This window comes from Carica papaya, chromosome 1 (assembly GCF_054855325.1).
Source record: "Carica papaya isolate Zhongbai chromosome 1, ASM5485532v1, whole genome shotgun sequence".
NCBI lineage: Eukaryota > Viridiplantae > Streptophyta > Magnoliopsida > Brassicales > Caricaceae > Carica > Carica papaya.
In genome coordinates, this window is record NC_142309.1 from 28837829 (window position 1) to 29281729 (window position 443901).

Sequence of the window (443901 nt, forward strand, 5' to 3'; positions counted from 1 at the left end):
CAACTGTAAAAATTCGGAACTTAACAAAAAAATAAAATCATAAATTAAATGCGAGAGCGAAAAACTAAAATTTAGAGTTCACATTTCTTACAGAATAATTTATAATACTCAATAGAATTACGGTAATGTCTATTATAAAATAAACAAACGAAAATCAAATAAATAAATAAGAAACAATATACTGAGCATTCTATAACGACTTTCACTAGATTTTGAAGGGAATTCGGGTGGTGAACTATTCACAACTCTCTTGTTGATCAGGATCTGGATCTTGGTTCTCTTGATATGAAATAGTTCATGAAATAGTGAGTTACACTAACCCAGTAAGAATATCAGACTACTAAACGATACAGAAACTGAATATTGGTAAAAATTATAAAAACAATAAATGAAGCTCTTGATTTAAGGAAATTCATTTATTATAAGAAAAAAAAACTATTTATCACATATATTTACTATTGCGAGATTTCCAAAATCGACATATAGATATACAATAATTCAAATAACATTTTAATTTCATTTTTAAGTGAGTAATAACAATTACTTTCCTTTTTTATTTGACTAATGGTATCTTTGGGAGCCCATAAAGATATCTCACTATACGTGAACCAATATTTAATATTGTCAACTAATCAGTCGTTCTCATATCTCGTATGGTATGAGTGTCAAAAATATCATCCATCAATACTTCGTCTAGTATGAGGATGAATCGGGCCGTCCCCATATTCCGTCCAGTATGAGCATCAAAAATACTATTTCTCGATATCCTGTCCGGTATGAAATAACGTTCACGGTAGGATTTTCTATGTACCCGGTCCGTTCACCATCTCCTAAGATATCCGATAAGACTACCATTCATTAATTCACATGATCAAATAATTTCACGTTTGCATGTTAATTACTAATTTCACAAATCAACTGTAAATCACGCAAGACAGACAATATATATATATATATATATATCAAAGAAATACAATTGAATCAATTAACCATTCTAGTATATCATTATGTATTTGAAGCTATAAATTCAATAATCAGTTAAATATGACAATAAATAACTAAACAGTTTCAGCTCCCTTAATAACCTATAATTATTCTCAAATGTTTATAATTTACACAAAATACCATATTATCATTTATTAAGCTTCAATTCCATAACATAGAATAAAATGATAAATTTTTACCTAAATCAGTGCCCGAAATACCGAACTTTATATTACACCTACTAGCGGTCTCTGAGTTTCCTGAAATTTTTTGTGGATATTAAAACATGATTCACGTATCTAAAAATACCCAAAAAATCCAAAATTGATATTAAAAACTCTTGCCCGACCAATTTCAGAATTCCGGCATAGCAACACCGCCGTGCTCCAATGACGGCACAGCCGCCCGCGACGGTGGTTTACCTCGGTCTGGTCGTTTTTGGTCAGTTTTGACTAATTTTGACCGATTTTATACATATCCCTGCGAGAAAACACGTTATGGGGCATTGGTTGGCAAAAAAAAGTCAAAAAACAGAAATCTACCGACGATGGAATTTTTTGGTGCGGTGATTCCATCGGCTCACATTTGCGGCTGGACGTTTTTCTTTGCTTAACCTGTAGAAAACAGAACGGTGAACATTGGTGAAAAAATTGTACGAAACAAAAAATAAGAAGAGACTCATCGGAGAAGGTTTCGGGTTTTGTCCGTGGCGGTGCCGCCGGGCTTTACTCGCGATTTTTTACTCACCCGCTGTCATTTTTGCTCTGATTTGGCTATGGGGATGCTCGGAATCAAATTTCAAGCGAATATGAGAATTTTTACTTTTTTTGGCAGTCGGAGGTAGCTCCGGCGCGGCGGGGGGACTGCGGTTGGCTCCCTTCTTTGGGGACTGGTTCTTCTTCTCCGGCAGGAGACTGACAGCTAGAGTTTCGGTGTAATGCAAAATATTTATACTTGTCTCGTGTAAATCTGGACCGTTCATCGCGTTTGATCTCGACTGTCCGATCGCGTTTAATGAGAAAATAAAACTAGACCGTTCATCGCAATTTGATCTCGACCGTCCGATTGCGTTTAAAAAATGAACGAATCTAGATTGTTCATTGTGTTTAATCGTGACCGTCTGATCAGGCCTGAGGAGGGAACAGATCCGAACCGTTCAAGCACGCGGGAACACTTTCGAACTGTCCGATCGCGAGGTACGCAGATCGCCAACATGGTTTACTGCGTGGCACCAAATCAGCGTGCCTTACCACGTGACATGCTCCGATTCGTCGGGGCTACTGACTGAGCAGTCCTACGTGGTGTAATTTTTTTTAATTACTTTCTGACTCCCAATTTTTTAATTTTCTTTAAAAACACAATCCAAACCCAAAATTTCATTCATTTTTTCTAAAATTATTTTCAAATTTATCCTCAATTTATTTATTTTTCATAATTCTACATTAAATTAAATTTATTTTTATACATTTTTTTAATATTAAAATTAATCCCGAGCCAAATTTCGAATCCAGATATTACACCAGTTTTCAAATTAAATAATTGTATCATCTTTAAAATAAAAAAATTGTTAATTTTTTTATAATTATATACATATTTGTCTAAATTATTTAGTATACCAGAGTTTATAAATACTGATGCACGGTACATATAATTCAATTATTTTTACTATTATAACTATTTACCTGTATTAATTAATCGTAACTATTTTTTTTAACGTGTAAATAGTAATGAGAGTCATATTAATTTGGGCAGCCAATTAAAGACATAAAGCTTGTAAGAACACACCAGCTGTTGACTAGGAATCATGATATATTTAATCGTGCCCAAAACTGTAAGACCATTTAATAATCGCTGGTACAAAATTATTATATACATATATATATATATGTATATTATATGCTAAGGCCCAACCCTAATTAAACTCTCAGCTTTGTGCAGTTTAGGTTCAATTAGAATCTTAAATTTTGCTTTTTACTTAATTAATTAAAAAAATTAAGTTGTGTAACGTACAAGATATTAAAACGTAATGCGACCCAAACAAACTATGAAGCCTTGCACGCTTCAATACGTAATTTCACGGGGCTCTTAAACTTTTGGACTTTTCGGCCCTTTACATGCAAACTAAGCTAACTATAATTTTGGGGTGGGACCCATTATTTGACACGTGTCTGGTCAACATCCTGTTTGAAATTGTTTTACCTCTGCACTTATAAATTTCATGGTTGAGTTGGACACTGGACTCATCGCCTCCTTGGAGAACCAACATCTGATCTCAAAGTTAAGATAGTGAAGTTGGTGGGTGATATGGAGAAGACATTGTTTTGGGGGCTGAGCCACCTCTTCATGACAATCTTCCTGCATAACTTCGCGGTGTTTATGGTGATTCCAGCCATTACAGATGTCACCATGTCTGCGCTTTGTCCAGGAGCTGATGAGTGCTCCTTTGCTATTTACCTCACCGGCTTTCAACAAGCGGTATTGTTCATTCTTTTATCCCCCTTCTCTCTTCTTTCTCCCTCTCTCTCTATACACAAACGTGTATATATATATATATATATGTCCATGCATGTATTTATATGTGTGTATGCATCTAATTCATTTTCGAAATTCCATGCATTTTCTTGCTTCACACTGCTCGTACATTCTAAACCCTATTTTAGTTTTCTTTTCTTTTTCCATTTATTGATCTTCATCATGACTGTATGTTAAGCTTCCTGCATACTTAATTCTCAAGCATGTGCTAGTCTTGTTCGATCTTCTGATCATCCTTGTATTAATTATTTTTGGGGTTGCTCGAAATTATATGAATACATGTATGCATACGTATACATTTGCTTCTTTTTTTTCTGGGGGGTGGGGGACGGGAGAGAACTATACGATGCTTAAGATACTAAATATACATGCATATTCGTTAACAAAGATCAGTTCAAAACATGTTTGAATCGGCGAAGTTCTATCCTATCAGAGTTGAAACTTTAAGTGGCAAGTTCTGATCACACCCAATAATTATTTTCAACAGTAAAAATAAATTTTATGTATACCCATCTTTCGGGCTGACATGAAATGTACGCATCTTTTCTTCAAAGGAAGAAATGTACGTATCTATTAGTGTACATGGGGTGTGTATAATAGTGGCATTTATTAGTATAAATACAAGAACGTGTATGTATACATGTGTTATTGTAGTATAGAGATTATAGAAAAGGAAATTATTAGCTAGGAAAAAGACAAATGTATACAATACTGCTCCCCTGGTAAAACGAAATTTCTCTTCACTTTCACTTAAAAAATTGTTTTTGGTCGCGAGCATGAGTCCAGAAGGGTAAATGCCAAGGAGGAAATTTGGTGGAAATTGTTATTTCTTAAATACTGTTTTGTTTTTTCTGAAACCTTCCTGTCGTTGAGTGCACGTTTAGAATTCAAAGCCTTACTCTTCAAACAAGCTTAGACTTCAATCCACAAAAAAAGGATAATGACTTGACATCTGTAATCAAAGATTGGCCCGCCCATGTTATATAATTCATCTCTAAGTATCTAATATACTTGATTAGTAACAGCAATTACAGATGCATATATATATATATATACATATCGCCTATGATTGGAAAGTGGCTTAATCCTTCAAGAATATGGGATTTCAGCACTTAATTAAGAAAGGTGATTCTCAGATAGTCCACAAAGCCCTACTCTTAACCTCCCATCTAAATTCTGAATTTGGCTACTTTTAGGGATTTATGTTTTGTAAAACAAGTATTTCTTTCTTTTAGTTCTTTTTTTTTTGTGGGTTGTTAGGAAATGTAATTTGGATGCTTACACCTATATTAAAGAGTCTTTTTCTATCTGGGATGGCCGAAGAGTGGTACATTATACTCCAGATGGGATGCTTAGACCTTAAACATTGTTGTTGAACACGATTAACACGCAGTAATTTCCTATTATATTTTGTAAAATAAATTAAAACATTATATTCTACCTATTTTATGATGCAAAATGTGAAGTGAAAATAGTACTCAACCTCCAATAGTCAACTCGTCTGACATTGATTACCAGGATACTAATTTTGGCTGCACTGCAGATTAGTGGGATGGGGACGCTCGTGATGATGCCTTTGATCGGGAATCTATCGGACAAGTATGGAAGAAAAGCTTTGCTTACGCTGCCAATCACCCTTACCATACTTCCCTTGGGTAATAATATTTTCATTATTACTCTTACCTTTTTTCAAGTACTACGATAAAAATATACCAGTCATCTTCACTTTCTTTGCCAATCATATGATTGTGTAGTAATTAAATGTTAATGTGTTGATGCAGCAACACTGGCATACAGCAGAACAAGAAGTTTCTTTTATGGCTACTACGTTCTCAAGACATTGACTGCTATGGTTTGTGAAGGATCTGTCCACTGTCTTTCTCTTGCTTATGTGGTAAATCCTTCTTCCTTCATTCAGGTCTTCTGCTCTCTTTATGGGCCCATTTTTCTACGACCCTATTTATAGCCTTGTGCATGTTTAGCCCGAATCACACACCTCGCTCTCGTCCTCTCCTCCCGACTCTTCTTGCTCGTCTCCTTTCCCCTACTCACACCTGCGGTTCCCGCTTCTCTATTTTCTAAACCCAAGTTGAATTGCAGGCTGACAATGTTCCCGAAGCCCGACGAGCTTCCGCATTTGGGATATTATCAGGGATCGCATCCTGTGCCTTTGTCTGCGGCACTCTTTCTACTCGATTCCTCTCCACCCCTGCCACGTTTCAGGTCTCCCTCTCTCCCCTGCCACTTTCTTCTATACAGTGATGTTCGACTGTCTTTTTTTCCTATTGTATTTCAGGTTGCCGCATCAATGGCGATTGTATCAACGGTGTACATGAGGCTTTTCCTTCCCGATTCGGTAATCCACGATAATCTTTCTACTCCCATTATGTCAAACGAAAAAGTGAATGTTACACAGCCAATCGAAGGTTCTCCTAAGAAAATGGAAGTTTTTAAGACAATGCCTTCTCTTGGAGATGTGCTCACCTTGTTGAAGAGCAGGTCTGTGAATTTACCTTTCCTTTTATTTATTCCTCTCGAGTGTAAGCTAGGCAGAAGTTAGAGGAAACTACTCTCGTGCTGTACAATGTCCTTCGTTTTGCTCTCGACGAACATATATTGCTTTGCTTTGTTTTCGAAGAACTATTTCCTTTTTCTGAAATACTTATTGGACTCAATTTCGCAGCGTGACGTTTTCGCAAGCAGCGATTGTTTCATTTTTCAGCAGTCTTGCAGATGTTGGTCTCCACGCTTCATTGATGGTATCTCTCTTAATATTCATGCTCATTCCGTATTTGCTTTCAAGATTATCAGTCACTAGTTCTTCTCTAAGCTTTTATATATGGCGGAATAGACTTGGCTTCAATAATTGATTAGGGCTGTTTTCGTTATAATACATGACTAGCTATAATCTTGCTTTTGAACTGCATGCTATTTTTTTTTTATCTATATTGGATCAGGCGAATTCATAATTATCATCATCTTCGAAAGAGTTAGCTGGTAAAGCTATGCTCAATCTTGCTGCTTGTTTGGATGAATATGCTATTGTTATTTCAGAATATACAGTATCAGTTTCTGCCAAGCACTCTGTTTGTGTTATTATGTTAACATGCACCGACTCCATTGAATGACTTAAATATATGAATAACTAGCTTTAGAAGAGGGCCCATAGGTTTTAAACTGTCTAAAAATTCATCATTTTCCCTTCAAATATCTTCCTAACAGGAATTTGGTCTGAAACAAACTTGGTGGGATGAATTTTTTCCATTGGGTACATAAGTAGCTGATTTCCCCACAAGAGAGCTACTTGCTGTTCACATGTATTCAAACTATTATAATTTCATCTAATTACAACTAGCTTTGCTTAAGTAAACAGGGGAAGAACAAGTTCTGTTGGTAACTCTTTTATTTTCTTAAGCTTTTTCAATACTTTAAATGATTCATTTTTTTTTTTTAAACCAGAAAAGAAAGGAAAATAATGAAAAAGGTGGTTAGCTGATTCATTGTGACAAACCATATGTTACTAGCATGTGATTTGTTATAGAAAGATGGATCAAATTGGATTCACTATTTCCTGCAGTACTATCTAAAGGCCAGATTTCACTTCAACAAGGATCATTTTGCTGACTTAATGGTCATTTCTGGGATTGCAGGGACTATTTCACAGGTGAGTTTGTGCTGTTTCACTTTGCTGTTATTATGATCTCTTCTATTATTCTTCTCGCAAATTGCTTTTTGTATATCCTCAACTTGGTGTGGTTTGATCTGAAACTTAAAACAATTACACAGCTGCTTCTCATGCCCTTACTGGCTCCTGCATTGGGAGAAGATAGGCTGCTTGCAATAGGACTCTTTTTCAGCTGTGCACACGTAAGCAGCATGGTCTGACCATCATTTGGGCCGATTGGTTGTTGAGCACATTAATTCTTACGGACTTGTGGCATTAATACCATTTCTGTAGAAAATGAAAATTGTTACTATAATCATTTTTCATGTTTTTTAATGCTTTAGATCTTGTAATATGGTATAACTACCTCTAACATTTATTAATTTAATATCTTGGATATGCAGATGTTTCTCTACAGCATTGCCTGGTCCTTTTGGGTAATTCTTCCTGGCCTAAGTAGCAATGGGAAAAGTATTCTTTGTTATTGGATGAATCACTTTCATTGGTTTCAACGTAGAGCATCATTTTACAAAATCCTATACTCTTTCACTGCATCTTTTAGAAAATTTATGTTGCCTTAGTTTCACTAAAACTTTAAGGTGGCAGGTTCCTTATGTGGCTGCCATGTTTTCAGTTTTCTACGTATTCTCACATCCATGTGTAAGTTATTTTCTTTATTTTTACTCTCTTTAAATATTTGGTTTTTTTTTTTTTTTTTTTTTTGACAAAGTCTTTAATATGTACAGATAAGGAGCATAGTATCTAAACAAGTTGGTTCCTTTGAGCAGGTACTCTGATTTCAACCCGACAGTATCATGAGCCAAATTAGGCTGTTTTAAATTTTCTTAAATTGTTATGCATATTATTTGTTTGTAGTCAGACAAAATGAATTTAGGACCAGCCAGGTGAAAAAGAAATTTCAACTTAAATACATAATTGAGAATACTGCCAGATAAAGCTGGAGTGTGAAGATAATAAATTGAAACTTTTAGAAAAAGAAACTAACTGGACAGAATGCATGCCAAATTGTAAAAACTCTTGAAAACCAATATCTGCATGTTTTTTAATCATGTGACACATTCCTAAATTTGCCTATTCCGGACAACGGCTATTGTTGGGAGTTCTTCTTTAGTTAAGGCTGATTACTTTCTTTCTCTCTCTCTCTCTCTCTCTCACACATTTTTAGGGGAGGGCTCAAGGGTTCATTTCAGGCGTATGCTCGTTTGCCAATGTTATTTCTCCCTTGGCATTCTCTCCTCTAACAGGTGATGGGATATTTGATTTAGTATATTCTGGGCCAATTGTTGATTAAGACCGTATGGAAGAAATGAACCATGAATATCTAGTTCAAATGTAAATGAATTGAACATTGAGTTAATTTAAAAATGAATTTTCATGTTTGAAATGAGCCATGGCATTCTAGAATATTTTTAGAATTCATGTGATCCATAGCACACTTGAAATACAAACAAAAAATACTGACTCATTTCAAGTTTTTCTTTTCTCTGAAATCTAAAATGTGTTTCTAAATTGTACCAAATTTTACAAAATTTAAATGCTTGCTTAGTTGCATATAGAATTCTTTTGAAAGTGAAATTCATAGTTTGGAATTATTCTAATTATAACATGTTCCTCAAGTATGTATATAAGTTTAAGTGTGCACAAATGTGGATTTGCAGATAATTTCTGCACCTTTTTGTACAATTCATGGAGTAATGAAATATTTTTTTTCCAGCTCTATTCTTGTCTGAAAGAGCACCATTCTACTTCCCTGGTTTCAGTATCATGTGCATCGGGTTTGCTTCGGTAAGAATTTTTTACATAATGATAAAAACTTGAATGCTGTATATGTGATGAGATTAATCTGTTAGGGCACTTGTTTAGTTACATGAAGATAACAATACTTCTGGATATTAAATAGGAGAGGTTTGCACAGGATTCATGGGAAAGCTTTGCTTTCTATTCATTAATTCAGTAAGGGGTCCAAACCTCAAGATTAAGTAATTTGAGGAAATTTTTTTTTTTTTGAATTATTATTATTTAACTAGACAACTCTGCTAGCAGAGAAAAGCAAGAGATTCAGTTTAGCTGCAAATCCAGTGCGTTGTAGTTTGTCCTTTGCATGTGTAATTAAGCATTTCCTGGCATGAGTACGGCCATATTATTGCGAGTGCATGTGGTCAACAGTGAGAGGTAGCATACAAAAGGCAGAGTATTGGGGCCTCCGGTCTATTCATACCTACTGTAGTTAATCTGTTCCTATCTAAGAACTCCATTATCTTCATATTCTGCTGCTCATACATAATCTTTGATGTTGATTACTACTGACTGGGTAATTCTTCTTGTTTAGATGATAGCTTTTCTTCAGAGTGTCATGATAAGGATGGCTCCTCCTATTTCAAACCAACACATGAACAATAGCAGCTGCATGGAGGCATAGATATATATATATTTTTTCTTCTTGCAGATCTGAGTTGTAGAACTGTCAATTAAAGCTTTTCTGCTTCTTTCCTAGCCAAAGTTTTCAACCAGTCTATCCAATGCATGTATAGAATGGTGTTTATGAGGCTGCTAATGGGGACATCCATCTTAATGAAATTGTCTAACGAGGATGCAGCATTTGGAAGACCTCTCCTCATCCAAGAACATCAGTTACGTTAGAATTTCATTATATGAATATGCTAGAGAAGGGGCGAGGTAGGGGGTATGGCATGTAACAAAGTCCTTGTATTGTGTCAACGTGTAAAAATAGGGGGAGAACAGGCTTGAACATCAAATGGGGAGTAGTTTCTTGTGGTGTATTCAATTAGACAATCTACTTGCACTGTTTTGTTGTTGACGAAAGGGGGGTTAGTGTCGTGTATTTGTCACTCAGCGGAGCTTTGGGCCCCAAATAAAGTTAAGAACTGGCCATCAAACGTGGAATATTTTGAGAGACTGTAAAAATTGTACTCTTATATCAGTTTGTCTTGAAATAAGGTGGTGGGTGGACTTCCAAAACGTCTCATCTTTTAAACGGAATGACATCGTCAGTAGGAAGGAAGACCAGAAATCTAAACTTGAAAAGTAATAAAAGCTTAACTAGGGAGCCAAATGTTCTTCACTTGGTGGTGAAAGGCGAACTTTGAACTCTGGTCTCGGACTCTCTGAAAGAAGGAAACAAGAAAAGAAACCGAAAATGGGTTCAATCGAACTGGTCTTTCTAATTTGTTCGATCTTTTTGGTGGAACCATTCAATTCCACCCACTCCTATTGACCTGATTTGTAAAAATATATAACCTTTTCTTGTTCTGCACGGATGGTGCGAGAGGGATAACGGCTCCAACTCAAATTCAACTGGCATCCGTTTCTTCTATCCCATCTACGGACAAATTCAAATTGTTATTATTATTATTATTATTATTTTAACTTTTACTTGTTCAAGAGGATGTAAACATAATTCTCCAAGTGGACAATACAACTGCGTGTCCGCGCTGCAGCTGCCTCCCCGCCACCAGTTTATGATGGCGATACTTAAAAAAAACTTTACCTCTACATGCTGTAAATCCTCCTTTCTGAATCCGCCCGCATGGACCCACAGTGAGTGCACCACGATCCTTTAATTTGGTTGGAGTACCATTCTGCAATAGCCTTCATTGCACGGACACGTGTCTCTTAACTAACAGCAATACCCACGATACGTTTTGTTTATTTATTTCCTTCATTTCCCTCCCCTTCTTCCTGTTCGTGTCCCTTGCCGCCTTCGGTTTTTCGCCGTTGGCTTCGTCGGAGTAACCGAACTACCTTTCCTTCCCCCCAAAACCCTCCTCCTCCGGTTCCTCCGGTTTGTTAGCTAACGCCGAAACCAACCGTCCTGGCGTTCCTTTCTTATCTAACACTCTACCGTTTCTCTCACATTCTCTACCAATTCCACCCACCACCCCCTCTTTCTTTTCTCTTTTCTCGATGGCTGAAGATAACTCCGCCCCGCTAATATATCTCCATGGTGATCTTGATCTCACCATCCTCGAAGCTCGATGTCTTCCCAATATGGACTTGGTATCCGAGCGCATTCGTCGTTTCTTCACCGCGTTCGAATCCTGCCGCAACCCCTTCGCCGCCAAGAAAAACCACCATCACCACCGCAATATAATCACCAGCGACCCTTACGTTACGGTTTGCCTGGCAGGCGCTACGGTTGCGCGTACGCGCGTCATCTCCAACTGCCAATCTCCTGTCTGGAACGAACATTTTAAAATCCCTCTCGCTCATCCCGTTTCCCATATTGAGTTTTACGTAAAGGATAATGACATGTTCGGTGCTGATTTGATCGGAGTCGCCACCGTACCGGCAGCCAAGATCAAATCGGGGGATACCGTCAGCGATTGGTTTCCGATAATTGGGCCGTATGGTAAACCTCCCAAACCGGAAGCTGCGGTCCGAATGGAAATGAAGTTCACGCCGTGTGAGAAGAATCCGCTTTACATGTATGGCATTGCGGCGAATCCGGTTCAGTTCGGGGTGGCGGACTCGTATTTTCCGGTAAGGCACGGGGGTTCAGTGACGTTGTACCAGGACGCTCACGTGCCGGAAGGGATGTTGCCGAAGATTGACATGGAGGGTGGCAGAATGTTCAAGCACGAGAGATGCTGGGAGGATATCTGCCACGCTATCCTGGAGGCACACCACTTAGTCTACGTCGTGGGCTGGTCAATCTATCACAAGGTCAAGCTGGTGAGGGAGCCCACCAGGCCGTTGCCTAGTGGTGGCAAATTGACCCTTGGGGAGTTACTCAAGTACAAATCTCAGGAGGGCGTCAGGGTATTGTTGTTGGTGTGGGATGATAAGACCTCGCACAGTAAATTCTTCATTAACACGGTACATGCCCTTCTTTCTGTGATTCTTTATCTTGGTTCTTAAAAAAGATGTTCAGAAGGAAACGTTAAGAAAAAGGGAATACTTACATACTTTTTTACCACCGATGTCGGCTTTTGAGATCGAATTTCTCATCATAAGTCTCCTGTCAACTGTCATTGTCACTCGTTTCCTATGTGTTGCCTTTTTTCTGATTCAGTCTAAAGTTTGCCTTTTATATATGTTGATCTGTTTCTGTGGATGCAACTCTGGTTTATCAATTATGAATTACGTGATTGTGTTGTAATAAAATCCAATTGAACTAAGAAATAAGTTAATGTAGTTTCCTGTTATGCTTGCTTGTTGGCTTTTTATATTCTATCTCTGTTTTTGATATGCAAGGGCACTTTAAATGCAGGCAGGAGTTATGCAGACTCATGACGAAGAAACCCGCAAGTTTTTCAAGCACTCCTCTGTTTCGTGCGTGCTGTCACCTCGTTATGCTAGCAGTAAGCTTAGCATTTTCAAGCAACAGGCATGCTTTTATGCTATTAAGTCCAGTTCTTCTTGCTCATATTTATCTCTTTCTAATTTAAACGACACATTACCCTTTCCTGTGTGCTTCGTGTGCACTAATGAGGAGGAATACGATTGACGAGGAATCTTCTCCAGGTTTGCTAAAAATGTTCGTTGTGGCATGTCTCAGGTTGTTGGAACTCTCTTTACACATCATCAAAAATGTGTGCTTGTAGATACGCAAGCATCAGGAAACAACCGGAAGGTTACTGCTTTTATTGGAGGTCTGGACCTTTGTGATGGCCGCTATGATACACCCGAACATCGACTCTTTCGGGATCTTGACACCGTGTTTGAGAGTGATTATCACAACCCAACATTTTCTGTAAGTATACGTAACATATCCTCTCATTATTTTGTCATCTTCTGCAATTTTCTGCTTGACATGCTGTCTGAGTAGTTGGTCAGTTACCCATACTTCACCTTACCTCTACTTGGTCATTTCCCTTGTTGCATGTGCTGTCAATGTCAATTATACTGGGTAAAAGGTATCTGTATTGCCACTGCCCCGCAGTTCAAGGTATGAGGGGGGTTTGAGATGCCCAACTTTGTACAGCCGTAAATGAAATAGCTGACACAAAAAATCTTCTAAGAAAAGTGTCACTTATTGATGTAGTATATTCTTCTTTGCGTTTGTTCATTGATAGGCAGGAACCAAGGGCCCAAGGCAGCCCTGGCACGATCTGCATTGCAAGGTCGAAGGTCCTGCTGCATACGATATTCTTACAAACTTCGAGCAGCGTTGGAGGAAAGCCACGAAATGGTCAGAGCTCGGACGGAAATTCAAAAGAGTAACCCACTGGCATGACGATGCTTTAATAAAGTTGGAACGAATCTCATGGATACTTAGTCCTTCCCAATCAATTCGAAATGATGATCCGGCACTATGGGTTTCCAAGGAAGATGATCCCGAAAACTGGCATGTTCAGGTATTCTAATATTAAATCAAAGGATACTTTGATATAATTAATCTGCCAGAATGATCTAACAATTTCTAATTCTTATGAATTGACAGGTTTTCCGATCTATAGACTCAGGATCTCTGAAAGGATTTCCTAAAGATGTTTTTCAAGCTGAAGCACAGGTCTAACCCTCCTCCCCTTTCTTTTTTATCCCTTCAAACATATTTAGCATTACACAGTCTATTCAATTGTATTTACTGCTTGTATCCCGGTGTTATACTATCAACTCTCAATTTTTCATTTTTCATGCTAAATTAACTGTTTTTTTTTTCCTGACTTTTTCTTTTATTGTTGCAGAATCTTGTTTGTGCCAAGAATTTGGTGATTGATAAGAGCATTCAAACAGCATATATCCAAGCAATCAGATCCGCACAGCACTTTATATACATCGAGAACCAGTATTTCCTTGGATCTTCTTATGCATGGCCAGCTTACAAAGAAGCAGGTTTTTGCAACCCTTATGTGCCTTTCTGTATAAATTATTTATCTATATATATCATTTGCATTTCGGAAACTCTTCCTCTGAACACAGATGGCCAAGTATGGCCTCAGAATCCAAAGCCATTTCCAATAATACTATGGAAATGAAATTCCAGTTTGCTTTTTTTTTTTTCTAAAGCGTCTGCCTTACTCCATAGTATCCTATAATCTGTTCACAAAGTGTAGGACAATTGTTTTTATTTCCATTTGATATAAATCTAACAGGCCATACTGACTCTTGTTCTTCTGCTTTGTGAAAGCTGTGCTGTTATATGCCATTGATCAGTATATCTGCCTGACATGTTTTCTTTTGCCTCTGATCTTTTTCATATATATCTTTTGTTATGACCAGGCGCTGATAATATAATTCCTATGGAATTGGCATTGAAGATTGTTAGTAAGATAAGAGCAAAGGAAAGGTTTGCAGTTTACATCGTTGTACCAATGTGGCCTGAAGGTGTCCCTTCCTCTGCCTCTGTGCAAGAAATTCTATTTTGGCAGGTAATATTAGATGTTCTTCTTTTAGATCCTTAAGAAAGTCATATAAGGCGAATGATCTCTGCCAATGGAAAGCCTTACTTGATTGTTATGTCAAGTCCTGTAGAGACTGTCCATGGATGTGCAGAAACTGGAGATATACTCTCTGGTTCCAAGTGTGTTGAAAATAACTCCCCACTTCCTCATGTCAAACCTAAAATTTGTAATTGTTAGAATTTGTTAGAATTAATGAGTTGTTTGTTTTAATTACTAAAAGATTAGCACAAAATTAGTTGTAAATAGGTTGATCTGTGTAATATCATCAGCTATAAAAGCTGTATTTTGTAATTGTTTAGCATCCAAAAAAATAGAAATGAAATTCAAACTTCGTTGTCTACAATTTTTCTGCAAACTTCTTTCTTCAAATCCTTTCTATTTTTCTCAATTAGGATCTAGGATCCTGACACCTTAGCGCGCTAGGAATTTTCTCTTAGATGTCTGTCTTATTTATACAGCAATATGACTTGTCTAATCTATAAGATAGGATTTGATAAATCAAGTGAATGATCATGTACAATACCTTGTCACTGAATATCGCATAATTTGGTTTCCCAGGGACAAACAATGCAAATGATGTATGAAATAATAGCTCAAGAGCTGAAAGCTATGCATCTCGAGGATTTACATCCACAAGACTATCTAAATTTCTACTGCCTTGGAAATCGAGAGGAAATTCCAGAAGAAATGTGTAGAACTAGCAAACCACTTGGTAACAGCGACGTGGTAATGATCCTTAACGATTTTTCCATTTTGTTTTAGTTGTAATCCTCTTTGGAAGGAGAGGTTCCTTATTATTGGGTTGATCTATTCGTTATTCATTTTTCTATTTTTATAAGAACATGATTCGTGAGTTTGGACTCAAGGTATGCATGAGTTGACAGCCTTCTCATTTTCCCTCTTCTAAATTGACAGAAAACACCTTTATTTTCCTTACAGAACTTAGACCATCTAGGCTGCAGTCAGATTAGTTCCCTGCCCAGGCTAATAAAAGGAAAATGCCAGGAGCCTTAGAAATAGACCCCGACTGTGAGTTTGGTGTGTGTTTGTGTAGAGAGAAAAAATTAGGGTTGATAGAGTGAAGAATAGAGAAAGACTAGCGATACAGGAGAGAAGAAATAAGAGAATGAGGAGAGGAAATTATTCACTGATAGTTCAGTGTTTTCTCGTTAGATCTTCTATGATGTTTCTCTGATATGCTTTACAACACCACTACATCACCACTTCTACCACTAGCTACTGATGACTAGCACGATAACAGAAAATAATCCATAACAAATTACAGAATTTAATGCCACCTATCTGAGTGGAAATAACAAGAATTCGAAATGAAGATACCGCTAGCTGAGTCAAAGGAGCCTAACTTACCCTTTTTCCAATTCAGTTACCAGTTTTAGGCTTGATCCTCCTTAAGTAAACCAGCAGTGGCTTGTTGGTATTTTTCACAGTTTTCTTCAGCGTGGTACCTTGCCCTCAGTATAGGTCAGTCCTCACAGAAGCCTGTCCACCCTCCCTCTCTTTTGTTAGTTCATACGGTTTCACTACATTTTATTTTTGGAAGGGAAAAAATTCTAATAATTAGTTGTTTCAAGGAATGTAAGAACTCTGGATTTGAAGAGTTTTCTGTCCCCTGTTACCAAAATAAAGACGGATGAATTAATGAACAATTTAGTTGAAGGCTGGTTAAATTTGTCGAAAGTACTTGATATATTTAGGAGATGAAAATTATTTCGAGTGTCAGATTGGTGGGAAGTAAGTTATTAATTATTGATATTCATTTTAGTAATATGTATTGCAAAATACCATGACCTTTCAGTTTTATTCCAAATGCAGTAGAAGTATTGGAAAGGTGAAAGGATGTCTTTCTTTCTGATTTATTTTCAGGTTTCAGCTTCACAAAAGTTTCAGCGCTTTATGATTTATGTGCATGCAAAGGGAATGATAGTTGATGATGAATATGTTATATTGGGGTCAGCCAATATAAACCAGCGCTCTTTGGCTGGTTCAAGAGACACAGAGATTGCCATGGGCGCATATCAACCCCAACATACATGGGGTCAGAAGAAAAGGCATCCACGTGGCCAGGTTCATAATTTCATACTACCAGTTTATCTGATCAAATACCATACTGCAAGCATTAAAGTTGTTCTATAGGATGTCAAAAAGTGAGAAGCTAGTTTAGCATGCCCTAGTTTTGATCGAGCATTTAGCATCTATCCATGTCTAGGGCCATCACAAGTAGTGAAGAAAAAACATGATCAACTCACGGGGATCCATTAGTCCTACCGGGATTGTTTCTTGAGAAGCAGTCTGATCAGGTGGGTTCTTTGCATTTACAGGTTTACGGGTACCGCATGTCACTGTGGGCAGAACACACGGGGATGGTGGATGATCTGTTCAAGGAGCCTGAAAGTTTGGCCTGTGTAAGGAGTGTGAACAGGATCGGTGAAGATAACTGGGAAAAGTTCACCTCCAATGACTTTTCAAAATTGCAGGGGCACCTTCTCAAATACCCACTAGCGGTAGATAAAAGTGGCAAAGTAAGTCCTCTGCCTGGATTTGAAACATTTCCTGATGTTGGTGGTAAGGTACTAGGAGCTCGCACAACCCTTCCTGATGCTCTCACTACTTAGGCTCTAAGTTTCTCCAGTCTGAACGATGATTGGAATTCCATTTCATCCAAATTGTAAAGAGGGGCAAATTATTGTCTCGTAGAAGAAACATTTGTCTGGTGACACCTACCGAAAGGACGCAAGGGTCTTTCCCATTGTAATGTGTACATTATGTACAACTGGTAAAGTATATTGTAATATCTCAACCTTAACCCATAAAGAGTAATGTGGGTATGCAAGGCTCATAAAATTAATAGATTTTATGACATGTTAACTTAACTCAGGACTTGTTGCTAATTTTCTTCTTCTTAATGACTACTTGAAGAAAAAATAAGTTGCCCGTCACTTACAAAAAAAAAAAAAAAAGTTAACGAATCGGTTAGTCTCATGTAACTCTAAACTTGAATCCAAATTAGAATTTTGGGAGTGAATAAAAACTGGGGAGATGGAGAAATTATTAATACAAAGAGAACTAAATATACAGACTTGCATGACAAAATCCTACAGCACCAGTTGTAAATGAAGAACCAGATACGAATTAACATTAGCTCACTTCACCACATTCATTTCCCTCGTCTCCCATTAACGTTTGATTTGGTTTCCCAAAAGATTAAAAAAACTTGGAGAGCCCTAAGAAAGGAAAAGCAAAGGAAGAGACGCTCGCAATGACCGTTAAAGCTTAGGAAACGGTGACCTTTCCTACCATGCCAGCACCCTGGTGAGGGGCACAGTAGAATGCGTACTCTCCAGGCTCGGTTAAGGTAACAGAAAAAGTCTCTCCTGCGGCATTAAGCAGATCCTCTTCGGCCATGGAGATCTTGCCAGCATCAACTCCGCCGGGAATTCCATCCTCGTCGAACACAACGTTGTGTGGGAACCCAGCATTGTTCTTGAACACAATCTTCTCTCCCTTGCTCACACTGAATTCACTCGGAACAAAAGCCAATGACCCATCATCTCCCCCGAGCAAAATCTCAATCGCCATTGCATTGCTAGCCAGCATTACACTCGCAGCTGTGGCAGCAACTGCGACACCCAAGTCCTTCATTGACGCTTTCACGCTCAGCCTTGGTGCTGCCGCCGCAGCTGACACCTTCACGGAGGCGCTAGCTTTTGTTGTGACGGCACCGGCCTTGAGGCCAGTGAATGATGGGATGGTAACAGCCGCTGAGGTGACTGAGGCCATGACAAAGTCCTTTCTTCTCTCTGTGAAGCGGAAGGTTTTAGACTTCTAGTAAAGATTGATTGTATGGCGGAGGGAATCAGGAGAAAATGGGGGCATGGTTGGATTTAAGGATGATGAGATCGAAGATTAGGATTGTGAGGTTATTTTTTCGTGTGGTCTGGATTTGCCCATGTATTGTCGATGAGATAACGTATGGGAAGAGGAATGAGTTATCTGCTGAGGCTTCCCGTGATTGGTCAGAATCGATGCTGTCTCCTGACGTGGAATGGGCTTGCTTTTGTGAGGTGCAGAATACAACCAAATTAGTGGAAGAGGATAGAGGTTGAAGACGATATTTACTAATACATCAACTTAATTTGCGTTCGCAAATCAGAATTCACCCAGAAAATATCATTTACGTTAAGTTGGACCTACTGGGTTTAACAATGTGAAGTCTTGGACCAAGGGTGGGTAGGGTAAGAATGGTCAGTGATTTACAGGTAAGTTTGGCATATGCGGTTGCCTTGCCAGACTTTGAATGAATTTGTTTTATTATTTTAAGGGTAAATTATTGGTTTGATCTTTGAATTATGGTTATATTTCAAACTTTGTCTTGTCTTGCAAAGTCCAATTTTGTTGTTCAATCCTTTCATTTTCTGCAAATGCTACCTAAGTAAGTCATGAATTCTGGTTAAAAATACTACTAGCTGCAATATCCATTGTGCGGAGGTTGGTGATATTGATCGGAAAAAGGGTAAGAAACTGGTCATATTGGGCCAATCAGAAAAAGAAAATGCCTAGCCTTAACTTGGATACTGAATCATTCACCCTAGAAGAACACCTTCGCGCTCTGAAATTGCCAACAATTTCACCCGTTGCTCTACAACACTGCTAACCTCATATTTGCGCTCTGAAATTGCCAAATCACCTCTGTTTTCTCCCCACCATATTATAATACCTGTCTTCTGCTTGACATAAAGGAATCATCAACTATAACAGAATATTTAATTTATATATTCCTTGGGCATATATCATGGCAATTCTTGAAACTAATCCAAAGTGCCTCCTCATCTTTTAAACAAAACCCTCCATTAGATTCATCACAACATTGACCCATCATAGCATTTTGATCCTGTGTACTTCCACCTAGACTTTACAGCCATCACCTAGGATCTACAAGATATTACATACCCTTCCGAATTCACCAGAACTCCTTGCAAAATCAAGACAGACATAACGTTGAAGCAGGCGAACTGTGCAGCAGTTGTCATTTCTAGTTCCTTGTATGCATAAATTTTAAACAGACCACATTTTCTTTCTGCTGCTTGGAAGGATGAGAAAAACTGCCACCCATGACCAAGTATTGGATTGATTGCCATCTTTTGATTCCCACTTATATTCTCCTTAATAACATATTCCACAATTTTTTCTTTTACCACAAGGTGCAGATACGACTTGATCTTGAGTCGTCGGTTCCATAAGAGGAGTGTCATACCATCTCTCTCTATTCTATACACTGGACCATCTTAGACAAACATATGAACGAAAACACTATAAGGCGCTTGAGAGTTGAGATTAAACTAAAGAGCGAGACTAGAACAAGCAAAGCAAAAACACGTCCTTCCCACCAAACAATATGATCAACAGCAATATGCGGAGGATGTGATTAATGCATACACAAGCACAATATAAAGGGAATCAGGATAAACCATTTAACCTGTCTCACGCTGGGAAAACCATTTCCAGACAGGGAATCAGGATAAACCATTTCCTTGGGGCACCTAAGCTTAAGAGCAAAGCAACACCAATTACAGACGCACAAAGCTCTTGGTATCAGTTACAGTTTTTGAACATCAAGTGGAATCCACAAACACTATATAAATATCACTTGCAGGGATTTATTATAAATAGGCAGCGGCCAACGTACGTAAGGGGATATTAACCTAAAAAAGAATCCAAAGAAATCTTAGTTACACTAGTCCGTGTAATTCATTCGCATAACAATAAGCTATTTACAAACATAATAATAAAGATAGGCTTCATTTCTAGTAGGAAAAAGAATGTACAGTGTATAAGTGGTCTCTGATATAACGCCTTTTAGATCGGAAAGACATCGTTACTATCATCATCCGTGTCAAGAAACTTGAAACCTACATCCCACTTTGGATCCCTGTAGTTGAAACTCGGGTTCACGTAACACTTCATCTCATGAAACAGGTTCAAATTATCCACCAGCTTGTGAAAAACATTGCATCCACAGCACTGCCAAAATGGGAATAAACCAATTCCCAGTTAGCTGAATGCTCAAAAAAATTTCATAACAGCTTTTCGATGCTTTCACTCAAGTTTCACGCTAACCAAACAGAAGGACAGGAGAATTACCTGAACGAAGACTGTGCCGTCAGTGTAAGCATGGGGATTGATGGCGCGAGTTGTTCTCTGTCCACAAACATTGCAAGTGAATGCGACGCGCATTCTCCGACGTGGCGATTTGGTGAAAAGGGACCAGGGGAACGTCGAGACCCTCTCCGTACTGGATCCATTCTCGGCTCCGGCGGGAACCGACGGTCCCTCCATCCCAGACCCCGTAGTCCATCCTCTCACAGACGCAGCACTTAATACCAACCCCATAGCTGCATCCTATTTTTTAGATTCCCAAAAGGACCACAACAAAACGCCTTAATATCGAATATCCTCTTAAAACCTAACCAAGAACAATGATATAACTATCCAAAGAGTATAAACAAAATAGAGATCACCTGCGAAAGTGTTTGATTGCCAAAAAGAGGAACGATTCTCGAGCAGTTTGAATCTGATTGAAGATCGGAATCTTTATCATTTCCTGAATCAACAACCACAAATACATCGGTTTAGGAATTAGAATAATAGATTTGAGATGATTATGAAAACTAATACCAGGATCATACTTTTCGAACAAGAATGAAGTCGAACGAGTCTTGCTGGCGAGTCTTTTCTCTTGGGTGAAAAGACTGAGAGAGAAGAAGATGATGATGAGATGATTGTTGCAGGAGAACTAAGGGTTTCCATGATGATTCCGGTAACAGCGAAAAGATGTGAACGGCAGACACAGATTTCTACTCTCTGATATTTTTTCTTTCTGTCTTGACGTTTGATTTACCGATTGACGAGGGGAATAAGATCTTCTTCATTGATTTTTCTGTTCTTCTCTGGTCGATTGCAATTCACAAATGCAGGTGCGCGTGAGACTTCCCCAGGAGGGTACGTGGCTTAATCACTGATCAATCTCCAATATCAACGGCTCAGATTAATTTTTGAGTCTTCTTCAATTAGAAGAAGATAGGCTTTAAAAATTTCGTAGCCCGTAACTCAGTTTTTTTATTTCTTTGGGTGCGGCCACAAAGATGTGTGGATTCAAAATCAAATTTTAAAATTATTCAATAATAAAATTATTTTAAAAATATTTTATCAATACCAGTTAATAATTCATATTAATAAATGTTATATATTTTTATTATTAAAATAAATTATTAAATTTATTATGATAATTTTATCGGTTAAAATATTAAAATATCATATAAACTATATAAAAATATCCAAAATTCTCCTAAGACTATGTTGTTTTGTTCAAAATATTTCTTAAACTTTTGAAATAAATGCAAAATTCTCACTCCTTATTAATTTTAGCTAATTGTATTTAAATGTGTTTATTTATCGTGTGATCGGTGAAATTTTATGTAGATTATTTTTTAATTTCCTAATTTGGCGTCCCACATGCCACATGTGCGCCCCTGGGTGACATAAGCAAAACAAGAAAGCATAGTTGGAATCCACGTAGATGCGCGCCTCTGGGTGCGCATTACGCCCTGATTTGACGTTCTTGTAACTTCCAAGATAATCAAAATCTGAGGAGAGTATTATTACCGGATACAGCGAATGACAGAGAGAAGAGTAAGGAAATCAAGAAAAAGGAAGCAGCAAGCTATTTCCCCCACCTTCGTTCTTGCTACCGCTTAATGTATTCATTCGTTTAGTTTAATGTGTACTTGCTCGTCAGCGATCATGGCTTTAGTCTCTTCAAATCAGCCTCCTATAATCTGAGAGGAGTATTTTGGTTTTCTCCTTGGTTGATTTTTTTATGTTTTCTGTTTCAGTGACGGGGGATACGGAGAGTTGCAGTAGCAGAGCTGTTGTCTTTGCGCCAAGCCAGAGCCGAAAACAGAGGCAAAAGGTTGACGTGTGTATTGAAATTCTCTGTAGGCTTAGAGAACTGAATATTGAAGAGGCAAGCCTTCCTGGTTTTGAAGATGAGCTATGGGCTCATTTCCATAAACTCCCTACTAGGTACACTCATGCTCAACCCTAGTTTTTTACGGTGAACTCAAAACTAGTTTGGTTCATGTCAAGAGCAAAGAAAACAATGGAACAAGAAATATTCCATGCTATAGTTTCTTGAATTGTCAGTTGAGAGAATTTTGACATTTACATTATATTCTACTTGGATTTTAATTTATCCAATTACTTGTATAAATAATGTGTTAATTTACGCTTATTTTGTTTGTAGCTTGCCAGTTGCAATTATCTTGATCTCACTGTCGTTAAATATTTCTGCCTAGTTAATAATCTTCTTCTTCTTTATTTAAGTTTCTGTCAAGGAACTGTTTTGGACGAGATTCTTTTATTTCAATCCTTTTCTGGGTAATGAAATGCAATCATTCAACCAAAACATGACTGGTGACTGTCAATATTCACAATAGTCAAAACGGTTTGGTTTCTTGAGGATTTTCATGTATGGAGATTCGATAAGAAGCCACTGAGAAAAATTCTTTGGGGTGAAATTTCAGATGCTCACTTGATGTGAATGCGGAGAGAGCACTAGATGTTCTAATGCACAAAAAGTTATTAGATATGGCCCGTGATTCCTCTGGCAGGCCCGCCATGGAATTCCTTCCTGTACAGGTAACAAACGAGGTCCTTTCATTTGTTAGTTTGCAGCATCAGCCTCTGGACTCTTTATGCATGCCTATAGATTTCATGCTTTACTTTTATTTACTCACCGTGCACATTTTTCCTACAATCATGGTAAGCTGAGCTAATTTCTGTTATATGCTTATGTTGATGAGATTCTGTGAGATATTTTGTCTTTCTTTCCTGAAGATGCTTTTCGCTCTTTTGAAGGGAATTTTGTTCCACTTACATGGTCGTTCCTAAAAGACAATGCATATCTCGTTATTACCAGATTGCAGTTGACTGTAAGCTTGGCTCGTTTGTCCTTTCCAATGAATCTTAGGAATTTTTTTATACAGGTATTTTCACCTTTTGATCGAAATCATGATGGTTCAGTGCATTTAAGGTCTCTAGGGAAAGCAGATGCTCAATGTTCAGATAATCCAGACAAGGGCAGGCATGGCTATGTGCATATCTGTTTGGTCTTACTTCTTAAGTTAAAATTGCCACTTCTTGACAAATTGCTTGATTTCTGGCAATAACTTTTATTCCCTTTTTCAGCATTCATCCTCCACCTACCTTTGGTTCTTCACCTGATCTCAAGCTTGTATATGCAGCAAAGAATTCAAACTTTGAAACAAGGATGTTGTCCCAAATGCTAGTCCATGTTTCTCTCAGTTAATATTTCTGAAAAGTTCTCTTTAGAGTGTGAGTTTCTTCCTTGTTTTACTCTGCATCTGTCGCTCTTTATGTGATAGATATTTAATTGTTAGATAGCTAAAAAGTTGTACATATGGGATTATTAACGTACAGGTCTTGAATCAAAATAAATTAAACAACCATGGGGAAGAGTGTTCATATATTCTCCAAGAAAGTAAAGGAAAATATTGGGGAGATCCTTCGATCATAAGTGAGTTTTCAAGGATCTGTTGGTAAAATATGAGGAAGTTTTTATTGTCTCAATTCCAATATCTCTGGGATAGATTTTGTCTATGGTTCTGCATTTATATTAGACTGTTTCTGACAGAAACTACTCTATACCTTAAAAAGGGTGATATAGCATGTATTATGTTTCTGAACATCATAATCTGTTAGAAGGCTTGATGGGAGGTTTATTTTGTGTGATGGTGGTGGTTAGCTTGTTGAATTCTGCTTTTCAATTTCTTCTCTATTGTGCTATTCACTTTATGTACTCAATTTTTCTTAACTAGTTTACTTTATAGCTTTTTTTTTTAATGAAATAGTTTTTGGGCAACAGTTTTGGCAGCATTGGTTAAAACTTCCCTACAACTTTCTGGAGCTTTCTGTTGATTTTCAGTATATTAAACTTGGGACATTTTTGCATTTATGTAGGCTAATGCATGAAATTACAATCTCAACAACCGACAAGCCAAAACTCAAAACTCAGGTAGTTGAGGTCCTTTAGTTGTTATGTTTCTTGTTTTCTCCCATGAAATATCATGTGTTATAATTAATGAACACATTATTCTATATTAAGAATGATTTTATATGTGTTATGTTGAATATTAAAACTTTATATATACAGAATTCTAGGATAGAAAAAAAAAAGACAATTAATTACATAAGTTGTGATTTATTCTTATACTTTTTAACTTAATTTATCATTTCTTTAACACTTCCTCTCAAGCTGGGTAGTAGATGTTGTCCATCTCCAACTTTCCAATAAGAGTTTGGAATGTTGGATTGTTTGAGGTTTTAGTCAACACATTAACTAGTGAGAATTGATAAACACATATAAGATACATATTAAGCTATTTTTTAAGTTTTTCTTTGATAAAATGTTTATTGACCTTGATATGTTTGGTCTAGTCATATTGCACCAAATTATATGCAATACTTATGACCGACTTATTGTCATAGTATGTGCATCATGAAGTTTTCTCACTTGATTCTAAAATCTTTTGAATTTTTTTTTGATCTATAATAATTCACATATCACTTATGTTATTATTTGGAATTTGATTTTGCACTTGATCTAGCAACTAGATTTTGTTTCTTATTTCTCCAAATGAGTAGATTGCCCCTAAGAAAGGTACAATATCATATCTTTTGCTTGCAACTAATTTTGTATAATCTGCATCTATATAGACTTCTAAGAGCGGTCTATTACTCTTTATGAATATAATTCCTTTTACAAGTGACTCATTTGGGCAATGCTATATTCTATAGGCTGCTTGTAAGTGCATTTCTTTCGAATTGTGCAGAATTAACTTATAACACTTACTAATGGTCTCATGGAAGATAGATATATCAATCTCTTAACTAATCTTTGATACATTTCCTTATTTACTGGTGTATATTTTTTTGCTAATTCTAATTTGTAATTGGGATCAATATGATTACTAACTGTTTAATATGCTAACTTGCCAGTATCTCTCGGTAGGTTATGAATGTATTTATGCTAAGATATAAAGATTCCAAATTTTGAGTAAACAATTTTAATCCTCAAAAAATATTTCGATTTAGATAGTTCCTTGATTATGAATTCTTTTGCTAGACACATTTTTAATATCAATTTTTCTTTCTCATTATCTCATGTTATGATAATACCATTAATGTATACTAGAAGAGTTGTAACTCTCCTTGCCTTTGGGTATTTGATGAACAACGTGTGGTTTCCTTGAGTCTACTTTAATCTCAAGTTTATCATTACCCTTGCAAACTTGTCAAACCATTCTCTTAACGATTGATTGAGTCCATACAGTACTTTCTTCAATTTGCATACCTTATTAGATGGCTGTGTATAGTTGCCAATCAAAATAAGTAGCTAATAATAATAACATTTGCATAGTGTTCATCTTGACTACTAATATGAATGTCTTCTGATAGTTTATTCCATATGGTTGTGTATAGTCCTTTGCCACTAATATTACTTTATATCTCTTGATTGTCTCATTTGTCTTATATTTGATTGTAAAGACCTATTTGCATTTCGCCGGTTTCTTATATTTGAGTACATCTAATCATTTTTATATTTTATTTTTTTTCGAGAGCCTATATTTCCGTACTTATAATATTTTTTCATTTTTCACCAAATAATGCATTAGATGCTGCACTAAGAATATACTCAATTTTCAAACTTGTGAAGGAATTTTTATGGGGCATTGAACACTTAGCAAATGACACAAATTATGAAATAATGTAAATGAGGTAGTTAGTACATTCTTTTGTACTTTTACGAAGTGCAATAGGTATCTCATTATTAGAATGTGTAGGTTTTTTGGGACTTACATCAATTCCGAGATCAATGTTGGATTCTTGGATCGGCTTGGGCTAAGTACTTGACATCTTTCTCCTTGCATACACTTGAAAAAATCTAGGGTCTAATAGGATCTCTTGAATGGATAAATTTTTTGGTGGATTCTGAAATTTTTTTTGTGGTAATGGTGTTAGGTTGTGTGGTAAAGATGCTTGGGTCTAGAAATATTAGGTGTATGAGTTGATCCCCAAATATCTTTGTTGATTAATCAAAGTGGAAGTAAATTTCTTTTATTATTGATAAGAAATCTTACACGATTATGTTTTCTAAACTCAGATATTATAATATAAATTTATGTTTAAATTCTTAAATAATAAGGAAAACATAATCTTGAAGATGGAAAAGAATGGATGTCCACGTCTTTTATGATGGACCCAAATTTTGTGTGTGAGGTCAGTAATAACAGTAAAGAAAAATCCCCCAAGTGCATTCAAATAGTAAAATTCTTTTCTGGTTTCAGCAAGGTCCAATCATCTTTTTGAATTCTGGTCCTAAAAATGACAGTAGAAAAGTCAAATATTATTTTACAGTTCAAATCTTGTGATATATTATTGACCGACACAAGATTAGTAGACAGTTTAGGAATATGTAAATATTTTCTAAGACAAAGGTAGAACTAATCTTAATGTTGTCATTGCTTGCAATAGTATTGAGTCAACCATCTGCAATAACAATTTTCTTATTATTTCGACAGGAAACATATTTATGAAAGTATTTAGAAGTATTTGTCACCTGATCTGTAACTCATGATTCTACAAGTCAAAAATTCTCAAAGAGTTTATTTGAGGCATTTAAACTGTGTAGAAATGAAAGCATATCAGAGTGTTTGTACCTATGGACTTCTCGAGGACCTAAAGTCGACTTGGCAGTCGTTTAATCTCATCTTTGAAAGCAGTGAGGTCAGCAGGTGTTTTTTCTTTCTGTTGGTTGACATATTCACCTGTAAAGAATTTTCTGTCTGGGTGTTTTGTATCTCCACTCTTTGCTGGAGGTACTAAGCTTACTGTGCAATTTTCAATACTTCTCTTTGGTGTCTCTTCACTTTTTGTAAAAAATACACTAAAGATTAATCATATTACCGCTTCCAGAATTGAGATCTCAGAGTTGCTCACTTTGTTTGCTGGCAAGGTTTGGAACCTCGTGAAATCAAGGTTGAAGTATCAGTGGAATAAGGTTCTAAGATGACCTCTTTTCTGCTTCTTTCGTTGTTCTGATGGAAAATTACCTCATTGAGTAACGATATTTCCTCTTTTCCTATGCTTTGTACTCAGAGTTGATCATATTAAAGACTTAATCCTGCCATAAATTGATATGTATGATCTTTTTCTATAAACTTTTTAAGATAAGTTGCATCTTTACTCCAATCCATGGTTAGACTATGATATTAGTCCAGTTCCTCCTACCAGATTTTTAGCATGTTAGAATATTTACTAACATGTAATAAATCTATGTAGCGTCTTTGACTTTGGAGTAGGTTTTGTCAATTGCATTCCGCACTGCTTTTGCTACAGGTAGAAACATCATGGTGTTACTAATTTCTGGAGTCATGGAGTTCCAGATCTATACCATGATCATAGAATCATCTTCATTGCATGTATCAAATATGGGTCTCTTGGATTTGAAGATAATCGAGTATCCCCTCTCTCCCCTCTCCCTCAAGGGTGGTCTGAAATAATTGGGACCAATTTAGGTAATCTTTCCTCATGAAGCGGTAGACAGCTTGGATTGGCTGAAATTCGTTGGTGTTCCTCATATTGAAATGTGAACCTATGGAGAGACTTAACCTCCAACATTTATGAACCGATAGTACGAAAACAAGCTGGGTGAAATTGGAGTTAAAGCTGACAGCTGGAATAATGGTGTCACTGGGCAGACTGTGGCCGATGGTGTGGAGCACACAGCTGCATAGGAATGATTCTGGAGTGGGAAGGTCCAACTGATGCAGAGAGGCTGTTGTTAGAGGTTGTTGGAGAGGCTCAGATAGACCTGGTTGCTGATGCAGGTGATCGATGCAGGCTCTAACAGACCTGATGCAGGTTTGAACTTGGTTGCAAGAGTAGAGAGTGGCATAGAAAGAAGAAATGAGAGTTGAGATGCACGTAGAGAGTGGCATAGAGGAGTGAGTGGTTGTTTGACACCATGATTTGTGTCTCGCATTTGGTGGTGCAGTTGCATCAAGGTTGCAATTGCGTTTGAGCAGCAAGACGGAAAAGAGAATGTTGTGTCTGGGTCGCACTCATGTTTGGACATTGTGCGACTTTAGAGAAGGTTGCTTCTGGTGGCTATACTTCCTCTGGTTGCTGCCGGTGATGAAGGTCAGCAGGGGTAGCAGCTGCAGTAGAGGGAAGGCGCACAACTGGATAGAAAATGCTATTGGATAGAAACGCACGTGACTGGATGCACAACTAAAGACTCTAGCGCCAATAATGAAGGTCTGTTTGGCTGTTACTGGTGGTCAGGCTGACAGAGGTGGTTGGCTGTGGTGACCGGTTATGAAGGCTGATCTAACACTTTTAGTTTTTTCTTTTTTTCTATTTTGGCATTGAAGGCCAAATAAAATTTATAAAAGAATTTAGAGTTTCTTTAATTCAGAATTCTGATATATGTTAACAATTGTTTGATGTATATTTTATTGAATGTTAAATCCCTATATATACAGATTTTTTAGGATGGAAAAAGAATTAGACAACTAATTACAAGGCAGTAATTTATTCTTATACCCTTTGGCCTAATTTACCATTTCTTTAATATTCTATATTAGTAAACAGTAGCAAGCTTTGGTTTGGATATAGTTGTGTGTTTTATATGGCGAATGGTGTATAGTCTCTTATTAATTTGATTTCAGACTTGGGATATGAGGTCTTGAACTAGTCAATATCTAATGTTTTTTTTTTTGTTTGGATTTGTCAGTTGACTTCCTTTTGTCTGAGATTGAATTGAACATTCAAGGGGCACATGCTTTTTCCACCACAGATGGGTACTCCTTGGACGTGTTTGTTGTTGACGGTTGGATACTTGAGGTACAACAACGTTGTTTAATTAAGTTAATCTTTTATCATGTTTTGCATAATGAAAATTGCTCTCTACATAATGAAAGTTTGCTCTTAGATTTATCAGAGCAAGGAACGTTAAAACTATAGGAAAATCTTCTCTCTCCTTTTCTACTAATACAATTGTGCAACTGCTTCATGTTCATGATTTATAGGAGACTGAGCAGCTTAGAAATGTATTGATAAAGGAAATATCAAACACCAAGGTAGACCACTTGCGAACTTGGGTTCTTCTCTTCAACTTTTCTGGCATCCCTGTATCTTGGAGCGCCAGCTCTACGGTGGAGTTATAAGCGAGTCTGTATAGCTTGGTGCCGCCCATGGTCTGCAAGTTCGCAGGTTGAGTCCCTGTGTAATTGTATGGTTTCAGAGGTTTTCCGGGAAAATCATCTGAATGTTGAAGAAATGAGCCTGGAGTAGAGAAACTCTGGGCATGTCAAAGGAGATGTTGATGTCTGCCACCATGCGGTTGCCATTGACACAGGTAGAGCAAGGGTTGATGCCGAGGCTGATGGTGAAAAGCAGGGAATGGTCGATCTTCAATGAAACTTTTGCTGGGTATTTCTTTGAATTCAAGCTTCTCAAGGAATCAGCAAAGTTGTCTGCTACAGGTGTGGCGTTTGTTGCAGGAGTTGATACAAGGATTGGCAGAGTTGTGCTAAGAGAGCCGCTGGAGTAGAGAACAGTAGCTGTGGTTTGTCAACAGCAATGGGTGCATCCATGAATGGTGAGACGGCCAACATGTACTTGCCACCATTAGCAACATCAGCAGTTAACAGAGCGTTGGTGGACTGACCGGGCCGAAGATGATGGTATCTGTCTTTAAGGGCTTGGTGGTATAAGCAGCATCAACTTCAATGATGGTGAGTTTGTGACCAGTGATCTTGGAGAAGAGCTCCTCGTTGAGTGCAGCATTGATGATTCGAAGCATGTAGGTCTTGCCGGATTCTACTGTTAGTGTGTAGCCTCGCAAATAATTAAGCATCTTCATCATTCTGCTGTATGAAAAAAAACGTGACTGATTAACCATGAAAACTGCAACTATATGATGTATATATGAGTACTCTTGTGATGAGCAGCTTGGGACAGGCCCTGGCAAGCCATTGATGGTGTGAGCGTCAGGGACTTTAGGGGCGAAGCCTGACTTTCAGAGCTTCATTGATGACTGCTTCAACGTCGGATTTTCACTGTTCACCTACACAGAAGAACAAAATTCAACTTTCAGCCGATTACTCAGGTCTTTCCCGGCCCTTTTTACCTCCAAAAACAATAAGTAACTAAGCCGATCACGACTTCCTTCTGAGGTTTAGGGAAATGATTAAGGGACACCAAGCTTGGGCAAGATGACAATGCCACCAAAGAGTTCGTCGTTGACCTGTGACTGAAATTGTACCCATAGCTTTGCTCTGGCTGGATTGGACACTGCGTTATACGCAGGCCCATTTGCCCAACCAGTTCTCAGATGCCCGATCCCATGCCTGCCTCATCAAACAATGAAATAATTAATTAATTATTAATCTGGTTGTTCAATTAGGTCTTATGATTAGTGCATTACCGGTGAATGCTAAGATTGTATTTAACATGGTTGGCCACTTTGACCAGGACAGTGTCGTCCTCTCTAGCAAGTGTCAGACCAGGGAACTGGCCATTGACTCTGACAATGGGTTCTGTCGAGCAAAATCTTGTATTTTTCATTACCACCTGCATGCATAAACATTATATATACATATATACCTAATTATATATGTATATATACATGTAAATTTAGGAGATGGTGGTATGATCTCTTCTGCCATGTAGTTTTAGTCGTTTGGCGAAACAGGATAACTGTCCCAACGTATATGTATGCTTGCGACGCAAGCTCCATTTACGTATCAACAGAAATATATTGCAGATATCGATATATTTGTGTTGATTTCTTATGAACAAAACAAAATTAGTTACCCATGAACAAAACCTCCTAATTTTGGAAGTAAAGCTACATATGCACGTGTGTGTGTGTGTGTATTTATATATATACAATTCTTTTACTAATTTATTTATACTTGAATACTCATTTAGCATTTGAAAATTTAAATGTTTTCTCTCGTTTTTTTTGTTGGTTGTATTATAATTATAAGAACTCATTTGTTTTATTTTTTATTTAATTAAATTTTAATAAATTCTTACTAAATATTTACTGTATACCATATTGTAGTTATGTCTACCGATTAATTATTAATATGTACATATTATATATATGTATATATGTATGTATTAATACTTCATTACTTAAGAATATTTTTGGAACTTCAGTTAAATTGGGTCTAAAACAGTATAATTTTGGGCCATAGCGGGGCCTAAACATTAAAAATATTGGGCCATACCAAGGCCTAAAATGGTAAAATATTGGGCTTTATCCGGGCCTAAAATGGTAATAATTATTATTATATAATTTGGTACACATGGTTTCCTGGCCAAACCTCCTTGCGCGTGTTTTGGCTTTCTTCCGTGCTGGCTCATAAACGACATCGTTTTAACACTTTCTCCTCTTTTTCCTGCTAGAAATATTATCATAAGCCCATAAGAAGCATTTGCACAAAGCTTAGGAAGCTAAGAAATATTAATTGGCATCTTTCCTGGCTGCTCGTAAACGACATCGTTTTAACGCTTTCACCCACCCACCTGCGACTGAGGTTAAAAATGGTAACGCAGAAGTGCGTCCTCATTTCTTGTATGGTCGAAAATAGTGAAAAAGACACTCAAGAAGGGGAAGAAGATAAAGAAAAACAGCATATACAGGTCCCCAAAGCTTGCTCAATCTTAGATCTTTAATGGCGACTCCGGTGAAAGTGTACGGCCCACCTCTCTCCACAGCTGTATCAAGAGTCCTGGCTTGTCTCATTGAGAAAGATGTGGATTTCCAGCTCATCCCCGTTAACATGGCTAAAGGAGAACACAAGAAGCCTGAGTTCCTCAAGATTCAGGTCAGGTGCCTACTCTTTCATAAGTACATCATCGCCTAATCTTCACTAATTTCCTTGCTTAATTCTAACAGCCGTTTGGTCAAGTTCCAGCGTTTCAAGACGACACTATCTCCCTCTTTGGTACACTTACCCACAAATCCCTTTTGCTCCCGCTTTGATTAAATGATAATCGTAGCTAAAATTATCCATATGGGTTTTGCTTGTTTGACATCAGAATCAAGAGCCATATGCCGCTACATTTGCGACAAGTACCCAGAAAGAGGAAACAAAGGATTGTACGGAACCAACCCCCTGATAAAAGCTTCCATAGATCAATGGATGGAAGCTGAAGGACAGAGCTTTAACCCACCAAGTTCGGCTCTGGTTTTCCAGCTGGCTTTTGCGCCGCGAATGAAGATCAAGCAAGACGAAGGTGTGATCAAGCAGAACGAAGAGAAGCTGGAGAAGGTGCTGAATATTTACGAGAAAAGACTTGGGGAGAGTCAGTTTTTGGCCGGTGACGAATTCTCTTTGGCTGATCTTTCGCACTTACCAAACACACATTATTTGGTAAATGCAACCAACAGGGGAGAGCTGTTTACTTCGAGAAAGAATGTGGAGAGGTGGTGGTCTGAGATCTCCAGCCGCGATTCTTGGAAGAAGGTGGTTGATATGCAGAAGACTCCATGAATTTTTTCGCTTGTTTTGTGATTTGTCTTCTTTATTTAGTAATTCGGTTGTTAAATAATTCCGAGACCTATTTCTTTAAGAATTACTATTTAGTATTTACAATATTTGACCGTGGGGTTTATCCATTTCTTGCTATATCTGGTTTCTTCCAACAAAAATCAATCCGCAAGAAAAACCAAATTAATTAAAGAAAATCATAAAATGAGTAAAGGGTAAATGAAGGATAACTTCTTAAAAGTTTACAATACTATATAAACATCTGACTATGTAGCATAGCATGTATGTACTATATATATATATATATCCATGCCCTAAAACATTCCTTACAGTCTTTTAACAGTTTGACATCCACAAATTCTGGTCCTGAATTGTTTCACTGTCGATTATTTTCATCTAACCCAGTTGTTGAGGTATAATATCCCACCTCTCAACTACCACCATGTTCTGCTGCAACTTCAGTCTCTCTTTATATTCTTTCAGTTCTCTCTTATACCTTTCCTTGTCTTTTAGTCCAATGTTCTGATAAACCTACAAAACCATCAAAAAAAAATCCCATGAATCATCAAACTAAATGAATCAATAATGCTAGGTTCCCATGTATTTTAATCCATAATTTCAGCTTCTAAGTTGTAAAGATTGATTACTACACCGTCGGAGTATCAAATGGCAATAGACTAAAATAGAGTTTCTGATTTGAGTTTCTGAATACCATCTTATCTTCTGGGCTGAGTTTGCTCCAAGACTCGCCAATCATCTTCGTGAACTCCCTTTCCCTGTTGGGGTACAGAGACTTGAGCTTATAATGCTTCTCAGCAAAGAAGAAGTTGTAACCACTTCTGTTGGGTTTTGGGTAGCTGGGATCTTCCCCTCTTCTGCTTCTTCTTCTTCTTCTTCTCTTCCTAGCATTGCGCGGCTTGTGAGTATGGTCGTACGGGACGATAGCACCCATGTATTGAGGAGATGAGATAGATGTGCCTGGCTGATCTGAGTGGGAATGGTAAAGTACTCCTTTCAGAGTCTCTGAACCCAGTTTTACAGACACCAGATAACCGCAATCGAATTTACCATCAATTGTGCCAGTAGCTGAAAAACATGAAGAACCTGCACAGATAATTGATTGAAATTTTTAATTCTCGAGTTAATTTGTGTTAAATCAATTACAGTATTATTTCAATCCTGTTTAGTTATCTTAGAAGGACCTACTGTGGCCTAAAGTCCTTAAATTACCTTTAAAAAAGATCAAAACAAATATTCTACTAGAAAAATCAACCACAATCAGATCTTAATGTATAGATATAATACTCCATAAACATTGATGATAAATTTCTGACATGAAAAGGTGAAATTTCGCATATTCTTCTCCATGACAGACTGAAAACGACACTAAATTCTATCTTACTACTACCAGTTCCTCATAAAAGGTAGAGGAACATTGAGGCCCCATGACATAAAATGGAGAAAAATGGGTTAATGCCAAGTCAAATGGGCACTAAAAGTTCAAGGCAGGCAAAGCTTTTGCTAAGCTTTCAATACAAAATATAAACCATTCAACTATGGACAAAGACATAAAAAAGAAACAAAATTTTCCAATACAAGAAAAAAGAAAAACATTAGTACAAAAGATTCCAATAGTCACATATGAGAATTACAAAATAAATGTAGTGGGACCCTAATGAAAAGGGATTAAGAAATCCATATGCACATAAAACATATATGTACATATATATATACATATAAGAAGTCAGCATTGAGTATGTAATTCCATGGTATCATAATTCATAAGTAAGAGATAAACTAAGCAGAGAATTTTGGTCCAGAAAAATTAAATCAAACATCTGTGGTGTATGGTTATACTCGCTTTATCCTCTTACAAAATTTGGCCATAACTGAGAGATTAACTAACCTTCAGTAGGTGGGTCAGGATTATGTGTTTCAGCTTTAGGAGAATACTCCACGAGAGCCAATTCATTTCTGCATGGAGGGTCGTTGATAGGGAATGCACCTGCAGATATATATACATATACATACAATTCGACCGATAGAAAACACAAATGATAATATTAATGCATAAACAGAAACACGAAAATCATTAATAAAAGCGAAAACCCAATGAATTTTGGATTGAAAGAAGAAATAGAGCAGAAGCAAGTACCCGGTGGAGTGATCAGTGGACCCTGCATTTTAAAGAAATGAACCTGTTCGTAGTGGTAGAGGAGAGTGAAGTAATGTTTCCTCAAAACAAAAGAGGCGCTTGTTGTCGTTGGAGAGAAGTTGAAGACACTGCCAACTTCTCTCCATTTCTTCTCTGCAACAACCTATGCGATCCAACAGTATAAAGTTGAAGTTTCAATGAGAAACTTAGAATACAAGCTTCAGATCTTGCCACACATTACATATATACATACATATGTATACATAGAAATGGCTTTGGGCATAGAAATAAACCTTCTGGTAACCTCCTCTGTTTGTGGCCTCCACATACAGCACATGCAAATCTAGCTCCTTTCCTCCGATCACAGGAATCCTTAATGTACATCAAAAGGCACAAAATCATCACAAAACCATATCTAAACAGACATCCATAAAAACCCAAAAGAAAATTCCCTTTTGTTTTAATCACTAGACTCCCATTACCAGTTGACCACAGCATGCTCTAAGCAATCTATTAATGTTCTACTCGCCCAACAAGAAAACCAAAGATGCCCGAAAGAACAGATAAAAAGAGATGAAAGGAAAGCATACATGAACTTGGTGCCCATTATAAAATGAAAGCGCCTGAGGGTGTCCCAAAAAGTAATCGAATCCTCAATAACATCTTCGTGAGATGCCAGGGGCTCTGGGTACTCCTTATTTTCGAGGGAGCCATTCTGGGCCTTGATTCTGACCGAAGACGACGACATTTCCCGACGACGACTTCAAGAGCCACCGGAAAGAGAGAACAAAGTGAGAAAGAAGAGGAGGGGGGGTAGACGGAGAGGGATAGTAATGAAGGTTTTAAAGAGAAGAGAAGGGGAGATTTCAAGGTAAAAATTAAGTGAGAGAAAAGGTGGAAGCAGAGTAAAGTGGTGAAGGCGTGAGAGGGTAACGGTTGTGAAGATTTTGGCCTTTTGTAGTGAATGGCCAACCAGAGTGAGAGTGAGAAGGCAAACCCAGACTTTTTCTCTGTTGCTAAAATATTACTCAATCTCCCTACTACTTGTATTGAGTATTTATTATTTACTGTTTATGATTTATTATAATTTCATTTAAATTTATTAGAGATAATAAATAAACCCTTTCTTTCTTTCTTTCTTTCTTTCTTTCTTTCTCTCTGGTGTCAATCCAAGTCTGACATCTCTGCTCTTGAGCTTTAATTTCTAAGCTTCTTTTTCTTCCTTCTCCAAACGTTGACATGCACTTGGCCGTCTTTCTCCTGACTACTCTCTGAACCCTGAACATATCTTCCAGTACACATCTGCTGAGATTTCTGCAACACAAGCGCTTTCCACCGGGACTTCCTACACGCAAAAACCAAACTAAAAAAAAAAAAAAAAAAAAAGTTTATTTAATTATATTGGAGTATACAATTATTTCAAAGAAAATGTTTATCTTCAAACCGATACAACATACAATTTTTATTCAAATTAATAACATATACTTCATGATTATAACCATGTTGTTTTTAAAAATAAAAAATATGTATTAAATAAGTTGATATGATTGTAAATCGAGTCAGATTTAGTAACGCACGTTCAATAGTAGTTCAATATTTATTATGTAACGCATACATTAAAATATAAACATGTTCCTCGCATTCTTTGGCAGTACGTGATAATAAACGGCACAAATGAACTTCGTGGCGTGTGAGAGTCACACGTTACTCTTCGACTTGATTTATGAATTGAATCTTGTTTTATTTAATTTAGAATTCTATCTTTTTGTTTTTAAATACTTAAATAAATTTTTAAAATTTTAGGTACTTCTAAATAGAAAAATATTAACAAAAGATGATAATATAAACTTTATAATTAATATTTACAATATAATTCCTCTTCAAATGCAGAAGTTGTAGGCAATTTTTTGAAGGGAAAATCTTTCTAGGATAGCAGCTAGCAAAAAGTTCATTCATAAATTGATTTGTAATATTTACATCATGGAATTTTCCATATGTATTGTAGTTTGTTTATAAAAAATAAGATGAAAAATTTTTACACACTTACATTTATCAATTAGTGAATATAAGTTGTAGTTTTTGTATACTTTCTTAATGAATCCTCCCATTAGATTAGAAAAAAAATTTATATTGACCTATGTAATATTGTTCGCGATGATCGTATAAATTTATAATGCAAAATGAAATAAAGAATATAAAAATTATGTACCTCGTTAAAATGTGATAATACACAAATGGATCTTACATTAGTTGGTTTTTCCATACCACTGCTTAAAGGAATTACCAATAATCTCCACAAGAACATAATCCATTTTCAAAATGGTGGAATCGCTTTGAATCTCGAATTATAATAGTACGCTTCTCAATTAGAGATATAAACTTTGCGGTGTTGTGACAATCGCAGCATATCCTGAGGTTCTTTGTTATAACCAATGGCATGCCCCTCTTTGTTACCAAAAGCCCAAATGCAATGGCTAACTTCTCGCTGTGCTGATTGATCATATCCTCTTTCACCTCTTCATCAACATCATGCAGGACAGATTCTGTTCTAGACACAAATCCAGCTTCTCGAATTTTTTGCATTACATCCTCCAGCTTTTTATGTATTTTCTCAGATTCAGGATGTGATCGATCACCCACCAAAAACTGATGAATTTCGTCTCCATATTCAATATAACTGCACCCAGGGCTTCTCATAAGACCTCTCTCCTTCATCAAAACCCTAACCTTTGCAGCATCCTTCCATAAACGAGCTGCAGAGAGTATATTAGATAGCATAATATAGTTTCTCGGATCCCATGGGTCTAACACTATCAATAGCTCTGCCACTTCCTTCCCAAGTTCAATATTTCCAAAAATCCTACATGCACCAAGAAGAGCTCCCCAAATAGCAGCATTAGGTTCTAATGGCATGAGTTTGATCATTTCATAAGCATCATTCAACAGCCCAGAGCGACCCAGAAGATCAACCATGCAAGAGTAGTGATCCAACTTTGGCTCAACCCCATAAACTTGTGACATGATTTTGAAGTAATGTTTACCCTCCTTAACAAGCCCAGAGTGACTGCAAGCACTTATCAAGTGAGTGAAGGTAACATGATCAGGTGCCACTCCTTGTTTAACCATTAGCTCAAAATGCTCCACTGCTCTTCTTCCACGCCCGTGCACAGCGTAGCCTGCAAGCATGGCAGTCCAAGCTACTCTATCAGGATAAGTTATCTCCCTAAAGACATCATGGGAATCTTTTAGCCTCCCCAGCTTTGCATACAAATCTAAAAGTCCAGTTAGGATAGCCACGTTGGCATTAAAACCGTATCTAATGATTGAACCATGAATGCTCTGCGCTGGTTTTCCTCTACCTATATTTTCACAAGCTTGAAGAACAGTCAATATGGTGGCTTGATCAGAGTTAATTCCAGCCCGTTTCATCACATTAAAATAATATAACCCTTCTATGGAAAACCCGTTTTGAGTTTGAATTGCAATCATGGAATTCCAAGACACTAAATTCTGGACTGGCATTGCTTCAAACAATCGACAGGCCGCTATTAAACACCCAGACATTCCATAAAAGTTAATAAGAGCATTATTAACTTTTGTTTCTGCAAGCATTCCGAGTTTCAGTGCAATCCCATGAATAAATTTCCCCTCATTTAGAACTCTCACATGATTGCAAACCGAGATTATAGATATAACTGTAACATCGTTGGGTTGCATACCCAGTTCAAGTCTCATCCTGGACAACGCGTTCAAGCATTTAACCAGACAAGATCTTCGCGAATATCCCGTAATCAATGAATTCCAGGAGATCAAATCTTTGTTGGGAATTTCATCAAACAGCTTCTCCGCATGTTCCTCGCACCCCAATCTCATATAAGCAGACACCAACTGATCGCCAATGAACCCGTGACGATAACTCAAAAATTTTAAAACTTGCGCATGAATTGACAAGCAACAAGAGACAGAAGTACAGGTTATCACATCAGCAATTAGATTCGAAACAAATGCGTCTGCATTCGAACGGGTATTGAAGTTTGGTTGAGCAAAAGGAGTAGTGCAGAACCTGCTTCTACAGATAAACCTCTGCAAGAACGAAGGATTGTTTAACCCTATGCCAGAGAAGGCTAGTGCGACCGATAAACAATAAGTTATTCTCATAATCTTCCATGATTGACGACCGAGTTTACGAGAAGCAAGGTTGATGGATGAATTTCGAACGAGTCATTCTTCGGTGTGCTTTTTGCCTGCTCACTTTATTAACTTACGGATCCATCTGTATGTTTACGTGATTGTTTAGGGGCACTTAAACTTCATTATCATCAATTTGTTCATTTGCTGATTTTGAAGATAATAGAAAGCTGTTTATCCATTATATTTGGAATTAATTGAAGGTGTAGAGCTGCAAAGAAGTGAACTTAAAAACTTTTAAAACAAGATACTTGAATTCCACAAACTTCTACTATTTTTGAATGAATATTTGAAAAATCCCCCAGCAGACCCTCCCTTATTTCATGTATACAAGTTGTGTATGTGTAATATGTTATATATTATTAAACTGTGTATAGATATAAGTTGTCGTATATATATATATATATATATATATATAAAAGCTATGCTATTTTTTTAAGACTTTTTTTTTGGAAGCCAGCTAGCGTGGGATGGGTTTAATCTGAAATTTAGAGGGTAAGTCCAAATTCCAATGTAATGGGACAGAGCTTGCATGGAAGCGGCAACAGCAATTCATCCATCACATACGATGATCCAACGGCCAATCAATAATCAACCCCTACAAGTAAGATTAGCCGTTGGATAACGAGTCTTGAAGGGCAGAGATGAAACATGCAAGTATGGGAAACCCCGATAAGATTCTGGACAAACACGTCTTCTCAGTGAATCGGTGAAAATCACATGAATTGAGTCAGATTCTCTTGAATCCATAACGGAAGATGCTTGAGAATATACCCCAGCGGCTTGCCGCATTCAATCCGTGGGCGGCTTAGTTACCGTTTCGGGATAAGCCCCCCAATCTCATCCCTTTCCTCTTTTCGTCACCATATAAACCCACCCACCTCTAATATTTCTCTGCATTCAAGACAATCCCTCGCTCCATACAACTCTACCAAATGACCAAAACCATGGTCGCTCCTGACCACCACCAACAACAACTCCTCCACAAACTTCAACTCTTCAAGATCCAAGGCAGAGACAAACGTGGTCATAAGCTTCTTCGGATCATCGGCAACCTCTTCCTTGGTAATCTATTCACTACTCTGCTTTTTTTTTTTTTTGGAACAATTTTGGCTCTTATAATTTCTTGAAATTTGATTTGAGTTATCGTATGGAACAGCGAGGCATGTGAGTATCGAGGCAGTGAACAAGTACTTGGAGGAGAAGATATACCCAGAGCTTGGAGAGAAGCCGTTTTCGGTGGTGTACGTGCATACGAGAACTGAATGGGGCAAGAACTTCCCGGGAATCTCAGCACTCAGGTCGATCTACGATGGGATTCCGATCAATATTAAGAATCAACTGGAGGCTGTTTATGTAGTGCACCCGGGACTACAGGCCAGACTCTTCCTCGCCACCTTTGGTCATTTTATCCTCAGCGGAGGATTATACGGGAAACTCAAGTACGTGACGAGGCTAGAGTTTTTGTGGGAACATGTGAGGAGGAAGGAGATTGAGATACCGGAGTTTGTGTACGATCATGATGAGGAGCTGGAATACCGGCCAGCGATGGAATATGGGTTAGAGAGTGACCATCCCAGAAATTATGGTACACCTTTGACGGACTCTCTGTCCGTCTTCTCGATGAGGTGCATAGCCTAGTAGTAGACTGCTCTGCTATTTTACCTCTTCTTGTCCATATATACACTTAAGAGTGAGTGCCGTGTAGGCAAATCAAAAGTTAAATTGTATCGGGGTCAATATACAAGTAATCGTTAACGCAACGTTTCTGGATGGGTTTAACGTTATGGAGCTCATCCGTACCTGACTATCAGATCAAGAAACTCTTAAAAGCTTATTACACCAAGATTGGCATTCAACAATAACCAATAAAAATCTAGAAAAGAAAGATTTTGTGCTTGCGAGAGTTACGAGGTAGATATGAACTGGGCCTTGGAGACATCCACTGAACTGGGTTTCCCCAGCTCAAAGACAGAGATAAGAAACACGCACACAAAGCAAAAATCAGAAGAATCTCTGTTCACTGAACACCAAATTTGGAGAATTGCCTAGGTGGTGGCCAGGCTTGAACTTTGAGCAGGTGAAATCCATCCTGTTCCTGGAAAATTTTAATGTTGTGGAGATTATCAAAAAAACCCAGGCTCTGCTGATCAAATCACGTGTCTGTGGCTGCCAAATTTTGGGGCCAGAATCTGCTGATCAGATTGTAATAAGTTATATGTTTAATGCAGATAAGCCCCCAGATGAAACCATAAACAATAGCACTTGCCAGTTCTTGATCCAACAATATGCCCAATAGCGCAGTACACACTGATTGATTTACCCATAAAACATAAGCTCCAAAGATCTTGAATATATTAAGCATATAACAGAACAGAACAGAACTGAACAGCACAAGATAGCAAGTGTATCATCTTCATCTGTTTTATAACACAACCCACACAGCACATGGCTAGGTTACCTGTTTCCCCGAGCAAAATCCCTTCAGCCTGTCAGTCAATACATACGAACTCAAGAATTATTTCGAAAGGAATTCCACAAATTTTGATGATTTGATGAATGTATATCCAAGTGGGACTGTTCTTAGCCTAATAAGCAATTCACACATTTGAATTATTATTCCTTGTATTATAACTAGGTTACTATTATGACTATCATAAATCTTATTTGGTAGGCAATCTATTAATTGCCATTGGACCTGACCAAGCATCAGAACTAAAATTCTTACAACGCTGCATCTTGAAATCTATATGCTTCAAAATACTCGATCAATGAAGTTTTGAATCAAACCTGTAATTTACATAAAGCACTTGTACTGACCTTTATTTAGCACGGATTAGGGGTAATCCAAATCGGAGGTGGCCACTGTAGCCCATAAAAAGAATTCGCAGGGTAGCAGGGCAACGGCTCGATGCTTCCGTCTGATAACCTGTAAATGCCCAAATCGGGTTCTATGAAAACCCCATCATTAGTGTAGGAATAATCATCGGTGTAATATACGCAGTTCCCGGTACAACCTGGAAAATCAGAAGCTGAAAATGACAATGAAGAATTTTCACCCACAAATATCATATTATCGCCCAAGTTTAAGATTCTCTCCCACTGTAACCCGCTCGCGTCAAGCCTGAACACCTCAAAGCGATTGGTCCTAAAGATCAAATTCTGCCTACTAGGCTCGAAATCCAACTCAAGATCAAGATACCGGGTCACCAGCAACAACTCGTCTCCCAAACCAACCAAATACTGCATATCACCACCGAGTTGTCGTGGCGTTTCGACGATCGAAATCTTAGGCGTATAGCCCCGAAGATCACACACCATGATTGTTCCGTACTTATCGACAGCGTAGAATGATCCCTTGAAGAAGATGACATCTTCACAATAAGAAAGCAAGCCTTCAATCAACCTCCAACAGTTGTCTCCGTTTCTGCAGTAGGCTAAATCGCCAGTTTGATTCAGAATCGCTAATGCGAAGAAGCCTGTATCCATCCCGGGACTGGAGGATAATACGACTTTCTTGATGAAGTAATCACGCATTTGCCTTAGATTGCGCGTGTAGCGATCGCCGGAAGAGAGTAAAAGAAGTAAGTATTCTCGGCCGATATGAGAATAATTGAAGGCTATAACATTAGGGAAAGAGGAGAGCGGAGGGAGAAAAAGCTTGGCCCGAGAGAGCGGATTTAGAAGTATAACCTCAGGGGTTTCGTCGAGGAGTACGAGCCAGCCGTGGGAGGAGCCGCAACTGCGCTTGCGCGAAGCTGCTTCTGAGAGGTTGAGGATGTGGACCTTGTGGTTGGAAAGATCGAAGAAGGCACGGCGAGGTTGGAGCCGGGACTGGGATTTGGGAAGCATAAGCCATGGGAGCTGAGGAGGGAGATGGGTCGGAATACTGGGTACGGAGGACCGCCACGTGCGACACACGGCCTGAAACCGGAGGTAATCGCCATAGATAGTGAGTTTTTTGGAGATTATATCCACCAATTCTTTTGGGAGTTGGGTCCAATCCACACTCATCTTTCAGAGTCTTCTCCAATCCCCCTGAGAAACTCCTTCAAATTTGGAGCGTTGACAATTGACAAACAGGGAATAGCAAAAAGATAAATACACGAACCTGACTTTTTTAAAAATAAATTAAAAATTATATGTTTAAAGAAATTAAGCTTATCTGAAACAGATAACTCTTCAATGATACGTTAATATTTTCGTACGTTTTTTTCTTTTTTACTCTTCTTGTTTAAAATTTGACAGGGTTTCCTATTCGTACGAGGAAATCCTTGTAGTGTTCGGTTTTCCCGAACCTAGTATATAAGCATACAACTAAACGGGCAGAGGGTAAAGTAGAACGAAAATTTTCGGACTAATCTCAACTAACACCTTCCTTCTTCTTTTGGCCAATGATTTGCCATCATCGCCCAAGCCTACCCAAGATCAACTTGTGCAACAGGATTCTCAACGCTTGCAAGAAGCTTTCCTGCATCTCCGCCACGAAAGTACACGGTCATGAATCACCAGCTGTTGGAGGAAAGAGAATCTGCGGATCATCAAGAGGTTGGCTTATCGTAGCCGATAAAACCTCTGCCATTACTCTGGAAAATCCTCTCAGAGGACTCAAAATCCAACTCCCGCCATTCTGCCCAGCAGCCGGGAAACAGGAACTTGTGCATAAAGCCATATTATCTTCTGACCCTGAAACCCAGGAGCAAGACTACTCTGTCATGATAATATATGGAGAGAACCGAGAGCTAGCTCGCTACGATTCCGGTAACAAAACATGGACTATGTTACAAGAAGCTGGATCTTTCTACGACGATATCATATCGCACAAGATAAATTTTTATGCGGTTGATGGGTATGGAAGAGTTGTTCGTTGTGAGAAAAGTAACGTTAAAGAAATTGCAGGACCATGGTTTTTCAAGGGAAACAGAGTATATCTGGTGGTGATAGAGGAACAATTGAGTCTTATAATTAGACACTGGAAAAATAACCCTGTTTCTGGTCAGAAAATAACACATAAATTTGAGGTGTACGATCTGGATGGTCCTGAGAATTGGGTACATACCGACTTGGATGGTTGGTCGGTTTTCGTGGGCCAAAATCAGTCATTAGCGGTGCGGGTTGCCGGTAGCAACATATTAAAAGGTAATTGCATCTACTTCACAGATGACAATGGAGATTTGCACAAGAATAGCATCACTGATGGCCGCGACCAAGGTGTGTTCGATGTAGAAGATGAAACTATCAGTTCTTTACGCTGCTATCTTCAAGATTTTCCACCAAGAGGTGTTTGGCCACAATCAATCTGGCTTGAAAAATAGCTAGCTGATTGAATTGAAAGTGACGAACATAGAGAACGAATTTGATATGTCTTCTTGCTTGAGAACAAACAGATAATTTAGTCTACCAAAAAGAGTTTCTCTCTTTTTATCTTTATTCAGTGATAGAATTTTATATCCTCAACAGATGTAAATTAATTATATACATATTTTTGTATGTTTGAAACAAATTAATATTCTTTATGTAATCGTCTTAAAGTTTTGCATTTACTTTATGGAAATTTTATTGGAATTCAATAAAATTGAAACCTTTATCTAAATTTGACTAGCTAACTATTGCAGCAATACACAGTGGTTTCGGTAGATTAATCAAGTTTATAACTTTTTCTCTTTTTCAAATTTAGATTATCTTCCTTTTTCTTCCAATTGGAGATTTTTTTTTTTTTTGAAAAAACCAGAATTTAGCAAATTGCGGATGCTACCACTTTATCCTTTTCTTTAGTAACTGTTACTTTTTATTCAAACAAGACGGGGGGACATCCCTTCATTGTCTTTCTTTTCTCCCTTACTTAGCTCAATCTATACACGGTGTTAGAGAAACAAGATCAGAACGACTAGCCAAATCTGACAATTGCAAGGATACACAGTGATTAGGATGCTGCTACTTTCCTCCAAACTCTTTTTCAAGTGAATCTTTATGGGTCCTATTTCCTAGGCTTGTTTCATTAGGGGAAGACGGTATGATGACAGTCAAAGGTCAGTACCTTCATAATCCACTCTAGTTTGCTTGTTGACTGACTATGATTTGAGTACTGTTATTACTATTTTTTTTTTCTTTTTGGGGAAGTATGATTTAATCTACTCTGAGTGATAAAGTTAGGCTTTGGCTAGGGGGTTGGAATGGGTTTTATTTTCTGAGATGCCCCTACCCTTCACTTTGAAAAAGCTCTTGTTTTCATTTCAACGAAGCAGTTGAAGAGTTTAAAGGAGGTACTATCATTGGATTTGGTTTAAATTTACTTCCATTCTCATTCAAATTTTACATCTTAATTGTTATGCATGGAAGAAGTAAGAACTCAATATTTTGACAGATAACTGATATCATCATTTATTTTAAATAAGAACATGTAAATACTAGGCCAACTAATCCGTGATGATCATGGATGATCCATAAAGCATCAATATTTATCAAATCCGTCCTTTCTAATAAATACCAAAATCATGATAAGTGTTATATAATAATAGCAAAAGCTAGGCCAGTCAAGAGTCAACAAAAGGTCTATTTGCACGAGATGAAGTCACTCTGACCTGTTCTCTGCTTCACAAATTTTCCCTTGAATGATCCCTACATTAATCTCCATTCCACTTGTTGTTTCAGCGGTTACTCCATTCTTCTCCACTCCATCACCTTCCTTTTCTGCAATATTTTCACTCCTGACAACACACAAATCAGGATAATTTCGGTGGTTCAGAGAATGCAGCCATAGAGCTACAACTCCATCTTTATGTTCAGTTGATGCTATATGGGAGTATATATGCTTCATCTTGAAGGCTTCTGCTTCTTCCTCGTAGTCTTTCATGGACAGCTCTTCATGACTGTCTTTCCATTTCTGGTTATATGATGCAAACAGACACTCGTCCAAGTATAGGCCAACCTCCGGTGCTGTTGGCACATTAATATTCACATCCCTATAGTTCATATAGCGTTGAACGAAACACAAAACATTAAGTAAAGGCAGGCTTGGAAACCAACAGGAATAGCTGGAAGAAAGAATACGAGATAACTTACTTTTGAAAAGCAGTATCAAATAATTCCTCAGAAGCGCAATTCCTCATGATTGCCACTGCAAGACCAATCATCTTCCGAATTTGATGAAGCATGAAGCTCTGTCCAACGACCTCACATTTGACAAATTCAATACCTTCAACGTTAACTGTCGTGTTTGCATGAAACGAGACAATGTATCGTTGAGCAGAAGGGTCTTCAGCTTTCGTTCTTGTAGTGAAGTTATGGAAGTTGTGAGACCCAACATAATGCTTCAATATTTTGTTGAATCTCTCCTTCTCCTTCAGACCATAACAAAACTCACTTCTTTTCACGGGTTTATCCTCCCCGTTAATTTCCTCTTCTTCAACTGATTCCCTCAATTCTTTTGGCAACCCAGAACCAAAAGCATCCTCATTTTGGGCGGGACCAGTAGCACTGTCAGAGCTTGTATCATTTTCTTTCTTACTAGACTCTGTACAGGCATCAATTTCATTTTGCGTAAAAACATTTGTCCCGACAGCCACTTCAGAATCCGTCATATTAACATCACCACACTCCTTAGAGACCATAGAGCTCTCTTCAACCTCGGGGTTTACTATAACAGCCCCATTGTTCGACGAAATGCTTGACTGAACTGTCACAGATTTCTTTTCAAAACTGCGTTTACCCATCACACCAACAACCTTACGCCCCCTCTCTGAACATTCTAAGCACTTGACAAGTTCGTTTCCCGATCCTAAACTGGCCAAGACACTCTCCCTATCGGGATGCGAACAGGGATCTAGAGCAAAGACAGGAATAAGATAAACATACCTCCTCCGATCGCAAAACTTCTTAGCATTAAACGATGCCGTTGCGCGTTTATACCCAAAAATCCGAATTTGAGAGGGAAGATAGGAATTGAGGCGTTCTACTAGACCAGGCGGATCGATATAAAACCGGCCAGAGACTACCTGGCCCACGGCGCTAACGCCCTTATCAGTACGAGCCGAACGAGCCCAATCGTAGCGTTTGGGATTGCCCCGATCATGCTCCGGTACGGCGCCGGAGTGGAAGAGGACTTCTTCGAGGTCCCCTTCAATGGTTTTGGCACCCGGATTCTTCTGCATGCCTTGATAACCCACGCCACAATAGGCAAAAAAGATGGCGATCTTGCGGCGCTTGTATCTCTGTTTCCTGGACGTATTGGTGGTGGTGTCTTCATCGTCGGAGGTGGTAGTTGTGGACATTTTGATCTTTTTAAGTTCCGGTTCTTGATCTGACGATAACGATGGTATGATGGATTTGGTATCTGAGTTCTCCATTTTCAATGATATAAAGCGATACAGGCCTCCATCTACAGTTTTAAGTATCCCCTTTTAAAACCCTAAAGCGTAGACAACGGAGTTAATTACTTTGATTTCTTTACAATGTCAGTTCTGTGTTTTAGTTTGACCAATCAGAAGCTGAGTAGCAGGCTTGATAACTGTTCGCATCCTCCAAGTAAGTGGGCTCTTCTTTTGTTTTTAAATCATCCCACCGGCATAAATATTTGCAACAAAGGCTCCAATTACAGATTTCTATTGGAAAATTCTGAGAAAAAATTTAGAAGATCTTAATGTTTTCTTATCATCACAGCAGAAAAAATTACTCCTTTGTTTTTAGGGTTCTTTCCTATGTGAAAAACAGCGTAACATTTACACAATTTTCTGTCTACAATATAAATAAAATATATTAATTATTGTTTTTGAACTGAATAATTAATAAGATTTTTCTCTGTGTCCTCTTATATTATGATTATTGTTATGTGTATACTTAATTAATAAAATTATGAATATAAATAGAATATGCAGTGAAAATTACCTCAAAAAAAATAAACTCCGTAGTTGAAGTATGTATAACTTGGAATATTTATAGCATATATCAGTAATTCAGGTTAGTATATAACTCTGATGGAACTTTTTATGGGAAGAAGTATATAGCAAAGAATGGAATTAAGTTAATCATGTGTGTTTAATGAGGAAATTATCACATACATGATACATCTAGTTCTACCTCAGAGTAGAAGCTACGGAAAGTCACAGAAGCTGAATCAGGGGTAGGTTTGTATCCTTCATCCTTCATTTGCTTGCTTAGACTTCTCATCTCCGCACGTATTTCTTCAATCTGTGGATGCATCTGGTCTCCAACCACAAAAACATGAACGTTACTCCTAACTTGTATCCAGCTACATCCAGGCTCCTTACTTATCCCTCTAAGTTTCATCATCCTCATCACTCGTTCCACATCTTCCAACCTGCCCAACGCAGTATAAATACTCGATAGCAACACATATGCAGATGATTCTTGTGAGCCCAATTCCATTAATTTCTCTCCAGCATACGCTCCCAACTCGTAGTTACGGTAGTTCTTACAAGCACTCAACAAAATACGCCACAAACACATACCGTGATCTATCTTAGCTGATTCGATGAATTTTTTCGTTTGATTCAGCCTACCTGCACGGCTCAGGATATCAACCATACAAGCATAATGCTCTATCCTTGGAACAATACCAAAATTATTAGACATCATGTTGAAATAAGCCCAACCTCTCTCCACCAATCCCATGTGGCTACAAGCAGACAGAATGTTCACAAATGTAACATAGTCTGGCTTAGTGCCTTCCACTAGCATATCCTCAAAAACTTCCAAAGCTTCATGACCACGTCCATTTTGAGAAAGTCCTGATATCATTGCATTCCATGAAACAACATCTCTTGAAGACATCCTCTTAAAGACAAGGTTTCCGTCTTCCAAACTTCCACACTTTGCATACATGGTCATAAGAGCACTTCCAATTGGGACTTCTAGATTAAATCCATGCTTAATGGCACAGGCATGGATTTGCTTTCCCTGTTCCAAAGCAGCAAGACTTGAGCATGCTTTTAAGACACTAGCCATGGTAAGCTCATTGGCCAAAATCCCCATCTTCTGCATTCTTCCAAACAAACTAAGAGCTTCTTCGTTTTCTCCATTTTGGACATACCCTCCAATCATTGAAGTCCACAGAACAATATCAGCTTCTTGTAAATAATCAAACCCCTTTCGAGCATCCACTATGCTACCACATTTTGCATACATGTCAACCAATGCGGTCACTATAAATATTTGTGATTCATATCCCAACTTCAACATATAGCCATGCACTTGCTGCCCTTCTTCAACAGAACCAAAATCGCTGCAAGCATTAATGACGCCAACAAGAGTAAACTCACTAGGCTGAACTCCAGAAAAATGCATTTTCGAGAACAACAACAAAGAATTAAGGGAATCCCCACTTTGTGCGTAGCCAGTGATCATTGCAGACCACGTAATGGAGTTCTTATGATCGGAAAATTCAAATGTTTGAAGCGCGTCATTCAAGCTTCCGCATTTGGCATACATGGTCACCAGAGCATTCTCCACAGAAGTAAACATTAATAGTCCAACTTTTACAGCAAGACAATGAATTTGCCTACCGGTATTGAGACAATCCGAAACAGCTAAAGCGCTAAGGGCACTAGTGAAGACAAACTCGCTTTGACATGCACTGCCCTCTTTTCGCATCAATTCGAAAACCTCCAAGGCCTCCAAGGCAAGCTTCTGTATTGCATATCCAGAAATCATAGTAGCCCATGAAACCGAATTCCTCTCCGGCATTCTATCAAACAGCTTACGTGCCTCCTTGACAAGGCCACCTTTGCAATACATGTTAAGCAACGAACTCCCAACGAAGACATCGTAAAAGCTTTCCGTTTTGATGGCAAGCGCGTGAGCTTGCTGTCCACCTGAAGTACCGGAAAAATTCGACACAGCAGTAAAAACCCCAGCGTAAGTATGAGCATTGGGTAGCACATTCTCTGTTCTCATTTGCTGAAAGAGTTGCATTACAAAAGACGATCCTGTTGGACCCTGTTGAGAGTAGCCGTTGATCAGGCAGTTCCAAGATACAACATCCTTGTCCCCTATGTTCTTGAAAACGAGCTTGGCTTTGGACAAGTGGCCGCATTTGGCGTAGAGGTTGACGAGGCTGTTGGCGAGGTATACGCAGGAAGAGGAGCCGTTTCTGATGATCTGTCCGTGCAATGCGCGCCCCTTTTGGAGATTCTTCTGTTGGGTGCATTGGATAAGTTCAGTGAAGAAGGAACGACTGGGAGGAGGACGAGTCATCAACTCCCCCAAGTTCCAGTTTCCAGTAAGATAGGCAGCTAGCAAAAATAGATGATTGATGATGCATGGTTCATTTGAGGGTGTTTGAGCAAATGATCGTATAGACTGCGATAAACTGTTTACATTTCTTGCAGCGCACTAGTATGTTTACTGAATTGATTGATGTTTGGTGGTGCCCTGGATCTTTCCCAGCGCGCGCAGTTTGGGGTGCTCTGATTTTTCATTTGAACCTTCGAAAGCAGAGAAAAAAGCCCATTGAACCCTGTGTATGTAATGGGCCTAAGCCGATTATATGCGCGTCCCTATAGGTGTGCGATACACTGTAAGGTCATTCATTCAGAAAATATTTTCAAATTAACGATCCTAAACTCACAATTCCAGCCGAATTCCCTCTTTCACATCAAAGGGTCCGAGTCAGCTACTCACTGTCCCGCTGTTAGCCGTTAAAAATAAGGAAGTATGAACTTTCTACCAATTAGAAAAGCCGATTCCCTTTCTATCAATTCCCCACTCCCTGCTCTTTGTCGTTGCAAACAGAAATTCTTTTGTTATGGCAGAAAATCAATATTCCCTGGTCACTTTTTGGTGAACATTTTTTACGGTATGGAACAAACTGCGTGATTCCAATTCGGTGGTGCTAGCTGGAGCTCAATAGAATTTTTGAGCTTTTTCTTTTTATTTATAGGCCAAAGGCGAGAAACCTGAGCTCATGTTGCGATCGATACCAGCTTTGGTATTTGCTTTCCCTCCATAACGTTGTTTTTTTTTTTCTAGGGTTTTCTTCTATGATTTCTTTCATTTCATTTCTATTATTTGTGCAAAATTATGCCATGTTAAGTTGTAGATTCTTTAGGTTCGTGTTGTTTGTTGAAATTTCATAATTGGTTTCTGTTCTTGAACATCCTTATCTAATGCCTTTTTTTTTAATTGGTAGTTCAACATTCTATAATTTATAGCAATTCATTCAGGAGTAATCTATAATGCGTTGTGGTTAGGTAGATAATGTGTTTGTTTGGTTTATCTTTCGAAACTGAAATGTTTGAGGGAGAAAAAATAAAAGTGCTTATGAGAGAGTTTATAAGAGAGACTTATTGCAGAAGTATCTTCTTCTCTTATAATTATCATCGTTATTGTTATGGCATAATAATATGGAATGAAACTTTTTAACTCTTTTCTTGCTTCCACGTTACTTGAAGTCCAACCTCATATTAGGTGCCTATTGTGGATGCAGGGTATTTCACTGTGTTATTGGTCCATCGGGAGTCAGAGCTTGGGTCTCTGCTACTTGAGTTGATATGGGTAATCAACAAAATGTATGTCCCTTTCTGCTTCAACTCTGCTTTATCGCCCTTTATTAATAGTTGATCCTTTAGGTTCTTTCCTTTTCAAGAAAACGTTGAAGGTATACATTACTGTTATGTTGTTTCAAGTTATTCATTTTTGTACCCATCTGCATTTTGTCCAGGATGAACTCACCGACTTTCTTTTTTGAAACAAACTGGACCTTTGTTGCATGTCTCTGATCTCATATTTTGTTCAAGTGCAGGGTCAGGGCTCTGATGGAAGTAATCAACAAATTGATATTGGTATGCGTAATTATTTTTCCTTAGTAGGTTTTCCAAATGTATTGAGGTTCCTCGACTTGTCACTCATATGAATTCCCTCTGGCCAACACCCACCCCAAAACAAAATTTTTAATGATCAAACTTTGGTTGCTTATGTTAATGCACCTGTGAACAAAGAATTATTTGCCTTTAAACAATAGAGAACATAGTTGTTGAATGGAGCTTAAAAGTGGTCAGTATATTTTTCGACTGGGCACTCAACCAAGTATGGCATTGTTGGATGAATCCTTACATGGTAAACCTGAGGACTGATGTCCCAGCACACAATGCCTCCTCTATGTTAACTACGAGTTTTATCCCAGGAAAAAAATCAAAACCAAGATGTCCAGATATGCTTTTTCGTCCCAAGATTTTCCCTTGACTGCTGATGAACCCTGTGGGAGCCTAAAAGGAGTTAATATTTTTATCAAATTGTTAGTGATAGCAAGAAAAAAAAAAGCCAGAAAAAAGTGGATAACCTTGATTTGTAATCATTTTCTTTGGGGAATTTTGTAATCACTTTTGAATGAATAAATCAGGGCTTAGGTGATCTGTCTTTCTAAGTTGTGCTTGCATCACTGATGAAACAATAAAACATGTGTTGAGATGAGATGCACTGGATTATGTTTGATATCATGGACTTTAGTTTGAGAACATAAGGCCTGGATATTCCTGTTCACTCTTCTAAATGTGTTTTTGGTTTGAATTTCAGATGCAACAATACGCAATGGAAGGGAAATCCTTTTTCAGGTAATTAATGTTTATTTGCTCGTTTTTACAGAGGACGTACAGTCAAAAAGGCTTCTTTTGCTCCACAAAATACAGTAATATACAACATAATGTGGAGCAAACTATCGGAAACCAGAATAGTTTTCTAACTTTGATTTTAGAGATGCATCTAATGTTCTGGGGAATCAATAACTGTGAGCCATTAAAAGCATTGTCAGATACAGTTATTCTATTAGATTTAACAGTCACTTCCAGAGCCTTAGGACTATGAGGTATTTAGATCTGACAAGAAATTTGTGTCAACAGGCTTTTAACTGGGAGTCTCATAAGCACAATTGGTGGAGAAACTTAGAAAGAAAAGTGTATGATATTGCAAAATCCGGATTTACATCAGCATGGTTGCCACCAGTGACTCATTCCTTCTCCCCTGAAGGTAAAAGGAGAAATTCCCTAAGTTCTAGATGGTATCTGGTCATATCTTTTTGTGGGAAATTAGGAGTAACTTTCCTGGGTTTTCTTCTGTTGTAGGTTACCTTCCCCAGAATCTTTATTCCCTTAATTCAGCATATGGTTCTGAGCAGCTTTTAAAAGCTTTGCTTCAAAAAATGAAGCAGTACAAAGTTCGAGCGATGGCTGACATAGTTATCAATCATCGTGTTGGAACCACTCGAGGTCATGGCGGAATGTATAATCGTTATGATGGAATTCCATTATCATGGGATGAACATGCTGTTACATCTTGTACTGGTGGATTGGTTAGGACTTTTTTTTACCTAAAAGTCCATTTTCACATCCTTTTTATGCCGTCTTCATAATGTTTCTTTTAAGTAATGGAAATCTGTTGTATGTTAACAGTTAAATAGTTTAGAAAGTTTTTAAGAATAGAATTGGTTTGATCACAATGCTTTTTTATTCTTGGATAATTCACTTACATGATAAGCAAGTTGAAGAACTCCCCAATTTTCTCCCCTACCCATAGTTCAGTAAGGAGCAGAAAAACTAATCTAGGGCAACAGGCCTTTTGTACCAAGTTTAAACGGTGTATCTGAAGAACACACGATATACTTGCCAAACTGACAAGCAAAATGGAACGGCCTGTATTAACTGTTTACTTCTGTTGGTTTCACCCTCACATGATCCCTTCTTGTTTGATGCAAGTAAGAATCATGATCTGATTGACCTTTAATTTAGCATTGGTGTTCCTTTGCTCCTTGCACCATGGTATGACGACTCATAAATCTGACAAATAAATTGCGGAGGATTTACGCGAGTTATCTCTTTGTGTAGTGTCTCTTGGAAGCAAATTAGGTGCCTCCATGAATAAGAGGCATGCTTTCTAAGCCTATATAAGTTCTATATTTCCATGGACAAACTGAATCCCAGTATTCCCAAGGTCCATTCAGAGTAAATGTGGAAAATGTGGAATTCGTTAGCAACCAATGCTGCCAAAAAGTTCCAGTTACATGCATGTCTGCATGTGCATATCTGTAACTTTTTAGACGAAATTAAAGATGGCAGTGAATTGAGCTTATCTCTTTGCGCGACTTGGCTATAAGTTTTTGCATGTCGAAAATGATTAAAATATGAAGTGTCAGGTTGGATATTTTTAACTAATAAGTGTTTGATTCCAGGGCAATCGGAGCACAGGGGACAACTTCCATGGGGTTCCAAATATTGATCACACCCAACAATTTGTTCGAAAGGACATTGTTGGCTGGCTGAAGTGGCTACATGATAATGTTGGATTTCAAGATTTCCGTTTTGATTTTGCGAGAGGGTAATCACATTTGCCACCTTTGGGGAACTATGTTTTTTTAATTTTTGTAGTTGATACCACAAGATTTAACATTTCTTAAGGCTTTTGTTAGTTACTCGCCAAAGTACGTGAAAGAATATATTGAAGCTGCAAAGCCATTATTTTCCGTTGGAGAATATTGGGATTCTTGTAGTTATAATGGTCACGGTTTGGACTACAACCAAGGTACTGTACTTCATTTCCTTTTCTTTTTATCATCTTAAAAAGGATAGCTACCTTATAGTACAGTTACCTCTTTGAGTTCATTTCCTTGTCAGATTACATTGGCAAGACTTAAAGTGCAATAATTTCTGTTAATGGAACGTTCATCTGAGCAGGATAAAAATAAAAACATAACTTTTCTTCATTGAACGATGACATAATTTTGCTTCAAATATATTTTTAGTATTTGACTATTTGTTGTGAAATTGGAAAATTTTGGTTTCCTTTTACATATCGTTAAGAGGCTAGTTGTCCAGTCTCAAAGCTCCTTCACTTCTGTTTGCGTTAACGATTCAGAGCGCTATTGATATGTTGATCTTCTTCGTTTATCCGCTTTGGTCTTAATTGAGCAATCATATATACCTCCATGGTGCTTCCTTTCCACCCATCACCTTTCACCTTTTCCTTTCGCTACTCATTGGTACAGATCATGAAGTCAAATAATGAGCATATATTTCCTTGCCTTAGCTAGTGAACTTTTATCAGTTTTCTTACGATGCTGTCATGTCGGTGCAAATCCTGTCTGCAGATAGCCACAGACAACGTATCGTCAATTGGATCGATGCAACTGGACAGCTTTCAACTGCCTTTGATTTTACAACTAAGGGAATTCTCCAGGTATATCCAATAAATACACACGATATATGTGGCAATGATCACCATCTCCAGTAAAAGATAATCACGTTATGGGTAGTGTCACTTTAGGTTTAGCAATTGCCAAGATTTGGCACGTAAACTTATTTTGTACACAGCACTTATTTTAACTTATGGCATTATTCTAGTATAATCTTAATGTTACTACCATAGGAAATTACACATTTCCATTGAACTTTAATCTCTGGGAATATGTATCTCATAAGCTACTTTGCAGGAAGCTGTCAAGGGGCAGTTTTGGCGTTTGCGTGATCCCCAGGGAAAGCCACCTGGTGTAATGGGATGGTGGCCTTCAAGAGCCGTGACATTCATTGATAACCATGATACAGGCTCAACTCAGGTATAACATGGTTCACTGCTGTGGGAATACCAAGTCATATACTTGTTACGGTGTAATGATTTTGGATATCAAGTGTTTCAAACTGGATGACCAGACTTCTCACCCAATGACACTTTTTCAGGCTCACTGGCCTTTTCCATCAAATCATATTGTGGAGGTATATGAACTTCTAGCCTAAATTTCTTTTTTTCTTCTTATTCCTTTGGGTGTAATCACAAAGCTGGAGAATCTTTTGATTTTAATTTTATATGAGGTTATGCCCCACAATGCAGCAAAGAGACAGGACAAATCCCAAATAGCTCCACTTTTCAGTGTGATGGGAAAAATTCCAAATCAATTTAAGAAGAATAGATGGAATTTACTCCATTATAACTTCTGCAAAGATACAGCACCACTTCCAACACAGTGCCACTTCTGAGTGTGATTTGGAATATTCCAAACTAATTTAAGAATCTAATCTAATCGTAAATGAAATCAACTTCAAATAACTTCTCCAAAGTTATTGTCTGTTGACTGGGGTGTCCCAGTTATGCTAACCCTTCTTTTTGAACTTTTTTGGTTCTAACATAGATCTGTCTTTTTTGTAGGGTTATGTATACATACTTACACATCCGGGGATACCTACTGTTTTCTACGATCACTTCTTTGATTGGGGTAACTCTATCCATGACCAAATTGTTAAACTGGTATGCTGTTTCCCCCATGTTGATTCATTAGAATATGTCTCTTAGGGACAACTCTTGGACTTCTATAACTTGTAGATATTATGTAGATGGACATCCGGAAGCACCAAGATATTCACAGCCGATCATCCATTAGAATTTTGGAAGCCCAAGCAAACCTCTACGCTGCAATTATAGGAGATAAAGTATCCATGAAAATTGGGGATGGGTCATGGTGTCCCGCTGGCAGAGAATGGACTCTGGCGACCTCTGGTCACAGATATGCAGTGTGGCACAAGTAAAAGTAATTCGTCCTGTGACACCCTTTTCTCCATACTATTCTTTTTTGGTGGTAGTGGTGGATGTCAGTTGGAGTCCGTACACTTCAGACCACTAGTTCCAAAAAGGTATAGTCTTATCTAAGAATAAAACTTCCCATATACAGGTCTTTCATTAGAAAATTATGGTACTAACTTGTCTGTATGAACTGGTAAATGCTTCCTTGAACTTTCGGTAGTAACATCCTATACCATAGGTATAATAAAGCCTACCTTCTAGTGTTAGAAATCGTTGTACTAAATTTTGGATACAAATAAAGCCTCCCATATCCTTAGTGGGATTTGTTTTTAGTTTTGTGCCAGTTACGCAAATGCTTCTTCTCTCTTGTTATGGAAACCGTACTCGGGTGTGGGAAGCTAACCAGTTAACCCTAGTGAGATTTAAGATATTTGTTCGAATAGAATAGGAAGATCAGAAGTCTGCAGCTTGTAACTAGACACGAGTTTTACCAGACTCGTGTTATTATTAGAAAAGATTACGTAGAGCTTAAATTGAAGGACAACTATTAACAGAAAAAAAAATAACAAGTTTAAATAAACACCAGACTTAAAAACATTTAGTCAGAGCGCTCGCACTGCCCTGTGGTGGACAGGTTGTTGGGTTTCCTCTGTGAATCAGATGCCATAAAAATAGTATGGCAAACTACTTGATCTTACTTAAGTTATGACTTACTAATCTATATATAATTCTTAGAATAAAAATTCAAAACTATTGGATTGAGAGGGAGATAAATTAGCAGCTTTTTTCTTTCGGAAGACTGATGGAGAGGATGGCTGGCAAAACAAGAATGACTTCGTTTGTTAAATGGGTTTTAAACCTAATGGTCTGTGATTTCATTTACCCATGGGAGTTTTTTGGGTGGTAGAGAGAAAGGAGAAGAAAGAGAAAGAGAAAGAGAAAGAGAAAAGGGAAAGGGAAACATCACATGATAGATTAGCTGGAGAGGGACACAGCATCATCACCATCATAAGCATTGTCATCGGACTCATCATTCATGTTTTGAAAATTTTACAGATAATTCACCTTCCCCCACAATATCTACATCTAATATTCAACCAATCCAGCATAAAGTCTTCTTTCTTTTCTTTATAAAGTACTTTTAAATATAAGAAAAATCAAAATTCATCATTAATCTTTTCTGTGTATCACGTGACTTGCATAAAGGAAGAAGAAGACATGCAAATTTGTTGTGAAGTGCACTGGAATTTCATTGTCAATTTGTTCTTGGAATCTCCATGATCATCCTTTCTGTAACCTTTTTTCTCTTCCATTTGTAGATCTCAGCTTACACCCTTTGTTCAAACATTATGTACAAATGTTTTGCCACAAAGTTATTTGTATAGCCTTTTTAACTATACTGATTTGTGAAAATATTATTTTTTTTAAGAATTTAATTAGCATTCGTAGAGTTTGATATCAAATGGTAGCAGAGAATGTATTTGCATCTAATATAGTACTTAAAAAGTAAAATTAATCATTCTTGTTTTAATGATAATTAAGCACGTTAATTAGAAAGTTAATAGAAAAAATTAGCAACAATTACGAACTAATGATGAGATGCATGAGAGAGGCGGAGTCGGTCCGCATGCATCAAAAGTGAAATTAAGAGCTCCCCCCCTTTGTACCGCAATCATATAGATGCATGGCGGCATTACTCGTATATCTCCTGAAGATATTTTAATTATATTATATTATACTATATTATATGTATGTCTTTATGTATGCATGCATGTATGTATGGATGTATGTATGTATATGGTATGGAAAATAGTGGTGGAGAGTGGTCCCTCTCCAATCGGCACCTGTATCGCACATCACACTTTTACTTTCCAAGTGGTTTACGTGTATAAATGTGTCATCTCATGTCTGCCATTTGCCCTGCAATTTTACCACAACATATATTTATACATACATATATATCGTACGACTCTTCTCCTTAAGTAATAATAATAAGATTTCAAAAGTCAAAACCGAGTTTTACAGGACAAAAGTTTTTATCTTTTTTTTTTTTTTTTTTAAAGTGATTCGGGAAGTGAAAGTAAAGGTGAGAGAGTCAATTTATTTGAAGCACGATAGTAAAAGTAATATTCTTGGGTTTTGACGAAATTAAGCTAATCCCATTTTACTCAATTTACTGATAATATATGACTTAAATCCTATACAATCACGTATCTTTTCGATGTATAATTGAAATATCACAATTTAAATTAATTTATTGGAGATATATCACTTGAGCGAGTTATATGGATTTAAACAATCATCTAATTTTTTACGTGAGAACACAGTAGAAATTGAAATCAAAGTACATGCACATGATATAATTTTAATTTATATTCTTAAAAATAAACAAAGTGGAAATATTTTTTTCGAAAAGAGGGGAGAGAGAGAGAGAGAGAGGAGAAGGGGGAAAAGGAGAGAGAGAGAGAGAGAGAGAGAGAGAGAGAGGGGGGAGGAGAGGAGAAGGGGAAAAAGGAGAGTGATTGTGAGGGAGTGAACAGGAGAGATGTGCAGTAAGTAAACTTTATAAAGTGGGGGAATGCAATAATAATAATAACTGCGCCTACGTCTTTAGTTCGGAAGCACTTGAGGGACATACATTTGTGTGTGTATATATGTATATATATATATACAGGTACAGTTCCACTTCGATTCCCCAATACCTTACCTTACAATCATGAAAAACCCTTTTTCCATGCATCGAGCTCTCTGCTTATACATACATATATGTATATTAACGAAAAGTTCATCACCAACTACTTTATTACTTTACATATAACTTGTTTAGTCAAAAACCCAAATCAAATATTTGAATAACACACGCAGATATACATTGTAGAGGCTGCAGACATGGATGTTCTTGCCCTAATTATGAGGCTCAGATTCCTTGTAATGTTGACCGAAAATGGAAATAAATCTGGGGTTTAATGCTGATTTGGTTTTGTTAATTTATGGTTAAAAATGTTTTAATTAATTAGTTAAAATCTGATTGATTATTTATAATAATTTTAATTAGAAAGCAGCAAAGGAAATGGTGAAATTTGCTGAAATCCTTTTGGCCTTCTAATTGCCAGTTGCTTTCCGCCCATGTTTTACAACACAACATGCCTGGTACCGAGCCCTTGTTATACATTAGTCCATGTGACAGCTCTGGTAATAATAACGTGCATGCACCATACATATACATATATATATATACTTAAATTCTCATGTTCTTATTTTCAAATTTAGAACATCAACAAATCCAATTTTCCAGGACAATTCTTGATTGACTGCGTACGCTCATAATGTATCATCGTGCATATATCTATCTATAAACATATATATATATATATATATAGAGAGAGAGAGAGAGAGAGAGAGAAGGAGGAGGAGATTACCAATCAGAACTTACTAAGTTTTAAGGTGTTATACATGTATATGTATGTAATTAGGTAATTTCCACCATGTTATCCACCAAAAAAGCTATGACTACGAACATGAAGTGATGTTAAAGCTTCACCTGTAATAATTACAGTTAATTGATTTCTTGTTGGTAGTAATTACTGTGATCATAATTATCTTTTAAATATATACATACAACTCAATTATAACACGAAATTTCAATAAAAATATACCTTAAATAATATTTATATACACAGGGAGATGAATTAATAGTTTTGAACTGTCTTTTATTAATTATTAAAAGTGGGTTTAAATTAGATACTAAATTTATGAGATGTATAATATTAGTCTCAAATATTCAGTGCCCAATGATTCAATCATACCTACCTCCTTACCTCTGACATTTAAACCAGTATATATATATATATATATATATACATACGGGAACAAATTCAAGCTCAGCTTCGTGACTTATAAGGTGTCTGTGTGTGAGTATAGCCAGCTGCTGAGAGGTTAGTTGAAAATTTTTGAAGTAGGAAATGAATGGGTGTGGTTGGGGTAGATTGGAGTTGATAAATGAGGAGGTTCATGGGGTGCTGTCATAATTATTAATTAATACGCATCTTCTTCTGGGAGTTTGTTTGTTGCAAATACTAAATATGATATTATTACTGGGAGTGAAAGTGAATAAGAAAGAGTTATATATATATATATATAGATAGGTATATATATATATATATATAGTTGGTATTATAGAAAAAAGGAGAAAGGGAGAGATTCAAGGAAAGCTGCATATAGAGGTTGTGGGAGTGATGAGTGCGACGTATCAGTCGACAGAAAGGAAGATTTATTTTCATCTCCCTCTATCCTCCCTATACCTTGATAGCGAACAATATATATATATATATATATGTTAAAACAAATATGGATAATAATAATATATATATATATAAGATTGACCTACATGTTTTACCCAACCCTTTTTCTTTCTTTATATGTTCCTTTAGTTTTCACCTAAAAGGCTGGTTTGAATTTTGCACAAATATTATATTTAAGTTTGACTATAAATATATATATATATATATATATTATGGTTGTGCAGTGCAGGGAATTTGAGAGGAGGAGATGAGTGAGGAGCGGGCGGAGTGTTGTAATGGTAGTACCTAGGATTCCACAATCCACAGAATGTGGCAGCCAGTAGGACCTATTAATTGCTGAATTTAATTAATTTGGCTGCACTCACTTGATATGCTTCACATTTTTAACTATATATATATATATATATATATCTGTGTGTGTGTGTGTGTGTGTATATATATATATATATAGTTGATGACGCACGCATTCACATCTCTGTCAACCAGGCAAGAATTATGCGTCTTCATTTTCAATGTTCAAATTTCACCCTCTTCATTCTTAGCTTAGCTGTAGGGGCGTCAACCTCCATGAATACCAGTATGATTCCCAGTGATGGTTAAACATGCATGCCATCAATTTGGGTAGGCTGGTTATTCTTTTTTTTTTTCTCTTACAAGCTATGTAATTGTTGAAATACATTTTAACTAATAAACTAAATCACTTTATACATTCATTCACACTTGCATAGTAATTAATTTACTCTCATCGAAGATTTAACTCACCGGTTCATTAATAAAATTACGATGATTAAGTTAATATAGATTTTAATGAGTTTATTATGTTTTTAAATGAAATAGTTAATTTTTTTTAGTTAAAATGTTGATCACACCGAGTTAAAAATTTTACATAACTTTTTAATTTTAAAATTAAAAAATATATATTTTTTATATTTTTATCGAGTAAGTAAATTAATCTTCAAAAATCAGATATTACGATATCATAAGAATATTGTATGTTACTGAAAAATCGTAAAAAATAATTGAATGGTTAACGAAAAGTTCATCACCTTTTATAGTTTCTAACTTGATTACTTACGATTTGACCATTTAAAATACATAATTGATCGATAGTATTTTTTTAAAAAAATTTTGAGGTATAACAAATTAAGAAAATCACTTTTAGTTATTATTTAACATTGGATAATTGTTTGTTTAGAATTTTAGCTAATAATGGTTTATTCAAAATTAAGACAACAGCATGAAAATAAGTATTGCTAAGTTTCAATCTTATTCCTTAGGTTTCCAAAATACTACGATTTTATATAAGAAATCAACTTAGGATATCCCGCTTATTACGAAAGTAAAATATTTACATCAGATGTTGACGATTGATATTATTTTGCTTTATTTTTAACTAAACTATCAAAGTATAATGTTTGACCTATTTGCCCTATAAGTGAAAAACATGATAAGGATAAAGACCACTTATTTCGAAACTGATCTTATGTAAATAGATGTGTAGCTTTATAAAAAATTTGGTGGGTTAGAAATTAATAGGTGTTAAGGCAATATAGAATGTACTTCTTTTACTTTCACATTTAGAAAAAAAATTTGTCCAAGTTACAAGTCACAAATCACAAAAGATATGTTAAAGATATACTTTAATGAAAAGTAGTAATAATGTATTGCATGCTATACATGTTCTTTTAAAAAAAAAAAAAATCTATTACATAATAAATATGAATAAATAACAACTAAATAAATAATCTTATAAATAATAACTATATACACACATACACACCCGTGGTCAAAAGAGATATAAGATTATAATAAAAAAATAATTGAATATACACTAAACATCGACGAATTGAATAATTCGTTAGTTAATTCGATTCCTTTGTCACTTGTTGAATAAGATTGTTGGTTCGTAACTCCTAAAAACTACAACTTATGAGCTTAATATGGAGCAATAGAGTGAAACGGTAGTCTAGACAAAGCTTGATATTATATGTAGCGACGAAATAAGATGTGTCGTATTTAAATAATTTATACTAGAAATAAAATTAGTATTATTCTTATTTTGAAATCATCACATTAATCAATTAATAAAATATAAAATTATAAATATACTTAAAATTAATAGATATAGTTATAATTAAAATTATTATTTACTTACCTATATTTATAGATTATATTTCTAGCTTTGGATTAATTATTTTTACTTCAAATAATCTATGTTTTTTTTTAACATTTGATAAGGACTTTTTTTATAATAGTAGTAAAAAGTGTTTGACCATTCTAATTAAAAAATTTGAAGCTGGTAAGAACTAATTTAAAAAAAAAAAAAAAAGTACATAAATTTAAATTACAAAAAAAAAAAAAAAAGTCAATATAAATTAATGAAGAATTAATGTTGCTTTTTACCAAGTAAATTCATTAACCCACTGCAAGCAAGCAGTAACTTACTCCTCCTTCCGAACAGGTAAAGTGAGTTAGTGACAAAGATACAAAACATAGGTTGGAAGAGAAAGAAACCTTATTACCCCACTTACACCATTTTTATGGTGCAGGTGAAGTGGGTTTGAACATGGACGGGGCAGCAATACCCACTTTCCAGTTGATCCAAAAAGAAGAGGTAATCCGAGGTCTCTTTTTTGACTTTTTCCCTATTTGAGTGTGGTGTTTATTTCATGAATCAACGGTCTAGATTAGATGATGAGATATATAGCCCCATGCTTCCCACGAGATATATGTAACGGTAGGCATTAACAAAAAGAAGGGAAACAAGAAAAAAAAAAAAAAAGGGGTGGAAGGCAAAAGACTAGTTAATAGGTATATGTCCTTCAACTGATATTGATATTAGTTTTGTCATTATTGGGTCCCTAAACAAGATTAGATTACCCAAATCCTTTCTGTTGGGTTTAAGACAGAAGAGATTGAAAAAGGATAAATAGGATAGAGGTGCATCAGATAAGATAGCAAGGCAAGAAAAGACTGGAGACTGGAGACTGGAGACTGGAGACTGGAGGGTGGAGGGAAGAAGAAAGAATAATAAGCATGATGATCTTTCTGATACAGAGAATGAACCATCCAATCCTATCTACTTAATAATTTTATGTCTTTTCTTGTTTTCTTTTTACCCATATCTCTTAATTAATTACGCATACCCACCACTATCTCTCTCTTATTTACTCCCCCTTGGCCTCTTAAATACAACCCATCTGCCCCCTTCCTCTAACATGTCCTCTCGTCTCTGCTCTTCAAATGGTGAATCCAAGCTTTCATGTGGGTTTAGCAAAGGCTTTCTTACAGAGTTTATTGGCATTCTGTCCACCTCCACTGCGCATCGACCAATTCAAAAAAAAAAAAAAAAAAAAAAAAAAGGTACAAGGAAAGGAGGTGGGCATACTGTCAACAGAGCTCTGTTAGCTTTTCTTTGTAAAACCCTCATGATATTTTCACATCTTTCAGCTTTTCTCTCTCTGCTAAACATCAAGGTAAACAGATCAGCATGCATACTAACCCATCATTACCTTCGACCCTCTCCTCTTTATTTCTTTTCTTCTTGTTAATCTATGTTATTTTTTCCTTTGATGAAAGATCCTGCGGTGGGCAACTCCTACTTGGAAACCCTTGAGATCACGTATTGCCAATCCATTTACTGTGCTTTCTTCTTTCCATCTGTAGTTTTCGGGTTATCTTGATAAATATCCCTTCTAGCAACTCTCGCATATATTCTACATCTCGATCTGCTGATTAATTAGTTTTACAATGTTTTTGTTATTTATCTTACAGATCTTATAAACAACTTCTACTTGGAAACCCTAGTTCCTCTTTTTCTCTTTAGATTCTTTATATATACATCTTGATATGCTTTCATCACCCTTTCATCTACTTGCATACATATGGATGATGTGTGGGGATATTGATCTCTAGGGTTTTGTTGTTTATAAATTATATTCTTCGAGATCACAGCGAGGATGGAAGATTTTTTTTTTTTAAAAAAAATAACTGGGTCGGTCAGTTATATTTGCATCGTGCAGGTGTAGAAAACCCAGAAAGAGATGCAGAAACAGAAGAAAGGGATAAATTTTTTTTTTTTTTTCTTTCTTTCTGAGAGTCCATGAGACCAAAATGATGATGACTCCATTGAAATTCAAAGATGTTGCTGTGCGTAATAATCATATTTGATTGATCATCACATCACAGAATCAAAAGGCGTGGATTTTTTGTGCTCATGCATGTCTGCCACCATTTTGCGTTATGTAAAAAATAAGTTGGAAGAAGTAAAAATTAATTCAAAAAAGAAAATTGTAGGGGGTGGGCAGCAGGTCCTTTAATTTTTAAGGGCAGGGCAGCCCTAGCGTCCGTTTCTACACCCTCCCAAAGGACCCCCCCCCCCTTATACGTAGCCTCATGATTGAAAACACTGACAATCGCCATTAATTAATCCTACAAACTCTCGTCCTTTCTAATCTCGACGGTGAACTTAACCGTCCACTAATATCAACTCACTCGACAACCCCATTGGAGCGTGCTCTCCACGAACCCTGATGCCGCGTCAAACTTGTTAGCTCTCATTTTAAACCGGTGGGTCCAGTTCCCTTAACACAGTTAACGCTTCGTTACTTTCCAGTTTTTGGGGGGAGGTTTAGTTTTAATCTTCGTGATTGTTTGTTTTGTTTCAAACAGGAAATATGAATATTCGATACGGTTTTAATTACCATAATTACTCGAACTAATCCTAATTACGATTTTTAACTTACTTAACATGTCAATAGTCCAAAGTTCGTTGCCGTGTTATGATACGATACAATTAAATTTTATAAAATTGTATAAGATTAATCAGTTCAAAATTAAGATTAAAAATTTTAAAAATAGACTTAAGAAATTACCAAGAACAAATCTAAACTGATAATTAAGAACAAATCAGTAGTAAGGAAATTGCAATTTACTACGTTATTATTACAGCATGGGTGTTTGGAGACATTTCTTCTGTTCAAATTGGGCTTCCATTGGGATTGCGTGCACAGTTCAATAACCAAAAATTATTTACAGATAGAATGTGATTTTTTTTTTACCAAAGTGTAAGAATAAAATTCGAATTTGAATTATCAAACTATGTAATAAGAACATTATATCTTATTATATATATATATATTATTTTGTTTAACTATAGTTTACTATATAGTAGTCTCTGTTCTCATCCAGCCATAAAAAAATTACCTGCGAAAACTAAAATTTCTCTTGAAGGATAATGTTAAGGGGGTTGTCTTATTAGTCACGTTTTTTTTGTCATTAAGCTAATCTAATCTAATCTCCTCGCTGATTGCACCAAACTTTTTTCAATTGAATTTTTAAAAGAAATTTAAATTAAATTAAATTAGATTCTAATTTTATAAAATAAAATACTAATGAACGAATGCAGTAATTGTGAACGAAATTAAGTGATAAATAGTAAAAGTTGTTGATTTTCTTATGTGACTCTCTGTTGTTGGACTTTGTGGGTATCTTGATATTTTATAATCTTGGTGTTGTTACAAGGTGACTTTGCCGATAATTGCTGGAACTGACATTTTAAATATGAATTCGTATACTACGAAGAGAGACAAGGAAGAAGGAACAAGGAGGGTTTCATTGTTTGAAACAAGGAAAAAAATGAGAGGAGGAGAAGAGGGTTGGCAGCAGAGACAAGGAGAAAAGCAAAGAAGATCAAAGGAAGGAACGTGGAAGAAGAAGCAGTAGCCACCGAGGATTGTTGGGTTTGATACCATTTGTCAGGGTCCTATCCTGATTTTAAAGAAGAAGAAGAAGAAGAAAAAATGTTGCAGAAACAGAAAAATATAGAAGGAGATGAGAACAGAATTAGGTTTTAGGAGGAAGAAAGAGTAGGAAGAGATGAAGAGAAAAGAAGAATTGTTGTAGGGAGAAATTTCAAGTTTCATCCAATTTTTTCTGGTTACAAAATTCATTGCATCAGCACCTTTTAGGTAAGAAAAAATAATTAATTGAACTAATCCCTAATTAATCAAAACAATTTAATAGATTAAGGGCTTATTTACGCTTTTAGCGCATATATATCTATATATATATACATATATAGTGTTGTGTGTGTGTGTTTGTCAACAAATGAATCAAGTTAATCTCATCCAATTTTTCTAATACACACATCGATAAAAGCATGATATGAGTGAGGAACAACTTGTTTAGTATGCCAAAAAATTCCAAGAAGTAATTTAATCTTATTGAATACTGCAACTAGAGAAAGAGAGAGCAATTAGTGCTTAAAGAAAAACATTTCAGTTTACATACATTTCTACATTATGAAAGCAGATCAAATCAAGCAAGAAACTGGGTTCAAAGCCATGAATCCATACATGTAGGTCTTTTTTTCTTTTTCTTTTTTTACTTTCAGAGGAAACTGTAGGGTTTCCTCCACTAAAAAGATGAGTGTTATATATGTAAATATATAACACGAAACACTTATTTTCTTGAATTAAGTACAGGTCGCGACGTTCTACCATACATATATCATATGTGCTTCTTAGGCAAAAGCAAGAGATGATCCTTCTTGTGCATGGCTAAGCCGGTCATAACATCCATTTTAATCTCCTCTGCTTTAACCCCGGGAGGCAATTCCCAATCAAACTTGTAAAGCAAATTTGCGAAAGGAAGCTCCAGCATGGCAACTCCCAAGTGCATGCCCGGACACATTCTTCGTCCGGACCCAAATGGTATTAGCTCGAAGTCTTGACCTTTATAGTCAACGGGCTTGTCTATGTACCTCTCTGGTCGAAACTCTTCTGGGTTCTGCCCCCAAGCTTCACGGTCCCTGGCGATTGCCCACGCATTCACTTGAAGTATCGTTTTGGCCGGTATGTCATAGCCTCCGATCTTGCAGTCCTCTAGTGCTTCCCGATGTAGTAGCAAAGGGATCACCGGTTCCAATCTCAACGCTTCTTTTACTACAGCTTTCATGTATGTTAGATTTGGAACGTCATCTTCAGTCACATACCCTCTATCCCCAACTAACGATCTCACTTCTTCTTGAACTTTCTTCAGGGCTTCCGGATTCTTCATTAGGTAGGTCATCGCCCAGACCACTGCAGCTGCCGCGGTGTCCGTTCCAGCAATAACTACGTCCTGCAAATTAATGGTATATATACTTGAGACGTCATATGGTCTGGCCAGCTATCTTGATTTTGAACTCGAAGTGCTGGTTTTATATATATAAAGGTACATACCATGATGAGTGCCTTGACGTTTTGATGAGTGAACTCGACTGATGAAAATGGTTGATCCTTGCAAAACTGGAGTAAAAGGTCAATAAGGCACTCCTTCTCGGGTTTGGGCATGTTTGGGTCGAGTCGCTCGTTGATGATTCCTTGCAAGAAGATATCAAGTGCTTTGGCAGCTTTGTTAAGGCGAGAGCGGAGTCCGGTAAAATGATCAAGCCAACCCAAATAAGGAAAGTAATCAGTGAAAAAGAAAACTCCCAACATGGCTTGTGTCTCGTACAACAACTCGATAAACCTTCTCATTTCTTCTCCATACTCGGCGTATCTTTTACCAAAAGCCGTCCTGCAAACCACAGCGTTAGTAAACGACAACATCATTTCGCTCAAGTCGATGATCTCAGCCTCGAGAGCAGCTTTGGTCATCTTGTCCATCATACGGGACACTTCATCAACTCTTACGGGACTAAAGCTTTGAACGGTTTTAGGGCTGAAGAGGTTGATCACATAGAGTTTCCTCATCTCCCTATAGTAAGGAGTGTATTGGCCAAAACCCAGATCCAAGCCCTTGTAAGACATCTTCTGCTGGCCGCAGAGGAGGGGCCTGTTACAAAAGTTTAGGTCTTGGGTTTTGAGCGCCTCCTTAGCCAGTTCGGCCGAGGACACCACCACCACTCGCTTTGAACCAATCTTGAATGACATGATCGGACCATAAATCTTGGAGAGCCTGTGCATGAAATGTTGAGGGTTGTGGCTTTCCATTTGGTGTAAGTTGCCAATAAAGGGAAGCCCCTTCGGGCCTGGAGGTAGACGAGGCGCATTTTTGTATTTTTGGAAGACAAGAACCAGTAAAAGAGGAAGTGCTGCTAGCAAGATCACCCAATCCATACTCTTAGTAATCGGTGATTACAGTGTCTAGCTTCTTCATATGCCAGTGACATGCATAGGTGGTGTCAGTATATATATATATATATATATATACACACAAAACCAAACGACACGCACACACACACACACACAAATATACACATTATTTTAAACAATCCATAAGCTCAACTACCACGGGAAAAGAAAAAGAAAGTTATTTGTCTTTTCCCTCCGAGGCCCAAAAACTAAAGACAATTAGAAAACGTGCTACTTGGCAGGTGAAGGCCGTTCAAGTGCCGAGGGGCTTGTTGAAGGCCGTATATTCGCTTAGAGATTGATACATAACAGCAGTCAATATATTATTAATTCTATTTTTTAAATTAAAAATATTATATTTATTAATATACGTCATTAATTAAGATATTGATTTATTCACCACTTTTTATTTTTAATATCTTATATATATATATATATATATATATATTTAAAATGTTTCAATTCTTGAGGAAATTAAGGTAAATATATATATATTCTGATACATACCCGGGGTGGTAAAAAGGACACTGAAAGACCCTCAATAATTTATTGTCCAACTACAAAACGTGTGTATTTTGGTAGGTGAGAGGTCTGTAAAACCATGCATGTTTGTATTTTTATGGGAAATTGTGGTGCTACAAATAACTTCTCATTTTTTTTATGGTACCATTTCATTTCACTCATACATACAAAACTGTTATGTATTATTTACTCTGTATCCAGGGAATCTCTATGGTATATATATATCGAAACGTATGAACAGTAAGAAGTAACAATTTTTCTGTCTTCTCTTTTTGGAAATGCACTGCCTTTGGGCTGGGAATTTCTCGTTTGGGTTTTAAAGATTTTAAGAGTTGGATTGGGCTTAAATGGGTTTGGTTTAGAATGGGTTTGAGGTTTGGGGTTTGCAGATTGAATAAATAAAACTGGTTTCATGGTTCTCTCTCTCTCTCCATCTCTCTGTATGGGTATGTACATATATATATATATATATATTGAGCTTTGGGCTTTTGCAGTTCTTGTCTGTGTATATGTATATGCATAGACCTGTAAAAACAAGTACTCGTTTGGACACACAACAGGCCTCTCTTGAACCAAAAGACTAATGACCTTGTATACTAGAGAACACGACTAACTGGCCATTCATTTGTTCTTACGCAGACGGCTGTTCGCGAATCGATTCAAACTATAAATATTTAAATTAATTTTGATTTCCTCAGTCCAGATATTTAAATGTTTTAAATTTTTTTAATTTTTAAGTAGTAATTTAAGTCTTAATATATTTATTTGGACAGTCAAATTTAAAAAAAAAAAGTGAATTTCTTAATTATTAAGTTTTAGAAAATGAAAAACCCAATACAGAATTAAGCATATATAATTTTCTTTTAAAGATTTTAAACGTACAAATGAAGGCAGAGATATTTGGAGATTACAAGGTGGTATGGTCCTAAAATCTTGGATGGCGACTGACTTTGAAAAGTCCGTATTCCATGCACATATGGCGACATTGTTAGACCCGAAATGGCGACACTCTGTCGCCACAACACGGCGTAACCCGCACCCGACAGTGCCCTGCTCGCCCAAAACACCCACCTCAAACGGCTAACCATGTCCTCATTCGCTCGCCGTTCTTTCACATTCATTACTACGTCGACTAAAATTTATCCCCGCTTTACGCGACCCGCTCCAAGTCTTTTCCAGATTAAACCCCTCTCCTCTTCTTCCTCCCGAACGGACCTACCACCTCGACAACAAGGCCTCCAAAACCAAATCTTCTGCCTCTTTTCTCTCTTTCTCCTCGGTATCTTCGCCGATGGGCTCTCTCTCTTCTCCCGACCTCCATCTTCAATATCCAATTGCTCGCAGAGATGAGTCCGTCGTTGATGATTATCATGGCGTCAAGGTTGCTGATCCTTATAGATGGTATTTGAATTTGACTTCCCGGACTCTCATTGACCACTTTCTCTTTGGTCCGCGCGAATGTATTTTCCTTGTTCCGATCAAACCCATTCTTTTGGTTTTTCTCAATTGTGAGAGGATTAATAGCCGAAGCCCGAGTTATCCAATCCATTAGTTTAAATGCAAAATTGAAGTTTGCGTTTTCTGTTGACAAATGGTTTTGATTTCTCCGACGAATATTTGTTTCCGAGGAATAGAATCCCTGTTTGTTGATTTTTTTTCCTCTCCATGTCTGTATGTTTAGGCTCGAAGATCCTGATGCTGAAGAAGTAAAAGACTTCGTACAGAAGCAGGTGAACTTGACCGAGTCGGTGCTTAAAAAGTGCGATGTAAGGGACAAGCTCCGCGAGAAGATTACAAAGGTTTTTGATCATCCACGCTATGATACACCCTTCCTGCGAGGCAGCAAGTATTTTTACTTTTACAATACTGGACTACAAGCCCAAAATGTCCTTTATGTGCAGGTATTGGGAAGAGTTATACGCCTCACAAATTCGCCTATTAAAAGGGTTTTGATGTTCTATTTTTCTTTTTCTTTTTGGTCTTTCTCCTAATTTTCTTTTAACAACTAATGGATTCAGGATAGCTTAGATGCTGAACCGGAGGTTTTGCTTGATCCAAATGCACTCAGTGATGATGGAACAGTCTCCTTGAACACCTTGGCAGTTAGCAAGGATGCGAAGCACTTGGCGTACGGGCTTAGTTCAAGTGGCAGTGATTGGGTGACAATCAAGGTTATGCGGGTCGAGGATAAGAGAGTGGAGGCTGATACCTTATCATGGGTGAGTACTTTATGTCGGTGTCATGGGTGATATTAAGGAAAAAGTAAAGAGAGCATTTTTAACAAACGGCAATTGTTGATCCAATAACAACCAACTAATAAAAAATGGCAGAATTGTAAACGTAAGATCATGAAAGATTTGGAATTACGAAACGAAACAATCATGAGTCTCAAGAAGTGTGGTATTGTACTACTTAATATACGAAATCTATGGCACCAAAATTATGTTTATCTTTGATCATGGCTTCCGTAGTATATTCTTTTCCTTTCTATGGGTTTTCTGATGTATTTTTATATTTTTCCCTTTACATACGAGGGAGATAAAAGTCATTCCAGGCAAGTCTCAAGAGAGTCATTCTCGAGCTTCTGATTTTTATATCGTTAACTATGTGGTGCTAGTCATCTTTTCGTCAGTAAAAATTTCTTTTTGAAAATTAAGGTTCTAACCAAAAGCTATTTTGGCGTAGTTGGGGAGAAACAAAAGAACAAAAGAGATGGTCTTTTAAATCTTCGGTTGCTTCACTTAACGCAGTCAACGCTCACCGTGCAGTGTTCATTCATCTTATCTTCTTCCCATAACACATCCTTACCGTGACCAAACCCTGATATTTTTGCATTTACCATGTAACAGGTGAAGTTTTCGAGTATAAGCTGGACCAATGATAGCAAGGGCTTTTTCTATAGCCGCTATCCAGCTCCCACGTAAGTTATTGTTATCTGTTTTAAATTCAATTTAACTTGCATATGGGTTTGGAAAGCGTGTTTGAGTGCGTAGAGCAAAAACTTTCGGAATAACTTAAAATCCTGGTAGTTTGGCATGATGAATTGGTTGACCGTGCTTTAACTTGTTTTGTTCTTCTTTTTACCATAGTTCTGACTGTATTCTGTTTTCTATAGCGAGGGAGAAGAATTAGATGCTGGAACAGAGACTAATTCTAACCTTTATAACGAGTTGTACTACCATTTCGTGGGTACTGACCAATCTGAAGATATTTTATGCTGGAAGGATCCTGAAAATCCCAAATATAAGTTTGGGGCCAGTGTTACAGAAGATGGAAAGGTAAATTTTTGTCTGATTAACCTTCACTGCATGATTAGGATAGAGTAGTGTATTGTTTTTATTGTTGTATTGGTGCAGCAGTACTTCTATTTCTATTGTCATCTTGCTTTTTTGTACTTAATTGACATCTTTGTTTAAAGCTCATTTTATCCTTGGGCAAATCATTGCGATATTAATTTTATGCTAGTGTTCGGAAGTTGTTTTGCTTGACTTATAATTTAGCATGTATGGTAGTACTACTAAGATTTTTGTTACTGTCTAAAATTTTTCCTTTAAAATAGTCTATACATTAGCATATATTATAAACTTGGACCGCATAGAATGATAACTCCATTTTGCAAATGTTTCTATGCAGTACCTACTCTTGTATATTGATGAGAGCTGTGACCCGATCAATAAAGTCTACTACTGTGACATGTCCTCCCTTCCCAATGGTTTTGAAGGGTTCAGGGAAAACAATAGCCTTCTCCCATTTGTTAAGCTAATTGATGGATTTGATGCATACTATCAAGCTGTTGCAAATGATGGCACTTTGTTCACTTTCCTGACTAACAAAGATGCTCCAAAATATAAATTAGTTCGAGTTGATCTCAATGAACCAACTAATTGGGCTGATGTCGTCCCAGAAGCTGAAAAAGATGTTCTTCAATCAGCTTTTGCAGTCAATGGTAATCAAATTATTATGAGTTACTTGAGCGATGTGAAGTATGTTGTGCAGATAAGGGACTTGGAAACAGGTTCCTTCCTACACCAGTTGCCCATTGATATTGGTACAGTGTATGGAATTTCTGCACGGCGTGAGGACAATATGTTTTTTCTTGGTTTTACCAACTTCCTTACTCCTGGCGTGATATATCAATGCAACTTAGCAAGTGAGGTTCCAGAAATGAAGATATTTCGTGAAACTGTTGTGCCTGGATTTGACCGCTCAGGGTTCCATGTCAATCAGGTTGTTATTTCTCATTTCGCATTTTTTTTGAAATTAACTATCTGATAGTTATTAGGTATCTAGTAGAAACTTAAGTAGTTCTTTTGATCAGTAATCCCTAAAGAAGTATTCTGCTTTATCTTGTGGATTTCGTCCAAAAGTGTTTTCTTGAAATCTAGTGACTCAACTGTAGCCGCCCCCAGAAAATTGTTGGAGACTAGCTCTCTCCATTTATTCTTTCCCGTCTTTGACATTTGACATGGGCCTCTTCAATTCCAGGTTTTTATTCCCAGTAAGGATGGCACTAAGATACCGATTTTTATTGTGGCTGAAAAGGATATCAAGTTAGATGGATCGCGCCCATGTTTGCTCTATGGGTATGGTGGATTCAGCATTAGTATAACACCATCATTCAGTGTCAGTCGAATTCTGCTCTGTAGGCATCTAGGTGCTGTTTTCTGCATTGCAAATATTCGTGGAGGTGGAGAGTATGGAGAGGAATGGCATAAAGCAGGCTCACTTTCAAAAAAGCAGAACTGCTTTGATGACTTCATTTCTGCTGCTGAATTCCTTGTATCTTCAGGTTATACCCAACCTAGTAAGTTGTGCATTGAAGGAGGAAGTAATGGTGGGCTTCTTGTTGGAGCTTGCATAAATCAGGTTCACTTGTCATTTTACTTTATTTGAATACCTTGTTATCATTATTATATTCAAATTATAAATTTGTTAAAAGATTTCATTTTGTGCAGAGACCTGATCTCTTTGGTTGTGCTCTGGCTCATGTTGGTGTTATGGACATGCTTCGATTTCACAAGTTCACCATAGGTTAGTGGATATCCTTTGACTTGCCTTTTCAGCATCTTGATTTCAGATATTCATTCAATACATTTTCTAGGTCATGCATGGACTTCTGATTACGGTTGTTCTGACAAGGAGGAAGAGTTTCATTGGCTTATCAAGTGAGTAAAGTTTTTCCATTTTTAAAATTTCAGTGCCAACTTTCAGTGTGAAATGGAAAATTCTTAATTATCTGTGGATTTTCTGGAGTTACATTTACTAGTATATAATGTTGAGGGGAGGAGCTAAAATTTGTTTTTTCGTCTCCCTTTCCTCTTGACAATTTTTTGGAGTCTTTCTTTTTATAATAAATTCTTTAAATTGTGTACAATAAAATATGAACAAAAAAAACATTTAATCCCAAGTCATTTTCATGTATAATTCCAGTCCTACCTTTTCAAGTGGAAATACAAATATATATATATATTTTGAAATTATATATATAAGTGGATTTATTATATTAACTAGATTTATTTTAATTGTTAATCAAATATAGAAATTATAACTAGATTATATATATCAAATGCCATTGACTTGCTAATAGAATATATTTAAACTAAACAGAGAGTTATAGGCTCAAAAACATGATTTGTCTTCAAAAAACTTACCTTTGAATTTTCAATGTTTGAAGTGATAATTTCTTGTCCGTGGTGGTTCTTTCAATGGAGGGTTAAATCAGATTCAACCTGTGTGGCAACTGATTTACTCTCAGCTGTAACTGCCCCAATAGAATCAGATGATTGTGATGTCTGCAACCATTTACACCATATGTTTGGAAACAAATAGATATCATAAAAAATGTTAAATTCATTTTCAAATCTTATTTTTGTGTCAGTCACTAGTCTGAATTAGAAATTTTATTTTGAAATGAATTTCGTAATAAATTGAGTAAGTTGATTTCAAATCTCCTTGGATTTAATGAAATTTGAAAATAAACTTGAAAGAGTTAGTAGAAAAAAGCTTAAAGTACGCTTCTGAACTCTTTTTTGTATTTTGTCAAATATAGCAATTCAATTGAATTCCTGACAATTTAAAATTTATGATCTAGTTCAAATTCATTTTTCATTCCTTTCAAAGCAAACCTAATGCTATGTATGAAACCAATCCAACGTTTTGGTAGAATTCATTGTAATTTCATGCTTGGTTCACTTGGAAATGCCCAAATTCTGTTATAAGATAATAAAGATTGATCTCATGTGAAGTTTTACATGGGTTTAATTTTTACTTTTTAAGAGGGATATTCACAATCTTCTATAATAGAAAATAAGTGTGCTTTTCTAATAAATTTTCTAAAGTTTTAGATTTGTGAGGGACATAGCTTTAGCGTATCTCTTTGCCACCTCCCGGTAGGGTATCTTTGGTGCCCGAGACACCAAAAGTCCATTTTTAATATCATATCTTAATTTAGTAGAACATTGTATCGTACGATAACATTGTGAAGTTCTTGGGAACTCACTACATAACACAGTACATGATTAACTGGTATTTCACCAGATGATGTTGCCTGATTATTATACAATGTTTCTGAATGGTAACATTTTACTGGATTACTGTCTTAAATACTGGAGGTGAAGTTATGGTGACTTGGACCCTCACCTCCTCTCCATAATTCTCCAAGAGGTTGGTGTTTTAAAACCTTGAGGAACCCGCCTACTAGGAAAAAGGGCCGGTTGGAGAAGTGTTAAGCACACGTCACCTTCATTGTTGTTTAAGCTTCTTAATGACATTCACTGTGCTTATTTTTTGCTTCTAAAGGTACTCTCCACTACATAATGTCAAGCGACCATGGGAACAGCATCCTGATCAGCCTTCCCAGTATCCATCTACCATGTTATTAACTGCAGATCATGATGATCGAGTTGTGCCATTGCACACACTAAAATTATTGGCGGTCAGTATTTGAAAAATTTTATTTGATTGAAAAAATTGGTTGTCGTACGTTATTTCTTTGACTGCTGCAAATATTCTTTTTTTTGGGTTATAGCCTGCAGTCTTGTTATATCTTACATTGGCAATTATTTATGGAATGACATACCTTGCATATACACCTTCGTTGTATTCTCTCATGCATTCTGTTCATCTTCACAGACAATGCAATATGTGTTATGCTCGAGCCTGGAAAATAATCCCCAGACCAATCCCATCATAGGTCGTATTGACTGCAAGTCCGGACATGGAGCAGGGCGTCCAACGCAGAAAATTGTAACATTTTATTTACAAGGCATTGGTGCGCTATTGTTATATTGGATACGATTTAATTACTTTTGCTGTTGCACTGCAGATTGATGAAGCTGCTGACAGATATGGCTTCATGGCCAGGGTGTTGGGTGTTTCTTGGATCGAGTAACTGGTGTCTCCTTTTTTTCATTTTGATCCAGAATACCTTAGGCTCGTGATTTGACGCTGGACCAGATCACATTGCAACTTTTAGTATTTTTTTTTTTCCCAGAATATTTGCTACTTATTTCTTCTCAAGGTTTTTGGACTGAACGTTAAAAGTCGTATTACTGTTTAACCTATATTTTATCGGCTGAAAGAGATGTACGTTATACTTATAGTGAAATATATGAAAATATTAATTGGAAGAATAAATTTATACTTATATTCCCGGACACACTTGTATATATCTGTTTCGTGTGAGCATTTAAGACGGCATACTTGGCTGTTCGGGAGATGTACAACACTTTGTTTATTACACCCAAGCGCTGACACACAGTAGGGGGGGCAATTGAAGCTCAAAGGTCATGAAGCGAGGACCGCGACCAGATAAAGTTTTAGTGGCATTTACAAGGATTCTGCATTCACTTTTAAGTGATATTCAATATGAAATAAACTCAGCAAAACTGCAAACGAATACAAAAGAAATTTTTGAAAAATAAAAAATATATTCTCTTGGTTTGAATAGTTTTTTTTTTCTTTCTTCCTAATAATTATTGCAGCACTTCTTTTAACTACAGTTGCACGACAATTAGGCACAAAGTAAGTTCGCGGGGGAACGATCGCTCGCTTTTTTTTCTTTTTCTCAAAATAACTGATTTGGGGTTTAGCTACGACACCCATGCGAAGGGAGAATGCATACAATAATTCTATTATTTTTTTTCCAAGAAGACCTTGCTGGAAGTCTCCTAATTTACCTTCAGAAAGTTTAAGACGGATTTGAAACCTCTTTTCACGATTAATCGAAGATCAAAAAGCACGCTGGATGCACTCATCTGGTCAGAAAGCAGTCCATTTTCACATCGGTAACATCCAGTCGCAGTATCTCTGCCCTGCATCCTAGAATTGATCCAATGCTGCAGCATAGAGAAAATTTTCATTAATTGAAGAGAAGCCAACAGATGAATGAAATATGGCTGCAATTAGATGTTATCCGGCGCTGTATACTTTTGCTACGGATAGAATCAGCAAGAGTACACGATAAAGGTAGCAAGCACAATTGTCTCATTTTGGAGGCCAGGTGAGAAATCAGCTTGTTTTGTACCTGGGATGAGTGCGCCCAAGATCTCCGTGAACAAATTCCTTGATATATGTTCCAGCCTGGATTTCAAATATCATCACTAGTGTTTGAGTTTCCATTTCTTATGAACTTCACAAACCAAACTTCCAAAGACTAAAAGCAGTAACTAGAAACGTCAAAGAAGGCAGTTTGTTTCTTCAGTTGAAAGCCAATTGTTAACCACATCAGTCTGTCAGTCTCACACATAACAAAATTTTCGGCATCACAATAAATGAGAAAACAGAACAAGATTAGTATGTTTTGCACCAACGGGGATTGCTGGTGTATTGCCCAGTGGATGACACAATATTTTCCATATAAATAGTATAGTACATGGGAGTAGAATAGTTACCTGAGTGCAGAGATGCAGGAGAAAATATTGGGAACTTCCTACAATTCTCTCAATTTTCATCCTTTAGAAAAAGGAAACAGAAACAGAGTAAGCCATTTTGAGCATTAACAAAAATCGTCAAGCTTGAATAACACAATGTTTATGCATAATTAAATGTTCCAACCAATGAATAAGTTTTTCACGCTCTAATGGACTTCGGCGATGAAGCACCCTTATCGGGGTCCTCTGCAAAATTTGCTGCATGAGAACAAAGGAATTAAACGAGAAAGCTTACTGACAGTGAAGAAAAAACATATCCAAAAGAAAATGGCTTGCAAACCCGAAACAATAAAAATTTTTAATGCTAAAGGCATGTGGTGCAAATCCCAGAAGATTCTACAGAATAAACAGAAGCTGACGGTGTTCCTGATGCCTTTGTCCTCCAAATATTACCTATCCTAGTGACCCACAAAAAATCTAGAATCAATTTCCTCTTTTCTTACGTTGCCTATAAGTCTTCCATACTAATGTTCCAACCACCAACTTCAATACACAAGTCTGCCTGGCCTAAATTATCAGTTTTTATTATGCCAGTCAATTTTTAGTCAGACAGGTGGACCTACCTATCACCCTGGTGTTATTTAACACTGGCTTGATGCTTTCCTTGTTCCCACAGTGCTTACAGAGGATTCCTAAAAGTGTGGTAAATATTTTACACTTTCTAGTAATTTTCGGATGAAAGATATATGTTCAGTTTCCAAGTACAAGATGAAAAATTTTCCCAAACATAGGCTTCCAAACAAATTTGGTTGTCTTTCACTTTTTTCCAAAAAAAATGATCAGCATAGCAGATTATCATGCAGGCTACACCACACATCCCAATGAAACGCAAAGGAGCTGAAAAACATTAGTGGTGAAACTTGAGCAACTCACCAAGTCTTTAAGAGATGATATTGACAGCAAGTCATTATCCTCAAGTGGACGAGAAATCCACACTAAAGCAGCATATTGCTTCTGCATGAAATGAGAAAATTTTCATAATAAGCCTATCTGTATATTGCGCCTGCATTCATTAAATCAAATACTAACAGGATCAACTTCAGATACAAATAAAACAAAAACCTGCTTCTCTGCTTCTCCCTCCCGCATCAGTGTCCAACCCTGACTACCTACAGATTCAAGACTTTTCACCCCAACCTACATGGAAAATGTGCTTAATTTAGTTTAATGAAATTATTCAAAGGCAGAAGCTGAGAATCGTACCACCACCAATATTTCAGCATATTTAGAGAGTGTTTGGCAGCAGCTGGAGCTTTTGTGGTGAATTTGAAAATATTACAGAAATAGTTGTTAAGTAAAAGCGCTTTAAACCAAAATTTATTAGATGTTTGGTAAAAGAAGTTGTTAATAGTACCGTCACCTTGAAAAAAGAAGCTGGATGTTTGGTTAAAATAATTGTTGATACTGAAATTACCAAAAAGAGTAGAAGAAGAAAATAAGCCAAAACAAAAGCTGCGCGTTCGATAGAATAATTGTAGATAATGAAATAACATAAAATATATTAAAAATTAATTTGAACTAATTATTTGTACAATAATATTAATATATATATATACGTAATAATATATATTATAAACTGTGATATATTCATATTAGAGTATGTATATTGTGATATATATAATACATATACACATATTTGGGTATATTATATATATACCTATAGATACCATTATTTGTGAGATATATATATATATATATCAACACATATTTGTATATATAACCATATGTATATATAACTTAAAAAAATTAAATTTGGATTATTATTTATACAATAATATTAGAACTTTTAATGATGGCTACGGAGGGCAGCAGAAGGCAGCGGCCTGCAGAGGGAGGTGGCAGCTGGCAGCAGCTCAGTGGCTGGCCAGTGGAGGCAGCCGGCCGGTGAGCTGTGGAGGGCGGCTAGTGGGCAGCTGAAGACAGCCGGCGGATGGCAATGGATGACGGATGGACAAAGTGAAAAAAAGGAGATTGTACAATTTTTTAAATCAGCTAAGGATAGTATTGGAAAGAAAATGTTGAAGTTAGAAGCAACTTCTAAAAAGTAATATTTTAAACTTCTGTGTTTAAACTTACTAAAAACAGTTTTAACTTTGACTTTGGCCAAAAGCACTTTTAATTTTACCTATTTGGTTACAAAGTGCTTTGAAATGCAAAAACTGCAGTCAGACAGGTACTTACTAATTTATGTTCCAAGTTATTTATCTTGGTTTCCATTTCCTTCACAACCACGTTAGACGGGATTCGACGGGGATTTTGTATCTCAACCAGAAAAGGCCTACCTGAACCCAACATCCGAACCTGGAAATAGCATGACATGTTATCAGAATATAATTCACCAAATTCAGATATCAATTAATGAAGGAGATCAGTATACATCGATGTCCTCTCTACCAGCAGCATGGAACTTGTAACTATCACCCTGACAGAAAGGAAGAATGCTGCCACCTATTATCTCCTGGATAAATACATAGAGAACTGTTAGTCCCAAATGTTCACTTAGCCATCTCTTCTGTCAATGATAATGATTAGCAATTAGTACCTCTACAGATGCTTCTCCCTTTCTTTCCTCGTCAATAATCCATCGCGTTTGACTTACATTTCTAGAGTACTACAAGGCAAGGGATATAAAAAAATGTGGGTTAAAAGATTTTTTGAGTGAAGCAGTGACTTGAAAGATTGCTTCAACATGTTTTAGCATCCTAAAAATCTTGTAAGAAGTTTGATCTCAAAAGAAAAAAATTGTTAACAAATCATATTGAAATTGTCATCTGTATAGTGATGATGGAAGGTTTACTCACTAATTTGTGCGTTTAAAAGCCACTACATGTTCACGACTCTGCATGTATTCCTTAATATTTCCTTGCCATTTTATCAGATCATATGTAATCCTAGAAGTTCCTCTATATTTGATATATGCTTCTGATGCAAAATAGAGGTTTAGGTTCCTAAAATAGATTATTGATTAGAATTCTTTTTAACATAAAATTATTGTAATATTCTGGACTAACATTTTTATAAATTTAACAACCTTTTGAATTTTATTATTTTAAATATTTAATTTTCCTACTCATATTAGGACTGGTATTTTTCCATTCAGTTCTATTTGCAAAAAGTTACTTGTAAATTATTATAGATACCTCTATAATTTCACTTTTGGATAGGTATGGACATCATGTGTAATATCTAAATTTTGACTCCAAATCTCTAAGCATCCAAATTAGTAACAATTTGTTCTATATCACATTTGTGTTCATATAATACTAGAGATTCTAAAATCTCTTCAATTTCGAAGACTAATCCTTACTTTTAGATATCTTCCACCAAAGTAGATAGGCATCCTGTAGCAAAGAAATACCAAGCGGCAAGGTTCCTTGACCTGAAAAAAGGTAGAAAAAATATATAAGAAGTACCCTGTTACGAAAAAGCCAAAAATATAAAAGAAAAATACTGCTACATCAAATACAAGAAGTATCAATCAAAGGGAACAGAAACATTTAGACCAATTAGGCAGAATATTCAGGAGGATGTTATAACACTTGAAGAATCCAACAATCTTGAATTGCAAAATTGTGTTTTGAAGTTTTAGTGCAACTCTAATTGATGTTAGATGAACAACTTGATAAAGACCTTTGAAATAAGGAAACCACAGTCCAAACAGTTAAAGTATACCTTCTCTAGAGGCAGTTTGAAGAACTCAGAACACTCGAGATCTTGCGAACCGTTAGAAGACGTTTGAATAAATTTATTTCCTTCACCACTAGGAAAGCCAGAACTATTAGTTCTAGAAATGACACCCTCATTATTGGTACTGTTTGTGCCATTTCCAGTATCTGCATCAACCCATTAAGCCAGATGAACATCAAAATTCAGCTAACTCTATTTTATCCTACAAACTACATTAGAAATACTCAAAAGCATTTGATTAAACTGTCTCAAGAAACCAAAAAAAAAAAAGCATTTGACTATAACTACTGGTAAGAAAGAAATTTTGTAAACGCCAGATTTCGCACCATCACTATCATGGCTCCCAATTCTCCACAACTCATCAATGAAAATGTTTACCATTATCTTAATTGGTACCCTACACTAACAAATATGTAATTACTCTCATTGACATATAATGAAAAGCAGGCAAGTAAAGAGGCAGCTGGCCGAGCTGGACTTAGCAAATTGGTCGTCATTGGAGGAGGTGGCAGGGAGACAGAGGTCTAGACAGTATGGATTCAGGAAAGTAACCGGAACACAAATTCTTCCATCAGATGGCACATTCCAAACAACCCCAACCCCAACCCCCCCCCAAAAAAAAAAAAGATTAGTGATCTGTGATGTAACGGACTATGATGTGGAGAATAGTATGAAATAGGCTGTTGGAGACTTGTACGCTAAAGTGGCATGATGAGATTGAGGATTGAAGACCAACCTAGATGGTATTGTGTTTGATTCCCTCGCACCATTTTTATATTTAATTTCTCCATTTATAAGCTTGAATCATCAAAGTGTTTTATTGAAGATTAATCTCAAATATTCTATCCTCTCTCTCTATCTCGATGTTCTTCTCTCTCTAAACTCTCGGTTTCTCTCTTTCTGGGGAGGATGGTTATTGAATTGAAATTCACATTGCAAATCAAAAACATAATCTTTTGAACGAGAAACATCATCGAGTTAAATTGGAAATTTGTAATATAACTCACTAATCAAAATATACTGTCATATATCATTATATATAAAAATATTTACAACTAAAATATTTCAGAAAATCCACAGTATAGTAGGCAACTAGCAATATTTGTTTCTGAAGAATATAATGTCGATACATAGTATAGTTCACAAATTAACATAATTTATTTTTCAAAATAACAAAAGAAAATTGCATACATCATCCTCAAAAATATAACCTGTAAGTAAATTAAAATAACTTACCAAAGTATTTTAGCAGATTTAATATCCATAAAATCGAGTAAACAATAGTGAATTGAATAGTTGAATTAACCATCGATTTTTAAAATTTGTCTACCATTCATAGTAGATTGTGCTTCATCCATAATCAAAATCGTTTTGTTACTGACTCGATTCTAACATATCAAGCTTGAGTCGTTGATTAAGATTCTAACAACAGTGAACAAATTTATATTGTGCAGTAATATAAATCTCTTTTTGTGAATAGTTCTTAATATTCATGATGGGCAACTATAAACACATAATAAAGCCCAGAGAACTACCATTCAAAACATTTAAAAAGAACAAACACACAACAGAAAATGGTTATGTGCTCCATTTGAAACAAAACTGAGAAAGAGGCAGGTCACACAGGATCTAACAGGAAAAAGTTTATTTTATTTGCTTTGAGAAGGAAAACAATAAAGTATTTTCATTAGGAAAGAAAGGTAATTACTGTCTTCATAAATAAACAATACATGCCTGTTTTTCTTCTCTTGCAACCTTGGTTCCTCTCAGCAGAATTCTCAATTGCATTTGAGGCCGTTGTGCAAGTCAAACGAATGCGAAAAGAGCCTAGACTTGATTTAACACCCTGCAATACTTCAATTTAATGATAGATTAAGCATCAGTCAACACAGTTCCTACTCTGCAGCCAAGCCACTTCAAGATAACCCAAGTCCCTATATATAGCCAATAATATGTTACAATTATGTGCAAACTAAGCTGATGTGACTAAAAGTCAGGACAGACCACCACAAGATATAAGGTAAAGGATTTCTACAACATCATAAGATATAAAGGTCAAAAGCATATTCTCCCTCACCAACAATGTTTCAAGGGAATCTGCAATCGCACAACGAAAAGCATCCTTTGCAGAAATGTATTCGGAGAGTGAACTCTCTTGGAACCAAAGTTCAGACTCATACTTCTTTTTCATGTGCAGCCTACAAAAGGTTTGGAAACAAAGAACAAATTTTAGCTAACATAATGCTGCAGGGAAAAACACCGAATGAAACTTGACAACTTCTTTAAACACGAATAGTTTCCACTTCTATCCAATGGCGGTACACAAGCTTCATACAACCCATCATTTTCTATACTAAAAAATGGGGAAAAACTGCAGTAAAGAATTTCAACAAACTCTGACCATTTTCTGTTTTCCACGCATCAATATGATCCAAGGAAATTAAAACTCACCGAACAATGCGTTCGTTTTCCAGGATTACTGGTGGTATTGAGACTTCAATAGAAAAGCTGTCAACCTGATGACCTTCTTGCTTTACCAATTCAGCAATCTTCGCAGCAAAATCATTGGCACTTTCCATCTTTACCAGCATTCCTTTGTCATCACAATATGTGAATTGCAATACACCCAAACAAAGGCTGCACAATGTAGACTCCATATACGTAAGACTAACTGAATCTTCCTTATCTCCAAGCATGCACCACAAAATTGATGACGAAACTGAAAAGAAACGAGGAATCCGCCTCTGGATTCCAAAGAGGCGAAAGACGCACCTCACACATACCTGCAAGAGAACGAAAAGTTATCACTCGACTAATTCCAGACTAATTAGCACCTGAAAGGAAAAAAAAAAAAAAAAAAAGAAGAAGATATCTAGGTGAAGTCAACACGTTTCCTATTCAATGACTTGACTAGACGATCAAACAGACCAGAAAGCGAAGCCATTCTTCGCAAAGAGTCTGAAACGGTTTCTATGGCGGACAAGAAGTTTTGATTAAATTTTAATAGCGAAGACAATGAACATTTTAGAAATGCAAAAGGTAAGTAGACAAGAAAACGAACCCCCATAAACAACAGGTCTTTGACGGCATTAGAGGGCAAGGACCGAACGGCGTCGTTGAGGAGGTTGGTCTCCAGGTCGCTAGGGCTGAGTTTGCAGTCCGTTGAGGGCGAGGTAGCGCGTACCACCTCCTGAGCATTGCTGACTTGCGTGACTTCCACCTCACCCGACATTCCAAAATAACTGTTATTAGATAAACAATGGCGGCACTCTCTCCGGAGGACTCTGTAGTTCAAAAGCAGATTGTTCTGTTAAGGAAGACGGGGAAAACAAACTGCAGGTATTAACCGTCCCACGAAAATACCGAATGCCCAGGGTCTTGGCTCGGAGATTTTTACATGAATCAGGGGTTCATTCAAAATGCACGTACTACGTACAGGGCCAAATTTGGGCTTACCAACCTGCCGTGTGGGCCTTAGCACCATGTTTATGGTGGAAAAGAGAGCCAGTAGATTTTGAAGTAAAAAAGAAAGGTAAGGTAAAATAAAGGTATAATTACTATTTTTTAATTATATATAGTGTTATGGAAAATAGAAAAGTAAACAAAATACGTTGTATTAGATAATTAAGAAAATATAATATTAAATACATTTTGGAACTTTCCTAACCCTAGTTCAAATGAGTTAGTAATAATAAATGATCAAAAATATTTTTATATCTTGTCTACAGAGATTTGTTAAATCAAAAACCATACCCTCCCCATTACAGGAGTTCATGTAAATTATGTTTTACATTAATGGATTGGGGATTGAAGGAAGAAAGCACACTGAGTGTCTCCACTAAGCTATGTAGTTAACAGAAAAACATACATAGCAAAGATATCCACGGGGCGGTTCGCCCTATTCAGATATTCACGACCAAGAAGTACTGGATTCTCTTTCGGATAGGTCCTGAAAGGAGAAGGAAGGCTGGAATGCCACCAGGCGTCTATTATTGAATTCACCCGACCCGATAGTACCAATTTTGTTTTTGATTACAATTTGTTTCACCCATCAAATGGAATTTCTATTACTCTCTTCACCCTTCATGTACCTACCAAATTTATTTTTTGGAATTTGCATATCAAGCAAGTGTATTTACAATGACGAAGTCAAACCACGAAGATCTACATAACCAGACAACACTGTTCGATTTCGTTCTTTCACCTTCGTCTGATACAGGACCCTGCAAATTAAGAACAAAATCTCATGTTCCTTTGTGTATAAAGAAAGCTGATAACTTACTGGCCTTCATAATGAATGCTACCAAAAAAAAAATGTACCTCAAGCCTTCAAGCCACATTTCAGTAATCAAAGTTTCTCCGGGATACACATGTAGGAGGAATCGTCCTAATATATTTTTGACAATATCTGGATCTCCCTTGCAAATACATTTGATAATTGCCCTAACAGCAAAGCCGAGTGTGCACAGCCCATGCAATATTGGACGCGAGAATCTTCAACAAATGATCAAGATTTCTGTTAACACGACATTCGCAATGCATCCCAAAAGTGCTATGAAAAGGAGAAGGTGCTATATTCTTTTGCTATACAGAAAGCACAATATGTAAGGGAATGCAGCCACAACCTCAAGATGAGAAAGTAAATTGAAAAAGGTATAATTTATATCAGAAATAAGTTCCATCCATACAACAGAAGCAGTTCTAATCTTCTTTGACGTGAGTTCCCTCCTCACCATTAGTGAGCAAGAATGACAATATGCATTTCTAACTAAAGCACAGGAACTAGCTAACTATTTTTGGGATTGCATTGTACAATGACTTTTCTTGAGCACCTTTTTTCACAAAGCAATCTGACCCTTAATACAATAACAAAACTTTCAATAAGATATTTCCCCCAACTAAGCAGGAAATATAAAATCAAAAATTTAATAATTAACATCCCAGACTTTTCTCTTCCATTAGTTTTAAACAATTACTTTTTTTCATAAAAAAACAATGTAAACATGTTTCAGGTTAATTCTCAAAAGGTCATGTATAAGTCATGGTTAGAGATGATTCCAAAAAGAGTTCAAGGAGAAAGTATCTAGTAACAATTGATAGTTGGTTTTGTAGTTTCATAGTATACCAACCCTGCAACTTGAGCCATCTTCGGATCTGAATGCAGAGGATTATAGTCACCAGATAACCTATAAAGTAATGCCTGCAAAGTGGTATAAACAAGGTTTAAAATTTATAGAACAGCTAGCAGCTAAAAGAATCATAGGCCCTCCAATGTGAAAAAAAGTTCCAATGCAACTCATCATTACCTTGGACCCCAATAAAGACAATATTATCATGAGTGTTAAAATATATGTGCATATTAGAAATGAGAGAATGATTACATGCCTGAGATGGTTGAGTACAATCCTCAAAGATTGCATAAGGTTGAGTTTTTGGAATCCTCACACCTGAAACCTGGTTACTTGGATAGTTTGTGTACGAAAAAGGCTCAGATGAGTTTGAGAAGCCACCAGCACCCCGCAGATAGGCTTTTAATCTGCAGAAAAATTTCCAGCTGAGTGCAAAACATCAGGGGCCTACTTAAGAACTTTCAAAAAGAACTCACCTATTCATGCATAACAGTTCACCACTTTCTTTGTCGTAACTTTTGGTTTCGAGCTCAAGTATAGCTGCCTTACCTGAAAACATCAAAATTGAAAAAGGAAGAAGCATATAGGTTAAGATTGTTGCTTAATTCATTCAATCAAGTTAATGACAGGATGAGGTTATGTATGAGCTTTTCCCTAACTACTGACTTCGAATTTTGCAGAACCTTGCTTATCATGGCATTATTTTCTTATTTCTAAAAATATATAACTAAATAAGAAATTGACATTCACTTTACAAATGATAACCTCCAAACAAATTTTTTTCCATCCTGTTTGCTTTTTGTTTCTTTCTCTTTTCCCCCCTTTCACCTTGTTACAACAAGGAAAAGGGGGCACAGACGATTTAGGTATCAATGCAATATGAAACCAGTTCAATGTTGTAGATGAATAAACTGAACTGTAGTTGCAATATTCTATTGAAAATAATAGATGTTATTCATAGAGATATCTATAACAAGAATAGGAAAACTAAGAACAGGAAATTAACCATATAAGAAACCGACTATCGTAAAAGATTACATAGGAAACACCCTATTAATCTCTAACACTCTTCATCAAGTTAAAGCTTTAACTTCATTGGAAAAACAAAATTAAGAGTTAAACAATGTCTAAGTTTACAGTAAATAAAGTAAAAGAAAGAAACTTAAACTAAACAGGAAACAATTTTTTTAAAAATAACTAAACAGGAAACAATAACTTTTAATGTAAAAAGTGACAGGAACCACCAGTATTTAAAAGCTCAATCAATAATACAAAATTTTAATAGGAAGACCTATGAGAAGAAACATTATAGAACAGAGAAGGGAAATAAACATTAGAGAAGGAAATTGTCTAAAGAAAATTACCAAAGAACAATTAAAATTATCTAGGCTTAAAATTAGCAGAAAAAGTAAGAAGGTATGGGAAATCAGCTCTTAGAACAAAAGTAAGACCTACGAAAAAAAAAATAGTAAAAGTTAAGTCCCAGAGTTTCTCTTTTCTTTTTCTTTCTTCTATTGTGGGCAGTGAACGGAAGCTGTGGAAGTTGCTCGACCTAGAAACTTGTTCTGATAACATGCAGATGAAAATACTGAGACATCATTATGATATTGCTCTTATTACAGTGTATTTATAGACATACCTATGCGAAGAAAAGGAAAACTAACAATAGTAAAACTTGTCATTTGGAAGAAGACTATATGAAAAAGATCACATTTTTCTCTAACAAGTAGGTTTCTAGAATTTTTTTGATTGATGATGTTCATACAGACCTTTATCATGCAATCCTGCAAGAGTTACTTCATTCTGTAGCTGCATCAACAAAGAACAAGTTAAAGATTTTAGCAAACCTTTAAAGGGAAGGGATAGAAAGCCATTAAATGATAAAGCACAAACTCTGACTTCAAAAAATATGATAATACAAGGATAGGGAAGATATGAAAGTTAAAGGGGAACCACCAAATTCGAATGCTCATCTACACCTTGATTTAGGCTGATTAGGAATAAAAGTGATTGATGGCACCAAGTAGTTCATTATATAAAAAATGTTTCATATGACTCATATCTGAAAGATAAAAGATTTTCCAAAATAGTTTTTATAGCTAATAACAGGATGAGACCACCCAGCCAGCAAATGATTTTCTCAAGCCAGTTTATATTTTATTCTTGCTTTTATTTCTTAACAAGTTCGAAGATTATCTAACAATAACTCAGATGTGAAAAGTGATTGATGGCACCAAGTAGTTCATTATATAAAAAATGTTTCATATGACTCATATCTGAAAGATAAAAGATTTTCCAAAATAGTTTTTATAGCTAATAACAGGATGAGACCACCCAGCCAGCAAATGATTTTCTCAAGCCAGTTTATATTTTATTCTTGCTTTATTTCTTAACAAGTTCGAAGATTATCTAACAATAACTCAGATGTGAAAAGTGATTGATGGCACCAAGTAGTTCATTATATAAAAAATGTTTCATATGACTCATATCTGAAAGATAAAAGATTTTCCAAAATAGTTTTTATAGCTAATAACAGGATGAGACCACCCAGCCAGCAAATGATTGTCTCAAGCCAGTTTATATTTTATTCTTGCTTTTATTTCTTAACAAGTTCGAAGATTATCTAACAATAACTCAGATGTGAAAAGTGATTGATGGCACCAAGTAGTTCATTATATAAAAAATGTTTCATATGACTCATATCTGAAAGATAAAAGATTTTCCAAAATAGTTTTTATAGCTAATAACAGGATGAGACCACCCAGCCAGCAAATGATTGTCTCAAGCTAGTTTATATTTTATTCTTGCTTTTATTTCTTAACAAGTTCGAAGATTATCTAACAATAACTCAGATGTGAGAAAGCCCAAAGCAAGGCAGACCTGTAAAGTCAATCATCTCCATACTATTTATATTAAAAAAAATATATTTGTTTCTCCAGAAAACATCATCTTGATACTACATTGTAAACAGCATCAAGCTAGAAGGCTTACAGAAGCCTTCGGAGGGAGCGGCTTGTATATTTCTATGTACTGTTGGCCATGCAACAGAAGACGCTTGTCATATCTGGTAAAAACATAAAAACAAAAATGAGGATGAGGTTCACAAGCTTGTGTGCTAAAAAAAATGATAATGATGATTTCAAGAACTAGAAAACAGAAATGCTATTTATGCATATAAAATGACTTCAGTTATCATTTAACAATATGATATATTTTTCTTTTTTAGATAAAAGCAGAATTTTTGTTGAGAAAAGAGGGAAAGAAATATATGGCCAGAGAATAAGACATCCTCATCAATACAATACACAAAAAAAACAAAGAAAACGGCATTAATGGAAAGAGCAAACGTAAATATGGCTACAGTCTATGGGCTCAATATAAATGCTTCCCAGTTGCAGTATAACTCCAATATGCTTGTGTTGGGATAACGTCCGTGTGCTTTGACCCACAAAGATGTGAAAAAAGTTACCCTAATCCACGACTCAATATAAAGGGACATGCCTGTTGATTGAAGACCTGAGAGTTGCATCTAAGTCATATACTCCCCAGTCCAGCAAAGATAACATATTGCCATAACAGTTAAGCTTCTTTTCTCACTCTAACCCCTCCGGGTATGGGTGATTAGAAAAGTCTCCACAGTTAGAGGGTTCATCAGTTAAGACCAAACATTCTAAGAACATTCCACCACTGCTTCCAAGCTATACTTATGTATAACATCTACTAACTAATATAAAAGGTAGTAATTTTATGAAAGGCAAACAAGATTTGGCTGAGATAAAACTGCATCAAATTAAACATACGAAAGACTTGGCACTTCTCAGATGCCATATGTACTTACGGCAATCCTGGCACGCCTGAACCATCTGTCACATATCCGAGTGAAAACAGAGAAGCAAAAGTTGGCAAGACCTGTTCAGAAGGACATAACGACCATGAGTTACTAACTTGGCACATAAATCCCAAATTTAAATCAACCTCTCAGCAACAGCAAGGATAAGACAGAAGTATTATTGGCAAACAAAAAGGGAAGTCCAGCTTTATTATCAGTAATTGTTTGAGGAGAAACAATTGATAATTGTTCAAAATAATCTATTTGATTATTATGTTAATGGGAAGCAACATAAGCAATTAAGAACACCTGGATAAATTGCGGCCCACTTTCATGGTAAGCATATTTAAGCTCGTCCGTATCAACCGGGTTCCGTCCACATGCTCCAACACCCAAAGCATAGATCACTACATCTCTAATTCACAGACAAACATTTTACTGAATAACAAACTGGAGTTTTACAAGTATTTAACTAGTTCTCGAATTTATGCTTCTTAGAGGCCCAAACCTTTCAGTATAAGTGTATATTTTCTGCAACAAAATAAGAATTAAGCATCAGGGTAAAAGAAAAGGTCTGCATAATATTTTTGAGTTATAGATTCGCCAGAGAGAAAGACCAATCACGAATTGTAAAAAAGAACAAAAGAAAAGAAGATAGGAATCTGGGGGGAAAAAAAAAAAAGCTGAGGGTCAGTTAAAGCGTGAAAAGAACTTCTACCTCCGGGAACTTGTGCGCAAGAACGCGCTCAAAATCGAAGCGTGAACTGTCCGCCATGAAAGCACCCTCTAAAATAAAAGAAGAAACTTTTAATTCCTGCTGACTTTGAGCGCTGAAATGGCGTGCCCGAGCGAGCAGACTTGGGATAAGAAGGACACGGGGTATGGGAACTTGGAGATGTAATGTACAAATGGAGAGATTCTATAGTGATTGTAAGGATTCACTGGATATGGAATCTGTCATTATTCGTCCAAAGCCCACCCCTTTTTTTTTTTTTTTTTATTAATTACAGAGGCCGCTAGACGACCATGTGTGCCGCTCCAATCCAACATAGAGACCACCAAGAGAGTTGAATAAGCATTTATTGGTATTGCATTTGTATAGTAATTATACATTGATACTATATAATAACATAAGTTTTGCCTCATATTATTATAATTAAACATAGTATATCATTGTGTATTCGTTGTACACTAGATAAATATATGACACCACAAATATCATGTGTGTTTACAATACATCGGGCTCAATAAATTTTTTGAATAGAACAAATATTTTCACTACTTATATTAAACATATTAAACTATTCTTATGGGTAAATTACTCAGTTAAATCTAAATATTAGGTGCAATCGATGCATGCATACAACATGCTAAGAATGATAATAAATTCTCACAAATAGTAAGGTGGAAAACTCTGGTTTAACCCTCTCAGCCGAACCACACTAAATCTCTTTGAAACAACCATAGTTCTGCGACTACAGAAAAACAGCAGCTGAAAGTCATTGCAGGCTAGCACCAAGATTCAACGAAGATCTACTCATAAATATAGAAAGCAAAACTTGGAACATCTACTGCAACCTTTTTTCTCAAATGATAAAACACCCAACACAAGCGTGCTACAAATTTTTCCCACCCAAAATCTCCCTAACCGTGCAAAACAAGATTACAGTACTCATCAGATACCACTTTCTGAAAGAGTCTCTCGTCACAAAAAGGTTCTTCACATTCTATCTTCTCTCCTCCTTGGAGCACATTTGATAATCTCATCTACTCTAAGAATCATCTCCGCTGCCTCAGTTGCTGAGAGCAAAACAGCCTGCTTCACTTTAAAGGCTTCAGAAATACCAAGCTTGGCCATATCTCCCACCTGTCATGATTTTTGAAGATGTACAATGGTTAAAACAAATCACTAGTATTGAAAAGCTATGATAGACATCCTCTGCAAACATAGATGTACGTGTGCGTGCGTGTGTGAAATATGGGCCAAAACCAGATATACCGAAGAAATGAAGCATCCTCTAGAGCAAACTCCAAAAGGTGAAAGGAAAAAGAAGAATCATGTGTGGCTTCATTATCGAGTATGTAGAATTCATGTGGAACTATCCACTGAATGAAATAAACAAACATTTCAAATAGTGCAGTTTAAGTTCTTACAGATCCAGAGATGACATCAATCCCAGCATTGCAGCCTTCCTTATGGTGCTCTGCACGGAGCTGAGCAACTAATTCAGCACTGTCCAGACCAGCATTGTCAGCAATGATTGTCGGAATTGCCACAAGAGCCCGTGAGAAAGCTTCGATAGCATGAGACCTCTTTCCAGGAGTCTTCCGTGCAAGCTCATCCACTTCTTTTGCCATCACCATCTCAGGCCATCCACCTCCAAGCAAAACCCTGCTGTCATTGACTGTCTGGGACAGCACACACAAGGCATCATGAAGAGACCTTTCAGCCTCATCAAGAACATGATGGCTGTCATAGACATTTACACATCAAATGAGACATGTCTAAAATGATCCCCCCTTACAATCCACATGACTGTATGTGATCAAGTATAATAGAAATCCAGAACTACTTGATAAGAACATGAAGACACCACCTAACCAGTCGATGAGTAACAGAAAAATTAACACGAGAAAAATGTACCTTGCACCTCTTAGAACTATAGTACAAGCCTGACCCATTTCAACACCTGAAAAATGGATCAATTTGTCCTCACCAATCATAATTTCCTCAATGAGCTTGCAGTGCCCAAGCTTAACTGACTCTGGATTGTCAAAGGTTGATGCAATTTCTCCGCCAGTTACCAAAGCCAGCCGCTCAATACCATCAAAATCAGCATGCTCAATTGCAAGTACACCTGCATCCGCAAAGAGTTCCTCTGGGAAATTATATATCAATTGCCTGTTAATGAAGCAGTTAATCCCATGAGCTAGGATCTTTTGCACTTTTTCTCTCATTTTTTCCTTTTCAGCTCCCTCAATCTCCGCAACCTTAGACATGGAATCCACACGTACGCGAGCCCCATAGATCTTCACTTTGTCAGTGTCCATTGCAGTATTTGCAACCAAAATCTTCGCATTCTCAATGCGTTTTGGTTGTCCAACACCTATCTTCTTGTCAAGAATGAATCTGCAAGACAAAATACTTCCAACTTAAAATACTGACAGGAAAGAGATGCTGGAAGGAAAAATATAAAGGTATTAGATTATATTAGTCATAAAGGAAAGGCATATTTAAGGCACTAGTCTACCAGAAAACACGCTAAATAATTTAGAGCATATGCAGAGGATATCTAATACACACTACAAAGAGTATCTTATTGTCTCTTTGGTTGGTTAGAATCTATAAGATGTCTCAACAAAATTAGATATTTTATTATCCAAGCTAAGGAACACGAGAAATATGAGCTACCCTTCATCTAAAAAGGAATCCTTCAGAGATCCTCCAGGCTTCTTGATAATTTGGATAGCCTCCAAGTTTGTACTACCCTGCAATGCTCAGAAGCAATAAGCAAATAGTTAATGAACCTTTTAGTATATTGTCAAACAATATTCATTTCAAAAAAAGAATGTTGTCAAACAATAAAATTCCATTAAAAACAGGTTTTCCAACATAAACACCATGAAAAAGAACAATAAAAAAGAACACCAGATAAAAAGTTATTGCCTGTCTCAAAGGAAAACTTAATGCCAATAGCCAAACAGCAGTAAAGACTTTTCATTAAAAACCAAAAAGCACAAAAGAGTTACAATTACCTTAAGCCTCATGACAGCATCCACAGCTAGTTGAGCAAAATGTACCTTGTCCTGTGACAGTATTTTGGAACTCAAGGTAGTCATTGCTATCTTCATTAAGTCTGACTTAAATTTATCTGCATTATGTGACAATGTCATATATTATTACAACATGAAAACCAACTAGAAGGCACAAAACAAACAAAAGAAAACCTAGTCTGACAATCAGTTCTATTGTCTAGCACATGCCATCCTTATTCTTCCAAGCAGAAAACTACTATTTATCAACCTTAACATTCATGCCATGAAACAAAGCCAAGAAACAATTGAGTGAAGAAACGAGCCAAAAAATAGAAAAGTTCACTACCTGCATTGTCTTTGTTATCTACAACCCTTTGCAGCAGAGCGTTACGAGCACATTCTGCAGCCATTCGATAACCTAAACAACTAATATACATCAGTGCGCTTCAATGTTATATTACACACTAAACAATTTACACAATAGGAGAGGAAGTAAGTATGCTTACCCTTAAAAAAATAAATAAAATAGGGGAAAAAATAATTTACTACTGTTTCTATCAACGAACCAGAGACAAGTATTAAATGATTGATCCAATATTTAAGCGGAAACAACAATCAACCAACTACAAGAAAAAACCAACTAAAAGGGACTGGAATATAACACAGAAGAAATTAGGAAATACAGTTCCATATGTTGGGTTTTGATGAACGAAATAGGAAAAACACCCCTAACCAGCGAGTGAATAATAGCTAGCACTATGATTGAAGAAGCCAAGACAAACCTGATATTATTGTCATAGGATGAATCTTTGCAGCCACCAACTTTTCTGCCTCTCTTAACAGCTCACCAGCCAAAACAACAACAGAAGTTGTCCCATCACCAACTTCATCATCTTGAACTTTAGAAATGTCTGACCATTGAATTAAGGAACAAATCATAGACTAGAAAAAAGCTAGCCCAATGCAACGGCTCTGTCAGTATTGATAACCTCACCAGTAATCAGTTCCATGAGACACACTTATCCAGTAATATCAGCACTCATAATTTGTTTTAAGAAATTAAAAACAACCCCCAGAACATGCATAATTTAGGACAATTACCAGCATAACTTTTACAACCAGGATATAATAAGCCAAAAAATCAGAAATACAACGACAGGGAGGATACCAATAAGGACTTTAGCAGCTGGATTGTCAATATGTAAGGACTTTAAAATGGTAGCCCCATCATTTGTGACAGTGACCGTACGTCCTCTGCCTGTTGATTGTAAAATTTTATCCTGGATAATAATTTTTGAACAAATAATTAGTTCGTCGTCAAAAATATAAACAGCTATTATTAGAGCTTTCAATTTGGTAAGAAAAGTGGAGAGTATACCATTCCCTTAGGACCTAAGGTAGTCTTAACCAAGTCAGCAATCGCCATTGCACCAATAAATGAGGCCTGAAGAAAAAATGACCATAATTAGAATCAGAAGAAGAGAGGAGGTGGGAAAGAGGGACGGAGAACAAGGTCCCCAATGGCCAGGACATAACTATAATGCTAGTCGTAACATTATGTTAGTGACAAGTGCTTCTTCAATGTGTTGCCAGCAAATGCATTATTTAATCACAAATCAGGAACACAACACAACATTTCTAAGAAAGTGAATATCAGTTAGTAAGAACATGTATCAGAGCTCACCATTCTAGCTTTTTCTCCCTTCTCTTCACTTGCTTCATCTTTAAGAATTCTTTCGATCTAAATACATACATCAAGTTAACAGAGTGTCACTATCACATAAAGAAAGAAATGCGAAGAACTTCAAATTGACAGTTTGGAGTTAGAAAACACACCGCCATTGGAAATAACGTCTGGAAGGGTAACTGGAACCTGAATGCTCAGATGCAACTCTAAAACAAAATAACCAATCACGGAAATGCATTTAATACAAGATAACCAATTAAATATCAATTCCATACAAGAAAAAAGAAGAGAGAGAGAGAGAGAGAAACCCTAAACGCTCTCGGCACAAACAATATCGAGAGAGAGACGATCAGTATAACCTAAACAACCAATAGAAACTGAAAAAGGACTAAAAACCCTAACTTTTAGGAACCTAAAGTAAGGCAAATGACACTAGGCTAATACCTGATATTAAGAGAGAGAGAGAGAGAGAGAGACGATCTATGAAGAGATGTCCAGACCTGGATCCCGCCGAAACCTTGTTGCAGCGTCGCTCTTTAAAAAGAGAACGAGTAATATGGTGCTGTTTGCAAGTATGTTCCCGTGATACGGTGTAGGGTAGTAGTGCTTATTACCGTTGATGGATTCTACGCTCAAGATAGTGCGACTTTCGTAGACAAAAGGACATCATCCCGGACAATCAAGATGGACGGCTGTGATCGGAAGCAGTTATGTGGGCCATAAATACACACGCGCACGCACGCACACAAAAAAAAAAAAAATGAAAAATGAAAATCAATATTAAACTATCACTATTTATTTATTAGATAATTTTTTAAGAACTATCCAATACGAAGTCTCCCGAATTCTCCAAACATTATAAGCTCCATTAGTACAACCAATAATAATAATAATAAACAATATTTAAGATTAAATAAATTTGCTATCAGATAGAAAATACTATAAAAATTTTGCATTTAATAATATTTTGTATTTGTTTATTTTTAAAAATAAGATTACTTAAATATAAAAATACACAATTACGATATTTTTTTTATAATTTAATATTTTTTATTTTTTTATTGTACGGCTCTCTTCGTTTCAGTCACGTTTTCATGTAGCAATATAATATAATGATAAAACATATATATATATATATATCATAATTTTATATAAATTTTATAATTCTTTTTTTTAAACCTTTGAAACAAACTAGTAAAATTCACATAATTGAATAAAAACAATCATAAGATCAACCACCGAGTTGCATCGTAATTGACATGAATTTAGAAATTTCAATTAAAACTATTCGCTAACCATTTTTAACCTCACCAAAATTTGACTATTATTCATGTAATGCAAATGCACGACAAGTTGAAAATGCAAGGTCTTGGTAGAAACTTCAAACCGTTCATGGGATCAAAAGATTATGAGCCCACCAAACCTCCCAGTAACATCACTTGAGATAATTATCACAGGGCTATGTTTTACTTAAACAATACCAATAATTAAGAATACAATCTTCCAGAGAAAAAGAATGTGACCTCGAGCTGAGGTCATTCACCTCATATACGTATAGGAATTTGATATTAGAATCCCCAAAGAAAAACCCTCTTCTCCACTGCCCTTCTCTTCTCCTCTCTTCGTCGAACCAGGCTTAAAGGGGGGACCTCTTACACATCTATTATAGGTCACAGGGGTCGTGTGCGTCGCCCGCTTGCCCTACCACATAGAAGAGCATTCTTTGGAATGGGGTACTCATCCCTTAGAGAAGTTGATGTTGTATAAACACGCAAATAGAATTGTTGTCCGAGGTATTGTCTGGCCCAAAACTCAGACCTTAAGTTCCACATTCCTACATTATCCAGCGCCACGTAAATAGCAGTCCATGACTTGGGATATACCTGCACCAACATTTGTTAAGCATTAACAATTCCCTTAATTTTGTCTTGTAGTCAAGATAGCACGAAGCTCTATTGATTTAGCCGTAAGGGATTATTTGGGTCTCACCTGAGTCGTGCATCGCGAAACTGCATCGCGGAGATTGTACCCGTTCCTACTATCAGGTGTCCATTGCCCACCATCCATACTACATTTCAAAATTACTCAGGTTTCAATCACAAACTCAATTCTTTGAGTAAGGATTCATAGTATTACTCGTGCGCTTACCCGACAACGAAGAAGGAGTAGCCATCGAGGTGATAGCTTTGAACGATGTCCTCGTCGTTCTGGAAAACAATTTCTATAAAAGCTCTATAGTCAGCCTGCATAACTGAGGTGTCCAAATACATTCCTCCGCCTGTTGGGTGGTCAGAGATGCTTCCAACCCGGTAAACGCCACTAATCTGGAAGAAGTCAGCAAGTTTTAGCGGAGTGTCTGCTGGGATAAAGGACACACTGTTAATTGCATATCTTTGCTTGCCATTGATTTGTCCAGCAGAGCTGGCCAACTTGATTGTCCGGGTTGTGTTTATGAGACCATAATGGTAAGAACCCTGGGGGTTCGGTCTTGGTCCACTAGCTGTGAGGTTGGTCCTGAAATAACACAAAAAATATTTAAGTACGAATTCTTAGTTATTTCCTGTACACCAATCTCCGTCTGATCAACGATGATATATATGTACCTAATAGAGCGGGCCTGGTTCAGAGACCAATCAATTTGAATGGTAGGTCCACCTGGGATTGGACCGGAGACTGCGCCGGCAGAGTTACTATAATGAAGAGTGCCTGTAGTTGTGAGGATTGTGTCGGTAAATCGACTGGAGACCACAATATAGTAGTCTTGTGCAGGCTGGTCAGCTGTTAATAGAAATGAGGCAGATTGACCAACATGAAGATCAAATGAAGAGTAGGTAGTTTGGAGTGTGTGTGTCCCCTCCACTTCTACCAATTTCAGTTTGTGGTTTTGAATGCGGAAGTTGAGTGAGTTTTGCAACCCAACATTTGATACTCTAAACCTGTAAGTTTTCCCTGTACCAGAAGTAGATAATCAGAAGAGATTGTCGTGCAAACACGCATTGAAAGAACTGGAAACAACTATTTGATCACATTATACTTCAGAGAAATATTATCTTCTAGCTAAGTACAACTGTAATATAAATGAGAAACGTGCTAATTCTTTTTAGAGCGGTCATATAATAGCAGATAATGTTAGAAGTAGATTGCCGACAATCACGCACCTTGTTCAACAGTGAAAGCAGCACCACTACCGCGACCGTTGATAAGGATTGCATCTGGGAAAGGCAGCTTCTTACCACTGTCAAGATGAGCCTTCAAATCCTGCACAAACAAATTATTTCATGCTATCAGTAATGTGGCCCACAACTAATTAAGCATCAACATATTTCTTTTCTCTATATTTTTTTCTTGATGGGTCACGCACAAGGTCCGAAAGAAATTATCATTTAGTTAATTTTTCCAACTTGACAATTGATGAACTTTTTTAATGAACAAACAGGTGCCGGATATGGGTGGGTACAAGTGTGTTTGTATGGGTCAAGGAAAATTGAATGCACATGCCTGTTTAAGAGACTTAAGGGGGGAAGGGGCGCCATACGCATTGCACATGAATTGATGGGTTCACTGTCAACAGAACACTACCTTCGGCCTTTTTGAACAGTGGGATCCACTGTTTCCTACTCACTGGGTTAGACATATAGGCCCAGATATGTAGTCTTATGGGAAAAAAATGCTTGAGCACGAACCTATGACAACAGATTTGGGCCAGTATTTGGCAAAAAGAAATCGTATATAAGCATAACAGTGTAGGTGGCTGTGCATATTTTATCACCAGGCACCCGTACCAAGAATCTATCTAGTGACATTTCTTGGCGGCACTCGCCACTGTCCAATGCAGTCGTGCATTTCAGTAAAGAAAAAAGAAACCCAAATGCATTACGAGAAGACAAAAGGACACGGAAAACTATCGACCCAGCTGGTAGGCTATGGTATCATGAACTGTTGGCTAAAGAGAGTGATATATCAGGACAACCCAGCTGTCCATTGCCAGAGCCCGAGATTCAATGGCATAAAATAGCCAAATTTACAGAAGAAGGGCCTGGTTGCAGGTTGCTTGCTTACAACAATTAACTAATATGAGGAGAAATAAAGTTTATAGACGACAATATATCAGGACAAGGACAACCCAACTTTTCAGTTTTCAAACCAGTTTGAATGGCAGCGAGAAGCTAAAGAAATTAGAAAGCGAGAACATGAAAAAGATGAATAAATGTGCGAGAAGCAAAAATCGTTGAGGTTACCGTGTGATTGGACTTGTACCAGTCCCCAATCAAAACTGTCCAGTCGCCAGATGGGTCCGGAAAGGGAACAGGGATACGCGGTCTGCTCAGGATCCTAATCCCTCCAAAACCACCAGCAGCTTTGTGGAATGCAAGAGACGGGAAGTAGAAGAAACTTCCTATTTGATCCTTCACTTGGAGAATATAAGTGAAGTTCTTCCCCGGCGGAATTGGACACGTCGTTCCGTACACTCCATCTTCATATGAATTCCTTCTGTTCTGAATCCCACTCCTAACAATAAATTACCACAAAGAGATCAACAAGAAGTAAATCGAATAACTTAAAAGTGTCAAAAATATAAAAAGTAATTTTCATCTATAGGGACATAAAATGCCGAACCTTCAAATTCTCTTTGTATATCCATTAATTTAACTAGTAACTATAAATTTAGTAAAAGTATGATTGATTCATGGGCGCACGAACTGCTGGGTTGATAGAATCCTATCACCTTCATACGTATTTTGGCACATGCGCCATTGGAGTGGAAGACAGCTAATTGGAAAAGTGAAGGGACCCCATCCACATGTCAAGTAGGTTTAAGATTACGTAGCTTGCCAGACACTAGACACTCCAATTAATGCGAACTTCTTCTTCAAAAGAAAATGCAAAAATCGTTAATTGTTGTACTGATTGATTAGATGAATCACTTCCTACTTACAGTATGCCAACTACTACCATACCAACTAGTCTATTGTATAGTTATCATCTCATGATTTAACTAACCCTATCCAGCGAATCAAACGTGTAGAACGGCACCATTAGAATAAATGAAACGACGACGACAGATTTCCGATCTATTCTTCCACGTCTTCTGGTAATAAGCACATGGGGGGTCTCCTCTCACTAAAGGTTCACATGTTAACAGAGAATTTTTTACAGAAAAAAAACAGGAAAGAGGAAAGAGAAATTGAAAATGACGAGGGTATGACAAGTGACATTCTCTCCAATGATCAAATTTATTCACATGCTTGGCGTGTAAAGTAAGATGAGCTTGCCCTGCCCTGTCCTGCCTTTACATAATTATTTCCATGTCCAAATTCCAAATATGTCCCTTCACCAGAAAGCAAAACGACAATTGACTCATGAGGGTATATTTGTCTTTTCAATCGAGGCGAGCTAATCACTGCGCATAATCTTCTGTGGCGTAAAGAGGGAAAGCTAGTCGTTGACGTATTTTGCCACGCGAACTGTACTACTAATATTAGTAAATGGTAACTGCAGTTTTCGTTTTCTCTGTTTTTGAATATGCTAATTTGATCATCTACTGTATCTTTGGTGTAAGCTTGGTTTTCAGATTATTATCTAGAAACTGCATACGATATTCTCTTGATATGACGAAACAACGATCTTATACAAAATCCTAAAAATATATGAACACCAATCTATGTTCGTTCATCGACGTGAATAATGCATAGTTGAACAGATCTCCCACAATTTATGAATTAAAAATGGGCTAAGATGAGTGGAATAATAAAGGGAGGGAGGGATGATACCAGGAAAGGAGAAAAGGCTCGTCGAGACTGTTAAATACGTTGATGATGAGATTATCATTGGTAACAGAGTGGATGTCTGGGCCTGGAAATTGACCATTGATGAGTATACCCTGAAACACGATTTGAATCAGATTAAATCAGATACCAGCGGAAGAGGAGTTAGGAAAAGTCGAACGAGAAATTTCGGCAAACCTGTTGGCGAACACCAAGTGGCCATATGTCTCCGTAAGTAACATTCCAGGAGAAGAATCTGTAGGGATCTTCAGCCGCAGCAATGGCGAGAAGGGAAAGAAAAGCGCACACCACCGCCGAGTTTAGCGGCATTTTCAAACCAATTAGTGAAAAGAGAGAGAGAGAATTAAAAAGAAGTCGAAGAGATCAGTAGGTTTTAAAAAGGGGAAGAAGGGAGATCTAGTAAAATGATGAAGGGTATGGCCGACATTTAAGTGGTGTACAGAGAGAGATGTGATCCCTGTGTAAATTTCCAAGCCGCAAGCAGAATCAAAAAGAAGAGGGAAAATTTCTTTTTGTTTTTTTTTGGGACGAAAGAGTAGAGTGTCGGTGGTGGGGTCCGGGTTCGAACCTTTACTATATGAACTGTGCGTGTCTGTCTCCCACATGGAGCGAAGTGATTGTATATTTTTTTCGGTTTTGGCTTGACGCACTACAAATGCATGTGAAATTTATTTTTCAAAATTTCTTGGCCTTTTACTTTAATCCACATACAATGGCTGTTTATAATAATTAATTAAGATTAGTTTGGTGCAATTATAACAGCTTTTAATGCATTTTATTCCATCAGAACTTCGCAGTTAAATATGTATTTAAGCGAGAATAATATTAAAACGGGTGACCTCTTAAGAAATTATGTACAACTAAGATTAATCTAATTTAAATATATTAAAACTAAATAAAGCATGAACTAATTCTATTTAAGATGATAACAAATTAAGTTATTATAAAAATATAAGATATGTGTACATTGAAATATATAGTTATGACCCTACTCTATCTTGAGTATAAGTGAAATTGAAGTCTCTCCATATCACATTAAAGGATTATAAATGGGTAACATCTATAGCTACAAGCTAAGGTGGGTCAAATGTGAATAAAGAGGTGCAGGTACTATAAATATTTTTTTATTATTTTTAAATAACGCGGAAGATATGTTAAAGAAGTATAAAAAAAAAATTAAGAGTTTATTGCTCGTTAACTAAAAGTTGGACTCGGGTGGATAGATATCATTCTTTAACTTTCATAAAATACTTCGTTTTTTTTTTTTTTTGTCTCTCAATAATTAAGTTTGAGTTTTCACTATATTATGTTTAACGCAACAACAATGAAAATTTAATCGCAAATATTATTTTTTACTTGAATATGTTATAACTTATTAGAATTGATCTAAATTTTATTATAATAAATTCACTGATGCACTAATAAGTTAAATAATATTTAATTTCGTTGAATAATGTATTATCGCATATTATACATCAATTATTAATAATTCATAATACACTTATAAAATGATAAATTAATCATTTAAACAACATATTAGCGATCGATCTTAAAATATTTTGTTACATAATATTAATACAATATAATATAAGATATTAATTAGGGTGAAAGCATTTGGGTTACTTTTGTGGGTGGGGGGGCGATATTAATTAGTGCATGCCCTTTGGCTTTTGCTTTTTATTTTCTCTCTCTTTCCATTTTGGGTGTTCCACCATCAATCATTCCATCTCACCAAATTGATTTGATTTCTCATTTCACTTTAATTTATTTCATTAATAACTCACGTAATATTTCATAAATATATATATATATATTACTATAAGTTACGACTAAAATCATTATATTTTAAATAATAATAATAAAAACCTAACATGGATTAAGGTGTGTGATGAATCTTAGGTCTTAGATCTTCCAAAAGACAATTTTTTTTTTTTTTTTTTTTTTTTAAAAAAGGTGTCTTCAAATGCACATGAATGGTTCCAAGACTTTTATTTATCACCCATATAACAATAATAATAATAATAATAATAAAAGAAGTCACATGCATTTTGGTAAGGCAGTGAGACATTGACATTGGCAGCTTGTGAAGGTTTGACTGCGGTGGTCAGTGGTGACCTATCCGACACACCCACACACACGAATGTAACTTCATACAATTTGACTATTTCTCAAACTTTATGTTAAAATTCTTAGTGTTTGTATTAAATTCCTTTTTCCTATTAAGAAATGAACTGGAAGCAACAAACCCATAATCAATCTTTAACATTACGTCAATTATATTTGAATCATCATCCTTCCATCTCAGCACCCACAATTCTCAAATGATTACAACCATATATACATACATATACACACGCATATATATACATATTGCTTTTAAGAAAGTCCAAAATCACTTTTGCCACCTTTTTCCCTCCTAATATACATGTCACGAGTAATTGAATATGAAAATTTTAGATGTTAGATATTAGTAGTTACTTCATAAGGGTAAAATTGTAAATAAAAATATTAATTGATTGATTAGTTGGTTAATTAATTAATTAATTAATTAATAGAAAAGAAAGCAACAGATCAACCTCGCCAGGTCAATTGTCTCCACTTTTTATGGCAGAAAGTAGATGACAACCCAGAACGTGGAAAATCTATACAATAATAATAGTAATGGAAATAATTAAAAAGAATAAAAACTGGGGCCAGTCTCTAATTTTTTTGGTTATAATCTGCTAAAATTTCGGAAATCTATCAGTCTTGCTTGTTGGAGGTGCAAGTCCACACAGATTAGTTCCAGGTTTCATCCTTGTCTAAACAACACAAATGTCCTTTACGAGAAGAACAATTGTCTGGAGTTCCCAACTCAATTCATGGCTGCATCCAATCTCACAAACACTTAACAAGGAAGAATGAGGATCTACATAGAATCTGCAAGGGAGAATTTCAGATCTTCATTTCTCATTTTAATCCAATGGGATTGGAAAAGTATTAAAAGTAAATGCTCCTTTTCACGGAATCAAACACAGCTTCTTTGTTCATAAGCTGAGCAAAAGGTGGTAAAAACTTCAAAAGAAGAATTCAAACTGCTCTAAATTCAACTTCAACCCGAACACTACTAGTCTCACTTAACAAAGGACCAAGTGAAATTTTGGTTTATAAGATGTCTCATCGGGCCTCTTTCTTCTATAAAATCCTCCGGTCTAAAGTATTAAGCATAATTGATTTTGACGTTCGAGCCTACGAACATGACTACCATTATCCGATAAAGCCTCATTCTCTTAACAGGCTACTACTAGCTGATCACAACACTCAGACCACTTTAGTGCAAGGATCTCAGCATTCAGCTACTAGGTAGGAGGGGGTGCAGAAAAATAATGTAAATACACAACAGAGTAGGAGATGGAAAGTCATGTACCAGCACTCGAGGTAAAAGGGTATCAACCGAATTGCAAGATCCACTGCTTGTTCACCCAAGAAGGCAAGGGAAGCCTTGCAAGCACGAATTGCCATCATAGCTACCATGAAAAATTTTCGTTCCATGATAAAAATCCCAGCTAATCAATCAACTATTTTACGCACCTGTCAGTATCACAATTTTCAGCTGATCATGTAATTTTTGTAAATCTATATTCTCCACGATCCTTTCTCCTCACACAAACCACTCAGCCCGTAATAATGCTGTTTTAGGTCTCATCCAATGCCATTCTAACAGCAAAAAGCATAAAAGATCAAGAATACTTCCAACAAAAGAAAAACATAAAAGATCAAGGAAAAACCATGAACACAAGATAGACCTAAAACCTGTTCATCGGGTTCCAAGGAGCTAGTGAGATTCTGATTGAAGTAGAGCACAAACTAATAGCTGAACTAAAAACGTCCCGACAAAAACAGAAATGATCAAGCAGCAGGGCGATGAAGAAATCCACAAAATGATCGATATATAAGCATAATCAGAAAAAAGAAAAAGGAAGTTATAGTCTAGTCCTGAGCTGTTAACCTAAAAATGTCACGCCTGTAATATGCACAAATGCATTAACAGTAACTAATGGGACATGCAAATCCCTATTAGAGTCGCATTAACACTGAATCCAAACACGAGATCGAAATGCGTAATCCAAATTGCTACAGAAGACGAAACCCAGAGGAGCAGAATACACAAACGAAGAGGAAGAGACAAAATAGATAGAGAACCTTAAACGAGGTAAGAGACTAAAGAGTAAAGGTCGATCAAGTAACCCATCTTCGTATTTGTTCAATTCTGTGCATATCGAGATCATGCAAAACCATGTGAATATTGTTCCAGATTTGTTATTACTAAAGAAACACAAAAACATCCGAAAAAAACCCTAATCTCACTTGGGTAATCAATCAGTCAATCGTCGCCACCGAAGAGAAGGCGGAGCCGAGAAGCGAAGAGGCCAGTAGGATCAAGGGAAGCTTCGTGAAGCAGGCCGGTCTTGATGTGCTTCATGCGGTCGGCTAGAGTTTGTCGCTCCTCCTTAAGGGCTAACGTGTCTTCTTCGAGGTCGTGAATACGATACTTTTGACCCAACGATCTGATGCTCAAAAGCAATATCCCCGTCATTGCGAAGAACTGAATGAAGCTATCTTTGCGTTTCATTGCATTCGCTATAAACCCTAGAGTCTTTTTAGGGTTTTGGGCGGACGTGGCCGAGCTCGGTGAAGCGGAGGAGGCCATCGGGCGTAAGTTAGGAGCGACGGAGACTATGTTTGGTTGCGGAAGATCCTCAAATGGTGAGAGTCGTAGATGACGAGACAAAATGAAACATAAACCGGTGCGTTTTAAGGCCCAACACAGCTGCTCCCGCGGTAGGAAACAAATACAAACATAAGATGCAATTTTGGAAACTGAAATACCTTTCTACCGTTTAAAAATGGGGAAAACATACTTCTGATTTTATTTTAGTTTAAACTATGTAAGTATTAACAGCTTAATATTTAGTTATTTTACAGTATCCAAGATCTTAAAGTTATTTTTCTTTCTACTTCGGAATTTGACATATCATTATATAAAAACATAAAACAGTTCTAAAAGCAGTTATAAGATAAAACTCAGAGTACAAATTTGCTAAAAACAGATCTCGGAAAATTTCGAGCAAGAACGATAAGCATTACAACAAGGCACCAAATTATATGGTGCCTCTACTACTCTTCCTTAGTCTTTCCTCTTCTTTGTGGGAGCAATAGAATGCTGTAATCCCCCTATGGTGTCAAAAAATATTCAGTGGCAAATATGAAAATGAAATTTAATTTCAGCCCTCAATCCAAACCGAGCATATTTTTGCCCCATCATTTCCGGCAAGCAAAGTATAACTGCACTCATTCAACACTAGAAGTCCAAACTTCCACATTGTTTGCTCTCAATACTTTTTATACTACTCTGTTTCATATCCTTCTGCTCATCATTGACGCCTCGAGTACGCCCAATGCCCATCCTTGGCAAACCCCGGTTTAGTCCCTCCAATAAAACACAGGCTTTACACCACTTCTGCACAACGAATGTTAATAAAGCAATACGCTTGTCCATCATTCATGTCTGTCAAATTTGGAATGCGTCAAAGAAGGCTCACATGAACTAAGCAAGATTTACCTGGCTAGAAATGTAGCCACATCGTTCACAGGTTCCCTGCTCTGGCATCTTTGTATATGTAGAAATTCTGAAATTCTCGCCTGATTTGATGATATCAAGTATAGCCCTTGGTCTACATCATTCAGACAAAACCATCAAACTTTATTGTCTCTAGACTACGAGCAAAACTGTTACGGTGTACAATAAAAGTAAAATAGTAGTTGACAGAATTTTTGTTAGGATATTCACACATGAATAACTTGATAGACAGCTGGTGCATGAACAGTTTTTGTTTTCCTTGTATGTGGGAATTGGTTAGTTCAGTAAAGGGAAGTTGCCAACTCTTTACGTGCAGTTGTATGCCCTCATCTTGTCCTAGAATGTGTATATTTATAATCAGTTCAAAAAGAAATAAAAGGGTAAGCATAATTTTAGAAAATTTAAGTATCTTTGTTCCTCAAAGAGAGTGCTGGGTCATCTCTTAATGAGCCCAAACTTTTATAGACAGAATAGGTTAGAAAAGGAGAAGATTGCAGATTTATTCTGAAATTTCTTATTTCTGATTATTTCAATTTCAAGTCACATAACCAATTCAGGGAAAGGAAGATACAATTTGGTATCAGAGTAGTGATTATTTGAAGAGATTGAAGGTTCTCTCTTAGTGAACTCTTACTTTCATATTCAAGAGGCACTTAAATGGAGAAAGATATTGGCAAGTTACTTCAGCAGAGATTATTTTGGATTTTAATTACTCTCCGTGGTTAAAGATTTGGATGTGGATCTATTTCTGAATACTGACAGTCGCAAAGGTTGAAGGTTTTGTTGTGGATCTACTAAAGAATCCTGACAGTAATACAGAAGGGATGGATGTTGCCCGACTTTCTATATATTTCATCCAAGTGAATCGAGTCCAGAAGCAAAGGCATCTTGGGAACCAGCAGCTTTATCTTACTTTGGCACTTCAGGACAAGCTTGTTTTCAAGGGAGAAAGTGTTCTCATTAGGATATTCATACATGACAGTAACATGATAGCCTGTTGCTGTCTGAACAGTTCACGTTTTGCTTATTTAATTTTATCTGCATTAGTTTTTGTTTTGCTTGTATGTCGGAGTTGGTTCCTTCAGTAAGGAAGTTAGCTACTCTTAAGAAATAGTTGTATGTCCTAACATTGTTGAAGAAATTTGAGAGGAAATGTTGCTTCTCATCTATCTTTTTTTTTTTTTTTTTTTATCATGAATGATGGGTATTTATACACCCTAAATGCTAACAAACCTAACAAAATTCTAACAATTTTATGGGGAGAAGGAAATCTGTTTGTAACTTCCTCCGTATACAGCAAATAAAAAAAAAAAGAAACAAAAAATATATAACCTAATTTCTTATTATTTTTCTACACTCCCCCTCAATCTAGTTTACATATATGTTGAGTAAAACTAAATTGGATGTTGTCATCGAAAGTTCTTTTAGATAAAGCTTTCGTTAGAATGTCTGCAATCTGTTGACTGGTTGAAATGTGCATCAGTGTTATAGTTCCATTTTCTAATTTCTCTTTGATAAAATAACGATCGATCTCCACATGTTTGGTTCTGTCATGATGTATAGAGTTTTTGGTCATACGGATGATTGATTAATTGTCGCACCACACCTTCATAAGCACGTTGTTAGGGGCCTTTAATTCGACAAGTATTCTCTTTCATACCTTCACATATTCCATGAGCAAGGGCCCTAAATTCAAATTCTGCACTGCTGCGAGATATAACTGATTGTTTCTTACTTCGCCAGGTGACCAGGTTCCCTCTAAACATAAGTACAATATCCTGATGTAAATCTTCTATTATTTGTAGAGCCTGCCCAATCTGCATCAGTGTAAATTTCAACATCTCTTTTATTTGTCTTTTGAAAGAACAATCCTTGTTCGGGTGTCTTTTTAAGATATCTCAAAATTCGATACACAGTTCTCATGTGTTTCTCAGTTGGCTGATTCATGAACTGACTTACTGTACTCACTGCAAAGCTGATGTCAGGTCTTGTATGCGCTAGGTAGATAAACTTCCCAACAAGTCTTTGGTACCTCCCTTTATTAACTGTTTTATCACTGTTTTTGGATCCAAGTTTAATGGTTGAATCCATAGAAGTGTCAACAGGCTTGCTTCTTAACATCCCAGTCTCCTTTAGGAGATTCAGAACGTACTTTCGTTGAGATATTGAAATTCCTTTCTTAGATCTAGCCACTTCCATACCAAGAAAGTACTTCAGCATCCCTAAATTTTTAATTTCAAATTCTTGGGTTAGAAATTGCTTGAGTTTCTGAATCTCCTCAATGTGATCACCTGTAAGAATGATGTCATCTACGTATACAATCAAAATGGCTTTCTTACCTGAGGTGCAATGTTTGACAAATAGTGTATGATCGGATTGACATTGTTCATATCCTTCATATTTTACAGCTCTTGTTAATCTATCAAACCATGCACTTGGAGATTGTTCTAAGCCATAGAGTGATTTCTTCAATTTGTACACTTTCTGAGGATTATCTGTTAGTTCAAACCCTGATGGTATATTCATATATACTTCTTCCTCTAGATCACCATCAAGAAATACATTCTTCACATCTAGTTGGTAAAATGGCCAATCAAGATTAGATGCAAGTGAAAGAAGTACCCGAATAATATTGTGTTTGGCTACTGAAATAAAGGTCTTTTGATAGTCTACTCCATATGACTGAGTGTAGCCTTTGGTTACCAGTCGAGCCTTATACCGATTCACACTCCTATTTGGATTATATTTAGTTGTGAAGACCCATTTGCACCCCACTTGGTGTTTTCCTGGAGGTAAGTCCACTAATTCCCATGTTTTATTCTTTTCAAATGCCTTGATTTCCTCTTTAACAACTATCTTCCGTTCAAGTATTTACAAAGCTTCATGAATTGTTTTGGGCATTGGTGAACTATTGTCTATCCTGCATATAAAAGCATGATGCTTCGAAGACAGCTTGTCCAAAGAAACATAATCTTATATAGGATATTTAGTGCATGTTCGAGTCCCCTTTCTCAAAATAATAGGAACATCAATATCAGTATCTGAAGTAAAAGCAGAGATTACATTACCTGGATCCAGGGTGGATTCATGGCAGGGCTTGGATGATTCGGGTGCTTTTTCTTTGTTTCTTCTAGTATAGACACGTAGCTCACTAGCTGCAGGTAATGTGTTCTCTGTAACTAGCTTTGGTTCAGATTCTAGGGAAGGTTTGTCTGGTGAGAAATGACTCTGTGGATATAGAGGAGGTATACTCACATCCCATAACTGATATTCCTAAGTAAATGTCTCCCCCTGAATATCAGTTATGGGGTAAAAAGATTGATTTTAAAAAAATGTGACATTCATTGTATTATAGAAGCGACAGGTTTCCGGCACTAAACACTTGTAGCATTTCTGATTAACAGAGTACCCAATAAAATAGCATTTTATGGCTCTTGGGTCAAGTTTCCCACGGAGGTGTGTGTGAATATGGACATAAGCTGAACAACCAAAAACTTTGAGTGGTAATGTATTTAAAATATGAGATGTAAGAAAGGTTTGTGAAAGAATGGCATAAGGCGATTGAAATTGTAAGATCCGGGAAGGCATCCGATTTATCAAGTAGATAGCCGAAAGAACTGCCTCTCCCTAGAGGAATTTTGGTACATGAGTGGTGAACATAATTGATCTAACTACTTCAAGAATATGTCAAATTTTTCCCTTCGATTATGCCATTTTGTTGTGGGGTATAAACACAAGAGCTTTAGTGAATAATTCCATGTTCAGTAAAGTATTTTTCAAGGGTGGCTTCAAAATATTCACAAGCATTGTCAGATTTCAACACTTGGATAGTAGCTTGAAATTGGGTTCGAATCATTGTATGGAATTTTTTAAATAGAGATCCAACTTCTGATTTTTCTTTCATAAGAAATACCCACGTAATTCTTGTATGGTCATCAATGAAGAATACAAACCATCTAGTTTCGGTGATATTAGGGATCTTGGATGGTCCCCATACATTACTATGAATCAATGTAAACTGTTTTGATGATTTGTATGGTAAACTAGGGAATGAACTTCGAACATGTTTAGAAAATTGGCATACTTCACACTGAAAATAAACTGGATATTTTTCTTTGAATAGCGAAGGAAACTTCCTTTTTAGATACATAAAATTTGGATGTTCTAGTCTATAGTGTCATAACATGATATCATGATCATTATTTGCATAAACAGAGTTTGCACATACTGCTTTGTGAGCTTGTCTTCTAGAAGTGTTGATTTGAAGCAGGTATAATCCTGAGCTCATCCTAGCACTGTCAATCGTCTTCTCCGAGTCCAAGTCTTGAAATTCACACATATTATGGACAAATTTTGCAGTACATTTTAAGTCTTCACATAACTTACTAACTGATAGTAAATTACAATCCAAATTTAGAATATAGAGAACTGAACATAGAGTTAAATTTGGAGATAAATTTACAAAGCCCATTCCAGCTACTTTTGAAAGAGAACTATCAACAATTCTGATTGAAAAAATTTCTTCACACTTGCTGTATTTATGAAATATTGAGGCATCTCCACTCATATGGTCAGAAGCTCCAGAGTCTACTATCCACACATGTCCTTTTTCTGGAAAAATAGATAAACCAAGGATATTACCTTTGTGTGCCACAGAGGCACTGACCGGGTAGAAATTTTTTGACAAAATATGCTAGAGGGCTTCCAGCTATTCAGGATTGAAAGGGCTGCTCTCCATAGCACAAGAGAGCATTTCTTTAGCAATTACATGATTGCCCTGATGTTTGCTTGAGGTTTCTGCCTTAGCGGATTTCCACTCACCTGAAGGCTTCCAGTCATTTGGCTTCCCATGAAGCTTCCAGAAGCGCTCACGAGTATGCCCTAGATTCTTACAGTGATCACACTAGGGCCTCATCTTCTTCGTTCGAGCGTCGACAGCTCAAGTTGTGAATGCTGAAGAGTCTTCGGCCAGGTGGGTCTGCTCAACATCAACCATCATAACCTTCTTGCGGCTCTGTTCGCGTCGGACTTCAAAGAACGCCTCCCGAAGACTCGGCAAGGGTTTGGTACTCAACACGCATCCTTGAATCTCGTCGAGATTCCTGTTCAACCGCAGCAAGAATTTGAAGACATGTTTCTTTTCGACGAACGATTTGAAGTTCTTCGCATCTTCGGGGCAGCTCCATCGACGCTCTTCGAATGTATCCATCTGCTGCCAGTTACGAGTTAAAGCGTTGTAATACTGAGTGACGCTTAACTTGCTTTGCCGAAGATCATGAAGCACGGACTCTATCTCAAAAATGGCGGAAGTGTTTTCTTTGCTGGAGTAAAATTCCTGAGCTGCTTTTCAGATTTTGTGAGCAGTTTCATAGAGTAAAAAATTCTCTCCAATTTCTGGGGTCATTGACGTGATGAGCCACGACATCACCATGTTGTCTTCAATCTCCCATACGTGAGTGCTTGAGTCAGTCGCTGGAGGAGATACAACTTCGCCAGTAAGATGTCCGTAGTGACCCTTCCTTCGGATGAACTATCGAACAGAGGACGACCACTGTAGGTAATTACTGCCGTTGAGTTTGTGTCCTATAATGCAGGACGAAGACATCTCACTCGCAATGTTGCTGGTTGCTGTGTGATGATAGAAACCAGAGGAGACCTCTGGAGAAGACGGAAGCTCGCCTGTGGCCATTTGTGATTACAGCTCAGCAGGGATCACCCTTCTTGGATCTGGTATAGTTCTGATACTATGAAGAAATTTGAGAAGAAATGTTGCCTCTCATCTATCTTTTTTTTTCATCATGAATGATGGGTATTTATACACCCTAAATGCTAACAAAGCCAACAAATTCTAACAAGATTCTAATAATTTTATGGGGAGGAGGAAATCTGTTTGTAACTTCCTCCGTAGACAGCAAATAAAAAAAAAAGAAACAGAAAATATACAACCTAATTTCTTCTTATTTTCTACAATTGTCCTAGAATGGGTACATCTATAACCATTTCTGGAAGGAATAAATGTGTAGGCAAATAATAATTTCAGACAGTTTTGAGTACTTTTCTTTTTATTGTTGGGTTCTCTCGTAATGAACCCAAACTTTTCCAGACACAGAAGGTTAGAAAAGAAGAAGACTGTGGATACATTCTGCAATCTCATTTTTCTGATTTTTCTGTTTCAAGTACTATGACCATACAAGGAATTAGAAAGAGAAACCAAAGAGCAAAAGTGATTTGTGTCTTTTTCTCAAGATTTATCAAATCAATAATCGGAAAAGTGATTGACCTTATTCTTTCCAAATCTTTGATGAACTCACGGGCAAATCCACGATATGCATTTGGAGAGTATATGCCTGCAGCTCAAAAATACCAATTCTTAATTTGCAAAAATAAATTATAAAAGAAAAAAACAACCAGAAAAAGAAAGAAATGGGAAAACAATAATTACATTCTGTGGAGAAGTAGTCAAGCCTCTTGAAATAAGCATACGTGGACATCTGTTAAGGTGCCAAGACATCTCAACTCCAAACTAACATTATTAGGTTTCCATCTAACACAAATTTCTAATAAAAGGATATATCACAATCTCCTTTTCGTAAGTGTACTTAAAAGGTTTGCATCGTGGGATTGGTCCATCTTCACCAGTAGTTATTGATGTGCATCTACTCAGTCTAAAATGTCAAAGGCATAAACTCAGTTTCCTTACCAAAAGAGGATACGAGTACAACCATGAAAGAAATAAATTAAATAGTGCGTCACTACCTAGCGATATCCCCACGCAATATGTTTAAGAGAACTGTTTCGGCAATGTCATCTGCATTATGTCCTGTAGCCACCTTATCTACTTTCAATAATGCAGCACCTCGATCAAGAGCCTTAAAGAAATCCATAAATATTTCAATCTTTAATCAACAGAATGTAATAAGGGCTAATGTGTGGTTAAACCAGCAACAAATCTGCACGAGGATGCACCAAAATGAATGCCTATTCCTATTGAATATAAATATGGAGTCCAGCCATGCCAACAAAGACAAATGCATAGTGGTATCATGCATAAACAAATACGCCAATGCCATTTAATTTAGAACTTGATTCTGCTTTACAACAGAATGTTCAAAACTCAAAAAGGAGATAGTAGATATATTCATGGATTCTGGAGAAAATTTGAAAGGTTTGAAAATGGAATTAACCTTTTCCAAAATAATTAATAAACCACCTGCTAAAGGTGCAATAAAAGTCAAAACTACTGGAAACATTCCGTGGATGCCTTTGACATGAGGCCTAAATTGCTATTGACTGCTTGGCTGACTATCAGAACCATGAAAAGAAACCTAAATGATATATGGTGTCAGCTATTGCCAGGGACTTCTATAAAAGTGGGTATATAAGCAACCACCACATGAAATTACATGGTCAAATATGCACGATGTTGTTACTAAATCTTGAGCCATTGTCTGATCAGAAACAGTGGATACTACGTGTTTTACAGGAACAAAATAGAAAATTTTCAAGATTAGTACTTCTGTACCTGTCGACGGAAAACACCACAGAATGTGCAATTATTCTTCAAACCAATCATCTTTACTATTTCATCCATTGTCCATCCATACAAGTCCTTGTATGAAACAATTTTCAGCGGAAGCCCATACTGAGAAAGCGCAAAAAGGGGGAAGTGTTATTCAATTAAGAGGATAAAAAATCAAAATAAGCATGCAAACAAGTAACCAAAATAACCTCAATGATGTGAGTAAAGTGGCATCAATATATATTGAGCTTGGCAGTGAGTGGGATAATAATAATGATATCAGGCATAAACAGAAAACCAACGTACCTATAAATTATACCATAAGTTGACAATACAACAAATAAATTGAATGAATTTTGTAAACATTTGGAGAAACTTATGATATTCTACAAGTTCATGCCAACAAGTCAACCATGACAGAAAGAATGTACAAATCACTAACCTGAATTTCATTTCTTTTAACAGTTTCAAGTGAGTCATCTCTGTACCCTGTAATGCCCTCATCAACAGACAAGAGGAAAAGATCAAGGCCGTAACCATGACGCTGATTCAATTCTGATAATACATATGCAAGTACTGTAGAATCTGCAACAAACATGACCAAATATATCATAACATGAGGAGAATTCATAGATACTTCAGACTGAATCAACCAAATCAGGACAATTGAAAAAGCACCAAATAAACCCGAAGTGAACAAGAAAATTATAAATTAAAAATCCCACCAACAGCAAAATTGGTCACAGAATAAGTGGAGAGTAAATTATGGTTATTTAGCAACCACATAACCCACCTCATATTATGTGGGGATGAGAAGTAAACTGGTTTCAGTCCATAACAAGATTCAAAAAATCCACAAACTTGAGCTTAAGGTCATGTTGAAAGGAATGAACAACACGATTTCATTTTCTTTCATAAATGAATTAAACAGAATATTTGTTTATAAATGGTTTTTTGTTCGAAATAAATCATGAAATTTCAAAATACTTTACGGAATTCAACTCAATGACTACACTTCATCTGAAAAAAATTCAATCATTACACTGGAGGAAACACAAACAAGTGTAGCAAAAGACATTTTAAGAAACATTTTCTTCTAAACTCTCAAGTTTATTTACAATTTGAAATTGTATAAATGTTGATAGGATTAAAAATAAAACATATTTCATATGGGACTCATTTCAAAATAAATTCCACATTTGGAATAATTCAAATAATAAAATATGGATTTGCAATTGAATTCTTTTTTCTCTGGTAGAATTCGTTTGTTCCAAGAACAGTGTAATAGCATTCACAATCCAAATATAACGTCATTTTACATGTGTTCACAATTGAGACTATTGACAGCTATAAACACTAACAAATTATCTAATGATTCACCTTTACCACCGGAGGCCCCAATTGCAATTCGCTCACCAGGCTTGAACAGTTGGTTTTCCACAATCACCTGGTGGATCTCTTCCTCAAAGACCTCATAAAAACACTCCCTGCATATCTTTTGGAAAGAAAATTTTTGGCATACTCTAAAAATATTAATGCAATCAAGGATCACCAACACAACCCTCTTACAGGATACAGACAATTCACATGAGTAATTGATTTGAGTGGAATACATTTAAATAACTTCAACAAAATTCAACCACGGTTTCACTTACGTTTTTTCAATGGTCCAATATAGTAAAAAACCAAGAATCAACAAGCATAAATACTAAAAGTGCTGCAATTTCCTCTTTTTACTAAGTAATCATATACAACACAGAAATCAATTATGGTATAGTTATTTTTTTTAATAATTATGGGACAGTTATATATTGGTCACCCATTTGCCATTACATAACCAAGGAGCAACCAGAACTTCTATTACAAACTATTCTTTAAACCTATCAACTGCGGAAATTATTTTCTCTTTTTGCTAGTTGCTTTCCATCTTTTTCATGGCAGGCAAACCAAATATTAATGAAAAAAAATAAAGCAAAGATTTCAACTATCAAAAAGGATAAAAACAAGGAAGTGAGAAGTCACCTGTTCAAGGGTTTTAGGTCTTTTGAGGGCAGCCCTTTTCTGATTACAGATGCAACAGAGGCGAGTCCCAGGTTTCTTTGTCTTCACCTGCGCCTCCTCCATGTAAAGCTGTGGCGTATTATCCGGGGGGAGCAAGTGCGCAATTCAGTTTAAAACAACTGAACAAACCAACAAAAACTGATGAGGCCAAAATTGTAATGGCCAATGAGAACTAACAGAAGATGTTACAAAACCAACCAACTGAGCCAACCAAACACTTGACTGTTCAGTTCTAAACTGAAAAACTGAATCCATGTGATACACACCTAATTGATACAAGGCTTTATCCAGTTCTAAACCAAGGAATATCTCAACATGCTGGCATCATTAAGCAATTCCCAAGGAGTCAAAATAGAACTTCATAACAAGTAATGACGTCATCGGACTTATTCCCCAGTAAAACATCTAAATTTTTTTGTGCAATGGTCTACGTAAGTCTAAACCAACAAACACCACCTCCCCCCCTCCCTCTTCCAACCACCCAAAAGAAATAAAAAAAAAGCAAAACCATCGAGCAATATTATGCATCGAAGCCTGCTCAAGAAAGCCTATTACTCAAGGAAGAGGTACCAAGTCATTAAACAGAGAAAAGCTTTCCCATAGTACAGCTACAAAACTATTCCAAGTGGTGCCAGTATGGCGCCGCTTAACAAAACAGGAGCGTATGCACAAATTAATTTGCTAATCAACGAGTATGCACACATCTTTTCAACAATCACAGACAAACAACTATAGCACATCAGTAGAAAAATCATAAAGAAATGTATCTCGATTCCAACACAGCAAAAATGCTAACAAGTGCCCAGTCCATCAAATTGAGTGCGGAAGAAAATTATGTTTCTACAGGTGAGAATTGGACCCATTTAAATCCAGATAAAATAATTTACTCAAACACTTAGCTAATAAGTTCCAGTTAAGCCAAAATTTCATATCTTATATTTATCTACACCGTTAGAGAACTTATAATAAAGTGAGACAAACGCCTTCGTAAATTTTGCTTTAATTAATTAAAGAAAATAAAATTAGCGGAAATAGCAAGAAGAAAGGGAAAAACATGGAAAAATTAGAAAAATACTTCTTGGACTAGAGTGAATGTTCGAGAGCAGTCGTGAGCGTCTGGAAAGCTAGGAGGTTAATACTTGTGTCTTCTTCTCGGCCGAGACTGACAGAAGGCGAGGCGGTGACCGGGAATCCGCGAAGACTCGACTTAATGGCAGCAATACTGCATCAGAAACGGGCAGCCCCGAGCCGCCTGTCTAACCGGAGCAGCAGACGGGGAGAGGCGAAGGCTGATGGGACGAACCGGGGGCGTTGGCGTTGCAGAGAAAAGAGAGAGAGGAGGAGGGGAGGGGCGACATGGGTGCACGCTTAGTCAATTTACTTTTCTGAATTTTTATTTTATGAATATAATTTTTTTTGTTTAATTAAATATCTAATTTTGAATATACGTGTATCAATTAATACTCAGGCTCTTAATTTGAACAATTAGATCTCTAATATTTTCTAATTGTGTTTAATTTAATATTATGGTATTTATAATTATGTTTTATTGAATGTTCACATCAGTTAGTAATATTAATTTAATGTCATGATAATATAATTTATAAATAATACAAAAAACATAAAAGCAATATCTAAAAATATCTTAATAATTAAAATGAAATATAAATTACAGCCCTTTTATTGATTACTACGTATTAATCTCAAGGAAATATGAAGTGTGCGAACAAATGGATATACTTATTATTAGCTTTGTATTATTAACATATATATATATATATATTAAATACAAATGGGAAATATAGAGCATCTAATAAAAGCTCAGAACAAAATTTTGGGTACTAATTGAATGAAATAAAGAAGATTATGCATCTTTTAATTCAAAATAAAATATTTAAGCACTTAATTGAACAAAATAAAAAACAATTATGCATATGTTCGTTTAAAATTAAGACTCCGAGTACTAAGATAAAAGATTTAAACATCTATAAATACATCTAACTAATGTAAAATAATTAAGAGTATGGCGTAACGAGTATAATAAGCTAATGGGTATATACAAATTTTGTACATTTGACAATCATAATATCTTATTCCTAATACGGTGAGTTTGATTACAGAAAACATTTCAGTCTTGAAGGTATATTGGAACCATTATTATAATAAGAACCCAACTTTGCTATCCCTACCACCCAGGTGCATATATTCGAAAAAGAGGTAAGATTTGATCCCATACGAAAACACAAGCTTCCTACATGTTGACATTGTGCCTCTAGAATCAGAGCAACACTATAAATGTTCGATGTAATCTAACAAGAGGAGAAGCTTTGCAACAAGAATTTGAAAAGAACGGGCGCGGCATCACTTTTATCCGGTGAATTGCAAAGCTATCCCTACCCACGTGCAAATATTGGAAAAAGAGGGAAGATTTGATCCCATACGAAAACACGAGCATCCTACATGTTAACATTGTGCCTCTAGAATCAAAGCAACACTACAAATGTTCGACGTAATCTAACAAGAGGAGAAGCTTTGCAACAAGAATTTGAAAAGAACGGGAGTGGCATCACTTTTATCCGATGAATTGCAAAATAAGTAGCATGAAGAGTGGCATGAAGCAAGAAGAATAGAAGTGGGAAGGGGGAATGTAAAATCTAAATATCAAAAGAAAACAATTTGGGCACAAGAGAAAACATTAAGTAATTTGAATTTTTGGGATTATAAATAAAACTAACACTATGCTTGAGTAAATATAAGTAAACTAACAAGAGAAGAAAAGAAAAAGAAATGGTAGTTTGGAAAAAGACAAAAGGAAGCATATATATATATATATTAAGACAACTAAAATCTAGAAGATTACTCGCTTCTTTATCATGAGTTTCACCCACCTTGTTTTTGAATAAGGAATATCCACAACAAAAAATTCAAGTGAAAATAGAAAGTAGAAGGGAAAAAATCTTTTGTACAACATTTACTCACAGACGTGTATCACTAGCATTATAAAGAAATCATAATGAATTTAAGCAGCCTGCTTTCTTTTATTAATGAAAAAAAGTATTAACAGTTTTGGATAACAAAGACAAGGTCAATAAGAAGCTATACAACTTAGAAAGGTATACAAACGTCTATTGCTTACTAAGACAACTAAATTGAGACCATACTCCTCACAGTTACCTAAGGGAAGGCTTTTCCCTAATTTTCTTACGCGCTAGTTCCAAACACGACCAAGTTACCCAATCATTTGCTAGTTAAACATGCTTTCTGTACCCAAATGTAACAGAACTATAACAGACCACAGCATAAATATCTCCACCACATGATAAAACACTTACCAAGATTCGCAGTCTGGATATACCTTATCTCTGCTTCCTGTCTTCTCTTTGCTCTTATCACCTCCCTGCCTTCTTATATCTTTCCCCTGTAATCCTACTCTACAATTTCTTCATATTACAAAAGAATATCAATTGGACACGTGGAATTCCAAAAATCAAAATAATCTCTAGTTGACAAACGAAAAATTACACTTCTCATCCTCCAAAAAAACTGGAGTTCATGAATTCATATTAATTTTAGAATGAATCAGAAACAGCATATTAAGGACTGACAGATAAACTGTAATTTGCAATCAACTATAACTTCAAAAGCACATCTTAAATACCTAATTTGTACAGTACTCTAATTAAGAGTGCAATACCAATTGAAAAGCCCTGTGATCAGCGTGCTGTCCCACCATTTTATAGTGAAAAAATCCCACTCCCAAAGAAACAAATAGAAAAAATTATCACTTGTCCTGTCCCAAGTCATCTTGAAACCGTTGATATATATCTCGTCTTAGCATTTCTGCATATTCCTGCATGAATAAAAGTATGCATTTTAAGCTGGGGCGAACATCCTCAAGTGCAGCAATATCAGAAACATATCAGACGATTCTATAAAATGACCAGTACATGATATACACAGCACAGACATGCAATATAGCTTGAGAAACTCTGGTAGAGCACAAGAACTTTAAAAATAAAAAATAAAAAAAGTGTTGAGTGCATAAAAAGAACACTTACGCTAGCAAGATCCTCATTGCTGAATAACTCATTCATGAGATCTTCATTAGTACTTCTAGTGCCATGCAACTGAACAGCATTTTCAACAATAGCATGGAAAACATCTCCTGGTGAACTGGCATGTTCAATCATTTGAGCTACTGGCTGAATGTTTATCTAGACAACAGAGAAGATTGGAATAGTTAAATCAGAGTATAAACTATTAATGACAGGATATAATCTTCATCATACATTCAAATTACTCAATCAATAACTTGATTTTTTAACTGATCCATTGTCTCTCGCTCGAGGTGACAACCATTTGGGATAGCCAGAATGGAAGACAAGCAAAGGCTTGCCAGCAAGGCCACAAATCCAGTGGCACATAGGACACATTTACTCTTAAAGACAGTACCAAGAACAAATAACTCCTCTTGGACTGGAAAAATATTTTCCTTCCATCAAATTACAATTTTACCTTAGTTGCCAACTTTGTGAAAAAAGAGGGGGAGCGAGGAGAGAGAGATACAACCACCCTGGAAATGTTCCAAAGTATTTTAGTTCCCTCTCTCCATTCTCCCTCTAGTGCCAACATACATGAGCACATGAAACCCAGCACCTCACACCCAGTACCAGGCAGGTTAGTTGTAAACTAGATTACAAGTTATTTTAAAATTTCTAGGTTAAATTAATTATAAGATGACACAACCAAAAATGAATTACAGAGTATTGCAACAGCAATCACCAATGTTTCTGTACATGTCTTATAGTTGTGACAATGGGGGGTCTAAATACCTGAATATCTTGATCAACAGGCTTGTCAGCCCCGCTTGTTCTCTCATCATTCTGTAGTGGTTCAGGTTCCACAGCAGGAAATGGCTGATGAGATGCAGTAGATCCACCACCAAAAGCACGGGAGACAATAGGCATCATCTGTTGGACCATCCTAGACAAATCAATGCCACCACCTTGTCCGCCTGACCCTGAAAACATATTATCAAGATCCTGGCTGTCGACCTGCTGAGCAATTTGATTGACGGTGTTCATGATCTGAGGACTCTGGGTTAATTGTTGCAGCATATTTCTCAACACATTTGGAGAACCAACACCCGCTTGGCCTGAAATGCCTGCCAGCAAACCATCTAATGCAGGGCCTTGAAGGACCTGAGACATCACATTAGCAGTGTCCCGTCTATTATTAGAATCTTGCCTCCTTCCTGCCCTATTCTCCATCATTCTAGCAGAGGGTAGTTGACTCGAGTGTGAATCGTCTGTCCCTAACGTATTTCCAGCAGAGCTGCTGGCGGCAAGAGATTGCAGAACCTGCCGGCCATTAGTTACAGGGCTACGGTTCTGATCAAACGAGACATTATTTGTATTTATTCCACCACCATTCTTGACCCCTAATTTTGCCTGCTTGCTACATCTCTAATCACAGTAACAAAGAGAAACAAATTTAACCACAATGTAGCAGAAAATATAACAAATAATGAAAACATCACTCAATAACAGAAACACAGCACTCTGTAGCTTAAATCATGCACCCTCAAGCACCTTGACGATTTAACAACATGCAATGTATAGACAATCAGAAGAAGAGTATCTAGATTGTCAAGTAGAACTAAAGAATAATCTGATGAATTGAATAGCACAGGCTGATCTCTTCTATGCCCATGGTAGAATGGTGCTCTTTGGCAATCATTTGGACCAAAAGTACAAGAGCTCATAACTTATCACACAGGTTGTTTGGTTTGCATGAGTGAGTATGACACAGAATTGTTGCCATTTAACATCTACAACCTCTTTGATTCAATTCTTATTTAACTCCTACCTTATTCCTCCGATGAATCATAGCTTTTAACTTTACTCCTTGACATTTCCAATTCTTCTGTTAGATGGGAATCAGAAATTCATCTCAAAGGAATTAAACACAGGAAATAAATTGATTTCAACATGCAGATCGCAAGTGTCCAATCAAGCATGGGGTCTGCGGCGCTTCAATCTCTCGCTCGCAATGAAATGGAGGTTCTTCTTTTGCAAAGATTCCTTATACTGTAAATGCATTAGGCCAAGATTTGCTTGTGTATGGCTCTAGTTCTTGGAGGTGCTTATGGCTCTAGTTCTTGGAGGTGGATAGAGAGGAACTGGATGAACTTGTAACCATATTCATTTCAAGGTGGCCAACAAAAGGTGGATTAGTTTTTGGAATAATATTTGGTTTGGTAGACCTTCAAAAGAGGTCCTTCTCTCTATTTTATCGATTGCCAAGTTTAAGACTTGTGAATAGTTGATATCTACAACCGTGGAATCCATTGACGTTTTCATCTCCTTAAAAATTTAAACAATTCAGAGGTCAATGACCTTTTTGCCTGGATGGAGATTACCTGCATTCAACTATTATCCAAGTAGAATAAGAATACATTGTCCGAAGGAGGAAGATCGACTCTCATTAAATGTGCTCTCTAAATCCTCCATATGAACTCTCTGTCTCTTTTCCCTAATCCCTGCTAGTGTTGCCAAAAGAATTGAATCTCTGCAACAGAGCTTCCTTTGGGTCGATAAGTAAGACATAAAGAAATATCATTTGATTGGGTGGGACAAGGTCATGATGCAGACTTTAAAAGTGAACGATTGGGTATAAAAGCTACTGAGGAATCTAATAACATATTGCTCGCTAAATGGGAATGGAGATTTATCTCAGATGATAATGCCATGTGGCGTAAGTTCCTTCTTGGTGTTCAAGGGCTAGAAGGTTGTTGGGATTCTTCATTGCAATTTCAATGTCAAGACTCCTCAAAATTATTTGGGTGATTTCAAAATTTGATTTGGGATTCTGCATTGTCATTGATATGCTTACTAAGCTGTAATTCTTTTGTAAATGGGTTGGTACCCCTGTTTTGGTACCATGTTAATATTCTTATATGTTTTTATTTAAAAAAAAAATAGATTTGGGCTTGGTGGGCTTAATCTAAGTGGAAGTTTTGCCATGTATATCTTTATAAGTTCGTCTTTTTAAGTATTTGGAAAGTCGAACGAAAATATTTCTTTCGGATAGCATTTGCTCTCCTTTTTCCAAAATTAAGTTATGCGGGTTCATACTGACCACTCTGTTTCCATCTTGAATATAAACAATCATCCAAAGCACAAGTGGGATGCCACTCAATTATTTTGTTGATAAAAAAGTCTGATCCTTGATATTGATTTGGACCGGGGGAATCTGATTGATTTTTTTTTTTTTGGGCTCTTGAGATTTTATAAATGTCCATAGTCTGCATCCCTGGTGCCTCTTAAAGTTCTTTATGACGTAGCACAGCAGTATAGAGTTTACAGAGATTAAAAAGATCAAAGAAAATAAAAGAGAAATCCAGTTAACGACCACAGGAATTGGCAACAACCACAATCATTGCATCATTGATCACTTAATTCAATGAGAGAAAATCATAACTAATATTATTAAGCAGCCTAGTTATGATAGCAAACCACCCATGCATTTATAGGATGTCTACGAAGGTAACATGTTAAAACCCTTAAACAAAAAAATAACAATAAAGTAGATATATAATTGAATAAGAAGTAATAGTAATAAATCTAATCTTAGTAGTTCCTAATAAGCTAAATACCCTTAATAATATTTCCAGCCAAATTAACCATTCACAGACCAATTCAACAAAACCCATAATAATAATGGAATAACTATCCCGCCATGCAAACCGAATAACCAAGCAATTACGACCTCTTTGGTCTTATTTCATTCTTAGGAGTTAATTTTTCATTCCATGATTATTTCATTCAACAAACCACATAAACCTGTAGTGCCAAAATCCTAAACATGCAACAAACATGAGTTTTGGCACCTTTTTATAAGAATATCTAACAAAAGGAATCAGAACTAGAAGAACATAACAGAATCCACTTGAAAGGCAACAATATACTTACATCCAGGAGTCACATATCAAGTTAAGATAACAATTTGGCTAAGAGAATTCAAAGATTCACTACCCAAGGAATGCAAGCCTCTTGGAATGCTCCTTCATAAGGAAAAAGGCCAAAAAATAACAGCAACTGGCAGCCCCAATGAGTACAATGGAAACAGGATGCCAACCATTTTCTAATTTCCCTTTCCTGTCTGATTTACTCCTATGTCCAAATACCAGAAAATCAATCTTCCTTTATTCACATTTCCAACTCGAACTAGTTTGAGACTAAGCCTTAATTCATTAGACTTAGTGATCTTTTATGGTTCCATTACCATGTTAAGCTAAAAAAGTTAACTGGTCTTGCTCCTTGAAGACAAAAAAGAAATAATTGGACCACCTTACATGGTGGACACATCTTTCAGCTTAACACGAACAGCAGTTCAGTCTCCACCCTCCATTACTTCAAAAAAAAAAAAAAAAGAATAATTTGACCAGAATATTTATATTTACTGGCAATCTTACTAATCCATGTATCTGTATATTCACTACTATGTTTTACAGAAGCTGCTGTTCAGCAGCAACATAACAGTAAATCCCCCACTATACATTACTTCATGGAAATCACCATAAAATACGAATACAGAATAACAAACAAGGACATTAATGCAAAGAATTAAATAATAGAAAGACAACTTAATAGAATTTCACACTTTTTATTCAAAAAAAAAAAAACCCTTACCTTACGCTCCAAACTCCCCAGTCCCAATCCAAGGGGAACAGCCGGGGACTCGCCAATTGAACAACTTGAAGATTCACCAACAGAGCAAGTTGATGCAGCTTTGGAGCTTGAATCACTCCCTTCCTCTTTACTACTTATGTTGCCTTCGCATTTGGGTTGTGGTTGGTCCTTAACAAAGGTTTTTAACATTTATTGAGAGTACAGATACAATCACTGAGATATTAACATAGGATCCCACCATATAGAAGAAAAATTAATACCTTCAAGCCATCACTTCCTTGTGGGAATCTAGGCAAGGAATTATGATATTCCTCAGCTCCAGTATCTACATCATTAAGATGTTCGTTGCTAAAGACACGACCTGCATCAGTTCTGACAGTTGAACCCTCCACAGTTGACTCTCTTTGACCTGAATACAAAAAAGAGCAGCCCCCTGAACTATTGTTTCACAAAAACATCATCCTTGTTGAGACTTTAGTGGCAACTTACCTGATCCAACCTGGCTTTCTCCTTGCATGTTACGAATGTGATCCCTGATTCGTGAATTAATCTCAGCAGCAAGAGACGATTGGTAAGCAGAGCGAGATGGCTGTGAAGCAGAAACAACAGGTGATGGCTGTGAAGCAGAAACAACAGGAGATGGCTGTGAAGCAGAAACAACAGGAGATGGCTGTGAAGCAGAAACACCTAAACCAGGCTGTGCGGCACTTGGAACAGTCACTACAGGAGGACGCGATGGGACAGCTGCTGCAATCACATTTCTCACAGGGAGAACCCGCATAGAACCTGAGCCAGTATTATTGCTGTATTCTCCCTGTGTTCCATCTCCATTTCCCCTGCTACCGACTGCTGAAACAATGGGTGCAAGTGATGTACCTGATGTTTAACCATGTTAACTTGATTCATGAAAATCATACACACAGCTTCAAGCAACCTTTACTCACCGGCATGTATATGAATATTTATGTGCCTTGGAGCACTCCCTACACCAACTGGACCAAATGATGTTGGATTTGAAGGAACTGCGCCACCAAAGAGGGAGCTTGTTTGAAGAGGAAATGGCTGCAAACAAAGAGGTGTCTGTTTTAGCTGAGAGCAGGGAACTGCTACGTAATATGACTCAAGGCAATTGGCCTATTCAAGTTCAAAAGTACAAGTTTGATATGTATATAAATCTTTGTTTTAGTGAAATAAATTAAGTGATCTTGATCTCAACAGCCAAAGAAATTTAAGATTTAATACAGAATTTCCTTGTATTAAAAGTACAGTACAAGATCCTTGGAAAAGATAAATTGGAAAAGATATAGAACAATGAAAAACTTGAAAAGACATGTCAAGATCCTTGGCAAATTTGGCCCACGTGCTGTCTTCTACTCCAAGGAAAGGCATATACGGGGGGCGTAAGGAGCTTAGATCTAGAGCATCATGTAAATTATGTGAAAGGTGATAGAATGTCTTAAGGGGAAATGAGCGAGCTAAAGTGTAATGTTTACTCAATTTTATAGTACTTAGAATACACCCCAAAATTTGAGTTAAGTGAAAGATGGTAGGTAAAGGACAATTATGAAGGGCGCTTTAAGTGGCCTGGTGAAGTTACTGGTCCCCAAGAAACAAAAATTGAACTTACGAATAACATGTCCAGTCGCTTTTGAGGGGCAAAACGAATCAGAGATGATATGACCTCCCGAGTGGGAACAGTTGGAGTTATTTTCATTTTCCGAAATAGTCGCTCATTGGATCTTCTCGATTATGAGAGAAGTACTGTGTTTGCCTCTTGTAGGTTTAAAGTTGAAGGACGCCAACTCGTGAGCGATCACTTACAGCTTAAATATGATACTTGCTAGTCATGTGAGATATAGTGGATCTTTCTTACATGCTTAAGCAAATAAGTTAAATGATGTTTTCAACCACTTCGGTTTAATGGATCTACCCCTTTCATGGGAGTGAAGAATTGCTAGGAATATCAGTTCTATCAGTTCATTCTCCCACTATTTGCACTTGGATAAAAAGTGTAAGACAAATTAGGATGTATTTGACTACCTAAGAATTTGGGAATAAAAACCTAAAAATCGAATCTAACTTGCTTAGATGTTACATCTAAAAAATCTTAACCATCACAGTTAAGAGTTTAATTCATTGTACAACCAGGAAATTGAAAACAATCTCAAAATATTTTATTGAATAATTGAATCCTGTTTCAAAAAGTGATATCACAGAAGTGTTGACAGTGAGTGCTAACTAGCATTTCCGAATAGAATTAGTTTTTTTTTTCAAATAAAAAGTGTGAAGTGTGTATTAACAAGATACCAAAGGGGCACCACCTATAAACCAAAAATTTACATGTATGTCAGAGTATCAATAACATTCCTAAAATACTCATCCCTACCAATGTCATATCCTAACAAGATAAACCCAAAATAATAAAACCATCTATCTCTCAATTTAGGATTCTCTACTTCTTTACTCTCAAAATCTCTATAATCTTTTCCATCCAAAGAACCGAAAAATTGGTCAAGAAAGCAGCTTTACAAACTCTTCTCTTTTTACATTACCCTTCTCAAGCCCAAATTTCCGCTTTGACCGAATCTGCCATGACCCAATAAATTCCCAATAGACTATATATCATGCACCACAACTTAAAAGCTAAAGGACACCATAAAAGGATATGATTGCACAATTCTGCTGTGCTCCTGCATAAATAACATCTGTTAACCATAACCTGCCCTCTAGACATCAGCTTATTGATAGTCAAAATGCATCCCTGGCAGCCCTCCCAAGCAAGAAAAAGCAATTCTAGGAGGTGCCTTTGATTTCCAAATTTGCTGAGCTGGATAACTGTGGCCCCTGCTTTGCCCATTTCGCACAATATGCTTATAATAGGTTGCCCAAATAGAATTAAGTTATTCTAATAAAAACAGGGAACTAATACTAAAAGAAAATAGAATTCTAAAATTACTAAATTATAGTAATAGACTCTCAAATAATAAAATAACTTTATATTTAAAGAAAATTTAGAGCCTTTTAGGCAATATAAACTTAAGCCACTCTGCATCATTCTCCCTAGTTAGAGAAAACTTCTTTACGAGTTTTGAAGTGATGATAATATAAAATCTTGATCTTCGAGCTTCACAATGAATACTTACCAAACCCTATGCTCGGCCATTCTCTTCCATAGCAAATATAATGAGAACACAATTTATTTCGAAAAAAATAATGAGAACACATAATCGTTCAGAAATGTGAAATCACGTTGATAGGATAAAATTAACATACTGACTACTCAATTGTCAAGAGCATTTGTCATTGAGCTCTTGACTGTTCAAAACTTCAAAGAAGAACAGAGAGAGAGCCAGAGCAAGATAGAGCGAAGAATGAGAGAGAGAACGGAGGAAAAAGAGAGCGAGATCAAGAATTTAGATATTTGAATTTCTGCTAAGTCTTGTTTTTATTTCTTCTTCAATTATATATAGAATGGTTAGAGTATTCGAATGGAACCCAATTAACTAACCATTCCCTCACTCTCTTAAATCTCCTTTTACATATAAACCCTCGTCCTCAAGGCTGGAAAATTGCTGGAAGAAGAACTATGAATCTTCCCCAAGTGCAGTCCTTCTTGCTAGTTCCTGCCCAATACACTAGCATTTGGTCTACCTCCTTGCCATCTAAAGATTTTTCTGTGCTGTAGGATCTGTTCAGGCTGAACGCTGACTATCACTTCTTGATTGACTTCATGCAACTCTTTAACATGGATTTGCCTACTTGACACATACTTCTTCAGCTGATAGACATGAGAAACAGGACAAATTGGGATGCAGGAAATAGCTTAAGCCAATAAGCCGCTTGCTAATTTTCTGTAGGACAGTAAACGGCCCATAAAACTGTGGGGGCAATTTGGGGGTTTCTCCCTTGAGAAGTGAGCCTTGTCGGTCAGGCTGTAATTTGAGAAGCACCAGGTTATATTTTCTTGGAAGTGGCACTCACTGCGATGCTTGTCAGCATATTGCTTGATACGGTATTGAGCCTGGAGAAGGTGTTGGCAATTAATTAGCTTGCTTGCTTGCTCCCTTTCGGCCATGTATTCCTCTACAAAGTTGTGAGGGTTTTTGGAGGTCCATCATTTCAGAAAAATAGGGCAGTGGGCTTTTTTTCAAGCTCAAGTGGTATGTGTTGTTGTACCACCAGTTGCCAACTACTTTGTCTAGGACTTTAGTTGTTGATGAGCCATACACCTGAAGTACATTTCCAAACACTGATTAAGCCTCTCAGTTTGAGGTTTGAGGGTGATAAAGATTGAGCTAAAGTGTATCTCAGCACCTAACAGCTTCGTTAGTTCCAGGCAAGATAGAATGATAAAAACTTATCTCTATCCGACATCAGGATTTGCGGAACTCCATGTAGCCTATGGATGGAATCCATGTAGATTCTGGCAATCCCTTGGGCTATGAATGAATGGTAAGTGGAATGAAGTCACCATATTTGGTGAAATGGTCAAGCACTACTAGTATGGTATCCCTAGACTTGGACTTCGGAAGTGGTTTAATGAAATCAAACAATACATGAATCCAAGCTTGAATAAGAGCATCGAAGGGCAGTCGTAATCAAAGAATGGGGACTCACTTTCTATTACATCTTTGACAAACACTGCAAGTCTTAACCCATTGTGATACGAGCTGTTTCAGGCATGGCCAAAAGAAATGTTGCTTAAAGCACTCACATAAGTAGTCTTGACACCCCAGTGTCCACCGATAGCTGAATTATCGCACTAATGAAGGAGCTTGTTCCTCAAGTTTGTGTTGCACCTGATCACCATCCCCCATTTTGCTGGTCATGGGAAAGGAGGGGGGGGCCCGCTTTCGAGAGTGGAGAATAACTCGGCCACTAGGCCCTTGAGAGAGGTGTCACCTTGGTAGCTGAGGTCCACTTCATTAGGCCAGGCAGGAGTAATCACAGCAGCTACCACCAACAGCTCTACTGCAATGTTGGTGGTCAAATTGGTAGCTGTCCCCATTGTCCAACTTCTCTTCGTGACAGGGCATTTGCCACCTTGTCGGTAACAGCCTTGCTTATATTGAATTCTTCCAATTTGACTACCCCTTCTTGCCCCACCATGGAAGTGACTCACTGATCTAGTAAGTGATGAGAGAGACTGCACTGTGTGGAAGTTGACTAAAAACAGCAACTCTTCTGTTAAGTCCTACTATCATTATTTGGTTGGCAATCAGAGGGAGGGGGTTGTTTGGTTTCTGGCTAGTCAGATTTGGAAAGTTCACGTTTCGCCTAGAGTTGTTTTTTTTGCTTCGGAAGTAGGGAGAGACTGCATCTTGACTATTGATAATCTTATGAGAATGAGCCGAACTATGGTGAATGGTTTCTATCTATGCAAAAAAGATGCAGAATCTTGTACTCTTCTCTGGTGCCTGGTGATTTATGAGCTTTGAACCATCGTGTATAATCTGATTGGCATTAAATAGGTGATTGTTGGATCGGAGAGGGGGGAATTATGGGCTTGAAAGGGGTTATGTAAAATGAAAAGTCACTTAAAGCTTATACCTTTAGTTATTTTTTGGGTTATTTAGAAAGAGTGAAATAGTAGGGCTTTTAATGGTATCAAGGATGAGATGACAAGAATTAAGGATAGGTGGTTGCATTTTTATGGTTCGCTTATGTTAAGTCATGACATGTATAGGTGCGATGATTTTAGAAATATCATACATTATATCACTATATTATAAATATAATTGTACATGAATGGTACTTCATTGGTACCTATTAATATACTTTTTACACTTTTTATTTAAAAAAAAAAAAACATATCAAATTCAGGAGTAACATAAAACAAAGGAAAAGGAGAATTTAAGGGTGTTAATGAGATACCAAAGTCCGTTTGACCACGTATCAATGAAGGGTGTGTGCTTGTTAGCGAGATGTGTGATGAACTCTACCCATGGATGGATGATAGTGTCCAATCCAAATGTGGATGGGAATGTGATGTGTGTGGGTCACCTAGTAAATATTACTACTGTGACCAATTCGATATGTGATATGTGTTTCTGTCCATGTGATAGAGGGAATCCTTTGTGCCCTCGTTGATACCGGTAAAAACAATATCATACAATGGAATCCCAGTAAGAGCAAAAGTGTAAATGAATGTAAGAGTGAATATGTGATCAAATGTGTAAGTGTTTGTCCTCAAATGTCTTAGTGAATTTTGTGAATTGTGATTATATGTGCAAGTAAATGTGTGAACAACTGCATTAGCGAATGGGCAAGTGATTTAGAAAAATAGAAGAGAAACCATAAGCATATGTATTGGCATAGGAAGCAGTCAACCTAAAATAATTTTTTGAGATAATTCGAAAAGTAACCTCGGGATAAAGAAGTGTCGGTGTCACAAAGGTGGTAGAAAAAGGTTAAAGAGAATTTGACACTTTAAGAATGATAAGACTAACAACACTGCCAAAAATACATAGTCTGTGTAAGGATTCTAAGAGGAAAGGGTAATGGGTAAGCAAGTAAGTCAAAAAAGGTATTCTAAACAAAAGCAATTAAATAAATCTTACTATGAAGTTTTCAGCAGTCTACAACTAAAAACCTTCTTGTTAAATGCATTTCTTTGCCACTTGCATGTGGGTTACATTAGGTTTGCCTTTGTGAATAGAATACTATCATATTCTTACTAAGCAAATAAAGCTCACCCAAAATTCATAGTAGCAATTTTTCAGATTAGGAGAACCCGGAACAAATTCTAGACCAGTAAGGAACAAGTAGGGGACCCGAACCTGGACTTTAGTAAAACTTGTAATTAAGGTTATTTGTTCCTACTGTTAACTCTTGTATTGGAATCATAATGTGTTACCTCATGGTATTGTATTTTGACACAATGAACTACAAGAGATGAATTAGTGTAATGTACAAAACCGCTGCATGTATCTAAATTTTGTATACTTAAATGGTTAACATGTGTGTGCCGACGTCCGTACTCACATTAGTGGGGTCGGGGCGTTATATTTAGACAAGAAGGACGTCAATGTGATTTTCTCTTGTTTGGAGAGATATAGATGTATGGCTAAATTAGAGTTTGCCTACTAGCTAAACATGGAAGAAATCTCCTAAAAGCAAAGGTTGAGATTCTGATGGATCAAAAACTATTTTTTCTAGTCTTTTTGTGAAGAGAAAACTTGAAGCAGGTTATAAGAAAACTACTTTAAATATCTTTACACTAAACCCAAATTAGTCGAATTGATCTATACAATTCAGATTTCTCTCGGGAGGATAAGTTGGGGTAGAGAAGGAATTAGATGAAAAGATCTTCTATGCCTTGTCCAAGTCAATAGGGATTAGGCCACCCCCATGTAGTGACTTCACCATGGCTCGTTTACAAACAAATAGATATGTATCAAAGGTGACATTCTTAAAATGATAGACGACATTCTTAAGATGATTGACAAGTACTTTCTCTATGGCAAGCGATGTGAAGCAGTTCAGACCATAAGTTTTGTTGACTATATATAAGTTATTGGCAATGCTTCTAGCTGCTTCACTGGGTAAGTTGGTGGGAAGAGTAATTGGCAAATTGCAGATGCCCTTTGTTAACAGTAAACAAATTCTTGATGTCACATATGCCTTTCAGCCCTCGTTTATATTATTAACCTTACTAGAAAAGTCTTATCCAACGACTGTCTGTTTTCTTTTTTTTTTTTAATGGAAAGTGTAAAGTATCATTAATAACGGGCACCAAGTTGTATACATGTTTTTCTGTTTTCCTGTTTATCCTTGGTAACTTATGCATAAAAATTCCTTTGGCTCATTAAGAGCAAAAGTAGAATCTCCAATATCCAACAACATTTGGTCATACAAGAGTAGTGTATTCTTTCATGTCAAAATATATTGTAAAGACATTATTCCAAGATATCAATAAGCAGATAACATCATAGGTAGAACTTTATGCAACTCTACAAGGTATATACATGTCATGAACTCAACATGTGTCTCAAAGATCCAATATTTCTTTAAAACCACTACAGTTTTCATGGAGAGAACCATCTGAATCTGACTGAACAAACCATGGTAAAAGAGAGTCATAGCAAGGAAAATAAATGATGACAAACTAAGGAAAAAAAAACATGTAGTTCGATCCTATTGAGCTCCCTACAGTCCGAAATTACAGACCAACCTGAACCATTATGGGATTGGGCCCTGATGGAGATATATAAACTGCCGGACCAGCATTAACAGATGATTCTGCCTGTAGAACATAACATATAAACAGTTATCTACATTGTAGAAATTATAAACTAAAGTAGCATTAGAGAAAGAATTTGATCGTACAGGAGACTGTCCCATTCGCAGTGTCATAATTGTACGACCAAGCTCTAGCAGAAGAGCTCCTAGATGTTGCATTGCAAGGCCAACTTGCAATGACTCGGACTGTATTCCCCCCCTTACAGCAGGATTGGAAGAACTACCTTCTTGCTCCAGGCGCCCTGCAAGATGCTACAAAGTTGCAGCAAATTACAGATAACAATAATCAGATAAAAAAATTCACAGGAAAATGGTGAATGATAGGGAGAGATTTTCTCACTCTAAGAAAAAAGAATCTCATATTCAAAACTTCTGATTATCACAAGCACCAAAAGCAATAAAGTACCTACATATATATATATATATATATATATGCTCATTTAATAATTAAAAATGGCAAAAAAATTCCAAATATGTCTGTGCAAGACAACAAAAATAGACAAAAATTTACAGATAGTGCAGCAGTAGCATTGCCACTAAGAAGCCTTTGTGCTTGACGCATGACAGTGCTCAGTGCTTCAGGTGTCGGTAAACCTTGTGGACCAGGACGCAGTTCCACCCTTGGTAGTTCTTCAGTGCTACCTGAAGAATTATAAGGTTGATAGCCTGACTTTATAACCTACTAGTAGTGGCATTCAATTTCAACAATTTCAGAGACAGTACTTCTTACCATCACCATTTTGTGATAGTGCCTGCTCCATGTGACGTGTAAACTCCAAAAGGGTGCTCAGAGAATCAGGAATGGGCTGAACCAAGAATGATAAAGTGATTTTATAAGTAATCAAATTCATATATGGTATATCTCAGGCAACACCAAAGAGGAAGGTGTAACTACCGCATGAAATGAAGGCAAAGGTGCTGTTGTTGCTGCAGAGAGAGGAACTTGTACAACTTGAGGTGACGATTGGGGTAAGGCCTGTCCAGATTGCGTCTGATATGCTGCTTGGTTTTGACCACCAACATTCCCATGCATTCCATCTGACTCACTTCCTTGAGGAGCTTGACCACTCGTATTTGTCTGCATAAAACATGAGCAACCAATTAGATTATGCTAACCTTAAAGTTGTTTCACAAGAAGAAAATTCATCTTGTCGCTTTCACTATTTTATTTCCAGCTCATGTCCAAAATCTCAGAAATGCTATTGAGTTAACACCTGGGTCAGATCATTCTCTTCCATAACTATATGTCTAATTCTCCAAATAACCCACATTTATCTTTTGGAAACATAGCAGTTTCAAAGGATAAAAAGCAAGCAAAGCATTCTTCTAATTTTTTATAACCAAAAGAATTGCAAGCAATATTTTTTAATGAAGAATAACCACATTTGGTGTTACTAAATTTCATTTGACAGACACAACAAAACAACCTAAGTTAAGATAGCTTTAACTATATGCAGCAAATATTAATATCTGGTCCACCACAAATAATTTACAGATTCCAAGCACAAGCCATTTGAGAGTATAACAAGCATAAATTTCTTTCTGTGGCCCAAACTGATATGAGAATAAAAGCTGTTGGGTGAGACATGATAGGGGACATCAGCAATTAATAATGAGAAATCTAACAATCAACAAATTAATAATGAAACTACAATCAACAATTAACAATGAGAAATCTAACAAGGGCAAGAAGGGACAGAATGGTGAAACTTCAGTGCTAGCCTTATGTTAGAGTGCATTATTTTCAAAATATAAGGGACCTGAATGATCATAAGAAGAGATCAGCTGTAAAAGGATGCTTGTTGAGATGGAAATTGATTTGCTTACAAGAAACAAAAGTGGAATCTTTCTTTGATAGCCTGACACTCAGTATTTGAAAGATTAGGGTGTGTTGGCGAGAGTTGCTGCAATTACGGCTGGTGGAATTGTAGTGCCTTGGAATGAGAATACTCTTCACTATAAGGACTTCGATATGGGTGAGTGCTTTATCTCACACTTGCTTGAATGTACGGGGAGTCGTTATAGTTATTTACTTACTGGGGCTAATGGCAGAGGTGAGGAGAGAGAGAGGAAAAGATTGTGGAGTGATCTAGAGAAATGTAGGAGGAAATGGGATCATCCATAGGTTGTAGGGAGTGACTTTAACATAGTTCTCAAGATATGTGAGTGTTCTTGAATGCAGTTCTCAAGGGTTTGTGCCAAGGAATTCCAAGACATTGTGGATAGATCAGAACTTAAAGACTTTCCTCTCTCAAAATCACGGGTGGATCTGGTCTAACCAAAGATCTCATCCTAATTGCTCCAAGATAAATTGATTCTTAATTTGTGTCTCCTTTCAATCTCAGACTACAAGGCTAATCCAGAGACATCTCTAGTGCATGATCTCGGACCATTTTTCCATTTGTTTGAATTCTAATAGTATCAAATGAGACCTTGCCCATTTAGGTTCAAGGATGAATGGTTGAGGGTGTCAGATTTCCAAAACGATCTCAGGCATGGAAACCCATTATCTCCTTTACTGTAACAACCCAGCTTCTGAGCCAGTTATTCTATCAATCAACCTGAAAGGCTTATTCACATCCTGAACAGTTCGTAAAGCATTCCATCACAAAACCTCAATCTGCATGCATTTTCATTCTATATGAAACCCATGTATACATGTCCATATATATTCATGTATTTACCATCTCAACTATACCACCTGCAGCCACTATACTAGGTCACCAAATAATTATAATGAAAGTAAATAGTAATTCAATTTCCTGGGTGGGACATATATATCTAGAACAATGCTGATACAGTTTCTCACTACATTCGAAGTCAGCGATAGTTACAATGTTGTACGTCCTATCCATTCTCAAGTCTGGAGGCACGCTTCTTGCACTTCCGGTTCCTGTTCCAGCTTCACCTGTTCTGTAATAAACTACATAATAAGCTACAATGCCCAAGAAGTAAAATTTGAAATTCACACCCAAGTAAATAGAAACATTTAAAACTAAATTTCCGGTACTGGGTATCATACAACCTATCAGCTTCCTCTTCTCCAACCCTATCACTGTCTGTATCATCTGCCTATATTCTGATCACATATTTCCCCCTCCTAGATATTTCCTAATTTCTCCCAAAACCCCTGCCCAGTATCCCTTTCTGTTCCACCTCTATTTCTACTTCCCTTTCTTATTTATTCAATTTGCTGTTATTTTTTATCATCAATATTTGGGTTAATTCCCATCAGTATACCCCCTGCTATCCTTTTTTTTTCTCCGCACAGCCTACCAAGAAGGGAAAAAAATTAAATCATCAACTCTCAGTACTGCCCTCTGTTCAGTCCCTCTCCAGCCTAAACAGCTAATTTCTACCCAATTTCTCCTGTCGTCTCTAACTCTTGCCAGTATCATTTTCTCACCATAACCCTTCAACTCTTCCTCTGATTTATTTATATCATCTCTTGTCACAAACCTGACTCACCCATGCAGTATTCTTCCAGAACTCTACAGCATTCAGGACCCGAATGCTTGCACCTCCATTGCTTACAGCAAGTCAATATATATATATACATATATATCTGAACAAAAATAAAATATGTAAACAAATTCCGGGGCACCCTTAAAAGGGCCACAGCTAAACAATTTATGCCTCACATAGAAGCTCATCACGGAACACAATCAGTTCCCCATCAACCCTTCGACCCAATAACTGGGCCACAGCAGAACTCTATTCGCTTTTCTTCTCAGCATCACAGAACAGTAACACCAATATATATGTATATTCAGACCATTCCCAAACGGTATCTTAATGCCAAAATACACCCTCGGGGCCCCTCGATACAGTAACTGGGCCAATTTATATATACTTCCTTCCGTCACGAGAGCACACCAAACACTTAAGAGAAACATTTATCGCTAAATACAGAAATGTGAGTATATATATATTTATATATCCAGAATAATAATAGGTAGCACTCTCACTGCAGGTGTCCCTCTATTTTCTTCCTTGTCCGCTGATCCCTTTCTCTCATTTGTTCCTCCTCCTCACTCTAAACAACTCCCCTCAATTCTCTTTTTCTTACCTCATCCCATTACTCCTTCGATTTTCCTGGATAGATCTCCCCTCTCCATATCTTTCCAGGATTTCACCTCCGATGATGCCTTTAACTCCCTTGATAGATTCCCTCATCCAAATCTACCTAAAATCTCTTTCAACAACACCATAATCATTTCTATTTTCAAAGAAATTTAGTATTTAAATTTCTATTTCAAGATGTGAAAAACAAATGGAACTTACCCTTGTTCGCAGCGACGGCGTTGAGTCGATCAACTTTTTCTTCCCAAGCTGGCTCTCCTGCAGCTTGAACCGTTTGTAAATCCCCCTTTGTTTTCACCAGGCGAGTTCCCAATTTTTTTCTTCCTTTCTCTGCAACTCAATGCCCCCCTTTTATGGTGAAGGGAAAAATGATCAGTGCCTTGGAATGTTACACTCAATTTGGGCCGTCTATCTCATTTTCCTCTCTAGAACCGTTCCTTGCGCCACCTCAGGTCCATATGGCAAAATCTGGACCATTCCTGCCTAAAATTGCAGGCTCTGACGTAGCCTGTACACTGGTCTGCCGGTGATTGGTCCATTTTACCTTTCTTTGGCTGACCTGTGCAAAATCCTGAAATTTGCATTTTTGCCCATATTTGCACTGGCTTTTTCGTTCATTTCCCTCACATAAGAGTTTATTAATTCAGTGGGCATATATGAACAATGAATAATTCTTCTTTTTTTCATCTATATATATGTATTTATATTTTTCTCAATTTATAAATTCCTAATACACTACCTTGAATCCCAGGGTTATAAGATTTTTCCCCTCGTTACAACATATTCCCCTAAAAGAAAATTTGTCCCCAAATTTGGTACATTATCATATTTGTTCAAACAGTTGAGGGTGGTTCATCTTCATCATATCTTCTCGTTCCCAAGTTGCCCCTTCTTTGGGGTGATGTTGCCATAAGACTTTCACCATGGGTATGGTTCGATTTCTCAGCATCTTCTCCTGTCTTTCGAGTATACAAACTGGTCTTTCTTCGTACGTCGTGTCCTTCTATAGGGATAGTGTCTCATGTTGTATGATGTGGGACAGATCCGGGTGGTATCTGCGTAACATCGATACATGAAAAACATTGTGTATGCTTGAGTACTCTGGCGGCAGTGCTAGCCTGTAGGCTGCTACGCCCACCCTTGTCAATACCTCGAAGGGCCCTATAAACCGAGGGCCCAACTTCTCTTTCTTCTCAAACCTCAATAAACCTTTCATTGGGGACATCTTGAGGAATACATGATCCCCGGTTTCAAATCTTAGATCTCTTCTTCTGTTATCTGCATAGTTTTTCTGTTTGCATTGTGTTGTCTGGAGATTTTTCTCGATTATAGTTACCTTTGTGGTGGTCTTTTCCACTAGTTCCAATCCGATTAGTCTCCTTTCTCCAACCTCCTCCAAGTATATTGGCGATTTGCAAGATCTCCCGCAAAGGGCTTCATATGGGACCATGCCTATGCTGGCGTGATAACTATTGTTATATGAGAATTCCATCAGAAGCAATAATTCATCCCAATTTCCACCGAAATCAAGTACACAAATTCGTAGCATATCTTCTAGTGTCTGAATAGTTCTTTCTCTCTATCCATCTATTTGTGGGTGAAAGGCTATACTAAAATTCAGGTTTGTGCCGATTGCCTGCTGAAAGCTTCCTCATAATCTGGAGGTAAATCTAAGGTCTCTGTTAGATACGATGGATACAAGAATTCCATGTATGCGGAGCACTTCCTTCACGTAAAGCCTGGCTAACTTGTCCACATAGTCCGAGCTCCTTGTTGCCAAAAAGTGAGCAGATTTTGTCAAACGGTCTACCACAACCAGATAGTATCATGATTTGATCGTGTCCTTGGTAAACCCACTACAAAATCCATAGATATGTGTTCTCATTTCCATTTTGGTATCGGTAGAGGTTGTAGCAATCCCCCTAGCCTTTGATGTTCTACCTTTACTTGTTGACATGTGAGACAACGGGTCACAAAGTCTGTTATATCCCTCTTCATTCCATTCTATTTCTATCCAAACAAATCAACAAGGTCTGATCTTCTCCCTAACAAAACCCTCCTTCATGTCTTGCAGCTTTTACCTAAAGGAACTCAAAAAAGTGATATAAAGAACCACTTGATTTCATGACTGAAGAAGTAGGAGAAGAATTTGGTCCTAACCCCATTCCCAAAAATTTTCGAATATTTTGACCTTTACCTTCTAAACTATGTCAAAAGTTTTCCTTTGTACCACTAGGGGTTTCCTAGGTGATAGAGAAGGCATGGCTAAGAAATAGTCATGCCAACAAGAAAAAAACAGACTTGAGAGTGTGTGTGTGTGTAAGAGAGAGAGAGAGAGAGAGAATATTATAAGAAGCTATCTCACCTTTGAGATCCGACATTCGGGAATAATGATTTATAAGTTTGCTAAAAAAATTTAGTAGTTGTGTGATGCAATCAAATGCGAATTCCTTTCTTATTTGAGATATCCAAAAAATTATTAGGCATAGCTTCTAGGTATATCCTAAATCCTTAAGTAATCAGATTATCTTTTATTGATCCTACACTGAAGTATAGACTTGCATAAGAAGACCCTTACAATAAATTCACACAGCATATAAAATCAAATGTTCTGCTATGTGAACATTGAGGACGAAAAAAATACAAGAGGAAGAAAAAAAGAGAAACACTTACCAAAGATGGGGCTTGGGTAATATTTGTGGTTGGTTGGGCGCCAATTCCAAAAGAATTTAAAACAGCCCCAATAACCTGTGCAAGCCATGCATGCAAAACATGAAGAATTTTACATTACATACATTTTTTCAGTTTCCATCATCATCCACAAGCAGAATTAGAACCAAAAATAGTACAAAAGATAAAGCTCACGAGAACCATGACATAAAGAGTGAATGACCCACCCTTGTAACATCTGGAACAATTCCTTCACCTTGGTCCCCAACATTAAATGTGCCGAGAACAACGCTGTGTGAAATTTGCCCAACACGATTACGAACAGCACCAGTAGCATTATCATTTCCTGCTAATTTTTTTTAAAAAAATCAATACTTGGTCCCTTTAGGAGTAATAAATGTTACTTCTCAAAATATGTTCAGAACTTGAAACACTACATAGGCAATCTATATTAAGAACCAACCTCGATTGCCGTTACTCCCATTTTCTCCAGAGCCTGTGTTGGGTGAAGGCTGCGATTGACTTGGCTGCCTCTCAACTAAATGCAATGTATGCCCACTCTCCACATCTATAGATGGTTAAGAGTTTTGCGGCATAAAAATAAAATATAGAAACAGGACATATGACAAGTCAACCACGAAACAAGAAATGGACAAGAGAAAAATAACTAGGTCATTTTCTATGGAATGAGCTGCATATCCACCAAAAGAAACCAGATTAAGGCAGCCAATTCAGTCCAGCCAATGATTCAAATATTTAAGATTTAATATTCAATTTACTAATATGGGACAGGTATAAGTAACACACTCTTCTAGATAAGAGCTATTTACTGATACTACAAAATTCTTCACAGCAAAACTTGCAAAGGAGTCATGTCAATGGGTCCTACCATGCCTTGTGTTTTCTTTTAAATTTTCATGGGCCAACCAAGTTTGCCTGCATGAATAAATGCATATCAAACTGCAAATAGATGTCTGGGGAATGACAAACTGAAGAGTTTCAAGTATGTGACACTCTTACAGCCAATACTATGTTTCAGATAATAGCCATAGATCACCGATATTATGCCATATTATATGTTTTCTCTAACCAATATCACATTCTTTAGTGCAAAACACAAATAGTAACATTTAGATTACCGTTTCTAAACAGTAACTAGTACAGATAAACAAAATGCAAAATCACTAAAGTCCTAATTAGTAGAAAGATAGGATACGGTATTCAGAAAGTGGCTGATCATCCTTTAAGACCTTTCCGCGGAAAATCAGCCGCTGTTGACTGACTGGGATGCCAATTTTGCTGGCTATTTTCTCCTTGAACAATGAAACTGGAATCTGCAATTATTTTGAATACCAAAAAATATCAGATATAATCAGGTTAGCACAATTTTCAGCCAAAACAGTAGAGATTTTTTTTAAATTCCACATGAAACTGCACCAATGGCTCAGCTTAAAACAATTTGTTGAATCCACCATTGCTGATCTCTCATTGTTACCACATAAATCAACAATGACATATAAATGAAATGCAAATATCAGTGAATAAAAAAAATAAATGAACAAGGAAATGGATTAATAGAGTGACCAAAAGCAAATAACAAATATTATTACAGAATATTACTGCTTACATTTTTTTCTACTTGAAAGCTATAAATCTGTGAATCCAGAGTCTTGATATTGAGCTCAACAACTGAATTGGAACTCTCTCCAGAACGATTGCAGCTGCTAGAACCTTCATCATGGCACGTGTCCCCCATGATGTTTTAATGACACCAAAACCTAGAAACAAAGAACAAGATCAAAGTAATAGAAACTGCTCAGATACATATGTTAGCAACGAGTATGTTAGGACAAAAGGGGGGTAAACACCATATATCTAATTTGAATTAAAAGTTACTTCCATATGCTTGTATATGAGATAAGAAATATTCCAGTTACTAACAGGCTTTTTTGGTATATGAAATTATTTTCTCTTTTTTATTCTCCAAACACATATACATCCATAATAAAAACATATACTGGTGAGTGTAAGTAGTATTCAAGTATAAATAAAAAGAATTTTCGGAAAGGATCAAAATCTTTGGGTTCTTTTCAAACTCTTTCTACATTTTTATCATGATTTTTTTAACACTATTTTCATTTTCAATTTGAACACATGTTTTACATATAACATAAGCTATATGACCAGACAAAATTCCATTTAGATAAAGATTGGAGAAAATGAAAAATGGTGTTTAAATAATGCAATGCTTCCACCTGAAAATTTATTTACCTATCAAATGTAAGAGCAATTTTTCTGAAGGAAAGTCAAAACTTTTTCATGAACAAACAAGGTCAAACTACAGCCAAATAAGAGAGGCTGTAAAGATTGTAAATCTTATGATTTAAACCATCAAATTATCATTCTACTACATGTAGCTTGTCTTACCCACTTTAAACAGTATGCATCCAAACCCCCCCCCCCCCCCCTCTCTTCTCCTTCTCTTCCCCCCCAACCGGTCCCCCCAAAAGAAAACCATGATTCCAGAAAGAAATAATCTTGCATTATATTATCAAAACATGGAATCAGCTGAAAGCCAATACATCAGCATTAAAACTTTCATTTTCCTCAAAAGACATCCCCACAAGTACCATTTTCACGAAAGTAACTAAGGTTGCAGACTGCTTCTAGTTTGATTGAACAAATGCCTCTATCCCCACAGCCAAATCTCCTGTTCAAATGTTATTCATTGTTCAGAGAGCCCCTGATCTTGGGGATTTCCTTTCTTCTTTTTCCCCAAAAGTGCATATATAAACAAAACCAAAAAATGTGAGCGCCAAATCACCACATGTAATGTACAAAATCAAATGTAGAAATGGACACTAACGCCCATCCCAACAACTTCAAAGGGAACCAAACGGCTGCTAATCAGGGAAAACACTAACACGCACCCTAATAAAATAATACCCAATACTGATCTTCTATTCATGAGAAAAAAAAAACAGATTTATCCTCCGATTAGAAGGCTTAAATAATCAAACAAGGTCCAGAATCAAGATTGACAACTCTTAGTCAAAGGGTAACAAATTCAGATACACGATACTGATCAACAAAAAGAAAAGGAAAACAAGTTTCATTTGGGCTTTTAGGCATGATTGATAACCAGTTAAATGGAAAATACAAAAGAAACGAAAGCTTCCGGTGCAAAAACCTGGAATCGCAGAGAGAAGATTTAAGGCACAGAGCGGCTTCGACCTTCAATTTGATCGCTGCACAGTGAAAAATGGTAAAGAAAATATATGGAAAAAGAGTGTACGGAGCGTGTAAATAGGTCTGCTTGGATTCGCGCAGGGTTCGAGCGGATCAAGTAGCTGTTTTGTGATATGTATTCTACAATGCCGGAGAAGAATCTAGATGCAGTATGCCTTGCGTTATTTGCTCAGGAAGGAAATCCCTGCAGCGGCATCGTTTTGACGCTAAGTCGTGCTTCTCCCTTCTTTTCATATCTCTGCAGCGACGTCGTTTTGACGCTAAGTCGTGCTTCTCCCTTCTTTTCATATCCCTGCAGCGACGTCGTTTTGACGCTAAGTCGTGCTTCTCCCTTCTTTTCATATCCCTGCAGCGACGTCGTTTTGACGCCCAGTCGTGCTTTTCCCTTCTTTTTATTTTCGCAGGAAGGAAATCCCTGCAGCGACGTCGTTTTGACGCTAAGTCGTGCTTCTCCCTTCTTTATATTTGGTCCCAACTCATTTAATTCTCATTAAATTTTCAATTTTAATTATTTGATATGAAAAAAATTAATTATAACATTTACATTAATATATAAATAAACTAACTTCACTTTTGCATTCGATTCTACAACTATAAAATTTGTGTTTCACTTATCCACGAATGAATTACAAAAATTTAAATTATAACTTGACGTAAAATTAAAAAAGTAAAACTTTAAAATATTTTAAAGTTAATGATAATTATTCTATTAATCGATAGTAATAAACATATATCACTTATAGTATTCAATCAATCAATAAATAATTATTAATTTTATAATATTTTTAAACTATATATAAATTACAACACGAGATATATGAATCATTTTAAATATGAGTTATAATTTTAGATGATTGAAATATTTTTCGAATATTTAGAATGATCGTTGTTTGTTTACTAATTATTTTTTTTTTATACAAGACAAATAAATATCTATTTTGACAGAGTTCACTTAATTTCTGACTCAAATTTTTAACCTCTTCTTTTAAAGATAATAACTCCATATATAGTATTTTGTAATGATTAAGATTTAATTACTTTAATATCCTTATATAACTTAAGGTGTGTTTAGCATAATTTTATATTTAATTGTGAGTTATAAAAGTGTTGATAAAATAATTATTAAGTAAAATCACTTTTAATAAAAAATTATTACGTGTTTAATAGAAATAGCTGTATAAAAATTGTTATTTTAAAAATTATAATTTTTTATTTGATTAAACTAGTCGTTGAAAGTAAAATTATAAAAAATTATGTAAGAAAGTAAGTCAAAGTATAATGTGTACGTTTAGGTAAACTAACTGTATAATGCAATAATGTGAAATTAATCAAAAATTATTATTTTAGGATCTTTGATTATATTATTACAATATAAGTTTCCTTTTTCATAATCATCTTAACCTTTTTCCTAATTTTACTTTTTTTTTTTTCTTTTCGACACTTTTTCTATTTAATTGCTATAGTTCAATATTTATAAATTTTCAAATACTTATTATTTCACGTACGTCGATACTAAATATGTAAAGATTATCTAAATTTACATTCGATTAGTTTCATTTTATATTTACAGTATATATTTAATTTTGAAGTCTGATAAGTTATTTCTACTCATCAAATAACTTTTAGTAACCAGTATCAACTTGATCTTCATATTCACTTTCAATATTAACCATTCGTGCAATGATTATCTAAAATTACATATAAGCATTTTTAATTGCTATATATAATTTTATCACTCGATAATAATACACACAAAAAAAAATTTGTATACTTAATTAAAATGAATAAAGAAAATATTATGATGATAATTTTTGTACCCCAAATGTGGCAAATAAGATATTTATCATATTATTTTAAGTCGTCAATTATAACAAGAAAGAGAATTCAACATGTGAAACCCACGTGGTTTATTTCAAACTCTTAAACATGTGCTAATTGTAATAGTTCTATCAACTTTTCTCCATCCAAAGCACACATCGAATACACTTTCCTTCAATAAGCAAATCAAATGCTTTGTTGATATCTTCAAATTTCATCTCGTGTGTAACGAACTTGTCAAGTTGTAACTCCTAAAATAACCACCAAAATATAATTAATACATATTTATATAGATAATCGTCATCACAACGTATCATTCAGTTAATTACTCTCACTATTTAATTTAAATTAAAAATAATTTGTCACTATATTAATAATATATATTATAATTAGTACATAATAAATCTTTTAATGTTTAAAGTTTATATACATATTGCAGTGTCGATTTTGTAACTGACAATTCTTTAAAAAAATTAAAAATAATAGTAAATTTTAGTAATATTATTTTTTATATTTTTTAAAAATTATTTTTATTATTTTTTAAGTGTCAACTTCAAATACTAACATACATACTTTTATGTATAAACATATGTGTAGTGTAAAGGAAAAAAATAGAATATCTTTGTATACTGAATAAATCTAAATTTGTTAGTTAATGAAGATATGTTATTTTATCAACGAGAGAAAACAAAAATAAATAAAAAACTCAAGAATTGAAAAAAAAAATTACCTTATTTACATAACGGTTTAGAAGAATAGGAATATCATATTTAGGTTTAAGACCTCCAAATAAAGATCCTGTTAAGGTTTTCCCATAATGAAGAACATCATAAGAGCTTAAGCTTAACTGTGACCCGGGTTTATCCACACCCACTACAATTGTCTTTCCCCAACCCTGAATCATAAAAATTTATGATAAACAACTGTCATTATTTTACTTAAAACATCACATATACACTTAAATATAGATACGATGATCTTATTAACTATTCAATCGGATAGAAAGTTGAATAAACTAGAAGATCACTAATGTAAAGAAAATAAAAAATGATAAACAGAGAAAAAAAAAATTGAACATGTTATACCACATGCTTACATGACAATTATCATTATCCAATAGTTGAAAATTTTACAACTCACCCAAATATTACAATTATTCTTAATATTTCACAAGAGAAAACACACATTATTGACTACTTTGAATTTTAAGACTAATTAAGATTATACCTGTTAATTTGAAAAAATTACAATTGTATCTCTCTATTCCGAATTGAAAGCAAGATTTGACTCTAAGGCCTAAGACCACGTGTTGGATTTGTTATTCATTTGTTCTTTAATCATCAAAATAAGATAAGAGAAATTTCAATTACCTCTTTTGGTTTTTTTCTCCCTTTACATTCTTTCTTATGTTTCTAGTCTAACTCTCAACTATGACACAAAGAGAATTTTAATTGCCCATTTCACAACACAAACACTAATTATATCACGAGTTAGACTTAAGAAAATTTATCTTTTAAGGAAGTAATTAAAATTAATTTCACGTTAGTTACTCGTAGTTGTTTGTATTCCACAATCTTATCTTAAAAGATCGGGAGTGCTACACGACTATAAATTCATCTTCTAATAACATGCATCGTGTAAATTGATTCAACCCGCATCCTAATATGTCTAAGATAGATGAATCCAGCATTATTTATGATACCCATATGCACACAAAGAATGCATTAGATAGACCTTTCTGGAGCAAGCAAATGCTTCATGTACCAAAGATGCCAAGCCAACACATTCAAAGCAATAATCTGCACCTTGACCACCAGTCATCTCCATGATCACCTACTCAAGTCAACAAACCAAAACCAAAAATTCTTTTCAATCATACAATTTTTTTTTTTTAATCACTTAATGACATACAATTTAATGCCAATATAACAGTAGAGAAAAAACCTCTTTCACAGACTTATCTCTACAATCACTAGCATTGATAAATTCTGTAACCCCAAATATTTTTCCTGCAGGAAGTGAAAGATGAAGAATGTCAGCAAAATTGAGCAGTAGATATCATCAAGACCAAAAAAAAAACAAAGAAAAAAAAAAAGTCACAAAGAGAAAACGAAGTCAAGTCACCAGTTTCAAATTTTTCTGGATTTACATCAACACCTATTATTCTCGTAGCACCAGATAAACGTGCTCCTTCTGCAACCTGAAAAACTCTCTCACAACATAAAAAGCATTTCAATATATCACGATGAATATGAATTTTTGGAAAGAAATTAGTACGATACAATACCGCTAATCCAATTGACCCTAATCCAAAAATAACAACAGTTGATCCTGCCTCAACATCTGCTGTTCTCAGAGCCGCACCAACCCCTATATCATCTCAAATTTTACACACATATATATGTATATGTACATATTTATTTATCAGTACTTACTAGTAAATTATATAAAATTTTTAGAGATGATAAACTTAATGGTTTACCAGTAGAAACTCCACAACTAAGAAGACATGCTCTGTTTGGAGGGATGGTGGGATCAATCTTTACGACGTGAGTTTTGTCTACCACAGTATACTCACTAAAACTCGACACATTGAGAAAGTGAAACAAAACATCTCCTTCGAGATCTGTAAACCTAGTGGAGTCGTATCTAGGCATCCAAGGAGACACTTCAAAAGGGAATTTAGAACAAAGATTACTTTTCTTTGACGTGCAATCTTCACATTCTCCACAATCAGAGATGAATATTGGAATGACAGTATCTCCCTCTGCCACTTCATCTACGTTGTCTCCCACACTCTCCACAACCCTGAAACATATTTAACCCTCAAGTAACGAAGAATAACACTAACAATTATATCACTAATTATAACATAATTACAACATCTATTGGGGAGTATACCAGTAAGCTCGAGACAAAAGAAAACTCCACCAGGAAGAAGATAAAAATAACAATTGCCTTGATTCAAATCCTACAGATATGCATACTGCAGGCATGCAGGACTATTTAATAATTTAATTAATATTTAATTTGTCATTTCATACTGTAAACAGATCTGTCATATATATATATATATATATATATATATATAGAGAGAGAGAGAGAGAGAGAGAGAGAGAGGGAGAGAAAAGGATAGACGAACTACATTAAATTGAAAGAAAAAATCAAGATGGGTCTTTATCTTAATGGCGTCAGGCGATTCTTGGAGGGATTCTTCAGCAAATCCATTAATGAAAACGAGATTGTTGTAGAAAATAAATTTTAACATTAATATCTTGCCCTCTTTGTTCATATCTTGCAAGGTGTATCACTTGGAATGCTTTAAAAAAAAAAAAATTAATATTTTCATTAAATAAACACATTAAATCGAAATAAATATATTACCAATAATTGCAACGATTATAAAATTACAAAGTATTTAATATTATTTAAATAATTATGATAATTATTTAAAATTTAGTACTGATTATAGAACATAATTAAGTAAATTAAATAGTATTAATAATTTTTAATAACAAGTTTTGTTTGAGAATACGTTTTAACAATTTAGAACACATGTAGCGGAAAAGAAGAATGGAAGGGACTGGCTTTTACCCGATAGCTTCATGGCCCAGAATTCGTGGAAAGTAAGCAGGAGGAACCTGCAAATCATGGATCCCGCAGAAAATAATAACTCTTCAATCCAGATCATACAACTCATTCTCTCTCTCTCTCTCTCTATATATATATATATATATATGTATATGTAATATATGCACGTATATAAACAGATAAAGAAATAATGAAGAGATAAAAAGAGAGAGAGAAGACCGTCAGTTTCCAAAAGGTGAGATCGCTGTGGCAGAGAGTGGTGCAGATGATCCGGAGGCGAACCTCATGAGGACTCGGCGGAGCCACGATGATTTCCTCGATGACCAGAGGCTCCCCTGCTTTGCGACAAACGGCGGCTACAGTTTGTTCACGGCGAAATGAAAATTAAACTTGGTCAAATTCCATGGCTCTGGATTCAAGAGGTAAAAAACGAGAGAGAGCATTTTTGAGATAAATCGACGGGATAAGGTGAACTTACCTTTACATCGAATGGGTTTGCCTGCGGTTTTGCTTGAGAGATTGCCGGAATCCATGACGAAAGAAGACGGGAAATGAATCTAGATTAATCGAAGAATATTACTAGAAGCCAAGAACGACTGAAAGCAGGTGAGGGCGTAAGAGGGGAGTGGAGAGGGGGTCCATATATATATATATATATATATATATATATATGGTACACCAAACAGCAAAGCTGTCAAACATTACTCTGCTTATATTTATCCGGATATGGTACTAAAATAAGCATCGGTGATGGCCGGGCCGATCCGCGAGCCCCCGAGAAATTAATCTTATGATTTTGTTTGCTTCAGCCCACTTGAGGATGCCTACAAAATGGATCAACTGCCATAAACGTTGTTAATTCAAATAAAATAACCATTTTATCTTGTCCTTGTTTAAGAAAAAAATCAAGTAAATTCTTAATAACTAAGATTTGAAGCAGTCTGAGTACTACTGTGTGGCTCGTTAACTTACAAAAGCAAATCTGAAGATGATCTTCGGACACCGAGCTGCAGTATTAATGGAAACCTACAAAAAGAGAAGGAGGCAATTACAGAAGTCTCCGTAGCAATTGCTTTTAAACCTTCACCTTCACCTTCTCCACCTGCAGCGAGCGAGATTCTCTGAGCACATTGGACGAGATCTTCGTGTTGCGCCTTTGTTATAATATTAATTAATTTTTGTTTTTTTTTTTTGGATGAAAAATTATAAAAAATTTATTCTTATCAACCATTTGTTACTTTCTACATATCTTAATAAAGATATGAGTTTAAATATTAAACTATTATGTTTTATTTGTGCTTATCAGGAGAATTTATTATTTTTAATTTCAATAAAATGTATGAATTTATATTAAGAAAAAAAATTAAAAAATAAATCACATATATTTATGCTTATTCTTGCAGCATAATATTTTTATATCATTTTTGTTTGATTTTAGAACTTTTATTTATTTATTTTTTTACAACGATTTTCTTGAGTTGAGGTGCTAAAGAATATCGACCGAATGTTGTCGGTCCGGTACCCTACACAATCGTTAATTGGCTCGAGCTTGATTTACCTCGAACCCTTTGTTTGGATTCGTGTTATTTTTGATTGAACGGTTATGTCTAACACCTTGATGAAGGCTAGAATGAGCTATAAAGTTAGCTTTAAAAATGTCAAGGAGGCAGAATTATGAAACTACACTTAAGAATCTAAGCTTGTGTTATATTCTTGGTGTTATCAGCTTGTGAAGTCTTTTTTCTGATAAGATCTTGAATCGATTCCTCATTTGCACTTCCCTTAATTGTGCTTATATGATTTTATTACCCAAATTTACCATTTTAGAAATTATCATATATTTATAACAAATATAGGTTTCTACAAATGCTTTAATCTGCTCATTTGGGTAAATAATCCGCAGCATTGCCAGTATTCTGATTCCTTAATTACTTTGCATTTATCTGGTTAGATTACACCGTATTAACTGCTTGTACAAAGGTTGTCTAGGTTCAGTCCAGGTATGGGAAAAGCTGGAACTGTAGCGTAATCTATACAACGCGATATCAACTTATTAATCAACTATCTTAAGATGATTAATGTGAAGGCATTTATTACAAACAGATATATACGTATGAATTAAGAAAATAGTATTCGGTAATAACAAAAAACCCATAATTGGTTGATTCCCAATGCACTCAGACTCTTCTGACTAGAAAAGAAACCGTGCATCTATAGATTCTGGGACGATCTTGTTTATCTTCCACCACTCACGCTGATCAAATCCATCTCTACATAATATATTAACAGCTTCGGTATACCTGGTTTTCATCATGGACCCGAGGGAAACATCAGGGAAGCCGATACGATGCAAAGGTATGGTCTGGTCTGAATTTGTTGCCTCGTAGGTTTATTGATTTTAAAAGGTCAAAACTTTGGCTTTCCGACTACATGCAGCTGCGGTTTGTCGGGAAGCAAGGGAGCCTCTGGTCATAGAGGACATCGTGGTGGCTCCACCAAGTCCTCGTGAGGTCCGGATTCGGATCATCTGCACCGCTCTCTGCCACACCGATCTTACCTTTTGGAAGTTGACGGTCCTCTTTCCATCTCTTTCTCTTTTCTTCTTCTTTGAAAAAGAATAATTTTATATCTATTATGTACAGTGTATTGTTATGGACTTAAAAGAGTTGCTTTTGTTCGTTTGCTTCTTGTCTGTGTGATACCCGGTTGAAGATTCCTCCTGCTTGCTTTCCAAGAATTCTGGGCCACGAAGCTATCGGGCGAGCAACTTTAACATTACTATATTATAGTAGATATTTAAACATTCAAAAAAAGAAAACTCTTCACTAAAAAATCTAATGTTAGAGACAAGAAATGAGTGTTAATGGGAGATGATAAGTGTGATATTTGCCTTGAACCCTCCATTATCGTGGTCCACCATAAAATTTTGTTATAATGTTCTTTAGTGTCTTAGAAAACACCTTAGGCGTTTTCTCTTTTTAAGTTCCTCAATTTGGTACTCTCTACGTCGGTCTTCTATAATTTTTTTCTTAACAAATTAAATGATGTATAAATTATTAGTTAAAATAATAAGATTTTGCACTCGTACTTGTCTTATGTTCATCGTGTATTCTCAAATAAACTTGGAATTTTCAATATCATTATTAATATTATTTCTCCATTAGTCTAACATCAACGTACTTGAATTTACTATGAATTAAATGTGTTGTAGGGTTGTGGACAGTGTTGGAGACCATGTAAATGAGGTGGCTGAAGGAGATACTGTTATCCCAGTATTCATATCTGCTTGTGGAGGATGTGAAAACTGCATATTAAAGAAAAACAATGTTTGTCTTTAAATTCCCATTTAGAATTTCTCCTTGGATGCCTGGATATGAATCTTGTAGGTTTACAGACCTCAAAGGAGAGACTTTGTTTCACTTCCTTAATGTATCAAGTTTTTAGTGAATATACTGTAACAGATAAAACCCAGATAGTGAAGATGTAATTCCTCCAAGCTTAGCATATCTTTTCAGTTGTGGGGTTTCAAGAGGTACTGACATTTAATATTATCATCTTCTGAAAGTCTGCTTAAGTAAACAAAAAACTACGACTAAATTTATATATGTATAATAGGGGTAGGTGCAGCTTGGAAAGCAGCAAAGGCGAAGGCGGGATCAACTGTGGTTATATTCGGGCTCGGGTCAATTGGACTAGCGGTATTGTCTAGCAAAATTTTCTTTTTGAACAATTACAAACAATTCATGTATATATTTCTTCAAAATTCCACACTTGCATGTGATACGATAAAAAAAGTTTTACGTTATGAGAGGTAATTTCTAGGTTGCAAAGGGAGCACGACTACGTGGTGCTACGAGGTTTACAGGCGTTGATATGAATCCAGAAAAACACGAAATTGGTGAGTTAATGTTTTCAAGAAGTAATGGCCGACATGGGTTTTATGATTTCTACGCTGATGTGTTTGATTTCTGAACCATGTAGGAAAAAAGTTTGGGATTACAGAATTTGTGAATGCTAAAGATTGTGGGGATAAGCCACTGAAAGAGGTTTTATATGATAAATATTAAAGTTATATCCATATACATCATAAAAGATAGAAATTTTTGTAATGGTAAAAACAAGTTTAAAGAACTAACTAGCTTGTTTAATGTGGTTGAATAGGTAATCTTGGATATGACTGGTGATCGTGGTGCAGACTGCTGCTTTACCTTGGTGCACGAAGCATATGCTTGCTGCAAAAAGGTTTTTTTTACTTCTCTGAATTTGCTGGTGTGTTATATTACTCTTACTTCAATGATATTTTAGGCTATAACTGTGATTATATATGAAAATTACATACGTTTCCCAAAATTTTATACAGCACTTTATATGCATATTGGTGGCACGAACTTACATATACATGTCATGGTAAGGTTTATAAGCATGTATAGTTAAAGCTTTGAAGGTAAAACACTGTATAATGCTGAGGCAACAGTTAAATGCATGAAACTAACTTTACATAATTGCTAATCCATAAATTTTCAATTCTACAGGATGACTAGCTGGTGATATCATGATGTTTATTTCCTTGTATTCTGTGATTTGTTCATGATAAACTTGCAAGTATATGTATATGCTTAAAATAATATATTTATATGAGATATTTATTGAAATTTATTTATTTTTGGGTATTATATGATTTGTTCATAATACGCTTGTTAGTATATGTGTTTGTATAAAATAACATATTTATATGAGATATTTATTGAAAATTTTCTAGTTTAAATATAAATAACATATATTTTATTAGAATTGAAAGAAATTTAATCTTAACGTCTAAAAATTGATTTAAAAATATTCTAACTATTAATAGTAAGAATATTTTTAATAATTATCTTAAAATTTTTGTAATTCAAGATTGTTGAAAGACAATTGTAGTAGGTGTAGATAAATCGGGGTCACAATTGATCTTAAACTTTTACGAACTTATACGGGATGGAAAAAAACTAATTAGGTCTTTGTTTGGAGGTATCAAAGTTAAATACGATATTCACATTCTTCTAAATCGTTATTTGAATAAGGTAACGTTTTAGTTTCTTTTTTTTATTGAAAACATTTTGGTGTCTTCTTTATATATAAATATATACCAGTATAGAAAAAAATATATATTAAGAAATTCTTTTATATTCTAAATGTAGCGTATGTTTTTAGAATAGTCTTATGATGCTACTTTATACGTACTAATTTCTTCGATTTCAATTCAATTAATTATCTAACATATGTAATTATTTGTTGATATGATTTTTGGTAATTCTTTTAGGAATTGGAACTTGAAAATTTCATTACACGGGAGATGAAATTCGAAGATATCAACAAAGCCTTTGATTTGCTTAGTGAAGGAAAGTGCACTCGTTGTGTTCTATGGATGGAAAAATTTGATGGGAAGTGGCCGACTCAAACATAACTATTGGTATTTATTTATACACTTATTATATCACATAATTATGTTTTTACATTAATTTGATGGAATTGATGATGATTTTATTCAATAAAAATAATTCTCTTGTAAAGAAGTTGATACGATACTCTATTTTTATCGTTGTAAAGTCAATTTTTTTAGAAGTTATTTAAAAAATTTAGAGTAAATTAATGAATTAATCATTAAAATTTGACATTTATTATAATTTGATATTTAATATTTTTTTTATTATAATTTGATCATTTAAATTTTTTATTTGGGATTCGATAAATTTGACATTTATTGTTAATTAGGATATTTTCCTCTAATTATTTGGCTAATATGAGAAACCAAAGCCTTTGTTAACCTTAAAAAATTTAAATTGAAGATAAAAATGTAGTTAGACACTTCTATTAATATGGTTACACTAATTTTGTTCGTATAGAATTTTGTACATAATATATGATTATGATTGATGATATTAGGACTCTTCTTTATAGAAAATAAGATATCAATATGTAATATATCTATAGGAAAGAAAATTCTTGCATGACCCTTTGAAGCAATGTATTCACATTTTACGGGATAAGTCAATTCGTTTACATAAAGAGTTTTACATCTACCTTCATTTGGAGACATTGACTTAAATACGAGTAATAGGCCATTTTTTTCCCTTTGTAGGTGAAGGGAAAAAAAGAAAGAAAGAATTTGACTTTATTTCATGACTTAATTGAATTCGTATACTCATATGCTTTCCATCTTATCACGAGTGGTAATGAGATTCCTGAAGTGTTGAATGTAATGTTGAGTTTTTGGTTTATTAATTTATAGACTAAGCAATAGTGTGGTTTTTAAAGCTACAAATCAATTTTGTCACTTTTTATAAATTGAATATGTAATAGAATAAAATCAATATGTCAAATGAGAGTCGATTAATAACTAATAAATTTTTAAATATATCTAAATATATAAGTCAATATAAATGATATATTTCTCGATATCATAAGATAAAGACTATTATATTATCCACCTGAAAACTAGCGGACAGTTATGATAACTTATGAGATTGAATTTGTAATAGTCTAAATAATGTGTCCAATGAGAACCAACTAACTATCAATAAATTTTCAAATATATTTAAATATATATCTCAATATAGATGATGTATTTCTCAATATTACAAGGCTAAGATTATTATATTATTCACCTACAGACTAGCAGCCGCTTATGTTAGTTTATTGAGACTGAATTTATAATACTCTGAAATTAATGTATAAAATGACAGTCAACTAACTACCAATAAATTTTTAAATTCAAAAGGTCAAATTACTACATTATCCATATAGGAATCATTGATACTGAATTTATAAAACTCTAAATTAATGTATCAAATGAGAGTCAACTATATACTAATAAATTTCCAAATTCAAAAGGTCAAGATTACTATATTATCCATCTATGAACTAGCAGACAATTATGATAATTTCTTGAGACTGAATTTATAATACTTCAAATTAATGTATCAAATGAGAATCAGTTTCTAAATTCAAAAGGTAAAGATTATTACATTATCTACCTATGATCTAGAAGACAATTATGATAATTTATTGAGACTGAATTTATAATACTCGAAAATCAAAGTATCAAATGAGAGTCAATTAAACACTAATAAATTTACAAATTCAAAACGTTAAGATTACTACAGTATACACCTAGGGACTAGCGGCCAATTATATTAGTTTATTAAGACTGAATATATAATACTTTAAAATCGATGTTTCAAATGAGAGTCAATTAACTACTAATAAATTTCTAAATTTAAAAGGTCAATATTATTATATTATCCACCTAAGGACTAGTAACCAGTTATGGTAATTTATTGAGACAAAATTTATAATACTATAAAATTAATGTACTAAATGAGAGTCAACTAACCACAATAAATTTCTAAATTCATAAGGTTAAAATTACTCTATTATTTATATGGGGATTAGTAAGCAGTTATGATGATTTTTTGAGACTGAATTTATAATACTCTAAAATTAATGTATCAAATAAAAGTTAACTAACCATCAGTAAATTTACAAATTCAAAAGGTTAAGATTACTACATTATCCACATAGGAACAGGTAGCCGGTTATGTTAATTTATTGAGACTGAATTTATAATACTCTAAAATTAATATATCAAATGAGAGTCAACTAACTACCAATAAATTTTCAAATTCAAAAAGTCAAAATTACAACGGTATTCACCTAGGGACTTACAGTGAGTTACAATCATTTATTGATACTGAATTTATAATACTCTAAAATCAGAGTATTATATGATAGTCAATTAATCATCGATAAATTTTTAAACTCAAAAAGTCAAGATTATTATATCATCTATTTAGGGACTGACATGAGTTTCATTATTTATTGATACTAAATTTATAATACTCTAAAATCAGTGTATCAAATCAGAGTCAATTAACCACCAATAAATTTTCAAATTCAAAAAGTCAAAGATTACTACATTATCTATTTAAGGACAGTGAATTACAATCATTTATTGATATTAAATTTATAATACTCTAAAATCAATGTATCAAATGAAATTTAATTGACCATTAATAAATTTTCGAATTCAAAAAGTCAAATGAGTTATGTTCATTTATTCATATTGAATTTATAATAGTCTAAAATCAACGCATCAAATGAGAATTAATTAATTACAAGTAAATTTATCCACTAGGGACTGACAGAGAGTTATGATCATTGATTCATTATTCACCCTAGAATTAGCAGTCAATAAGTTTTCAAATTCAAAAGGCCAAGATTAAATACATTATTCACCCTAGAATTAGCAGTCATTTATGGTAGCTCGTGAGGAAGCATATTTAGTTTAATTATAAATACTATGGCTCCTTTGTCTTTCGCCAGCAACCCCCATCAACCATATTCATCATACTTTGTACTAGTGAGTTTTTTCATCTGCTTTCCTCATGGATTCTGGAAACAAAACCGCTGGGAAACCAATTCGATGCAGAGGTAATGATCTAAGTTTCATTAGTTTATTCTACTAGTTTCCTATTCTCTTTTTGATGATTTAATTTGAGAGGATTTATTTGTTCACTTTGCATGAACAAACTGTAGCTGCTGTATGTCGCGAAGCAGGGACGCCTCTAATCATGGAGGAGATCATGGTAGCTCCGCCTAGTCCTCACGAGGTTCGGATCAAGATAATTTGCACCTCTCTTTGCTTGAGTGACATAAGCTTTTGGAGGATGAAGGTCTCGCTAAATCTCTTTCTCTAATATACATATATGGTTTGTCTATACATATATACGTAAGTCATATATATATATATAATCTGGACTGAAGAATTAACTTATCAATTTATATTTGTTTGCGCTTGTATTATGTGTTTAAAGGCCAGTTACTTTCCAACGATCTTCGGCCATGAAGCTATCGGGTGAGTTACATTGTCGTTTACATCCTTTTTTCTTTTTTGTGTTTAGTTTACATTATGTTTAAATATACACACATATATATATATGTAACAAAAATTAAAGTCTATCTTTGTCATTAAAAAAGTACGAATACATAATGAAGAAAATCTGATTTTCATATTTCTTTGTCTTGTTTAGTTATGCAGTATTTTTTCAATAATGATTTTTTACGTAAAAATTAAAGATTATCTATTATATGTTCTTTTTTTAATTCTCATAACTTTTTCATCAGAGGTTTCTCATATATATATATATATATATGTAATTCTTAAAGTGTTGGAAATAAAGCTTCCTTGATCATGTTTCAGGATTGTGGAGAGCGTTGGAGAATATGTAAATGAAGTGGTGGAAGGAGATACTGTTATCCCAGTATTTATACCAAATTGTGAGAATTGCATGGATTGTAAATCAGATAAAAGTAATCTTTGTTCAGGTGTTCCTTTCAAAACCACTCCTTGGATGCCTAGATATGAAACAAGTAGATTCTCAGATCTTGATGGACAACCTTTATTTCACTTCTCAAATGTGTCGAGTTTTAGCGAGTACACTGTTGTAGACATTGCCCATGTAACAAAGATTGACCCTGTTATCCCTCCAAATTTAGCATGTCTCCTTGGTTGTGGAGTTTCGACAGGTAAATCTATCAAAGATTTATATGTCAACATTACACTTACTTAGCTAGCTACTAAACTAGTAGTCAATAACCAATAAAATGTTGTGTTTCAGGGATTGGTGCTGCTTGGAAAACAGCAAAAGTGGAGGCAGGATCAACCATTGCTATATTTGGGTTAGGAGCAGTTGGACTAGCGGTATTCTCTTGCAATTCTTCTTTATTATTTAAATTGTTTTACTTCTTATTATGTACTTTCATGTGTAATATTATTGTGTATAAAATATGTAAATTACTTTCCTCTATGGTGGTATTTTAGGTTGCTGAGGGAGGACGACTCTGCGGTGCTACCAAAATAATAGGTGTCGATGTGAACCCAGAAAAATTTGAAGTTGGTCAGTTAACATATATATATATATATATATGTGCTCGAAATTACTTTTCTATTCCCCCAGACGTTAAAAAACACATGATACTTATTTTCGGTTGATTTTATATTTGTATTTCATGTAGGCAAAAAGTTTGGTATTACTGAATTTGTAAATCCAAAGGACTGTGGAGATAAGTCCGTAAGCCAGGTGAGTATTCCTCCTGCATTTCTCTTTATTTCTTGAATAGAGTATAACAAGATGGTTGAGAAATGTCTTAGTAAACATAATGTTTCAAATAACTTGTGATAAAGCATATAGTATAGACCTTCATGAATCAAATCATTAATAACCTTTCTCATTTCTTTTGTCGAGTACGTAGGTGATCCAAGAGATGACCGGTGGAGGTGCTGATTACTGCTTTGAATGCGTTGGTAGAGCATCGTTGGTGCAAGAAGCATATGCTAGTTCTAGAAAGGTCTCTCTCAGACTATCACTCTAGTTTTATTGTGTAACCTGGAAAATTTAATTCATGACTCGTATGAGAATGATTGTAATTCATGTGGTAAGCTAATAATAATCTATCATGTAATCTTTGTGGAAGATCAGGGTTGGGGAAAGACAATTATGGTGGGATTGGATAAGCCAGACTCGGAGTTGAAGTTCAACTCCATGGAGTTTCTTCAAAGCACAAAAACCATAACAGCATGTCTGTATGGAGGAATCAAAGCGAAATCAGATATTCCGGTTCTTATCAATCATTACTTGAACAAGGTAACATTCTTTCACTTGATCACTTTCTTTTATACATACATTAAATCCTATTGACAGTTTTTATGAAAATCATTTCAGGAACTGCATCTTGATGAGTTCGTTACACATGAGGTTAAGTTCGAAGAGATCAACAAAGCATTTGATTTGCTGCTTAAAGGCGAGTGCATCCGATGTGTAATTTGGATGGATAAATAAGCCCGAACACTATTTATTTGAATGTTGGATTGAAAAGAATGATGGTTTTATATTATTGGCAATAAAACAAGCTCCTTGCGTTTAATTGTCTACTTTATAGCTATGATATTTTGGATACACAAGATGTTTAAAAACTCATCCTTGCGGTTTCTAAAATGAGGCAAAATGTCTAAGCCAATAATCCCTGAAGGTAGTCTCTTTAGCCACTTACTATTTAATGGTTGTTAAGCCATACAATATAGTGTTATCTATTCTCTTCCGTAAATAAAAGTGAAAACCGCCATCACCAGTGCCACTAAAATCTGATTGCCTTGAAGCTCATGCACAATGAAAAACATGGTTTCTGTATTAAGTTACATATTGAGCTAGTATTCCAATATGTAGCACTGGGTATACCACTTTTCTTGAATGAACTGCATTTTGATATCTCGTTTTATATTATAAAAGTTTTACTCGAAGTGGAAAAGTCTCCAAAAATTTCAAATAAAATGTCAAGTTGAATTGACAAAAAACGTAGCAACAAGAGGCATGGCTGTGAGCGGATAATCTTAAAGAATAAGAATAAACAAGATTACATAAAACTAAAGAATTCAACATAGCTCAGGATAAGAAGAAGCTCGAAGCAAAAGATAGAAAAAAAAAAAAGAAGAAAAGAAAGAGATGTTATTTCAATGGTGGAGGCCTGCGCATTTGTAGCTCGAAGAATAATAACAAAGAAGCAGCTATCTGAATCTCCATTGAAAGAACAAAGAGAAAACTCAGATATTATGTTTGAATTCTTGGAAGAGACAAAGGGTATTTTTGTTTTATGTTATATTGGCTTTGGTTTAATGGGTTTTATTCAATGGACATCTGTTAATGATACGAGGCTGTTTGAACTTTTAAGTGAAGAAACAAAGAGAAGAACTAGAATTACATTTGAATTTCTATGGAAGAGACAAAGGGGGCTTTGGTTTAATGGGCTATCTTATGAGATTTATAGTTTAATTCGTAAGTGAATGCAGATTCCAGCAGTATAAACATTCGTCTACAACAGTTGAATCCGTATATGTTTAGCTTAAGTAACTAATCTCATCTATGGTTAAAAATATTCGTTATTATAAGTTATTTTTATTGCAGTAACAATTTTCTTTTTTCAAAGAGTTATAACTCATGTTTGTTTATTGTCAATATCATCTATGACATTATCTAATGATTTGAATGTTCAAGTAAAGTTGAAAATTTTTGCACTCTTTTCCTAATAAAACAAGCTCCAAATGTAACTATGACACTGTGAAGGCACTGGATGTGCCAGTAAAGTATTTGATGGGAGAGGAGTTCGTTTTCTTGGATGAACCAAAGTGTCTAAGACGATAAAGCCCAGAAGTAGCCTCCTCCGTCACTTGCCATTCAATTGTTGCTAAGCCAAAAAATGTAGCGTTATCTAATCCCCATTTGAAATATAAGTCAAAATCATCATCGTCATAGACTGGAATCCAACGAAGATCTTGAAGCTTCTCTACCACCGCAAATGTTCCTTCTGTTAACAGATCGTATCTGGGATTAGCGCTCCAAAATGTAGCGCTTACTATGTCTCCTTTCTTGAACGAACCAGAACTCACATCTTGTTTGATGTCACCAAATTTTTTGCCCGGTGGAGGTGAGTCTCCAGAGGGTTCAGGTAAGAGGCTCAGTTGGACTGATGAAAGGTCGGGTGGCGAGATGCCTGTTTCAATGGTGGTTCCTTGTGCCATTGCTTTTGCTAGTTTACTAAATTCTTGAATGTATGCAGATAGTGTATGTGGTCCATAGAGTGTTGAAGCAGCCTGCAAAATTGATTGTGATTTTTAACTACCAACAGTTTAAAACTTCTTGTTTTTAATGGGGATTGTAGTATGATGCATGTTTTAATTACCTCGTATCTCTGTTGTGTGTATTCTTCAACAGTGGCTATATACTGTGAATAAGTGTTTGTAAGGCCAGCTATTACAACGCGAGTCTCATCATCAAATTCTCCTTCTCCATTACTGATCAGTGTCTGCTTAACTGCGTCCCTCAGTCTCCGACCAGCCATTGTTGTAAACTCTGCAAGTCTCAACAAACCCATTCTTTTAGAGCTTGGTAGTCACAAAAACATGCAACTAATGTTACATATTACTATCATGCATGGATTAACATTCTTCTGTGTATTGAGGATTTGATTTGTTAATGAACTGAGAAAATGAATTGTTTTTATGTATATAAGAAATTATCAGAATGGGAAATCAATTTATTATAAGGGAGAAAAGAAAGAAAACCTCCTGGGACACACAATATGATCAGTTTTCCCAGCCTCAGTATTTGGATTGGAAGAACTGCTGGCTGCATCAACAAAGATTACAGTTAGAAATTAAAAGATAATCTTGTTTTGGAGAAGTTTTTGTAGCATTCCTTACCGCCCATGCGTAAGGAACAAACATTTCGCCAGTGTCAAGCAAAACGGTCTTGGGCTTTTGGCAGTCCACTTGATATTGGCTGGGTTCTTTCAACAAGTCCCTCACTTTTCTCCATAGCTCATTGATCTTGAAGTCATATAAACGTATTAGTATTTTCAAAAAATTAAGCAAATGGGTCTACGAGGAATGAAATTTGGTATTCACCTCTGTGTCGCCTTGTTGAAACCCGAAGGCACCAGGCCCATCAGTAGTCCCGGCGGCGAAACCTGGACCAAGAGCTGCAGGACAAGTCTTGGCTTTGGTATTTCCATCTTTATCCACTTCAATATCGGTGAAGTTTAGATATACATGGCGAAAATCGATTTTGCCGCTCAATTCCTTAGTAGCAGAGTTGAATAAATCAACAGCCTTTTGAAATTGCCTCTCCCCAATGATTTTTGTGCTCAATATTTCATCTGGGTATCTGTCAAAAGAAAGATCATGATCCAATTAACGTAGCAAAACCCGTTATGTGTTTGACAAAAGTTCTGTGTGGAATGACTATAAATACCCAGGTCCTCGGCCAACGCAAAGCTGGTCATTGCCATGACAGGAAGAGTGATTAAAATCACAGGGTTTCCCGCTATCTGTGCAAAATGCTCCGAGCACATTTGGTGTTACATCTCCAACATTTGATTGGCAAAATGCTCCTACAAATCTTGACCCTTCGCCATTCTTTCTCACCTTAAAGCTTTGGCTTGTAGTTTTACCACACGGTTGTCCTCCTGTTGCTTTGATTGCTTTCGCTTTCTCTATCAACATTCCCATGTGTGATAGACACAATAAAATGAGTAGAGACTAAAATTTTATTAAGCTCCCAATTAACTCTGTTTCTGATCGATAACTAACCTTGAGCAGATGCGTCACCGACTGGTGGAGATGCAGAGTTGTTGATGGAAGCAAACCAGTCCTCGAAGAATCTAGCAGCTGCACCCTTATTGTCTCCACTGATAAGCTTGTTGTCTCTGCTCATGGAGGTCCCATGCGTTGCATACCAACTAAAAGCTCCTATACTCTTCTGGGTTGCACCATCGACAAATTTCAAAAGGGTCATTTCTTTATCCACATTGAATTTATATCTCGCTCTTTCTTCTGCTGGGTTAAGGAGATACGCACTGGGACTCCTGTTTATCCCCGCATTTTCCACATCCCCTGCAGATTACTATAACATGACAGCGCCAGAAAAACGAAGAAGAAACCCAATAGATATCGGAATTAAATCATACCTGAGTTGATGAAAACTGAACCGGGCTTGAGATTGTTATGAGCCTGAATAATACTCTGCTCAATAGCCGTCACAATTGCATCAAATGATTGTTTGACAAAGCCAAGAGAGGTTATAGAATAAACCAAGTACTGCAAGTAACCTCCAGGACCAGCATGAGTGTGGATGCCGCTTATAGCCACATTTTTCTCAGTATACAAATTCCCATACCTTCAATTAATTTTCAAATACAAGATTCCATAAACATGGCCTATTAATTTTTTTTTTTTTTTTCAAAAAAAACCCAAGTAATAATAAGATGAGTTAGCTAGTTCTGACTATTTATTTGTATTGTAGTTGTACCTTGATTTGAGTTTCTCAAGCACTTTAATTGTGACAAGCTGTGAAGCCATGCCAGCATCAAGGTTAACAAAAGCAAATCTAGGACCTTGGATGCCGTCGACCACAATGAAAGTCCTGGCTCTAAGCCGGAAATGGACACCGGCGGTGACCTGTTCCATATTGGCATAACCCATCATGTTTACCCCAGCGGCTGGACCAGTCATATCATAGCTTCCCAATCCAATCAAGTGCTCTCCATTTGTGAATCTTATAATCAGACCAACTATAAACCCAAAAGCTATAAGCACGCCACTTCTCCACATTTTTGCTTAGTCACACCATTTCATCTAGCCCATATAACATACATATATATATAGCATATATGGAGTTGGTTCATAGACTTAAAAAAGTAGATACTCATTGTTGGATTTTACTAGACAATGATTTCTTAGTATTTAGTGGTGAAGAGAATCGAAATTGCATTGTTGTGTAAAATATTTAAGAAAATATGAGAAGGATTTTTGTTGGGTTGCCAATGAGATGAGATATTCTTAGTTTGCTCCGCGAATGTGAAGGTTGACAAGGCGTGCTTTTATCGATTGGCATGTGTTATTATGTTGCTTAAGCGGCCAATCAAGCATATGCGATATTTACTTTATTATTATTATTTATTTTACGTAATTTTAAAGTTATCACATCCAATCATATATTATATGCTTAAGTGGCCAATTAAGTATATGCGATATTTACTTTATTATTATTATTATTATTTATTTCACGTAATTTTAAAATTATCACACCTAATTATATATTATATTAAAAAGATACTATTACACAATTTAAATTTTAATTTAATTAAATTTTTTGTTAATCACACTCATAAAGTTATTAGCGAATATATTTAATCATTAAAATATAAGTTTCTAATTAAATCATATTCAAATTTAATCTTGCAGAATATGTTTGAATCAGAATATGCAGAATATGTTATTAATTTTTTATTACGATAATTATTATTATTTAAATAATCATAATTAATATAGAATAATATATAAGTTAAAATAATTTAGTAATATGTTTATAATGGAATCTATTATTATAAAAAAATCATAATTAAGTAGTTTATAATGATATTTTAAATGAATATATTATTATCCAAATAATCGAACCTAACTTTTTTAAAATTGATTTGAGACCTGAAAAACAAATTATTATTCTAATTAATAATATATAATAATAAATATTTTTTGTAATGATTATATAAATCACAAATTATTTTATTGTTAATAAATCAAAATCATGAACATTCGCCCCTAATCGAGTGTCAACAGAGAGGGTCGATATGGGGCCAGAAAGTATAATCACTCGCAGGCTGAAGAAAGAAAGCATGAAGTTAGAAATCATAGCTTCAGATTTACAAGCAAAGAAATCTCTTGATAACACTTTTCGAATCATAGAAGCAGAGGATGATTGACCTTCTTCCCCCAAAACATGCATAGTAATTCAGTAAACAAGCCTATATATAAGCACGTATATCAAGCATCTCTGTATATAATGCTTATATATGAACCTGAAAATCCCACAAGGAAGGAAACAGAAAAAAAAAAAAAAAAAAAATTGAACACTAAATAAACCACACAACGATCATAACTCAAAAAGTAACATGAGATCTTGTAATTCTTAATCTGACGTCTCTTTCTTCTCCTTGTCAGCTTCCTCAGTCTTGGAGTGATACCCAGGAAGCTTCTCCTTGAGTTTCTCTAAGATGCCCTTCTTCTCAGGCTCGGGGGCTGCACTCTCTGCCGGAGGAGGAGGGGAGGCCGGCTCTTCAGATTTCTTGTGCTGGCCTGGAAGTTTTTCCTTGATCTTCTCAAGGAATCCTTTCTTCTCTTCAGGATGGGCAGCGGGCTCCTCAACTTTCTCAACAGGGATTGTGGTGTCCTCTTCTTTCTTCTCTTCTTCCTTTTCTCCTGAGATCTTTTCCTTGATCTTCTCTTTCAGACCCTTCTTCTTTTTTTTCTTCTTCTCCTCTCCTTCACCTTCTTCCTCATCGCTGGACTGCAAAATTTGGAAAGCCATTAGAAGCGTACTTACCATTCAATTAATCGTACAAGGTCTCAGATCAACCGCTAATACATTAATTCTACGGATCGCGACTATGAACACTTATAAGTTTCCGTGACACCGCAAGCAGAGTCATGCTGATTTAAAAAATCTTCCAATATTATAATATAACTACAACATAGAAAATATATAAATGGAACTTACGGAGCTGGAGCTGCTGTCAGATCGGTGAAGCTTCTCTAAGAGAGAATGCTTCTTCTCCTCTTCTTCCTTAGGGGGCTCCTCGATCTTGGGCTCGGGTTCAGAGACCTGAACCTTCTCGAACTCAGTGACGATCACCTCCTCTTGAGGCCTCTCGTCTTCATCCTTCTTCTTTAAGAAATCGAACAATCCCCGATCCTTGGCCTCCACTTCTGCCTCCTCAACGACAACTTTGGTCTCGCTCTCGTGGTGTTCAGCCATACTGATCAGACAACTCCAACAAAAACTCCGAACGAAGATCAATCACCAGAGAAAGCGTCTAATTAGCTATTAACAAGAAAGCAGAAAAACAGAGAGAAAAAGATAATCACAGTAGTGATGGGCGGGGAGGGTATGTGTATTGGATGCTATTTGGGTATGTTTACTTGGGCAGTGATGATGATGTTGAGGTAATGGAGGGTGGGGCATTTTATAGCGTTCCCAAAGGGAGAATGATGATTCATGCAACGCGGTTCTGACGCGAGAGAGGGGGAGGTAATTGGGTGTGTCTCCCCATCTCCATCTCCATTTCTGTAACCGACGTACGTAACTAATAAATAAAAAGAATCGTACTCTCTTCGGACTCTACTCGCTCTCATAAGAGGACACGCGTCCTAGAGGAGATGGAGCGAGTGTTTTTGAGCGCGCCAGGAAAGTAACAGTCAAAAGGAGAAAATAAACAAAAGAAAGAAAGAAAGAAAGCAAGAGGAGACACGCTGGAAGCGTGAAAATAGGCGACACGTGTGAGAAGGGGAGTGGTGAGATATTGTTGGTGGGACCGAGCAATGTCGGCCTCGAGAGTATAAATACGCTAGGGTCGGTGTAAGGGCCCCATGTGTGTTATTGAGTGGGGGCCACGTTCTTTTCTTTTAGCGGGGTGGTATTTGATGATTTTGGTTAAACTTCAAATTGGGCGTTGTCAATATCTGGAGAGACGTTACTCGGGAGGAGGGAGCGGAACAGGTGGTCGGTTTGGTGTTGCTAATCCACTTCCCCATACGTACGTACGTACATACAATACACAATATATAGTATAGGAAGGCATGTGGGAATTGCACGTGTGAGTCCACGTGACGTGTTTGATTCGAAGGCAGTCGTGATCAACAAGGAAAAAGCCGTGGGGTCGTGCTTCTTTTCTGAGGCTAATCAAAGCAAATGAATTTCACGAATACATGATTGATTAAGCGGAAGAAAATGGCCAAGGACGGACGGACGGACAGGGGGTTTATTTTATTTTATTAGTGGGAGATAAGGCTATCAATGCTCTTTAATGTTAATTTTAATTATAAAGATAATTATAATATAAAGTCAAATAATTATTGATGGCCCAATTCTACGGTGTGTGGACCATGATTTGAAATCTTTGAGATAAATACAAACTTGTCCATTTACGACCAATTGGACTGGTTGGTTCAGTGGATAGCCTCTGCCGAATAAGACGATCCTTCAAATTTACTCCAGACTACCTCGGAAGTCGCAAGCCAGTACTTGGGGCTCCTGACGGAATTACCTTACTCTTAGCTCGAATCTTATATTACATAGAAGATATATTTCACAGTTTTTGAACGTCGATGAGCATGCTTAACCACTCTAAATACAAGAAATACTATTCCGAATGAAATTTAGATTTAGACCAACTTAATTTGACGTTTCGAAGTTGGTAAAACTCACCTTCAACCTAAATTACCACCCTAAATGCATCGCGCATCTGCGCGCAACAAATCGTAGATGGCTTATAATTTGCCACCACCCTGCGCCTGATTCAATTATTATATACTTTCCTTTTATGCTCTATATAAACGAAAGAAGTCCCTCAATCGTGTCCGGCTAGAAAAATTAACTCGGGTTACTGAAGAGAGGAGTTTGGATAGCAAAAAACAAGTTAATACTTCCCTGAGCTCTACGAGCCCAAAAGCTTCACCGCAATGGGAGGCGAAGGAAGTTGGTAAGAGCCACCACTTCATTGATCCGGCAATAATCATCTACAAAAATGAACATGCTGCGTGATAAGAAATATGAGAAACAGCAGAACTCCCATGCACACGAGTAGCAGATGAATATGATAAACATACATACCCGGTTGGCAGATGCATCATTCATCTTTTCCACTTACTTTCACGCTTTCAATCACTTTGCAGTAGAAGCCATTCCTTTCAAGAATTGAATAACCCTAAGTTTTCAAGTTTTTTAATGCAAGAAAATCACATGTTTCCCTTATGATGGACATGAGTTAAAAAACAAAGCAAAAATAACAACAATAAGAAAGTTAATTAATTGAAAGAAATTCGAGTTGCAATGTCAATCCAGCATTTCCACCAAAGAATGTACAAAAACACATTAGGCAATTGAATAGATCATGTCCATTAATCTAGTCCTTGATTGTGAAGGTACTAGGAATGAGTCACTATTCCATCTATCAACTATGTTCTCTAAAATCTAAACAATCAAGAGTCCAATATGGAAACAAAGTAAAAAGAATGTTACCAACCAATTTTGTTAGTCACATCTATTGCTCAAAAAGCTGCTGATTCAATTTAGCAGCTCTAACACTAGCGACGAGACTCTCCCCAGCTTCAGATAATCCTTTCCTCCCAACCAACTTTACCCCAAAGTCGAGATGTAAGGTTTTCATTCTGCTTGCATCTTCATCCAACATACTAAGTTCAACGGCCTGTTTCCTTGATATCAAACCATAAAGACAGATCGAGTCAGATGTCCCATGATATTTTACCCTCAACAAAGCGAGAGAGTCAAGTTCGTTTGATCTGGGATCAAACAAAGAAGAGAAACTCCCAAATGTCAAGTCAGGTGTCTCAAATAGTTCATTCAAATCATCGTTTTCCTCATTATCATTATTTAATTTGTTAGCCAGATCCAATGACCTCCTCTTTGCCATTCTTAACATGTTGGCAGCCTCTCTCATCCCACTTAAGAAAGCTCCATGCATTGTAGCTGGATATTGTTTGTTAGTTGCCTCACCTGCAAAGAATACTCTTCCATCTCCAACACTCTCAGCAAGAATATCATAATCATCCCCCGAAGACCCAACTGAAACGTAAGAGTAAGATCCATACGAGAACTGATCCTTCCCCCAACGACTACAAAGTGCCTGAACTGGGTCTGGAACAACAATCCCTTTGGGGTGATAAATCCCCCGCAATATTTCAAGTACCTTCTTTACAGATTCCACTGGAGACATCAGCTCAAACTTCCTTGCAGCATCTCCAGCAACAAGTGCAACAAGAAGTGGCCCCCCTGACACAGAAGAGTAGCTATAAAACAAAAAGAATTCACCTCGAGTACTTGAATCTTCTGTTAGATGACCAAATGTGTCAAGCTCTCGGCCCCAAAAGTTATGCGGAAACAACATTGCAACCTTATTTAGCAATCCAAATCCTAACCTCTGAATTGCATCTTTCTTCCTCTGGGGAAGCTCGGGAACAAATTCAATTGTTCCCTTCTTAAGCACGCCTAAAGGCACTGTACACAGAACCATATCCCCACGAATCTCCTGCCCACCCGCATAAACCATAACCCCATCAACCCCATACCTAATACTCTCCACTGTTCTTCCATAAAATATTGGGAGGTCCTCAGCAAGTGCTCGAACAAACCTCTCATTCCCACCGGGAATAAAACAATGATCACCACCCATCTCGAAAGGATCATCCTGGTCCCAATAAGCCATGGATAAATTAGACATCAGAGAAGCATTGGCATACTCTAAATTTGCAAGATGCCAATCCAAGAGCATTCGCTCTTGTGGATCCTCAGCAACCCTATGAACGTTTCTAAAAGCTTCAAGTGCAATCCCTAATGGAATATCTACGGATTTAACTTCCTCTATCATTGCTTGCCTAAGCTTACAAACTCTGTCCAGCAACTTGTTAAACAAAGCTTCTACTCTAGAATCAGTATCAGCATCAACAGATTTCCCATCAGGTAAGTACAAGGGGCAAATATCTCTCACCTTATGTAAAGGTAACCCCAATTGCCTCGCGAGAACACCCAGTGGGTTTCCATTTATTCCAGTGAGAACGCTTCCGCCAACATCCGCTGCAGCCACCACTCCATCACCCTTCATCTTCCTCGTCTTGACGCGTCCGCCGGGGCGGGACCTACCTTCCAATACGACAACCTTAAACCCCATTGACACCAACTGTCTGGCAGCCACTAAACCGGCAAGACCTGCACCGACCACCACCACATTTGCCCTCTCAACCCCATCGAACGACCTCAATTTTGCTTCCTTGATAGTCGGTGCCAAACCGAAGTTAATGTAACCATGCTCAACTAGAAAGTTGTATGCAGAGTCTACAAGTGTTTTGTGCTCGGCACGAATTGACTCGAGCACGTGATCACGGGTTAACCAAACGGACACATTGGACCTCCACCGCGCGAGAATGTGGTTACGCACGACGATGTAGTTGGTTTGCTCGGTGCCTCCTATTGTGGACACAACGTTTGCTTCGATCTCTTCCTCGGTGAGTGAGTCGATAGGAAATCCTACTGAAATCGCGATCCACGCCTCCGTGTCTATTTCTTTTGCGACGCCGGAAACTCGGTGTCGCCGGTTTTTGGACAACGAAGGATTGCCGTTGATTTCCGTGAAGAGGCGCTTTCTCTTGCGCCGTTTCCTGGCCGGAGGGCCTGGTTCCGTGGGGTCAGGATTTTGAGGATGCTCGTCAAGCGGGTCCTCCGGTACGGGGTCGGAGGAATCATCTTCCTGGGAGTCAGAAACGGGGCCTCCGCCTTCGACTGTCGTATTGGGTGGTGGAGAGTTGTTCTCCGTCGAATTCTGGAGACTGTCGATGTGGTTCTGTGGGTGGATTGGAGAGAGCACGGGGTCAGTTTCCGTCGAGGTCCCGCCGAACAAGACATCGTTAGGGTTATCAGACGGCTCTTGGGGAGCCTCCGTCGCTGCCTCCATGTGGGTTTCTCGGGGACTCCTAATCGGAACGAGTCACTGGAGGCGATAACCCAATAAGGTCGATTAATAAATCGTGGGGGAATGGGCCAGTGATCCAAGATCGAAAGGCTGATATTTCACGGGTCTGTTTGGGCCCAATTAGTTGTTCGGTCCGGAATGGTTTTTTTTTTATTATTTAAAAAAAGTAGTGTAAAAATAATTTTAAGGTTAAAGTAATTTGTAATTTTTTTAATTAATTATATTACAAAATTTAAAATAAATATTAAAAAATAAATAATTTTAAAAATTAGATATATAATAATTTAAATAATATTAAGTTTTTAATTTATTTTTAAGGTTAAAGTAATTAGTAATGACGGGCCGAGTAATTGATATAAACCAATCTCAGGTTCGGCCCACGCATCAATGTCACGCAACCCGATTGGGTTATTGACCAGAAGGAAGGAAGAATTGGGGAGAGCCGGTTCCCGCAGCGAACCCTGCCAAAGCGAATTGAATGTTGATGCTGTTGCTGTTCTATTTCCTCTCAGTTCATCGTTCTATTCGCCTTCGGCTCTGCAAATTCTTCCGTTCAACCATTTCTTGAGCTATAGGGAGAGAAAAACTGCGTATTTACTTTGAGAAAGAGGAAGCGCGGGCAGCGATGATAACGAGATCGAATCTGGCAGAGCAGTTGAGAGAGTATCAGATTCGATCCAAACATGATTGGGCGTCTGTCTCCTTCTTCTCCTCCACTTCTAATTTCACGTCTTCAAGGTACAAACGTTATTTGGTCTGTTAATTTCTCGTTCTCCTTTTCCAGTTTGCAATTTTTGGGGGTCTTTTTGTTGTTTCTTCTTTTTGCTTGACATTGTGGCTCTAAATTCACTTCTAATTGTATCATTTTGGGTAGATCAGCTAGAGTTTTTGGGTGCCTTTTCTTTTTGGGGGTTCTGATTATAACTTATGTCATGAAAGCTCGGGATGGGAATCTCGAAAATTAAGATTAAAGAAACAAATAATACAAACGTAGGAATGTTTTTTAGGTAATTGAAATAGGTTAGTTTACGTCCTTAATTTAGATAAGCTTGATGCGGCTGGTTATGAAGATGGCTTTTTGTTTTCACAAATTTCAGAATGATATTTAGGGCAAATAGGTGAGCATGTAATCTTCTTGTTTCCTTTGATAATACAACGTAAACTGCCTATGACCCTTCCAGGAAAGGGTTTTGAGAAGAATCAACCCAAAAAGAATCAACAGGTACAACTAGAAACTGAGGATGTCTGTTTACTAACTTGGTAATCATTGTATCGTATACTGGTACCTTTCTTAAAAAAAAAAAAAATCTTAAAAAAGGGAAATGGGAGATTTTTCTGTTTTTTAGTATGAATTAGGCTCTTGAAAATTAAGTGCTGTTAGATATTCTCTGAGCAAAATGCGAAAGCAGCTCATTGAATTTTAGTTCAGCCGTTGGTGTTTGGATGTGTTCTTTTTTTTTTATTTGCCTTTGGCTTCTAGAAGTCTGTTGCAAAACCTTGGGAGCTGATTGTTTCTTTTTGCTTACGGTGGTGGCAGATTGTTTTTATTGTAATTTATGCTCTTGTTATATTTGCATTCTTTACTAGGTATCAATGTGAGAAGTCGGGGTTTCTCATTGATTTTGGAAATGAGAGAAACTGTCTTTAGTTAATATGACAACTATTCTGTCTCTTTGTTTGAATTTAAGATGTTGTAATATCATTTCTTGATGGTTTGGCAAGTTTTCTTCATATCCTTCTATATTTGTAATTGAGGACTGACTGAATAAACAAGCTAGGGCAAAAGCTAAGCATTGAAAGTCTAACACCAGATTTTATTTTGTTCATAATTTGTTATACGTGCCACCGCCCACCATTTGATCATTGGCAAATAGTCATGTCAAATGGGAGCATAGAGTCATGTTTCATGAATGGCTTTGTACCTATTCTTAGCTTTCAGGATCATGAAATCATGTGGAATTGGTGAAGTGCAGGCTACGCTGCTTATAATTGGGTGTCATAACTTCCTAAATTTTTGTTAAGGGCTTGCTTAAATTACTAATAGACTAGGATCAGATACCTATAAGCTAGCCTAGATTGAAAGATGTCAATGGATTAGTGATTTTAATAAATGATGAGAACTTTAGTACTTTTCACATGCATCTGTGCTACTACTCCTGCATGAAAATTGTTCAAAACTTTACATTTTTGGCGTTTTAGCTCCTGCTTGTTGTAGCCCTCAAGCTTATCATATGAAATATACTGATGTCGATGATGTAGGTCATACCTTATTTAGAACAATTGTGGAGATTATACTTTCATTGGTACATAAATCTCTTTTGCCAGACGTCTTTGTTCTAGGGTCTCGTAGTGATGCAGTTGGCCTTTAGGAGATTTTTGGGCATAGGTTCTACTTCTACTTTGTAATCACTGTTTTTCATGGAACTGTAGTTTCATTGCAAGATTACATTCCTTCTCAATTTTTTTTTAAAAGAAAAAATTATGTTCCAGTTGTTTCTTTAGAAGAGAAATCTCTTTGTTTGGAATTAAGATATCAGTAGATTCAGGCATAAATAGAACGGCAAAATGTAACTCTGTTTTGGGTTGTATCACTTATTCAGTTGACCATGTCTTGGCTTTTGTAAGTGATGAGCTTGATCACTTATTGTCCTGTTGGTTCAAATAGATAAGTTCATTTAAACTTTTTGCCAATGCAAATTTTATTGGTCATGGTTCATTTCCTTTTTTCTCTCTCTCATATGTCCATAAACTCCTGATCTTATTTTGGTCCTTTTTTTTCAATGATTGCAGGGTGGATGTTGTGGTCTTCGTTATATGGGAGCTTCTTATACTAGCATTCCTTGTTTTTTCGGCAGTCTCTTTATATTTCAGGCATTTGCAACTTGCTTTTATCTTAGTCTGCGTCACAATGCTATTACTTCTATGCATGAAAATAACAAAGCAGGTGAGATTGGCTAGGAAAAAGAAGCGACGGATGCTTCTTCCTCTATCCATGTGACAACGTGTGAACCTGCAATTCTGAAGTGAACCCTCTTTGTCTTGGCGACTGTGAGAACTATTGGCGATTGCATTTGGCTCTTCCTCAGTTTGGTTAATTGGAATATGTAATTGCACATCAAGAAAGTTGATTAAAGAATATGGTTGATGTGATCACGATACTTAATTGATTGCTGATCGTAGGTAGTGGCATGTAAATGTTGTCGCTTGTCATCGAAGATGGGAGATGGGATGTTTGACTGAGCAAGGTGCAGTTAGTTTAAGGCATGGTTTCTTTTTGGTATCTGCTTAGTTCCGCGTTACTCAAAGAATTGCAAATGTAGAGGCAAACATTTGTTTTATAATGTAATATGACTGAGACACGACTGTAGTTTATAGAAATGAAAGGAAAGTAAAGGTGGCCGCCAATGATTAGAGCTTCCTGATTTGCCCCCTTGACAGATTAGATCTGCATTACAAATTTAAGTAAAATGACCAAATTATGTTTGAAATTCCAATTAATTGAGAGCCTCATAAATTTTTTTCTGTGATAACTAGTAGGGTAAAGATGGAATGGATTATTGGATTGTTGTGAAATTCGTATATGGTTATTCTCAGATGTTTGTTCATGATTGGTGAAATTTTGGCATTGATCATTGCAGATTTTTGATAGAATTGATCACCAGTTGGCCTTTGAGCAGATATTATGGGGACTGTCATTGTGTTTATTGCCTTATGTGTGTGTATATTTAATATTAGTGTATCTGCAGATGACATACATTCTATATTATAAACCAATGACATTGATTTCAGATAATGCAATTATCGTTGCAGTTTAAGGTAGTGTGGGTTAAGAAAATCGTTTAAAGTGGTACTGCCATCTTTCACAATCGTTGGTTCCTTCAATTTTTAAGAGGTAAGCAGTTTGGTACACGAGAAGTCTGATGACATACTTTGTAGTCCCTTTCCATTTCATATCTTGTGGTTAGAGAGGCTTGAAGAAGTGAATTGGTAACCCAATGAGGACTATACTCCATATTGCTCCAGCAACCACTAAAATGCTGATAATCATCCCAAGGATCCCCAGTGCCCAATTGAGACACCAATTTGAACCGTATTTATGAGGTTTCTTGAGGTTGATCCACATGAAAGATGGATATGCTAAGGTGATCGGTAATGCAATCCCTCCAAGCAGTCCTGCCAAGCTTGGCAAGAATGGCAATGCAACTGCTATAAGGAATGCAAGGCATCCAAAAAAGGCCCTGATTGTGGAACGTAGCCATCGGGGACATGGCCTTTTCCATTTGCTAGTGAATCTGGATTCCAGATTGTCGAACACTGGCATAGCATATATCTGAAATGTACTGAGGCAGTTAATTACAAGGAGCAGGCTTGTTAAGGCTATAAGGAGTTTCGATGTGTCATTTTTATGATAGTAATACAACGCATTTAACATCCCTCCATTGGCTGGTATCTGGCAGCAAGCAAATCACAAGTAGACTCGTTAGGAAGAGGCGATTAGGAATAGCCAAGCAGCAGGGTATGAGTTGGGAGACTCACCAAATTGCCGTAAGCCCAATAGCCAGCAATTGCGAGGGGGAAAATGCAGATGGCGATTATCAGATACGCTAACTTAACTCCTCTCCACATTGGTACGCGAGATGGGTGGTGTGCACTGGAGGGCATAGTCCCCTGCAACAATACCCAGATGGCCAAACATAATATTAGAGACTTTATTATTCTTGTTACTATAAAATTGCTAATCTTTTTAACTATAACCAAATTACAAAGAAAAACCTGTATCTCGAGAACAAGGTTATGGCCTCTGAAGGCGAAGACTACGATACCAAGTGCGTTGAGGGTAGGCATAGAGAGAACGTCCCCGGGAGGGTCATAAGACACACTGTTGGGTCTGCCGTGAATGACGGAGAGCAGCCATAGAAGGGTGCAGTAAGTGATGCCAGAGAGAGCTCCGATTAAGGAAACTCCAGCAATTGAATTCAAGTTGGGGAGTTGAGCAATAACAATGGCTGTGCAAGTGAATAAGACATACCACTCTATGGTGGTCAAAGGGGTTTCACCGCACACGATTTGGAAGAATATTTTGATAGTCTCACCTGATGTCATGATTAGTGCCACGCACGTGCCCCCTGATAGGTACATAATTGGAAATAATGCCAGCACTTTCCCTAGCTTTTCTCCTGCAAAATTTAATCACAAGTACGCTGTCAATTTGTTGGTTTTAAATAATCACATATCAATAACTTAAAACTAGTTATATATATATATCATTAAAATTTAAATAGATAACGATAATGTATATTATCATATTAATTTATAGATATATATATATATATGTTACTTTGTATATATTCTGTGGTTCATTTCTGTGACAAATAAATGAATTAATTTAGGATTTGTAGAATATTCGGTGGTTTCGGCAGTCAGTCAGTCATAAGTTGGCATGAATCTTGATAAGTATTTTACGTGAATACTAATATTACAGGAGGCTTACCAAAAGCCGCCATGGATAGTCGCAAGTATCTGCTGTAACGTATCCCAGATTCGGATTCATGAAGGTGGATCAGAAGCCATAACGTGTATAGTTGCCAAGTGAAAATCAGGGAGAGACAGATAATGCCCCAGACCCTGCAATATCATTTAACCAATATACACATGCAGACATATATATATATATATCTCGTTAGAGGAGATTATATTTTAACTAAAATTAGATTAATGGCATGAGATTAACTCACCAACCGAGGGTAGTGAAGGCGTACGGAAGAAGCAGGGCTTGAAACCCGATACCAGAACTCAGCGTGTGAAACGCGGAGTGGTAAGCGTTTCCATTCCTGGACTCAGTAATAGGAAGCCAATCATCTTGAGGGTCAAGCTTGGTGAAATGGCCGACTTCTTCAAGGTGACTTTGCATGCTTGCAAAAGCTTTTTTCATGGGACTAGTTATTTGGCCAAATGGACTTTTAGGGGACGAATCCACCACCGCTGATTGAGAATTGAATTCAACTGAGTTACTCCCTACATCTCTCACTACCTCCTCACCCATCTCTACAACCGGATCAATAAGTAAACTTACTGTATTGTTATCAGTTTTCCCAGTAATGATTCTATATATTGTACTACTTATGTGTGTGTATAGCATATATATATATGTATATATATGGAGAAATAGAGGGGTTGTTATTTATGGAAAGCTGAATGAGGTTGTACGTGGTGGAAGCTGAGTAAGTAGTGATTAAACATGAATCTAGTACTCATAAGTTTAATTACTTCAAGTTGAGAAGAAAGTGGGCTAGCTCTTTTTATCTTATACGCACAAAATTATACATAAAATAGATAATTTAAAACATTTTAGAACGTATATATCATTATTAAGAGATTGATTACATTATTTTTTTCATAATTATATCAGTTAATTATGAAAATGTATAAACTTTCTAAGGAAAAGCTCCAAAATCCTAATCGTCTTTCCCCTTCCATCTAAAAAAGCAAGATGGAATCTGTAAGTGGTGGACTTTGCATAAAGTGAAGACATTGACTGACCTCTGTTGTGTTTCTCATAAAGTGACTTGCCCTGCTGGACAATTTTGAATGCTTCTAAGGTTTCTTCCTCTCTCTTTCTTAATGATCTCCATTTTTTATCATTCTATCCCACCAAACATGAGTGTGTTTACACATCGTATCTCAAGTAATTTCGTTGCCCTTTTCCTTATAACTTTGCATGCATGCGTGCATCACTTTTAATTTGTTTAAAATTCTACTCATCACCGTTCCAAAAGTTAGGAGTTGCATTATTAGGTTGGTAATGTTCATATACTTTAGCTAATGAAGTTGTCAACTTTTCTTAGTTTTAGAAAAACCCATGAATGATATTTCAATATAAATGAAAATATTGGAAGTGTGTGATTGGTTAGTACAATTAATAATGCAATGAGTTGGAAGTGAGTGAGAACAGACAAGGAATGCTGATTCAAGAGAATGACGTAGAGGGTTTGTAGTACTAGTTTAGGTAGGCCTTGAACATACAAAGCAGCCGGGTGCTTAAAGCCATATGTTTCCGCCGTTGCTTCAGTCCACACTTCCTTTCTACTATTCAAAGTAACTTTACTTTCGCTAATTCAACATTATCTTCTGCTTTTACGATCTGTTGGTGCTTTTGTGCAAGTATGTTATATATTATATTGGATTGAAAAAATAGATTGTCAAATGAATAAATTTGTTTTAACTAATTATGTAATAGTGAATGGTAAAAGAATTAATTAATGTATGTATAATTATTTTATTTTCGACTTTAAACATTGAGAGACAATGCATAAACTGTATTAAAATAAATATGACATCTACATAGGTTGAGCTATTTTAAAAAAACACATGAAAAGAATGATTTAGTTTGTTCAGTGGAGCTCTAGGAAGATCTACCTAATAAGCTCGCAATGATGTGCATCTACGAGGAGGATTAGCTTGCCAGCACGAGGAAGAGTTTATTCGAGACCATGGGTTACATAGTGCTCTTCTAGCGAAGACATGTGTGACCAATTACAAAAGACAAACCATAATGAATTCCATGCTGATTGTGTTGAACAAGAGGCCATAGATGAAAATAAGACGCACAACTTCCGAAACCACTGATCCGCCATAGAGTTATTACCTGCAAATGCCAAGCGCAACTACAAAAGAGAAACCTAAGTCCTAAGAGAGTATGAAAAGAAGAAGAAAAATAAACAACCAGCATAACATAACAAGAAAAAGAAAGTAACAAAAAAAAAAAAAGATAAGACAAAAAGAGGTAGCTAGGCCATCGCTGGCTTGGTTACTGTGACACCGAGTATATGTAAATGTATTATGTGGATATGTATACGCATATATATACTTATGTATGTAGCTGCGGCAAATATATATATATATGTAATATTCAAGCTGCAAATATATATATATGTAATTAAATAAAAAAAGAAAGAAAGAAAGAAAGAGAGGAGAGAGTGAGGAGAGAGATATGCAACTGTGAGAAGAGAAAGGATCTAGCGGTGTCGACGACAAAGGGAGAAGGGTCTCGTCGCATTGTGCGACGCCGCAGCCGAGAGAGAAAGAAAGAGAGAGAAGAAGAGAAGAAGAAGAAGAAGAAGAAGAAGAGGAAGAAGGGAAGAAGAAAAAAAAAGAGGGGAAGAGAAGAAGAAGGAGAAGAAGAAAGAGAAAGAGAGAGAGAAGAAGAAGGAAGAAGAAGAAGAAAGAAAGAAAGAAAAACGGAAGAAAAAGAAGAAGAAAGAAAAAAAGAAGAAAAAAAAAAGAGAAAAAAAAAGTAAAAGAAAAAAATTAAAAAAAATGAAAGAAAAGAAAAAAAATTAAGGAACAAAAATAGAAATGTGACGATTAAATATGATGTTAGTGCACTGCATGCGACAATGTCTGCTGATTCGATCATCAACACTTGACATTTTCTGTGACACGCATGTGATGACACGGGGTGACGTTGGCGACCGAGACCGCGTGTCTTAAGAGAAATAAATAGTATTCAAATTTTCGAGAGGATCGTAAATCGATATAGAAATGATTCTCAAAGCTTTTCTGATCATACCATATATAAGAATTATGTATATTCACTAGAGATACATAAATTATATATTTATGTAAATGTGTATATATATAGTGCATTATGTGTAAATATTAAATATGTGTAATGTAATATATGTAATTAGTATGTCTAATTTATATTTGTTTGTGTTTGTAGTGTATATACGTTGTTATGCATGTGTGTGTGTATATATATAAAAATATACGATAAATAAGATATTAATTGATAAGAATAAATGCGTGAATAAATATATATATGTATATATCTTGTATATGGTGTGTGATTGTGTATACATGTTTAAGTTTGAACATGTGTGTATATATCAGTAGAGATTGTGTGTGTGTGAATCTAAATATATATTCTATGTTAGACATGAAGTGATGGTATATGTTTGTATTATAATGTATATGTATGTATTAAAATGTGTGTATATATATTATGCATATGAAATGTATAACCAATATGTGTATGTGTGAAATTTGGGTACACTGCACTACCTGTATGATCTAGTAGAGATGTACAGTGCATTGTACTCTGTATGTGATCTAGTACAGTTGCGCGAGAAATTTTAGTGTCATGTACTTGCTGTGTGATATAGTATATGATGATTTAGAAAGTATTTTAAAATATATAGTTTTGATGTGCATGATGATATTATATATTGTGTATCTGTTTGTATTTAATTGTTTATAGAAGTTAAAATCTTAAATTAATATAAATTTTAGATTTTTAAATAAGAAACTAAATAAATTAAATAAATTTATAAAACAAACACTAAATAAATTAAGAAGTGTAAATTAGAAAAATAAATTAAATAAGTCACTATGAATGCAATCATACGAAAACTGTGAAGAATAAATAAGATACTTAATTCATTAGTCATAAATCGAGGAGGGAAGCGTGCGTGTGTGGCTGAAGTTCAACAGATATGGTGAACCTAGATAAAGTTTGAAACCTAGTTCAGACGTAGATAGGTGTTTGTGAGTGTGGGTCACTTAGGAAACGTAACTACTGTAGCCAATGTGAGATTTTGTATATGTGTTATCCATGCGATGGGAGGATCCATTTCACATGTTCTCGATAACGATATAATGGATATCGCGCGATGAAATCTTATATACGATATTTTGAGTGTATTGTAATAATTCGAGTATAAGTATGACTTGAAAGGAGAACAAGAATTAGGTTATAAGAATAAAGATTATAATATGTTTTGTATGATGATTTGTTTTGTTGTGTATTTTAATTGTGATGTTTGTTTGACGTTTTTTCTGAAGATAAAAATTATTATATTTTATATATAGCATGAATATTTGTACGTAAGTTTTCGTTATATAATTTTTTTTTCTTATTGAATAAGTGAAATTCACCCCAATTCACCCTCATCTAGGTTAAAGAAGACGAGGAACAAGTTTAAGATCAATAGAAGATGGTGAAGAAAAACTTTATTAGTTTTTATTTTAATATTATAAATTAGTTTAGATGACTCAATTATTTGTAAACGAATAATTATTTTACCATAAGATATGTATATTAAAGTGTAATTCTAATGCATATTTAATTTTTATTTAGTTAAAAATGTTGTGTTAACGTCCGTATTCACTTACATTGGAGTTCGGAATGTTACACTAGGACCATATATACTTCTTAAAAATATAAAAACACGATACCCATTAATTAATTAAGTAGGTGTTGCATATAGAAAGCCATGAGTGAGATTTAATACGCAATCATCATCCCTCTCCACATCGGCACATGAGATTTGCTAATCACTTCCAAATCTTATGCTAATCACTTTTCTTTCCTTAACCATTAGTAGTTTTATTCTTAATTAAAAAGCAGTTTTGCTCTTTTCATTTATACATGAACCCGAACTATTTTGTAACCGTATAAAGTTATCTAATTAATCTGACTTTTACTATTCGAACGAACAAATAATGTGATTGTATATATGAGACCACGTATACATTAAATTGTCGTCAAGAGATAATGAAAACAATTCGGATGACACAGATCGCAAGGAAAGCAACCCAATCCAGCTGAACAGATTGTTATTAATTCAATTTGTGGAAAGAAGACGTTTAAAAATTTGAAATTGGTATAGTATATGTACACATGGAAAAATTTGCTCTTTGTGAAGCATACAATTGGCGAGAAGTAATTAACTAATAACCAATGGAGGAGAATGAATTGGTTGTCAAGCATAGAAAGAAAAGGCGAATGTTTAAAGTAAAGACACAAGACGATCCAAGAAGGCTGCACTGAAAGGCAAAGTGATCGGTCCATCTCTTCGCAGTCCAAACTCTGCTTCTGCCAACTTGAGTAGTTCTTTAAAAATGGCGGTATTCAAGTATGCTAAGGGAACCACAAAGCGTTTGTTATCAACCGAGTAAAACACAAAATGACCCTTCTTCCCTACTGGATTACCCCAAGACATTGTTGATCTCCTTCCACATATGGTCTTATTTGCCATGCGAAGGAGTTTTGTCAAGCACATCTTATATACGTATATATATATATATATATATGATCATGGAAGAAGATATATAAACCAACAAGTAGAAGAGGGTATGCTGACTATTAAAGATTAGATGAGACGATGGACATATATATATGTATATGTGGTTGTTTAATAGTGAAATTGGTGGGTCAATCAACACCATGTGGTGATTGGATAGGAGAGATGGATTTGGACGTGGGCTTGTTTTTGGATTTTCTTCGTCAAAATTTGGCAGGAGGAATACGTTTATATATATATATATATATATATATATATATATATATATATATATAGCTACCAATACACATGCAATTTGATTAATATGCGGCTTCTACACAAAAGAACCGTGACGCCATAAATAATTATGGATTTGCCAACAACATTTTGATATTATCTACATATATTGCATTATAATGTATGTTTCTCCATTTTTTGTCTGGAAAGAGTACTAGACGTTAAAAACGCCTGCACCACCTTCAACTACCCCCCAGATCGAACAAATAAATCAAACAGTAGGATCCGACCCAGTTGATTTTTTAGAACAAGATTCAAATGAACTTTGTCGTTCAATATATAATTGCAAGGAAAAGAATGAGCGATCCAGTGAAAATGCTTTTGAACAGATGCATGCATGATATTATCGACGTATATTATATTATAATGTATATGTCTTACATGAATGTAAGTAAAGAAATATTAAATATACTTTGTTAAGATCCGACGTCAAAAAAACAATACGGATAAATGAGTTAAGACTGGTAACCATGAGTTTTGGTCAGCCTTCACAGTATGCTGAGCTCACGTGCAAACCAAAATTAGCGGGTGTGCATTGTTCTGGACTTTTGTTCACGGGTGATGAACTGTGTACGTATACACGTATATATATATATATATATATATATATACACGTCAAGTAAAACAAGACCAGCTTGAGCTTTGTACATGGAACCAATTTGACTTGACAAATGATATAGGATTTGGTTGCTGTCACTTGACGTGATGAACAAACCAACGAGCTGTTGCCTTGGTACCTGCTGCAGTTTCTATTTCTAGTTTAAGATTGAAACCACTATCTACCGAATACTTTCAATTTGTTTTGTCTTCGTCTTCTACTATCAATTCTCGAATCAAACATGTTATCGATTATTTCTTAGTTAGATAATTAGTCTTTTCATCTCTTGTTACGAGAATATTAGTTCAATGCATATACTGTATATTCTGAATATTTTCTTTGAAAAATTTCGTCGCTTATGTTTTCGTTAGAGATTGTGATATTGAGACTTGAATTTTTTCCATTATACATACAATATAACATATTAAAATGAGTTAAAAGTAGAGAATTTTCCATCACATCTACCTGCAATTCCCTCCATTCTCTACAACTCTCCACTCATAACTTCACAAGTTCCAGACAAGACCAGCCCATTTCCTCAAATTTATTACACACATGGCTGCAGATACAATTTAATTATTAAATTTGGAAGAAAAAGGTGTTCAAACATAATTTCAAGTCACAAGTCAGTCCATTTCCTCCACACATTACCAATCTTCATCCTTATCATCTCACCTTTTTTAAACCAGAACCCATGTCGCCAAACCACCAAAACTCTCTACTGCAACCAGCTATAGACAAAACCGGTAAACTAACATCCAAGAACTGGACATGAAGAGTTCTTCAACCAAGGTGAGTGGGATGATTGACAAGTGGATAATTGGGAAGACGAAGAAGGGTCATTTTGCGGTTTATACCAGAGAAGGCAAGAGGTTTTTGGTTCCGCTCTGCTATCTGAATCACCCAATCTTCCGAGTTTTATTGGAGATGGCAGAGGAGGAGTTTGGGACGAAGAGCCATGGACCATTACAGATTCCATGTGAAGAAGAATTGATGGATTTTATTCTATCATTGGTCAGGAAGAATAATCCTTGTGATGATGTACAGGAAGCTCTTACCTCCATGGATACCTGTAAAGGAGCTTCCGTAGCTTCTTTCTTCCCTATCTTTCACGCACATAATAATCAACGACAGCAGCATGCAGTTTAATGGAGCTGATTTCATGCCGATCAGAAGCAGGTTTGATGTATGCACCTACATTTTGGCCTCCTCATGCATTTACGTTCTTGTAAATTAGACCAGCAGAGCTTTTCTTAGGCGGTTTTCTTTCTCATATTTCCTGACGAAATAAAAAATTTTAAACCGTTTATTTCCCATCATAATTCATGGTTACTCTTCCAAACATTTTTAAACCACCAAGCTTCTAGCTCTCTTTATTATCAAAATTTTGCTAAGAAATTAATAGATAGGATAATCAAATGTCTGATTGGCGCACACACCACAAAATTTTCATTACTATAGCTAGGTAAGAGAGTGCTCGTTTTACAAACAGATACAGAGCACTGCACATTTTATGCATATCCAACTATCCAAGTAAGGACTCTGTTCACTCTGTTGTTTTCCCTTGAGAAACCCACATAAACATGGTTACCTCTTATTCACCTAATGTCCCCAAGCAATATATAGACAAATAGTAAACCAGTTTTCACATTACACCAGAAAATTGGCTGAATCATTCAGAGTTTGGAGGTTGCAAGTTTTATGAGATCCTTCCTCAGAATCTTGCCAGATGGATTCTTCGGTATCGAAGCAACAAATGCCACCTTCCGAATTCTCTTGTATGGAGCTACCTGAATATTCAAGTTACAGCTAGTTAACAAACAATCTTCATAATGCAACCAGAGCTGAACACGAGCTAAATCCTTTGATAAATAATTCATAAGGTCACTGTATTTTCAGGCATACCTGTTTTGCTACGAAATCCATTATATTGCTCTCTGATAAATTGCTGCCACCCTTTCTCACCACATATGCCATAGGATACTGTCCAACGTCCTTATCAGGAAAACTGAGATGCCAAACAAACAAGATTTTAACAACTCTTTTTTTTGACTTGCTTAACCCAAGTGAGATTTAAAAACATTAAAGTGCAGAGGAAACCAAACAAAACAGAGGCCATGTTCTGATGGGTATTTAAACGAATATGAATGATGAGGACTCACGGTATAACAGCAGCATCTGCAATTTCTGGATGAGAAAGTAACAAGGCCTCTAGCTCAGCAGGAGGGACCTGAAAAGACCAAGGCCGGTTAAGCCATAAATTGTTCGACAAACCACTGCTTACAGAGCTTGAGAATGTCCAAGGCTAAATTTGAGGAAGAAAAGAAAAGCCAAATAGTTAGATGCTTCATTCACCTGGTAGCCCTTGTATTTAATCAATTCCTTCAGCCTGTCCACCACAAAAAGGAAGCCATCGTCATCAATGTAGCAGACATCTCCAGTTCTCAACCATCCTTCTGAATCAATAGTCGAAGTCGTTGCTTCTTCATTGCTGAAATAACCTGCAACATCATACCCATGAATTATTACTATATGGAGCTTCAACAACACTGCCTCTTCCATAAAATTGTTTCGATTAATATGAGCCCATCATCACAATCCCAAATTTTTATTTGATATCAGCTTCACAAGATGGTTACCGATGCAACATGGAGCTGGTAAATGCAGAAACAAGGATGGTTAACTTAAATAAATTTGAAACCCATATCCTGTTCATGAAACCCCTAAAACCTCCAATTCTCCTTGGATTCATTATAATTAAATGGTGAACAAACTTGCAGAGATGAGTTCGAAAAAGAAATTTATGACTATGTACACTTAAAATTAGGAAGGAGAAACTACTACAGGCTCATTTAGTTCAGTTTTCATTCCATTACTAACTAATCATATTAGCCTCAAGGTGAGGCTGGATGTAGCTGAAAGATTTGAAAAATATATATCTTCTAATCATACATGGAGACTAATAGAAAAGTTAAAACCAAAAAAAATAAACTAAACCAAATGGGAAGTAGTCATACTTGTCAGATATCATTTTCATGTTGGTTATGAATGTAAATTATGCAACTAAACTTTGTGCAGATACTATTTGTCATTTATCATCATAACCTTGCAAAGAAATGAAGTCTGCAATCTAAGTCAATTCAATTATTAATTTAACTCCCACTGCTGTTGATAATAACAAATCGAAAAGTTCCAAAAGGACAGGGAATATCAAATAAAATAAAAAATTACATTTTTTAAAAAAATATATCTATCAATATCTTAGAAACCTTCCACATGCCGAAAAAGAGGAGTAAGCTGAGAGAATCCAAGGATGAAAATGAAGCGTACCTTTCATGATAGAGGGACCCCTGAGCCATAGCTCACCGGTTCGGTTCACGGGCAGGGCAGCGCCACTTTGTGGGTCCACAATCTTCGCTTCCATGCTTGGCGACAACATCCCCGCTGTTCCGTATCTCCGGCTCTCCTCCAGCGAGTCCGTTGATGCTCCGATTCCCGTTGACTCCGTCAACCCGTACCCCTGAAGAATCTTCACCGTCGGATACGCCTCAAGAAAACCCTCTATCACCTCCTTGCTCAGAGGTGCCCCGCCGGACAATACCGTTTGCAGCGAACTAAGATCGTATTTGCCCTTTATCTGATTCCTCCCATTCATCATTGCTACCAGTATCGGCGGCACAAGTGGCAGGTACGTCGCCCGGTACTTTTCAATCGACGATAACATCTCGTGCATCTCGAACTTAGACAGAACCACCACCGTTGATCCTGATGCCAGTATGCCCATTGCAAACGCCACCAGACCGTATATGTGGAACATCGGCACCGTACATAAGAATATGTGCTCTCCGTCTTCTAAAAAGAATCGCCCTAAGATTGTTTGTACCATGGAGATCAGGTTCCGATGGGATGATACGACTCCCTTGCTGGCGCCGGTTGTACCTGACGAGTAAAGCAGAGTGGCCGTGTCTTCCTGGTCGACTCGGTCCCTCACCCGGCTTCCACTCGGTTGCCTCTTCATCATTTTACCCAAGGTCGTTATAATTTTAGCCTCAATGGAGGGAATGGCAAGCTCCTCATCGAGGAGAACGATGGGAAGCTTTGAATCGGCGAGTTTTGGGACGAGTTGTCGAGTCGTAAAGGCGAGGACGGGTTTCGAATCGGAGATCTGCTTGGCGATTTCCCGGGGGGTGTTTAGAGGGTTGGTGGTGGTGATAACGGCGCCGAGTGACATAACGGAAAGGCAGACGACGGGGAAGAAAATGGAGTTGGGAGATAGGAGGAGGATGACGTTTCCCTTTCGGATGCCCATCTCGGAGAGACACGACGCAACGGAATCAACGGCTCTCCAGAGCTCAGAGAAGCTGAGGTGACGGCCTGTGGCGGCGTCAATAAAAGCGGTCTTGCCATGGTGAGCTCGGGATGATATGAACGTGGTGATGTCCAGGGATTGGTTTGGTGGGAGTGCTATGGGCTTCCTCTTACTGTAGAATACAGAATTAGATTCGCAAAACCCAGTTCTTGGATCGATTGAAGGTCCGGAAATCTGCGCCATCTCTGTGATGAACACTCTGATACTGATGGTGACTCTGGATTCAGTATTGGCGTGCGGAGTCTGGGAACTGGAATTAAATAGAAGAGAATAGCGTTGACTGAGGCGGTCGGCTCTCCTGGTGTGCGTCTACTACGATAATGGTCGGAGAAGTTACGTGGCGAAACTGTGTCCGGTCTAAGCTTTGACGGTCAAAATAGCCGACCGGAATAAACGGCTTTTAACCTCCAAGTCACGAACGTGTAAACTAAATATAAACGTGATAAATATAAACTAATTTGTTTTTTATTTAATTTAAATTAAGTATTATAAAATACCTTATCAATTAATAAGTAATAATATAATTATTAATTCTATTAAATTTATTTATATAAAATGATTTTTAAATCAATTTTAAGAGAGTCCTTATTAATTTATTAATAGATAGTTTTTTATAAAGACCATGTGACTATTCTTTATATTTGTACCCTTTTTGCTAATAATTTTGTATTAATAGATTTTAAAATTAATAATTTTTATAGTTATTTATAAGATAATATTTAAAAAATATTATAATATTTAATTTTAATTTAACACATTAAAGCTTAATATATTTTTAATTATATTAAATTATTTTTTAACCGGATTTAATTAATTTAATAATATTTTACGCATAATAGATTTAAAACCGAAGAATCCCCTCCCCCTTTCTCCCCTCCTCTGCTTCTCTTCGTACCCCTTCCACTCCCCAGCTCACTGGAAAACCTGTCTCCTTCTATCCCAATCGCCTCCTAATTATAGCTGAAATCTCAGTTTTCTTCACTATCACTCATCAAAAATCATTACAGCCAGGTTCACTCTCCTTCACGCTATCTCGCCTCTCTCTCTCTCTCTCTCTCTCTGCTTGCTCTGTTTTTCGGCGTCGTCGTCGTCACCATCTTCTGCTTTTTTTTTTTTTTTTACCTATGGTGTCGAACTTATCTTACCTGCTTCAAACTCCTGATGTCCATTTATTTCATTCATGGTCCATGCCGTTCGTCATCATCACCAAGCCCCCCACCTGGTCTTCACTTACTCTCTTTTTTCCCTCTGTTTCGGTCTTCTGGCTTACGCGCCTCTCCTCCTCTCTGTCGTGGCTGATTCCGGAGAAGGCAAAAAATATCCTTTCCAAAACGATGCCGTCTGGGGAAGAATACTGAGCTGCTGGGCCACGGACTGGGCACGATTTTGGGGTTTTATTTTCTCAATGGGTTGGGTTCATTATTTTGGGCCTAATTGGTTTTTCTTTGAATAAATTTGGACTTTAAGACCAATCTGGATTCCAATATGGTTGGGCTCCGACGAATCCAAAAGGCAATCTCTATCGCTGCAAGTGATTCTACAACCACGGTGGCTAAGAAAAATTCCATGGAAGCTCAAAACGAATGCAAACCTCATCATCTCGGCTAAGTCTTCAGACTCATGTCGGATTCTCTCTCTGCTGTGCAACTTTCATGTGGGTTCTTATCTTTGTCCTGTTACCAGCGGTCTACTATGCTGTTCGATTTGTCTATCTCGATGGATATGGGGTATTGGATACAGGTGGTTTGTAAAGCTGGCATTTAGACAGGATTTTACTAGCTCTACACTCTGAGAACAATGTAAAATAAGTAATGTGTTATGTAAAAGACACTGTCAACCTTGCCTTATACTTCATCAAATCATAGTTTTAACTCAATGTTTTAGTGATACCATGATCATGTCAATCGGGCAGGCCATCCAAATGATCGTCACTCTTAAAATGGGTTTGTTCTACAACTAAAAGTGATTTAGCTTACATGAATCATAATTGGTGAAATGGGTATTTAGCTTTACTAATCCTAGTTTATTTATTGAGTGGCAATGTCAGTTAACTTAATTTTTTTTTAATTTATTTAAGTGTATGAATATTTATAGATACTAATATAATTCTTAAAATTTGAAATATATGAATTATAATCGAGTCTAATTTATAAATTATAATTAAGCATAATTCATGAACCATATAAAAAAAGTTAAAAAACACGTATTAAAGAGTGATGAGTTATTTTGAAAAATAATAAAAACTACAATTTTAATTAATCATATTAAAACTAACTTTTTCTTAATTAATTTGTCCTAAACATAATTAGATTACCATAAAAAAAGATTAAGATGGGTCCCCGCTCGACGTCAAAAAAGCCCAAGGCTTAGAATAACTCATATACACTCTTGGAAAAGAAAGTGTGTGTGTGTGTGTGTGTATATATATATATATATATATATATACACACACACACACACACTTTCTTTTCCAAGAGCTAATACACCATATCCAATATTTATAAATATATCGAGTGAAGAAATTGTAAATATGCCGACGTTTACTTCTCTTAAAAAGCATGCGACCATTCCTGCTGTGTATGTAGGAAACTTCAGAACAATTTCTCGGAAGGGTACTCACGGAAGCTGTGGATCTTAAAGCTACCCTCCGATTCCACGCCGCAAATGTAGAAAAACAAGATCACGTATTAATTGTATTATATGCGTATATATGTATATATGCACAGTTGTTAGAAACCTTATCTTTTTCAAAAAACAAAACCAAAGTGGATTTTAAAAAGTGTTTTTGAGTCACTTAATTACACAACACCTTGTCTCTTTGGAAACAAACAGTAAACGCAGGCTGGCATCCTACCTCCTCGTGCATGCATTCTCAAGCTTGTACGTCTAAATCATCAACACCAATATCTTAACAACTTCACTGTCCCTCTACCCTTTTATTTTTCCGTAATAAGGAAGCTTCCTTAAGACACAATCACTTAGCTGTTACCAATTATTCTATTGTCCGTACTGTCAATGGATACTTCCTGCACTTCTTCCTCGGTATCTGAGATCTACTGCACCAGATATGGCCCTTTCTTACTCATCTTTCATTCTATATAATTGCGCTGAGAGTTTCTTATCCGAAATTGATCGTTACCCAATTGAACAGTATATACCTAATAAGCTGCATGAACTGATCTCTCTCTCTCTCTCTCTCTCTCTCTATATATATATATATATATATACACAAACACACATATACACACACACATATACATAATCCTCAAAGCCCATTAAGGTTCTTCTTCGAAATATGTCGGGCATGAATTTCAATGCTCTCAGGGACATGCACAACTCAGCTAATGATCTGCTTCATTCCCCAGGTATCCAACAAGCTCTAATACACCATGGGCTGGAGAAATGGGTCAACCAAGTTTCAGAAGCCTCCCTAACAATGTTAGACGTCTGTGGCATCTCCAAAGACGTTCTGTTGCTCGTCAAGGAACATCTACAAGACCTCCAATTCACGCTCCGCAGAGTAAGTAAGAGTGCAGATTCTGATATAGGCGACAAAATCGCAGCCTACAATCGGTACAGAAAAAAGTTAAAGAAGGAAACTTTCAAGTGCTTGCACTCACTAAAAGCCATGAAGGTGAAATCCGTTATCACTTCAGGTATGGAAACAACTGCAGGAGACCACAACCTTAGGGTTGTGGTAGATGTGCTGAGAGAAGTTAGGGTTACTGCTATCTCTGCAGTGGAGTCCTTGTTGTCTCTCATTTCCATTCCTTGGCTTGACAGAAAATCGAGTAAAGGGTCTTTTCCCTCCATGTTTATGCGTTCCAGTAGCCAGGATCTGTATGATTTTTGCGATGAGATGGCCGTTCAAAGTGCCAACAAGAGACTGGAAGCTGTGGAGATCGCCATTGAAGACCTTGAAGTTGAGTTAGAGTGCATATTTAGGCGTTTGATTCAGACAAGAGTTTCACTCTTAAATATACTTACCAACTAGCTATATAATTAAGTAAATTGGTCTTCCCATATGGCAATTCCCATTGTTTCAAGGGGCTGCAGAGTCTAACTAAATATATATACGTTAATGTCTCACACATGACCTTATAAGTACACATGAATATGTATTTATGTAAAAAGAAAAGGGCTAAATTTAACAAAAGCTTGGTGGGAAACTAAGTGGACTTACGCGTCGTTAACCTTTTAGTCTAATGTACTCATTTATTATTTTTGAATAAGCATTAGAATGCTGATTTACTGGTGTAAATCTTGAAAAAATCTGAATTGGAAAGAAAAATTGTCCTGAATTAGCATTTGAATGGACATAGCTATTTTCCAATGTTATTATTGTTCTAATCTTATTGCAATGTACAAAATAAGCTAGTTCTTTAAGGTCATAAATGCCATGTTTCGTGAATTCTAAGATCGTAGTTGTTTAATGTCATTGTTAGGTATAGAAAAGTTGGATGGATTCAAAAGAAAAGGGTTACAAAAGGACCCAAAGGAGCAAACCTTTCAAAGTCTAATCAACATGAGCCATTATATTGAGTATTCTTGGTTGTTTTGGGTAAATTTTAAATCAATGATTTATAAAATCTTTTATTTTGAATAATTTGCTATATTTTAGTAAATTTTTTTATAATATTTATATATTGACTATGTATAATTCTGATGTAATATGATGCATTAATATTAATAATCCCATGATTATACATTAATGATCCAATGTATTTCAGCAGTGATGCAGAAATACATACAAAAAACCTAGTGATAGCTAGCTCTTGATGATGAGTGCCAAATGATTGTACCAAATGCATTGGGGAATGATTCTGCCATAGTAATGTCATCAATTAATCATATTGTTCTTGAGTGATGGGTTATTGTTTTCTTGTATTGTTATGTTCCTAGGTAAAAGATATCGATATTTGGTTAGCATTAGACACTTTAGTTCTTCCATTAAGGTTATGTCCCTTTGAGTAACTATGCAATCTGTAACGGGTCTCTATTGTATGATCAAACAAATTACAATGGAATATGCATGATTTCTCATATTTGTCTTACAGCACCATTCAATGGTATGAACTGTAATCTTATAGTGAGAATAATACTATTTCTCACGAATTGTGTTAACTCTCCAAGTTGTTCTATTTAACTTTTTTATACTAAAGCTACATTTTTTTCTCCCTACACTGTCCATCAAGATTTCTCTATGTTCTTCCTCTTGTTTGATAATTGAGTATACCTCATTTAGGATTAAAAAAATATTTAATCAACGATATTTATTTTTAACGACCTTGTATGAATCGTTTAGTTTCATAAGAAATTTTATTATCTACTCTCATCTATTGCTATTCAATTACTATTTTTAAATTTTTATAATTAAATAGTTCATCAAATAAGGCATTTAGTTTTGAAAAATAAATATTTTTAGAGTTTTGATTCTGCATGAGTGTTGTAATGGTTTGTTTTAACTTATAGATTCTAAAAAAGTCATGTTGTGTATCTCTCTGTTCTAATTCGATAACTATTAATCAGTATTTATTTAATTTAAAATTTAATTTACATATTATTATTAAAAAATATATATAATATATAATTATGATTATACTTTTATATATTACAGCACTAAAAGAATTCAATAATCTTAAAATTTCATGTACCGACATGATCAAACTTCTTTCTAACTATATTAAATAAGTCTTTCTATCCATTAAAACTCCAATTTAAAAGGTAGGGCAATCTCATTGAGCCCAAGTTTTCAACAATGCTAGTATTTAATAATAAAAATAATGAATTAGAAGAGATGACATTTCAACCAACTAGACTATTTGTTGCCCTATATGTATATGTATCTATGTATATATATATATATATTAATTATAAAGTAAAGCCATGACATTCAAAGAACAAGTCATGGTATTTGTTGCCCTATATGTATATGTATCTATGTGTATATATATATATATATTAATTATAAAGTAAAGCCATGACATTCAAAGAACAAGTCATGGTATGCTTTAGTTACTTTTCTAAAGTGACAATATATGCATAAATATATACTACAAAATGTAATTTTTATACTATAAATTATTGAAATGGATGGTTTCCAAGTCAAAGAACATTAGAAACATAAGAAAACTAATAATGTATCCACACCACGCAAGACCTCCTTTATATATACGTATATATTTGTGTACATGCATTTGACATCAGAGGTGATGGTACATGTATTATATACTAATATATATATATATATATATCTTTTATCTTCAGTACATACGCATTGATTGACCATACATGTAGAATTTAACACAACACATAAAAAAAACTAAATTGGATAAAATTGATCCACGATCATGAACAAGCCACATGGGTGATGACTTTAGGTTTTTCTTCATATGTGGTCAAAACTGAATTAGTTGAAAATTTAAAATTCCATTCTCTAAAAAATTCTACTACATTCCAATCAAGTCCCCACTAGTTATTAATTAGTAACAAGTATATATTCACCTAACCAAGACCCTATATATATATATATATATATATATATGTAGAGCTTTGATTTTGACTTGTCACTTATGAACCATCATTTATCATACCGACCAAAAAGTTTAATGGAATCTCCTTTTTTTTGCTCCCTACAATCATCACCTAACCTCCACAATGACGAACCAGAGATTGGGATGAAGAGACAGATTGTAGTTAAATTAACTTAAAAGGAACTTAATTAATTAACTAAAAGTGATTTAGTTTGTTAATTAAGAAATGAAATGGAATTTGGGTTTCAATTATTAAGTCATTAATTACTTTTCAAACAAAAGAAAAGACCCATTGTAAAGAAATTAAAGTTGTATACGTAAGTACCACTATTGTGATGGGAAGCTAATTAATTAAAATTCCATTTCTACCATTAAATTCTTGATGACCCAAACAAAATATATTAGAAAATTTCAAACTCACAAGGTTTAAAGACTTTCTCTTATTTAGTCACCCCTAATATTATTTATATATATATATATATGTTAACTTAAAATTTAACAAATTTCTTAAGAACTACACTTTCGTAATCATTCAATAAATGAAATCATGTTATATCTTGAAAATAAACCATTAATTGGTGGCCAACAAAGCCTAAGAAAAGTACAAGTTGAAGAGAAATATATGTGTGTGTGTGTGTGTGTGTGTGTGTGTATACATATATTAAACACTTTATTTTGATGGGGAAGATTAGAAGATTATTATTTGATTATGTTGATAATAATATTTGGAGAAAGTTTGTTTAAAATTGGTCAAAGGGATGAGTATGTTAGTGGTTAGGGAGGAAGATTTGGACTTGCGTTGAATATGCAGAAGAAAATGAAATGTGGGTCCGAGTAAGAGTTCTCTACGCTTGCCTTGTGTATGAAATGTTGAAATTTTCATGATTATTATTATTTAGATAAGCATTCTTATTTCATTCACGATTTATATATGACACGTAACTATTATTTTTTTAAAAAAAAAAAATCGTTATTTCAAGTTCTCAATCATTTAACAGAAGAAAAAAAATAAAATAATGATATATTTTAACCTTCTTTTAATTACCTCAAAGTAACTTTGAGATTTAACTGTTGTATTAATACATAAAAATTCAGTATTTTATTTTATTCAATTAAACGTACAATTAATTACGTACGTTTGATTAAAAATATTGTTTAATCATTTGAATCTTGTTTAATTGACTTTTATTTCTCAGCGAAACTAAATAGATGAGGTAAAAGATTTGTATAAAGGATGGGCACATAAGGGAAAGGTGATATCCTATCTAAATCCTTGTTACATAGAAGTAATCTTTAAAGGAAATCATATTAATAATCAACTAATATGAAACTATGGTATAACATTGGGATAATAATTAGATAGCTTCAAGAGAAAGGTTTAGACTTTGGAAAACCTGCATAAAAAAACCCATTCAATTTTATTATAAACACTGCTCATATCATATTTGAGGCAAAATTATCTTACCTTTCCTTTCTTTCATTTCCTTTCCTTTTCTTTCCTTTTTTTTCATTTCATTTCATTAAAGCTAAGACTCTTGTGCCACAATGGCATTATTCTATATTTTATTGTTATGAATAAAAAAGTATATTGATAAAGAGATATCATACATTTTAAGTAGAGTCATAGATGGTTTGTCAATATTTTGACTATGATTTTGTATATGACATTACAAAGTGAGATGGGTCGAAAATATTGAAATCTTTATAGGGAGGAGATCTTTCAGATTAGTATAATACTAGCTTAATTGAGTTCAAAATAAACTGATTGAAAAAAGATCTTGAAACAGGTAATACTTTATTTCAAATAATAAACTCATATCTACGATAAACAGATGATAGAATATCATTTAGTTTAAAGGCTTTGTAGAGGCTTATGCTTTTAAGAGCCTTAACTATTTTTAATTCATCTAAGATAGTTGTTTAGATTTGAGTAAGCATTCGATCCATGGGATAATGGTACAAAAAGCATAGATAGTAAAGGGAGTATGTGACGATGAGGTGTAGAGTGCTTTAATTTTATCCTTGAAATATTCTAATATGCCTGAAGAGTATGTAGTTTTTTTTTTAATCTTTTTAATGGTAGCTTTTAAATAAAAATAAGAGATATTTCAATCTTTACTTAGCAGTCATTTATTCTTAACTTGTTGTTTTTAATAAATGTATTATTATTTGAAAAGATATTATAGATTAAATTGTAGAGATTGTTCTAATTGAATATTGTCTCTGGTAGAGGTTAGTTATTGAATTTTATTTACAGTGGTAGTAATTTTATTAGTAGTTAACTATAATATATGTAAATAATTTAAATAATATTTGAGAAGAGAGACACTTATGTATATAACTTTTTCACAAAACCAATGGCCTTTAAAGGTAAAGACCGATTGATGTCGAGCTTTGGAAATAATGGAGGTACATGTTACATCTTTTATTCGTGCATTTTCAATTTTAAATTGATGTTCAGGGTGCCAAGAAAGCTAAAGCATCATCTGCATTTATAAATAGGGACTGATGAGTGAGTAATGATAGTGTGAGAATTCAACTGGTATCATTGGTAATTAGCTAAAACATGATCTAACCCACTTTAATATTTCTCTGACCCATATATTTGTTAAACTACGTATAAAGGTTCTCTTTATATATGATGTCAATTATGTTAAGATTCTATATTATTTTTATAAAAAATATTTATTAAAAATTAGAATTTTTAGAAATTATTATCTTTTGCGGATTCAGCATTGAAATATATCGTAATAAACAAGTGAGATGAATGTGTTTGAGAGAGAACTTTACGTAAGGCTCAAAAACGAGTTTTTTTTTTTTTTTAATAATATAGTTATATTTCTAATATAAAAAATATATTTGTAATTGATCTTTAGAAAAATAATGAAAACAACTAAAATAATAGGTGAAGGTGAGTTGGAATAATAATTCAAAAATTTGGGTTTTTAATTCCCACGTGCGACACGTGCGGGGAAATGAGGGAGATATAGTCAAGTGGAGACCATTGACTCATGATAGTCAAGTGGGCCCTTCTCTCCAGCTTCCTATCATTTTTCTCCACAGATTTAGGCGTCTTTCTTTAGAAAACTAAAACAACAAAAAAGTAATTAAATAATAAATTATAAATTTTTATCTAATTAATTAATTAATTAATTTAAGCACACCTTACTTATGAAACATATATATATATATATAAATTCAATCAGAGAGCAAACACATGTTATTTCCAAGATCAAGAATCGTAATATAATTCTTTTCTTTGTAATTTTTTAATGATCTTTTGTATATTTATGATGAGTAAGTTATCTTTGACTACTTCAATTCAGTACACTAAATTAATACTAAAGAAATTAACGAGTTCAAATTAATATATGTATATATATATATATTAATATACGTTTTTCATATATATATATATATACACAAAAAGTTTCTGAACTTTACCCTAAATTAATATATGGGTATACAAATATGTATTAAAGAATCACCTGTACATATATATATACATACATATATGTGGTTTTGTGTAATTGTGGATGGCTGAGTTGAGATGTACACATCTCCGTAGCCAGTTGAACAGTTAAGAGTGCAAGAATAAGAGACTGAAGCTGATACATCTTCTCTATTAAGACATCTTCTCTTTTGGAATGACATTGCCTTCTTTCTTCTTTTCTTTAAACCCGTAAATATATATACATATATATATATATACGTCAACTATCTTCGATACATGAGCCTATCAAACAAACAGATAATGTTGATTAGTTCATCACTTTTGCAAATTAATTACAATAATCAAATGATCAAAAGCTATGCTAGAGGAGATGAGGCGTATCGGGCCATCAAAAAGATCACACAGGGGCATGTAAGTTTAAATGAATTCTATCCGATATAGAGAGTTTGATATATATGGTATTTATAGTACTAAAAATTTTAATTTATAGTGGTATTAAGTACTCAATTATTAAAAGAGTCACAAAATTATGAGTCGACTAATATATTTTAAGAGAATACTCTCTACTAAAAGTATAATAGAAGGTCGTTCTACGTAATTATTCATGTGAGTTAGATAACATTTATAAAACGAACTTCATTTACTCGAATTAAGAATCTTATGTCAGTTAATTCCAACGTAAGAAAACAAAAAAATATAGTAAATGCAAGAATACTAAACTTGTCATAAATATTTTAAACAAACCCTACCGAGCTTTTACAAAAATATTTTAACTTGTTCGCTTGGTCTCCTCAAATATGCGAAGGATTGAGTCTAACATCATCACTACGAGTTTGGCCTACATCCATTGATGAAGCAGAATAAGAGAAACTTCTCCCTTGAAATGCAAGAGGCAATATCAACCATTTTGATTAATTCATTTTATTTTCATTTAATACATCAAATTGTAATTAACAAACATTATTAGGTAATAAAAAAGACAAATCAACTAGAATATTACTCCACATATATAATAATTCATCGAAATTTTAAAACAACACTAATTGATATAGTGTGAATTGGAGTTTGATCAAATTAGAGTTTTGAATTGAAAGTTTAGTATCGTATGTAAAATTTGTACTCTTAATTACCCTTTTAAATAAAAGTTTAAGTCAATAATTTGTACTATTAATTACCCTTTTAAATAAAAGTTTAAGTCAATAATTTGTAATAATAAAAGGTAGTCAAAAGAATGTTTAACTTTTCACTTAAAGTTCTTTAAAAAAAATAAAATGTGGCATCACAACTTTTATTCTTGGGTTAAACACTTTACAACTTATAGTACTACAAAATGATTCAAATTGGTGTGTGTGTAAGTATACTATTTTTATATGGCTATGCTTTTTGGTGGGTTGGTAAATATATAGTCACAATATATTTGTGGCTAAGCCACCTCTTTGGAGTTAGAATAGTTATAAATAGGAATGATTTGATAGAATTAAAATTTTATTTTATAATTTTGTAATAAAAATTTAAAATAAATTAATTATATTTATAAAATGTATCGAAGTATCGTACATGTTTTTTAAAAATATTTTTATTTTTTTATATATTTATTTACTTTTCAATTATATTTAGTTAAATACTTACAAATAATAAGAAATAAAATTGTTATGAAATTGAGGGGTGAGGTGTTGAGAAAGTAATGGGGGGGGGGGAAATGAGGGGGACGAATCCTGTCGGCAAATTTTGGTAAAGGTAGAAAATAAATAATAAGAGGGACACGTGGCGCAATAGGATTGAACTGTGACCAAATTATCCTGGGAGTCCTATAAATGGTGATGTTCCATGTTCCTTCTTTTGGTATTGGGGGTCCTCTCTTTACCTTTGCCAAAGAATCTGCAAACCAAAAACTCGTTGAATAAGCGACTCAAGAGAGAGAAAACAAATATCAATGGAGGAGAAAAAGTCAGTTAAATCAAAGTTCAAAAGAGTCTGTGTTTTCTGTGGAAGCAGCACGGGCAAGAGAGAGAGTTACCGCGATGCTGCTCTTCAGCTCGGCCAAGAACTGGTATATTTACACATTTATACATACATACACAACCCCAAACACGCCCTTTCTCTCTTATTTACCTACTAGATTGAATATATATCTGCAATTAGGTAGAAAACATCAATCTTTGTTTTGTATTGAAGGTGACGAGGAGTTTGGATCTTGTTTATGGCGGAGGAAGTGTGGGGCTGATGGGCCTCGTTTCTCAGGAGGTTCATCGTGGGGGTGGACGTGTTTTAGGGTATATATACACACCTGAGATTTCTCGTTTATGTATGTCAATTTTATATTCCTACAACATTAATTAGCTTTAATCGATTTTCTTTTCTTTTCTCCTCTCTTTCTGATCTTCAATTTGTTTTACTTGCAGAATCATCCCAAAGACTCTGATGAGCAAGGAGGTACACATACATAGAGATACATACATATATATATATATGCATATGTAGTCTGAAAATTGAAGATGATTAAGGAAAGAAAGTGAGATAAATATGTGTTTGTAAATAAAGCAGATAACTGGAGAAACAGTAGGAGAGGTGAAAGCAGTAGCAGACATGCATCAAAGGAAAGCTGAGATGGCCCGCCATTCTGACTGTTTTATCGCCTTACCAGGTCTCTCTCTCTCTTTCTTTAATTAATTTTGTACAAGCAATTACTTTAGAAACTTAAGGATTAATTTGGTGTTTGTGTTGTGCAATAATTAGGTGGATATGGAACTCTAGAAGAGTTATTAGAAGTCATAACATGGGCCCAGCTGGGAATCCACGACAAGCCTGTAAAGCTACTTCTCCGTGTCTCCTCAATTCTTCTTATACTTATACACACATATATATGTATATATAGATATATAGCTACGAACCCAATCCATATTCGATGTATATGTACATAAACAGGTGGGTTTGATTAACGTGGATGGCTACTACAACTATCTTCTCACCTTCTTAGACAAAGCCGTCGACGATGGCTTCATCAACCCTCCTCAGCGTAGCATCATCATCTCTGCTTCCACCGCAACTGACCTCTTCCAAAAACTTGAGGTTCTTCCATTTCTCCCTCGTACACCTACTTCCATTCGTTCGTGGTGGGTGAAATATGTGTGTGCGTGCGTGCAGAATATGGTTATAAAGATAAGATTTTGGTTGTGGTAGGAGTACGTGCCGATGCATGATGGAGTGGTGGCTAAGGCCAAATGGGAGGCGGAACAAGTGGAGCTGAATTCGCATTTGCAAACAGAGATTGCCCGTTAATTAATTTAATTAATTAGGTATCCACCACAGACACGGGAAAAACCCACCCAGCTTTACTAATTTAATTAAAAACTAATTCACTCTAATGAGTTTTTATATGTCTTGCTTTTTCTGTTAATTTTCAGGATCATTAATTTGATTTCCGCGGAGAAATTTGTAAGCAACTAAGTTCTTCTCCTTCCTCAGTTTTGTACATGTACATTTTGTTGGAAAGGGGAACAATTTTATAATTTCATAGTTTTATAAACGTGGTGTATGTAAGTATACGCACAGGTTTGTTATGGAATTAACTCGGGTGCTTTGTAAATATACGTATGTGTAAGAATTATTAATGTACAAAAAAAAAAATATTAGCGAGGAAAGAAAAACAAAAAAGAGCAGCTTTTTTGTATTCTTCCTTTTTCTTGGGCATGCCTGGTTTGGTTCTTCTGGGGTTACTCTTTTTTTCTCGTCTCATCATGGCATGACATTTTTCCAGACGTTCTTAAATTAACATGGGGTTTTATTTATTATGGTTAAGGTGTAATTTACATACACACACATATGTATGTATGTATGTATGTATAATAAATGAGGAATTATTGGAAAAGAAAAAGAGGAAACTAAAGAATGTCCTTTTGTTTCTTAGAAAGAGAATATTGACAGGAAGGAAATGATGAGTGGGCTGAAAACAGACGCCATGCCCACTCATGGCGGCTTAATAAAACCGCGAAAGGTCGATTTTTTGAAACCCCCCGCCCCAAAAAAAAAGAAACAGCGAAAATAATTGGGTCTTCTCAATTTTCTCATCATATATATGATTTAATTTAATTATGCTTAAAGTGGGAATTAATTTTGGTACGACAAAAGTGAAGTGCAGAAGAGGGGGGGGAGGGGGGGGGGGGGTCTGTTATCCGTGCGGGATGACAGACGTACGAGCACAAAATTAATTAATTAAAATAATCAGATTAATTAAGATAATCGGATTAATTAATTTAACAATTGATTGGGTGCCACTGACGCTAACCTCATCACGCGTTTCTTATCCGGTACGCGTAAACGTACCCATTTCACTTTTAGGGACCCACCGCGTCACTATCATCTTAACAGTAAACTAATAATGTATTTTGTTTTTTTACATTATTAATTTACCCCCCTCCCCCCCTACCCAAAATAATTTTAAATTCATTTCACTGTATAGATATATTTTATAATAATAATTATTATTATTTTTTGTCACAAATTTTAGTCTTAAATTAATAATTATATAATAATAATAATACTAATTAGTATTTTTAACGACTTAAAGCTAAAACGGGGGAAGACGGGAATAATCTTAAACGAGGGTCCAATCACTACTTGTTCACACGGGCGGGCTTTCCTTCAATTAAAAATGGACCTTGAAATTTTCTACACTCCAACCCACTATTTTTGGCCATGCAAGATGTACGACTGGTTAAAAATCAAGTGAGAATGCGACAATATTTGTATGTAAATAGAATCCTCTTACTGTCAAAAAAAAAATATATATATTCTGGTTCGTTTTTAGGTTGGAAGAGATTAAAAATGGAGACAGAGAGAATATTGTGACCAAATATAAGAGGGTGGGAATGTGTTCTAGGGTTTGTTCTGTAACACTGAATAGTGTCATGAGACTGTATTGGTCCCTCCTACCTTGTCACTTTCCAATTCCAATTCCAATTCGATTTGTATGTATCTACATGTGCGGTAAGGAACTCAACTCTCATCCCTTCCAATCCCAATCCCAATCCCAATCCCCTTCCCAACCATACGTTCAATCGGGCAGGCTTATTATGGTGTTTACACTATAACCCATAAGTTAATTTTTCTCTGTATATAGAGAAAAGATTATAATTAAAGTAGCTTGCAATTGGACGGGTGATGGAGAAGGATATATAGAATTGGGGGGGGGGGTGATGGGTCGATGTTGGTGACTTTAGAAAATTTGATGAATAGAAGGCTGAAGATGGTCCCGTTCACCGCCATGCAAGGTTAGTGTTGTACGAGATGGACCACAAGGCAGTATTAGGTTAGGTACACTGGTTGATGAATAAAGCCATACACTCAGCTAATAACATCGACTATGACCACTCTATACCAACTCTCTACCATTTGCATGGTGGGAGATTTTATAACCGAAATGAAAATAAAAGTCGTTCGCCACCGAATCCGCATTCTAATAGTTAATTAAAGATTACTAAGTACGAATTTTCATAATCTAATTAACATAGTGCATAATTTATTAATATGTTAGTGGAATTGGAGTAACTAAGTTTAATGTTTGTCATATTTAAATTTTTTTAGTTGAAATAAGTACACTGAATATTCAGAGATAACTTTTTACGACGTTTAAAAAGATAAAAGATCGTTGGACCACCAATAATAAGTTGTGACTTTTGGAAAGTCCTGTTAGGTGGACGTCGAAGATCAGAAATATCAAAAGGAGTGTTGCGTGTGCTGTTGGAGAACTAAGAAATGTCTCATTCTCTAAAGACTTGTAAGATATAAAAAGTGTGGGAACCATAGATTAGGATTGTTCACTTGTATTGGCTCCAATAAGGAAATTAGTAAGTTGCAGATAAAATATGTAAAGATTTTTCAGCCTTCAACTCTGAACTTTGAAATTAAAGATGATCAGTTTGTAGTTAAACAAATAATTTCAGCTCAAAACATCGCCTGCTTCTCAAATTTTCTGCATTTAAATCCGCAGCAGTTGTTCTCATGTGCAAATGATTAATCAACTAACAGCTGATACAACATATGTATATGTATACATATGATTTCTCTGTTGTTCAATAGTTAAATAAACCCACCTTCATCATGTGCTTGCTAGCTATCATCTCTTCTGTTTGTTTAACTCACAGGGAACAACCTGCATTTTATCTGTCCTGTTTCTATTTGTTTTTCCTTTAATTTAATTTTTTTTTTTTTTTTTTTCTTGTATAAACACGTGAGTTGTATGGAAAATGCAACCCTTTAATCATTCTCAGAGATCACAGGAGATAAATAATATGAACTGATAAAAGTCAATCCCAAGTGTATTCATATATTTACAATTGGAACAAAAGTATGATTTACAAAATTGATTGCCCTTAAAAGAAGGATTGATGATCTAGTGGTTAAGAATGTTAAGAAGTGAAACTCTGGCTTTCAATAATCGCCTAAACACTCCTTCTAATTCCTCCTCTGCCTCTTGAATGTTTGAATCCAATTTTCCCAGTTCCTTCACCACTAATTTCTGTGTTTCCTTCTTACTGGCTTTCAGTGCACCCAATTCATCATCTATTTTCTCCATTTCATTATCTTCAGCTTCCTCACACGCTACCCTTCTCGAAAGAACTAACTTGGACACCACAGACCACCCGCTAGTCCTTGTCTTTGATTGAGATATAAAAGATAACGACGACTGAAACATCACGACACTGATTTCTTCAACTTGTTTTAGCATGCTAATGGCAGCCACTGAGTTAGATTCTTTCTTCATCTTCTCCTTTGTCTTCAGATCTCTAAAACATTTGGATGCCGCTTTTTTCAATAATTTTCTTGTACCCATATAAGCCTCAACTTCACTTGTCAATCCATCTACCCTGTTTCTTCTCCTGAGAGATGATTCAAGTTGCTGCACACATGCCTTGAGTTGAGAAAAGATCTCTTGGGTTCTTCCACAGACATCTAATAACCTAAGCAATCCCTCCAACAAATCTTCTACCATCTTGATATTATCTTGGTGAGCGAGAGCCTGTTGGGTGAGCGGCAATTCAAGGAAATCATTCACAGAGTCGTACAATTCCCGGAGGCCACTGAGTTTTTGAGATAATGATGAAGATGAGGTAGTCGGCGACTGTGATTGATCCCTCAATCTGTTCAACTGCTCCTCAACATTTGAGGTTAAAGGATGAGTCCTCGTCAACAAACTAACAGAGCGAAAATGACAAGCAGCCATTTGTGTGAGTATTTTTGTAGGTTTACAAGTTCTTGGTCAACGATAATGGCGAGCTGTTGCAGCCTGCTATATATAGAGATTTATAGAGGAGAAAGCGATAAAGAAAATCAATCAACAGGTTTACACATGGTTTCATGCGGTGGCTTTCCAGAGAACCGATTCGATTTTAATATCAACACGCACGAGTGCCTTGTCTGCATAGATTCCAGACAGGATTCACCCACAAATATATTTATATGATGAACTTGGATTAATTTATAAAGCGAAATGCACAGATGACGGGTCACCAGTCCCCCATGCAATGTTCATGGTGGGTGCTGGTGATATGGAGAACAACGAATCTTTTGGAAACTCCATACACGTTCTTGTTTTATGTTCAATACAACCAGGTGTCAATTACATATTGTTTAATCTCTTCCGAACAAGTTGTTTGCTGTAGAGGAGCATCAATCAATCCTCCATGAAAGAAATCAGGAGTGGAATGGGATCTTGTCTTCTTAATACACAGATCAATGAACAAAACTAAATGCTTTATTTTCTTGAGATTCATGCAAATTAAAAATTAAATTGTTGAAATTATATAACGACAGACTCTTATTAACATGGCTGGGTTTGGGACACATATGGAATCTTGACAGGCGTGTCATCGTGCTAAATTATTTTGAAATGTATGATTAATGCATGCAGGTCAAATGATTATAATTATTTTTTTTCCTGAATGATTAGTGTAAATTATTAGGTCAGTGTTCTTGCCTCTGCTCTTCTTCTTTACAACAGATGCAGATTACCCTGCACTTCTCCTTGGTGGCTGTGCTGTATATGAAAGCAACTCTTACTTGACTAGCTAAGTGGGCTGCGTCCCATAATTTTGGTTGGTGAAGTTGGACCTATGCCTTGGGTATAGAGATATTTAAGTCCACCTAAATATAAGCTCGTATTGGCTGTATAGATATAAAACCTAATTGACTTTACTCGTATATGGTATTATGGTTCATACCCTTGTTATTATAACTTTTTTCTTTAAACCAATGTAAGGCTAAGTTGATGAAGAAGTGGTGGCCAGCCGGTGCATTGAACGTATCATTAAAGAGCTGAGAAATGTTACCAGAGAGCTAAATAGTTCATGGGCATGGATCCCTGGAGAATGTAACTCACAAGCCCATGAATTAGAAAAATGGGCTACCAAAAGCTCATCTGTTGGACTTTTGAATTTTGACACATCTAACCCATGAACCAAACATTGATTTAATCTCCTCCTTTTCAATATATATTTTACGAAATTTTTCTGAAAAAAAGTCTAAGTTGAGTCTGTAAACGATACCACAAACTGGTTTTGTAAGCCTTTTTGTTTTTGTGTGGGGAGAACTGTGATCTTCTTTGTTTTATGCTAAATTACATTTACAGAATGAATGGGATATTTACGATGACTGGATATTGTAGCTCCACGTACATGCACCTCGAACAACACCAATCTTCTGGTATTCCACTTATCACCTGTTATGTCTCCAAAAATCAAAATTGAAGAGTATTTCCATCTCAAAATCCAAGCTTACAGGCTTCAACTGTCTAACCCTTCATACTTCCTACTCTGAAAATATAAAGAGGAGAGAAGAACACCTACTTCATACCAGGAAAACTCCCATTTCCATGGCGTCAACTTCCGCCAACCCACTGCTCTCTTCCAATTTCTTCGGTACCCAAATCATAATCTCTCCTCCAACTCCTAAAACAACAAAGCAACCTTTTATTTTCCCTTTTCTCTCCAGAACCAAGCACCGGTTAACACAATCCATTCTCAATAGGAAACCCGATTCCCTCAAGGACATATCATCACAAGCTACCTTGGCTGCTTTGCTCTTCTCTTCCATAACCCCGCAAGCTCTAGCCCTTGACGAAGCCCCTTCAAACCCACCTACACCCCCGCCTGTAGTCGACCTCCAACCAACTAAACCCACAGCTTCTTCACCCTTCTCCCAAAATCTTCTCCTTACAGCCCCTAAACCCCAGTCTCAATCATCTGATCTCCCGGAAGGCAGCCAATGGCGATACAGCGAGTTTTTGAACGCGGTAAAGAAGGGCAAAGTGGAGAGAGTCAGGTTCAGCAAAGACGGTTCCGCCCTCCAGCTCACCGCAGTCGATGGCCGCCGCGCCACCGTGATCGTTCCCAATGACCCTGATCTTATCGACATATTAGCCATGAACGGGGTTGACATTTCGGTGTCTGAGGGAGACTCCGGTAATGGGTTGTTCAATTTTATTGGGAATCTGCTTTTTCCGTTCCTTGCTTTTGCCGGTCTGTTCTTCCTCTTCCGACGAGCTCAAGGCGGGCCTGGCGGTCCCGGTGGGCTTGGCGGGCCCATGGATTTTGGGAGATCGAAATCAAAATTTCAAGAGGTTCCAGAGACTGGAGTCACATTCGCCGATGTTGCTGGAGCTGACCAAGCAAAATTAGAGTTGCAAGAAGTTGTTGATTTCTTGAAAAACCCAGATAAGTACACAGCTTTGGGAGCTAAAATTCCAAAAGGATGTCTCTTGGTTGGGCCACCAGGTACTGGTAAGACATTATTAGCTAGAGCAGTTGCTGGAGAAGCTGGGGTGCCCTTCTTCTCTTGTGCTGCATCAGAGTTCGTGGAGTTGTTTGTGGGAGTTGGTGCTTCCAGAGTGAGAGATTTGTTCGAGAAAGCCAAATCAAAGGCACCCTGCATTGTGTTTATTGATGAGATTGATGCAGTGGGAAGGCAGAGAGGAGCTGGTCTCGGAGGAGGGAATGATGAGAGAGAGCAGACTATTAATCAGCTCTTGACTGAGATGGATGGATTCTCGGGTAATTCTGGGGTTATTGTGCTGGCAGCAACAAATAGACCTGACGTTCTGGATTCCGCACTGTTGAGACCAGGGAGGTTTGATAGACAGGTTACTGTGGACAGGCCTGATGTTGCTGGTAGAGTCAAGATCCTTCAGGTTAGCTCTCTAATAAAAACCTTGCTACTCATTTTTCTCCTTCACTTATGGTTTGATTTAACATGATAATTTCAGTTACTTGCCGTATTCTTCAATTCCAAGTAGTTCATAGAATAGGCTATGGTCATTGAAATCAAAAGAGAAAACATATAGCAGAAGCAGGAGCCATTGCTTAGTTTTTTCACCCCTTCTTAAAGGAATTTCTTTAGTTTTTCCTTTTCATGTATACTCTAGCAGTGTGTAATACATAGAGGTGCGTGGTGATTTTGTATGCTACTGTTGTGGTGTTATGGTACTTGATATATAATGATCCGAAAGAAGAATTGAAGTACTTATGGTTTTAGCCTATTTTGCTCATATTTTGTAGAAAGCACCTCATCTCGTAGGAAATAGTATTACTAGGTATAGTTTTGTTTAGATATATGTCAAGGGTGAAGCTCATTTGCTGGAAGTGTATCGTTCTAGTCAGTTCCTCCTATTTTATTTATTGTTAGCCTCAGTTAAACTAGTTGTATTTGGTATTCTTTGCTGCCATTAAATACCAAGCATGTGGGTTCAAATAGCTTTATAAGTGTAGTCCAAACTCATTACCTAATACTCCATTTTTCCTACCGCCTTGTATCCCTTACTTGCAGGTGCACTCTCGAGGAAAGGCACTTGCAAAGGATGTTGACTTCGAGAAGATTGCAAGGAGAACTCCAGGTTTTACAGGGGCTGATTTGCAGAATTTGATGAATGAGGCAGCTATACTTGCAGCCAGGCGTGATCTCAAGGAAATAAGCAAAGATGAGATATCTGATGCTCTGGAGAGAATCATTGCTGGACCAGAGAAGAAGAATGCTGTTGTATCCGATGAGAAAAAGAAATTAGTTGCTTATCATGGTATGTGATCTCTGGTTTTCCTCTGATCCCATTTGATGTAAGTTCGGGTCTTATTCCCTAACTATATATGTGCATCTGATTTGCAGAGGCTGGGCATGCTCTAGTTGGGGCACTCATGCCAGAATATGATCCTGTAGCCAAGATATCCATCATTCCTCGTGGCCAAGCTGGGGGACTCACATTTTTTGCTCCAAGTGAAGAAAGACTTGAGTCTGGCTTGTACAGTAGAAGCTACTTGGAGAATCAGATGGCTGTTGCACTTGGTGGAAGGTCAGTTACTCAGAGCTCAGAAGTGTATTAATGCCTATGTAGCATCGTTATGCATGTCTTTGTCACAAATTGTCCAATTTGGCCAATAACAAATTAGCTCAGTTCCTATAGAATAGGACTTCAATGTGAAATGGGAGAACTGGAAGTACTGCATCCGCCCACTAGTCTTTCCTCTTTCCAAATAACAAAACATGATCTTTTTGCCACTGCAGGGTTGCAGAAGAAGTGATTTTCGGTGAGGAAAATGTGACTACAGGAGCATCAAATGATTTCATGCAAGTTTCACGTGTGGCACGGCAAATGGTAGAGAGATTTGGATTCAGTAAAAAGATTGGGCAAGTTGCAATTGGGGGACCTGGTGGAAATCCCTTCTTGGGTCAACAGGTAACTAGGCTGTGATTGGATGACTTCATTATTCACTATGTCCTTTGGATGTTCTTACCTGCTCTAAGAAACATTGTATCCTTGCCATGATCAACCAACTTGTAATGCTAAACAAATGCACAACTTGGGAATAATTTCATAAACGATTTCGTTTGCAGATGTCATCGCAGAAAGATTACTCCATGGCAACTGCAGATGTGGTGGATGCAGAAGTCAGAGAGCTGGTAGAGAAGGCATATTCAAGAGCCAAGCAGATCGTCACAACCCACATTGACATTCTGCACAAGCTTGCACAACTTCTAATAGAGAAAGAAACTGTTGATGGAGAAGAGTTTATGAGCCTCTTCATTGATGGAAAAGCTGAGTTATATGTGGCTTGATTGTATCAAATGATATTACTGTAAGATAAGCTAAAAATACACATACACATTGAGAATCAATTGATTGCCTTTTTTCTTTTTCAACAAAGAAATACTTCTCAAGTGCTCGGTTTTTGCCACTGCTAGGCTTAGATTATAAGTGTAAAAGTATATTTTGACCAAATAAAGGTAGTTTCATTATAAAATTCTCCGGGAGAGAGACGGCAGATGTTATTTTTGAACAAATTCTTAGTTGCAAAGTGATGTCAGGAGAGTGTGTGTAATAGAATCCACTCTCCTGCACAGTTCAGCTTCTCTGTACGAGTTTTTGACTTTTAACGACTACTACTGTGCTAGAGACAAGTTAATAGAAAAGCTATATGTATATCATAAAATTCACTGTAATTAATTGTAACTAGTTATTTAATATATTATTAGGATATATAATATTGATTTAGAATCATATTAATTGTATACAGTACTAAAAATTAATTGAAATTATTAAAAAATTTCATATTGTTATAGATATTTATCAAATGAATGGTGTATTAATTAAGTAAAACTAATTACATTTTCATGTATAATCATTAAAAAATTGATTGGTGCAATCTAAAATTATTAAGTAAAGAAAGTTGAATTAACAGGATAAGTTGACATGAAGAGACTGTAACAAAGTTATGGGAAATTCTTCTTCTTGAAGATGATGAAATTATTTCATTTAAATCACAAAAGAAGAAAAGAAAAAAAGAAAGAACAGGTTCCCCAACCCTTCTTCTATGGTACAATTTGAAGGAGACCTATTTTCCCAATTCCCATTGTACATGCACCCACATGCTTTGTTACAACAACCACCACAGCAATTAACCACAGATTACAAAAGAAAAATTCAAAGAAAATTACTTTCTATCGGACATTATTTCCCGCCTTTTTGCCTCTTCTCTTCTAGTGCAGCAGCCTCATTTAGCATGTCAGCTGCATCCTTGTGCATGTCCAGCTTCGCCAGAGCAACCGCTTGCATGTAAAATGCTGTGGACCATTCAGGATATACACATTGAGCTTGCATTGCATCTCTCAGTGCAGCATCTGCTTGATCGCAGAGGAGATGGCAAAGACTTCGTCGTGCATAAACTGTTGGTGAAACCATTGTCCCTACGTCTATGAACTGTGAATGGTAAAAGAGAAAAAAGGTGATAAGTTGACCAACGAATACGGGAGAAACTAAGTGTTTTCCTGTTTTGAATTATTATATGCAACCAGATTTTCTTTTCTTTCTATCAAATTCTTCTCCGTTAAGAAATGATCTTTAAAACTTATGGACTCTTGTCCAGGCCCTGGGTACCATGCCTAGTACAAAAGGAAAAGGGAAAACAAGTGACTTATTACTTCTCTAGTTCATCTATCTCACCATATCACACTCCCCGGGTACCATGCCCGGTACAAAAGGAAAAAGGAAAACAAGTGACTTATTACTTCTCTAATTCATCTATCCCACCATATCACACTCCAACAGATCCTCCACCAAAAACAACAGAGTAAATTATTCAGATACTAAAATTCCCAGTTGATGACTTCATCTTATTGCTTAGCAAAACTCCACACCTAAAAATCTGTCCCATCCAACACTTCATAATCAGACCCGCAAACCTAGGGGGCTTCTGACCTGATACCACAGAAGTGACAAAACAGTATACCAAGTGAAACAGCTAGAAATATCAAGGCCCAAACCAGGCATGACAGGGCCTCTGCATATGGATGTCATTTTCTCATTCCACACAGAATGCCATACATACCTGAGAATAACACTCAATAGCAGTCTTAAAATCTTTGTCACGAAATGCAACATCCCCACGCTTTCTTGCCTCCAGCATATCTCTCATTTGCTGGGTCCACTCTTGGAAGGATAACTGAACCAATCAATATTCAAATAAAGATTTCTCAGCAGATTGTCATAAGTAGGCATCATTTTATCCACATCTTTATATTTCATTAAAGGAATTACCTCATTGGTTCCTTCATCATCTTTGTAATGTGTCATTACAAGAATCTGATGGATAGCCGTGAGGTCCATCCGTGAACAGGCGTCACCCATTGGAGAAAGAGGATGTTGCGGTGTAGGAGGTGCCTCCTCATTTTTTGGAATTCCCAGCATTACATATGATGGAACCTGAAGACAGAACCACTATCCTCAATGACTGATCTTCCACAGCAATAGATTATGAGAACAGAAGGCCATGACATGACATAAACACAGAGGCAAATAAAAGATCATTGTCAAAACTAAAAAGAGAAGCATATAAGATGGTGTACATCTGATTTATTTTGCAGTGGAGCTAGAGTGGTGACAAGATCTTTGGTGTTTGGCCGGTCCCTTGGTTCATATTGCAGGCATTTTGATGCAAGACTAAAAACCACAGTTGCCTCTTCAGTCGAAAAGTTTCCTTCTAAATGGGAATCCATTAAGAGAAGGATGTTTTTGCCACGTATCATATCAAGAGCCTAGGTAGACATGAAAGAAAGTAAAGCAAGGTTGTTAAAACCATTGATTTTCCTCCAGAAGAACCTACAATATGGACTTTGCTGTCCCACAAGTTAAGCAGCTAAAGCTAAATGAGCAGAACTGATGCATGACAACTATGTTATCATATCTTCATCCAACTTTCAGACCAAATATTAGAACATAATGCAACAACATACTCACATGACTAGGTGGAATGTGCTTTCCACTGAGAAGATCCAAAAGGACAGTCCCAAAGCTGAAGATAACACTTTCAGGAGTGACCCTTCCTGCAGTATAAACATAGTTCATCCAACTAACATTAGCCTATTCATGTTTCAGAAATATTCTTAGTTGAAAAGTATCCCTACTCAAAACAGCAAAAGATTGATGTTCAAATAGTAGATTAAAATGATAACTTGATGGTGATTCATGCTCTTGACAGAATTTCAATGATTTTTACCAATTTCTGAACATAGGAAAAGGATATCCAATAAGTTAGTTTTTTTACTGGACTCTTTTTCATTTTTCTTCTTCTCTAAGGGTTACAGGGGAAGGAGAGGAAGGGCCTCTGCTGAGTTAAATCCAGGAAGTAGCTTCACTATGTCCACTCATAGGCAAACAGAAGCATTTTATAAGTTATCAAGCTCCACTCTTTTTTTTTTTTAAATAAGTTATCGAGCTCCATTCTTTTTTTAAAATAAATTATCGAGCTCCACTCTTTTCCCGAACTTTGTTTTTGAGATAAAAAGTGACTCTTTTCCCCAACTTAATATGTCTTATCTACCGTTCTATATTTTTTTTAAAGATATCCAAAATTCTATGATTTTGCTTTACAAAGAACTGCACTTCTACTTTCCAAGATTCCATGAGACTCTTTAGTGCCCTGCTAAAATGACTTAAGAAGATAAGAAATTAAATAAAAAGGAAAGAAAAAGCCAGGCTTCCTAGCTCAGGTGGCACCAAATTCCATTTAAAGAACAATATGGGGTGTGTCCAAACCCAAAACTAAACATTTCCTGGAGGTTGTCCTCCTATAATCATGGGCCCATACCATATTTTGAAAAGGAAACCATAATATATAAATATATATATATATATATTGTAGAATAGTTAAAAGTAATACCATTTCTTAGATACTCAGGGGGAGTGTAGGCAAGATTTGTGCTGTAACTTTTTCCATCCCTACTATTTTTCATCAAGCCAAAACATGAAAGCCGAGGATCACCATTCTGCCAAAACCAACCATTAAGTTAGCACTCTAGTTCTATAAATTCAAACAAATCTGGAAAATAGCAGCCATTCTAAACAATTATAGAGATAAAAGTAAGCAACAAAAAATCCAGAACTGTAAAATGTAAATTCCCCCAAAATGCTAGATATCATAACTCATCGAGCTTCAGAAAATATACCTCGTCAAAAAGAACCCTATATGCATTCAGATCATGGTACAGTGGACGACCTTCACTACTACAATAATCTAAGGCTTCAGCTATATAAAGAGCAACTCTTAACCGCATAGCCCACTCGATGGTTTGGTTCTCCCCTGTCATGGAAGCAAAGAACTAAAATCATCTTCATAAGAAAACAGTCAAAATTGTGGCAATGAATTATTGGAGGTAAATCTTGACGTATAAGGCGAAATGACTGAATTTAACATTATTCTCAGCAATATGAGAAATGTAGCAACAGATTAAAATACTAAGAGCTATCGGGGACAAAAAGAAAAAATTCATCCAAGGACAATGCAGCCAGATTTGGGTAGTAATCTTTGCGATCATAAATATTTCAATTATCCTTGGGCTATCGATAGGAACGAGGGTGGAGACAAGAGAGGAATGAAAAATATACGAGGTTAACAACAGTCTCTAGGAAAAGCTCTAGTACTAGAATTCAGTAGGGGAAATGAGGGAAATATTTCACCCTCATACCTGAGTAAATGGTTGTTTTCTATTTTGGCTTCACACTGCTTCATACCCAAAAAGATGCAAGCCACATGGAGTTAAACAAGAAGATGGAAGCCTACTTTACAGTTAATAGGATCCTCTTTTATGCTCCTTTTTATGCAAAATTGTGAATAGTGGATAGGAAGGGAGATTTTTTTTTCTTGAATGACTACTTTACAGTTATAAAGAAAAAGGATATTACAATCTTTAAAACTGTTATCTTTCTTCTTTTTTCCATCCCTTATCCAAATAAAAATTATATATATTATCTTCCAATTTGATAAAATATCTTAGCTTCATTGGTGCCACTCCATACCATCCCTAAAAAAAGTGAACCTTAAGTTCCGTTCCATTCCATTATATGCATCATGTTCCTTAACCTCTCCCACTACTTCTAAACAGACCCTTAGTCCACAACAAAAGAAAACAACAGAACCCCATGCCAGCGTTCAACATTTTCAGCGAAGTTAAAAGTCATTCTAATTCATGAGAGAAACACAGTTTGTCAACATAATAAAAGTTAGCAACGTAAAGTGATGGAGGAATCGGCTTCCACCAGCTTACTTGACTCTTGAATTTAAAGTACGAATTAATTGCACATATTTCATCAACGAGATGAAATACACAATATGGTAAAAAAGCGCAAAAGGTAAGCTTTTTTCAATAATTACAAAACGCTATTAGAACATACAGTGAAATAGATGTTTGGCAAGAGTATCATTGGGCATGTACTCCGCCACAAGCAATCTCTCGTCACCATCGCAGCAGTACCCTATCAAATTCGCCAGCCTTTTGTGCCTCAACTTCCCTACACCCAATGCCTCGTCCTATAAAAGAATAGACATTATTAAGGAAGATCGTACTCGGAAAAATAAAAAAAAACCCTAGAAATTGAAACCAGAAAAAGAAAATTTTGAAAATGAAGAGCATACAGCGAATTGTTTTGGATCAGGCCAAGCCAATTTCGCGAACTTTTTAACGGCGATCCACCGGCGATTATTCTGGTCCTGGAGACGGCCCTTGTATACCAAATTAGGCGCTTTCTCTCCACTTTCGGAGACGATAAAATCTGCGCTGAAGTTGTTGGTGGCGGCTTTAAGTTCGGCAAGGGAGAACTGGGAGAAATCCGGCACGGCGAGGGCTTCGCCGGGTGTTCCGAGGCCGGAACCGGCGGTGGGTTGGGTTCCGTTAGAGGGTGGGTGGCGGTGGGTGGTGTGGAGCTGAACGTGGGTGGTGTGATTGGTATTATGAAGATTGTGTTGTTGGTCTTTATCATCACCCGAGTGGGGTTTTGTCAAGAAAGAGGATTGGCAACAGCCCATAACTCGGAATGAGTTGACACGGAGCCCCACCAAAGTTGCTTTTAGCTAAAAACCATATGCAGATACCTTTTTTTCTCTTTTTATTTGTTAATGGATGAGAGAGAGAAGAAAGAGGTTTTCTGGGTTTTGTGTTTGTGTGTGTGTGTCTGACTGATGAGATTAGAACGTTCGTGTGGGTGGGTGGAGTGAGAGAGAGAGAGAGAGAGAGAGAAGATCTAAGGAGTGAAGAGGAGGGGGTTGAGCTTTCTCTTTCTTTTCATGGCGTGATTTTGTTTCTCCCTTTCCCCCTCCACTTCTTTTTTCTTTTTTGTTTTCTTCTTTATTCGTTCTTCTTTTTCAACTGACAAAGCCTTCTCTCTCTGTGTCTCCCGGTCTGCTATTGAGTTGTCCTTTTAGCGTGTCCAAGGCTACTTTTGTCTTTATCCTCAAATATCTATTTTTGCAATTCTCTTGTTTTCCTCCTAAATATAAAATTTTTGTTGGTAAAAATATTCAACTACATCATTCCTCATCTCTTCTTTCTTTACAAGAACAAAAATAAAATAAAATAAAGAATGCACAATTACCTTCATTTTCTTTGGCAAAATCCTAAAACATTTAAAAAGAGATCTTCGTACACATCCGGAACAAAATCCATAACATCATTCTTAAAAAACTACTAAAGATCATCAGACATTCGAACATGTTGATAGAGATTCCATCTATAAAGAGAAACCAGCATTCACCGATCAATTCGTGTATTTATTTCTTTTACGATAAATGTATTGAATACAGACACGCTAATTATAACGAAATAAATTTTTGATTGTTCAAACAAGGACAGCATTCACATTAGTCCAGTAACCTTCATTTAATTTTACTCGACATTTGATTTTAATTAAAAAAATTATTGCTAATATTAACAATAATTTCTGTTACCCAATTTTTCTTATTTATCTCATCTAAACCCCCCCCCCCCCCCCCCACTTTTTTATTTTCTTTATGTTTAATTTACATTATTTACATCCAACATCAAATTTTTTAACTTTGATTAGAATAGAATTTATATTAAAATAATATATAATAAATGTACAATGTTGAAAATATTATCTCCCATTAAGTAAAAGATTCCTCTAAAAAGGCAGAAAAGTTTGAAAATTTTCATTTCCATTCCTTCAATGATCAAAAGAACCAAGCAAGAGAACAACTGAGAATTCCATTAACTTTTATATTATTATCAAGAGATACAGTATTCTAGCATTAGTAAAACAAAAAAAAGAAGGATCAAGCGGGGATGATGATTCAACCAGGAAGATCCATGATAATCATGGCACAGCAGGGGATGAGGATTCAATTTTTGTTCACAATAAAAATATATACTTATACAAGTATAGATACAGACGCTAGGAGGATTCTTTTCAATCCAAGATCTTCTAGATTACCAAAAACCTCTCTTGTTATGCTGTCTTCTCATGCTCCTTATTCTCCAACCATCACTAAATGAAAGAACCACACTGCAGAAACATTATTCTGCCATCCAGCCATATATATACTTCTACAATAGTTTAATTAAAAATAAAATTTCATTTAAGTTACTAATAAAACTATAATACTGAATGTGAGTCTACTCGATGCATAAGATAATATCTCATCTTGTTAAATCAATACAAAGTTTTGCTGACAGCTGGTATAGACCAAAATTTCCCAGCACCCTGGGATATTTGCAAGACATATCTATCCTAGGATAAGCTTAAGCAATACAGTAAACAAAAAGTTAAGTAGAAAGTTCCAAATTATAAATCAAGAGAGTAGAAATGAATGCCAGCTTGAGAAGAAATTATACCAAGAATTACATACATGACTTGAGAAGACGCTGCAGATATTTGAGAACTAAATCAAGAGAAATGAATGCCAGCTTTGTTGAACAGAGAGAGTAGAAATAAAAACTCTTGTTGTGAGAGTTTGGAAGCCCTCTTCTCTTCAAAATCTCCCTCCCTTAACACAGCCAAGACCTTGTCCTTGAATTCCGAAACCTCACCATCTCCCTCGCCATCCTCCACCTCCATTTCATCATCCATTTCATCATCCATCTCCATGCTTTGATCCCCATTAGAATCCCCCAATCTCAATATATTCATAGTAGCATCCTCAGAGGAATCATTTTGAGACTGTAGTGACAGTAAGGTCTTGTAGTTCTTCTCCAGTAGCGAAAGTACATTTTTCTGCCTGAAAATGGAACCAAGGGTTTTGTTCTTTCGAATGAAACAAATTCGTATAAATCCATCCCACTCCTTAGCATTCACTTGTGGACGTGGTTTCCTGGGCTCAATTCGAACAACAGATGAATCAACCTTTGGTGGTGGCCGGAAATTGTTCCTCCCAACTTTGAGTAGATGAGATACTCGAGCATAGAGCTGGGTATTTACAGAAAGACGACAATAGAGATTGTCTCCAGGCTGAGCAGCCAGCCTCATTGCGAATTCTCTTTGAAACATAATGACAGCACACCTGAAGCCAGGTTGGTGAAATAATAATTTGAAAGTGAGGGGAGAAGATATTTGGTAAGGAATGTTTGCCACACAAATATCAAAATGGGGAAGATCGGTCTTTAGCACATCACCCTGGATGACCTACCAAAAATAAGCACACAACAAAAATATCAGTCTTGGCAGATTAAACAATCGGATAGTGTTACCTCTCATTCAAACAGATTGCAGGATTCACATTCTGGTTCATTTGTCTTAAAAAAAAGCAGGTTTATTTTGTCATCAGCATGTTTACAGCACTTAAAATTAGCATTTACAGCATGTTTACAGCACTTAAAATTAGTATTCTGGTTCATAGCATAGAAAAGGCAATTCAAAACTGAAAAGAAGAATTTCCTTCAGTCAACTGTACCTCCTAAGAGAAGATCTGACATACCATGTGCCTAGTTTATTTCCTAGCCAATTCTTAATTCTAATTCTCACATTAAAATTTTTTAAAATAAAAATTAGTGTACTATAAATAGCATAGAAAAGGCAATTCAAAAATGAAAAGAAGAATTTCCTTTAGTCCACTGTACCTCCTAAGAGAAGATCTAATATACCATGTGCCTAGTTTATTTCCTAGCCAATTCTTAATTCTAATTCTCACATTAAACTTTTTTAAAATAAAAATTAGTGTACTATATATAGCACCAAGAAGGCAACCTGTATATGCATACGAAATGCTTTACAAATCTATCTAAGTATTTATCAAATTTCCTCGATCCTCATAGGTTGTAATTTTCATATTAAACTTAATATGCATATATGATTTAGATTTAGTTCAGATCACATCTCAATTTTACTGATAGAAATTAGAATACAATAAAAATGAAATAAAAATTTGAATAAATTTTAAGTCAATTTCTATATCCAATTCAAGATAATTTTTTCATTCATTCATTAACAAGTGGATACACAAATATGCCATTATGAATTTCAAAGTACAAACAGGGGGTTCATAAAATATGACTAAATCCTACGAATCAAATAATTAAGACATAAAATTGATTGGTAATAGAATAAACTCAAACCAGATTGACTTGTCACTAATCCACCTTAAATTCTATAAGGGTGAAAATTCAATCTGAAGGAATTGAATTCCCACCATGAATTCAAAGACAGGAACTAAAATACAAAAACTTCCGTTCAAATTTATGCCTACTAAGATTAATATGACACTAAGAGGTAGAAATAAACAAGAATTAAAACACAAAATGAACTAATCACAACCTTATAGTCTTATACAGCTGTACATACATTCTTGAAAGTAAGACCAGAATTATTGACATATCCATATAAACACAAACCCCGGTAAATATGTACATTAACCTTAAATATTCAGAATTCAGATAATTCATGTCAGATAAAGATTAATCTTGTATAAGGTTGGACCTTTCAATTAATGCGTTTTGACCAACTGGTTATGTAAGTTCTAGTTCATGATAGAAAATTTTCCAACTTCAGCGGAAAATTAACATATACTACATTTATCTATAAAAAAAACATATACTACGTTGTAATAAAAAACAAAAAAAAAAAAGTTAGCCTTCCAGTCAGAAGAACACCACACAATTACAGTGTATTAACCAACAACTACGGCTATTAAGTTGCAGAAAGTTTTGATTCATAAAAAAAAGGAGTTGCAGAAAGTTTTATTATCTGTAGTCCTATCATGCTTTTCAGCTACCATATCCCTCTATCCTAAATCAAATCAATAAAGAACAAAAACGGTAATCAACTTAAATGTAAAAGGAGAAAGGTCAAATCTTAATTCATTAACAAATACATATACACCACACTCTTCAACTTCAAGGAGAACTGTAAAGTATCCGCTTTCTTTCTCTGATTTCACGGAAAACAAGATGAAAAATTGCAGGAATAAACAATATATATACCTTCAGGCGATTAGAGAACGGAGTCCCCTGAAACCGCCGCTGCAACTCGAGAACCATACGAGAATCAAGCTCGATGGCGATGACTTCCTTTCCAGCTTCAAGAAGCTTCTTAGTAAGATTTCCGGTACCGGGACCGATTTCGAGGATGACATCGGTGCTCTTGATTCCAGCTTTTTGCACAATGGAGTCCACTAATAAAGGATTCTTGAGTATGTGTTGACCTTTGGACTTGTGGAAGGATATGCCTCCTTGGTAGTGGTTTGCTGGTGCGCGATTTGACTTTGCTTTCTCTTTCTTGATCTTTCCTCCCGCCATCGGAAACGATTAGTGATGCAGAAACGAGAAAAAGAGGAGGGTTAGGGTTTTAAGATTTATTCAAGCTCTTTTTTCTGACTTTTCTTTTTTCTTTCGGTATCTGCTCGGTCTTTCAAGCCCTAGCCGCAAGCCACACGATCCCTAAGGTTTTGCCCTTTTTGTGCTAACATAACCATGACCCCTTTCTGTGTTGCAGCTGAAGAAGAAAGAATGGAACAGAACTCGTGCTCCAGGCTGGGAACCCTCATTAAGCTTTTGAAAACGAACGGCGTCGTTTTAATGAGCCAGGCTTGAGGCTGGGAACAATTATTAAGCTCCTTAAAACGGCGTTGTTTTCAGGAGCTAGGGTTGATGCTGGGCCGATGGGCTTGGCTCTCAAGGCTGGGAATGGAACAGAACTCGTCCTCGAGTCTGGGAATCCTTATGATGCCCCTTAAAACGAACGGCGTCGTTTTAAGCCCCAGGCTGTAGGCTGGGAACAATTATTTAAGCTCTTTAAAACGGCGTTGTTTTCAGGAGCCAGGGTTGAGGCTGGGCCTCTGGGCTTGGGTCTCGACCAAGAAGTTATAAGACTTAAATGGGCCGAAGAGCGACAAAATTATGCCAATGTTGAATTAAGAAATTGAATGCTTTCTAAGTTTTAATAATTAATTCGATAAGTGTAATTAAATCAAATATCACAAAAATTATATGTATTTAAAAGAGTTAATCACTAAATTATATTTTCAAAATTATTTTATAAATCAAGCAAATTTTTAATACATTAATAGTTCAATGGTATAAAATAAATATATTCACAATCATTTATCTTAAAATCCATAACAAAATTGTCAAAATTTTAAAAAAAAATCCAAAATTAAATTCTTTAATGGTTTATAGTTAATTCTCTTTAGAACTCTCATAAATTCGTTTACACATTTCATTTTAAAAATTCATAGTTAAAATGGAATTTGAAATGTATTTGTTTCAATTCTGTACATTACTAATTTGATTTTTTTTTAAAAAAAATTATAAAGCAATTCCAAATATAAAAAAATAAAATTTATAAATAAATTTCATAGTTCTTCCTATGAAATTTGAACTCATTCTCATATTACCAATAATTTTTCCTTTTAAATTTAATAATTTTTTTATTTTTTTAATAAGTGGATTATCATTTTATTTGGGGTATGAAATATATTAGTAAATAGTAATTACTCAAAATATAGAAACATTATAACGTGATCATGTTAGTTGCAAAACTCAGAATGAACTAACGTGATAAAAATTTTTATCTTACGTTAGTTGATCAATTCACATTAAATTATTTTTTTGATCACGTTATTTGATTTTGAATTACGCAAAAAAATATATGTACCTAATGTATTTTATTAGAATATTGAGGTTATTAAGAATATATATTATATTTGAATTATTAAAAGGATTTTTGAATTGTCTTATTCTCAAAAGATAAATACAAGACTGCTGTGTGTGCAAATGCTGCTTTTCATACGGCTATAAAAATTATTCTTCTTTCAATTAATAACTTATAATACAAAAGACTGCAAAGAACTCGGTGTCTATTTTAGGGAGGAACTTCCTTGAATGCTCTTTGGACTCCAAACACATTCATGTCTCTGAAAGATTCTTCAACACTATTCATCTTAAAAGATAGTACCTTGGAGTTTTGAACTGTTGTAGTCCATTACATGTACCTCAGCAGACAGGATCAAAATCCATTAGAGAATTATTTTGGGGCTAAAGCAGTACATGGGGTGCTAATGTATGATAAGCTACCTCTTGAAGCAGTTTCTATACATATATATATATATATAAACAACCTCTTGAAGCAGTTGGTTAAATGTTAAAAGAGATTCCGATCAAGCATACCTGACAGACTCCACCTCTCTTCGTTTCCAATGTAAAATGGCTAATGCGCAGACAAGTCTTATTCAATTGCTTGGTTTATTCTCTCACAGCAACCTGGCCGCATAACCTGCGGCTGATCATAAACAGGACATTTTACCTGCAACTTAGTTGACCGACAATGCAAAATCTGTCAAGTACTCAAGTTCATGAGAAGAAGCAGAAGCCAAGGTGCCTACCAAACAATGAAGTCAGACCTCATTGACAAAACGAGGGAATAACTACCAGCGATTAGCCATAATCTGGGTATTATCTGATACTCTATCAGAATCAACCAATCACCGAGTGCTGGATCAGAGATAATAAATGTAGCAAAAAATACATGTGACATATTTCATGATTGACAGACATGTCCAATAAGAATCTCTGCAGAAACTCCAAATCAAGACTCTAGACGAGACCAGCCTTCTTCAATACTTGCTTGAAGTTCCTCATAAGCTTGCTTTGAGCTGGTAGCAAACATCTCCAGGGCCATGAGAATCTGTTCTAGACTCAATTGCAGACAAGAATTTTTAGTGATTTCAGTCAAGTTGACTCCCTCTTTAGCTAAAACTACACCACTCTTTTCCCTGTAAAACAGAGTCATTTCTTCTTGAGTATGTATAACCCTTTGCAGGTTTTGCCTCTCTTTCTCCAATATCAACATTTTTCTTTCCATTTCCTTGTCAGCAATGATCCTCTGCTGTGCATCTAGATTGTGCAGTCCCAAAAGTTGACTTAAGCTCATTAAAAATCTGTCAATTGCCTCAATCACCACCTTATCTGGGAGTTTATCAAGGACTTCAGACCACTGGCTAACAACTCCAAACAGAGGGGAGGGTCCAATCCTCTGGGGTGAGAAGGACACAAGACCATCATGTGAATCTTCAGAACCACGTAGAATACATCTTAGTAGCCAACCATTTAAAGCCTTGACATAACCCCTTTGTGCTTCAATCCAATAAAAGAAGCTTAAGTAAAAGCTTTGTAGCTTAAGTTTTAGTTGCATGGCCACTTCAAGATGAGAAGTGCTAAGTTTTTCATTTGATGCAGTTGTGTCCAGAATTCTGACTTCTGCAATTGTCTGAGATTGGTTCCTGTGACATTCTAGCATAGCTTTCCACATTTCAAGTAACCTAAAAGGAGGGGCAAAAAAAAAGCGAAATGGTGATGGAAAATTCACCAACTGATATGGGAAATTATGACAATCAGCACCAAGGTTAAACCTCATTCAGAATTTATCAAATACTAGAAATCATGGATTTTAAAAAGAAAATAATGCATGAGAGACAGAAACGGACAGAGGAAACTCTGGAATGCTATGTTTATATTGATTTTCCCCACTTTCCATTCACAAGTTGAAATGCCTTTGATATTACATAAATCAAGAACAGCTATACCTCTAATAATCATAAGAGTTTCTAGCTCCAGAAGCGGAAAATATATATTGGTTAAACATTCTTTCCATCATTTCCAAATCTTCTTAGTCGCAATCATTCAAACTGTCACCAATGATTATGATCTCGTTGGTGAATTAATGAGTATTTATACTTGTGCCTTAGTAACAAGCCAAAACCTTCCTCTCTTTTGGTGGAAGAAATCATTCTCTTTATATCTTATTTTTCTTGGACTTTATCGACATCTTTGATTAATATGTTTATGATAGAAGGTGTACTAGAAGCTCAAAAACATTCTGTTGGACAATGAATGCTAAAAGGTACAGATGAAATAATAATACTCAATGTTTCCAGTATCTTCCAGTTAATTCTATCTTTTCAAAAACAATGTGATATATTCGTGCTTCCTTTTTCAGGAAAAGAGAACAAATTTTTCTGTCATTTCCAACACATGGGTCAATTTCTTGAAGGAGTGGAACATGGACTGGTTTGAAGCTTAAGCAATCACATACCTTTGAATCAGATCACTGATTTGTGGCCACAATTCTTCGTCCCTCAACTTATTAATAGTAACTGATATCGTTTCAATAACATGAATTGCAACTTTCATCTTGGTGGATAAAGTCCTGATGAAAATTTGGGTAGATTCAATTTTATGAGCATCAGCACCCTTTTTATCCAACCTTTTTATCTGCCTACACTTCCTGGCATGAAGTTTTCTCAATTTTTCCTCAGCCTACAAAAAAGTACAGGCTAAAGTTAGTCTCAAACAGTAACTTACCACCTCACTCCATGTCAAGTAAAAAAAAAAAAAGAGAGAAGGCAGAAGTCAACTAAAACATGAAACAAAAACAGAAGGGAAGAACATTTAGAAGGTTAAATAAGGATCAGAATAGAAATATATCATGCTCAGGTTTTAGCATTAACTTTCTCCCTTGACTGAAAATTTGTTGCTTGGTCGTTTAATATGTTATAAGTTTTTCCCAACAATATCCTATGAAGATATAACCAGTCAGCAATCGAAGTACACATACTGATAAGTCATGTAAATTTGACATCACTGTTTTTCAACTGCGTCTTAGGAAAGGACAGACGAATTAAACAAAGGGGGAAATTTGAATAAACTTCCTACCAAAAGAGAAGTAAGAATTTAAAAATAAGGTGAACATAAATAAAAATGTTGGAACTATGGTCAATGAGAGAATAGGCCGTAATCTAGAGAAAATCTATAAAATGTGATGTTTTCTCAGTGCCTTAATTCCAAAAACAAGTTCCATAATTTCTGAATCAAGCGAGCTATTGACGCTTGTTCCCCTATGGTCTACGGGCTGTACTCCGAAGGCCAAAATTAGATACAATAACATATCTTGACTGTCATCATTTAAATGCAAACATGTAGTTATTATCAAGTTGAGATTTACAATATATGAAAAAGTAGTTCAAGTCCACAATTTCAATTCAGCATCTGCCTGTAGCCATATCAAATTATTGTTCATGGTACTCAAATACAGGAATTAAAGATAGATAATCACACCATAATAATTATAAATTAATTCACATACACTGTCCCTTCTATTACTGAATTACAAATTTACTCAATATATTTGCAGATTGGAAGATGAAGTTAAATCTAACTTGGTTCTTTTCATTCTTTCTTTTGAGCCAAAGAAAACTAGATTTGAGCATTTTGAGGAGAATAGGCCAAAAATTAACAGAAAGACCACTTTCCCACTCACAATAGTTCATACCTTGACCTCGTGATAGAGTTTTTTCTCCCACATATAGAGCTTCTTCATAGTAGAAGATAGATTCCTAAAACTCACATTGAAATCGTCATCAAAGCCAGGATTTACAGAACCAACCTTCTCTGTGGAAGATTGAGACGACATGACAGACAAAGATGGCGTGACAACGTGCAAGATCTTCATTTTGGAGGAAACTGCTTCGCAAAGATATATAAATAAATAGATAAAATCATTAGGAAAAATGTTTCTTCTTAACTAAAGCTTCTAAAATTCATAAAACATATAGCGCTCTGTTTTCGGAACAGGAGAGAGCGGGATTGAAGGGCAATTCGGCAGTCAGTGACTTACAGCATAGTGTTAATGTCTCACTCATTAGTAATGCCATGCTTCCATTTTAGTCCATTTTATCTCATACTTTAATGTGACTACAAAATAACCCACTTTAGTTCCACCCTCAAACAGAGCCTTAAAAAAGGAAAGATAACATAACCAAAATTCAACTTATATACCTTGATAAACAGAATTTTTTTGGTAATAACGGAACTTTGCAGTGTCAAGCATCTTCAAAACCTCATTTCCTGACTCTGAAGCTTTCTCAAATAAACTCTGCAGGTCTCTCATAATCTCGGAGACGCTTTTCTGAAGACTTCCACTCCGTGTTTCACTTGAACCACTCTTCTCTTTCTCTGAAATTACTTTCTTCTCCGCCCCATAGCCATTCTTTTCCGACCCATTCTGTTTACTAACGTCCTTTTGTACGTCGGCTCTCGAATGATTTGCATGAGATTTCTTTTCTCCGCGAGTTTGATTGACTGAAACATCTTCAAGATCATGAGTCCCTCCTTTTTCGTTCGGTTCTTTAAAAATAAGACCGTAAGGCAACTCACAGGCTTCAAAGAAGTTTAAGAAATCCCAAACAGAGCTTCTTGGAGCTGGAGGCGGCGGTGTTGTGGATCCTAATTCGTAATTACGAAACGAGTTAGTGTAATAATCACTACGATTAGAGTAAGCATACGAAACAGATTGAGTAGGTTGATTCTTCGCGTAATCCATTGAAAGAAACATATCATCAGGAATTGAAGTTATAGTTTCGCGATTAGGATATTCTGAGTAAAATATATCCCTATCTTCTCCTTCGCCATCGGAATCTGAATCGACTTGAAGATGCGAATCGGAGCTTAAACCGGACATGGAATGATCCGGCAACAACGCAGGAGGAGAAGACTTGGAAGGTATGGCGACGGAGACGGCCGGATCACCCCCAGACGAAGAGTCAACATTTTTCTCAAAGAAGCGGTGGAGAGTTGGGCCAATAGTTTTGAGGAACTGCATGTAAGCAACGTGCGCATCTGCGAGAACGTAGCTTTGGTGGAGCGCTTCCTCAAGGAATTTGCAGCGGAGTCGGCACAGTGAAACGGCCGGTAAGCTGTCGAGTTTCGACGTGGAGCATCCCATGACGGAAGCTTGTCCCTGAAACGAAGCCCTAGCCGGATACTCTCAGGGAAGAAGAGAATAGGTAATCTGTAAGAAGCAACGATTTACAGAGGAGGAAAAAGAATCAACTGGCCATAAATACTGAAATCAATTTCTTCTTGATTTGATTTCGCATTGACCTAAATATTCAACCGACTCAGTTTTATAGCAAGGAAATGGTGGCGGGATCTCCACAACGTCTCTCTTATCAAATTTTTCGGTTTTTTGCAATTGAGCCCTTTACTTTTTCCTAATTCGCACTGACGGACATTTCACATTCGTCCTCAAATTTCTAAGTATTCACATTTCGTGCCACTATATTTTCCTTTTTACCCATTATTATTCTTGGGAATTTGGGACAAAAGCGACATATCTTCTGTGTCTTGTTTATCCTTTTGTAGTCTTAGTGGATTTTTATTCTTGTAATTTCATATATGATTTTAGGTTGTAGCCAAAAGAAATTCAAATGCAATTTTAATTTTTTGAAATACCCATTTGGATAAATTTTTAATCACTTGATTTGGAAATTTATGTGCACATATGTAATTTGATTTTAATTTAAGTTAATGTGAAAATGCTAATTAATAAATCATGTGGAAAGGACTAGTAGGTACATACAATAATAGGTATAGTGACTTTTTTCAAATTAATTATAGGTATATTATTGCATAAAAAGAAGAGAAAATTAATGATATGAGTTATGGCATGAATAGAAAAAGTACCATAAGATGGAGATATAGAAATTAAAAAAGCAATATCCCATTTATTTCAAAAGGGTCATAATTCTAATAATGAGTTCCAACTTATTTTGATTTGGGAATTAAAGATTATCCAATTTTGAAAATGATTGTTGCAATTTTCACCCAAAAAAGAAAAAGGCTTGAAGCAAAAGTAATATAATATATTTCAATTTTGAAAGTTTTATGATGTGCATACAACGGTAAAACAATATGAAAGTCAAATAAATTATGAAAGGCAAACGAATTTAATTTTTTGTCTGTTTAAATAATTTGAGAAAAAGAAAAAAGTGTGTAAAATGCATATGATGTGTGGATATGAAGATGGTACCTAAAAAGTAGAGGGTTTGGTGGAATTCCTGCTCGATAAATCTTGTCTCTTGTTGTGTTTTCTTCTTTATGGGTTTTGTTTTTGGGAGGAGAAACAAGGGACATGGTCCTTGTTTTAATCTTTTTAAAGCCATTTATGCTCATTCCAAGGAAAAACTACTTATTGTTTTTTATTTTTTTTTTTGGGTGCATAGGGGCCATACACAAAATGCTCATTCTCTTGGATAAGCTCTTTAGTATGCCTACCCATCACTATGTATATTCCATCCCATTTTGAGATTCCTATAATCTCACCCCCCTTTTCATGCTTTTACCCAATTGCTTTTGCTTTTTGAATCCCATATCTTTTCCAAGCAACTACTAAATTAAGCCCTATACATTTTAATTGGTCTTATAAAATTTGACTTTCTTATTTATTAAGAGTGTAAAAGATATATCTTATTAGAATTAATTTAATACTAATTAATATTTTACCCATAAAAATTATAGTTGAAAAATAGTTTGAATGTGTTTTAAGAAGTATAAGTAATATACGATAATTTTATAGTTATAATTATCGTGTGTAAGTACCAACAACAATTTTATTTGGAGATTAGGGAAAATAATAATAATTTTTTATATTTATATACTATAAATGATATATTTACATGCATTTATAAATGTTTTACAAAAAATTTAGAAATTTTTTCTTTTCTACATTTTTTTTTCTATATTTCTCTCTTCATCTCTATAGTTTTATACGTTTTAAAATTATCATCTTCTAGAATTTATTCCTACATCTTTTAAATTTTTTTAGAAAATGTTTAAATTCCTTTATAATAATCTTTTGAAATATTTCAGTATAATTAAAAAAAAGTCTCATTAATTTAATATTTCTCATAAATGGACTTTTTTTTCAACTCCAAGCATAGTCATTAATTTTTCCAACTTTGTTCGTGGTATTGCTTTCATAAAGATGTTAGCCACTTGTTTTTCAGCCTTCGAATACTTAATCTCAACCTTCTTATTTGTGATTGCTTCTCATATGAAGTGATATTTTATCATAATATATTTTATTTGATTAAGAAATACTATATTATATTATTATTTTCATATTTATTAATAATTTATTTTAATATATATTTATTACTATAATAATATAATAAATATATTTTATTCTATTTTCTGATTTTGAGTGTCAAGCAAAGCACGAAACCAAAATCTTATAAAGACTCCATTCCTTAAGGAGAATGGAGGTCGATCCTATAACATCATTTAGAGACGAGCTCAAGACTCCAAAAGTATTTGAATCAAACTTTAAGCTAAATCGAAGCTCAAAAGTAGTCTACTAAACCGAGCTAGAATATCTAGACATATGGAGAATTTTAATGTAACTAAGGACTGTTTACTATTTCTTTGGCATTTCAGCGATATACAGCCAAACACAGAAACATCTTCAATCAGTGGCAATATCCGTACCTGAAAATTTTTGAAGATTCAAGACAACTAGGACAATTACAAAAGATTTGATCGTGATTCTCTCGCCACTAGTCGATTAGGTGGATCATGACATTTATAAGTGGGAAGATTTTGAAAATAACATTAATATCATTACAGATTCATAAAAAACTTGTAAATAGGCGGTACTCTCTTGATGTTTATTAATATACATTCATACTTTTTATTTTAGAAAAAAAAAAAAAGATTCTCTCCCCACTTCATATTCTGATACCCGAATTTGATCTCCAACACCCAACCAGTTGCTATTTCGATTTGTTCTCTTCCGTTTCTCAATCTGACAAATGGGGATAAAACTCGAGAGGAGAAAGAGAGAACTACTCACTTCATCTTCATTGATTCAAACTTTTTCCTAATGGCATTCCAAAATGCAGGTATTGCAGCATCGTCAGGCACTTCTTTGAACGAGGGAAGATAGTTTAGATCCACAATAACATGCTCTCCAGTGCCTTCTTGAATCTAAAATGTCCAACAGAGTAGAACACAGATCTATTAGAAAACCATAAAATCAATGGCACATTTCAAGACAAAATTGATATAAGATATTAAGGCTCCATTAATACATAAAAGTAGTTTTTTAATTTTTTGTTTTCTAGATTCATGTGTTTTTGTGCATATATATTTATTCATAAAATATATAAGAATTTCATATTTATTAACAATCAAAACACAAACAAAATAGTTTTTAAAAGATACAAAAAAGCATTTGAAAATTTTCTACCTCTATCATCACTTTCAATATTATTATCTTTATTATTAACTTATTAACTTACGATTACGATTTTGTTAAGAAAGTATATATCAAAACTAGAAAATATTTTCATAAATTGAATGAACTTAATATTCTTGTCCTTTATGGAAAAAATTTGTCTAGATAAAACATCTCAAACCCTCATCTACATCTTGGCTTAAACAATTTCTTCCAGGATGCATAGAATTCATAATCGGATCTATACTTTTCATGCAGAGAGCTCTAACAAATACAGATCATTACTTTTCATGCAGAGATTCTGCATACAACATGCAATAACTAAGAAGATTTTGCCTATCTGGGTGTCCAAGGCTTGTCAAATGATGACTTCTATACAAAAATTTTATAATCAAATGCAACCAACTTCTCCGATCTCCTAATCTTCTATGCATGTACAAGGAAATATTATCATAGAACACTATGTTAGCATATAGATTGAATAAGCACGACTCTATATTAGCCCTTACCTTCATTCTAGCAGCAAGTGATGGCCTGCAGATAACTGACATGTATATATAAATGTATTTATTATATACACAAACAGGAATAATATATGGCAGCAAAAAAAATCACAGTTTCAGGAACCCTCATTCAACTGGTCTGTGATGTTAGGAGCTAGAGTGGGAAACAATATTGTCATGGAAGACTGGGTTTGTTTTCCTTCTGATATATTTCAAAGATATTATTTAACAATGATACCACACTACTACAAAGAATTTATAAAAAGGAAACCAATCAAGCCTCTAATTTAATTAAAAAATACAGACTGCCTGGCAGATAATCAAGGATATTCATATAGAGTACTTACAACAACATCAAAGCCAAAGATGGTAAGATCAAGCTTTTTTCTAAGCCAATCAGCAGCATCTTTAACTAGCCCAAGATTAACCTCATTTGCAGAATTCTGGTTTCCAGTGTCAGTGGGTAAAGATTTTAAGCTGTGAAATGAGACCAACATGTTATGATTATCATTTTTTATCTCAAGTGCAGACCAACCAAAAAATTAAAAGACTAAAAAAATGAATGCTACCTGTCAAAGAGTATAGGTTTTAGCCCATCTTTCTCAGATAATTTCCTCAAACCATCAGCATTTGGTGTGGATTTCTTAACTGCATGAAAAACTTGCTCTCCAAGGACATAAAACTTGAACAATGTGGATGAATGGTCCACATATTCCTGCAATTCCAGATATTCTAATTAGCCAGGGAGGAAATTAAGCCAATCTGTCCTTAACCCCCTTCAGGAAAAAGAAAAGGACTAAGTTAGATGACACCTCAGATAAATTAATCTCAGTACCAGGAGCATGCTTGTCCCCAAGTACTAAATCCTGTTACATTTCATCTGATAATCTAATGCTTCACTGTTATGACGTCTCAATATTAGAATACCACTTTTTCTTCAAAAAAAAAAAAAGAAAAAAAAAGATCAAGTTATAACCAATTCCAATGCCCCAGTTAAATGATGCAGCTTGAAGATTAAAAAGAAAAAGTCTCATTATATACAGAATAACAAGGTTGTTAATGGGAAGAAAGTTTTGGACAACTCAATCCAAAATGCCAAGATGAATGCTTATCTTTCTCCACATATCCAATCATTTAGACTTTACGAGAGACTACTTAAGAATTCAAGATTTATAAAGGTTTCATATTCCAAGAAAAAAGAAGGAAACATCTAGGAGACAATAATTAAGGCTTGGTCAGTCACATCAATCTTTGTCTATGTGTATATAGCACACATCAATGGTTGTGCTGTTTGTTGCAACACTCACAAATGGTGGCAGGGTCAGACTTTGGATTTGGTCAATGGGGCTTCTAACATGAGGGCCCTAAGCAAGGAAGCTACTTGCTTTCTGATTTCTGGCCTACAGTGAGGCTAATGAATAAAACTTCAATCTTTTTAGGAAAAACTCTTATTTGTTGATTTTATTCATGACAATATATCTATTTTTAGGAATTATGATCCCTCTTTTATTCCAATTCCTATCTAAGTCAAGATATAATTCTAGGAATCATAGTTTCAGTTTTATTCTAATTATGTCATCTAAATTTTAATACTAAATAAAAATTTTAAAGAATTCTAGATCTTATTAGTCCCTTTAAAAAATTAACTTCCTAGCCAATTACAGATTCAAACTCCTTTCTTTTGCTGCTTCCAAGGGTTCCACACCCTCCTTTTTGTGCACTGTAATACAAAGCTGATATACTTAGTAGTGAACCTTTTGAATATTAAAGATACAGTAACCAGAACAACCTTAACCTAACCATGATATTCTCACAACAAAAAAGCGAGAAAACAATTCCCGACACACCATAAACCAAGAAGCTGAATTCAAACTAACACTAGTGATCAACTAATACCAAAGCACATGATGCAACTTGAAAATGTAAAAATAAGAGAGAAGGATTCAACAGAACATCAACCATATAAATCAATCTCAAAATAGAGAGCAGTTTGTGTTCACCTGAATAACAGCAGGAAGAGGAACAGTCAAACCTTTAAAATCTTCAACTCGAAAGACAATTGCCTTTGATTAAAAAAAAAAAAGATTATCCACAGGAAAAAGCAAAGTTGAAAATACAATGTAAAGATTACAATCTATGCATAATAGATGGATTTTTCAAAATGACTCTTACTAGATTTATCTAGGAATAAACTTGTGATGACCCTCATAACTTGTAGAGGTGCTTAGTTGCTTACCAAAAAATTAAAGGCAGTATAAGTTGAGTCACACTCGATGGTGTACCATCTAACAACAATGGTTTTATAGAACAATAATGCTCATGCAGAGACAATATTTAATCATTTTTGTGGCTGCAATTCACGAAAAGGAAAGAAATAATAGCATTTTCAATACAGAGGCAAGGCCCACAATTATCCGTTTTATAAATTTACAATAAAAGCATATCATGGTAGGCCAAGCAATGTATGTATGTCAATTACAGTTCAAGTAAAAACTAAAAAGAGAAATCTCCTTGAAAATATATATATAATCCCAACTAAAGATAAAATCTTAAATACCTGGCTGAGTAATTATCCATCTTATATATTTACAGTAGAAGCATAAAGTCACGGTAAGCCCAGCAAAGTATGTATTAATTACAATAAAAAAAATATCGAAGGAAAATGTATAGATTCCCTATTAAAGATAAAATCCTAAATACCTGGCTGAGTTTATTGACATTTATTGTAAATAAAAAGAGAATGTTTTGTTAGGCAAGACAACCTATTCTTGTGCCTCACAAAGTAGGAAAATTTACCATGCTATGGGCATCAGCAACACCACAAGCAACCTGAGGTTTCACAATACTTGGAAGAGATAATTTAGCCTCTGATAGCCTTCTTGGTAAGTCTGGATCGCTAAAATTATCAACCTGAAAAGGAGAGTTGGACGTAACTGGATTAAGAAGAAAACACTCATATTCTAGATATGCAAGTGCAGCCAGTAGTAAGCCAAGGCATAATTCAATGTTCTAAACCTGGGGCTAGGTGAAGAAGAAAGTTATTCTGTAGCAGGTCAGAACACTGCTTTTCACTACTCCAGAGGCATTGATCTCATGGACATTACCAAATTAAGCATGATTCCCTAATCTATTATGTCTTTAGGATCAATTCTGATATAGAAAACTATACTTCACCAAAGTTTCAACTATCTTTCCCCTCAATTTTTCAACTGAAGGCAAAATACACATGAAGTCAGTCCTTTGGCTAATAATATGAGAACTGACAAGAACCTAGAGCATTCTCATTATGAGATCATTAACGAAGACTCCGGATTATGATAGCAAGTTTCAGAGGATCATATCCCTGCATTAATTTGTGGTGCAACTTGCTGCCCAGAAAATATAAACTTTCGTGACAGCTTATACTGTAGACCTAATATTGTATAACATCATGTATCTGGTACAGAATTGTTAACCAGAAAAAGAGAAAAGCTGGCATTGATTCCATCATTCAATGTGTTTCAATTTACGAGATCAACAAAAAGCACAAAATAAGCATCATTTCAAAGAAAAACCTGAAGAAAGTGAGGGCCCCTTATCCTACTGCCTGCCGTGTTAAGATCCTCCAATCCAAGTAGAATCTGCTGCATTTTCAAACGATCCAATAACGGGTAAATATTGTCAAATGGGTCGACAATAAGGCAATCAGGCTGATGGTTTAGATACCTGCATAAGAATGAAATTTTTTTACAATAGACCTTATTGTCCATCAATCTCCCCTACTAGCTGAAAATTTGTTCATCGACCCAACAAAACTTTACATCTCATATATATCTAAACCTTGTTCCAGAATAAATTTCAAAAAATAATAGCGAAGACGCCTACTCAAAGAATAAGACTAAATGATGCCCCTCATCTTGGTGAAATCACATAGAAATTACCTATTCAATCATGCCTTCCTAATAAAATGAGCTAGAGCACAGTAGCAGTTCATAGTGGCTCAAGGTGCTGTGCACAGGTCAATTCCTCTTAAATTTAGAACCTGAGACAGACTAGTTATACATATTATTAACCATAGATTCTCCCAGCAATTTTTTCCAACTCATTATCCTAAATTCAAATAGAGTACTTTTGCACCTTAAGCCAACTCAATCACGTTCCAAAAATTGCTGACAGAACAATGAAAGCTTTGCCTCCACTACCTTCTAATGAACCTGCCATGATTACCTGGGACAAAATGATGATTGATCATCACTTGAGAGCACTGGCCAAATCCCCTTACTTTGTTAGCACTATTTCCACAACCAAAATTATTTTCCTAATATAGCTTGATAACTTGAAGCACAAAGAAATCCAAATGCCAGATGCTAAATGGGACGTTATTTGAGGTGCTATATGACAACATGATCCAGGTAACATGGTAAAATTTCAACACCATTCAAACTTACATCTGCAGTTCCTGCATGCCATGGGTGAAGGTAACTCCAGCTGAATCTTGCCAAGGCCACAATTGAACAGATAAGATCTCATCAGTTGCTTTATGGAGAACTACGTCAACATTTTGTAGTTGAGATGAAAGAGGAAACTCAAATGTGAGGGGCAGAAACATCAATCCATTTGGAGCAGGATACATGGGAAACGCACCCCTCTGTACAAGTAAGGAAAAACCACAAGCCTCAAATAATTGATATAACATATGAATAACTTATTCATGAACAAGATGGATGTACAAACAAGTCACATCATTCCTGCTGCAAACAATACCATGCTAAAACGTTACTTGGTCGAAAAGTCTAAAATATCAATAATTACATTTCTTCTACCCGTTGTATCTTAAATAAAAAAGATGGTGATAAATACCAACACTGCCAGCGTTCCTTTTGAAATGCATAAATTAATAGAAGTTAAATAAAAGTTATTTCCTCAGTTTGTAGTTTAGAAACAAGTCTAGTAAGTTTTCAATTGCAACATTAGGAGGGAAAATAATTTCTCTATAAGTCCACAGCACAGAAAAGATAGCCTCAAGATTAATTCTCCTTTGATTCTCACCATAGTTTCTATATAACGCACTTACTTTAGCAAAATCTTCTTCACGAGATGATTTCATGATATAACCAACCGTAACAACATTTTTACCAAGTGCCTGTATTAGAATGCAAAAAAGAAAAATTGAATAAATCGATGGAACAATAATAGTTTCAAATGCTTTTTATCTATGCTATATTTAAGATATAGCTACGTGGAATTCAAAGCAATAACCATAAAAGAGTCTGAGCATGTAGAAATTCATCAATATAAACTTTACACAGGCAACGTGCATGTATGTGCATATGAAAAAGCACAAAGCAAATTCCTATGGGGTGATTTTCAGGAGAAAAGGAAATATCATTTGGTGGCTTGGGACACAATTAAAAGACCACTAAATTAGGGCGGGTGAATGAGGTCAGTCTTTAAGATGAACAAGACTCTTCCAGGGAAGCGGATTTGACGATTTTTGAAGGAAAGGGGCATCTTATGGAGGAGGATTATCGAGACGAAGTATGGCAATATGGATAGAGGGAGGTATTCCAGAGCATCGACGAGATCATATGGGACAGGGCTGTGGAAGAGGATTTGTACAGGGAAGGAGAAATTTCAATAGTTCCTTAAGTGGAGAGTGGGAGATAGGGAGAGAGCCAGCTTTTGGTCTGACATTTGGCTTGATGGAGGGGCCATAAGAGAGAGATTCCTGCGGATTTTTACGATAACACGATATAAGGACATTTCTGTCAAAGAGGTGTTCACTGAAGGAGAGGGCAGGAGGGAGTTGCAGGTGGAAGTATATCGAATGGACGATTATGAATATTTGACCAAGAGAGAGCCAAATGAAGGAAACTTTCTGTTTAGACAAATATGGAGACTAAACGTACCCCCTAAAAATAGCATTTTTCGCTTGAGAAGCAGCTAGTGGGAACATCTTGACAATTGATAAGCTATTGAGAAGAGGTTAGACTATGGTGAACTGGTGTTATCTATATAAGAGAGCAAAGGAAACTTGTGATCACGTTCTACTTCGTTGCTTGATTGCATACAGCTTATGGTATATGGCTCTTGGGATTCTTGGGTACAACTACGTCATGGCGAGCATCAAGGAATAAATTTGGGCACGTTAAGGGTATTACGAGTCAGAAGAAATATTTGGGGCTCATTCCTTTTGCTATTTCTTAGGTTGTTTGAAAGAAAAGAAATAGAAGAGTTTTTGAGACAGTGGAGGAGGTATTGATAAGATTAAAGAGAGATTGTCCCAATCCCTTAAAGTTTTGATAATGAAACAACATTTGTATTCCATAGTGAATCTAGGTGATCTAATTGAAATGTTAGGATATGCAAATTCTTTTTGTACATGGGTTTTGTACCCCCTTGGTGCATGTAATTAATGATAAACTTAATACATTTTATTTTAAAAATTGTGCATATGAAAAAGCAGCAAAATATGCAATTAGAGAAGTTTCTTAGGGTGAATCACCAGTATATGTACAATCTACAGATTTGGAATCATTAACTTATTATCTTTTGAGATAATCATAGTTCACTACCTTTTTATTTAGGCGAGAAATAGTCAAAGGCAACTCTTCTAGTCCATTGATATGAAGAATGCTAGAATCCTCATGAAGTTCCCCAGCTCCAACATCTGAAATTGAAGGACGAACCAATTCAAACTAAAATGGCGGTAGCTCTAAGAAAGCATGATTAATTTCTCTAGCCGTAGAATACATGAAAGGAGCCAATAATAAGTACAACCAAACCACAAGCCGGCCAGAGGCTATGATTGGTGCATTATGCCAACAGATAGCAATTAACCTAGTATAACATTGAAGGACAAGAGAGCTCCACCTTTGTCCTATAAAAAGAGATACTATGAACCAATATTGAGCCAATTTAATGGACTCAAGATCCTTATTGCACAGTCAAAGAAAATAAGAAGATTAAAAGGTTTAGAACCAACAGCAAATTTTTAGATGAACTTATCAGATAATGGATACAGCTAAATGCATTTCACAAACAGAATTATGGCAGCAACATGATAATTGAGAATATGATAATTTGTTCTAAGAGATCACCAATATATAGCACCGCCACTAGAGGCATGCATCATTTTCTTTTTATCAATGAGAGAAATTAAACTTTGCAAACTTCATAAAAGACTTTACCACCACAGCCAGAAAATGATGGTGAGAAATTAGACCTACGTTTGAAACGTTCACAACCTGAATTTGGAGTGTCTTTTTATCTAACAAAAAGCAAAAAATACTCCATTCCTTGCTACTGAGCAAGAGTTAATAGGTCTGTGATACTCACCCAGCACAACAGTCAGCAAACCGCAATCCTCTTTATGGGAAGCTTCCTTGTTCCTGCTATCAACAAGGAACAAAATTCTCCCTCCAATACCAGCCCATGCTTTAGAAATGTCATCAAAAGCATTATTTGTAGAAGATGCATTAAAGAGATTACAATTGTGCAAAACCGCTACCTCCTCGAGTAGGCTTATCTATAACAAGTGGGTAGAAATCAGAAAAATAAACCCAAGCCATTATTTTGTCACCAACAGATAATTACTTGCTATGCCAGAAAAATAAATCAGTGGGCAACAACTTATCGATATGTCATTGCTTGAAGAAATGTGAAAATCGAAAGTATAAACTTGGCATAGATTAACAAGACCGCTAAGAATTCCCATATGACCAAACGTCAAACCCTCGTGCGACATATAAGCAGAAAAAAATCAAGAAAATAACCTTACGAGCAGAGAGACCAGGACCATAAGAAATTCCCTGCAAAAGCAAGCGATCGTGAGTAAGTAAAACTGATCCTTAAAAGCACCAGAACAAAGAAAGGCACGTACAGACAATTCTCGTCAGGAGCAGAAAGGCAGTACCGTGCGAATCTTCGAGTGACGAAGTCTACGGAGAAGAGATGGAGCCCCCACTCGCAGAGAAAATGCGTTTTGATCATCGACTGGGGAGGCAAATAATGCGGATTCGTCCAGTACAACTCCACGAATCACTTCTCCCATTATACACTTTTCTTCTCTGTAATTTAATGGCCTTGCCTGTTCTTATACTCAGAGCGCCACCGCGAAGACGAAGAAGCAGCAGACGAATTGAAATGCGTATTCACTGACATATCAGAAATATGTATATCTTCGTTCCCAAACAAGGTTATATTTAAATCTATTATATTTGAATATAATTAAATTAATTATAGTATTTCATATGTTTATATCAATATATCATGCTCAAGCAACTCCATGTACACATGGGCCATCATAGATTTCTATTGTTTCAATAAGGTCTTATTAGTGAAACAAATTTGAAGGTTGGTATATTTTCTCATGAATCACTTTTAGTTGAAGGAAAATATTTTTCCTATAATTATTTCTTCTTCTCCCTCTATGAATCAACGACTAAGTTACACATAAAAAAATATTTTAGTTGATTGATCAACGATCAAGTTATACGTAGAAAAATATTTTAACTGATCATTTATTTTTTTTTTAAAATTAAAATAAAAAATTAAGACTGATATAAATATAAAGTATGTACAAATAGATGGTTATTGAAAGATAATAAAAATAAAGTTTGATCACTGAGATCATTGAATACGTTAGATTTAATCATTTCAAATGTAATAAAGATATAATTCCATCAATTATTATTATTATTTTTTAAAATATATATTTCATTAACGATTTTATTATTCAAAAAATTACAAAAATAGATGAAGGTATAACGTCTCAAATATATAAAAAAGGATACATACATGTATTTCTAGTAATAGAATGAGCAAATGAATTACATGCTCGGCTAATCCATTTCAATCTCACATTTGGTATGCTACGAAGCAGTTCCTTACAATCCTCCATTATGAACTCCAGTTCAACAGTATCATCTACATCCGAGATTATGGCTTTGTGCACCCGCTACGCATCTAGTTCGATTGTGCCTAGCCCCAGAACATGATCATGGATGAATTGCAATGCCATGCGGCAGCCCAACAACTCAAAAATGACAGGGTGAATAGCAACTCGGAATTCTACCAGAAATAACATGCGTTGCTTTGCCGCTTGTATCTTGATTAACCACTCCATACCCTCCACTCGTATCGCGAATTCCATCAATTACCTAGTAAAAAAAAATTGAAAATATTATGAAAATTATGCTAAAATATAAAAAGACTAGCCGATAAATTCAATTTGCATATTTTTATAAATATAACACACTTTTATTAAGCATTTAGCACATGTTATGGTGCACTTAGTCTTTATATAATATCTTAAGTAACAATATTAAAGTGGGCAAGCTGACAAGTGGCAGCTAAGAGGGTTAGGTCCCAAGTTTTATAAAACGGGCATCCTTCCAATTAATTAGGAAGCTTGAGTTATTAGTTTTTGGAGCAAAAACGACATCGTTTGAACTCATTAATAATATTAATTATAATATAACTTTTAATGATGACATTCACTAACATATAATAAGATTCAAACTTGTATATTATAACTTAAAGAATAATAAAAGTATAAAACATATAATAAAAAATAATTGATGATATGGCATGAAATAATTGAATCTAAAACCCACATATAATTGAATTGGAGGGCTCCTACTATTCTCTCAACCGCCATACACGTGAGTCCCAGCACTTCAAATTTTGAGCCACCATTGAAGTCTGTGTGCATAATTATACCAGTTATTGGCCGCCTGAGTTCGTGAATAATTTGCTTCTATAATTAGCATGAGACCCCTAATCTTTGCTTCTTTTGATAAGTAGCATAAAACATGCACGTAATTAAGGTGATGATTAGCTCAAATCAGTTGTCAGTTGCCGGTGGAGAATCCAAAATTCCATATTATACCAACTTGCTAATTATATATATTTGATTAATTATTACAAAAAGGCTGCATTAGTGTTAATTATTTATCAAAAACGAGATGAAGGAGAAGACACAGTGATGATAATGAAGGTAAAGGAAAGATTAAACCTTATTATATATGTATATATATCCAGCAAAATAGCGCGTCCAATAATTAATGAAATCACCATATGCGAACGAATCAATTATTATATATATATATATATACATGTCCAGCAAACCATGTGCATCTGCTGCTCTTTCTTCCAGTCCTAAAGCGTATACTGCAGCTAGCTACATCCACCAATGTCTTCAAAATCTTCTTACGTCCCCTCCTTGATCCATCACCTTTTTACTTACTTCGATATGTAAATATATATATATATATATATATGACCAGTCTGTTTGATTCTGATGTATGTTTCACTGCAAGTACCGCACGAACCAATGAAGATACGTATCATATTGCAGATCAATGTAATCACCAATTTGGATGAAGCCCTATATGCATAAGCAATAATATTGCTTTCACTAATTTCTTTTGCTCTTAAAAACTTCATTTTAACATATTGCTATTAGTTGGTCGATACACCAAATATATATATATATATATATAGTAATATGCTCAAACAATCTATATCAGCTAATAAGATGGTATAATGTTTATATATTTTCAAATTATTTTGTGTACATTTAACATTTATCCCGACTTAATACGTGATTATTCCATGGCTGGATCTGACTTTTTGGAGTCAAATCATCTTATATACCTAAATCATAATATATATATAAATGCACAAGAGATTAATAATACTGAGGTAATGATTATATATAGATTTACAGAAAATCACGACTGTACAAAAATTCAAACATCTCTTTCTTTTTCTTGGAAGAAAACTAATTCTGTTCATTTTCTTTGTAATACAGAGAAGAAGTAGTAGTTTAATAAAGTAAAAGAAAAACAGAGACATCAGACTAAAACAATATTAATTTATGTAGTTGGTGAGAATATTGAGCAGCGAAACCCTGGTAGTGATCAAACTCCTCATTACTCTCTCGCTCTCATTTTCGATTCCTCGTATACATTCCTCCAACTCAAGCATTTTACTCAACACGATCCTCACCTCCTCATCACCTTTCTTCCTCAATCCCCACAAGCTCTCCTCCCCAACCAGTTGCAGTTCTTGAATTCCCTCAGCCGCCGTAACCCTCTTCGCTTTCTTCGAGTACAATCTCTCCACCAACCTCCACGACGTTTTTCTCCACCCGAAAGCTCCATATATTCCATTAAACAACGCAACTGAGACCATCACCGTCGCCTCAACTACGTCGCTGATTACGGCTGCGAGTTCTGCATCCCCGATGGACACTATGAAAGCGGTGACCGAATCGGGGTAGTTTTTGGCGCTTATACATCGGATTGTGGATACCAGATTGAGCATCTCTCGGGCTATCTTCCTCCGAGATTTTAAGTAGAGAGCTACCTTGGAATCATCTCTTCTCCTGATATCGACCTGGGCAGCGGACTGTTCTTCTTTGAGTGCCAAAACAGATGTTTGGAAGATTCCGTAGACGTCGACCAAGCGGAGGAAATCTTCGAGAAGGGTTTCAACCCATTGGTTGCGGTTTCGGAGGGAATCTTGGGTTTGGGGAAGGTCGAGAAGGTCGTGGAGAGAATCATGGAGGTCCTTGAGGCGTGTGAGGCCGTCGCAGAGCCATGCAGAAGTGGGTTGTTGAGGTTTGTTGGAAGACCATGACTTGAGTTGGGTGATGTGGTCTTTGAGGAGGGAAATCAAGGGGTGTGATCTGCAGGGAAGACTGATAGATCTGATGTGATGAGATATAGGTGGCTTAGATGGACGACTGGGGTTGATCTTGTTTGGGAATGAAAGCGAACGACGGAAAACTCCTACCATTTTTGTCTTCGTAATGGGAGATGGAGAAGAGCAACAAGCCTTTCTTCTTTTTTTGACAGAAGAAGTTATATATAATCGATATATATACACACACACACATACACAAAGAAGGGAAGAGGTAGGAGTGAGGAGGCGCACGAGGGATTAAGAAGGGATAAGCATGACGATAATCAAGGTGGGTTAGTCTTAATCATGTGGGTTTAAGCAAACCGAGGTGGCTTATGGTTTCATTTCATTTCTCGTGGGAAGGAGACACCACGTGGTCTTGACACGCTGGCTCTCTGCCAACACTGCTCCTTTCTTGTTTCTTTCTCAACTATCTGTTATAATTAATTATTATTATTATTACCTTAATTAATACTTATATACTTTACTAATTAAATAATATTATACATTAATAACATTATTTCATGTAATTACAAAAATAATGATGGAACATGGGGAGGCTTAGATGTGAGAAGTAGAACCAGCTCTGTATGTCTACAAATCAAATAACACATGCCTGTTTATACGGCTGTGCAAAGTCATTTTATTTATAGTGGGTCAAATTTCACACGGATTGCCATAGCTGGAATTTATTTTCTTAATTTTAGGGACTCGAAGAAGATTTTATAAACTCCATTGATAATAATGTGACAGGGAACTTAAGAAACTCAACTTCAACATCACACACACCCACGTACACATATTTTATATTTTTAATAATAATCAAATTTGTATTGGTACATGTATATATATACATACACGACCCTTTGGAGAAGACTAAACTTGCATACATTATTGACTCGTTTACATAATCAAGAATTATGTTAATTAATAAAGTTTAATGAGTAAACTCGTCGAATTCTCATGAAGAAATAGACAGAGAGACAGGCAGGCTAGCCAAGCAGACATGACAGATCGGACTCTTCCAGATGTACATACACCTCCATTCTGTAGTAGCACGCATGAAATTGAAATTATTGTAGGAGTTTACAAAAGGGTATTAATTTTTAACCTTTGTTTATTTAAATTTAATTAACTTGGAATCTGTTATCGTTATAAACCTGTTTTTAATTAAGTTTGTGATTATCCAAAATCATACGGGCTACAATCTGGGTTTCTGAAATAAAGCCTCCTTGACTCTGACAAGCCCTTCGGCCCACGTTCCGGTTCGCATGTAGTGGACGGTGACGTGGTTGATGTATAATTCACAACGTGCACAGAGCGGGTCACGTGTCGTATAATGGTTCATGCAAAGTCCGCTACAAAATGAGAAGTGGGAATGGAGAAAGGAAGGTGATAAGATGGCGGAGTTGAAGTGGATGAAGAGGGAAAGGGATGAAGGCGAAAAATATGCGGAAGAGGAAGAGGATCAGAAAATAAAAGAAGAGCAGGAGCACGGTCCGGCTCATATGTCAAGGATGGAGCCCGTGACTCACGGCGCCTACGGCGGTGGAATGTACGGAACGGAGAAGGTTGAAGAAGAGAAGGTCGGCAAGAAGGTACCGGCGAGCGAGAGCCAGAGTGCGGATGGACCGGAGGGGACACCCACCAAGCCGAAGCATCGACCTCCACCTTCCTCCGGGGATAGAGATATTGATATCACCGGTCAATCCTACATCCAATGAACTCTCTTGAATTTAATCTTTACTTGTTAGTTTTTCCTTTTCTGTAATTACATGTTCTCCTTTTTTTTTTTTTCTGTTTTGAAGTTGGATGTTAAGATTTATATATACATATGATGTGATGGTACTCCAGCATCAGATTTTATACTTTTTTTTTCGTGAAGTAAAATTATATTATTTAGATGGGTATTCAAATTTTGAGGGAAGAAATCCATTTATTCCTCTGTATACTTGTCTCCATAGCAGGAATATGCAAAGAATTATACATGTTCTGAGTTTTCTGTTCTAACAAAAAGAAAAAGAACTGCATTTTGTTTCCTTATTTTCCGAAGTTCCATGAACCCTAAAATTGAAAAAATAAAGCCACAAATTAGCAAAAAACTAATATGTACGCTTCTCTTAATTGCCAAAAATCAGTACTCTTACTCCTCATCCCTTTCCAATCCCGCTAGCCGTTGTTTACTCCTAATCCATACCCACATATATCCTCTATAGGAGGAGCATCCCAGCTGAAACTCTGCCTTTCCATTTCCTCAAAATCCTCTATACAATTTTTCAACTGCATCCGCCAAACCCTCTTCCTCTCACTCGCTACCATCTTCCCTGAAACACTGTCGAAAATTCTCTGCCACCCTCTCTCCCATTCGCCACGAGCATCGCACAGCTCAACCGACCCATTTCCCCACTCTGTCCAGCTCCAGTCTTTGTACAGAGACGTCATCACATCTTCCACGCACGACCCTCGACACACCGGCGTACATGGCCTGCACTTGGCTCCACTCAGCGGACCGGGACTCGATAAGGCAGCAACTGGTACCCCATAACGGGAGGGAGGAAACTCGTATCTGCGGTCCGTCACTATGCAGAATGGGAGGCGTTTGGTTACGTACTGTATGCCTTGGGTGTCGAGTTGGGCTTTGAATGCGGCTTCGGAGTTGAGTTCGGTGTAGCCGGCGGCCTCAAGTTTTGGGATGAGAGAGAGACGGGAGAGCGCCACTTTTGAGGTTTTGAGATCGCCGATGCCTAGTCTGTCGTTGAGTCCGCCGTAAGAGGAACCGGATGGAACCAGGTACTGACCTGGTAAAAAGTTTTCTGGGTCAAGTGGTGCGCTCCAGTATCCATCTACCCTTGTCCGGATTATCCAATCATAGCTGAAACCTTTTTGGTTCTGGTAAGTGTGGATCATCGTCAGACATCCCTCCACTAGATTGAAATATTGTAGAAGGCCCTGCACGCCGAAAACACAAATTATATTTTTTCAAGTTTTTTTTCTCCTAAAGGAAAAATTATATTCATCTTTCATTAAGATGAATACTTTTCTAACAATATATATATATCCATATACGTACACATACAGTAATGAAATTAATTACGTGTTCAATAATTATTACCTAATTAAAAACGTAAGGATAGGCTATAATGGCCGGCTAAACTATTCCAAATCCTCCTAACTCAACTACTAAACCATTTTCTATGCGGATCTCACCAAACTAATTTCGGGATCGCATGTAATTAGGTGACCCATCTCCCCTCTATTCTTGCATGATCTAACTCTCACCTCATCAGACAATATTTATGGAATTCTTTTTTAAAAACGAAAAAATTTGGCCGAACAGCCACACCCACTTCATCTTATGAACATGCTCATCAAACTGTAACAACTGTAACTGATGCCGCTACATCACCTTCTTTTTTGCTTCATTCTTAATCAACATTTTCAAATTATTGATGCATAAGATTATGTAATTACCTGAATGCCATTTGGAGAATTACGTGCGGTGAGGACATGGACCTGTGACTCTGTCTCTTCTATGCGTTTAGGTTCAAAAATTCTGACGGAGGCCAGTCTTGGCGCCATCTTTAACAGAGAAAACTTGAAGGCGTTGTTGTCCATTGGACTGTGCAGAAACAGGTCTGCATTTGGATACACCTTCAGAATGTTCTCCACAACCGACGGCCCAGTCAGCTCGAACCTCCTCGCTCCACCCACTAAACACACGGCAATTCTCGACCGATTCAACTCCTCCCTCCATCCACCCTCCGCCGACTCACCACTCGTCGTGTTCGAACTCCAACCCGGCGGCAGATTGGGAGAATAAGAATAAGTAGTGGAGTTGTGAATCAAGGAACGGAAGAAAACCAAGGAGGGAAGTGGATTTAAGGGAGCTGAATATATGGAGAAAAGAACGAAAAGAGATAGAGAAGGGATAACTGAGAAGACGAGTCGCCAATTAAGATCGTAGAAGCACCTTTTCATCATGTTTATATGGAATATGGTGTTGGTCTAGCCTCGTTGCTCTCCATAAAGAAATTAACAGAGAAGTGGAAATGGAGGTTTAATCTCAAAACCCTGATTTCCAAGGCGACTGAAATTTTTTCTTCTTCGTCAAGGAAGATGGTAAGAACTTTAAACGTGGAATAAGTGGAGTTAGGCACCACAACTCACTGCTCTTACGAGGTCATTTTAGTCATTTCGGTCTTTCCGTTACCAATATTAAATAATAATTAAAGAAAATTCTGGACCTAATTAATTCACTATGCTTCAAATTTGATTTTTCTCTGCCTTGCCAACGGAAATTCCATTCTGTATATTAAAGCGCAAGACTTATTTAATTCTTATTTAATTTAATTTAATTTATACTTTTTATCATTTAATATATATATAACTGATTTATTTTATACTTAATACATAATTAAATTAATTTTGTTTAAATCTACAATCTTTTTTAATAATTTTATACTTTTAAAATATTTTTAAATAAATATTTAAAATTTAAATAGGAGTTTAACTCAATGTTAGTGAACGGCACGTTATTAAAACTACGTGATCACATCGTATTAGGGAGAGAATCGCCGTTTCTTAAGTGAAAAATTGTTTATATAATTTCAAAAATTTTCATAATCCTAAATAATTACTAATTAATTAATTAATTAATTTTAAAAATAGCAAAAAGAAATTGTTATGTTTATGACTTAATTTATTTATAATTATCAAAATCTTTATCTAAAATATCTGTAATTGTTAGTCTTAATTAAGATTATTCAAAACATAATTAGTCTTGATTAACGACAAATAAGTATTCAAAGAAAAAAAAGTTGGAAGGTCTGAAATCATGAATATCCAATTCAAAGTCGTAGCTTATAATTATAAAATACAGTTTTAAGAATGTAAATTATAGACGTCAATTATAATTTATAAAAAAATTATATATGAATTATGTGATCGATAGATAACGGCATAAATAAAACGTGGAGAAAAAAAAAAGGAAAAAGGAGGGGGCATTTTCGTCAGTTTGGGTAATGTATATCTTAGTGGGCCTAAACGAACCCAATAGCCCGGCCCATAAGACCATTGGGGGCCCACTGAAAGGAGACAAAGTCCAAGTGGGTGATGGTTATGGGCCTTAGATAAAGCAAGCCCATCTTCTATCGACAAGGAGACTTAATTCTGAGGCGTTAATTACCGTTAAATCGGAATAATAAGCTTGCTGCCTTCCCTGAATCGGCGGGGTATCAACCGGAGCGACGATGCAAGGAGTGTCATCGGGCGTAGGCTATGGTTTGAAATACCAGGTCGAGACTCGGTAACCTAATTTATCACTTCACTGTCAGACTTTCGTGAATCATAATAATCTCTTATGTACAGGCTAGATGCATATCTGATGTTAAAGCAGACACGGATCACACTAGCTTCCTCACTGGCACACTCAGTCTCAGGGAAGAAAACGAGGTTGTTTCCTAATTATATTTTTGTTACCTCGATGTCCATGCTTAATTACTTGAATCTGATCGGTTGGAATCTGCTAGGTTCATTTGCTTCGGCTATCTTCTGGTGGTACTGAACTCGTGTGCGAGGGTTTGTTTTCGCATCCTAACGAGATCTGGAACCTTGCTTCTTGCCCCTTCGATCAACGGATATTTTCTACTGTCTTCTCTACTGGTAACTGATTGCTTCTGCTCATCTTAATGCTTGATTCTTCAATGCACATTTTTCCTTGTAATTGCCGAGTTTGAATAATTATCTTCCACGAAAGTCACTTGCAAGTTCGGATTTTCTTGTAGATATGGATGGCTTTTGGATTTAGAATCAAAGGTTTAGGCATGCTTCATCTTTTTTAACCTGCTTTTCCTAGATTAATTGTTCCTGGTTATGATGAATGTTTTTTACCGTTTCCTTTAAATAACCTTTAGTTGTTTCCAAATAGTTCAGTAATTCTAATGGAACTATCTATTTCTATCTTTTCTTTAAATCTTATTGCTTGATACTGCTATTTGAAATTCAAGGTGAATCATATGGGGCAGCAATTTGGCAGATCCCAGAGTTATATGGCCAATTGAATTCTCCTCAGTTGGAAAGAATTGCCTCCCTCGATGGACATGTTAGTAAGATCAATTGGTGAGTTTATATACACCTATTCAGTTCTTTAATATACTTTTTCACGGTTTTACTTTCAGAAAAAAATATACGCCTATTAAGTGCAGTGGCTTTCTTTCTGATGTGCCTACCTCTGCCTCTTCTTTCTTCCCCTCTCTTGCCTTTTTTCTTTTAAAAAAATGGTTCAAATTTTATGTTTTTCTTTTTGGAGACGATGCTGAGTCTGAAGGTTTGAGATCCTGATTAATATATGTTATATTAAAAAGTTTTCATTGACTAACCGTTAGATGTTTTTGGCAAGAAAATAATTTGTTCTGTTGTAAGACTTTATTTTATGTTTGCTTAAACTGAATGAATTTCATATTGGACTTTCTTTTGCTTTTGTCAAATTTTGTTACTGCATATATTTCTTGTGCTCACTCCATGGACATTCTTAACAGCATTCTTTGGTGGCCATCTGGAAAATGTGAAAAGTTGGTTAGCATGGATGAGGAAAATCTTTTCTTATGGAGCTTAGATTGTTCAAAAAAGGCTGCTCAGGTACAGGTTCTAATGGAAGTCAGAGTCCAATAACATGCAGTTTTCAAGATTGTAATGTAGAATTTGTATGGCTAATTTTCATTCCAGTCCATCCTTTTATTTTGAAAAGGATAGCATTCTATTCACAAGGCACAAGCGAGGTGCTGCTCATGCACATATTTGATTTTAGTATTTCTTTTCGTAGTTAAGGATATAAGAATATCTTCTTAAAAATTGATAGTGTGATCTTAATAGAAAACAAATTGGATGCAGAAATGATGAGAATTAGAAAACAAGGAAGGCAGGAGACATACAAAGGACAACAGAGATAGTCAGAGAGCTCGTGAACTTGGAAATTTGGTATAGTAATATACTAGAATTAATCTTCTTGCTATGGACTATGAAAGAGGGTGATGCAAACACTAGGTTTTACCACTGGGCTGTTAATGGTCAGGAGAAGAAGTGAGATTAAGGAGCTAGAATTGGATTGGGGGACGGGGGGGGGGGGGGGGTGGGCGTTGGGAGGTTGAGAGGTTGAGCCAGATAAGGGCTGATAGGGCATGAAATTACTGAGTTCTGTCATAGTTTAGATACCGAGGATGAGGTATCTAGGCCATTCCTTGAAGGGGTTGATTGGCAACCATTAGTCATGCCAAAGTCAAGTATATTGAAAGACATTTTGAGGAAGATGTGTTGAAGTATGGATTCTTCCTTCGTAAACCTAATACCTAAGAAAGACAAGTCAAAAAGGGTATTTGGTTATAGTTCTATCAATTTGGTGACTAGTGTATATCAAATCGTAGCTAAGATGTTGTCCTTACCCCTTAGTGAAGTTTTAGATGACACTATCTTACCAAATCAAAGCATATATCAAATCATGGGAGGGAGATAAATCTTGGACGCATCCCTTATTGCTAATGAATATATGGTGTATATGCAAAGGGCAAAGAGAGAAGGATTAGTCCTAAAATTAGACTTTCAAAAAGGCTTATGACAGGGCAAATTGGGGATTTGACTCGGTGATGGACCGCAAGGGTTTTGGACCTAAACTGAGGACATGAATGAGAGGGTGCTTGCCTCCTATCTCATTAGCGGTGTTAGTGAATAGAAAAGTCAAGCAGTGGTTTCAGGATAATCAGGAAATTAGATAAGGTGATCCATTATCCCTATTTCTCTTAACTTTGGTATTGGATGGCTTAAGGAGGACGCTTATTAAGGGATCTGAGAGAGAGCAATTGAAGGATTTCTCATTGGTATTGATATAGTTGAGTGTCCCGCCTCCAATTTGCAGATGACACAATTCTATTGCTATCTCATGATAATAGATCCATCTTTAATGCACTCACTTTGGTCGGGGTGTTTGAACTTATTTCTGGGCTTTGAATTAACATGATAAAATGTGGGTCGGTTGGTACTAATATGTCTGCTAGCACAGTGAAATCTTTAAGAAACTCACTTTGGTCGGGGTGTTTGAACTTATTTCGGGGCTTTGAATTAACATGATAAAATATGGGTCGGTTGGTACTAATATGTCCGCTAGCACAGTGAATATTCTTGCAGAGGTTATCATTTCTGGGACTTGTAGTTCATTTTTTATAAATTTTCACTTTTTTTATAAATTTTCATATTTTTTATTTCGAAAAAAAATCAGTTCTGCGACCTTAGCATGACCCATTACATACCTTGGCATTCTGTTGGGCAGTAATTCTAGGTGTAAGTCGTTTTGGGACAGGATGCTCAGTAAGGTGTCTAGGCGTTTAAAAGTTAAAAAGGGAGTCCTTTTTCGCTGGGTGGTAGAGTCACTCTTATCTAGGCATGTCTGTTTAGTATCTTTATCTACTGTATGTCCTTATTTAAAATCCCCACCAGTGTAATTGAGCCCTTAGAGGGTGTGATGGGGAATTTTCTATAGGTTGTGATAGTGAAGATAGGAGAGGTCACTTAGTTCAATGGGAGGTTTTTCGTAGGTCTAAAAGTTTTGGAGGATTGGGCATAAGTAATCTTAAACTAGGAGTTTATCATTATTGGTTAAGTAGTTTTAACATTTTCAGTAGGCATAAGGTAACAAAAAGAATTTACAGGAGTCAGTGAAATGGTTGGGATCGTGTAGCTCCGAGATCCACCAATCACAAAAGTCCATAGAAGACCATTTGAAGTTTGTTGAACATCTATAGGCCTCTTACCAGAAACAAAGTGAGGAAAAGTTTCAAGGTCCTTTTTTGTGAGGATCTTTGGACGGGTGATTGACTCTTGGGTGTCCAGTTCCCATGCCTTTGTCGCATATCTTCCTGCCACAATATCCCGATCGACCAATCCTTTTGTCTTTCCAACGGTTTTCTAATTTGGAATTGTCATTTCTTCCGTAGCTTGATTAATAGAGCAGCTGTTGAATTCCTTACCATGTTAAACTTGTTACAACTGTTTCAACATTTCCTGCAGCCTGATTGCAGGATTTGGATCCTTGACTCATTGGGTACATTACCTGCAAATCATTTTTCAATCATATAACAAAGAACTCTGGTTGTTACAAAAGTACCTTTACACAAGGCATTTTGGCAAGTCAAGGTTCATTTGATGGTGAAGGCTTTCATATAGACTGCAATGCTGAACCGACTTAACATCAATGAGTTGCTGCAAATTCATAGGCTTAGGTGAGCTCTATCTCATGATATGTGTGTTATGTGCCATAAGGGCAGCCGTTGTGAAGTGTTGTGGAAATATGGGTTAGGCTCTTTGACAGTTTTAGCTGGTCATGGATGACTCCTCCCCCTTTGGATTGTTTCATCAACACAATTTTGGATGGTTTTGGGGTTAAGATAAAGGCCAGACAAGCTGATCAAGAGGGGGACAATTTTGGTGAATGGTGTTTCTTATGCAAAAGGGAGGCAAGCTTGTAATCATATCCTTCTATGATCCTTTTGTGTATAAGTTGTGGACTCTTATGTACTCTTGAGTATCAATTGGGTGATGGTTGGTTCGTTGAGGGAAGAAATTTGGGCGTGGGAGGACATTGATGGAGGGAAGAAATATGTTAGTCTCATTCCCCTTGCTATCTTTTGACCAATATGGAAAGAGAGAAATAAGAAAGCTTTTTTGAGGGCGTGGAATATGATTTTGATAGAGTAGAAAATAGATGGTTTCAGACCCTAGGTTTTTGTATTATGGGTCATACTCTCTATTCATTCGATAACTATGGGAACCTATAGACATTTGAATCTATATGTAAATATCTTTCTACATGGGTTTGCATCCCCTTGGTGCATGTGAATGAATCATATCATATTATTTTTATTTTTTTAAAAAAGATAAAGGTCAGACCATTGTGGCAGAGAGTGTTGTTTACCTAGTCTGTGGACAATTTGGATAGAAAGAAATCGGTATATTTTGAAGATCATCCTCTGCAGGGCAACCTCATACGGGAGGAGACAGCATTTCTGGCTTCCCTTTGAACCAAGGCTAATTGGAAATACTCTGACATCTCTCTCGCTGTGCTTCATAAGAGCTGGGATACTATAGTCATGTGATTTATCCTTTACTTGGTGCTTTCATTTTGTAATTTTTGTTTTGATTTCTTTTTTTTTTCCAGCTAAATTTATTATTTGCTTCTCTTTGGTATCTTAAAAAATTTTTCTATCCAAAAGAAACAGTAATTTTATACACAAACCAGGAAAATTAAAAAAAAGGAAGATAAGGAAATAAATTAGGCAAATAAAGGACAATAGGAAAAGTCAAGTAGACAACCAATTGATAACCTGATCTTAATAAAATAGTAATCTGATGCACAAACTATGAAATTTAAAAAGGAAGAGATGAGAAGGTAGAAAATGAAGGACAGCAGATAGAGTCAGAACGCATATAACTTTTACAATATGATATAGTAACATTGTATAATTAGTTGTGTTTCCTACATTTTTTTTTGAAATAAATGTAAGAAAAAAAAATACAACCAATTTCATGTGTTTCTTACATGAAATTTAACAATTTTTTTTTTTGAAATTTGACAAGTTATACACAGTGTTAGATAAAATTTTTAGTCGTTCCAATAGTTGCCTGACTGTTGCAGCTCACTAAACACAACCAATTAGTTTTGTTTGCTTTTTCTGGAACCATCTTATCATATTATCCACTGAATGCAGATTAGATTTCTTTTATAATGTAGGTGCAATCTAAGGAGTCAGCAGGTATGCTGCACTATTTATCTGGTGGAGCATGGGATCCACATGATGTAAATGCTGTTGCAGCAACTTGTGAATCATCAATCCAGTTTTGGGATCTACGTACAATGAAGTATGTATCTTTCTAGAAATCTTCCTTCCCTTTGGCCTCCATTTTCTCCTTTCTGGGATAACTTTTCAATGCTAGATGGAGCTGCATTTTTAGAGGTATATAGATGCTCTCCAGGCAAGTTATTTTCCTAGATGTTTTAGATGGTTCTTGTTCTCCTGATCTAGAAGATTAGTTCCAAAAGTTGATGAAAACTGAGAAGAAATTAAGTGGAATATCTTTAGTGATAGGAAATATTTTTGTAAATATGGTGATTTGTGATACTTTATTATGTTAAAATTATTTGGGCTATTTAGGAATTACACATTAGTTTTATAAGTTTTTGACAATGATTAGAAACATTTTTTTTCTCATTTTATCTTGATTATTATTATTGTTTCTGTAAAAGAGATGCGGAGAGTTATAATCATGTACTATTATGGTGTCCCATTGCGTACAAGTTACGGATTATGGTCGTAGGTTGCTGGGATCAACTGGGTGATGGTTGGGTCGGTGAGAACCGAGATCTAGGCGTGGAAGTGTACTAGTGGTCAGAGGGAACATGTGGACCTCATCGTTCTCGCTATTTTTTGGATGATTTCAAAAGAGAGAAATAAAAGAGTTTTTGGGGGTAGATGATGATTTTGATAGGGTTAGAAACATATGGTTTTATACTCTCAATTTTTTTATTATAGGTCATCCCTTATATTCAATAGAGGATTTTGGGGACCTTGTTGACATCTTGGTGGATATGTAAATATTTTGTACACGAGTCAGCATCTCCTTGGTACCTGTTAATGGTACATATTATACTTTTTATTTCAAAAAATATTATTATTGTTTCTGTATTTGATTTTCTTCATTATTATTATTGCTTCTGTATTTTATTTTCCTATATAAAGGCTACTAACGTTGAGTTAAATAGTATTTTCAGTCTGAAGAGTTCTTTAGTTAATTCCCTCTTGGTTTTGTTTGTCCCTTATCCCTGATAAATCTCATCCTAATCCTTGATTTCCTTAATGGTCCCTGTCCACTCCTTCTACTCCTGTGATTCTTGCCCTCTGACCTTAAATTTCCTTTGAGTTACTTCCATTCTTCTACTTTCCCCGTTCTATACTGCTCTAATTATTCTATCGTACATAATTTTGTACCAATCCCTAGCTTATACTATATCAAGTGTTCTCTATATATTGTACATGTGAGTTCATGGTGTTTAATAATGTGGATTTTGCGGATGCAGGAAGGTAAACTCGATTGATCATGCCCATGTCCGCAATATTGACTACGACATCAAGAAGAAGCATATACTCGTAAGAATTTAGAGTTATATATCTATTACAACTTTGGACACATCTGTGTACAGATGTGCTCCTTTTGATTATTGATTAGCAATGAAAGATAATATGATGTTTGCATGTGCATCTGTATTGAGTATGTGTATAGATTGAAAAAGCGAAATGGTGTTTTTCTAAATACTTTTAGCTTTTTGTCTACCAGGTCATGATCATGCATGAAACTTCCCTCTCTGCCTTTTTGCTTATATGGGGAGGCCCATTGATTGAACCAGCCTAGAAAGAAATCCCTCAGTTTTCTCAAAATTAGTAAAATGCTGATGTATCACAGACAAAGTAAAATATATTTGATAATGAAAATTTATATGTGAATATATATATATAATATTCGGTTATTAAGCTCAATAATATTATTGTTTTAAACTTATTGCATTAGAGATACTCTGGTGACTATCATCCCAATCTGGCTTTTTTCTGAGATTTTTTACTTTGTGAATTAAAATACTTAACTGTTTCTAAGTGTTGGCACCTTGCCAGGTTACTGCAGAGGATGAATCTGGTATACACATTTGGGACCTTAGAATGCCAAAGATTCCTATCGAAGAGCTACCTGGACATACACATTGGTAACTCACTTATTCTACATCCCTAATCATATTTGACATGCGCAGAAATTTGATTGGTCCTATTGAGGTACTCATTAGTCCTTAGTAATCCCTCCTATAATTTTGGCAGGACATGGGCTGTTAAGTGTAACCCTGAGTACGAGGGGCTGCTTTTGGTACTCTTTCTCTCGCTTTCTTCCATCCATACAGACATGTGCATGTTAATTATGCATTAAAAAAATTTGAAAGTCATCACTGGAAAATATAGATTGAATCTAGTTGGACTTGGACCATACTTTTTATTATTCATGTCTAATTTGTGCCCCCAGATATATTTCTACTTTAGTCAGACCAGTTTGCTAGGAGATGATCACTAGATCAATGAACCATAGCATTTCATCTTTACTGGCTAGTTAGTTATGTCATATTTCTGACAGAGGTAAGCAACTGCAGAGTTCTGGTACAGACTCAACTGTTGGCTTGTGGTTGACGGGCACATCAAGTGGTGATCAATTAACATCTGAAAGGTTATTTTTCTTTCCTATGCAAGGAGATTTCCGCAAGAAAGTCCTATTTTATTGTTTAATTTGTTCTAATAACTTTATTGTTTTTGTTCATGGGTTTGGCAGCTCGGTTGAATCACCACGCCGACGAGTAAATCCATTACTAACTTCATACAGCGACTATGAAGACAGTGTGTATGGTAATTACTTCAACTCTCTGGTTTATTGCATGTCAAAAATCTTAAAATACTGTTGTAACCTTTTGAGATTTTAATCACAGGCCTTGCTTGGAGTTCTCGTGAGCCTTGGATTTTTGCATCATTGTCCTATGACGGGAGGGTGAGATTTTGGTCATTTCTCCTAGGGGAAAAATTGTAGGAAACACTGAAATCCACTTCTCAATTAGAATGAAAATGGAAGTTTTTATTATGGCTACATAACATGGTAGTTTGTGATGTCTTGTTTTATTGGTTTAAGCCTCCCTTTCTATGATTTTTTATGCTTCAAAATGTTCTTTTTTCAAAATGCTTTCACAATGTTTCCAAGGGTTTGCTTTTCATTGGGTTCAATAGCTAGCTTGCTTCAATTGGGTTTTCCATGTGCAACCAATCTCTAGTTGCACTCTTAGTGATGTGAATCTCTTATAATTTACTCACTTATTTTATATTACATTTTCTATCTCACACATGATATAATTTTTATGCACTTATATTTACTTAAACTTTATATTGAAAGAACAAATGAGGAAAAGAAAATGCTGCAAATTGTGTGGAGCCAGTCTAGTGTAAATATTTTTATGCAGTGTTTGGAAACAGGCACTTTATCACTTCTGAAACTGTGCAAAAGATTCGTGACTGGCAAATCTTTTCATTCCCGATGATGTTAGATTTTATTAACATGCTCTAAAAGGAAACTGCTTTTTGCAGAGGCTGATTAACATCATGAATTGCAACTGGAATACATTCTATGGTACTAATTTTAATTGTTGCTTTCATGATTTATACAGGTAGTTGTTGAATCAGTCAAGTCCTTCCTATCCAAAAAATGATCTTTACCAAAATGTGGTTTGTCCCCGAGCTGGTTCTTTCTTTTAGCGATTCAAGAGACAATGACTGAAAAGAACTGATGGAAATCCAGATCCTAAATTCAGATTTCGAGTATCATTTAAGAGAGAAGTCCCTATAGCTCAATATACATGAAGATGTGTTAAATGTACGTACCATGTATTTCCAGATATGCTTTGCTTTTCTGGGTGCACCCTATTCTTTTCATTCATACCAGAATGCAGGTATCATGATTTGATAAAACCACACACACTCTCTCCCTATTCTTCTCGTTTATACCTGAAGGTAAGTGCCCTTAGCTGATTAATTAATTACATATATTCGTACCCATGTTATTTTCTTTTTGTTCATTGAGTTCAAACACTTAGCAAATGTGATTGCCATCTGTCTGTGTTAAATGTTGCCGGCTTTCTTCTTTCAGTATATCAAATGAAGGGCCTGAAGGCATGAATTTCGTTGCTGGGATTTTTATTTTCCTTGTTCATTGACATTACTTACTCATCATGCTATTTTAGTTGGAGTTATTGGATCAAATAAATATGACATGAGTTTGTGCTTTGGACAAAAGAGCATGTCCTCCACAAATTCCTTTGCCATACATAAAGTTGTCTACAATCGTACAAATTAGAATATGTGGAAAAGTAAAATGGCGACCGCAACAAATAAGATTTGACATTAAGCTTATCTAAATTCCAAATGCAGGAGTGTTTTTAGTTTCCTCGTCAAACAGCACCCAAGATTTCCACTTGTTTTGTCTCCTTGACACGTTGCACTCTGATTCACCATGAGTCCCCCTCTCCCGTCCTTCCTTACACGTACGCTACCGCCTTTTCTGCTTATCCAAAACAATAAGTTCATGGTCAACAGGTGGCTTGCCATGTCATCACTGCCACGTGGCTCAACCAGGTTGAGCAACAAAAAGGAAACAGAAAAAGTTGTTCCCCAACACAACTTTGGATAAGATGGAGATATCTTGTTTCCAAACACCATTTCAAAATAATAATAATAATAATAATAATTTATAATAAAAATAGTCGCCAAAATTAATATTTTTCAAGTTAATTTTATATCACTGTTAATTAATCTTATTTCTATTTAATAAAATATCATTATATTAATTATTAAAATCAAAATCTTTGAATTTGTTTTAATCTTTAGTTATAGAACGTTTCTATTGAAAATAAATATCATGGTGATTATAATTTCTCATGTTATTAGTTTAGGAAAATTTCAAAATTAGTAACTTCTAATAATATTGTCAGGGTTAATAAAGTCTTTTAATTTATAATTTTGCAAATGCAAACACCCATATTAATACTCCTAATTTTGCTAATCTTGTTTTAAATCTTAATCTTGTTTAAGATTACCAAACTATGTAATCTCAGTTCTAATAAATAAACTAATAAAATACATTGAGATGGAGAGATCAGAGGCAAGTAGAAGAAGAAAAGTGAGGGCTGATGTTTTGACACGTGGCAGGTGGAGAAAGGCATAACGGATACATAAAATACAGGAGTGGGACCCAATAACTGCTCACGTGTATGATTACGTCCCGGGATTCGCAGCCACCACCGATCTGATCTTCCTTCCTTTTTTAGTCTTCAGTTTTGAAGCTCCCCTTCGTCTTCCTCCTCCTCCCTTCTTCTTCTGCTTCTACTTCTACTTCTACTCTTCCACTCCCATCTCAAATGCACCACCCACCACCCACATTCATTCACCCGATTTTCTCTCTTCTCCTCTCCTTTTCTTCTCTTTTTTGATTTTATTAAACAAAAACAATTCAAACGTAAATTTTTTATTTTTATTTTTATAAAGAAAACGGTTACCGTCTTCTTCCGAACTTCAAGGCCACTTCCCACTCCTCTGCTGCAGCGCCGTCCTTTTTGCTAGGGCTTCTCTTTCTTTCTTTTTTCAATGGCATTTTCCTGAGTAATGGCGGCCTCTTCCCCTACTCACTTGCATTTCAGACTCAGAAGACCCATTCTTTCCCATTTGCGCCCGCCTCTTTGCGGATTCGACCTCAGCAAGAGAAAGCGGAAGCTCTGCTTTCATGCCGCTCGCCTTGGCCTGACTCCACTCGCATGCTGCTGCTCTGACTCTGGGCTCCCCGTTCGGAGTCCTGACAAGGGAGAGGAATGGCGGTTCGATCCCAAGAAGAGCCCTCGCAGAGTCAGAGTCCATGCATCTCCTGCAATGCCGTTCGCTTCTCCTCAGTATGTCTTCACATTAATTATTTATTTTTACATACTCCTCCCTCCCTTTCTGTAGCTTTATCAGACTATTTCTTCTCGTTGTTCTCTTTGTGCTTCTTTCCATCTTTTCTCTTTTATTTTTGTTTTTAAACTTCTTCTAAATGATGAACAATTTGTCCTTGTCAAATTAGAAAATTTATGATGAACAATTGATCGAGGAAGCTTCTTCTAAATGAATTTTGATTTTGTACAAACAAGAGAACTATTTGTAGCTTAGCCATATATATATCAATGACTGATCTCAGTTTATGTATTTATTCTTTCCGTTTCCATGATCTTGTTGGCAAGGAAGATCCACATACTATTTTTTTCACTGGCTAATAATAATATTTGCCTTGGAACGGTGGCTTTTGTGGCAAATGACTTTTGAGCTTGAGCTTGGTGATCGTATTTAGGGCACAACCTCTCAAAGATATAAGCTATCCATTATCAGCCAGTATTGCTATTTTCCATTCTCACCTGTATATGATTTTACTTCCCAACTTAAAAATGTTTCCTTCTGTTGTGGGATGAAAAGATTATTTTATATTAAGATGACTGTGGATTTGGTTGTAAAGCTGCTTTGCGTTATAATTCTTGCAGATCTCCATTCATTTCCAAGCAAGAAAAATTCTTTCCACGTTGTACCCCAAGAAATTCTGGTCCACAGTCCCGTGATACCCCACCAAAAAGAGGTAACCTTCTGTCAGTAGACATCGAATTGTATGTGGAAATGCAGCTTATTCTGGAGGCAAATGATAAAGTCCATAGTCAAATTCTAGTCATGCTAGCATTTGCTTGTTGAATAATGCAGGATTTAAACTATCATATCTAATAGAATATGTGGTGTTCACTGGTTTCCGCAATGCAGACACTGGTATTGCAAATGAGAAGGACTGGGGTATCAATTTGTTAAATGAAAATGTTAATGAGTCTGGCACTAATGAAGATGGCAGTACTTGGTATCGAGAAAGTGGAGAAGACCTGGGAAAAAACGGATACAGATGTAGATGGACAAGAATGGGTGGTCAATCCCATGATGGTTCCTCGGAATGGAAGGAAACGGTATAAAATGATTTCACTGTTATCTTATTGGTCTGCAAGTTAGCAAATTGGAAGCAATTCTCTGTGGTCAATAGGTTAACGGTTGATGCTAATTAAATTGTATATTTTTATTGGACATTTTTTATCAAGAAGTTCCATTTATCACTGTTCCTGTTATTTTTGTTCGGAAGAAATTCCATGTTTGTATTACTGCCATTTTCAAGACCGTGTCACCTCCATGTTAGATATTCTAACAGCAATACGACCAGAACAACCTTGAAGTTCTCATTGATTGGCTAATATAGATTATCTTGATATGTCAAATAAAAACTACATTATTTGGTCATAATTCATTGTAATCCTCTCCTTTTAGATGGATAAAGACTCCTGTTTATTTTATTATAACTATGGAAAGACACTTGTAGATTGAAGTAACTTAAAGTAGGAGAATTCACAGCTGAACTCACACAACTGAACTCAACTCAACTAGGCCTTCATAAGGAATTAATTGGATTAAGTTGCTCCTAAATTGAATATGGATAACAGTATAGGATCTTTAACGAATGACAAGCCAAATCCTTACCTCGCAATCACTACTACAACCATACGTGTAGGATTTGGATTCTCTAACTGAGACTTAATTAGGTAGATTGTATATACTTCAGTCAGAAGCAATCCCTTGATTCCAACCACAACTAAAAGAAACTATGCAGCATTTTAATTTATGGAGCGACATTGCAGTATCTCATGGTTTCTCTAAATTCTTTTATGTTGACATTCTCTTTTGTAACTGCATTAAGTATCATCCCAGGTGGATACATTTAATTGGATTTATTGATCTCCTTGACAGTGGTGGGAGAAAAGTGACTGGAGCGGGTACAAAGAGCTAGGTAATATTTCTTACCATGTTTTTCCTTTGTTGGTAAAAGAGGTAGTGACAGGACTAAGCTTCATGTCATTTGAGCTATATGCACTTGGCTACATATTTTACCCTGTTGTTTACTGCAAATGCTGGCTATTTGAAGCATGATTTAATTGTGAGCTTGATTTTGTAGTTTCTGGTAACTTACCACATAGATCAGTACTTTTATCGTGTATCATATAATTTCAATCCTAGTAGTATTCCTACTTTAGTTGGTTTTAATCATCCTTATCTTTTTGTAGGAATCTGATCCTGCTGCTCATTGCTTTTTTTTTTAAGAACATATCATGCTACTTCAATTTTTCTCTTCATGGTTTGATGTTTTATATTTATGTTTCTAGTGACTGTCTATTTTGTGTGGTCAGGCTGCAATTAGCTTTAACTGAACACATACTCTTAACATAGTTTATTTGAAGACCTTTACTCAGTGGATCTTTTTATAGGAACTTTACTCTTAATAAAGCTGATGTTCATAGGTGTTGAGAAATCCGGGAGAAATGCTGAAGGTGATTCATGGTGGGAAACATGGCAGGAGGTCCTTCATCAAGACGAATGGAGGTCTTTCATTGATTTCTAGACTACAAACTATGTTGTTCCTTCAATGAAATACTTTTCAGTATAGCATGCTATAATTTCTTGTTAACACCACTACTGCATTTCTTAAATAACAGTAATCTAGCAAGGATTGAGAGGAGTGCTCAGAAGCAAGCAAAATCAGGCACCGAAAATGCTGGATGGTATGAGAAGTGGTAAGTCAGCAATGCCACACAGAATAATAGAAGTTCAAGTTTTTGAATCAAATTTGCAGTTGGGTGATGACAATTGACAAATGTAACTGCTCGAGTTAGGTGGGAGAAATATGATGCTAAAGGCTGGACGGAGAAAGGAGCCCACAAGTACGGTAGACTCAATGAACAGTCTTGGTGGGAGAAATGGGGAGAACATTATGATGGACGAGGATCTGTTCTAAAATGGTTTTCTCTACTGCCCCTTTATATTAATGCTTGAAAATTGGAGAAATGGAAGCTGTCTATCCTCTAAAATTTTAAGATTAAAAGTTGTCTGCTGCAATTTTATAAACAAATTCAAGTCGTGTCCAGAAATATAAAGAGATGCTAAATTTCACTTTGTTTGCTTTGATAAAATGCTTCTAGTTGCTGTCTTTTACTTCTTGTCTTTTGAGATCCATCTGCAAGTACTTGCCAATAGTTGTACCATATTAATTTGCTCTTCTCTTCAGGACCGATAAGTGGGCTGAGACTGACTTGGGAACAAAATGGGGAGATAAGTGGGAAGAGAAGTTTTTTGCTGGGATAGGTTCACGGCATGGGGAAACATGGCATGTATCGCCAAGTGGTGAACGTATGTTCATTTTTGTTTAATTTTTTGGCTTATCTTCAGTTAAGCAATTGGTTAGGTTATGTATGGAACATGTTCACAAATTAAGAAAAATCTGTTTATAGACCCACATTTTACTTTAATAAGAGGTTATGTAATTTAATTAAAAGATAAAAAATTTGATATCATATGTAATTGCATGTAAAATTTGTAATTCATTGTTCTTGTTCGAAATGGAATCACATGAGGCGGGGTTTTATTATTTCAGGGAGGATTCATCATTCTAGTTGAATTACGTACAGATTGTAATGAATTCCACTAAACTATTGGCTCTATTCTAAATATATCTTTTTGAAATAGGCTCTATTCTAAATAAAGTAATTAATGTATTTCTTCTTTCCATGTCAAACTAACACAGTTCATCTCATCTTGTGTCCAGGTTGGTCAAGGACATGGGGAGAGGAACATTTTGGAAATGGGTATGAAACTTGGACAAATAGCTCTTTAATTTAGAAACCATGTTTTACCTTTTGAAGTCTTTATGTATCTGAAACTAATTTTAATTGATGAATTGCTAACATGCTTTATTACTAACCAGTAAAGTTCACAAGTATGGGAAGAGCACAACAGGTGAAAGTTGGGATATTGTGGTGGACGAGGAAACCTATTATGAGTAAGAACTTACACTTATTTATTAGCACCTACTACTGAACTTCGTTTTAAAATTAGATTCTAGATATGAATCCATGTGAGCATGATAAATAACAATGTTGGTCCAGTACCCTCTCCAATTCCCTTGAGTGAGGTTTTCTACCAGATGGTGCACATTCTTTTTGGAATATTTTCACCTTGAAAATACTGGCTTTTCATGCTTTTTGTACTGTACAAAAGTAACATAAACTAATAAGACTCGAATTTTGGTTAAAGGGCTGAACCTCATTATGGATGGGCGGATGTTGTCGGTGATTCAAGTCAGTTGCTCTCTATTGAACCCCAGGAGAGGCCGCCTGGTGTTTATCCAAATCTCGACTTCAGGTCATCTTCACCACCTCAGGCTGATGACCCACCAGACTTGCCTCCTACATTATGAGAGCTGATTTTAGGCTCCATATCTTTTGCTTAGGTGGTTTAATTATCATTTAAATGCATCGACGTAGGTTGGAACTCCCTTTGTAAGGAATATTGTGTGTTTTCGCTGTTCAATTTATTCATTCTTTGATGATTTCCATTTTTGGTTTTAATAAAATTTTGGATATTAAACCATTCTGAGACTTGTAACTTTATTCGAAGATGCAGTTAGACTTCATCATAGTTTTGATATTGAGAGAGGAGAGACAAGGACAAGTTTAGCCACCACCTTCTCTCCGGTAGTTAAAAGGTTTTTGGTCAATTGGGTTGAGTTATTTTTATGCTGCTTTTTACTCTATTCATATTTAATTTCTAATAAACTTTTAGGTTTAATTTGAATGATAGTTTAATAATAATATTATATTTTTTTCATAATTTTTTTTATTTGTTTGTATTTTTAAATACATGATATAGTTTTTTAGTGGTTGAATTTATGATTTTTTTTTTTATTTTTTAAAACCATAAATTCAGTAATTTTAAGATTGGTTTGATAATTTTTTTTTCCTTTATATCTTTAAAGTTTTTTACTATCTATAACATTATTTTTTTTTAATTTTTTTTTTTCCGACACTTCTTATTCTTCTTCTTCTCAAAACATATTTATATATTTAATTATATATAAATACATATATATAATATATTAGATATATATATATATATATTTATGTTTTTGTTTATATATTATATATGTATATTTAATTGTATATATCTTTAATTATATATATATATATATCATATATTTTTATATTTAATATTATATTTTTTTTTTTAATTTTTTATTTATTATTATATATAATAAAATATAAATAAAATAAAAAATTTATTTAAATATAAATCATACTATACTAACAATTCAAACAAAAATAACTGTAACTATCAGACATTAATAAACTATCATTTAAATTTGAATATTAATAAATCTTGCACGTATTACTCGACATTAATAAATTTTCATGCAAGTTATTTAACGAGAGCGTTAAACTCACTTTTCATGCTACTTGTGAGATGTATAATCAGAATATTATCTTTTTGTTGTTTAGTAGTAAAATTTTAATTTCTACTTTAAAAGATGAGAAATAATTTTTTTTATTAAATAATTTGAAGCGAAAACTTAAATTAATAGCATGAATTATATTTTACGTATACATATTAAAATTAATATAAAAATCAGAACTGATGATTTAATGGGAATTGAATAAGAATTGAAGTAGGTTCAATGTTATAGTTTTTGATTGAACAAGTTTGTTGTAAATTTCATAAATTAGTGATGACTATATATTGTTGTAAGTAGATTTGTGATTTTGATATAATGGGAACAGAAAGAAAAATATACTATCGTATGAAAGTTCCTTCCTCTGCTACTACTACATTTGTGGGATGAGAGATCCTTCTCTTCCAATCGTTTCAACATTTGTCATCAAAACCATGTAAGGAGCGAGAAACCGTAGAACCAGCTTAGAGGAGCAAAATTTCCTGAACTTGCAGTACGAAGAAGAAAGATGCCAGTATTAAACTGACTGTCCCTCCCTCAAACCACGCCTTCTGACTCCTCAGATATCACCACAAACTTGAGCTTCGGCATAATTCTTTAGCGGGAGGTCGCTCGGGAATTAAGGGAATTTGTGGTGGGAGCAAGCAATATTTTTCTGACATAATCTCAAGTGCATGTTACTGATGGATATATGTGACACCTGCTAGAGCTGCAAATTGGGACATGTCCAATATTTGCAGCTCCTTACTTGTATCCATATTATCATATATTTTTTTAGATTGAGATTGCGTTCTCATAAGTCATTCAAAAATGAAAACTCTTATATCATTTGATAACATATTTAGAAACAAAAAAATATAGATAAAAATTTAACTATTTTATTATTATTATTATATTGTGTTCAAAATAAAATAAAAAAATCATATAGGAAAGAAGATAGATGTAATAGTAAACTATACATACATGTAGTTTAAGATTCATGTACCTACCTAAGCATACTTGCATCTTAATATTTATTTACCTATCTAAACATACATGTACCTTAAGTTACAACAGGGAGGGTTTTATGCTGCTGTGCCTCAAGTAGCGTTCTATAGAAACAAAATTGTGACTTGAAAGCCATCAAGCAAACTAGACAAGGCTGAACATAAAAAGAAACTGAAAAATAAAACTCAATGCCCCACGCCATGAACAAAATTCTAAAGGCTTGACAAATGATATACAAATTTGTTTACAGCCGCAAGAAAATCAGTCTCAGTCCTTACTGGATCTGTGACACAAATTCACAGTTGACTGCATGTAGTTGGAGCCTAGACCAATTCCTAGCAAACATGAAATTTGCATCAAATATGGTGAAACAGAACCCTCATCTCAGACCCTAAAAAGATTTTAATAAATGAAAACCTAGAATGTTATGGAGAGAGAGAATTACTTTAACTATACAAATCTCATCCCCTAGTTGAGAAGAAAGAAGCCTAATGCCTGTTGGTTCGCTAGCAAAACCTTAGAAGCAAAAACCTCAGTTCCAGCATCTTTTTCTCTTCTGCCATGCCTGTTGTATCTCCCCCCCTGAATTGACTGAAAATAAAATAAAACTCATAGAAGATCCATTCTCAGCCAAAAGTACATGCCTCGCAAATATTACAGGCTATTTCCAATAGTTGAAACAGTTTACAGCCAGGAACTCCATACAACCCCACTACTCTCGAAGTTAGACGCTCCTTTTCTCTATCTCCTTGTCTCTATATACTGGAGAATGATCAAAAAGTTCTGGCTAGAGCTGCAAGTTTCTTAAGGACCACTGTGCATGGCAGGAAATGTCACAAAAGTATTGCTCAGATAAAGGCGAGAATTGGTGAGACGAAAATAATTCTTTAGTCTGAAAGCATCTCTTCCAATTCAGGATCCTCAGCAGCAGCTGCTTCATAATCCAAACCTGTTCCGTTATACAGCCCTGTATATTGAACATTATTTTGCTCTTCATCATCTTCAGGATCAGGCCATTCTGGTTCATCATCATCATTCTGGTCTTCATCATTTATTACATCTTTTGGCATTGCATCATACCCCTTACCATATTTTCTAGATCCAGAATCCTTCTTTACCCTGGCATCAGAATCTTCACATATGCAGGTAGATGGATTCTCATGAAACTCACCCCTGCCTGCCCTCACCTCATTGGGCACCCCCATGAAGCCTCGCTGGAAACTACGAACTTTAGAGGTAAATTCTTCCCAAGTTATGTTCTCTTTGATCAAGAACAATCGATAGAGCTTTTTTGCATTTGGACGAATTGTAGGTTTATGTCCAAAATATCTCCTGCAACAGTAGAATAAGCTAGAAAATTAAGAAGCACCTACAAAGAAATAGGAGGAACAGAAGGGGACTAAAGAAATACTTTATACCTTCTTCCAGCTAAAATTCTAGCCATATTACCATTGTTATTGGTAACAAATACATCACTTTCATCACAGACTATAAAGTCAAGTGCAGCCATTCGAGAAGAAAATGTGGAAAAGGGTTCCAACTCCTCCTTTGTGGCTATAGTATCCTTTGAATAGAAGTGTGGGAATAGTGCTTTCAGGGGTGCCAATGTCTCTTCCCCTCCGTACACTTCACCAGATGCCACATAGATATGAACATCACTGCCATATCCAAGAGCCCTCAGCATCAGACCAACTTCCTCTGGAGTAAGGGGACATCTTCCATGCCTCCTTTCCTTATCAGGATTATTTTTCTGCAAAAGATCAAGACAAAGTCTAGCACATCATTCACAAGCTCAGTATCGAGAGAATGACCCAAATCAAACTCATAATGGGAATTGTAAAATCAGCTTCATTACACATAGAAATAGATTTTTCCTGACTAGTGGCACTAGCATTTTTTTCTTTTCTTATAATTACTTCCCCCATTTTCTCCAAATGTCTAATTTTAAACACTACCTTTTAGAATATTGCACAAAGTCCATATCAATAATCCCAAAATATATCCACCAAGACCAGAATATGTATTAAGAAAAAGCAATCGAGTCATTTGCAAACCAAACAAATGAAACATACTGTTGTTTCATTTTGTTGCATATATGTTCTCAGATAAATACCATGGAGTATAATATTTTAACCTTACATGCAAAGTTTTCCACCTCTTTCTTATTGAACCTAGCTCTGCTCTTTCCTTTTCACCACCACCATAATAGCATCCAGAGAACGCAAGCATATCAGGCTCAAACCTGTAACAGGAAAAACAAAAAACTGTCTCATGCTTGTTCCTTGAATACGGCAAATTTTGAACCCTAGCTTTTGTTCCCCAAAAAGAGAAAAGAGATGTTTTGAGGACAATAGTAATCCCTCGAACATTCTAATGTAATGGACTTGACTTCCCGCAGAAACTCCAAAATAATCATTAACAAAGGAATCCGGCTGAGACCCTAGTGCGTCATGCATGAGTAAGAGAAAATGACATCTCTTTGTTAATATTAGTTTTTTCTATTCAAGCATCATGTCCACTTCAAATGATTTCATGAAATAATTGCAGGCTTATACATGCGCACGCAATGATGTGTACAAAAATATGGTAACCAGAATTCCCAAGAACCAAACAAAAATATGGTAACCACCTCAAATGCAACGCAATATAATGTTTGCTTCTCAATCTCATCCGATGAACTAATTCTTTTCCCATTTGAAGAATAGAATCAGTGAACTTTAAAGCATGGTAATTGACTCGACATCTCAACTTCTGTAAATCTGTACTCAATTTGTTTGCAAGCCTGTAATCAAATTTCGTGAGCTGAACTGCCTGGAAAAAAGAAGACAATAGAAGTGTTTATTGGAAGGGTGTTAAAAAAAAAGATATGAGGATAAGGCCCATAGTCAATGTCCTAACTATCATGTGATTGATGATCCTACAAGTCAATATGTATGCAATTGACGCAAATAATCAATCTTCATATCATGGACAATGGATTAAAAAGAAACTTATGACAATGATAAATCTTACACATAGTAGTAGAAAACAAATAAATGCTAGTATAAGCTTGAATATAGACAGTCAACCAATTAACAATCTGATCTATCCTCAGCCTCTATAAAAAAATATCTGATAGATCAATTGCCTGATTTTCTATATATGTTTTTTTTCCTTTTTTGAATTTCAGGACTATCCCCTATAACATATGCAGTACTTCTATCATGAATTCAAGAAATTAAGTCAAAGTTCAAATAGGAAGGTGCATAATTCAAAAGTTTTCACTCTCAAACAGTAACCAAGATATCAAGTGCTTGTGCTTCTGTACCAGTGGTCGGCCTTAAAAATAGTAATTAGGAATAATTGCTACAGAAGGACTAAAAAGAAAATGCACAGGGTATAGATACAGTATGTGAGGTTTAAACTACCAAACTGATCAGTAATAGACAAAAGGTTTTAATGAAAAAAAGAAATATGCAAGTAGGAAAAACAAAAGACCAATAAGTGCAGTTTAAACACTGCCCAAAATGCTGCTTTTTTCTCTCTTTCTCTCTACTGCTGCTATGCCCACCCTCTCACCCAGAAAGTTCCTGGTGATTGAAAGGAAATCCTTTAATGTAGTTTTAGAGGGAAAGATTGAAGATATTATCAAAACTACAGAGAATGGGGACAAGCAAAGGTTTTCCTTTCTTTTCTTCAATCAGGAGATGGTTCATTTTTAAGTATGTGTAAATTCCTTTTTGTCTTTTGGGATCAGAGGTCATAAGTCCTGGAGTAGAGTTTTCAAGGGGGTTAATCTTCCATCTTCATCAACAGAGGTTGACTCCTAAAGCTCAAGGAGAAGAATGCAGGAGGCTATCAAAGACTGCTCGGCCCTGAAGGAACTGAAGCTGATGGCTGGTGGAGGATTCTTTTGGTGGTTAGTTCACTCTGTAATCTGGATTTTGTTGAAGGAAGAAAGGAAGTGATGGCAGGTCCTTATTGGTCAGGCAGTAAATCTTCTGATAGGTATGGTTGATGCTCAGTTAGAGAGGGATGCGGCTGGTCCAGTGAAGAAGGAACCTCTGGCAGCCATGGCTACTAACTGCTCTCTGGGCAGTGAGTTCGGTGTCAAGAGCATCATCACTGTTTCATGCTATAACTGAATATTACTCATTAATCTGATGGTGAAGGAAAGGGAGGTGATGCATCTTTGGCTCTGGTGATGTCCCAGCTTCCTCTTGTGCAGTTTAACTGGGGAGATTTGGAACTGAAAATAGGATGGGCAACCCTAAGCAGGTCTTGCAAGCTGAAGTCAGGTCAGTGCAGCCCCAACTTACCTAAGCTCAAGACCAAAGCCTCCTTTTTGGAGAAGGGAAAATGGGTTCCTCAGGCCCATCACCTCCCTCTTAAACCCCAACCTCTAACGGTATCATTCTGAACAAGAAGGAAGATAAAAGCTCGATGCCTTCCAATCTATTCATCTTCATCTGGGTGTGAGAAATCGTTCTATGACAGTTGCTATAGCAATGGGGAGCGAAGCAGGTGGTCTGCCTCATCTAAGCCTGGATTCCCTGACATGAGTACCAAATGACCAATTTTTTGTCAGAGCACTGCTGCTCCTTTACTTCTTCTTCCCACATTGGGTTCAGTAGCAGGGGTTGTTGAGGCTGTTATGGCAGACAATGGCACTGCTACTACTTGTGAGTCTCCACTTTCTTCTTCCTGGTCTAGGTTTGGTGGCAGGGACCGTAGAGGATGATATGGTGGTGCGAATGTCCACGAGTATTGTATTTGGATAAGGAGAATGGAGATATTGTGTTCCCTAATGTTGAGCAACCTTTGCAGGTTGTTAACGTGGACAACCTAGCCGTCTTGTGTGATACTACCTTGTGCAAAGTGGAGGTGTCATCAGAGTTTGACAATGGGAAACTTTCAGATTGGGAGAGAGGAAAGATCTTGAAAGTGCATAAAGATGGTCGACGTGGATTTTGAGGGATTCAAGGAGAAGGCTTTCAAACTGCTTAGAGCCATTGAGCCTAGGAAAAATAAAGGGATCTTTTGTTTGTATTGCGATGAAGAATCAATATTCAAGAAGAAAGACGGGTCAAATGGGAGAACAGAGAAGCTTGAATGTCACGGGGGCCACAGTGGGTCAAAGATTGAGGACATGAGCACTAATCTGGTTACAAGTGTTTCGGCTGGCAGGGATGTTGATTAGTGTAACCTGCCAGCTATGGGCTCATCAGTTGGTATCCCACTGATGTGGGATATTTGTATCCTTAATATGATGAACTATGCAAGAGGGACTGTGTCTATTTCTTGTGAATTTAGGAAAAAGGTCTCTTTACCTCATGGATTTTCATCGACGCATATGGGAGGGGCGAAGGGCTAGAGAGGAAGTTCTTGAGGGAGGATTTGAGATGATGGTATAGGTTCGCAACCTACCCTAGCTTATTAGTGGTGACTTTGATATGGTTCTTGTTTTGTCTAAGAGATCCTTTGGGAACATTTCCTTCACCTGTATTAGAGAATTAGGGATTCTTTGAACAATTTAGACCTCACCGACCTGCATTTACTAGGCGGTAAAAAAACTTGGTCCAAACTCAGAGAATTCAACTTTCTGAATAATTGATAGATTCATGTTAAACTCCAAATTTGAAGAATGGGTGCCAAATTTAGTCCAAAAGACCATGGCTCATGTTATTTTAGACCATTTTCCTATCTGTCTTAATATTCATGGTATAAATAAATGAGGGTCCACATCATTGATTTAGAGAACAAGTGGCTTAAAGAAGAGGTTCGGTGATGTGATATAGGAACAAGGGAAGAGACTAATCCTGATGGCTTCACTAGCTTCAAAGTGGCTAGAAATTGAAGACTTATAGGGAGGATAAGGGTAAGGAAGCTGGTTGAGGAAAGCAGTTTACTCGTGAGACTAAGGAGCTTGACAGAAATCCTGTTCTTTGGGGCTATTGGAAAGTAAAAGGAAGAGAAGGCAACTTGCTAAATTAGAGTTGGCACAAGGGACCAAAATACTAAACTTTTCTACAGGATGGCCAACTATCACAAGAGGACCAACTTCGTAAATAAGCTTCATCTGGATAGATAGAAATTGAAATTGAGAACGACTTAAGAGATGCAATCAAGGCCTTCTATAGCAACTTGTACTCAAAGGAAGAACCCTGGAGATTGAATTTGGATAGACTTTAGAGTTCAAAATGATTGTGCTTCACGAAGGATGTTGATTTAGAGTGCTTTTCTCATAAGAGGAGGTTCATGTGGTGTTGCTCAGTTGTGAAGGTGGCCCATATAACTTTTCTATGGCTTTCTTGAAGAAGAAATGAAGTCATTGACACCATTAAGGTTGTTACTTCTCTTAATTCTACGTTCATTATCCTCATCTCCAAGGCTGAGAGGGCAGCATATATCAAGGATTATAGGCCCATGAGCTTGATGGGTTGTATTCACAAACTTATCCTTCCTAAGGTTCTTCCCAAGAGACTAAGCAAGGTGATCATATGGTGGTAGCAAGGGAAGACCAAAATGCATTTGGTGAAGGGTTGCAAAATTTTTTATGCTGATGGATTGCATGATCAAATATGGGGAGAGAGTCTTCTGTGTAAGCTGGATATTAAGAAAGCCAAGGACCGTGTTGATTGGTCTTTCCTATTATACTTACTGAAGAGAATGGGTTTTGGTCCCAACTGGTGCATGTGGATCAGAAGTATCTCTACTCCTTTTACAATTTTGTGAATGAGCAGCCTATTGATTTCTTCCACTCCTCTAGAAGCCTCAGGTAAAAATGGATCCTCCATCATTACTTTTCTCTACATTCTAGTCATGAAGGCTCTCCACAGGATGTTTATTCAAGCTAGAGCTTGCAATCTCATCAAAGGATCAAGTGCTGGTTTTGGGAGTCTAGGAAGGAGATCAGCCACCTTCTTTTTGGTAATGACATTCTTCTTTCTTGCAGGTCTGACACTAAATTCCTTATGACTATTAGACATACTTTCACTATTTAAAGCTATCTCTATACTTCATACTAACCTGGACAAATTAGACTTAGTCCTCTTTGGTGCAAGTGTTACAGTGAAGGCCTTCAATAACATTTTGGGACGTCAAGCTTTCTCTCTCCTTAAATACCTTGATCTCCCTTTGCACACCAATTCAAGGATATTGCTACCAGGGACCCTATCATTAGCAAGATGAGAAAGAGATTGCTTGGCCAGAAGAAGATATGTCTTTCTAAGGATGGTAGACTTCCTCTAACTAAAAGTTGCTCTCTCTTCTGAAAAAAATGCTTTTAAAAAAAATTATAAGTAAGCTTTCTAAGTTGCTTATCTATTCCCTTCTGTTATTTCTTATTCCTGTAAGCATTGTCAAGAGGTTGGAAATTTCTACAGTGCAGGTTCCTCTGGGGAAGTTCTGAAGAGATGAAGCAGTATCATCTTGTGGCATGAGATTATGTGAAAAGACCTCTGACTTTAGGGGCTCTTGGCATTAGATTTTTGATTGTCATGAAAAAGGCCATTCTAGCAAAGTGTTATGGAAGTACATGTCTTCTAGCAAATGTTTAGAGAGAGTGGTAATTTTTGCAAACTATAGGCTGGAAAGAAGAGGTTGAAAGATGGCCAAGATAGGTCACTGTTATGGCATTAATCTTTGGGAGTGAATTAATAAGGAGTGAAACACCTTTGGTTTCTTGTTTTTAAACTTGGCAACCGGTTAGAACTTGAGTTTTTTGCTAGACTAATGGTTAGTCTTCCCAAGGATAGATTTTCTAATATTTTTGTGATTGCTAAGGATAAGGATGCTTTGATTACGGACATTCTGGTCAACAGTGGCCACTCTACTTTTTTTGTAGGATATCAAGCTGTTGCAAAATTGTAATAATTGAGAGATTGATTATATGATTTCCCCACTGAACTTTCTTGACTGGAATCGGTTTGACCTTGCTGGTAGAGATTGCCCTACGTGGCCTCCCTAGAAGAGTAGGTTGTTCTATGTCAGAGGCTTTTACCTCAACCTTGTTTCTCAAAGTACAAAGTGTTGTTGTCTCTAGATTCATGTGGAAGTAGATTTAGAAGAGAAAAGCCTCTCCCTTTATGGCTTTTTTTTGCTTGGGAGGATCCGTAGGAGAAAATTCTTACATTAGACAATTTGAGGAAAGGATGAAAGGTCATCGTTAATGGGTATCTATGTGCTTGCATGATAGAGAATCGTCTAACCATCTCCTTCTTTGGTGCATTAGGGCTACAAAACTATGGGATTGATCTTTATCCTCACTAAACCTTTCTTGAGTAGCTAGTTGCTCAATTGAAAAGGAGTTATGGGCTTGGAAGTTATTAGAGTGTGCAAGTCCTAGAAAAGCTTGTTTCCATCATTCATCTGGCTAAGATGATTACTTATGCATAATGTCTCCTTTTGATAGCATTAGATGTTATTGATTTTACACCATGAGTTTTTGGTTTAATGGTCAACCTCTTAGCTATGAATAGGATGTGGGCAAGCTAATTGATATCTTGGTTTCTAGCCTAAACTTTTAATGCTTCTTTTCTACTTGGGTGGCACCCCCTTGATGAATTGCTAATAATACTTCTTTTTTCCTCTCAAAAAAAAATTAGAAGTTCAATTCAGACAAGAACAACAGGAAGCTTAAAGATATAATAGTAGTCAAAAAGGGTTTATAGAAACAGAGAACTTACATGCTTTTTCTGAAGAACAGGCAATAAACGATTAACATAACATCTTTCATTACACTTCCTTGGTACACGCATGGTATATGGACTCCAAGTTTTCCCTCCCCTTTTTGGGAGTTGCTTTATTATTTTAACATCTTTTGACAAAAATGATATAAACCAATCAACATCAAAAATCTCCGAAAAGTTACTGCAAGGAGATAATATGAAGTTTGTTATTCAAAACAGTAAAAAGTACATGTATCTAAAACAGCAGCTCATCCTAAAATCTTAAAAAGTACGCAACAAGGGAGATAAAATACAAAGATGAAAGACATGACTTCATAACTAACCTAACATCTTTCCAAAATGACTTCTGGTCCAGCTTTGGCACAACCAGAGTAGCATTCAGAATACGGGCAGCAACAACAGAATCTGTAATCTGTGATGCACATGCTTGTAAGCTTGTTGTGATGAATAAAAAAATTACACAGAACATTGTAATCAAGGGGGAGCAAAGATAAAAATTTAAATGAAATAGCAGTCTAATTTTATGTTATTCCATATCCAATTCAAATTAGGTGATTCCTTTCTTATTAGGTGGAGTACAAATCTTAGGTTGTGGAATTGAAGATATGGGTGAAGTTAATTCAATTATGCATCAAATGTGTACATTACAACTAATTTCTACATATCAAACATCTAAATATGAGAATTGAATGAGAAGAGAATAGCAATATAGGTTGCAAGTTTTTTTTTTATGAAAAATATTATTGACAAGGTACCAAGGGAGCACATTCGTATACAAAAAATTTATAATTGTGTTAAACTGTCAATGACATTCCCAAAATCCTCATTCCTAATAATGTCATGTTCTCACAAGATAAACCCAAAATAATGAAACCATCTATCTCTTAATCTATTGTTCTTAACCTCTTTACCCTCAAAAACTCTAAAATTTCTTTCCTTACAAAGGAACCCAAAAATGGTCAATGATATAAGCTTTACAAATTCTCTCTTCTTACATACCCCATCCAAGCCCAAACTTCCTCTTTAACCGACCCCGCCATGACCCAATTAATACCCATTAGCCCATAGACCATGCTCCACAGCTCATAAGCTAAAGGACACCACAAAAGGATGTGGTTACAGTTAATGCTTCAGAGTAAGTTGTCCGCCCCAGTTTAGCAATCCTAGATCATAAAAGCAGTAAAGTAGGTAATAACAAGAATGTTGAGGGCATATCCTACTCTGAGATGTGAATTTAGAAAGTATTTCAAAAAGAGCCACATAAAAGAAGCTGGTGTACATCCATTTACTATAGCCTACAGGTATTACCGCAACTGCTTGTGATTAAGGAGGGGAACCAATTATATGTGTTGGACAACTAGTCCAACTGGCTGTTGAGAAATAATCAATGTCACATTGAGTTCCAGTAAATTTAGTGCAACAAATCTATGAGTAAGAAAAATTATATGATTATATATTTGCCTGCAGATTTCAAACCACAGACAATAGAAAAATGCGTGTCTTCCCAAAGAAATCAATAGCAAACACTACCAATAACTTAACCAAAATTACTCTATGAGATATAATCTCAAAACTTACTCCAGTTCGTTGTTGATTCAAGCCTCCACTGGTGGCAATCGCCAAGTATCGTTTGGGATGTGTGACCACTTCTGCCTCTGCAATGCCATCAACATGATTTGAATAATAACTAGTGGATTCCATGAGCTCAACGGAATTCGACATTTCATAAAACTAAATATAACAATATCCAAAAAGCACAGAGAAACGGACACTATAACTAATTTAATGCTGATCATAATTATAGCTATCTTTGCGGTTCAATATTGTGTTGATACAAAGATCCATTGCATCTCAGGACGGACGTTAATTTTAGACTAAAAGTCCTAAATTTGAAACCGGAAATAATACTGTCAAACTTAAACTAATACATATATATAAAATAAATACGCACTTTCAAACTTGCTGCTCGCATTACTACATCCATAAAAAAATTTGGCATTCGGTGAACTCCAAATATCACGATCTGATCTCCCTCCACCTCTCTGTTACTCAAAATGCAAAAATGGCTCGCTCTCAATCAAGAGAAAACGACTACTGAGATCCAATTAAGAAAAAAATATCGCCATCATTCTTCCGAAAAAAATAAAAAAACTAGAATGTAACCCTAACCGGCACACGGAAAACTGAAACTCCAATTGCATCATCAACACCAGCGTTAACCTGTAAACCATCAAAATCACATAACACGCACTAAAAAATCGGATACAGTCACGCACTAAAGTTACAGATTCACGTAGAGATATATTGGAAATATTTGTGACAAGATATAGCGAGATGAAGGTAGGGAGCGTACAGGGTCGTGGCGGCGAGTATGTTGAAGACGATCGGAATCGATAGGAGAAGGAGCGAGAAGGGATAGGAGAGCGAAGAAGATAAGAAGGGAGCCGGAAATTGCGGATATGACCGGAATGAGACGGCGGAGACGGTGATAACAGTGGTGGCGCCGCCTCTGTGGAGCCATGGCGGCTGTGGTACTCTGCGAATCCTTCCTTGTGTATTCGTGCAAATCAGAGAAGTGCGTGAGGCGCAGAGAAGAAGAACAAAGAAATAACCGGTGAAACAAAAGTCGGGATATCTGCTATGATTCCAACATTGTGTCAAGGAAGTGAAAATTTCGGAGATGCTGCCATTGGATAACGACAAGGAAATTGAATAAGTGTTGGCTTTATTTTACGTCATCCGCTCACAGAAAATGATAGTGCCACCGCCAAGATGCAGAACGCCATTTTTGTTCTGGACCCTCGGCATGGTGTCTCGAGTCTCGAGCTTTCTTTCTCCGTTAGAACCAAAAACGGAAACTTACGCATTCATCTGGACTGCGCTGAGCTGGACTTCTCTTATTATATATATGTACCAATAAAAAATATTAATTAATGTAACAAGTAAGGTATCATAGTATAGTAATGTGAGTATAGAAACATTTATATTTAACTTTAGTATACATTTAGATTTTTTAATATAATATTCTCATAATTTTTTTATTTTAGAATATGAATGAATCTTTTTTAATACATTTCTAAAATAAATATTTATATTGCATATATGTTAAAAAGTGTGCTATATTTAATATGAATCATGAGCTTGATATTTTTTTTTTTAACAAAAATAAACTTAAAGACAAACTTGGATTCATTTGTCAAGTTTACACTTCTTTCTTAAAATCTCGGAAAAAATAATTTATCGTGCATTTAATAAAATTATAAAAAATTAAAATTAGTATAAAAATTTTACGAAAGATTATCATTATCGTCAAAATATGTTTAACTGTAAAATTTTAATTAAATTTGGTACTTAGTATATTAACGTATTAATTGATTGTCGAATTATGACTTCTCGATGCAGTTTTAGTTTTTATTAATATTATCATGTTGGACGATCTCTAACTGTTTATCACGATTAATGCACTAAAAATTTTTAAATTTTTTAACTTTTATCTCTCTTTATAACTATAAAAAAAATTTACTCTCTCGAGTTTGTGCGTCACAGCGGTAACGATTTGAACGACCCAACGGAATCAACGGTCAGCTTTACGCGCATCTAAGCCGTTAATCTGATTCATCAGATACACAAGAAATTCTAACAGTAGGATCTTAATTTGATCAGGACAAGAAAATATCCTCTACAAGCATCCCCACGTTATTAGAGTGAAACCAAGCTCCGTCTTTCACACGAACAAACCCTCATCTTTGGGAACTCCGGCACTGCATTCGCTCTAAAATGGCGACAATTTGAAGAAGAAGACAATAACAATAGGGTTAATTGTCTTTGTATGTTAACCATACTAAAACAGGCAAAAAAAGTTTGGTAGACTGGTAGCTAACAAGTTACCATCTTTATTGAGAGAGAGAGAGAAGAGATGAATTCACTGGCAGCGAAAGCCGCATGCGTCGTGTGTCGATCGCCGTCTTCGTGTAATTCTACGATAATCGCGTCGTGTAGGCCCAACTTGTGTTATTTTTCAGTTAGCTTCCCGAGGAGGACGAAGAAGAATGGTAAACAGAGATTGGCTTTGACAGTAAAAGCTTACGATTCTTCCAACAAAGACTCTTCTAATTCCTCTGGTGATTCTAAGCCTCCAAACGGCACTGTGGTACTCCTCTCTTCCACTCTTCCACTCTCTCCATGTAGGATATGCGTGTATTATTTTAGTTGCTAGTTTGTTTTAACTGAAGATAAATCATTTGTTTTTTTTTTTCCCACTTAAATGGATGGCGGGTCATAAAATTTTCATAGTTGTGGGATTTTGCAATTAAATGAGAGAAAAAATAGTGTTGAGGAGGGAATTTGATGGAGAATATGTGATTGTTTTAATCAGAGGAAGTTTCAAATTTTGCTAAAATTATTTGTTGAACTAGAATTTTTTGTTTTGTTTTGCAACTAGCAGCCAAAAACCAGGAGGGAAATTCTATTGGAGTATGTCAAAAATGTGCAGCCAGAATTCATGGAGGTGTTTGTGAAAAGGGCGCCCCAGCAGGTTTGATTCTTTGCTTTTACTTTTTCCTTTGGAACTCAATCCTATATTGCTTTATGCATGCTACCGCGAGAGCATGGGAGGGTCATGCTTGGTGTCCGTGTTTCTAATTGAAATAATTTGGAAATGTAACACTTTCCAATGTAACTTGCTTAGGTTGTTGATGCCATGCGCCAAACAGTGACGAACATGATTGGAACTCTACCCCCACAATTTTTTGCCGTGACAGTCACCACAGTAAGTACCAGGATTTCAGGAACCCCCCTATTTGGGTGTAGTGATAACTGATTCAACTGGGCCATCCTTTTATATTATAAGCTTAATTTTCCCTTTTGATGCTTCCTTCTAGTTTTATCTAGCGTTTGTTACCTTAAATGATCCTTGACTTCTCTTCAATTTTGCTTTAGGTTGCTGAAAATCTTGCACAGCTTATGTACAGTGTTTTGATGACTGGATATATGTTTAAGAATGTGCAATATCGTCTGGAATTGCAACAAAGTTTGGAGCAGGTTTCTCTTCCTGAACCAAAAGATCCAAAGGTAGTTTTTCTTCTATCTATCTTAACTAACCTTAAAGTTACTGCCATAATCATTCCTAGACCAAAAAGGAAATGGGAAAAACAGTTCTCTTGCAACTTTACTCCCCAAAAGAAGTGTCATGTTGGAATTAAGATTGCAATATTCATGTCATTGTTATGAGCTTATGACTGCTTCTCCCAACTTTAAATTTTGGAACTATATACCACGGTGCCCCTTTAAATTGATTAATATGTGAAGGAAAAGTAGAATCAGTGACCCAGACAGACAGTATCTATTAAATTTCAAATTTCTAAAAATACTATCATGGCTGTATGTGTTTTGTTCTGTGCCATTACAAGTTGTAATTTATGAGGTCACAATAGTCTACATTTTCCTAAAGCAGTCATGCCTAGATTGTTATCAATTTATTCAACCATATATGCTTTGAGTCTTGCATTGCACTTCAATTAAATAGGTTGAAATACAAAAACAGAGAGAACGTTTTTTTTTTCCCTTTGTTATTTAGATTTTGTACGGAATCTTAATTGTTTTTATGTGAAGTACAAGCGTTGTATTAAAGTTCAATGGCAATTCTTTCTAGATGAACAAATTTTTCTTTCTTTTAAAGTCAATTCCTGAGATTTTTCTTAAGTAGGACTACATGTCACTGAATCTCTGGCTCTAATTAACTGAGCTTTGTTATGTAACCAAATCATTATATAAGTGAAGTTGGTATTCCATGAATCATCCATGAGATTTAATGTGGAAGCCTTGCTCTTATTAACCGCAATTCCTTGGTTTCTTTAAGCTTGGATTATCCCTTGCTTTGTGGAACAAAATTATTGTTTCTTATGCCATATTATCTCCATTTGATTCTATCAGGATAAAGATAACTTTTTCTTTTGACTGCTACAGGATGTTCCAGATTATGCACCTGGTACTCAGAAGAATGTGTCGGGTGAAGTAATTAGATGGAATAATGTTTCTGGTCCAGAGAGAATAGATGCTAAAAGGTATATAGAGTTACTTGAAGCTGAGATCGAGGAATTAAATAGCCAAGTTGGAAGAAAAACTGCTAACGGTCAAAATGAACTGCTGGACTATCTGAAATCTCTTGAGCCTCAAAACCTTAAGGTATGGGAAGTTGCTCTGGTTGCTTGATTTTTTCTGCCTTTTTAAGTGATTTATATGGGCAATTTTAACTTAATTGTATGTTTCACTTCTCTGTAGGAATTGACAAGTACTGCTGGAGAAGATGTTGTGCTTGCAATGAATACATTCATCAAGCGGCTTTTGGCTGTTTCAGATCCTGAGCAGATGAAGGTTTGCTATTATTTTACTTCTTTTTCTAGGACACTTGATAAAGTTCCTCTAAATTTGATAGAACTAATACTTTGCTTCTCTTCATATTGAGAAAAAAGGTCTCCTTTCTACAAGAATACAGTAATGTGTTTTATATTAAATAAACTGGAGATGCAATTTAGAAAAAATGAGATTACTGATTGGTGTTCTCTTGTGCTTTTTTTTTTTTGGTTTATTCTTGTTAAGTTTCTAACAGGAACAGATTTTTTTTTTTTAATATAAAAAATTTGTTGTTTGCATTGAGTTTATGGGGTTTTTTGTCACTCTCTTTAGAAAATAGAGATTCAACTCTTTTATTTCACAAACTATAGTCTACCTCGAAATTGGTTTATAGTTCATAGGATTTTTTGTTATTTTCCCTCTTTTTCTATCTTCCCAGAAAAGAAGAAAAGGTTTGCTTATATACTCTCCTTTGTTCCTCTTGGCTTTTGTTTGCTTTGTTATTTGTTTCTGTTTCTTTGTTCTTCATTTAAATTCCATTCAAAAAAGTATTCTCCAAATGAGCTGTTTGATCTCTGCTCCAAGAGAAAATGATGATCAACTCTATTCCCCCCCACCCTCCAACTTTTGCCGGAAGTTTATCATCTTATGTTGGTCTATCATGTCATTTTGAGATTTGACTGCCCAGTCTCCTAAGATGCTGGTGATTTTGGTTGCAGACGACTGTAACGGAGACTAGTGCTCCGGAACTTGCCAAGTTGCTCTATTGGTTGATGGTGGTGGGTTACAGCCTTCGCAACATTGAAGTCCGTTTTGATATGGAACGAGTACTTGGCACTGCACCAAAGCTGGCAGAGCTACCACCGGGAGAAAACATATAAGCAGCACTCCCAAAGAGCTAATGGATGCGAATGCCAAGATTGGACCATTGGACACCCCTGTGCTGGACTACTTCATTGGCATTCTATTATTAAGATTTCATATCGATGCAGGTGAAGATTGAACCTAAGAGTGGCTTACTTACACAGAAGCATCTCGTAGATGGCTATAACTTGTGATTGATGCAAGTGTTGACAAGGATTTCTGACTTGCAAACCAGGCTGCATTTTTGCTTCATTCGGAGGCTTGACAATGTCACTGTATGAACTGCTTCCAAGGGTTAAATCAATTGTTTGAATTCCATGGCTATTTGAGGCCTAAGCAAATTACCAACTAGGCAACTTGATGTTCATGCAAGAGACTTTCCTGCGGACTGATCAAAATGAATAGAAGTTTTCAACAATGCTGGTAAATAAAAACAATTAAGTTTCATGATTTTCATGAAATTCATTTGTAAACCTCAATTTTTTTAATCAACAAGTTACAAACATAACATTTTATTCTAAAGTAAGTTTTAATAAAATTAAAAAATATATGTTAAATTCTATTTAAAATTGATAATTCCTTAAAAGCTTTAACTTAGACAGTAAACTCCAAAATTCACATTTTATTCCATGAATAATAATTCATTTACAAACAAATAAAACCAAAAAAATTTCATTGTTCATATGTTCCATCCAAACATAACCTTAGTTGGAGACTACAATAAAATACAAAAGAAAAAAAAAATTTACAAAAAATTTCGTCCCAAACTAAAAAAGGGAGAAGGGGAAGGGTTTCACAAGGTCCTTCCAGCTTCCACTTGGTGCATTTGAAACGTTACAATGCCAGACGGATTGTCTTGTTGTCCGGCTCAATAAATTTTGGATAGGCTACACTAGTACATCATAATTTATTCCTAATTCACTCCAGTAAGACAACTCAGTGGCTGATACATAGTTTAGGGGTTAGGAAGCAGAGACAACTCTGATATAACCCTTTTGTTAGCTGTGAGACCTAATAAAGAGAGGCAGAAACTGAATAAGCAACAGCGCCTAATTCAAACCACCAAACCTGTTCTTGTTTCTTCTTCAGTTGGTTAATATCTAGTCTAACCATCCTCTGCCAGAAATCCTTACCTACCGTATGTACATTCTGCGATCCAAGCAGAATCGGTCACCATCTGATTCAACTTTTCTGGGATTCTAAAAAGATTCATACCATGCAAATAGGTGTGTATCTGATGCATGTTGTCTGTTGCATCTATAAGGTCGTTCCTCTTCTGAAATCGTAGCTAGTCAACAGTCTTCTTGCCCATTGGCTTTCACTTGGTGGCCAATAAATCTGGAATCCAACAGTTGCACACCATCTTAAATTCAGCATTGCTATAGCAAGATTCTCCTCAGAATCTTTAAAAAACTGAAGTATCCGGGACTCGGCTTCCAAGTCTTCAGAAAGAATTAAGTCCTCAAATTCGGTCCTCTTTTCTTGAAGAATGCTTGCTTCCTTACAAAGCATTCGCATGCTGAGAACACATAACACTTCCACAGCCGTGCTATGAAAACCTTGGTCTACATATGCAGTGAAAACACATTCGCAAGTTGATGGATCAGGCTGGACTTTATCTCGGTGCATTTGCTCAACAATAAACTCAATCACATCAATCCTCCCCTGGAATTATCCATGAAAAGAACAGTAAACGTTAATATCATACAAATAAATACCTAACTCGATCTTAGTGATCCAGAAACAATTATAAATTTGAATTGCATATGGCACACCAGATCCATCTTAATATAAGGCAGAGTCCATGACATACTAAGAGAAAGCTCCTTTGAAATTTTGAAGTCATAATCACTCACTCATCCATGAAAGGATTACAAAAAATATTTTAAAGACAGCAGGAAACGTAAAGTAGGAGATACAGAACCTTTTCACAAGCCTTTTGAAGAATGGTATTGTAAAACACCACATCTATTTGATTTCCTTCTGAGATAGCTTGATCCAAGAGATTCCAGGCCTCATCAAAATTTTCATCTTCCAACAGAATCTGACAGAAAGTACATGCAGCTTAAATAAATCTAGAACCCAGTCAATAATTGATTAAATATGCCGGTGGAGACGGTTCAACAGTCCAGAAAGAATTGAATGAGGCTGGATTGATGGGCCAAAAAAGTAGGAAAAGATGAGCAGGAACAAACTGCAGTGAATCAGAAACAGTTTTCATCTTTTTGGTATGATAGAAACGTGAAACGAAGAGAACTGGTCGCATTTAAACATTTTCCTCCACAACCACATGTTTAAATCATAATTCTCCCAAAATTAGAACAGTGAACAAGTCCTGTTTGTTGTTTTTTGGTCATTCCATTTTTCCGCAGTGACGAAAAGAGTAGACTGAAATACCTTTGTGAGAGTGGTATAAGTTATCGTTTGTGGATAAAATCCATTGCGGATCATCACGGAAACTAGGGCGCATGCAGATTTGAAACATCTTATGATGCTGCAACAATCAATCATTACATTATAGATTGCAGCATCTAGTGGGAAACCAAATGCTCTCATATTTTTAAATATTTCTACTGCCTTGTGACTCTGCATGTTGAGGAAAAACCAAACATGAATAATGAGCCCACACCTAATATAATTGCACAAAGTAAATCGTCACAGGCACTTACTTCCTTGGCCTCAACAAGTGCATGCAATACTGTCTTATATATAGGCATCCTTAAATATGTATTATCACCACAGAAGAGGTCCTCAGCTACATGTAAATACTGTATCAACTCTGTGATCATTCCCTCCGCTCCAAGGGCTTTTAACTGAAGGAAAGCAGAAAATTGTGAGTATCACAGTGAAGGTCCAGAGAAATTAAAGAAATGAAGGTCTACCATTAGACCTTCAAGTTGAAAGTTGGTTGAATTGAGGAGTCAGCAAAGACTGCCTTTTGGAAATTCAATTGCAAGTAAACAATAAAACCTAGTGATAAAAAATCACTAGTATTTTATTCATAAGCCATTCATCATAACATTTTGCATTTAAAACTTCAGACCCAAACTCCCAGCAAGAACAATAGCATCTCCAATTTTTAGGATCTTTTCTTTTCTTTTAGTAGAAAAAGATATTACATTTCCTAAAAAAAGAAAAAGTATATCATAGACAAACAGGAACAAGGGGGTGCCACCCAAGAACACAAGCAAGAATATCTACAATAAAGGAAAAGATAACATATCCGCGAGGAACCCCGAGATCATCTCCATTTTTGAGAGGATGACTTTTGAACAAACCACAAGGTTCGGAACCTAGAACCTGAGATCCAAAAAAAATTAAATATAAGACCACAAAACACTCTTCTGTTAGGTTCTCTTAAATGGTCCAAAAAATAGTGAGGGACCAGGGCAACCAGCTTCTTCCCCTCATGGTCAATATGGACACCCTCCAGGCATGTCACTTGCAGGAGATAGAGCTACTCACAAAAAAAGCCCAATAAATGCCCATCAAGTATTTAATCCCATTACTTATTTTTTTAAAAAAAGTATTTAATCCCATAACCTTCTCTCTGGACACCGTAAAAGAAGATGGTTGGGAGATTTATTATCACAAAGCAAAGGCAGACCGATAGACAACACAAACACCTAGCACTTTCTCTTATTTAAATGGTTAAATTGCTATTTATGTTCTTCTTTTAGTGCCTTATATATAAGTTCTATCACAATTCTGAAGCCCATGAGAAGTGCATAGTTCATACAGAGTCAGAGAGTTTTTGCATAAGCGGGCTTTGTTGCATTTAGATATTGAAGGTCTGTCTCCCTATAAACTTAGTGCCTGAAAGTACAGTAGGAAGAGCTTCACTGCAAAAAACCATTCTATTCTTGGAGATGTTAAGCTTTATTCAGCAACCAAAAGAACAAAATACATGAGGCAGGAACTTACCAAGTTCTTCATTGATTGATGACTATGCTGAAGACCATTTTTTGCCATATCCAATTCTATAGCATTTATTCTTTTAGATGCATCTACCTGTGACAACATGTTCCCCTCTTCGTACGGGGCATTCACATTACCAAATAATGAAAAGAGCAACTCATATGTCCTGATATCCGGCTGGAGTTTTAACTGCTTCATTTTGGCAAAAACATGTACAGCACGCTCAGGTTGATCCTGCAAAACTAATGCCTTAACTACAAATGCAGAGAAAAAAATAATATTCTCAACAGCAAAAGAAGTACCAATTCAATTTTGAATAATCAAGTACTTATTTTCAATAGAATATAAAGCCAAAGTGACCTTGTCATGGACAAAAACTAGTCATTATATACTGCAAGTGCAAATAATCAATGCTTGACTTTTTTTGCCAATCTAACATATACCAGTGTATATATTGCAAGTACAGCAAAATTATCATGACTTCGAAAAAGCAGAAAGCATTATTCATGTAAAGTTTGTCAAAAAACCAGAAAAAACTGGACAGAGCTTTCAACCCAAAAATGATTTAAGCACATTGGAAGCTACCAAAGATCACTCGACTATTATCCATCATGCTCAAACCTTGTAAGAAGTAGAGTTCGATGCTTAGTTCTAAAAAAAACTTCCATATTCAGTATATTTTGTCCTACCTCAAAGCCTTCAGAATAATACCATAGAAGAATATCATGGAAATCAGACATCACAATCAAATAAGTGCACAAACTGACGTTAGGTTTTAGATCTACCAATATGAACTAACCATTGCTTTGCATGCAGTGAGAAGGGCATTGAAAGCATGGGGATGATAGCATTCAGAAATTTCATCCAGCAGCACTTCAGATAAGTCAAGTTCTAAAGCTCTACTGCAATCTATTGAAATAGTCAAAAGAGTTGGATCATATGGCTTCAAGTTCCACTGTCGCATTAACTTCAACTGTAGAAACATGAAAACATAAAATCAAGAAATCTCTGAATAAAAAGGAAGCCAAGTCAGATGATAAATAACTGCAGGTGCAGCAAATTAAGCTCCATGAATAACTGACATATGCAACAAGCCAACATAACCTACTGCTTTCATGCCATCACTGAACCCCCTCTCACGGACAATTGCTCTTACAAAGCCATCAAAGGTATGGCTTGATGGTTGCAACCCAATATTTTGCATCTGGAAAAAAAAAAACAAAAATTTTAGGATAGGTTAACAAGATGATCAGAAAGAAGAGTCTTCTCCACTTAAGGGAAGAAGAGAGAAACACCTGCTGCATCAACTCCTCCGCCAGTCCACCATTTTGAGCTTGTGCACAGGCATGTATCACATCACTGAAGGACCACCTTAAGACCTTCATCATAGGCATGCCTTTGTACTTATTCAGCAGACACATCCTGGCATTTTCAATCTCTCCATTTTGTGTGGAAGAAACAGTGCACTGCTCTACATGAGAATCAATTTTCAAGACAACAGAATCCTCCTTCAAAGTTACTTCACCATTTGAGGGAATTGGAATATCCAGTCTTGAAGAACAGAGTTTTCCTTCAACATTTGTCCTAATGAAAAGCCTTCCCCTGACAGCCAAAGCCACCATATGTTGCAAAGTTTCATATGCGGATTTCAAATCTCCCAACCTTGTAAAGGACCAAATAAACTTCCGCAAAGACATGATGCTCATACTGTAGTGTTTGACATAGTCCTTCCAGATTTCATGGACAGCAGACAGGTTTTGCTGCCAAACTGCAAGCTGAAATGAACAATAATCATATGGACAAATGTCTCCTGAAAAAGATTAGATCAAACACCTTACTTGAACAGTGAACTCAAATTTAAGAAATTCAGTTCCTCAATTGTGCAATTACATACTAAAAAAAAACTAAACTTTGTCAAATGAGAATAGTATGGCAGAAAATGGTTAATGGAAACCATCGAATCCTAATATTGCAGAAAGGAACAAGAAAAACCAAAAATGAATCCTAATATTGCAGAAAGGAACAAGAAAAACCAAAAATGAAAAGCATAACATGATCCAGTCCAAAGTCTAGATTTTCCCCGAATCATACTCAAGGAATTAGGATTATATAGTCCAATCCACCAGCATTTTTAAACAGCCAAAAATCATCTTCCACTTCCACCCAACCTCTTTAGCGAATATACTCAAACACGTTCACATATTACAAGTAAAGGGAAGAAAAGAGAGAACACATAGAACTTCGTGTGGTTCAGTACGAAGAACTCTACCATACAACAAGTAGGTTTTTATTTTGTATAACGGATTGGAGGGAAGAAAAGAGAGAACACAGAGAACTTCATGTGGTTCAGTACAAAGAACTCTACCATACAACAAGTCGGTTTTTCTTTTGTATAACAGATTGGAGGGAAGAAAACAAAATTACAAGGTGTCCCCCACATAAAAAATTGCTACAGATCACATACAACTGCAATGCAAATTATCAGGAGCATTTCTTTTTACATAATTTCTCTGAACATGAACCGGAAGTTAGCATGCAGCAAACCTATAATATAAGCAAAAGCACAACAGCCTCCCTAACCCTTTTTCATTTTCTACCATTACGGAATCAACAGACAAAAGCTCTATATTTTTTTTGAAATAACGGAGAAAGGTTCTATATTGCACATGCCTATTCAAATCCATGCTTTTACATTTGGGGTTGCATCTCTTTCTCTCTGTAACGAGGTTTATTCAGTTTTGCTCATAAACTGGAAGCAAAATGTTTTCATTTTTATGGACATCTATATGTGCTGTAACTAAGTCAAGGGATCACCAAAAAAAAAAAAAAAAGAGGCATATGGGGAACAAAGTCATGAGCATCACCATACAAGTACAAAACTTTTCCTTCTCCAGTAGCAAAAAAATTAGGATAAGCTTTCTCCACTCACCTTGAGAAGCTCAGAATACGTAACTTCGTTCTTTCCCACCATACGACGCTCCATCAAATCCAAACATTTATTAGCATGAATGATATTGTTCATTTTTGCACAGGCTCCTAAGAAAATGTTGTAGACAGGCAGCATAGGAGAGATGCAAGAACTTTCTCCAACAAAATTAATCAAATGTGAAGCCTGAACAAAGTAAAGGCAAAGAGACAGGAAATGTTAAGTCATTGTAACAGTGAGATACAATGGACAAGTATCAGTAATATGTTTTGTATGTGATAACTGCAGTCTGCATTACTATTAGTGACGACAATAATAATTAGTAAAGTCTGAGGACCCAACTATCAATTAATCCTATCAATCTAGTCAAAATCACAATGTAAACAATATTTTGTGGATTAGAACTACTAATGTAGGGTTTATATGATTCTTCAATAGACAATTAGAAATTAAGACCATTAAACAAATTTACCTAAATTTACCTCCTCTAGATATCCCCCTCTGCAAAGAGCTTGCACTGTAAGCAGAAAGGATATGTTATTCGGTTTAATCTTCTTTTCTTCCATTATCCTCAAAGTCTCCATGACGAACTGATAGAAATGACATAACCTCTGTCAATATCTCAGTAAAAAGATTCCATCTTAACTTTGGGACTGAATTTTTAAAATCCCACTAAAATACATATATAGTAAGCAACATAGTTAGATCATCCCAACCTCCCAAATGAAGCCAAATAGGAACATGCAGGAAACATAAGTCAGTTACCACAATGAACTATGCTTCTCAGCCTTCTCTAGAAAGTCGTGAATAAGACTGTGTTTACTAGGAAAAGAAAAGATGCATAAAGCTTTGTCCCTAGCTCTCTGGCGGGGTATGATAAATACCATGCATCCCACCAGTGTTAACTGGCTAAATAACGAGAAACTACATGTTCTTCATTAAACATCACATTGTGAACCAGACAATACCTTAGCTGAAAAATGAACACATGTAGATTACAGGGTACTTCAGCTTACCAGGGGGTCAGGAGATCTTGCACAATACTTCAGAATATGAATGAAGTCATCAGCTTTCAGTGAGAAGCTCCCACCTCCAAAATCCAAAAGCAAATCTGATGCCCTCCTTCTTTCGCCCAGGCGCAGTGCATTGACAATTTGCACCTGAAAAGGCATTGTGGTTGAATCTTCTAGTTGCCTCCAGAACTCACTACCTGCATAAAAAATTTTACACTCACAACTTTTTTACATTAAGATATATGTTTCTCAATCCAATGGTTCTAAGTTCTCCATAAATACTCAAAACTTCGAATTCATATCTTCCTGAAAATAAACTCCCACTATATATTGCGACCTTAAGACTTGTGAGCACTTACCAACTGCGGTAGTCAAAGAACGAGACAATTCCACTTTCCTGTCGAAACTTCTTTGCAACTATTACAAACATGGTTGTTACTCAGATAGTATTTTAGAAAAAATTATTCAAATTCGTTAATAAATGCAATCAAAACCAATGCCGATGTGGGGATTACTACGATAAAAAGGTAAAGACATACATTTTCATATGATTTTAATTTGCCCAGTGACTCCGCAATCGGCCGCAAAAAGTTTCTACTTCTGCAAAATGTTGGAACACGTAAAGAAGACAGCGTAAGCGGACAGCTAATGATGCACGCATAGGTGTCCAAACAACCGCAATAAATCACTTACAAAGGCGTATACATGGTTTGAAGCTCCAATGATTATTGACCCCCTGTGATGCAAAGGAACCCTGATGTTTACCTAAGGTTTAAGCATTTTGAGGGAAAATGCGATTTTCTTGGGAAGATCTGGAAATCCAAATTACGGTTTTTTGGCTGAAAACTGGATACCAGAATTCAGTGGGAGTGAGAAGTGGATGAGCATGTGATGTTTGCGCCCCAATATCTTCTGGGCCTCTCCAATGAAATGAAGATGGTGGAAAATGGAAACGGCTTCAGATTGTTTTACTGGGCAAGAATCAGATTAAAGGTTAAATAAGTATACAGCCACAGAAGAAGCCAAGAGTAAGCTTGCAATAAATTAATTATTTTTGTAGAATTTTCCAAAAATTTAAAATTATTTTATTTTTATTTTATGTAGAATTTTCCAAAAAAATTAATTTAGATATTCTGAAATTTATTGTGCTTATCTTTTATTGGTCCGAAATATTTTTTTTGTAACAGCCCAAATTTCGATATCAGTGAATATAAACTGTTACATGTGGTATTAGAACTCACATCGAGTCTTCAGTTTTTCAAATAACTATTGTCGGAGAATGATGGTGTCAGAATAACTTATCTATCGGAATAGTCTTATTTCTTAGCACTCTGTTTTTGTTTATCCAATATGTCAACTAGTACTTCTTCGTAGGACAAGTTTATCTCGATCGGAATATCTTTATATTGAAGCGCGTGAAACGGATCAGAGTGATACTTGCTAGCATTACCACATGATTTTGAATTGTATTTATCCCTTATTTTAACTTATTATACAGCAAGTTTTTTCACTTCAAGAAAAATAATTTTTCCTTTAACCAAGAAATCTAGAAAATCTTAAAAAAAAAAAATGTTGGAAATATATCTTAGCTAATAAACATGTGTGTGAATTAATTAGAAGTAAAATACAAATTAACAAAGAATAAATAAATAAATCCTAATTCAAATAAAATTAATTAAATTAGAATGTATTCTAAAATCCCCTAAAATGAAAAGAATTGGAAAAAAAAATAATGATTATGGTTTAAGAGAAACACCAAGAGATCATAAACATATATATATATATATATATATATCTCTTCAAACACAAATGAACTTTGTAGAAATCACCCCATCAATCACTGTTAAACACTCCGCTAGTTTTATAATTACCATGAAAATTCTTATACCACTCCAAACTGAGAAAACTTCCCACCATCAGCAGAATGCAATTCTGCAGGAGAAATCCAGATTAGGTAAAGATAGTTTTCATGTTTTATCCTTGATCAACAATAGCTGCTTGGATCATCTTGTTTCTATTGTAGTTTATCTTTACTTACACATTATGTATCGAAGTAAAACTCTAATCTCTACGTATACACAATTACAGATGAGATTATCAATAAAATCATGAGTAAAAAAGTTCCAGCAAGCTTACTCTACAAAAATTTTCCCTCTCCAACTATCAAATGAAGGGGAGGAAGGTGAGGAATATCTGGGGGAGTAAAGCAAAATAATAGAGGATATTCTGCCATGTAGCTTACAAGCTCCAACTATGAGGAGGGTTGGAATAAAACAAAACAATAAACATATATGTATCACTGTTGCATGCAGCTTACAACTGCAAAACACTAGTTAGAATCAACAAATCTGAACCAAAGCTTCATTCCCATGAAACAACAAACCATGCCCTTCAGTTTCCAAATTCTGCAAATACAAGATTATGCATAAACTGATACTCAAGCATCAATCAGTGGGAAGAAATGTTCTGGCCACTTGGGATATGCTCGCTTGTATAAGCTCATGCAAACAGTGTCGTGCTGCTGAAGGACCCCATTCAAAATGCATTTCATTGCCCCTGCAAAAAATAAGAAAAGATGAGTAATTTTGACAAATTTCCTCTCTGAATGGTAATAGCATGACCATGAGCATCCAATGAGTTCTTACCATGAGTCCCAACAGGTTCCTTGATGCGACCACGACGTCCACATTTGGTCCATACCTCAACAGGCTGCAACGGAGCACAAACAACAATTTCAATAACAATGAATCTACTGTAATTCCAGAACAAACATTACCACTACCATTGGACGAGAAAAGTAACAAAATTTCCTTACCTTGAACCACCTAACATCCTCTGGGTTATGAAACATGTATCTAACTGCAGCTTTCAGTTTTGATACCCGCTGAGGATAACTGAAACAGTAATAAAAGAGAGCAAATAGATCAGAATATCAAAAAAAAAAAAAAAATATTGTTCCTCTAATTCATATAGGAAGGTCCCATTTCCTTCAAATTTTAATTTTATGTTTGATCGATTCCTACATTTGACATTCATATTGGTTAAAATAATACAAAAGTACGGCATAATTCTAAGTTTAAGCCACATGTACTCCCACCTTAAACTCTTTAAGAGTGGATTTTCAATTCCTAGTTTGCGAAATAGGAATTGGAAATCTCACCTCAAGAATTTAAAATAGGAGTAAAACTATTTCGAATATGAAGGTTTATTGTGATTCAACATATTAAGACAAACATAAAAATTTATCTCTAGAAATGAATTAAGAATAGAATAAGAATTGAACAAAAAAATATAAGTGCTAAAAATTTCCAGACAGATCCAATGTGAAATTACTGTTCAGAGTTATATGCATAACTCAAAAATATGATTATGTTAAACACTTCCGAGCCTAAGCATTTAATCATCAAGGACATGAATAGTAAGGATGTAAGCAATGAACTTAAATCCATGAAAGGCATACAGTCCCATTCTATTATTATTCACATTAATATGCAACTAGCTTTATTGTCAAAGAGAATATATCACTCAAGACAAAAAAAGAAAAAAAGAGAATATGTTGTTATTCATGCACGACTCATGAGGTCAAGTAACTCACAGTAGCAGGATTAAGCATCACTTGCATTTAGCCACCAAATTCGGTCTAAATAAATTTGGCTCATTATAATTAATTAATAGGTGAAGTTGGATGACAGCTGATCAAATTGGGAGCCCAAGGATGTCTAGCCTTTACATCCAGCTTATGAATAAGAAAAAATCAAAACAGAAAATCACGTATAAATGGCATCAATTATACAATTCTTTTTCTCGACAAACTGTACTTACTAACAGTTGCACATATTCATAGCGAAGTTGATGGTGAAGCAAATTTATTTATTCCTTATAAACTTCACCAGATCACCTTGAAGAGTTGTAAGCATCATCATGATATAATTATATGCCAGAACTAAATCTTACCCAGTTAAAATAATCTTCTTCAGAATTATTCTGTCTGGGTCAATGCTTCTCAAGGAGCCAACAGCAGCAACTGCAGGTGCAACAGCTCCTTCCACTCTCTTCAAGGCTATCAAAGGAACAGGTGGAAATGAAATAGGAGCGTAAATTGAAGCCATGCAAAAACGCCCTGCATGAAGAAACCTCTCCATTTTATGCTTGTCTGAGTTGATGTTGTCGGTAGAAAATACTGGCCTGCAAGGTAATAAGGAATAACTTCAAAACTTAATGAAGAAGCAGTAAGTGATACAGTAAGAGGCAAGGAAGCCCATACCTAGCAACAAATTGGCGAAAACCAACATGAAATATTAATTCTTCTTTGGTTTTAATGGGAGCATCATACATATCATGCTTCTTTATGCTGCGGAAAAAAAAAAGAAAAAAAACAATTGATATAGCTTTGACTTTAGAGGAACTAAATCAAGGATTTCGAAACTTTCAATATGGAGTATGTGAGAAAGGGAAGATACCTAAAATGAAGGACAGACATTTTGGACTCATGCTGCAAAAGACCACATGCTACTACTGGTGATGTCTTTGCAAGGACACACAATTTGGAAGCAAGATCAAGAGGTATATCCTTGACATGAAGCCTCACATAGGAACTAGCCGGTACACAATCATCCCTGTTCCCTTGCTCCATTTCTAACGCTTGGGCAAGTACATGCTTCTGTGTTCTATTGAAGTTGTCAAAAGCAAATATTCTGGCATACTCTGGTGGCAGAGATTCCTGATATTTACCAACAAGCACTTAGTTTTCTTTTCCTGGAACAAGCACTTAGTTATCAATTGATGATGAAAGAAAAGTATGTAATCCTATATCATGATTGCAAATATATTACTTTCGGGTCCCAGGAGGAGGTTCTAAAGGACTTGAGACCTCTGTACTTGGCAAAACGCTTTCTGGCAGGAATATCTAGAGGAGTATCCACTTCATCTGGAAATTCTGAAATATAAAAGAAATCATTGACACTTAGCTGACATACTGCCACCTTTAGAAATGGCACTTCATTTGCTTCATATTTAATGATAATGACTAGGGAAAACATACAGTAAAATTTTTTACCCATGCACAGTAGCTTTATAGAGAGGTGTGGATCAATGTAGATTAAAAATACTGGATGCTTTTAGCAACTTCTAAGGAAAGTGAGCTTTTAGAACTGTATTTCTTAGACCTTTTTGAAATTCCAAATCAAGCCATTGGGCTGTGAGATTCAATAGGAACTCAGAATTCAGTGATTTTTTTTTCTTTTTTTTTTGGGTAAAAAATTCCCTCATTAAATCACATAATTTCAATTTTATCTATACATAAAACCTTTTCTTATTCTCTTCCCTCATTTGATCTTTATCTGGTCTTCCCTAAATTATTGTTGTAAAAAATTGTCAATAAAAATTAACCAATACTGGAAATTGAAAAAAAAAAAAATATTAGTAATTTTGAAATAAAAAAATATGGTATGTATCATTAATATAAGCACCAAGGAGCTACTTATTCATGTATAAAAATATTTATATGTCAATCAGGATGTCAATAAAGTCCCCAAAATCCTCCATAAAATAAAGAGGATGACCCATAATCAAAAAACCCAGAGTTTGGAACCATTTTCTCTAACCTTATCAAAATCATATTCTACCCTTTCAAAAGTTCTCTGATTTCTTTCTTTGCACACCAATGTTGTAAGAGGAATGAGACCCACATGTTTTCTTTCCACCACGAGTGCCCTTCCAGGCTCAAACCTTATTCCTTACTGTACTAGCCATCGCCCAACTAATTCCCAGTAACCCATACACCATGGTCTATGACATACACGCAAACAGGCACCAAAACAAGATGTGGTTACAAGACTCTGCCTCTCTCTTGCATAGAAAACGATCATTCACCATAATCTTTCCCTTTCTCATTAACTTGTCAATAGTAAGAATACACTCATGCCCTGCCTCTCACACAAAGAAAGCGACTTTAAATGAAGTATTCAGCTTCCAAGTTTGCTGAAAAGGAAAACCGATCTCCATGGTCATTCTTAATCAAATAATTACAGAAAGACCTAATGGAGAAGGTCTTGTGGTATTAAGACTCTAGACTAGATGGTCATTACTCCCGTCCATTGAGGCGAAGGAGAGCGTACTTAGAAGAGACTCATATTCATTAATTTCCGAATCACTGAGATTTCTCATCACATCCACATACCATTCCCTTTCCCCCAAATATCTCTTAATGATTCATGAACCGAGATATTCTTGTGCCATGCAAAGGAAGTTGATCTCTGAGCATTCCCCCTCTAAGCCAAGCATCCTTCTAAAAACTGATTTTGGCCACACTGTCTACCCTCTACCTAATGTATTCATGAAATTTATCCCTACTCATGCATATCTTTTTCCACATCCCTTCCTATGTGGTCTTAACAATACTGTGGAGTATCCACTATTCATAATACGAAACTTTGCCTCTGTCATCCTACATCATAGAATGTCGTTTTCATCCATGAACCTCCAAAGCCACTTACTTAGTAAGGCCAAGTTTATATCCATAAAAGATCTCTTGAGATATTGGTTTTTTAATCCTATCCTATGTCACCAAGTAGTACTTTTTCCTATTAGAGTTGTCCCAAAGAAATCTCGACTAAATTGATCCCAAACTCTTAGCAATATTTACTGGGATTGTCAAAACAGATACATAATACATGGGTAGGTTGGCCAGCATACCTTTGATGAGTGTGAATTTTCTCCCCTGTGAAAAGGAGGTTTCTCCTCCATCCTGCCAACCTCTCCTTTTGAACCTTATCAAGAGAGAATCCCACGTCCTCACATCTTTATAATTGGCCTCCGAAGGCAACCCCAAGTACTTAATTGGCAACTCCACACTTTTACATCCTTTGAGTCTTACCAACCTAACAACATCATTCCCATCACCCAATCTCACCAATTCAAACTTGGTTAAGTTTAAGGCCTGAAATCATTTGGAAACCCAATAAAACGCAATCCCCTTCGTCTGATTCACAAAACACTAAAGTCTTATCAAGAAAAAATTAAGCGTGTTACCTTCTCCATGTGCTCACTTTCTCCCAGTTTAAGACCTCTAAACAACTTCAGCTCCCTAGCTCTGAACTACATATCCTTCAATGCTTATATGACACCAGTAAAAAGTAAGGGAGATAAAAGTTCACTTTATTTGAGACCTCTGGAGGCCTTGAAAAAACATGGACCCCATTTCACCATGACTACAAAAGACGTTGTGGTAATACAGGAGTCAACCCACTTATACCCTTTATCCTCAAAACCCATTCTCCTTAGCATATAATAAGAACCTCAATTTATATGATCATAGGCTTTCTCCATATCCAGTCAGGCCTCTCTCTATTCCTGAATAGATCCTCCACAACCTCATCAGCCACAAGCGTGACATCCAAAATTTGTCTTCCACAAAAATATGTTGAAACTCACCAATCATTTTATCCGTTACTTTGACAATCCATCTGGCTAACACCTTTGCTATGAGCTTATAGATACTCCCAACTAAACTGAACACTAAAGTCCTTGATATTAGTTGACCCCTCCACCTTAGTAATGAGTACCAAAAAAGAAGAATTTAAAGATTTATAAAAAACCCCGATCATGCAATTCTTTAAAGAGCTCTAGAATATTCTCTTCCATTACATGCCAGAATTTTTGCATAAAACCCATGTTGAAGCCATCGAGACCAAGGGATTTATCCTTTCTATAGTGCATGAGTTCCTCAAAGACCTCCTCTTCAGTGAACTCTTTTTCAAGCGAAACACAACTCATCTCATCCTAAGATGGGGCCTCCATCTAAACTCCGTGCAATATAATCTATAGATCCTAACCCCTTACCTCAACTGTTCATTACCTTTCACTATCCAGCCATCAATCTCCATTTTCTCCACATAGTTGGTCCTTCTATGATGATTTTCCATACTATGAATAATTACAGTAATCTTCCTATATAGGTCATTGTTATGATACAAAAAACTTTTACATTGGGGACTTCATTCCAAACTTACTGCTGAATAATTATGCATAAACGTACAGGCTATCATATTGACATCTGTACTCTTCATATAAATTTCAAAACAAAGTCAGATATTGTTTTGCAAAAGATATGCATAGAACCCCACCAGATGGTTTTGGAATTTGTGCTATTCTTGTGTTATTCTTTGCTCAAGTTGCCGTTGTCTAGTGTACTAATTTATTTCCTACTCCAGCAAAATTTCTAAAATCTCAACTTCAGAATTAAAAATTCAGTAAACAATAATTAACCAATACCAGGTTTCCTATTGAAGCAATGATTTTATAATCTTACACTTTATGGATATAATTAGCAAACAGAATAATTTATGACAAAAGCTATTACAACACTCTTTGATACAATTCACCAAAATGATTACTTGTTTTTAAACAGTTTCTCGTGGCACTTCTATGCACAATGTGACCGAATGACATTCCCACAGCCGTATTAGTACGAACAAGGAGTAATTCTCTTTTGCTCCTATCTCTCATGTGCACACATCTTTCCCTTCTTTAAGCAACAAAAAGTGAAGGAGAAAAAAAGAAACACAAAGTTCAATTAAAATAAGAAGTATACCTTCATCTTCGGCATGTGCCTCTTTAATTTTTTTAATATCATCCTCTATCTGTTCCCTTGTCAAGTTCTCACTCTCCTGTAGGATAATTTTAAACCGAGTAGTTACGAAACAGTTACCAGGATCTACTGATTTTTCAACAGATTAGGTACATGAAACAAGTCCAGTTGATTATTCCAAAATTACATTCTATATGATGCAATTAATTACCATCATCACTGAATTATTTTCTGTTTCTTCATCAGACTCTCGAAAGTTCAAGGATGCTTGGTCATCTTCAAAATCTGGTTCATGCATATGTTCTTGATTAGCAATGCCTCTTTCATTTTCATCCAATACCATACCATCATCATTATTATCATCACTATCCGAGCTCCTTTCATCTGTATCATCCACTATCCAAGCAGCCTGCAAAATTGCTTTGCACATGAGCAACCAAAATAAATGACATAGTAAGTTCAATGATTTAAATAGACACTCCCATTCTTTTTCAGTAAAGTTATTCTACCATATGGCGCACAGCCTTTCATTGGTCAATCCTGTTTTCCTTGAAGCAAATATGTAGGAAAACTGTTTCTCCTAGAATAGTCTTGTTTTTTTATTGGGAAGTTGCCCGTGGGCAAATTCTTACACATTAATGACCTCATCAAACATGGCAAAATTATAGGAAACAAATCTCTACATGCTAGAGTGCGGCAGATAACCCACATCATTTATTACTAAGACGCACTGTCTTCTCTATGATTTTCTCTATGATTTTCAACTCTCCTAAAAGTGCAATTGATCATGGCTGGTTTGATGGCAGAAAAACTGTGAGCATTGCAAGTATGAGGAAGATAGGAGAAGGAGCAGCTTATTTCTCTAACCCTATGGTTACTTTGTAGGTTATTTGGAAGAAACAAATAGAAGAGCTTCGAGACAGTTTTTCTTTTGATAAAATTCCGAATGTTTCCAGAACCTTTATTTTCTGGAGTAAGGGCCATCCAATCACTACAGAAGAAAATCTAAGGAACATCATTGATATCCCGACTAACTTGTAATTTCCATCTTTCAATTTTTTTTTGTACTTGGGTAGCATCTCCTCAGCTCTTTAATCAATTCATCTTTCCTTGTAAAGAAAAAGAAATTAAAAGAATCCTAATACTAACACCAGCGATACTATTATGAAAAGTACTAGATTTCACAAAAACACGTTCTTAATCTATTTAGAAAAACGAGGAAACTAAATCTCCTTTGCATTAGAACAAAAAGTAAATGCATTCATATCAGCATTGGCACTGATAGCAGATTACCAGAGAAAGAGTGCTTGTAGATGATTCAAATGGTCAAGATGGCCAAGGATGCAATGATGCGCCATCAAGTCCATTCTAAATTTCAATTCAACTCCTAGAGCTTAATTACTCTTTTTGTAGATTCAGATGTAATTTACATAGTTGACGCAGAATTAAACCTACTCATACCTTCAGTTCAACAATGAAGAATTTGTATTCCTACTTCATAAGGGAGGAATAAAGAAACTCCCAACTTAAATTAAATATAGATTAGCTTTCTAAATATAGAAGTAGAAAGCTATTTTCATGAAATTTTTTATCCTTATTTGTATTATATCCTTCTTCTGTTACATAGAAATAAACTATGAACAAAACTCAACCTTAATCCCATATGTTTCAGATAGTTAGAAAAGAAATAACCTCCAAATCCTCATACTAAGGACAAGACCTTTGATCCTGATCTCGAAAAAAAAAAGACCTTTGATGCAGCAAATTCAGGATATAGGATCCGTCCTATAATCAGTTTATGTTCGGTGGAAAAAGTTTTAAGATATGGGATTGAAAAGAAACTATAAGACCTGGTATTCTGAAGTGCCTCGAGGAAGAGCTCTCTTTCTCTGTCTTTTTTCTTTTCGATCTCTATCAGCCTCTACCATTTCTGCCTCTGTTGGCCAAGTCTGTTAAGAAATTAAATAGGAAAAAGAAGAGTAGTAAATTGTGACGTCTAGTCAGAAAGAAGACCAAAAAAAAAAGAGAGAAGCAGCAATCAGCACTTTCCATGTATAATGGGAAGATCAATGAAATATAAACTGTGTTCAAGAAAGGGTAGATCACCCAGTCAAGGTCCATCATAAGATGGATCAAAACAACTGATGAGACAATGATCACCATTTCAATGTCTTATCCAGCTGATCTTTAGTTATATCATACCCATTTATACTTTTCTGGGAAAATTTTATTTTGACCACACAGAAGGGATGGCTACAACCACACAAGAAGACAAACAGCATATGATGCATGGAAAAACAGTTGCCAAAATTTACTTCCAGCAAAGAAACAAGAGCAATCACCCTTAGAGGAAAATATGATATAAAAGAATCACAAGAATTTGTTCTGCAATAATGCACAATAGAATAGCCATGAAATAAATCCCATGCCTATTTACCCTTGTTCAAAACAGACAAACCATGACAACCTTAAGCAGCATCGATTTGAAAAAGAAAATTTTCAACAGTAAAACAAATCTGAACCGTGGAGACTGAAAGTAAAAATGTAGTCAGCAATTGGAAGAAAGAGACAAATCCTCATCAAGGTTACCTGTTCTCCAGCAAGAGGATCTGGAACATTCTCGACAAGAAGAGGCTCCTGCTTTATTGGATCAGGAACCAGCATACGAATAACCTGAAAATTTTACAATAAGAGCTAAAATAGTCATAAAGGTAATAATAGACTTAAAGAACAAATGAATTGTTACTCTTGCACAGTAAAATAAATAACATATTAAAGATATAATAAAGAAGGATCAAACTTTTATCAGAATCAGCAAAATTGAAGCCTAGAATGAGTCATCAAGTAAAATTATAAATCGCAAAAATGAAAAAATAACCATCATTTAACAGTTGTTCAATCTCACTATATACTCCCTTTAAAAGTTTTACTAATGCCAAGAAAAATGCCACTACCTCTGCAGCATGGATATCATCAGACTCCATGGCATCCTGTTGTTTTCTCACATTTAGAGGGAATGGATCCTTCAAAATTTCCATTTTGCACATTTGGAAATCTCCTGCACCGCGGACATGAACCTGAAACCAAAGAAAATAAGATATAACACCAGTAGGTAAATGCAAAATAAATAAATAAAGCAAGCTAAAAAGCTGAACATCAATTACCAGCTGATTTACAGATAGGCAACGAGAGCGCAAGTAACCTGTGAGAAGAAGATTGCATTTTCCCGAACCATAGTCATCCACTACCATATCAACCTATAATGAGGCCCACAATTAAGCAATTGCTCTAGAAAGAAACTAAGGATTTTATGAATAAGAGTTTAGATAAAGAATCAACAGACTAATGCCATAATCTGTTAAAGGATTGGCAGATAGACAAATTGAAGCAAGAGAATCCTTACCATCTCCCTCAAAGGGGAAAGGAAAATAAGTACTTCATCCATGAAACTTGATAACTATTTTTATGAAGGTGTTTCCATTTTAGTACCAAGAATTCTACTTTTTAAGTCAATTAGACGTAAATAAAAGCCAAGTAAAAGCACCTTTTGAGCCATAAGATATGGTCGTTGATTTCGCCAATGAGGCACTGTGAGACGTTGCTCCTTAAAAAGCCACATGAACTGCAAAAGAAATATGTTAGACAGAATCAAAAACCATTCAGCAATTAAACAATCCTGAATAACGTAAACTCAAACAACCATAAATGAAACAAGACAATCACCTTATGCAATTCGTCCCTTGTATCCGCTGGATAGAACCTACAATCCTCAGGAAACTCAGAAGCAAGATCCGAGATACAAATCTTCTTCAAATCATTTCTTTTCTTCAGCTCAGTTGGTAAATCCTATACATGCATAAAATCTATCAAATACAAATTTACTTTTCTTAGTAAAAGATTTTATCTCAAAAAAGCATATCAGTCCAGGTCTTACACGGATCAATACAGTGGTGCTTGGCAAACCAATTGATCTAAACACAGAAAGACATTGACTTCCAAATGAATCAATATAGTCAGAGGTACTTTCTTCACATGAAGAGTTTGCAGATGCCACAAATGCAATTAAATCAGCAACCTACAACTCGAAAAATTTCAAAAATTTGGAGAAACAAACATGTAAGAATAAAAAAGATTAGGTAGCATATTGAGGTGTCTAAACCACCTCAAATTCAAAAATATATGGAGGAACTAAAAATTCCAAACCTTTGCCATTTCCATACATGTGAGTAAATCTCCATGTGGTGCTTGCAATACCTATATTATAGAGATCACTGAATCCAGTAAGTTTTATATGTCCATATATAATCAAAGGACACCTAGTTTTTCCACCACAAATAAGCAGAAACAGAAACCTAAACTTGTTTGCATATAAACAATTGTGTCCAGTTGACATGAAAATTGCATCTTGGTAACTTGCAAATTGCAAAAGATGGCTAAGCTGATGAGAATTGAGTACAGTCCACCCACCATTATTTCACAATTCTACTAACCTACATATACTCCCAAAGTATATGAGAATGTCCATGGTGTTTGAGCACCAAGAGATTCTCAATAGAACTTTTGGTGTAATTAACACGGAACTTAAAGTGTAAACTTACTGTTGCTCTTAGTTTGTACTCAGAAGAAACAACTGTTGAAGATGCAGCACCACTACCTTCTGGAGATAATACATTCAATAGATCTTCAGTCAGCGACTTCAGGTTCGCAGAAGCAGAAAGGCCGAAAAGCACCTGTCAGTAGGAGAAACCAAAAGTTGGAGAGAATTAAAGCTAAAACCCAAAAAGAATAACATTTAGGTTTAAATAGTGTAAATGAAACCACTGTATCCCGAAATAGTTCCGCCACTTTCTGGTGGAACAATAAGAAAACTCACAATTACACGGGGTGGGCTTGTTGATCCACTCGAAGCCCTTTTCTCTTTGAGAACAGCTGCACGTTTCTGCTCCCGCAGCTACAAGAATTCACAAGTTTGAGTAGAAGATCCATCAACAGTATGTTCGATCAAATGGTAGGAAGCAAAACCAGTACTAAGAAAGAGATTCAAACGCCAATTACCATCTTGCAGCGCTGAATTCGGGCAGCCCGAGCACCCTTGGCAACATTGTTCTCTAGTTTCCCAGCTCGCGCCTTATCTGATACACCAAACTATTTAATTCAATGAGGAGCACTATAAAAGCACGCCATGGACATGTAGTGAACAGCATTAATAAGAGGTTCAATGAAAACAGCCAGCATTCAAAAACTGAATGATATACAGTGAAAACCCATTAAGCACAATCAACCTCAGGAGAATATTTGAGTTTAAACAACACTAACGCTAAAGAAGAAAGGTAAAAAGAAGATTAAAAGTAATGAAAACCTCAAGGGGACCGAGAATGGAGAGATTATTATTACCTTTGAGAGAGATTTTGTGGAGGTTGCGGGTTGATTTAGATGAGAAGCGTGTCTTGTGGGCTTTGTTAACTTGAAGCCGAGAGCCTCCCATCGCAACTGCGGCGGCAAATTAACCTAGACAGCAGGAGTTCCTATGGCGGCAACAACTGGTTCTGAGCACAGAATGCTACCCAACTAAATACCTAAATTTACAATTATACCCTCCCTCATTCTTCTATTCCCAAAACAAATACCTAGCTGCCGCCTCTTCACTTTCCTCTTCCTCACCAAAAGCACAGATCCTTTTTCAAGAATCGAAACCCCTTCTTTTTCCTCACTGTATGCAACCTCTTCCCCGACGCAAACCCTTTTTTCCAAAAATCGCAGCCTCTTTCTTCTTCCTTACCAAAAAACAGACTCTTCCCCTACTCGACTTCTTCTCCTTCTTCACCAAAAACCGCCGCCTCTTTCTCTCTCTTCTTTACCGAAAGACGCTCCCCCAACTGTCTTTTGAAATCTGGTGAAGAGTGCAATTAGCAGTTTTTTGTTACGGGCATAGTTCTAATGAAGGGTTTGAGTTGGTATTCAGTATATATATATATATAATATTAATATTAATAAAATATTAAAATATTTATTTTTGACCAAAATTGAAAATTAAAAATATTTGGCTAAATTTAATTTCATCATATTAAAAAAGATATATATATATATATATATATATAGATACACACACTTTTTTTTATCAGGGTGTCCGGAGAAATTGTCACTAGTAATGGCCACGTAACGGATCTCTGAGGGAAGAAATTATCCACTACTTCGCAAAAAATCTGCGTTCATCGTCTGCATCAGTGACCACCACCACAAACTGAGCCCCAGCCATGAATCGATAAAGCAACCATCTTCTAACCCCGTCAATCTACCTCTCTGCAAATTTCTACCTCAAAATACACTTGTTTTCTCAGTCTCCCGCTCTTTACAAATTAAGGTAACATTAATTTGTGAAGGTTTAGTAAGATGCTCCTATTACAACCACCACCTCTTTCCGCTCGGATTGCTTCCTTGTATCCTCCGCTCACACGTTATCACGTCGTCTTCCAGCCACCGCTATGCGCCACGGCCACCACTGCTGTAATTGCGACTGCAACTAGTGAACCATCTTTCTCTATTTCTTCTCCTTCTTCATCATCGAAATCGCTCGATGAAGTTGATGAAGATAACGGCGTCGTTTCTATCCAAAGCCGGCGCTACGACTTCACTCCACTCCTCAACTTCCTCTCCAAGTCCACCAACGCCGATTTGGACACGAATTCGGATGCCGAAGTAGCTCCGCCCACCTCGCTAGACCCTGCTGAGTTTCAACTAGCTGAGTCGTATAGGGCCGTGCCTGCCCCGCTGTGGCATTCACTCCTGAAATCACTATGCTCATCCTCGGACTCCATTCACCTTGCATACGGCGTCGTTTCTTGGCTGCAAAAACACAATCTCTGCTTTTCCTACGAGCTGCTCTACTCTATTCTAATCCACGCACTTGGCCGTTCGGAGAAGCTATACGAAGCATTTTTGCTCTCGCAGAGGCAAACTCTGACCCCTTTAACGTATAATGCCCTAATTGGTGCTTGTGCTCGCAATAACGATCTTGAGAAAGCTCTCAATTTGATGTCTAGGATGCGACAAGACGGATACCCGTCGGATTTTGTTAATTACAGCTTGATTATTCAGTCTCTTACGCGAACTAATAAGATTGACTCTGCCCTTTTGCAGAAGCTCTATAGAGAGATTGAATGCGATAAGATTGAGCTAGATGGGCAGCTTTTGAACGATATAATTGTGGGTTTTGCAAAAGCTGGAGACCCGACCAGGGCTATGCAGTTTCTGGCCATGCTTCAGGCCATCGGGTTGAGCGCAAAAAGTTCGACTATTGTGGCGGTTATATCAGCATTGGGAAGTTCCGGGAGAATTGTGGAGGGTGAGGCTTTGTTTGAGGAAATGAAAGAAAGTGGATTGAAACCTAGGACCAAGGCTTACAACGCGCTGCTGAAAGGGTACGTGAAAACCGGTTCTTTGAAAGATGCGGAGTTGATTGTCTCAGAGATGGAGAGGAGTGGCGTTTCACCTGATGAGCATACTTACAGTCTTCTCATTGATGCTTATGTGAATGCGGGAAGGTGGGAGAGTGCCAGGATTGTTTTGAAAGAAATGGAGGCCAGCAATGTGCAGCCCAATTCCTTTGTTTTTAGTAGAATTTTAGCTGGTTATCGCGATAGAGGAGAGTGGCAAAGAACATTTCAGGTACTGCGGGAGATGAAGAGCAGTGGGGTGAAACCTGATAGGCATTTTTACAATGTGATGATAGATACTTTTGGCAAGTATAATTGTCTTGATCATGCCATGGCTACGTTTGATCGGATGTTGTCAGAGGGGATTCAGCCTGATACAGTTACTTGGAACACGCTTATTGACTGCCACTGCAAGTCAGGGCGCCATAATGTTGCAGAGGAGTTGTTTAAGGTAATGCAGGAAGGAGGGTACTTGCCATGTGCCACTACATATAACATTATGATAAATTCTTTTGGAGAGCAGGAGAGGTGGGACGGAATTAGGAACTTATTGGGGAAAATGCAGAGTCAGGGGATTCTTCCAAATGTTGTAACATACACCACTCTTATTGATGTTTATGGACGGTCGGGGAGATTTAATGATGCTATAGAGTCCTTGGAGGCTATGAAATCTGCAGGTCTCAAGCCATCCCCAACCATGTACAACGCCTTAATAAATGCCTATGCACAGAGGGTATGTTCTTGGTTCAAACCTTTTAATTATTGCTCCGCAGCAGCTGTTTGTCTAAATTATTCCGTTGACTTGGAGAAAAACTTAAACTGGACATCTTTCTTTTTCACTTGCAAAAGGTGTACCTCTAATTTATGTTTGGACATCTGTCAAATCATGTTTTCCTTTACAACGCCTGGAGTTAGTACTCTCCTTATTTCATAGTAGCATTACAAATTAGAAGCTATGCTAGCCTAGTTAGTAAAAAGTTTACACGGCTTATGGATGCGTGGGTGTTAAATCCTCTCTGTTATTTGTGCTCTTTGAACTTCTGATTTTTTGACATCATATAAGTGCTAGTGATCTGCTCCATGTCAAATGTGGCTCATTAAGCCCGAAACAGAGCAAGGGGTTCAAGAATGGATCAAGCTATTGCCAACATTTTCAAACATCTCCTGCTGAGCTTTTAGAATTGGTCTAAGTATATTATTAGGAAATTGACTACTAAAAATAATCCAAGTCACTTAAAATACAAAGGTGGTCTAGTTTTCCTCATCTTATAGTTGTACTGTTCCTTTTGAATCTCCATATATCTTCTCAGGAATGAAATTAAGAGTGCAATTGATAGTTTCTATTCTTCTCTTTTGAAGGGTTTGTCTGAACAAGCAGTAAATGCCTTTAGAATCATGAGAATTGATGGGCTAAAGCCCAGCATCTTGGCTCTCAATTCGTTAATCAATGCATTTGGTGAGGATAGAAGAGATGTTGAAGCATTTGCTGTGTTGCAATTCATGAAAGAAAATGTAAGTAATTGCTCAATCAGGCAAGCTCGTTTTTTTCCTTGGTCAGTTTAGTACTTATTCTTCAGCTACAGCTATGGTTGAGTAACTATCTTACTGATGACATTTCAGCTACCATCTTGCTAAATGGCATTTTGATACCTGCAGGACTTGAAACCAGATGTTGTTACGTATACTACACTCATGAAAGCTCTGATTCGTGTTGATAAATTTGACAAGGTACGAAGTCACCTGCATCCTTGAAAAGAGGACGATAAGGTCCTCTCAGCAGTTCTTTATGATGCATAATCCAGTAAGAGTTCTTTTTGGATAAGTTAATGCTGTCTGGCAATTTGGCAGCTCTCATCTTCATCTTGTTTATTGGGATAATTAATAACAACCCAGTGCAAGAAATAAATACACTAGCTTGTTGCTGGAAAAAGAAGTGTTTACCCATATTCTTCCATGTGCTAATCTGCCTGGACTCGTATATCTGGTGGATACCTTAAACCATGTCGATGAGAAATTCCCGCAGAAGGGGAAAATTTGCAATATAATTTCTTTGCAGACTTCCTTAAATATTTTCTTCTCACAATATGATTTGCTTTTAGGTTCCATCTGTGTATGAAGAAATGATCATGGCAGGATGCACCCCGGACAGGAAGGCGAGAGCTATGTTACGATCTGCTCTGAGATATATGAAACAGATACTGAGATCATAGTTGGCAAGAGAATTATCCAGCCAGGACACCGTGTGAGATCAACTCCCATGTTTGAGGCAGTAAGATACCAGTTTGAGGTTAGTAAATGGAACTAAATTTGCAAATATATCAACACTAAAAGCTGATAGCATCAACTTTTATCCACACAAATGCCTTGTTTCAAATGGAAAATTCTGGGCTCATGTGAGGTTAGGAGAGAATGAACCGAGAAGTTGTCTACCAATTATTTTTCTGCTGAATAATCTAGCTTGTAACTTTTACAACTAATACTGGTAATCCCCTCCATCAAATAATTCTTCGGCTAAACTTCTTTTTGTAGGAAATGTTTTATACAAACTGAGTCGTCCCGCCAATATCTTGGCAGAGAAGCATCACGACTATGATTAATGCTGTTCTGGATAGAAGCTGCAAACTGATACACTAATACAAAAGCACAAAAGACTTATACCTCTCCCTTTGTAGACTGTAAAGAATATATTTCGTCATCATCAAAGATATGCAATTCGTTAGAGTGCTTGTATTTTATCGACATTAGTCACATTAGTCTTGTATAATTATGTGAAAAATAAATCAAATCTCTTGACTTTTTTACTAAATTGCTTTTCTTTTTGCTATAGTAAATTTCAAGGTCTCATGTCATAAAGAGGAAACCGGCAATCCAAACTACATTATAAACTCCCTTGGTCAAGAAACTAGTTCAGTTGGCAATTATTATACTTTTTTACTTTTGACTACCTATCCTGAGTTTAATTCTTGTAATTCACCAAGTTAATGGAGGAATAGGCCTTCAAATATTTTAGCTAATCTTAATTCTTGTAAATAAATGTAAATATTAGATGCACAAGTCAGCAATAAAAGAGCACACTTTAAGATCTTTTTGGGAGAGAATTTAATTACAAATTGAATAAAGTTTGAAAATTGGAAACATTTTTTCTCGTTAAAGTAAAATTTACATTAAAACTTGTTAGGAATTGCATCAAGTTTACATCTTTCTCTCTGGGGTATAGTTGAGCAGGCAACCTTCAGCAATGAAAGTCTAGAGTGACATTAACATCGAAGTTAGTAGCCTAATTCAAGTTAATGAGCAATTCATTCAGTTGAAATTGATGTTACATCACAGAGGAAAAAAAATGTGGGAGGTGTACTGTTATAAATCAAAACAAACCTTTCCTACACAAAATTAATATAATCAAACTTCTATATACTTCTCTCGAAAAACCTACAAAAAAAGGTTCAGAGAGGCAAGGAAGGAACAATTGGCCGACTAAATTTGCTCTTTGAAATTCTAGAACAAAACATAAACATTAACAGCACTGAGGACAACAAGAAGAGCCTGAAGTACGTTCTTATCTCCTGCATTCCAAAATCAATTACTTCTATCTTCTTCCCGTATCGGTTTGTCCTCTGCATCAAGTATCCCTCAAGATATTCATCAATGGATACCCACTTGTCCAAGCTGACCACGGAGGATTTTGAATGGATTTCATCCAGTTGATATGGTCCCAGGTTGAATATCATGAAAAATGCAGCTGACCAATCATTGAGAACTTGCTGAACCCAAAGATACAATAAAAAGGTAAGATTCAGTTTTATTACATGTACGTGTAAAAGGAAAGGAGATTTTATGAAAGAAAACAAAAATGAAAAATGTGCCAATATTCAATTTTAGAAGCAATCTGGCATACGTTGAAGGTAGCTTGGTCAACTGGATTAAACATTTTAAAGCAGTCTTTTGATGACGCTGTGTCATCTCCATAGATCTGTCAGTACGCAGGTAAGACATGAACTTCAATGAGACAAATGTTACATGAGAAATTATGCAGAATGAGTTCGCATTCACAAACCTCAAAGGTGAAAGCCATGGGCACCCTCACGATGTCATACATGTAATCCGTGGCTGTTCCATGGGCTAGATAGCTAAATTAAGAATTACAAAGAAAAGTTGAAAAAAGAATCAAAGATTAGTGAAAGGAAAAAGAAAATAAATGAATATTCTGCTGCATAGTAAGCATCCTCAGAAGAGGACATGATAGGGGAATAAACAATTCATATTCAATCAATTGACAAGCACAAGACATTATCAAAAATCTTTTCAACTGAGAAAACATGATGTGGTCTTAGTATAAGGTACAAACCCAACAGAGCCTCCGCCTGAACCAATCATGCAGTGGTTATGGCAGTGGAGTTTATTCAGTTCTTCAAGCAAGGACCTCATCTTTTGCGAAGGCAACCCTTCAGGGGTTGTGTTTTTGTGGTCATAGGGCATAAACAACGCCTGAACAAATGAGAGTCAAGACCAAGAAGTATGTCATCCTGCAGGATATGTAAGAAATAACCCTAAGAGTGAACAGAAGAAACACACAGTAAAGACCGAGCTTAAGCATTAGTGCTGACACATCCATGTCCTACAGAAAGCCATTTCTATTTCAAAATTAGAACTCTCTATCAAGTATAAAAGAACTGAGCTTCAGACATGAATGTCAAAGATAATAATTATAAGCAATCTCATGCACCAGAAAATTCCTAAAGTTCTTAAGGTGTCTGCTTGTTATCAACAAAAAACCAAGGTAAGATGAAAAAATCCATCTTATTTTCCTCTTCTTGATCACAAATGTGTTTCTTATAATCTGTTTTAGATATGTCAAACAATGGGCCTGAAAGGAGCATTGCCAAGGCCAAGGTAATACTTCTAGGGACAGATTTTGCCAAGAAATTTTATTCTGATAAAATCTGGTGGCTTTGGGAACAAAAAAATTTTAATTCCGAACTTCCTTCAACTGGACATGCATCTAGCCACCGGTATAAACTGCCATCTGGGGCATACTGCAGAAAGCCTAATATTTCAGCAAGTAAGAATCTGAAGATTAAATTCACGTCAGTGCTAAAATCAGGGAATACATTAGAGTATAAGGACAACTTACCTCCATTCCAGAGTGAACATTAACCCATATATGAGGATCAAATGATATGGCAAGCTTTCGCATTATCTGACTTTCAGGTTCACTAAAGGGTGCAGTTCCAGGGTTCTCTTCATATGGATCATAATCCTGTTATTGAACAAATTAGAGAACATCTTCTAGAATAAAGCAGACTTGCAATAAGATGCATTCCAAATTAATCTAATGAGATATGCTTATAAATTCAACTGTCTTGAGAACTGCAGAATAGGGACTTGAGCATATAAAATGAGTAGGCATGACGGACCTTTTCTTTCTTTCCCCAATCTACGCTCCAATTTCGATTCAGATCAACTCCTCTCCCTACCAACAAGGAGAAAAGAAAATGAAAACAGATACCTAAAGCAAATCAATTTCTTCACAAACAGTTATATTTGAAATCACTAGACTGTATTACCATTTCTCCGTTCACAAAGTTGTCCTTCCTCGACAAGTTTGCGGCCATTCAAGTTCTCCATTGGTACCAACTGTCAAATTATTTCAAATCAGCATTGAAAAAAAAATTACAGACCTTTAATTAATGTGCAATAGGGAGAGGATTCACGCAATAAAGTATAAGTTACCTTTATGACAAGCTTGCTGAGTGTACTGTTTAATGAAGCTTGATCCATATCTGGTAGGAACTGTTCTTCACTTAAAATTGACAATATCCTGAATGCAAGTTCAGATGTAATGAGCTCCCTCCCATGCTGTCCAAAAGTCTGGAAGAAAAGGAATCATCTGTCAAAAACACCAGCAATTACTAAACAGAGACTGTCTAGCTACAAGGTATTAAATTAAGAGTAACGTTTGCTTAGCAAACAAGTAATTCATGGTTTAAATTTGAATAATGGGCTTCGTTACTGATCCAAACATATAAAACACACAGGGAACTTACAAGAAGGATCCGGAACTTTGACCTGTCATCACTCTCGCTACCACTGCTGCAATAAGTAATGACTGTGACTTCTGCCTCATAGCCTTTGTTTCCAGCTTGGATTGACTCAATCTGTTACAGAAAGGGATAATCCTAAAACGAAGTCTAACTAAATGAAGCTTTAGAAAGAAAAGAATGGAAAGGATATACTACATACATTGAATTTATCTGGGTGACGATGGACTAAAGACTTCATCTGCTCGATCAAATCATTACTGCGATATCATGCGGAACCAAGACGATTGAACAGATCAGTTTTACTCTCTCAACTGCTAAATCTAAATCCCCAATCCTATTACTTAAAAACCGTAGAATAAATTTAAAAGGAAAAAACTACTTTGGATGTTGTCTCTATAGTTTCTTCGGGGAGGTACAGGGGAAGCAAAGCCAAAGGTCATTAAACCTAAGGAAACTGTAGTCTTTTTTCCTGCCATGTTAGGAGTAGAGATGAAATGAAAGATTCGTGATTTCGATGTCCTAATTTTGCCAAAATTTCCCAGCAACCAAACGTAGCAGTAAGAAAGGAAACTCCGGAAACTACCCATTTACTCCGATACCGAACTCAAGGAAAAAGGTACAACTCCAAATTTCTCTTTTTAATTAAAAATTTTCATATTTAAAAGTAACCTCCAACTTTACCAAAATTCGTTTTTCCCAGATTCAAGGGAAACTAACAGGTAATCAAATTTGAGAGTGGGACTGAAATTATGAGAAGTAGTGCATAATATGCGGAAAAAAAAAAACACATCGAACAAGTAGTAATTTTAGATTGGGGAAAGAGAAATAACCTGGAATGGTAGAGATCGCGATTGATGGGCGTAAAAGAAGATGGGGAGAAATTTGATTCGCCATGAACGATCAAGAATCCAGTCAAGAAAACCAAAAAAAGGAAGGAGAAATAGCAGAACGAAAGTTGACGACACATGGCCAAGAAAAGAGGCCAAGAGCCGAGAAAGAGAAGAAGGTTGTCTTGCTCCGCTTTGTCTTTGTTCTTGTCTTGTTCATTTCTTTGGGGGAGGGATTCATTCATTCTTCCATTGCCATGGACGGCGACTGCGTGGGCCTTGTCAGCTTCTGATTGGATTTTCCACAGTGTTGGATGTATACGCTCTTACAGATTTATCCGTCTTTTATATGTTATTAACGGCTATGATCGTCTCAGTCAAGATCCAACCACACCGAAAAATAAGAAAAAAATATTTATTACGTCATCCAGACCATCATTGGGCCTACGCACAATACCACATTCCACATGGTGGGTGGGTCCACAAGAAAAAAAAACAATTTTATATATTTGTTTTTTGCACCTTGCCGACTTTTCTCGGTGTGTATTTTTGTTACTATTATTATTAATAGAATAATAATTTTTTCTTTATTATTATTTTAATTAGTAACTTATTATCTAAAATATTTTTAATTTTTTTTATGAGAATTAAATGTAAGATATATTAAAATTAAAAAAATATTATAATAATATAATATATTGACACACCAAATTAATTCTTTCAAAAAAAAAAATAATTCTAAAATATTATACTATGCAGATTATATGTTGGTTTATTACACATATATTTAACAAAAGAAGTTATCATGATATATTTAATAATTATATTCGTAAATTGTTACAATTCGGTTGAGTGTAATTTTGAAAAAATAATTTATTCTCACAACGTATATAAATAAAATGAAGTATTTAAATTTGTAATGTTCAAGTTTCATTTAAAATTTTTATAATAAAAAAATAAGCAATTTTTTAAAATCAATACAAAAAGAAATGCTTTCACGTAGAGCAAAATATTATACAAAATTACTATGCATATAGCTCCTAAATTCCTGAGCGTCATCTGTGAGGATATACTTAGTGGTTTTTGCCTCAAATTATGTAATAAACATATTTGATTGTTTTATTTAGTTATTTTGTTACTTTTTCTTTGTATCCAAAAAAAAAATCAAATTTTATTTTTTTTATGGCATCTAAGGAATTGTAATCTTTGAAACCTCCACATTCTTGATTAACTCGATCTTTAATTTTATTCTACACATCATGTATATATATATATATATACATATGTTCGATGTAATCAAAGAATTCATTTGTTTTCTTCTTCTTTTTATAGAGAATTAGATTTGATAAATTATTTAATTATAACTTGATGAAGAATGGATCTATATATATATATATATATATATTAACATAAAGTTCCAGACTTATTAAGATGGAATTTGATAATTTTAAAGCCATAGTAGGAGTGAGTAGCAGACCATGAAAGAGACAACATTTTCAAAGTTGATTGATACCTTCCATTATGATGGTAATATGCATGTAGTCTTTTATTTTCTCCATATTTCAAGTAAATTTTTTTTAAGTAGAAGTTTTATGTAAGTATAATCTTTTTATGTATATTAATTTCAATATAAACTAATATTTGTTTATATAAATATAAGTTTTTTCGTGAATTTAATAATATAACAGTATAATAAAATGAATAATTTACTAACTTCTTTAATCTATAATTTATATTATATTTGAAATATCGGTTCTAATAAATCGTATATTTTAAAGAGATGTTAAAGGATTAGGATCTAACGAAGCATAGCTAAGGAGATGATTATCACTTTGTAATATCATCATCTCCTCTTCATCCATGGTGACCCAAGCTTCTATGCCATCACCTAACCTGCTATCAATTAAAACAACAAGGTTTCTAAATATTGGAGTTTCCAATCCGATGCTGCTAACCCACACAGGTTTCCCCCACCCAAAATCAGCTTCGTAGAACCCAAGCTTACACCAACTTGTGAACCCCAAATACTCCACTTCATCTTTACTGCCGTACTCCTTTATTTCTTTTATACAATCCAACATCATTGCTTTCCCTTTCTCCCCTCCTATTTCCTTTACAAAATCACCATTGATTTTTGATATTCCAACTCTAATCTCCCTTGCTAATCTGTCCAGCTCTCTCTCCTCATCTGCCCTGAGTCGAGCACTCGCTATCCACACCTGATTTCCCAACGAATTCTTAGATGCAGAATGTGACATTCTTGTCCGCAGGTTCACGACGTGAGTCAACAAACAACTTCTTGGTTTTCCATGTTTTTGTTGAGATGCTCCCATGGTGCACTTCCATATTAGTGCTGAAACAGCCTCCACTCGGGTGGAGCTCCTCGCTCGGTTCTTGAGGCTGGCTATTGCCAGCGCATCAAACACAAATCTCCTTGTCACAAACTTGCCTTTCTTCAACAACGAACCCCGCATCTCAGTCACCGAATCTCTGAGCCATAAGTCCTCCGTCGCGGGGAAGAGACTAGTGGAAACAAAGCCGACTGATAACAAATCACCAATATTAGTATTCTTGTTGCAGGTGTTGTCACGAGCATTAGCAGTCCACACTTCAAGGAAAGTGCTGAGTGCAGTGGCATCAACGATCCTGTGTGAAACGCACATGCCAATAGCAATGCCTCCGCACTCAAATACATTAGCTTGGATGTTGGTTAAATAAGTTCCGGCAACTGATCCAATCAAAAGAAACGGTTGGCAAGGAAGAAATTTACGCAATAACACAAGATCAGGCTTAGAAAGAAATTGATGGAGGGTGCAGTTAACTCTAGCCTCCAAGAAATTAGCCCCTTCGTCGTCACAGTCAATAGAATAATCATCTTTTTTCTTTCCAGCGAGAGGGTAAAAGCGAGCTAACGTCTCTGATAAAGATTTCTTTAGCTGCTGTAGTCGTTCTAAGGTACTGTGTTGATGATGAAGATGATTGTTAGTGCAGTGACGACCATTTTTAGAGAAATCATAAAAGAGAAGAAGTGTGACGTATGAAGAAGGAGCGAACTGATCTAAAAGAGAGAGCTTGAAGATTCGAAGATGCTGAGGTGTGGGAGAAGATGGTTTTATGTTCTCCTGAGAAATGATTTCTACTTCCATTGTCATTGTATTTGGTTCACCCTGACCCTGAGCAATTCTATATATACATATACATATAGAGGCTAAACTTGGCTTTATATGTCCAATTCCAAAGAGTTTTATATATATATATATATATATATATATGTATTATATATTAATGGATTTTAATCCTGTTTTCGTCAATAACTATGTAATATTTTCTCTACCAATCAATATAAAAATTATTTTTCATAAGATTAAAATTAAAAAAAATTCATGACAATAATTTCATGTTACAGTGTGTATAATTTTAAAAATTAATTATAAAATTGTAGTTAATTAAAAATTAGATATTATTTTTTTATTAAAAATCTTAGGTAATAACTATTATATACTATAAAGTATTTTATATTTAAAAATCATAAAGTATATGACTTGTAGTAAATTAAAATATAAATTTTATTTTTTACTTTTAGAAATTTTTAATAAATAACTATTATATATTATTAAAAATTATATTCACATTTTATAAATTATAGAATTGCATGATTTGTAATCAATTAAAAATTACAGAAAATAATTATCATGTTCTCATATTAATTTATTTTTATATTTAAACATCGAATCAATAATATTTAAAATTTTATTCTATATAATTATAATAATTATATTAATTTTATTTTATATTTTAAAATTTAAGCAGATATTTGCTGTATATATAATTCAATCTTTAAATTATTTTTTTTTATGGCATCTAGGAATTGTAATCTTTGAAACTCACAAATTCTTGGTTAACTCCGTCGTCAACTTTATCCTGAACACATGAAATATATATACATATATATATATATATATATATATAAATAACAATCTTCCTATTTGGCTTATACCCAAAATACATCTCCATTCACATGTTATCATAAATCTTAATCCATAATTTCAAAAGAGAAAAGAGTTACGTCCAGATTACGGGTTAAAAAAAATTGTAAGAAGTAAAAAAATAATCGAGTTAAGTTCTTATTATCCGTAGGATCATTGTTACTTCGTAATACCATCATCTCCTCTTCATCCATGGTGACCCAAGTTTCTATGCCATCACCTAACCTGGTATCAATTAAAATAACAAGGTTCATAAGTACTGGAGCATCCAATCCAATGGTGCTAACCCAACCCACAAAGGTTTTCCCCATCCAAAATCAGCTTCATAGAACCCAAACTTACACCAACTGGAGAACCCCAAATACTCCGCTTCATCTTTACTGCTAAACTCCCCTATTCCTTTTATAAAATCCAGAATTATTTCTTTCCCTTTCTCCCCTCCTAATTCCTTTGCAATATCACCGTTGATTTTTGATACTCCAGCTCTAATCTCCCTTGCTATGTGGTCCAGCTCTCTCTCCTCATCTGCCCTGCGTCGAGCACTCGCTATCCACGCCTGATTTCCCAACGCATTCTTTGATGAAGGATGCAGCATTCTTCTCCGTAGGTTCACGGCGTGAATCGATAAACAGTGTCTTGGGATTCCATGTTTTTGTTGAGATGCTTCCATGGTGCACTTCCATATCAGTGCTGAAACAGCCTCCACTCGAGTCAAGCTCCTTGTTCGGTCTTTGAGTCTGGCTATTGCCGGAGCATCAAACACAAATCTCCTTGTCACAAACTTGCCTTCCTTCAACAACGAACCCCACATCTCCGTGGCTGAATCTCTGAGCCATAAGTCCTCCGTCGCAGGGAAGAGACTAGTGGAAGCAAAGCTTACTGATAATAAATCATCAATGTCAATATTTTTGTTGCAGGTTTTGTCACGAGCATTAGCAGTCCACACCTCAAGGAAGGTGCTAAGTGCACCTGCATCAACGATCTTGTGTGAAACGCACATGCCGATAGCAATACCTCCACACTCAAATACATTAACTTGGATGTTGGTTACATAAGTTCCGGTAACTGATCCTGTCAAAAGAGCGGATTCGCAAGGAAGAAATTTATGCAACAACAAAAGATCAGGGTTGAGAAGAAATTGATGGAGGGTGCAGTTAACTCTGGCCTCCAAGAAGTTAGCCCCTTGGTCGTTGCAGTCGATGGAATAATCATTTTTCATCTTTCCAGCAAGAGGGTAAAAGAGAGTTAATGTCTCTGATAAAGATTTCTTTAGCGGCTGTACTGGTTCTGGGGTACCGTGTTGATGATTGTTAGTGCAGTGACGACCATTTTTGGAGAAATCATAAAACAGGAGAAGTGGGATATATGAAGAAGGCATGAAGTGATCTAAAAGAGAGAGCTTAAAGACTCCAAGTTGCTGAGGTGTTGGGGAAGATGGTTTTATGGTTTCTTGAGAAATGATTTTTACCTCCATTGTTATTGTATTTGGTTCCCCCTGACCGGATGCAATTCAGTGAAGACTATATATACACACATATATATATAGAGGCTAAACTTGATTTAAGTCGGACCATGCCCAATTCTAAAGGGATATATATATATATACACACACACACAGGCACACACACACATATATATATATATAAAGTGAAATAATTGTGAATCAGAAAATTAATAAAATTGTTTATATGTATTATATATATATATATATATCAAGTTGAATTGACGAGTTTTATTAGTTTGTGTTAGTCAGCAAATAAGAAGCAAATTCTCGAATTAATATTATTTTTATATTTCAAATTTTAAGTGGATAATATTTAATAATTTTATCTGTCTATATTTTAATATTTAATATTTTATGTTATCTTATAATTACTTTTATTTAATATTACACAGATAATATTTAACATTTAATATTTTGTCTCTATATATAATATATATTATATTAATTCTATTTTATATTTTAAAATTTGAACGAAGAATACTTAAAATTTTATCATATATATTTATAATTAATATTAACATATTATTTTTATTTTTAAATTAAAAAATTAACAAAACGCCATATATACATATGTATATAGATTACCGATACTCTACTGTATATATATCTGTAAATTTTCTATGCCATCTAGGGAACTGTAAGATCTGAAAACCCCCCACCTTCTTGATTAACTCAAATCTTTAATTTTATTAGACACATTTAGTGTATATGTATATATATATATGTGTGTGTGTGTGTGTGTGTGTATAACTGTAACACCCAAAGTAGTCTTTTATTTTCTCCATATTCAACATTAAATTATATATGTAACATGCATATACATGATAAAGAAAGGAAGAATTCATTGTATATGCCTTCAACTTATAATACTTTTCCTTTCTTCTTCATTTCCAGCTTCCATCTTCCTTTGTTTTCCCTGCCATTGTTGTACATTGAGTTAAAGGTGGAAAGTATATGAAAGGAGGCAATGATCATTGCCTGTAGAATGGAGTCGGAGTAAGCAGTCTTAGAAGTAAGCTGAAGCAAAGCTATTTTTCAGCTTTTCATCACTTTTATAACCAGTGGCAAAGATACTAATATCAGTTTACAAGATTGTGGAGCCACCATCCACAACCAAACCATTCTTTACAAAAGCTAAAGATTTGAGATTTCTTTATCGTAGAAATTTGCAGGCGAAACCATGGGCATGCAACAAAAAAGATCTGATGGATCAAACTATGATCTGGAACCATGTTGTACCTATTCAATGAATACACCCACTTCCAGGTAGCACCCATTAACTTTCTGTGAATAATCATTGATTCAATGAATGGTGTTTTATATTTTTCTAAAATGTTTATCAGAAAGCAAAATTTTGTCACTAATCTGCAATTTAAGAAAGAAGATTATAAACTGGACGTCATCTTATTAGAAATATCAATTCTAATACATCACATATACTAAATATAAGTCAAAGGACTAGGATTTAAAGAGGCATAGTTGAGGAGGAGATTATTGTCATTATGTAATATTATTATCTCCTCTTCATCCAAGGTGACCCAAGCTTCGATGCCATCACCTAACCTGGTGTCAGTTAAAATAACAAGGTTCATAAATATTGGAGCTTTCAATCCAATGGTGCTAACCCACAGAGGTTTCCCCCACCCAAAATCAGCTTCATAGAATCCAAGCTTACACCAACTGGAGAACCCCAAACAATCCGCTTCGTCTTGATTGCCATACTCCATTATTTCTTTTATACAATCCAACATCATTTCCTTCCCTTTTTCCCTTCCTATTTCCTTTACAAAATCACCATTGATTTTTGATATTCCAACTCTAATCTCCCTTGCTAACTGGTCCAGCTCTCTCCCCTCATCTGCCCTGCATCGAGCCTTAGCTACCCAAACCTGATTTCCAAACGAATTCTTTGATGAAGGTTGTGGCGTTCTTCTCCGTAGGTTCACGGCGTGCATCAGTAAACAACGTCTTGGGATTCCATGTTTTTGTTGAGATGCTGCCATGATGCACTTCCATATCAGTGCTGAAACTGCCTCCACTCGAGTCGAGCTCCTTGCTTGGTCCTTGAGGTTGGCTATTGCAGCGGCATCAAATACAAATCTCCTTGTCACAAACTTGCCTTCCTTCAACAACGAACGCCGCATCTCATTGGCTGAATCTCTGAGCCATAGGTCCTCCTTGGCAGGGAAGAGACTAGAGGAAACAAAGCTTACTGATAACAAATCACCAATATCAATATTCTTGTTGCAGGTGTTGTCACGAGCATTAGCACCCCACACCTCAAGGAAGGTGCTGAGTGCAGCGGCATCAACAATCTTGTGTAAAACGGACATGCCAATAGCAATACCTCCACACTTAAATACATTAACTTGTATGTTGGTTACATAGGTTCCGGCAACTAATCCTGTCACAAGAGCGGATTGGCAAGGAAGAAATTTATGCAATAACAGAAGATCAGGCTTGAAAAGAAATTGATGGAGGGTGCAGTTAACTCTAGCCTCCAAGAAATTAGCGCCTTCGTCGTTGCAGTCGATGGAAAAATCATCTTTCAACTTTCCAGCAAGGGGGTAAAAGCGAGCTAACGTTTCTGATAAAGATTTCTTTAACAGCTGTATTCGTTCTAGAGTACTGTTTTGACGATGAAGATCATGGTCAGTGCAGTGACGACCATTTCTGGAGAAATCATAGAACAGAAGAAGTGTGACATATGAAGAAGGCACGTACTGATCTAAAAGAGAGAGCTTAAAGACTCGAAGATGCTGAGGCGTCGGGAAAGATGGTTTTATGTTCTCTTGAGAATTGATTTCTACTTCCATTATTATGGTATTTGGTTCACCCTGACCGGATGCAATTCAGAGAACACAATATATACACATATAGAGGCTAAACTTGATTTAGGTAAAGTACGTCCACTTGTGAAGGGATATACATATATATACATATATATATATATATATTGTGAATGAGATTTGATTAATTAGTTTATTAATTAAGTTGATGCAGAATGGATCTATATATTAATATAAAGTTCCGGACTTATTTACGACGAATCTGATAATTTTTAAAGTGAATGCTGTTAAAAGAAGAAGAAGAAAAAATAAAGCAAGCGACAGTGGGAGTAGCTAGCAGAACGTGAAACGACAACCCTTTCAAAGTTGTGTAGTGTGGAGGTGACTGATACCTTTCCATTATGATACAATATATAATGAATAAAGATGACCATTTGCCGTCAGAAATTATATATATATACACAGACACACATATAATTGTAACACGCAAGTAGTTTTTTATTTTCTCCATTTTCAACATTAAATTATGTATGTTATATTCAGTGTTTTCTTAATATATAATTTAAGAAAAAAAAAGTTGAAACACCCCATGTGATCTTATTGGAAATACCCATTTAAAAAAATCACATACTCTGAACAACCATAGAAGGACTAGGATCTATGGAAGCATAGTTAAGAAGATTATTGTCATTTTGTAATATTATCATCTCCTCTTCATCCAAGGTGATCCAAGCTTCTATGCCATCACCTAACCTGGTATCAATTAAAGCAACATAGTTCATAAATATTGGAGCTTCAAATCCAATGCTGCTAACCCACAGAGGTTTCCCCCACCCAAAATCAGCTTCATAGAACCCAAGCTTACACCAACTCGTGAACCCCAAATACTCCTCTTCCTCATTACTGCCAAACGCCCCTATTTTTTTTACACAATCCAACATCATTTCTTTCCCTTTTTTCCCTCCTATTTCCTTTACGAAATCACCATTGATTTTTGATATTCCAACTCTAACCTCCCTTGCTAACTGGTCCAGGTCTCTCTCCTCATCTGCCCTGAGTCGAGCACTCGCGATCCACACCTGATTTCCCAACGAATTCTTCTATGCAGGGTGTGACATTCTTGTCCGCAGGTTCACGGTGTGCGTCAGTAAACGACGTCTTGAGATTCCATGTTTTTGTTGAGATGCTGCCATGGTGCACTTCCATATAAGTGCTGAAACAGCCTCCACTCGAGTCGAGCTCCTTGCTCGGTCCTTGAGGCTGGCTATTGCCGGCGCATCAAACACAAATCTCCTCGTCACAAACTTGGCTTCCTTCAACAACGAACCCCACATCTCAGTGGCTGAATCTCTTAGCCAGGGGTCCTCCGTCGCGGGGAAGAGACTAGTGGAAACAAAGCTTACTGATAATAAATCACCAATATCAATATTCTTGTTGCAGGTGTTGTCACGAGCATTAGCACTCCACACCTCAAGGAAGGTGCTGAGTGCAGCGCCATCAACGATCTTGTGTGAAATGCTCATGCCAATAGCAATTCCTCCACACTCAAATACATTAACTTGAATGTTGGTTACATAAGTTCCGGCAACTGATCTTGTCGAAAGAAGAGGTTGACAGGGAAGAAATTTATGCAATAACACAAGATCAGGCTTGAAAAGAAATTGATGGAGGGTGCAGTTAACTCTAGCCTCCAAGAAATTAGCCCCTTCGTCGTCACAGTCGATGGAAAAATCATCTTTCATCTTTCCAGCAAGAGGGTAAAAGAGAGTGAATGTTTCTGACAAAGATTTCTTTAGCAACTGTAGTCGTTCCAAGGTACTATGTTGATGATGAAGATAATGGTTAGTGCAGTGACGATCATTTTTGGAGAAATCATAAAACAGGAGAAGGTGGACATATATAGAAGGCATGAACTGATCTAAAAGAGAGAGCTTAAAGACTCGAAGATGCTGAGGTGTCGGGGAAGATGGTTTTATGTTCTCTTGAGAAATGATTTCTACTTCCATTGTTATTGTATTTGGTTCACTCTGACCCAACACAATTCAGTGAAGACAATATATATACACATATATGGAGGCTAAACTTGATTTAGATGAGATTACGTCCAATTGTAAAGGGGTATACATATATATTGTGAACAAGTGCAATAATTGCGAATCAGAAAATTATTGAAAATGTTTATATGTAATATATATATATATATACACATATCTCAAGTTGAGAAGACAAGTTTCATTAGTTTGTGTCCGTAAGCAAACAAGAAGCGAATCCTTAGAAGTTGGGTGCGGATCAAGGGAAATCGGTGCCTTAATATCTTTCTTGGTATGACGGATATAAATTTTAAAAATTAATTATGCAAAAATATAAATTGCACTTGCTTAAAATTAAAATTTATTTCTTATTTAAATCACTATTCTATATTATAAATTATTTTTATATTTAAAATTATAAAATATTATTTATAATTTTATTCTTATATTTTAAAATTTTATTAATAAATAAATTATATTTAATCAAAAATCAAATTTTATTTTAAAATTTAATAAAATTTTAGAATTTAATTGAAAATTAAAATTTATTTTTATATTTTAAAATTTTAAATAAATAATTATTATGGATATTCTTGCATTAATTTTATTTTTATATTTTAAAATTTGAATGAATAATATTTAATATTTGATCTCTATATAATATATACAATTATAATTATTACATCAATTTTTTCTATATTTAAAATTTTGAATAAATACTACCTAAAATTTTATCATTATATAATATGTAAAATTTATAACTAATGATAACATATTATTTTTATTTTAGTTAAAAAAAAAATGAAAAAAGATCATGCACATACATATATATATATATATATGTGGATTACGTGATACTTCACTCTCATTCTATATCTATATATAACTCAATGTTTAAATATTTATTTATGGCCTTCAAGAAATTGTAACCTCTGAAAGTCCACCACCTTGTTTAACTCAATCTCAAATTTTATTATATGCACATGTAACATATGTATGTATGTATATATATATATATATATATATGTATGAGGTAATCAAAGATTTGATTTGATTTCTTTTGTATTCTTTAGAGAATGAGATTTGATTAATTAGTTTATTCATTGTCGGTGAATAATGGATCTATATATTAATATGAAGTTCTAGTCAACCCTTGGAAAAACTTTTTGTTGTCAGCAATTATATATATACATATATGATTTTTCTCTATATTCAAGATTAAATTATACATATATGTAACATACATATATATATATATACATGATATGGAAGGGGGAAATTCATGATATAATTATTTCATTTCAACTTACAAAACTTCTTCCTGGCGGAAAAAGAAAACAAGAACCTGTAAAACTTCTCTTCTTCTTCTTCATTTCCAGCTTCCATAATTTCTTTGTTCTTTTCGAAAGTAGAGTTAATAATGGGTGGCTGAAGGAGAATGTTTTAGTTTCCATTTCTAAGGTTCTATCATTTTCGAAATTACAACTGTGTGCTCTTTTCTTTTTCCCTTGCATTTTGGATCACAAAATCTTTCTCTGTAATTTGCATTTTTTCTTTTTAAGAATATATATATATACACACACACACACACACATATATATATGTATATATGATCTTTGTATTTCGTCAATACCCAGAATACATCTCCATTCACATTTTGTCCTAAATCTTAATCCATGATTTCAAATGCAGAATTAATCTATTTTTACTTTCACCAATTTTGGAAGAACAATAAAATAAAGTGATCAAGCATCACAAAATATTTCAAGCGAGAAAAGAGCTCCATTGAGATTGTGGGTTAAAAAGAAAAATCTCTATGAATAAGAAACAATCATAGGCTAAATTGATGGAGTTTAGTTCTTATAATTCATAGAAACATAAGGTGAAAATAAATTAGGTAGAAGCCACTTCTTTCTTTTCAGACTGCATATGTGTAATACCCGAGTCCGAAAATCGATCCAGAATGATTTTTTTTTGTTATTTTATTTTTTTAAAAAAATAATTAATTAAATTTATTAATTTTAATTTTATTTTATTTTATTTTTGAAAAAAATAAATTACAGACGAAATTGAAATTAATTCTAGAAAAAAATGTGAAATTTTAAATTCAAGTATTGTTTTTGAAAGAAAATTTGAAAATAAAGGGTTTAAACGTAATAAAAAAAGTTCGGCCACGTAAGAAAACTCGACCAGTAGCCTCAACAAACCAGAGCACGTCGCGTGGCAACCTTACTGACATCAGCACCACGCGGGAAACCACATGAACGATCCGCGTGCCCGGCGATTCGATGGTCCAGATCTCATCTCGCAAGCGTGAACAACCTAGATGCATTTTCTTTTCAAGTTCGATCGAATTGTCAGATTTAATCCAATCGTGCCGTCCAGATTCATTCCCTGAATAAGATGGATCCAACAGACGAGAGAGGACTACGTATCCCCGAACGAACGACCGAGATCGACGCAGATCGGTATTCAAACATTGTGACTTAGGGAACCCTAACCCTAGTAGCACCTTGTAACGGCCCCGGAAATTTAAATGAAGATGTATGTATATAAAAAAAATCTTAAATGCGGAAGTGTAATAAAAATTTTGATTAACATTCCTTACACAATAACTAAAAACGTATCTAACATGTGAAAGAATAAGCTGATTAAAAGAAATACTCGAAATAAAAACTATAAATAGAACTATAAAATCTTTATACGTCTAACTCGCCGTCTTCCTGTAGAACGGGCTTGGGAACCACGTCTTCCTGATCTGAAATAGTTAAGTAAGGAATGAGCTACACTAGCCCAGTAAAGATATCACACCATCTCACTGCCACAGAAGTAAATGTTGGTAAAAAACAAAAATAACCAATGTAACATAATTTATAACAACTCATTTATTGATAATAAAAACTTTTACTGTCCACTTACCTCGGTGAGATTTGTGAAAATAACATATGAAAACAATAGCATTATAACCATCATAAAATCATATACACTTAGTAGCATAGCAAATATGATACTTTTGCACTTCAATAATCAGGCAACAAATTTGCTCTTTTACAAGCCTACTAGTATCCATGGGGATCCATAGGGGGTATCTGCTACACGTGAACCATTATCATTAATAAGCTGATTCCAGGGCCGTCTCCATACCCCGTCCGGTATGGGCGCCAAAACCATAAACCTTAATACCCCGTCAGGTATGAGGGTGAAATGGGTCATCCCCATATCCTATCCGGTATGGGCGCCAAAACACATAAGGTCTCCATACCCCGTCCGATATGAGAAACCACGTTCTCGGTAGGATTCTCTATGGATCCGGTTCGTCCACCATCTCCTAGGATATCTAGTCAGGCTGTCCACATTATTCATTTATCACTTCACATAACTTTTTTTTCCCATTTTCTTTGGTCTCAATTTTTCAATCATACACAAACACATAAACCACTAATAACAGCAAACAACAACACAACATCGGGTTCACCATAATTCAAATCATAATAAAAGAAACCGTGATTCATGTATACGAAATCATAGAATAAACACATCAGGCATCATACTGCATTCAAAACTGTAAAATAAATCAAATAACATCTGACCGAAAGATACATCAGATTCGGGCTTCATTAGCAACCTTAATTAATTATACATATGTATTAATTCATAACATACTATTTTATCATTTATTAAGCTGTAATAGGAAATAGGGTGAGAGATCCTTACTTTTTGGGATATGAAATCGGCTCTACAGTGCGTCTACAGGCTGTCTCTAAATTATCTGAATTTTTCCCGAAAAACTGAAACGCACTATCGGTACCTGCACGTATCCCAGAAAATCCCAAATCAGACCTAGGGCCCCTTTCGGCCAATATCAGAATTCCAGCACGGCGGCTCTGCCGTGCTCCGGCGTCGGCACTGTCGCCCACAGCGGCGATCCGCCTCGGGTTGGCCGTTTTCAGCCGTTTTCGGCCGAATTCGGCCAAACTTGCATTGGTTCCTACGATAAAACAACCCCGAGGCCCTCGGTGGGCCAAAAAATCATGAAAAATTGAGACTTATCGGCGGCGGTGCTCTCGGGTGCTGCGGCTTCTCCGGCGCGAGTCGCAGTTTGATATTTTACTCCGGTCAACCTGTAGAGAAAAGGACGGTGATCACAGTGGTGTAAAAATTGTATCAAACGAGAGCCGGAAAGGGCCTCATCGGAGGCAAAAATCGAGAGAAGTCGCGGTGGTGCTGCTGGACTTCGGCAGTATTTTTCGGCCGATTGGCCAATTGTTTGGCTCTGATTTAGCTATAGACGGATTCAGCATCGAAAAATGGAGAAATTTTACCTCGTTTGATAGTCGGAAAACCCTCCGGTGCGGTGGCGGGTGGCGGCGGTCGGCTCCTCCAGCGTCTGGTTCTTCTTCTTTGGGGAGGCACTGGCGGCTAGGGTTTGGGGTCGAGTGTGGGTGAAGTTATTTATAACCTTTCCCTTTTAGTCTCAGCCGTCCATCACGTTTTAATCTGGGTCATCCGATCGCGATTAACATGGGAATAAATTTGGACCGTCTATCGAGATGCGATCTGGGCCGTTCGTGCGCGTGAGATCTGGGTCGTCCGCACGCGTGAGATATGGGTCGTCCGTGTGCGTGAAATCTAGGTCGTCCGCATGCGTGAGATCTGGACCGTTCGATCGAGTGCACGCGGATCGCTCACGTGGCTAGTTCCGTTCGCGTGGTCTTCCGTGTCAGCTTCCTTGCCACGCAGCGTGTTTTGGTTGGCTGTGGCCGCTGACTGGGCTGCTAACGTGGCTGCTGACGTGGTGTAACTTTTTTAAATTGTATTTTGACCTCCGGTTTCTGATTTTCTTTTCAAAAACACCCCATAATCCAAAATTTCATCCTTTTTTTTCCAAAATCAATTTCAATTAAATCCCAAAAATAATTTTACCCTATTTTATCATTATTATTAGTTTTATTTCTATTAAATTAAATTAAATTAAGTTAAACACATAATTATTACAAAATAAATTAACCATTAAATAAAATAAAATAAAAAAAGGTTCCAATATCCAAAAATAAAAAAAAAATTATTTTTGGGGTGTTACATATCTACCCTCGCCAGAGAAGAAGAACCAAATGCCAGAGAATGAGATCGACCACCGGCCGCCGCCACACGGGAGCCACCGCCGACAGCTAAAAAAGGTAAAAAAATTTCCTTCGCGCATGGAATTCAATTCCAAGCCTCCCTATGGCTATATTGGAGCATAATGAGTGACTGCTGAGCCGAAATCATGAGCAAAGTCCGGCAGAGCAGCCGCGACAAAAACCCTCAAGCTTCTCCGATGACCCCCTTCCCGTTTTCAGTTTCACACGATTTTTTGATCATTGTGTACACTGTCTCTTTCTGTGCAGGTTAGTCGAAGAAGAAACTCTAGCTGCGAAGGAGAACCAACAGAGCCGCTGTACCTAGAGACCTCCCCTTCGATCCCATCGGTAGGTTCGATTTTTTTATTTTTTTATGGCCAACTGAGACTTCCTATTGTGTTTTTTCGCAGGGATATGTGTAAAATCGGTCAAAATTGACCAAACTGAGGCGAACCACCACTGTAGCGGCGGAGCTGGTGCCGGAGTATTTTTGGGTACGTGACTATATTTTGGAGTATTTTTGGGTACGTGACTATATTTTGATTTCTGTATGAAAAATTTAAAAAAGTCTGGAGCCTGTCAGGAGGCGTAATGGGTAGCACAATATTTCGAAATACCGATTCAGATAAGTATCTCTCACTCTATTCTTTATTACTATGAATTGAGGCTTAAAAATTAATAATTTCGTATTTTTTTAAAATTAGAAAAATTCTAATAATAATTACATGTCACTAGTAGAAGCGGAATTGGTCAGTGTACGATTGCCCTAGTTTACTATTTATTTTCTCTTGTATTGCCTAAAATATTTACTATTAAATTATGTGCATTAAATTGCTAGTTTGAACTGTGTCATAGGTTATCAGATTTATTTGGTTCCACCTGCACTGTTTCTTGTTTATTTGGTTATTTAGTTATCCGATTATCATAAACTATATTGCTTGCTTAGATGTCTTTTAGGTTAATCTGTAAGTACGTAATAAGGTGTTGGTATACAATTGGTAGTTGTTTGGATGATGAGGATCTATATATGTGGAAACTTATTGGGTACCTTGGGAAATGGTGGATGGACCCGGTATATAAGGAACTATACTGTAGGCATTAATTTAGTTGGACGGGACTGTGAAGTCTTATGCCAAATGATTTTGGGATATATACTTCACTCTCATATCGGACGAGATATCAAAGCGATAGTATGTTTGACGCCTATCACCAGACGGGGTATGGAGACGGCTAGATTAGTTATCAATTTAGATATTGGGTTCACGAGTAAGGGGATATCCCTATGGACCCTCAGGGGTCTCAGTAAGTAGGTTAAAAGAAAGAGTTACAGATCTTATGCATAAAATTAAAATGTCATATGGTTACTTGTCTTTATAGGTTGATTTTGAAAAACTCGTAACAGTAAGTATGGAATAAACGTTTCAGTGATTAGTGTGATATCCTTATTGAGATAGTGTAGTTCATCCTTTTATTAATCATTTCAGATCAAGAAGACCAAGATCTAGATCTTGATCAGTAAGAGAGTTGTGAGTAGTTCACCACCCAGATTCCTTTCAAGTGCTAGTGGAGGTTAACCTCCTATGACATCTATTTATTTGTTTTTAATTATCATCTGATTTTTTTTATGAATCACTGTAAAATGGATATTCTCGTAACTCTATTGGATATTCTAATTTACTGTGTAAGAAATGTAAATCCTAATTATCATTTGTTTCTATTATTTTAATATATATTTCTTCTCTTAAGGTTTCAGGTCTTTTACAACATGTCTTTTCAAAGCTTACTATTGTAATATAGTTGCAATAAATACTCATATACTTCTTTATGTAATGTTGTTTACAATATTTTATCACGCATTTTTCTCATTTCATCACTTCATTTTCCATCTCTTTTATTATGTTTAGCACTAAATTTTCAGTCAGAAGATGTTCTAGCAATAAGCTTTTTAGTTATGTTGTACATAAAATTGAAGGACTATTTGCATATCCTAATATTTTCAGTTGTAGGATTCTAAAATAAACACATTTCTCGAATGAAGCATTTTAGGGGAAGTAAATACGGTAAATTAGGCCGGTCATTGAAGGAGTAAAGAGATCGCGCATATCTTTTCTAAATCATAGAAGTTTTAGTTATTTAAGAAATGAGATTTAATTTTCTTCTTTTTGGGTCGATTTTTTGTGGGATTAAGAAAGAAAATAATTCAATTTTATTTAAATTCATTCTTTAAAAAAGAAAAAAAAATTACATATTTGTTTTTAGACCTTACTATAAATAGAGTATAGTAATTTGATCCCTTTATAAGTAAAAGCTTTTTTTTTTAAAGTGTAAATAAAATCTTTTTACGTATGTTTTCTATATATGCTATTTTCAATATAAACTAATATTTACTTATATAAATATAAGGTCTTTCATGAATTTAATAATATAATTAAAAATGTTCATTAGAATGAGTGATCCATTAACCTATCTCAATTCCCTCACATATGAGTTCATGTTATAATTACTAGTCTTGGAGTAAATTTATTACCAAATTTTATAGACTTAAAACTACTTTAACAAACTTCACAAATAAAATTTTATTTAAAAATTTAAATGATTGTATGAAAGTCGAAAATAAAATTGTCTAAAATGAATTTTTACGAGTAATCATTTATTGGCCGAATCCTAAATATATACCTTTTTAGATTATATATATTTTAAAAATATTTATCAAAATTGGTAAATTAAAAATAATAAAAATAAAATTTTAACATTAATTGAAGCATGTTATATTTAATTGTTTACTTAATTTATAATTTTTTTTTAAAAAAAAATTATGTATTCAACATAATCTTATTAAAAATAACCATTTTAATAAATTATATGTTTTAAAGAGAAGTCAAAGGACTAGGATCTAAAGACGCATAGCTAAGGAGATGATTATCACTTTGTAATATCATCATCTCCTCTTCGTCTATGGTGACCCAAGCTTCTATGCCATCACCTAACCTGCTCTCAATTAAGACAACAAAGTTGGCAAACAATGGAGCTTCCACTCCGATGTTGCTAACCCATACAGGTTTCCCCCACCCAAAATCAGCTCCATAGAACCCAAACTTACACCAACTCGTGAACCCCAAATAATCCGTTTCATCATTACTGCCAAACTCCTTTATTTCTTTTATAAAATCCAACATCATTTCTTTCCCTTTTTCTCCTCCTAGTTCCTTTATAAAATCACCATTGATTTTTGATATTCCAACTCTAATCTCCCTTGCTAACTGGTCCAGCTCTCTCTCCTCATCTGCCCTGAGTCGACCACTCGCTACCCACACCTGATTTCCCAACGAATTCTTCGATGCAGGATGTGTCATTCTTGTCCGCAGGTTCACGGCGTGGGTCAAAAAAGAACGTCTTGGCATTCCATGTTTTTGTTGAGATGCTGCCGTGGTGCACTTCCATATCAGTGCCGAAACAGCCTCCACTCGAGTCGAGCTTCTTGCTCGGTCCTTGAGGCTGGCTATTGCCGGCGCATCAAACACAAATCTCCTTGTCACAAACTTGCCTTCCTTCAGCCACGAACCCCATATCTCACTCCCAAAATCTCCGAGCCATAAGTCCTTCGCAGGGAAGAGACTAGTGGAGACAAAGCTTACTGATAATAAATCATCAATATCAATATTCTTGTTGCAGGTGTTGTCACGAGCATTAGCACTCCACACCTCAAGGAAGTTGCTGAGTGCAGCGCCATCAACGATCTTGTGTGAAACGCACATGCCAATAGCAATGCCTCCGCACTCAAATACATTAACTTGGATGTTGGTTACGTAAGTTCCCGCAATTGATCCTGTCAAAAGAAAGGGTTGGCAAGGAAGAAATTTATGCAATAACAAAAGATCAGGCTTAGAAAGAAATTGATGGAGGGTGTGGTTAACTCTTGCCTCCAAGAAATTAGCCCCTTCGTCGTCACAGTCGATGGAACAATCATCTTTCATCTTTCCAGCAAGAGGGTAAAAGAGAGTTAATGTTTCTGATAAAGATTTCTTTAACAGCTGCAGTCGTTCTAGAGTACTTTGTTGATGATGAAGAAGATGGTCAGTGCAGCGGCAACCATTTTTGGAGACATCATAAAACAGGAGAAGTGGGACATATGAAGGAGTTATGAACTGGTCTAAAAGGGAGAGCTTAAAGACTCGAAAATGCTGAGGCGTCGGGGAAGATGGTTTTATGTTCTCTTGAGAAATGATTTCTACCTCCATTGTTATTGTATTTGGTTCGCCCTGACCGAAGGCAGCTCAGTGAAGACAATATATACACGTATATATATAGAAGCTAAACTTGATTTGGGTAAGACTAAGTCCAATTCTAAAGGGATATATATATATATATATTATATTGTGAAAAAGTGAAATAATTGCGCAATTAAGAAAAATAAAGTAGAAGAAGAAAATATTGCGCAAGCACAGTTGAAGTTGGTGAAAGGACAATTTATTCAAAGCTGTGTACCGTGAAGCTGACTGATACCATCCATTCATTATGATACAATATATTCAACCCTTTGAAAAACTTTTTATTTTCTCCATAGGCAAGATTGAATTATATGTATAACGTACTTATATATATACACTCTCAGAGAAAATTATTATGTTCAAAATTTTATTTTACTATTTATTTTAATATATGATAATAATATTTTTATTATTATATTTATTTAATTTATATGATAAAAAAAATTTATATTCCCCACAAAACACTCTTGGATTAAGATTAACATAGGTATATAAGAAGTTTAATAATTTTTTATGTTTAGTCAAAGTTTCAAATAAACCAAATCACCAAATAATTGATGGAATTCATGGAATGAGATGTATTGCGTTTCATTCATTCATTGAATGAGTTGAAAGCTATAGTTGTTGTGACGCCCCAATATTCAGAATGAGTCGCAATTCTTAATTATGTCATTTTAATGTAGTGGGCCAACAAAATATACATATGCACAGTTCAAAATTTATCATACAACTTACCATCTTATGTGATATATATATATATATACAGTAATTATACATACACAACATGAAATAAAAATTTAAAATCTAACATAACAAAATAAAACTTCTCGAATATGCACAAAATAAATAAAAATAAGAACCATTTTACAGGTTCTACTAGTATGCCAGTGTTGTTAGTTCTTCATTCTCCTCTGAAAAATATCAGGGTAAAATTTAATGAGTTTCACCAACTAAAGAAGTATTTTCATCATCTCAATCCAGATAAGATTTCATGCAAAACATACATATGAGACAAATGCAATAGTGATATTTCAATGCAAAGTTTATTTATTATTTTTACAACTTCACATGTTTCTGATCTAATTTCTAAATTCTCTCAAATATCATATACAATCATTAAATGTATATCTACATACTCTCGAAAGAACATAGATACACTCGAATACCAATTATCATCTCGAAACATAATCACATACACTCAAAAAGTCATTTCTAAGGTTTCATCGCATGATGTCGTCATTGAAGAGAGGCGAAATGGATCCTCTCATCATATGGATAGCACGCACACACAAATCTTACAATGATCACAGCATATATGTTTGCTAAATGATCCACACTCACAAATACCTATCCACGTTTGGATTAAGTTTCAGATTCTATCTATGTACAGGTTTACCATGCCCGCTAAACTACAACCATACACACACACTCCCCTCCTCGATTCAAACTAAACGAGAAGGTATTCAAGGTACCTAGCATATTCACTCTTACCCTCTCAATCAAAAATTATTATCTATTTCCTCTTATTCATTTTTTCTCTAAATTTTATTTAATTGATCATTTCACAACTTCAATTATTTCTTTTCCTTTCTATTTTTACCTTTTTATTTTATTTTCTTTTCCTTTTCAATTTTTTCTTAATTAGGAATTTTCTTAATTTTCAATTCTGTACTTCATCAGTCTAAATAATTCTCAGTCTATTGGGTCTGCTTTCTGGTTTTGTCTCCTCGTAGGGTTCTAATTGCTTAGATTTACTGCTCATAATTTGGGTTCTGTTTTACATCAAAAATTGGGTCAATATTTGTTCGAATTTTAAAATTCATAATTTTTATGAAATAAATGCATTTTTTAAAATTCAAACCCAGTTGAGATTTAGAAATACTTATACTCCTACACATCTTCTCGGATCTGCATGAATGTCCTAATTCCCTGTACACACAATATAAATTAATTAAAATACTTCAAAATACTAAAATTAATTTAATCGAAGTGCGGATTCCAATGACTACCTAACGGAATACTCAAAATTATTTGGATCTGTACCAGAAAAAAGTTTCGGCTCCCTGTTCGGCAAATTAGATTCTTGTTTTTGAGAAAGACTTTTCAACTTCCCGAACGGTGAATCAAAATCCAAAAAGGTGATTCTAGCCTCCATTTTTGCGGAAGATCCTTCAGTTTCCACAGTGGGTGGGTTTTCCCTATTCCAGAGGAAACCTCATCGGTTCCTGTGCGAATGGGTGGCCCGGCCGAGCCTGTGCGGCCAACCCGACACCGACCCCATTCCACTGCCGCTCAAACCACCACCAAAACATGAAAACAGAAGGGTTTTACATTCGATATGAGCGATTCGGCCTCGGCTTGGCTCCCGGTCGTCATCTCTCGGTCACCCTGTGACTCTTTAGCTTGTTTGAGGTTCAGATAGTGATTTCTCAAATCTACAAACCTATTTGTAATACCCTTAATTAATTTTAATATATTAAAATTTAATGTATAAATATAATTTTTAAATTTTTATTTAATATAAAAATGAAGAAAAATAAGTGGATGATGAAATTAAAAATAATTTTTGAAAAAATAGGTGAAAATTTAGATTTTGGAGGTATTTTTGAAAGAAAAATAAAAAATTGAAGGTCAAAACATAATTTATAAAAAACTTGTCATGTAGGATGCCTGTAACGGCCCCAGAAATAAAAATGAAATGTATGTATTAAAAAGTTCTAAGTGCGGAAGTAAAATAAAATTTTGATTAATATCCCTTACACAATAACCGAAACGTATTAAACCTATGAAAGAATAAACCAACTAAAGTAAATAGTAGTAATGAATGCTATAAATAAATCTATGAAGTCCTTAGTCATCTACTCGCTATCTTCCTGCGGGACGGACTCGGGAACTAAGCCCTCCTAATCTGAAATGGTTGAGTAAGGAATTAGTTACACTAGTCCAGTAAAGATATCACACTATCTCACTATCACAGGAGCAAATATTGATAGAAAACAAAAATAACCAATTGAGCATAATTTATAACAAACTCATTTATCAATAATAAAAAACTTTACTATCTACTTACCTCGGTGAGATTCATGAAGACAATTTATGAAACACAATAACATCATAAACATCATAAAATCATGCAGACTCTGTAACATAATACATATCATACTCTCGTTTTTCACTCATCAGATAATAATTTTCCTCTTTTATCAGCCTACTAGTATCCATGGGGATCCATAGGGGGTCCCCACTAAACGTGAACCATTCACATTGATAACTTGATTCTAGGGTCGTCCCCATACCTCGTCCGGTATGGGCGCCAAAAAAAACATAAACTTCAATACCCCGTCCGGTATGAGGGTGAAACGGCCGGTCCCTATACCCCATCCAGTATGGGTGCCAAAGCACATAAGGTCTCCATACCATGTCCGATATGAGAGACAACGTTTTTGGTAGAGTTCTCTACGGACCCGGTCCGTCCACCATCTCCCAGGATATCTAGTTGGGCTGTCGACATTATCCATTTATCAATTCACATACTTTTTTCTATTTTTCTTGGTCTCAATTATCCAATCAAATATAAACACGTAAACCAGTAATGGATACCAAATAAGGCAACACCACATCGGGTTCACAATAATTCAAACTATAATAAATGAAATTGGTGATTCATGCATACAAAACCATAGAATAAACACATTAGGTAGCATACTGCATTCAAAACTGTAAAATAAATCAAACAATACCTGACTAAAAAATACATCAAATTCGGGCTTCATTAATAACTTTAATTAATTGTACACATGTATTAATTCATGAAACGCCGTTTTATTATTTATTGAGCTTTAATACTGTGATAGAAAATAGGGTGAGAAATCTTTACTTGTTTCGGAGTATGATATCGGGTTCTCACTGCGCCTACGGACTGTCCCTAAATTCTCTGAATTTTTTTTTGAGAACTGAAATACACTTCCGGTACCTACACATATCCTGAAAAAATTCAAAATCAGACCTAGGGCCTACTTGGCCATTCTCGGAAACTCCGGCGACGGTGTCGCCGCCTGCGGCGGCGATCCGCCTCAGGTTGGCCGTTGTCGGTCAAATTCGGCCAAACTCGCATTGATTCCTGCGATAAAGCACCCCTAGGGCCCTCGGTGGGCTAAAAAATACGAAAAATCGAGACTTACCAGTGGCGGAGCTCTCGAGTGCGGCGGCTTCTCCGGCGCGAGTCGCGATTTGATATTTTGCTCCAGTCAATCTGTAGAGAAAAGGACGGTGATCACAGTGGTGTAAAAATTACATTAAACAGGAACCGGGAAGGGCCTCATCGGAGGCAAAAACTGAGGGAAGCCGTGGCGGCGCCGCTGGACTTCGGCGGTTTTTTTCGGCCAATTGGTTGGCAGTTTGGCTTCGATTTGGCCATAAGTGGATTCAGCATCAAAAAACGAGCCCGGGGGAGAAATTTTACCTCGTTTGGCGGTCAGAAAAATCCTCTGGTGCGGCGGCGGGTGGCGGCGACCGACTACTCTGGTGACTGGGTCGTCTTCTCCGACGAGGGTATTGGTGGCTAGGGTTTGGGGTTGGGTGTGGGTAAGGTTATTTATAACCTTTTCCTTTTAATCTCAACCGTCCATCACGATTTAATCTGTGCCGTCCGATCGCGATTAAAATAGGAATAAATCTGGACCGTCCAATGCGATGCGATCTGTGCCGTCCGTGTGTGATTCAATCTGGACCGTCAGTGCACGCGGGAACATATCTGGACCGTCCGATCGCGCGCACGCAGATTGCTCACGTGGCCCCATCCCGCGTGGCTTCCCACGTCAGCATTCTTGCCACGCGGCGTGTCCTGGTTGGCTGGGGCTGCTGACGTGGTGTATCTTTTTTAAATTGCATTTTGACCCCCGATTTTTAATTTTCTTTTCAAACACACCATCAGAATCTAAATTTTCACCCCTTTTTCTCAAAACAATTAATTTCCAAAAATAAGTTTACCCAATTTTATCATTATTATTATTTTTATTTCTATTAAATTAAATTAAACATATGATTATTACAAAATAAATTAACTATTAAAATAAAATAAAATCCAAAAAAAAATTCCAATACAAAAATAAAAATATTTTTGGGGTGTTACAATGCCCAGCCAGCAGCATCGACGAATCAAAGCATACCGTGTGGCAAGGCACACTGGCACGATGCCAGACGTGGTGCCACGTGGAAGGCTACGCTTGCAATCCGCGTGACTACGATCAAATGGTCTGAATTTGTTCCTGTGCGTGTACACAGTCCAGATTCGTTCTCCCTTTAAACGCGATTGTTTGATCCAGATCGAATCGCGATGAATGATCCAGATTTACTTCTTATTTAAATGCAGTCGGACAGTCCAGATCAAATCGCGATGAACGGTCCAAATTCACTTCCTATTTAAACGCGATCGGACATTTCATATCAAACTCGATGGACGGTACAGATTAAAAGGATATTGATATAAATAACCCACTTCACATCAAACTCTAACTCTAGCTGCCAACCCCCCCCCTCCCCGGCGCGCCGGAGAAGAAGAACCAGAGGCCAGAAAGGGAGCCGACTGCTCCCGCCACTACGCCAGAGGCACTTCCGACCGACAGAAGAGGTAAAAAAAATTTATTTATTCGAAATTCAATTTTGAACACCTTCATGGCAAAATCAAAGTAAAAAGACCGACAGATGAAACGAAAATTGCGGGGAAAGCCCGCCGGCACTACCGCAGAAAAAAAAACAAAAATTGCCTTGATGATGCCCTTCCCGATTCCCGTTTCGTGCAATTTCTCCACCATTGTAATTATTATTCCTTTTTCTACAGATTGACCGAAGCAAAATACCCAACTGCGAAGGTGAGCCGGCGGAGCTACCGCATCAGAAACTCTGCTGCTGGTAAGCCTCTATTTTTTGATTTTTTTCGACCAACCGATGCCTCTTAACATATTTTCTCACAGGGATGAGTAAAAAACTAGCTGAAATCGATCGAAACTGGCCAAAAATTGCCAATCGCCGCTGCGAGCGGCGGTGCCGTCGCCAAAGCACAGCGGCGCCGCTGTGCTGGAATCTTAAAATTGGCCAAAAGGGGTTTCTAGCATCGATTTTGAATTTTTTGGGTTTTTTTTAGGTACTTGTAACGTGTTTTAATCTCCGAAGAAAAATTTAGGGAATCCGGAAACTGTTAATAGGTGCAATTGAAAGCTTAGCATTTCAGACATCAATTCGAGTAAGAACCCCTAACCTTATTCCCTATTATGGAATTTGAGTCTAATTATAAATAATATGGTATTTTGTGTGATTTAGAAGTATCGATAATTAAATGTTACTAATGGAGTCCAAACTAGTTATTTATTATTGTTTGTCATGTTTTACTAATTGATTAATTTTACAGTTTCTAATGTATGATAATACACTGAATTGGTATGATAATTCGATTGTGTTCCTTTGATGTATGTCTTACTTATTTTACGTGATTTATAGTTAATTGAAAAACTGAAATTTAAAGGTAAACAAGATATTATTTGATTAAGTGAAATGATGAATGATAGCTTTACTGGATATCCTGAGAGATGGTGGACGGACCGGGTAAATAGGGAACCCTATCGTGAATGTTACCTCATACCGGACGAGGTATCGAGAATTAGTAATTTGGCACTCATACTGGACGGGGTACGGGGATGGCCCGTTTTATCCTCATATTGGATGAGGTATTGAGGGATGGTATTTCTTAGCACTCATACCGGATAGGGTATGGGGATGGTCCGTTAGTTGAAAATTTTAAAAAAGAGTTCACGCGTAGTGGGGACATCCCTATGAACCCAAATGGATACCAGTAGGCTAATAAACGAGAAAATTATTGTTCTAACTGATTGAATATAAAATTATAATATTGTTATGTTATTGACTCTATATGTCGAATTTGGAAATCTCGTTACGGTAAGCATGCGGTAAATGATTTTATTTATGATAAACGAATTTTTCTTAAATTAAAAGTTCAATTAGTTATTTTTATAATTTCTATCAACCTTAATTTATGTGTCGATGAGTAGTGTGATATTCTTATTAGGCTACTATAGTTTACTCTTTCAATTAACCTTTTCAGATCAAGAGAATCAAGATCCAGAACTCAATCCACAAGAGGGTTGCGAGTAGGATATTTAGTTTGTTTACTTTTCATTTATTTCTTTGATTATTAGTTGTTCTTTTAGAAGGGTCATTCTCGTATCCCTATTAGGTATATTGAATTATTGTATAAGGAATGTAAATCCTAACGCTATTATTTTGCTTCTGCACTTAATTTATGATTTAATTCCTTTCAAGTTCACGGGTCATTACAAGATTAGCAAGCAAAATAAAAGAATATAACGAAATTGAAAGAGAAGAACGAAAAAAAAAAGATGAAACTTACCTTTTCTCATGTCGGTCTCCGCCTTTGCATGACATCTCACTCGTTTTCCTTCCCTTCTTCTTCCTTTCTGTTTCAAACTCTACCACTCACTGCCTTCGCCATTCTCTCTCTTCTCTTCTCCCCCTTGTGACGGTCGCTCTCAGCTCTCCTTCTTTTCTCGCTCGACCACTCCTCTCTTTTCTTCCCTTTCCCTTTTTTTTCTCTTTTCCTTTCTTCCTTTTCGGCCTCCCTCTTCTTTTCCTCTCTCTTTTCTCCTTCTCGGCTTTCTGCGCACGACAGTCTTCTTTTTCCTCTCTCCCCGATCGACTCCTCTCTCTTTTCCCTCTCTCTTTTTTGGCTACTCTCCAAATGAAGGAAAAAGCCCTAATTTTCCTTTTTTTATACCCGTTCGTCCCAACCGTCAGATCTTCCTAACTCAATTTGGGCTGTCTGTTCTCTTTTAAAATCTCAGCAATCTGATCTCCTTAAGTGGTCTGATTTGGGCCATCCATTTTTCTTGATTTCCTTTGCCCCCTTCCACTTCCCCTTATTTATGTTTTTACCTCTTTTTTTCTTACCTACTTTTTTTTATATCCTTAAAATTGATTAAAAGCATCAAAATTTGTAAAATTCTTTCATTTAAATCCTAACTCCAATTTTATTGATTTATTTTATATTTTTTTTTGTTTTCTTTAGGTGGATGTTACAGTTGCTACCCAAAATAATTTAGTTTAAAAAATTAATTTAGATTCTATTTTAAACCAGACCCCATAATATAAAAAACACACTAAATATGTGTAGCCATAGACTCAAATGAAATTCAAAAACCTCAAATTCCACACAGTTTATTTGACTCAAAAACCTCACTTCACACCATAAAATAGTTATGTTCAGGGAAAAGTGGGTTTTCTTTCTCTGGTTCTCAAACATAATGAAAAGATACTAGGTGTTGCAGAATGACAAAAGGGAGAAAATGAGAAGAGAAAATGATAAAGGCACGAGGTAAAGAGAATTGTAAGATGATGATGATTGGACGATGATGATGAATCAAGCACATTAAAGGGAATCGAAGCTGTGAAACAAGAAAAATGGGATGCGATGCTCCGATGGGAGGACATGTTTCTCAAATGTGTGTAAATGTGCATATGTATGTGTATTGGTAAGTTGTATAAGAGGTGTGTGTCCACCTCTTTTACTAGAGGTATAAACACCTCTTTTTCTCTAATTCAAAGTATCTAGAATCAAAGTTTTCGAAACCCTATTAGGGTTTTCTCTCTGAGTTGTCATCCATTCTTTATTTTCCCTCGATATTTCTTATTTTTCTGGTATTTGTTGTCCATTTTTTCCTTCAGATCTTTATAGATCCATTTTCCTTTCTTTTATGGTATCAGAGCACGAGATGGAGACCAAAAACGCAAATGAAATGACTTTTCACCAAAATCCAATGTTTTGAGTGGAATCTTTTTAGATGATTCTAATCCGAATAGTTTGTACTGCATTGGTGCAAACAAAAGCTTTGGGGCTTGCTTGTTACTCAGTTGCTGGAAGCAAGCAACTGCCATACATGAGCAACGTCTATAAAGCCTGCATTTCGAACCAAACACAAATTAGGGTTTGTGGATGGAAGCTTGAAAAAATCGACAGACCAGTGAATTCGCTCTTGAAACACTAGATATAATGTAATAAAATCATCATCACCTTGATTCAAGATGTATTGTATGTTAACATTAAGTGCATCACTTCATATGTAGATACTGCACATTAACTGTGTATCGAGTTGGAGCAGAGATATGCACAGTAAAACATGCCAAGAATGAAGGAGGCCATAGCATACCTCATGTAAAACCAAACTCTGTCAATGTCTATTCCTCAAAACTTAAAGCTTTATTTAAAAAAAATTGCTTAATATCGATAAGAACTTATGTTAACTTCTTCTTATTGAACCATATACACATACATATTATCAAAGTATAAATCTTTACTTGATGTAAAATTTAAACTAACGAATCAAATAATTGGCGGACAAGCAATCTCATTCAGTTATTGAAGAAAACAAGAAATAATTACGCCAAGAAAATGGATCATATTTGTCCTCTGTCACCTAATTATTCTTCTTTTTTTGCTTTTTTTTTCATTATCGGCATAGTTGGGTCCATATGAATAAAGACAAATGAAAATCATTTGAGAGAGGATGGTAATTTGTTCTCCATGTGATCGTTTTGTATATGTTGACAAAATATGCAAAATGTGAAAGTCTTTTTCTCTAAGTATTTTTTTGTGTTAATTTATGGGTTTAAATGGACGCCTTATAATATTAACAAATGATATTTAAGGTAATAGCAAATACTTCATTTATGTGTCTATATTATCATTACAATTTAATTTTGTTGAAGTATGAAGGTCAAATCTCTGCAAGAAAACTAAATTTCTGATTTATACTTTGATAATATGTATATGTAAGCAAACAGAAGTTAAGTAAACAGAAAATGGAATATTACATATTAAGTTTCAAATGAAATGTTCACTCCATGGAAACGATAGGAAGAAATTAATAATTGATTCTAAACGAAAACTAAGTTTGGGGACTGTATATGAGAGGATTGGGATCTAAAGCTGCATACTGAAGGAGATCATGATGCTGGTTATTTTTGGTTATTATATTCATCTCTTGCTCATCCATGGTTATCCAAGCCTCTATTCCGTCACCCAATCTTGTATCAACTAAAACAACAAGGTTCTTAAACCTATCTGAAACATTATTAGTAATCCATACAGGTTTCCCCCAACCAAAATCAGCTACTTCGTACAACCCAAACCTACACCAGCTGGTGAATGCCACATAGTCTACTCCTTCTTTACTTGCTAACTCATCTCTTTCTTTCACCTTTTCCAGTATCTCCGCTCCTAGTTTCTTTACGTCCACTTTCGATATAGCATCTCTAAGCTCCCTTGCCAACTCAACCAGTTCCCTGCTTTGTTCGGCGCTTCTTATACGACCTACTTCCAACACGAAATTTCCTATGCCCTTGTCTGATAAAGGCGGTGACATTCTACTTCGAAGGTTCACAGCGTGAGTCATTAAAGAAGGCCTCGGCTTTCCCCCGTGTCTTTCCTGAGCGGCAGCGATCATGCACTTCATTATCAGAGCTGAAACTGCCTCCACCCGGCTCGGGATAAACCCAGTACTTGAGCTGCTTGATCGCGCCTTGAGGCTTGTGATTGCAGGGCCATCAAATACAAATCTCCTCCTCACACAGTTTTTTTCTGCAACAACCAACTCCACATGCAAACTTCGGGTCGACAAATCAGTAACTGCAGGGAAGAGAGAGCAGGCGGCGAAGCTGGGAATTACTGAAAAATCATCGCGAGCCGTGGCAGTCCATGCCTTGACAAAGGTGGTGATCGAACTAAAATCAACGACCTTGTGTGAAACGCACAATGCAATACCGATTCCGCCGCACTCAAACACGTTGACTTGAACGTTGGTTATACATGCTCCTGCACCTGATCCCATCAAAACTAATTCACACGGAAGAAATTTTTCCAGTGAGGAGACAAAGTCCGGCTGGGAAAGAAATTGATGGAGAGTACAATGAACTCTAGCCTCCACGAAGTTAGCTCCTTCATCATCGCAGTCGATGGAAATATCATCTCTGAGCTTCCCAGCAAGAGGGTAAAAGCGATTTAATGTCTCCGATAAAGATTTCTTTAGCAGCTGCAATCGTTTTGGGGTGTCATTGAGATTGTGGGTTGTGGGATAAAGCATTACAGTTCGAATATACATAGGAAACATTAACTGATCCAAAAGAGAGAGGTTCAGAATTCTAAGGTTTTGAGGTGTCGGTGAAGATGGTTTTATCTTCTCCCGAGCAATGATTTCCACTTCCATTTTCTCTGTTTTTTTCCTGACCATGAAAACTCCACACCCTCAACTCAGTTTATGTTGGTCAAGGAAACATGCAAATGGACATAAAATATCGCCTCCCTTCGTTTTAATTTTAATTTAGAATATTAATTACTAACATGTAAAGTCAAAGTTAAACTGTAATTTTCAATTATTACCTTAATTCTCACTTAAAAGATGGATTTAAAACCATTAATTTCCATCTTAATTTACTAAACAAAAGTTTAGAGAGATAAATAAAGAAATATATCTACTTGAGGTGGTCTCGTTCATTTCTTTCCCATGAAAAAAAGGGAGAAAGAAATATATATTTCTATAGTATTATATCTCATTATAATACTATAGAAATATAGGATGTACACATTTAATAATTTATATATAAATGCACAATATAACTAGTTATTTTTTAACCCGTCTCAATGCATCATATATAAGTTACGTGATTATTTTTTTATATAATTTTATAATTAAAAATACTAATTTATTATAAAATATTGTGTTCGTGTTATTTTAAAGTAAATTTATTACCAAATTTTATTTGTGTACAACTAGTTTAATAAATTTTGCCTTTTTATTTAAAGAAATTATTAATTGACAATATAAAAATTTTAAATAAAACTATTTAAATTAATATTTTTGTAACGAATCATTTATTTAACTGAACGTAAATATTTTTATTTTCTTTTCACATTATATTTCTAAAATGTTAATCAAAATCGATAAATTAAAATAAACTAAAATAAAATTTTGATACATGTATTTAATCACTCTCATAAATAACAACTTAAAAGAAAAATATTATATATTTGATATAATTTTATTGGAAAAACTTATTTTAGTAAGTTACATATTTAAATAGACCGTAAAAACTTATTTTAATAAATTACATATTTAAACAGAAGTAAAAGGAGTAGAATTCAGCGATGCATAGCTAAGGAGATTATGATCATTTTGTAATATCATCATCTCCTCTTCGTCCATGGTGACCCAAGCTTCTATGCCATCACCTAACCTGCTCTCAATTAAAACAACAAAGTTCGCAAACAATGGAGCTTCCATTCCAATGCTGCTTACCCACACAGGTTTTCCCCACCCAAAATCAGCTTCATAGAACCCAAGCTTGCACCAACTGGTGATTCCTAAATACTCCACTTCGTCTTTACTGCCAAACTCCCTTATTTCTTTGATACAATCCAACATTATTTCTTTCCCTTTTTCGCCTCCTATTTCCTTTGCAAAATCACCATTGATTTTTGATATTCCAACCCTAATCTCCCTTGCTAACTGGTCCAGCTCTCTCTCCTGATCTGCCCTCAGTCGAGCACTCGCTAACCACACCTGATTTCCCAACGAATTCTTCGATGCAGGAGGTGACATTCTTGTCCGCAGGTTCACGGCGTGAGCCAACAAACCACCTCTTGGGCTTCCATGTTTTTGTTGAGATGCTGCCATGGTGCACTTCCATATCAGCGCTGAAACAGCCTCCACTCGAGTGGAGCTCCTTGCTCGTTTCTTGAGGCTGGCTATTGCCGGCGCATCAAACACAAATCTCCTTGTCACAAACTTGCCTTCCTTCAACAACGAACCCCACATCTCAGTGGCTGAATCTCTGAACCATAAGTCCTCCTTCGCGGGGAAGAGACTAGTGGAAACAAAGCTCGCTGATAACAAATCACCAACATCAATATTCTTGTTGCAGGTGTTGTCACGAGCATTAGCAGTCCACATCTCAAGGAAGGTGTTGAGTGCAGCGGCATCAACGATCTTGTGTGAAACGCACATGCCAATGGCAATACCTCCACACTCAAATACATTAACTTGGATGTTGGTTACATAAGTTCCGGCGACTGATCCTGTCGAAAGAACGGATTGGAAAGGAAGAAATTTATGCAATAACAAAAGATCAGGCTCGAAAAGAAATTGATGGAGGGTGCAGTTAACCCTAGCCTCCAAGAAACTAGCTCCTTCATCGTCACAGTCGATGGAACAATCATCTTTCATCTTTCCAGCAAGAGGGTAAAAGCAAGCTAACGCTTCTGATAAAGATTTCCTTAGCAGCTGCATTTGTTCTAGGGTACTGTGTTGATGATGGTTAGTGCAGTGACGAGCATTTTTGGAGAAATCATAAAACATGATAAGTTGGACATATGGAGAAGGCATGAAATGATCTAAAAGGGAGAGCTTGAAGATTCGAAGATGCTGAGGTGTTGGAGAAGATGGTTTTATGTTCTCCTGAGAAACGATTTCTACTTCCATTGTTATTGTATTTGGTTCACCCCGACCCTGCGCTATGAAGACAATATATACACATATATATAGAGGCTAAACTTGATTTAGATAAGACTAGGTCCAATTCTAAAGGAATAATATACATATATTGTGAAAAAGTAAAATAATTTCGAAGAAGAAAATTAGTGAATAATGATTATATATATACATAAATATATATATAGACGTATATATATCTCTTGTTGAATTGACGAGTTCCAGTAGTTTATGTGTTAGTAAGCAAATAAGAAGTAAAATTTGAGGCATTAATATATTTCATGGTATAATGGATTTTGATCCTGTTTCCACTGATAACCATCTAATATTTTGTTAAGATGTCTTCAAATTAAATTTTGGTCTTCCAAAATTAAATTATTTTAATTAGATTAAAATTATAATTAAAAATTTTGACAAAAATTTTTGTAATATTTGCATAAAAAAGTCAAAGACTGAAACTCACATCTAATAATTAAAAATTCCAAAATAATTGATATTTATTTCTGTGTTACATATATTATAATTTTAAAAATTAATCGTACAAAATAAATTAAAATTAAATTTTATTTTTATATTTAGAAATTTTAGATAAATAACTATTATGTACTATAATTTTTTTTTTTACATTTATAATTATAGAGTGTATAATTTGTAATAAATTAAAAATTAAATTCTATTTTAAAATTTTATTAAATATATAAACTATAGTTAATCAAAAATCAAATTCTACTTTTATATTTTAAAAAAAAAATATAGACTGTATGGTTTGCAATTTATTAAAAATTAAATTCTATTTTTATCCTCTAGAAATTCAATGGATAATTAGTATGTATATTATTTTATTATTTTTATTTTTATATTTTAAAATTTGAGTGAATAATATTTTTTTATATTTTAAATTTTCAATAAATCATACCTAAAATTTTATCTTTATATATCGTATATATATATTTATAATTAATACTACCATATTATTTTCATTTTTAGTTTTTTCAAACAAAAAAAAAAAAGAAAACGTCGTATACATACATATACATATATACACATATATGTAGATTACTGATACTTTATATATAACCCAAAAAGCCCCACCTTCTTAGTTAACTCAATCTTTAATTTCATTCTGCATACATGTTATATATATATATGTATATGTGTGTGTGTGTGTGTTGAAACCCCCACCTTCTTTGCTTGATTCAATATTTAATTTTATTCTACCCACATGCAAATATATATATATATATGTATTATGTAATCGTAGATTTCATTTGTTTTTACAGAGAATGAGATTTGAATTTAATTAGTTTATTCACTAAGTTGATGAAGAATGGATCTATATATTAATATAAAGTTCATGACTTATTAACAAGGAATTTCATAATTTCAAATTGAATGAAATTAAGAATTATATATATATATATATATATATATATATATAGAAGTAGGTAGCAAAACGGTGAAAGGGTGACTTTTTCAAAGTTTTGTAAAAATATTTGCTGCCACCAATTATATTTACATGCAATTCTAACATGCAACTACTTTTTTAATGTTCTCCATATTCAAGATTAAATTATATCACGTGCATGGCATACATATACACGGTATGGAAGAGGTGAATCCATTATATAATCGTTTCATTGCAACTTGTAAAATTTCTTCCCACACCGAACTCTAATCCAGAATTCTGTCGGTATACACACACCATATAATATAACATAATAATTTATAAAAGTATTTTTCGCAGTAAATTTTAAAATAACAAAAGTACATTTCTTACATACTTAATTTAAAAATACTTAATATATATGAGACATATCTAAACTCTAAAATAAATAATTTAATTTTAAATATTATTTAAATTAAAATAAAATAAAAAGATTTACTAATAAATTTTTCACTGTTTAAAAGTTCTATTCTGATTATCCTAATCCAAAAATAAATAAATAATGAATACGGTGAGTTTAATATGCTCAGTAAATGTGTAAGTACTAATAAATAATATGATAATACATTTAAATTAGTAAAAAAAACATAAAACTACTGACGACAAAAATTTAAAAATATATTTAATTTTGAAAATACGTAGTATCTATACCATAATAAACTTTTTAAATCAATTTATTTAATAAATATTTAGAATTCAATATTTAAGATTAAATTATATATATAAATAAAGTCAACCCTTGGCCAGCAATTATATATACATATATGATTTTTTCGTTTTCTCCATATTGCAGATTAAATTACATATTAACGAACATATGCATGATATGGAAAGGGGGAATACATTATTTCATTATTTCATTTCAACTTACAAAACTTCTTCCCGCAGGAAAATGAAAAAAAAAACCTGTAAGACTTTTCTTGTTCTTCATTTCCAGCTTCCATAATTCCTTTGTCTTCCTTCCACTGGTTAACGCAGTAAGAGTCAGTAATGGGGGGGAGACTGAAGGAGAATGTTTTAGTTTACTTTTCTAAGGTTCTATCATTTTCGACATTACAACCATGTCCTCTGTTCTTTTTCTCTTGCATTTTGAATCCCATATGTGTATATATATATATATGTGTGTGTGTGTGTGTAATCTTTGTACTTTGGTTTATATATCCAAAATACATCTCCATTCACCATTTCAAATGCAGAATTAATCTACTTGTTTCAAACAATTTTACTAAATATTTCAAAAGAAAAAAGAGTTACATTGAAATTGTAGGTTAAAAAGAAAATTTTGTATGAACTAAGAAATAATCTGCCGATTAAATTGATCGAGTTAATCTGGGCCACACACGATACTACTTAATTTCAGATTATTGTGTTTCTTCACATATATATATATATATATATGTATATGATGCATAGTGTTTCATAATTACATATTCAAAGCGTGTTTCTAATCATCTCTTTTCGCAAAAATATCAAAGTGCATGGGGTTCTAAGTTTCAAAATATTTGCATCACTTAAAAATAAATTATTCAAATTGATCTCATCGATTTGTTAAAGTCTAATATCAAAAATTTGGTTTTCTCGTCTTATCTTTCACTGATCTTGATTTTAAAATGAACGTGATGAATTTCACTAACTTAATAAATAGTATGCAGTGAATTAACAATTTATTATGTGCATTATTTTGAATATAAGTTAATATTTACTTATATAAATATATGTTCTTTTATGAATTTAATAATTTAGTTAGAAACAGACGAGTTATTTATTAATCTGTCTCAATTATCGCGTTCGAGTTATGTGACAATTTTTCATATAATATTATGTATTATAAAATATTGAGTTCGTGTTGTAATTGTTATTCTTGGAGTAAATTTATTACCAAATTTTATTAATGTACAACTAGTTTAATAAATTTTTCAAATAAAATTTATAAATTAACCGTCCGTGAACTTGAAAGTAAGTAAATTATAAATATAATACGAAAGCGAAATAATAACGTTAGGGTTTACATTCCTTACACAATAATTCAGGATACCCAATAGGGTTACGAGAATAATCCTTCTAAAAGAATAACTAATAATCAAATAAATAAATGAAAAGTAAACAAACTGAACGTATTACTCGCAATTCTCTTGTGGATCGGAATCTGGATCTTGATCATCTTTATCTGAAATAGTTAATTGAAAGAGTAAGCTACACCAGGCCAATAAAAATATCACGCTACTCACCGATACAGAAATGAAGTTTGGTAGAAATCATAAAAATAATTAATATAGCTCTTAATTTAAGTAAAATTCGTTTGTCATAAATAAAATCATTTACCACAAGCTTACCGTAGCGAGATTTCCAAAACCGACCTATAGAATCAATAACATAACAATATTATAATTTCATATTCAATCAGTCGAAACAACAAATTTTTTGTTTATTAGCCTACTGGTATTCATGGGGGTCCATATGGATGTCCCTACTACGCGTGAACTATTTTTTAATATTTTCAACTAACGGGCCGTGCCCATATCTCGTCCGGTATGAGCGCCAAGAAATGTCATCCCTCAATACCTCGTCCGGTATGAGGGTGAAACGGGCCGTCCCCATATCTCATCCAGAATGGGTGCCGAATTATCAATCCTCAATACCCCGTTCGGTATGAGACATCGTTCATGGTAGAGTTCTCTGTGTACTCGGTCCGTCCACCATCTCCCAGGATATCCAATAAGATTACCATTCATCATTTCACTTAATCAAACAATCTTTCGTTTACCATTAATTTCCAGTTTCTCAATTTTAACTATAAATCACGTAAAACATGCAATACATACATCAAGGAAACACAATTAAATTATCATACCAATTCCAGTGTATTATCATGCATTCAAACTGTAAAATCAATCAATCAGCTAAACATGGTAAATAGTAATAAATAACTGGTTTTAACTCCATTAGTAAGTTGTAATTAATTATGGATATTTTTTAATTTGTACAATAGACCACATTATTTATAATTAAACTTCAATTCTATAACAATGAATAGAGTGAGAGATTCTTACTCCAATTGATATCCAAAATGTTAAACTTTTTAGCTGCACCTACTAGCGATCCCGAGGTTCTCTAAATTTTTCTTTGGGGATTAAAATATGCTTCAAATACCTAGAAATACCCTAAAAAAATCAAAAATCAGTGTTAGAAACCCTTTTTTACCAATTCCAGCATGGGCGCTCTGCCGTGCTTCGACGACGACACCACCGCTTGCGGCGGTGATTTGCCTCGAATTGGCCATTTTCAGTCGATTTCGGCTATTTTTGTACTCATCTTTGCGATAAAACATGTTAAGGGGTCTCGGTTGGCCGAAAAAATCGAAGTTTACCGCCGGCGGAGTTTTTCGATGCGACGGCTCTGCCGGCTCACATTCAGGGTTGAGTGTTTTGCTTCGTTCAACCTATAGAAAAAGAAATGGTGATTACAATGGTGGAAAAATTACGCGACACGAAAACCGGGAAGGGCTTCATCATAGGCGATTTTTATTTTTTCCTACAGCGGCTCTGACGGGCTTTACTCATAATTTTCGGCTTATCTGCCGATCTTTTTGCTCCAATTTGGCCATGGGGATCTTTAAAATTGAATTTAGAGTGAATAGAAAAAATTTTACCTATTTTGGCGGTCAAAAGTGACTCCGGCACGGCAACAGGCCGCGGTCGACTCCCTTCCCGGTGACTGGCTCTTCTTCTCCGGCATGGAGGTCTAGCCGCTAGGGTTAGGATTTGGTGTGAAGATGAGAATTTACATCCATCTTTTTTAATCTAGGCCATCCATCACGTTTAATCTAAACCGTGCGATCGTTTTTAAATAGGAAGTGAATCTGGACCGTTCATCGTGATTTGATCTGGACTGTTTGATCGTATTTAAATAGAAAGTAGATCTAGACCGTTCATCACGATTTGATCTGCACCATCCGATCTCGTTTAAAGGGAGAACGAATCCGGACTATCTGTGCACACAAAAATAAATCTAGACCATCCGATCGTGGGCACGCGGATCGCCAGCGTGGCCTCCTGCGTGGCACCACATCAGCGTGTCTTGCCCATGGGGCACTCCGGTTTGTCGGTGCTACTAACTAGGCATCTTACATGGTACAATTTTTTTAAATTGTATTTTGACCCTCAGTTTCTGATTTTTCTTTTAAAAACACCCCCATAACCAAAATTTTCACCCCTTTTTTCCAAAATTATTTTCAATTTTATCCTCCACCTATTTTATATTCATTTTTACATTAAATAAAAATTTAAAAATTTAAAATTATATTTATACATTAATTTTAAATATATTAAAATTAATTAAGGGTATTACAACTCTCCCTCCCTCCCTCCCCTTAAAAGAAATTTTGTCTCTCAAATTTGTCTCCATCTCATTCAATCAAATAGTTGGGGATACTGGGCTCTGAAGTTTGCTTCTAGCTCCCATGTGGTCTTTCCCTGTGTATGATTCTACCATAGAACCTTAACGAAGAGAATTTTTCAGTTGAGTAGTACTCTGCTCTTTCGGTCCACAATACCCACCGGTATCTCCTCGTATGACAGATCCTCCTGAAGCAAAAGGGGCTCGTGGACTAGGATGTGAGAGGGGTCTGGGTTGTACTTGCATAGCATGAACACATGGAACATATTATGGATCCTAGATAGTTCTGAGGCAGTGCCAGTCGGTAGGCAACGGTGCTAATTCTGTCTAAAATTTCAAATGGTCCAATAAACTGGGGATTTAGTTTTCCCCTCTTGCCAAACATACTGATTCTTTTGAAATAAGTGACCTTAAGGAACACTCGATCACCTTTCTTTAATTTCAAATCCCTCCTTCGAATATCTACATAACTCTTTTATCTGCTCTGAACTGTCTGAATGTTCTTCCTGATCTTAACTATTTTGGTTGTAGTTTCTTCTACAAGATTTGGGGCGAACAATTTTTTATCACTCACTTCTTCCTAATAGATCGGGGATCAACATAGACGGTCATACAACACCTCGTAAAGAAACATGTCAATACTTGCTTGGTAGTTGTTATTATAGGCAAACTTTATTAGGGGTAAATGATCATCCTAATGTCCCCCGAAATCAAAAACACAAGCTCAGAACATATCTTCCAGTGTGCGGATCGTCCTTTCTGATTGTCCATCGGTCTGAGGGTGGAATGTAATATTAAGAGACAGTTTCGTTCTCATAATTTATTGAAAGCTAAACCAGGATAGAGAAGTGAACCTGGGGTCCCTGTCGGACACTACTATCACTGGCACTTTAAGCAACCTGACTATCTTCTGGATATACATTTTTGCTACCTTGTCCAGGGGGTTGGTCATCCTGATGGGTAAGAAATAGAAAGACTTGGTGAGCCAATCAACAATTACCCAAATAGCATCATGTCCCGAGCATGTCTTAGATAATAATGTTACGAAATCCATTGTGATATGTTCCCACTTTCACTCCAGAATCGGTAATGGATGAAGTAGCCCACCTGGGCATTGATGCTCTGTCTAGACTTGTTGATATACCAAACACTTGGAAACAAAGTCGGCTACATCTCTTTTTATCTCGTTCTACCAAAATCAGGGTTGCATACTTTGATACATCTTAGTGTTTCCGGGATGCATGGCAAACTTTGAGATATAGGCCTCTATCATGATATCCATTTTCAACTCACTGTCACTTGGAACACACACCCTGTATTGAAATCTAAGCAACTCATCGGTAGAAACTTGGGTTGAACATTTAAGTGGGCTAAACATGTGACTCTCTTCAGGTCCTAAAGTCATACCTGTTGTGCGACCTCTATTACCCTGTATTCTGAAACCATCAAGTGAGCTAATATACCTGCACTTTTTCTGCTGAGTGCATCGGCTACCACGTTTCCCTTACCTAGGTGATATAAGATATTGCAATCATAATTCTTGAGGAGTTCTATCCATCTTCTCTGACGCATGTTGAGATTCTTTTGAGTGAATATGTATTTTAAGCACTTATAGTCAGTATAGATATGAAATGTCTCCCCATACAAGTAATGGTGTCAAGTTTTCAAGGTATGGATAATCGCAGTAAGTTCTATCATGCTCTCAGGGAAATACTAGCCGAACTCTTAGCACTTTCGAGCATATTCTGATATAGTTATGTCACCCTGAACCACGTGTGTAAACTCTATTTCTTTCAGATGTCGGAGATGCTCTGGAAGATACTCTGCATTAAAGACCGTCAAGAATTTATTTCAAGTGACTGAAACGGGTAGGGTGGCCTGCTTGAGTTGCCACCAACGGTCTGCCTCTCCCACCAGCATATACTTAATAAGTATGACTCTCTGTTCGAGAATCACCCCAAGAGTCGTGAAGGTCTTCTCTATCTCAGCCAACTTGTACTTAGCCTCTTTAAAGGAGGATGTCCCTACAAAAGTAGATGGGTTTTGTCTTTATACATCTCAATGTAGCTTGGGTCCATCATGAGAGGAACGGGATCCCGTGGAAGATAGACTGGATTATGCTGAGGATGGACTTGATGGCCCTGTGGTGGTACTGATGATACAGTGGAGGTACCGGATTGTATTGTGGTGGTGTCGGGTGATGTGGTTAGGGCACCGGACTATACTGTAGTGGTGTAGGTTGGTATTATAGTTGAGGCACCGAATCATACTGTAGTGGTACTTGATGGTACTGTAGAGGAGTAGGGTCGTACCGGAGCGGCTCAAGATCCTCTCACTGCAAGGGTGGCTCAACTTATGACAGCGGGAGAGGGTCAGGTAGCTCCCTCCTTTTCTCCCGAGCCTGCTGGGCAATGATGAGTCTCTCCAGCATTTCAAATAGTTGGTCAACAATTTCTCAAAGCGAACCTCCCGAACTGCTCGGTTTAGTGGGGGTCTTCCTCTCCTCATCTATTTATACCTGCGTTTCACAAGGAACAGTTGAATGATAATTCATGATTTTTGGTGTTTCATAAGGATTTTGTGTAAGGAATGGTTCCGAGGAATGCGGCTCTGATACTAGCTGTAATGGCCCATGAACTTGAAAGAAAATAAATTATAAATTAAGTGCGGAAACAAAATAATAGCGTTATAGTTTATATTCCTTACACAATAGTTCAGGATACCCAATATGGCTACGGGAATGACCCTTCTAAAAGAACAACTAATAATCAAAGAAATAAATAAAAAATAAACAAACTGAATATCCTACTCGCAATCCTCTTGTGGATCGGGCTCTGGATCTTGGTTCTCTTTATCTGAAATGATTAATTGAAAAAATAAACTACACTAGCCCAGTAAGAATATCACGCTACTCACCTACACAGAAATGAAGGTTGGTAGAAATCATAAAAACAACTAATGGAACTCTTAATTCAAATAAAATTCGTTTATCATAAATAAAATCATTTATCGTATGCTTACCGTAGTGAGATTTTCAAAACTGACATATGGAGTCAATAACATAACAATATCGTAATTTCATATTCAATCAGTCGGAACAACAACTTTCTTATTTATCAGCATAGTAGTATCCATAAGGGCCCATAGAGATATCTCCACTACACATGAATTATTTTTTAATATTTTCAACTAACGGGCCATCCTTATACCCCGTCCAGTATGAGCGTTAAGAAATGTCATCCCTCAATACCTCATTCGGTATGAGGGTGGAACGGGTCATCCCTATACCCCGTCCGATATGGGCGCTAAATTACCAATCTTCGATACCTCGTCCGGTATGAGGCAATGTTTACGGTAAGGTTTTCTATATACCCAATCTATCCACTATCTCCTAGTATATCCAGTAAGGCTACCATTCATCCTTTCACTTAATCAAACAATCTCTTATTTACCTTTAATTTCTAGTTTCTCAATTTTAACTGTAAATCACGTAAAACATGCAATACGTGTATCAAGGAAACATAATTGAGTTATCATACAAATTCCAATATATTATCATGTATTCAAACTGTAAAATCAATCAATCAGCTAAATATGACAAGCAGTAATAAATAATCGGTTCTAACTCCATTAGTAACTTATAATTAATTATGGATATTTTCTAATTTGTACAAAAGACCACATTATTTATAATTAAACTTAAATTCTATAACAAGGAATAGGGAGAGGGATTCTTACTCAAATTGATGTCTAAAATGCTAAGTTTTTCAACTGCGCATACTGGCAGTCCCTGAGTTCCCTAAATTTTCCTTCAGAGATTAAAACACACTTCAAGTACCTAGAAATACCTCCAAAAAGTCCAAAATCAGTATTAGAAATCTTTTTTGGCCAATTCTGGAACTCCGGCACGGCGACTCCCCTATGCTACGGCGACAGCACCGCCATCCGTTACAGCGGTTTACCTCGAGTTTGCCGTTTTTGACCGTTTTTTACCAATTTCAGTAGGTTTTGTACCCATCCCTGCGATAAAACACGTTAAGGGGCCTCAGTTAGTCGAAAAAGTCGAAAAAACTAAAGCTTACCGGCGAGGGAGTTTTCCTGTGCGGCGAGTCTGCCGGCTTACCTTCACGGTTAGGTGTTTTACTTTGGTCAACCTGTAGAAAAAGGAATGGTGATTACAATGGTGGAAAAATTTACACGAAACGGGAATTGAGAAGGGCCTCATCAGATGCAGTTTTTTTTTTCTCGCGACGGTGCTGCTAGGCTTTACCCGCGGTTTTCGCTCATCTGCCGATTTTTTTTGTTTTGATTTGACCATGGAGGTGTTCAAAATTGAATTTCGAGCGAACGAAAATTTCTTTATCTCTTTTGGCGGTCGGAAGTGGCTCCGGCGCGGCGACAGGCCGCGGTCAACTCCCTTCCCGACGACTGGCTCTTCTTCTCCAGCAGAGGAGGGTCTGGTTGCTAGGGTTATGGTTTGGTGTGAAGATGGGTATTTATATCCATCTCTTTTCAATCTGGGTCGTCCATCGCGTTTGATCTAAACCATCCGATCACATTTAAATAGGAAGTAAATCTATACCGTTCATCGCGATTTAATCTAGACTGTCCGAACGCGTTTAAATAGGAAGTGGATCTGAACCGTTCATCGAGATTTGATATAGGTCGTCCGATCGCGTTTAAAGGGAGAACGGATCTGGACAGTTTGTGCGCGTGAGAACAAATCTGAACCGTCCAATCGTGGGCATATGGATCGCCAGCGTGGCCTCCCACGTGGCACCGCGTCAGCGTGCCTTACCACGCGGCGCGGTCCGGTTCGTCAGGGCTGTTGACTGGGCGTCCTACGTGGCACAATTTTCTTAAATTGCATTTTGACCTCCAGTTTCTAATTTTTCTTTTAAAAAAACTCATAGAACCCAAATTTTTCAACTCTTTTTCCCAAAATTGTTTTCAATTTCATACTCCACCTATTTTTTCTTTATTTTTACATTAAATAAAATTTTAAAAATTATATTTATACATTAATTTTAAATATATTAAAATTAATTAAGGATATTACAATTGAGTTCGTGTTGTAATTACTATTCTTGAAGTAAATTTATTACCAAATTTTATTAACGTACAATTAGTTTAATAAACTTTCCAAATAAAATTTTATTTAAAAAAAATTAATTTAGTATATGAAATTTCTAAATAAAATTGTATTAAATTGACTTTTTGTAATTAATCATTTATTAACCGAATTGTAGATATTTCTATTATTTTTTTCGTATCATATTTTTAAAAAATAATTATCAAAATCGATAAATTAAAATTAAATAAATAAAATTTTGACACTAATTAAAGCATGTTGTATTCAATTACTTTCTTAAACAATAACTTACGAAAAAAAAAAAAAAAATTATATATTCGACTTAATTTTATTTGAAATAACAATTTTAATAAATTATATGTTTTAAAGAGATGTCAAAGGAGTAGGATTTAAAGACGCATAGCTAAGGAGATGATTATCATTTTGTAATATCATCATCTCCTCTTCATCCATGGTGACCCAAGCTTCTATGCCATCACCTAAGCTGCTCTCAATTAAGACAACAATGTTCGTAAATAATGGAGCTTCCATTCCGATGCTGCTAACCCACAGAGGTTTTCCCCACCCAAAATCAGCTTCGTAGAACCCAAGCTTACACCAACTAGAGACACCCAAATAATCCGCTTCGTCATTACCAACAAACTCCTTTATTTCTTCTACAAAATCCAACATCATTTCTTTCCCTTTCTCCCCTCCTATTTCCTTTACAAAGTCACCGTTGATTTTCGATATTCCAACTCTAACCTCCCTTGCTAAGTGGTCCAGCTCTCTCTCCTCATCCGCCCTCAGTCGACCACTCGCTACCCACACCTGATTTCCCAACGAATTCTTCGATGCAGGATGTGTCATTCTTGTCCGCAGGTTCACGGCGTGAGTCAACAAACAACGTCTTGGTATTCCATGTTTTTGTTGAGATGCTGCCGTGGTGCACTTCCATATCAGTGCCGAAACAGCCTCCACTCGAGTCGAGCTTCTTGCTCGGTCCTTGAGGCTGGCTATTGCCGGCGCATCAAACACAAATCTCCTTGTCACAAACTTGCCTTCCTTCAGCCACGAACCCCATATCTCACTCCCAAAATCTCCGAGCCCTAAGGCCTCCTTCGCGGGGAAGAGACTAGTGGAGACAAAGCTTACTGACAATAAATCGCCAATATCAATATTCTTGTTGCAGGTGTTGTCACGAGCATTAGCACTCCACACCTCAAGGAAGTTGCCGAGTGCAGCGCCATCAACGATCTTGTGTGAAACGCACATGCCAATAGCAATGCCTCCGCACTCAAATACATTAACTTGGATGTTGGTTACGTAAGCTCCCGCAATTGATCCTCTCAAAAGAAAGGGTTGGCAAGGAAGAAATTTATGCAATAACAAAAGATCAGGCTCAGAAAGAAATTGATGGAGGGTGCAGTTAACTCGAGCCTCCAAGAAATTAGCCCCTTCGTCGTCACAGTCGATGGAACAATAATCTTTCATCTTTCCAGCAAGAGGGTAAAAGAGAGTTAATGTTTCTGATAAAGATTTCTTTAGCAGCTGCAGTCGTTCTAGGGTACTGTGTTGATGATGGAGATGATTGTTAGTGCAGTGACTACCATTTTTGGAGAAATCATAAAACAGGAGAAGTGGGATATATGAAGAAGGCAAGAACTGATCTAAAAGAGAGAGTTTGAAGAGTCGAAGATGCTGGGGTGTGGGAGAAGATGGTTTTATGTTCTCCTGAGAAATGATTTCTACTTCCATTGTTATTGTATTTGGTTCTCCCTGACCCTGCGCTATGAAGACAATACATACACATATATATAGAGGCTAAACTTTATTTAGACAAGTCTACGTACAATTCTAAACGAAAAATATATATTGTGAAAAAATAAAATAATTTCGAAGAAGAAAATTAGTGAAGAATGACTATATATATATATATATATATATCTTGTTGAACTGACGAGTTCCATTAGTTTGTGTGTTAGTAAGCAAATAAGAAGCAAATCCTCAGAAGTTAGGTGCAGCATCAAGGAAATTTGACGTATTAATATAGTTCATGGTATATTGGATTTTGATCCTGTTTTCACTTATAATTTCAAAGTGAATGCAGTTAAAATTTATATATATATATATATATATATAGAAGTATGTAGCTGACCATGAAAAGGGGAGTTTTTCAAAGTTTTATAACGTGAAGCTGACTGATACCCTTGGAAAAAAAATTTGCTGCCACCAATTATATTTACATGTAATTCTAACACGCAAGTACTTTTTTATTTTCTCAATATTCAAGATTAAATTATATCACGTACATGACATACATATACATGATATGGAACATTATATAGTTGTTTCATTTCAACTTATGAAATTTCTTCCCAGAGGAAAAGTCAAAAAAAAAAAAACAAAAAACAAAACCTGTATGACTTTTCTTCTTCTTCATTTCCAGCTTCCATAATTCCTTCGTCTTCCTTCCCCTGATTCACGCAATAAGAGTCAGTAATGGGGGGCGGCAAAAGGAGAATGTTTTAGTTTCCATTTCTACGTGTAGTGAGGGGTACCAATTGAATTGTTGGTACAGAACTAAGGTCGGACGAAAATTACAGTTTTAACTTTACTAACTCATCAGTCAGATATGTTCTAAACTAAAAATCAGGTTGTGGGTACCTCCGTGCATCCTGTGTGTTATAATTATGATACTAATTTGATGAACTTTATACATTTGAAGTATGCATTACTTTATTCCCCCAAAAAAGTATACATTATTTTATTAAATAAATATATAAACTTTTAAAATTTGATTATACTATAGTCAGATGAATTCTCCTAGTAACAACAAAGACCAACTTATATATATATATATACATATAGAGAGAGATAAAAACATGGGTTCCTTACTTGTACTTCTATTGGTTGGTATAAAGTTACAAATATTTTCTTTTATGATTGGATCTAGAAAGTTGTAATTTATTACTCAAATATCTTCAATTATTACGGGTGCATTAATAGTTTGGAAGGCACATATCCCTATATACATTATATCTAATATACATATGTATATATGTCCATCACAAGATGAAGTGGTAGTTGACAATCAATTTGTGGTGGTATTAAAGGGCACACAGTATGAGTTGAGACAGAGAACGAATTAAATTATTGATTCTTTTTCATGTAAAAATCATGTTAGCTCAACAGGTGGCTTTAAAGCTGAAACCAATAAAGCAAGAAAGCTTTAAAAGAAAAAACGTTTTATTGTGGGGAAGGAATCTTTAGTTCAAATATATATATATATATAGATGGTTATGGTTATGGTTAGAGGAAGAACAATGTAGTGGTAGAAATATTCAAACTTACACTAATTAATACTGGAAAAGTCCAGCACTAAGGCACCTAATCAATCACTATATTTGAAAGATTTGGCATCAGAAATTCACCATCCAAATATTCCTTATGAACTTTACAGTAACGGCACCAAGACATCATTTCTAAATGGTACTTCGTGAAATAATATTTGGAAAAATAGAAAATATTCACGTGTAACAATAGGAACATAAAATTGAAAAGAGAGATTTGGTGACCTTTAGAGCTTCAAAAAGATTACCTCCAAATGAAATCTACAATTTGCTGTTCGTCCCTGAAATGCTTCCCATGGCTTTGGCCTTTTGCTTTAGAACATACTTCTGAGTTTTTCCTGTTGAAGTTTTTGGCAGATCCTCGAAAATAATAGTCCGAGGAGCCATATAATGTGGCAACTTATTCCTACAATAAGTAATAAGTTCAGAAGCACTCACATCACACCCTGCCTTTAACTTAACAAATGCACAGGGTGTTTCGCCCCAATACTCATCAGGTCTTCCCACAACTGCTGCTTCAAGCACAGCTGGATGACTAAACAGAACAGACTCCACCTCAATTGTGCTTATATTTTCTCCCCCAGATATAATTATGTCTTTGGAACGGTCCTTCAATTCTATGTACCCATCAGGGTGTCTCACCCCTAAGTCACCACTCCAAAACCATCCACCTTTGAATGCATTCTCTGTTGCTTTCACATCCTTCAAATATCCATTCATCACAGTGTTGCCTCTAAACATTACCTCACCTATGGTTTTTGCATCTGCTGGCACACTCTTCATGGTTACAGGATCTTTGATATCCACTTCCTCCATCCCAATATGCTGCAATCCTTGACGGGCTTTGATTTTCGCTTGTGCATCGCGTGGCAGGGAATTCCATTTAGGTTGCCAAGTACAGACTGTGCCTGGTCCATAGGTTTCTGTTAAACCATAAGAATGCATCAACACAAAACCTAGCTCTTCCGTATTGTAAAGAACCTGAGGAGGAGGTGGAGCAGCACCTGTCATCACTACCACTTTCCCTGGAAGAGGCTTTCGATTAGCAGCTGGAGCATTTATGATCATGTTCAGAACAGTTGGTGCACCACCCATGTGAGTCACCTTGTGTAGAGCAATATTATCAAAAATTCCTTCTGCTGTTACATTTCTGAGGCAGATGTTTGTGCCGCCAAGTGCAGCAACACCCCACAAGAGGCACCACCCGTTGCAGTGAAACATAGGAACCGTCCACAAATATACAGGCATTGGACCCATCTCATTGAGTAGGACTGAAGCAAGAGAGTTGAGATAGGCACCTCTATGACTAAAGATAACACCTTTTGGACTTGATGTAGTGCCTGAAGTATAATTAAGTGAAATAGGATCGCATTCATCTCGTGGCCGTCTCACCTCAAAATCCAGTTTTCCCATTGTCAAAAGATTCTCGTATTCTAATTCTTCATATCTGTCATTTCTATCCATGGTGTTGGCTGTGAATTGACTACACTCTGCGATTAAGATTGACATAGGGAGTTTGGTAGTTGTTTTTGACAAAATTTCAAATGCTCCCCGAGCAATATGGAGAAATTGATAGTCAATAAGAATGATTTTGGCTTCTGAATGCCTCAGTAATGTAGCCACCATAGCTGAATCATGGCGAATGTTAAGTGTACAGAGAACTGCACCAGCCATTGGGACACCAAAATGTAGTTCACACATTGCTGGAATATTAGGGGCCAATACTGCAACCTACCCAATTGCGCAAGTAAAGCAGAATATATCAAGGATAAAGACTGTTTTGAGATTAAAAATCTAAGAGACTGAGCAAAGAAAACTCTATTTGATCAAAATCATCAGTTGATACTGTCTACCAAGAAGCAACACTAAATATTCCTCTTCAGGCGGGAACTCCACCATTAATATTCTTGGGCTTTTGAGCTCATGTGAAATTCAATGACAGAGAAATTCCAGCGCTAATTCAAGGTAAAAATCAAACTAAAAAGAAGTTAAAAAAGCAGCGGCATGCTTACAGAAACACTCCAGAAGATAATTGCCACGCCAATCAAAAGATTAACGAAGGATTAAAGAAATGATAAGAAATTGAATCAAACAAATCGTTTTTCGAAAAGAATAAAATAGTAAACAATTAACAAATTATAGTACAAGCAAAAGCGGACGAAAGCAGAGCAATCAAAATCAAAAAAAAAAAAAAAAAGGAAAACAACAGAGAGATGGCTATTTAAGTTAAAACGTCGGAAGAGAATAAAATCGAAACTAGATGAGAATCCGGAAGTTTCCTTACCACATCTCCACGATAAATTCCAAGTTGCGAGAGAGCAGAAGCGAGCTTGACACATCTCTCGCGCGTCTGTCTCCAAGTGTACTTGACATCGCCGTGCACAATGGAGACTGTGTCTCTGTAAACAATGGCAGCGCGGTCCAAGAAGCTGATTGGGGTGAGCGGAACGTAATTAGCAGAGCAACGGATACTACCCTCCATAATTGATGGATATATACCTTAAAAGCTAAGAATCTGCTTAACCACGACGGATCTTTCGGCTTCTTTTGCACACAGTTCCAGTCTTTCGCCGGAGCGAACAGATAGATCGAAGGTAATAGGAAAACGACTCCAGATCAGGATTTTTTTGTTTTCTTTTTTTTTTTTTGTTACTATATTTTTATCAATATTTTCTGATATTTTTAATTTTTTTACTATTTATTTTTCTTCCATATAAATATCTCAATTTTTTGTTATGCTAATTTTTATGTGGTATTTCTTGTTTAATCATTAATCTACATTAGAGGTCACATAACATATGATCTATAAAAAAAAAAAAATTATGTAGAAATTAGATTGAATCAATTAAATTATATATATTAGTTTTTCTTAATTTTTTTTATTAAATAATCAAACTACATAACCATTAAGAGTTCATTACAATATTGACGGGAGCGAAAGACTCCCAAAAGCGAAAGTTAGGATAACATCGTGCAGTTCTCGCTAGTTTGTGTGCCAACTTATTTTCTTGTCATCGAACCCAATTAAGAGATATATTCGATTGCCGCTTTAACAAGGTTCTGCAATCTTCGATGATAAAGTTGAATTCTGAGTCATCTCTATTAGTCGAGGACAGCGTCACAAAAACTCATTGTACGTCTATTTCTAATGTATCCGGATCGTGGACATTGACCACAATATACTGTGGAGCATTTCAACAACTTAATAACTCTACAACGAAGAAAGACTTGCATTCCGAAAATTTGTTCAGTAAAATCAATATAACAGTTCCGAATGCATCACGAATCACTGCTCCATAGCCACCATCGGACCCACTGCTAAAGACGATGTCATCTACATTACATTTCCATGATCCCGTAGCTCGGGCCTGCCAGACTTGATTGTCAATCGTCGTATGTCCAACCTGGATAGTTCTTCGTCCTCTAATCTCTCTCGCTTGCTGCCATTCTCCCAAAAACTTGGAAGTGTGATGTAAGAACCTCTTACTCGATCATACCATTTTATTTTTTTCAAACTAGATCTTTCATAGATAGCATATTAATGTTAGACCAATTTAATCAGTTAAATATAAAAAAATTTCCACATCAGATACTATACAATCAATCAAAGAAAATGTTATAATGTTAAAAGTATTTATATATGACATTAGACATTAATAATACTATAGATTAATAACGGATAATAACTAATTCGGACAATTATTTTTTATATATAAGAATTAATTTAATGCAAAACTAAAGTATGAATTAAATCCAACAAAAATAAAAGATACAAGGCCAATCTTTTCTAATTTGTTTAATCATTTATTTTTGTGAAAAATTTGTAATTGAATTTATGATTATTATACTATATATAGTCATATTTAACTGTAGCATACCTAAATGTGACTAAAGACAATTCAATTAAGTGAATTTTTTTTAATAAAATTATTATAGATGAGAAACAAATAAGATGGAGTAAATTTTCTTATCATTCTTATTTTATTACCATTAAATTATTGATATCATATTTATACTCCAATAATTATGGTAAGATATGTATGTATTTAATATTATTGTTATTCAAAATTATATTCAATAATATAAAATTTATTAAATTTTACATTCCTACCAATTATGTAGTTAAAAAAATTGTATAAATGGGTTATTCATGGTATAATTATTATATATAATTCCAAAAATTATTAGATAGATGAAAATGAGTGAGTCCACATCATAGACTAAGGAAGTAGAGTTTTACAAGTAATCTATACATATCTTTGAGAATTCTACTTAATTTTAGAGATTACTAGAAAATATAAATATAAATATAAGTAGTAATATTCATATTATGAATTGAAATTTATTCTTCTAATTGAAAATTTTGAATTCAATTGCTTACATTTTAGAATATAATTTATTAATCAAAGTGTATTTTTATTTTTATATAGTTTTCTGTTTTATATTACATGTGTGATATAAATTTAGAATTTATTTTTCATAAATTAGATTTAAGATAAAAAAGTAGTATAGATATTATTTGTAAACAAAGTTTTATTAAGTTACAATGAAATTTAATAAAAATATATAAATAATAATAATCATATGTAACAATATTAAAAAAAAATAACTATTTTCAAGACAAATTATGTAAATATAATATGTTATATTTAGATATAAAAAAATAAGAAATTTAATTATAATTATCATAGAATTCAAAAACTTCCTTATATTTAAGCAAAACAAAATCTTATATTTATTTATTTTCTTTATTTGCATTTTAAATTTACGATGGGTGCGTGATACCTTACCTTTTATTTAAATCGCGAACAATTTGAGACCGTCGGATAAGAAAATATGACCGTTAGAGGCGCTCCTCATCTGACGGCTCAGAATTCAAGTCCACTCCCTTCGCCAATTCCAAAGCAGTACTAAAACCCTTCCCCCCCACTCACTACAGCTTCATCCTTCTTTCTTTTTTCTCTCTCCTTCTTTCTTCTGTTATCATCGTCTCCTTCTCTTTCGTCTCTTTCAACCCGAAGTTCTTCTGTTTGAATTCAGAAGCATCAAATGTCTAGGATGAGATCTACTCGCAAACCACCGCTGGCTAAATCTCCGATCCGTGTGGGAACCCGTCGGGTCCTCCGATCAAACTCGGATTCTCTGCAGACTCCACCAGGTTGGGTTGATCTTACCGAACAACGCATCTCAAATTTAAAATCCGATCAATAAAATCCTTTTTTTTTTCTTTTTTCCTAAGTTTTGATTGCCTATGCCGATTGGAATCTTTTTCTCTGTAACAGGTTTTTTAACAAAAAGCCAAAAGCCAAGCCGCGGCTTGGACGTCCAAGAATCTGAACTCCGACCCGAATTCCGATCCATATCATGCGAGCTCCGTGCTCTGGCGAAGATGGTGCGCGATGAGTTCGGGAAGGGAGATGGAGATAACGGTGGGGATGCAGGTAGTATTAATGCAAAATCGAGTTGTGTATTTGAGAGAGGGAGGTTGTACGAGGAGTACTCGGCAAGAAGGAACGAGAGGCTGAAGAGAAAGAAAGGTGAGAGAGGAGATGAAGAGAAGAGTCCGTACAATCTGGGTGTGAGCGTTGAGCCAAAGAAGAGAAGGGATGCGAAGAAGGTTGAGAGGTTGAGGAAGTCGATAAGTGCGACGTACTCTGTGGAGCAACCGAGGTATATGCTGAGGAGCATGAGCAAAGAAAACAAGAAGCCGCCTCTGGCAGAGAGATCTGTGATGGTAAGCGAGAGGAAGATGGGAAGTGGAAGGGTTAGTAAAATCTGAAATTTTAATGACAAGACTTGTTTTGTCTCTGCATAATTCTCTATGATCATTAGGCGAATAGCTTTACACTCTTCAATGCTGAAACAAGGAGTTGAAGGAGTGAATTCTAATGGTCCTGTATTTTCTTTATATTGCACTTGAATGTTTGGGACAATTTCATTGTTAGTTTAGTCAACTATTTTCAGCCTAAATTTTGATCTTTGTAAAAATCACACACAACCCCCAACTTTTCAACCATTCTGCACTCATACAGTGTATTTCAAAACAGACACCTGTTTATCTTGCTTCCCTTCTTTTGCATATTCTTTCCATATGCTCAATAATTTACCTAATAATGAAAGATTTTCATTTCAGAAGAGAAAGGTAGGTATCAGTCTTTGATATCAAACACATAATACAAATCAATTGAGAAGTCTCACCATCACCCTATTTAACTACAGTGCTTTAGTTGTCAAAACTCATAAAATTAGTTGCTGAAACCATGTTATAATCTATTTGAACTCTTGAACGCTCTTGTATCCTGTTAGCTGTTAAATTTGGAAAACAAAAATCCAGAAGTAGTATTTAATTTGTTAGACTCAGACTGAATCTCTAGGTTGCGACCAAAAGATAAGCAACACCTTTCAGATATTCTACAATTTCGGATCCTCCAAGCTTCGAACTTCCAAAAACTCTATCCACAAAGGTAATTGGAACCTGGATATGACAATCACAAAACCAATAGTCAATAAACGTCAAACACTGAACAAACAGGAACTAACATAAAAATTACATGCTTCTAAAACAATCTCCTAACATAGTAATTCTGTTTGTTCATTTGTTCACTAAGCCACCAGAAGTGACAATCAGTTACTAAGTTATTCAGGAAGTTGATATGAAATAAGATGGCCAATGCAAATAACTGGTCGGATTCACAAAGAGAACTATTCAGCTAGATTCAAACTTCATTTAAGTACTAGGTGCCCGAGTTCACAAACATCCAAATATCATTGTAAAACAATTACATATGGTGAGCGTATAGCAGTTTTAAATATTAAAGAAAAACCAAAATATTGAATAAAGGAAGATAGATAGTTATGCAGAACGACAATAAAGGCAGAAAAAAATTAGTTTCATATCTAAGTATTTGAAAACCATGTCATGAGCACTAGCAGCGTAAACATAATAGCTGCTTGTTGTCCAACATTGACAAGACACAGCTGCAAGATGAACATAGAAATTTCAGAATAAACAGCTTATTGCTTACATATGTAAGGGCCATGTAGAGACGAAAAGTTAGAATGAACTAGGTGGATAACAAATATCATCTCATGGTTAAAAATCTCAATTTGGATCATAAACCATATTACGAGAGAAGATGAATTTACCTCTTCAATGTGGTAACCTTTTCTCGAGGCTCGAACAATCATCTCCATCTGAAAGACATATCCTTTACTAACACAAGAGTTGATGATATCTTCAAGCACTGATTTCTTGTAAAGTCTTCCAATGAAAAGAAAAAAAATAAAATCAGTTCAAATGTACCAAAAAAATAAAAAGGGGCTGCTAATCTAAAATGGTTAAAGTACCGAAAGGATCCAGTCAAGTCTGATACACCAGGCCATAAAAGTGTCTGCGCAAGAACATTGGCTCCTCGACTTGTTAGCTTGCGCATAAGATTCCACCCATGTACACCGCCACCTTTAACATAACGAGTTCCAGTAACTATGCATGCACCAGTCTCCAACTGTTTCCTGATGAAAGAGTTTTTCACAGAAATCAGAAGGACTTTAAGAAGCTTCAAAATCAAAGATTTTAAGAGACTAGAGAGGAACTTTCCCTACTTGATGAAGCTTGGCAAGTACTTTGGCTGCCCCCTCCCCCCAAAAAAAAAATTGAAACAATCAGATAGAGAGTTCAAAGCAGCAATCATCTAGAACAAAGAGTCAAATACATCAAATATAACCTTACATGATGTGAGAGATCAGCATCCATGATTACAACAAAATTACCAGATGCATGTTTCAGACCATGTATATAAGCGGTTCCTGAGATCAAGTAGGTATTTTTTAAGAACAAATATATAAATCAAGTAGGTAGATATCCGCAGTCATACTTTTTAAGTCACATTAAGTTTACTCTAAAACTGGAGATTTGTAACTACATACCCAAGCCAAGCTTCTTAGGTCGTGGTCTTAACAACTGTGTCATTCAATAAACAAAATAAGTATAAAAATTAAACCAGAAAAAAATATTTACACACACACACACACATTTATATAGATCTAGATCCACTTTCAGATCTAATTTCAGTAGCCACTTACAATGCGATCTTCACTGTAAACCTGCTGCAATTGCTTTACAATTTCTTGAGTACCATCAGGACTCCCATCATCCACAACAATTATCTCAAAATCAACATCCCTATACCAAGAAGAAATACTAGTCTGCGTCACTATCACATAGATACATATATATAGTATACCTGTGCAGAGTCTAAACTTCTAGGGTGACCAAGCAACAAAGTGAATATCACCATCCCTAAATTCTAAATTTGTTTATTTCTCATTATCTTTTTTATAATCATACTGAATACTTTGTTGGACAAAGATGGCGATGGGTGTCATTACGCCCTCTGTCTGAAAACGAAACACCATGTACCCCAGCTCCAGCCGACCCTCCAGTCCCACCACCACACACAATGAAAAAGAGCAGCAAGATTTTGGCGATAATTTTGACGTAAATTTCAAAGTTTACGCAAATTCGAAGCATTTGACGCAGAGCCGCATAATTTTTTACGATCGCAACAACAATGATCGGATTAATCGTTTAGATGCAATGGAAACCCAAAATTGAGGGCAAAACAACGGGCAAACAAACAATAACGAGAGATCAAGCGGTAAATACTGAAAATTGAAGGGCATACTTGAGATGCTTGAAAAGGAGGTAGATGATGAGTGCAATATTGAGACGCTCGTTGTAGGTAGGAACAATTATACTGTACTTGTTGATCTCCTTTCCCTGCTTCTCTTCCTCCATTGTTGCTTTAAGCCCTTCCTCCGTACCTCTGAATATTCCAAGTCTTTGAATCGAATTGAAGGAGCTTTCCTTTCGTTGAGACCAAAACCTTAACCGAGTTTCGGTTGTTCACGTTCTTTGGGGGGGCATCAAACCCCCTATTTGCGTTCTCAATACGCTTTGGGCTTGCCTGTTTGTCGGGCCTGCTAAGGCTTTTCACAATACAAATTCTGAAAATTGAACACGAAAACTTTAAGAAAACGGAAGAATCTTTAGTCAAACATAAATATTATAACAAACAGATTTTGATTGGTTTACAGTTTTTGAAGGTCTCTCTAAGTTTCATCAAGATTTCATGTGCTTTCATTTATATTCATATTTTTTTTTGTTTTACAAATATTAATTTAAATATTTGTTTCAGAAGTTAATTTCTTTAAAATTGAGAAGTTTAATCAAGAGTTATTTAAATATTAATTTAATCAAGAATCCGCAATACAGGATTGATGCCCTTAAATCTCAACAAGATTTATTGTCTATTGCAGCTGTGGTCTCAGCCAAAATATGATACACAGTCAGAGTTGTAGATTACGATAGTCTTCTCTACAAAACTTAAAAGTTATATAGAAAATCTCGGAATACATATTTCTAGTCACTTAATTGCAAAATTAAACACTTAAAACAACTAGTCGGATTTGTACCGTTGCGCAGAAGATTCATAATTGGGTTTGTGTCTTCGGTTGGGTTTTTAGAGCCTCTACTTTGTGTGTACCACCAATATCTGCATCTTCCTCAGAAGACATCGTCTGCTTTGCTACCTCGGAAATCAGGATGTTCCCCAGGAGCTGATTCTTCAACATCCTCCTGCTCAACTACAGCATCTCCAGCTGCTATCTTATCAGCACTGATCAAAGCTGGGTTACTGTTTTCTACCTGATTTTCTTCCACTCTGTAATAGACCTGCATAAAAGAAATTTTGTAACATAGCCATTCATATTCCAAACATTGAATATCATCCCAACCACTGGCTGTAGTACATAATTTGCATGCTATAGAGGAATTGAGACGAGATTTTGAGGAAAAACAGGTATTTTATGACATTCTACGGTGTAACATAAAATGCTCTAGAGAAAGGTATATACCACACATGTGCGAGGCGGTGAGAGCACTTTGAAGGAGTGAGGACGGTTGTTGAAATTTGTTTCAGGCACTCCTGGTATTCCTTCAGGAGATGTGAAATGGTCTACATCATGGCCCACCTGCAAGGGAGAAACAACAAATGAAAACATGACATTAAGAGAGAAAATATAAATAACAAATGGATATACATGTTCATCATATTATTTCTCAAATGTTTACCGACAAAACTCAACTTGGTATGATTTTGACAACAAAACTAGCTAGAGAATGTTGGCATATCTTTGCTTCATTCTGTTATGAATGCATTGGGATTTTTTAAGAAATAACAAATTAGAAAGCAAGTTATTTGTCATTAAATATCAGGTTATATTGCAAGAAATCTAGTAGAAACTATAGGAAAATGGCCCCCAATACAGGTCAAATTACATCGTCCTTTAATAAGTTTCTTTCCAATATCCAAAAGCCATAGTAGAAGCACAAGGGTTGCCTTACTCTTCCATGTCCACCAAATTCCCAAGCATCGCTATCCAGTGCCACTCTGTACTTCCCTGGTAAGTCACACCCAACTTTGTACCTGAAAATTTCAGATAATAGTAGCCATTGGAAGAAAGCTATTTTATCTTTAAGTCTAGAACAAATGAATTTTAGAAGAAAGAAGTGACAAATTCATTTATAAACCTACATTGTTATGTCTAGAATGTTTATAAGACATGAATTTACAAATGAATTCCGCACTTTTTTGTAAAGTTCTTTTATTCTAAACATAATCTTAATTCCAAAATACAGATGTCATCCAAACCATTCAAAACCAAGTAGCATACTTTCTGCTCCTTATGCCGCCAATGGTATCAAATTCACATATGAAGAACTTAGAGGCCTTGTCCATACCCATCATATGAATTGTCTGGATGAAAATTGAATACAAAAACCAGATCTCCACGCTCAAAGACAATCACCTGGGATGCGAAAGCACTTAATCAACAGTCCAATTTCTTTAAAAAATCATATTAAACATCAAGTTAAATTGATGCAAAATGAAGGATAAACTTGTCCTAGTATCAGTTCGTATCAGATTCCAACTTTTTATCCCTACCTTCTGCTACTTCTATACTGTATAAAGAAACCAAAAAAAAGAAAAAAAAAAAAAAAGAGAAAAGGAATGTAAGTCCAGCAAAAGAAAAAGAAAGTTTCTATCTTGAAAAAAAAAAAGTCATGAATCCTGCTCTATTCAGATCGCCAGCAACTGCCATACAGTGGCTTACACCGCCCCTACAATCCAAATGATCATGAACATCCATTGCTAGACAAGCCTTCCATGAGAAGGTTGACCCTCTCTAGTGACTGCAGAAACACACATGACCTCATGCACCCCTGACTGTGAGAAGGCAACCATTTCTGTTTGCTTTATTTTGGCAGTTCAGCGCCTTTCAGACTGGTTCTTGACCAGTTCAGACCAATTCCTAAAATTTTCCAGCATGCTTTCCCCCTTTTAGATTTACCTTTCTATAGTTTTCTTTATTAATTGTAACTAATACTTACAGGAAGCCTAATAGCTACCAACAAAAAAGAGAGACAACAATTAATTAAAAATTTCTGTGAGGGTTTTGTTTACTGTTATCTCTCTCTTTGTTTATTCTTCTGTTATTATTCTATATAACCTATCTCATGCTTCCTGTATTTCTTCACCTTAGTCTCTAATTTTCTTTAGTCTCTTTTCATTCTTTTGTTTTTTAATCTAATTTTTTTGTCATGCATCACATATGAACAAAAAAGGATGGGAAGATGACATAAAAGGAGGGGGATGGTGAGCTAACCCATTATACAGCTCACAATAGGTACCCAAAAGGTAAACTACTGAAAGGTGAAAAGAGAAAAAACAACAGAAAATTTGCAACGTAATCTGACTTCTATGAGAAATATGGATCTCCACTTGTTTCCCGTTCTATGATATAAATAATGTGTTGGATGGAGAGATGTTAAAGGTTCATCCGTACCTTGTCTTCTTCATTTGTGCTGCTGACAATCTGCTTTGTGGATGAAAGAAATGGATACTTATCATCAAGCAAGTTCATAGCTCGGTCAAATGCATTCAAGAACTGGGCAAGTACAAAAAGCAGAGAGAAAAATCAAATATAAATTAACAAATTGCTGCTCAAACTTGGATACAAGTGTCCAATAAGGGAATGGATCTAATAGGCTATTTGGTTCGTTTTCATTTCAATTCCTAATGAATTCCAAAATCTAATTTTGAGTGGTTATATGCATAATTATATCTTAATTTTGTTTAACTTATCCCAACCTCACCTGGAATTTCTTGGAAGTGGGAAGTGAATCCCACCCAAAAGAAATTTAAGGTGACAGGGGAGGTAAATCAACCACAAAAAAATCATAAAGTAATCAACACTACAAAAATTAGAACCAGAAATAATTTAGGAAGCGAACAGGAAGCTAAACAAATTGGACATAAGTGCTTGACTAAATAATTTTTATAGTAAAAAATATGAAGAGACTAACATTCATTTAAAAAAATAATAAAATAAAATATAAGCCTAAAGGAAGCTAAGAAATTATCATATATGAAAAAAAAAACAACCTTTACCACAAAAAGAAAATTGGAGTTTCATATTTGTAGTGAAAATGGAAAAAAAAGTTGGATACTAATTATTTGTATATAAATAATTGATAGACCATTACTTCTTAAAAAAAATTAGACATTCAAGAACCGATCATCTCATCTCTACGTTGTTTGTAACCTTCTAACCTCCAGATCTCATTTGTATATTTTCTATTCAATTTGTAGTCAATTCTTAATTCTAAACTTCATATTAGCTTAATTAGGATACGATTTGTTTTGTTTGAAGTATCTTCATACCTACCTTTAAATTCTTTGAAAGTGGAAATTCAATTCTCACATCTAATATAAACCTTAAATTTTAAAGTTTTCATTATCATCTTTGTCTTATCATATATCATAACCTCTTTTTTGACTCGTTAAGAATCTGAAACGTACATCAAGTGTCAGATATAGATACCACACCATACCAGTGTTGTGGCATTCAAAAGTGAGTCTGGGGACTAAAATTGAAGTGTCCCAGCAACAAAATTTAAACACAACTCAACCAGCAAAGCACCATGTGAGGATTGATAAAGAAAGTTTTATGTCCAGGTTTCCAATGATCTTTGCTATTGCACTAAAAAAGAATATATTAGTTAACGAGGCATATAATAGCAGGGTGTGGGCTGTGGATGTGTCAAGAAACCTGCAGGATTGGGAAGTAAATGAATATGAAGATCTCCTACAGCTTCTAGCCAATGTCCGCCTCAACAACAATTCAGACAAGCTCATCTGGGACTTAAAGAAAAATGGAAAGTTCTCTGTTAATTCTTTCTATAAGCATTTGGCAGGACACAACAAGAATGGATCATTCATTTTTCCGACTAAAATGGTATGGAAGTCTAAAGCACCACCTTGTATTTCTTTCTTTGCCTGGGAAGCGGTCAAGGAGCATATTCTGACTATAGACAGCTTGATAAAAAGGAGGAAGATTATAGTCAACAGATGCTTCTTGTGTAAATGTGACACCGAGACAAGCAATCACATTCTGCTTTGGTGTCCATTTACTTACAGCCTTTGGCGCTTAGTCTATGGCCTTATGGGTATCAACTGGATCATGGTGGGGTCAGTGAGGAATGAGTTGTTGACTTGGAGGGATTTTGTAAGGATAAGGGCATTTATCATCTCATTCCCTTGGCCATCTTGTGGGGTACTTGGAAAGAGAGACACACTAGGACTTTTGAAGGAAAGAAAGAACTTTTTCTCAACTTTAGAGATAGATAGTTACATTATTTTAGTTCCATGGTTTTGGGGCATGATCTTTGTAGTATTGGTAATTTTGGAATCATTGTAGATATACTCACTTATAAATCTTTTGTAGATGAATGGCACCCCTTCGATGCCTTTACTTAATACACTTTTCACACTCTTTATTTCAAAAAAAAAAATTAAACACAAAAAGGAAATAAATACAAACTTTTATTTTTTAGGTGCTCTATTCAGTTTAGATAGGCTGCATCTTTTCCCATTTTTTAGATGCTTTACTATCATCTCATGTCATAACTAAACAATATAGATAACTATTCTGCTCTTCAGTTTCCGTTCTGTTTCTTTTTGTTTTTAGCCGTTAGAACCCGACAGTTAAATTCCATTTCAATACTTTAATATCCTATGTGTAACCAGATAGTCCAGGACATTTATGTGGAAGAAAATCAGGCCCTCTTTAGTTATAGAAAATTGTTTTGAGTTTTCATTTTGTAACTTACATATATATACATAAACACATGCATAGTTGATAAAAAATGAAAAGAAGCCTTGGCAAGTTATTGTGAAAATATGACAAGAGTTTAGAGACTGTTTATCATTTTTTCTACACTTACTCCATAATTTTACAATCATTTTCTAAATTTTTTGAAATGGTAGTGCAAGTATGTCATGTTGCATGCAAAATTCCTTCCCACAAGTAAACAAGGCCTTAATGTTTAAAGCTCGTCTCCTTAACAAAAAATTCCTACCAAGTGAAATCATGCACAGAGGATATCAATGTAGGTGGAAAATGTGGCCCTAACCTTGTATCTCAAGTGATTAGTATCAATAAGATTCCATTGTCTTCTACATTTTTCATAACTCCAACCATTGCCTTCTCTTGGGAAATCGATCCACTCAGGATGGCCAAACTATGAGAAAAACAAACAACAAAATTTACTAAAGAACCAAGAAATTAACAGAATTCATACAAGAAAAGAGAGCAGACCCTCCTACGGAGAACTTTCAACCAGTTCCCCACAATTTTTGACCCCAAATACTTAAATGTTCAACAAAACTTACGAGAACGTATTTATCTATTTAGGAGTTAACTTATAAATCGTTAACAACATTTTATGGTTTCTGTGCAGGCATATTTTGTCTCTGATCAATCAAATTTGAGCAAAAAAAAATTGATCAGGCTGATCTCAACAAATAAATACAATTCTTTTGAAGAAAGATGGCTGTCCAAATTAAAAAGATAATGCGAATCTTCTTTCGTAGACTTCTTAAGGAAAGTGATCATTGCAGTAAATCTTAGAGTGTGAGCTGGGAGCATGGATCGCCTTACCTCATTTCCCATAAAATTAAGGTACCCTTCACCTCCTAATGCCATAGTTATAAAATGTACCATCTGCCATAAATAATGAGAAAAATAAGGTGTCCAATAATATAATAAAAGTGGGAATTCTGTTCTAAATCTATTTTGATCAATACTCTCTGAATTTGTAATTCCAATTTAGCAAAGTAGAAATAAAAACTTTTCACCATGAAATTTAATTTATAAGTGAAATTGTTTCAAAAGTGAGCCAAAGAGCCATTTGGTATGATTTCTTTTTTTTATTACTGGGAGAGTTTAATAAACTCATGAAACTTCTATTGGAAAATAAGTTAAAGAGTTTGGATAGTATATCCCTTGTTTAGTTTATAGTTTCCACATAAATGGTGAATGTTTAGTAAAAAATTACTTATAAGTTAAAACTTAAAATTAGCAAAATTACTAAAAAAAAGTGATAAATAAAGAGTTTTTGGTTAAAAGCATGAAAAACAGAATTGACTTTCTTGAATGAATATAAGCTGAGAAAAAATAGTATTTCTATGGCTCATTTTTCAGCTTACAAGCCATTGGCTTATAAGTTAAAATGATCAAAATAAATACCACCTTGGCTTTTTATTTGTCAAATGAGTTCATAAGCTGATTTAAATCAGAAGAAAATTCAAACCAAATACTTTTCATGTAAGAAAACTATGAACCAATTCTAGTCATCAGATAGTCTAGGTCATAGAATAAAATAAGGATTGAACTAAAATTGGTCATAAAAACTTAGGTAAGAGCTGAATCCAACCAACAGGCTGCTGAAAAGAGCTGTGTTTTAGTGTCCTAAGAATTAATTAAGTTTTTTCCTTGACAACTTCTCATAAGTGGCAAGTCCAATGATATTCTGACCACCAAAGAGTTGGGCAGTTGAATTATTACAGAAACCATAAATCTAGGAAAGCAGAATTTATAATCAGTAAACAACAACCTTGTGAAGTGCGATCCCTCGTTCGATAGTAGGAGAAGCATCTGCTAAACAAGACATACCAGAGTACATTTCTTTGTCCATTAAAAGAAATGAAATAGTCTTATCACCGACAATGGCCTGCCAACAAAGAATTGGTTAGAAAGGTCAAACAGGTTAACTATTAAACGAACACATAACTAATGCATTTAACTCTGTTATATCAATAGGAGATTGACCATAATAGAGTTTTTATTGCCGTCACTTTTTGTTTTATTCATCAAGAAAGCAGGTTGTAGGTTCTAGTTTGAGACATTCCCATTAAAGCATACCTGATCATGACTCTCGGCATAAGATATACACTTTTCAGTGTATCTCCTATTTGTCAAGTTCCATGATATGTCATTCATTGACCATTCTTCATCATTCTTATTCTTCAAGTAATCAATCCATTTGTCAGGAATGGCCATGGCCAGACGGTAATCAAAGCCAACACCCCCCTCTGAGACAGGTCGACTAAGTCCTGGCATGCCTGAGACATCTTCAGCAATTACAGTTGCATCCGGTAAGATACTGTGTATCAGAGAATTGGCCAACATCAAATAAACAATAGCATCAACATCTGTCGCCTCACTGAAGTACTCGTCATAATTCCCTGTAAATGTCACGTTGATCCCGTGATGATGATACAACATTGATGTAACTCCATCAAATCGGAATCCATCAAATTTAAACTCCTCGAGCCACCACCTTAAGTTGGATAGAAGGAAGCGAAGCACTTCCCAGTTAGCATAGTTAAAGAGTCTACTATCCCATAATTTATGATAACCTCGATCTCCAGTGTGGAAATAAGAATCCTGTGAACTTTGGCCAACATCATAGCCATTAAGACCATCAGTGACATTGTTACTTGCATGACTGTGGACAACATCTATCAAGACTTGCAGACCTAAGCTATGTGCTTTATCAATCAAATACTTAAGGTCCTCCGGGGTTCCAGATCTACTGCTTACTGCAAAAAAGTTAGTAACATGATATCCAAATGATGCATAATAGGAATGCTCCATTATTGCCATCAACTGGACTGTATTATAGTTATTTGCCCGAATACGAGGCAGAACATTATCAGCAAATTCTCTGTATGAGTTAACACGGGGTTCTATGCCACTCATTCCGACATGAGCCTCATATATTCGTGGTGCCTTAGGTTTTGGAGGACAAGGATGCTTAAACTGATACCTGCAAGGATGAATGAGTGAGTCAACAAACCATGATGAAATTAAATTTTATAATGCCAGCAAATGCCTTGTTTGGTTGAGCTGACTGAAAAATAGCACCTTTCCGAAGGTGGTGGGTCCCAGTGGACACCATCATATGGTGCTCCAAACTTCGTTGGATCTACAGTTGCATATCTTATCCAAGCAGGAATCCGGTCAACCCATGCCCCATCGCCATGCTTGAATCGGAACTTTACCCTTGAATTGTGAGGAATAGCTGGATTACCACCAGAATCGGGAATTTTGATGCTCCAAACACCAAATTCATTCTTTTCCATCTTATGGTTGGAACCATTCCATCCATTAAAATCCCCAATTATTTCTGCTTCCCTGTGTTGCATAGATATAACTTCTAACAAGCAATCAAGCAAACATGACTAACATGTACTTTAAAAGCAAAAAACTTACTGGGCGGCAGGGGCCCACTCACGGTACACAATCCCATCTTCTTCTCTGTTGAATCCAAATTGTAAATAGCCTATATAATGAAGCAAGCAGATAAACTTTACTGTCAAGGGAAGTAGAATGTGAATCAACAAACCAGAAACAGAAATGATCATGATGGGAGCATAGGATCTAGCAGGTATACATGTAAACCAAGAAAGAAATATGTCTTTGTTTGTATATCCTTATAATTTAGAAATTTTAAATGAACACTAGTCAAGCATTCATTATCCTTCAATAGCTGAATTGAAAGGAAAATGAAAACAAATGATGATCACTGATATCAATCACCTCGTGCAAATCCCTTGAGACCTCCTTCATGTTTTATAAGAAGCATTTTTTGATCTACATATCTCTTCATTCTATATCTGAAGTGATCTTTATATCCTTCCAAGGCTGGATCAACAACCAAAATACCAATATTTTCTGAATCTCTCTCAAAGTTTGTCATTCTTGGATTGTTGTCTGTGAGAACAGCTGAGATTCGAAAGCTATGATCTACCTGGTGGGAAAATTACAATTAACTCTCATACAATTTACTGAAATCATCACGAATATGAAAAAATTTAGGAGACAAATGCATGAATGAAAATTATCTATTTCCCTCCCATGGAAATATTGTTTCCATATTGCTACTTCGTTAATTATGAAGAGGCCTTATTGCATCAAAGAATGTTCAAATTGTTGACAATAAAATTTTCAGAATTTTGTTAAACAATTCAGGAGTAATGAAAAAATGTGAAATAACATCCCGCATACTTTGGTACCATATTAATTTGAATAATATTATAGGACATCAAGCATATGGACTTTAAACCATAAAAATGCCACTTTATTGTTGTCTGCTTGTTAGAGTGCTAAAACACACCTTCAAATTTTCCAAGATCGTGGATGAGGATAGGAACACACAACTCTTACAGGAGTTTGGAGAAACACATGGTAGTTGTTTAGTAATCTGCCATTTGCGTCCAGGTGCCTACCAAACAAATTATTCAGGAATTTAAAAAGCACAAAGAAACCAAATTAAACAAGACAAAATAAATTCATAATGCTTCTAACCTATGATATCTACTCTTATCTTAATACACACCATTTATCAATGATAAATATAAGAAATAAGTCTAATCTGCATTGGAAATTCTAAATTTACAACCTCTTTGTGCTTCAGTTATGTTTCAAGAACATGAACAGTGAGATTTATTTCATTTCCAAATGGATTTCATAATTAAGTTAAATCATAAAGTTATAAATATTTTATGAATCCAATATAGTTTTGATAGTGTATTCCTAGTCCAGTGGCTTCTTCTACTTTTGTTTGTATTTCAAAAAATATATATATATATATAGGATTATTTCTCATTTAAATTTCCATAAATCATTCTCAAATTCCATAAATTAAATCCCAATAAATTTTAAAAATAGTATTTGAATCAGTTTCAAATTCATTTACAACGATTGAATTTTCATGTTTGAAACAACGGTAGGGGAAGGTCTAGAATTAGAACAAATTAGCTACTTTTCTCAAACTCATCTGGGAATATATATGATTGAAACATGAAGATTCAGATTCACTAAGTGAAGTTTAAATTTTATGTTCTTATGGATAATTAAGTGTATATTTCCTAAGAATTTCACAAGAATTGATCAATTCTTCCAAACATATTTTCCAAGTATAAAATCTAAAATTTATAAATAAATTCCATGAAATAATGTAGTTCGTCTATTTCAGTCACCCCCTAAAATAGGAGCATGAAGCTTACAATCTGTGGTATCCGATTTTCCACCCAAAGCAACCCAGTGATCTCATATCTTGAGCATCACAATGACAAAATTGACAAACCTTCAGGCAAAAATTAAAAAGAAAAAGAAACTCTGTGATCTATGGTCGCCTAAATCCTTTGCTGTCTCAGATTATAGAAGCTATGTTACATGAGAAGCCAAAAACAAATATTATATTATCTTCACCACATATGAAATGTCGGTCATTCTATATATAAATACGAAACTAGAAGTTAACACCAGTGAGTTTTAACTCAGGCAAAGGGAACATCAATAACCGCAGAAAGCAAAATCCTGGCTGAAAAACTTAAACTGATTCCAAAAATTTACAGGCAAGAATCGCAAACCAGGTAATCACTAATCCCATGGAAATTATATGAACAAGGATCTGGTACTCCAGTTAACCAGAGGGAGAATATACATGTCTAAACCTCTACACGTAAATATATATATACACACACACACACAATTAGCCTAATTACCCTGGCGCATTTCTTGCTCGAGGAAGGTGGTAACGAGCCAAATACTGGGGTAGCAGCTGGACGGAGAGAACCAAACATCTTCCCCAACTCAGCCTCTCTGCTCCATCTGCCTCTGTCAAGTCTCTACCTGAATTTTTCTTTAATCATTTTGGCTTATAACAAATGAGAAGGTTTATCAGAGCCGTTAACGTGAATTACTACGGGCCCAGAATATCTTGACCGTCCATAATGTGGACCCACCTTCACTTCAAATTACATCGTTACTGTCTTTTCCTTTTCCGTCAGGAAGGGGACACGAGGCAAGGAAAGGATATTCTCCACGTGACGGCCCAGTTACCGTCAATTATTGAGAACTCATTTGAGAGACAAAAGTAGAAATTGTAATTTTTCCTTTGAAAAAAATACTTTATCTTTAATAATTGTTTAGGCCTTGCCCCTTCATATTTTCCATGCCATCTTCCCCTATTTGCCACATGATGTTCGTAGTAGCTCCGAACAAGTAAGGGTTCTAATTTTTAGCTTGAGTTCACTACATTCGTCAATGTTAGGACTCGAGAATTACGATTTGTATGTTTTGTTTATTTAAAAAATTATTATTATTTTATACTTCTATAATAATTTAGAATGGACGAATATTATATATCTTGTCAGTTTTTTATGTTAGAAGAAAATTTCGTTTTCGTACCTATGATTTTCAAATAGTATATTATTGTAAAGTTATAATCAATTGACTTATTCAACATATTCTTATTAAATCTTAAATGTTATGTTCGTTCGATATTATCATTGTTTTATACTTCTAAGATGATTTATAATAAAATACTATTATGCATTTTATCTATTGTTATACCAGCGAAAATTAAATTTTGCGTGAATATATGTTATTATCATAATATCTTGTTGGAGATTTCACCACTTACATCACTCATGGGTAGTCATCACTTTTATTATTCGTTGCTTACGAGCTTTTATGAAGAGCTCGAACAAAATTTCAACAGAACTTTTAAATTTAAAAAATGCTATAACTTTTTATTATACAATTAATGGAAAGTATAGTTATGTTTTTGTGTAACTTGTCGAAGTTTAGAGTTTTTTCAAAAACTACATGATATAAACATATAAAAAGTTTCTCTGACTTCTTATTATTCGATGGGAGATACTAAACCTATCAATATTTAATATTATGTATATTATTTAATTCAAATTTATGATTTTCATTGAGAGTTTGAAATAATTCCTTCAAATATGATCGTTTTTACTATTTAAAATAATGAAACTTCTCTAATAAGTAAGGTAATCCACACGATCTTTTATTATGTCGTACTAATTCAAATGTGACAGTCTGAACTTTAATGTGACTATTTTCATCAAATTTAGAAAGAATGTGAATGCATTATTTTATTTGAGATCATATATATAATGTTCTTAGAACTTAATCTCGAACTTTTGATTATAACAATTAATTTATGGTTTTAGATCATAAAAAAAGTTAAAAAATATCATAATAGTAAGATTAACTTATACTTGTTAAGTGACTATGTATTTAGTTAATATTATAATAATAACTTATTTATTAGTTGAAAGTTATATATTGTAAATAATAAATTTAATATTTTATAAGTCATTATTATAGATTACAATATAAGTAATTTAGATATAGTTATATTAATTAATTTTTTAAAAAAATTTTGTTGGGTTGGGTTCAAATGTTTTGAATATTTTATAACTTAGTATTATTTATAATATAAAAACACAAGAATAATTAGCACTTTAAAGAAAAAAACTTATAAAAAAAGTGAAATGGAGCTTAAAATAGAAAATAAAAATAATACTGTACAATTTACAATTATTTTAATTTATTTAAATTACGTTTTCTTTTTTTTTTCAACTTTTGCTGCTTGAAATTAAATTAAAGAAATAATAATTTAATATACTTTTGGAAATATATTATTTCCATATGAAAATAAAAATTAATGAAATTCAGAATTATTCAAGATGCCAAATTTACTTACGAACCCCTGGAAATAACAAAACTACCCCAAAACGAGTACGCTCCCGCACTTTTATATGAACATCAGTCGGTGGCTTAGTGAAACTGGGGTTTTTTAGGGTTTTGAGAATCGGGATTTCCATACAGAAAAGAAGAAACGGAGGAAAGGGGCGATACAGAAGGAACTCGGAAGCCATGAGTAGAAGCTTGGGGATACCAGTGAAGCTGCTACACGAGGCCTCAGGGCACGTGGTAACTGTGGAGCTGAAGAGTGGAGAGCTCTACAGAGGCAGCATGGTGGAGTGTGAGGACAACTGGAACTGCCAGCTCGAGAGCATCACCTATACTGCTAAGGTAGTTTACATTCTCTTCTCTTTTTAATTTATTTCTTCGGCTTCTGGTTGTGTCTTCAATTTCGCCGGTGGTTTCGCTATTTTGTAAACCTAGATTTCGTGATGTCCATTTCAAATATCGGGAACTTCGCGAGGTTTTTCTTCTTTCTACAAGGTTAGTTTGGTAGATTGGTGAAATAAGTTGGTCCCGTGAACGCAGTATGGATACCTTAAAACTCCAGTATCCGAATATAACTGTTAAACCCTAGTTTATGTTGGGTTTCGGGAGAAATTCCGAGCAGCAGAAGAATCTAAACCGTAAATGCGACTTTTTACATTTTATGGTATGCTTCAAAAAGTTGGATGTTAGGCTATGTTTGGAACAGATTAACTATGTTTGTCAATTTTATTTGAGATATACCCTTACTTTTTCTAGAAGAGATGAAAGTTTCACTTAAAATGATAAAATTCACATTTTAATATGATGAATTTGGAAATCATAGTTCCCATCCTAGTTTGAATTGCCTGTGAGATAAAGTTTTGTCATCTTTTTAATACAATGTTTATCATCTGTTGGGTAAATTATAGGTGGATTTCTAAATGAATGTCATAAAAATCCGTTATTTGTTCCAAACACAGCCTTAATTTGGAGTTTTGTGAATCATGAATCATCGTTTCAAAACTAAGGGTTTATGTTGTTTGGCTTCTGCCAATATGAATATGGGAAATAGTTAGGAACCTGCCTGCTTAGGTTTAAGGATTCTGTTGAAATCGTGGTTTTGTTGGTTAAATAATAAGTTACATGGAAAGATGTGCTTTGATTAGTTTTGCACTTGAAAATGCAATTGGAAATTGATTTTTCTCATAAAACCTCTACCTAAAATAGTGATCATTAAAGGGGTATGCCGATTTTTATCAGTTGCTTAAACTCATGAATTTGATAAAAGACATATTTATCAGCAATGAATTCAAAACAAATTTGAGCAAGTTTTGCACTTTGTTCTTTCAATTTGATGATGCTTAAGCTCCTCCATGTAAAATGTGTACTTCCTAGAAGTTTAACTTCTTTGGCTACTGTAAAGTACAGTTAGCAATTACCTTCTGAATATACAGAGCTTAGTTGTTGAATCATTATTTGAGCTGTGAATCAAAAGCTCTATTTTTGAACTGAGAATTGTGAATCAAGTCATATTATAAGATTCTGAACATAGTTATTAGTTAAAATTTACTGTCATTTATATATTATATAAATAAAAAATAGTGAAAATTAAGATATCTTAACAAATCTATACTAATTATAGGCAACTAAGAAATATTTGTCTACAGAGCAAATTGTGTAAATATGGATGATAATTCTTACATGAAAGTAATCTATTTTTGAAAATAATTAAAGCCAATTGTCTATATTACCCTCAAAAGAGTACCTTTTAAGTAAATGAAGTAAATTATTCTAAAGACTTTGTTGGATTTAATGTTAAGTAGAATAAAAGGAATTGTATAAATAAAATCAAATTGTGATTTACCGTCTCAAAATCTGCTTAGTTTGTCATGATGGGTTGCGATTCATTCATACATTTGGAATTGTTTTGCTATTAAATTGGATCAAATTGTGATATTTGGATTGTGAATAAAAAATTGTAAAGAGAGTATATCCAAGGATCGAATTCTGTGATTATCTTTTGCTATAAAATGTCTTTTCTTTTTTTTCCCCATCTTTGATCTTCTCAACGCTTTTCTGAAAGCAGCTAAGACTTTTTCATTTAATTATTAATCTGTTTCAACCTGTAGTACTCCATATTTCTATCTTAAAATTGTTGCTGACTTGTTTCACATTGCACAGGACGGGAAAGTCTCACAACTTGAGCATGTTTTTATTCGTGGGAGTAAAGTCAGGTACTTATTTTTTTGTCTTTTGCTTATGCCTAATAAAGATATTTCCTGGAATCATTTTTCGGGCTCTTCAGAATCATTTATACCTAAAAACTGGAATTTTAACAGGTTTATGGTCATACCAGACATGCTGAAGAATGCTCCCATGTTCAAACGTCTAGATGCTAGAATCAAGGTATCCGTCTTTTATATAAATGAATTGGTTCTTTCTCCATACTGGGCATATAACTTTTAATGTTTGAATTCCTTGTTTCTTTTAGGGTAAGAGCTCTTCAATTGGAGTAGGCAGAGGTCGGGCAGTTGCAATGCGAGCCAAAGTAAGTTCTTTCTGTATAGCGTACATCCTAGTTCATTTGCTAGTTATAACAGGAAAGGTTGCACGAGGTGCCAATTTCATGTTTGTCTTGCAATGCTTTGTAAAATTATATTTAGTGCATATCAAGGTATCACTTGTCCTACTTATGTTAGTTGCCTGACTGCTTTTTATTTTACTGTGTAGGCTCAAGCTGCTGGCCGAGGGGCAACAGCTGGAAGGGGCGTTGTACCACCTGTGCGGAGGTGATTTTCCAGAAAAATGGTTTCTTATCCCCTCTTTTGGGAACAGTAGCGTTCATAGCTGTAGCTGAAATTGGTGTCCTCAGTTTAAGTATTCCCACCCCTAGCGTAGTAACTGATGACTTCTTGTACCATCGAGGGAAAAAAAGTAAGTAAGAAAGGGAGATCTTAATGACCTTTTTGTATGCTTGTGCTGGAAACAGGAAATTGATTGTTAATTGCCCTTTCAGATTTCAGACAGTGTCTGCCAAGCCTATGGTGCTTTTGTGCAAATTATGGACAAGTATGTGTTGTCTGAAAGATTTATTTTCACTGTTTTTATGTTTATAGACAGAATGACCTTGGCTTTTTGGTATTGAATATTAGTAGGTAAGCGGACAAGTTAATGGTGGTTATCAAGCAGATTCTTTACTAAAGCTCTAGCTTTACTTTTAGTACCGTTTCATAGAACTCCTATTTAGGTTGGATAAGTTGATATGAAGTAGTGATTGAGGCGCTGGCCATTTGTGACTTACAAATCTATGCACTTGGATGGATTTTTGTTAAACAAATTTTCTTTGGAAATAATTCTTGATGATTTGAATAAATTTTCAAGTCTATGATCTTGTATTGTTTTAGACTTGACCGATTTTTCAGGACTGAGACTTTCTTTTAGTTCTTACTCTTTTTTTGAAAGTATATCGCTACTAAAGTTAGTGGCATATAGTGAAAAATATGATTGATATGATATAGGGACCCAACAGGAAAATTCTCTTAGAGACAGGTTATTGCTTCATTTGATTTTGAATTGAACAGAAGTTAAGAAATTTGCTTAGCCTTCTCTCAGCCCCATCACTCTTTTTCTCGCTATCATTCATCCACTGCAACCAAATGATTGTTTGGGCAACGATGGATTTGATCTCCCTCTCCGTCCATTTTCCACTCTGTTATTTCTCTATCATTTAGCTCTTGTATAGTATCAGTCTCAATTTGCCCTCACATAAGAACCAGGTGCTAATATTTTTCACTTTGACCTTGTTGTATTTAGGATTGTTTAGGCTTAATTTTTTTGTATTTATACTGAATTTTTTTATTATATTGAAAATTACCACAAGAAAAAACTGAAATTTTTACTATTCAATTCTCTTTCTAGTTGAATTACAAAACACCAAAAGCCTAACTAAGAAATACTTGTGCTGTTTTGGGGTAATTTTCTGGTAGCCAGTGCAGGTGACTTCCTTTCTCTGTTTGAGTTATTGGTGAGCTGATTTTGTTCTTGGTGATTTCTCCTGATCCAATTCCTGTATTAAAGAAAATTAAGTAAGAAAATATTATTACTACATTTTCTTAATGGGAATTTGATGGAACCGATCAGCTTTTGAAAAGGAAACTGCATGATGTTCTTACATCATTCAGCAACAAGTCACCCGGCTCGAACATGTGAATTACATCTCCCATTTTAGGCCTGTGTTTCAGATCACCATCAACACAGCGAAGAGCAATCAAGACGATTCGTTTCAGTTTCTTTGTACAAGGAATTTCTGGCAGTTTAGGATCCAATATATGAATAATTTTCTGGTTGGCCACCATTGACTTCAACCAGTCGACCAAGTACACCTACAAGTAGGCAGTAGGAATCAAGGTCAATTAATTAATTAGCAAGAATATAGTGTGTGTGTGTGTGTATATATATATATATATATATAAAGATTTAACAGAGGAAATTTATACTTGGGGCTGGCTGTGATCTAGAGGGATCCTTCCAGTTATAATCTCCATCATAAGTATTCCAAAGCTATAAACATCATCTCTCTCATTCAAAATACCGGGTGAAGCAAGTTCTCTATCTTTATAACTAGAGATACATGAAACTTAAGCATGGTTAATAAAAGTTGGATTAGCCAACAGAAAAGACAAAGTGGAATCTACACTGTAAATGATACCAGGAGATGAATCAACTGACCCTGACATAGTTATTGCTTGAGTTGCTAAACAATTGTTGTCATGACCCAGAAGCCAACTCAATCCAATATCAGAGATCTTGGGGTTCCATTGGTGATCAAGCAGAATGTTGGTAGACTTTAGGCCTTGATGGACTATTTTTGGCTCCATATCCTCATGGAGGTAGGCTAACCTGTCAAAAGATTATCAATGAATGACTATTTGATCGTTGTCATCCTCGCTGACAAAGAGATGGTAATGGAATTTAGCAATTTACTATCAACTAGAATTGGAGGGCACTTGAGTTTCTTTAATGTTCAAACCAATTAAGAGTTCTTAACGCAAAGTTGGTCATTGAAGAAAATGAAAAACAAAATGAGATTAAATTATGTTTCTTAAGGATTAATAGAAAGTTACCCTTTTGCTATTCCTTGGATAATGTTCATCCTTATACCCCAAGTTAGAGGCCTGGTTGGTCCTACAGATCCGTGAAGCCACTGGTGTAGATTACCGTTATCTATGTATTCATATACAAGGATCCTGATCAAAAGTAAAACCACATCGGTGGATTTAAAGGTATCAACATTCCAGCAATGGCAGAAACAAATTAAACCCCTGATATTCCAAAAAGTTGAGAAAATGTTTGAAATTTCTGAAAGAAATGTATCCCCAAGAAAATGTATAGCCTTTTTATTCATAAATTACATTTAAATATAGTACTCCCATTGCCCTCTTAATGAGGTGCAGTTCGAGTTAGGATACCTGTAAGCTCTTTCTAGGCAGTATCCCAGCAGTTTCACCAGATTCTTGTGTCTAACCTGCGCAATTCTTTCAACTTGTGTTATGAACTCCTCCTCAGCTTGGAAACTGATGATGAGTTACCATTCCACAGAAACAAATTAAAACAATCAGTTGTATGTCTAACCCTCATTTCATTTATAAAATCATGAAATTAAAATCAGAAAAAGTAGTATGTGATAAACTGCCATTATATCCTAAAAAATAAAGAGTAAACAACAACAAACTGAGATCAGAAATATGAATTTGCTCCTACTTTATTAGCTTGTTCATCCATTTTATTGGGCATTTCATGTTTTAGTTAGCTAATCTAGCATCCATGTATGGTCTGATAAGACTAGACTGAAAAAGATCAACAAAGTCAGATGAATAAGCTTTTCAGATTCGTGAACCTGTTAGCAAATAGCTTCTTAACAGCAACTCGCGTGTTATTCAACAAAATGCCATGGTAAACAACCCCATAATCTCCATTACCAATAACATTCTCATAAGCAAAACCATTAGTCACCATCTCAATCTCCGTCAAGCTAAACCTGTTACCCCTCAGCGCGGCTGCCACTGCAATCACAGTCCAGAACCCAGAGACCGGTTCCAAATCTGCCGCCGGTCTCCTCCCTCCAGCTGCTGCACTAACCCCGTTAGTAGACCACTGCTCATCTGACAGCATCACCTGAAGCTCTGGCTTGGAAATGTTCAGTTCGATCCCGGAAAACCCATTGGACAGAAGCTGCCTCCTGTCCAGCGATGAAGTACTGTAAGGGTTCCGGTAGTTCTTGGGAGCTGTTAATGCAGGATTTAATGGTAGACAAGAGTTGGGTTTTCTTCGACGAGAAATGAACATGACAAAACAGAGGATTATGAGAATCAATGCGGTGATCAACACAACGAAGATTATGATGAAAACCCAGAAAGGAAGTCCAAAAAGTGGGATTTGCTTCAAGAGGTTTTTCCTCACGTAGTGTTGGCTTGATGACATGTTCGATTGTTAGTAAGGGGTAAACTAAGAGGTGAAATCGAAAGATTCATGGGGGTTTTCAGCTTCATTAAAATGGTAAACTGTCAACGAGCCTGGTTTGTGAAGCATCATGGTTTTCTTTTAGGTGTAGAAGAAGTTGAGATTAGCAACGTCTCTTCGGAAATGTAATTCAAAGTCTGGACGTGCCAACTAACAAGCCGCCAGTAGCGGGAAAATCAGGTGCCATCAATATGATTATTTTATTTTTATAATTTTTTCATAAAGATTTGAATATATTAAAATATTTATGTAATTTATTTATATAATTATCCGTAATATGATAGTTATTATAATTTTTAATATATTTTTTTAATTATTATTTCTTTAAAAATTATTATATTTACAAGTAAAAGCATACTTTATATTTTAGAAATGTTCTCCATGATTCATAACTACTCCTAGTTTTTAGATATTAAACGTACCTTTTCAGAAGGTAATTTTAATATGGCTGTATTGACCAAATCGAAACATTCGTAACCCCTTGACAGGTATTTTCGATTCTCGATTTGTTCCGACATAATCATCAAATTAAAATTATTAAAATTTTAGAGTTCTCTTTGAAATTGAACGGATATATCTGATATACAATTATTAAAAAGAAATGCACACACACTGTCAAAATGTGCACGTCGGTCACAACAGTCCGTCGTCAGGTGACCCAGAACATAATAAATACCCCTACCATGTTCGAAAAAATTTTCATCCACCCAATGATAATAAAGTTCATCACGCTGCTGAATTTCGACCTAATTTGTTTTATCTTACTACTTCCTTTTACATATTTTTAAACTAAAAGTTAGTATATGTTTATTTTATATAATATTCCCAAAAAACTCACACAATTTTTTAAACTAATATATTTTACAAAGTTAACTTAATATAAGTTTAAATTAAATGAGAATCAGTCATGAAAGAGTCCAACCCATTTCAAAACTATATCTAAATATTTAGGCTTAAATTTATTTGACTGCTGAAATAATTCAAATAAAATCAAGTATTTCACTTACTAGTTTAGCATGAATAGTATATATAATCTTATATGTGTAATGTAAAATATATAAATTAAAAAACGCATAATACAACAAACAACTAACAAGGAAAACGCCTCTATTTAATTTCAAGCAGTCTGAAGCAACCAAAAAGTATGACACTCAATTATTTTCTGCCTGTGATTGTCCATGGATCTTCAAAAGTCAGTTGGAAGCAGCACTGCAAATTTTCCATCTCCAGAAACTGTAAAGCCACACCCAGAAATCTTCCGTGTACAGAGGCCGTAAAAGCAGGACGTGGGATAACAACGTAGCAGCACGTACATTATAACATCAGTTGAAGTAGCCGTAGAGTTCCAAAAAGCAAATGCAGAAGTTCCAGGGATTAGAAGCATCAGAAGTTGGACCTGTGAGAACAACCCTGAAGAACTGGAAGGCGAGCAGGGTGTTGGGTCCAACAATTGGCCATGAACAAAACTGACCGGGCTTGCATACTGTCTCCTCGTTCTCATGTATTCTCAAGTCTGTCCAAGTCTTGCCATCCATTGAGCCCTGTCATTCAAGACATGTTAAAAATGACATGGCAATTATAGCATTATGCCGTGACAATAATAGAATTACGAGGTATAGAACTTTTCAATTCACACCACACCCTCTCCTATGAGAGAGAAGGAAACAAGAGAGGCCATTGAAGATCATCTCTACCTGAAACTTCCATGATCTTATATATGACCTTGACCCGTCCTGTTGCAATGTGTAATAGTTGCACATTAGCTGCATCAATCATTTGTCTTATGTTAGGAAATTTTTTCTCTCAGATTGTACACACTGCAGAAAGATACTTAACCGTGCATAAAAAACGTGGAAGGACATCCAGAATGCATGTGCAAACTTAAATCCCAACATATATTTCCATCTTACTCGATTCTACTCTATAACCGTGCCTAGACTACACCCCTTCTACTTCAAACCAGAATAAATCTGGCAGCCCACTCCTTTGGAGGAAAATAAAAACACTTTCTTCCATTTATAGCCTAAAGTTTTCTATGTCTGATACCTCTAGTAGTGGATGAGAATCCATTGCTCTCAACATGTGTGTTATCAGCAGGGTGGAATTTCAAACAACGGATTATATAATCCATCATCTTAGGAACTGCATAAATCACATATATAGAAAATGAGGATGCCTTATTCTCCGTGATTGTATCTCTCTTAATTTCTCTTAATAATACTTTTTTTCTATTAAAAAAAAAAAAAACCAAGACCATATCATAAGCATGTCATCTAGTTTTTACATCAATAGCACATGAAGGATAGATTGTTGGTCTTCAAGATGAGGTTATTCTGAGAAAACCGACAAATTTGACCCTCACATCTACATGCCCTAGAAAGATGCATAATTTAACAACAAAGAACCAATGGTTTCAACAATTTGATTATAACTTCTAGAGCAACATATAGTGAGATATATAAAAAAGATAGAGATAGAACCTGATGATCATTTCCAAGGTCAACCATCCACCATGAGGTAGTACGCCCATTTTCTATCCTTGGCCCAGCAAAAGATGTTCCCTGGTGCAGGAAAATACCAGTTAGTTACTATTCAAGAAGATAAGATTAAACAACATCAATTCTTGTCAGATTTGATACATCATACCACGTAAGTTCTGGAAGCCAAAGCCTTGGGGTCAGTGTATCTCGAAGTGGGACTACTAGCACTAATTGTGATTTTCTGAAACAAGCAATATGGTATAATATAATATACCATAATTAGATAAAGAACTATGTTAGAACAACTTGGCACTTATATTTATTTCACCAAGAGAAAGAAAAAAAAAAAGAAAAGGAAAAAGAAATAACAACACATTTACCTTTGCCAAAACAGGATTAACCCACTGATGATCACCATAAGATGTGCCTGCAAAGTACAAAACGCCATTGCTGTCCCCATCACATATGTACTGCAGCTCCTTAAAGCTAGATCGCCTGTGTTGGAATCTTACACTACAAAAAGAAAAAAATCATATTGTAAATCCGTTTCAAGTTTTCATTTAAAATAACAATCTCTGGTTCCTTTGTAAGGTACCAAACAATGAGCAATAATAAAACATTTATACATGCCAACATGCATAAGAACCCATCATGATGACAGGAGTCACATTCAAATGTGAGGCAATACCAAGTTTGGTGCCTAATTTCTCTGCCTAGTCTCTGCATTCATGGGTGAAGATGAGAGCCAGAAAAAGATTTGTAAACTCCTTAGGAGCATTTCGAGTCTTAGTTTCATTATTTATAATTATTTTCCATCAAAATATGAAGGAAACCAAGAGAAACTGGGAGGCATATGTAAGCTTACAACACCTCAAACTGAGGAAAATGCCAATCTAATAGAAAGAACCTAAACTTCACTAAGAAATCTAAGGTGCAGCTGCTCCAGTCTCATAATAAGTATCAATGGAAGAAAGCATTTCTTTGTTAAAATTAAGAACAGTGAAACAGGGAGAATTTTCAGATATTGTATCAATTTTGTTTTCCAGTAGATACAAGATAACACTTACTTTTGGTCATAGCCTGGGCCTGTCAATCCAATATCTAGGAAACCAATTGCCTCTTTGACCTGTTGATAACAAACATAAAAACATCTTAGCAACAAAACAGAAATTGTTAATAAACTCAAAGGAAATTCTGTCCTAGAAATTGGGTAAACCAAAAAAGAACTCACAAGATTATCCATGATAGGAATGTGCCTGCAGAGGTTGCTGTTTTCAAGCTGCAAGATTGTAGAAAATAGCAATTAGTGTCCGATTTGAGATTAAAGCCTCAATTCTTCAAAAGATCTTCCCATAGCCAGGTGATACCTTCTTAAGCATCACAAATGAAAGAAGAGGGAATCGCACATAGGGAAGCAAGTCATTGAGTGACTCAAACCTCTCCTTAAAAAGCAGTTCAGGATTTGAATTTACTATAAGCTCATCAACCAACTCCCACACACAAAATTCTTTTGCATTCATGGACCATGTTAAAATTGCATTGAGAACCCGTTCTTCTGATGTTACCGTAAGATCCGGATGCTGCAAAATGATGGCATACTATAAGTGCTTATGATTAACTAGATAAATTTGAGGGATCCACATTAAACTACTTCAAAGAAAGAAAAACATAGTTTCTAATATTTATCTGCCTTGTGTTCACAGATGGAGCTACAACAACGCAGTGTAGGCAACTGCCACCTGTAGTCAAGAAATTCTTGTACATACATTGTTTTTCATAAATTTTTAAATTTTCCCCCATTGAAGTTGACTTAAAATATAACAGAACAATCGCTTTGTAATTATGTTACAAAGGCTTATCTTTTGGCTATCTTTTGGGTAATTTGGAATAAGAGGAAGATGAGGCTTTTAAAGATTCATTTGAAATATTTAAAGATTCCCGATTCCAGGCCTTATGTGTTTTTTAAAGTTTCAACTGCTGTATTCTAGCAAGGATTTGGAAGACGTAATAGATATGTTACTTTTTATTTTTTACTAAAATTACACAATCAAGCGATTCTTTTTGCCCTTCAAAATTTATTTTTAATTTTGAACTTTTAACTTAAAAATCTTCTCTTGTGTGTATATATATATATATATGTACATATGCTCAATAATAAAAAAACTAAAAAACTTGTAGATCTATCATTTTCTATACCTGTGATTGTTCCTAAATCTGGCAAAGGTCATGTTCTCTCACCTTCAAATGCTAATTTAGAACCAGAATGCAAACTTAGAAAGATGCACATGCCATATATCAAACTAGGCTTTACATAAAGGCCAAACTATGGGAAAAGAGGAGCAAAGAAGATTCTAAAGATTTGAGCCAAACAACTCATTCTTTAGTCCAATGTTAAACATTTTGACATAAGTAGTGGATTATCATAAAAGTTTTATGCGAAAAAAGACTCCTCATTTATTTATTATATTCTAACAATCACAAAAAACTACAGGTTTTTGCTGCCAGTTACCACATCAAGTTCCTATAAATAAAAACTACAGGAAACATTTATTGATTTAGATAAGTTAGAGTGATGGTCATTCTCAAAAAAGTTAGAAGCTTGAAAATTGAGCACCCACCTGAATGATAGTGCTAAATGTTGTCTTATCTAACAGGACAAAGTCAAGACTTGCAGTGGTACAATAGTCAAAGTGCATTGAGAATTTCCTCTTGCACACCTCTTCAATGAGCTGACATGATGGAATGGATGAAACCACTTGAAGTATTGTACATACTGAGTCCTGCAACAAAGTTCAATAGTTAGCTTCAAAGGCAACATTCCAATTACTCTGCCAAATTTGTCTGCTTCCTCGTCCAATAAAGTTGTGCATAATAGAAAAATTCTTGTTGTATGACCTTCTTCCGTTAGGACAACTCCATCCCTGCATATAATATGTACACGAAGCGTATCAATATTCTATAATTCAATATTTTGCAAAGGGTGTCTCTTCATTTGTTTTCAGGCCGAAACCGCAAGTCACTTCTCCCTTTCTTTAAGTACCAGTCATACAAAAAGCAAATTGTAATAGATGTAGCACAGGTGCAAACATATTCTAAAAACCAACAACCTAAAATATTTGGTAAGACAAGGGTTAAGGAACTACCTCCGAGAGCGATTCTAAAATCATTTTGCAGCATTCCTGATGAAGAGGAGTTACTCCAAATTGATCAGCCAATAAAAGAAGCTGGAGTAAAATGGTACCAAACTCCATATTTTCTTTCACATTGAGTTCTGCGCTATACATGAATTCAAGCATTGCATTGAATGCTTCTACAGATACATCCCATAAGCAAACCTTTGAAGAATGGCTCTCACGCATTCCATTTGTAAACATCTGTCAATCCAATTAATTCCGTCAGCAATGATTCATGGAGATTGGTAGGACAGGAAGAACCAAGTATGACCCACAGGGCATGACATAAAAATGAGGAGAAAAAAAAAGGGAAAATGAAGTTAGGTCACCTTCATAAATGGAACACTCCATAAACTGAGAATAATCTTATGAGGTTGGGCAACAAGACCGTGGCCTTCAACATAAATGCTTACATCACTGTGCTCGCCCGTCAAATGCAACTTCCGAAGCTTTTCAGGATTAACTGGGAGTCCAGCTGGGAATATTGTACCAGAGTGGGGCTGAAAGATGGTATATGATAGTTCCACAATCTTACCTGAGTCAAACAATTTTTTATTTTGTTTAAACCTTTCAATAGTTTCTTCACACTGTTTCACCAGTGGCACCACGTCAAACTGAGAACTCAAAGCCAACAAGGAACCAAGTTGTGACTCTGAAATCTACATCAAACGAAAACCATGACAGAGTAAGCAGGCAAACAGAAAGTTGAGCAGAATCTTGCAGCTAAGCTTCACCTAAAAGGAGGATAAAGGAAGAAGAAAGACAAGAAGTAGGAACATAAAAAAAGAAAGGAAAAACATTTTGAGGAAATTAAGAGAAAGAAAGATAGAGGAGGAAGAAGTGGAAAAATTAGTTACCCAATTGATGTCCATGGATTATTAGAATGTAAAATCAATGTGGGTACACAAGCAAGCACCGAGTTACAGAACCGATTTTCAATGAAAGAAAGACACAACTGAAAAGGAATGACCATAACCAAGACGAACCAGAGAGGGAACAGCAAAAAAAGTACCTGGGTTTGGCCTGTATAGATATATTGAAGAAGTGCATGAAGAGTTGGATATGTTACCCCCTGCAGCGGAATAACATCTCCATCCAATGAACTTGACAGAAAATTACCACATGCTTGCAAGATAACCTTGTGAGCAGGAACAGGCCTTTCCTCCTCACCAACAATGAAGAAGACATCAGACAATTCACAGCTCTCAAGAAAATTTCCAAGTCCCCAATCGTCAAAGCCTGCATGCTCATCTTCCATCTCCTCGTCGCATTCCTCATCCCCTCTGTATTCACAACAGTCCACTTGCTTCCACAGAAAAATATGATTCTGGGTTAAGGGCAGCACATTGACATTTCTATAACCCACATGCTTATCCCAACTACTAAGCCCAACATATTGAACACTACAATTTGGATTTGAATCAAGCCACTGAAATACAAGATTCTGAAAAGGGTACCGACCCTTGCCAATACTAATCAACCCGTCATAAACACTGATCCAATAGCTTTGAAATGCTGAAGAACAACAAAGCACAACCCCCACCACATCAACCACTGTTTTCCCATCCACCTCGATTTTCAATCTCCGATTTCTATGACTTCCGATGATTACAGTGTAATGAGGACTATTGTCCCTTTTGTAATGGTAGTGCTGGCTCCCCACATTTTCCCTAAACACCACAGTTACATCATTATGAGCAAAAGCATCAAAGGCCACACAACCCCTACCGGCTTCCCGGAATTTCAAATCTTTTCTCCAAGCACACTCAAACGGTGCTACAGTGAGGAATTTCTTCTCATTCATTTCCATCATCTCTCGACATGAAAATATTGTTTATTCGGTCACTTGCAACTATAAACATGAAGGCCAGCAATATATATAGTAACTTTCACAGGCTGAAAGGGACACCGCCGTGTCCATCTAGCAAAGGAAAAAAAACATTTGGATAAGACCTGACTTTCACCAACTCAGCAAGGCAATGGAAATGACAAGGAGATATTTGTTTCCTAAATTATTGGTCCTACACAAATCAATAGAATGGTAAGTTAAAACCCATATAAGTAATTTAAAAAGTTCACCTACAATTCAACCAAATCAGAACGACTATCCCCAGATAAATTATTAGATTAGGATGAAAAAGCCGATGTAGCAGTTGAAGACATCTATCAAAGAGGAATCCAGAAATTGCTAGACCTCCCCCAACTTGGCAAAAAATCCCAACCCACAAACTAGCTGTTAGCATCAATCATGATCTCGCTACAATTCTACACCACATTCTCATCCAACAACAAGACTTAGTACAAAAACAAATATCTCCAACACGAACCTTAAAATGAATCCAGAAAATCCAAAATAAAATACCCACAAAAATATAAACATATACAACAAAGAAAAAATCGGTGTTTGAATCAAAATACCCCAAACAAAATTCAGGGTGAGTATTTATTTTCTTACCTAATACTGATAGAACAAAAAATAATGAAAGAGACGATCCTTGTCAGGGAATCATGCACGTAATACACACACGAACAAAAATACTTCAATACATTTGTTTACTTATAGAAGGCCAGGAGGTGACAGCGGGAGGAAAAGTAGAGACCCTCTTGATTCGGTTGGCCAGGTCTTTCATCCGCGAAAATTTTAAAGAAAAAAAATAGATATAAAAAAACAGGAAAATTCATGGCTGTAAAAAATAGAAATCGCAGCGAGTGCTTGGCAGCTGGGTGGGTGACGTGACACTGACACGTAAAGGGTGTGATCGTAGACTTTTTTGGGCATTCTGACAATTTCAGTTAACCTTGAGATCCGTCTCCAGTTTACCTTCGTCGGTTCTTCGCATTTTTTTACCCTGCGATGCAAATGACAAAAACCCAAAGGTTCAACGCAGCTTTCAAACTCCTAATTTTAGAAAATCCTGCATGCTGTTCATCTCTTTCTTTAGATATTCGTTTTTTACCGTTGTATATTAGATAAGAAATTTGCAGGCAGTAAATTGATATAAAAATATTAAAATTATTGAAAAATTCACTAATAAATTAAAATAAATATATTTTAACATAATTATATAAAGTATATTATTTTTTTTTTGAAGTAAATTCTAAATTATTTAATTGATTGGCAGCAAAAATTTTAAATAAATTTACTAAAATTTCTATTTATTTCAAACATAATTTTTTTTTTTAGATTAATTAGAATATAATTCATATTTAAATTGTTAATTCTTTTTAATTAAAATATTATTGCACCCAAATTACAAGTTCCAAGCACACACGTAATTTTATTACAACAAATAATCCTATAATTACACTCTTAATTAATCAACAAGTAATTATTCATTAATTAAAGTAATTGTCAACTAATCTTATTATAATGAAAATCCTAAAATGTCATTATGATTTTTGAAGAACAAAAAAAAAAAGCTAATTATTGAATGTCTCTCAAGTCTTATCTACTCCCTCTTTCTTTTTAATTATTTTAAAAATTCAAATGATTTTTAATGTTTGTTTAATACGGATAAATTATTACCTAAACTTTATAAATAAAAAATACAATTAAATACTTCTAATTTAATTTATTATTATATTTTTTAAAACAAAAAAATATACATATATATATATATCATAGTTGATACATAAACATCAATTAAATATAATAAAAATAATTTCTAAATAATAACATATTATTAACTATTGAATTAAATAGTATTAATAATATATATAAAATAAAATTAGATATGATATCAAAATAAATGTAATACATGTGACGCGACAGCTAGCATGGATAAAGTACTAGATGATTAAGAATATTTACAATAGCGAGTAAACAATCTTATTTGTGAGGTAAATAACGAGAAAACTTATACTATTTGTAGGTGTGAAATGCGTGTGAAAATAAATATATTTATTTTATATTTATTACATATCAATTTATAACCTTGATATTAAAAAACCAAATTAGATAGGACACCTAGCAAACAAAATCGGTAACACGTATATTTTAACAATCAAATTAGACTCGTTGTATTTAACTTGGCATTAGAAATAAAGATTAAAGTATAAGTTATCATATTATAATTACGCTATACTGTATTTACAACAATATCATAATGTTAATATAGTCGAAATTAATATTTCAATAAAATTATTTTAATTATCTTTTTATTTTTACTTAATATTTTATAATTTACTCACGTAATTTATAAAAAAACAAAAATATTCTGATAAGTGAAGATTAATTACAAAAATTTCGTACGAACTTCTACGTATTTTTTAATTTATTATTTTAATAACTAAACTCAAATCATGTATAGATAAAAAGAGATACTACGTACGTATTTTTAAATTTTTAGAAAAAAAAAATAAAAATATTTTATAAACGTGAGGTGAGTACAGGTCTTAGTTGATCGAACGATCATAACTTCTACTCGATTAGATCATTTGAGTTATATTTTGATAATTTACGATAAAAATTAAAATATCTTTTAATGTTTAGAAGTCAAAACGGTGGAGGTTTGGAATGAGTTCTTGTAAGAAGGCGTACGGAAGGAGGCATGGTTGATGGTTGTCCGTTTAAAACTTAACCAACTTTCAAAAAAATGTCTTCTATTTTGTGGACCAAAAATCCCGCCAACTATGCCCCGGAAAAACCGCCAACTGGTTGATGCGCACCAAGAAACTCAGCTCACAGTCAAATTCCATGGAAGTTAGGGTTAGGGTTTCCCTTCAATTTCATTTCCCTCCCTTTCTTCTACCTCATACCAACACCATTTTTTTTTTTTTTTTCATTTTCCAACCCAAATAAAACCTCTGATTCACTTTCCTCTCCCTAACGCAACCCCACCTAAGCCCTCCGTCGTTTCCCACGCCTGGAAAACGTTAATTGCAGATGGTGATGGATGGCGAGAGAGAGGAAGATGGAGGAGAGGGAGAGAGAGAGGATCGGTCTGTTTCGGAGGAGCTTGATGCTATTCCTGCCGGTTCGCAGGAGGAAGAGCATCTCAATTTGGTGCATGAAATGGAGAGTACCATTGAATCTGTTGCTCAGTTTGGAGATTTTCGAAGAACTCAAAAGAAAGAGTGCTACAGCCTTGTTAGGCGCATGAAGCTTTTGTTGCCTTTTTTGGAGGAAATTCGGGACCTTGATCCCCCAATTTCTGAAAACGGCATTACGTGCTTGTGTAATTTGAAGAAGGTGCTTCTATTGGCGAAGAAACTGTTGAAAACTTGCAACGAAGGGAGCAAGATTTTTTTGGTTAGTCTTTTTGCTTCTTATTTTTTGTTAAATAAAATTGAGGTTTCATCAATTTACGAGGTGGGTTCCGTTTCGTTCTTCCGTTTGTTTGTTATCATTTGGGCTCTGAAATTTCTTTCTCGTGATTCAGTCATTGGAGAGTGAGGCTGCCATGATCAGATTTCATGCGGTTTATGAAAAGTTAAGCCAAGCTTTGGGTGGAATTCCATTCGATGACCTTGGGATCTCAGATGAAGTGAAAGAACAGGTGTAAATTTTCTTTTCTTTTTCTTAATAATTCTAGGGAAAAGATGCCTACTTGTTGCCAGTATTTCATTTTTGTTCCCTTAGGATTATGCAATTTAAAGGAATGTGACTTGGTTAGACAGTTTCTATTGCTTGTTCCTCGGGATTTGCTGCATGATAACTAGAAGTTGTCAATATCTAAGAATTTCTCAGATCAATCTTCTTTCTTGTTTCGTTCAGGTTGAACTTATACATACCCAATTGAGACGAGCAAAGAGGCGAACAGATACACAGGACATAGAACTTGCGGTGGACATGATGGTGGTATTCTCCAAAACAGATCCACGGAACTCTGATAGTGCTATAATAGAAAGGCTAGCTAAAAAGCTAGAATTACAGACCGTTGAGGACCTCAAGATAGAAACTATAGCTGTGAGAAACCTTGTTAAAGAAAGAGGAGGCCAAACAGCTGAGAGTACTCAGCAAATAGTTGACCTTCTTAACAAATTCAAAAGAATTCTAGGCATGGAGATTACCAATGTCCTTGACGATCCTGTGATGCCCAGAATGCTGGATAAGTGTGCATCTTTGATGATCCCTCATGAATTCCTCTGTCCAATCACGCTAGAAATAATGAAAGATCCTGTCATCGTTGCTAGTGGACAGGTAAAAAACTACATTAGATTACCATGTCTGTGATTGTATCATTAGATTATCATGTTACAAAAATGGGAACTGATAGAATTTTGATTTGATTGTGGTGTTACGGGAAAAAGACTTACGAGAGAGAAAGCATACAAAAATGGTTTGATTCCAACCATCGGACCTGTCCTAAGACAAGGCAGACTCTTGCTCACTTGTCATTGGCACCAAATTATGCCCTCAGAAACCTAATCTTGCAGTGGTGTGAGAAGAACAATTTTAAGCTTCCCAAAAAGGAAGATCCTTCATCTTCAGATTGCACCTCCGAGGAACAGAAAGAGGAAGTTTCGTCCCTGGTAGAAGCACTATCTTCTTGTCAGTTAGAGGTGCAAAGAAAAGCAGTAAAACAAATACGCATGCTCTCCAAAGAGAACCCAGAAAATAGAGTTCTGGTTGCCAATGCAGGAGGAATCCCGCCACTAGTGCAGCTTCTTTCATACCCGGATTCGAGAATACAAGAGGATGCTGTAACAGCTCTGTTGAATTTATCAATTGATGAGACTAACAAGAAACTAATTTCTGGAGAAGGAGCCATTCCGGCAATAATAGAAGTGTTGGAACATGGAAGCGTGGAGGCAAGAGAGAACTCAGCGGCAGCATTGTTTAGTTTGTCAATGCTTGACGAGAATAAGGTGACGGTGGGGTTATCAAATGGCATTCCACCATTAGTTGATTTGCTGCAAAACGGGACAATAAGAGGTAAAAAAGATGCAGCGACTGCGCTGTTTAATTTGTCTCTAAATTCATCAAATAAAGCCAGGGCCATTGATGCTGGCATTGTTCCACCTTTACTAACTTTACTCAAGGACAAGAATTTAGGCATGGTTGATGAGGCCCTTTCCATATTTTTGCTTCTTGCGTCTCATCCGGAGGGTCGACACGAGATTGGACAGCTCTCCTTCATCGAAACTCTGGTCGAGTTCATCAGGGAAGGGACCCCCAAGAACAAGGAATGTGCAACATCAGTTCTTCTCGAGCTGGGTTCATCCAATTCCTCGTTTATACTGGCAGCACTTCAGTTTGGGGTGTATGAGCATTTGGTTGAGATCACAAGCACCGGAACCAACAGAGCCCAGAGGAAAGCAAATTCCCTTCTACAGCTGATCAGCAAGTCTGAACAAATTCCATGAACGTGAATCATTCTTTTTCTCTTTGATTTTTAGGTCCATTCTTTGTTTGTCTTCATCGTGACAAGCATTTGTATTCCTTGTATTAGTTGCTGTGAACATTGTGTTGATCTCAGATTTGATCATTTGTTTATATTCTTGTAATGTATATTCTTTTCAAATTAATGCACCTAGATAATTCCTGGTTGCTCATCTCTCATTACCAATGCATTAATGAACTTAAAGTATATCATCATGCAAGTGATTAGGCTGCAAAACCCTAGTTCTAACATCAAAAAAAGGCTAATAAGCTAGTTGAATGCACAGTTTGGTTAACATATCCAACCGAGTACGTTAATTAGTCTGTCATGAATTCGATACTCGAGCCCACTCTGTCATCTCCAATCTTGAGTGTGATTATGATCCTTTTGTAGATAAATCGTGTCGTGCACGATCATGAATCTTCAAGTTTATAGGACTTAATTAAAACTCCTTAAGCACCACCAAGATACACACATATATATATATATTTACGTATATATATATATATATATAGGCAACATATATATATGTAATATCATTGGACATGCATGTGGTGAGTGAGAATCCCAATGTAAGTTCAGGAGAAGAGCTCGAAAATGACTCGTCGTAATTTATATACTTTATATATCACGCAATGATTTTCAAGATGGTACAGAAATTTTCATTTTTGGCCTGCTTATATATAAACTTGCGCGTAGACTATACTTAAATATTGCCAGAATTAAATTCATCTTTTTAAGGAATTTCTTCGGTTCGGGTGTAATTATATTAGTATTAATGCACCGGATCTCATTAAAATTTTATATTTATACGTATTTAAACAAAAATAGTATTAAAACGAGAAATCTCTTAAAATATTTTGGTATTGCACCCGTTTCTTATATTTAAAAAAAAAAAAAAGAAATTCGTCAGCTCATTTAACTAAGCAGAAATTAATAAATAATAAAGAATTAGTATTGATTTAATTATAAAAATAATTATTTAATCATAAAAATAATTTATTTATGATTTTTTCTTCTTTAATTTTAAATTAAAATTATTTTAGGATACCACAAAAAAAGAAATATATAAATAAATAAATCCATTACCACATATTTCTAGGATTGTGGGCCCACGAGTCAGTGGCTAAGCTCAAACCATCGGCCCATTTTTAATCTTATCGGCATCTTCCTCGCGTTCACACTGTACGAGCTCCCCAAAACCGTCTCTCGGAAATCTGCGGCACACGTTCCAAGGCTTTCTCGGACACGTGGCATTATCGTAGTGGTCCATGTCATCCCTTTCGTTAAGTGGTTACGAATTGCTTTTAGTATACCGCCAAATCCCCTGGATAAGGAGCCTTCAACTCCTGACGTTCTCGAATATTTTATTATTTTAATTATTTAATTATTTATTTCTTTTTTGTTGCCTTGTTAATTTTATTAATAAAAATTATAAATTCATTTTAATAATATGTCTCGCCGGGTCGGTTCAATTTATCGTGCCCTTCCGTACATTTAGAGTGGATTCTTTTATTTAAATAATTAATTGTAATATAATAAATACAATTGTTTTAACTGATATAAATTTTTATTTTTAATTTTTTATTCTTAATCCTCATTTGAACCGAATTTTAAAATTAATCTCGGAATTAATTAAAAATTAAAATGGAGGTGGTGGTGTGAGACGGTAAATTGGCGAGTACGATATGACGCGATGCGATATATTTCGAAATGTGAAGATAAGTAGATATGGATTAAAATAGTGGAGGAGGAGCCACGCCACGCCACGCCACGCCTCGCCTCGCCTCGCCTGAGCCACAAGCCTTTATAAATAGAGGCTTCAAAAGCTCAGAGCGTTGATTGTCGCCCCTAAGCAGACTCAACAAAATCTCTCTGCCTCGCCAGCTATGGACCCATACAAGGTACGTGCTCTCTCTATTTTATGTCCCTTCGTTTTCTTCTTCTTCTTCTTCTTCTTCCCTTTTCGCTTTATTGCTTTGAATTCGGTTGCCCATGGCCCCCGCATGTTTTGATGTCTCTGATTTGGTCTGTGTTTCCTACTTGATACGACCTTAATTCGCTGTAGCTGTTTGTCGTTTTGTGTTTATATGTGCGAAAAGTCGACGATCTAATCATGCTATAGAGGGTTTTATTTTTTTTTGTATTTTGTTTAATTTTTTTTCCATTTTTTAGTTTTGACTTGGAGAAGTAACTTCGATGCCTAAGCCTTTTTTTTTTTTTTTGCTTGTTGATTCTCTAAAACTTTTGTTAAATTAATGATAAAGAATTTATAGTTAACGATTTTTTTCTGTGTTCAGTCTGTATATTTAGTTGATGATTTTTTAAATAAATAAAATTCGAAGCTCAATTCTATTGTCGATAAATTCGAGGGAAAAGAAGATGAAAAGTAATACAATTGATTTTTTTTTTCTTATAAAGGTTCAAGAAAAATTAAGAGGGAAAAGTTTGAAATGGTTTCGTTTTTGTATAATTATTTGGATGAATTATGTGGAACTGAGCCGATAATCTGTGTTTGTGTATGTATAATTATGTAGCACCGTCCATCAAGTGCTTACAATGCTCAGTTCTGGACTACGAACTCTGGTGCTCCTGTTTGGAACAATAACTCCTCCTTGACAGTTGGACCAAGAGGTATTCATTTATATTCTATGTTACTGATATGGAAGAGATTCCTGGCCTCCTAGTTTGTGTTTGCATATTCATTTCTTGTGAGATTCTATCCCTTTTATACTTGTAATTATGGTCATAATCACCTCTGCAGCCATGTAGCTATTTCCTTGGTTCTCTTGATTGTTATTGTCTATTTTTTTTGGGCTTTATTACTATTAATACAATGTTCTAATTATAAAGTTACTTGGGTCCAACAGCGGCAGTGAATATTGCTTATCTTGTTTAGAGATTTGATATGGTTCAATACTATATTGAAAAAAGGACTTCGGTTATCTTTTGAACTTTTGGCTTACCCGAGAGTAGACCATGTATTATATTATTATAATGATATATTATGTTATATGCTAAGTCCACATTATTGCGTACTGTGTTATTTTTTATTTATTTAGTAGCTACAAGTTCTTCTCTAGGTGCCAAAGAAATGAAACTGCTTAGCTATTTATTTTCCTTGTTTGCTTTTGGCTGCAGATAGGTTTAGATGAATTTAAGCCATATTAGGACATAGAGAAGAAAATTTGAAACACAAGTTCTTTGGTTTTGGCCAATAAGTATTGTTATGAATTTGCAGCTAGCAATTTAAGTTCTTCTATCACTTGACAGGTCCAATCCTCCTTGAGGATTACCATCTGGTTGAGAAACTTGCCAACTTTGATAGGGAGCGGATTCCAGAACGTGTTGTCCATGCAAGGGGCGCCAGTGCTAAGGGTTTCTTTGAGGTTACTCATGACATCTCTCATCTTACATGTGCTGATTTTCTCCGTGCCCCTGGAGTTCAGACACCTGTGATTGTCCGTTTCTCTACTGTTATCCATGAGAGGGGCAGTCCTGAAACCCTGAGGGACCCTCGAGGTTTCGCGGTGAAGTTTTACACCAGAGAGGTGAGTGTTTGTTTGCCTTTTAGTAAGTGTGTTTGATGATGACTTGTGGATTTTCCACTGTAGTATAGTTTCTATAAAACAGAGTTTTCAGTCTTTATGAAAACTGATTTTTGCATCAGGATTTGTAGTATATAAACCACAAGTTCACTCAAGTTGAGATTAGCTATAGTGGTATACCCATAAATTTTTTGCATTTGAACTTGTTAATATTTGTATGATTGATTAAGCATCTCAAATTTCTTATTAGCTTGGGATTATAAGTTTTTGTATATGTAGCTTTGTAATCATTTCTGACTTTTTCTTGTGAACTCAGGGTAATTTTGATCTTGTTGGAAACAATTTCCCTGTCTTCTTTATCCGTGATGGAATGAAATTCCCAGATATGGTCCATGCACTTAAACCCAACCCCAAGTCTCACATCCAAGAGAATTGGAGGATCCTTGACTTCTTCTCTCATCACCCAGAAAGCTTGCACATGTTCACCTTCCTCTTCGATGACATTGGTATTCCACAAGATTACAGGCACATGGAAGGCTCTGGTGTTAACACCTACACTCTCATCAACAAGGCTGGAAAGGCACATTATGTGAAATTTCACTGGAAGCCCACTTGTGGAGTTAAATCTTTGTTGGAGGATGAGGCAATTCGGGTTGGAGGATCCAATCACAGTCATGCGACTCAGGATTTGTATGACTCAATTGCAGCTGGCAACTATCCTGAGTGGAAACTTTACATCCAGACTATTGATCCTGATCATGAGGATAGATTTGACTTTGACCCACTTGATGTAACCAAGACCTGGCCAGAGGATATTATTCCCCTGCAGCCAGTTGGCCGCTTGGTCTTGAACAGGAACATCGATAACTTCTTTGCAGAGAACGAACAACTTGCATTTTGCCCTTCAATTGTGGTTCCTGGGATACATTATTCTGATGACAAACTGCTGCAGACTCGAGTCTTCTCCTACTCCGATACCCAAAGGCACAGACTTGGACCAAACTATCTGCAGCTCCCAGCTAATGCTCCTAAGTGTGTTCATCACAACAACCACCATGAAGGTTTCATGAATTTCATGCACAGGGACGAGGAGGTACTTAACCTCTTCTCATTATCTTTTGCCTTTTCTAAAATGACTAGATATACTGCATTTCTCATTCCAATTACTTGTATTTTAATTGAGATAATTGCTTAAAATAGAAAATGTAATGTGCTACGAGGATGAACCCGGAAGACTCATAAACAGACAAATCTAGTATGCTAAAAATTTTTAAACTTGGGTTTGTTAGCTATTAGAATTTTTCAGGTTGCTTTTGTTATCTAGTAGTCTTTTCTGGCTTGTGCTTTAGCTTCTAGTCTCATCAAATGATTCTATGTTTCAGGTCAATTACTTCCCTTCGAGATATGATCCAGTTCATCATGCTGAGAGGTTTCCTATTCCTCCTAACATCTGCACTGGAAGGCGCGAAAGGGTATATTTCTACTTTGTTGGAATTGAATATTTTTGTAGATTTATTGCATAACTTTAGACTCCAGTGTCTACTGTGAGATTGATGAAGTTGCCTGACAGCATTCTAGCTTCCTAATGATTGCCTTGATTTTACAGTTAACTCAGTTGGTCGCTGCATTCAATTAGGGTCTCAGTATCCAAAGTCATGGAGAAACTTTACTTTGTTTTTTTCTCAAAAGCCTTCTGTGGCAAAGTGGTAGTTAAAATACTTGAGTGGTAATTTCCATTAAAGACTTTTCTTTATTTGGCTTTCCTCAGAAGCCTTCTTGTACTTGAGAGCAGTACTTAACTTGAGTGGTACTATTTTACACATGAATTTAAGATGGATACAGCAATAAGTTTGTTTGTTGTACCCGATGATGGTGGAGATGGTATGTTGGCAAGAGATGTACTGTGGGTGGTGGGGAATATGTAAATGACATATAGCTGTTTTGAGGATTATTTAGTGGCAATTGTGGTGATAGTTCGTTGTGTATGACGTGGAATGGTCATATAAGATGGGGCATGACGTGAAATGTTTTGCATTCTACATGGAAGTGTCAAGGGTCCACACGAGACAGATGGTTATGGAGAAAACTGTATTCAGATAGTCTAAGGATGCTTAAGAACAATTATATATTTTTTGTCCCACCATTATTGCTGGTCTCCAATGTTATTGCAGTGCTAATCAGAACTTCTATTAAATGTTTCCTAGATAATAAGTTTTTCTTTTGGTTGATCCAGTGTGTGATTGAGAAGGAGAACAACTTCAAACAGCCTGGAGAGAGATACCGATCTTTTACACCAGACAGGTACAAGTGGTTCTCGGTACTTATTAGAATTGTGGTGGTAGTGCAAATTGTTACACCAATCACCTTAATCTCCATTCTTCTTTTTGATGGTTACCAGGCAAGAACGTTTTATCTGCCGGTGGGTTGATGCTTTATCTGACCCACGACTGACTCACGAAATCCGAAGTATCTGGATCTCTTACTGGTCGCAGGTGAGGACTTCCTTTCTATAACTGCCGCAATGATAAAGCATGAAGTTTGATTGATAGGTTAAATGTGAGTGAGAAATGAAAAACTGAAGTGTGTGATTTTGGCGGTATGGGTTATAACAGGCTGACAGGTCTCTGGGTCAGAAATTAGCAAGTCGGTTGAATTTGAGGCCAAGCATTTGAAGGGGACAACAACAGGAAAGGGATCAGATGCCTTTGATTTTGAAGAGGGAGGAAAAAAGAGTAAACACAAAAGCAGAGGGGGAGATAAAAGCATAAACTCAAGAGTTAAATCCTTTGGTATAATGTTTGTGTAATACTGAGTGTCATGTGACATTATAAACCTTGATGATGCATGCTGCTTGAACATAATAAAACATGGTTGTATGTTTCGTAGCCTTCTTGGTTTCCTAAAAAAAATTTGAAGTATGTATTTTCCTGATTTCATGTTTGGAATATCTCTATTTTTGTGGCTCAGTACCTATATATATATATATTAATATAAGCAGTGATGTACGTATATGTTCTAAACAATGCATGGTGTAACCAAGAAATTTATTATAATTCACGGATAAGGATCTGATTAGTTCATATTTTATATGTTTTCATTACTTACTAACTTTTAATATTACATATAAAAACTTGTTTTCGTATCACGATTGTTCTAAATTTATTTGTTGTAATTAATGAGTATAAATATATTTATAACATATAAATAATTCATTATTAATTGATTTATGCACAATATAACTAAATTCAATTACTATATAGATTCAAGGACATAATTATTTACGTGTATTAAATTAAGTACTTCAATTAATATATACATTGTATATTATAGATATATATATTTATTACGTATCTAATAATTATTACATTTTTTAGAAAAAAAAAATCTATTTGAATTCATAATTAGTAATGTATACTATATATTATGTTTGATATTTTTATTCACTGTATATTATTTTAATTTATCCAGAATAAAAATTCTATGAATAAATATTTTATAATTTATTTAAAAGTTTTTAAAAAATTAAAAGATTGATATCATTAAATACATTTTAATTTCTAGGAAATGATTTTTTGCTACTTTTTTTTTTCTTTTTTTTCATCATTAAATATAAAAACTTTATATGCAGAATACGTTTTTCTTTTTTTTTATTTTTTATTCCTTATAGAATTATATATATATATATATATTATATTTAAAAAAAAATTAATTTAATTTGAATATTAAAAACAAAATTGAACAGAGTGTGTGTGTGTGGAATCGAATCATGAGAGTATCTGCTGTAATTAATATGCCAAACGGGTTGGAACGTGACAGGAAGATTCTAATTTGTAAACCACATTTTTTAACAGCTGCCTGTGTGGTGGATGACACGCTACCGTTTTGACAACCCACGAAGGCCTCTTATATATATATATATATATACACATGTATATATATTTCATTTATTGTTAATTATTATCCACATGATCATCCCCCTTGTACTTTGTCCTCAAATTCCCCAATATCTTATTTTTTCAAAAAAAAAAAAAAAAAAAAACCCCTTAATTAATAAAATTTCTTACTATTAATTTATAATATATTTAATAAATATGATCTTAAATTTTAAAAAATACAAAATTTTTAATTTTTGAATATATTTTATTTATTTATTTAAAAATGAAATTATATATATATATATAAATAATAAAAAAAGGTTTAAGTACAAATGTCACTTAAAATTACGTAATCAAGATTCAAAGAAAATAATATTCATGCAAGTCGGTACCAAGTAGTCCAAGTGCACTCGTGGCTGTTAATTCCAGAAATGGAAGTGTCTGGGGAAACCGCCATTTCCTTAGTTCCCAATTGAATTGTCTCCACCAAATTTTTCTCGAACTCTCTGTTATGCAGCATCACTGCTGATGCAGAGAGTTTCCTTCCACCACATTCCCCATAATATATGTGTATGATATCGTCATATACATATATATATATATAATATAATATATATACATACATATGCGTATTCTGTTTCTTAAATAATTTAAGGTGGGGGAGGAGGGGCCGTGGCAGAGCATCTTTGGCAAGCGAAAGTGGCACACGCATACGTTTGCAACTCTGAAGAAATCTGATTCCACTTGGTATTAAAATAATGCAGAATTACTAAGCTCATCATCGGCTGGATAGAGGATACATCTCTCTCTCTCTCCCACATCGAAAAGTTGACTTTAAAGCGACAAATTCAAAGGCCCAAGAAAATTGATTTTTCAATTCGGAGTTTGTGGGTGTGGGGTCATTCTTGATTCTTCTCTATGAAGCTGGGAATCATTACAGGTCTAAAATTACAATGTCCGAACCTCTTAATTCTAACGACGATTTCCCATGCCAGGTTTTATCTTGTAGGGGGAGGGGGGGGATTTCACGAGACATTTTATCAGATAGCTTTGTTGTTGAGTTGGTCCTGATTGTCGGACTCAAGACATGTTGTGTCCTTTTTCCTTTTATGCGTACTTAAGGAAGCGGACTACAATAATACAGTAATTAAACCCCCCAAAAAATACGCATCTGGGTCTCAGGGTATCTTCAGGAATCTCTACTTTGTGAGTTGTTCCTTTCTCTCTCTTCCTTCTTTTCTGGGGGTGAAGGGTTTAGGGGGGCTGGTGTTAAAAGAAAAATCTTCGCTTTTGTTCATGTGTTTTTCTGGGTAGTTTTCAATTAAACGAGATTACTTGGTTTTTGTGGATTAGAATGGAAATGTTTTCTACGGAGAGTGGTGTTTGTTTCATTTCTTTTCATAAAACTAGAATCTTGAATCATAAGGGAAAAGGGTATCTTCTGACCAGCTAGAGGACGAATATTTACAAAGTGGGCTACCTTATTTGTAGCTTTATTGTTCCTTTCTTCTCCTTTTGATTTCTTTTTTGGCATCCTGAAACGAACTTAGTGTTGCTTTCTTTTTCTGGGGTATGTTGGATATAAAATTGGTTTTATTCTTCAATTTATTCTAACCCTGTCGCTCCTGATTTGATAATCTTCTAGTTGACTGATAGTGGGTTTGAAGTGGAAAAAAGTGAAACCTAATCTTCCTTTTCTTCTTCATCTTCTTCTTAGCGTCAAGCGTCTTGTTTCCAGTATCCTTTGAAATCTTCTTGTTCTTCTTCTTGCCAAGATTGGTTTTCTTATGCTTTTTTTTTGTTAAAAAAAAAAAATGTTTCCTCAATTTGGACAGATTAGCTTTTGGAGACCGGGAGATTTTTAATCGACACTATTATGGAGGATGGTCTTTTCCCACCCAGTAGCATGCTTAGCGCTCCACAGGATTCAACTACGGACTTCGATTACATGGACGAACTTTTGTTTGAAGGGTGCTGGTTGGAGACAACAGATGGATCTGAGTTCTTTACAAATCCCACTCCATCAACTTCTACATCCCTTTTTGACCCTTCACTTGGATGGCTTTCCTCAGACATCAGCAATGGCATCTGGAGCCCGAGTCAATCTCAAATTATCAATCCAGAAGAGAGGCAGAGATCATTATTGCCTGGAAATTCTTATGTAAATGAATCCCCAGGAAGAAGTTTTGTCAATCCCCCATCTCTTATTCAGAACATTGGTAACGTTAACCAGTTGGGAAGCTACAGGGCTGAAGTTTCTCAGCTAAGCAGAACATGGTGGATTGGACCCAAGGCGAATCCAGGTCCTGCTTCTTCTGTAATGGAGAGATTAGGACAGGCACTTGGTTACATCAAAGAATTCACTAGAGACAAAGATGTCCTTATACAGATTTGGGTTCCTGTAAATAGAGGAGGTAGGCGTGTTCTAACAACTAGCGACCAACCTTTCACGCTGGACCCCAATTGTCAGAGTCTTTCAAATTATAGAAAAATCTCAGTTAATTATCAGTTTTCAGCTGAGGAGGATTGCAAGGACTTGGTCGGACTGCCTGGTCGAGTTTTCTTGGGTAAAGTTCCTGAGTGGACTCCTGATGTGCGATTCTTTAGAAGCGAAGAGTATCTACGAGTGAATCATGCTCAAATGTGGGATGTCCGAGGAACCCTAGCCCTTCCTGTCTTTGAGCAAGGTAGTAGGACTTGCTTGGGTGTTATTGAGGTTGTGACAACTAGTCAAATGATCAAGTATCGTCCTGAACTTGAAAGAGTTTGCAAAGCACTTGAGGTGTGTTTCCAGTGCTTGTTTTTTCTTCAGTTCAGTTCAGCTTAGCAAGATTAGATGCTTAGAACGTATATCTGTAACCTTGAAACTGAATATCTATGATATGGGAGAACTGCCATAATATAATCCTGACATTTTATGAATGAAGCAAGTGTAACACCTTAACATATCATGTTTGATTGTCTCGATTTTAATCTCTCTTCTTCAACTAAATCTTAATTGTGCTATTTCCTATGGACTTATCAATTTTATAATTACTTAAACTTTGATTGACGGAATTGATAGCTCGTATTTCTGTTACTTGCATTTCACTGAGCGATGCTGTCCTTCCAAGAAGATACATGCCATAAGAAAGAAACAGCCGGAGGCAATACCTTAGAATTGCTACAATACGATAGATGATTTTATGATGCATCCTTGTTGAATTAGAAAGTATATATTTGCAAATCTTAAATAATATGACGGGTGATTTTACTTAGAAAACATAGGAATTCTGATACTGAAATTTTGCAACAAAAAATGATATTAGTCATTATTATGGATTTAACCTCTGTTGTGCTGGAACCATAGAGTACTGCTTTTCTTTTTAGTAATTCCTCTTATCTTCAGTTTCATCATGTAAATTATAAGAATTAGTTTGTTCTTCTCATTCAATTTACATGCATTTTCTCAGGCATTTTTCTTTTAAAACCCAGATTCTGTTTATTCTTTGCAAGAGTCTTTCCATTTCATTTTGGGTCAACTGTCAATAACAGATTTAAAAATAAATTGTTTACTGCTCAAAATTGAGAGGACAAGATTCTCTGCTCATTGCTAATTTTTTCTTTCTTTCCTAACTGCTGGAAACTGGTACATGCAGGCTGTTGATCTTAGGAGTTTTGAAATTCCAAGCATTCAAAATGACAAGGTAACTGGATAATGTGGTTGCAGAATTTTTTTTTTTTTTTGCTGAATAGAAAGCTGCTTACAGCAGCACTTGACCCCACCTCACCTTGAACTTAAGGTTCAGAAATACATACCAATGAACTGAAGTTCAGGTGTGGTTGCTGAAGATAATTATATTATTAAGATTTCCAGTTTTTTCTTCATGAGGTCATGGATTGGATTCTTCTTTTCAGGCATGTGACAAGTCCTACCAAGTTGCATTACCTGAGATTCGAGATGTTTTGAGATGTGCCTGTGAGACACACCGGTTACCATTAGCCCAGACTTGGGTCCCATGTGTCCAACAAGGTAAAGGAGGTTGCCGGCACTCTAATGAAAACTATGTCCGATGTGTTTCCACTGTGGATGATGCTTGCTATGTGGCTGATCTCAGCGTTCAGGGATTTCATGAGGCTTGTTCGGAGTATCACTTATTGAAAGGTCAAGGTGTTGCAGGGGAAGCATTTTTGACTAACCAACCATGCTTCTCAGCTGATATAACTTCCTTTAAGAAGACCGAGTATCCTCTATCTCATCATGCAAGAATGTTTGGGTTGCATGGTGCTGTTGCTATACGCCTGCGGGGTATCCATACTGGTAAAGCTGACTATGTCCTGGAGTTCTTCTTACCTGTGGACTGCATAGATCCTGAAGGACAGCGAAAGATGCTAAGTTCACTTTCCATCATCATACAAAAGGTTTGTCGGAGCTTACGGGTTGTAACAGAGAAGGAGCTGGAGGAGGAGACTTATTCACAAACTAGCGAAGTGATAATCCCTTTAGATAACAGACCAAGTAGAGAAGAGATGTTACAAGTGGAGTGCACTCATTCCGAGGAGTATTTAAGAGAAAATTCCTGTTGGACTGCTTGTCTTACAGAAGTCCAAGATAGTGGTACTGCTGCCTCATTATTCCAAAATGAAAAGCCCAGGCGAATGTTGGAGGAAGAACTGCTGGAGGTTGGGCAACAGCAGGAAAATTTTAGTTTGAAAGGAAGTTTCAAATATGATGTAGGTTGTGTTTTCAATGAGAGTAGCTTCTCAAGTGTGACTATGAGCAAAGGTGGGGAGAAAAGGCGTGTCAAAGCAGAGAAAACTATCACTTTGCAAGTTCTTCGACAATATTTTGCTGGAAGTCTAAAAGATGCTGCAAAGAGTATTGGTGGTAAGCATAATTTCAATCACTCTGAAACTTTTACAATCTTTTAATTACAGACTGCAACTAAATGCATCTTTGGTCATTAGAATATAGATTGAATAGTTAGCTAATTAGTAAATGAGAAACAAAGGAACAGAAAAGGGGTACAACAAAACTTCCAACAGAAGAAATATGTCAGCTACATGATTATCACATTTTGCATTTTCCTTTTAGCTTATTGATTGGGATTTATATCAATAAATATCCTTTTTCATGGCTTAATGTGGTTGACAGATCGACAGAAAAAATATAAATACTGTTTTTATTAGTCCATTTGGGAGATATAAGGGAAGGTGAGAATCTGGCTACATCTGGGTTGTAGAAATGTCAATCTTCTAGTCAAATATTTAGGACTTCAGCTTGGTCCGAAGTTTGCCTTGTGAGCTGGTGGTGAGCAGATTTGATTTCCATTTGGCATGATGGAAGAGGGTTTTACTTTCCAAGGGTGGAAGACTTACCCTAATCAAAATCCCCGTGGCTAATACCCTCATCTACTTCATGTCTTTGTCCACCATCCAGTGAGTATACCAAAGAGGCTGCAGGCAATTCAACATTTTCCTGTGGGTGGCGCTGATGATAAGAGAAGGTACCACTTTGTGGCAATGAGATGTGGTGAAATGACTGCACAGGGGAGCGGTCTGGGTGTGAGGTCCTTTAACTTTGATCTCCAAGGTAAGTGGCTGTGGAGATTCCTGAGGGATAGAAAGAGTGTCTGGAGGAAGGTGATTGTGGCTAAATTTGCCTAAAATAATTCTGGTTGGTACATCAAGAATCCCCACGGTCCGTATAGAGTACGGCTGTGGAAGAGAATAATATGGGCAAAAGAGACTTTCAGAAATGCATCAGATGGAGAGTTGGGTCTGGAGGGATGAGTGCACGGGAGGGGGAGCTTTTTACTTGCAGTTTCCAGCTACTTTTGCTTTTCCTCAGAATAAGGAAATTTCAACCAAAGACTCATGCATCTGAGCAGTTGAATTAACCAGGAACTTGAATAATTGGGAATTGAGACTATATGAGGCTTCTCAATTCTCTTTCTTCAATGGAGATATCAAATGGGACCAAGAATGAACCTGTTTCGAGCTTGAGTTATATGGAACTTTTCTCAGTCAAATAATGTTACCTGCATATGACCAAAAGGGAGGATGCAATTGAGAATTTCCCGTCGAAACTGGTATGGAAGGCGAAAGTGACTCCCATGGTGGCTTTTGCTGTTTGGGAAGCAGTATAGGAATGAATTCTTACTCTAGATAAGTTGATAAGGAGGAAAAAAGTTATAGTGAACAGGGACGACTTGTGCAAAAAATGAAGATAAAACTTATGACCATACCTTCCTTTGGTGTCTATGTTTACTTCCCGCCTATGGTCTTTGGCGTACAACTTATTGCCACTTGTTTGGGTGTGGAAAGATATCCGTAGTTGTAAGCAATCTGTTAGGCTTATTTCTTCGCCTACCTTTTGGGTAATATGAAAAGAGAGAAATAGGAATGACTTTTGAGGGTATAGAATCTAATTTTGATAGATCTAAAGATTCATGGTTCGAGGTCCTAATTTTCTTATGACGGATCACCATTATGTTATAGTGAGAACTTAAGCGACCTATAGACATTTGCCTAGAGTTATAAATATTTTTGTATATGAGTTGTACCTCCTTGGTTCTCTTTGAATATAATTACTTGTTTCTTTTTAAGAAAATTTATAAAAAAAATGTCATTTCTATAAAGAGCTTCTTTTCCCCAAAATGCAGTGTATGAAGCTGTTGGCAAATGAAGTTACTTAGGCGACTACTGACTTTATAAAGCACGAATGTCTTTTGTTTACCCTCTTCCATTAAGTTTCCCGTATGCACTATACTTCAATAAGGTCTCTTTCTTTTTGAAAAGATCTACGGAATAGTTATTGCTGAATAGTATTTCAGAACATTCATCTTTGTTCTATCTTGTTATTGATGCAAGCTTCTCATGCCAATGTCTTTATTTAACATTTCTTATTGTTTCATATTTTGGATTCTCAGTTTGCCCTACCACCTTGAAAAGGATATGCAGACAACATGGAATAAAACGTTGGCCTTCTCGAAAAATCAAGAAGGTTGGTCATTCTTTGCAGAAAATCCAACGCGTGATTGACTCAGTTCAAGGTGTTTCTGGCCCTTTCCAAATTGGTTCTTTCTATGCAAACTTTCCGGAGCTGGCATCTCCAAAAGCATCAGATGCTAGCCCATTCTCAACTTCGAAGCTGACTAGTAATCATCCAAAGCCGTCGAGCATGATGCCTGAAGGTCGAAAATTTAATTCTTCAATTGTTGCTTCAAAGTCACCTTCCTCTTCATGCAGTCAGAGTTCCAGTTCTAGCCATAGTTGTTCCAGTGGGACACAGCAACAACCTTCCATTTTCAGTGCCACAGTTACTGAAGATCCTATAGTTGTGGAGAGCTTAGGTGATTGTGTGGTAAAGAGAGTCAGGAGTGATGCAGAACTGCATGCTTGTAGTCAGGAGGGACCAAGACTGCTTCCAAGATCCCAGAGCCACATATCTCTTGGGAAGCAGCCTAATTTGGAGAGTCTTCTCCCTTTGCCCAAAAATAGCAGCCAGGTATCTCAAGAGATAGATTCTCAAAAAATAAAGGTCACATATGGGGACGAGAAAATCAGGTTCCGAATGCAGAGTAGTTGGAGTTTCAGTGACTTATTGCAAGAAATTGCAAGGAGGTTTAATATAGATGACGTAAGTAGATTTGATCTCAAGTACTTGGATGATGATTCTGAGTGGGTGTTACTAACATGTGATGCTGATTTGGAGGAGTGTATAGATATATATCGATCATCTCAAAACCATACAATCAGAATTTTGCTCCAAGTTTCTCATAGTCTTTTGGAAAGGTCTTCAGTCAGCAGTTGCCCATCATGATCTTAGTGTGTTTTCAGCAATGTCAATGAAGCAGTTGTAAGCTGTCTTGATCCTGATAATCCCTCACAAGACATGGATTTTTTGGAAAAATTGCTGATTAGCAAGTGAGCATAAGAAATCTTGTCATTGTAGGTAGAAGAAACCGTATAATCACAGAGGCTTTGGAGCAGAAGAGGTACAGTACAGCATAGTTGATTGGCATGGAAAAAGCCCAGGAATTTGCAATTAAAGAAGGGAACTGATGGAAATGATCGGGGAACTTTTGAAGTACATAAATTTTCTTTTTTCTGATGAGAAATGAAGATTTTTGGAGCCCTCAGGGTTTTGGTATCAATTGCATGTAGCAGCCCAGAAGGTATTTTGTCATTGTTGGGAGTACTGAGTACTGAGCACCCAAGTGCTCTTATCTCAAATGTCAAATGTCTTAATTTAGAAACAAAAAAAGAGGAGTGAAGTAAAGAACTCCGGTCACCTGGATATTGCGATTATTCTTATGGAAATGTACATAATTCATGGTAACACCCGTAAGCTATCTACCGCTCTCTAGTCTTCTGGTAATAATAATGTTTCGTGGATCATGCAATTTTTCATTCTCGTATCCTGCACCAACAATTCATTCTTCAACACACTTCTCTTTGAAATAATTTTTAAGAAATGTTTATCGCTAGTAGGGATCGGTAGAGGGTTGGACTACCGATCTTGATGGGAAAAGGAGTGTGGAAAGGAGCCAGAAGGTTGTTGAGGTTGTAGTCACTGTTTGTGGCTCTCCCCTTTCTGCTACTTTTGGCGTTTTCCTCTTTCATTTGCTTTGCCAGTAACATATAAAAGTGCAAGTGCAAGTAGAGAATCCAAATGGGTTTCCACCACTAGAATAGACAACCAGAAATGTCCAAACAAACATGCGGATGCTCACCGTCACTGTCACTCTTGCTCTATCATGTCCGTAGAGGATTCTGCACTTCTCATCCTTTCTCAAAAATTCCAAAATTTAAAGAATCATTTTTTGGTTGAATAACTGATGGTTTTACCACTCTTTTTTTATGATATGGGTTCAAGTCCTAAGCCCTTTGTTATAAGATAACGGACCCAAAAAAATAATGAAGTAAAATGTAACTAGTTAATACACCCGTTTGCTGATGATACATGATAAACTTTGATATGTCTGGTATGAAACGTTGTGTATATTTCTTGTTACAATTTTTATGTTTAGTATGCATTTGGATTCTTCCCTTACTCTCTCTCTCCTCAAAAAGTGAAATGTTTGAATAGACACACCATCATTATTCACTAAAAGAATACAAACACATACGGTATGTTTTTATTAGAATGTTATAACTATACCCTTGTTATAAAAATGCACCTAAAACACCCCCGCATAAATCATAAATGTGTTCAGGAACCTGAAAATGTTAGAATATTGTATACGTACAACGATATATACACACACTACATATATAGTGATTCAAATAAAAATAACATTTTATATTTAAATTAATACAAAAGTTAACAAAAATGAATTTCAGACAAAATAATAAAACATTTTAAGAACGAAAATTTACCATATTGACCAAATACTCCCACGACCTATTATACTAATAATTAAAATAACATGACTCTTTAGATACTGTGAGAGAACTAAGAAGTTGGACAATATACAAGTTTGTGCAAAATGAGGAAGTCAAACACTCTCTCTTAGAAACGTACATGAAAAGTAGATAAACAATAATATATTATTCATAAAATAACATTTAATAAATAAATTACATAAACATATACAGAATAATATAAATAAATTTGCAGAAAACAACACACTGCTCTCTATGGTAAGAGCATGAGAATTTTAAAAAAAAAAAAAAAAAAAAAAAAGTAGAGACAGAATCACAAGAAAAAAGATAGTTTCTTTCTGTGGAAAATGTTTCAAATATGCTCTAGCTTCTTCTGGTGATAATTTGAAGGATCGAGCAGTGTAAATGGATTGGGGAAACAGTTATTGTAGCTAACAAAATCAGGGCAAATAATATTAATTTTACAATAGACAACACCTGTCTCCTTTCTATCGCCAGAACATTTACACTCTATACATACCTTGAAGCTGTGCAAGTATACTTCTCGTGGCGTGGTGGCTAAACAAAAAACTTCAGTGCAGGATATTGAACCTGCAAATTCAGTCTTTCTCTAATCCATTCGCCAAAATAAAAAATCTTATGGCTGAGATGAAATTGATGGCCGTTCTTCTTGCCTTTCTGGAATCTGGCATCTTGAAGGCGGACCAAACATGTTCAGAAAAACCTGGAAAGTGGAAACATAAAGACCATGGATTATAATTTGACATTATTCTCTTTCTATAAATATCCTTCCCCCAAAAAATACAGAAAGTGCTTTAGCTGTCTGGTCAATAAAATTGCCTAGTTAGGTGAGTACTAGTGAACCATGGACTGGCACGAAGTCACAACTTCTTACAAATGCCAAAGGTCTAATATTAGGCAAACATGTTGGAAAAATTAATTCCTGCCCAGTAATTACGTGGAACCAACTAGTTCACTGCCTTGTACTAACAACAAGAACCACCTGGTGCACAGCTTTGCATCTAGTAAATTTAACATTATGCAAAGCATGATAGAAAATAAACCACTCAGGACAAATGTAACAGGACAGAGCAGTCCTTTCACCAAATGACTGCAATTACAACTCTTTTCTCTTTGCTGAGCGAGACTCTCTTAGCATCTATTCTGGCAAAAAGCCTTTTCCTATATTCTGTGAGATTTTGTTTCCCTCTAAAGAAAATAAAATAGATGCGCCACATAATGTCCATGATTACGTGCTATCATCTTAATAATTAACTTACTGGTAAGAATATAAGGCCATGTAGAAAACCAAGAAGCACTAACGCCAAGTACATCTGGAAGTAATAAACCTACAGATATAAGAAAGAAAAGAATTAGAAACAGTGAAGTATGTTGTCTGATGTGTTTGATATCTTGATCGGGGAGCAGAGACCACAAAAACTTCAGTCCTCGAAAAGCAAAGAACGATCACCCCGACTAGCTTTGTTAGTGTGATTCCACTGCAAAATATTATCCAACAGTTTATCAGTCTATGTTGCAAAACCTTACTGGAACTGAAAGCCAAGCATGAAAAATCTTTGTTATAGTATGTATGTGATTAACACTATAAGAACATAATCTTGAGTACCGTGAAACACAAAATTGTTTTATCCATTTCGTTGGGATGAGAATGGTAGAATATAATTGTCCAAGCATTTAACACCAGCCTTTTCTCACTCTCTCATGCATACATTAGAAATAGAAAAGGGAAAAAGGGGAAGGAGAAAGAGGCCGAGTCCTTGGAGGGCAAAAACCTGAATACAGAAGCTCCCATTGTACCCAACGCCTCCTTAACACGTTGGTCCTTGTCTCCACTGCTTATCTGTACAAAAATGCAATGAATGATTTTCTAGTTGAGGTGATCGGAACAAGATTGTCCAACCATACTATGTAGCATACTTAATCATCCCTCAGAAAATCATCAAAGGAAATGAAGATATTTTTCCACTTAACCTTCTAATTACGGTCATTAATTTGGAAAATTCAATACCATGGTAGTGCCTTATCTAAGAACCAGGTAACTACCATGGGCAGGAAAGGGAGTGAAACTGACCGAGAAAGCATGTGTTATATGTACGCAAAACTCTACTGCAATTCCCACTGACATGACTAGATTAACAACAGATACTGCATTCAGCTGGATATCTAGAATCGCCATGACACCCTGTAGAGTTAAATCCCAAAAGCAAACAGATCAAGCAACAATTTGCCAGCAGAAAAATAAATAAAAAAGTAGGAGGAAAGAAATAATACCATGAGATCCACAACGATCATAGCCAATACCAGCAAAATAATTGCCGAACTCCATAGACTATGTTTAGAAGAGAAAGAGTTAATTGTTAAAGAATAGATCACAAGTGAAGTACATCTGGTTTCACCCAGATGATTAAAAAAAACAGTAGAACGAATTTGAATTGGAGTTGTTGTTGAAAGTTACCTGCATGTGATAACTAAACAAACAAGAAATACGGCACCTGGGAGAAAAAAGATCTGATTATGATGCATCTCCAAAGTGGAAAAAGAAGCAACTTTATAGACATGTGCACTAATAGACTAATAATATCACTAAAGCAAAGTCTAATATTAACAAAATAGTAGAAAATATCATAATTCGGCTTGTGGAAGTGTTTTTCTACTTCTTAAATTTAGTAGTTTAGGAAATTTGATGCTGCAAAAGGCAAAAATTTTATTAGTTCAATACCAATGTATGTGTGTTTTTGGCATATTTTATTACGTATAATATGGAGAACTGTAGATTCTTATGACAGATCAAACGCTAATGCAATGTTTTCCATCATAATTTAGTTCTATATGAGTTAATAATGATATCATGAAGACAAGATTCCTCCTTGATATCGCCCTTATAGTTTCAAGGTATCTTCAAATTTAAATCTTTAGAAATTATGTATGTACATGTACTTGATCCATAAATACAAGGGTGTGGCATAACAGATACATATCAAGAGTTGGTGTTCTTAGTGGTACTAACCAATGGCTATAGCAAGGTTGATCACGGCACTCTTCCATATATCAAGGTATTGCTCAAAAAACATATAAAATACTGAATATGGAAAAATCTCCATCTGCAAGAAAGAACAATGTTAAACTTACAGAAAACACCTAGCCAAAAATCCTATGGCAAACCTGGATATATACATATGTGTACAGTAGACAGGGTTTCGCACGAGAAGCTCAACAATTATATAACCAAAAGAAAAATAGGACAGCCGTCACAGCACATAGTGTAGCCATGAAAGGGGAAAAAAACATTTAGAGAGCAATAGAACAAATTTTATCAAGTTATTTACCTTCAGAGAATTGGAAACCTTTGAACTAAAGTCTCGAGCAGCCCTCATTGAGTTAACATAATCAACCTAGCAGAAAAGGATGTTAGTAAGGGTCCTCCAATAGTATTAAGAATAGCAGCATAAAAGGGTCAAATCTTTTTGAGAGAAATGAAGGGTCAAATCTTAGCCTTCAGAACACACATGCCCTACCTGCTTGTTAAGTGGTGTATGGTATGTACGGAATGATGAAGCCTGAATGACACCATCTTCATAGCCTGAAGGAAACAGAACTAAATATTTAATTAAAACAAACGAACAGAACAGGAAAATAAAGTCAAATAACAAACCATAGTGCAGAAGATTATTTTAACAAAAGAAAAAAACACTTGTTTTGGAAAAGCATTTATGAGAAAGCAATCACAAGCAAACATAAAATATGGTACAAACCTTGCAGATCTACACTACTGGAATATGCGCCATGGCCACCTTTAGCACAATCAGCAGAAGGTAGAGCACTCAGGAACCAGGGAAGTTTCTCCTTAAATTGTGCTGTGGATGGACGGTCATTATTCAAATCTGAGTGACGGAAGCACTGACAAATTGAGCATATTTAGTAACAGAAAAAAGTAGAATACTGAAAGCGAAAAAGAAAATTACCCTACACTACAAGAAGGCAACAATTTTTCGCTTAATGTAGTCTCCAAGTATAAAATATGCAGGTTACCGTAGTGCAGTCTTTGCATGCTCCATCCAGGCCACAAGAACCTTGATCAGGTGCACAGCAAGGAGGCTGGCATGAAAAATAAAATACAAAAGACACTAGGCTTCATTACTTTCAATGATGGCATAAATAGCAGAATAGGAAGATGTTCGAGTTAGATATTCAGATATGGCAGGAAAGTCATGATCATTTGTCTGTACCAATTCTCATGCTGCTCATAAACACACAGTCCACTGGAGAATATTTATTTTCGTAATCAATGCTTGTGTAAGTATAAATATAAAAATTAGACCATTTCCCATGAGCTTTTGAAAATGGTTGCCCAACAAATTTTCAGCTAATATGTTTAAACGATGGAAACATCACACCCTTGTTTATTCACCCTCCTTATTGCCCACAAATGAACTTTTCCGCAAATCTATTAAGCTTTTGTTTTATTTGAAGAGATTTTAGTTTATTTTCTCGTGTTAATATTCAAAATATAAAGGCAAAATTAGGTCACTCTCATCAACTAAACCTTCGATAGTGGCTACCTGAACCTATTCTTGTCGCTGCTTTTTAATGAACATGCTAAAATAAAATATGATCAGCACTATCTAAGTTACTCCACCATGGCTGCAGTTTCACTTCAGATTGAAGTAACTCAGAGAATGATTGGATGCTGACCTGATCATTAGGAGGACAATAACTCCCATTTGTAAACTTCCGACAACAACCAAAAGCTTCAGGGGATACCCATACGAGATAGTCATCAAGCCAAGAAGCAGCTGGCTTAGCAATGTAGCTTGATTCTGGTGTCAAGGAAGCTCTTGCAATCTAAAGAAACAAGAAAATAAGAACAGTTATGAAAGGAAATTCCAATGAAGATACAATTCACGAGGACGGTAGGTCTATCTATGAGTATCCACTAGGAACAGCTACCAATAGTGCAGTCAACTGTTGTCCTGAATTTGAATATACATGACCAATCAATTGAAACAAAATAATATTAATGAATTAAAAAACAATATGTTTCATAAAAAGCTGTGGGTTCTAAGGACAAAGGAAGCTAATTTTACCAAAGGAAAAAACAACAGAAAGGTTGAGATATTTGCATCCAAAAGAATACAGCAGCAGTTACTTGAATTTCCCTTATTTCTAACTGATCCAATAGAACTCAAATCCATTTCGTAACATCAAATAAACAACCTGGTCATGCATATCTACCGGGTTTACCCTAGATAAGTCATAATAAGCCACCCTGAGACCTGTAGTTTTAATTCATATATTCGTTTTTACTGGGAAAAAATATTAGCACAACTCATCAGGGAAAAAAGTGCAAATAACCAGATGAAATAAGCAAGACAAGCCCCTAATAAAAATTATTAATTTCTCATATTCTATGTATACCAACTGAAATTCAGCTTAGATGAGGGACAAGCACCATGGACCCCTAGTTCAGAGTGCATGAAAGGAGGCATCTAGTTGTCGAAACGATCTTCAAAAATAATGCTTTATCTATTCACTGAGGGAAGAATTCTAGGAAAACCTTCTTAAGAAGAAATTAGGTCTTCAGAGGTACAGTTGGGGCTGAGATTCAGCTTTCGGATGGCATTAGAACTGGCAAATCTAGAAAATTCGTCTCCCTAATTTTTTTTAGTGTTTTTTTTTTATTGTCCAGGAAGAAGAAGGAAATAGAAGAAAATTTGAAGGCATTCGCTTTCCTGTTGACAAGATTACAGATCAATTGTACTTGTGTATCTCTTTTGTTCAAAGGTCATGATTAGACCTTGGGAAAGCCATCCTTGGAGCCTCCAAATACATTTTCCTTTTTCAATCAAAAGGATTAGAAAGAACAATGTTCTACCTCATTTAAAAGAGAGTCCGAATTGCATTGGCTGATGGAGCACAGCTGATTCGTCTGACTTGATTCTGAGCTGAGAAGTAGAATAACATCAGCATGAATTTTGACCAAACGCGTTTAGATAAAACATGAAATCAATATTTCCACCTTGCATTTAACTGAAGACAAAGGAAAATAAAATGATTCAGAGATACCTATAATTAAAGTTCTTCACAATGAAATATAAAGGTGGCCCAATTCTGAGGTACTCTGAAACATTATTGAAATACCCCTGGCAGAAAATAGAAGTGCATCACTTACAAAATGAATAAGCAACACGAATTGATACACATTCTACATGTATGAATGTGGAACCTGAAGATATGAGTCTCGGGGAAGAACTATCTTTTGTTCTAGACCAGGTTCGATACGTGTGGACAATGCCTAAGAGTTCCAGACAAGAAATAAGGAACAAAACATTTTATTAGGGACTAACCGACTAAATGAAAATTACTCGTACCATCAGCAGAAAATGAAAAAGAAAATATTGTAGAGCAACTCACAATGCTCGCCAATGTTAAGGCTATAAAAAAGGAAATGACTATTATTTTCACTCCCCAAAGATTGAGAATGGGTGCATGGACATCCTAAAATTGAAAAATGAAACATCAACTGGATTAGAAAATTAACTGAAGCAGAAAGAATAAGAATCAACTTGGAGATGAATTTTAAAAAAGAGAGATTAAGAGAAACAGGTATAAAAATAATCTTCCAAATGATTATCATATGGTAGAACTTTGTAAACGGGAAAGACTACTACAGGCTGAAAATAGATCCACGTATTATTATTGTAGAAATGCAGTTAGTAGAGGTGCAATTCATATTTCACATACAGAGGATATTATTGTAGGGATGCAGTTAGTAGGGTGCAATTCATATTTCACATACAGAGGATATTATGGCACCCACCTAATCTGCCACAAAAATAAGTAAGAAAACACCAGTTCTGGATAGCAAATAACATCCCCTTTGAAACATTAAAGAAGACAGCTCTATTAATTCTCCCAATAGTGCCAAATCTAATTTGCTGAATGATGGTATCATGTAGTCTTTTCAAAAATAATATAGGGTCATAACAATTTCCTTTCGTAAATTAATTATATATTATGATTATTTTTATGAAAGTCTTCTTTTGGAACAAAAAAAGCTGCCATTTCTATGCAGCAGAGCTTTAACGCTCACACTTGAACCCATATGGGGAGTAGTGCCCTTTGGGTGTGAGTTTTTTTCTTTTTTAATTATTCCCTTGTAAGATCATAGCTGTGCATCCAAGTTTCAGACCTTTTTCTGGTGTGCAAATTATGTGCAAGATCATAATATGCAACTATAATATATATCATAGATGCTGTTGGAATACACAACCAAATAATCATACGCATGCTTGCTAAAGAACAACTGGGCCAAAAGATATTTAAATAATTCTTGCATAGCCTCTACGTGAAATAAATTGGTCATAGAGTTGACAGTTGAACGCCCAACTAAACTCATAAACTTTAGAGAAGGTTTCGTATGAGAAAACTTGAGTACCTTCATATAGCGAGCCAGCAATCCAGATTTTCCTTGGCCAGTGTCTAAACTTTCATGAGAATATGCCCCCATTAGAGTTGATAAAAAGTTAATATTACAACATAAAATTTTGAAAAACAAAAACAGTCATACTTCCATAGTGGACTAAAAACCATATCGGATGATAGATTAATTAAACAAATTCTTAGTTACCTTTTCTGGAGTTAGCATATGAAGAAGATGTTTTTATACATGGGAAACAGTCAATCCTTCTATCTTCAGCTCGCCGAAAATCAAAAACTATTAACGCAACAAAAGCAGTAACTTGTAGAAGGAAGTCCAAAAGAACAGCCAGGGCTGCAAAGAAATGCATAAAGGGAAGATCAGCAATAGATGGAACATCAAGTGCCACGTTATTTATAATGAGCAATGAATAAAGATAAAACCTATTCCCTAGGAATTTTTCTTGAAAAGGACTACAAAATCTGACCAGCAAACATAGAGAACACTCGGCACGCTGGCATAGGAATAAAAGTTCCTACTGCAAATGCTAAAACCTCAGATAAACTAGCAAGTGTAATGGATGGTCCAACTTCCACGAGTGCATTGCTGATTCGTCCGTCTAAAGGAAGTTCTATTGCTTGACGCTTAACAGCATGCACCAATATACACATATTATCCACCCCAACCTGTGAACAGGAAGAAACTATGAATGTAAAACAGAACTTCAGGACAGAGATAGGCAGGAAGACCTTTGTGAACCAAGAATGTTAAATTTATATAACATGATATATATATATAATAAATATAAACGTGTTACCAAAATCTAGATAGAGTATATTTTATACTTTGATGGAAATGCAATATTCGGATTTATCCTGTCATATGCTTTGCATGAGTTGACATTAATGTTATCCCAAGGCCTTAGGGCAGTGCCCTCTCACTATAGAGGCTTCTACTTCTTAATGTAGTTATATCTTTTCGCTAATTATCCATCTATCAAAATTATGCTCTCTTCTACCTCAAGACACTCTTACAACTTGCACTCTAATGGTAAACTAAGCTTTTTTTATACAACCATACAAAGCTCGGAAAAAATTGATTATGCAAATACAAAGCAAGGAATTACATGCTGTACACTGACGGAATCCTGAGTCTTACTCTTACAATGCTAGTAGGAAAACCAAATGTTGAACCAGAACTTACAGCCAGAACAAGGAAAGGAATAACTTCCATAATGATGAGCGTAGATTTTACTCCAATAGCACTGAAAAATCCTACTGATCCAAGAACAGAGAGCATAACAAGCATAACGCCAGAAAGACCGAGGAGTACCTGGAGTTTCAATAGTAATGCAATAAAAAGAAATATAAGGTAGATTTTCAATGCAGAATATTTATCACTTCAAAAAAAATCAAAATATTCAAAATAGGATATGTATTCTACTTTTGTTTCAAAAAATTCATATCCTACTGAAAACGTTCCATGAATCAGTCCATACCTTAGATGAAATGTAGAAGGACGAAAAATGAGGTGTATCACCCAAAGTAAGTGATATGTAAGCAAACATAACTAGATAGCTTATCTGAAAAGAAACAAGGTAGAAAGAAACATGTAAATGATACATGTGAAATAAGCAGCAGTTGAAAGAAAAAATTTAATAACTTTTTCATCACCGAAAGTATGATGAAAGAAAACTCTACTCATGGAGATAATCTGATCATTTTCTTCCAAGAAATACAAGCATCAATTCTTCGTGCATCAAGAAAATTTAAAAAAAAAATCTCACCAATATAGTTATGGCATCTGCAGTACTCTCTCTTTTTAGTTCTTCCTCAATGGAACTTTCTGATGAGAAAGAAAGTGATAAGTTTTTAGATTGTACCATTGGCAACAATTCATCCTGTCACACAAAAAAAATAAATAAATTCATACAAGTTCACTACCTTCAAGAAGTTTGGAAAATTAAGATTGTCATACAAGCAACAAAAAATCACTGGTATGGTTTTACAAAGCTCAGACCTTCACTAACTGAATAAAAGCCTTCTCCCAAGCCACTGCCTTTTGAGTTTCATTGCCTCTATTTTCAATGGCATTGTTTACCGGGTAAGTTACTACAAAAGCAGAAGCCTGTGTTGAAAATGTCATATAAAGTTTATCCCATATTCCTTGATCCTATCATATTTACTGATTTAAAAAAGGTGAAAAGATACTACCTCCATGTAATTATTCCCAGAGAAACCTCCTAATGCAGTGCTTGGATCCAGTGGAGCCTTAAATGCACTCATGCATGACTCAGCAGATGTAAAATGCTGAAAGAACATATAATATATCATTGTCAGAAGGATATATTTCAAAAACATATCCCAATTTGTGATAATTCCATCCATATAGACAAGACAAATGCAATACGTTGTTTTCCTTTATATATTTGCTTGGCAGCATATGTTATACAGTACAATACTAAGAGCTTTCAGATATAGTACAATCATGATACTCATTTAACATCAGCGGTATCAATTAGATTTAGTAAACATTTTTTTCCCATTATCCAAACTTGAGGACTGTATGAACTAAAACATACATGCAACCAGTGGGTGAAATTTAGCAATCAGAACCTGGACATGATGTAGAATACAAGTGAGGACATAATGCATCTAAAATAGTCAAGGAAATTAATAAAAACTTTTTGCTTGAATCGCATTCAAAAATAAGAATTAAAAACCATTTCTAAGAAATTCAATGTGAAAGTGCAGGTGGTTTAAACATGAAAATTATGATACAATTCAATATGTCACAATTACTCTAATAATTAAGTGAAAAAATAAGATAGAACTAATGGAAATTGAACCAAATGAACCAAGTGTCCATATAACCCCACATGCTAACTATGATGCACACCAAAAAGTGTGATATTTCTAAAGCCTCTTTTGCTGCGTGCATCTCTGGTCAAAAGACCCAATATTATAACTGCAACTTGACATAGTGATGCTGAATCTCTTTAAGCACATATATATATATAGTACAGTTTATATTTAATATTATATTATTGCTTGGTTGCCACTTCTCTCAAAAAAACAAAAAAGTAAAAATTAAGTTCTGAACAATAGAACATACTCCTGAGCTTTACAAAATTTGGAAGTTGATCCTACCAAATCATACCTGAAAACAATAGTTAACATGTTCAACTCCCCCATAATCATTGTAATTTCCTGGATCCATTTTGAAATACTGCCACAAAGAAAAGAAGAATATTTAGCCAAAAGAGTTTTCTATTACATAAAAATGGTGAAGGGGAAATTTTTAGTTTGGAATTAAGGAAATATTACTTTTGCATTTACACATGTCAAGCATGGAAAAAAAGTTCTACAACAAACAAAATGGAATTTTTGATGTTAATGAATAACAGGACTGAAGAAAATGAGAATAAAGGATAAAAATTTAGTATAAGGATAGATTATTTTAGTACAGTGACACATGTCAAGCATGGATAAAAGTTTTACAACAAACAATCAGAATCTTTTGGGTTAATAGATAGCAGGTCTAAAAAAAGAAGAAAATAGACAACTGATTTTATCAGCATGGATATGTAAATGCATCTCCAACCCAAATAACATGCTATCCTAGAGCCCAACAAAGACTAGTCCCCCAATTAATGGAAGATGACGTGCAATTCCTGAACAGAACCTCGGGAGTTTCAAATTTATGTAAAAGTATGTAAGAAAATAAAAGTAGAATAGCATCATAGTGCCTCCTGAGGACCGCCACTGAATATGCATTCTTGTATTAAATTAGATCTTTCTATATAATGAGATTAGCTCAACTTATGGGAATAAATAACACACGTCCCAAGTTGTCTCAAGTGAGATCATATATGCATCACCCAACTTCAGCTGATCATTAAAAAAAATAAGTGCTACCTGCAGAACACTTTGAATGGCACAATCCTGGCCAAGTGGCTTCAAGCAAATATCAGACAGAGATATCATTGAACCAGAGAAATTTGCACGGATTCCATCAACCTGTTAATTAGAATGCAAACTTTGAGAATTTCAAATCACAATCATCCAGAGATCATGAATGATGCAGCAAACTACAAAACCTAACTTTTAGGGACTGAGACCAAACAGAACAAATACCTTCCTTTGTATTTCAAAGAGTAACTTAATATTGTTCTCTGTCACAATGCTTGCTGACTTGCCATGTGTGGATTCTGGAACTGTAGCTAAAATTAGCTGCAAAATACAGGAACCATGAATTAAGTATAATTATCCTCAATGACGACATTTGAATTAAAACAACTCAACCACCAAGAAGAATCCTGATAAAATGTTGTTCATCTGCAGAGCACAGAAATCAGGAGAAGGAAAAACAAGGATGCTTAAAGAGAGGATAAATGATGGTAAAATAATTAATGAAACTGTTAAATACCAAAACAAATCAACCCAAGAAAAATTAAATCTCATTGTTGAATAGGTGATTTGTATTCTCAGTAAACACACATGTTTGAAAAAGGAAATCACAAAATTGTATGGCAACAAAACAGTGTCGGATAAGATTGTTTGCAGGTCCTTAAAAAAGGATAAATTATCCACAGATGTTCACATTTCTATTATAGCCATAGACTACAATTCAAGTCCCGACAAGGGCATAAAAATATAAATCTCATTGTTGAATAGGTGATTTGTATTCTCAGTAAACACACATGTTTGAAAAAGGAAATCACAAAATTGTATGGCAACAAAACAGTGTCGGATAAGATTCTTTGCGGGTCCTTAAAAAAGGATAAATTATCCACAGAAGGATAAATTATCCACAGATGTTCACATTTCTATTATAGCCATAGACTACAATTCAAGTCCCCACAAGGGCATAAAAATCAGTTTTAAATTCTAGGCCTTAAAAAATTTGAATGTAAATCCCCTTGCACACCCAGAAAGTCAAGTATCATAAGAAACCTGATATGTTCGGTGAAATTGCTACATAGAAAGAACAATCATAACAGTTCATTACCTGTTCTATTCTGTAAAAAGGTGCTAGGTGACTGTCAAAAAATCGTTTCTCTTCAGCAGCTCTACTTCCCGGCCCTACCCATAGCTGTAGCAGTAGATGTATTAGTAGCAAAAATTCATTTAAAAGACAAATGGAATTAGCATTAAGCAAATAATTTATAGTGAAAACTATTAAGTGCTCCAGACTCAGAATATACCCTTTAAATATTTTTTTCTAACTTCTCTAGAATCTCCTATTCTAGACCTTATGGAAAAGAGCTTGTTGATATTTTGGCAAATCCTCCCTCGAAATTTTTCTCGCCCTCTTGTACACAGATGACACCCCCTTCCTGCCCTTGTTTATATGTTAAGAACGGTTTGATGTGTTTTCTATTGAATATTACATCCTATATATCTAGATTTTCTAAGACAAAAAAGAAAGGTCTTCTTTTGGTGGGTCTGAACGTTTTCTTTTGGTGATGGTTTTGAGATGTGTTACAAAAGTAGTAAGTTAAATTTTGTTAAGAACTATGTATCATTATCTTTTTAATATTAGGCAAAGTTAGTTAAAGTAGAATTTTTGTTTAATAAATGTGACATATATAGACATAAAATTTTTGAGTGGTGGATAGTAACATTTGTATATCTTTTTAAGAGAATGAGTACCTACAAATATACATTTCAAAGTTCAAGAATCAAGTTTTTCTCTTTGTTGGGAATGAATATGAACAAAGAGATCATATGGTTTATGACACTTACTATTGGGTAAAACTGTTAAAATATATCGAGAAAACTTTTAAAGTCAAAACACTAGTGAACAGATGATTAATAATGTAGGTGACAACTAGGACAGCTCCAACCCAATATTTGTTTTAAAACGTTGTTTTAGAAAAGAAAAGCTCTGACGGTCGTTAAAAGGTTACTTTTCTTGCATTCCTCTACTCTATTCTATCGTGGAGTGTGAATGCAAGATAAAAATTCTTTTCTACCGGAAGAATGATAAAAGTCTGTAATTGAAAAAAATCTTTAACATTATCAGTAGGAAATTGGTTTTTATCATATTGCAGAAATAAGGTATGATATAGCTAACATCACATTTGACTTTGAGTAAAAGCAGTCAGGTGATATTGCAATCGTCAATAAATGAAACAAATCATTGAACCACAGAAATATCAAGTGTGAGTTGGTTCTTAAATATCAATGTTAATTAATAAAAATGGATTTAAATAGTAGAAATATCTACGTATGTGGTCAATGGTAACAACAGAGAAGGCTCCCTCATGTGCATTTAAGTAGTAAAATCGGCGTTTAATTTTAACACATCTAATTATCCTTTCCGAATTCTAATTCTGAAAGTCACAGTGAAAAGAGTCAATATTACCTTATAGTTATGAAAGTCACAACGAAAAGAGTCAAGCAGTTCAAGTATTTGATAATTTACTGATGACACAAAATTAGTGCCCAATTTGAAAAAATGTAACACATTTTCTAGAACAAGGGTAGGACTAAATTTAACATTCCCTTTGTCTGCAATAGTATTTAGCGAACCATTTGCAGTAACAAACTTCGTGTTACTTGGACAAGAGACATATGTATGACAATACTTATAAGTATTGGTAATATGATATGTGGCCCTAAACTCTACAATTTAGAAATATTTTAATATTTTATCTGAGTCATTTAAACTGTATGAAAATATATATATATATATACCCGAGTGTTTTATTACACTGTATTTGTAGACTTCTCAACATCCTTCAATTGACTTAGTAATTGTTCAATCTTGGCCCTGAAAGCAGTGAGATCTGCAGGCACTCCTTCCTGTTGGTTTAGTCATATGAACCTGTTCAGGAATCTTCTTTAAAATATTTTTGTAACCTCATTCTCGCACCATGCAATTTCCTAAATTCTTTTCTGTGTTTGGATTTTTTGCAAAACGTACACCAAAGATCCTCTCTGCAATTTATCATTGGAGCTAAGTTCTCATAGTGACTTACCTCACTGGCGAGGTTTAAAACTTGGTGAGATCATGACTGAACTATCGATGGAGCGAGATTCTAGCATGATCCCTCTTCTACTCTCCACCGTTGTTACAATAATTACCTTATTGAATTTTAGTATTTCCTCTTTTTCTAATATCTAAATTCATACGTGATCGTATTCGTGATTTAGCTCTACTAGAAATTGATACACACGATCTTTTTGTATGAATTTCTTAAGTCATTACTGCAATCTATGGTCAAGTTGTAGTACTGATCTAATTTTTACCACCAATTTTTTAATAAGTTAATATTCATTTGCTGACCTATTCTCTTATTTGGTAGACCATGTCTTGCCTGTCAAATCATAATTTGTGCGGCTTCCTTGACTTTGAAGCAGGTTTCGCTAATGCATTCCGTACTACTTTTGTTGTGAGCAGAAACATCAGTCTTATTTCTGGAACCATGGCATTACATAGTCATATCATAATCATAAAGCCCTTTTCGTCCTATACATCAAAGTTGGGGTCTCCTGGTTTTTGTCTGATACCTAGAAGATGGCTAAGTTTGCCTTTTTCTTTGAGGGTAGTTTCGATTAATTGAGATCGATTTAAATAATTTTTGCATATAAAGCGATAGACCACCTAGATTGGTTGAAATTCACGAATGGGATTTCTTGTATAAGAATGTGCTCAAATATTTTGGGACGTTACCTCCAATATCCTTTAATAATTCTATAGTAATTAATATCGAGAAGAAAAATTATATGAGGAATTTTTACCCGAAACAAAAGTATTGCAACGGCTTGTTGAAACAGGACAGCAGCTCGATGGAGCAACAGCAAAACCAGGCGGCAGCTGGGAGCAGAGCTGCAGGACTAGATGGGGCTGACATAGAGACACAGCTCGCACGAAACAAAGGTCACAAAAGTTTTCGCGGTTCATCTGGATTGTGTGTAGAGGTCCGACAACGTGTCAAGGCATAGGCCCAGCTGTGGCAGTGCAACTGCTAGAGGCGGTGGCGAATGGTGACCTGAATTGTCTAGATAACGCTTCGCTCCTAGCAAAACAGGCAAAATCACATCACTACAGAGACGGTCACGTCAGGTTACAGGGGTCCCAAACAGATGGCATCCCGTCTGTGTAGTGTGTATGTCCTTGAGGAGGTCCAGATGAAGGTCAGGATGGTCTCGCATGGTGTCTACATCTGTATCGCAGGGCATCTGCGTCGCAATGAGAAGGTCGGGATGAAAGCTTAAACAGATTAGGGTTCTGGAAACAAAGACGAGACTGCAGCATATTAGGGTCATGTTGCTGGCAATGAAAACCGGCTTGGCTGCTACAGGTAGCCGCAGCGGTGGATGGCAGCTGATCTATAGTGGTCAGCTATGAAGGCTGACCTAAATCTTTTAGAATTTTTTTCTTAACTTTTTCTATTCCGATAATGAAGGCCGAATAGGGTTTGTTACTGAGGGTAGAGTTTCTTTAACCTAGAGATCTAATATCGTGTTAAAATTAATTTGATGTGTTTTCTATTGAATATTACATCCTTATATATATAGGTTTTCTATGATAGAAAATGAAATAAACAATTAATCATAAAGGGTGTAATTTAGTTTTATGCCCTTTAACCTCATTTTCCCCTTATTTAACAGTTTATAATACTCTCTTTAGCCTTTTTCATAGTTTCATTTAAAACTTTTTATTCTTTTCACTTGTATTAATCTAATCTAACAGTTCTTATAAGGAACAGAAAAATTCTTGTTATGGCTTATGAGTTATGTTCTCAGATGAATCCTTGAACCATCAAAAGAAAAGAAAGAAACAAAAGACACGGAAGATGACAGTTGTATCAAAACTGAAAGAGCTCTCAGATTCTGACCAAGAAACAACCAAAAAGAAATCCATCAAGATGATGTAGATGTGAAGCAAGAAAAGAGCATAAATTAACCAAGAGAAAAACCATGTCAAGCAGACAAGTACAACAGGAAACTAGACACCCAAATCCAAGCACCTAGCCTGAAAGACATACTGACTGATCCTCAAAACTCACATTATAAACAAGTGTCTAGATAATAGCTGTTGAGATGAACAAATTTTAGAAATCATCAAATGATATGAGCCACTCTTTCTAGTTCATCCATGCTTTATAGGAACAGAGGCGACCTTACCAAAGTAATTAACCATCATTTTCCCTTCAATTTAATCAAATGAAAAGAAAAAGAGGTCCCAGAGAATAAAAATGAAGAGAAGACAGAGACCTACTTACAAGCTGACATTGTATTTGCATGACATTGTATTTGAAATATTCAATCAAAAAGGTGTTAGTAGCCACAAAGGTATTAAATAAACTATAAAAAGTGACAAAAAAAAGTTCTGATTGTACAAAATCCAGAAAATTGTTTGATACCTTCTCAGGCCGCGTTTCCACCTTGAACCGTATTAGACCCAAACAAAGTAGAAGAACTACAGTCAGTGACAAACCCAAAACAAGAGTTGGATTTCTAGCAACCCACTTTCCGTATTCTCTGAACACAAATGTTATAACAAAGTCAAACACCATTATCCAAACTTATGGAAGCAATGATGGCTTAGGCAATAACCTGTAAAAATTTGACAAGTATCCTTGGACGATTGATAGTTGCACTTTTTTAGTTTGAGCATCTTCAAGCATCAACTACCAAAACGTAAATTTATAATTAAATAAAATGATATAAATCTATTATGCAATTAGCTTAAGAAAGGAGAATAGGGAAGTACAAATAATTTTTTTGGAAGAAAGGGGTGGAACATGCACAAAGAGCAACATACATCTAGCTTAGCAATAACCCCCTCATGGATACATTGCAAAAAAACTATCTTCAAATGAAAAGAATTGTGCAACCAGTGATTTTTAAGGATAGAATGACCAATCTGAAAAGTTAGGTTACCGCATGATGCAGAGAATTTTTACAATACTCACATTAGAAATTTTCTTTGCACAATCTAATCCTAGATAGGACTATGATACGCTCAAACTCACAAGCATAGGCAGAATAGTAATCACACGCGTCTAATCTGAGATAGGACAACAAATAGTTTGCCCCAACTGTAACTATCTGCTCTTCTGAGCTTACCTTTATTACCTAGCACAACCAATAGACTGCATTCAAATAAAGAAACATGCTTTGATGCATGAAAGCTATTTTAAGAGAAATCCAAAAAGTTAGATATCCCACGGGAGTGATTACTCCTCCAAAATCATGAGTCATACTAAACTACTGAGTAGAAATTACTATGTCAATATTTTAACACTTCCAAATAGAACATTCATAAACAAATGACCAAATGCTACTGAGTTGTTTCTTCCAATCTTTTTTTCTTTTTCTCCCCTTCCCCTGGTTCCTTTTTCCACAGAGGGAGAGACTACTGGCGAATACTAAATAATCAAATCCTTATGAGCTCACAGTCAAAGCTCACTGACATGAAAACAAATTTTGGAAATGATAAATATGAAATGGGCAGTGAACTCGCATGCAGACCTGCATTGGAAGATTCTCAGATTTTTCTCTGTCAATGGAATGATGTTCGCCACGATCCACTACATTCACCAATGGTTTCATTCTAAAATTTTGGTTCCTGTCTCTTGAACGTCGAAACAAACCCCACCCCAAAAACACTGAAACTAATATAATATAAACTATGGTCATAGAAAAGTCAATGCATTTTGCCTGCAAATATCAACCAGCGAAACCAAATTAGCAAACAAAGACATATCCAATATTGACAAGTAAATGCATGCATAAACTATATTTGAACACAAAAATGATCCAACCTTCTCTCACCTTAAGAGAACCAATTTTTACTGAACAGGATTTGCCTTTATGAGTAGCAGGTGGAGCTGTACTGGAGCAGACAGGAGATGAAGGGCAATCACCACAGGAACAGCCCAGTGAAACATCACCACATGAATAAGTGGAAGCATTCATAGCTTTCATCCCAGATGACTCGGGAGGACTAGGCAGAAATCTAATGGCATAAGGTGAACCAGGCACATTGGGACCTGCTTGCCTACCAATAAAATCGAACCACTCTGCAAAGAGATCCACATAAGAGCAGTTGGTTATAGTAAAAACTACATACAAGCAGCAAAATACCAAAAGGACTGAATAAGACTTAGAACCTATATCCAGTGGCATCAAAATCTATTTGGAGGAGCTTAGAATTTGCTATACCAATTTCAATCCAATTCTGAGAAGAAGTTAGAACCATCTCTAACTATAATCCAACTTGAAAAAGAAGAGTTACTTAGCATCATCATGAGGAATATAGGGAGCATTAAAATCTTGGTATTATTTATACATTCTTGACTCTCCACACTTCAAATTTTTCAAAACTATGTACTACTAAAAAAACTAAGTTTCAAACTTCATGCTTTCGCAATGTTGTCCCCCACCACCCTATTGTTTCAGCCATTCTAAGAGTCATTCTAAGGTTCTAAGTCTTAGAGGAAAAATGGCACATATCTGGTTGTAAATTTCAACTCTTGCACTGATTTCAGTGTAAGTCTCCACCAACAGAGTCTAATAACTAGCTGGACTGTTATTTGCATAAAACAGAGACAAGAAATTAAAACGACCTTGTTTTTAAGGTGAACTTAAAGCCACAAAGAACATGCAGTTAATAAAGGAAGGTCCTTCATTGAAAGGTTTTCAATTTTTCTTTGGGGAGAACCAAACATCCATTTTTGGAGAGATAAGTTGACCAGCATTATGATATCACAGATCAAAATGATGAGAACAATGTGAGTAATCAAGCACCCCACTAATGATTCCAATGGATCTAAGTTACAACAGAATTTGGAAGAATTTTAACCCCTGAAAAAGTTATAACAGACTTGTCAAGAACATTACATTCTTCCCCCAGACAATCTGTTTAGATTCACAAACCTATCTAAGCCCACTTCAAAAAAATTGGCTTAGGTTGCTTCTCTCCTCACACTTCTTTAATCCACTATGTTCCAGAGGGAGGAGAGAAGAGGATCATGGAATGCAAGCGTAGAAATATCAGTTTACCTTTAAAATTAGTAGCACCAGCACCAATAATTTCCAGAGCCCTGTTATTTGTGCTACCGAACTTTACATCTTTGCAAGAGTTATATAACCCTTCACCAAAAGCATCAGTTACATAAAAATCAATTGCATCCACGGTCAAATTTTTATTGACCTGCATAAATGATAAGATACCTCAACACTATTTCTGTCCTTCAAAATCTCTTTTAGTCAACTGCAAGAATTCAAATCACTAACAGTTCTAATCTTGAAAAAGAATAATAAACTACTGAAACTTCTCCTGTTAATGTACTGAACTAAGATTTCCATCAGACAAGAAGATGCTCTTGCTCTTCTGTAGTAGGATAAAAAGTAAAAGCTCCAGATATAATATAAGGTCATTAATCATAAGCACTTGTTTTGGTTTATGTCTAGGTAGAACAATACAGGACATAAGCTATGGAATGATGCAGACGGAACTGCTTCACGAATCTAGTAATATTTCGCAAAAGGGGAAGAAAAAAAGGTTCCCTGAAGAAAGTTTCAAATAATATAGTAATTAACACAGTAGCAATACAAGATTCGTTGAGATTATGAACCTTCAAAACCGAAGTCACGTTGATAAATAAACTCTGATCTGGGGAGCAGGAAAGCTCACAGAACAGATTTAGAAAATTCCTCAGGCATGCTGGGCAGCCTACAAGAAAAGGAATTGCCTGCAGAAAACAGATAATAATAACATACTATAGGTGAAATATATACCAATGAAATAACACTAGGAAAGTGAGAAGCATACAAATGAAAGAGCAACATAAACAACAAGAACTGAAAGGCGTTGAGCTGACTTGTGCTAAAAGGAACAGAATATATTAAACGATAATACAGAAGTTGACAAGAAAGAAAATATCTGAAAAGCAGCCAAAGAGGAAAAAGCGAAAAAGAAAAAACAAGCATTAAATAATGATGCAAGAAAGTATAGCACAAAGAAGGGCAGTAATATTAAAGAAAATGAGCCACTCAGCAATTAAGAAGGCCTTGAAAGTTAAAGAGTATCTTTCCATAAAGACAACAACACCGAAAGATATGGTCTTATAGATGCTTTTAATAAATCATAATCAAGTGAAACATGAATTACCAGAAGTTTAACCTAATTATATAGTATATAAAAACGTGAAACACTAGAATGGTGGAAGATTGACAATATAAACCCAGAAAACTTCCTCAAGAGTTCACTAGTATAAATGGGAGTATTACCATCAAGCACCAAATATCATTTTCCAAAAGGTCATTAACAAGTTGATGGTCCCAAGTTAGTTCATAACATTAAATGGTGTAGTTTTCTCAATCAAAACTGGAATTGGTAAACCTTACTCAGAAAGAGAACTGAGTGCGGGAAAACACTATCTACAATCATGAGACAGAATACGAATAAGAGACTCTAGTCGAAGATCATACTTGCTGGACTTGGGACCGCAGTGTATCAAATTGAGCTTCCGTACAGCAAACATTGCCAGTAATTGTTGGGCACAAACTTTGAATTTTTGATGAAAGCAAATCATCTGGCTGGTACACGGAGATGAAGTAATCAGAGAATCACAGTAGCAACTATTGTTGGACTAAAATATGTTATATCCAGAAGCAAACCACAATATATACTGTGCAAAAATAAAGACAACAAAGAAATTGTTGTGCCAATCCCATGAACCAAGTAAATGCAATGAAGATTAAAAACATACAAAGAAAGAATATAAACATTAGCAGAACAATACATCTCCTTCAGGAGTTCTTACTGAGTGCCAACAACATCGTGAGAGAATTTATGCTAGCAGCCGACCACAGTATAAGTTCCTATAATATTTACCTTTACAGATGGCGTACTAGAAGGACAATTTAGCACTTTGCCATCGCTGCGCTTTCCACAAATGTCATACATTACACAATATCCTTCAGAATGTCTTTCCGCTAAAGACCTGAGAAAAGAAAAGTTGGAATATGTAAACTTTCACAAAGAAGGCTGATTACAATAATTTAAATCACAAATTACTAGGTTTTGGAATAAATGTGATGAAGAAAGAATTAAGTTGATCGGTACACTATACAAGCTATATTTTCTTTTTTAAATAAAGTATCATATGCAGGCTAGATCTAATTGAGGAAGGAATAAACAGCCAAGAAACCAAGTACATTATCTTGGTACAATTACGCCCTTTTAAATTTAAAAAGAAAAAAAAAAAAAAAAGTTTGTTCTTCCGTCCAAAAAAGAACTGTCTAATCCAAAACAGGGTCTTCCTTCTGGGGACATCTGAAATATCTACAACATTAACTCCATGAGTCACATTTTTAGAGTTCAGTGTAACCAAGTGTTAACAATAACTAACAAATAAATCAGGCACTAGGCAAGTCACATGGCATTTGTTGCACATAGAACCAGGGCATTATAGGCAGGTAAAGAGTAAGGAAATTACGGAAGTATGCATATAGACCCACTATGACATTAACAATTAGCAAATTTCTTCCACTTTCTTTGTTTTTACTATGTACTATGGCGTGGAAGTTGTGGGCTGATCTAATGAATAAGTTTGGGCTCAGCTGGGTGGTTCCTCCCACAGTCAATAGCTTCATGAACTCCTGTATTCAGGGATTCTGGGTGAGAAAGGAGACTATAGCACTATGGCACGGTGCTACTTTTGCTGGTGTTTGATGTATTTGGCTAGCTAGTAATCATAGGATCTTCTATGATTGGGCAATGCCAATCTATGAGCTCAGTGAAAGGGCACCTTCATGGCTTTCCTTTGGGCAAAAAGCTCATGGGCATTTCCCAAACATAAGCATCTTAGAGCTCCATCGAAATTGGGATGCCATCATAGATAGGGATTGGGGGATTGCCTTTTTTTGTACTTGTTTTGCTTCGTTTTGCTTTTCATGGAACATTCCTTATTCTCCACTATTGTAACTCTTCTATTTCTTCTCTTCCTTAATAAAACTTCTTTTTCAATCAAAAAGAAAATCTTGCACTTTCTGTAATCAATCTCACCTGGAGACCGCTTTTGACGTCACAAGCAAGTGTGAATTTGAAATCTCTGCATGAACTGCAGATAGGATAAGTAAAACCTGCAGAATACAGAATCCTCATGAAATTCGGTGAAGTCAACCAAGTGCGCAAACAAATGCCAAATAATTCTTAAAAATTAACCTAAAGGAAGACGACGAACCAAAACTTGTCAGTAATTCTATCATTTAGTGCACATTTCGAGCAAAAAAAAAAAATCAGTTTTTCCTTGTTCTAATTTTCCTTAAAATATGATATGGAAGGAAAACTACGCCAAAATTTTGTTAATCAAGTTCTGTCTGGCATAAGAAAGTAACAGAGGAAGGAAAAAAAAATTATTGAATTGTTAACTTTCCAGATGCTTTTTACAAGATAATTCTCACAGAAAACTAAGAAGGTCTCGCCAAGCACCAAAATAAACGATTTACATGATAAAAATTTATTTAATCGGTAAAAATCGTTTCGCTTAAAAATGTTAGACTGAAAGAGTTTGCAACCGCCAATCTCTGGCAGACTAAGGACCAAACAGAATATTCTCCTTGAATTCATATACAGCCAAAACTGATCATCTTAGATGATCCTTTTCTTTTTATTTCGATTGTTAAAAACAAAAACAAAAAAGGAAAATGTTGCCGTTTTCTTCGCCGCCAAACAAACATCGGTGTAGCAAAGAAACAAATAAACCAGCAATAGCAATAAACTAAAAAGAATGACTGAACTCCAAGAAAATAGTCAATAATCCAAGAAGAAAAAGACGAATAAAAGAATGTATTCAGGAATTAAACGAATAAGAAACTAAACAAACTCTTGCCCGAAGCACAAAAACGAATACAAGAAACCGTAAACGGAGCCTCATTGTTCCCTGCAAAAACTCCGTCATAGAGTTTTTGCAGGGAACTGTTATCCTTGAATTCGTACACAGCCAAAACTGATCATCTTAGATGATCCTTTTCTTTTTATTTGGATTGTTAAAAACAAAAACAAAAAAGGAAAATGTTACCGTTTTCTTGGCCGCCAAACAAACATCGGTGTAGCAAAGAAACAACTAAACCAGCAATAGCAAGAAACTAAAAGGAACGACTGAACTCCAAGAAAAATAGTCAACAATCCAATAAGAAAAAGACGAATAAAAGAATGTATTCGGGAATTAAACGAATAAGAAACGAAACAAAACTCTTGCCTGGAACACAAAAACGAACACAAGAAACCCTAAACGGAGCCTCATTGTTCTCTGCAAAAACTCCGCCATAGAGTGTAACGAAAATTACAATTGAGAATATTTTTTTGCAGAAAAGAGGAGAAAGAAAGAATGAAAATTGAAGAGAAAGCCGTTGCGGTCTACATAGTGAGAGAGTCAAAAGGAAACTCTATTTATAGTCGCTGAAAACAAGTCCTGTTGACGCTGCATCTTCACGCTTCACGAGGGCAATTAAATCCAGCGGCGACTGCGGTACTAAAAATCGCCGGGTTTATTTACGTTTTTGCCCTTCGCTTTCGGTTGATTTGTCGGAATCCAATTTTAAATAATAAACTCATTATCTCATATTTTAAAAAAAAAAAAAATCTAATTATTTGTTTTGTTAATTAACATAATTATCTGTTTTTACAGAAAAAAAAAAAATTAAACTAAAGACTCGTTCAAAGAGGCTTTGGCCAGGGTGTTTTGCGATTATACGAAGTAATAATTAATTAAATAAATTAATGCAAGTATTTAATCATTCATTAACCACAATATTGTCATTTCTAATTAAGACGAAGTGAATTAATTATAATTTTAATTATAACAAAAGGCTGTAATTTGATTTGATCTGATTTGGAAAAAAAAATAATAATTAATTAAGTCGTGGGTAGTACTAATTTAGTGGTTTTATGAACATATATTATCAAAATTTATCACAGTCCTATATTACTTACTATTAAATTAATAATTCGATAAAAATATGATTATATTATTTAAAATATATATTATAATTATATCATAAGATGGGATATAATAATTGAAAATATGAACTTGTTTGGTATTATCAGTTTCAATTACTAAGCATAAAAGGCAAGTAAATATCATAGAAAGGAAATTTGAGAGTGAGTAGTTATGGTAGCCGAGAAAATTGTTAATTAGAAACCAAAGCCAAATTAACTGGAAAAGCTTATTAAGAAATTTAATTAATTAACTTAACACGCCTCTTAATTCTTATTAATTTTTTATTTTCAATAAATATATATTTTTCATTCTCTCAATTTCACCATCTATATTTTTGTATGTGTTTTATATATTTTTTTATATTATTTACGTATTAGATATTGTATGTGCTTAATAGTGTATTTTTATATAATTAAATAAAAATTATATATAGGAATAATGGGATGTAATTTGAAATAAAATCTCATTCGATAATTAAAAAAATAAAAAAATAAATTGTTGGTATACATTGACTAAAAGCATATATATGAATGAATGGGAATTGAATTGAAGGCGTGCGAGCCGCGCATTGGAGAGCTAACCACCGCACTCGTGTAATGTGGGAGAATTACCTAAATCCAATATTAAGAAGTGGATTAACCAAAAAAACAATAATTAATTAATATTAAGAAGTGAATTAACCATTTGTTTCTTCTTCTTTTTTTAATAATTAATAATTTTATTTATGCTATGAAATTGAAAGGGATATTCAAATTCAAGATTATTTAATTATTTATTTAGGAGGATGA

The 443901-nt window shown here is 35.6% G+C and overlaps 64 protein-coding genes, 2 long non-coding RNA genes and 9 pseudogenes across 154 annotated transcripts; 27 read left to right on the plus strand and 48 right to left on the minus strand.

Moving 5' to 3' along the window:
• The first annotated feature begins 3215 nt into the window (after positions 1-3215).
• On the plus strand, positions 3216-10180 carry LOC110818227 (Major facilitator superfamily protein). 3 transcript variants are annotated; one of them, XM_022047011.2, is made up of 14 exons: positions 3218-3459; positions 5060-5171; positions 5298-5410; positions 5617-5739; positions 5813-6015; positions 6200-6275; positions 7094-7180; positions 7303-7383; positions 7585-7617; positions 7787-7840; positions 7927-7968; positions 8367-8445; positions 8916-8986; positions 9531-10180. In XM_022047011.2, exons 1-14 carry the CDS (start codon positions 3289-3291, stop codon positions 9618-9620), a joined length of 1335 nt encoding a protein of 444 aa, XP_021902703.1. In that variant the 5' UTR covers positions 3218-3288; the 3' UTR covers positions 9621-10180. The 3 variants fall into 3 exon arrangements, with proteins under 3 accessions (XP_088065081.1, XP_021902703.1, XP_021902704.1); XM_022047012.2 differs by lacking the exon at positions 3218-3459 and adding an exon at positions 4490-4641 and having other exon boundaries at positions 9531-10142; XM_088208955.1 differs by lacking the exon at positions 8367-8445 and having other exon boundaries at positions 3216-3459.
• Positions 10181-10705: 525 nt separating this feature from the next.
• Positions 10706-17456, plus strand: LOC110818224 (phospholipase D delta-like). Its single transcript, XM_022047007.2, has 10 exons — positions 10706-12037; positions 12432-12548; positions 12720-12914; positions 13237-13518; positions 13605-13673; positions 13849-13996; positions 14384-14532; positions 15124-15291; positions 16450-16650; positions 16905-17456. The coding sequence occupies exons 1-10, from the start codon at positions 11126-11128 to the stop codon at positions 17196-17198; spliced, it is 2535 nt and encodes an 844-aa protein (XP_021902699.2). The 5' UTR covers positions 10706-11125; the 3' UTR covers positions 17199-17456.
• On the minus strand, positions 14391-21552 carry LOC110818225 (Zim17-type zinc finger protein). 3 transcript variants are annotated; one of them, XM_088208969.1, is made up of 5 exons: positions 21270-21552; positions 21102-21184; positions 20725-20982; positions 20409-20604; positions 14391-14722 (listed from the first exon to the last, which is right to left on the minus strand). In XM_088208969.1, exons 1-4 carry the CDS (start codon positions 21388-21390, stop codon positions 20440-20442), a joined length of 627 nt encoding a protein of 208 aa, XP_088065095.1. In that variant the 5' UTR covers positions 21391-21552; the 3' UTR covers positions 14391-14722; positions 20409-20439. The 3 variants fall into 3 exon arrangements, with proteins under 3 accessions (XP_088065095.1, XP_021902701.1, XP_021902700.1); XM_022047009.2 differs by lacking the exon at positions 14391-14722 and adding an exon at positions 20221-20285; XM_022047008.2 differs by lacking the exon at positions 14391-14722 and having other exon boundaries at positions 20221-20604; positions 21270-21551.
• Positions 17605-18483, minus strand: PETE1 (plastocyanin 1). Its single transcript, XM_022047010.2, has one exon. The coding sequence runs from the start codon at positions 18361-18363 to the stop codon at positions 17857-17859; it is 507 nt and encodes a 168-aa protein (XP_021902702.1). The 5' UTR covers positions 18364-18483; the 3' UTR covers positions 17605-17856.
• Positions 21553-22215: 663 nt separating the features above from the next.
• On the plus strand, positions 22216-31128 carry LOC110818266 (serine/threonine-protein kinase STY8-like). 46 transcript variants are annotated; one of them, XM_088209099.1, is made up of 10 exons: positions 22220-22665; positions 23166-23280; positions 23628-23725; positions 23830-23976; positions 24622-24676; positions 27243-27721; positions 27820-27861; positions 28060-28980; positions 29459-29568; positions 29754-31128. In XM_088209099.1, the coding sequence occupies exons 1-4, from the start codon at positions 22460-22462 to the stop codon at positions 23948-23950; spliced, it is 540 nt and encodes a 179-aa protein (XP_088065225.1). In that variant the 5' UTR covers positions 22220-22459; the 3' UTR covers positions 23951-23976; positions 24622-24676; positions 27243-27721; positions 27820-27861; positions 28060-28980; positions 29459-29568; positions 29754-31128. The 46 variants fall into 46 exon arrangements, with proteins under 46 accessions (XP_088065311.1, XP_088065361.1, XP_021902761.1 ...); XM_088209117.1 differs by having other exon boundaries at positions 27243-27699; XM_088209123.1 differs by having other exon boundaries at positions 27243-27539; positions 27637-27721; positions 27820-28980.
• LOC110818113 (laccase-22 pseudogene) lies at positions 29726-30628 on the minus strand (annotated as a pseudogene).
• A 1085-nt stretch (positions 31129-32213) lies between the features above and the next one.
• LOC110818254 (glutathione S-transferase-like) lies at positions 32214-33337 on the plus strand. Its single transcript, XM_022047048.2, has 3 exons — positions 32214-32564; positions 32636-32684; positions 32779-33337. The coding sequence occupies exons 1-3, from the start codon at positions 32412-32414 to the stop codon at positions 33231-33233; spliced, it is 657 nt and encodes a 218-aa protein (XP_021902740.1). The 5' UTR covers positions 32214-32411; the 3' UTR covers positions 33234-33337.
• Positions 33338-33435: 98 nt separating this feature from the next.
• Positions 33436-36411, minus strand: LOC110818253 (HMG (high mobility group) box protein with ARID/BRIGHT DNA-binding domain-containing protein). The gene is made up of 6 exons (XM_022047047.2): positions 35976-36411; positions 35679-35757; positions 35386-35548; positions 35137-35235; positions 33943-34334; positions 33436-33761 (listed from the first exon to the last, which is right to left on the minus strand). Exons 1-6 carry the CDS (start codon positions 36131-36133, stop codon positions 33627-33629), a joined length of 1026 nt encoding a protein of 341 aa, XP_021902739.1. The 5' UTR covers positions 36134-36411; the 3' UTR covers positions 33436-33626.
• A 1160-nt stretch (positions 36412-37571) lies between these two features.
• LOC110818112 (Tetratricopeptide repeat (TPR)-like superfamily protein) lies at positions 37572-40311 on the minus strand. Its single transcript, XM_022046871.2, has one exon. The coding sequence runs from the start codon at positions 39541-39543 to the stop codon at positions 37666-37668; it is 1878 nt and encodes a 625-aa protein (XP_021902563.2). The 5' UTR covers positions 39544-40311; the 3' UTR covers positions 37572-37665.
• A 191-nt stretch (positions 40312-40502) lies between these two features.
• Positions 40503-41346, plus strand: LOC110818027 (uncharacterized). The gene is made up of 2 exons (XM_022046764.2): positions 40503-40638; positions 40733-41346. Exons 1-2 carry the CDS (start codon positions 40509-40511, stop codon positions 41212-41214), a joined length of 612 nt encoding a protein of 203 aa, XP_021902456.1. The 5' UTR covers positions 40503-40508; the 3' UTR covers positions 41215-41346.
• LOC110818025 (F-box protein SKIP23-like) lies at positions 41270-43587 on the minus strand. The gene is made up of 2 exons (XM_022046763.2): positions 42394-43587; positions 41270-42062 (listed from the first exon to the last, which is right to left on the minus strand). The coding sequence occupies exon 1, from the start codon at positions 43585-43587 to the stop codon at positions 42400-42402; it is 1188 nt and encodes a 395-aa protein (XP_021902455.1). The 3' UTR covers positions 41270-42062; positions 42394-42399.
• Positions 43588-43967: 380 nt separating this feature from the next.
• Positions 43968-45116, plus strand: LOC110818111 (putative F-box protein At5g55150). The gene has a single exon (XM_022046870.2). The coding sequence runs from the start codon at positions 43968-43970 to the stop codon at positions 44886-44888; it is 921 nt and encodes a 306-aa protein (XP_021902562.1). The 3' UTR covers positions 44889-45116.
• An 812-nt stretch (positions 45117-45928) lies between these two features.
• On the minus strand, positions 45929-47918 carry LOC110817996 (uncharacterized). Its single transcript, XM_022046716.2, has 2 exons — positions 46636-47918; positions 45929-46535 (listed from the first exon to the last, which is right to left on the minus strand). The coding sequence occupies exons 1-2, from the start codon at positions 47916-47918 to the stop codon at positions 46145-46147; spliced, it is 1674 nt and encodes a 557-aa protein (XP_021902408.2). The 3' UTR covers positions 45929-46144.
• Positions 47919-47958: 40 nt separating this feature from the next.
• AMY2 (alpha-amylase-like 2) lies at positions 47959-57419 on the plus strand. 3 transcript variants are annotated; one of them, XM_022046924.2, is made up of 14 exons: positions 51096-51385; positions 51470-51517; positions 52016-52097; positions 52331-52370; positions 53101-53138; positions 53424-53550; positions 53646-53872; positions 54749-54894; positions 54986-55098; positions 55664-55752; positions 56006-56128; positions 56250-56285; positions 56716-56814; positions 56901-57419. In XM_022046924.2, exons 3-14 carry the CDS (start codon positions 52080-52082, stop codon positions 57090-57092), a joined length of 1248 nt encoding a protein of 415 aa, XP_021902616.2. In that variant the 5' UTR covers positions 51096-51385; positions 51470-51517; positions 52016-52079; the 3' UTR covers positions 57093-57419. The 3 variants fall into 3 exon arrangements, with proteins under 3 accessions (XP_088065129.1, XP_021902616.2, XP_088065125.1); XM_088208999.1 differs by having other exon boundaries at positions 51096-51241; positions 51342-51517; XM_088209003.1 differs by lacking the exons at positions 51096-51385; positions 51470-51517 and adding an exon at positions 47959-48096.
• LOC148270521 (Tetratricopeptide repeat (TPR)-like superfamily protein) lies at positions 48486-51039 on the minus strand. The gene has a single exon (XM_088208980.1). It carries the CDS (start codon positions 50782-50784, stop codon positions 48622-48624), a length of 2163 nt encoding a protein of 720 aa, XP_088065106.1. The 5' UTR covers positions 50785-51039; the 3' UTR covers positions 48486-48621.
• A 6388-nt stretch (positions 57420-63807) lies between the features above and the next one.
• LOC148270522 (uncharacterized) lies at positions 63808-66090 on the plus strand. The gene is made up of 2 exons (XR_015813892.1): positions 63808-64002; positions 65411-66090. It is a non-coding gene; the product is annotated as an uncharacterized LOC148270522 (long non-coding RNA).
• LOC148270523 (uncharacterized) lies at positions 64010-65194 on the plus strand. Its single transcript, XR_015813891.1, has 2 exons — positions 64010-64864; positions 64968-65194. It is a non-coding gene; the product is annotated as an uncharacterized LOC148270523 (long non-coding RNA).
• Positions 66091-67644: 1554 nt separating the features above from the next.
• On the minus strand, positions 67645-69590 carry CYP83B1 (cytochrome P450, family 83, subfamily B, polypeptide 1). The gene is made up of 2 exons (XM_022047103.2): positions 68612-69590; positions 67645-68510 (listed from the first exon to the last, which is right to left on the minus strand). The coding sequence occupies exons 1-2, from the start codon at positions 69488-69490 to the stop codon at positions 67899-67901; spliced, it is 1491 nt and encodes a 496-aa protein (XP_021902795.2). The 5' UTR covers positions 69491-69590; the 3' UTR covers positions 67645-67898.
• A 1342-nt stretch (positions 69591-70932) lies between these two features.
• LOC110818140 (uncharacterized) lies at positions 70933-77672 on the plus strand. Of its 2 annotated transcripts, none has more exons than XM_022046900.2 (12): positions 70933-71428; positions 71709-71928; positions 72046-72246; positions 72877-72947; positions 73143-73305; positions 73661-74254; positions 74513-74893; positions 74983-75058; positions 75129-75192; positions 76826-76961; positions 77159-77272; positions 77352-77672. In XM_022046900.2, the coding sequence occupies exons 1-12, from the start codon at positions 71319-71321 to the stop codon at positions 77415-77417; spliced, it is 2196 nt and encodes a 731-aa protein (XP_021902592.1). In that variant the 5' UTR covers positions 70933-71318; the 3' UTR covers positions 77418-77672. The 2 variants fall into 2 exon arrangements, with proteins under 2 accessions (XP_021902592.1, XP_088065442.1); XM_088209316.1 differs by having other exon boundaries at positions 71363-71487.
• Positions 77673-77935: 263 nt separating this feature from the next.
• LOC110818109 (Pseudouridine synthase family protein) lies at positions 77936-86160 on the minus strand. The gene is made up of 15 exons (XM_088209323.1): positions 85706-86160; positions 85096-85427; positions 84722-84842; positions 84379-84490; positions 82630-82790; positions 82265-82336; positions 81500-81568; positions 81335-81415; positions 81139-81258; positions 80020-80094; positions 79831-79911; positions 79082-79155; positions 78919-78979; positions 78552-78607; positions 77936-78363 (listed from the first exon to the last, which is right to left on the minus strand). The coding sequence occupies exons 1-15, from the start codon at positions 85874-85876 to the stop codon at positions 78279-78281; spliced, it is 1671 nt and encodes a 556-aa protein (XP_088065449.1). The 5' UTR covers positions 85877-86160; the 3' UTR covers positions 77936-78278.
• Positions 86161-86600: 440 nt separating this feature from the next.
• ECH2 (enoyl-CoA hydratase 2) lies at positions 86601-92581 on the minus strand. The gene is made up of 11 exons (XM_088209354.1): positions 92321-92581; positions 92111-92133; positions 91912-92017; positions 91612-91682; positions 90765-90837; positions 89543-89582; positions 88250-88322; positions 88030-88180; positions 87774-87844; positions 86965-87138; positions 86601-86867 (listed from the first exon to the last, which is right to left on the minus strand). The coding sequence occupies exons 1-11, from the start codon at positions 92375-92377 to the stop codon at positions 86780-86782; spliced, it is 927 nt and encodes a 308-aa protein (XP_088065480.1). The 5' UTR covers positions 92378-92581; the 3' UTR covers positions 86601-86779.
• A 439-nt stretch (positions 92582-93020) lies between these two features.
• LOC110818197 (TCP-1/cpn60 chaperonin family protein) lies at positions 93021-97693 on the minus strand. 2 transcript variants are annotated; one of them, XM_022046974.2, is made up of 12 exons: positions 97546-97693; positions 97195-97251; positions 97043-97099; positions 96737-96802; positions 96527-96638; positions 96141-96269; positions 95705-95776; positions 95359-95474; positions 95015-95091; positions 94247-94732; positions 93757-94072; positions 93021-93469 (listed from the first exon to the last, which is right to left on the minus strand). In XM_022046974.2, exons 2-12 carry the CDS (start codon positions 97198-97200, stop codon positions 93323-93325), a joined length of 1584 nt encoding a protein of 527 aa, XP_021902666.1. In that variant the 5' UTR covers positions 97201-97251; positions 97546-97693; the 3' UTR covers positions 93021-93322. The 2 variants fall into 2 exon arrangements, with proteins under 2 accessions (XP_021902666.1, XP_021902665.1); XM_022046973.2 differs by having other exon boundaries at positions 97490-97643.
• Positions 97694-98398: 705 nt separating this feature from the next.
• On the minus strand, positions 98399-103323 carry SKS5 (SKU5 similar 5). Its single transcript, XM_022046892.2, has 8 exons — positions 103009-103323; positions 102817-102926; positions 101284-101554; positions 100204-100303; positions 99649-99994; positions 99194-99559; positions 99035-99113; positions 98399-98928 (listed from the first exon to the last, which is right to left on the minus strand). Exons 1-8 carry the CDS (start codon positions 103138-103140, stop codon positions 98716-98718), a joined length of 1617 nt encoding a protein of 538 aa, XP_021902584.1. The 5' UTR covers positions 103141-103323; the 3' UTR covers positions 98399-98715.
• A 2028-nt stretch (positions 103324-105351) lies between these two features.
• LOC110818039 (uncharacterized) lies at positions 105352-107673 on the minus strand. Of its 3 annotated transcripts, none has more exons than XR_015813934.1 (3): positions 107179-107673; positions 106238-106401; positions 105352-105750 (listed from the first exon to the last, which is right to left on the minus strand). XR_015813934.1 is itself a non-coding variant. In XM_022046778.2 (2 exons), exon 1 carries the CDS (start codon positions 107519-107521, stop codon positions 107195-107197), a length of 327 nt encoding a protein of 108 aa, XP_021902470.1. In that variant the 5' UTR covers positions 107522-107673; the 3' UTR covers positions 105352-105750; positions 107179-107194. The 3 variants fall into 3 exon arrangements, 1 of the variants encoding a protein (XP_021902470.1); XR_002540298.2 differs by having other exon boundaries at positions 106238-106527; XM_022046778.2 differs by lacking the exon at positions 106238-106401.
• Positions 107674-107907: 234 nt separating this feature from the next.
• On the minus strand, positions 107908-119428 carry LOC110818038 (cytoplasmic tRNA 2-thiolation protein 1). Its single transcript, XM_088209349.1, has 11 exons — positions 119107-119428; positions 117993-118150; positions 117351-117465; positions 116413-116555; positions 115974-116093; positions 115208-115320; positions 115024-115116; positions 114894-114934; positions 114732-114798; positions 108434-108545; positions 107908-108331 (listed from the first exon to the last, which is right to left on the minus strand). Exons 2-11 carry the CDS (start codon positions 118092-118094, stop codon positions 108173-108175), a joined length of 1065 nt encoding a protein of 354 aa, XP_088065475.1. The 5' UTR covers positions 118095-118150; positions 119107-119428; the 3' UTR covers positions 107908-108172.
• Positions 119429-121509: 2081 nt separating this feature from the next.
• On the minus strand, positions 121510-145172 carry LOC110818008 (Ubiquitin-like superfamily protein). 3 transcript variants are annotated; one of them, XM_088209302.1, is made up of 18 exons: positions 144909-145172; positions 143346-143496; positions 142935-143052; positions 142182-142286; positions 141946-142067; positions 141722-141796; positions 135861-136043; positions 135696-135771; positions 135477-135607; positions 135053-135217; positions 134898-134969; positions 127669-127786; positions 127214-127570; positions 126985-127133; positions 126725-126892; positions 122864-123496; positions 122090-122245; positions 121510-121881 (listed from the first exon to the last, which is right to left on the minus strand). In XM_088209302.1, exons 2-18 carry the CDS (start codon positions 143472-143474, stop codon positions 121813-121815), a joined length of 2826 nt encoding a protein of 941 aa, XP_088065428.1. In that variant the 5' UTR covers positions 143475-143496; positions 144909-145172; the 3' UTR covers positions 121510-121812. The 3 variants fall into 3 exon arrangements, with proteins under 3 accessions (XP_088065428.1, XP_088065419.1, XP_088065423.1); XM_088209293.1 differs by having other exon boundaries at positions 127214-127600; XM_088209297.1 differs by having other exon boundaries at positions 127214-127600; positions 141946-142064; positions 144909-145171.
• Positions 145173-146792: 1620 nt separating this feature from the next.
• On the minus strand, positions 146793-151492 carry LOC110818168 (alcohol dehydrogenase-like 7). 2 transcript variants are annotated; one of them, XM_022046935.2, is made up of 12 exons: positions 151349-151492; positions 151082-151216; positions 150855-150933; positions 150596-150732; positions 150380-150426; positions 149268-149593; positions 149073-149155; positions 148910-148985; positions 148730-148794; positions 148520-148618; positions 147516-147680; positions 146793-147036 (listed from the first exon to the last, which is right to left on the minus strand). In XM_022046935.2, the coding sequence occupies exons 3-12, from the start codon at positions 150907-150909 to the stop codon at positions 146917-146919; spliced, it is 1173 nt and encodes a 390-aa protein (XP_021902627.1). In that variant the 5' UTR covers positions 150910-150933; positions 151082-151216; positions 151349-151492; the 3' UTR covers positions 146793-146916. The 2 variants fall into 2 exon arrangements, with proteins under 2 accessions (XP_021902627.1, XP_088065500.1); XM_088209374.1 differs by lacking the exons at positions 150380-150426; positions 150596-150732; positions 150855-150933; positions 151082-151216; positions 151349-151492 and adding an exon at positions 149687-149797.
• A 2084-nt stretch (positions 151493-153576) lies between these two features.
• LOC110818107 (alcohol dehydrogenase-like 7) lies at positions 153577-155928 on the plus strand (annotated as a pseudogene). The gene is made up of 6 exons (XR_015819992.1): positions 153577-153908; positions 153992-154074; positions 154199-154274; positions 154358-154422; positions 154538-154618; positions 155676-155928. The product of XR_015819992.1 is annotated as an alcohol dehydrogenase-like 7 (transcript).
• Positions 155929-158710: 2782 nt separating this feature from the next.
• Positions 158711-161350, plus strand: LOC110818205 (alcohol dehydrogenase-like 7). Its single transcript, XM_022046983.2, has 10 exons — positions 158711-158845; positions 158951-159087; positions 159229-159269; positions 159615-159940; positions 160033-160115; positions 160236-160311; positions 160430-160494; positions 160667-160762; positions 160894-161058; positions 161137-161350. Exons 1-10 carry the CDS (start codon positions 158800-158802, stop codon positions 161251-161253), a joined length of 1152 nt encoding a protein of 383 aa, XP_021902675.1. The 5' UTR covers positions 158711-158799; the 3' UTR covers positions 161254-161350.
• Positions 161351-162285: 935 nt separating this feature from the next.
• On the minus strand, positions 162286-165860 carry LOC110818106 (neutral ceramidase 2-like). Its single transcript, XM_022046866.2, has 9 exons — positions 165274-165860; positions 164933-165141; positions 164556-164858; positions 164218-164458; positions 163872-164130; positions 163668-163793; positions 163530-163593; positions 163148-163317; positions 162286-163058 (listed from the first exon to the last, which is right to left on the minus strand). Exons 1-9 carry the CDS (start codon positions 165573-165575, stop codon positions 162516-162518), a joined length of 2217 nt encoding a protein of 738 aa, XP_021902558.2. The 5' UTR covers positions 165576-165860; the 3' UTR covers positions 162286-162515.
• Positions 165861-166665: 805 nt separating this feature from the next.
• LOC110818105 (uncharacterized) lies at positions 166666-167778 on the minus strand. The gene is made up of 2 exons (XM_088209398.1): positions 167521-167778; positions 166666-167310 (listed from the first exon to the last, which is right to left on the minus strand). The coding sequence occupies exons 1-2, from the start codon at positions 167776-167778 to the stop codon at positions 166933-166935; spliced, it is 636 nt and encodes a 211-aa protein (XP_088065524.1). The 3' UTR covers positions 166666-166932.
• LDL1 (LSD1-like 1) lies at positions 167681-172535 on the minus strand. 2 transcript variants are annotated; one of them, XM_022047121.2, is made up of 3 exons: positions 170045-172535; positions 169633-169706; positions 167681-169538 (listed from the first exon to the last, which is right to left on the minus strand). In XM_022047121.2, exon 1 carries the CDS (start codon positions 172484-172486, stop codon positions 170063-170065), a length of 2424 nt encoding a protein of 807 aa, XP_021902813.1. In that variant the 5' UTR covers positions 172487-172535; the 3' UTR covers positions 167681-169538; positions 169633-169706; positions 170045-170062. The 2 variants fall into 2 exon arrangements, with proteins under 2 accessions (XP_021902813.1, XP_088065505.1); XM_088209379.1 differs by having other exon boundaries at positions 169633-169726.
• A 357-nt stretch (positions 172536-172892) lies between these two features.
• Positions 172893-175921, plus strand: LOC110818239 (NADH-ubiquinone oxidoreductase chain). Its single transcript, XM_022047027.2, has 2 exons — positions 172893-173242; positions 175295-175921. Exons 1-2 carry the CDS (start codon positions 173130-173132, stop codon positions 175500-175502), a joined length of 321 nt encoding a protein of 106 aa, XP_021902719.1. The 5' UTR covers positions 172893-173129; the 3' UTR covers positions 175503-175921.
• A 303-nt stretch (positions 175922-176224) lies between these two features.
• On the minus strand, positions 176225-178717 carry LOC110818238 (lysine histidine transporter-like 8). Of its 2 annotated transcripts, XM_088209393.1 has the most exons (6): positions 178240-178717; positions 177996-178129; positions 177598-177681; positions 177278-177510; positions 177041-177172; positions 176225-176954 (listed from the first exon to the last, which is right to left on the minus strand). In XM_088209393.1, the coding sequence occupies exons 1-6, from the start codon at positions 178641-178643 to the stop codon at positions 176466-176468; spliced, it is 1476 nt and encodes a 491-aa protein (XP_088065519.1). In that variant the 5' UTR covers positions 178644-178717; the 3' UTR covers positions 176225-176465. The 2 variants fall into 2 exon arrangements, with proteins under 2 accessions (XP_088065519.1, XP_021902718.2); XM_022047026.2 differs by having other exon boundaries at positions 177278-177681; positions 178240-178715.
• A 6516-nt stretch (positions 178718-185233) lies between these two features.
• LOC110818042 (SAUR-like auxin-responsive protein family) lies at positions 185234-185611 on the plus strand. Its single transcript, XM_022046781.2, has one exon. The coding sequence runs from the start codon at positions 185234-185236 to the stop codon at positions 185609-185611; it is 378 nt and encodes a 125-aa protein (XP_021902473.1).
• A 270-nt stretch (positions 185612-185881) lies between these two features.
• LOC110818041 (putative CoA ligase CCL5) lies at positions 185882-189157 on the minus strand. The gene is made up of 5 exons (XM_022046780.2): positions 187793-189157; positions 186818-186963; positions 186625-186692; positions 186368-186470; positions 185882-186252 (listed from the first exon to the last, which is right to left on the minus strand). The coding sequence occupies exons 1-5, from the start codon at positions 189012-189014 to the stop codon at positions 186139-186141; spliced, it is 1653 nt and encodes a 550-aa protein (XP_021902472.1). The 5' UTR covers positions 189015-189157; the 3' UTR covers positions 185882-186138.
• A 2682-nt stretch (positions 189158-191839) lies between these two features.
• On the plus strand, positions 191840-193092 carry LOC110818195 (DUF241 domain protein, putative (DUF241)). Its single transcript, XM_022046970.2, has one exon. The coding sequence runs from the start codon at positions 192127-192129 to the stop codon at positions 192823-192825; it is 699 nt and encodes a 232-aa protein (XP_021902662.1). The 5' UTR covers positions 191840-192126; the 3' UTR covers positions 192826-193092.
• A 7547-nt stretch (positions 193093-200639) lies between these two features.
• On the plus strand, positions 200640-202508 carry LOC110818265 (cytokinin riboside 5'-monophosphate phosphoribohydrolase LOG5-like). Of its 3 annotated transcripts, none has more exons than XM_022047065.2 (8): positions 200642-200868; positions 200994-201091; positions 201221-201251; positions 201360-201462; positions 201555-201625; positions 201744-201887; positions 201999-202114; positions 202223-202508. In XM_022047065.2, exons 1-7 carry the CDS (start codon positions 200752-200754, stop codon positions 202095-202097), a joined length of 663 nt encoding a protein of 220 aa, XP_021902757.1. In that variant the 5' UTR covers positions 200642-200751; the 3' UTR covers positions 202098-202114; positions 202223-202508. The 3 variants fall into 3 exon arrangements, with proteins under 3 accessions (XP_021902759.1, XP_021902757.1, XP_021902758.1); XM_022047066.2 differs by having other exon boundaries at positions 200643-200868; positions 201363-201462; XM_022047067.2 differs by lacking the exons at positions 201999-202114; positions 202223-202508 and having other exon boundaries at positions 200640-200868; positions 201555-201881.
• Positions 202509-205109: 2601 nt separating this feature from the next.
• On the minus strand, positions 205110-206284 carry LOC110818264 (uncharacterized). Its single transcript, XM_022047061.2, has one exon. The coding sequence runs from the start codon at positions 206038-206040 to the stop codon at positions 205210-205212; it is 831 nt and encodes a 276-aa protein (XP_021902753.2). The 5' UTR covers positions 206041-206284; the 3' UTR covers positions 205110-205209.
• Positions 206285-207425: 1141 nt separating this feature from the next.
• On the plus strand, positions 207426-211019 carry VAR1 (FtsH extracellular protease family). Its single transcript, XM_022047060.2, has 5 exons — positions 207426-209001; positions 209637-209883; positions 209970-210153; positions 210366-210537; positions 210696-211019. The coding sequence occupies exons 1-5, from the start codon at positions 207688-207690 to the stop codon at positions 210915-210917; spliced, it is 2139 nt and encodes a 712-aa protein (XP_021902752.1). The 5' UTR covers positions 207426-207687; the 3' UTR covers positions 210918-211019.
• Positions 211020-211571: 552 nt separating this feature from the next.
• Positions 211572-217018, minus strand: LOC110818023 (serine/threonine-protein kinase BSK1-like). The gene is made up of 9 exons (XM_088209419.1): positions 216269-217018; positions 216028-216163; positions 214803-214936; positions 214517-214622; positions 213595-213680; positions 213204-213392; positions 212896-213060; positions 212687-212800; positions 211572-212058 (listed from the first exon to the last, which is right to left on the minus strand). The coding sequence occupies exons 1-9, from the start codon at positions 216656-216658 to the stop codon at positions 211810-211812; spliced, it is 1569 nt and encodes a 522-aa protein (XP_088065545.1). The 5' UTR covers positions 216659-217018; the 3' UTR covers positions 211572-211809.
• Positions 217019-217835: 817 nt separating this feature from the next.
• On the minus strand, positions 217836-221635 carry DIM1A (Ribosomal RNA adenine dimethylase family protein). Of its 6 annotated transcripts, none has more exons than XR_002540293.2 (3): positions 221061-221635; positions 218481-219267; positions 217836-218133 (listed from the first exon to the last, which is right to left on the minus strand). XR_002540293.2 is itself a non-coding variant. In XM_022046758.2 (3 exons), exons 1-2 carry the CDS (start codon positions 221373-221375, stop codon positions 218533-218535), a joined length of 1050 nt encoding a protein of 349 aa, XP_021902450.1. In that variant the 5' UTR covers positions 221376-221635; the 3' UTR covers positions 217836-218133; positions 218495-218532. The 6 variants fall into 6 exon arrangements, 3 of the variants coding, with proteins under 3 accessions (XP_021902450.1, XP_021902451.1, XP_021902452.1); XR_002540292.2 differs by having other exon boundaries at positions 217836-218151; XR_002540294.2 differs by having other exon boundaries at positions 217836-218192.
• Positions 221636-222759: 1124 nt separating this feature from the next.
• On the minus strand, positions 222760-228037 carry LOC110818021 (girdin (DUF630 and DUF632)). Of its 6 annotated transcripts, none has more exons than XR_015813958.1 (5): positions 226911-228035; positions 226405-226598; positions 225169-225392; positions 223460-224395; positions 222760-223356 (listed from the first exon to the last, which is right to left on the minus strand). XR_015813958.1 is itself a non-coding variant. In XM_088209482.1 (4 exons), the coding sequence occupies exons 1-4, from the start codon at positions 227854-227856 to the stop codon at positions 223663-223665; spliced, it is 1983 nt and encodes a 660-aa protein (XP_088065608.1). In that variant the 5' UTR covers positions 227857-228037; the 3' UTR covers positions 222760-223662. The 6 variants fall into 6 exon arrangements, 4 of the variants coding, with proteins under 4 accessions (XP_088065608.1, XP_021902448.1, XP_088065598.1 ...); XR_015813960.1 differs by having other exon boundaries at positions 222760-223380; XM_088209482.1 differs by having other exon boundaries at positions 222760-224395; positions 226519-226598; positions 226911-228037.
• A 2438-nt stretch (positions 228038-230475) lies between these two features.
• Positions 230476-239806, minus strand: ITPK4 (inositol 1,3,4-trisphosphate 5/6-kinase 4). The gene is made up of 12 exons (XM_088209493.1): positions 239545-239806; positions 239405-239440; positions 238968-239157; positions 238205-238299; positions 236704-236772; positions 236078-236277; positions 235205-235355; positions 234447-234560; positions 233651-233713; positions 232220-232365; positions 231998-232127; positions 230476-230897 (listed from the first exon to the last, which is right to left on the minus strand). The coding sequence occupies exons 1-12, from the start codon at positions 239680-239682 to the stop codon at positions 230760-230762; spliced, it is 1470 nt and encodes a 489-aa protein (XP_088065619.1). The 5' UTR covers positions 239683-239806; the 3' UTR covers positions 230476-230759.
• Positions 239807-242308: 2502 nt separating this feature from the next.
• On the minus strand, positions 242309-243675 carry LOC110818230 (DUF241 domain protein (DUF241)). Its single transcript, XM_022047015.2, has one exon. The coding sequence runs from the start codon at positions 243432-243434 to the stop codon at positions 242505-242507; it is 930 nt and encodes a 309-aa protein (XP_021902707.1). The 5' UTR covers positions 243435-243675; the 3' UTR covers positions 242309-242504.
• Positions 243676-244672: 997 nt separating this feature from the next.
• LOC110818222 (transcription activator-like protein) lies at positions 244673-245188 on the plus strand. Its single transcript, XM_022047005.2, has one exon. The coding sequence runs from the start codon at positions 244721-244723 to the stop codon at positions 245042-245044; it is 324 nt and encodes a 107-aa protein (XP_021902697.1). The 5' UTR covers positions 244673-244720; the 3' UTR covers positions 245045-245188.
• Positions 245189-245336: 148 nt separating this feature from the next.
• LOC110818234 (uncharacterized) lies at positions 245337-247418 on the minus strand. The gene is made up of 2 exons (XM_022047022.2): positions 246792-247418; positions 245337-246269 (listed from the first exon to the last, which is right to left on the minus strand). Exons 1-2 carry the CDS (start codon positions 247299-247301, stop codon positions 245490-245492), a joined length of 1290 nt encoding a protein of 429 aa, XP_021902714.2. The 5' UTR covers positions 247302-247418; the 3' UTR covers positions 245337-245489.
• A 1058-nt stretch (positions 247419-248476) lies between these two features.
• DWA2 (DWD (DDB1-binding WD40 protein) hypersensitive to ABA 2) lies at positions 248477-258127 on the plus strand. 2 transcript variants are annotated; one of them, XR_015813973.1, is made up of 14 exons: positions 248477-248614; positions 248688-248771; positions 248849-248981; positions 249326-249437; positions 249857-249956; positions 254095-254222; positions 255439-255508; positions 256028-256116; positions 256226-256271; positions 256549-256622; positions 256725-256798; positions 256879-256937; positions 257605-257947; positions 258084-258127. XR_015813973.1 is itself a non-coding variant. In XM_022046893.2 (13 exons), the coding sequence occupies exons 1-13, from the start codon at positions 248570-248572 to the stop codon at positions 257644-257646; spliced, it is 1056 nt and encodes a 351-aa protein (XP_021902585.1). In that variant the 5' UTR covers positions 248477-248569; the 3' UTR covers positions 257647-257992. The 2 variants fall into 2 exon arrangements, 1 of the variants encoding a protein (XP_021902585.1); XM_022046893.2 differs by lacking the exon at positions 258084-258127 and having other exon boundaries at positions 257605-257992.
• Positions 258128-259196: 1069 nt separating this feature from the next.
• LOC110818281 (inactive purple acid phosphatase-like protein) lies at positions 259197-264460 on the plus strand. Of its 2 annotated transcripts, none has more exons than XM_022047095.2 (11): positions 259197-259875; positions 260497-260588; positions 260765-260958; positions 261788-261827; positions 262336-262417; positions 262531-262608; positions 262708-262833; positions 263100-263221; positions 263637-263676; positions 263801-263870; positions 264125-264266. In XM_022047095.2, the coding sequence occupies exons 1-10, from the start codon at positions 259595-259597 to the stop codon at positions 263829-263831; spliced, it is 1086 nt and encodes a 361-aa protein (XP_021902787.2). In that variant the 5' UTR covers positions 259197-259594; the 3' UTR covers positions 263832-263870; positions 264125-264266. The 2 variants fall into 2 exon arrangements, with proteins under 2 accessions (XP_021902787.2, XP_021902785.2); XM_022047093.2 differs by having other exon boundaries at positions 259199-259875; positions 263796-263870; positions 264125-264460.
• A 2044-nt stretch (positions 264461-266504) lies between these two features.
• LOC110818176 (O-fucosyltransferase family protein) lies at positions 266505-277865 on the minus strand. The gene is made up of 10 exons (XM_088209529.1): positions 277326-277865; positions 277142-277192; positions 276924-277014; positions 276551-276627; positions 275296-275384; positions 274970-275153; positions 268933-269114; positions 268443-268545; positions 267722-268053; positions 266505-267635 (listed from the first exon to the last, which is right to left on the minus strand). Exons 1-10 carry the CDS (start codon positions 277491-277493, stop codon positions 267191-267193), a joined length of 1722 nt encoding a protein of 573 aa, XP_088065655.1. The 5' UTR covers positions 277494-277865; the 3' UTR covers positions 266505-267190.
• A 794-nt stretch (positions 277866-278659) lies between these two features.
• LOC110818283 (uncharacterized) lies at positions 278660-282511 on the plus strand. Of its 2 annotated transcripts, none has more exons than XM_022047096.2 (7): positions 278660-279122; positions 279414-279506; positions 279660-279740; positions 279911-280042; positions 280937-281155; positions 281252-281344; positions 282043-282511. In XM_022047096.2, the coding sequence occupies exons 1-7, from the start codon at positions 278889-278891 to the stop codon at positions 282202-282204; spliced, it is 1014 nt and encodes a 337-aa protein (XP_021902788.1). In that variant the 5' UTR covers positions 278660-278888; the 3' UTR covers positions 282205-282511. The 2 variants fall into 2 exon arrangements, with proteins under 2 accessions (XP_021902788.1, XP_021902789.1); XM_022047097.2 differs by having other exon boundaries at positions 278662-279122; positions 279417-279506.
• A 278-nt stretch (positions 282512-282789) lies between these two features.
• LOC110818055 (Tetratricopeptide repeat (TPR)-like superfamily protein) lies at positions 282790-291049 on the minus strand. 3 transcript variants are annotated; one of them, XM_022046802.2, is made up of 14 exons: positions 290738-291041; positions 290584-290644; positions 290404-290461; positions 290048-290241; positions 289514-289621; positions 289035-289217; positions 287401-287880; positions 287214-287309; positions 286905-287078; positions 286112-286339; positions 284857-285000; positions 284585-284773; positions 284112-284231; positions 282790-283852 (listed from the first exon to the last, which is right to left on the minus strand). In XM_022046802.2, the coding sequence occupies exons 1-14, from the start codon at positions 290749-290751 to the stop codon at positions 283445-283447; spliced, it is 2457 nt and encodes an 818-aa protein (XP_021902494.2). In that variant the 5' UTR covers positions 290752-291041; the 3' UTR covers positions 282790-283444. The 3 variants fall into 3 exon arrangements, 2 of the variants coding, with proteins under 2 accessions (XP_021902494.2, XP_021902495.2); XR_002540301.2 differs by having other exon boundaries at positions 283824-283852; positions 284112-284381; positions 290738-291049; XM_022046803.2 differs by lacking the exons at positions 290048-290241; positions 290404-290461; positions 290584-290644; positions 290738-291041 and having other exon boundaries at positions 289504-289621.
• A 1070-nt stretch (positions 291050-292119) lies between these two features.
• On the minus strand, positions 292120-304577 carry LOC110818102 (pre-rRNA-processing TSR1-like protein). The gene is made up of 21 exons (XM_088209554.1): positions 304026-304577; positions 303687-303763; positions 303505-303582; positions 303230-303361; positions 302835-302885; positions 302566-302706; positions 302355-302477; positions 302176-302253; positions 301796-301888; positions 301586-301708; positions 301221-301304; positions 300482-300580; positions 298843-299040; positions 298635-298710; positions 294877-294980; positions 294505-294764; positions 294309-294395; positions 293999-294229; positions 292860-292938; positions 292690-292753; positions 292120-292600 (listed from the first exon to the last, which is right to left on the minus strand). Exons 1-21 carry the CDS (start codon positions 304114-304116, stop codon positions 292482-292484), a joined length of 2388 nt encoding a protein of 795 aa, XP_088065680.1. The 5' UTR covers positions 304117-304577; the 3' UTR covers positions 292120-292481.
• A 164-nt stretch (positions 304578-304741) lies between these two features.
• Positions 304742-308870, plus strand: LOC110818199 (Pentatricopeptide repeat (PPR-like) superfamily protein). The gene is made up of 5 exons (XM_022046976.2): positions 304742-306797; positions 307424-307576; positions 307721-307792; positions 308164-308351; positions 308594-308870. The coding sequence occupies exons 1-4, from the start codon at positions 305022-305024 to the stop codon at positions 308272-308274; spliced, it is 2112 nt and encodes a 703-aa protein (XP_021902668.2). The 5' UTR covers positions 304742-305021; the 3' UTR covers positions 308275-308351; positions 308594-308870.
• Positions 308871-309345: 475 nt separating this feature from the next.
• Positions 309346-313240, minus strand: LOC110818231 (Zn-dependent exopeptidases superfamily protein). Its single transcript, XM_022047016.2, has 11 exons — positions 312936-313240; positions 312305-312362; positions 312109-312219; positions 311795-311932; positions 311629-311698; positions 311479-311534; positions 311196-311321; positions 310410-310549; positions 310119-310191; positions 309960-310034; positions 309346-309825 (listed from the first exon to the last, which is right to left on the minus strand). The coding sequence occupies exons 1-11, from the start codon at positions 313175-313177 to the stop codon at positions 309508-309510; spliced, it is 1407 nt and encodes a 468-aa protein (XP_021902708.1). The 5' UTR covers positions 313178-313240; the 3' UTR covers positions 309346-309507.
• Positions 313241-314704: 1464 nt separating this feature from the next.
• LOC110818101 (epi-neemfruitin B 7-O-acetyltransferse L7AT-like) lies at positions 314705-316086 on the minus strand. The gene has a single exon (XM_022046860.2). It carries the CDS (start codon positions 316082-316084, stop codon positions 314705-314707), a length of 1380 nt encoding a protein of 459 aa, XP_021902552.2. The 5' UTR covers positions 316085-316086.
• An 809-nt stretch (positions 316087-316895) lies between these two features.
• On the minus strand, positions 316896-318523 carry LOC110818100 (epi-neemfruitin B 7-O-acetyltransferse L7AT pseudogene; annotated as a pseudogene).
• Positions 318524-319820: 1297 nt separating this feature from the next.
• Positions 319821-321524, minus strand: LOC110818099 (limonoid 7-O-acetyltransferse pseudogene; annotated as a pseudogene).
• A 262-nt stretch (positions 321525-321786) lies between these two features.
• Positions 321787-323357, minus strand: LOC110818098 (limonoid 7-O-acetyltransferse pseudogene; annotated as a pseudogene).
• Positions 321835-322155, minus strand: LOC148270524 (limonoid 7-O-acetyltransferse pseudogene; annotated as a pseudogene).
• A 7817-nt stretch (positions 323358-331174) lies between the features above and the next one.
• On the minus strand, positions 331175-332669 carry LOC110825396 (limonoid 7-O-acetyltransferse-like). The gene has a single exon (XM_022055843.2). The coding sequence runs from the start codon at positions 332597-332599 to the stop codon at positions 331229-331231; it is 1371 nt and encodes a 456-aa protein (XP_021911535.1). The 5' UTR covers positions 332600-332669; the 3' UTR covers positions 331175-331228.
• Positions 332670-342603: 9934 nt separating this feature from the next.
• LOC110818097 (limonoid 7-O-acetyltransferse pseudogene) lies at positions 342604-343947 on the minus strand (annotated as a pseudogene).
• An 879-nt stretch (positions 343948-344826) lies between these two features.
• LOC110818096 (limonoid 7-O-acetyltransferse pseudogene) lies at positions 344827-346208 on the minus strand (annotated as a pseudogene).
• An 11211-nt stretch (positions 346209-357419) lies between these two features.
• Positions 357420-359075, minus strand: LOC110818095 (limonoid 7-O-acetyltransferse pseudogene; annotated as a pseudogene).
• A 287-nt stretch (positions 359076-359362) lies between these two features.
• On the minus strand, positions 359363-363106 carry AAE1 (acyl activating enzyme 1). The gene is made up of 3 exons (XM_088209589.1): positions 362748-363106; positions 360712-362194; positions 359363-359587 (listed from the first exon to the last, which is right to left on the minus strand). Exons 1-2 carry the CDS (start codon positions 362943-362945, stop codon positions 360725-360727), a joined length of 1668 nt encoding a protein of 555 aa, XP_088065715.1. The 5' UTR covers positions 362946-363106; the 3' UTR covers positions 359363-359587; positions 360712-360724.
• A 2293-nt stretch (positions 363107-365399) lies between these two features.
• On the plus strand, positions 365400-366433 carry LOC148270525 (uncharacterized). Its single transcript, XM_088209621.1, has 2 exons — positions 365400-365621; positions 365746-366433. The coding sequence occupies exons 1-2, from the start codon at positions 365513-365515 to the stop codon at positions 366240-366242; spliced, it is 606 nt and encodes a 201-aa protein (XP_088065747.1). The 5' UTR covers positions 365400-365512; the 3' UTR covers positions 366243-366433.
• A 132-nt stretch (positions 366434-366565) lies between these two features.
• Positions 366566-369281, minus strand: DPMS1 (Nucleotide-diphospho-sugar transferases superfamily protein). Its single transcript, XM_088209619.1, has 8 exons — positions 369148-369281; positions 368546-368645; positions 368390-368423; positions 368193-368269; positions 368066-368091; positions 367811-367975; positions 367610-367724; positions 366566-366938 (listed from the first exon to the last, which is right to left on the minus strand). The coding sequence occupies exons 1-8, from the start codon at positions 369258-369260 to the stop codon at positions 366834-366836; spliced, it is 735 nt and encodes a 244-aa protein (XP_088065745.1). The 5' UTR covers positions 369261-369281; the 3' UTR covers positions 366566-366833.
• On the minus strand, positions 369238-380599 carry LOC110816759 (1,4-alpha-glucan-branching enzyme 1, chloroplastic/amyloplastic-like). Of its 4 annotated transcripts, XR_015813990.1 has the most exons (15): positions 380440-380599; positions 379047-379154; positions 378470-378680; positions 378143-378212; positions 377795-378064; positions 376790-377696; positions 376482-376598; positions 375527-375589; positions 375000-375107; positions 372371-372472; positions 371265-371332; positions 370869-370950; positions 370379-370495; positions 369938-370196; positions 369238-369469 (listed from the first exon to the last, which is right to left on the minus strand). XR_015813990.1 is itself a non-coding variant. In XM_088209600.1 (14 exons), the coding sequence occupies exons 1-14, from the start codon at positions 380515-380517 to the stop codon at positions 370029-370031; spliced, it is 2469 nt and encodes an 822-aa protein (XP_088065726.1). In that variant the 5' UTR covers positions 380518-380599; the 3' UTR covers positions 369740-370028. The 4 variants fall into 4 exon arrangements, 3 of the variants coding, with proteins under 3 accessions (XP_088065726.1, XP_088065734.1, XP_088065740.1); XM_088209600.1 differs by lacking the exon at positions 369238-369469 and having other exon boundaries at positions 369740-370196; XM_088209608.1 differs by lacking the exons at positions 369238-369469; positions 380440-380599 and having other exon boundaries at positions 369740-370196; positions 378470-378676.
• A 1902-nt stretch (positions 380600-382501) lies between these two features.
• On the plus strand, positions 382502-385601 carry LOC110816745 (Small nuclear ribonucleoprotein family protein). 2 transcript variants are annotated; one of them, XR_002540083.2, is made up of 6 exons: positions 382502-382783; positions 384602-384654; positions 384760-384826; positions 384912-384968; positions 385151-385354; positions 385437-385601. XR_002540083.2 is itself a non-coding variant. In XM_022045064.2 (5 exons), the coding sequence occupies exons 1-5, from the start codon at positions 382625-382627 to the stop codon at positions 385211-385213; spliced, it is 399 nt and encodes a 132-aa protein (XP_021900756.1). In that variant the 5' UTR covers positions 382502-382624; the 3' UTR covers positions 385214-385601. The 2 variants fall into 2 exon arrangements, 1 of the variants encoding a protein (XP_021900756.1); XM_022045064.2 differs by having other exon boundaries at positions 385151-385601.
• Positions 385602-386346: 745 nt separating this feature from the next.
• On the minus strand, positions 386347-388900 carry LOC110816790 (putative serine/threonine-protein kinase At1g01540). Its single transcript, XM_088221437.1, has 7 exons — positions 388317-388900; positions 387889-387993; positions 387544-387666; positions 387149-387319; positions 386917-387040; positions 386593-386802; positions 386347-386486 (listed from the first exon to the last, which is right to left on the minus strand). The coding sequence occupies exons 1-7, from the start codon at positions 388898-388900 to the stop codon at positions 386439-386441; spliced, it is 1365 nt and encodes a 454-aa protein (XP_088077563.1). The 3' UTR covers positions 386347-386438.
• Positions 388901-389918: 1018 nt separating this feature from the next.
• LOC110818171 (BTB/POZ domain-containing protein) lies at positions 389919-397348 on the minus strand. 2 transcript variants are annotated; one of them, XM_088209637.1, is made up of 13 exons: positions 397048-397348; positions 395605-396513; positions 394922-395251; positions 394563-394793; positions 394038-394199; positions 392787-392999; positions 392651-392698; positions 392487-392545; positions 391800-391932; positions 391586-391660; positions 391420-391500; positions 390634-390702; positions 389919-390480 (listed from the first exon to the last, which is right to left on the minus strand). In XM_088209637.1, the coding sequence occupies exons 2-13, from the start codon at positions 396403-396405 to the stop codon at positions 390262-390264; spliced, it is 2421 nt and encodes an 806-aa protein (XP_088065763.1). In that variant the 5' UTR covers positions 396406-396513; positions 397048-397348; the 3' UTR covers positions 389919-390261. The 2 variants fall into 2 exon arrangements, with proteins under 2 accessions (XP_088065763.1, XP_088065758.1); XM_088209632.1 differs by having other exon boundaries at positions 395605-396613.
• Positions 397349-399181: 1833 nt separating this feature from the next.
• Positions 399182-402084, plus strand: PUB15 (Plant U-Box 15). The gene is made up of 4 exons (XM_022046851.2): positions 399182-399843; positions 399974-400090; positions 400309-400734; positions 400845-402084. Exons 1-4 carry the CDS (start codon positions 399478-399480, stop codon positions 401898-401900), a joined length of 1965 nt encoding a protein of 654 aa, XP_021902543.2. The 5' UTR covers positions 399182-399477; the 3' UTR covers positions 401901-402084.
• Positions 402085-403666: 1582 nt separating this feature from the next.
• On the plus strand, positions 403667-408350 carry LOC110818048 (catalase isozyme 1). Its single transcript, XM_022046791.2, has 8 exons — positions 403667-403821; positions 404455-404551; positions 405191-405468; positions 405782-406558; positions 406848-406937; positions 407699-407766; positions 407864-407957; positions 408078-408350. Exons 1-8 carry the CDS (start codon positions 403807-403809, stop codon positions 408135-408137), a joined length of 1479 nt encoding a protein of 492 aa, XP_021902483.2. The 5' UTR covers positions 403667-403806; the 3' UTR covers positions 408138-408350.
• Positions 408351-409788: 1438 nt separating this feature from the next.
• Positions 409789-417734, plus strand: LOC110818062 (Plant regulator RWP-RK family protein). Of its 6 annotated transcripts, XM_088209657.1 has the most exons (6): positions 409789-410546; positions 410986-411077; positions 411176-412122; positions 412979-413026; positions 413238-414207; positions 416252-417734. In XM_088209657.1, the coding sequence occupies exons 3-6, from the start codon at positions 411217-411219 to the stop codon at positions 417142-417144; spliced, it is 2817 nt and encodes a 938-aa protein (XP_088065783.1). In that variant the 5' UTR covers positions 409789-410546; positions 410986-411077; positions 411176-411216; the 3' UTR covers positions 417145-417734. The 6 variants fall into 6 exon arrangements, with proteins under 6 accessions (XP_088065783.1, XP_021902503.2, XP_088065776.1 ...); XM_022046811.2 differs by having other exon boundaries at positions 409789-411077; XM_088209650.1 differs by having other exon boundaries at positions 410986-412122.
• Positions 417735-419022: 1288 nt separating this feature from the next.
• LOC110818030 (uncharacterized) lies at positions 419023-442598 on the minus strand. The gene is made up of 39 exons (XM_088209644.1): positions 442373-442598; positions 441178-441254; positions 440005-440113; positions 439599-439706; positions 438743-438859; positions 438168-438318; positions 436938-437185; positions 436635-436823; positions 435717-435790; positions 435524-435641; positions 431158-431241; positions 430284-430379; positions 430065-430166; positions 429307-429375; positions 428361-428456; positions 428167-428274; positions 427934-428047; positions 427646-427729; positions 427351-427479; positions 426635-426833; positions 426358-426501; positions 426166-426209; positions 425142-425225; positions 424954-425022; positions 424794-424870; positions 424603-424672; positions 423423-423572; positions 422760-422825; positions 422483-422627; positions 422246-422310; positions 422057-422122; positions 421738-421831; positions 421186-421222; positions 421002-421059; positions 420802-420912; positions 420503-420570; positions 420142-420208; positions 419990-420058; positions 419023-419433 (listed from the first exon to the last, which is right to left on the minus strand). Exons 1-39 carry the CDS (start codon positions 442439-442441, stop codon positions 419347-419349), a joined length of 3912 nt encoding a protein of 1303 aa, XP_088065770.1. The 5' UTR covers positions 442442-442598; the 3' UTR covers positions 419023-419346.
• Between the last annotated feature and the right edge of the window lie 1303 nt (positions 442599-443901).

Coding starts and splice junctions, on each gene's coding strand:
- LOC110818227 (XM_022047011.2), top strand. CDS start 3,289: ATGGAGAAGACATTGTTTTGGGGGCTGAGCCACCTCTTCATGACAATC. Junction 7,384..7,584: donor TCTTTTTCAGCTGTGCACAC/GTAAGCAGCATG, acceptor TTGGATATGCAG/ATGTTTCTCTACAGCATTGC. Junction 7,841..7,926: donor ACGTATTCTCACATCCATGT/GTAAGTTATTTT, acceptor TAATATGTACAG/ATAAGGAGCATAGTATCTAA.
- LOC110818224 (XM_022047007.2), top strand. CDS start 11,126: ATGGCTGAAGATAACTCCGCCCCGCTAATATATCTCCATGGTGATCTT. Junction 12,038..12,431: donor GTAAATTCTTCATTAACACG/GTACATGCCCTT, acceptor CTTTAAATGCAG/GCAGGAGTTATGCAGACTCA. Junction 12,549..12,719: donor TTAGCATTTTCAAGCAACAG/GCATGCTTTTAT, acceptor GGCATGTCTCAG/GTTGTTGGAACTCTCTTTAC.
- PETE1 (XM_022047010.2), bottom strand. CDS start 18,363: ATGGCCTCAGTCACCTCAGCGGCTGTTACCATCCCATCATTCACTGGC.
- LOC110818225 (XM_088208969.1), bottom strand. CDS start 21,390: ATGGAAACCCTTAGTTCTCCTGCAACAATCATCTCATCATCATCTTCT. Junction 21,185..21,269: donor ACTTCATTCTTGTTCGAAAA/GTATGATCCTGG, acceptor TTGTTGATTCAG/GAAATGATAAAGATTCCGAT. Junction 20,983..21,101: donor GCAATCAAACACTTTCGCAG/GTGATCTCTATT, acceptor TCTAAAAAATAG/GATGCAGCTATGGGGTTGGT.
- LOC110818266 (XM_088209185.1), top strand. CDS start 22,460: ATGTTTTCTGTTTCAGTGACGGGGGATACGGAGAGTTGCAGTAGCAGA. Junction 22,666..23,165: donor TTCCATAAACTCCCTACTAG/GTACACTCATGC, acceptor GTGAAATTTCAG/ATGCTCACTTGATGTGAATG. Junction 23,726..23,829: donor GATAATCCAGACAAGGGCAG/GCATGGCTATGT, acceptor TCCCTTTTTCAG/CATTCATCCTCCACCTACCT.
- LOC110818254 (XM_022047048.2), top strand. CDS start 32,412: ATGGCGACTCCGGTGAAAGTGTACGGCCCACCTCTCTCCACAGCTGTA. Junction 32,565..32,635: donor CTGAGTTCCTCAAGATTCAG/GTCAGGTGCCTA, acceptor TAATTCTAACAG/CCGTTTGGTCAAGTTCCAGC. Junction 32,685..32,778: donor CGACACTATCTCCCTCTTTG/GTACACTTACCC, acceptor GTTTGACATCAG/AATCAAGAGCCATATGCCGC.
- LOC110818253 (XM_022047047.2), bottom strand. CDS start 36,133: ATGTCGTCGTCTTCGGTCAGAATCAAGGCCCAGAATGGCTCCCTCGAA. Junction 35,549..35,678: donor ACAGAGGAGGTTACCAGAAG/GTTTATTTCTAT, acceptor TGGATCGCATAG/GTTGTTGCAGAGAAGAAATG. Junction 35,236..35,385: donor TCCACTGATCACTCCACCGG/GTACTTGCTTCT, acceptor ATATATCTGCAG/GTGCATTCCCTATCAACGAC.
- LOC110818112 (XM_022046871.2), bottom strand. CDS start 39,543: ATGAGAATAACTTATTGTTTATCGGTCGCACTAGCCTTCTCTGGCATA.
- LOC110818027 (XM_022046764.2), top strand. CDS start 40,509: ATGACCAAAACCATGGTCGCTCCTGACCACCACCAACAACAACTCCTC. Junction 40,639..40,732: donor CATCGGCAACCTCTTCCTTG/GTAATCTATTCA, acceptor CGTATGGAACAG/CGAGGCATGTGAGTATCGAG.
- LOC110818025 (XM_022046763.2), bottom strand. CDS start 43,587: ATGAGTGTGGATTGGACCCAACTCCCAAAAGAATTGGTGGATATAATC.
- LOC110818111 (XM_022046870.2), top strand. CDS start 43,968: ATGATTTGCCATCATCGCCCAAGCCTACCCAAGATCAACTTGTGCAAC.
- LOC110817996 (XM_022046716.2), bottom strand. CDS start 47,918: ATGGAGAACTCAGATACCAAATCCATCATACCATCGTTATCGTCAGAT. Junction 46,536..46,635: donor TTTGATACTGCTTTTCAAAA/GTAAGTTATCTC, acceptor TATGAACTATAG/GGATGTGAATATTAATGTGC.
- LOC148270521 (XM_088208980.1), bottom strand. CDS start 50,784: ATGACTCGTCCTCCTCCCAGTCGTTCCTTCTTCACTGAACTTATCCAA.
- AMY2 (XM_088209003.1), top strand. Junction 54,895..54,985: donor CGTTTTGATTTTGCGAGAGG/GTAATCACATTT, acceptor GGCTTTTGTTAG/TTACTCGCCAAAGTACGTGA. Junction 56,815..56,900: donor ATGACCAAATTGTTAAACTG/GTATGCTGTTTC, acceptor GATATTATGTAG/ATGGACATCCGGAAGCACCA.
- CYP83B1 (XM_022047103.2), bottom strand. CDS start 69,490: ATGGATTGGGTGATCTTGCTAGCAGCACTTCCTCTTTTACTGGTTCTT. Junction 68,511..68,611: donor ACGTCAAGGCACTCATCATG/GTATGTACCTTT, acceptor ATTAATTTGCAG/GACGTAGTTATTGCTGGAAC.
- LOC110818140 (XM_022046900.2), top strand. CDS start 71,319: ATGGGCTCTCTCTCTTCTCCCGACCTCCATCTTCAATATCCAATTGCT. Junction 75,059..75,128: donor ATTTCACAAGTTCACCATAG/GTTAGTGGATAT, acceptor TACATTTTCTAG/GTCATGCATGGACTTCTGAT. Junction 76,962..77,158: donor ACACACTAAAATTATTGGCG/GTCAGTATTTGA, acceptor TCATCTTCACAG/ACAATGCAATATGTGTTATG.
- LOC110818109 (XM_088209323.1), bottom strand. CDS start 85,876: ATGTCGGGTGAGGTGGAAGTCACGCAAGTCAGCAATGCTCAGGAGGTG. Junction 84,843..85,095: donor GAAAACGAACGCATTGTTCG/GTGAGTTTTAAT, acceptor AACCTTTTGTAG/GCTGCACATGAAAAAGAAGT. Junction 78,608..78,918: donor TCCTGCATCTCTGCACTCAG/GTAACTATTCTA, acceptor TTTGAAATCCAG/GCTGGAACATATATCAAGGA.
- ECH2 (XM_088209354.1), bottom strand. CDS start 92,377: ATGGCGGACAGTTCACGCTTCGATTTTGAGCGCGTTCTTGCGCACAAG. Junction 92,134..92,320: donor TTGCGCACAAGTTCCCGGAG/GTAGAAGTTCTT, acceptor ATTTTGTTGCAG/AAAATATACACTTATACTGA. Junction 92,018..92,110: donor ATATACACTTATACTGAAAG/GTTTGGGCCTCT, acceptor TCTGTGAATTAG/AGATGTAGTGATCTATGCTT.
- LOC110818197 (XM_022046974.2), bottom strand. Junction 95,092..95,358: donor ATGCTGTCATGAGGCTTAAG/GTAATTGTAACT, acceptor TGAGCATTGCAG/GGTAGTACAAACTTGGAGGC. Junction 94,073..94,246: donor ATAGTTCTAAGAGGTGCAAG/GTACATTTTTCT, acceptor TGTCTATGACAG/CCATCATGTTCTTGATGAGG.
- SKS5 (XM_022046892.2), bottom strand. CDS start 103,140: ATGCCGCTAAACTCGGCGGTGGTGTGCGCTTTTCTTTCCCTTCTCGCC. Junction 101,555..102,816: donor GAGCCTTTTCTCCTTTCCTG/GTATCATCCCTC, acceptor ATTTATTGTTAG/GAGTGGGATTCAGAACAGAA. Junction 99,114..99,193: donor TACTCCTTCTTCGTTGTCGG/GTAAGCGCACGA, acceptor TTTGAAATGTAG/TATGGATGGTGGGCAATGGA.
- LOC110818039 (XM_022046778.2), bottom strand. CDS start 107,521: ATGGCCTCCTCCGCTTCACCGAGCTCGGCCACGTCCGCCCAAAACCCT.
- LOC110818038 (XM_088209349.1), bottom strand. CDS start 118,094: ATGGAGGAGGCGCAGGTGAAGACAAAGAAACCTGGGACTCGCCTCTGT. Junction 115,321..115,973: donor GTGGTGTTTTCCGTCGACAG/GTACAGAAGTAC, acceptor GATTTCTTTAAG/GCTCTTGATCGAGGTGCTGC. Junction 115,117..115,207: donor TTGCGTGGGGATATCGCTAG/GTAGTGACGCAC, acceptor TTGACATTTTAG/ACTGAGTAGATGCACATCAA.
- LOC110818008 (XM_088209293.1), bottom strand. CDS start 143,474: ATGGGGGACACGTGCCATGATGAAGGTTCTAGCAGCTGCAATCGTTCT. Junction 127,134..127,213: donor AGAAAGCCAGGTTGGATCAG/GTAAGTTGCCAC, acceptor TTTTGTATTCAG/GTCAAAGAGAGTCAACTGTG. Junction 122,246..122,863: donor CTGTTGATCAAGATATTCAG/GTATTTAGACCC, acceptor TCTGTTGTCTAG/ATAAACATTCAGCCAGTAGC.
- LOC110818168 (XM_022046935.2), bottom strand. CDS start 150,909: ATGGATTCCGGCAATCTCTCAAGCAAAACCGCAGGCAAACCCATTCGA. Junction 150,733..150,854: donor CAAACCCATTCGATGTAAAG/GTAAGTTCACCT, acceptor AACAAACTGTAG/CCGCCGTTTGTCGCAAAGCA. Junction 147,681..148,519: donor CATTTGCTTGCTCCAGAAAG/GTCTATCTAATG, acceptor TTTATGATTCAG/GGTTGGGGAAAGACAATTGT.
- LOC110818205 (XM_022046983.2), top strand. CDS start 158,800: ATGGATTCTGGAAACAAAACCGCTGGGAAACCAATTCGATGCAGAG. Junction 159,941..160,032: donor TGGTTGTGGAGTTTCGACAG/GTAAATCTATCA, acceptor GTTGTGTTTCAG/GGATTGGTGCTGCTTGGAAA. Junction 160,312..160,429: donor CCCAGAAAAATTTGAAGTTG/GTCAGTTAACAT, acceptor TATTTCATGTAG/GCAAAAAGTTTGGTATTACT.
- LOC110818106 (XM_022046866.2), bottom strand. CDS start 165,575: ATGTGGAGAAGTGGCGTGCTTATAGCTTTTGGGTTTATAGTTGGTCTG. Junction 164,131..164,217: donor TGCGTTGGCCGAGGACCTGG/GTATTTATAGTC, acceptor TTCTTTTGACAG/ATACCCAGATGAAATATTGA. Junction 163,318..163,529: donor CATATTGTGTGTCCCAGGAG/GTTTTCTTTCTT, acceptor TGAGACTTGCAG/AGTTTACAACAATGGCTGGT.
- LOC110818105 (XM_088209398.1), bottom strand. CDS start 167,778: ATGGCTGAACACCACGAGAGCGAGACCAAAGTTGTCGTTGAGGAGGCA. Junction 167,311..167,520: donor CTGACAGCAGCTCCAGCTCC/GTAAGTTCCATT, acceptor CAAATTTTGCAG/TCCAGCGATGAGGAAGAAGG.
- LDL1 (XM_022047121.2), bottom strand. CDS start 172,486: ATGGAGGCAGCGACGGAGGCTCCCCAAGAGCCGTCTGATAACCCTAAC.
- LOC110818239 (XM_022047027.2), top strand. CDS start 173,130: ATGATAACGAGATCGAATCTGGCAGAGCAGTTGAGAGAGTATCAGATT. Junction 173,243..175,294: donor TCTAATTTCACGTCTTCAAG/GTACAAACGTTA, acceptor CAATGATTGCAG/GGTGGATGTTGTGGTCTTCG.
- LOC110818238 (XM_022047026.2), bottom strand. CDS start 178,643: ATGCTATACACACACATAAGTAGTACAATATATAGAATCATTACTGGG. Junction 178,130..178,239: donor GCCTTCACTACCCTCGGTTG/GTGAGTTAATCT, acceptor ATGATATTGCAG/GGTCTGGGGCATTATCTGTC. Junction 176,955..177,040: donor ATTGGGCTTACGGCAATTTG/GTGAGTCTCCCA, acceptor GCTTGCTGCCAG/ATACCAGCCAATGGAGGGAT.
- LOC110818042 (XM_022046781.2), top strand. CDS start 185,234: ATGAAGAGTTCTTCAACCAAGGTGAGTGGGATGATTGACAAGTGGATA.
- LOC110818041 (XM_022046780.2), bottom strand. CDS start 189,014: ATGGCGCAGATTTCCGGACCTTCAATCGATCCAAGAACTGGGTTTTGC. Junction 186,693..186,817: donor TTAAATACAAGGGCTACCAG/GTGAATGAAGCA, acceptor TGGTCTTTTCAG/GTCCCTCCTGCTGAGCTAGA. Junction 186,253..186,367: donor TGGATTTCGTAGCAAAACAG/GTATGCCTGAAA, acceptor TTGAATATTCAG/GTAGCTCCATACAAGAGAAT.
- LOC110818195 (XM_022046970.2), top strand. CDS start 192,127: ATGTCGGGCATGAATTTCAATGCTCTCAGGGACATGCACAACTCAGCT.
- LOC110818265 (XM_022047065.2), top strand. CDS start 200,752: ATGGAGGAGAAAAAGTCAGTTAAATCAAAGTTCAAAAGAGTCTGTGTT. Junction 201,626..201,743: donor TGGGAATCCACGACAAGCCT/GTAAAGCTACTT, acceptor GTACATAAACAG/GTGGGTTTGATTAACGTGGA. Junction 201,888..201,998: donor ACCTCTTCCAAAAACTTGAG/GTTCTTCCATTT, acceptor TGGTTGTGGTAG/GAGTACGTGCCGATGCATGA.
- LOC110818264 (XM_022047061.2), bottom strand. CDS start 206,040: ATGGCTGCTTGTCATTTTCGCTCTGTTAGTTTGTTGACGAGGACTCAT.
- VAR1 (XM_022047060.2), top strand. CDS start 207,688: ATGGCGTCAACTTCCGCCAACCCACTGCTCTCTTCCAATTTCTTCGGT. Junction 209,884..209,969: donor GAAATTAGTTGCTTATCATG/GTATGTGATCTC, acceptor TCTGATTTGCAG/AGGCTGGGCATGCTCTAGTT. Junction 210,154..210,365: donor GCTGTTGCACTTGGTGGAAG/GTCAGTTACTCA, acceptor TTGCCACTGCAG/GGTTGCAGAAGAAGTGATTT.
- LOC110818023 (XM_088209419.1), bottom strand. CDS start 216,658: ATGGGCTGTTGCCAATCCTCTTTCTTGACAAAACCCCACTCGGGTGAT. Junction 214,937..216,027: donor TGCCAAACATCTATTTCACT/GTATGTTCTAAT, acceptor CTTCCATGACAG/GGGAGAACCAAACCATCGAG. Junction 213,681..214,516: donor CCCTGAGTATCTAAGAAATG/GTATTACTTTTA, acceptor TTTATACTGCAG/GAAGGGTCACTCCTGAAAGT.
- DIM1A (XM_022046758.2), bottom strand. CDS start 221,375: ATGGCGGGAGGAAAGATCAAGAAAGAGAAAGCAAAGTCAAATCGCGCA. Junction 219,268..221,060: donor CGTTCTCTAATCGCCTGAAG/GTATATATATTG, acceptor TATTTTTGGTAG/GTCATCCAGGGTGATGTGCT.
- LOC110818021 (XM_088209472.1), bottom strand. CDS start 227,856: ATGGGATGCTCCACGTCGAAACTCGACAGCTTACCGGCCGTTTCACTG. Junction 226,599..226,910: donor AAAAAATTCTGTTTATCAAG/GTATATAAGTTG, acceptor ATCTTTGCGAAG/CAGTTTCCTCCAAAATGAAG. Junction 225,393..226,404: donor AACTCTATCACGAGGTCAAG/GTATGAACTATT, acceptor ACTTTTTTGTAG/GCTGAGGAAAAATTGAGAAA.
- ITPK4 (XM_088209493.1), bottom strand. CDS start 239,682: ATGGGAGAAGTGATTCGTGGAGTTGTACTGGACGAATCCGCATTATTT. Junction 236,278..236,703: donor GTGAAGAAGATTTTGCTAAA/GTAAGTGCGTTA, acceptor TTACTTGTACAG/AGGGGTGCGTTTCCCATGTA. Junction 232,128..232,219: donor AAACCTATACTCTTTGACAG/GTAGCATTCATT, acceptor CTCATTTCACAG/CTTAAAATCTTTACCCACTG.
- LOC110818230 (XM_022047015.2), bottom strand. CDS start 243,434: ATGGTAGGAGTTTTCCGTCGTTCGCTTTCATTCCCAAACAAGATCAAC.
- LOC110818222 (XM_022047005.2), top strand. CDS start 244,721: ATGGCGGAGTTGAAGTGGATGAAGAGGGAAAGGGATGAAGGCGAAAAA.
- LOC110818234 (XM_022047022.2), bottom strand. CDS start 247,301: ATGATGAAAAGGTGCTTCTACGATCTTAATTGGCGACTCGTCTTCTCA. Junction 246,270..246,791: donor ATTCTCCAAATGGCATTCAG/GTAATTACATAA, acceptor TTCGGCGTGCAG/GGCCTTCTACAATATTTCAA.
- DWA2 (XM_022046893.2), top strand. CDS start 248,570: ATGCAAGGAGTGTCATCGGGCGTAGGCTATGGTTTGAAATACCAG. Junction 249,957..254,094: donor GTTCAAAAAAGGCTGCTCAG/GTACAGGTTCTA, acceptor TTTATAATGTAG/GTGCAATCTAAGGAGTCAGC. Junction 255,509..256,027: donor TCAAGAAGAAGCATATACTC/GTAAGAATTTAG, acceptor GCACCTTGCCAG/GTTACTGCAGAGGATGAATC.
- LOC110818281 (XM_022047093.2), top strand. CDS start 259,595: ATGGCGGCCTCTTCCCCTACTCACTTGCATTTCAGACTCAGAAGACCC. Junction 260,959..261,787: donor CCTCGGAATGGAAGGAAACG/GTATAAAATGAT, acceptor TCTCCTTGACAG/TGGTGGGAGAAAAGTGACTG. Junction 262,834..263,099: donor CGAGGATCTGTTCTAAAATG/GTTTTCTCTACT, acceptor TCTTCTCTTCAG/GACCGATAAGTGGGCTGAGA.
- LOC110818176 (XM_088209529.1), bottom strand. CDS start 277,493: ATGGCTCCACAGAGGCGGCGCCACCACTGTTATCACCGTCTCCGCCGT. Junction 269,115..274,969: donor CTGTTCTTCAGAAAAAGCAT/GTAAGTTCTCTG, acceptor TCTTTTTTCCAG/GCAGTTCAGCTCACGAAATT. Junction 267,636..267,721: donor AGAATTTTAGCTGGAAGAAG/GTATAAAGTATT, acceptor CTACTGTTGCAG/GAGATATTTTGGACATAAAC.
- LOC110818283 (XM_022047096.2), top strand. CDS start 278,889: ATGAATTCACTGGCAGCGAAAGCCGCATGCGTCGTGTGTCGATCGCCG. Junction 279,741..279,910: donor TTGCCGTGACAGTCACCACA/GTAAGTACCAGG, acceptor ATTTTGCTTTAG/GTTGCTGAAAATCTTGCACA. Junction 281,345..282,042: donor CAGATCCTGAGCAGATGAAG/GTTTGCTATTAT, acceptor TTTTGGTTGCAG/ACGACTGTAACGGAGACTAG.
- LOC110818055 (XM_022046802.2), bottom strand. Junction 289,218..289,513: donor GAGGGGGATATCTAGAGGAG/GTAAATTTAGGT, acceptor TACTTTGTTCAG/GCTTCACATTTGATTAATTT. Junction 285,001..286,111: donor ATCAATCAATGAAGAACTTG/GTAAGTTCCTGC, acceptor GCTTTCCTTCAG/TTAAAAGCCCTTGGAGCGGA.
- LOC110818102 (XM_088209554.1), bottom strand. CDS start 304,116: ATGGGAGGCTCTCGGCTTCAAGTTAACAAAGCCCACAAGACACGCTTC. Junction 302,254..302,354: donor CAAGGGACGAATTGCATAAG/GTGATTGTCTTG, acceptor TTTCTTTTGCAG/TTCATGTGGCTTTTTAAGGA. Junction 298,711..298,842: donor AAAATAATTCAGTGATGATG/GTAATTAATTGC, acceptor ATTATCCTACAG/GAGAGTGAGAACTTGACAAG.
- LOC110818199 (XM_022046976.2), top strand. CDS start 305,022: ATGCTCCTATTACAACCACCACCTCTTTCCGCTCGGATTGCTTCCTTG. Junction 306,798..307,423: donor TAAATGCCTATGCACAGAGG/GTATGTTCTTGG, acceptor TCTCTTTTGAAG/GGTTTGTCTGAACAAGCAGT. Junction 307,577..307,720: donor TGCAATTCATGAAAGAAAAT/GTAAGTAATTGC, acceptor TGATACCTGCAG/GACTTGAAACCAGATGTTGT.
- LOC110818231 (XM_022047016.2), bottom strand. CDS start 313,177: ATGAATGAATCCCTCCCCCAAAGAAATGAACAAGACAAGAACAAAGAC. Junction 312,363..312,935: donor CGCGATCTCTACCATTCCAG/GTTATTTCTCTT, acceptor ATGATATCGCAG/TAATGATTTGATCGAGCAGA. Junction 311,933..312,108: donor CAAAGTTCCGGATCCTTCTT/GTAAGTTCCCTG, acceptor CTTTTCTTCCAG/ACTTTTGGACAGCATGGGAG.
- LOC110818101 (XM_022046860.2), bottom strand. CDS start 316,084: ATGACAATGGAAGTAGAAATCATTTCTCAGGAGAACATAAAACCATCT.
- LOC110825396 (XM_022055843.2), bottom strand. CDS start 332,599: ATGGAGGTAGAAATCATTTCTCAAGAGAACATAAAACCATCTTCCCCG.
- AAE1 (XM_088209589.1), bottom strand. CDS start 362,945: ATGGAGGGTAGTATCCGTTGCTCTGCTAATTACGTTCCGCTCACCCCA. Junction 362,195..362,747: donor GAATTTATCGTGGAGATGTG/GTAAGGAAACTT, acceptor GCAATTGGGTAG/GTTGCAGTATTGGCCCCTAA.
- LOC148270525 (XM_088209621.1), top strand. CDS start 365,513: ATGTCTAGGATGAGATCTACTCGCAAACCACCGCTGGCTAAATCTCCG. Junction 365,622..365,745: donor TTCTCTGCAGACTCCACCAG/GTTGGGTTGATC, acceptor TCTCTGTAACAG/GTTTTTTAACAAAAAGCCAA.
- DPMS1 (XM_088209619.1), bottom strand. CDS start 369,260: ATGGAGGAAGAGAAGCAGGGAAAGGAGATCAACAAGTACAGTATAATT. Junction 367,976..368,065: donor TACTTGCCAAGCTTCATCAA/GTAGGGAAAGTT, acceptor CTCTTTCATCAG/GAAACAGTTGGAGACTGGTG. Junction 367,725..367,810: donor GACTTGACTGGATCCTTTCG/GTACTTTAACCA, acceptor TTTCATTGGAAG/ACTTTACAAGAAATCAGTGC.
- LOC110816759 (XM_088209600.1), bottom strand. CDS start 380,517: ATGTTTGGTTCTCTCCGTCCAGCTGCTACCCCAGTATTTGGCTCGTTA. Junction 378,065..378,142: donor GAGTGGGCCCCTGCCGCCCA/GTAAGTTTTTTG, acceptor TATGCAACACAG/GGAAGCAGAAATAATTGGGG. Junction 375,108..375,526: donor TTAATTTTATGGGAAATGAG/GTAAGGCGATCC, acceptor TTTTTCTCATAG/TTTGGCCATCCTGAGTGGAT.
- LOC110816745 (XM_022045064.2), top strand. CDS start 382,625: ATGAGTAGAAGCTTGGGGATACCAGTGAAGCTGCTACACGAGGCCTCA. Junction 384,655..384,759: donor ATTCGTGGGAGTAAAGTCAG/GTACTTATTTTT, acceptor GAATTTTAACAG/GTTTATGGTCATACCAGACA. Junction 384,969..385,150: donor CAGTTGCAATGCGAGCCAAA/GTAAGTTCTTTC, acceptor TTTACTGTGTAG/GCTCAAGCTGCTGGCCGAGG.
- LOC110816790 (XM_088221437.1), bottom strand. CDS start 388,900: ATGTCATCAAGCCAACACTACGTGAGGAAAAACCTCTTGAAGCAAATC. Junction 387,994..388,316: donor AAGAAGCTATTTGCTAACAG/GTTCACGAATCT, acceptor ACTCATCATCAG/TTTCCAAGCTGAGGAGGAGT. Junction 387,041..387,148: donor CAAGCAATAACTATGTCAGG/GTCAGTTGATTC, acceptor ATGTATCTCTAG/TTATAAAGATAGAGAACTTG.
- LOC110818171 (XM_088209637.1), bottom strand. CDS start 396,405: ATGATGGAAATGAATGAGAAGAAATTCCTCACTGTAGCACCGTTTGAG. Junction 391,661..391,799: donor TTAATCCTGTTTTGGCAAAG/GTAAATGTGTTG, acceptor TGCTTGTTTCAG/AAAATCACAATTAGTGCTAG. Junction 390,481..390,633: donor TAAGATCATGGAAGTTTCAG/GTAGAGATGATC, acceptor CTTGAATGACAG/GGCTCAATGGATGGCAAGAC.
- PUB15 (XM_022046851.2), top strand. CDS start 399,478: ATGGTGATGGATGGCGAGAGAGAGGAAGATGGAGGAGAGGGAGAGAGA. Junction 399,844..399,973: donor AAGGGAGCAAGATTTTTTTG/GTTAGTCTTTTT, acceptor CTCGTGATTCAG/TCATTGGAGAGTGAGGCTGC. Junction 400,735..400,844: donor TCATCGTTGCTAGTGGACAG/GTAAAAAACTAC, acceptor TACGGGAAAAAG/ACTTACGAGAGAGAAAGCAT.
- LOC110818048 (XM_022046791.2), top strand. Junction 406,559..406,847: donor TCATGCACAGGGACGAGGAG/GTACTTAACCTC, acceptor TCTATGTTTCAG/GTCAATTACTTCCCTTCGAG. Junction 407,958..408,077: donor GGATCTCTTACTGGTCGCAG/GTGAGGACTTCC, acceptor GGGTTATAACAG/GCTGACAGGTCTCTGGGTCA.
- LOC110818062 (XM_022046811.2), top strand. CDS start 411,217: ATGGAGGATGGTCTTTTCCCACCCAGTAGCATGCTTAGCGCTCCACAG. Junction 412,123..412,978: donor GAGTTTGCAAAGCACTTGAG/GTGTGTTTCCAG, acceptor TGGTACATGCAG/GCTGTTGATCTTAGGAGTTT. Junction 413,027..413,237: donor CAAGCATTCAAAATGACAAG/GTAACTGGATAA, acceptor TCTTCTTTTCAG/GCATGTGACAAGTCCTACCA.
- LOC110818030 (XM_088209644.1), bottom strand. CDS start 442,441: ATGGCGGAGTTTTTGCAGAGAACAATGAGGCTCCGTTTAGGGTTTCTT. Junction 424,673..424,793: donor GTGAAGAACTTTAATTATAG/GTATCTCTGAAT, acceptor TCTACTTCTCAG/CTCAGAATCAAGTCAGACGA. Junction 422,123..422,245: donor ATACACCACTTAACAAGCAG/GTAGGGCATGTG, acceptor CTTTTCTGCTAG/GTTGATTATGTTAACTCAAT.